General features: G+C 38.2%; 4 protein-coding genes and 1 pseudogene across 10 annotated transcripts; 2 read left to right on the top strand and 3 right to left on the bottom strand.

Moving 5' to 3' along the window:
* Positions 1 to 161,894: 161,894 nt before the first annotated feature.
* Positions 161,895 to 311,966, bottom strand: UBE3D (ubiquitin protein ligase E3D). 2 transcript variants are annotated; one of them, XM_004422065.3, is made up of 10 exons: positions 311,827 to 311,966; positions 302,631 to 302,827; positions 298,914 to 299,004; positions 288,728 to 288,959; positions 283,946 to 284,015; positions 271,198 to 271,267; positions 270,156 to 270,264; positions 266,662 to 266,825; positions 223,297 to 223,435; positions 161,895 to 162,479 (listed from the first exon to the last, which is right to left on the bottom strand). In XM_004422065.3, exons 1-10 carry the CDS (start codon positions 311,901 to 311,903, stop codon positions 162,459 to 162,461), a joined length of 1,170 nt encoding a protein of 389 aa, XP_004422122.2. In that variant the 5' UTR covers positions 311,904 to 311,966; the 3' UTR covers positions 161,895 to 162,458. The 2 variants fall into 2 exon arrangements, with proteins under 2 accessions (XP_004422122.2, XP_087299951.1); XM_087443825.1 differs by lacking the exons at positions 161,895 to 162,479; positions 223,297 to 223,435 and adding an exon at positions 266,096 to 266,429.
* On the bottom strand, positions 193,480 to 195,043 carry LOC106800537 (cytosol aminopeptidase pseudogene; annotated as a pseudogene).
* A 1,844-nt stretch (positions 311,967 to 313,810) lies between the features above and the next one.
* DOP1A (DOP1 leucine zipper like protein A) lies at positions 313,811 to 406,294 on the top strand. Of its 3 annotated transcripts, none has more exons than XM_014781087.2 (38): positions 313,811 to 313,904; positions 334,796 to 334,986; positions 338,477 to 338,658; positions 342,802 to 342,972; positions 345,235 to 345,424; positions 349,314 to 349,412; positions 353,658 to 353,757; positions 354,521 to 354,630; positions 355,559 to 355,667; positions 356,907 to 357,027; positions 359,250 to 359,369; positions 361,127 to 361,241; positions 361,966 to 362,199; positions 367,517 to 368,138; positions 369,015 to 369,289; positions 370,465 to 370,617; positions 372,513 to 372,613; positions 374,046 to 374,305; positions 375,999 to 377,988; positions 378,823 to 378,934; positions 379,043 to 379,225; positions 380,982 to 381,107; positions 385,339 to 385,473; positions 387,126 to 387,181; positions 389,132 to 389,236; positions 392,425 to 392,491; positions 392,648 to 392,792; positions 392,970 to 393,049; positions 394,137 to 394,246; positions 394,512 to 394,661; positions 394,808 to 394,869; positions 396,242 to 396,394; positions 397,528 to 397,664; positions 398,538 to 398,593; positions 399,515 to 399,679; positions 402,768 to 402,897; positions 403,725 to 403,784; positions 405,693 to 406,294. In XM_014781087.2, exons 2-38 carry the CDS (start codon positions 334,849 to 334,851, stop codon positions 405,996 to 405,998), a joined length of 7,428 nt encoding a protein of 2,475 aa, XP_014636573.1. In that variant the 5' UTR covers positions 313,811 to 313,904; positions 334,796 to 334,848; the 3' UTR covers positions 405,999 to 406,294. The 3 variants fall into 3 exon arrangements, with proteins under 3 accessions (XP_014636573.1, XP_087299953.1, XP_087299952.1); XM_087443826.1 differs by lacking the exon at positions 313,811 to 313,904 and adding an exon at positions 334,629 to 334,705; XM_087443827.1 differs by lacking the exon at positions 403,725 to 403,784.
* A 437-nt stretch (positions 406,295 to 406,731) lies between these two features.
* On the bottom strand, positions 406,732 to 428,902 carry PGM3 (phosphoglucomutase 3). 3 transcript variants are annotated; one of them, XM_004422069.2, is made up of 13 exons: positions 428,787 to 428,902; positions 427,038 to 427,243; positions 425,402 to 425,586; positions 423,999 to 424,066; positions 419,474 to 419,607; positions 418,403 to 418,598; positions 416,392 to 416,549; positions 415,104 to 415,187; positions 412,458 to 412,556; positions 410,800 to 410,913; positions 409,753 to 409,875; positions 408,277 to 408,450; positions 406,732 to 407,159 (listed from the first exon to the last, which is right to left on the bottom strand). In XM_004422069.2, the coding sequence occupies exons 2-13, from the start codon at positions 427,239 to 427,241 to the stop codon at positions 407,070 to 407,072; spliced, it is 1,629 nt and encodes a 542-aa protein (XP_004422126.1). In that variant the 5' UTR covers positions 427,242 to 427,243; positions 428,787 to 428,902; the 3' UTR covers positions 406,732 to 407,069. The 3 variants fall into 3 exon arrangements, with proteins under 3 accessions (XP_004422126.1, XP_087299954.1, XP_087299955.1); XM_087443828.1 differs by lacking the exon at positions 412,458 to 412,556; XM_087443829.1 differs by lacking the exon at positions 427,038 to 427,243 and having other exon boundaries at positions 428,787 to 428,809.
* An 85-nt stretch (positions 428,903 to 428,987) lies between these two features.
* On the top strand, positions 428,988 to 432,191 carry RWDD2A (RWD domain containing 2A). Of its 2 annotated transcripts, none has more exons than XM_014781088.2 (3): positions 428,988 to 429,254; positions 429,956 to 430,295; positions 431,280 to 432,191. In XM_014781088.2, the coding sequence occupies exons 2-3, from the start codon at positions 430,095 to 430,097 to the stop codon at positions 431,955 to 431,957; spliced, it is 879 nt and encodes a 292-aa protein (XP_014636574.1). In that variant the 5' UTR covers positions 428,988 to 429,254; positions 429,956 to 430,094; the 3' UTR covers positions 431,958 to 432,191. The 2 variants fall into 2 exon arrangements, with proteins under 2 accessions (XP_014636574.1, XP_087299957.1); XM_087443831.1 differs by having other exon boundaries at positions 430,066 to 430,295.
* The last annotated feature ends 8,459 nt before the right edge of the window (positions 432,192 to 440,650 follow it).

The raw sequence follows: 440,650 nt of genomic DNA on the forward strand, positions 1-440,650 counted from the left end.
TTCCCGCTCCACACACAATCCTTTGGATTCGACCTACCCTTGATCTGCTAAATGGTTAAACACTCACATTTTCCTTCTTCATATATTATAGTTTGGCGTTTTGGATATTTCCTGGCTGAATCAAAGATAAAGTTGAGCACCTGTAATTTTGGTCCTGTTGTTATTGTTCTTGTTTTGTGGTGACTTCTGAGAAAAGAACTGGTCAAAGATATGGTTATTTTTACTTCCCATCATATAACTGAGAAAGCATGAGTAGTCTTCTCAGTATAGGAAAAATTCTTGTCTATTTTTTTAAGTGAGGGTAGAAAACTATTCTCTTCTAATTATAAAAAGCCTGTCATATTTATATTTCTTCATATTCTCAGCATGAATTTTCACCTAAATGATTTATTTCCTTCTTTATACGCCTAATGATAGAAAGTCACAAAAGCTATGGCAAGAAATCAAAAAGAAAACGTTCTTTTTCTCTTCTTCCTCCCTTCAACAATTTGGGCTTCATATATTATCTCTAGTAGATAAGAGACAGAGGCACTGAGATAGCATAAAAAGCCAAAATGTTGAAGGAGATCATGCCAAGAGAGGCTAATATTTACATATAAGACTGGTGGCTTTCAACCCAAAGTTTGCTTTTTGGAACGCCAAGGAAATTAATGAGGAAATAAAATAAAAATAGGATTTAGTGAGGTTGATACTAAACTTTACCAATGTGTTTATTTCTTCACAATATTTTCTACGTTATATTCTAGGAACAAAAGCATACATATCTTCTGCTGGGTAAACAGAAGCCTGTTCCATGTGAATGGCTTTCATCCATGCTCCATCACCACCATCCTTCTAATTGCAACTGAGTCCACATCTCTTCTCATTTGGCTGTCTTTCGTCTGAAACCCCTCTCACTCTTCCTTTGTCTGATAAAGTTCCCATCTTAGGAGTCTGGTTGAGAGGCAGAGCTATCTCCCTCTGTCCAGGCTAAGCCTGTCAGATTCTCACTTTCCCAAGGCAACCTTGCAGCTAGGGTGCCAGCACTTGACCAAATCAGACACACCCGCTCCAGCTAGCAATGTAAAGGAGCAAGGATCATGGGAGAGAGGGGAAGCCCGCTTTTGCAGCGGTGGCTGTGGCAACAGGATCAGGTTCCCAGGAAGCAGCACTATTGGCAGCATGCAGAGCTCTGTGCCCGCAGGGTCCACTTAGGCAACCTAAGTGCAGCACCTGACACTCTGCAGCTGTGTCCCAGGTCCTCGTGGACATGGACCCTGAGCCAGGTCCTCCAGACTTCTGGTAATTCTTTCCTTGACCCACTATCCTTTTAATAAATTCCCTTTCTGCTCAGGCTGGAACTAAGACTCTGACTGATACTTGCAGGTTTCATATTTTGATGGTTGAAATAACTATGAGAACTAAAGATACAAATCTTGATCTACGAAATGACAACAAATACTAGAGACAGGTAGGTATATCTATCTGGATTAACACTATAGAGAGATATTTTCTTCGGTACTCACAAATTTTTTATTAGTTTGAACAACATAAGCCTGTATTTTTAGAGTCCTATGCCAAGAAAAAACTGCTAATATTCTTCTAATCTTTCAGATTTCAGGGACCAAACTCAAGGTTCTTGTTGGCCCCACTAGAAGTTGGGACACATGGGACACACGAGACCCAAAATGAGCAAGCCATCATCATAACTGCCTAGACTCATTCCTCAGACACTAGTGTGTTTAAGGTCCTCCTCTGGGTCTATATACCTACATTCAAAATGCACATTCAGGCCAAAAAGAGAGGGAGAGAGCATGCACAGACGTAGTTAATAGCTGTGGGACTCATATGTGACCACTCTTAATTAAGCAAAGCTAATGAGTGCTGGTGCCCTTTTATTTTTTTAAGCAGTATTCAGGTGGTGGTTTTAGGTAACATTACTGTAAATAAAGGTAGCGTAAGCTTCAGGGAATCGGATGTAAATTTCTGACAGAACTTTATTTTCTACTCAGGATTTAAATAGCAACTCAAAAAGAAGAGAGAGGCAAAGGAGAGTTTTTTTTCAATAATAAACAAATAGCAACTTTATAGGAGAAAGTCTAAATAAAATATTGAGATTTAATACAACGCAACAAATACTTTCGAGGGCCAATGACATAGATGATACTACATTAGGTGCTGAAGAGTATCCAGGGATGAATAGGGCTTTGGCCCCACCCTTAGTTCAAGTTGACATTCTGGGTGAGAGTTAGTGGAGAAGTGGAAGAGGTATGTGAAAACAAGAAGATATGTAAGTATGATAAAAGGCAGACTGTGACAAACCAAAAGGGGTGTGGCAGAAAAAAGATTTTTCATTTGTTTTTCAATGTCTCTATTTTCCATTCCCAAAGAAACATGCCACCCTGGGGCTCTGCACACAGCGAGGCTGAAGCACTCATCATTTTCAGGGGGAGAGCGGATCTGCCTAGAATAAAGAAGTCACAGCCACATTATGATTTTTTTTAATTTAGAGAGTTCACAATAGACATGAAAATCTCTAGCATTTAATTGCAAGAGCTAAACACATGAAAGAGAAAGCTGTTTTCTTAGAAATCTCAAAATCATCTTTGAAATACCAATAGACTAAGCATAGAGGACTGGAGTGTAGGGTTAACTGTAAACATAGAGTAGAGAGACGCAGGGTAGAAAAAAGGGCAGGGATTTGAGGAAAGCCGATCCTGAGGCTGGAAAAGGAAGCTTGAGAAAGGGAGGGAAGGGCCAGAGAGTTGAGATACTTCTGTCTTGGGCCCCTCTGTGGCTGAAAGCCTGGGGTGGGGAGGGAAGGTGCAGAAGTAGGTGGGTTGGGAATCCCGGAGTGCAGAATGCTTGAGCATCACTTCCTTCAGGCACTCTTGGATGAGACCTCTTCGCTGAGTGAACCCTGGGCCAGTAGGGTAGAATTGGTAGCAAGTTGTGTTTAGGCTGAGAGAGTCTAAGATAGACTTCCACTCTCCACTCTAGCACAAAGTGAAACTGATCCAGAAAATCTCTGGAGTCTTTTCAGAGGGGCAAGGGAAGGCATCTGAGAATGAAGAACTTCAGTGTATAAAGAGTTCTCGAGCCTTAGGGCTCATAGGGAAAGGGGACCCTTAGGAGAAGCGGCAAGGCCAGGGGACTATACGGTCATCAATGAGCCTCAGAGGGTCAGCAGCATTGGTGGGAGTAGAGTTGAGAGAGAAGATAGTGGGAAGAGACTGTAACCATGCCAAGAGAATAAATGACAAGCAACACTAGCCAGAGATATCTCCAGAACAGACACAGTGAGACTTCATAGAAGGCCAACCAGGCACACTTGCCTGCCCCATGCCATGAAGCCCCTGCATGTCCTTTCTAGACACTGGAAAGGAGAAGGGAGAACACTTACAAAGGGACACCAACCCTGGTAGGGGGCATGAACCCTAATTGAATGATGTTAAATCCTGATTTGACTAGTGATTGAATAAACTTGAAGCGGCAATATCAAGTGTTTTCTACAGCTAATTGATGGCTGATGAGTAAGTTAGATTCATTTATAGGGAACCATTTATACTTCTACCCATGAGACAGTATGTATAGAGGACCCACAATACAAAGGTATACACCAAATCCTGCTAGGAAACTGAAGGAGACATTGTATTAAGTTGGGGCGGCAGAGGAATTAGGCCAGTATTTTTAACAGGAATGTTTTTAACTGTGCCTTAGTGAATTTATGGGATTTCCACAAGTAGAGATGAGATGGGAGGCATTCCAGATGGCAGAAAGAGGTTGATCAAAGTCTAGGAAATGGGAGGAGGTGGGAAATGTTCAGGAAAAAATGATGGTCCAATTTGGCTGGAACCTAAGGTCCTCTTTTAAAACTCCACACATGCTCTGCTGGAGCCCTGTGCTTTGTGCCTCAGTGACAGGAAGAGTTTTGTAAATATCTACAGTATAAAATATATTCTGCACTGAGTGATGCCTGGAAATGTATGCCCATTCCTTAGAAGCCCTGTTGTCTCTGTCTGCTTCCTGTCCCTTCCTGCAAATGTAGTAGACAGACTTGCCACAGAATGATGCCTCTAATGAGGTATACTGCTCTCTCTGCTCTTGATCCTTGCTCTATTTTGTCCTTTCATGAGATGCTAGGAAAGCTTTCGCCATTCTGCCTTCCCCTAATTCCTTGGATGGAGGCATGTTTAACACAAGGAAGGGGCTGGTTCATGGGATGTGAGGTAGAGTCTAGGCATTTTTATTTTGACAAATCTCCAAAGTTGATCCAGATCTGAAACTTTGACCTGCTTTTTCCCTATCACATTCCTCCCATTTCTCATAGCAATTTAGAACACTATCTGGTACATATTTGGTGTCAATAACTATTTGTTGAATGAATGAATGAATTGATCATAGCAATTGATCAGACACACTGATCCATTTTTCAAATTTTAGCATGCAATGGAATCACCAGGAGGGCTTGTTAAAATACAGATTACTGGGTTCCACCTGAAGAGTTTCTGATTCAGTAGGTCTGTGAACAACTATTGGATCAATGAAGAAATAAAAGGAGAAATCAAAAAATACCTGGAGACAAATGAAAGTGAAAACACAACATACCAAAACTTATGGGACACAGCAAAAGCAATACTAAGAGGGAAGTTTATAGCAATACAGGCCTACCTTAACAAACAAGAAAAATCTCAAATAAACAATCTTACACTATACCTAAACGAACTAGAAAAAGAAGAACAAACAAAGCCCAAAGTTAGTAGAAGGAAGGAAATAATAAGATTCAGAGCAGAAATAAGTGAAACAGAGACTAAAAAACAACAGAAAGGATCAATTAAACTAAGAGCCGGTTATTTGAAAAGACAAACAAAATTGATGAACTCTTAGTCAGACTCACTATGAAAAAAAGAGAAAAGACTCAAATAAATAAAATCAGAAATGAAAGAGGGGAAATTACAATGGATAACACTGAAATACAAAAGATTACAAGAGAACACTATGAAAAGCTTTATGCCAACAAATTGCATAACCTAGAAGAAATGGATAAAGTCTTAGAAACATACAACCTCTCAAAACTGAATCAAGAAGAAATAGAGAATCTGAATAGACCAATCACAAGTAAAGAGATTGAAACAGTAATCAAAAACCTCTCAAAAAGCAAAAGTCCTGGACCAGATAGCTTCCCTGGTGAATTCTACCAAATATTCAAAGAAAATTTAATACCTATCTTTCTCAAACTCTTCCAAAAAATTGAAGGAAAGTATCTCAACATAATCAAGGCCATTTATGACAAACCCACAGCTAACATCATACCCAACAGTGAAAAACTGAAAGCTATCCCCTAAGAACAGGAACAAGACAGGGATGCCCACTCTTGCCACTCTTATTCAACATAGTATTGGAAATCCTAGCCAGAGCAATTAGGCAAGAAAAAGAAATAAAAAGGATCCAAATTGGAAAGGAAGAAGTAAAATGGTCACTATTTGCATACGGCATGATTCTACATATAGAAAACCCTAAAGAATCCACAAGAAAACTATTAGAAATAATTAACAAATACAGTAAAGTTGCAGGCTACAAAATCAACATACAAAAATCAGTTGCATTTTTATACAGTAACAAGCAGAAAGAGAAATTAAGAATACAAGTCTTATTTACAATCACAACAAAAAGAATAAAATACCTAGGAATAAATTTAACCAAGCGGGTAAAAGACCTATACACTGAAAAAGTATAAAACATTATTGAAAGAAATTGAAGAAGATATAAAGAAATGGAAAGATATTCCATGATCATGGATCGGAAGAATAAACATAGTTAAAATGTCCATATTATCTAAAGCAATCTACAAATTCAATGCAATCCCAATCAGAATCCCGATGACATTTTTCACGGAAATAGAACAAAGCACGATTCAGTAGGTCTAGGGTAAGGGCTAAGGGTTTGCATTTCTAACAATCCCCTAGGTGATGCCAGTGCTGTTGGTGGGGGGAGGGGTACACTTTGAGAACCACTGGTCTAAATCAATATGAAATCCCTTGAATAATTCAACCATAACCGAAAGCTGAGTGGTGGTACCTTTGAGTGTTTTGCTTACCTTTTTCCTGGATGCTTTTAGAAAAGTATGTTCCCCTATGTTTTCTTACCTAAATTATAGAGCAACTTAATAGCAGAAAGTATAGGCATTGAAAATTGTTTGTGCAAGATATGGAATTTTTATTACTAATTCCAGGAATCAGAGACTTCTGAATAAAATATGAATCATCTTTTCCCATTAAAGATTGACACTTTAATGATGCAATAAGATGAAAAAGCCATAGGACTTCTATTTTACTCTAAACTGGCCTCCTTTAATATTACAACAAAGCAAAAATCAGGCCACCCCTTCTTCAGTGACTGAGAATTGGATGAAGAGGAGTGTGTTTCTGTCCATTATCTGGAGGAGAATCCATTTCGAGAATCTGGGACCACCCTGTTATCCTTTTATCACTAAGGGAAAAAAAAAACAAAATAACACTGTTTTCACACTATGTCAAGTACTCACCAGGAGCCGGGTTTTTGCTTTGCTGTCTAGGCACTGTAAAAAGACCAGAATTGCTTAATTAAGAAAATCATATGTAAAAATTTAAGTTTTTTTACTTTTAAACATTAATTTTTAAATTTCACATTGGGCGATAGCTTTCCTTGGAAAGATTCTTCTTAAACTTTCCTAATCTGTGTTTCCAATTCTATTAGTTACCTGTAGAGTCAAAGACACCCAAATTTTGTTGGATCACTGTAAATAAAAAGGATTTACTTTATAATGGTCCATATTCTCTTTATTATGTGAACTATCACTACTCAGAAATGTAAATGGTCAAATGTCCTTGTTCCTGCAAGCTCCCTGAGAGCTCTTAATTCCAATTACACCTAACTGAATATATACTATGGAACTCAGATAAACAATATTTGAGCTACAAAGGCATGCCTTCTCTGCTCTCAGAGCCAGACTGCACATGAAATCCCCAATAAAATGTCTGACTTAGCTCTGAACTATATAGCTCCTCAAATTTATCCACAAGCCTGATTTTGATATAGTCCTAAGGTGGACAGAAATGATACTCCTAAGGGCAGAAAATATCATTTAGTCTGCAGAAGTGTTCAGTGATCTGGCCTTTTTATTAAAAATCTCACTTATCCAAAGACTGATGCTTATTAAGGTTGACATAACTTCTTCCAGACCTGAGACTTCAGCTTCAGATTAATTTCCTTGCTGTACTTTATAAGACATGAAAAATTAAATACTCATATGTAATTATTATTTGTAATTGCGAGTTGTATTTTGCATGCTGATTGCTCCTTGTTGCCCTAGTGTTCTATGAGTATATGTAATTTCATATTATACTTTAATTACACATTAGAGAATTTTCCATTTATCTGCCAATGGATTATTTTACCAAAATGCAGACAGATATCAAAGGCCTTCATAGCAATAGCAAAAACACAGCTTGATTAAAATCACTTTTAGGAAAGCACAACTAACACTTTGTTCACATAATTTGGAAAAAAATTCATAACTTGGTCTCCTGAGTGAATGGAGGCTATTAAAGATGGGTAGAGGACAACAGAGGGAATAGATATAGAGCTCAGGCTCGAGATTGGAGAACATCAGCACAGATGAGAGTCAGGATAGATAACGAAAATGTTGGCAAGTGGGCAAGGAAGTAAGGGTACCAGGTGAGCATGCTGACGGGGCACAGCAGACCTATGCAGGAGTGAAACTGGTGGGTCCATGTAGAAGGTGAGTAAACAAAAGTTAGAGTCAGGGACTGGCAGCCAAGTCTATGACTGTAAAACTAATGGAGACCCAAGAGTGTGAGGATGGAAGCAAAATAGACAATCCATTTTGACTATCTTAACGAGCCTTAATTAACGGCTTAGGCTGAAAACCTCCCTTGACAGAACACAGCAGCCTCCAGAGCAGCGTGAAGAAACAGCCAGGATGCAGATCAGTTGTTAACTGAATACAGGGCTTGAGTATTCTTTAGCCAGTTGTTTTCCATTGCGTGGGTCAATGGTCAAGGTGTGAATCCGAACTCAACAACAAGTAAATGGAATGCAAAAAAAAAAAAAAACTATGAACTGTATTTCTTTCACTACAGCAACCCTCCTTAGGAAGGGTTAAAATTAATATTTCAGGAGATCCCATTAATAAGTATTTAGAACCATCTCTGCACAAAACTTTGAATTCCTCAGGCAAGCTACTAAGCTAGATATACAAACAACCCACCAGCTGCCCTCTAAGTCATATCCACCTGTTGCCTTCTGAAATCATAGTGAATGTTGAATTCAACCCTTAAGTTAGTGGCCCTCACTCAGGCATCATACTAGAATTATGTAGGAAAATCCCGATTTAAATTCTGATTTGTCTGGGGTGGAGCATAAGCATCAGTATTTCTTAGAAGCTCCCCAGGTGACTGTAAGGGTTGAGAACTACTGCTACGTGGAAGAGACCTCAATGAGGAAAACATAACTCTAATTGCCACAATATTAAAGTATGTTCTAGGCTGTAGCTAGGATTTCTCAGGATCTCAAGCAACCTCTGCCTTTACTTCTTCGTATAAAACAAGGCATGTGGTGACTTTGACCAATATCAACAACATGGCTCACCTCCTCAGGTCACTATGACTCTTTTTCTTTCAAGAAAAAGAAACATGAGAACTTGTTGCTTAATCATTCTTTGTGAAAATATCAGTTTAAATTGCTTTGTGGGCTAGTATTGATGGGTGCTGTTCCTCCTCTGTTCATTGAGTTGTATAGCCTAATTTATCCTTTTGGTTTCTGAGTATGTATCCAGTGCTTTGAAGTGACAGAAAGGGGGGAAATGTCTATATTTCTAGTAGACATCAAAAGCAGTGAGATGTTTTAACCAAGGCAATTGTTAAGAAGCCAAGAAATGGTTTCACATCCAAGAGTAGTAGATATTACATCAAAAGTATGCTTTCTAAAAAGTAATAATGAGAAATTGACATAAACATAAACTTCTGCAGACTCAAGAAAGTCATTTTGATATAGCAACAGTGTCTAACAAAAATTTAGAAATTGTTAGTTAATAATAAAACATATAAGTTTATAAGTATGGCTAGAAACTCAACTAACATGGAGGTCATGTGTGCATATTAATTGCTTGATGAACATTAGCCAGGACTTATAAATTTAAATAGAAATAAGAGTCCTGTCAAATGTTAGTTAAAAATAAATGTGAAGTCCTGTAAAACACTATAGGCATATGAGGAGAGGAGTAGCATGTTAGGGTGAATATTATTCATTTTGACTTCTGAGTTAAATTGTCTCAGGTCTCAAGATGATATACCAAAGGGAAGTAGTGTTCAAACTTCTCTAAGGTGTAAAACTCTCTGTCCAATAAAAAAAACTTCTACCATAATGAGTAAAGGCCTTCCCTGAGTGGGACCAACGCTGGGCCCAGAGCTCCACATTCAGCTTGCTCTTGGCCCGTTCGAGGCCTAGCCCACTGACCTGAAACCAGATTTTTACCCCCATCTCTCCCTCTTGTAGACTGAATTCTTTCCTACAAAGTTCTTTGGTTTGATAAAGTAGAGCTGCACCAAATCTCCCTAGAATCCTAGGGAGGAAATAATTTAGATTTAATCTGAGATCCCTGCTACCCAAGATATTAAAAAATCTATATTAATTATCATTTGGCAACAAGATTGGGATACTATTTAAAAAGAAAAGCGCTGAACAGCAGGTAGTAGAAATCTAATTTCAAGTAACTCGGAAAGAAACTCCACACTGAAATTTGAATGAACTTAGTTCATTCAAAAAAAAGGACTTATGCAGAAAACAAAGGAGGTAGAAAAGGAAGAGAAATAACCACGTGCCAGACAGTGTGCTAGCCTGTTACATACACCAACTGAGTTAATCCTCACTGCAAGAACAGCTATTATCTCCTTTACATGGATGAGGAAACTGATGCTCGAAGAAATTAAACAACTTCCCCAAGTTCCCACAATTGGTAACTGGCAGTACTGGAATTTGAATCCAGGAATATCTGATCCCAAAGTCCATGCCCTTCTCCTCTACCACACTGGCAAACAGAGTGTCTCCTGGGAATCATATTTTGAAATCTATTTTGAACTTAAAACCTTGTGGAATTTAAATATGAACGATATGGTCTATCTACAATGAAGAAAACTTATCAAACTATTAAAGAAATACTTCTCACCAATCATCCTGCCTCCTGAGATTCATATGCTGAAAATATTCCATTTGATATTAAAGTAAATAATACGAGAGAAAATCCAGTGGGAACGCAAACCTGGATATTCGGTGCAACTATAAATCTCGATGAAGAGATTTAAATTTCATCAACAAAATCAGCCTGGTGAAGGTATTGCTATAATAACATTTCATCAGTCATATTACTTCTACATGAGCACACTTTCAGAGGACTAGTTACAGGATACCCTTGAATAAGAAACCCCTAATAAAGCTCTCCAACAGCATCTCTTGAATGAACCAAATCTGACATATAATGGCCAAGGAAAAGCCCAAGCCAGTGATATTATCATTAAAAGCCTAAGAAATTCAAAGAAGCTCCCAGTATAATCTAAGGACATAGTTTTCTTGAAACAGAAAGGTTCGCTATAGAATATCTGAAGTTCATTGAGAAGTATAGAACTTTGCTCAAAAAGTGGAGTCAAGAGTTTGAGATGCCTATCAGATATCCAAGTTGAGATGTTGAGGAAGTCATTTACATGATTCTGGAGTTAGAGGGAGATGTGTGAGCTGGAGACATAAATTTTTAAAGCATACATACATAATATTTAAATCCTTGGATGAAGGATAACCTAGGCAGAAAAAAACAACCTCTAGCCTTACATGACTACAATCTTTGTGGATTGGGAAGAGGAGGACAATCTAGGAAAGAAACAGAATGAATGGTGAGTAAGGCAGGAAAAAGCCATGAGATGTTTCCCAAAGCCAAGTGGCGAAAATGTTTCAAGAAAGGAGTAATCGTGTGTGTCAAATGCTACCAAGAGCTCAGTTGACTCTTTTCTGTCCCTCCAAACCTGTTCCTTCCCAAGTATTCATAGGCTCAATAAATGGCATCATCATTTACTCAAACAGTCAGACCAAAACACCTGGGAGTTATTCTTGATTTCCCTTTCTCTTGCCTTCCACATCCAATCCACAGCAAATACTTTTGACTTTAATTTCACAATACATGCCAAATTTGATCACTTTTCATAACCTTCACTTCTACCATCCTAGTTCAAGCCATAACCATCTCTCCTCGGACCACTGCCATAGCCTCTAAGATGGTCATGCTACTTTGTCTCCTACTCCTTTATGGCTTACATTCATCACACAGAAGCCAGAATGATCATGTTAAGACACAAAATAGTGTCATAGCCTATCAAATGGAGGAGCTGTTGCTAAAAGAAACAAAGGAATCAAATGTCTCCTGCTCCTTATGGTTCCTGATGGTAGTAAGGACTAGAAACGGACCTAGTCTGTTGGTACATAGGGTCCAAAATGGGACATAGGCCAGGGTGCCTATTAATTGTGGTAACAAATTGCTAAAGAGAAAAGCTGAAGTTGTACCCTGAAAAAGGTGATGAGGTTAAAGTGGGATAACAAAGAAAAAAATGCAATGGCAATTGAGGGACAAGAGACTAAAGTATAGAACAAGGTATGAGGAAGAGCAGTGGGAGTGGGACATGTGATCAGCGGACCAGGCGAGTCCTGCTCCATCCAAAGCACCTTCTCTAGTAGTTATTCCCAATCATGGCCCCTGATAAAGGGCCAGCCCTAGGCAGCCATGCTTATTTCATGTGATTCTCCCAAGCAGGATGATTGTTCCAGGGACCATCATGGCAGAGGGTGAGTGAAAGGCAATCATATTCTTCTCGAAACTTGCATTGGGATGCTGAGAGCCTCAGACTGTTGCAAGACAAAGAGAAAGGAAAGCTACTGAGTGATGAAGTGCTACAAAGTCCACAAACTGATTGCTGAGTTCCCCCACGCTGCCCCAGTGCCTGCTCTGTCTAAGGACTAGTTGTTCAGCATTTTCAGAACTTCCATGAGACTTCTCTGTAGCCTTAATCATCACACTTTTTAAAATTGAGATAGTTTGAGGGAGTGTCTTAGTCCATTCGAGCTGCTATATCAAAATACTACAGACTAGGCGGCTTACAAACAACAGAAATTTACTTCTCACAGTTCTGGAGGCTGGAAGTCTGAGATCAGGGTGGCAGCACAGTTGGGTGAGGGCCTTCTTCTAGGTCACAGATTCTTTCTATGTTCTCACATGGTGGAAGGGGCTAGGGACCTCTGTGGGGTCTCTTTTATAAGAGCACTAATCCTATTCATGATGACTCCACCATCATGACCTAATTATATGTGTCGTTATTAAAGGCCTCACCTCCTAATACCATCACACTGGGCATTAAGATTTCAACATATGAATGGCGGGGGAAGGGTGCACAAACATTCAGACCATAGCAGGGGGCTTCTGCTCCTTCCAAATAAAATAGCTGACTGAGGTGGATGGTCTGAATGCATTACAGAGATGGAGTTCTAAGGCCTTTGGATGTTTTCTACGCTCCTAGCATTCACGGATATAACAAGCTTTCTTCTTTTACACGAGAGATAACACAGGGTTGCAGGAATCCATTGCTCTGGAATTTCCCTCACCTTTGGGCTAAGCAGGGCAAGAGTAAGGTGCTCGGTTGACTCTACTCTAGCCCACTTAGGTTGGCTCTGCTCCTCCCTTTGGATGAAAGAGGCTAAAGGGAAAGCCTTTAGATATATGTCATCCAGTCTCCCTGAAGTGGGAGATCCAGAGGAATCTATAGAAAATATTTGCCTGGAGGCCTCTAAACCTGGGAATCCCTACAATGATGAGTTATTTGCACATCAAATTACACAAAATATGTTCATATGAGAGAGGTATGTCTTGCCTCAATATTCGAGGCCAAGAGCGTCCGAACATAAGGAGCAAGAACAAAAACCCAGCAAACTGAGGTCATCTAGAATATGTTTAAAAAACAATAAGCATAATAAGTTAAAGCAGGAATTCTCAAGGAAAAGATTAGAATATTTTATTCTCCATTAAAAATCTTAGCAAAAATAAGTCAGATGGCAAGGTACAAATTGAAGGACTTTTAGTTTAGTGATGAAGGGCAGAGAGCTGCCATTCTCAAAAGAGAGTTTCATGCAGTCTGAGGAAGGGGCAAGAAAAACACAAGGTCAGCCTGCATGAGCCGAGGAAAGACCACAGGCAGTCCGAGACACTAAAGCAGCACCTGGTTTTTATTTTGGTCTGGTTTCAGCATTGCAAGACATAACCACTTCCTTGCTGGAGAATGACGTTAGGGGTTTTGAGGATGAAATCTAGATTTTTTTTTTTTGTAAACTCATTTGACATTGAAATGTCAGGGTTTTTGTTTATGTGGATATGAATATGAATGTGTATTAGTTTTCTATTGCTGCAAATTACCACAAATTTAGTTGCTCAAAACAACATAAATTCATCATCTTACAGTTCTGTAGGTCAGAAGCCCAGCACAGGTCTCATCAAGTGCAATAAAGTCATTGGCATGTCTCATCAAGTGCAATAAAGGCGTTGTATTCCTTTCTGAAGGCTCCAGGGGAGAGAATCTGTTTTGTTGCCTCTTCCAGCTTCTAGAGGCGGCCAGCATTCCTTCTCTCACTGCCCCTTCCTCCGTCTTCAAAGCCAGCAACATCCCGTCTCTCTGACCCTTCTTCTGCGATCAGATCTCTAGGAATGGGTCTCTGATTTTAAGGACTCATGTGATTAGACTGGGCCCACCCAGACAATTTAAAATAATCTCCCCATCTCTAGGTCCTTAACTTTACTCACATCTGCTAAAGTCCCTTTTGCCATGTAAGGTAACATATTCACAGGTTCCAGGGATTAGGCACGGACATCTTTGGGGGGTCATTATTCTGCCTGCCACAACAAAGAAAACTGGATCTTCTTCGGAGTGAATTAAGCCCACATCTGTCTTCATGTCCTCCAGATGTCATCAGATGTCCAAGCCTTCTTCTCCCCAAATTGATGAGGCACCTCCTTTTCCCCTCGTGGTTCATACGTTCTGATGTCCTTCATGCTGTGCTCGTTAATTTAGGATATGGGATATAAGATATGGCGACTTCTCCCTGTCACTGAATAAAAATTCACTCAGTATGTCACTTGATGGATTTGCTCTTCCTTGTACTCAATTAAAATGTTATCATTTAAGAACTTGGTTTTTGTCCTTTGTTGATCTCTGCATACATACGATTGCTACCTCAGACGCTCTCCCAGAGGCAAGTACCGTCTATTTAACTCTCTTCAAGTGATTTCTGTAGAGATAAAGGGTTTTATTGATTCTTTTATCATTTAATAAGCACATGGCAAAACAAGTATATATTTTACAGACAGAAAACAACAGTCAAGCTATCAAAACACATCAAATTAGGTGAGGTTGGAGAAAACAACTTTCCAAAGCAAGTCACCAAAAATTTCCTTCAAAAACTATTTTGAGCATGTTTAAAATACAGTTTTCTGCACATATGGTTTTTCAGAAACTCATTTACTACTTAAAATCAGGTGCCCCATTCATGGTCTCCTTTAGTCCTCTTCCCAGGATAGGCGATCATAGATGCCATAGGAGGCTAGAACTGGAAGAAAACTTTGAAATCTAGTTTCTCCATTTAATAGCTGGGAAAACTGAGGCTCGGTAAGGGGAAAAGAATGAACGCATAGGTATCATGCTGGTTTTATGGGTGAAAAGACAGGTTTAGATTGCTAGTGAACATTATTCAGAATTAGGACGAAAAGTGAAAGATTCTCACACTCGCAGGCTTCCAATCAACACCACTCTTGTTCACAGCTTAACCTTGAGAACGGATAATGGCCACGAGCCAGTGGAGCAGAAGGCCAGAGGAGAGAATGGTGTTACTCACGCTGATGGAGTGAGTGCACCCACAACAATGGGGACCTGCACACGTCCCCTTGAGCAATGATAGTTCAGCATGGTTCCTCCCAAAGAGTCTAAGTTTTAGTTAAACATTTTCAGCCACAGCTTGTTTGATTTTTTATAAATAGGCAAGTTGATAATCTTTCTTCTGGGAATTTTACCTCTGGTGCTAAAACGAATTTAAATCAGCATGCTATGTAATTGTACATTTTCACCAGAGTATAAAAACACCGTAGCAAACAGCTAACCTCCTCCCACAGCCTCTACCCAACTCTCACCTTCATCCTCGCCCCTCTTCTCACACACATGTGGCGCCTGTGAAGACTCTAGGCAGTGTTTCTGGTCATGATTCATTTATGCCATGTACCTTTAGTCTCCGAAATCTCTGTTCTCACACATTCTCCTGCCTCAGATCTTCTAGAGCTAAAGACAATGGAAAAAAGAGAGAAAATATAAGGGCTCATCAGAGAAACATAACATCCCATCACATGCAGTGATGAAAGTTTAATTAAATTTTAAATTCAGCGGCCTCCAAGCATGAGTTTCACATGGAATTTGTTCCTGTATCATCTCTCTTCCATTGCCACCATCACAGGAAAAGGCTCTAGAAAGTTTTTGGGGTTTTTTTGTTGTTTTTTTTTTTAGCCTTATTGAGGTATAATTGACAAATAAAATTGGAAAATATTTAAAGTGTACAGTGTGATGATTGATATACATAGACATTATCAAAGGATTCCTCCCATGGAGTTAATTAACATACCAACCACCTCACATATTTACCCTTTTTCTTTTGTTTTGGTAAGAACATTTAAAAATTACTCTCTTAGCAAATTTTAATTATACAATACAGCATTATCAACTATAGTCTCCATGTTATACATTAGATCCTCAGAGCTTACTCATCTCATAACTGAAAGTTTGTACCCTTTTAGCAACCTCTTCCTATTTCCCCCACCCCCAGCCCCTGGCAACCACTTTTCTACTCTCTGTTCTTATGAGTTTGACGTTTTTTTTATTTTTGAGATTCCACATAAAAGTGATTCCATGCAGTCTTTGTCTTTCTCTGACTTATTTCACTTAGCAAAATGTGCTCCAGATTCATCCATGCCATTGCAAATGACAGGATTTCCTTCTTTTTAAAGGCTGAATAATATTCCATATATATATACTATATATATAACATGTATATATACTATATATGTATATATATAGCACATTTTCTTGATCCATTCATCCCTTGACATACAATTAGCTTGTTTCCACACATTCCCTGTGGTGAAAAATGCGGCAATAAACATGGGAGTACAAATGTCTCTTCAAGATAATGGTTTCATTTCCTTTGGAGATGGAGATATATCCAGAAGAAGGATTGCTGGCTCACATGGTAGTTTTGTTTTTAATTTCTTGAGGAACTTCCATACTGCTTTCCATAGTGGCTGTACAAGTTAACATGCCCACCAACGGTATACAAGGGTTCCCTTTTCTCTAAATCCTTGCCAGCATTTGTTACCTCTTGTCTTGTTGATCATAGTCATTCTAACAGGTGTAGGGTGATATCTTGCTGTGGATTTGATTTGCATTACCTTGATGATTAGTGATGTTGAGCACCTTTTCATGTGCCCATTGGCCATTTGTATGTCTTCTTTGGAAAAATGTCTATTCAGGTCCTTTGCCATTTTTTAATCAGGTTATTTGTTTTTTTGCTATTGAGTTGCATGAGTTCCCTGTCTATTTTGAATATTAGATCCTTATCAGATATGTGGCTTGCAAATATTTTCTCCTATTCCATATGCTGCCTTTTCATTTTGTTGATGGTTTCCTTTGCTGCGCAGAAGCTTTTTGGTTTGATGTAGTCCCATTTGTTTATTTTTGCTTTTGTTGCCTTTGCTTTTGGTGTCAAACCCAAAAAATCATGCCAAGACTGATGTCAAGGAACTTACCTCCTATGTTTTCCTCTAGGAGTTTTATGGTTTCAGGTCTCATGTTTGTCTTTAACCTATTTTAAGTTGATTTTTGTGTATGGTACAAGATAGTGGTCCAGTTTCATTCTTTCACATGTGGCTGTCCAGTTTTCCCAACACAATTGACTGAAGAGACAGTCCTTTCCCCACTGTATACTCTTGGCTCCTCTATTGAAAATTAATTGAGGGCCGGCCCCGTGGCTTAGCGGTTAAGTGCGCGCGCTCTGCTACTGGCGGCCCTGGTTCGGATCCTGGGTGCGCACCGATGCACCACTTCTCCGGCCATGCTGAGGCCGCGTTCCACATACAGCAACTAGAAGGATGTGCAACTATGACATACAACTATCTACCGGGGCTTTGGGGGAAAAAAAAAGGAGGAGGATTGGCAATAGACGTTAGCTCAGAGCCGGTCTTCCTCGGCAAAAAAAAAAAGAGGAGGATTAGCATGGATGTTAGCTCAGGGCTGATCTTCCTCACAAAAAAAAAAAGAAAGAAAAGAAAAAGAAAATTAATTGATATCCATGTGTGGGTTTATTTCTGGACTCTCTATTCTGTTCCATTGATCTATGTGTTTGTTTTTATGCTGATACCATGCTATTTTGATTACTATAGCTTTATAACATAGTTTGAAATCAGGAATTGTGATGTCTCCAGCTTTGTTCTTCTTCCACAAGATTGCTTTAGCTATTTGGGGTCTTTTGTGGTTCCATACAAATTTTAGGAATATTTCTGTGAGAAATGCCATTGGAATTTTGATAGGGATTACACTAAATCTGTAGATTGCTGTGGATAGTAAGGACATTTTAACAATATTAATTCTTCCAGTCCATGAACATGGAATATCTTTCCATTTATTTGTGTCATCTTCAGTTTCTTTCATCAATGTCTTATAGTTTTCAGTATACAGGTCTTTCACCTCCGTGGTTAAATTTATTTGTAGATATTTTATTCTTTTTGATGCAATTGTAAATGGGTTTGTTTTCTTAATTTGCCTTTCTTATACTTCATTATTAGTGTACAGCAATGAAACTGATTTTTCCATATTAATATTGTATCCTGCAACTCTACTGAATTCGTTTATTAAAGCTAATGGCTTTGTGTTGGGGCATTTAGGGTTTTTTATATTTAAGATCATGTCATTTGCTTATCAGAGAGAAGCTGGGAGTTGTGAGTTCCTTCCTGATTCTATGGTGCTGTGTTGGGGTGGGATTTATGATAAGAGTTGTCTCAGCCTTTCCTACTCATTTTGATGTGAGTATTTTCTCATTCTTCCATTGTACAGGAGTCACTCAGTTTCTGGATTTCTTTCAGGGGTAATGGCTCTGTGTGTAGCTGTCAATTTGGTGTGTCCATGGGAGGAGAGAAGTTCAGGAGCCTCCTATGTCACCAGCTTGGTCAGCCTCCCTCTCTTCCAGAAAGTTTTTTTTAGTTCCCTGAGAATTTCTTTTTTTACTGGGTCCTTTTTACAAACAAAGGCTTTAGGAAGCCTGAAAGAGCTGACAGTCAAAGTGGGAGAAGGGGCAAAAAATATCCATATGAATAGCATATTAATATTACTAAGTGGTTTACAAACAGTGCTCTTTTTCAATAGTGCTTGCTGCTGCTGAGGTATCTCTGGCCCTATGATGGGGGCTGAGATACAGTGATGAAGACACAAACCTGGTCCCTGGAGTTTATTTTTGTTTGTTTGGTTTTTTTGTGAGGAAGATCAGCCCTGAGCTAACATCCATGCTAATCCTCTTCTTTTTGCTGAGGAAGACTGGCTCTGAGCTAACATCTATTGCCAATCCTCCTCCTTTTTTTTCCCCAAAGCCCCAGTGGATAGTTGTATGTCATAGTTGCACATCCTCCTAGTTGCCATATGTGGGATGCGGCCTCAGCATGGCCGGACAAGCGGTGTGTCAGTGCACGCCCAGGATCCGAACTCCAGTCCCCAGTAGCAGAGCGCGCGCACTTAACCGCTAAGCCACGGGGCCAGCCCCGGAGTTTTGAATCTAGTGACAATTGACTAAAACTAAATCTCCTAATGAAAAGAAATGGTCTGGATTTAAGGTTGAAACAAACTTGATCACCTTGTCTGGATTTGAGTTGAGACAAACATTATCATCTGAACCAGAGTTTGCTCATGGACATACATTTGTAGGATTAGAATGTCCTCTTCTCCAGTTTTCTGCCTCCTCTATAAAAGGGCTGAAGATGTCTTTATCATCTGAATAATTTCCTGAACCAAAGGCAAGACCAGAAATATAGTAGGTATTCAATAAATTCTTGATGCATGAAAAAATTAAGCAATAGCTTCTGCTCTAGGATTTATTTTTTGTATCTTATCCAGGAAAGTTCAGGAGCACTTCAAGATAATAAAGCCAACACAGGATTGGCAAAGGCAAAATAAAGATATGTCAAAGGAACAATGCTGGGAAGGGCATAGAGATGATCTAGTCAAGAGAACTTTGATTAAAAAGAGTCAATCAAGTGGCGGGCAAGCCAAGGTGAAAAACAGGTCTGTGGCCTCATCCCCTGGTGTCTGACTGCTTACTAAGGCTGCTGTATATGACTTTCTATCTGCCAAGATCCTGGACCCCTCTTTTCTAAGCGCTTGGTATCTTCCTGATCCCCTGGAATCAATTTATTGTTCACTGAATTCATCCAGTCCCATACCGCTCTTTTGACTCTACCCAGTTCGCCCAGACGCCCTTGTCAGACCTCTCCTTGCTGGCACGAACCTCCCTCTACATGGAAAGGACACTGAAATCATGAAAAGGAATAGGAGAGAGAAAAAGAGCCAAGAAAAAAGAAACAAAGAAATAGTCCTGAAGGTAATAGAAGTAACACAATGTACTATCACGCAAGGGATGTAAAAGGGTGGGGGGGCAGGACTTCCACAAAGGTGCAAGTTGTTAAGAGCAAGAGCTTTGGAGACAGAACGTCACATTTGAATCCAGCTCTGCTGTTTACCAACTGGGTTAACTTGGACAAATTACTTCATCTCTCTGGGTCCTAGTTTCAACAGATGAATAATAATACTCTCAGAGTAGTTTTTGAAGACTAAATAAGTTAATACCTGGCACACAGTATGCGCTCAGTTAAAATTGGCTAATATCATGATAATAATGTCACTTTGATCTTTGACCCTTTTATAAGTGTCTTGAACATATGTAAAAGGTCTTACAGTTTGCCTCTTCAAGTACCAAGTTAGTCCCATTATTCTCACCAAGGGACAAAAAAGGCATTGTCTCTGGAAGAGAATATAGGAAAGTAGCCCACTTCCCCCCCTTTATTCATAGTAACACATGTTCCTTCCCAGAGGGAGAGAGTTTGACAGATTATGACGTATAGCTGCTGTCAGGAGGGAAAAACAACCTTGTAGTAAATCAGTTTTTAATTTGTGTTTTTGAAAAATTGAGACTATGCGTTAAAATTCTCTGAAATTATTCACTTGTGAGGATGTGATTACAGGGGCATAATGCTTTCCCGTTCCTCAGTGGCAGCAACTCCCCAAAACAGAGCAAGCAGACTCACTCTTCATGTTGTGGATGGGGGACTGTGGAGCCTCATGCTCAATCTGTACACTGTGAAGGCCTCCCTTCAGTGGAGTCATTCTTGTCACATTACGAGAGTCGTAACTGTGGCTCCTCCCAGCAGCAGACAGCTGAACATGCCCAGGCTGCTTTTTCTCCCTTCACATTTTCTCCTCTACTCAGTTCATGCCCCTGAATGATGCCAATGAAAATAAAATGGGAATTGGAAAGAATTCGGTGTAATGGAGGGAGATTAATCAAACATAGTTGGGTTTTAGATTTTTCAAAGTTGATACCAAAGTCAGGAACAAGAAAAGACCAGATGATGAGTTGCCGGGAGAGGTGACTCACTGGGCGGAGAACAGGAATCTCAACTGGGAGCCTGGAAGCCTCAGATGGTGACAGTGCCAAGGAGAGGATTAATTAAGGAAAGAAAATACAAAATCCTGTTCAGAAAAGCCAAGCCACTAAAAGCACAAAGAAAGACTGAGTGACAAAGGAAGAGGGCAGATTCTCTAAGAGTCTAGCACAGGCTGTGTGCCCAGAAAGGCTACTTCAGGGAAATGCTATTGGTAGACAGAAGAGACCTCTGGGGACAGGGGGCTGAACAGCATTAACCTGGGACCAGATAGAGAAAGGAGCTTACTTGTTAGGTAAGCAGAAGTGCTAAGAAAACAGTGCAGCAGCAATGGGTAGATTGGATTGCTGGTCGCCTGCCTTGCATCCAATCCCTCCTCTCCCTTCTCAACAAAATCTTTCCATAGATTTTCTCTTCCCCTGTGCAGCCTCAGAGAAAGCTGACCCCATTCCCAGGGTGGGGCTTAGTTGTCTAAAAGGAATCCCACCTTCTTCTCCAGAGGTTGATAAATGATCATGTGACCCACCGAGACCAGGGAGAGGCTTCCTGGGGCTTCTGTAAAAGTTCTTCTCCAGCTTCTGGAAGACATTCTGGACATTCCTCAAAAATTGTTCTTTGTGATGCAAGGCCCAGAACTGCTGCCAATCTAGGAATGAAGTCACTCCACTAGGTAGTGAAGAGCTAAAGAAATACAAATACAGGGAGCAGGGGCCATGGGCTTAGGTCACTTGGAAGCCCTCCTATGTAGGACTTTCAGTTTCTCCAGCCAGTAAAATCCTTACAGTTGAAGCCAGTTTGACTTGGATGCTTTTGTCATATGTAGCTGGAATGCCTTGGAAAAGAAGAAGAAGTGGAAGGAGAAATTAAAAGCTTCAATTATATGTAAGACACAGAAAAATTACTGCAACTTGCAATAAATCAGTACTCCAGCTCAAGTCTAGCTGATTTTGGAAGGCTACCTTTTCCCACTGTCATCTCACATTGCCTCTCTACAGTGAATAGCAAAAAGGAGCACACTCTTATTTTCCTGCCTGAGTAGGATATGCCCTAGATCTCCACACCAGCTTGTAAAATAGCTTTTGCTTGAGAAACAAAGGGCTGTATATAAGAGGAAGGAAAAGAGTACTAACCCTGGAGCCCAATCTTGAAAGGAGAAACCTAGATCCTATAGAGGTAGGGGAGGCAGACTCTGCTGGCCTTCCTTCTGTTCTGTGGCTTCCCCGGACCATGTTTCATTACAGTGCAAATTCTGGCAGTAAGTGGAAGGAAACTGCTAGAACTCCTGTTCTCAAGGATTTAGCACAAATAAGATGATGGAGAAACTAAAATGCTACCAGCAGAGTCAAATATGTAAAGAAATTTAGTATATTTTTCCAAAAAGAGGAAGGAAAGTTACATCAATTAACTTCATTTGTTTTTATTTTCACTACCCTTTAAGGCAAGTGAAATAAGGCATATATTTCCCCCTTTAAGTCATGGAAATTCAATATGAACATGACTTTTTATGCACTAAGTACTTTTTTCTTGGAAAATGTTTTATTAAGTGCAAAAACACCTTGATTATCAAAGAACCCTTTGATAATCCAACAGAACACTCCACTGTGAGAAATGTAGTTACCTAAAATGGAATTAGCATTAGTAATGTAGTTAGCTAAGATAGTAACAGGTGGAAAGAGGCATGAGCATCTAGAGTACAGATTCCCTCCATGCGCCATCTCAGAAGGGCACCTCCTCCCCACAAGGCAATGGAGGACAAAGATTCTGAGTCATCTAGCTCCTGATAAGGTAGAGAGGAGTGGGGAGAGTTGGGAGATGAAGGGAACAGAGGGCACTTCTGCCTCTCCCCCCACACCCCAGTAACAGAGGGTCTGCGTGTCACCACATGACCCATGATTCTCTAAACACAGGCTATGACAAGGGGTAGGTGAAGTCACATGAGAAACATTATCATACACCACAATTCCCTTGCCTCTCTTTTCACAGTGTTCATCTGGAAATATCCAACCCTGGTTACACTCAACTATCCTTCTACTCTGCATTTGTGCTCAAGCAGTTGTCCAGTTTCACTTTAAATTTGTGATCACAAACATCAGTGCTGCCTGGCAATCCTGCTGTATTTCCCTGTGCAATTCATTTTCTCACTCCCCCAGACAATTATTCACTTTTTTCTCCTTAGGGCTCTAAAACTCCCTTCCCTCCTCATTCTCAACCAATGGCTTTGCTTCTTATTTCAATAAGAAAACGGATGCAAACAGAAGAGAATTCCATATCCTCCCATTATCAAATTTACCAGTTTTCATACATATCAACTGTCCTTGCTTTTATCTAGCCAATCCCTCCCCTTGTACACAGGATCTCACCCCATATCATCTGCTCTTAATGATGAAAGAGCCTCAAGGGGCTGGTGAGACTCCCAAAAATACATGCAAAATGGCCTGTGTATTAATATTTTCTGAGGGAACATCTATACTTTTCATAAAAATCTCAGAGGGAACCAGAACACTTAGCCCCAATCTTCTAATAGCTAACAATAATAATAGCCAACATTTATTGAGCTTTTAATATATGCCTAGTACTAGCGTGAATGAGCTAAATTGATTCTCAATGTGATTTTATGATAAAAGTATTATTGAGATACCTATATTATAGGTGGGAAAAGTGATGCTCAGATGCTCAGAGAGTTTAGAAAACCTGCTCAAGTTTGTACAGCTCAAGTTGCAGGGCTGGGATTTGAGCCCACGCAGATGCTCAAGACCATCACACTCATATTGCCTCTATGTTGTCCAGGAGAACTGGCCGCCAAGGCATAGAGAATTTAGGATAGTTTTTCCCTTCCTCTCATCTCATCTTTAGGAAACTAATACAAAATCATATATACAAATTCTCTTAAAGAAAATGCTATTTTGCAATCAAAATTATTCTAATAAAACACAAGGCTGAGGAAGTGAACGGCTTTACTTCATAAGAAATTTAAATGATACATTGCTTTCTACATTGTGCATCATTTTTTAATGAACTATTATGAGGTATTAAGCTATGAGCCTTCTGTAAATAACAAAAAGTACTTCAAATATTTAATCAGTGATTTATAACTGCTCAAGCGATCAGAGAAGGTAATTTAGCTTGTTCCTTGAACTCTGTATATTTGGACAATTAAAAATTTGCTTGGTTTACATTCTAAAATGCCAAAATGAGTCCCTATGATACATCCTCACTTATTATACCTTGGCTGCTATTTCATGCTCACTTCTTGATGCCAGCAGATCAAGGGGAAGTGCTCAGGACACTCAGCTGCCCTGTCTTGAAGCTCATTTGTCCTGGTTCTCAATGAAGAAAACCAAACATTCTTCTGAAAATAAAACTGCCAAGATAAAGCCACCTTTCCATTGCTTTATTCTGCCTAGTCTTCATTTTTTCATTTGAAAAGTCATCCAGCTATTTGGAACAGATAGAAACACTTTCCTGAGTTCCTACCATCGGTCAGAACACACAAAGTTTTTGACAATCCCCATCTTGCCATGCACTAGGTATGTTTCTGGCTATAAGATGATGAGAGAGTGATTTACCCAGGAAAACCAATCCAGGAAGAAATCTCAACTCACCCTGTGCCTCTTCTGCAGATGAGTTTATATATCCAGGAAATATGTGACCAAGAATCCCTGGGCATAGCTGCTCTTCAGTCCCTAGCCACCACTTATAACACTACCTGCAAAGTGCCAAATATATCCCAAAATTTCTCAAACCTCCCAATAAGTTCCCTTACCCCTTACACTCCATGATCCAGCTATACTGAGTTTTGCCATTCTGCAAAACCATTCTCTGCTGACACTAGACTTGTTGCTGCCTTTGCCTAGAACACCCTTCTCTTCCTTTCTCTCCTGCTTTATTTGGTCAATTCTTCATTCTTCAGATCTCACCTCAGAGATGCTTTCTGACACCAAGTGTGGGACAGGCAGCACCCTATGGCTTCTCTTAACGCCCTGTTGACTCTCATCTTAGCAACAAATTCTGTCGTTATGGCCTAGTGTCTGTCCCCCTTGCTAGACTCTACCATCCTTGAGACAAAGAACTGTATCTGCCTTGTTAAAAGTTGCATGTTTTTTTTCTTTTGTTTCCCTTGCCTAAGGAGACATGGTATTCAAAAAGATACTGCTAAGACTGATGTATGAAAACATATATCAAAAAGATATATGCACCCCCATGTTCATCGCAGCATTATTCACAATAGCCAAGACTTAGAAGCAACTCAAGTGCCCATCAACAGATGAAGGGATAAAGAAGATGTGGTATATGTATACAATGGAATACTACTCAGCTATAAAAAAGACAAAACCATGCCATTTGCGACAACATGGATGGACCTTGAAGGTATTATGCTAAGCGAAATAAGTCAGACAGAGACAGACAAATATGGTATGATTTCACTCATATGTGGAACATAAACAAACACACACATAGATAAGGAGAACAGATTGGTAGTTACCAGAGGGGAAGGGGAGGGGGAGGGCAAAAGGGGTAAAAAGGTATGTATGGTGACAGAAGGAAACTAGACTTTTGGTGGTGAACACAATGTAGTCTATACAGAAGCCAAAATATAATGATGTACACCTGATATTTACAAAATGTTATAAACCAATGTGACCTCAATAATTTTTTTTAAAGTTGCATCTTTTATTGTGGCTCAATGCCTGAATTAGAATAGATGATAAATAAAAATTACTTATTGAAGGAATGAACGATTGCTGTCATTTATCATATCCTCTACTTAGGACTACATGCCTATAGATGCATGTAGGAAAGAGGCAGAAGTCAGTGGTACAGGGACACAGAAAAAAAAGAGAGAGAAGAAAAGTCTTACCTATCCTCTATATGAAAAAACATATTCATCACATAAAGACTGCCCTCCCACTTTGATCATTTCTCTCTTCATCTTTATTTCCATTCCTCCTCCCACACTACTACCTCACTGGTCCTTACAATACACCCTCCTCCTTTCTCATGATTTTATTTTTGCCATATCCTTTACTGCCAACTCCTGATCGTTCTCACAACTTGCCTTTCTCTCTACTGTCTTCTAAAGACCACTTTTATCTGATTTGAGTAATTATCTATTTCTATTTAGATGTCAAAACAGTATGGCACACACTGATTTATGCCTTACAATACATACTATCATAGCAAGATATGTTTTCTAGATATGAGCAGTGCATCTCAACACACCATTATATGCCAAAAGATCAATAATAGACTTCTTCTGACTAAGATGGAGGGAATGGATTTACGATTGAACCTGAAATAACACCTAAAAAAAAACCTACAGAAAATATATGAAACAACAGTTTTTAAGACACTGGTCATTAGACAATGAAGGTCAGTAGTCCCTAACAGATAGGAAACAAATACAGTTAAGTCCTAAGATTGTCCATCTTACAGCCTTGAGAGAATTCCCAGGCTACGGCACAAGGAGAAGGAACCTGGGTGGAGCCTAGTAGGCTCCTTGAGTTTAAGAGACAGAGCTGAGAGTCCGGGGAGACAAAAGAGGCTAGATTTTGCAGAATAAGAATACCAGAGAGCAGAGAGCTTCACAGAGAAATCTAAAATCTCAAAGCCCAGCATGGATCAGCTCATGCATGTATGAAAACTACCAAAAAAAGAACCATTTGAAAGAATTAGAGGGAATAGCATCTAGTACTCACACAGGAATAGTGCCTATTCCCACCAGTCAAACTGGAAAACCTCATAACTCACAAGGACTTGGTAGAGTCCTTAGAAGGGTCTTGCCTCTGAATGGAGAATAATTAGCACTAGACTAAATACAACTCTGGCACTGCCAACAAATATTAAAGGCAAGACCTGAAAGAATCAAACTGTTACCAAGTAACTTAACTGCATCCCCAGAACAAAGCTCAAGAATATTTATAGGAAAACAAAAATATCTGGCACTCGACAAGGCAAAATTCATTATGTCTGGCGTCTAATCAAAAATTACAAGGCATGAAAAGAAACAGAAAAATATAATCCACAATGAGTACTGGATAAATCAAGCAAATGAAACTGACCCAGAACTGACCCAGATGTTAGAACCAGCAGACAAAGAACATTAAAACAGTTTTTATAATAGCATTCCTCATGTTTAAAAAGTTACGTAGAGACATGGAAGATGTAAAATAACACCTCAGCTAAACTTCTAGAGATAAAAATTATAAGGTGTGATATATTGGTTTTCTAGGGAACAAATTATCATAAATTTGGTTGCTTAAAACAATACCCATTTATTAGTGCACAGTTCAGCAGGTCAGAAGACCTACGGCTGGAATCTGTGATTAGGGTCTCACATGGCTGAAATTATGGTACTGGCTGGTCTGGACTCTTATCTGGAGGTTCTGAGGAAGAATTCATTTCCAAGCTCTCTCAAGTTGTTGGCAAAATCCAGTTCCTTGTGGATATAGTGCTGGGGTCCCTGTTTTCTTGCTGACTGTCAACTAGGGGTCACTCACTCTGGAACCTAGAAGTCACTCTCAGATCATTTTCATATGGTTCCCTGTATCTTCAAGCCAGCAACAATGCATTGAATCCTTCATGTGCTTCAAATCTTTCTGGCTTTCTCTTCTGATACCAAACTGAGGAAACTCATCCATTTTAAAGGCTTATATAATTACATAGGCCCACCCAGATGGTCTACTTTTTGATTAATTCAAAATCAAGTGACTAGTAAATTTGACTACATCTGAAAAATTCCTTTTGCCACGTAACATTCCATAACTGAAAGTGTGATATCTTATCATATTCACAGTTCTGGGGATTAGGGAAAAAACTCTTGGGAGGTCATTTTAGAATTCTGCCTACCACATATGAGATGAAAAATACACTAGAAAGGACTAAAGGAATATTAAACATTTTAGAAGAAAAGATTAGTGAACTTGAAGACATAGTAATAGAAAATATCTGAAATGAAACACAAAGAGAAAAATATATAATAATAAAAACCCCAACGAAGCATCAGTGAGCTCTGGAGACAACTTCAGGTGAGGTGGGGAATATTTGAAGGAAAAAATGTCTCAAATTTTCCAAAATTGATGGAAATATAAACACCCGGTAGCAAGATCAATGAATCCCAAACACAAGAAACTTGAAGAAAACTACACCAAGGAACATCATAATCAAATTGCTCAAAACCAGTGATAAAGGGAAAATCTTAAAAGCAGACAGAGAAAAAAAACATTATTTACAGAGCTGTATAAAGCTAAGAGCAAAGTTCTCATTGGAAACAATGCAAATGAAAAGACAGTGGAACAACATCTTTAAAACACGGGGCGGGAGGAGGGGATCAACCTAGAATGCTATACTCAGCAAAGTCATTTTCAAAAACCAAGGTAATGGCACCCAGGTAAAGCAGTGAAGAAGTTTATAGCCTTCTAGGGCACAGAGTATAACAAACACAGTGATCTTGGGATTGGAAAGTGGCTGCAGGAACTGCTGACTTCAGAGCCAGGTAGTGGCCACTCCATCCACACCAGCAGTGTCAACAGGTCATGTACCACTGCTTCTTTCACCACTAGTTCTGAATTATGGGTCTCCTATATATACATCTGACTGGCAGAATTGAAATTGCATCCAAAAGTCTAACTGTAAGAATTCAGAAAACATAATTAGCCTTCCAGCTCTTGCAGCCAAGGAAGATACAAAGAAGTTGCAAACAGATATTGAACAAACCAATCAACTGTACGTTCCATATCAGTAAAAGTATATATTAGCAACTTCTTGAAGATATATCAGCATGAATATCCCTATATTCCCACCAGCACATTATTTATAGCCATACTGCAGTCTGGATTCTATTTTTACCCATTGGCATGGGAGACTTTCCTGCCTTGAAGAACCTCCTACAATGTTTATGACATAATACGTGTCCATTACGTATATTCATTGAATTAAACTGCATTTGTTGATTAACTCATTCATTCAATAAATACTTATGAAGTTTCGGATCAAGATGGAGACTTTGGAGGATCCTGAACTCACCTCTTCCCACAGACTTACCAAATCTACAGCTACATATGGAGGAATTTACTCTGAAAGAAACCCAAAAACTAGATGAGTGACTCCTACACATCAGGCAAATGAGAAAAAACCCACATCAAAATGAGTAGGAGAGGCTGAGACATATCACCATGAACCCCACTCCCAGTGAGGCAACCCACAATCAGGAGGGAACCCACAACTCCAAGCTTCTCCTGAGGAGCAAAGGGTTTGAACCTCACATCCAGCACCCCAACTATAAGTGCACTGGAGAGACGATCCTCCAAAACATCTAGCTTTGAAAGCCAACGGGGCTTGAGTCCACGAGATGCACAAGGCTGTAACGAACTGAGAAATAGTTCTTAAAGGTTCACATGGACTCACCGTGGCTACACCCCAGGGCCTAGTGCAGAGGCAACTGACTGAAACACCCAGTCTTTTTGTGAAAGAGATCTATTTGCTTATCTTAAGCACTGGCCTGAGAGGCAGGCATCTAATTTAACACATCTAGGGGGCCACTGAAATACTCTGCAAAGGCCATAGAGGCTGGTGGGCACCATCTTTGTGCTCTCCCTCTGTCTTGCTCCAGCTTGCTGCTATCTTCCAGAAAGTAGCTTGTGCACACAGGTGGTGCCCCAATTTTGCGGCCGCTGTCCAGGGACACTCCTTGATTACCTGGCTCTGATGGCCAGCACGGCTTATGTTCATGGGTCCCGTAGGACTGTAACAAATGGAGAAAGAGTTCTTAACTGGCTATGCCGTAGGGCACAGCATAGAGACAGCAGACTGTAACATGCTCTCAGTCTTTCTGTGAAAGAGGCCTATTTGCTTATCTTAAAGCTTCAGCCTGAGGGTCAGGCTTCTAATTTAACACACATTGTGAAGCCTACTAAAATACTTTCAATGACTGCAGAGGCCAGCGGGCACCATCTTCAAACTTTCCCTCTGCCTCACTCCAGGTTGCCAGTATCTCCAGGAAAGGAGCTTGTGCACAGGTCTGGAGCCCTAGGTTATCTGGCTGCTGCCCAAGGGACATCACTTGATCACCTGGCCCTCGTGGCCAGCAGGGTTTATGTTCACAGGTCCCACAGGAGTGTAACAAAAGGAGTAAGAGTTCTTAACCAGCTACCCACCAAGGCAGAGTGGAGAGGCAGCCGACTGAAACACCCAGTCTTTCTGTGAAAGAAACTTGTTAGCTTGCTTTCATAGCTGTGGCCTGAGGGGCAGGCTTCTAATTAAACACATATCTAGTGGCAGACTGCAATAGTCTCCAGAGACTGGTGAGGCTGGAAGGCACATCTTCATGCTGTTGCTCTGCCCTGCGCTAGGTCACCAGCGTCTCCAAGAAATGAGCTGGTGCGCATGTCTGGAATCCCAGCTTTTGTGACTGCTGCCCAGAGGACACATCCCTTGATAGCCTGGCTCTGGTGGCCAGTGGGGCTTGTGTTCACGGGTTCAATGGGACAATCACAAAGAAACAGTTCACCAGGGCGCAGCACAGAAGAAGCAGACAGAAAAGGCCATCTCCCGGTTTTCCCCTGAAAGAGGTATATTTGCATACTTTAAAAGCTGCTGCCCAAGGGTCCACCTTCCAATCAACCTGAATCTAGGTGCTGATCGATTTCCTCCTCTTTGGGATACTGACAGGTTGTGGTACATCTTCAACCACTGGGAGCTATTAAAAATAAAATACGCTGCTAGGATAATCACAAAGGTTTGAGAAATAACTAAAAGCTAGGACAAGGTGGAATAATAAGATTCATCTCCTACCCGAGGCTACTCCTTCAAGACTGGGAGAGATGGCTGTTTTATCAAATGTACAGAAACCAACACAGAAAATCAAGGAAAATAAAGAAACAAAGGAATACGTTCCAAACAAAAGAACAAAATAAAACCTCAGAAAAAGACCTTAACGAAATGCAGATAAGTGGTTTACCTGATCAAGAGTTTAAAATAATGGTCATAAAGATGCTCACCAAGGTCAGGAGAGCAATACATGAATAAAGTGAGAATTTCAACAAAGAGACAGAAAATGTAAGAAAGTACTAAACAGAAACATAGAGCTGAACATTAAAATAACTGAACTGAAAAATTCAATAGAGGGTTCAAGAGCAGATTAGACGATGCCGAGAAAAGGACATGAACTCAAAGGCAGAACAGTGGCATTCACCCAATTAAAGGAACAACAAGAAAAAAGAGCGAAAAAGAGTGAAGATAGCTTAAGGGGCTGATGGGACAACATCAAGCAGACCAATATTCGCACTATAGGGATCCAAGAAGAGGAGGAGAGAAAGAAAGGAGCAAAAAAATTATTGAAAGAAACAATGGCTGAAAACTTTCCTAACCTGGAGAAGGAAATATCCAGATCCAGGAAGCCCAGAAAATTCCAAATAAGATAAACTCAAAGTGTCCCACACCAAGACATATTATATTTAAATTGTCACAAGTTAAAGACAAGGAGAGAATCTTAAAGCAATGAGAGAAAAATAATTTGTTTTGTACAAGAGAACCCACCCCGCAAGACTATCAGCAGATTTTTCAGCAGAAAGTTTGCAGGCCAGAAGGGAGTGGCATGACATATTCAAAGTGCTGAAAGAAAAAAACTGCCAACCAAAAATACTCTGCCCGGCAAAGTTTTCCTACAGAAATGAAGGAAAGATAAAGAGTTTTCCAGACAAGCAAAAGTTAAAGGAGTTCATCACCACTAGACTGGCCTTAAAAGAAATGTTAAAAGGACTTCTTTAAGCTGAAATGTAAGGGCTCTAATTAGTAGTAACAGGAAAATATATGTAAGTATAAGTCTCACTGGTAAAGGTAAATATAAAGAAAAATTCAGAAAAATCTAATGTTGTAAATGTGGTGGGTTAATCACTTTTGAAGCTACTATAAAGGTTAAAAAACAAAAGTAGTAAAAATAACTACAACTATAATAATTTATTAATGGATACACAACATAAAAAAGATATAAATTGTGACATCAAAAACATAAAACTTGGGTGGGGGTTAAAAATGTAGACCTTAGAATTCATTCAAACTTAAGGTGTTATCAACTTAAAATAGACTGTTATGCAGTATGGAGATTCCTCAAAGAATTAAAAATAGAGATGCCCTATGACCCAGCCATCCCACTACTGGGAATTTATCCAATGAACCTGAAATCAACAATCCAAAGAGGCTTATGCACCCCTATGTTCATTGCAGCATTATTCACCATAGCCAAGAAGTGGAAGCAACCTAAGTGTCCCTCGACTGACGATTGGATTAAGAAAATCTGGTATATATATATATACAATGGAATACTACTCAGCCATAAAAAAAGACAAAATTTTCCCATTTGCAACAACATGGATGGGCCTGGAGCGTATTATGTTAAGTGAAGTAAGCCAGAAAGAGAAAGACAAACACTGTATGATCTCACTCATATGTGGAATATAAACCAACACATGGACAGAGAAAACTGTACTGTGGTTACCAGGGGCAGTGGGGGTGGAGGGTGGGGGGTGGGCATAAGGGGTTAAGGGAGTCATATATACGGTGATGGACAAACAAAAATGTACAACCCAAAATTTCACAATGTTAAAAACCATTAAAATATCAATAAAAAAAAATAGACTGTTATAAATATATTATAATGTAAGCCTCATGGTAATCACAAAGCAAAAACCTATAGTAGATACACAAGAGATAAAGAGAAAGGAAACTAAGAATACCAGCACAGAAAATCATCAAATCATAAGGGAAGAGAGCAAGAGAAGAAGAAAGGAATAGAGAAGAACTATAAAACAGCCAGAAAACAATTAACAAAACAGCAATAAGTCCGAAACTATCAATAAGTACTTTAAATGTAAATGACTAAATTCTCCCATCAAAAGACATAGAGTGGCTAATGGATTAAAAAAAACAAGCCCCAGCTATATGCTGTCTACAAGAGACTCACTTCAGATATAAGGACACACAGAGACTGAAAGTGAAAGGATGGAAAAAGATATTCCATGCAAATGGAAACCAAAAGAAAGCTAGGATGGCTATAACTATATCAGACAAAATAGACTTTAAAACAAAGACTGCAATAAAAGACAAAGAAGGTCATTACATAATGGTAAAGGTACCAATCAAATGAGAAGATATAACATTTGTAAATATTTATGCACCCAACATAGGAACACCTAAATATATAAAGCAAATATCAACAGACCTAAAGGGAGAAATAGTAATATAATAGTAGGGGACTTTAACACTCCACTTTCACCAATAGATAGATCATCCAGATAGAAAAGCAATAAGGAAACAATGCCCTTAAATGACTAGACCAGATGAATTTAACAAACATTTACAGAACATTCCATCTGAAAGCAACAGAAACACATTCTTCTCAAGGTGACATGGACCATTTCAGAATAGATCATATGTTAGGCCACAAAACAAGTCTTAACAGATTTAAGAATGTTGAAATCATATTAAGCATCTTTTCCAATCACAATGATATAAAACTAGAAACCAATTACAATAAGAAAACTGGATAATTCACAAATATTTGGAGATTAAACAACATACGAATGAACAATCAATGGGTCAAAGAAGAAATCAAAAGAGAAACAAAAAATATCTTGAGACATATCAAAATGGAAATACAACATTCAAAACTTTATGGGATGCATCAAAAGGAGTTCTAAGAGGGAAGTTAACAGCAATAAATGCCCACATCAATAAATAGGAAAGATCTCAAATAAACAACCTAACTTTACACTTCAAGCAACTAGAAAAAGAAGAAAAAATTAAGCCTAAAGTTAGTAGAAGGAAGGAAATAACAAAGATCAGAGTGGAAATAAGTGAAATAGAGACTAAGAAGACAATAGAAAAGATCAATGAAACTAAGAGCTGTTTTTTGAAAAGATAAACAAAATAGACAAACCTTTAGCTATACTCACCAAGAAAAAAAGCAGGTTTTATTCGTCTATCAAATAAATAAAAACAGAAATAAAAGAGGAGACATTACAACTGATATCACAGAAATACAAAGGATCATAAAAAATTGCTATGAACAGACATATGCCCAAAAATTGGACAACCTACCAGAAATGAATAAATTTCTGTAAATATACAACCTACCAACGGATTCATGAAGAAGTGGAAAATCTGAACAGACCAATTACTAGTAAGGAGATTGAATCAGTAATCAAAAACCTCCCAACAAACAAAAGTCCAGGACCGGATGGCTTCACTAGTAAATTCTACTAAACATCTAAAAATGAATTAATACCAATCCTTCTCAAACAAAAAATAGAAGCAGAGGGAACACTTCCAAACTCATTTTATGAGGTCAGCGTTACCATGTAACTAAAACCAGACAAGGACAGTACAAGAAAAGAAAATTACAGGCCAATATCTCCAAGGAACATAGATGGAAAAATTCTCAACAAAACATTAGCAAACCAAATTTAATAATACATTACATTCTTCGACATTGGTCTTAGCAGTATCTTTTTGAATATCACATCTCCTCAGGCAAGGGAAACAAAAGGAAAAATTAACAAATGGGACTACATTGAACTAAAAAACTTCTGCATATCAAAAGAAACTACCCACAAAACAAAACGACAACCTACCAATTGGGAGAAGATATTTGCAAATCAGATATCTGATATGGGATTAATTTCCAGAATATATAAAGAACTCATACAACTCAACAAGAACAAAACAAACAGCCCAATTAAAAATGGGCAGAGAATCTGAACAGATATTTTTCCAAAGAAGATATACACATGGCCAACAGGCACATGGAAAGATGTTCAGCATCACTAATTATTAGGGAAATGCAAATAAAACCACAATAAGATATCACCTCATGCCCATTAGAATGGCTATTATTAAAAAGAGAAGAAATAACAAGTGTTGGAGAGGATGGGGAGAAAATGGAACCCTCACATACTGTTGGTGGGAATGTAAATGGGTGCAGCCACTATGGAAAACAGTATGGAGATTTCTCAAAAAATTAAAAATAGAATACCATATGATCTAGTTATTTTACTGCTGGGTATTTATCCAAAGAACATGAAATCAATAATTCAAAAATATTTATGCACCCGTATGTTCATTGCAGCATTATTCACAATAGCCAAGACATGGAAACAACCCAAGAGTCCATCAATGGATGAATGAATAAAGAACATGGGGTATATATATACATATATACACAATGGAATACTACTCAGTCATTAAAAAAAAAAAAGATGAAATCATGCCATTTGTGACAACATGGATGGACCTTGAGGGTATTATGCTAAGCAAAATAAGTCAGACAGAGAAAGACAAATACTGTATGACTTCACTCATACATGGAAGATAAACAAACAAACACATAGACACAGAGAACAGATTGGCGGTTACCAGAGGGGAAGAGGGTGCAGGAAGGGCAAAGGGGTAAAAGGGCACATGTGTATGGCGACAGATGGCAATTAGATTTTGGGTGGTGAAAATGATGTAGTCTACACAGAAATTGAAATACAATGATGTACACCTGAAATTCATATAACATTATAAACCAATCTTACCTCAATAAAAAATTAATTAAAAATAGTATTAATAATACATTAAAAGGATCATACACCATGATCAAGTGGGATTTATTCCAGGGATGCAAGGATGGTTCAACATCTGCAAATGAATCATTGTGATACACCACATTAACAAAATGAAGGATAAAAATCATATGATCATCTCAATAGATGCAGAAAAAGCATTTGACAAAATACAACATCCATATATGATAAAAATTCTCAACAAAGTAGATATAGAGGAAACGTACCTCAACAGAATAATAGCCATGCATGTCAAGCCCATAGCTAACATCATCCTCAACAGTGAAAAGGTGAAAGCCTTTCCACAAAGATGAAGAATAAGACAAGGATGCCCACTCTCACCACTTTCATTCAACATGGTATTGGAAGTCCTAGCCAGAACAATTAGGCAAGAAAAAGAAATAAAGGTTATCCAAATCAGAAAGAAAGAAGTAAAACTGTCTCCATTTGCAGATGACATGGTATTATATATAGAAAACCCTAAAAACTCCACCAAAAAACTGTTAGAACTAATAAATAATTTCAGTCAAGTTGCTGGATACAAAATCAATATATAAAAATCCGTCATATTTCTATACATTAATAATGAACTACCAGAAAGAGAAATTAAGAAAACAATCCCATTTACAATTGCATCAAAAATAATAGAATACTTAGGAATACATTTAACCAAGGAGGTGAAAGACTGTACACTGAAAACTACAAGACATTGATGAAAGAAATTGAAGAAGACACAAATAAATGAAAAGATATTCTGTGCTCATGGATTGGAAAAATTAATATTGTTAAAATGTCCATACTACCCAAAGTGATCTACAGATTCAATGCAATTCCTATCAAAATTCCAATGGCATTTTTCACACATATAGAACAATCCTAAAATTCATATAAAACCACAAAAGATTCCAAATAGCCAAAGCAATCTTGAGAAAGAAGAACAACGCTAGCCACATCACACTCCCTGATTTCAAGCTACATTATAAAGCTATAGTAATCAAAACAGTATGGTATTGGCATAAACACAGACACATAGGTCAATGGAATAGAATAGAGAGCCCAGAAATAAACCTACACACGTATATCAATTAATTTATGACAAAGGAGCAAGAATATACAATGGGGAAAGGATAGTCTCTTCAATAAGTAGTGTTGGAAAAACAGGACAGCTATATGCAAAAGAATGAAATTGGACCACTGTCGTACACCACACACCAAAATTAATTCAAAATGGATGAAAAACTTGAACATAGGACCTGAGGCCATAAAACTCCTGGAAGAAAACATAGGCATTAAGCTCCTTCACATTGGTCTTGGCAATGATATTTTGGATTTGACACCAAAAGCTAAGGCAACAAAAGCAAAAATACACAAGTGGGCCTACATCAAACTAAAAAGCTGCACAGCAAAGGAGACCACCAGCAAAAGGAAAAGGCAATCTACTGAATGGGAGAAAGTATTGGCAAATCATCTATCTGATGAGGGGTTAATGTCCAAAATATACAAAGAACTCATACAACTGAATAGCAAAAAAACAAACAATCCAATTAATAAATAGGCAATGGATCTGAATACTTTTCCAAATAAGACATAGAGATGGTGAACAAGTACATGAAAAGTTGCTCAACATCACTAATCATCAGGGAAATGCAAATAAAAATCACAATATCAACTCACATCTGTTAGAATGGCTATTACCAAAAAGACAAGCAATATCGAGTGTTAGTAAGGAGGTGGGAGAAAGGAAACTCCTGTGCACTGTTGGTAGGAATGTAAATTGATGCAGCCACTATGGGAAATAATATGCAGGTTCCTCAAAAAATTAAAAATAGAACTACCATATGACACAGCAATTCTACTTTTAGGTATTTATCCAAAGGAAACAAAAACACTAACTCAAAAAGGTATATGCACCCCCATATTCATTGCAGCATTATTTATAACATCCAAGACATGGAAACAAACTATATGTCCATCAACGGAGGAATGGATAAAGAAGTTGTGGTATATATAAAGGAATATTATTCAGCCATAAAAAAATGAAGAAATCCTACCATTTGTGACAATATGGGTGGACCTTGAAGGTATTATGCTAAGTTAAATAAGTCAGAGAAAGACAAATACTGTATGATCTCACTTATATGTGGAATCTAAAAAACACAAAAACAACAACCAAACTCATAGAAAAAGAGATCAGACACGTTGTTACCAGAGGCAGAGAGTGGGGGGAGGGGAAATTGGAGGAATGTGGTTAAAAGATCAAATTTCCAGTTATAATATAAATAAGTACTAGAGATATAATGTACAACATGATTACTACAGTTAACACTGATGTATGATATATAGGAAAGTTGTTAAAAGAATAAATCCTAAGAGTTCCTATCACAAAGAGAACATTTTTTTTTCTTCTTTCTTTTTTATACATTGTATCTATATGAGATGATGGATCTTAGCTGAAGCTATTCCAAGAATCATTTTCAACATATGTAAATCAAACCATCATGCTGTATACCTTAAACTTATACAATGATGTATATCAATTATTTCTCAACAAAAACTGGAAAAATAAAAAGAAAATGTGGTGTATATATATATATACACAATGGAATATTATTCAGCCATAAAAATGAAGGAAATCCTTCCATTTGTGACAACACAGATGGACCTTGAGGGTATTATGCTAAGCAAAATACATCAGGCAGAAAAAGACAAATACTGCATAATCTCCCTTATATGTGGAATGTGAAAAAAAAGGGGGGGGACTTATAGATACAGAGAACAGATTGGTGGTTGGCAGGGAGTGGGGATGGGCAAAATGGGTGAAGGGGGCCAAAAGGTACAAATTTCCAGTTATAAAATAAGTAAGTCCTGAGGATGTAATGTACAGCATGGTCACTATAGCTAACAACACTGTATTGTGTATTTGAAAGTTGCTAAGAAAGTAAATCTTAGTTCTCATCACAAGAAAAAATATTTGTAGCAAGGTGTAGTGACGGATGTTAACTGGACTTACTGTGGTAATCAGTTTGCAATATGCATGTATATCAAATCATTATGCTGTACACCTGAAACTAAGAGAGTCATATGTCAACTAAACCTCAATATAAATAAATAAACTAACAAACACAACTAATTTCCATTTTACCTCCTCTGCATTTTGAACAGAATCTTGAAATAACTGGGCAACAACTGGATTTAAAACTCCAGGATTTTTCTCCCCAGGTCCTCCTGTGGTCTAGTTCTCAGCCCTGACCGTTGCACATGTCCAGCGGAAACCATGGCAGCCAGAGCTTCCCGGCTGGCCCTCCAGCCTGTCCAGCTGGGCCACTTCCCACTGGAGGTCAGCCCTCGCCCCGCCCCATCCTGCCGCATGAGCATGAGCCGGAGAGATTCCTTGGAATTTTCCTGCAATGCTGCAGAGGTGCGCGGGGGCACTTCCAAGGCCCCAGAGTGCAGTGCAGGCACATGCACACGCCAGGCTCCACAACCCAGTGACCGCAGGAGAATTCCAAAACAGTCAAAATGAAACAAAAAACCAGTAGAAGGCAAAGCCAAATTTTCAAGTCACAGACCCCGGCAGTGGCATCCTTTCTGCCATTGCCCAAACTAAAACAAGTAAACAATAAATTAAAAAATAATGATAATTAAATATTTATTAAGCTCCTATAATGTCTATGTGCCAGGAACTGTTCTACAAACTTGAAACGTAGCAGTGAACAAATTAGAAAAATTCCCTGGCCTTCTAGATTTGACATTCTAGTGGTGAAACAAGAAAAATATCAATAAACAAGTAGTTGTAACATAATATTAAAACTTCACTTAAGAAAACTAAAGAGGGCAATGGGATAGAGCAAGATGAGAACTGCTAACCTATTTTAGATAGGATGGTCGGGAAAGGCCTCTTTGAGGAGGTGACATTTGAGCAGAGATCCAAATGGAGTGAGGGCATGAGCCATATAGCTAGATGAAGTGCAGAGTAGCAAGTACAAAGCCTTGAGTCCTGAATATCCTTGGGAAGTTTGAGAAGCAACAAAGAAGTCAATATAGTGGATAAGAGGGAGCAAAGGGAGAGTGGTAGGCAGTGGGGTTGGAGAGGTGGCCCCAGAAGACTTCAACCCTCATTGTGCCTCTGAAACACCTGAGGAGATTTTGAAATTCGCAGATGTCCAGGTCCTAACCCCAGAGATCTGATTTCAGTAGGTTTGGGGTGGTACCCAAACAACAGTAATCTTTCAATACTCCCCAGGTGATTCTAATGTGCAGCCATGTTAGAGAACCACTGATGTGGGGCCTTGTACCAAATTTGATGGGAGGGTGTGGTAGGTTTGAGCAGGGGAATGAAATGATCTGATTTACATTTTAGAAGGATCACTCTGGCTGCTGGGTGGCACAAGAAAGCAAGTAAGGGGGCGAGAGCAATAATAGGGAGTACCAATTAGGAGGCTATTGCAACAGTCCTAGTGAAAAAGGTTATGGCGACTAGGGTGGTGAAGGTGGAAGTGGTGAGAAATGACCAAATTTGTGATATATTTTCAATGTATTTTGCTGGTGAATTGGATGAGGGATGTGAAAGAAAGAAGACCCAACGATGACTCAAAAAACTCCAAGGGGCCAGCCTGGTGGCGCAAGAGGTTAAGGGCGCGCACTCCGTTGCGGCAGCCCGGGATTCATGGGTTCGGACCCCGGGTGCACACCAATGCACCGCTTGTCAAGCCATGCTGTGGCAGCGTCCCATATAAAGAGGAGGAGGATGGGCATGGATGTTAGCACAGGGCCAGTCTTCCTCAGCTAAAAGAGGAGGATTGGCAGATGTTAGCTCAGGGCTGATCTTCCTCAAAACAAAACAAAAAAATTTCGAGGCCTGAGGAACCAAATGTATGGTGTTAGTGAGACGGGGCCCATTGGTAGAGGAATGTGAAGAAAGGAGTAAGTTTTGGGAAAGAAATCAGGAGGTAATGTAAAATAATTATAAAAATAGTGTTATCAACACTTTTCTACGTCTTTACCTTCTTCCTCTTTTACTTAATTTGCATTTGGCCATATCCCAACTTCCAACCTGTCTAAACTACAAAGTGCATCTCACCTCTTTCGTGAATCCAAAGCCCAAAATGTTTCCCAGCAGTAATATTATATCACTATAAAATAACGTACCTATACAGGTATTGTAAAGATCTGAGGAAAGACACATCTGGCTATGCCTACAACTCCTGGAAAAGACATTACAGGCATATCCACAAGGACAGTTTTAGCTCTTGTCAGTGTACTCTTTGGTGCAAGTTAGCAGTTAAAATTTGGTTCGGCCAAATTCCTGAGAAGGAGTGCGCCCTGAAGCTTTTAAGGGTCAGGCCAACTGAATTTCAAGAAGTAGCCAGTCTTCCCCATTAGCGTTCTTGAATAGAAAATGATTGCGAGACTGAGATTTTGCAAATCTCAGATGCATTTCTTTATTTACATATAATAAGGAAGACTCAATAGATGTTCCTATCATTTAAAGAAAATTTTTAAATATCGCCATTTATTAGAGAAGAGTTTTTAAATATCCCCACTTTTTAAGAGAAGAATTAAACTTCTGACCCCTCTGCTCATTTTAACGTGAGGTTTCATAGATTTCTGTAAAGCAATTTTGAATGTTTAAGTTTCTCTAGTGGCTGGTTTCCATTCTGGAGTTAATTTGGCATGTCTATTTGAAAATGCTCATTTCTCTGCAAAACAAGTTAGAATACCTTTCCTTTCCTTAATTCCAAGATGGCCTTAGATTACAACTGCTTTAGCATTACTCATTTCTTTTAAAAAGAGTTATATTACTTAAATTAAGATAAAATGTTTTTTATCTTTATCTTCATCAAATAAATATTTTAAAGTTGAAAAATAAAAGAAAGACTTTGAAAGGCATCTTTAAAATAAAATATAAAGAGTAAATTAATATTAAAATCATTTCATAGATATATAATAATAGGTCAGCTGGCTGTAAACATCATTTTTCATGTAAGAAGGTACTAATCAAACTTGCTTAGTTAAACAATAAAAGTTAGAGATATCACAACCGATGTGTTAGGCTAAATTATTTCAGAATAAAGGTAGAGATGCACTATCCTGGGTTTTTAACTTAATGGGGGGAAAAAAAATTTCATAACAATGCTAGTTAAGAGTTTGCTTATATGTGCCAAAATGATGAAATGAAGAGACTCTTTGTATATTGGAAAAGGACTGCATGTGTGTAAAAATGAAAAAAAAAAATGTCTGCCTTAGAAAAACTGATTCAGATGTGAGGAAATTGGGCCTACAAATAAAGCTTTAAGAGGAAAGAATGTCAACATATAATCTCCTCTTGACTCAAAGAAGAAAAAGATCAGAAATATATTTTTCCTTTTATGATAGTGAGCTTCTGAACAGCATTTGCAGAGAAATCTAAAGAAAAGGAAAAAGCATTTCAAAGTGACAAAAAGTTTCCCAGCAACATTATAGAGTAGACTGATCCCATATATAGCAATATTTTTCTTGAACACAAAAATTCATCTCATGCTAATAAATTTACTACTTTATTTTTTTTTGCTAAGTTCCTTTGCCTTTAGTTGTTTCAATGCTTTTGAAGCATTGCTCAATTACATAAGTTGTAAAAACAACTCAATGTGAAAAATTAATGATGTTTATAAAATTATGTTGATATACACTGAGATAAGCTCAGTTTTTTATAAAAATGGAATGGCTTACTAAACCTTTCTTATAAATACATTTATTCAAAACATGTAAAGGTCCAATTTATCCTAATAGTGTTAAGGCAATATTAACTTGATCATGTACATAGGCAATAGAATTTTTTTTTCTATTTCAATCTTTTAATTTTTTATGTTTCTTCCAGTTTTATTGAGACATAATTGACATATAACATTAGTTTAAGGTATATGAAACAGTGATTTGATATACGTGTATATTGTGAAATTATTACCACAATTAGTTTAGTTAACATCCATGATCTCACATAGTTACAATTTTTTTTCTTGTGATGAGGATCTTTTAAGATCTACTCTCTTAGCAATACAGTTTTGTCAACTATAGTTACCATGCTGTACATGATATCCTCTTGGCTCTCTTGGATGTCCTCGTTGAAGCAAAGAGAGCAAAGTCGCCCTTCCTCCACCCTTTGTTTCTGTTCAGACCTTATGTAGGCTCCACCCTCAGGACCTAATCACCTCCCAAAGGCCCCACCTACTAATACCATCACATGAGGGATTAGGATTTCAGCATTTGAATTTTGGGGGGACACAAACATTCAGTCTATAGCACTTCTAGAATTTGCAGAAATTAGAGATTGCCAGAATAAAGGAGTCAGGGCTAGGGAAGAATCCAGAATGACCACCAGATTTCTGAGAAATTGACTCTGGTCATTGAATTAGAGTTCAATAGCTTTTATTGGGAAGCTGAAGAGTTTAATTCTGGAATTTTCCAAATTTAATTCACCGGTTGTACATCTGACTAGCAACCCGAAACACAGGTCTGAGGTTTAGCAGAGAACTAGGAATTGAATATGTATCCGAGAAATCTTCACCAAAGAGAAAAAGGTTTTAAAATAGTAGGTACAGCAAAGAATGCCCAGAAAAAAGCATGGAGAAAAGACCAAGGACACAGCCCTTGAAGACCACATACAAAGGGGAGATTGAATGAGAGAACTATAAAAACGTACTAGTCATCAAAGAAGTAGAAGCCGAAAGAGAGTTGTGATCTGAAACCCTGGAACCCAAAGAAGGAATCAAAAGAAGGAATAATCTCAACCTAGAGGGAAGGACAGTATGATGCTTAATTTTTTTTTTTTTGTCAACTTGACTGGGCTAAGGGATGCCCAGATAGCTGGTAAAACACTATTTCTGGGTGTGTCTGTGAGGGTTTTTCAGGAAGAGATTAGCATTTCACTTGGTAGACTGAGTAAAGAAGATTGCCCCCCTCTCCAGGAAAGGCGGGCATCATCCAATCCACTGAAGGTCTGAATAGAAACAAAGGGTAGAGGAAGGGCAAATTTGCTCTCTTTGCTTCAGCTAAGACATCCATCTCCTCCTGCCCTCAGACACGAGGGCTCCGGGTTTTCAGGCCTTTTGACATGGACTAAATTATACCATGGGATTTCCTAGTTCTCCAGCTTGAAGTTGGCAGACAGGGAACTTCTTGGCCTCTATAACTGCATAAGCCAATTCCTATAATAAATATTCTTATATCTATCTATCTATTATCTATCTATCTATCTATCTATCTATCTATCTATCTATCTATCTATCTCCTATTGGTTCTGTTTCTCTGGAGAACCCTGACTAACACAGGGGGACTCCTGAGGGGGGCAAGATGAGGGTTTGCTGGAGAAGTTTGTGATATCTCTCCAAATCCCCTCACAAAATAGAGTAATATAACGTAAAGGGGGTGGGGGAGAGAACATCTATGAAAAGTCCACACTATAAAGAATAAAAAGTCTGAACCTTGACAACCTTGTTTTCTGAGAAATCTTCAATCCCCAGCCCCAAACAATAAGTAATTCAGACTTTGACTACAGAATTGACCTTGGCAACTGGTGACTGTTTCTCTTAGCAAACAATCAGAATAAATGGAATAAATGAGACCTGGATGGTGTCAACTTCCTTGTAGATGATGTGGGTCTTGAAAATGAGGGTCAAAAAAACTCTCTTTCCTGTATGTTGAATTGACCTTAAGTAAACAATAATTGGAATAAGTGGAGTCCAAATATCGTGTGTAATATATTTGTCCTATTATGTCAGTGACAATCAGAGAGAGAGGTGGTGGGATGCAGTTTCCAAGTACACCAGCAATTCCAGAGGGAGGCATTCTCTCCCCGAGAGCTCCTTTTTCTGTGCACTGTACAGTCCCAACAACCTGCCTCTCACAAAGCAGAGTACTCCATTGCCAAAATGCAGTACCACGCTAAAAAGGTTAAGAGAAGTCACTGGAAAAAAAACATATTTCAGCAAACAAGGAATAATGTCATTATCCTTTTTATGTAAGAAACCTCTTTGATTTTGTAAACCAGATTGCAGAAATCTGAATTCCCCTACCCCTTTCTGCTCTGTCTTGTATTTTTGAAGTTTCCTTCCGAATTTTTCCCTTAGTTAGGGATATTAAAACTACCTTGACACTTGGAAAGCTATGACGATTTATAAGCATATAAATCTAAGCTTAATATCTAAACCAAGAGCTTCTAAATCCTTATAGATTTTATTCTAAAGATGACAGCATGTCCTCGCAAACTGTTCCCTGCCACCAAGTGGATGAGAGCCTGACCTCTAAGGATTAGAGCTGGTGATGACGAGCTTTCAACTTTGCTCATAAAAATCTAAATAAAGTTCAGGTACCATGATCCAACGTTGATAAAATAAGGTGGCATTTCTGATCACATTGCAGAAGGTGAGCAACATGTTCAAGGTACTCTGTATGCAGGCTGCAACGGTACATGCGGCAGATGTGATGTATAAGCAAGGAGAAACCTACCGATTTTAATTTAGTGGAACAAATAATTGTGAGAATGGCATCAAAATCCAAACCAGACAATGGCTCAGTTAGTTGGAGGAGGGGGACAAGTGTAATTAGGACAGTTTTATATAGTTCATTTTCTATATAAACAAATTTTGATGTGTGAGAATGTCAGTGCTGACAGACTGTTTCTATAGTAATACCCTAATAGCTTGGAGACCTCCTGGGGAAATTATTTCTCTCCCTGCTCTTTCTGGTGGTATATGAAACCAATCACGTCCACAATAAAACACTGAGAACAGCACAAAATGTAAGCCCAGAGAGAAGAAATGTGTTATATGCCTACCTCCTGATCCCGAGGAAGAACTAGAAAATTGAGCCTGTGTTTTTGCAGCAGGTTTTCTGCACTGAGTTAAGCAGAAGATGGAAAAAAAACCTCCTTTCTTCCTTTTTCTGTTGTTAGTGAATTTGAGAAAAGGACAAATACTCCCAATAAGGGCAGAAAATAGAGAGCTGTAACAGATGAATGATTACCAAAGGCTCTTTTCCCTCTCAGCCTCCCCTTCTAGGTTAGAGCTTGAAATGTTTTCGTTTGTTCAGAAGCTCTTTTTGTAAAGTTCAATAATTATTTTAAGGACACTAGCTTCTAAATCTAATATAAATTAATAGAAACATTATTAATATATTAATATTCCCTGTTGTCACTTAATTTAACTGAATTCCATTTTGGGTCCGTCAGTTTAATTAAATCAGAACACTGCTAGCAACAAAGCTTTTCCCAAAATAAGAATGGTGATGGCAGTTACTCTGTTCTGCTGCAAATGTTGCAGGTGAAAAGCAAGAATGCCCCTCTACCAAAAGACTGTTTATTTTGTATTTAAATTTAATTAAAGCCAATTCCTGTTTCCAACTGCCCTGCGACACCCAGAATTTCCAGTATAATATTACTGTTTTGAACTCAACTCGAGGGGAAGCCTAGAGATAGTGCAGAGTTGGGGGTGGAGGTGGAACATTGTTTGCTCTTAAATCAGAATTAGGAAATGCTTCCTGCTTTTCCAATAACCTGGGGAATGAGAAGATGCCTAGTGCAGATTGTCTCGTGGTAAGGTTATAGAAGGGACACGTGAGTCTTTGATATAAATGATTTAGTCAATACTAGGTATAAATGTAAGCTCTGCATCTGATGGTGTAACTATAAACTGCAAGCAGTATAGAAAAAAATGCAAAAGAATCCCTTGCTAATTACTTTGAAAATGCAAACATGGTCTTTGTCAATGGCAGGAAAGACTTTGTTCTGTCTGAGAGGCACTAAGGAGAAGGAAATGAAGGGACCAGTTCAGCCAACACACTGAACATTTTTTTTGTCCTAAACATAATACACATGAATATATTAACAGCATGGGAGCAAGCTGGCAATGTCATTATCTACAGGAGTGTAGAAAGTGTGTGAAAACTATTCGAGTCATGCAGGCAATTCAGGTTGGTACACGATTACAAATAGCTCTTCCCTCCCCCAATATTCAGAGCATGAGCATCTTTGCACTAATTATCAAGGCATAGAAATACAGCTCTGGTGTCAATTACAGGCTATGAATATGGACTCAAAATGAGATTCATAGGAAATAATTTGTGGCAACACAGTTTAGCCTGTCACCAAGTAGAAAACCCTGCTAGTACCTCCTTGCACTTAAGCCATGAGACAAGAAAATCAAAGTAAACGAATTTTACAAAATCCCTAAATGCAAGCTTACATCTCTTTCTTTGGGAAAGGCAAAGAAATAAGCCATTGACTTCTTTTTATCCCTAACTTAGCCAGCATCCAAAATACAGTACAATGCATGATATTTATCCTACTACCCTTTGCACGAATACAGATTTCCATAAAATCAATTAATCTTAGGGGCCTAAGGGGCCTTGGAGCCCAACCTCCCACCCAATACTCCCACAGCCAGGAGATCATCCAGCCCGTGTTCAAAAGCCTCCGCTTGGGGAGCTCACCACTGCTTAAGGAGCTCCTTCCACTGATGAAGAGCGACAGTTATTAGAATGTTCTAATATTGGGCTGAAATCTGCCTTCTGGTAATTTCCACCCACTGGTTCTAGTTTTGTCCTCTGAAGCACTTCAATCTAACCCCTTATCATCACCATGACAACTCTTCAAATATTTGAAGGCGACGAGAGCCTTCTGCACCCAGCCTGTACATTCCCAGTTTCCACACCTCTTCATTTAGAGACAGACCTTTCATTCCCTCGTGTCCATGACTATATCCTACTCGGTCAACGTCCATGTTAAAACACAGCGACCAGAATATGGTACAGAGCTTACGTTTAGGCAAAGGCTTCTGTGCTTTTCTGGGAACACACACTTTCCTACAGGAGCACAGAAGTTTTGTTCAATTGCTCTCCCTAACAATGCCTGCTATCAGAAACATGGGTGGTTGTACTCAACTCTGACATCCCAAGAATAGAAGCTTTTCATAGCAAACATTACATTATAAGATTGAATTCAGTTTAGTTCAACAAATGGTTTCAAGCACTCATGATATAGACAGCTTTATGCTAAGGGATATGGAACACACCAGATGTTTACATCTAATAGGAAAAATCAGACAAATGCACAAACTATAAAACAATATAGAAAGAGATAAGTGCCCTAAAAGATATATAAAAGATTATTAGATATGGAGGAAGAGGAAACTATGTCCTCGAAGAGGTGTAGGAAGGCTGTAGGGAAGATGGAGGAAGAGGTAGGATTTGAGGGGATCCTGAAGAGAAACATGTTGGGGGAGTGAGGGATTCCAAGATAGAATAGACCACTGAAAAAAAAGAACTAAAGAAAGAAAAGAAAAGGGTATGATGCCTCCAGGAAAATAACAACCCAATCACACTGAAGTGCATAGGACAAAAAAGGAAGGAATAGGATAGAAAGCTGCAAAATCTGTTTGAAGAAGTTGGATATTTTTTATCAAATGCTTACCAATTATGCTAATTATATAAATTTGACAAATGACTTAGTCATGGCTAATGACTGTTTTACTCAGCATGGGGCTCTTTAAGATATTCATTTCCCTACTCGTAATGTATTCAAATAGAATTTGGCCACAAAAAACTAGAGGTCTAATATACATGAATATGTTCCCAAATACAATAACAGCTAACATATTTTACTTTATTTAGCACTATTCATACGCCCAGCATGGTACTAAGTGCTTTACATGAATGGATACATTTTATACTTATAAAGTTCATATGAAATAGGAACTGTTCTATTCTCCTTCTAATAGAAGGAACAAGGCACAGAGTGGTTAAGAAACTTGCCCAAGATCACACAGCTAGTAAGTGGTAGAGTTAAGATTTGAACCTAGAGTCTGGCTCCAGAGCTCATGTGCTACACCATGCTGCATCTCACATTAAATACGCGGTTTAGTCTAACAACCTGTTTACAACCTTACCAATTCAGGCTTTTTAAAAGTTGTTTTTAGCCTACAGGATGAGCAAAAGCAACTTTTTTGGTTTATATCTATCCGTTCATCTTCTGGAACTCTTACACTATTTTGGATACTGATTAAGGGGCTTATTTAGTGTGCTGAATCCCAAGAACTCTGAATCATCATAGAAAACAAGTCATTCCTCTATGGTTAACCGAAGGAAGACCTCCTGTGGTAAAAATATATCTATAGATCATACACAATTCCCCTCATATCTTCTCTAAAGCAGCTTCCATAATTAAGGGTAGACTAGTCTCTCCTAGCTGCCAGCCCCTCCCTGCTTCCAGAATGGCTCACAGCTGAACAACTCAAGACAGATAAAAATGTAACCTGCTGTTAAAATCCCTCGGAAAGAAAATTCCACAGCCACCCCCAAGGTAACCAATCCCCCTGCCTGACCACTTGGAGTGATGCCTATTCATCAAATGAGAAAGTTTGTTTACATACTGGCAATGAACTGGCTTTGTCCTGATTTCCTCGGGGGTCCTCGGGTCCCTGAAAACCTGCTTTGTTCTGTGGCAGCTGGCGCCGTTTCAGATTCTAGGATCACTTAATTGGGTCGTGACTTGTTTTCTAGTCCTGACTCCTCTGCCACCAAGGAAACTTGCTGAAGTTAGCAGCCCAGGCAGCAGAGACTTAAGGAAGTCCATCCCTCCAGAGGGAGCTGTTCTTACCATTGACCAAAGAGCTGGGCCGACGTGCAGATCCACCGTGCACCGAGCCAGGGAGGCTTACCGTAAACCCTACACCTTCCTCTCCATGTCAGCTGCTTCAGCTCTGAGGATCCGACCCATCTTTTAGGGGGCTCACTTACTCTTCAAGTCCTCAGAAACTCGCAGGTCTAGACTACTGGGTAAGAGCCTCAAAGTCTGAGTTTTCAAGAAGCTTCAGTCCTCTTGTGGTGAACACTCTTGCACAGATCCTCCAAGCAGCAGCTAGGCCCTCCTCCTTCTCCCAGTCAGCAAAGATAGGAGCACAGGATAGTCGCCTCTCCCTTCATTTCACACTTATGCCCACAAATTCTCCTGGTATTGCCAGATCTGTGAGTAATTATCCCAACACTAATGACTTGACTCCGAACATTCGAGTCTCAAATTGCCAGCCCCTCCTGACTCCAACCAGCCCCTGGCTGTTTGTCACTTCATGAGGTAGGAGGATGCTTTCACTCCTCGACTCTTCATTCGTTTATTCAACAAACATTTATCAAGCATCTACTAAGTTGCACCAGATACTGCACTAAGTGCTGGGGGCTCAAAGAGAAGTAAGTCACTGCCCATAACTTCCAGGCACTCAGTCTAGTGGGACAGGCCAATCATAAACCAGATTATTGATTTAGGGTATTATAAGTCCTATACCTGCAGTGATGTGTTCACACCCTACAGTAATAGACAGCAAGAGTAAATAACTACCTGGAGAATTTGGAGGCTGTGAAATTTAAGCTGAGCCTTAAGAGTGAATAAGAGTATGCCTAGAAGAGAAGGATATAGAATATTCTCGTCCAAGAAAGCAACTGGAAGAAGACACTAATATATAAAAACATATGCCATATACAGAGAAGAGTGGGTCTGCTGTGGTGGGTAAGGCTGAAGGGAGGAGGATGGGGCCAGAGAGTAACCTGAAAGATAGGTTGTGACTAAATTAGGAAGGCCTCGCCAAGGAATTTGGTTTCATTCAGTGGGCCAAAGGGACTCAGAAGAGCCAGGAGTTTTTCTGTGTTTTAGAAAAATCCCTCTGATATGGAAAAAGATACAAAAGACCTGAGTACTGGAGGCAGACTAGTTGGTTAGGAGACTAGACGCCGTTCCCTGGTTCTCCTCATCTCCAAGTGGGGAGGAGATTGTGGGAAGAAGTTGACAGCTGCTGTCAGAGATTGGAAGGCATGTCCTGAGGGAGAGGGATCAGTCCGCTTCTCTGAAATCTCTGAGGGTAGGACAAGCCTCCCTGGAAGAGTGAGATTACACCTGAAGAGAAGGGACGGGTGAGGTTTGGCACGGAGGATGGAAAGCGTTTATAACTGGCGCCAAGCCTGGGATTGGAAGGAATGGTTGTTCTATTTTATGTTCTCCTTAGTCCACTTAGAACCACATATTATGCTAAGGACACACAAAAAAATTCCCATAAGGATTGCCCACTATGATCTTACTGCTCTGTATGAGAAATACATTATATATTTTTTTCATTTTGGGGTTAAGGGACAACACGGAGATTTGTGGCTAATATAAAATACTGCTGAATGTTACTCAATGCACTTTGCAGGCAAGAAGGAGGCAGCAAAGCAAATATTTACTAAATGCCTTTCACATGCCAGGGCCAAAGCCACAGCAAAGATCAGCTTTTATTTTGAAGGTTCTCTTGCTAACTTGCTGGAATAGCCACCGTTATTGATCACCTGCTCGGTGCCAGACTTCATACTAGCTGCCTTATTATACAATCTTCATCTGTACAAATGCCATATGAAGTAGGAATTATTATTCCTATTTTATAGATATTGAAATGGAAGCACAGAGGGTAAATAACTTACCTAAAGGCACAGTGCCAGAGGGTGGCAGAGACAGGGTTGGATCACAAAGCCGTCTACCTCCCAAGTCCCATGTCCTACCCTGAGCTGCCACCTTGGGGAGTGGGCACAAGCACTGGGAGGTACTCTGACCCAGAGCACGGAGGCTGACGTTGGAGCTGGCAGAGACAACAGATGCAGGGTGTGGCTCTGGGCAGTAATATTTTTTAATACACTTTTTCTAAGTGAAGCTGCTTTCATTTCAGTATTTTTCCAACTATCTTTTAGGGTAGAAAGAGGAATGGGTCACAGACCCTGGGAGGCCAAAGTGACTCACCTTCCAGCTCTGCCTTTAGAGCCTCTTTCTTTGGGGAAATAACCCAGGGCAGCACCCCCTGAAGTGTGTTTGGGGAAACATGAGGCTCCTGAAAAGTAACTTTCAAAAAAAGTAAAAAACTTATTTAGTTTTGTGTAACTCCCCAGTTCAAAAAGCTCATTGGACCACAGAGCCTTTTGTCCATACCACACCCAGCACCAAGCAGAACTGAGTTCACAGAACACGCGGTGACGCAGGCTAAAGACCTCACCCACCCATCACCTCCCCTAAGACAATCCCAATATCGAGGTGTGGACTCGCCTCTCAGGTAATGGTTCAACCAGAGCCTTCTTCAGGCAGTGTGGGTGCGAAGAAATAGAAAGCTGCCACGTACTGACGCGTGCTTAGGTGAGTCATTCACTCTTTTGAGCCTCGGTTTCCTCATCTATGAAATGCAGGAAGCCTAACGTTGTCTTGGGGATTCATGAAATAATGCATTGAATGGGTTTAACATAACTGCCTGACATAATAACACTCAAGGAATGTTAGCTGTTACTTTTGTAAATCACATTAAATGCTGGAGGTGAAACTACATGAGACTTGTGAACATACTTTACAAACTCAGCAATACTATATAAATGTCAATTATTAGTTGTTGTTGTTGTTATCAGACACTTTCTAGTCTCTATAAAAGCCTGCTATTCAGTGAAGTCCTCTGTGTGCACAGAAAACACCCAGGTGTTGAAGATGGATTACTCAGCTTGTTAAGGCTTCATTACTCGTGTGGCCCTGACCTGCCACAGAAAGAAACAAAAATGCTCCTTTTCCTCCTTCTATAATAGAAATTACTTTTAAAAAGCTCACTTCCTTTTGGAGTAAGAAGCGAAGCAGAGAAAGCACTTGGGTAGGGGTCTTTGCAATCCATAAAGTGTAAGAGAACAAAGAACATTTAAGCAGATCGTAAGAAAGTTTTAATACAGTAATCCGCAAGGATCTTTAGGACTTTTTGTTCAGATGGTCAATTTCCAGCTAACCGGTCATATACTAGAATTTCAAATATCACGTAAAAACTAGAGGTACTGGGAAATAATCCATTGTGCAAATATTCAACTGTGTGCCAGCCCTGAGCTTCTGGATACTGCAGGTGAGTCCTTGTCTCCTTCTAAATTGGTCTCTGAGGAACAGGTTTCCTAGGCAAGCTGGAGCTTTGTGAATGTTTCCTTTTCTGTGTGTCTTCTTTATTCATCTGGACCCTCAGAGAAAGTAGGTGACACCCTTAGCATAAGTCTGGCAGGTTGGGGTCCAACAGGGTGGGAGCCGGACACCAGGAAGTTTAGTATCCTTCCCAAAGAGGCCAACTGCCTACCAAGGTGCCCAGAATGTGCTGGAAGAAACTGTCCTAACACACTGTGGACATGTGTGCACACCTGACTGGGGGCGCTTGGTATGTGAGCATCACCCACCACCCAGACACTCTATCCCCTGGTCTTCCAGGTGCGTATATAGGTCATGAACACAGAAATAAGAACCCCCGCTCCAGTCCTCCGGCTCCTAGATTTCTTCTCTCGTCTCCTGTCCTCTCTGCTCTCCTCCACCCTCCTTGCTGTCTTTCTCCCTTTCCCCAGAAGAAAATGTCTTACATATGATAACGCTTTCGTTTACAAGGCAATTTTACAGTTGCCCCTGACACATCGGCTTGGGAGCCCAGGAAGATGAGTCTGTGTGTGAATCTAGCTCAGGCACTCACTGACTATGTGCCCTTGGACGAGGTTGATTAACTTTTCTGAGAACTGTAAAAGTCAAATAAGAATACCTACCTCCAAGAATTGTTGGGAAAATTAAATGATCTAATGTATTAGAGCATTTTCCACTGCAATTGGCATGGAGCAAGTTCTCATTATGTAGCAGCTATTAATTACTACTAGGCCCATCTTAGTTAGGAACTAATCGCACCATTTTTACATAAGAGAAAAGGAAGGCATAAAAGGAGGCTGGGATTGCTTAAGGCCATTTAATTAACAAGAAACAGAACCAGACTTTGAATCCAGGGCACTCGACTCCCTGGACACTTTCACCACACTGCCTTGTGGCTCTTTTGTCTTTTATTTTTTGATTTATCCTCCACACAACTCAAGAAATGTATTTCTTAGTAACACAGAGAATGATTCTGCTATGAGATTTGCTTTACTTTCTGGCTCTGGTGGCCAAGAACTGACATGATTCCCACCATCCTACAGTGGCCAGGAAATTGCGGTCTGACTTGGACAATTCATGGCTTTACACAAGAATATTTGTACCTATGTATATATACACATATGTATGTGTATATTTGTGTATTAAAGCACAAATATTATTTTGTCTAAGAAAATCATAGGTAGCTTACGTATGGAAAATCTGCAGTGACATTCAGGGGACATTTAAGAACAAAGAAGAGGCCATTCAATGATGTGAGAGGAGAGAGAAAACAAATTCAGCCTCCATGTGATTCTAACTTTGCTACAGCATTGCTGACTCAGTGTTTTTATTTCGTCAAAGACATTTTGCAGTAGCTCTTATATTTAACAAACCAGCTTGTGCTTAGTGTTTTATAAATACAAAATAAGAATACAATTTTTTAAAAGCAAGAACACACAATAATACTGAAAAGTGCTGAGAAATCATCATTATTTGGTACAATATATTTGATGTATAAGAAAAAAAACTTTTCTGGGTACAGTGTGGACAGTTATTATCTTAGAACTTGAGAAAATACACATAAACTACTAAGACATTATCAAATATAATCATGTTGAGAAATCAGAAAACCTTACTAGAACCTAAATAAACACTCAGAAGGAAAATCTATCTTTATTGCAACCTGCCTTGCAAACTAAATGGAAAACTTCCTTCAGGTGAAAATTAATAGCCCTTAAAAATGCATTTTATTAATATTGGACACATTTGGAAAACCTCAAAATTGAGAATTTCAGGGGTTGCAAGTAGTTTCCTTGATCCTCTGGAATAGCCCCAGAATTCTCCAACCTGGGGGTCCTTATATCTAACTTCCCAAAGTTCCCAGGTCTTAGTGGCTTGTTATTGTAAGGATAGGAAGGCCTGGGAAATGCAAAAGCATCTCCATGGAATCACTGTAGAAATGAGTCATTTCGGGGCCGGCCCAGTGGCGTAGCAGTTAAGTTCTCATGTTCCGCTTTGGTGGTCCAGGGTTTGCCGGTTTGGATCCTGGGCACGGACCTACTCACTGCTCATCAAGCCATGCTAAGGGGGCTTCCCACACAGAAGAGCCACAACTCTACAAAACACAACTATGTACTGGGGCTTTGGGGAGAAAAAAGAAAAAAACAGGAAGATTGGCAACAGATGTTAGCACAGCACCTATCTTCCTCAAAAAAAAAAAGAAAGAAAAAGGAATAAGTCATTTCACCAAAAGTAGAATTTTATTTCCTATAATAATATACTTTTTTAAAAAAACTAAGACTTTATTTTTTTAGAGCAGTTTCAGATTTACAGCAAAATTGAAAGGAAGGTACAGAGATTTTCCCATATACTCTCTGCCCCCTCACATGTATAGCCTCCCCCATTACCAACATCCCCCACCAGAGTGGTAAATTTGTTACAATAGATGAACTCACATTGACACATCATAATTTCCCAAAATCTATAGTTTACATTAGGTTTCACTCTTGGTGGTGCAAATTCCACGGGTTTGGACAAATGTATAACGACATGTATCCATCCATCATTATGGTATCATACAAAGTATCTTCAGTGCCCTAAAAATCCTCTGTGCTCTGCCTATTCATCCTTCTCCCTCCCTCCTACCATGATCAATCACTGATCTTTTAACTCTCTCCATAGTTTTGCCTTTTCCAGAATGCTATATTTGGAATCATACAGTATGTGGCCTTTTCATATCAGCTTCTTTCACTTAGTAATATGCATTTAAGTTTCCTCCATGTATTTTTCAGGAGTTGATAGCTCATTTCTTTTTAGCACTGAATAATATTCCATTGTCTAGATGTACCACAATTTATCTATTCACCTCCTGAAGGATAACAATATACTTTTAATCACAAACAGTGCAAATAATATGGAAGTAGGATGCAATGTATAAACTCTCAGAGTTTTAGGGTCTAAGACCTAAAATATGTTATAGTAGAAAGCTATTATGAGCTGTGTGTTTTTGCACAAAACATTTATCCTCCATGAGCCTTTGTTTCCTCACTTATAATCTGGGGATAATAATACATACCTCAGAGGGGCTATGAGGAATGGGTAAAACAACATGCATAAGAACTCACAGCACAGCTGGACACACAATAAGAGTTATGAAAATGTTGGTTGAATCTGAATATGAATTGAACACGAAGCTAGAGGTGTCTAGTCCTTGAAGGCAAATATACATGGCTTTCAACTCCCTTGCTGCCCCCACTCCACCCCAAATCCCTGGAGTAACATTCAGAGAACAGTGCATTTCCAATTCATCTGACTGATCATTCCTTCAGAAAATCTCAAAATTCTTCTTGGACATAATTTCATTCAGAAAGCAAAGAATCATGTATTTTCTTTGAAAGCACTAGTTTCCAAACATGAGGGGAGTTTGTTTGGTTTTTACTTCATAGTAAGGAGGACAATCTTTATTAAACTGAAATTTTATGTTGAAGCACAATCCATGTGTATGTAATGATGAAGCTGTGTGGGTTTGGAATGGGGTAGGGTCTGGACTCCAGCCAGCTTGCCTTCTCTCCAACGACTGATCTCCACATTCCCTAAAGGCCCCCAACATAATTCCCAGAGATCTCTAGGATGGTTTGAAAATTTCCATGCTAAAGGGACAAATAAACCTTCCCGTTCTAGGGTAGGAAAACTGCCAGGCATATCCTGCTACAGCACTCATGACTGTGATCTTGCTCTTTCATCAGCCAAGTGAAAATATATGTAATACTGGGAAAATCAGGATGTTAAATACCAATAGGGTCACCATCTATTGAGAAGTCACAACTAAATAGAGATCTGTTCCCTTATTTCATTTCAAATTCTTGTGATCTTTAAAAACATCTTGGGTCTGTTACTTAACAAAGGCCTAATGTGGGATTTAATTTAACCTAACTTGTTAGCCCATCCTTAGTATTAGTTCAGTGGTAAGTGAAATAAACAGAAGTCACATAGGGTATTTCTGATTTGTGCATGAGACAGCAAAACTGCAAGATTCAATATTCTGCAGGTTTAAATTCATCTAATGGGTAACACCTATTTGCAGACATTCTCCAAAAGACTATAAAGAGAGATACAATCTATTTGGGTCTAAATTGAACAAAGTAGGCATAGCGACATGAGAGTATTATAGACGAGGCCTTGCCCTGGTGTCGAGTTTACTTCAATCTCCCAAGCGGAAGGAATTAAAAAAAAAGTACAGTGCTTTAATTTGGGGGCTATTTATACACCTTAGTAATTACAGATGTGGAAGCAATGTCTTTTGTAAGAAAGTTCTGGCTAAAACCAGTTTTAAAGCTCTGGATAATAGCTTTCCAGTAGCTATTTGTATTTCTCTTCAGACTGACTATCAGCAGTATTTTTATTTACAGAAATGTGCTCCACACAGTTAAATCTAAGATTATCACATTTCAGAAAGGAGAAAGACCCTCTTTATTTGGATGGAAGCAGACAGAAGGATATCTGTACTAATCCTCCGTAGCCCCAAACCTTTTCCCCAGCACCACACAGAACAGTTAAACCATTTTAACTATCTAGTGGAAGTGACTACACAGCACTTTGAAATTTAAACTCTTCTTTTAAATAATATATATTACTATTTTCACTGATAAATTCATTTACATGCAAATCCTATTTATACAAGTGTTAATAACACACAAGCTGCACTATTTCCTACATAGAGTGTTATCCATTAATATAGCTTGCTTCATTCAATCTCTTGGAAAATGGGCCTTTTCAAATTAGCAAGTGGCTTCTAATCTAATAAATTCAGATCAGTCTGAATTTATTACATTCTGCTCTATTTTTGCCCTTTTCCATCTTAAAACTTAAACTAGAGAAGTTTATTTAGTTTTAGACTTTGTGTTTACTCTTGGAGAGATGCAAGAAAAATTTCCTGAAAGAATCATGTTTTCCTAGTTGTGAACTGCAGAGAAACAGAATGTGCGGGGTTGTGAGACACTGAGAAGGCTAACTCAGAAAGAGAACCTGCGGCTCGGCCTTATGGCTGAAGATCTGAAAGTGCCAATATTCTGGTCTGAACGGGTGACTGAGCTTCATAAATATCCATGCTGTTGTGTGATTAGCCATAGAAAGGAGAAACTGTGAGTCACTGAAATGCAAGCAAATTAAAACAAACAAATAAACGAAACCCAAGAAAAAACAGAACTGTGATTCAGTGCAGTACACAGGGATAAAACGCTGTTTCATTGTCATTGGCCACAGATTACACTCCAGTGCTAGCCAGGAAGTTTAGGAATTCGTAAGACAGGACTCAGATTCAAGATGAAAGACCAAACACATGCATCAACCTATGCTTCCTCCTTTTCTGTCCTATTGAAATGGTAGAAAAGTTACTAGCTTTTTAAATGAACCTATAATAATGCTGACAAGAAAGCAATCAAGCAAAGGAACCAGGAAGAGAGAAAGCAAATATGATCAAGTGAATAAAGAAAACACAGTAGCAGAAACAGCACTTCAAAACTACAGTGCTCAATGAAACTGCAAGATGTAAGTCAACTAATACGAAAATCAAGAATGGGACTGGGAGCTCTCATCAAGATAATAAAGAACTGAATGCAGAACAGCTAAGCCAATTGGCCCCTTGCAATTTTCAGAGTTAGAATGGCTAACATTTATATGCCTTAGTAATTACAAATGTGAAAGCAATGTCTTTTGTAAGAAAGTTTTGGCTAAAATCATAGTTTTAAGGATCTAGACAATAGCTTTCCAGTAGCTATTTATTGAGGACTTACAAAAAGCCAGATAATCATCGAATCTTCATAACAACTCTCTGAAGTAGATATTTTTATTATTATCCTTATTCGTTAAGTAAAGAAACTGAGGCACATAGAGCTTAAGCAACTTATTTGTGGTCACATGGCTAGTAAATGATAGAACAGGAATTCAAACCCAGGAACAGTTTGGCTCCAGGAAACATGTTCCTAATAGCCCTGCTATACTATCCTGCCATAGAAGGCCAGCTGAAAACTGCTCCTTTAGGAAATCGGGGCTCTAGATTCAGGATGACAGAGTGAGCACAAGCTGCAGGCTTCTCTTCCTGCACCATCCCCAGAAATAACAACAATTAAAAATTTTTAGTGTTCATTTCTAGAGCAAACAACAAGGAACGCCTTCATAGGACCAGAAACTTTGAGGACTTCTGAAGGTCAAATGGGATCAGATTCAAGGAGAAAACCACAAACCGAAGCACATGAAGAAAGATTACTGAAAAAATGAAGGAGGCCAAAGGTGCTTGAAGCCAGGATGTGGCAGTTACTGGGGAGACGAGTGGGCCTTGGGGCCGCTAAGAGATGAGTGCCCCAGCCTGCCCTGGGCTCTGCTGGTGAGCAACAGAAATGCTGGCCCCAGGGGAGAACTACGACTGCAGCAAGCACTTGGGGCACAGACACAGAGCAAAGCCCTGGGTAGAAGGAGGAGAAATAAGTATTCTCTATACCCAGAAACCTGTCTACATTCTCCAGAATAAGCACCTGCCCCTCCTCCAGTCACTGGAAAGACATTTCATCAGACAGCACACTGACCCTCTCCCCAAAGCAGGCTTCGCAGACAGGCTAACAGGGAAGCTTGAATCTGAAGAATGCAAAACCATGAGTCACAAATATTTAATTTAGAACATCATCAAACATAACAAATGGAAGCACTTGCATCCCGAGGAAATAGAGCAAACAGAATAAACCTTTAGAATAGGTATAAATAATACCCTCAAAGACATAAAAGTGAATACGACATCCGTAAAGTGAACCAAATGTAGATCTTTAAAACTAAAAATCTGATCATTTAAATCAAAAAATTAAAAACTCAACAGCTATGCTAAGTAGCAAAATGGACAATAGAAATCAAATTGAGTGAGATGATCAGACTGAGGAATTCTTCCACAACACAACTCAAAATGACAAAGAGATTGACTGTAAATTTAAAAAGTTAAGAGGTTCAAAGATTAGACTCAGAAGTTCCAATATTTATCTAATTATTATCTCAGGAAGGAGATATATAGTATTGAAGGGAAGAAATATTCAAGGCAACAATGGAAGACAATTTTCTGCATGAAGACAGGCATCCTCAAGATGAAAGGACCCACTAAGTGCCAAACAGGAAAAATAAAAAGACACATTATGGTGTATACAGTCAGCCTCCTGTATCCAAGGGTTCTGCATCCACAGATTCAACCAACCCCTGACTGCAAGGCCTATGATGGTTGTATCTGTACTGAACAAGTATAGACTCTTTTTTCTTGTCATTATTCCCTAAATAATACAGTATAAGAACTATTTACATAGATTTACATTGTATTAGGTATTATAAGTAATCTAGAGATGATTTAAATTATACTGGAGGATGTGCATAGGTTATATGCAAATACTATGTCATTTTATATAAGGAACTTGAGCACCCACGGATTTCAATATTCCTGGGGGTTCCTGGAATCAATTCCCCCACAGATACCGAGGAACAACTATACTCAGAATTCCAATGATAGAGACAAAAATCTCAATTGCTTTAAAGAGGAACAATATTTTGATTCCAAATAAAGGAACAAAACTTAGACTTGCACCCACAATACATGTAAGAATGTTTTGCTAGGGCCATCTCTTAAAAATTCATATGGGAAAATTATTTTGAACCTAGAATTCCATGCCCAGCAAACTATCATTCAAAAGTGAACCAGACGGGCTGGCCCTGTGGCTTAGCGGTTAAGTACGTGTTCTCCGCTACTGGCAGCCCGGGTTCGGATCCCGGGCGCGCACCGACGCACTGCTTCTGCGGCCATGCTGAGGCCGCGTCCCACATACAGCAACTAGAAGGATGTGCAGCTATGACATACAACTGTCTACTGGGGCTTTGGGGGAAAAATAAATGAATAAAAATTAAAAAAAAAAAAGTGAACCAGAATAAAGACATTTTTTGAACACACAAGGAATCAGAACTTTTTTTTAACCTATGACCTCTCTCTCAATGAATTCCTAAACTGTACTTCAGCAAAACAAAAGAAGCAATCAAAAAATGAATCGAAGAGTGTGATCAAAAAATGCAATGATAAGCAATGATAAATAATATTATAATAATATATACTATGTCATTGTATATATCATAGTGTATATAATAAATATAATTATAATATATAAATATTATATAATATCTATTACAGTCATGTGCTGCATAATGATATTTCGGTCAATGATGGACTGCACATATGATGGTGAGCTCATAAGACTAGTACCATATATAGCCTAGGTGTGTAGTAGGCTATACCATCTAGGTTTGTGTAAGCACACTCTACGATGTTCGCACAAGGACGAAATCACCTAACGAGGCATTTCTCAGAACCTATCCCCATTGTTAACCAATGCACGACAGTATATACATATATAGTATACAATATATAGTATACTATATAGTATATAAAAATAGAATAACAATATAAATAAAATAATATATGTCAAGTATATAAAGATTCCTAACAATCTGGAACTAAAATCTCAGATAATCTCAACAAGGGAAATAGCTGGAGAGAAGAGGAGGAGGAAATATAAGCATTCTAAGTTTCTTATCTTTTTTGGAGAAATTATACAGATATTGACTGACAATGATATTGATAGAAAAATATGTTCATTACTATTAAATTTTTAAGACTAACCCTCGGCAGATTAGAAATATAATATAAAGACTGTAAAATTTCTACACCTTAGGATGAAGGTGGAAGTGGAACAGGAAAACAATCTATCCAAGAAAGAGCAAACAGAGGAAGAAAAGCTTTTAAAAGTCTGGCAACCAGAAAACAAAATAAGATGGCAGGTGGAATAAATCCAAACATATCACTAATCACAATAAGTATGAGTGAGTTTTAAAAGCTTTAAAAGAAGATATTAATCTAATGAGAAAAAAAAGAACAGGAAGAGAGATTATAACAACAAGATTTTGGAAGCTATTAATGGTTACTGACTTAGCATACCTGAGACTTAAAGTAGCTGAGGATTCAGCTGAGAGACGGGTTAGCATATGAAAAACAGAGGAGTAAATGAAAGTCCAGGTATATACAGAATCCTGAGACCCATTGCCCTGTTCCCAGCTGGATCCCAGAATATTTCTGCTGATGCTTTTACCCTCCAGACAGAACACTAGGAGATTCTTCTCTAGGAAATAAGAACAACTCCAAAGAACAGACCTGAGGATACTGAGATCAGGAATTCCCCAATTCAATTGCCTGGTCAATGGTCCTACTGGGAGGCCCACAGTCAACAAGCCCCAACCATGTTCACACAGCTTCCCAGCAGCTTTTTAGTGCCCCATTCTTAAATGAGCATAGAACCAAGGATCAACATATATCTGAGGAAACCTAGCAGGAAAGAGCAAAACCACATACAGAATAAAGAAAGTTGGAGGAAACAGTCTGTTTTAAAGAAAATGTTTAAAGAATATTATCATTAATACTTTCAGAGAAATAAAAGAAAATATTATGTGCATAAAATAAGATTATGATGCTTTTAATAAGGAGCATTCAGAGCAAAAAGATATCTTAAAATTCAATATGTGATGGATAAATATTAGAACACTGGGGACAAAGAGAAAATTCTAAAAACTTTCAGAGGCTAAAAATAGGTTGTATGCAAAAAAATAAAAATTGCATCATAATCCTCAATGGCAAAAGTGGAAACTTGAAGAGAATGCAGCAATGTCTTCAAAAAGTCTGAGAAAAATGGATTCCAACACAGAATTAATTTCAAATCCAGTTAATTATCAATTAAGTATGAGGGTAGAATAAAGATGTTTTCAGAAATGTAAGGTGTCAAAACTTGTATCCCATGCACTGTTTCTCAGGAAGCTACTGGAGGAGGTGTTCCTCCAAAATGAGTAAGTGAAAGAAGAAATAATATATGAGATTCTGGAACAGGAAATTCAATCCAAGTGAGGTGAGGAAATTTCCAAAACGATGGTGAAAGGAGACCCCAGGATGATAGCTATGCAACAAGCCTAGGAAGAGACACGTCCAAATTAGAGGAGTTCAGAAATTTCCAGTAGAAAATTCTCCAAAAAGACAAAGTTGATGGCATACCACATGTGCTCAGATATATCAAAGGATATTTAAACAATTAACACAAAGTTTGGATATAAATTATGGATAAATATATTTTAAAAACTAAAATAAAAAAGGAAATGAAAAACTTCAGGGAGAGCAAAAAGATGTGCAAGAGAACTTTGAGTAAAGTTTACATGGTCATAATCATAAAAATATAACATTGATCTAACCAAAACTACATACAGGTTCATTGGAAAGGTAGGAGGAATGGAAGACTGTTTGGGGAATTGATAAAAGAATAATAAATCTTCAGTTTCCTTTATGAAAGATCATTAGATAACACCCAAAACAAAAACAAATACAAAAAAAAACAAGAAGTGGCAGTAAAACATGTTTGTTATTTAATAAGCTTTTTAGAGAGCTATTTGACCCTTAATCAGAAAACAGCAACAATCGCTCGGAGAGAATCATGTACTCCTTTGACAGAAAATAAATTTTTAAAGACACACCTACCTACAAAGAAATGAGAAATAATCTAGCAACAGGCTTCTCATTAACAACACTGGATACAGGAACACCAAATTGCAACACTTTCAAGGATCCAAGGAAAATAATTTTCTATCTAGAATTTTATACCTATCTGAACTATCAAATATTGTGAGAATAAAATAAAATATTTTCAGCTATGTATGGATTCAGAAAGTTTACATTCATGCATCCCATAGGAAAACTATTTCTTTAGAAAAAACTTCAGTGAAACAAAAAAGGAATGCAAGAAAGAATATGACATGAGACACAAGGAACCAGTTTTGTTTTAGAGCAAAAAAAGAAAACTTGACTTGATAATGAAGAATATTTTAATACTGTAAATGTTATTTTTTTATTTGTTTAAATTTTTAGAATCAATCTACAGATAAATCAAGGAGTGCTAAATTATAAAGCATAAATTTACAATGAAAAATAATTTACATGAAAAATAAGTATAAAACTTTTTTAAAAGCAGAAAATTGAAGGGATTGTGATTGAGATACTATATGTACTAAATTCCTCATCTTTCACAGATAATAATTAAAAGCTGTCATCTAAATTATGAATTATGAATCATAAATATTTTACTTAAATTATAAAGGAAAGCATCAGATGATATAAAAGAGAAGTGGCTAAAAGTAGTACTAGTACACCCTTTGAGAAATGGAATTAGAGGTAGGAAGAGATGACAATTATTATTTTTCATTTTATATATATTTTTCCTTATGGTTTGAATGCTTTTACTATGCTTCTATGATCTGAATGTTTTTGCCCCCCCAAAATTCACATGTTGAAATTCTAACTCCCAAAAGTGACAGTATTAGGAGGTGGGGCCTTTGGAAGGTGCACAGGTCATGAGGGTGGAACTCTCATGGATGGGATCAGTGCTCTTATAAAAGAGACCCCACAGAGCTCCCTCGTCCCTTCCACCATGTGAAGATACAGTGAGAAGTCTGTAATCTAGAAGAGAGCCCTCACCTAACCACATTGGTACCCTGATCTCAGACTTTCAGCCTCCGGAACTTTGAGAAACAAATTTCTGTTGTTTATAAGCTACCCAATCTATGTTACTGTTTTATAGCAGCCTGAATGGACTAAGACATATACCAAGATAAAACTTTCATTTTTATAAAGGACTAGCTTAAAATGAGAAAATAAAATGAAGGTGGGCCCTCACCAACGGGGAATTGGTAGTATATCCTCCAATCAAAAGTAACATATCCATGCAATGGAGTCCTGGCCCTCATGGAATGATATCCACAATGCCACGTTGGTGAAAATTTTTTTCATTCATTTATTCAATCAATATTAATCAAGAGACTATTATGGGCCTAGAACTGTGTTAAGTACTGGATATACATTGGAGAATAACAGTTCTTATGGAGTTTATAATCTGGTGGGGAAGATAAACACAAAACTAAATGTATAGTTACATTAGGACTTCTATACAGAGACTGAGTCCTAAGAAAAGGCAGTTGCAGTTGCAGGAAACAAACATATAATACGATCGGTTTTTTGTTAAAATACTAGATAAACGTGAGATATGCATTATGGATGTAGCTTTACGCATATATAGAAAGAGGACTGGAAAGATGTACACCAAAAGTTGGAATCAAGAGCAGTAGGTGGAGGAAGCAAAAAAGTTTCATTTTTTACTTTCTACATTTGTTTCAGGCAAGTATTAATTTCACAATTTTTATAAAAATTAAAAATAGCACAAATTCATAGTAAAAATAAGCAGAACTCGTCAAGAAAGTGGACAATTGAGCTAGACGCTATTCATCACTTCTGGAAGAAAAATATTAAAACATTTTCCTCATGGATAGAGATCGCTAGTATTACATTCTTATAAAAAGGAAGAATGCTATTATTTATTATAATTTATTATAAATAAATATATTAGCAAGCAATTAGCCAAAGGGGCTTTCTAAAGTGTTAATTTACAGTCCTTTAAAAATATTGAGCTCCTCAGGCATTGATTGTTATTTCTGTATCATAGGTCTCTTGTGCTGTAATAAGATAATTTTTTTATGGGACAACTCAGTATTTTGCAATTCTTTAAACTCTAATAATTCAACTCACTTAGATACAACAAACTTTTGACAAGGGTCTGTATGACAGGAACTTTGCTAGGACCTGAGGGACACAAAGATGAATAAGACAGGAAAGCAGCTCGAAGGAAATTCACAGGGGACTCTCGGTGTCTATATAAGGATCTCACATCTATTGAGCACCCTGGGAACCTTTTACAATTAGCCTGTGGTTCTTTAACATCTTCTCATTTCAGTACCACGTTATTAGGTTATTTTTCAAGGTAGCCAGGAGTCATGTGGCTCTTTTGGTTAATGGAGGTCTGAAATGTGGCCCTGGAGGCATAAAACATTGTTCTGATATTGGATACTGCACTCTTTTCTGGAGCCATGTCAACAACTGAAATTAGAGTTCTGCCGTGCCCAAAACCTGGATGCAACCCCATTTGTGTGTACCAGTGTTACAGTCGTCACATTCTCATTCCCAGTTGGATTTGCAGATTAGATGCACCAGCTCTGTGTAGGCGGAATACTGGCGGTCCCTCCTGAAGGCTTCATTTTGCATTGATTGGAATTCAGCTGCAGATCTCTATCAGGTGACTATGAGCAGGTTTAATTGCTCTTACATAGTTCACTCTCACTGGAGACCAAAATTGTCCAGCACCCCAGGGTTTGTACCGTTTTTATGGCACTCAAGGTATCATTTATTAATTTATATATTTACACACCTATCTTCCCCCTCTAGAATGTAAGTTCTGTGAAGGCAGGGGAGTTGTCATACTGTTTTTTGTTTCCCAGTACTGTGCAAAATTTCTGGAAATAAATTTTTGATTAATAAGTGTTCAATGAACAAAAAAGAGAATAAGATTACTTAGTAGATAGTCTACCCTGCATGTATGATATGAAATATTTCTTGTTTCCATACACATTCATCCCTCTTTCCCCAAGGTACTGAATCTTTGACTCAGTATTTGAAGAGCATCTATGAGAATCCGGCCTTGATAATAGTAGCAACACGTACTGATTCCTTTTTATATTCCAGACCATGTGCTAAGTGTGTATTTATTTACACACTGTGTTATCTTATCTTCACAACCATCTTATCACCACTGCACACATGAAGATTCAAGGCCTAGAAGTAATGTGCCCCATGTCGAGACACAGCACAATAAAGGGTAAACACAGGATTTGAAACCACATCCTTCTGTCTTTAGAGCCTAAGCATTTAACCACTGTGTTATAGAAAAGTTGGAGTTCCCAGGACTGTGAGAGGAAAGAGTAAAGAAATGTATTAATCTCATGAAGTGGTAGAGACAGGCAGGGCAGTTTAGAAAGGCGTGGCTATGACTGGAATGCTAATCTTTGGGTTAGGTAGAAGTTAATTCCAGTAACATGGAATTCCTTTGCTTTAATAAGAATGACTTGAAAAGTCATTCCATTATGTTTCTCAGGCAGCATGTAGTCACTTATCATTTATTTACATCATGGGAATAATTATAACTCATTTTGTAATTTGTACAAATAAGCATAATGAATTATTTACAATATTTAGACCCATAATTACAGCACATAATTATAGCATAAGTTTTTTTTACAAGGGTTGATAAAATTAATCTTTTATTTTTTTATAATGTCTTTAAAAAAATCCCAATGTTTAACTAATTATTAGTATTTTCCTTTCTTTCTGTCTAACATTTTTAGTAAAACTCCTTTCCCTCCCCATGGAAGTGTTTTTAGAGCTTCGGCATCAGAAAGGCCTGGGTTTACATCTTGGTTCTGCCACTCTCTAGTTGGGTGACACATGTTGGACATGTTACTTAACTTCTCTAAGCTTCAGATATCCATGGGTAAAGCAGGAAGAAGAAGTCCTAACTTGCCCAGTTCTTTAAGAAGAAGAGATAAAGTACATGAAGCCCCTAACTCAGCATCTGGAACCTAGTAATGGTGGTGATGATGATGATGATGATGATGATGATGAAGAAGAAGAAGAAGAAGACATCGACGTTTATTGAGGGCTTACTATTTGCCAGGCACTTTTCTGAATGCTTTACATGAATAAACTCATTTACTCCATAAAAAGCAGCAGGCAGTAGTCACTGTAATAACAGTGCTCAGTTTGAGAACTAAGCCCATGCCACCATTTCCCTATCGAAACATAGCGATAAAAGGTTTTAAAAGTCATTGTAACTCCTTGGTATTTACCCAAATGTTGAAAACTTAGGTTGACACAAAAACCTGCAAATGAATATTTAAAGCAGCTTTGTTCATAATTGTCAAAAATTGGAAGCAACCAAGTTCTTCAATAGGTGAATGGATAAACTGTGGTACATCCATATAATGAAATAATTTTCAGCAATAAAAAAGAAAAGAACTATCAACCACAAAAAGAAATGGAGGAACCTGAAATGCATATTGCTAAGTGAAAGTTGCTAAGTGAAAAGGCCACATACTGTATGATTCCAACTATATGACATTCTGGAAAAGGCAAAGCTATGGAGACAGTAAAAAAGATCAATGGTGGTCAAAGGTTCAGCAGGAGGAAGAGAGGGAAGGATGAACAGGGGGAGCACAAGGGATTTTTAAGGCAGTGAAACTCTTCTGTATGATACTGTCTGTAATGGTGGATACATGGCATTATACATTTGTCAAAACCCATAGAATGTACAAAGAGTGAACCCTAATGTAAACTATGGACTTTAGTTACTAATAATGTATCAATATGAGCATCGAATCATCAATTGGAACAAATGTTTCACACTAATGCAAGATGTTAACAGGGAAAACCGTGTTTCGCGGCTGGGAGAGTGGATGTGGGAACTCTACTTTCTGCTCCATTTTCCTATAAACCTAAAACTGCTCTAAAAAATAAAATATGTTAATTTGTAAAAACATATCAGTTTGTAAACTTTAAAAATATACAGTTCTTTCAGAGAGTTAAGAAAAATACTTCTTTTCCTAAAAATAAGTCATTGTGAAAAACTAAAAGTTGGGAATTGTCTTACCTAAATATGATTAGATGTAATTGAGCTTATTACTATATTATTACTGCCTCTTTTTCACACACACACACACACACTCCAAAAAAAAAGAAAAGAAAGAAAAAGTTATTCAGAGACTAAATAAAGGGAACTGACCTTGAGTGCCGCCTCATCCATTCTGAGCAATCTGGGACAGAGAAGGATCTCCAAGTCAGCGATTCCTCAAGTGTGGTCCCTGCAGCAGTAGCAGCTTCACCTGGGACTTGTTAGAAACGCAAATTCTCCGGTCTGCCCAGACCTGCTGAACAGGGGGCGGGGCCTAGCAATTTGCGTTTTAACCAGCCCTCCAAGTGGGTCTGATGCTCACTGAATTCCACAGCTACTGCTCTAAGTCAGTGGATCTCTACTTTATATTTTGAGCAGACACATAAATTCACAAGCAAAAGACTGCCATGTTTAATAATGGGGCTTCAGCATAAGATCGGCAGTAGGGTGAGGCGAGCGAGGTGCCAAAACCGCAGTAATCAAGATAGATAATACTTCAACGCACTTTTAAAAATCAAAATTAATGCAAAAAAAATCCATGATGGACAAAATACCGAAATTTTCAATAAAGACAGGATCAGCGTGACTGAGTTTCCCTTTTGCTCTCCTTCAGCTTGGGGCGGGGCGCTCAGGGCTGGCATCTCTGAGGCCAGCATCCCCCTCTCCTGACCAACGCGCAAGCCCTGCGCCACACCATCCCCGTTCAGAGTCACTGCCTCCTCGTCGCCTGTTTAGACCTCCCTTCACTACACACTACATGTTAAAAAATGATACCAATTGAGTGGGAAGTGTTAGCATTTCTAAAAGAAATAAATAATTACTGTTCTCAAGAAACTTACAACTTCTGTAGGAAGATTTGAGTTTACACATGGAAATAAACAGCAGAGGGCTCAGAAAATAATACCTCTACATTCAAGCTACAATAGTGCCGAGTGTTTAAATTCTGAGGAATCGCCAAAGAGAAGAGTGAACTGAGTTAGAAGAAGCTCATTTGATAACTTTGCTTTGTGAACTGCACATCCCTACAGGAATGGTTATCTGTGGCCTTTATTACCTTCCTGGGAAATACCAGCTTCCAGCCATGTTTGGAAGGAAGTGAGGTCTACAGATTTAGAAGAGCGGATTAGAGAAGAAACAAAATATACTACAGGCAGAAGAAGAAACAAGAAAACAGGGGAGCGTGGGAAATGAAAAACAGATTTGCTTAGCTCCTATAGGAATAAAGAAAACTGAGGCAAAGAGGGAAAGAAGGTGTCAGAGAGAAAGGGCAAAGTGGGAAAGAGTGTGGGGGAGGGAGGCATAGCTTGTGACTAAGAGCATCACTCAGCCTGAGCCTTACCTGGATTCTGGAAGCTGGAGGTCCTCATTCAAGTTAGAAGATGCAAATAGTTAAAAGGAGCAAATGACATTAAAACTGAATTAAATGGTCATTTTTTAAATTTCAAGTGAAGAAACCTCTTAGAGACTTCAGCACAATTCAAGCTTGTTCTCTGACGTGGTGGGTGTGGGAGACTTCCATAGCAACTATTTTTTAAAAGATTTGAAAAGCAGAAGAGTGGAAGCTCAGTTTGGGAGCACTGATCCATCTCTGGACATCTGAGTCATTCTGAATGGAGACACTCAACATTGCAATAGGAATCTACTACCACCGTGATTTGGGCAGGATTGAACTTTGCAAACTGTTTTCTTTTTGGAGAAACATATTAGTCTTTCTTGGTAATTGTTGCTGAAGACCTGCAGCTGAGACCCAGCAGCTGAGACCCAGCAGTGGCTACAGGAGCCAGAACAGGACAAGGCTCAACGGATTACAGAAATAAAGGCTCTGGCTCAAGCTGAGGAAGCAGATGAAGGGGAATCAGTCTGGGCAAGGTAAAGCTCATCCTTAACCTGTTGCTAAGAAGTAAGTTGCCAGCAAACATTAGGGTCAAGTAAAAATTGAATGGCACTGTCATTACTTTTTGGAACAGAGAAGGAAATGAGCTCCTCGAGGTTATGGGCATAGATTGTAAGAACTAGAATTATTTAAGATCAGTTTCCCAGGGATGGCCCATTAGGGAGTCCATGGAGAGACGGATGGCATTCAAACAGAGCCTAGAAGAGTATGATTATTTATTGGGATCAGGGCCTGTCTGTCACCTTTGTTTAGCAAATTGTCTAACTAGAGCCATCACTCAGACTAGAAGTAAGGAAAATGGGAAGGCCCTTACAAAGCGTGGGCTTTGTGGAAGAGGAATGTGGAGCGGTTGTATTCTGGCAAGCTGGTGCTCACTGTCTCAGCCCACTGCATGCTAGTCAGGTGTGGGCTGTCCTGGTCAGAACATACTGGAGGTTCCACATGCAGGAGATTCTTCATAGAGGAGGTCAGCACAGGCTGACCAGGTCCAAGAGAGGAATCCACTGGCCAGAGCTGAAGTGTGATCCAGCTCTGGATCTGGGGAGATGATGACCCTGGGACCATGCCCAGGGAGGAAAAAAACAGCTTCTGAGAGGGATAGAGAATTCTACCAGCCCGGAGGCCATGCCACCTTCAGTGCTGAAGTGAAGGAAAGCAATTCAAGGCTCAGATCCTGCAAGTTGTATCAATAGATTAGATAATAGTTTTCCTAAAATAAAAAATAATCTCTTTGTTTTTTTTCTCTTTTAGAGTAATCATCTCCTTTGAAAATACTAACTTGTCTCTGATAAATTGGGAGTAAATGATTTTTGTCACTACTTGAAAACAAAGACAAGGCCAAAAAGTTAAGATCTTTGCATTAGAGAGCAGAGAGTTTCTGAAGATTCTTGAGTTATCCAGTGACATGATGAAATCAGTCTTCAAGGAGAAAGATCTAAGCAGCAGTGTAGAGGACGAATTAGAGGAGAAGATTGAAGGCAGAAAGCCTAGTATTTCATGCTGTTGAAATGATTTAAAATCTAAGATAACAGTTGCTAGGACTTGATAGAAATAGTAGAAAGGGACAAATCTCAGAAAGAATTGTGCAGAACTATATGTAGATAAAAAGACAGAGGAGAGATGGTTCCATGTCTTCTGAAGGGGGACTAGAAGTATGCTGGAGCTCGTGACAGCAGTGAGGAAAGTGGGCTTAGTGACTGAGGCGCAGATAATGAATCATCACAAGGTTAGATTTTAGGATAAGTGGAACAGCGATATTTGGGGCAACTAGAGATACAGTAACAGAAAAAGAGTGGTAGGTCACATAAAATCTAGAAAAGAAAATATCCAGCCTGAAACTGTGTGCATAGTGGTAGAGAAAAGAACCAAAGACATAATAATAATAACAATATAATTACAACTTCTACTACTTATTGAATGGCTACTATGTTCTAGCCATTGTACCAGAAGTTTTATCTGTTTTATCTCCAGACACTGCAAAATAGATTTGATTGTTCCTATTAAAGATGGGAAATTGAGGCTCAGAGAGGCTAAGAGACTTGCCTAAGGTCACACATTGAAGAACCAGGACCAGATTTCAAGCTTGTCCACTCCCAATCCAGTCTCTTTCCACAGCCTGTGTCTTTTCATGTGTGGGGGCTCAGTTTCCTTGTCACAAAATGCTTAAGGTGGAAATATGAAAATATGGATATCATGGAATTGCCCTTGGAGTAACTTTAAATAGAAGAGGGAAATCAGGGGGTAAACACTGGCTGGCCCCAGTAGAGGCACAGATCTGGTATAGAAAGAGGCCAAGAAATTTGTAATGTCCTCCTACAATGATGAAACGTCAGTAAAAGAAGCATTTTTACTAAACCTGACACAGCACAAGGACAGACCTTCAAAACATAATTTGGTTTTGAAACACTTAATTACCTTCCCTACTGATACAAAGGGAAAGAAGAGATCCAGACAGCAGCTTTAGAGAGAAGCAGACGTTCCAGTAGGGAGTTGAACAGAGAGAACTGAGATGCTTTATAGCTCCATTAATAAATTCCCAGAACACTATCCATATCCACATCCAGTTATAAGCCCCTCATGTCCTTCTCTCCTCCCTTTGGCCCCATAAATTCCAAAACCAAATGTAAGCAACTTTTATTCTATTTTCCTAGTATTGACTATAATAATTATATATTAAAGTTTGGAAGTCAAAATGATAAGATCCTTAAACCAGTGCCATTTAACAAGCATTTACTAATCAGATAATATGTGCTGATCTCTGGTAGACACCACGATACAGAGATGAAGTAGATATTTCCTACCTTCCAGAAACTCACCATCTTTACCTTGGCAGCCACAAATCATACCAGGTGATGAAGGCTATAGGAGAAGTATGAACCAAGGATTCTGGGTATAAAAAAAATGAAAATCTTGGCCTGGAATGGCCAGACAGAATCTCATCAGGAAATAATGTTTGTTCTGAGCCTTGAAGGGTGAGTAAAATTTTCCAGGGGCTCAAGGACACATAGGAAAGATGGAGAATTTTAATTGGGGCAGAAATGGAGGCTGGAGTAATTGACCAGACCAGAACTGGCGCCAAAGGGGAAATAGCCCACACCTAATGGACAGCGTATAAAGGAGCCTGAAGGATGCGTACCCTCTTCCAGTCCTGATATTGAACACAGTCCCATCAACTGGGGAGATCGACAGCAGGAGTCCAGGTAGCAGGGAGCATCTGAAGTCCTAGCGTCAGCAGAGCCATGATTCCAGGGCTTTCTCTCTTGCCCTGAGATCCTGAGCCTGGGAGAAACTTTGGCAAAGGCTCAGCCATGAGCTCAAGACAGGGTACAGTCCCTCTTAGTGTTAGGGTGCTTAACGAGGCTGAAGTCCATGGAGAATGGTCTTGGCCAGCCCCTGACGAGCAGACTGCTAACGCCTTGAATACAGCCCAGGAACATCAGATACCAGGTCTGGGACATTTTGCAGTTTTCTGTGATGAGAATAAGTGGGGCTACACAAGTTCGTAGTTAATCTGAGATCCCCCAGCCAGCATGAACTAGTTCCAATTATTCTTAATATTTCCCCAAATTACTACTACAATGATTTACAGGAGATAAGTACTCACTACATATTTTCTGAACAACTACATGAATATGTTTTTATGCTACATTAAACTTGTTTTGCTTCTGTTTCCTGCAGGACTACAGGCTACATTATCGTTATCATCAATCATCATCATAATCATCTTACTAGCACCAATTAAGGTGGGTTTACTATGTGCCAGATGCAATGCTGGGAGCTGGGGTTGTCTAATCCTTAGAACACTCCTACAAGGCGAACATTATTAGCCCCATTTTACAGATGGAGAAGGTCAACTTCAGAGGGACTACAGATCTCACCGAAACACACATATAGCTAACATGTGGCAAAATAATGAGACATTAAAGTCATGTTCTATCTGGTATCAAAATATCTCACTTCAATGGTAAATAAGTCATTTTAATCAAATATTTGGTCAATTAAAAGGGAGCAAAAGTCACTGTTGAGTTGGTATTGTAAGAATGAAATAGGTAAGTGACTTTTTCAAAGGTTTTATTAAATTATATAAACAGTAAAGTATACAATTTGATGAATTTTCACCAGCTGATTTTTCACATTTTGGTTGGGGTATTAGAGTTCCATGGATATAGCACCAAAGTCACATTTTCTTTGTCCATTACAGCCTTCTTACAAATAAAAGGGGGGATGTAAGTTTCCAATCTACAGATTTGTATAATCTTATTCTAAAATTTACAAACAGCCTTCTGGCACCATAACTCAACTGTCTTGTCTATTTTTCTGACCTTCGCATATTAAAAATTCTAATTAGTTAATACATGAAATCAACTCCATCACCAAGAACTTCTAGACTGACTTGAAGACATTTTTACTCCACTATATTCAGGTTGTCTTTCCCAAGGAAATATCTCAATTCTTCCCACTGTCTCCTAAGGAAACTCAATTCCCCTGAACTCAACTCTGAGTGCTTCAGAAGTTAGAGATCTGGTGGAACTTGTGTAGCCCCACTTATTCTCATCACAGAAAACTGCAAAATGTAGCAAGGAAGTTACATCTGACTAGCAAAAAACCTTGCAACATTCCATTTTTAAAGTGTTCCTGTCTGTCAGGACATATAAATTATTATGCTACACCCCCGATCGCTAAATCTGCCCCCTCTCATGAAGGTGCCAGCTGCTGCCTGTTCACTAGCAACAGCTCTGTCACTTTTACTTTGCATCCTAATTAAGAAGACATGGAGAGACACATGGAAGTGCAGGTACCAGAAGGAGTGTGCTCTCTGTCATACTGTCCTCCAGATGTTCTAATGGTGCCTTTGAGTTTGGATGGAGGAGACACACAGAAAGAACGCTGGAGCCATGAAACCTTTCCCTACTTGTTGAAGAAAGACAATTAACAACCCAACAGCTGCTAATGGGAACCTGTAGCTGGAGAACTTGTTATGAAGAGCATTTGCCAGCTCTCAGAGGAATTCATACTGATAAACACTTTAGTTTTGCTCCTTATTTTGATTCTAAAATGCGCAATTCACCCTTCCTAAATCAGTTTTATTCAATTACTAAGAGAGCTCATTAAGATAAGAAAGATTTATTGCCAGTTAAACAAAAATCATTCTGTGAGCTCATGAAAGCCTACAATAGGAATCACTTCCCTGAAATGTTTTAAAAAGTTCCCAAATATTAGACGGATAGCTCCTCTGGTATTGTATTATAGGGGAATTGCACACATACAGTTTTGAATGCTGAGTGAAATACTATAAACTTCCTTGTTGGACATATCACTAATTCAGCTTTAAAAGGATACTGTGCTGAGAGGTTGGTGACATACCTCCACACCCCTATCCTGAGGCAATTAATATAAGTTCTTGCTTTGGATGCGTGTGACCTACAGGGAAAAAAAAAGGACATAGTCAGTAATTCTTAAATTATCATTTTGGCATAATTTGAGGTGCCTTGTCTTTGAGGTGGCCAGACTTTATTATGACTATGGGGTACTATTGTTCTAATTTGCTCTAAAGTGTAGGCTGGAACTGAAAGGTAAGCTTCTCACAAGGAAAGTGATCTTGAGCAAATTTCAAGCAGTGTTTATCTTATCCCCTGAAGGGAGAGAAAGACTAATTAATAAAATGGTCTTTTTAAATAGAAACTCTGATAATTCTGTCCAATTTCATTATTCTAAGAACCTCTTCCTCCAGCCCCAAAGAAAAATGAACAATTTTTACTAATTTTCATAAATACTGTACTATGCAATCAGGAAATAATTAATATAGAGCTCTTCATCAGTAATGAAGATGAAGTTTCTTAGTGAACAGCCTCCCTTTAATTCAATGATGAGACAACTATTACTGAAATATTTATTGATATAAAATCACATCAGGGAAAGAAAAAAAGCAACTTTTTTTTAAACCAGGTCAAATCTTTAATAAGATACAGCTGATTGCTTTTCCTTTTTGGCACTGAAGTAATGAAATTCTAAAGAGTACTGGAACTTTAAAAAAATATATCTAAATATTATCTTTGTTAAAAATAGTCATTTCCATGCATCTTCTCTACTATAGCACCACATTAAATGATATGAAAAGACTTTTCTCTCAAAAAAATTATCATTTAATTCAGATATTCTCAACAGCAGCTCTAGTGACATTTTGGGCCGGATAATTCTTTGTTGTGAGGGCTGTCCTGTGCATTGCAGGATGTTTAATAGCATCCCTGGCCTCTACTCAGCCAGTAGCACCACCCCTCACCCCACTTATAACAACCAAAAATGTTTCAAACATTACTAAATGTTCCCTGGAAAGCAAAATCACCTCCAGTTGAGAACTGACTAATTGAAGGATCTAAAGCTCAAAAATCTTTAAACACATAGTTTTCATGAGAGGGATACAATGATAGATCCAATAATAGCTCAGCATCAAGAGAGGCATGTAAATAACTAGATAATTTGCTCATCTAGTGGTTATGATCTTTGACTGTAGAGTCAGATGGCTTAGGTTTATTTTTTTTTTTATAATTTTATTTTTTCCCCAAAAGCCCCAGCAGATAGTTGTATGTCATAGTTGCACATCCTTCTAGTTGCTGTATGTGGGACGTGGCCTCAGCATGGCCGGAGAAGCGGTGCGTTGGTGCGTGACCAGAGCTCCGAACCCGGGGCGCCAGCAGTGGAGTGTGTGCACTTAACCGCTAAGCCACGGGGCCGGCCCAGATGGCTTAGGTTTAAATTCTGGTCCTCCCTCTAACTAACACAGGCAAATTACATGTCTCCTCTGAGCCCCAGTCTCCTCCTCTACAAAATAGGAATAATAACAGAATTTACATATAGGGTTGTTTTGAAGATGAGACAAAACAAAGCATAGAAGGACCTGTAATGATTCATATCAACAATTACTATTATAAGTGGCATTCAAATTTTTGTTGAATTGGATAGACTAGACCTACGAACATTTATCTATTATTCATATAGACATTAACAAGTGCAAAATAACTTGAATGACTATTTTGGTGCTTATGGAAAATGTAAGTATTTTTTATGCATTGGTAGAATGCTATTTACATTTTAAATACTAATATGTTTTATACCTAATATGATATGTCTAATCTCCTGAGCTTTTCCTTCAGAGTAAAAGGACACACTGACTCAGGAATAATTAATCCAGAATGATCAAAACTGAGACATATCCTAGAAAAGGTATGGAAGTTAAAAAACAAGCCCAAAATTTAGGGGGCAGCCAGGCAAAAATATCAGGTAATACATGAAGGGAGGAAAACAATAAGGTTGATCTCAGATTTCTCTACAAAAGCCAATGCCAAAAACCAGTAAATCAATAACTATAAGATTTTCAAGGAAAGAACTGTGAGCTGAGGAATTTATATCCAGTCAAGCTATCCTTCAACTTTTATAAAAGCTTCAGTCAACTCACTTAAAATATGCATAAATTCAGGGACTACTGCTATGATCCCTCATTGAGAAAACTACAGGATGACAACTTTCATCCAACCAAAATATAGCTGGGGAAAGTACAGCAAGGGAAATGATGATGAGCATTGAGTGTATTTCATTGTAAACCAAAGAAAGCATATTTCAATATGATACAACTAACAAAAATAAGAGAAAGAAGGTGATAAGTAAAGTAAGTTTTCTGGTTGCCTCATCTTTAATACCTCGAAATCAAAGGATCTCAAAGCTAACAAATTCAAATAATATAAATTTCAACATATTTAGCTATACAAGGAAAACAATAAGAAAGCTAATATTATTGATTGAAATAAATTGATAAAGTAAAAGGAGAGGAGGGGAAGGAAAAGAGAACATGCTCATTTCATTATTGCATACAGTACAGTCCACAAACATGGAGGAACTAAATATAGTATTTTATAGTATAATTAAAAGTAACCAGAATAAAAATGCAAATTTCTTAATATCAGAAAAACTACACAAAGGCAAACTGAATGAAAACAGACCACAAAATGAAAGACTCTTTAAAATGGAAAACATGACATAAACTAATCTGATGGAATCAAGACCAAATATACCTGTCATATCAATAAATCTAAATGGCTCACACTAATTGAAAGACAAAAACTGAATTACAAATCAAAACCCAATTCTATATATATGAAAATTAAAACAAAGTGATTCAGAAAGTGAAAATAAAAAGCTACGCAGCATTATAACCAGCAAAAACAAATGAAAAGAAAGCAGGGCCTATAATTTTAACACCTGGTAGAGTGGAATGAGAGCAAAAAGCGTTAAACAAGACAAAGAAACATACAATAATGAGACAATGTAAAATTTACAGTGAAGAGACAACTGCTAAAATATTTCTGCAGCAAATAACATAGCAGCACCATATGTTGAGTAGATATTATAAGAGATTCAAAGAGAAATATCTAGAAACACATTAGTAGTAAGGGATTTGAAGTCACCTCTCTCAGTCTATAACAAATTGTGTAGAGGAAAACTAAGTCAAGTCATAGAAGAATAAAATAAAAATTAACAAGAGATCTGATTGATAAATATAAAATTCTGTACCCTGAAAATTGAGACTATACCTTCATTTCACACAAATACAAACATTTGCAAAAATTAGGAACATTTTACACCCCAAGACAACCTTTGTAAATTCAAAAAAATACAAATCACAATGCCATTAAAATAAAAATTCCATCTAGAAAGGGTAAAACTTGCCCTTAAACAATCCTTAAGTAAAATAGGAACTAAAAAGCAAAATTCCCAAATTTCTAGAAAGCAATGGTTATGGTAAAACAACAAATAAAAATGAATGAGATATAGCCAACACGGTGCTCTGAGAAACATTCATAGCCTTAAATGCCTATTTGAATAATAAAGAATAAAGACAAATGACACAAGCGTCCAACTTGAAACGTTATATACAGATCAGCAAAATTAACAAAAGGAATACATGTAAGGGAATTAATAAAGACAATATAGTGGCATTTAATACGTTAGAAACACAAATACAGTAGAACTTATAAATAAATCCAAAAACTCTTTGTATCAAGTAAAGAGGAAGGGTAAAATGAGCTAACCTTATCAAGAAAAAAACCAAGAAGAAAAAACTGCACACACAAAAGTTGATAAAGTGGAAATGGAAACAGAAGAAATTAAAGAATCACAAGAAATGAATTTGCATAGAATTTGGTGAATTCTATGAAAATAAATTTTAAAACCTGCATGCAATAGATAACTTTCCAAGCAAGATCATTTACCAAAACTAACCACAAAAGAAATAGAAAATCTAAAGTGAAGACATTCCTTTAAAAAAAAAAGAGAAACATAACAAAGAGCTTCAAACAGTAACAACAAAAGCACCCATTTTATTCACAGGGTAATTCCAACAAATCTTTAAAAGCAGTTAATTCCAATGCTACCTAAACTTCTCAGATTATAAGTATTGATAGAAAAATTTAAATTATTTTTGTGAACCAAGCATAACCTTGATAGCTAAACCTGACAAAATAGCATAAAAAAAGAATACTACAGACAAATCTCATTTATAAATATTAGTGCAAAAATCCTAAATAAAATATTCGCAAACAAAATTTGGCAGCACATTACAAGAATGATACTGCATAACCACATGAGATTTATTAAGGAAAAGTATATGAAAAAAATTCAACAACCATTCTTGAACGAATAACACTCAGTAAAATAGAAAAAGATGGAAACCATCTTAACATGGCCCCAAAGCTAACCACATGCTTAATGAGGAAACACTAAAGGCATTTTCACAAAAGTCAGGAACAAGAAACAATGCTTGCTATCATTTCTATTGTTTAACATTCTACTAATATTACTAGCCAATAGAATTTGCCAAGAATAGAGAATTAGAGGTATAAAATTTTGGAAAGGAGGGGTAACTTTTTTTGCAGATGTTATGATTGTGTATCTGGAACATCTAAGCTACTGAACTGCAAACAATAAGAGAATTCAGTAAGAAAAAAAAAAAAAGGAGGAGGATTGGCAATAGATGTTAGCTCAGAGCTGGTCTCCCTCAGCAAAAAGAGGAGGATTAGCATGGATGTTAGCTCAGGGCTGATCTTCCTCACAAAAAAATAAATAAATAAAACTGTTTAAAAAAAAATGTTAAAAGGAAAAAAAACAAACATAAAAATACCTGGTGAAACACCATGGAGGAAGTATTTTTATATAACTCATGATTTTCTAAGTTTGACACAAAATCCCGAAGTCATAAAAGAAAAGACTGATAATTTAAAATACATAAAACACAAATTTCCAAACGGCAAAGGCAAAATACAAAGAAAAAACTGGTAAAAAAAAAAAAAAATTTGCACACATATCCCAATGGCTAATATTGCTAAATTAACAGGAGCTCCTACAACTCAATATGTAAGAGACCACCAACTCACTTTTTTTTCTTGATTCTGATTTCCTTTTGCTTTTCAACAACTCAATTTTATTTTGTTTATTTATTTTTTTTTTTTGCAAGCAAGATCAGCCCTGAGCTAACATCCACACCAATCGTCCTCTTTTTGCTGAGGAAGACTGGCCCTGGGCTAACATCCGTGCTGATCTTCCTCCACTTTATGTGGGACGCCGCCACAGCATGGCCTGACAAGCGGTATATCGGTGTGTGCCCTGCATCCGAACCGGCCAAAGGCAGCAGACCGCGCTCACTTAACCGCTATGCCACAGGGCTGGCCCCTCAACAACTCAATTTTAAAAGGCTGTGAATAGTCTGCAGAAGAGAAAATTAAAATGGCTCTTAAACATATGAAAAGATACTAAACCACACTCTTAAGAAAAACACTAAATGAAACAACACCGAGATTATATTTTTCACTTATACTGGCAAAGATCAAAGAGTTAGATAACACATTGGGCTGGCAAGAGTGAGGGACTACGCATTCTCATGCACTGCAGCTGGGAGGCTAAATTCATACAACCATTATGGAGGACTATTTAACAATATCTATCATAATTACAAATGTCCTTACTCTCTAACCCAGCAATTCCACTTCCAGAAATGTATCTACATATACTCTCATGTATTTGTACAAAGGTACTCATAGTCACGTAAAAATAGCAAACCCTTGCAAATAACCAACACAGACATTAATAGGAAAATGATTAAATAAATGTTAGCACATCCGTACAATGGAATCAGAATGAATAATGTACTGAAATGGATGTATTGAAATGGAACGAACTCCAGGATATAACGTTAAGAAAAGGAAGGAAGAAGAGACTGAAGGAAGAGAGGGAGGGAGGGAGGAAGGGAGGAAGAAAGGAATGTAAGAAGAGAAAAAAGTAGTGCAGAACTGTGTATATAAAGTCGGGGTTGAGAATGGACACACACATTTGTTTATATATACGAATGCACAAACTATCTCTGGAAGGATCCATGAGAAATTGGTTACAGTTTGGTAGAAGAGAGATTTGTCTTTCACTGTATAACTAAAAGATGTCTTTTGAATTTAAAGAAAAAAAAACTATTTTTGAGTCTATAGGTTGGACTTGGCCTGTGGTTTGCTAGTTTGAAATCTCTTTAATGATCATTAAGCCCAAAGTGATCATTTTTTATCATAAAATTACTTTCTGCCTAAATTTATCTGTCTAAATGCATATAACATTTGCATTATGCAGTCAACTTTTCCCAATATGACAATTATTATGATATAAGCACTGTAACCCCTAATGCCCCAAATTTCAAGTCCGTTATAAAAATAAAGGGGCCGGCCCCGTGGCTTAGCGGTTAAGTGCGCACACTCTGCTGCTGGCGGCCAGGTTGGGATACCCGGTGCACACCGGCACACCGCTTCTCCGGCCATGCTGAGGCCGCGTCCCACATACAGCAACTAGAAGGATGTGCAGCTATGACATACAACTATCTACTGGGGCTTTGGGGGGAAAATAAATAAATAAATCAAAATAAAGTATTTCACTATGTCAGAGATTAGATTATTTCATTGCAGAATAAATCATACAGGGCTTTGCCTGACAACCCTTCTACTCTGACATGATAACCCTATATTGTAGGTTGATTCATTCAAACTGAAAAAAAATTTAATCTGTCCTGTTAGAAATTCAAGGAAGAGAAAAAGGAAAGAGAATAGAGGTTTATTTTGCTCTATTCATTTCTCAAGAGAAAAAAATGCTACCTTTTCTCATATTTGGGGAAGAGTTTAAAAGCATAAATTTTGATAAATAGTAAGAAATCACATAAAAAGAGAAAGAAAGTAATCACATCTGACAGTAATCCCAGAACAAAATTTTTCTTTTTCTTTCTTTTTTTTTTTTGTGAGGAAGATCAGCCCTGAGCTAACATCCATGCTAGTCCTCCTCTTTTTGCTGAGGAAGACTGGCCCAGGGCTAACATCCATGCCCATCTTCCTCACTTTATATGGGATGCCGCCACAGCATGGTTTGCCAAGCGGTGCATCGGTGCGCGCCCAGGATTCCAACTGGCAAACCCCGGGCTGCCACAGCCGAGCGCGCGCACTTAACCACTTGTGCCACTGGGCCGGCCCCTAAAATTTTACTTTTTTTATCAGAAGGGTTAAGAAAAAAATCACCCAGTGCTGACTCCCAAATTGCTCTATAGAGTTAAATCTCTTTTGTCAGTCCCCAAATGGTCTGAATTTCTCAGAATATATCTCATTCCCAATTAACTCTGTAATGGGTTTTGACCAAACTGATCCCTCCTAATTCAAGTAATATTTAGTGCCATATCTAAAGAACTTAGTGCAAATGGCATCTACACAATGATCTCATTTTAAAGTTTTTCTTCCCAAAAGACTACTTCAGCTTCTCACCATACAAACTGAAATTACCAAGTCTTTATTGGACTGTTTATCTATATACTCTGGGCTATTATTTCATATAAAAGGTTTTTGGTGAAACAAGAAGCGTGTTCTCTTGAACCTTGCCATTTAATTAGTGTAAGCTCCTTGGGGACTGATGGTCTGGTTTCATAGCAGGTATTAGAATGGATCTAGGAAACAGTGCTAAAATTAAACATTCCTTCCAAATGTTTCAGGCAATCTTAAGCTGTGAAATGCCTGCCAACCCCCCGAGAGGATCAATAGAGCAACCTCTGGGCATATAAAGCAGAACCACCCACTGGAAAGTCCAGTTAATGAAAATCCACAATGGGCACTAGGTCTGCAATATAAGCACATTCTTACAGAAGAATAAATTCCCTTTATCTGTGCTTCTGACTCCAGAGGATGGTCCAGTGAACAATTAGACCTGCAAAAACTAACACCCCACCAGCCCTAAACTGATTAGATGGCTTCACCTAAATAAGATTAGATTATTATGGAGTTCTTGCCTTTAGGAATCCCTAGAGTACCCATACTAAACACAAGCATTCTAGGGTCATCTTGAGTAACAAGGTTTTTTTCTTTAAGAATTCAACTCAAATCAGCAAATATTTAGATTGGCTTTTGAGAAAAAGCACTATGTCTTTTACTGACCAGCACATTTATCCATGTCTTTTGGTTTGCTTCATTAAATTTAATGCACATGTATTATACATTATTTTTTTAGAGGAAAGACATGCTCAAGTGTACAGGCTCTTCCTAATAAATCCATCAATACAGTGGGATATGCTGTGTCTACTTTGAAATTCTATACTAGGTTAGAATCTCTCTTTCAACAGCAAGTTATTTATCTTACTAACAATATATCAAAATAAATATCTCCTAAGGCACAGTATTATTAAATATTTTTCACAGCTGAAAGTCCCCAACCCACTTAGGCAGAATTAATAGCTCTTTGTTCATACATATATCATGATGCTTCTCACATTTTTAATGGGTGCTGTTGTGGATGGATCTTTTATTACTACCAGCTTGGGACCCCCCTGAAGGTAGAGAACAGGTCTTATTCATCTCTGAATAACTCCCAATGACTTTCACAGAATCTCCCACATTAGTGATGAATAAATAAAAACTTGTAGCCAGAGGTTTGTAGTCCTCTCTCTTCTGCCTAATCCCCATAGCAATACTGGGATGGGGGTGGCAGGGCAGAGGGAGGTGGAGTGTTGAAGCACTTAAGACTATTTTTCCTGAGTTCCTCTCAATTCCATAGTCCTAGCTTTCCTTTTCCTTCAATTCTATTGCTATTATGACCCTAGATTCACAATACAACTCTCTTCTGAATTTAGACCCATGACAGTTCAATGCGGGAACAGGCAACCTGTGGCACTGAAATTACCAAGTGGTATCTGCAGTCCCTGTTGGTGACAGTCTCACACTGCCCACTGCATAGCCCTCTTTTATTTCTCTCTCACACAGCCTCTCCTCTCTCCCTTCCTCTGGTTCTATGTTGCTACTCTCTTTTCTTCTCCCACTGCACTATTTCAGTTCCCTGCTTGTGCTCAGGATAGCCCATAGGCTAAAAACATTGCTGGGAAGGAATGGAAGAGGCCCAGCAGAGTGCCACTACTCTTCTTTCACTCATCCAGGACAAAATCCATTGATTGATTTTGAAGACTCTTACCTGCAAGCGCAAAATCCAAGACAGCCACTACCAATTAATACGAGTGGTCATAGAAGATGAAATCCATTTGCAGTCTCTAGGGAATTTTTATCCTCTTGGCAACAGAAAGTATTAATTTATTCAAGCCTTAGCACTGAACTGGCAAAAAAAAATCTTCTTTTTTTCCTTAACCTCCCTACCCCCATTCTGATTGACTGGTAGTGGCTCTTCTAGAGCACTGTGTTTCAAGAGATCAAAAGGTAGCATCCTGGCCCAACAAGAAAAGATGCTATAATGCATTAGCAATGTCTTACTAAGCAATCGAGAATAAAGAGTGGCAACATACATGCTAGGTATTTGCCCCACTTGCCTTACTCTCTCATCTGGTAAATTCCAACATCCTCAATGTAGTCATCAGGGCTTGCAAAGTTTATTTGATTCACTCAACAATTAACTGAACTTGAGTATGAGTTAAATAATTAGAATTGAGTATGAGCCAGCACTATGCTAGACACTGGACGTATAAACATAACTACAGTCCTTAATCTCAGCAACAAATAGAGTCTAGCTTGTAACAATCACAATATCCCATTCGTGCTTCAGTAAAACCAACCAGTAGGCAATGTTGTCCATTTTCTTGCAGTTTAAGGAAATGGCTTACATAGAACCATTCTTTTAATTAAACCAAGCAATATTAACCTGGGATTTCCAAAAGCCTAAATCAGTAACAAGTATTTCAAAAGGTCTCCCCAAATTTTCTCATTATGTTTGAAAGGGGCTTAGGGTCCATGATGTAAGATCACATAACTAAATATTGAATGTTGCCACTCCAAAGAGTTTGAGAAGCTGTAGATTACACGTATGTAGTACATGATATTGGTGACAACAGCTGAAATCAGGACAAGCCTAGAGAAAATAACAAACTAAAGCAATATAGTTCTCCACAGATATGAGTATATGCCCTGCTAGCACCGACTAAGTTTACATAATAATCAGTTCAGGGTGAGGCATGACCAACGTAAAAACTGTGGCATTGACACATCCATGATGGGAATAACTAGTCGTCTGTGCTACAAAGAGCTGTTTCCTTGCAAAAGGAAAAACTGTTCAACCTGAGAACCCGAGGCAGCAGCAGGGCAAAGATGACAGAGCAGAATAGAATACATACAATTTAGCCCTCAGAGTAGAATCATCATCTGCCATCAGGGTCTCCTCCTCTCTCTATCAATCATCATGGTGGTTTCAAATCCAGAATCCTCCCAAGCCTTAGGCTCCTGCTGTTTTCTAGATCTCAGAATCCTGTTTGTGACGGGACAGCCTCTGACATCTATCATATCAGCAAATTTAGGGTTTTGTTTGTTTACTCACCTGGGTTAAATTTGTATATAGGCTTCAGAAAAGTCTTTTAACTTTTTAACTAGATATATGCAATATATTAAATATATAAGTTTTAACTAGATACATCCCAATATGAAATTGGGAGATAGTGTGTTTTCCCCAAAACTAGCCAAAATGAATCCAAGAATTAGTCTATTTTCAGCGGTTGCTCTCTACTTAAAAGTGAGATAGGTATTCCCCCTCCCGGCACCTCCACCTCCTTCACTAAAATGAAATGGATCCGCATGACAAGGTTCTCAAAGTGCAGTCCATAGACCACCTGCCTCAAAATCTACCTAGGAAACATTAAAATACAGATTCCTGGGCTCCACCCCGAGAACTATTAAGGGCCTATGAACCTGCATTTTAACAAATTCACCAGATGATTCATATAGGGATTGAAGTGTAAGGATCCCTACTATTCTAGGTTAATGGCTCCATGGGAAAGGGTTCTTCCCATCTAGTCCTTAAAGGGATTTAAAATATATCAGCAAAATTCGTCACCTCTGTGCAATAGCATTAGGGTAATTTAAAGTTCATGTCACTGGAAATTTTCCGAAGGCTGGCATGAGGCCCCCACTGTCAGCCTGATGGGCCCAAAATAATCCTGTCCCCTGAGTGCACAAGGCACACGGAGGCCGCGGGCGTCTGTCGCGTGCCGACTCCAGGACTATTTACAGACTGGGCGTAGATCTTCAGCCCTCAGAGGGCCCCTGGCAGCCAGGTCCCGGCCCTTCACGGGACAGGGAGAAGCTGCCGTGGCTCTTTCCCAGCGCCTCTGGCCGCCTGCCTTGCTATTTATTCAGGGATATTCCTGACTCCGGAAGGGCAGCTCCCAGAGTGAGTCACGGAGGAATTTTTGCCTGCGTCTCTGGCGGGTGCTACTCAAAGCCGAGCACCCATGATTCCTCCTGCCCCCCTCGAGCACCCATAATTCCTCCTGCCCCCATCGCGCACCCATAGTTCCTCCTGCCCCATCGAGCACCCATAATTCCTCCTGCCCCATCGAGCACCCATAATTCCTCCTACCCCTCTCGAGCACCCATAGTTCCTCCTGCCCCCATCGCGCACCCATAGTTCCTCCTGCCCCCATCGCGCACCCATAGTTCCTCCTGCCCCATCTCGCACCCATAGTTCCTCCTGCCCCATCGATCACCCATAGTTCCTCCTGCCTCCATCATGCACCTGCCCATTGCGCACCCATAGTTCCTCCTGCCCCATCTCGCACCCATAGTTCCTCCTGCCCCATCGATCACCCATAGTTCCTCCTGCCTCCATCATGCACCTGCCCATTGCGCACCCATAGTTCCTCCTGCCCCATCCTGCAACCATAGTTCCTCCTGCCCCCATCGTGCACCCATAGTTCCTCCTGCCCGCATCGAGCACCCATAGTTCCTCCTGCCCCATCGCGCACCCATAGTTCCTCCTGCCTCATCGTGCACCCATAATTCCTCCTGCCCGCATCGAGCACCCATAGTTCCTCCTGCCCCATCGCGCACCCATAATTCCTCCTGTCCGCATTGAGCACCCATAATTCCTCCTGTCTTCATCGAGCACCCATAGTTCCTCCTGCCCCATTGAGCACCCATAGTTCCTCCTGCCCCATCGTGCACCCATAATTCCTCCTGTCTTCATCGCGTACCCATAATTCCTCCTGCCTGCATTGAGCACCCATAATTCCTCCTGCCCCATCGATCACCCATAGTTCCTCCTGCATGCATCAAGCACCCATAATTCCTCCTGCCCCATCAAGCACGCATAGTTCCTCCTGTCTTCATCAATCAATAGCAGACACACAAAACACAAACCAGGCAAGTTTAAAGTTCAAACATGCCGCTGAGAGAAAGCACACCCTATGCTGATTCTACGGTCCCTTTTTAAGAAAGAAGAGCTGAGGGATAAGTGCAGAAAATCGTTCTCTTGCTATTTTCACATATCTAACCTTTATCTTTAACGTCAATAATTTTCTGATTTGAGATTACTTTTAAAACCAGGTTCAAGTTAAATACTAAGTCCCCTACTTGATTTTATTCAATATAGGTTTCCTTTTCCAACATCTCAAAAGAGCAGATATTTTGATTCCGACACACTACTTATTTCACATCACGCATTTTAACACATACCCAAAAAAAAGCCCCGTGCTAATGCTGGTATAGAATGAAAATACTTGAATCTGTGACTTTCCAAAGTATTTGTAAGCCTCGTGGTACTTTTATCATGCTTCTAGCAAATATACGTCTACCAAGCATATTCCGAACATGATTTTGTACAGAGATCTTGCTTTGCACAGAAACATACATACATGAAAGATCTACAGCCAATGAAAGAATTAAAAAGAGATGAAAATGATTGGAATTTAATCTACAACCTTCATTTTGCATTTAAAGATATTGGATTCTATAGGGTGAACTCAAACTTTCCTTCTAGCGCTGAAATTGTGATTTGCTTAACATGGCAGAGGCTATTGGTGCCCTGCCTTACCCCTTCACCAGTCAGGGTTCCCACATATGCCCACAGCTTCCCACAGCAAGCACTTGTGCCTCTCTACCTGCCTGAGGGTTTTCTCCCACCACTGGAGCACGCTGAGCTTATGCATGGGTAGGAGGGAGGTGCCAGGGAGTTAATGCCTCCACACTAGCTATCAGCCAATGACGCAAAGAAGTTAGATTATATTAACCAGCTTCTCACCATCAGGTGGGACAGCCCTGAGGTACGCATTACACTATCTCCCAGAGGCAGGTAACCTGCCCACTGACACACGTATTGGCTTCCCTGTCCCACTTCTCCACTCTGCCAGTGTCCCTTGAATAGTTACCCCCACTTGCATGCAAATTCTTGTCTCAAGGCTTCTGGGGAAGCCCACTCTAACACCCAATCCTGCATTTATGGCGGAAAGGGAAAACCAAGCCAGTTTGGTTTTGTATTTTTTAAAGACAAATATATTGGATCATGACGTGGTAACCTAGAGGATGAAGTCAACAGTTCTGTCTCAAACAGTGTGAGAAGTATTCATCACGTTCTTAACAAGTGTTGAATTTTCATAATCTTTGTCTCAATTCACACTAGAGAGTTATTAAGAATTGAATAAGAATAAGAATACGTATCAATCAGGCTCAAAACTGATCTAATGAGCAATTTTGAGATAAAACTAAAACAACAACCATATTTCCTCAAAAGACAAAAGCAGCATTTGGAAAACCTGGCTTTTGAGGGCAAAGCATAACAATTCTGTAGGTGTATTCAGAATTAATATTGGGTCTGAATAAGCCCTGTGTCTCTATTTGGTTCACTACATTTCAGTTATGATTTAACCAAGATACTCTTACATCTACATTTCATTAAATTGGTATTGGAGTAACCCTAGAAATATTTGGTTTAAAACATTTTTTTAATCTTTTGTTCTTACTGAACTGGTACTTGATAATACTTTAGTGTCTATAACAATATACAGTTTTTATTAAGTGGGTTTTGTCGACAAGTTACAGGTTTTCAAAACAAAGGCTTTTCTCTCTTTCATTGTTATATTGATGGATATGTAAAGACATGAAAAGAAGACTTTAAATTTGAGCCTCTGCCCCAGTGAATCTGAGGTCACTCAGATTAATTGAGGATGAAAAATGTAGTAATATTGTGGCTTGGTACAACTTTCTTCCCAAGGAAAGATATTACATATCTTAAAAACAGTCATTGTTGCAGCCACACTGACAGAAAAAAAATCTGTTTTCCAGAGCAAACCTAGACACTAAGATTGCAAGTGAGCAAGAGAATTGCCTGAGACCACTCAGTGAGCCAAAGGTATGAGTGAAAACAGGCTGCAGCACCCTAATTCCAGATCATGTTTTCTAGATAAAAATTTATTTAATCTCACTGCCAGACAGAGGTGGATTTACCCCAAATCCAATAAAGCTTAAATGTCAGGGCCCTAAACATGCATGCACCATTTCCAAAGCCCTGGGTGTTCCTGTTATATGAGCTCACATGGTCACATAATTTTGTAAAATTTGCAAAAGTGCTGTTATTTTAACTGTAATTCGTTAAGATCTATCTCCTAAAGAGGATCTCCCAAAATTTTATGAGCTTCATATTCTACAAAATCTGAATCCTTTCTTCTGCTGAGTCTATGTGAACATTACCTGTACTTCTCAGCTGAACAATTACCCTTACAACTCACAAACCCACCAAGAAGTTTTCTCTTCCCAAAGAGACTTTTTGTTACAACATTAGCTCAGGCCTCACAGCACCTCCCCAAGTAATGACTTCACTAATCCATGGACTTCCAGAAAATATTTTACAATTACTCTGAACCTTTGTGAGAATCTTAGGAAGCTTTAGTGCATCAATGAGCAGTTAACATCTGTGGGTTCCTACTGAGATCTGAGGTTTAAATCAATTAGTGGTAACCAGGACTCTTTGCAGTGGGCTTTCATAGAGAAAAAGCATATGCTGATGTTTTAAATTAAAAACTTACTCTCCCATAGAGAATGTCCACACAGCATTCCCCTTCTTTGGCCCATGTAATTCTTATTACATTTTGTACTCCAAGAGTTATTATGGGACTCACAGAAACACTGAATCCGAAAAGAAAATATTTCTTTATAAGACCATAACTCTTTGAATCCCATTATTTTGTGGACTTTTAATCATTTAGCTTTTTTTATCTTTGGTTTTCGTGAGCCTTTGCAGTTCGTTCTTCATTCTCCACTTCCAAACCCCAGCCAAAATACTAAATAAAAAGAGATGAGCCCTAACGTAATGGCAGGACACCCTGGTATTACCATCCTTTCAGACTGAAGGGTAGACCTGGAGAGGAGCTGGCAACTCACCCTTCTCTTGAACTCTTGATATTGTAACTAATGTTTCCAAGTTTGCCTGAACTAGTTTCATTAAAAATAATAATAGCTAACATTTATTGAGCTCAGACTATGTGCCCAGGTACTATACTAAGCACTTGACATACATTATCTCATTTAAGCAGCCCAAAAACTCTAGAAGGTAGGTAATCTTTAATATCCCGATTATAGAGATAAGGAAACTGAGGCACAACAAGATTAAGTAATTTGCCCAGAATTACTTTTTCTTTGACCACCTTCTTTCTCATCTAGGGACTCCCAGTCCTAGCCTCTCCCAACATAGGGCTAGACACGTGACTCAGGCTGGCCAGTTAGAGAATCCCATCCTCCTGGCCATGATGATGGGCAGGGATGGGCATTGTGTTAGTTTTCTATTGCCACATAATAAAACTACCACAAAATGAGAAGCTTAAAATGACACCTGTTTATTAGCTCACAGTTCCGTGGGTCAGAAGTCCAGACACAACATGGCTGCATTCGCTGTTCAGAGTATTACAAGGTTAAAATCAACAAAATCCAATTTCTTGCTATTGTAGGACTGAGGTCCCTATTCCTTGCTGGCTGTTTGCCATGTGCCACTCTCAGATCCTAGAGGGTGCCCACATTACTTGCCACATGACGCCATTCATCTTCAAGTCAGCAATGGTAGGTTGAATACTTCTCATACTTCAAATCTCTGACATTACCATCTCTGACACTGAGACGCAGATTTAAAGTGTTCATGAATTAGATCAGGCCTGCCTAGACAATCTCCTTATCTTAAGATCAACTGATTTGGAGACCTTAGTTATATTTGTAAAATCCCTTCACAGCAACACCTAGACAAGTGCTTGACAGAACAACTGGGAAAGGGTGTTATGTGCATCAGGGGCTGGGAATTTTTAGAACCACTTAAAATTCTGCCTGTCATGGGCATATGAACCAAGCTGGGCCAGTCAGAATCCTCTAAACAAGGAAGAATTCTCTCTTCTCTGGGCTCACTAACTATATATACGACATATACCTAGAGCTCTGAAATGGAGAGAGCATGCCTGCAAATGAAGCCAAAATAGAGGGAAGAAAAGTTGAGAGGGAGAGAGAAGTTGCTGATAACATTATTTGAATATCTGGACACAGATATCTGGTAGCTTGAGCATCTGTTACTTGCCACCAAACAGTTCTGACCAACCTAACTAAATCTTTCTCATTCCAAAGTCCAAGCTTTTAACTATGAAATTTTGCATTTTCCTTTTGTGTTAATGGAGGTATAATATAAAAAGATGTAAACTGTGACATCAATAACATAAAGTGGTGGCAGGGAGAGGTAAAAGTGTAGAGTTTTTGTATGTGATTGACGTTAAGTTTTTATCAGCTTGAAACAGACTGTTAAAACTATAAGATGTTTTATGGAAGCCTCATGGTAACCACAAAGAAAACACCTATAGAAGATACACAAAAGAAAAAGAAAAAGGAATCAAAGAATATCACTATGAAAAATCAACTGAACACAAAGGAAGACAGCAAGAGAGAAAAGGAGGAATAAAAGGACTACAAGATAGACAGAAAATGGCAATTGTAAATCCTTCCATATTGATATTTACTGTAAACATGAATTGATTAAACTCCCCAATCAAAATATATAGAGTGGCTGAATGAATAAAATACAAGACCCAACTATATGCTATCTATAAGAGACTCACTTTAGATTTAAGGACACACATAGGCTGAAAATAAGGGGGTGGAAAAAGATATTCCACCCCTTTTTTGTTTACCATTGTTTACCCATGCAAATGGGAAACAAAAGAGAGCAGGAGTGGCTATACTTATACCAGACAAAATAAGTCAAAAATGGTCACAAGAGACAAAGAGGGGCATTATATAATCATAAAAGGATCAATTCATCAGGAAGATATAATAATTATAAATATATACACACCCAACATCAAGGCACCTAAATATATAAAGCAAACATTGACAGAACTCAAGGGAGAAATAGATGGCAATATAATAAAAGAAAGAGACTTCAACACTCCACTTTCAACAGTGGATAGAATGTCCAGACAGAAAATCAATAAGGAAACAGCAGTTTTGAACAATACTACAGACCAAATGGACCTAACAGACATATACAGAACATTCCACCTAACAGCAGCAGAATACACATTCTTCTCTAGCACACACAGAACATTCTTCAGGATAGATCACATTTTAGACCACAAAACAAGTCTTAATGAATTTAAAAAGATTGAAATCATACTAAGTATCTTTTCTGACCAAAATGGTATGAAGCTAGAAATCAATAACAGGAGGATAATTGGAAAATTCACAAATACTTGGAAATTAAACAACACACTCCTGAAAAAAATAAAGGGTCAAAGAAAAATCAAAAGGGAAATCAGAAAGTGTCTTGAGACAAATGAAAATAAAAACACAATATATCAAAACTTATGGGATGCAGCAAAAGCAGTACTAAGAGGGAAGTTTATAGCAATAAACATCTACATTAAAAAAAAAGAAGAAGAAAAAGTTCAAATAAACAACCTAAATTCACACCTCAAGGAACTAGAAAAAGAACAAACTAGCCCAAAGTTAGCAGAAGGAAGGAAATAATAAAGATTAGAGCAGAAATAAACAAAATAGAGAGTAGAAAAATAATAGAAAAAATCAATAAAACTAAAAGCTGGTTTTTTCAAAAGATAAACAAAATTGACCAATCCTTGGGTAGACTAAGAAAAAAAGAAGACTCAAATAAATAAAATCAAAAATTAATATGAAGACATTATAACTGATGCCAGAGAAATACAAAGGATTATAAATAACTAGTATGAATAATTATACGCCAACAAACTGGATAACCTAGAAGAAATGGATAAATTCCTAGAAACAACCTACCAAGATTGAATCATGAAGAAATAGAAAATCTGAACAGACTGATTACTAGTAAGGAGATCAAATCAGTAATCAAACCTTCCCAAAAAAGAAAAAACCAAGACCAAATGGCTTCACTGGTGAATTCTACCGAACATTTAAAGAAGAATTAACACAAACTTTCTCAAACTCTTTCAAAAAATCAAAGAGGAGGAAATACTTCCAAACTCATTTTACTAGGCCAGCATTACCCTGTTACTAAAACTAGACAAGGACACTACAAGAAAAGAAAGTTACAGGCCAAGATCCCTGATGAACATACATGCAAAAATCCTCAATAAAATACTGGTAAACCAAATTCATCAGCATATTAAAAGGATCATACACCATGGTCAAGTGGGATTTATACCCAGGATGCAAAGACAGTTCAATATATGCAAATCAAGAAATGTGATACACCACGTTAACAGAATGAAGAATAAAATCATATGATCATCTCAATAGATGCAGAAAGATCATATGACAAAATTCAATATCTATTCATAATCAAAATTCTCAACAAATTGGGTATAGAAGGAATGTACCTAAACATAATAAAGGCCATATATGATCTAGCCCACCGCTAACATCATACTCAACAGTAAAAACCTGAAAGCTGTTCATCTAAGATCAGGAACAATACGAGGATGCCCACTCTTGTCACTTCTCTTCAACATAATACTGGAATTCCTAGCCAGAGCAATTAGGCAAGAAAAAGAAATAAAAGGCATCCAAAGTGGAAAGGAGGAATTAAAATTATCTCCATTCACAGATATGATCTTATATGTTAAAAATCCTTAAAGTTTCCACACATAAAAAAATTATTAGAACTAATAAATGAATTCAATAAAGTTGCAGGACACAAAATTGACATACAAAAATCAGTTGTGTCTCTACACCCTAACAACAAACTATCTGAAAAGGAAATTAATAAAACAATCCCATTTACAATCACATCAAAAACAATAAAATACACAGAGACAAACTTAACCAAGGATGTGAAAGACTTGTACACTGAAAACTACAAAACATTGATTAAAGAAATTAAAGAAGACCCAAATAAATGGAAAGACATCAGCATTTGTGGATTGAAAGACTTAGTATTGTTAAAATGTCCGCATTACCAAAGCAATCTACAGATTCAATGCTATCCCCATCAAAATCCCAAAGCTTCTTTTTACAGGAAAAAATAAAATTCTAAAATTCATCTGGAACCACAAAAGTCTCAGAATAGCCAATGTGATCTTGAGAAAGAAAAACAAAGCTGGAAGCGTCACACAGACGTCACACTTTCTGAATTTAAAATATCTAACAAAGTTACAGTACTTAAAACAGTCTAGTATAAAGACAGACATATAGACCAGTGTAACAGAATAGAGATCCCAGAAAAAAACCCATACATAAATGGTCAACTGATCTTTGATAAGAGTGCTAAGAATACACAGTGGGGGAAGGATAGTCTTTTCAATAAATGGTGTTGGGATAACTGGATATGCACATGCAAAAGAATGAAATTGGATCCTTATCTTACATCATATGCAAAAATCAACTCAAAATAGATTAAAGACTTAAACATAAGAGCTGAAACTGTAAAACTCCTAGAAGAAAACATAGGGGAAAATCTTCTTGATATTAGTCTTGGGAATTATTTCTTGGATATGATACCAAAAACACAAGCAACAAAAACAAAAGTAGATAAGTGGAACTACATCAGGCTAAAATCTTCTGCACAGAAAAGGAAACAACAGAGTGAAAAGCCAACCTACAATATGGGAGAAAATATTTGCAAACCATATATCTGATAAGAGGTTAATATCCAAAATATATAAGAAACTCCTACAACTCAATAGCAAAAAAACAAATAACCCAATTAAAAAATGAGCAGTGGATCTGAATAGACATTTCTCCAAAGAAGACATACAAATGGCCAACAGGTAAATGAAAAGATGCTTGACATCACTAATCATCAGGAAATGCAAATCAAAAACACAATGAGATATCACCTCAAACCTGTTAGGATGGCTATTATCAAAAAGACAAGTGAGAATAAGTATTGGCAAGGATGTGGAAAAATTCAAACCATTGTGCACTATTGGTGGGAATGTAAAGTGGTGCAGCTGCTATGGAAAACAGTATGGAGGTTCCTCCAAAAATTAATGATAGAACTGATTGATCCAGCAATCTCACCTCTGGGTATGTATCCAAAAGATTTGAAGTCAGGATCTTGAAGAGACATTTGCACACCCATGTTTGTTGCAGCATTATTCACAATAGCCAAGATATGGAAATAACCCAAATGTCCATAACAAATGAATAGATAAAGAAAATCTGTATATATACAATGAGATATTACTCAGCCTTTAAAGAGAAGGAAATCCTGCCATGTGCGACAACATGGATGAACCCAGAGGTCATTGTTAAAATTAAATACAAAATGGAGACCAGAAACGAAAATTCCCTGAGCAGACAAAACTATTTAAGCCACATAAGTGAAACTTAATTTAGCTTATTCTGCAAAACAAGTGAAACTTAACTTGGGCCACTTCTTGTACATGTCTCTGATATCATAAAAGAAACTTAAGTTGTCTTCCTAAAAATGGTATAAGATAATAACTTTTAACCCATCCCCTGCCTTCTGGAAACCCCTATTGTAATAACTAATTTTTGTAAAGGTTAAACAATGTCCTCTTTTTCACTTTATAAGCCATCCTGTAATGTCATGCCCCTGAGCTTCATATCAGTCTTTGAATTTGAAACCTCCCTGTTCTTGAACTGTTCTTATATGCACAATCAACTCTTACTAAATACTATTTATTGATTTGGTGGTTTTAAATTAGCTATTTCTGAATTTTTGACAACATTATGTTAAGTGAAATAAGCCAACCACAGACGGACAAATATTGCTTGATTCCACTTATATGAGGTATCTAAAATAGTCAAAATAATTGAAGCAGAGAATAGATTGGTTGCCAGGGGCTGGGGGGAGGGGGAAGTGAGGAGTTGTTCAATGGGCATAAAGTTTCAGTTGCACAAAATACAGTTCTAGAGATCTCCTGAAAAACAGTGTCAATAGTTATCAATACTGTATTGTACACTTAAAAATTTGTTAAGAGGGTCAATCTCATGTTTCTACAACAAAAACAAATAAAGGGACACAAGGAAATTTTTAGAGGTGATGGATATTTCTATTACCTTGATTGTGTAATGGTTTCATGGGTGTATGCATGTGTCCAAACTCATCAAATTGTATACATTAAATACGTACAGTTTTTTTAATATCAATTATACTTCAATAAAGGTGTTTAAAAAAAGTTGTCTGTGAAGGAAGTATTTTTCTCGCTGACTTCCATAATAAATCCCAAGATGCATCTATGACTGTAGATGCGGTAGAAAAGGGTGACACTGGCAGAGCTTGAATAATGCTTATTCTTCTTGAGCAGAGTGTCCTATCCTCAGAGATTCTGATTTAATTGCTCTGCAGTGTAGCCCAAACACTAGGATTTTTTGAAATTCCTCAGGTGACTTGAAAGTGCAGCCATGGTTGAAATCTTCTGATGTACAGCAGTGCTTCTCCAACATAAATAAACATACACATCACATAAGGATCTTGTTAAAATGCAGATCCTGATTCAGGAGGTCTACGGTGGGGCCCAAAAGTCTGCATCTAAAAAGTTTCAGGGGATGCCAGGGGTGCTGATCTCTGTGTCACTCTTGCAGCAGCAAGGTTCTAGTAGGTAGCAATATGTAAGGGGGACATTAATTGAATCAGAAGAACCAAAAGGGCAATTTGGATACAAGAAGAGTGGCACCTGTAAAAAACATAAACAGTGCTTCTTCAGCTTTGGCTAGGGGAGGTCGCCTTGCACCTCCCCTAGATGGAGTGGGACTCCATCTTCCTTGCTGTTTCCACAAACTCATCAAGCAACCATAGTGTCTTTGATCTGCTGTAGTGATCTAAGTCAGCCATAGCTGGGATAGGGAGAGAACAGCTTCCCTTTGTGAGTAGAGACAATCTGGAGTGGGAAAGATGCATTCATCTTTTTTTTGTATTGCACTGGCCTGTGACAAGCTGTAAACAACAGGGGAACTCATTTGGCACATTTTCCCTGCAGCCATTTGTCAGGTGTCATAATATGAGGGGGGAAAAAAGCCCTTGGGAAAGTATAATGAATGTATGCCTTACTATTGAATTTCTGTTTATGCTGATATCTCTTAAGAGTCTCAGCTTTTATCTGTACGGCAACATTATTTTAAAATTAATATTATTGAATTTTTTGGAGAATTCTTATTTGATACACAAACACAGGCATTTTTGGTAAAATAATACAAGTATAATATTTCAGAATTTTCATTCTCCACAAATGTTTGTATCTAGAAATAAGCAAAAAAGACATACTTTTCACAATTACAACACTATTAAAAATTTTTGTGGCTATTTTTTCAAATCATAGAACTATGTGTGCTGGTTTGAATTTCCATATTAGTAAATAGAAGTAGCAGAAACAAAAGGACTTAAATGTGACCTCAGGAGGTTTCTTTTAGTCCAGTGGTTCCCAAACTGTTTTGACTCAGGACCCCTTTCCATCCTTAAAAATTAGTGAAGATACAAATTGATTTGCTTATGTTGGTTATTTCTATTAATATTTACTTTTTTAGAAATTAAAACTGAGAAAAGTTTTATATATTTAATAACTCATCCAAAAATAACAATTATATACCCATTACATATCACCATAAATAACGTATTTTTAGGAAAAGTATATTTTCCAAAATAAAAAATATTTAGCAAAAAGAGTATACTTTTTTTTTACATTTTTTAAAATCTCCTTTGAGTCTATCTTCCTAGAAGACAACTGGATTCTCATATCTGCTTCAGCATTCAATGCATTGTGGTATGTTGTATTTGCCAAAGCTATAAAGAAAATCTAGCACCTCAAGATCATAGATCTTGAGAAAGAGAAGTGTATTTTAATATTCAAATAACTGTTGGATATCCTTCTTTGATAGTACAATGAAATTCAGCAAGTGGTCATTCCTGAAACGTTAACTGCAATATGGAATCAGAAGCCACATCAATGAACTTTTATTCCGTGTTACATTAAAATCCACTGGTCTAGGGGCCAGCCTGGTGGCATAGTGATTAAGTTCACTTGCTCAGCTTTGGTTGCCTGGGGTTCGCAGGTTCAGATCCCAGGCATGGACCAACACACTGCTTATCAAGCCATTCTGTGGAAGGCATCCTTCATATGAAGCAGAGGAAGATGGACATGGATGTTAGCCCAGGGCCAATCTTCCTCAGCAAAAAGAGGAAGATTGGCAACAGATGTTAGCTCAGGGCTAATCTTCATCATAAAAAAAAAAAAAAAACTACTGGTCTAGCTTGCTCTTTGAAAGGATCTTTTACCTGTGCATGATTTTATCACATTTGGAGCATATTGATTAGCTGAGTTATGGAGATCTTCCAAAAGTTGACACATTTCATTATATAATATCAAAAAAATACATCCATTAAAATCACCACCAATCTCATCAGAAAAGTTTTTACATATTGTAAATCTCTCAGGCTCATGATGGCAGGTGCAAGTTTTCCAAAATTCAAATTTTCACTTAAAAGCTCAAATTTTATCATTGGCAACAAATGCTGTCAATTGTTTTCCTGGAAGTGACAGGACCAATTCATTTTTTTTTTTAAATGTCAGCTAAATATTCATGTCTTGATACCAATAGTTTGTTATTCATTCTTTCAAGTGAAAAGGAAACTTTTCCTGGCGTCCCGGGAAAAACATGGCTAGGTCAGCTACAACTCAAACTCCACAAGTGCTTTTCCTCAAGATAACCATCCTACTTCACATGCAGTAGAAGAGTTTTATGCATAATTCCCATTTATCTATGTAGATTATTAAAAATAAGTGTGCTCAATAGTCAAGACTTAATAACATTAATAATTTTTACTGCTCCATTGAGGACATTATTAAGTAAAACTGGCTTTTTGTTTGTCTGTTTTTTGTTCTTTTACTGCAAGTGTGTGGCAATGAAGAATACAATGACCACTAGTACAGTTTGGAGCCATTCTCTCAATTTGTGCTAAAGTACCAGCAATTTTACCTGCCATTGATTTTGCAACATCATTATCTGACCACAGGAATTATTTATTTATTTCTTGAAACTACTACTATCTTCCGCAATAGTGTTCCATGGAACATATTTGGAAAAAGCCATGTTAAATACACTCCTTAGTCCTTCCCTACTTCTAGATCTATGAAAGAGTTTGTGGTTGCATCTATATGCCATATTATCTCTTTAAATTGACATATATTGAGGGAATGGAGGAAGTTTACCAGTTTTTATTAAGCTTCAATGTTCTTTCCTATAATTTACTAATCAAGTTTTAACTTACATCTGTAGTACCTAACGCAGTACCTGAAACAGAGTATATGTTTTGAAAATCCTTGCTCTTTATGCTTTATCATTTTTAAAAGAGAATTTGAGGCATTTTACAAAAACACGATATGACAAATGCATTTTAAAAATCTGATCAAACAAAAAAGTGCAGCATAAACAATTACAAGAAGTGGGTTGAAAATTTAACTCGACTTCCTGATGGTAGAAGAAACATGAAATCTCACTCAATTAGAAAAGCCACATTATGAATTTAGGTTTTAATAAGAGTTGGGCAGAAGAGAATTCAGGGTCATAGAAAGTGATCCTCTAGACATAATGATGAAGGGTAAACCCAATAAGAGGATATAAAACCTGTAAATATCTATTTGTCCAACATAGGAGCACCTAAATACAAAAGGCAAATATTAACAGACATAAAAGGAGAAATAGACAGTAACACAATAATAGTAGGGGACTTGAACACTCCACTTATGCCAATGGATAGATCATCCAGATAGAAGATCCATAAGGAAACGTCAGCCTTAAATGACACATTAGACCAGATGGATTTAACAGATATATATAGAACACTCCATCCAAAACATGCAGAATACACATTCTTTTTGAATGCACATGGGACATTCTCCAGGATAGATCACATATTAGGCCACAAAACAAGTCTCAATAAATTTAAGAAGATTGAAATAACGTCAAACATCATTTTCTACCACAACAGTAGGAAACTAGAAATCAACTATAAGAAGAAAACTGGAAAAGTCACAAATATGTGGAGAGTAAACAAAATGCTGCTGAACAACTATAGGGTCAATAAAGAAATCAAAGGAGAAATCAAAAAAATACCTGGAAACAAATGAAAATTAAAATAAGGAATACCAAAATCTATAGGATATAGTAAAAGCAGTATTTAAAGGGACAATTATAGCAAGACAGGCCTACCTTAAAAAACAAGAAAAATCTCAAATAAACAATCTAACATTACACCTACAGGAACTAGAAAAAGGAGAACAAATGAAGCCTAAAGTAAGTAGAAGAAAGGAAATTATAAAAGAGCAGAAATAAATGAAATAGAGACTAAAAAGACAATAGAAAAAAATCAATGAAACTAGGAGCTGGTTCTTTCAAAAGAGAAACAAAATTGACAACACTTTAGCTAGACCCACTAAGAAAAAGGAGGGAAGGCTCAAATAAATAAAATTGGAAACAAAAGAAGATAAATTACCATGGATACTACACAAATACAAAGGATTATAAGAGAATACTATGAAAAGATATACACCAACAAATTGGATAAGCCTGAAAAAAATGGATAAATTCTTAGAATTATACAACCTTCCAAAACTCAATCAAGAAGAAATGGAGAATCTGAATAGACTGACCACTAGGAAGGAGATTGAAACAGTAATTAAAATCCTCCACAAAAACAAAAGTCCAGGAACAGATGGCTTCCCCAGTGAATTCTACCAAACATTCAAAGAAGATTTAATACCTATCCTTCTCAAACTCTTCCAAAAAATTGAAGAGGAGGGGACATTTCCTAACTCTTTTTACCAGGCTAACATTACCCTGATACCAAAATCAGACAAGGAAGACATAAAAAAAGAAAATTACAGGCCAATATCACTGTTGAACATAGATGCAAAAATCCTCAACAAAATATTAGCAAATTGAATACAACAATACATTAAAAGGATCATACACCACAATCAAGGGGGATTTATTCCAGGGATGTAGGGATGGTTCAACATTCACAATGGTGATACACCATATTAACAAAATGAAGAATAAAAATCACATGGCCATCTCGATAGATGCAGAGAAAGCATTCAACAAGATCCAACACCCATTTATAATAAAAAGTCTGAATAAAATGGGTATAGAAGGAAAGTACCTCAACACAATAAAGGCCATTTATGATAAACCCACAGCTAACATCATGCTCAATGGTGAAAAACTGAAAGCTATCCCTTTAAGAACAGGAACAATATAAGGATGCCCACTCTTGCCACTCTTATTCAACATAGTACTAGAAGTCCTAGCCAGAGCAATTAGGCAAGAAAAAGAAATAAAAAGTATTCAAATTGAAAAGGAAGAAGTAAAATTGTCACTATTTGTGGATGATGTGATTCTATGTATAGAAAGCCCTAAAGAATCCACCAAAAACTATTAGAAGTAATTAACAAACACAGTAATGTTGCAGGGTGAAAATCAACATACAAAAATCAGTTGCATTTTTTAAATTTCAGTTGCATTTTTATACACTAACAATGAGCTACCAATGAAATCAAGAATATAATCCTACTTAAAAATCACAACAAAATGAATAAAATATCTAGAAATAAATTTATCCATGGAGGTGAAACACCTGTACACTAAAAAGACATTGTTGAAAGAAATTGAAGAAGACACAAAGAAATGGAAAGATATTCCGTGCTCATGGATTGGAAGAATTAACATAGTTAAAATGTCTATATTACGTAAAGCAATATGCAGATTCAATGCAGTCACTATCAGAATCCCGACACTTCTCACAGAAATAGAACAAAGAATCCTAAAATTTATATTGAACAACAAAAGTCTTCAAATAGCCAACGCAATCTTGAGAAAAAAAGAACAAAGCTGGAGGTATCACACTCCCTGATTTCAAAGTATACTACAAACCTATAGCAACCAAAACAGCATGGTACTGGCAGAAAAAGAGACACACAGACCAATGGAACAGAATTGAGAGCCCAGAAATAAACCCACACATCTATTGATAGGTAATTTCAACAAAGGAGCCAAAAGTATACAATAGAAAAAGAAAAGTTTCTTCAATAAATAGTTTTGGGAAAACTGGACAGCCACATGCAAAGAAAGAATGTAGACCGTTATCTTATACCATACACAAAAATGAACTCAAAATGGATTGAAGACTTGAATGTAAGACCTGAAACAATAAAACTCTGAGAAGAAAACATAGGCAGTATGCTCTTTGACATCAGTCTTAGCAGTATCTTTTTGAATATCGTGTCTCCTCAGGCAGGGGAAACAAAAGAAAAAATAAACAAATGGGACTACATCAGACTAAAAAGCTTCTGCATGGCAAAGGAAACCATCAACAAAATGAAAAGACAACCCACCAACTGGGCGAAAATATTTGCAATTCATATATCTGATAAAGGGTTAATATCCAAAATATAAAAAGAACTCATACAACTCAACAACAAAGAAACAAGCAACCCAATCTAAAGATGGGCAGAGGATATGAACAGATATTTTTCCAAAAAATATACAGTTGGCACACAGGCACATGAAAAGTTGTTTGACAACACTAATTATTAGAGAAATGCAAATCAAAACTACAATGAGATATCACCTCATGCCCATCAGAATGACTGTTATTAAATAGACAAGAAATAAGAAGTGAGGAGAGGATGTGGAGAAAAAGCAACCCTTGTACACTGCTGGTGAGAATGTAATTTGGTTCAGCCACTATGGAAAATAGTATGGAGAGTTCTCAAAAAATTAAAAATAGAACTAACATGTGATCCAGCTATTCTACTTCTGGGTATTTATCCAAAGAACACAAAAAGACTAATTCAAAAAGATATATGCACTCATTCGTTCATTACAGTATTATGTGAATAAGCAAGGCTTGGAAGCATCCTAAATGCCCATTAATAGATGAATAGATAAAGAAGATGTGGTATGTATATACAATGGAATTCTACTCAGCCATAAAAAAGATGAAATCTTGTGATCTGCAACAACATGGATGGACCTTGAGAGTATTATGCTAAGTGAAATAAGTCAGACAGGGAAAGACAAATACCATATGATCTCACTCATATGTGGAAGATAAAACAACAAACAAACACATAGATACAGAGAATACATTGGTGGTTAGCAGAGGGAAAGGGGGAAGGGATGAGGGCAAAAAGGGTAAAGGGCACATTTGTATGGTGATGAATGGCAACTAGACTTTTGCTGCTGAACATGATGTAGTCTTTACAGAAGTTGAAGTATAATGATATACACCTGAAATTTATATAATGTTATAAACCAATGTTACCTCAATAAAAAAAATTTTAAAAACAGTGATCCCCATCTATATCTAGAGGTGGGTTGAGACAGTTTAGTAAATATTAGACATAGATTTCTATTCTAATTTATGGCTAGTAAAATATTACTTCTCCATAATTTTATTATTTCACTCATAATTTTAATAAAAATCTACTTCTATTAAGTAGATGTGCTAGTTTAGGTATGGGTCTACAAAGCATAATGTGAAGTGGAGACTTCCAGAAAATATAAATGGATTTGAACTGGATTTGGGGGATGGATGAATTATATGTGGTGGGAGAGAAGAGGAAGATTACATGCTAGAGCATGTAATCTTGAGTGAATCTTGAGTGAAACTTTTAAAACTTTTTCTCCCACTCTTCCTAAATGTGAGTACTTCACTACAACCTGGTGATTACTTTCATGTCTTGGAAAGTCAGATTTACTCTGCATAATCATGGTGACTTCATTTAAGCTGTTCTCCACCAAAAAAAAGAAAAAAAAGAAAATTATCTTTTCCATTCTTTTCCTCCCACTCAAACTTCTATATGTTCTCCAAGATACCGTTCAAATGTCATGTTATACATGAAACCTTCTCCAGAATTCTGTATCTCATGCTATTCTCACACCTCTCAATTCTTAAAGCGTGTATAATATGTACATTATCGATTTAGAAAATTATTCACGGCCTTTTGCTCTTAACTATTTGGTCATTATATGTCAAATCTCCCTACCTAGCTCATATGTGCCTCACCATGTTAAATTCTAGCTCTATCCCTGATACAGTACTAAACACTTATATGACAGATGCCCAATAAATACTCGTAGAATTTAATAGAATTTCACTGATCTTTCTTCTTGATCAAGCAGTGATGAGGAGACATTTCTATTAACAAGACAGTTACCAGTTACCAAAGTGATACTTAGAGCATTTGATCACTGAAACTCTCCTCCCAGCGGGCTGCATGGGTATCCTTAAAAGGACGGCTCCCTCAAAATCCTTGACCTGGGCTTTCATAGTTTTGACTTTGTATTTTTATTAAGCAGATCCACTAGGCTTTCTTGTCCTATGAATGCCCTGTGTTTCATTTTGCATAGCGTGATAGAGCTGGGCAGACCATAGTGAGTAAACAATAATTTTATTTCCCATTTTTTTGGTTTGGGTACTTCAGGAACTCATACAGGAACATTATTTTCATCCTTACTTACTGGGCTTTACACTTATAGTTCCAGTGGTAAAGAAATGAAGATGTGCCATTATTGCTACAGCATGTTTGGCAAATTATGCTTTCATGGATCTTCATATGATTTTGAGTTGCCTTTTAGAACAAAAAGAATAATAACGTATATAGTGCCAGAAGACCAATTGTTTTACCAAGTCAGTGAAGGACTTCATGTCATGAACATCAGTGTGGCATCTTGCTCATACATGCAGGTGTCCAGGTGGATTAAATTTGGCCCTAGGAAACCTACTTGGTGCACATCACCAGGGTGACTAGAATCATCATGCGCCAACTGTGCCAGCCTATTAATTCTTCTTATCTTGGCATGATGATGTCTATTAGTTCTATTCTAATTCTTCTTTAAATTTGTATCTTAGAGGATAGAAAGGAAGGAAACTCTTTTTAAAGAAGAAAGGTGTAGGCTTCATTTGGTATCCCATATGTCAATGGCCCATTACGACAATATATTTCAACTAGCTTTTCTAAACAAGCATCATCCAAAAGAGTAACTTGGGTTAGATATTAGATAAATAGACCTGAAGGTCCAGGAATGACAGTTTCTCAAGCTTGAGACAATTTGAGCAACATGAAATTCATATCCCCTTTATAATTACCTTGAGAGCTCAGGTAATTGATCTAATTACATCCCCCATATGAAGCATCCACATTGCCTTTTTATGGTGTAAGCATAAATTTTAATGCATCATTGACCATAGGACCAAACTGAAACCCAGGAGAAGAACTGCTAAATTTCAAAATCTCCCATTCTGTCAGCTAACTGACCAAGGAGGATTTACAACAAAGAACCCTTAAGAACGTGTCTCACTCGTCCTGAGTAGCATTTTGAGGGGCTGGAAGGAATTACATATCTCAAGGATCCACCTTAGAATGCCTCAGGAATTACATTTCTTATCACAAATGGGCCTCTAAGAAACATGGATGACCAATGACTTATAGCGTGGTATTTTGTGATTTGTATTGAATAATCTATTTGAATAGGAATTTAAATTCAGACAGAATTCGAATTGCTGAAATTCTCTAATAATTACTACAATCCATTAACATTAATGGTATGACGTGTTCCAGACACTGAGCAAATCTTCCCAAACCAACTGAAATTGATGTTAATGTCACCATTTTACCAAAAAAGAAACTGAAAATCAGTAAAGTTAAATAACTTGCAACAGCTCATACAGCCAAAAAATAGAAGAGGTAGGACACAAACGCAAGTCTGTCTATTTCAAGGTCCATGCTCGTAAATACTCTGCGATGTAGTGCCACTCTTTTTTAAAAACAATTTTATATTCTGCCAATTTCCAAAGAGGATTAAGGTGGCTCCCAATAAAGAAATAAATGTAGGAGCTGGCCCAGTGGCGGTTGAGTGCGCGTGCTCTGCTGCGGGGCCCAGGGTTCCCCGGTTCAGATCCCAGGCACGCACCAACTCATTGCTTGGCAAGCCATGATGTGGCAGCGTCCCATATAAAGTGGAGGAAGATGGGCGTGGATGTTAGCCCAGAGCCAGTCTTCCTCAGCAAAAAGAGGATTGGCAGATGTTAGCTTAGGGCCGATCTTCCTCACAAAAAAAAAAAAAATGAAATAAATGTAATACAGTTATTAAAACAATGGTAAAAGAAAAGTAATCAAGGAAGTGAGATCATTATCCCAGTTAAAATGATTCCCTAGACAGCCCTCAGAGAAAAAAGGAAACACACATTATATATTTCTCTCTATCTGATCAAAGGAAACAGAGTAATAATTTGAAAGTTATCAGGTTTCCTAGCACTAAGTTCTAAGGAAATGTCATTGTGTCTATGGTTAAAGATGGGGCATTGAACAAAATTTCTTCCATACATAGCTTTATAAAAGATGTATAAATATTCCTTGTGTGACTATTACTAAGATAAGTCGCCAAAAAATGTTGAGGGTGTAGTGTTAAATCATAGTTGTATGAAGGAATTTGTATGAGTACATAATATTTTAGTGATCTTGCATAATACAGGTATAAAACTTAGAGTATATAGAAGTGGTTGTTTAAAATGTCCCTTGGATGGAACTTTCTCACTGGCTTTAAAATATTTACTGCTATAAGAATTGCCTTCCTGCCATAAACAACTTGAAAGCCAGACAAAATATGGGAAACAACTATTTTCAGCTGTAGGACATCAAGCATTGCAGAACTACCATCCCAGAGAGAAAATAAACAAATGAAGAGGGTCCTACAATTATCCTAGTTTACTAGCTGAAGGCAGTTTCCAGGGTGTACTATAAGGAGAGGAACCCAAACAGAGCCCACTAGTCACACAGATTGTATTAGAAGGCCCTAGTCAGTGCTGTAAGTTAAGAAAAAGAAAGAAAAGGCATATAGATTGGAAAGGAGGAAATTAAATTGTCTTTATTCAGAGATGACATTTTTATCTGTGTCGAAAATCCTAAGGAATCTAGTAAAAAGTTACTAAAGCTAACTGGTAATTTGGGCAAGGTCACAGGTTAAAAAGTCAATATTTTTCTAAAAACTATATTTCTACAACTTGCAATGAACAGTTCAAATTAGAATCTAAAAAATACAGTTACTGCAGCACCAAAAGACATGAAATCCTTAGAGATAAATTTAACAAAATATGATCAAGATTTGTACACTAAAACTACAAAACACTTCTGAGAGAAATTGAAGAAGGCCCAAGTAAATGGAGAGAGATACTGTGTTCATGGGTTAGAAGACTCAATGTTATTAAATATTAATTTTTCCCAAATTGATCTCTAGATTCAATGAAGTCTAATCAAAATCCCACCAGTTTTTTCATTTTGGTAAAAATTAACAAGTCAATTCTTAAATTTATATGAAAATGCAAAGGATCTAGAATAGCGGAACAATTTTGAAAAAGATAAAAATGTTGGAGGACTTACACTATCTGATTCCAAGACTTATTATAAAGCTACAGTAATTAAGTTGGTGTGATATTGATGTAAGGAAGGCATAGGGATCAATGGAATTGAATATAGAGTCCAGAAATAGACCCAGATGTATATGGACAATTGATTTTTTTCTGCATAGGTACAACGGTAATTCAACAGAGAAAGTATAGACATCTCAGCAAATAGTGCTGAACAATTCAATATCAAGAGGGAAAAAATGAATCTCAAACTTTACCTCATACTATGTACAAAAATTAACTTTAAATGGATCATAGACCTAAACATTAAAGCCAGAACTAAAAATCTTCTAGAAGAAAACATAGTAAAATTTTATGAGCTTTCATTAGGCAAAGATTTCTTACATAGGACTCAAAAAGCGTGAACCATAAAAGAAAAAATTGACTTCCTTTAGAAATCTTGTAGAGCAGATCTACCAGAATGAACTCCTTTAGCTTATATTTGTATGGGAATGTTTCAATTTCTCCTTCGTACTTGAAGGATAATTTTGCCAGTTTAGAATTTTTGGTTGACTTTTTTTTCTTTCAGTACTTACAATATGTCACCCACTGCCCTTTGGCCTCCATGATTTCCAACGAGAAATGAGATGTTAATGTTATTGCGGATCACTTGTATGTCACACAAGGAATATTTATACATGTCTCTCTTGCTGCTTTCAGGATTTTTTCTTTGTCCTTGTCTTCCACAATTTGATTATAATATATGGATATCTTTGAGTTTATCCTGCTTGGAGTTGGTTGAGCTTCTGGGATGTGTATATTTATGTATTTAATCAAATTTGGAAAGTTTTCAACCACTCTTTCTTCAAATATTCTTTTTGTCTCATTCTTTGTTGTTTCTCCTTTTGGGACTCCCATGATGAATAAGCTGGTACATTTGATGGTGTCCCACAGGTCCCTGGAGTTCTGTTCATTTTTCTTCATTCTTTTCTCTTTCTGTTCCTCAGACTGGACAGTTTCAATTGCCTTATCTTCAAGTTCTCTGATTTTTTCTTCTGCCTACTCAAATCTGCTGCTGAACCCCTGTAGTGAATTTTTTATATAAGCCATGATACTTTTCAGCCACACAATTACTATTTGGTTCCTTTTTATAATTTTTCTCTTTATTAATGTTACCTATTTGCTCATACATTCTTCTCCTGATTTCCTTTAGCTCTTTGTCCATGTTTTCTTTAGCTCATTGAGCATAAAGACAGTTTATTTAACATTTTTGATTAGTAATTCCAATGTATGAGTTCCTCAGAGATAATTTCTGTCAAATTCTTTATTTCCTGTGAATGAGCCATATTTTCCTTTTTCTTTATAATTTTTTTGTTGAGAACCAGACATTTTGGATATCATAATGTATTATAATGTTAAAACTCTGGAAATCAGATTCTCCCTCTCCTCAGGGATTGTTTTTATTTATTTTTTTTCTTATTGAAGAGTGTGGCTGTCCATTTATATGGTGACTGTTCCAAACTATTTTTGCAAAGTCTGTATTCCTTGTGTGTGTGATCACTGATGTTTCTGTTCCATTATCTCTATAGTCAGCCTGTAACCCAGCAGAAATTTTCTTAAGTGTCTGGATTAAAATTTTTAGAAGGTGTGTATATCTCTTTAAATCTTCCAGTGGACACTATAGGGAAAGCCAGTGCAGCCCAAGGGGACTGAAACAAAGACAAATGTCTGTGCCAGTCCCTCAGGAAACTGCCAGATCAACTAAAATGTACATCCTCAACTTTTTGGAGGGCAAAGTCCTTAATGTCCACCTGGTGCCAGCCAGCCACTCTAGAAACATAGGCCATGACCCTCTTAGCCATGGAGGGGATGAGGAATGGGAATGGTGGCTGGTTCACACGTGTCACTCTCTTACCAAAGTTCAGCAGCCTCTCCGTTCATGAAGTACTCCCTTAGCAACTGTAAGTGTCTGAGCAGGTCTTAGAGTTCCATAATAGTTGTTCTGATCTTTTTGTCCAGCTTAATGGTTGTTTCAGTGAAGGGACTGAGCCCTGGACCTTCCTACTCTACTATATTTCATGATATCACTCTCTAATTTTTAATTGTGAAAAATATTTAGGTGTCATTTTAATTGAGATAACATACTAAGTTATAAATTTAAGATATAACTTGATAACCTTTAATAACTTCTAAAATACTCACAAAATTGGCTTTTTCTGTCATGATCATAAAAGAAACCAGATATACAGGGCAAGTGAATGATCGAAACATTCCTGGCTAATAGGCACCAAGCACAAAACTCTCCCCCTTCTATAGGTGAGGTTCAGCCTCGGCAAGGATGGAAATCTACAGACAAAAAAATTGTTGTTGTAATAGTATGGTTTCTGTAGTGTTAATAAACAGCTTCCTCAATCTGAATTAAAATAAGCTGTGGCTATAACTTGTTAGCTCTAGATAGCTTGGAGTCTTCTCAGTACGTATCTTAGCCTCTCCGTATCCATCATCTTCTCTTCCATCTCCCTAACCAAACACACACACATTTCCTTTTGCAGGTAAAATCTAGGTCACTTGGAGAGTTGACCTAATTTTAATTTACCTTCCTCAATTTCTTCTCCTTTGTGGAATCCAAATAATAATCTCCCTCTAAACATAAAATTATTCATCCTCACATTTGTACGGCCTTACCTTGGTGATGAGTCTTCTACACAGGCGTTAAAGCAAGCAATTTAGCTATGATTGTGTTAGAGAAGTGGTAGAGAAGAAAACATGACTCACAAAAAGATAATTTTTTCTTGTCATTCATTCACTCAACAAATATTTATTGAGAATCCTTCTTTATGTCAGTAGCTGTTTTTATGCACTGGGGATACAATTGTAGGCAAATCAAAGGTCTTTGCTTTCACAGAACAGTGGGAAAAAAAGACATTTAACAAAAATAATCACATATTATGAATATATTAAAAAAACAAAACTAAGAAAGAGGTCCTATGGAAAGAATAGGAATCTATGAGAGCATATAACAACTGAAGACTTGAAACTCAGGGAAGGATTCCCTGAGGAAGGGACCCTCGAGCTAAGATCTTAAGCATGATATAGTGTTAACTACACAGAGAGATAAGGGTGGAGAGAGAGCTTTCCAGAAAGAGAGACCTGCTTGTGCAAAGGCCCTGTAGTAGGAGGCAGGATGGCAGGATTGGGAATATGAAAGAAGACCCTGTGACTGCAGGGAAGATAGCAAGAAGAAGAGTGTGAAGTGAGTTGTAAGAAGTGAGGACTGGGGGTGGCCCGGTGGTGTAGTGGTTAAGTTCACATGCTCCACTTCAGCAGCCCAGGGTTTGCAGGCTTGGATCCCAAGCGCAGACCTACACATCGCTTGTCAAGCCAAGTTGTGGCAGCATCCCACATACAAAATAGAGGAAGATTGGCATGGATGTTAGCTCAGGGACAATCTTCCTCAAGCAAAAAGATGAGGATTGGCAGGGCTGGCCTGGTGGCATAGCAGTTAAGTTCACGTGCTCTCCTTCGGCGGCCAGGGGTTTGCTGTTTTGGATCCTGAGTGTGGACCTACATACCACTCATGGAGTCACGCTGAGGCAGCATCCCACAGAGAGCAACTAGAAGGATGTACAACTATGACATATAACTATCTACTGTGGCTTTGCGGAGGAAAAAAAAAGAAAAAAAGGAGGAAGATTGGCAACAGATTTTAGCTCAGGGCCAATCTTCCTCAAAAAAATAAATAAATAAATAAAATTTAAAAAAAAAAAGAGGAGGATTGGCAACAGATGTTAGCTCAGGGCCAACCTTCCTCACCAAAAAAAAAAGAATTAAGAAGGACCAATCTATGAAAGGTGTCATAGGATCATAAGGATTTTATTCTTTATTCTAAGAACAATGTGAAGCTACTGGAAGATTTTAAGAAGGAAGAATGGGTTGATATTCTAGAGAATAGATGTGGATGGGCCACTTGAGAGGCAATTATAGTAGTCCAGACAAGAGTGGATAGCGGGTTGGACAAAAATTATGCTAGTGGAAAGGGTGAGAACAGAAACATTTTGAGAGATATTCAGTATGATCACATTGACAAGACTTGGTGACATATTGGATATAGAGAGTAAGGGAAAAGTCAGCATCAAAGATAACTCATGGATCTCTGGCTCATACAAACGGACTGATGAACATATCAGGAAATAGGAAATACTGAAAGAAGACCAGGTTTGGGGATGGTCTATGGCAAGATTCTAAGTTCAGAGCTGGACATGTTGAGTTTAAGATATGTTTTAGATACCCAAGAGAAGTCAGTGGGCAGTTGGACATTTGAGACTGTTCTTAGAGGAGAGGTCTTGAATGAAGATAAAAATTGTCAATCATCTGGGCATCCACAGTAATTGAACCATAGTTCTACCTGAGGTTCTTTAGGAAAGGAATACCGCATAAGAAAAAATGGGGGGTATAGAGGAAGCCCAGGATTATGCTTTGAGGGAGATGAGAATGTATAAAAGACACAGAAGAACTGGCCAGAAAATATAAGAGGGAAACAGAAGTATATAAGAGAATATTAGGAGAGCTGAGGGAATAAATTATTTTAAAAGAAGGGTGTGGTCATCAGAGTCAGGTCAGGTAATTGAGTTCTGAGATCATCCACTGAATTCAGCCACATGGAGGACATTAACATTGACCTTCATGAAAGGTATTTTGGTGGATTGGTGAGGGCATAAATTAGATTGTAATAGTTTTGAGAGGAGTAAAGAATGGAGCAATGATTATAGACATCTCTTCAAGAAATTTGGTTGTGAATGGGAAGAGGAGAAATAGGATAGAAACTTATGGGGATACATGAGGTTCAAGAATTTATTTTATCTAGAATAGACTTCAACAAGTATAAATGTGCACAGAAATGATCAACATTCATGGTGGAGGTGAAGACTGATCCAGGTGCCAAAATCATCAACAAGTGAAAGAGACCCAGGGGCTGCCAGATGACATGAATCAGGAGAACGATGGAGTGATAGAGCTGAATAGCATGGCTTCAAAGGAAAAACTTTGATAAGAGAGTAAGGGTGTACTAAGTTGGAAGAAGCTAAGTAAACACCAAGTCCATCTCCAACCATGAGGTGTGGAATGTGAGGGGTAAAAGAATAAATAGCACCACTTTGAGATGGCTACAAGGAATGCCCTGTCCTCAGGGAAGAGCCTGGTTTCAGTTAAGGTAAGAAGGACTTGGGAAAACTGAGAAGTTAGGATGTAAGGGCATCTGTCTATTTGAATTTGAGATCAAGGATTATGTCTGTATTGACAAGATAGTTGCAATTTATGCTTCTCAAACTTTAGCGTACATCAGAATTACCTGGAGGGCTTGTTAAATCACAGATAGCTATGTCCCATCCTCAGAGTTTCCGATTTAGAAAACCCCAGGTGAGCTCAAGGATGTGCATTTCTAATAAGTTCCCAAGGGATGCTGACGCTGCTGGTCTGTAAACCACACTTTAAAAACCACCAGGATAGTCTACATTGTGATAACAAACAAACCCTGAAATCCCAACAGGCTAATAAAATAAAAGTTTATTTTCACTTATTCAAAGTCTAAGTCCAGTAGCTCTCTAGGGCCTTCTTTTCTAAGCAGAAACCCAGGAATCCAGGTTGCTTCTACTTTGTAGTGATGGCATCTGGAACAGGTGGTCTCCAAGGTGACACGGCAAGGGAATAGAGACCTAGAGAGTCATGTGATACGTTTTCAGGGATCATGTCTGGGAGTGTGTTACATCATCTCCGCTCAGATACCATTGTCAGAACTTAGTCACACGGTCCAAACATAGTAACAAGGGAGTCTGGGACTCTAAAGGAGAACGTGGATGTTTTGTGAGCTGTCAAAGCATCTTCTGTCTCTAACTTCAGCAGAGAGAATAATGCCAGTCAAGATCAGGAGCTCAATGCATGTTGACTAGTTCAATATATTGAATAGAATTTGTTATTGACTAAAACCTGGGTTTTAGTTTTCCTTTAGACAGACAAAGCACTCCTTACAACTAACCATTGTTATCCACATACGTCCTCCAACACGCACACACAAATCATGGCCTTCTCTGAGTGACCTTTCTGACCTTGCGAGGTTCAACTTTACATTGCTACACTTGGGATATTCATAGATTGAAGTGATATGAACAGGCTGAAATGGAAAAGAAAATCATACCTATAAAAAAAAACAAGGCTGTATCGTGTTCAGTCTTCTTTGTTGTGAATTCAGACATTTGAAGTAGAGTATTTAGTTCAACAAGCAGCCTCATTTTTGAGAAGGTTATGCCCTTGGGATGTTCCACTTCCCATATTACCTTCAAGGCCTTTATTATGTTCAAGGGCTGGTGATGGCCAAGTGACAGGAGAACTGACAGTTCTATTAGCTGTAGAAGCAGGACAGGTCAATCAAGACTTCTCACATCTCTACGTAACGAGCTGAGTTTCCGAAAGCAACCCAGATTCCAGCAGGATGAACTGCAGAATCTTGTTACAAGATAAAATGGGCTCTCAAGGGCTGCTTTTACCTCTAGGATCCTCGGTCACCACTTGAAATGGAAAGCGTTAGTCCTGTTTCAAACTTGCTTCCTGCCAGCCTTTGGTAACACCTACTGCATAGTACAGAAATACAAACTGAGAGGAAGAGAGCAATTTTCTAGGCTCCAAAGTGTCAGAAGAAAAAGCTTCACCCTCAACCACTTGTGATCTTTCAGGAAGGAAAAGATCCTGTGATAGATACTTGAGATAAGCAGACCTTTTGGTTCCAATCTGTGGAGATAAAAAAGGTCATGTTTTAATAATCTGCATCTTATTTTTATCTCCAATTGAAGTACAAGTCTCACAATGCTAAAGAATTAGTTTGTTTAACAAGCACATTGATTCAGGGGAAAATGACAGAAGTTTATGAAAAACAAAATGAATGAAATTCCAATGAGGAGTGAAGAATGTATTATTCGATATCTCAATACAATTGGTGTAAGGGGGGCATCTCCAGTTAAAAGGTAGTTAGATTGGTGTTTTTTAGAAACATAATTTTCACAGTATTTCATCAATAGAAATTACATTAGAACATGTGGTATCTAGCTGCTGCTTTGAATCTTCGCGCAGTACAAATCTTATTTATCTTGAAGGTCCTATGACATTGACCAAAGGTACAAAAAGTTAGTTTCTTAATTCTTGACCTTAGTGAGATGGCTTTCAAGAGGAAGCTGAAACATTTGTAGCGACTGTCACTGAGTTCACTTTTCAAGTATAAAAATATACTGAGGTTTGTACAAACATGATCTGCATTCAGACCCCTACATGTCCCAGGAACTGACTGGCTAAATGAGAGTGTATTGCTAAAATGTCGGTGTGGCCTACGAGCTACTCTGCGGGGAGGCGTTGCTTTTTTTCAGGAGCGTGTCTTATGTTTTGATATGCTGCTGTAGAGATCTGGGAGCCAGAGCTGTCCAAAGTGTCCATCAACACACAACACTCCACGGGTCAGTGTGTATTAGGGTGCTACTGTCCTTTAAAAACATGAAAATGATATTGCTCTGAAATAATTCTGCACTCAATCAATAAATATTTATTGGGGGCCTATTATGTCCAATGAAAATAATTTTACATAATTTTTACTGAGTACATAGAAAATTGAAAGCGTGAGCCTAGGAATCAGAGTTCATGTTCCAGTATATGGATAGTGAGAGCAATTCTAAGAGACGAATACATGTCATATTGCCTTGTAACTTGTTCAGGGACAGTGTGCTGTAATGGAAATGGTTTTTGTGGATTTTTTATTAGCGAGACTAGAGTTTCTCTATCATCCCGTCATTTTCTCTCTGTGGGATCATGTGAAATTACTTAAGGCTCATTGAGCCTCAGTTTTCTCATCTGTAAAAGAGACATAATATTATTTACTTGTATTTTATTTGTAGGGTTGCCATGAGAATTAAATGAGAGAAATATGAAAAAGCCACATCTATAGTAGATGCTTAATAAATAGTAGCCATAATTGAGCCATAATTATTATTATTCAGCCTTCTGTGAATAGGTGACTGTACTAAATGTTGTTTATCAAAAACAATGATTTCTAAATAAAAAGTGCTATAGACTGAATGTTTGTGTCCCCCCCAAAACTCATATGTTAAAACCTAATCCCCAATGTGATGGTATTTGGAGGTCAGGCCTTTGGGAGGTGATCAGGTCGTGTGAGTAAAGCCCTCATGAATTGGATTAGTGCCCTTATAAATGAAACTCCAGAGAATTCCCTCACCCCTTCTGCCATATGAGGACACAGTGAGAAGATGGCCATCTATGAACTAGAAAAGTGGGCCCTCACCAGACACCAAATCTGCCGATGCCTTGATCTTGGACTTCCTGGCCTCCAGAACTGTGAGAAATAGATTTCTGTTGTTTATAAGCCAGTCTATGAGATTCTATTACAGCAGCCCAAAGGGATGAAGACAAAGAGCTTTCTTCGTAAAAATTTTAACAAAGGATCTAAGTGGATGATAATATGTTTGTATAACTGCTAACATCAAATATACATTAGCTTGTAAATGCCTGTTAACCTAAGGAGGTGGTTTATATTTCAAAATAAATGAGGATGAAGAATAAGAGGAAATGAATTCCAACTTGCTATTTGATTAAACTTTTTATTGTGTATTTGGATTTTTAAATTTCCATTGACCTTTAAATTAAACTGTTTAAGTGTCACAGAGTATATTTTGAACATTCTTTTAGACACATCCCTAGACAATTTAAAAGAACCAGGCTAATGTTGGATATCAGCTGCAGCGTACACACTGAAGTTTATCAAACACCGTATGAGAGAAAGATGATTCCTGAGTCACAGAGTCCAAAGAATTACAGAAGTAGAAAGTTATTTAAAAATCTGATCATTTTTAATTAGTTACCATAACATCATTTATCATAAACTGTGAGGAACCTGTTCATAAATATTAGAATTTGAAGGTCATGTTTATAGATAATATACCTGCTAGCTTTCTCTAACTGGGCAATTGTCCAGAAGTAGGTCGTTTTTCACATGGAGTAGACACACATTTTTGTAGTTCTTCAAAAATTCACTTCTAGGAGGTCATGGTCACAGTTCCCAAAAGAGAAACTTTAAAAGACATGTATTGTAAAAAAATTGATATGTCTTTTTGAAATCCAGGCAATATGAAGTGCCTGGATTTCATCTTCCACACTGTTCGAGTTAAATGTCAGAAATCAGTAACAAAGCGTAAATGTTCCATGCCCTCTCTGACAAGGGTGTCAATTAAAAGGCTGTCAAGCTATTTAGTTTTAGAAACCAAAGTAGGCGTCCTGGGAGCCACGTTTTTCCACCACTGATGACTCTGACCATATCCAGAGAGGACCTGAACTAACAAAACCGAGATGGGCAAGGAAGGAGAAGGACAAAAGGAAGTGAGAAGCATAAAGAAGGAAAGAAAAATGGAAAAAGAACAGTTTCAAAACCAAAAATAGAAATAATCAAGTTATTTTTCCAACTGCCTCAAATACAAAGAGAATTCAAGAAAATCAGAAACATTTTCTCAATAAGGTATGGTAAATAAACAAAAGGAGGCACCCCTTCAGAATCAAATGTTTTTAACTTAGATGCAATTGTGCTTGTGTGGGGAGAGGTGCTCTAGGCCAATGTTTTAAAATTGCATTCTAAATACAGATTATATTTCTCATCGTAGTTTTAAGAGTGGCCACACAAGCCTGCTAGACATTTGGTTCTCCTATCAAATCCAAGCAGTAGACTCTGATAGTAACAAGGTGACATCTCTGATGAATTAATTTGAGGAATGAAAGCAGGATTTTGGAAACTAATTGGATTTCTTGTTTAATTTACCCTCTTGGAAATAAATGAGATTCATTTCTTTCCTATAAGTCAATTCTAGAACTAGGACTCATCTATGCTAATTTCTATATAGATATCTGATTGTGTTCTCTTCTTTATACATGTTACTATATCTGTATATTCTCCTATAAAAATACTAAAATGAACAACCACACAGAAAAGATTAGTGTTAATCTATTCAGATCACACATTTCTATAAAAGCCAAGGATGAATAGATGATGGTATTTATATCGTTACAGAAGGATACCATTAAAACAGATGGACTTAGACATAAGGTTGTCAAAATATATCTAAATACAATTCCTCACTGAAAGGAACCAGGGCTCCTTGGTAAAATGGTTAATTCCAGGGCTGGAACAGGCAAAACATAAGATGAGCCTAGAACATCTTGTGCCAGAAAATGCTCACAGAATGAATGAGACGTTTCAAAAGAACCGAGAGATCATCTTGAAGAGGTTCCCACTGGCGAAATTTGAGACAATTAGATCATCAAAATAAATAATAGTAATAATGGATTATAACCTACTGAACCGGGAAAACCTGAGACAATACAGTTATAAATAAACAAACAAATAAATTAAAAGTTTGGTAAGGAACTGGTATTTACATAGTCTGACAGCACATCCCCACAAAATATTTGGTAATTACAAAAGAAAAAAGTATAAGATTGTGGGGAAGCCTGGCAGACACTACCTTAATCAAATCACAAAAGTGAACATCATCAGTGATGGGACAAATCAGAACTGGTACCACCTGATAGGATGCAATGACAAGGAGCCAGCATCACTTCTGTGATATTCCTACTAAAGATGTATAAGCTGAATCAAATCATGAAGAAACACCAAACAACCCAAATTTCAGGACATTCTACAAAAATACCGACCTGTTACTTCAAAAGTCCCAAGGCCATGAGAGTCGAGGAAAAACTGACTGATATATTCCATTCTATCTGGATATATCTCATTCCAGATAGAATGAGACTCAAGAGACATGATAACTAAATGCAACCTATGATTCTGAACTGAATTCTTTTGCTATAAAGGATGGTATTGGGGCATTTGGCAAATGGGATCTGAAGATTACATGGTAGTACTTTATTCGCGTTAATTTCCTGACTATGATGGTTGTTTCGGGCTGAATTATGTTCCTCCTCAAATTCATATGTTGAAGCCCTAACCTCCAGTACCTCAGAGAGTGACTGTATTTGAAAATACAGCTTTTAAAGACGTGATTAAGTTAAAATGAGGTTGTTGAGGTGGGCCATAATCCAATCTTACTGGTGTCCTTATAAGAAGAGGAAATTTTGACACACAGGGAGACACCAGGGATGTGTGCACACTGAGAAAGGCCATGTGAGGGCACAGAGAAAAGGCGGCTGTCAGCTAGCCAAGGAGAGAAGCCTCAGAAGAAACCAAACCTGTTGACACCTTGATCTTGGACTTTTAGCCTCCAGAACTGTGAGCAAAATGAACTCCTGTTGTTTAAGCCCCCCAGTCTGATATTTTGTTATGGCAGTCTTTGCAAACTAATACATCGGTTATATTGTAGTTATATAGGAGAATGTCCTTGTGTGTAAAAAATTAACTCAAGTAACAGGGATGATGAGGTATTAGGTTACTAGCTTACTTGCAAATGGTTCAAGAAAAAATTGTTTGAAATGGACCTGAAAATTTTCTGCATTTGTGATTGTTTCAAAATAAAAAATATATCTATTAAAACTTAAAAAGTTCCAAAAGAAGTGTTTGCAGAGTTGAGAGAAGAGCAGAAAGGATAAACTCCATGCTGTTTCTGACACACACAAAAGTGCTGCTCAGCTGTTCCAGATCTGTGCCAGTGATAGTCTGAGAGGAAACGAGTTTAAACTGAAAGATTAAATATATGAGTGGAAATGTATGTAATCTTCTTTTAATGAAATAGGCTCTAAAGGTCTCTATAAATAGATAATTCCTTAAATTTCCCTCCTATACTTAACTGATTCAAGCACCTGCCTTCATCCTCTGTAAAGCGGTGGTTTCAAACTCTTTCCAGGGGATCTTTATTTAAAAACTCAATCTTGTAAGGGTCCCCAATTATCTAAACAGGTAAAAATGGAGTTACTCTAAATAAATAATGGTTCTGGATGAAATAAAGTCATGTTCACTCGGCCGACCTTTACTTTACCCCCTAAGCTCAGGAATTCTGGGATATCCACAAAATTTGTATTTCTGTAAGGGTTTCTTTGGCTCATAAGAAAGAGCTATGTTGATTCTAGGTCTTTATCTCCACACATACCCAGGGTTTCATTAGCATAGATATGGGCTAGAGGAGGATCCATGGCAAAAGGTTGGCACCAGGCTGAAAAGAAGTTGGCACTGACATCTGGATGTTGCTGGCCCTTCAAGGCTAGCCTTCAACCTCTTTCCAGGCTGCACAGTTGTCCTGGAGGTCCAGAAAACCTCTAAAGCAAAGATCAAGTTGTAGTGTCTGTCTGGACTGAACCAGAATCCTTCTAAACCTACCTTGAGGAGCTATGACACTCTGTAGCATTGATGGGAGTGGTTGTGTTGAAGTGACGGTATGTGTTGAAGTGAAGAACTGAACTGCCCAACTGAAGAGCCTCTAGACTGAGAGTTGGCACCTAGAAAGGTTCTAAAACAGCAATGAGTTCCTTGAGTCTATGCCCCACTAGAACCTCACCCCTCTAAAACAACTTCAGGAACTCCGTGGTAGATTGCATTCTTGTTCAAAAATATTCACGGCTCCTCTCTGGGGAAGGACTATACTTACCCACCCCATTGATGTTAGGCTTGGTCTTGTGATTTGTTTTCAGCCATTAAAAAGTTTCAGAGTGACATATGTCACTTCTGGACAGAAGCTGTAAGAGCCAGCACATAGTTTGCTGTCTCTTTTCCCTCTGTCACAAAACTGGCAATAATCCAGATAGAGGCTACTGCACCAGCCTGATCCCAGAGGAAAGACTATGGGGAGCAGAGTTGTAGGTCATCAATGATGGACCTGTACATACCAATAATGTAACATGGATGAAAAATAAATCTTTGGGTTGTAAGTCATGGAGATTTTGGAGTTGTTTGTTAACACAGCAAACCTATGCCATACTAATTAATACAATATCCAATTATCCAGTATCACTTCACAAAAGCAAAAAGTTTATTACTCTAATAAGTACTTGGAAAATATTTAGATAGACTATCATATACTTTGCCTGATATTTTTAAAAATATCTTGCAAAAAGCTGTGTTGTATTGCTTTGTATCTATGAAGTAATCATATCCTGGATAGCTAAAGGTAACACAGTTTGAAGGCCCACGATTTGGGGTCACAAATACCATCTCAAAATGACACATCCAAGAAGGGATTTTTCTCTCAACCTGCCAGTCAGTATGCTTTTTTGCCTTTCCTTTATATCACATATTACATTATCCACACACCTTGGAAACAATTGTCCCCCAACTACAAGTACCTGGGGGTCATAAGATTCTCTGTCACCTAGAGACCCATGATCCCAACTATCTCAGTTATAGGTGAACTTTAAAGCAACAGGAAGTTCAAGCTGCATTTCTAGCCTCCAACTGAGAACATGGCATTCAAAGGCCTATTAGTCAATCACACCATCACAAGCAGAAGGAATATGGTCTGAGCTGCTTGCTCCTAGATTTGACTAGAAGAAAGATCTGAATCTGACAATTATCCTCCTGGAAAATGACTATTCCAAATGATGATAAAATTTATTTCTAAAACTCAACAGTTAGATCTAGACAGTGTCCTATTCTTCTTTTAGTGATTTTTTTAAAAAATTAATAAAAATAGGAAAAATATGTAACCATGACTGTTTAACAAAACAGTTGGAGTTCTTCCATTGAGAAGAATTTGTTTTTCTTACAGCGCACTAAATGTTAATTCCCAAAGGAATCATTTGGAAATTTAAAACAGGAGGTGACAGATTGTCCCCATTGGCTCAGAGAGGTAATTTGACCAATATAATCTTGTAAATGAAGTTGGAATTTCACCTCGAAATAACAGCTCAGCTCTGCCAGGGATTGCTAGGATTTTTTTTTTTTTTTAATTCAAAAGGTCAGGCTAAGTTTTCAATTTCTGTAAAACAATATTTCTCAAACTGTTTTCCTTGGAACAGTATTGTCCTGCAAGTTATTAATAAGAATTATGTCAGAAAAGGATGTTAATAAGTAGCCTGTGAGAAATATTCAAATAAAATTGTGAAATGTTGAATACTATCTCATCGTCTCTTTTTTTTGAATTGACATTTAGAATATTAAAGACCTTAAAAAGTCTTGCAGTAAAGAAATCTGCTTAACATCCTTTAGCCAGGTGATTCACAAACCTACAGGGAGCACCTTATAACGTTCCTGGGAAATAATAATTCTCTGGATGCACTAAAAGATCAAATCTGTATAAGCATCATAGGATAGTCAGCAAGTTAGAGCCAAATTCTCAAAATTGTCTCAGGTCCCCAATGTGATATGACTCTGTGTGACCAAAGACATACTAGTCTGAAGAGACACAGTTTGGAGCAGGGGTAGCCCACATGATATCAGGCCTGAAATGGTTAAACAGAAATGCTCCTCAACTATTCCTGAGGCACTGCAAGTAGGGAGTGGTTAGTGGTGTCACATGGGAAGTGTCATCTGGCTAGCCAGGTGGTGGATCCATTTTCAACTCCCACTTCAAATTGCAAGTGGTTCTTCCAACCCAAAGAGATTTACACCCTCTGCTACCACCCCTAACCCACCACCATGGTATGTAAAAGAATGCTGATCCAACCGGAGGAGCACAGTTGGAGAGCACTCGGATTAGAGATACAGAAATTGACAGCATTACAAAGCCATTCCTGGGGTTACTGGGCAAAATGAATCATATGATCTGTGATTAGCAATTAGAAAGCCAGTGACCTCGACTGATCACAATCTTCGTCTCTGCTGGCCTCTGTGGTTCAGAACTGTCACCCATGCCATGCTAACTATGCCACGTTGGCTTCTGCTATGCTAAGTACAGATTCTTGAAGCTCTCTCATCTCCTGGTGTCTTGAGAGTTCAGTGGACTCTTCTGAAGTGAGAACACAAATGTTTCCTCTAAGTAGCACTCTTACTGGCTGGAGAGGGACAGATTCAAGTGTGTGTGACATCATTTATCTTATATCTGAAATCACAACTTCCTCAGACCCTCAGCATCTCCACTGGCCCTTCATGAAAACTGAATTCCATTGTCTTCCATCCTCACTATCCATAAGACATGTCTGGATGTATCCGAACTTCCCTGGAAGTCACATTTCAAGATAGGTTGTTACTATTGTTGCTGTTTCCAGGTTTCTCAGCCTGTACATATATTACTGGATGCAAGCAGTGCCTTGAGGGAATTCTACATTTCTCACATTGCACTCAGTCAAGTCACAGTTCCAGACTGTTTATGACCCTTTATATGTATATAATTTTCATTTCTGTGTATAGGTTCAGGTAGTCTTAACAATTTCTTATATGGAGATACCTGGATTGATTGAATACCTGCTTGGCTAATAGAGCCAAGATTCTGAATCACTTTATAGAACATTCTCTAGGTAGGATAAACATCACACCACACAATTACAGCTGACTTGCTGTGTTTTTCTTTCCTGGGACACACACACCCGCACAGAAGTGCTCTTAACTTGCAGGTCAAAGGACAACATCTGTGAAGAATATAGCCCTCCATAAACCTTGGTATCGTCACAGTTAATCTTGCTACTCCCTTTCTCCTTCTGGTACAGGGAGTCCACTTTAATAAATCACTTTTTTCCAGATAAGTATAATTTTTTTCTACCTTCTTGGAATCTGAAGATTTTCTCTCCCGACTGCCTGGGCCTGAACTTTTATTCCCGGGTCCCAAGTGCTCATTCACGTGTGAAGTTACTGTCTTTGATTAGGTGTTTGTTCCCCTTCTCCGAGGCAATGGTCAGCCTCCCTCAAGGTTTACTACCAGCCTTTAGCTGAAGACTACAAGCCTTTCAGCTGAAAATTCTGACTGGAAGCAGCAATACGTTTACAGCACTCAGACCAAACTCTTGACAAATAATTTAAATATAATTGATGGACTTTTTTAAAAAAAAAACACAAACTTTCCAAACCATTACTAGATGACATTTTAATCTTTTGGCTATAATATGTTGTTCCTAAAATTTTTTTCAAAATATTATTGTGACTACATATAATAGAGATTCCTTAATGATTTTAACTATATTTTTATTACACATTTTTATAATTAACAACTATTTATTGTTCTAAACATATTTAACTTTAAAATTTTATCTATCTATAATTATTTTATCTGTTTTATTTTATTATTTATATTTTATTATATTTATATTTTTACTATATTTACAGCTATATTCTTTTTTAAGATAAAGAGCTTCATAGGACATAAATCTTTGATGTAACTTTTCCTCACATAGTAACCTTATTAGCAACAACTACGCCTTTAAAATCAGGTTCTTTCAAGTCCAAAACAATTTCCATAATATGGGGCAAATCCATTTGGAAGTTATCACTTCCCTAACACTGGGGTAGCATTTGGTGAGCCCAAAGAATGATGTTCTAAGCACTGGGGAATGGCTTAATAACTGTCATTTCTATGTGATGAAGAGGACCTTTATAGGTTAAAAACCTCAATAGGTAAAACAAACAAACAAAAAACCAAAAAAACTAAAGTGCCATTTCCAGTTACGGGGAAAAGATGACGCATTCTTCCCTTGGACAGTGATACTGTGATACTGCCTCTCCCTGTGGAAGTGAGGTTAGCCATCTCTGCCTTTCTCCAGGTCCCAGGGTCCTCCTGCAGCCTACGTCACCAGAGACATTGGAGAAGAGGAGAAGCCAAAGAAATACCGGGACATGAGTAGAGAACACAGAAGATAAGAGTTGCTGCCTTTTTGGGCCACATCCAAGGAAAGTAGCCACTGGGGGAGGCGAGCGGCAGGTACATGCTATTAGGGGAAGGTGGTCAGGGTGATTTTTTAATTATTAGGCATTTGGACTGCTATAACAAAAATATTATAGACTGGGTGGCTTAAACAACAACATTTATTTCTCGCAGTTCTGGAGGTTGAGAAGTCCAAGGTCAAGGTGTTGGCATTTTCGGTGTCTGGTGAGAGTCCACATTCTGGTTCATAGAAAGCCACCTTCTCACTGTGTCCTCACATTGTGGAAGGGGTGAGGGAGCTCTGTGGAGTCTGTTTTAGGAGGGCACTAATCCCGTTCATGAGGGCTCCACCCTCATGACCTAATCACCTCCTAAAGGCCCCACTGCCTCATACCATCACATCGGGGGTTAGGATTTCAACATATGAATTTTAGCGAGCACACAAACATTCAGTCCATAACAAGCACATTTAAAGAAATATAGTTTCATTATTCTCAGGTACACACTACCAGGAAGTAGGGCAAGGAACTATGATTTAGACCAAGTTTCTTAAGAGAATTGCTTTAAATAAAATCTGAGTGATTTGTAATTAATGAATCAATTATTTGAGGATAAATGGGTATTTCTGAAGTGCTTGAGGGTATTTAAACTATTTTCTTCTCCTCCAAATCTCAGTAACTGCCTACAGTTTTATTTATACCATCTATTACCATAGTAAAGCTTTCTTTACACTCTATCTTTCTTTATAGCAATGGCCTTAACATGAGCTCTGCCACACCAGGATGCCAACCATGAGCTTCATCTTGTACTTCAGATTGCACTGACACCAAGGCACTTTATCACAGAGTTCTGTTAAAACCTTGAGGCCTATTGTTTTCCTTGGCCATGACTCCAAACAGAAGCAATTCTTATCTTCTGTGTTGTCCACTCATGTCTCAGTATTTCTCTGTGCTTCCTCTTCCCTCTCCCAAGTTTCACTGCTCCCCTCCTTCCCAAAGTTTTCCACTGAAACATGGTAAACAAGCCTACATACTTTAGCTATTTGCAGAAAACTCTTTCTATCTCTTTCCTTTGGCTAAAACCTGTCTCCCCTAAGATTTTTGCTCCCTAAGACTGTCAGGCTTCAAAAGACTGTTCTGGCTCATTTTCTTACTTACCCTGTGCCTAGGGGTTGGGAAGTGGGATCAGCATTTTCTTTAATCACTCATGCCACTTCCAGCCCATTATTTTTTCCTACTATGTAATAATCCCTGCTCAATTAGATTCTTTTGTCACATTCTGCATTCCATTCTGGGATCTCTAAGACCTCCTAAATGATCTTTTTTCAAGTGGCATCGTTCACTCTTGTGTTGTAAAGTTCCATGGGTTTTAACAAGTGTTTTATGTATCCACCATTACGGTTTCACACAGAATAGTTTCACTGCCCTAAAATCTCCTTAGTTTCACCTATCAACTCTCCTACCCTTCCCCCAAATCTCTGCCAATAACTGCTCTTTTTAGACTCTCTACTCAGTTAATCCTACACACCCTTCAATTTATTGCAAACCTCCCTCCTCGAGGACGCCTTCCCCGACCAACATAGGACCAGGTCTCCCAGTTACCTGCCTCCATGGCACCTTACACTTATCTTGGTGACACTTAGCTGACTTGTAATAAATAATTATTAGATTAAGTTTGTAATCTCTGTGGGGATGGGGATTGTTGACCTTAAAAAAATAGACAGTCCGGCCGGCTCCGTGGCTTGGCGGTTGAGCTCGCGTGCTCCGCTACCGGCAGCCCGGGTTCGGATCCTGGGAGCGCACTGACGCACTGCTTCTCCGGCCATGCTGAGGCTGCGTCCCACATACAGCAACTCGAAGGATGTGCAACTATCACATACAACTATCTACTGGGGCTTTGGGGGAAAAACAAAGGAGGAGGATTGACAATAGATGTTAGCTCAGAGCCGGTCTTCCTCAGCAAAAAGAGGAGGATTAGCACGGATGTTAGCTCAGGGCTGATCTTACTCACAAAAAATAAAAAAATAAAAAATAAATAGACAGTCACATATTTCTCCAACAAAAATGAGTTTATTCAGAGATTGCTGGGAAGATGGCAGCATAGGAGGACTCGGAACTCACCTCCTCCCATGGACACAATAAATCTACAACTACTGTGGAACAATTACTGCTGAAAGAGAGCTGGAAACTGGATAAAAAGAACCCCCACAACAAGGGACAACACTGACGGGGTAGAAGACGCAGAAATACACCCCTGCTGAGAAAAACCCACATTCTAGCCACAGTGTTTCACAGTTGGGAACAATCGTAAGATATGAAGCTTTTCCTGGAGGAGTGGGGGATCTGAACTCGAGAGCTTTGCCATAATAAGCAGCTTTTGAATTCAGCACAACTAAGAAAAGTGTCATAACACCTGGCTTTGCTGGCTATTAAAACCAACAGAGAATACCCCCAGAAAGCTGTCAAACATAAGAGAAAGAAAAGCCTGCTCTTAAAGGGCCCACATACCCATTCCAGAAACCAACACAAAATCACCAGAAAGAAAATTGCAGGGCCGGCCCCGTGGCTTAGCGGTTAAGTGCGTGCGCTGCGATGCAGGCTGCCCGGGTTCGGATCCCGGGCGCACACAGACGCACTGCTTCTCCGGCCATGCTGAGGCCGCGTCCCACATACAACAACTAGAAGAATGTGCAACTATGACTTACAACTATCGCTTGGGGCTTTAGGGGAAAAATAAATAAATTAAAAAAAAAATTAAAAAAAAAAAAAAAAAAAAAGAAAATTGCATAGCCCTTTGGTAAAAGAGACTCACTTTATAAGCTCTGAGCATGTCTCAAAGAGGCAGGAGGCAGCTGGGACCACCTCCCCGGGGACTGAGACACTGGCAGCAGCCATTATTCTGACCTAGTACAGGTGTGCTGACACAGAGGCCGGCAGATGCCATTAGAGTGCAGAGGTGCAGAGGTTTTCCCCGCCCACTAGAGCACCAATTTAATCCAGCTCAGCCAGGGCAGGCAGCCCAGAGCACAGGGCCCTGGGGACTGGCCCTGCCCACTAGTAAGCCCGCAGGGAACTTGTGAGCCAATGTAGGCGGGTGTGTGGGACCTCTGCAGCAGAGCGAGTAGGTCCATCTCCGAGAGGCAGGGCCTGCATGAGGGGCAGGCCTGCACTGGCTGAATGTGTAGGACCTCTGCAGTGGGGCAAGTAGGTCCACTTTGGCAAGGTGGGGCGTGCGTGTTGGGCAGGACCGCGCGTGTTGGGCAGGACCGCGTTGACAGGGTGTGTGGGCCTGTGGGAGGTGGGGCTTGTTGTCTGCAGCAAACTTGTGCTGCTGACCTTCTCAAACAGCCACATGGGGAGCTGCCCCACCTTCCAATGCCCGAAACAATTGTATGCTGCCATGCCTGGGGCCAGCCCCACCAGCTGTGGTCCTGAGAAATCTGACAACAGCCTCACAGTCCAGAGGCCTACAGCAATTGTGAGCCCCTGAACCTAGCAATGAGCCACAGTGGAGGTCTGACTCACTTAACAGCAAACAAGCAGCAGGTGTGTGCTATTAGACCTCGAAGCCAGCTGTGCAGGGGTCCGCATGCCCAATAAAGTGATTAAAGACACCATAGCAGCTTCATGCAGCTGAGCCTTAAAAGCTGGCCAGGGGACCAGCCTAGCCTACTTGTGCACCTGCAGCAAGAGCAACACTGCCACAACAGAAGGCACACGTAGCCCACATGGGAGTCACTCCCGGAACATTTGGAACTGGTGACGAGAGGAAAGCACATTGCTGGACCCCAGAAGGCATCTCTTGCATAAGGCCACATATCCAAGATCTGGAGCCATAACTGATCTACCTAATACACAGATATAAACACAGAGAAGTAGGCAAAATGAGGAGACAAAGGACTATGCTCCAAATAAAGCAACAGGACAAATCATCAGAAAAAGAACTAAATGAAACAGAGATAAACAATCTACCTGATAAAGAGTACAAACTAATAGTCATAAGGATGCTCACTGATCTTGGGAGAAGAATAGATGAGCACAGTGAGAATTTCAACAAAGAATTGGAAAATATAAAAAAGAACCAATCAGAACTGAAGAATACGATAATGGAAATGAAAATTTCTCTAGAAGGAATCAACAGCGGAGTAGATGACACAGAAGAACAGATCAGTAAGCTACATGAAAGACTAGAGGCAATCACCCAAACTGAACAGAAAAAAGAAAAAAGAATTAAAAAAAACAAAGACAGTCTAAGGAACCTCTGGGACAACATCAAGTGGTGACATGCAGGTTATAGGTGTCCCAAAAGGAAAAGAGAGAGACAAAGGGGCAGAGAACATATTTGAGGAAATATTACCTGAAAACTTTCCTAACTTAAGGAAGGAAACAGACATCCAGGTACAGGAAGCACAGAGAGCACCAAAAAAGATGAACCCAAAGAGGCCCACACCAAGACACACCATAGTTAAAATGTCAATAATTAAAGATAAAGAAAGAATCCTAAAAGCTGCAAGAGAAAGGCAACAAGTTACATACAAAGGAAACCCCATAAAATGGGGCCTTTAGGAGCAAAGAGCAACTCCTTGCTGATAGCCAGCAAGGAAATAGGGAAATCTGATTTACAGCCTCCAAGGAACTTGATTCCACCAGAAATCGGAAAGAGTTTGGAAGAAGATTATTTCCCAGAGCCTCCAGATAAGAGCCCAGCCCAGCCGACACCCTGAGTTTAGCCTTGTGAGATCTTACACATAGGACCCAGCTGAATATGCCCAGACTTACAATCTACAGAACTGCACACTTATAAATGTGTGTTCTTTTAAGCTTCTAAATTTGTAGTAATTTGTTACGCAGCAATAGAAAATGAATACAGGGACTGATAAGACTCATTCACTGCAGCAGAGGAGGTCAGCACATTCTTCCAGAGCGGGGTGTAGTAAGCAATATATTTTGCTAGAAAACCCTTGGAAAAGCAAGCATTGCTGGCCAGGAGACTTCTTAGCCATATGAAATCCTTCCTTCATTTGGAAAATCATGGATTTCCTCAAATGTCATCAGTGTTCCTATAATCTGGTACCTCAAAGGCATGACCATTTAATTTTATTTCCCACAGATAATTTACAAATATTCAACAAGGGAAGCAAATGGAAGTATAAAATTTTTTATAACTTGATTTTTCATCAAGGAATTATGCTTGCTTGCTACTTTGTAATTTGCCCACTAGAGACTAAAGGAAAGTCATTTGGATATGTACCAAATAAGAAGTAGAAGGTTGCAACTGGATATCATAACTGCCTATAATTTATCTTATTAAAGAGACATGAAATTATTCATGATAGCCAAAAGGTGGAAGCAACCCAAGTATCCATTGACAGATGAATGGATAAGGTATATACATACAATGGAATATTATTCAACCTTAAAAAGGAAAGAAATTCTGACACATGCTACAACATGGATGACATTCTGCTTGAAGACATTAAGCTAAGTGAAATAAGCCAGTCAAAAAGGATAAATATTGTATGATTCCACTTATATGAGGTATCTAGAGTAGTCAAATTCACAGAGACAGAGTAGAATGGTGGTTTCCAGGGGTTGGGGGAGGGAAGAATGGGGAGTTAGTGTTTAATGAGTAGAGTTTCCGTTTTGGAAGATAAAAAAGTTCTGGAGATTGTTGGTGGTATTGGTTGCATAACAATGTGAATGTACTTAATGCCACTCAAAACACTAAAAATAGTTAAAATGGTAAATTTTATGTTACGTATATTTTACTGTAATAAAAAAAATGAGGGATTATATCAGCTTCCCTTCTTTGGAAATCATCATCAGGTTGTGTTAAAGGAATTTCACTATGGGTGACTTTCTATAATAAAACTCTCATCTACTTATTTGTGTTAAAAATTTTCTCAGAATGTACATCTTATAAAACAGAAAATAGGAATACAATTACTGCTGAATCTTGTGTCTTTCTAGCAACACTTCGGTACATGAACTAATTGAAACAAAGCAGCGCTGTCTCAATAAGGGATACATTTGCAATAAAATTTTACTTTGTATGTTTAATTATATTGATTAAAATGTGGAATACATGTGTTGTTTTGATCAATTGTGCATTAATAATAAGTGTAATGGTAGCTAAATTTAAAAATTTAATAAAGAGGTATATTCATAGGAAATAAAAATTATTTTAATTCATATCCATAATTTTGTGGAAAGAACTGTAATAGAGTGATCAATTAAGAACCTTCCACTAGGAAGAATATTATTATAAATTTTGAAGGAAGAGTGAAAAGGAAATTTGGCTTAAATTGGAAACTAAAACAATATAAAATTTCTGGCTGATAATCACAATCTTGTTCTTGTATTTTTTAAAAAGATGATGGTCTATCTCAAATGCTATGATATCTTGATTGATACTAGATACGTTTAAAACTAACGTAAACAATTTTATTTTAAAATCAAACTGGAAGTTATGTACTCTTTCAGATAGTTATACTTTCATTTGAAAATTTGTACTGTTTATTTCCCTTCTTTTAGGAGTTATCCTTGAAATTTTACCACGAATACCCAGCACAGTGCCATCCACAGTTACCATACTGACCATCCCCCAGATGACACTAAGATTTAAAAATACTTTCATCACCCTCCCAACATACATTAATATTAGTTGTCAGGTATTTTTATTCTGCCCTTTGTTTAAACTCTCACAAATTAGATATTATTTTACACAGATAATGTTTGTTTAGACTTATTTACAAGTTTGTCAGTTTCTTTGTTCACCATTCCTTCCTGCATCTCAGACTTGCCTTCTAAAATAATCTTTCTTAAATACATCCTTTAGAAGTTCCTAAGTATAGGTCTGTTGATAAATGCTGTCACTTGTTGACTATCTGAAAATGCCTTTATTTTTCCCTTATTCTTAAAAGATAGTTTTGGTGGATGCAGAAGAGTTATTTTTTCAGAATTTTGAAGGTATTATTCCATTGTCTTCTGCTTCTATTGCTGCTGTCGAAGTCACTGTTACAGTGCTGACTAATTGTTAGCAGTTTAATTGTCATTCCTCTCTAGGTAATTTTGGGATTTCTCTTTGGTTTCTGGTGTTCTACAGTTTCATCACAATCTTTCTGGGTGTAAAATTCTTTTGATTTCTTTCTTGGTATAAATGGATTTATGTCTTTCATCAATTCTGGAAAACATATAATCATTATCTTTTCAGTATTGCTTCTTCTCCATTCTCTTTATTTTCTCTCTCTGGGATTCTGATTATACATTTGCTCACCAGTGCTTCTCAAACTTTTGGGTGCATATGAATCACCTGGGGAGTTTATTGACCGATGCAAATTCTAATTCAAGAGGTCAGCAGCGAGGCTGAGTCTGAATTTCTAGCAATCTCTCAAGTGAGGCTCTTGCTACTGTTCCATATATCATACTTCAGTAACGTGGTGTTAGACCTTCTCTTCTATCCTCCACATCTCCCAACAGTTCTTTCGTATTTTACACGTCCTTATTTCTCTGTATTGCATTTTAGTGAATTTCTTCAGATCTGTCTCCCAGCTAACTTATTTCTCTTCCCTTGTATCTAGTCTGCTCTTTAACTCATCTGTTCATTTTCCAACAACTACATTTTTCATTTCTAAAAACGGTATTTTGTACTTTTTATATATACGCCCAGTCATTTTAAATACTGCCTTGTAGCTTGCACATTTGGGTTATTCCATCTTCTATTTCTTTAACAATTTCATAAAATGTCATTTTATCTTCTGTCTTATGGAACTATATTTTATTTTTTTATTTTGTTTTTTGGTGAGGAAGATTAGTCGTGAGCTAACATCTGTTGCCAATCCTCCTCTTTTTGCTAAAGAAGATTGGCCCTGAGCTAACATCCATGCCAATCTTCCTCTATTTTATATGTGGGACACTTAACTACAGCAAGGCTTGATAAGTGGTGCACAGGTCCATGCCTGGGATATGAACCTGTGAACCCCGGGCCACCCAAGCAGAGCACATGAACTTAACCACTACGCCACTGGGCCAGCCCCATGGAACTATATTTTATGATTCCCGTATCTGAAGTCTTTGAGGGTCTAGATCTGTTGTAAGTTACCTATGCTAACTCTCACTCGTGTTATTTAGCTCCTTTGCATGTTTCATAATCTTTGATTACAGGCTTATATTTGGTTGCTCTTAGTCAGTAGAAAACCTGAAAGCCTAAAATGAGGATACTTTTACTGAAGAGGATTTGCTTTTCTTCAGCCATGAGCCAGAATAGGCTACCAACTTGTGACCACTTAAGCCACCTTCAAGGTTCCTAGACTTAATCTGGGACACTTAGTTTTAGCCACTTCCCAACCCCACTTTGTCACCAGGCCAAGGCACAGTTTCTTGGCAGCAGTGACAATTTGGTTCCTGACTTTGGAGGAATCCCTCCTTTCATGTGGGTTCATTGTTTGCTGACTCCTCACAGATTTTCCCTTTTTTTTTTTTTTTTCCCCTGGCCCTTTCAAGATTTCCCTTAATTTCTTCAAGCTCCAAAATACCAAAAATTATGTCTCATGAAGCATCTAGCTTTTTTCCTCAATGAGAAGACCCCCCATACACACACACAGACATAAGTATTCAATCCGTTATACTCCCAGAGCTACAAGTTATAAAAAGAATTTTCACCCAAGTCGCCCTCACAATTGGCTGTGCGTGACCCTCAACCCATTACATGGTTATTTCCCCAGGTCCTGAACATAATGTTTGAATACATTTCAGTAGCTAGAAAAATACTCACATTGGATTCCAACTCACAGACTAAGAGCTATAGAAAAATAGGTCCAAGTGGAGCCTGTGTATCTCTCTTTTTGTACAGAATAGTAAGTTAAGAGCAATACTACACCTCCAGGAGAAGCACAGAGATTATTGCTACCATTGAAGTCTGGAAAATACAGGGTAGTAATTCCAACATGCCCAATTTAATTCTCTAGTTTAGTTAATGCAAAAGATTATTGTTCTCAGAATATAATAGTGAATTTTCATAACTTGAGTTAGTTGATGATGCCAACAAAAGTTGCCATTCCAGATGTAATCTTTTTAATGGACTAAATAGTATAGCCAGTGGCACCTGGTAACCAGCTATTGATCCAGTGATTTTTGTTTTTTAAATCTCAACAAGCAGAAAACACCAGAAATCATTAGATTCCCCCGGAAGAGAGAGTAGTACATCTTTGTTATCTTGCCTCAGGATACATCAACTCCCAAGCTCTGTGCCACAAGTTAGTTCTCAGGGATCTTGACTGTTTCCCATTTCACAAGACATCTCACTGGTTCACCACATTGAGGATAACAATAATACAACCTGAAGAGCATAATGTAGCAGGTTTCCTAGGGGCCCCAGTTAGACATGGGCTCCTCAGAAAGTGAAAGATATGCTCCACAAAATTAGAGGGATCTGATAATTCAGTGAAATTTTTGGCAGACTAGTAGCCTGGCACAAGTCAGGATGTTTCCTCCAAAATTAAAAATATGTTGCAGTATCATGTACATAGAATTCTGATGGCATCTTTGCATTTTGGAAGCTAAATATACTATATTCACAGGGTAACTTGTTTATTTGGTGACTTGAAACTCTACTTCATTTAAATAAGGCCCAGAGCAAGAGAAGAGTCTTCATTTCAGTCCAAGATGCACCGCAAACACTTCTGTCCCTTCATCCCCAAGAGTCAGCCAATTCAATGGTAAAGCAGATTAAATGACTGGGGCAGATTAAGATAATGTATTAAGCCTGTGGCAAATCCCAGTAGAAGAGTCACAGTAAAGGCTCCCAACAATTTGGAAGAAACCCATGTCCTCTTGGTGTGTAACTATTATTCTTTTGGAAGACAACAGTTTGCTTGCCACTGAGTCCTGCTAACCATGGGACATCTGGTGATCAGGTTGACCATCACAAACTTGGAGTTATCAGATCCACCTAGCCCTAAAACTGGCTGTAAGCTATGTACTCCACAATCAAGGATAAATTGGTGTATTAGAGACCAGCCTTATAAAGATCCTGAAGGAAAAACTTGAAAAAGAACATTGTCCACTTTTCTAGCAGGATACATCTCTCAAGCTGCCATCTCTCCCTCAGCTCAATCTGAGCTCAAGGGAGCCCCCTTCAGGGGCTCAGATTGCTTCATGGGAAGTTCCCTTTGACTAGATGATATGGAAGAGAAATCTGTGGCTGACAACAGGCAGAAGTAGACCATCATGTTATTAGAGCCCACTCCAGGGTGGCTCTGAAGAGAAGTGAAGTGAAGGAGAGAAATCGAGAAATCTTCCCAGTGGGCAGACCTTCAAGTACATTTTTTTTGTCCACATTGACCAAGAGAAGGTCCTGCTTGGTGAGACTGAATGGGCTGTCAAGCTCTTGGAAGAGACAGGATCAGAGGATTGATGACAAGGAGAATATCTGTGTCTCACATTGATGCTGATTATAATGCCTTCACTGCAGAGAAGGTTCTTAGTAATTAAGAGGAACTCACCTAACCTGCAGTATCAGTTAGCCTCTCTCTCCAGCCAGCCTATCTTTGTTCAACAGGCTTCTGAACAACCATCCATATTGGCAGGGACAGAGGTAATGCACAGACTCATCAACAAGGACCTAATTTCACTATGATTTACTTGGCCTCTGTCCCAGGCAGTTGCTGAATATGCCAACAATAGTTACTGAGCCTGAACCCTCCAATATGGTAGAATACTCCAAATGGACCAGGAAGCCATCTTGTGGCAGATTGATTATGCTGAATCCTGCTATATCCCCTGGAACAAACATTTATTCTAGATTTAGATATGCTTTCCATGTTGGACAGTCTCTTAAAGTAACACTAACCATGGACTTAGTGGATGGTTCTTTCATCCTCATGGAATGTCACACAACATTGCTTCTGGCCAAGAAAGTTCTTTCACTATAAAAAGAAATGTCAATGCAATAAAAATTCACTGGTCATATCTGTTTCCCCATCACCCAGATGGGGTGGGTAGCTGGAATTGCCTATCAAATACTCAGCTACCATGTCAACCAGTACATAACATTTTGCAAGCTTAAAATGCTGTCCCACAGGATATGATAAATGATCTGAAGATAAGTCAATTTATGGCTAGAAGAAATGGGTCCCAGCACTATGGGGGTTGGCACCTTTCACAGTTACATGCAATGACTCATTCACAAAATATTTGCTCCCAATCTCTATGACTTTTTACTCTGCTGACTTAGAATTTTAATCTCCAAGGGAGAAATACTTCCATAAAAAGATTTAACAATAATCCCACTAAATTAGAAGTGGCAACTTCCATCTGTCTTTAGTCCTCCTGGGGACACTAGATAGCAAAAAGGTGGTGTTTGGTCCTGGTTCTCTAGGGGAAATAAAGTAACGCTACCAAACGGTGGCACGAAGGAGTATGGCTAGAACCCAGCTGATCCCAAGGTGCCTCTATTAAGTCAAGAGGAAAAGATTAATAGAAGAGTCCTGCAATGAAAGATAGATTGGACATCAAGAGCTCAGATTCCTCAGAAATGAAGGTTTCAGGGAGAAACTCAACAATCTGAGGTGCTTACTGAGAGCAATATCAACCACGGCTCGTGCCAGTTGCATATTTTCTTCTTGCTGTGTTACATGTATACTCACATACCTAGACAAAATGCCCTTCTCTTTTCTTTCCTTTTCCCTCAGGATAGTTAACTTTCCTGTTTGGTACTCATACTGCAGAATTTGAGATGGTAAACTGATTGAGATCATAATCACATTTTAGTTTCCTCCCTTTGAGAGTTTCTAATTATTCAAAGCATGATTGCACAACATTAAACAATTTTTTTGGAAGTGTAAGTATGAGATTATATTTTTTATTTCTGTGTACACAGCACATAACACAATGTAAAAGATAAAGTATATACTTGAATAAATGTTAACTGAGTGGATATATGAAAGGGAAGGACTAATGAATAGGGGAATAGACGGAAGGATGTGTAGTAATAGCAAAGAAGAAATGTGATCTTTTCTTTAGGGGAATTCTACTCTTTTTCTTTCTTTGGGAACTTGTATTAGATATATATGTTAGAGCATCTCAGTCTATTCTCTATATCTATCTCTGGTTCATATCATCCATAATCTTATCTGAGTTACATTACAAATAGTTTTCTTCAGATCTCTCTTCCAGTTCATTAATTCGCTTTCAGCTGTGTCTAACATTCTGTCTAATATGCTCACTGAGTTTTATTAAAATAATTATATTTTCAGTTTCTAGAGGTTCTATTTCATCTCTTTGATGCTATCTCTTGTTTTTATTTACTTCTTCTTTTATCATTTTAATACACCTTTTTAGAGTCTCCCAGATCAATGAAACATCTGAATTTCTTGAAGTTATGATCCTGATGTTTGTTTATTGTCTTTGCCGGTTCTAGTTCAGGGTGAATTATTTCCTTAAATATTTTGTTATTTTAGATTGTGAGCTCATCTTTAGAGTGTCTATTTCTGTGGGAGACCGTCGTGGCCTGGGCTGGGTGTTTGCTTTTCCTAGGTGCCCCAGGGTTTCACTGACCTATGACAACTTCTCATGTTGATTCTTTGCTTCTGGCTTCATGAATCATACAGAGTAGTGTATATTTGAACCACAAACGCATGAGACGACATGTCTGTGATTATGAAATTCTCTAGGAAAGACTTCGTCTTTCAGCAACCAGGCATAGCTGAAAAAGCTGCTACCTGGTCTCCTTGTGTGGGTGAATAGATTTACTTTCTAGTCATTCTTTTATGGAGTATGTTGCCCTTCAAGAGTCCCAGCTTTATATATGAGTCTCAGTCCCAATTCCTGCCTCTGACAGGCCCCAAGCCTTGTCATTTGTCCCTCCATGGTGTTTCAACCTAAATCCCTAGGTTATCATGACTACTAAAACCCATTCCCCTACACATACACAAACACACACACATACACACACACACACACACACACAGCAATGGCAGTAGTTGCTATAGTGTCATATATGGCTTTTTATTCACTTGCTTGCTAGAGATTATGTCTTTTCAACTCATCTATGCATTTAAATTTAAAGCGGAGGTTTAAAACATTGTTCATTCAGAATTTCTAGGTGTTTTTTCACGGAAGGATTTGCAGGTTATTTCATATCAAATATTGTCTGAAAAGAAAGTCTCAGGTAGTAAGAAATTGAAAGGTCTGTGAGATGATGAATCTTGGAGAAGAGTTTAATTTGCTGAGAAAGGGAAAGAGAAACATGCATGGAGGGAAGGAGGGAAAAGGCACCCCAGGCAGAAGAGTAGCACTTGCAAAGAATCTACAACAGGGAAAGGTGAAGCCGTTGGTTTCCATGAGTGAAGGGAGAATCACTGACCCAGGCAGCAAGAGCTGTTAGATAAAGGGGCACAGAGGGATGGAGTGTGTTGGATTGTGTGTTATCTGGGAGGTGATTGGAATTCTACATCAAAGATCTATCAGGTCACCGTTAAAAGAAGTAAACAGTATATATGGCTTTAAGAATCAGCCTACATTCCCAGTTCCCTGGGGAAAGAGGCATAAGAAAAAAGCCTGATGGTTTTAAAACGAAAGTTCACTTGACCAAAGGAGATATAATAGAGCTAGGAGATGACTGTAGAAGTCCTAAAGGAGACTGAACCCTCTGATACAATTTGACATTGAACAAGGATTGACAGATTAGCATCCACAAGCATTTCGGACAAGATATAGTTCCCTCAGGCGGTGGACAAACCAGGAAGCGGGCAACTGACAGCCTGCAATACGCACACGACTTTCCACCACCTTCTCCGCATTTTATGATTACGAATCACTTTTCTTTGACGTGCCCCATTTTTCACTGCAGCATCTTCGTCTCAGTGCCTTTATCAGTTATAACTTCATCAGAGCATTTGAGTGCACCATTTACAAAATTGCTTTTTTGCTGAAAGTGAGAGAGTACCAAGCAGTGCAATTCTGCAGAACAAAAGAGAAGAAAGAACTACTACCTAGAGACTCCAGCACAGATGGCATTCATTTCTCTAACAAAACACCCCTGTGAGGTGTTTTGCCAATAAATATCTTTATGTTTTACAGTAAGATGAAATTACCATTGAGTTGATAATGCACGTAAGTTTTCTCCATAGGTGGATAAGAGAAGAAAGTAAAGGCCTTCCATGTAATGCATGCATGGTGAAACATTTGAGTATGCAGATTATCCACGTGCAAGCTTCTCTCTCAAGTCCTCTAACTCATAATATAGTCAGTTATTTCTGTTACAGGTGAGAAATCAGCTCTCTTTACAGGCAACTGTCTTTTAGCCCTTTCCTGCCTGTGTTCTCAGGCTTCCCTAATATACTGCAAGGCCTATACTAGAGGACTAGAAAATCCTCTAATTTCTAGAAGCTGTCTGCACTGTCCATTCGGTTTTGGCATCCTCTATTGACAACATTTGCTTGTATCTATTCTATCATCCCATGCATTAATGTAATATTAATCACCACAGCATGATCAGCTCCAATGGCTTCATTCATAGTTACGACCCATGAATAATCTATAACTCATGAATAAATAACCTGGTAAATATTATCTATGAAAGCAACATCATGTCCTTAAAGTCATAGATTTCTCCAGATATCAATCACGGCAAACAGGGGTTGGCATGTGCGATGTAGCTTCTGCTACGCCTCAAAGGGCAGGCCCCTGGGACCAGATCAGCTCTCTGTGTTCTAATCCTAACTGTGCCACTAACCACTAGTCCAGAGCAGGTCGTTCACCCTCTTGCTGCTTTTGTTTTTCAATCAGCAGAGCGAGAGCAGGCTACTATTTACAACCCAGCTAACAGAGTTCAATAAATGTCATTGAGCCCATGACCATAAATTTTCTTGAAATATGCCTGCAAAAGTACCAGGTGTTATTGTCCTAACTGCCAATTATTTCAAATTGCAAATATTTGGTTTAAAAGTTGAATCGAGGCCATTTTTATATTCCAGGGCCACTTCATACAACAAATTATCTTAGCTTAACACAAAATAAACACCTGTCACACTTGGGTAGCCACTAAATCCCATCCCCCCTGCAAACATGAGCCACATAATTTATTTAGCCAAAAAAAACACTCCAGCTGCCTTCATGGAAAGTTACTGCCCGGATGAGTGTTAACTCCCAAGAGTCTTAGATTGGGTGCGTGGCTAACCCTTTCCTGAATCTATTTTGTATCCAGTCCAGCCAACAGGAAACGGCTAATGATTATTGAGTTCTGACAGCCCTGCAGTGAGCAGAAGCAACAAGGTGCCCATCTCTTCCTCAGGCGGTCAAGTGAGTCACAAACGAGGCTGCTCTAGTTCTGTGGTTGTGCTTCTTCTCCTTTTCTTTCCTTTTATTTTGGCAGTTCCAGCAGATGGATCAGTCAAAGCCCCAGAGCCCTGTGCCCCTCCAAGGAGAGCCCTGTTAGACCAACGTGTGAATGAATCCCTCCTTCCTTGATGCTCACTTTTCACTAGCAAATAAAACGGTTGAGCAGGATGGTTGTTAAGTCAGCTCTTCTCTGGCTTTTACCAGTGAAGATGTCTGCATAAGCTATGACTTACTCCATCTTCAAATTGCGTTCCCCTTTTCTTCTCCCTCTCATCACCTTCAGAGTCAATGTTAACATTTTTATGGAAAAGTCCACAGTAAATGTTTCATGAGGGGCCTTGCTTAACAGCTCTCCCCCCATCACTTACATTTCTTCTCCAGCAACTTTCTCATCACAGGATGCTGCTTGGTAGGGGGAAGGGGTTGATGGCCCTCATCCACCTGTGTACATAGGTTATCTGGCACACCGCGTCTTCATCTGATTATAAAGAGAAAAATATATGTCTCCTTTTAAATAGTCAAGGCCTTTGCATCTTATAAACTGGATGCCTCATTCTTATGATGGATCCTGGAGTTTCTCCTAAGTTAACCCCTTTTTTCCACTGCCCTGGCTGGATCTCATGTATCATGCCCTCTGTATTTTCAGATATTTATCTTTGAAGCATAATTTCTGTAAAAATCTAGAAAATTGACTTTGGTAAAACTAGTACCCATCAGTTCAAATATCACCTCTAGTCTTTAAAAAAATATTGTTGCAAAGAATTTTGCTCTACTCTCTTGGCCATTCCACCATTCTCCTACTTAGAAGGCAGCCAAGGGTCTGTGTGGCTGTCCACATAGGTTTTGTGGCGGTGATGGGTTTGGTGCACATGTGAGCTGTTCTCTTTCAGCCTGTCAGGCTGGGGCCCTGCTGCTGAGCCAGCTCCACCCTGGCTCCTGCCAGCCCACACAACCTCAGAGGTGTGTTTACAGTGTCCATCCAATCCCTGGCACAGACTGTCCCCCACAGTCTTCAACCACAGGTTCAGTTCCTCCCACCCCAGTGGCACCACCCGGCCATATCCCATAGCTCTTTCTCCTCCTCAGGAGCAGACGAGAATTTTTATGTCTCCCCCAGGTCCCACAAGGACCCAGGATTTCTCTCAGGAACTCAACTCAGACCCTTCTTCTGTCTGCAGGGACTTCAATCAATGTACCTCTATGGTCAAGTCCACTAGGCCTTGATACATTAACGGTAATTAAAAGAACCAGAAAATTCCCTTGCCTTAAAAATCCTGCTTTTAAGAGTTGTGTCTTCTTGTAAAATCCCATTTCAGATTTCAGAAGCTAATTTAAAACTTTCTGGCTTTTCTTTTTTGCTTTTTTTATCTTGTTCTCCCCGACTCCAGCCTTGTCCCTCTCAACTCCCACCTCCCTACACCCCTCTCCACCTCTGTATTCCTGCTATAGCAACCTTCAACCTCCCCAAGAAAGGGAATGCTCTTTAGAATAGCGTGGGGCAGGGGCAGGGTTGGGGGCAAAAGAGAAAGCACATAGATAGTTTAAACAATTACCCCTGTCACAAGCACCCTTCCTGTGTGTGACCCAGGTAAGCTGCCTGACATCGACAGCTCACTGCTCTGTTTCCTCAGATCCTCTTAACGGCATTTCCTCTGTACTTCCTTCTCCCGAAACCATTCGGGGCACCATCTTCATTTTCCCTCTTTCTTTCTTTAAATCACTGCCCTCTTTTCTCTGCTGCCCCTTACACACTCTGAGGATGGGGTCTTGATTGTTGCCTGAACTTCTCTTTCTTCTCATCTCCTTAACTCTATCCAAACTTCTCACTTCTACTTTAATTTTTACTATTTTGACTTAAATTTCATCACCTCCATCCACCCCATCCCCCATCTCCATAAATGCTTCTGTGGCCGAGAATATACATTTTAATTTTTAAAGTCCTCTGATTTATTTCTTTCCCCCAGTGCTTCTGGAATGTAGTGGGGATATTTAATGCTGTGGTTCAGGAAGACTTATAACTATGTAGTGGACATCCATTTTTACCTAAGGCCCAAAGGAAGAGAAATCCCCTAGCAAGAAGAAAATCGTCAAAATGGAGGAGCCAAGACTGGCCAGCTACAGAAGAACACTCAGGTTACAGGGAGCTACAGCAGGTCTAAGAACAGCAAGAGGCAATTTCTCAAGTTACAGTTTTCAGTTTACAGTTTCAAGTTTACAGAAGGCAGGCAGCCAGCATTTTGCAGAGCAATGTGAAGGAAAAACCTCTATAAAGACTGCACTTAAAGTGAACAGTTATCATTTGCATATTCATTGACTGGGGACAATTTGCAACTAATAATAAAAACCCTAAAAGGAGAGAAAAAACAAACCCCACCACTATTTATTGAGTGTTTACCGTGTACTGGGCATAATCAAAAGTATTTTACAACATTATCTTAGTTAATTTTCACACCAACCCTATGAAATTGAACTATTATTTTAGCAATCTCACAGAAGAGGAAACTGAGGTTCAGAAAGGTTAAGTAATTTGCCCAAAATCACACAGTATATATGTGACAAAATCCATGTGTTTTTTTTTTTTGTGAGGAAGATCAGTCCTGAGCTAACATCTGTGCTAATCCTTCTCTTTTTGCTGAGGAAGACCGGCTCTGAGCTAATATCTATTGCCAATCCTCCTCCTTTTTTTTCCACCCCCCAAAGCCCCAGTAGATAGTTGTATGTCATAGCTGCACATCCTTCTAGTTGCTGTATGTGGGACGTGGCCTCAGCATGGCCGGAGAAGCGGTGCGTCGGTGCAGGCCCGGGATCCAAACCCGGCTCGTCAGCAGCAGAGTACGAGCACTTAACCGCTAAGCCACCGGGCCGGCCCAAAATCCATGTGGTTTTAACACAAAGCCTACACTCTTGGCCCAGAATCATGTGAAACAAGAAGGAGTCATAGGACATAAGCAGGATTTGGACAACACAATGATAGGCGGAATCCAACACAGAGACCCTTCTCTTGGACACATGTATAAGGATGATCATCCAATATTTAATTAAAAAGAACATGATATGGACAACAGAACCCCACTCAATAGTATATATAGCTAATGTATATATTAAAGCTTTTAAAAATGTATAGTAAAATATATGTCACTCTCTTTACAGAAGGTGGACTCAGACATTCTGAATGAATTATTTTTATATCTTCATAAAATTATATGTTAAAGAACCTCTTTAACTGTCGTCAACAATAGATACATAAATATTTCAGTCAATAGTCTGGTAGCAAGAACGGAAAACCAGATGAATAGTCCCCATGTTACAGAATTATATCTTAAATAGTGTTTTAATTAGGTGTGCTCATTAATACTCTCTTTATTTCATATTGTGTTACATAACATCATTCTATACTATCTTAAAAAGAGACGAGAAGTTCTTGCCTTTAACCACTTTAAATCATATGCTAAAATTTTCTTTTGTTCAAACAAGAAATTATTTATGCTCCATGTATTCTTTGCAAAGTATTCTAATGCCTGAGACATTATTTCAGTTATTGCCAAAGCATGATCAGAGAGCAATCGTTTCACATTATATTTCATAACCTCAGTTCTTCTAGTTCGTAATCCTATTAATTCTTTTGGTCTACTTCCTTTTTTGTAAATATTTATACTCCAGAGTATTAGGCATATATACCTAAATAAATACCTTTCAATTCTCCCTTCTTGCAGTCTGATTAGAAAATGTGATGGTGCCACTACATTGTAAACTCCTTGAGTTTCCACAACTTAGCAATCCTTTCCGGCAGAGGGCTGGGTGCAATAAAAGGTGCTCAGCAAATATTTGTTTATAGAATTTCTGCTACCTCCCAACTTAATACCAATAATAATAGTGGTAATAATAACTTATATTTACATTTAATTTATACTGAGTGAAAGTAACAATTTACTATGTGTTTGGCATTGTGCTAGGTTTTAAATTACTTCTCTCATGTGAGCCTCATAATAACACATTATTTCTATTTACAAATTAGGAAACTACAATCTGGGGTGGTCAGGTGCCCTTTCCCAAGATCACACATCTAGTAAGTGAGAGAGCCAGGTTCCGTCCCAGGTGTATCTGATTCCAAAGCCCACCACTCAAATAATACACGATACCATCGTCTCATCACCCTTTCCACTTTCCTAAAAAGGTGCTGAATAACCTTTTAAGCTCATCATTTCCTTTCAAGACATATATACGTACTAGTTTCATTTCCCAACTCCCCTCCAATTCACACCCATACTCCTGCAAGGCAATGTCAGATCTTATCACGTATGCTCATTATTTATGGTTCTTCCCAGTGATGTTGCTGGTAAACACTTAACAATCAACTCTGGAGGTGGGGGTTGTGAGAGGAACCCTGATTTGTAGTGTTTGTCTAGTTTCCATGGTATAAATTCTGCTACCATGGATAATTTCAAGCCACCATGATGATGTCACTGAACATAGAGTTGGAAAGAGATGTGTACAGTTGACTTTGTGTGTCTGGTGCTGGTGCACTTCAGCAAACCACCGGCTCCTCCTCATGTTCACTGGAGTGAAGCTGAAAAAAAAACATTAAAAAAAATCCTCGCTGCCAGGATTAGTTTTGGATGAGTACCTAGTACACATTCACATTTGTTTTAAACACTCATGTACTGTTTGATGAATTGAACTGATTTTTCGCTCTTCTAGACCAGTGGTTCTCAAAGTGTGGTCCCCAGACCAGCAGCATCAGCATCACCCTGGAACTTGTTACAAATGCAAATTTTCAGCCCCACCCCAGACCCACTGAATCAGAAACTCAGGTGATGGGGGGAGGTCAGCAATCTTTGCTTTAATGAGCCTCCAGGCAGATTCTGATGCCCGCTAAAGTCTGAGAACCACTGTTCCGAATTTCAAAGTCTCTCTTCCACTTCAGCCCACGAGGTAAAGAAGTTAAGATAGAGAAAGCTAACAAGGGGAACCTAAGGTTGATTTAAAAAGTAGGGGTGATCATAGTTCCGGCAAGTAAGTGTATAATACAGACTGCAGAGAAGAAATGTCTCACTCGTTCACCACCTACCCAATTGCCACTCACATCTGAGTCAGGAGAAGTGAATGTAAAACCTATCTGCAGAAGATCTCTCCAAAACAGAGAAGAAACTTTTTGAGGCAAGTCCCAGAAGCCCTGTCTTAGCAGGTATCGGGAGAGAATGGATCCAACTGGAAAGCCTCCCTCTTTAGCACATAGCTGGGGAACTTCTGCACTTCATATAAGTGAGTTAAAATACATTTCCTACCTAAACACCACCTGGGGTTACCTGGGGTAATTTTTTTCTGCCTACCTTGGTAGTTTACCTGCATCAGATTCTCCTGGAGGACTTGTTAAGACACGGATTGCTGACTTCTCTCAGTCCACCCCTCTCCTAACCCCTGACTCCACCCACTTCCTGACTCAGTAGGTCTGGGGTGGGGCCCAGGTTTGTAGAAAGTTCCCAGTGATGCTGCTGGTCTGAGAACCACACTCTGAGGACTACGGGCCCCACCTACACACTCAAGGTTCTTTCCCTGTCTGGAGAGTGTTCGTGAGTTGTTAAAGGGCTGTTGGGTTTTATCCAGAGGCTGGCCTGATGGAGTGGTAGGTGGGGAGAGGTGTGCAGTGGAACTGGCAACAGCAAAGCTTTCATTTCAGTAGAGCCATCACTGCAAAACACAGACGCAGTTTAATCAGAGCCATAATTGGCACATTGCATAAGGATTTTCATTTACTTTGCTGCATCTCTTTTTAGTCTGAAGAGGCATTTACTGCAGACAGTTTTTAAAGGAAAATTTTTATAATTAGAGAATACTTTATAAGTGTAATCAATTTTGGCCTATGGAAAGGCTTTTCTAGAAATCAAAATGCATACTGGCATCAACATACAAATAGTCCAGAAACAAACATCATGCAATTTACAAAGTATTCATTAATATTCTAATACACTATTTCCAGCATCTCATTCAGGAACGAGCTGATGCTTTCTCTGTGAAGACTCAGTGTTCCTATTATGGACATGACCCAAAAGCAGCAGAGTCATCAGTACAACCTGTCTGCTTCTAAGCACATAAATAACCAAATAGCATTCATTAAGTTTGCAGATGGCATCAAGCTAGGAGAGAAATTACCCTAAAGGAGAGAAAAAAATTTAAATACAGCATGACTTTGATAATTTGGAGCAAAGGAGGGAAAAAATAACAAACATTATCTGAACAAGTTACTACGTTGAAGGAGAAAATCCCAACTACAAAATGAAAGGAAGGTCAATATACATGCAAGTTTGTCATTTATGCATTTTTTCAGCACCTATTATGTGCCAGGCTCTGGGGACAGAGTCGGAGCAAAACAGACCTTGTCCCTCACTCACGGAGTTCACAGACAGGAGGGAAGAGAGGCCTTAAACAAGAAAATAAACAAATAAAAACTTATTTTCCAACTGTGATAAGTGCTTTGAAGGAAAAGAACAAAGTAATATGAAAAAGAACAGCTTGGTGTGTGAGAGAAGGGCCCATTTACATAGCTCTCCGGTTGTAGCAAGAGAGCAGCCATAGACAATACTTAAATGAATGCATGTGGCTGTGTTCCAATAAAACTTTATTTACAAAAACAGGCAGTTTAGCCTGCAGGCTAAAATTCTTTCAGCTGCCAACCCCTGAAAGAATAAAAGCAGGCATGAGACCGTACTAGGAAACATACGTAGGAGCAGGAAATTCATCTTCTAAATGAATGAGCATTAGTCAGATCATCACCAATAAAATGTCTTCCTTGGACTCCACACTTAAGCGGGATATGATAAAACATGCATAGGTTCTAAAAGTGATGATTATAGCTTTGGAAAACTCTGACCAAGTGAAAGGTTTTAAACGAGTTGATTTATTCAACCTGAACGACAGAGAAAAGGGAATAAAATGGTTTTCCCGTATTTGAAGTGTTATTTTGCTCAGGATGTGTCCAACTGTTTTCAGTGTTCACTGAGTAGAAAGACATGGAAATCAAAAGGGAGGGAAAAGTGAGAAGAGAGCAGGAAAAGGAACTGGAAGACATAATGGCCTGACAAGGTAGAAACTTGTAAACAATGGTCCCCGCTGGCTCTCCTCCCTCTTTCTGTGGCAGACAAGTCTATTCAGGAGTAAAGAATATTTTAATCAATGTCTTAGATATATACTGTTTAAAGGAATGCCATATTGTACACTTCTGTCAAATGAATAGTTGCCCCATAATTTTTCCTCTTTTAAACATTCCATTTTCCTTTTAAAAAAGCAGCCAGCGTGTATTGATCAATTGCTATATGCCAGGTGTGCTGAGCACCTTACACACATTGTCTCATTTACTCCTCACAATACTCCTATGAAGTCAATACTATCCTCACCCTCATTTTACCAAAAACTGAGTCCTTGCTATTATTGTCCTCATTTCAGCAAAAACTTAGACTTACAGATACTTTAAATAATTTTTCCAAGACCAAATAGCTAATAAATGTAGACCCAATTTATTTTATTTTTGAAGTGAGGCAGATTAAGCAAGGAACAGCTGTATTTACAATTCTTTCTAAAACAGCACTGAGGATTACAAATCATAAAATTTCCACTTTTTTTGTTCAGAGGGTCAAAGGTTAGCAAGAATGTACTTTTTTGTGTGTGTGTGAGGAGGACCAGCCCTGAGCTAACATCCAATGCCAATCCTCCTCTTTTTTGCTGAGGAAGACTGGCCCTGGGCTAACATCCGTGTCCATCTTCCTCTACTTTATATGGGACGCCACCACAGCATGGCTTAACAAGCAGTGCGTTGGTGCACGCCCAGGATCCGAATCGGCGAACCCTGGGCCTTAACCACTTGCGCCACAGGGCAGGCCCCCTAGAGAGAATGTACTTTTGACTATAGCCAATTTAGCTCATCCACAACTCTGTGAACATTTCCAGAAGATCAATGACTTCCATTTATTGTCTGTGTGTGTATCATGTGAAGAGGCTCAAATCTTGGTATACTGTAAGATGTGGATTCATTTTTCTAAGCTCTCCTAATATCTTTTGTAGTAATTAGGGTTTTAAATTTCTTTAAACATCGGAAGCATAGTAGTTGTTTTATCATCCCTCTGATACTTCCAATATATGAAGTATTTGTGGGTGGTTTCTGCTGTCTCTTATTCTGTTTGTTCTTACTTGTGTCTCACTTCCTCATGTGCTTGGATATCTTTTACTATAAGATGCTCATTTCCTTCAGAAAATTATTTGTGAGAATTCTTTGAGGCCTAGGATGAAGGTGCATTCCTCCAGAGATGACTGGAATTTACTTCTGCCAAGTGCTTGGAGGCACTACCAGTTTAAGGCCACTTTAAACAAAATTCACAGCCTGAGTTTTATTGGACTGCCAATCTGAGAGTTTGGGCTACAAATCTGTGTCGGGATCAATTTGTCATTACTTCTCAGGTTTCCCTCCTTTCATCACTGCTTGGTGCCAAGGTAAATGTCCTCGCTTTCTCTTGGAGGAGGGTGTGAGGTGAATATTTCTGGTTTACCCTTTGAGGTGCCAGTATGATGAGCAAAAGGGTCCACTAGTAGACATCCTGTCTTGGGCTTTATCTTGATCCCCCCCGCTTCGAGGCCAGCTGGACAAGCCTACCAGGACAAGCCAATTGTCCTCGAGGCAGCAGTGGCTTCAGGGATTTGCTTACCTCTCTGGGTCCCATCTTCACTTAATTTTGGCTTAATAATTCTGTTATCTTGTCAGTTCTTTGATGCTCTTAAAAAGAGTGCATTGAAATATTTTGTAGCACTTTAGGTTGTTGTATAGTAAAGAATTAACCTTACTCAAAGAGAGATCTGGCCTTTGCTCTTGGCTCCGGGGAGGTGATCTCTAAGCCTTGGAATGTATCTGTCTAATAAGAGTGTCTTGGTTTACCTAAAGGCCTTGGGTCACACCAATAGTCTAACAATGTGATTTAGAGTGGGGGCTGATTCACTCGGTATCAGCTCTGGAGGGATGAGCCACGCAGGCTAAGAGAGAAGCCTCAGTAAAAACTCTGGACAACAAGGCTCAGGTGAGCTTCCCTTTTTGGCAATACTCGGTGCTTATTGTCACACATCATTCTGGGAGAAGTTAGCTCTATCCATGACTCAACTGGGAGAGGGCAATGGACGCTTCATACATGGAACTTCCCTGGACTCTGCCCCATGTGTCTCTGCCCTTGGAGGATTTTAATCTGTATCCTTCTGCTGTAATAAACCATAACCGTGAATATAAAAGCTTTCAGTGAGTTCTGTGAGTACTTGTAGCAAATTAGCTGTGGGGATCTTGGGGAGCCCCAAACTTGCAATTGGTGTCAGAAGTAAGGGTGGTTTTGGAGACTTCTCTAACTCTGCAGTTGTTTTCAGTGGAAAGTTGTTGCTTTCAGTGGAAAGGTAGTCTCATTACCTAGCCAACCATATTATTGGAAATGGAAAGTCTGTAATAATTAGGAAATGTAGCATTTTCCTGACTTTAGTCCATGTTCACATACACAACTGCTTGCTTGAGTTAAGCAGTATGACAACTAATTTTAATCAAAATGTCAGAATAGATTTTTATGAATCAGACTTAGTCAAATACTGACTGGATGGTTTTTCAACAAAAGAGATGTCATCATATGTGTGTGAATATGAATATGTGACATATGTATATATGGCTATGTATGTATGAATATACCTGACTGACAAACTACCATTAGATTAGGAATCAAGAAACATGGGTTATTCTTGTAGTTTTGATTTTGCTACTTTTTAGAAAAGTCAACTTTGGTGATTCGTTTATCTTCTTTGAGTCTACTTCCTCTTAAACCTAGTGACCTAGAGAGGGTTCTCATTGGAGGTGATTGTGCCTACCAGGGTCCATTTTGGAAATTGATGGGGTTACTTTTGGTTGTCAGAACATTTGGGAATGTTATTGGTATTTAGGAGGAGCCAGAGATTTTAAATGTTCCACAACAGAACAGCCCAAAAAAGAATTGCTCCACATCCTGCACAATTTCTGGATGTCGAATCAGACATTTGTTTAGGTGTTACCATCTGTCTGAGCCTAGAATCAGACTCTAGTTTACACATAAAAGTAGTGTGTGTTTTGCATGATTTTAATGCACATGGAATTTTCCACATATGTAAGTGTTATTTAAGTTGAGAGAAGATTGCACGTTGTCTTGTTTAGCACTTTCCCAGCAATGCCACTCATGTGTTTGAGTCACTGAGACCACCCACCTGCATGAGTCTACAGGTGTGGCTGTCACACGCATGGTGCAGGTACAGACAACTTCACTAGGTCTCCAAGTATAGTCCTAAACTGAGCATTTACATATTGAAATGTTGCTTATTATTATAAATCGCTTTCTTTTATTTCTTCTCTGTATTGCAGTTAGTGGAATATAGTTTTTTTAATTATGTGTGTATATAGGTTATAATATCTATGAATTTCATTTCTGTGTGGAGTCCTAGTCTGCCTGTCAAATTTGCCTTACACCAATAGCACACACACAAAAAAAAAATAAAGAAAGACTTGGGATCTCCCTTTTGTATGAAGATATTCCACATTAAGAATATGCCAAGGCAAAGAATTCTGTAAACTCTTCCTTCCTTCATTTCAGTGAATTAGCCTGTTTTGGGCTTTGTGTGGTGAAAAACCTTGGATATGTTTCTAAGCCCACCTGCTCCATGTGGCTTCATAACCACCTACTCCCTCAAGATATGGTCTATTATCAAGGAGGATCATCTGGTTCAGAGAAGAAGAAAGGAACCTATCAAGTCCAGTCTCAAAGGTAATCTCTGCTCAGGACCAAGTGAGTGGGTCTTTATTTCAGCACAATTCATTTCAGTGAACTTACTACTAAGTAGAAGAATCACACTGAGTAAGACAGTGCCCTTCATCACAAATGGCTTGCAATCTAACTGGAGAGAAGTCTTAAACCCAAAAAGCTGTGACATAATGCAGGGAATGGAAACATCTGAAGGTATAAGCAAAATGCTATGGGAGAGCTCGTACAAGGAGTAACTAATTTGACCTGGGAGAATGAGGAAAGGTTTTAAGAAGTAAGATGGAGTGTTTCAGGCAGGGAGCACTCCACTAACAAGGGGTGCAAGTGGAAGCTAGAAAGTGTAAGGCAGGTCACAGGAGAGTTTGGTCAGTGGTCTCAGAAAGTTAACCTCAGTGAGGAGTCAGAGACAAGGTAAGGCTGGAAAGGTAGGTTTTGACTCCATTGTGGAGGGCCTTGAAAACCAGGGTGAAGAGTCTGGACAGAATTCTGCTGGCAGTTCTGCAGGGAGCCATGAAGTTTTGAGGAGAGTGATATGATTAGAGACCTGGTTTCTGGAAATTTTCCAGGTGACCTCTGCAAGAGGCATTGGGGGCCAGGAGGAGAGAGGAAGAAAGAGACTTCTGTTAGTAAGGGTTGTACTAGCCCAGGTGAGATTAGCGAGGGTGGGAGATGGAGTAGCTGAACTGGAACAAGAGGGCAGAGAGAGACTTACAGAGGAGGAGGATTGTGAGGGAGGGGGCACATTGACTCCATGGGCTCCAGCCTGGGCACCTGAGTGCATGATGACGATGCTGTAACCTGGATACTGACTGCCAGGGGATGGTTGCCCAGGAAGATGGAGGCAATAATGAGCTTGGTTTTTAGACCAGTTGGATTTGAAGGGCAGATACTATATTTACATGGAGATGTCCAGCAAGCTATTAGAAAAAGAGGCTGAGTGCTCTACAATTTCCAGATTATCTGTCACTTGTACTGCCCTCTCCTCCTCCGAGAATGGCCCTCTTCTCTGTCACAACTGAAAGGTTACAGATAGGCACCATGGTTAAGAGCTCATGCTCTGGACCCAAGTGACCTGGAGTCATATGCGAGCTCTGCCACTCACTAGCTGTGTGACCTTGGGTGAGTCATTGGATTTCTCTAAGCCTCGCTTTCCTCATCTCTAAAATGGTGATAACAAAAGTATCTTCTGTATTATGTTGTTTTGACAAATAAATAAGTTGGTACCTGGCATATTGTAAGTGCCTAAAAATGTTACCTGTTGATAAACCAGAGGACTTACCATTCCACAAACATACCCTGAACTTCCCCGCCGGCAGTCACACGCCCCTGCTGCTGTTCTCAGCTTAGAATGCTCTCCTCCCCTCACCCCACCCTACTCACCAATGGAACTCATTCCTCGCATTCATCTTACTCCCTACTCAAGATCTTGAAATCCTACTTACTCTTGACTCTAGGAGTTGGGGTTGGAATTTGAGATTATCCATCATATTGGAAGTTTGCACACTCACGGTGATGATTAAACAAAGTCTTGGCTGGCTCAGAAGGGGAAATCCAGACTCTATTCAGAAAATACTCTGATTCTGTGAGCCTTTCTAACATGTTTTAATAGAGGGATCATGTAGCAAAGCACCTTGCCAAAATACAGGCTTTATCAAGCATGAAAAGGAGAAAAACGAAAACTTGGGAAGCCCAAACAGATTTCGTGATGTCTAATCTTTGCTCTCTTTTTTCTGTGGACAGTTGAACACATTTTCCTCAGCATTTCTATTTTGGATTCCTCTTTGGCAGCATTTTCCCAGGTGAAAACTGCCACCAGCCAGTTCTTTCCTGCTACCTTCCACCCACGCTTTGTTTTGGCAAATGAAACTTGCCTGGGAGCTGCAGAAATGTTACTCTGCACAGCCCTGACGCCAAATTGGAAGAGACTTTGTTCTCTGTAAAATTAAGATAAGAGTTCAGAAGGGCCAATCTGCTTCAAAATATGATTTTAACAATTTTTTTAAGTTAACTGAAATAGTAGCTCAATGTCATTCTTTGGGTTTCTACTTATTACAGTATCTTTCTTTTGTTTTAGAATAGTTCCTATAGCAATATAGTGAAAATAACCTTTATTTTTTTTTGCAGCTGCACAGAGAGAACTATAAATTATTCCTTACCCTAGTTTCCCTTCAGCACATACAAAAGCCGGTGCTTGCTCTGCCCCAATAAATCAAAGCTTCAAAAAGGGCAAGGCAGCTAATCAGAGAACGCAGCTTCCACTAACTAGACAGTGAAACCCTGTGTCTGTCATCTTTGGAATTAATAAGAGACAAAGTGCCACTTTACACAGAGTTTCCAAACCAGGTCAGGAAAGAGTCAGGACACAGAATGGATTTGAAAACCTGGTCATTATATTCATCTAAGAACGTATCATCCATTAAAGATGGAATTTTCATCTGCATTTTACAGCCACAGGTAAATGTCTTCAGTGCATTTTCAATAGGACCAAAGACTTAATCATTTTACTTTTTAAAAATATATTTTCAAAAAAGAAATAAATGTTTTGAGTTGGGACTGATAAGAAAAATGTTTCTGAAAGGAAGTGATATTGGAAATAAACCCTAAAGGATATAGAACATTTTAACAGCCAGAGAAATGCATAAACATTTTGTAGGAATGGATTGACTCAAATCAATCATGCCCTATTAATCCAACTTTTCTAGTTTTCCAATATTAATGTTGCCAATAAAGTAATTAATGAAGCCAACATTTATTGAATGCATTCTCTGCATCCGGCGTCATGCTTAGCACAAGGTTAAGAAGATGGATAAAACACTGGACCTATCCTCAAGGAGCTCTCACCCTTCAAAAAGTTCAACTGTTGCTTAATTTTATTACACAAAATAAAACACAAGAATCTATTGTAAATTGATCCCAAAGTTCAGTTGGAAGCTCTACATGAAAGTTTTGCTTCATAGCAATTTCCTCTGTAAAATAAAATGGAATGACTAAGATACAAAGAAGACAGCTTTTCTAGGACAGAATGTAATTGTAAAAATCAACTGAATCCAATAAACTTTCACCATAACCATAGCTGCAAACTTAGTAATTCTACATAACTGCTTGAAAACTAAAAAAGAAAGAGAAAATTGGTTAACGCTTATGTTCAACAGTACTTCTGTAAGGTAGAACAGTCAAAAATATAAATGTATCTGGAGTCCCAGCTTGAGTCTAAACAGTACTAATACCTGGGATTTCTGGCCTGAGTCTGTGTGTATAAGGGACCAAGAGACTTTCTGGGAGAAACTCATTTTAAAGGAAGAGAGAATTCTGCACATGGATTTGGTTCTAAAATGGGGTTTTAGTGTATGGTGCTCAAAATTTCTCTTTAAGTCCAGACAGTGAGCTGGAATGGGGACTTCAAATTTTAAAAATGGATAAAGCAATTTTTACTAAAAATTCTATAATTATATACACTGGGGTGCAGGAAAACACTGCTTAGGGATCCATGTCACATAGTGCAACACAAAATGGAGAGAATTGACATTGTCTCTGCTTCTGCACCCTCACAGCTGAACTTTGGCTTATCGGAGTTTCTGAGACCACTGCATCCTTTTGATCCATTGGCAGCACCCAGGAAGGAGAGGTGCCACAGTTCACACAGGACAGCCCCACTGAAGATACCTCAGCAGCAGAGATCATCAGCACCAATGATACTGGATTTAAAAAAGGGAGAAATGGCAGAAGTCACGATGTAGATGATCCACAGTAGACGATGCATCTGAGCACTCCTGGAGCAGCCTGGACATCATTACGGTATTTTGCAGTGAGCCGCAGGAGTTCAACAGCAGGCGAGAATAAGAACCAGAGAAATATGGCTATTCCTGCTCATCTGACCTCATTTGTCTACTCCCCTTTGCTGGGGTGGACCACTTAAACACAGGTTACTCAAAATTTAGGTCCTAATTCATTTCAAGAATATGCTGAATTATTCTCTAAAAAGAAAAGTGCTCACTTATCTGAAATTTAGTAACATATTCAACATGTTTTTTCCCACCTGTGGTATTTCTGGTCGAGTCCTCATATTTTATACTTCTGTGACCCCACAGTATAATTCTGAACATAAGCGAGGGGAAAAAACACACGAGACAATTAAGAATATAAGGGAATAGGGTTCGTCCACCATGAAGATGCTGCCTTTTCCTCCTGAGAACCAGTGACACTGGACAACGAAAAAGGATTCCTGGCACTTTGGGAAATTATATAAAAGGTAAATTGAACTTTAGTCCGGAGGGCATTCCTGTAGGATGCCTGGTCAGAAACTTCTGGGCTGGATTTCTTTCCTCACTTAAAGATTTTTGCAAAAGCTTTTCTGCTCGCAAAGGAAGACTCTGCAAAAGAACTCATTTTAAAAGGTCTATGTGAAAACACTTGAAATGAGTTATCTTGTACCACATTAGATCAAAGCTGACTGCAGATGGAAAAGTATGTATCCTATTGTAATTTTAATGGCCTTCAAAAATAATTAAAAGCAGAATAGGAAAAAGCACTGACAAAGTTATTTGGTCAAGACAGTCTTTGACAGTTTTTTGGGGATCGGAAAGCCTCTTCTTGTTTTGCAACCATAGGTCTTCCTTTCTTCACAATCTACCTTGTGCTCTGCCACCAGATTAATTTTTGTAATGTATCACCTTCATCAGGTCGTTCTCCTGCTTAAAATCTCAGAAAATAAATTCTATGGGCAACAGGAAGGAGGGATGGCAGAGAGCAGCAAATTCATAGAATAATAACTGGAGCTAAAATGCCAGGCACTGTTCTAAACACTATATGTGCATTAACCCATGTAACACTCAAAAACCTCTATGAGACAGATGCTATTTCTTTACCCCATTTTAAAGATGAGGTTAAGGAACTTGCTCATGATTACACCGGTGACATTTCAAGCCAGGCAATCCTCTCACTCTTAACCACTGTGTCTAAGTCCTAGAGCTCAAAAGTCCCCCAGGGGCACAAAAGGAAAACGTGTTTCTTGTTCACGTTGTGCTCCATTCTTGAAAAGTTAGGAGGAAGGACAAGGTTCTCTGGTTTCATGATGGCATTCAGTGCCTTCCACAGTCTAACAAGAACTCTTTCCTGCCTTATCATTCACTGTCTCAATTCCTCCAATCTAGACAAACGTTCTTACCATCTCAAAAAGCTATTCTTCCCAAGTGAGTGTCTTTATCTTCCTGTCTTTCCAAGTCTTAACCATCACTTAAGGCCTGCATCAAATCCTGTCTCATCCAAACACGGACATCTCCAACCACATCCATTGGGAGGGACCTCTTTGGACTCCTACATCCACTGGAGTCCATACCAGTGGTTTGGTATCATCACTCACTGCTCTGCAGGGTTCTCTTCTCATGTACTTTTTCTCACCTTTTCTCTCTTTTTTCTTTTTCTCTCTTTTCTCTTTTTTCTCAAGGTCTAATGACAGTACACATTTCAGAAACATTATTGACTGTGTAAGGAATACAACCACCAAATGTTCCACAGGCAGCAATCTTTATTTGGAGGACATCCTTAGCTTGATAGAATAAAGCAGAGGAACAAATAAACACAAGTACTGAAATGGGCTCTTCTAAAATTGCCTTGAACAATTATCACAGGGTTGGAATGATACACAGGAAATGTGTTCTATTGATCAAGTTCTCTTTGTTTCTGCTAGTAATTTCTAACACATATTTCCAATTTACTGGTGATTTCTTTAAAAAAATCAAAAAATATATTTCAACTTATTTTTCTCTTAATATCAACAATAAAACAACTTTTTCTGTCTGTGCTAGATGAGAAAGTACCTTGGCCACTTTTTCTTTTCTTCTTGACATCATCACTTCTTAGATTTTATTGAATTAAAATGTGGAATTTTATTTCAATTTCTTTGTTACCTTATGCACCTTATTTCAAGAATTCTTTCTTAACATTTGGACTAAACTTTATGATCACATGAACAATTGAATTTATAGTGCCCTTTGTTGAGTTTATTATTCAAAATATGTGGGGGGACGGGGGAGGAACGAGCTGTAACTGAGTAATTTTTTTTCAGAAAGTGGATGGTATACTTTCTGAGTTCAATATGTACTATTATGGAACATTAATGATGACTAATAATGATATTGTCATCATCCTACAAGGAGAAAGTTTGAAGTGAAGAGGACACACAAGTTACCAAGCCTGAAGTCTTGATTTTAGAAGGGAGTACAGGAGTAACCAAGGCTCGCACTTCTGGTTCATTTTCCTAGAAGTGGTATTGCTTAGAGAGGGGTGGGGACAGGGTGGGAGATGTCAGGGGAGGCACAGGGCAGAGACATCTGTTTCCTGTTCCCAAGCACTGGTTTCCTAAGAATCAGTGAAGAAATAGAGATTCCATTATTTTGTGGGCACTTACAAAGTGCTTTCTTTCTACAATTCTTTTCCTAGCTTAAGTCTGCAGAAAACCTGCCATGGCCTCCTAAGGCCTGGAAGGGTTCTGGGCAAAAAGTAACAAGGCCTGTTTTTCTTGAGTTTAGAAAAGGTTCAACCGGAAACTCCAAATAGGCAATCTACTGCTGAGACTGTTTTAAATTAAGTTGCCCACTTACAACGTTTCTGATTTGGGTCTTTTTGGTAGATGTATCGAAATTTGCAACCAATACACTAATAGAGTGTGTATGAACAAATTATGGCCATAAAAATCCTTCTGATTTTTTTGCTTCCAAAACAAGTAATAAAATAAAAAGGAAAAAGTTTTAATCTATGAACTGTTAAAAGAGCTCAAATAACATTAAAAGACTTATAGAAAGAAACGAATCAGGCTGTGTATAGTAGAGGAGAAAGATGAATAATGAAAATGCAGTAGTTCCCATTCTGACCAGAGAGGCTGTGGCAGGTCACAGGTGGGTCTACTAAGAGACTGAACTAGCACTCAAATCCTTGACTCAGCTTATTGCAGTACCTTGCAGCCAAAGGACCCTACAATAAATGTGGGCCCTGAAAATGAGTTTCTTAATTTATCTGTAACAGGATTGAGAACAAATTGGTTTAGTCTATTCCTGAATGAAAATGGAGCCATATTTTTAAAAGAACAGTAGTACAGGTTGGATGCTTTCGAAAACGTTTTGAGCAAGTGTTTGTTCTTCTTAAAATTAGAAAACTTATTCTTTAAAAGAATTTATTTTCATGTAACTTTCTCCCACGTTTTCCCCCAGATTAAGGAATGATGTTGAGCTCTGCTTCAGTAGATGAAAGCTTGAAGCATCTCAAGAGGCAAACAAGAGAAATTGTTATATTAAGTCATACTGAGTGCTCTTGAGTATTTAAGATTATTTAAGAACACATAGAACTCTTAGATAAGCCATTAGTGGGAGCCACCCCTCTGATGTGTAAAATAAATGTTAATGCTTTTCTAACTACAGATTAAGATGTACCCAGTCATCCCTACATTCTTGAATTACAATGGAATGTGGGTCCCAATTAATCTTTGTTATACACTAAGAACAAAAACAAATGCTCCAGGGACAACAATGAGGCTGGCTTTATCTATCCTGCAAAACCACTTAACCTTGTCAGCACCTTTTACTACAGGGGCTACTAATTGGGCTTAATCATCAAAGTCATTAGTGCAAGGCCAATTACATCTAAGTGTCTGGTTCTAGTCATATTTTCGGTAATCAATGGAATCAAACAAGCTCTGCTAATATTGGTATATCCTTGTTTAGTCAAGATACTTTTGGCAAAATGATGTAAGGGTGTGGTTTCTACTTAATCTGTTGGCATTTTATAGTGTATCTCCACGGTCACTCTTGATGGAGTTGAAATATTTTGACCATATGGTACCAAAAGTATACATATACTTTAAGCTCAATTTAGACTTTCCTGTCTGAAATAGTACATCTCCCTACATTCTCTCTTTACCTAGCTTTTTCTTATTGTACTTATTTTCATAATTATATTATTTTATAACATAGTATTTTATAATAAAATATAGTATTTTTCAATCTGCTCCCCCATGAGAATGTAAGCTCCATGAGGGCAGGGACTTTGTTTTATTGATTCTGTCTGCGGTAGCCATGACCATGCCTGGCAGGTAGTAGGTGTGCAATAAATACACAGTAAATGAACAAACTTAGAGATTGGTTTGCCAAAGTGGGTGGCCAACAGAAATCTTCAACAGGGTCTCTGTTCTATAATTATACAAGGTGAGAATAAATTTGCAGACCACTTATTTAAGTGATATAAGTGATTTAATAAGTAACCACTCATTTAAGTGATATATTTAAGTGATCCAAGTTTTTATAAATATAAAAAATGGACCGAAAATTTCATGTTTTGTTATGCCTCCGGTCCTTGGTAGCCTCTTAATAGTTTGTCAAAATTCTGTGGTACTGTTATCTAGGAATGCTACTGAATAGATTCTGGAATTATATTCACAAGACACAGGAGGCTCATGTGGAATGACTTCCAAGGGCCAACATCAAGACTGTACAGCCTGTTTAATTCTCTAGCCCTCCTAACGTGGTTTAACTAATTTAAATCTCTTTAATGCTGGATATCTGTCTCTCTGTCTCCCTCTGTCTCTCTCTCTCAAACCCCCCCCCCACACACACACAGAAGCAATTTTCTTTATTTAGACAAAGAGAAAAAGATGGAAAGGCTCCCATTTCCCTTCTTTCCCCACTCCCTGTGGCCCCAAAGAAGTAGGCTGTTAGAGGTTCAGACATGTTACCCTCAGGCCTACCCAGTGACTAGATGTTAATAGCTCACTTTAGGCACTGGCTCAGCTGTGCTGGCCTTCCCTTCCCATCCCTGGGAGAACCAGCGGAGACCTATTGAGCCTGAGAACTTCACCATGACAAGATTTTCACTTGCATTACAACCATGGGCCTACTAGGACCAATTCCAATGACCCCACCTTATCAATAGAGTAATTAAGAGTTGTTTTTCAGCATCTGAGAGTCCCTGTCGTGTCCAGTTCAAGCCAGTTGGGACCACCAACCCATCAACTGGGCCTGCGCAAATGCCTGATAAGTGACTCTTTTGACATCAAGGGGCCGAAAACTCCACCCTCAGACCATACTACTACCACCATTTCGTGAACATGTGTCCTATGAAGAGCTTTGAAGCTTGACTACACTTGCGCAGATCATTAATTTCCTCACTTCTCCTTACCTCCAATCATCTATCTCCATGCTTCAGACCACCTTGCTCTTCATCCCATAAATTTTGCCCCAAGCCCTGGATTGGGGAGACAGATCCGAGAGCTTATGCCTCCTGTCTCCTTGCAGATCGATTTCACAATAAAGCTGCAATCTTTTCTCAAAAGCTGATGCCGTAATAATTGGCTTTTTATGTGCATTAGGCAAGAGAACCCCAATTTTGTGCAGTAACTGCATGATAGACGCAACTTCACACGTTGCAACTGCAGTTTGTAGCCAGAAATCTGCCCTGTACTCCCCACCTGTGCCATCAGAAATGAGGTGTCCTTAGCTCTCATTGGCTTGGTTCCTCCCAAGACCCCAGACAGAGGTGAAGGGGTCTAACTACATTTGACTCAAATTGATTTTACTTAGAGAGACAAGGTTATTAAATTAGAATATTCTTCTAGCTGTGTTTTGTTGGGCAGTAGAGTTATCTTTTGAATCATGAGCACCTTCACCATCTAAACCATAAACAAACATTAGTATGGTAACAGCTTCTTTCTTTTCCAGAGGGAGAAAAACGATCTCAGAAAATTCTATTTTATGCACAGGCTGAACTCTGCTTCATCTAATTTATTCCAATCTCCAACATTAGATCAATACAAACTGAACTCTTAGGAAATATTCTCACATAAAGGTGTTCATCATGAATGCATTCATTCGTGAAAACAATAGTATACTAAGGCCAGGTCACATGCCAGAAAAAGACTCAGATTTTGTAATGGCTGTATCATTGGCAATACACAACTATAGGCAATCACCAAATCTTGCCTCTCAAGTCCCATCTTCTATAGCAGTGGTTCTCAACTGGGGTCAGTTTTGCCCATCAGGGCAATGTCTGCAGACATTTTGGGTTGTCACACTGGGGGATTTGGTTGGTAGAGGCCAGGGATGCTGCTAAACATCCTCCAATGTGCTGAAGGGTACCAGAATATGTTACCCCCAAAATATGACATTTTGGAATAAGGATTATTTTGAGCTAAAGAGAGGCAGGGAAAGCTCTTTACCTCCCCTTAACTGCCTAAAAATAAAGTATAAATTTCCACTTTTGTAAAGGAAACTTGCATTTATAAAGGAAATTTCCACTTGTAAAGATGTCTCTATATCAGGAAGACAGCTACTCGTGGAGACAGCTTTTATCATCTGAGAAACCCTTATCTGCATAACAAGAGAACCCCTTATTTACCATACCTCCCTCATCTTCCTATAACTTGCCTCCTCTGCCCAGAAAGCCCCAAACTCCTTTTTCTTTGTTTAGCCTAAGATGGTATATATAAGCCTCAATCATCTGACCACCTCCATGAGTCTCAATTCTTTGTGAAACTCTCATGAGATATATGTAATTATCCTTTTTTTTTTTTTTAAATCAGTTTGATTCACAAGCCCCAGCCATTAAAACTAGGAGGGTAGAGGGAAAAAGATTTTTCCTCCCCACAGCACAGGAGAGTCTCCCACAAAAGAGAATTATCTACCCCAAAATGTAAATAGTGCCAAGGCTGAGAAACTGCTCTCTACCAGAACAGATAGGCATCTAAAGCATGAAAGCCAGCATGGTGTTTGGGAGCTTAGTATCTTAAATGAAGCCAAACTAATTCTCCTCCATGTTGTAAGTCTTGGACATTTCACTAAGAATGTCAATGTTTCAAACTGTGCTTAATAAAATGACTCTGCAGGATCAGACGGATGGGTTTTATTCCTCTGTCAGCCCACCAGTTATAGAATTAGGAGTGCTATACCACTGCTCTGCTAGTGGGACATGTGTTTTGGTTAAACTATGAGGAAGAAGTCACAAAAGGTTTACCAAATCAAAATGCCCAGTGACACTTGTGTTAAGAGTATTAGGAAATTAGGGGGACAGAAAACCCAGGTTTTTTGAGGAAACAGTGATTAGCTGGTCCATAGGCCAGGATTAATGCCAACAGCCTTGATGAGCAGCAGGTATAGATGTAAATCCAGAGACCGTCCTCTGAACGTGGAGTGGGAAAGGAGAATCTGCTGGCTCCAGTCCCAGCTTGGCTCCTACTGTGTGATTATAGGCAAGTCTCGAACCTTCTCTGTAAACCTTGGAGCAGGTCTATGCTCTATAGGATTCCCTCTAGCTCCATCACTCTCATTCAATGGTTTCCTCACCACCTGCTCTGGCACACAAGGCTTGAGACAACTCTGAAACAGGATGCCAGTGAGGCATCTTTATGGATGTGCAATTGTATTTGGTAAAGCACATAAAGAACAAAAGGAACACACGCAGGTTTGCATAAAGGGGAAAATCTTTAATTTGATAATCACTCATTCAACAAACATTTATTTACTGAGCATCTCTTCTGAACAAGGTATACAAAATTCGGTATTTTTCTTTTCTAAAATTTGTTTTAAGCAAACCTGAGAAGTTCTTTGAAAGTTTGTTTCCTTGGATTTACAGCAGTTAACATTCAGTTCCACCAACGAAGTCCCCAGTGCACTCCACACAGGACAGATGGGTCTCCACTAGCTAATATCCTTCCAGGTGGTGCTGAGTCAGCGCATATTTGAATATTCCTCTCTGTGGGAAAGAGAGACGTAACGTCTATACTCATCTCAACTGCCGACAACCTGCTACCACGACTTTCTTCACAGTCTTGGTTTTTAAAAGATTTAAAGTTAACTCTTCTCTTAGAGAATAGATGCAAACAAACTCAAAACTTCAACGCAATGCCCATTCTCTAGCTCTGGCTCTTGTCTCTGTGATCGCTGCCCACTGCGCTGGCTGCCGGCCTCTGGTGCGCTCCGTGCCGCGGAGCTGTCTGCCCGGGGGAGGGATGCCTCAGCTCCCACAGTCACAGCTTCAAAAAGGCCGCCTGGAAGAGGAAGAAGAACCCATGATGCTTTACTTACACAACACGACGCAATGGCTAAATGCACGTCAAATCAAATCAGGTAAGTGTCCTCAGTAAGGATGCACGCTGATCTAAAAAGAGGAATGACTTAGTTGGGCCAGACATCGCCATTTTACAGCAAGAGCCAATTAGTCCACTTTTTAATGAACCTTATAGTAATTAAAATGATTCACATACCCTTTAAGGAAAAAAAAATAAAAGTTTTAATTAACACTAAAGTTGTATTGCCGTGAAGTAATCCGGTCCTCTTTCTCGTTGGTTCAAACTGCTGTTTTGGACCTTCCAGAAGCAGAATTCTGAGTCCTGCAGATTCCTAGGCAATTCCAGTTCCTCATCACTACCGGTAATTACACTAGCCTCTCCTCAGGTCCTGCCAATGCTTTTAATCACATTCCATTATATTTATTGTGCTTGTCAGTAGAAATTAATCTTAAAACTTGGTGTTTAAAAATTTTTTAATTCAGACAGGCCTACGTACAAAATATTTTCAGACTACGTAATGAGTCCCAGATCAAAGGTATCTAACTTCCTAACAGTTCTAAATAACAGAGAAACAAACATAATGAAGTCAATCGCAAATGTTTAGAAAGTTTTAGTTCAGAGGTGATAATACATCAGGGACTGCGTCAATATCAGGAAGAACGCAGGATGCAGAGCAGAGATAAAGCCTGGGAAGCGTGGGAGGGTTGGGAAGCAGATCCTAGGCCTTTTTAGGGGGAAAGAGTGAGCAACAGAAGTGCAAACATTCTACCCCTGGACAGTTGGTTCTTAAGTCCCCAAGTGCAGTCAAAGGAGGCATGGATTTAACGATCCCTGGTAAGGGGAAAGGGAAAAGGAAGAGTCATGCAGGGCAGATAGCATCTGCTTTATGGTGAGTAATTCAGAAGGATGTTAGTCTTCATACAGGGCTGGTAAGAAAGGCACCCGCTGTGTTTCCATATCAACTTCCTGCTGAGTTTCTACATCAAGTTCTGCAATGAGAACACTGAAGTTGAAGGAGCAGGCAAAGAAGAAAGGTTAAGACTCCTAAACAAAATGTAAACATGGACAATTGATACAAACCTCAAGGGCTCACTGTGAAGATTAAATGAGATAATGGTTATGAAAACACATGTGTTTCTTTCCCTGGCCTCTCAGCTGATAGCAGATATTAGGAACCCATGAACATACCAGATGAGAAGGGGCTGTTCAAGAGAGACCAGCAGGGCCATTAGGGAATGATCACAGAATTACAGGGGAGGGAATTCAGGGCCATTGAGTCTGACTTCTGGCTCACTATGGACGGTGTCCCTGTCAGGTCATATTACGCTTCTACAAGAACAGTTTACAGGGACCTTCCGAAGAAAACACCACTGCTAATATTCAGAAACAGAAAGTTGACCGATGAAAACTAGTTATCTTTTTTAATTCTGAAAACTGCTATGGTGTGGAGTATTCCGATCAGGAACAATCCAGCATAATGACACCACTGATAAACGCCATCATGAAAGTGGTTAAGAACCTTAGCTCTGGAATCCCATAGACCAGCGGTTCTCAACTTGGGGTGCTTCTGCCCACCAGGGGACATCTGGCAGTGTCTGGAGATATTTTTGATTGTCACAATTTGGGGATGCTATTGGCATCTAGCGGGTAGAGGCTAGGGATGCTGCTAAACATCCAACAACGTGCAGGACAGCTCCCCACAAGAAAGAATTACCAGTCCCAAAACGTCAATAGTGCTGATGTTGAAAAATGCTGAAATTATAGACACAGGATTTTAGACTTAGATCTCTCATATATACACTAGCTGTGTGACCTTCAACAAGCTTGCTAGCCTCTCAGCCTTTCCTCAAGTGCAAAATGGGAATTATAACACGACCCACCGGAAACTTATAAAACACTTTATAGTACATTAAGCTATTTTGACTCCTTTCATCCCTAGCACAGTCCTGGGATCTAGATAAAGCAGGCATTTGAAACTTTGTTTTACAAATGAAGAAAGAGAAGCTCAGAAAAGTTAGAGTGACTTACTCAACATACAAAGCTATTAAGTGGCAACGATGGGCTTAGGAAGAAATTTTGATTCCTAATCCATGCTTTTCCCACTATAACTTTACAGATGAATGAGATAAAACCACAGAGGTTGAGGGACTTGTAATCTCCATTATTGCCTTCAATATCAAAGATTTATTTTCTTTTGCCTGCCCGTGAATATGAACTCAAGATGGAGAAAAGCAACATAAGAGGCTGAGCCTATTAAATTAAATGATGAAAAATGGAGCCCCCCAACAAAAAAGAAAAACTTTAAAATTTGACCTAATATGTCTTTTTTCATCTCTAGTTTTTATAGTTCCGCCTGCCAAGTACATTACGTATTTTGCAAGACTTAATAACAAGAAACGGCAATCATCCTTGGGAATAGGTACCTTACAATGCATTTTAGCTTCTTTTTATTTAAAACACTGTGAGTTAACATATTTCAAATGCTGATTTTGTGTTCCCCAGCTTTTATGCATGACAGGGAAAATTGCTTTCCCTAACTGCCATTTATTTTAAGAGAGGATAATTTTATTTTGTTCCATTATACTGAGAAAAATCTCTCTGTATTTCATCTTTTTAGTTTTATTCCCAAAAGTAAAAGTTGTAAAGCTTTTCAGAGTAGATGAGTACAGCTACAGCTTCAGGCTCCATGGTTACAAAATATATAGTTACAAAAGTATAAATAATTATTTAAAAGAAGGGAAGCCAGGACTCTTGCCTGTTGGCTATAAGGTTTGCCTCTCCGTGTTCTGTGCACCTGAATTTGGACATGGGAATGGAAAGTGCAAGAGCGAGTGAAGACGTCTAAAAATAACGTCTCTGCTCAGAGTCATCATCTAAAAACACTCTTAAACCACAGTAAACATGGCCAGGCTGATGCAATAGCTGACCAATGTTAAGTTTATAATGCTTTAAGACATTTGCATCATATCTTAAACACTTTCAATGTTCTTTTATCATAGTTAACAAATTTATATTATTAAATTCTATTCCTCAACATAGACTTGGAATTTCAGTCAATAAGACGATATGCTGTCAAGGCAGGCTGCACAAGATCAAATTAGCATTTAAAAAAAAAGCTACATAAATGCTCTGGGGGTGTGCTAAACAAGACAGATAAAACTGTTAAATACTGGAAAATGTGAGTTTCATAATAATTGTAGGCTTTAGAAAAGATTCTTTAGAATAAGCAGCATAGCCATACACAAATGTTCCTTTTAAAGGGTACTGTAGTCTCTCTCTCTATAAAACACTATGCCTTAAAAATGTATTTTTGCCTAGGTATGGATCATATTCAAAGTTATGTTCTGAAATAGAATGCTTTTATGACATGGAAAAGACAGTTTACACTTTATACTATAAAATCCATTTCTAGGATCAAACTTCATTTACAAAATACACAATATAAACGTAACTATGAAAATAATCACAGAAAATCACTTTTTCAAGCACTTATCAAATATATTTGACGTCTTAACACTGGGATTATTTACCAACTCACTGATTCAGCACTGATCAGGCTCATGTTGATGACACCTGGACTCAACTTTTCGCGTTGGATAAGTAGTATAAGATATTCCTCTCTCCGGGCTGGCAGGCTGGCTTCATTCATTCAACCCTCAAGAACCTCCTATGTGCCAGTGATCGTCCAGTCAGAGACCACACCGAGAAGGTTTCCCTTACGGGGCTAACATGCCAGTGGGGGAGACAGTCAAGTACCGAGATGATTCTATTAAGGTGGGATAAGTAAGCCTAACGCCTGCTGGGAGAAAAAAAGACTACTCTTGGGTTATGAAAGGAAGCAAAATTTCTGAGGCAGTACCCTGAAAGAGGTAATTATTACTCTAATTATGAAATTGTGTTAGCATGGAGAGGCAATAAAACCTGGTGTGGCATACACTTTTTCCCTCTAAAAGATGCTCGCTAAATGAATTACAGGCAAACAGAAAGGATGGAACAAAAGACCAAAGATGTAAGAAGCAATACAATGACGAAGAAGATCCTATCCGTCTAAAATGACAAGAATTATGCACATACGTAACTGTGGACAGAAACACTTGACCAAGGGAGCATCAGTGCAGCCTTCCACTCCAGAATCTCTGTACAAATTCTCTAAGAGCCTTTAGAAAGTAGGGGATGGGGCCGGCCCAGTGGCGCAAGTGGTTAAGTGCGCGCGCTCTGCTGCAGCGGCCTGTGGTTTGCTGGTTAGGATCCCGGGCGTGCACCGATGCACCGCTTGTCAAGCCATGCTGTGGCGGCGTCCCATATAAAGTGGAGGAAGACGGGTACGGATGTTAGCCCAGGGCCAGTCTTCCTCAGCAAAAAGAGGAGGACTGGCAGATGTTAGCTCAGGTCTGGTCTTCCTCACAAAAAAAAAAAAAAGAAAGTGGGGGAAAAGGAAGTAAGATCAATGTCTGTAAATTAATTTAAACTTTTACTTTGCATTTTTTTAAGGAGCTGTGGATGTACTATGATAATTTACATATAAGTAAAAAGCTTGTTGATTTTCATCTACTTGGGAACCAGTTAAGCCAAGCACAGCTATGCTTTCTACGGACACCCAGGTGGAAAGCCCACAGTACGTGAAGCACCAGAAGAGAGATGAGTGTGTGGGAGAGAGAGAAGGGGACTGATGCCTCTTCATCTCTACATGGGGCTGAAAACATGGACAAACGCAAGAGTTACTGGGTCTTGAGCCTATTCTTCAACAAAGCAAGTAAGTTCTAGACATAAGCTTCTCATCACTTTCAGAATAAGCGGATTGTGGAAAGTATTGCTGGCATTGGATGGTGCTATTGTAACACTGCAGTGAACAAGCAGTTCTGATGCGATCGCCCATGTTCCCAGTTATATAAAGCAAATCCAGGAACGCTGCTACTGATAGCAAACCTGTGGGGCAAACATTTATATGGCAATAGTCTTTAGGTGTTACATAAAAATATATTTTATCAAGCAGAAAACATATTTGTTAAAGGAAATAATTCTATGATACCAATACAGGTGAGTGTTAAAATGTATAATGTAAACAGTGCTGCCATAATAAATACACTATCACTCATAAATCAAAAGGTCCTTTTAATTTCTCATTCCTATGGAATATCTGCAGGAGGAAACTTGGCAGAAGGGAACCAATGGTTCCACTGCAGCTCTGGAAGGGACTGGTGTTTTGAAAACCAACACTGTGCTGTCCTAACGGCAACATGCCTCTGACCAAACAAGTTTACTCAGAAGTACTTGCTAGAGCTCAGAAAGGGAGTGTTTTTCTACAGTATCGATTAATTGAAATATTTAGCACCAAAACCATTTCAATAAATAATATTTCAAGGAAGCCACGCTCACTCTATCTTTCTTAACATTGAGAAGCATGGATGTTGAAGAAGACAATATACTTGGGATATCAGTACAATTAGAAATTCCAGGAGGGAACATGGACCCATATGGGGAACAAAACAGTTTTCCAGAGCAGATGACTGGTTTCTGTCATCTAAACAGATTTATTTCAGTGATATTTTTAAATTCCTATTTTAGCTGTAAATATCAATTCTTCCAACAGAGATGCAACCAAAGGAGACACTTGCTTCATCTAGATAAAACACATCCTAACCCATTGTCAAGGGTGGAGGAGGGACGAGCTTGTGAGGCTGTGCTGTGGAGTCCACTAGTTAGCGGGAAAGCGCCATGAAAACATCACGCAGGCAGTAATGACACGCTGCAATGGGTGGTCCTGGGGCCAGGATTATTTAGGTGCGTGAGTACCGAATTCTGTCAAGTAGGAAGAATGGCATAAAGTCACGGCACCACATTTTTTAGGGAAAGGGCTAAGGAAGATCATAGCTGCCCCTGTAAACCGTCCTGGACAATTTTATCTCCTGCCTGAACAGCCTTACTTCTGTTGGTTGGTATTCAACAAGTTTTTTACTGCAATTATCAAAACTTAGAGATATCAAGACTTGTATTGCTTACTGTAATTTTTTTGTTTTAATAACTGATTTATGATTATTTGAATTACAAAATTGGAAAACACAGAGAAGCAGAAAAAATGGAAAATAAAATTTTTGCAACTCCGTTACTCAGGGATAACTACTATTAACATTTTGGATATATCTTTCTAGACTTTTATTTTCTATGTATACCTGGACATTTCCATATATAATGTTTTGTTAATATATAGCTTCTTTTTTTTTTTTTTAAATTTGGGAAGGATTGACTGAGCATGCCCAGTTCAGCTCCCTTTTCTTTCTTTTTCTTTCTTTATTTTAAGGAAGATTGGCCCTGAGCTAACATCTGTTGCCAATCTTCCTCTTTTTTTTTTCATTTTTTTCTTTTTTCTGCCCAAAGCCCCAGTACATAGTTGCATATCCTAGTTGTAGGTCCTTCTAGTTCCTCTGTGTGAGACTCCGCCTCAGCATGGCTTGATGACCGGTGAGTAGGTCGGGCCCAGGATTCGAACTGGTGAACCCCAGGCCACCGAAGCAGAGAGCACAAACTTAACTGCTACGCCACCGGCCTGGCCCCTATAGCTTCTTTTTAACCCAATAATATATTATGGTAATCTTCCCATGACCATGAATATTTTTCTATGGCATTTTTAATGGCTGCTTTATATTCCACTATATATCTATATTACTTAAGGGAAAAAAAGGACAAATGCATAACTTATTCCACCAGAAAGCAAATTTGAGGGTTTTGTTTTGTGTCAGGATGATTAGCCCTGAGCTAACATCTGTTGCCAATCTTCCTCTTTTTGCTGAGGAAGACTGGCCCTGAGCCAACATCTATGCCCATCTTCTTCTGTTTTATGTGGGACACCTGCCCCAGCATGAGTTGATAAGCGGTGCATAGGTCCGCGCCCAGGATCCGAACCTGCGAACCCTGGGCCACCAAAGCAGAGCATGTGAACTTAACCGGGCAGGCTCCAAGGTTTTTTTTTTTTTAGGGAGGGCAAGGAGGTGGTATTGACTGTTGAGCCCAGGGGGCACTTTAGCATAATCTAGTCCAGTGGTTCTCAGGGTGTTGTCTCTGGACCAGCCTCACAACATCACCTGGGAACTTGTTAGAAAGGCAATTTCTTGCTCCCCACTCTAGACCTGCTCAATCAGAAACTCCAGGGGTGGAGCCCAGCAATTGGTGTCTTCATAATCCTCCAGGGGATTCCCATGCATACTAGTGTTTGAGACCTATTGGTCTAGTCCAACCATCTTATACAGCTGAGCAAACTCAGAGATGGTATCTGACTTATTTACAGTGACACAGCTAACAGAAGAGGGATTCAGACACAGGTCTTCTAACTCCTAATCCAGCACCTCCATGTTTAGACCAGTGCAAACTGAAGATGCTTGTCTAGGGGGTCCAAAAATCCTTTAAAAAAACATTTTTTCTTTCTAGAAGACAATAAGTTTGTCAAACAAGGGAGAAAGACACAGTTATGTCCAGCCCTATTTCCTGATACTGATAAAGGAGATTGGGGTCCAATGTCCAGAAAAGGAAAAAGGAGATATTTGAAGGGGCCAAATATATCAAACTGACCTACTGTGTAAAGCTAAGAGTTAAGTGAATAAATTTTGGGGGGCACGGGGGGGCAGCTTCTGATACACCTTGATGTAGTTTCCTTTTCTAAATCTAGTTACCCCATATGGGTCTCTTTAGAAAATTTATTTGGTTAGTTCAGGTAAAGAAACTTCTCACAAATTTGACTTCAGAATAAGGCTACAATGATAACACCAAAAACTGGCAAGGAAACAAAACCTCCTCTACATTGCTTGGGGGAATACAAAATGGTATAGACATTCTACAAAACACTTTGGCAGTTTCTTTTAAAACTAAACATGTAATTACTATATGACCCAGCAATTGCAGTCTTGGACATTTATCCCAGAGAAATGAAAATTTCATGTTCACACAAAAATCTGTACAAGAATGTTCATGGCAGCATTATTTTAATAGCCAAAAACTGGACTCAGCTCAGATGAATGATAAAACTGTGGTACATCCACACCATGGAATACTACTCAGCAGTAACAAGCAGCGAATTGTTGATATGTACAACAACTTGGAAGAATTTCCAGGGAATTAGCTGAGCTAAAAAAGCCAATCTCAAAAGGTTACATACTGTATAATTCCATTTATATAACATTTTTGAAATGACAAAGTTTCACAAATAGAAGACAAGGTAGTGGTTGCCAGGGGTTAGGGATGGTGGGGAGGGGAGAGAGGATGGGATTATAAAAGGTCAACAGGCGGGATCCTTGTGCTGATGGAACTGTTCAGTGTCTTGACTGTGGTGGTGGACGACAAGCACACACAGGGGATACAACTGCATAGAACTTCATACACTCGCACACACATACAAATGAGTACAAGTAAAAGCTGAGTTAAGATGAGAAGGACTGAACCATGTCAATACCCTGGCTGTGATATTGCACTATAGTTCTGTAAAATGTTACCACTGGGCAAAATGTACAAGGGATCTTTCATATTATTTCTCACAGCTACAAGTGAATCTACAACTATTTCAACAAAAATTTCAACTAAAAATAATGCCATAATCCTTGGGAAATGATCTGTCTAGCTTACTCCAATCCAGTTACCTCTAGATGCAGCTTTGAGATGCATTATTCAAAGTCTTGCTCATGCTGATGTTCTGGTCAATATATCACAGAGATCTCATTTTCCTTAGCGGAGTGACCTGAGTCAGCCAGGAAGTTAATTTTGGATGGAGTCCTGAAGCAGATGGCTACAGCGAGAGAGAACACCACTCTATTTAACATGGAGTGGGCTGACAGCCTGGCATTAAATGCTTAGGTTACCCACAATAGCACCTTAAATCTTAGGTTGTATATGAAGTACTTATTCTAAATAGTCCACTAAGCACACTCTCTTGCTTTTTTATTGCCCTGGAGTAAATAATGAGGAAAGATTCGGACCTTTTTTTTTCTTTTTTGAGGAAGATTAGCCCTGAGCTAACATCTGTTGCCAATCTTCCTCTTTTTTTTTGCTGAAGAAGCTTGGCCCTGGGCTATTATCCATGCCCATCTTCCTCTACTTTATATGGGATGCCACCACAGCATGGCTTGATAAGCGGTACATAGGTCTGCACCCAGGATCCCAACCTGCAAACCCCAGGCCACAGACGCAGAGCACGCAAACTTAACTGCTACACCAAAGGGTCAGAAAAGGGTCAGCCCCTTTTCTGGCATTTTTTAAGATCCAAAATGCCATAGCAAATGTTACAGACACATACGGGCTCTCAAGAAGTATTTTTTTCAGACTGAACATATTAGACTAAAACTCTAATTTTAATCTTAAAATTACTATTACCTTATAAAAGATTTGGGGAAACAGGAAAAAAGAAAAAAGAAACATATGCTATAATATCCTAACATAATTATTACTTGGGTGTATTTCCACATAGTTTTAAGATGCATTTTTTCATATTGATTATCATATGTGCCTACTTTTAATATCATAAACACTTTTACATGCTGCTCAGTAAGTCTTTCTTCTTATTTTAATAGCTGCAAAAGAGTTATTAAACTTATTCCATTAAACTTTGTCAAAAAGTTTAATGGAATAAGTTATGATGAACTATGATGGACTTTCATCTTAGAGTCCCAGAAATAGGATTACTAGATTGAAAGGTATGAATATTATTATAATTTGTTGCATATTTTTCCCAATGAGCTGTACCAATTGGCAATGCCATCAGTGTTAGGTCTTTTTTTTTTTTTAATTAGTGCCAATTTAATAAAATAAAAATGACATCTCAATGCTTTTTGAATTTATTTAATTGCTATGAGTTTAAACATTCTCCCAAATGTTTAATAATTGTTTTTTGTGAATTGGTTAATTGTGAATTCACATCCTTTTTCTTTACCACCAACAGGGGGTTTAATTTTTTTAATAGTTTGTATCAGCTCTTTAGTAAATGTTAATGTTTTTTATGCAGTGAAGAAATTAAGTGCCAGGCGTGGTCTCATCTCACTAAATCCTTACAAAATCCACTTGAATTAAATATCTAATTTAATTGTCCCCAAATTATAAATGAGGAACTGAGGTTCAGATAAGTTAAATAACCTTTGCTCATTGCTATAAGCTGGTAACAAGGCTGGGTTTGCAATCAGGTCTTTGTTTCTGAGCCCAGGATTCATTCCATCATAAAAGCTCCTTTCCATCTAATTATGGGGAGAGAAAATTGCTACAGTAACTTTAGTTGAATAAAGAATCCATAATATTCCAATTTTAAGCTAGATTTAGTAGGGACTGGAATGAGGCAGGCACTCTGTTTTTTAAGAAGAAAGTAGATTACTTCTTCTGGATTAGACGTGAGGAGGAGAAAGAAGAGAGACTGGCAAATTAAAGTTCATCTTGTAAAGAGAAAATAATTCTCTGATTAAAAGAGAAAGCTTCTGGCAAATGAGGAGAGCCAACAAGATAGATGAGAAATTGGCCTGAAATCTCAGAAAGGAATTTTTGTCTGTAAGTTTAGACAGAAGGATGAGTTATACTGGCATAGTTTATAGTCAGCTCAGTAAAAAAGATTACGACTTGGAATAATCAAATAACAGTTAAGGACTGGCCAGACTGGGATCAAATTGTAACCAGATGCTTATTTTCTTTAGCCATTTACTACTTACACATAACTTCAACAACATAATATTCAAAGACACGCAAATCTTTAAAAAGGCAAACACGTTAATATATTCATTTTTAAATAAACACCATTTATTTCTTAAGCCTATTATTTGGAGTTGCTGGAAGTAAACAGGGATCATAAAACTGTAATTAATCTATTTATTTTAAAGGAGGGTCAAGGAATGCCTTACGGGAATTTTATAACTACAAAATGAAACTACAGTCAACGCCTGTATTGACAGAAGGCACGCACCGAAGAGGACAATGCTATGTGATGTTTTACCACGAGCCTCACCTTTTTTCTTTCAGCAAAAAGAGGCTCTTTTATAAAGAACTGCTCGTGGAGCTTCTCCAAGTCCAGAGCAGCTCAGGGCACAGGACTAGAAAAGGGCACGTGGTGATCAAGGGCTCTCAGTGTTCAAAGTGGTAAGTTTTACACCCACCATCTAAGTTCCATGAGAAGCCAGGAGAAATCAGGTGACTCCCAGGAGGGTGCAGAAAAGTGAATTCTGGTTGAGATGGAACTGGGAAGCTGGAGACAGAGCGTATTAAGAGAAGTAAAAACAGACTCGTGTGAGAAGGCAGCAGTCTGTACACAGCCAGAAGCTGTGGGAGAGCAAAGATCCGGGCCCCGGACTGAGGGAAAACTGAGATAGAACCCCCTCCCCGATACCTCTGAACTGAAGGACGACTCAGAGTCTGGGTTTGGCTGTGGGGATTAGTGATAAAGATGTAAATGGCCCGGCAGGCCCTGGAACAGACGAGGCCCTCAATAAATGGCAGAGTTTATTATCATCATTACTATCCCTAAAGGCTTTATGGATTTTAAACATTGCTACAGATGCATCTTTTTCTCTGTCTGCTGTTCATGAATGAATTCATGTTTCTTTAATTATTTTGAAAGGAAGAAGCACAAATGGCTGATTATGTATATAAAATATCCAAGGCTTAAATAAGGCTCTCTCTTGCTTATACTACCCTAAGTAACAATAACATCTACCAGTGCCAGGTACCGAAATTGCAGACATTGCGTCTGGAAAAAAACTGCAAACCTATAGTGTCTGCAAATATAAGAATGTAGATTTGTGTAAAACACCACCTGCTACCTAAAAAATAACTCCAAGCCCAGAGGCCACTGACAGGACTGTGCAGAGGGTCTCTCAAGTTGTGTGATGGGCAGCACTCCGAGGGGTTCAAACCAGCACATCCCTGGGTACTGACATAATCCACTCCTCAGAAATTCAGCTCTGAATCTGGGATTACTGACTAAGCAATGGGTCTTTAATACATGAAATTATTTGGCTGAATTCATAATAATTAGGCTCTTCCCAAATATGTCCAACTTGTATCATAATATTAATTAGAAAGAAGAGCCTGTCTGATGATTCATCAAGACACTCTGTAAAGCAGTGGGAATAAATAGATGGATATAAATATGACCTATAACCACTCAGTCATTAGTGTCTTACAATGTGGACTAGACTGTTCTGGCTACTGGGGCATTGAATACTTGGAAATGACCAAAGCTTAACTATACTTCCTTGGGAAATACCAGCATCCTTTAAAATCAGCCAACTGCCATAAAATGCTAGGCTTTAGAGTTCACTACGAGACCTGGATCTTGCCATCTTTGCACAGAAATGCAAGTTCTGTGAGATGGTATCACTGACTGACTGAAGAACTTGCATACTTCAATGCAAGCCAGAGCTGGCAAAATACATAGCTGAGACAGGCAGCCTGGCTTAGGAGAAAGAACATATGTATTTCCCAGAGGCAACATAGATTACCCAGCCTTGATACCTCAGTTTCTTCAGGAGCTTCCTTCTCCTGATGGGGCTTCATCTGGTTGGTCAAGGATTGTATCGGCTACCGCAAGGTTTGTGAATGGCCCCAGTAGGCAATCTCTTTCCCACACCAGTGTCTGGGAAAGCTTACTTAGTCACAAGCCTTCCTCTGCCTGCCTAAATGGGGTCTGAGGTTCATGACTGGTGAGCTGCAAAATTAACATTAAATATCTAGGGGTCCTTTACAGCAAAATAATTTCTTAAGGATTAGGGAAGTTATGAGAGGAGTCACAGAAACATAAATTTTGATCTGATGAGAGTAAGGACTATAACTTGTCCAAAACTTGTCCAAGTTATAAAGTATGAGATAAAATACACCGATAGGGAGTGGAGAAAATTTTGAAACTCATATATTGTTTAGGTGACTTTAACACACCGAAATTGCTAAAAGGCTGTGATCATAAACAAGTATTCCATTGAGTCTACTGTGCTCTCAGAACTATTCCATTTGGTGTAAAGATAAGGCCTATAAATACTTTTGAAAAATGTTCTCTATTTTCCATGGATTTAGGGGTAAACATTTCTTTGAAAAGAAAAAATATTTTCTAAAAATTTCCCTAAAATCTCTTTGAGGTCTTCATCTTTCTAAGGAATGAGAAATGAGTGGGCCCAGCTAGGGGTTCCTCAGTAAGGATTTTTGGACAACCAAGACCCAGTATGAGATAAGCACGCATGATCTCATTCTTTTCCTCAAGAATCCTGGGTTCATGACATGAGTATGATGCTAATAAACAAACGTGGAGAGAAAAATGTTAGGGGCAGGATAGATCAGTGGGAGACTAATCTTTTCATTTTGAAAAACATATAAAGAAACCCAGCAAGATAAGAATCCTCACTCAGGTTCAGTGGTCCCCAGCAGGCATCTCTCCCTATACAAACTTCTGCCAGTCGACCCATGACACCAACAATCTGCAGGACACTTAACTGTTTTCCGTTTGTTTTTAACTTATGAAAAATTTCAAATATTAACATATTCTCTAGTAAAGAGAATAGTATACAATAAATCTACAAATATTTCCTAGAAACAATAAATACCAACTCATGGCCATTTTGTTTCATCCAAACCCCTGCCATAGAACTCTTCTGAAGCAAATCACAGGTCTATTATTTTGGATATAATTCAGTATGTATCTCTAAAAGAGAAGGACTACTACAAAAATAAAACCACAATGCCATGATCACATCTAAAATATTAATAATAATTCCTGAACATAATCAAATGTCCAATCAGAGATCAAATTTCCCCAATTAGTTCATAAAATAAAAACTGTTGGTAATTTGTTCAAATCAGAATCCCAATATGGTCCAAGTATTACAATTAATTCATGTCTTTTAAGTTTCTTTTCTTTTTATTTTGTGAGGAAGATTGGTCCTGAGCTAACATCTGTTGCCAATCTTCCTCTTTTTGCTTGAGGAAGATTGTCCCTGAGCTAACATCTCTGCCAATCTTCCTCTATTTGGTATGTGGGACACCGCCACAGCATGGCTTGATAAGCAATGTGGAGGTCCATGTCCAGGATCTGAACCCACGAACCCCAGGCTGCCGAAGCGGAGCGCACAAACCCAACCACTACGCCACTGGGCTGGCCCCTTAAGTTTCTTTTAAATCATAGGTTCGTCCTTTCTCCTTTTCCTCCCTTTGCAATTTACATTTTGAAGAAATCAGATCTTTTGTCCTGTAGAGTTTTCCACAGACGGGAATGTGGTGACTGTTTTTGTTTATTTTCAGCATCATGAACTCATTGATTTAAAATATATTTGATATGCTTTAATCCACTGCAGTCATTATTCTTTTTTTTTTTAATATTTATTTATTTATTTAGTGTGTGTGTGTTCACAAGGAAGATCAGCCCCGAGCCAACATCCGCGCCCATCCTCCTCCACTCCATATGAGACGCCGCCACAGCATGGCCTGACAAGCGGTGCCTCGGTGCACTCTCGGGATCCCAACCCCCCGGCGGCCAGCAGTGGAGCACAGGCACTCAACCCTACGCCACGGTCCGGCCCCTGGAGTCATTATTCTTACTGATGCTCAAAACATCCACCTTTGTCAGTGAGAATCTCTTCAACTCGAAGCCTAAGTCCTGTTGACATGATCCTAGTAGTTTACAGCAGTTTTTTGTTTGTTTTGTTGTTGGTGTTTTGCTTTCTGGTAGGACAGGACCCAGCCTCATCCTATACATTTCTATCCCAGACATGGAATCAGCCATGTTCCCAAGAAGCCTGGTTCCTTTAGTGGGGAATGGTATTTAGAGGTCACACTAGAGATTGCCTTATTGCCTACAAAGCTCTTTGGACATGTTACCTCATGTATACACACACACACGCCTCTCCTCTTCTGGGGGCCACCATGTTCTCCTTCCAAAGAGCAGTGAGAAAACACCCTGCTTTGGGTGCTCTTGTGTCCTATTCAGAAACCAGGTCCTAAACTACTCAGAGATAAATCTTTTTGTCTGGTTAGCAGAAGAGGACAGGTTAGAAAAATACTGCCTTAGCAACAGAAATTATTTTGTTGGAGAGAAACTAAAAACAAAGAAATCTCACTCCTTTTCCAGTGGAACCAAAAGGAAATAACTAAGTTCTGTTATCAGAACTTAGATGGAAAAAGGAATCTTTCTAGACAGAGAACTTAATTTTTTTTAACTAGGTAAAAACATTCCTGTGTGAGTAAAAGAAAAATGCTTCCAGAAAAAAGGCTCACCAAGAAATCTCTGGGACAAGAAATTATCAAGGTGACTCACTGCCTTGTGTGGGGACAAGTCCCTGCTGTTCATCTGTTTATCAAAGCTGTGGAAGGATGAGGGAGGGCCTATGGTTGTGTGGAGGCTGTGGCATGGGAAGGCTCTCCCAAAGAAAATAAAAGTAGTTCTGTATACTCGCCTGGCTAATTAGGAGGAGTATTTCTGACCCCACTAAAGGAAAAGACTCTCTAAACCTCACAGTATGTTTGAAAACAGAAAAGAAAATAAAAACCAGAAGGGCACGTTTCACAGTAGTTTTTATAATTTAGACCAAATTTATTCAGATGGCAAAAGGTTTCTCAGTCCCTGAGGACTGAGAAGGTTCCTGTAAAACTTAAATCTTTTGGGGGAGGGGGTGGCGGGGAGGGAGGAGGTATGGGGACTCCTACAAATTAATCATAAAAAGACTTAGACACTTCACAAGAGAAGATAAATGACCAAAAAGCTCCTGAAAAGGTGCTCAATATCACTGGTCATTAGGGAAATACAAAAGAAAATCATGAGACACCCATCAGAATAGCTACAATAAAGACTGACAACACCAAATGATGTTGTTGTCGATGATGATGTGGGACAACTGTCATGCTCACATATAGTTGCTGGGGGTGTAAAATGGCATAACTACTTTGCAGAAGTGTTCGGCAGTTTATTAAAAGTTAAAATGTACATCTACCCTACAACCCAGTAATTTCATTCCTAGATATTTACTGAGAGAAATGAAAATAGGTCCACAAAAAGACTTTACCAGAATATTTATAGCAGCCTTATTCAAAACAGCCCAAATAAGAAACAACCTAAGTGTCCATCAACAGCAGACTGTATTAACAAATTGTGGTATATTCATACATGGAACACTCCTCTGCAATAAAAAGAATGAACCATTGATAAATGCAGTAACATGGATAAATTGCAAATGCGTCATGTTAAGTGAGCGACCAGGCAAAAAAACAAAAGTACACACTGTGAGATTTAATTTATGTGAAGTCCAAATGTAGGCAACATGAATCTGTGATGATAGAAATCAGAGACAGTGGTTTCTGAGGAGGGAGGATTAATGAAAAGGCTCAAAGGGAACTTTCTAGAGGAATGGATATGGTCTATCTCTTCTTTTTGGATGGCAGTTACATGGGTGTATCAGTGGTTCTCAACCAGGAGGGATTGTGCTGTTCAGGGGACATGTGGCAATGTCTGGAGACATTCTTTTTTTTTTTTTTTTTGTGAGGGAGATCAGCCCTGAGCTAACATCCGATGCTGACCTTCCTCTTTTTTTTTTTTTTTGCCGAGGAAGATTGGCCCAGAGCTAACATCTGTGCCCATCTTCCTCTACTTTATATGGGACGCCACCACAGCAAGGCATGACAAGCAGTGGGTCAGTGCGCCCCCAGGATCTGAACTTGTGGACCCCAGGCCGCCGCATTGGAGCGCGCGCACTTAACCGCTTGCGCCACCGGGCTGGCCCCGTGGAGACATTCTTGATTGTCATGACTAGGGGATGCTACTGGTGTCTAGTGGGTAGAGGCCAGGGATGAACAGGACAGCTCTCTACAACAAAGAATTATCTAGTCCAAAATGTGAATAGTGCCATGGCCAAGAAACCTAGTTGTATACACAATTGTTGAAATTCATCAAATTGAACAATTAAGATCTGCACATTTTACTGAATGTTAATTATTACCAAAAGAAAAAAGAAAAAACTCAACAACCCCTCTCCTCACCCTAAAGTGTAGTTAAAGAAGATTGGGAAAAAAATAAAATATTTCATATTTCAATCCTTTATATTTTATATTTCATATCTAAATCATGCTCAGTTAATGTAGATTGGAATAAAAAATACTGAGGGGACTTCTGATTTCCAGTTCCACATGTAAGGAGCTTAGAAGTCGACACTCTATCCTAATGACAGGTAAAAAGCTGAATAGACTAAAAAATCAACAATTCTTCTCGGATCCATAAGAGAGAGGAGGACACAGGGCAAACCAAGACTGGAGAGACAGGAAAACACAGGGAGTTGTGCCTTAGTGGAGCAGGGGCTTAGGAGCAGAAACTGCCTCAGGACCCAGAGCTGGGGTAGGAAAACCTCAACTCTTAATTGATGACTTGCTGGAGACTCAGTGTGGACAAGTCTAAGTTAAAAACTCCAAGGGACCCAGTCATAATGGGCCCCCACAAACTGTGAGACCCAAGGGCTCTACCAGGTTCCCACTGCAAATATTGGAGAAAAATCCCCTGGTGCTTCTGGCAGAGGGAGGGGAAAAGGAACCATCTTGAAATACCCAGAGCACTCTGTTCTTAACACGGCCTGCCCTCAGGTGACACTAGTTAACCAGATCCTAATCTGCTGGAGTTTTAACAGAACCTAACTGATCCGGGGAAGGAAATAACCAACTCTAGCCAGCTGTAGCCATGCTGTCCCATCTAAGGGAGGAGAAAAAAAATAAAAACTTGACTTATAAAATGTCAAAAAAAAAAAAATACTGGGGGAAAGATGGATGGGGTGTGAGAAGTTAACTCAACAACCCTCCTTTCCAACACACTCTTCCCATCTTCCCTTCTTCCCCTTGTATAACTCACACTTGGACTACTCAAAACTTCCTGAAGTTTCTTTTCCCGGAATTAAATTTTGGCCTCAGGGAAATGTGTAGACAGTTCAGTGCACAGATAGTCCTGGGGTGATAAAGCAGTATAGGAGTGCAGCGGGGCCGGGCTCAGGCTGCAGGTGAGCCAGCCAGCTCTCCCCATGCGCCTCAGCATCTGCTCACCCATCCCCGGAATGCGACACTCTTCACAGGCCCATGGCTCCACGAATGCACTGACTCTAAGGCTGCCATACAGAGCGGTAGGCGTGGAGCTGGGTGGGGACATCCAAAGGGGCTTCCCTTTGTCCCAAAGGTCACGGTAACAAGCTGGCAACTGATCTCTGTGGTTCTCTCTGAATCTCAGGAAATTTTTGATACAAAGTAAAAAGTTGTTCTTAAGTGAAAAGAAAAATGGATCCGAAAATGTAATGCCGTGAACTAGTTTATGTACAGGTACTATTAACTCTGATGTTTGCAGAAAACAAGTAGCTCATAATTCAGGTTACTAAAGTTGAATGTCATAAACATTTTTGTCCTTGGGGGAATCTGAACTGTATAATATTAGCCTTCCTGCCAGTGATTTTCAGGTCTTCCCTGATGCTTACCGTGGTACCCAGAATACATCTTCTGCTGAGCCTGGAGGCAGCCCTGAGTCAGCTTTTCCCATTACCTGTACACCGAAGCCATTCAAGAGACATATTATTCAGGAATGCCTCTGGACGAGATGCTGCAGAGCTCCTTCAATATTCTGGCCTTCTCCTCAGCCAAGAACTTTTTCCTTAAATTTTAAATTAACTGACTTTTAACACAAGAATTCACATCTGCTTTCTCTCCCTTTACACGGGAGTAGATGCTTCAACTTTTGGGTGGGGCAAACTATAACTCTTAAGTTAGAAAAACTGCCCACAAAAACTTCATCACTCACTCACTCTCAGAAGCCTGAAGTTCTATACTTGTCTCTAACCTTTGCGTTGATTCTCTAGGATTCGAGCTCTATGAGCAATGAAGCCCATTAGCTAAATTCTTTTGGAAACCTGACAGCCTCATACTGTGCATTTGTTCCTGTGGGCACATCTGCTGCACAGGAGGGAATGGAATTGGATGCCTTCCCCCACCTCCCAACTTTGCTGTTTAAAATGGCACTGAGTTTTAGCAGTGGTAGGCGGGGGACAAGAAAGGCACCTTTACACTTCGGTCACCATCCTCGACATATGCAAATATACCAGCTTTAAACTCACCATCTATTAAACACTTGAACCGCTGATTCAGAGAGCTACTTCTTAGAGTAGAATTCAAGAGACACAGCACCAGTGATTTTTAATTCCCAAACCCCTGGAAGCCACACAGCTCCACACATGTCCAGCAGCACTTGCTCATGCACACGGACACTGAGAGGGGGGACCACAGGCCTCTTTTTGCTGACATTTGGTGTTTCAGTTTTCCCAGTAAAAACCTTCTTATCCACCCCACCCCCTCAAAAAAATCAAACTTGCATGCAGAATGGTAATGTGTTATCTAAATCTCGGTGTACCACACCATGAGGTCTTGCACATAGGAGGCTTTCAATAAATAGTTGTTGGCTGCAATGAATAAAAGATTGAATTAATGAATTATGTAACTAGAATCTATGTTTAGTACTTTTCCTTGGAGTGTTAAAAAAAAATAATGTTTTATAGAATGGATCTAAAAAGAGATTGGGAACTTGGACATTTTCAACCCCAGTCCTCTACTACTTCCATGCTGCTTGGCAAAGCACCCTGGCCAGCAAATGACTTGGCTTAGAAAACTTTGCTTCGAGCTCTGTCCAGCACTGCTTCACAGGCCCTAAAGTTGAGGCCACGGGGCAGAGACCCCCACTGCTCTTCCTAGCTCTGTGAAGAGATAACTATCACAGTGGGGTCCCGACGACTCCGTGGTACTTTTGTTTTTTACAAAAGTTATTTGTTGGGGTAACATCGTAAGATTCCCAGAATTAGAATCAGGTGATAACAGTTTTCATGTCAGAAACACAAACTTAAAGACAACTCAATCATCAAATGATTTAAAATGTAGGAATTAGGCAGGTGGTGACACTGATAATGTGAAGATTGTTCCCAGCGTTTTTCTGAACACTATGAGGCATAGTTTGGATGGTAAAGATGAGCACAGCTCACCAGTTTTTCAAATGTTTGCTTTCCATGCATATTTTGTCATCCTAGTCTGTTTAACTCAAAAGATCTAATCCCACAAGATCACCTATAATTAGAGAGTGATGATGCATTCTTCGAAGACAAATATAGACACCACAGAGGTGATGATGCATCAGCAGTCTGAAAATAATTAATGTTTATCCTTGCAAGGCCACCTACACCAAGACACTTGGGAACAGTTCACTATAGCCATAATGTCACAGAAGGATGGCAAAATCATTTTTCTTATCTGCAGAAGTAGGTCACAGCAAGAACATTTCGCAAAAAACCCAGAGTGGACATGAATGGGTTTTTGACACAATCTTTTCATTTTTCACCTCAATGCAAGACTTGATCATCGGTTCATTCTGTACTCCCTAATCGTCCTTCTACTCTGTTAACAGGACCAGAAATGCAGTATTTGAGGACACAGCTTCTAAATTGAATAACAAGAGCTCAAGCATTTGAAGCAGCCACTGGTTTTTGTTGTTGTTGTTTTATTTCCAATGACATGAAAATAAAACCTATCATCATAAATTAGTACACTTAGGAGTCTGAGCTAGGCAATGCAGAGGCATAGAGGCTAAAGGTTATATCATTTCCCACGGCAACCTTTTAAACTCAGCATATGGCCTGCAAGGGGGACGGCATTTTCTTTTTGTAGAGACTTCTATTGAAACTCAACAGTCAGACCTTGCAAAAACAATCTGAGTTATGTGCTAGTGCTGCTGCCTTCGAGCTAATGAATGCCGTTCCCAATGAGGATGAGGAGGGTAGAAAAACGGCGTATACAGTAGCGGGAAGGGGGACCGTGACATTCACACTGATAATTTTGTAACCTCAGGAAACGTCATCAGAGGGGCTGAAATCCACCCACCTGAAGCTCTGTCCCATCATCGGTCAGAAAGGCTCAACACGCCTCCTGCATCAGCAGCTTCCTCCAGTTAACGCTGCGCCTCCTGACAATCAGGCCCTTGGGTTCACTCTGGCCTGTTTTCTTGGGGAACAGGCAAAACGTCTCCAGGAAACCAGGCTTCTCGCCTAACTATGTGCTCTTATTGGCCTACATTTTCAAAGGAATGTGCTCTGAAGTTCTGGTAAGGGCTTGAACCTGTTCTTCGGCTCCAAGTCAGAGTTACTCATTTGGTGCAGTCCTTCCTCTCTTCTCCCCAAATGTACTGAAAAGCCTTCCTCTGTCCTGTTTTCTGCCTATTTTCTTCTTGCTAAGAGCAATCCTATTTCATTTTTCACAGAATGTGATTTTGTGTGTTCGCTTCATCATTTTTACTCCACTCAGCGTCATTAATGACCTTCGAGCTTAGTCAGTTATTCTATGCTTTTTCCTTCCACATTCATCCGTATTTTTTTCCCATTTTTGCACTGAAGGACAACTGTACAATGAGTAAATTGTAAAGTTGTGTCACAGTTCCCTTAGGGACAATCTTCTTCCTTGAGCTATTAAATTGGAAAAGGGCTTTTTAAAAAAACATCACGGCTTTGTCACAGAGCAGGTGCAATCATTACAATGTAAAATAAGTCCTTTCTCCAACAAAAGTGGTGTAATACTTTACTTGTAACTGCACAAAGGGATTTAGGAAATGGAATATAAAAAACCCATCAAGAGCTTTAAAGAGTTATGTGCACAGTTACATGACATTTGGTTCCTGCAAAGTAGACAATAAAGCCATACCGGTGTGGAATCTATGGTTTTGCTTTCTGGATTCACCGTGGCAAATCAGGTCATTTAAACACTGGAGAATGATCTGCTTTTCATTTATGCACAAACCCATGTAGTCAGTGATCCTTTCGATGTATTCATTGGGTTCCTCCAATGTGCCAGGAAGAGTGATGAATTAAAATCAAAATAAAAAGACAAACAAAAAACAATCTTTTTCACCCTGAGAGACATGTCAGTGGTTATCCGCTATTCTAGGCATGCCACTTACTTCAAAAATTATCTCATAAATTGTATGTACCTGCAGACAATGATAGGCACAGTAATAACAGCCAGATGCACTGAGGCAGATGCAGTCTTACGGTACTCTGTCAAACCCAGGACTCTTGCACTGGTTATACGCTGGCAGCCCAGTGGGCATGCACCGCAGTGGGGAAAAAGGCTCTGGAATCCAATAACCTGGGCTTGGATTCTCGCTCTGTGGTTTGCTGCCTGTGCGGCTTTGACTTAGCCTCTCTGAGCCTCAGTTTCCTCCTATGAACAACAGAAATAGTTGCACCAGTCCCAAAGAGTGGTTGTAATGACTAAATGAGATAAAATCCACAAAGCTTCTATTACTGTGCCCATTGCAAAGTCGATGCTCAATAAACTGTAATTTTAGCAGCATTGTTATGACTGGGGTTTATAGCCTGGGAGACATGATTGCCTCAAACTAAAGAATTCTTTTTTTCTGAGAAGGGGAATGATACGGTTAATATCAAGGAGGCTGAGGAGGCCTAGGCTGAAAATTAGTGTATCCCACATCCTAGCCCTGCCCCTCTTCTCTCTCAAGTGGTGCTCCTACTTCCTTTACCTAAGTGCCCCACCACATCTCCATAAAGCCCCTCTACATTAGCATCCCATCCACTGACCCTTACTTGTCACCACTCTCTTTTCCTCTATCTGGCCCAGACTTATTTAGAGAGCTTAATTCAGGGAAGTAGTTAACCATTCTAAATGAGTCATAGAAAGGGAAGGAGATAAATCAATTTTCTTTTTGCTTGGAGATGGAGATGATGGACACATGAGGAAGAGGAAATGTGAGATAATGGAAATGTAAGGACACAGGGATAACTGGACCAAAAGAAGAATTACTTAATGATCCAAACTTCACAACAGAAACTGATGATGCTCGGTAGTAGAGAGGACTATTGATTTCATGTGTTCACCTCAATTGGGTTCACAGAATTACAGAACTAGAACTGGAAGAGACCTCAAAGATAATTCAGTCAAGTCCCATCTTTTTAGCGATAGAGAAACCGAGGCCCAAAAAAGGTCTTAAATGACTTGCTGAAGGCAACTCAGCTAATTGCTGCAGAGCTAGAGCTAGAATCTAGGTTTCTCACAGTTTCATTCCAAAAAGAACTTAAAATAACTAGGGTGTAGTGTATTTCGGTGGTTGACATTATCGTATTTGTTTTTGTTTGTTTGCTGCTGTTGTTTTTGTTTGCTGTTGTAACAGATGCAGTCTGACTGTTAAAAGGGGTTTGGATCTGGGGATTTACTTACGTGCCTGGTGGTGGAGCAGTCCACAAATGCCCTGAAATTGCATGCAACATTTTAAGTGGATATACGGTTTTCTACAACTAGGGTCCAAAGCTTTAACGGTCTCTCAGAGGTGTCAGTGAGCAAAACAAAGTCAAGTGTGGTGGACTGGGTAGAGATCAGAGCGGTGAGAACAGTGGTTTCCAAGCTGCTGCAGGTTGCGATGCTTCCAGTGCAGACATGGAGAGGTGGGGCAGGGAGAGGCTGGTTGGCAGAGTGGGCTCTGCGGTCCCACTCGGCTTCAAGCAGGGCGGCTTTACTTTCTACCTGCTCTCTAAATTAGTGGTTGCTCAATCTGCTGAAGGAAAGGCTTCTGCTGCTGAGAGTGGGGGGATTAAAAACCACTGTTAGACCATATCCTAAAAACTCTCAATTAAGGTGAGACCCTCTGCCTATTTAAAAAAAAATTAATTTACAGCATTCTGCCCAGAACCCCTTCTCGAGTCTCTGCTGCAGTTCCATTATTTCCATGTTTAACAGCCAAGATACCCCTCGCCTTCCCAACATCTTCATGAACGCCTGCTGGGGGTAAGAAAACAGGAACTGGAAATTGCAGGTGGCTAGAAAAAAGAACCTGAGCCCATCCTTTCCCACTCTGAGAGGACAAGGTAAATTACTTGTTCTGTTCCCTGGCTTCGCCCAGGATGGTCTTCGTCCCAAAGGCCTAGCTGCTGCTACAGTCGCACCGGAAACCCTGAGTGCATTGTCCACCTTTTTCTTTTTCTATAACCTGAGAAATGTTCTTTCCTCCATTTTTCTCAGACAATAAAGAGTTGAAGGCATATATTCAGAAACAAGAAGTTTTAAGTTCTATAGCATGTTCGATAACTTGGGATGGGGAAAAATGAGAGCTAGTAAAAAGCAAGAAAGCTTAGAAAGCAATATATTTGGTCATTTTCACCCAAAATTAGAACTTCATGCCCCTAAGACACAAGCCTAAATAACGTTGTTTGTGTTGCATTAACCTTAAGCTAGAATATGGCAAAAGTAGATTACAGGAGATCACAAAAAAGAGTTATAACATTAGCAGCAGCTAGCAGGAATATTTTGGCAAGCAATCACTCTTACAGATTCAGTTATAAACATCAGGATCACAGTCTGGGCCTGTATGAGTTTGTACACAATTCGAGTATAAATATATGACTTCAAAAATAAGTACCATAGTGAGAAATGACCACTCCACAAGACATTTTATATTTGAGGTTCAGTGTTTCTCCTCTTCTGCTCTTACACCCTCACTTAACATGTTTATGCAGGACGGCAGAGCCCTGGGGACGGGGGGTAGTGAGACATCGGCTGGTTCAACTCTCCCTCACCAGCTCTCCACGGGTGCAACCATTTCTACTTGACAGTACGGTTCCTAGAATTAGATAGAGTTTTTAAAGATATTCTCTCATTGAATAGCTGGGCCTACACCCAGCAATGTTCCGGTGTCATGAATTATACTATAAACACATAAGACGATGTTCTTGTTTTCAAAGAACTTACAATCTCACTGGAAACCCTGGGCGTACGTTTAAGCAGCTGTCAGTCATACTAAGTGAAGGCAGTCAGAGCAGGGAGCAATGGAAACGCAGGTGTGACTCTTCCTGTCGTCTTTGGTGTCTTTTACAATACCCAGTATAAGGTAGAGAACACAGCTGGTGGAACCAGAGTGGTAGAGACAACAGAGCACTGGGCCGAGAGATAAGGGGTCAGGCCTCTAACAGTCATTAAAGTAGAGGTTGAGAATCAGAAATAGAAGGAGTTGTCCCAGGGATGAACGTAACAGCCATTTATTGAGCATTTACTCTGTTCCAAGTAATTCTCATATAGTCACTGACTTTACCACTACAATTCCCAAAAGGTAAGTAATACTATTACTACACAGATGAGCAAACAGAGGCTCAGAGACATGTCTGCCTGATGCCCTGCAGCCAGCGTGGGCAGTGCTGAGTTTTCACACCACACCTGTCTGATTTCTAAGTCCGTGCTCCAATCCCGACTCCTCAATCCCGTCATTTCTGCGATTCTGCAAGTCTGTGTTGACGTACCTATTATGATGTCTTATTCAATTATGAAATATAACAAAGCTCATAAAGTATTCAGACATTTCTGCAGAAATTTTACTGACATCTAAGTATATAATAATTTTCTACTTCTCACATTAATATATCCTAAATACCATTACTACAGCATCTATAAGATAACATAAAAGACCATAGTGCATACGTTATATTTCGTTTCCATAGGTTCATATCAAAGGCTGGCACATTCAGAATATGTTAATAACTGGTAAATTATTTAGCTATTTTATTTAGCTCTGATGAATGGAACAGTGAGTTAAATTTGAGGTATATAAGTATCCGGATAGATGAATTCAGTGTTGGTGAGTGAAAGAAGATACAAATCTGATCAAGATTTAATGGTACTGTTATAAGAAAATTATTGTAAACAAATAACATCTACATACATTTCAAGTATAACTTTTATTTTTTTTTTATTTTTTTTTTTTTTTAAACTCAAGTTTTATTTTTTTATTGCAGTAACATTGGTTTATAACATTGCAAAAATTTCAGGTGTACATCATTGTACTTCTATTTCTGCATGGACTACATCATGTTCACCACCAAAATACTAATTACAACCCATCACCACACACATGTACCGAATTATCCCTTTCACCCTCCACCCTCCCCCCTTCCCCTCTGGTAACCACCAATCCAATCTCTGTCCCTATGTGTTTGTTTATTGTTGTTATTATCTACTACTTAATGAAGGAAATCATACGGTATTTGACCTTCTCCCTCTGACTTATTTCACTTTGCATTATACCCTCAATGTCCATCCATGTTGTCACAAATGGCTGGATTTCGTCGTTTCTTATGGCTGAGTAGTATTCCATTGTGTATATATACCACAGCTTCTTATATGTATGACTTTTAAAGAGGAAAAACAAACACAATGGAATCTCTCTCCACTGTAAGCAAAGTGCACTTATCTAGGTACCATCTGCTGCTCGAAGAAACTCAGCTGAAGTAAATTCACTTCTGGATGTGGCGACTACTTACGGGAGTTACCTGTAACACCTGTGCATGTTCGGGGGGGGGGGTGTCCCCCTAATGCCAACTGCATTTAATTTTAGATTCTTACATTATAGAAGGAGCCTTTCATTTTACCCACCCAGCTTCCTGCACTTGCAGCATCCCAGAAGAAATCAGACACTGAAGTTATTAAAAGTCGGTTTCCACCTATTGAATCTGAAAACAAACTCTGATGACTGTAGAGAAGGGATACATGGGGACACTTAGAGAACAAGGGAAAGCTAAGGTTCTGCCTCAAAATCCTGCTTTATCCTTTTCTAATGAATGTGGAACAAAATGACAGTTCAAAATGAGAACCTTTTCCAATTCTTATTCCCAGCATTGAAATGAAGAAATAAATTCTTATAAAGAAATGAATTTCCACTTTCTCATGAGAGATTACAAAAGCTCAACTGGGAAGAAAGAGAAGGAGGGAAGAAAGGAGAAAGCAAGGAGAGTGAGACTAGTGCAAACAGAATTGCAACGAACACAGGAAGAAAATGAAGTTAACTTCTTAGTTTTGGCAATGTTTCATATTTCTCTTCAAGTAGTCTTTTAATTTCTGAAGGAACAATGCTCATTTACCCTTCTACCAGGGGGAAAAAAGTAAAGGGAAAGCAAAAACATTTTATCTGCTTAGTCTTACTGTCACATGAACCCTTTACAAATCTGAGCTTTTTGTGCTATTTATATTCATGACATACATAAAGGTATAAGGTTTTTAAAAGTCATTTTACAAATGAGAAAATGATGGTGTCAGGCACTAAGAAACACATTTGAGTTTACTTGATGAAAAAGTTGAAAAAAAGACCAAAGCATTTTCCAGAATAAGTTCTTAGCTTAGCTTAGATGATTAAAGTACTATAAAGTACTATACATAAGGTTTGGTGTAACAGGATGACTTGAGATATAAGCTAGAATACTGTCTTCTTTGCTGCTATGGATTCATTCACAAGAGAATTATAAGAGTTTCGCTCTCCTCCCCTACCCTCCTGTGTAGAAAGGGAGAAGGACCCTAGCGAGCGTGAATCCTGGCCTCCCTCACCCCTCTCCTTGAGGCTAGAGCTTCCAGCGGCAAGGCAAATGGGCGGCCCCACAGGGAGAAAGGAGACTTCTTGAGATGTAAGTCAGGGGAGGAGTGGGTGATAAGTTTCAAAGTGGTGGCAACTCATGCTCTTTTTTGAGTGCTTGGCCTTAGAAGTATCAGGACCTGGGAGGGCTGGTGACTGTAAGAATGCCAGTGGAGATCCCGGAGGCAGCAGCACAGGTCTCAATTACTAGCCTTACACAGAGGGAGTCAAAGTGCCAAGGAAACTGTCTACTTTTGAATTTGGGCACAGAGTGTTTTCCCAGAAATCTTTTTTCTGATTTTTCTGAGCTGACGGAGACTGACTACTTTGGAGAAACAAAACTTGATTGAGAAAAACACACAGACATTGTAGTTTCAATATCTATCCCCAAACTGGCAAGCAGGAAACACTGTCACAGAAGAAAGAAGGTTCGCTGTAACCAATCACTACCTGAGAAAGCACTACTTCAAACATCACCATGTGAAATGACCACTAAGAAAATCACGTTTTCCGAGTCCGATTCATAACACTAAGTTTCAACTGGAAGAAAAATACATAAATTTTTTAAAAAACACTTTCCTAGAGAGAAGTATATATTAACACTATAACCAAATACCTCCCAGTTAGCAGAAGGTGTGAGAGAAGTGTTTTGGGATGAATTACGGAACAAAGAGGACCCACTTCTAGCAATAAATCTCTCAAGTCCTTGGCCAAAGTTTCCCTTCTCATCCAGGCTGACAAATGTGTTTTGGGATTTGATACCCAGAAAAATCCTTAGGAGGCATTCTAAGAGTAATTTTTCTTAGAGGAGGCAAAGAAGTAAAGAGGGCAAGGTAAACTGCCTTCAGTATTCCTTTGATATGCTTATCTTTTTAATAGGTAACACCACGTTGAACTGCAGCAACACAATTTAAATGGAAATTTAAGATACATTACACAATTTTCTGCCTTTTAAAATAGGAATGCACCAAGCCTAAAAAGATTTCATCAAGCCTAATTTAACCTTTTCGTGATGACCCAAAGCCAACATTATGAATTACCTCTTAGTTGTGAGATCTTGAGCAAGTCACTCGAACCCCTCTAAATGAGCTTCAGTGCCCTCATCTTTACTATGAGAATAATATGGATCTCATAGAATAGTGAGGATGGATTAAATGACATCATCCCTGGAAAGCACTTAGCACTTTACACTATTAAGACCCCTAAAATCGTAGCTACTGCTACTTTTTAACATATTTCTTTGCTTATGACTGATCTAAAAAACTGAGTTGACCTATGAGTGTAACTTCTGAAGAAGTTACCACATAAGATTTAAAACTCATATTTTTCTTCTAGGAAAAAAAAGATCTAACTCCCATTTCTTCCAATATGGTAGACTTGATGTCAGAAGAAGTCCTCTTAGTATAAAAGACTAAAAATGCTCAATAAATGTTTTTTTTAAATCTTTTAAACACATAGCTGAATTGTCAGAAGAATAACTGAATCCTCTGAGGTAGGAAAGAATCCTGAAGCCTCTTGGTAAGCCAGGGCTGAAGAAAGAGTTTTCCCTGAGGCCTCTGCCCATCCTTGAAGGTCTAGACTAGAGCGTGAGCTTCTAACCTGTGGAATTCTGGGGTCAGAGGACAAGCCTAGCACCCTGCAAACCAGAAGGTTGGATCAGAGACTGCTGAGATCCCTGCCCTTTCTTCCCTGCCACTCCTCCACAGTGAATGAACTGGAAAAACAAATCGGCATTCTAGAGGCAGACAGTGGATGAGGCTACTTGCCTGCCTCGGCCTTGGCTCAGAGTCTGGCATGGAGGGTTGGGGGAAAGGCACCCCTGAGAATTTCTAATCACAGGTCCACTCTTAGGCATGTTGGAGATTAGAATTCACCCTATTGATGGGGCCTCACAAACAATCCTCTCTGCCAAAAACATACTTTTAACTCAAGCCTCAAAGAACTCCCACAGATAAAGTTCCAAGGAGAACATGAGCTCACCAGCACAAAATTACCTAATACATGAGCAGGTCATCAGAAACAACTTACAGAACCAGACCTGCAAAACTGTAGGTATCTTAATTACGGAAGAATATATGATAAGTATGTTTAAAGAAATAAAATAAGTATCAAAAGTATGCCTAGAGAACATAAGACTTTCAAAACTTACAGGAAGATTTGTAAAAGAACCAAACAGTATTTCTAGAAATGAAAAAAAAAAAATTGCTATCAGAAATTTAATGGATAAGGCAAATATGAGATTGTATATCACAAGAAAGATTAATGACTGAGACTAAATTATTTCTAACACACATAAAAGGTATATTCTGAACAACTTTTACCAAAATTTTGAAAATGTAGATGAAATGGACAAATCCTTAGAAAAATATAAATAAGACTTAAGAAGAAATAGAAAGCCTGAATCAACCTAAACCTTTACCTCTGTTGAATCAGCAGTTAAAAATTATTCTAACTTAGAAAACACCAGGCCCAGACAGTTTTACAAATGACTTCTACCACACAGGTAATTTCTATCTTATTATAAAGTCTTCAAGAAACAGAATAAGAAGGAGCTCTCCCCAAGTCATTTTATGGGGCTATCAAAACTTTGACACTAAAAACTCACAAAGACAGTAGAAAAGAGGAAAATTACAAGCTTATCTCAACTTTGAACATAAATGCAGATCCTAAACAAAATATGCCCAAACTTTAGATCATGACCAAGTTGAATGTAACGTATCTGTAAGTTTAACATGTGAAAATTATTTCAGGTAATTCACCATATTAACAGATTATATACAGAAAAAAATTGTGTGTTGCAAAAGCGTGGAGTCAAATGTAAAAAAATAAATTTAACCTTTGTAATACTCTTCATAGGCTAATCGTACACTCACTGCATACCCAGTAATTCAAAACAGGTAAAGCAGTGCAAAGAGGCTAATGTCTTTCTTAAAAGTCAAAGAACGGCAGTCATTAAATACATTTTTCTCATTTATTCAAAAACATTTACTGAGCCTCTACTATATAATGAGGCACTGCGCTTGACAAGATGCACAATAATAAAACAATAACCAGGCAAGGCCTTTTCCTTGCAGAGCTTACAATTACTAATTGATAAAACAAAATACTTTGGTGGAAAAGTAAATTGACATGAACTTTCTGGAGAGCAATTTGGCAAAATGTATCAAAAGCCTTAAAAATAGTCATAACCCTTTGACCTAGGAAATGATTAGAGATTTGCCCAAGGCTTATAGATAAGAATCATTTCTACAGTACAATTTATTTTTTTGTACAAAAATTGAATTTACAGTTTATGAAAACTGCACAGTAACTTTACTTTTTTCATAGTCTCCAGTATCACAAATTCAAAACACTGTATTTCGCCTCTCAATTCAACTGCACATACTGAAAAGTGATTAGGTAATTTGTAAACAACTAATTACCATTTATAGAATATCTTTTAAGAAATCCTTGCCACGCAGCTATTATCTTTTTTTTAAATCACTGAATCTTTGCATAAATTGAAAAAAAAAGAATAAAGGCATACATATTTCATTTTATTCTGCATTTTAAAAATGTCATCACTTGTTTCCTTTAATATATTTTCATCCATTTATTAAAAACTATTTTGAAGTTCAACTGTCCAATTTGAGACACAATGTAGAAATTTCATAGCATTTAAATTAAACATTACCCTTGTCTTGACTGAACCTAAGAACTCTATTAGAGTCCTTGTTAGCCTTCTGGTTATGCGTTTCCTAAGATGTGGAACCTCATCTTTATTGGTCATCACACTTGCTATGGCTAAATGAGTCCACTTAGTATGAGTCACAATTTGTTCAGCTACGCTGAAGCTGTACATGGGCCCTGCAGATGCATCAGCGAGCTGACAATCTGCAACCTGTCTTATACAACGTTCAGAGAGAGACATCCTCCAGACATTGTCCTCCGTTTCAAAGCTGGCCTCAAACAGTTTGGTATGCCACCAATATGAATTGGTAAAAATTCCAGTGATACTTGTCCCCAAAGCTACGTCCATGGCATCTGTTAAAGTTGCAACATGTCTGCTGAACTTTGGATTGAAGATGTGCATGTAATAGAGAATGTCAGCTAATAGGATCCTTCTCTCAGCATCGATGTTATCAACTTGTATGGTCTCCACATTCTTGATTCTAATGACATTTACTGGCTTGTTGGGCTTATGCCTGGGCTTATTTTCACAAAGAGGGCCAAACCTATTATACTAAGTGGCTAGTTGAGCTTTGAGGCAGTCACAATGGCTGAACATACAGCAGCTTCTCCCATGTCAGCCCTCATGTAGTTGATATTTGCAGAAGGCTTGATGAGGTACCACCAAGGTCAAAGGAAATTCCCTTCCCACAAATACCAGTGGCATTTTACTTGCCTTGAGGCTGCTCCTGTAGTGAATTTCCAAGAAGATTGGAAGTCCATTACATCCTTTGGCCACACTTAAAAAAGACCCAATTCCCTGTTCTTCAGTCCAAGACTCAGGTGTGATCTGCACGTGAGCTTTACTATTAGCACTTTAGAGATTCTACTCATAATTTGTGCAAATATGGTAGGCATCATCTCAATGGCTGGAGTCTTCATCAAACAGGAGGCCAAGATCTGCCCCAAGCAAATAGGACTCCTTTCTGCCAGGCCTGCCGATCCTACTTCCATATAGCTGAGCAAAATACAACAGTTTTCTTTTTCTGCTTCAGCTCATCATATTCATAGAGACCAAGAAGTTCTCCTTCCACTGGAGCCTGGGCATCTCCCCAGGGATTCTCCTTCATAGAAGAGATCTCTTGGTTATGAAGCTGCCTGCACTCTGCTGCAATAGCAACTCTGATATTTTCTTTGCCTTCATTCTGATTTTCTTGGTCATTTATTTCACCTGCCTTTTGTTGTCTATGGTAACAGGATGCTGGGGAAGTCAGGATGTAGGCTATAAAAGGTTCACGTGTTGCCTGCCTTCAGAGGTAGGTCGGAATGATCAAATTTCTCTTGATTTTCCAAAAATCAATGTATCAAAATTATCTCCTGTCCACGTAAACTGTGGCCCATCTTCTTTTTCTTTGGCGTAGACTCCTGAAACAAGGCCCTTGTCATGGCTGTGGTGGTAAGACCCTAGCCCCAAAGATGCCCAGGCCCATATAGGGACACTACTACAGCATTATTTACCAGCTTAAAAACTGGAAACAGCCTCACGGTTCATACAAATAGTCATACAAATGAATACTATGCAGCCATAGTTTGTTATGTTTGCAAATCATATTAATGGCCAGGGAAATTGTTCACAAAAATGAAACATTAAGGGAAAAAAGCAAAATAAATACTACTCATGATGGAATATCATATAGATATTATAAATCATGTTTCAAAATGCTGGAAGTCAATAGCATAATTGTTAAAAGCCACAGACTCTGGAGTGAGGCCTGGGTTAGAATTCCACCCCTATCACTTACTAGCTTTGTGAGCATGGACAACATTTTAAACATTTCTGTGACTCAGTTTCCTCAAGTAACAAATGTAGATAATAATAATATGTACTTATATTAGGGACTTTTGAAAGGATTAAATGAGTTACTATGTATATAGTGTTCAGAAGAGTGACTACCACATGGTAAACAATAAATATCAGCTATTATTAAATGATATGGAGAACTGTTTATGACACAAATGCAGAAAGCAGTGTTTAACGTTATATACAACATGATTCCAGTTTTGTAAAAACAACTGCCCTCTTTCTTAAACTGACCTCCCCACTCCCAGCATGCATGCAAAAAAACACTGGAAAGAAACACACCAAAAGGCTAACTCTGGAGGATATGGCTCGGGCAAATTTATTTTCCTTTTTAGACTTTTTAGTATTTAAATTTCCAACAATCGTTACATATTTCCTTTAAAATTAGAGCAAAATACTTATTTTTTAAAAAAAGGACTCCTGTTTCTCCTAGTTAAATCACAGTACTCCTTGGTGCTAGCATGCCCCCTTTTCTTCACAGAGATCCAAGTTAGTGACATAACCTTCAGGTTAGCAGGTAAGATAAGAGAATGATGACTAAAGGAAAAAATATCAGAAAGGAAAAATTGGCAGGTTCCCACATCATGGAGGAGAAAAATAATTTCAATATTTCCATGTAGAGAAACAGGTCAGCTAGTGATGACACTCATGATAAAAGCCAGCATAGGCTCACGGGTAAGGAAAATGAGTTTTTATCCCCTTAGGTTTAATTTGCTTAGGTTTTGTGTTTATGGTCCACAAAGTCAAGATGTCCTATATATACAGGGAAAAAATTTGAATGATAAGGGCGAGTGACACAGATATGTCTGAAAACAAAGTCTACTTAAAAAATAAAATACATGATTTGAAGAAAGAATAATAAACCAAAGTCACCCCTCTTTTAATTTGGATATATTTTTGTCTTTATGAATCAATCTACCAAAACGAAAATGTCCCTGGGGAGCTGTCATATTTTCTACCTCCCCAGCACCTTCTGAACACCCTTGAAATGTCTGAGGAATTTCCTTTTTTATTGGTCCTACATCCCAAGTCAGAGCCAGAAAACTTGTTTCCTCAGCCTCAATGAAGCCAGGGCAACACCGTGTGACCAGGCTCCGCCAGCTAGACACCCTGCTCGGGACCTAGCTTTGGAAGTAAGCAACCTGAAGAGGAAACAGGGAGTCTCCATCCTGTGGTGACCATGGAGGCAAGTATGTCTTTCTGAGGGCAACAGGGTAGAGTCACTCTGTAAGCGAAGTAGTGGTATTTTCCCCATAACAACCGAGATGGCATATCGGGCTCTGTTCCTGGCTGTGCACTTAACTACCCAATGTTCTGTAATAAATTCTGCTTCTGCTTAAACTAGCCAGAGTGGATTCTGTTGTTTTGAAGAACCCTAATAATACAAGGAATGATGACAAATGTAGCCTCTAAAATATAAGCAATAACAGTAGATGCCCCACAAAATTACAAAAATATTAAACAACTAGTACTTCATTGGTTGGTCCTCTACTTTGCTCCTACTAACTAGAGACAAAATTCTCATTTACAGGCAGGGAAACTTTCCTAAGATCACATAATTGGTAAGCACATGATAGAACTGGTATTCAAATTCACAGGTTCCTAACTCTAGAGTCTGAAATTTTATAATTGACATAAACCTCCCCCCAACACACCACAACAGGGGTTATAAAACAAAGGCCTAATGATGATGCTTCAAAAATATTTCCTAAAGAGGGAAATCCCTGCTCGCTTTAACGAAGCCCTCTCCCAGACTTTTCAGTTCACTTCCTGTGACTGTAGAATGTAGAAATGGAGTGGAATCCATATAAAAAATGAGTAAGAATGCAAAATTTGGTCAAATGCTAAAATAGATCTTGGAAGCCACACATATGAATGACTTTCTTTTTTAACCCAATTTTTATCGACGACTCAAAACAAAGCAAGCCTACAAATCTCTCAGACACAACTGAAAACATTATTAATGATGTTACATGTATCATAAAAAGCAGAGGAACAAGAAATAATATGATGAATTTTTTAAAATACAGTTCAACTGTATCCTGATTTCTATAATCAGCTCTATATTGCAAATTGCCACTTCATCATAGTAAATTTGCAAATGTACTGGGAAGCTTAAAAAGATCTTTTAACACCTGTTTTAGGGACACCAACCACCTCCTGTTAGCCCCTCTGCACATTTGGAAAACAAGATTCATTTACCACATCTGCTTAAATTTTAAAACATGAATGCATTCAGTGATAATTTTATTTTGCAGAGTAGAAAGAAGCACAAGGGAGCTTCTAAATGTTGGCTCTCATTATACTTCCAATTATTTCAATTATTCCAGATTATGCACAAGGCAATTTCCCCTCTGACAAAATGCTGGATAAAGATACCCATGGGAATCCAAATAGCAGCAGTCTTTGTACATATGGTAAATTATGTTCTTGGGGGGAAAAAGCTGTAAGTTAGGTGATGTAATATGCATTTAATTTTCTTATGGAGACACTATTATAACAAAGGCTTGTATAACTAAAACTAGTCCCAAATTTATATATAAGTGACTACAAGCATCTCATTTAATCAACTCTTCTGCATTATTTAAAGCATAATTACAAAAAAACAATACGTCAACCAAAATAATAAAACTATGCCTATTATGATTTCTCCTTGTTTTTATGATAAAAATCAGAGGATGAAAATGGCACCATCAGAATCATAGAAATAACAAATCTTTCTTTGGGTAAATGTAAAATGTCTGTCTAGCCCACAAACCACTGAACTCTTTCTTAAGGACTTTCTTACTTCATAGGAATAAGTGGCTTTTCAATAGCCATGTTCATCCGGCATGACCCTGGGCCCCAATCACATCTGATGGAGACAAACCCTGACCTAATGGAATTGTCTATCTCATCATGGAACGAAGACTTTTGGGGCAAAAGGGTCACTTAACTGCCTTTTAAGAAAATGTCATTTTTGCTAACCTTTTTTTTTTTTACAATTAAAGACCCAAATATGAGCTTTCCATAACTAAAAACCAGAAGATTTCTGATTTTCTTAAGATTCCAGCTCTTCAACACCACCAGCTCTACTTTGAATCTTAATATTAAGGCATGGATGTCTATAAGAGGAAGATAACCAATACTTGCTTCTTCAGCATTTTCCATCCATCCTTCTGTCCCTCAGAATGTGAATTCACACCACCACCAAGTTTCAAAGCTTTGAAATAAATGGTGGCCAAACTCAGAAACAATTAATTATTGTGTATATATTAAAACTTTCCACCTCCACCTCAAGTCTTGTATGTTATCTTACATATTGCAGTAATAAAGTGAACTACAGTCAGTGTGATGACTTCTTGATTTGTATCCCTGCTACCTCCTGGCACTCACTCTCAGATGGAGTCTGGCTCCCCTCTAACACCTCTCTCCCCTACTTGGTACCCGTATGGTCCCTTCTTAGGGCTCAAAGGATAAGTCTTGGTTCCACCTTGTATGGAACATTTTTATTTTAATTTTTTGGCACGCTACTCAATATTTTAAAACTTTTTTATTTTGAAATAATTTTAGACTTAGAGAGAAGTTGCAAAAAAAGTACAGAGCATTCCCATATGCCCCTCACCCAGCTTTCCCTAATATTAACATCTTACATAACCACAAGACAGTTATCAAAACCAGGAAATTAACATGTATACAATATTTACTGAGTAAACTACAGACCTCATTCAAATTTCACCAGTTTTTCCACTATAATTTTTCATTTGTTACATTTAGATCCCTAATCTATTTGGAGTTTATTCTTATGTACGGTTATTCTTATGTACTTTTTCCAAATAGTGACCCAATAGCTCATGGCAGCATTATTGATAATAGCCCCCAAATAGAAACAGCCAAATATCCATTAACTGATGAAAAGATAAATAAAATGTGGTAAATCCACACAATGGAATATTATTTATCAGCAATAAAAAGGAATGAAGCATTGCTACATGCTACAACATAGATGAACCTTCAAAACATTATGCTAAGTAAAAAAAGCCAGTCATAAAAGACTACATTGTCATCATTTTTTTAAACTTTGTAAGTTCAGTTTATGTGTCCCCTTTCACCCAGGAGTTGTTTAATAAGAGAATGTGTAAATATCCAGGCATAAGAGCCTTCCTCATTTTTGCTTTTGTTAGTAAACCGACTTTTAGCATTAAAGAGTGTCCTTCTTTGTCATGTTGAATGCTCTGGGGCTCACATTCTATGTTGTCTGATGACCAGAATCACTACCACTTCTCCCTTTTTCTTTCCATTTACACAGTACACTTTTGTCCATCCTTTATTTTTAGAATACCTGAATCACTGTTTTAGCTAGGTCTCTGATATAGAACTTATACTTGGGTCTTATATTGTGAACCAAATTGTAAATCTTTTTCTTTTAATAGGTAAATTAAGCTCATTCACATTTATTGTTATGACTGATATGTTCAGTCACAAACCTATCATTATATCTTTTAATCATGAAGTAAAAAAAATATTTCCTATATTTCTTTTCCTACAAGAGGTGTATATTGATATTTAGGAAAGTTTCTTTTTTTGTTCTAGGGGTTACGTTTGTAATTATACTTTTTAAGTGTCCTTTATTTATCTCTTTACCATCTGGTTTGCAAGGTTTTTTTCTTTGGGGCCAGTATTCTTTATCACTCATTTATTGCCTATATAACAATGGGTTTTTTCTATTTTCATTTTTCCCTATTCCTTCTCTTCCCATTTTTTCATTATATTACTTCTACCTTGTCAGAGGACATAACATGTGTGCATTAGTCTTCTACCATCAGGCCCATTGTTGTTCTAGTCTTATATGTACATCTATATATTTTTAAAGGCCATGATCAGTGTCAGTCCTATGCTGAAGTTTTCTCAGTCACTACTTGGCAATCCTCTAGCACAGGGGTCAACACACTTTTCTGTAAAAGACCAGATAGTGAAGACTTGAGGCTTTGTAGGCCATATGGTCGCTGTTGTAATTACTCAACCCTGCCAGTGTAGCAGGATAGCAGCCATGGATAATATGTAAACAAATGACTGCAGCTGTGTTCCAATAAAACTTTATTTACAAAAACAAGTGGCAGGCCATAGTTTGCTGACCCCTGCTCTAATACATTCTTCAAGAAGGGCTGATAAGTGCAGGATTCTCTAAATTTTTGTATGGTCAAAACTGTTTCAGTATTGTCTTGACAGCTGAAGGACAGCTTGGCTGGATATAAAATCTTTGATTCACATTTTTCTTTTATTGAGGGTTTTTTTTTTAAGGCTGCCCCACTGTTGCCTTGATTTGTTGGTTTTTAAGTCTGATGCTAGTCTAATTATTTTACCTTTGTAAGTTATTTGATCATTTGGCCTAGAAGACTTAAAGATTGTATCTTTGTCTCTAAAATCTAACAGTTTTAGTATGATACGTCTAAAAGTTGACCATTCTGGGTTAATTTGCCCAGGTACCCAGTGAGCCCTCTCAATGTGCAGATTCAGGTCTTTTTCTATTTGTGGAAAGTTTTCACAGGTCTGTGGAATCGGGTTTTTTCTATTTCTGGAATTTTTTTTTTTAATTATAGTTTTAAATATTAGCTCTGTACTATTGTTTTGTTTTGTTTTCAGGGACTCTGATAATTTTTTTAAATGATCCTTTCTTTGCCTCTTTCATCCCCAACACTTTCTCTTGGAGCTGAAGGGGGGCAGAATATGCCACCCCAAAATATGCCACATTGGCATAACGATTATCTTGAGTTAAAGGCACCTGAAAACAGCAAAAGCAAGAAAAATACTCTGACTTTCCTTCTTTTTCTTAAAAGCAGATGAAATTCCCATGAAAGATGTCCTTCCTGAATCAGAAGGAAAGTAACATTCTTATCATCAAGGACAAGAAGTTGAGACCGAAAGAATTCTATACAAACAGACCTTGTAAAATAATCATCTTCCTTTTGTCTCTCTACATAGTTTAGTTACTTTTCCACAACTGCCTTTCTTTGTTCAACGTACCATAAAAGCATGTAGGTTCACCATTTCTTTGGGTCACCATTCCTTATGAGGGCTCTTGTGTCACATAAAATTTATATAAATTTGTATGCTTTTCTCCTATTAATCTGGCTTATGTCAGTTTAATTCTCAGGGCTAGCCAAAAACCCTAAGAGAGTAGAGGTAAAAATTTGCTTCCCTTTCAGACATTTTTTTACTTCTTTCTTTATCTCATTTTCATTTTCTTGGTTATTTTCCTCTTTCTTCAAACCACTTATTAAATTTTCATTAGCCTCTATTTTCACTTGGGCACTTTTTAATTTATTCTTCATTTCTGAGATAGTTATCTTTTTTTTCCATTTCTTTCCTAAGTTAAATCAACTCCTTTTTTATTTATCCAGAGTTTTGTCCATTTTGCATTTCTGATTCAGGGTGGTTTTTCATATCCTCAAATGCTTGTTTGAGGGTCCCTAATTCTGTTTGGAGTGTGAACTTACACTCTTCCTTTGCTTCATGGGGAGAATTTTCCTCAATTGATGTTTGTGATCTTTTGTTTTCTGATTTTCTGCAAAATTTCTCTACTGACTTGACTTTCCTTTTGTTCATTTTTATGATATTGGAGTGCTTTATAAAATTCCAATTTTAAAAAGTGCCCTTTTCTGTTGGTCTAGCAAACTCAAGTGCTTTAGTGAGTTTCTCTGCCAGTGTGTTTCTTTTAGTGGTGGGAAAGGGATGTAGTCCTTTGATTGTGTGATTCTCTTTTGTCTTACAGAACCCTAAATTTCCCCCTTTTTTTCTTTTCTCCTTCATCCTCAATTGCTAAAAAGAACTTCTTTTCTTTTTGCTTTTTTCCTCCTCCAGAAGCTATTCTTTTGGAAGACTGCCCCATTAAGTGATGCCTACCCTTTTAAATCATGTTTGCCACTTTAAATTGTGTCTGTCTCTTTAAACGGTGCACCTGGTCCTGTATGGCATCTGGCCGTTTAAATCACATGGACTTTAAAATCCCTTCCCTATACTCCGTGTTCTGATCTGCTTGGACATTTTTCTAGCATTTTAAAATTTAGGCTGGATTTCATCTTTCTAGTTGTGATTCCAGATCACTCCTAGGCACCTTTGCTAGCCTCTCCTGTCTTCTCTGCAGTTTTTCTTGTCTGCTTTTGCTCATTAAAAGCCTTGTGGCAGAGTGGAGATGGGGCAGAAGTATAAGGAATTTAGTGCGGGAGCTTGTTGATTTTCTTTTCTATTTACTCATAGTTATTTTGCAGTTTTGGCATTCTCTGTCTCCAAGTAATGCCAAAGGTGTGGTTTGTGTAGAATTTTCACAGTAGGGAAGTTGTTTCTTATTGTTTTCAGTTTGGGAGACTGATTACTACATAGCTGCCATGGTTTTCTGCTACCTGGAAATATGTATGGTGCATTTTTAGATTCCAGGTGATGTATCAGAGGATGGAGAAAGAGAGGGAAACAGATTTTTCAAAAAAATTGGCCAGTTACAGGAGAAAAGCAGGACTTTCGCTGACTATTGCCAAAACTGTGGCAATATGAGAGGAGAAAACCTTTAATTTTATGTATCCAGAGTCAGACTCAGGCTGTGACTTCTCTCATTGATTCTTGACACCTGATGATGCCCAGTTGTGGGTTTTTTGGGGGCGGGAGGGAGGGACACAAAATGATTTACAAAACTGATAAAAAGCATCATCTTCACAGTGAGACTCTAAGACTTCAAGATGATAAAATGAAAGTAATAGTCAACAGAAAGACAAAATTTAATAAACTCTTATACACCCAGAGCAAGTTTAGTTTAAATGGATTTTTAAAAGCACCTAAATACCAAATAGCAGGTTATGTTCTGGATACCAACACTGGGTTAAAAAAAAACAATAGACAAAAAAAACTGAAAAATCCAGTGAATGGTTGAGCTAGCTCTACTGTCATTAAATACAATTTCCTTTCCATTTTATGCAACTCTAAAAGTAAAAACAAAGCCACTTCCATTTGCCACTAAAAACTACTCTGCAATTTGTGACCTGAACCACTGACTACAATTAGCAGAAAACTAAAAATCTGGGGATGTTTAATTCTATTACGACCTAAAGTGTTTCATTTCCTCACCATGCCACTTACCCATTTGGAACAAATTTGACTCCAAAGATAGAGAGTAGTGGTAAAATGTGATACCAATTACATTAATTATAAAAGTGACCACATCTTGCCTTTTTATTTACAAAGTGCTTTCAGACAGGAAGGGTAATTGTTATTCTCCTTCTACAGATGTGAAAACCAAGGTGAAATCATAGAAAGCCAAAGATGACACTAACGGTCCCTACCTTGAATTCTTCAAATATATGGCAATGACAGATAAAATATAAAATAAGAAAATTCCAAATCAGAGCTTCACTCAACAAACAAGCTAAGCGTTTTCTTAGACCAGAAGCACAAAGTGGGGAGGCAGAGCTGAAGCCATGGGCCTGATGGGGCTGAAGTCAAGGTCAGGCTGGGGCAGAGTTATGTTCATGAAAGGAGACCCAAGAAGGTTGCTGCTGACACCTGCTGGGGGTTATGACTTACGTGGAACTCCACATCTACAGAAATGGGGAGCAGCCAAGGGGCCTGTGGGTTCCGTGAGTGATCCACAAGGAGCCCAATATCACCAGAGAGATCCACCATTCTGGACTCGGTGCTGGAAGAGGTGGGCTGAAGTAGCTGCAAAACTACCACAGCGGTGGGGCAAGTCGTGGGGAGACTAAGGAGGAGAAAAGAGAACTTGCACAAGGTGAGCTTGCAAACCAAAATTCTAAAACACAAAAAGAAATAGAATCCTAAATTAGCCACAAAATTAACAACTAGAAGATTAAGCAACTCCACACACAAAATAACAGAATAAACGAAAAAGACTTAAAAGCAGGTATGTTTACTATCCTCAGAAAGATTTTTAAAATTTGATATCTTTTACAGAGAATAGACTGGTGTTGCCAGAGGTGGGGGGTGGGAAGTAGGTGAAATGGGTGAAGTGGGTCAAAAGGTACAAACTTCCAGTTATAAAATAAATTAGTCATGGGGATGTAAGGTACAGCATGGTGACTATAGTTAGTAATACTGTATTGCATATTTGAAAGTTGCTAAGAGAGTAGATCTTAAAAGTTCTCATCAGAAGAAAAAATAATTTTGTAACTATGTATAGTGACAGATGTTAACTAGAATTATTGTGCTGATCATTTTGCACATATATACAAATATATATACATTTTGCAATATATACAAATATTGAATCACTATGATGTACACTTGAAATTAACATAATGTTATACGTCAATTATACTTCAATTAAAAAAAAACTTGTTATCTTGGAAATGAAAAAATACATCCATTGAAATAGAACTCAATGGTGGAGATAAACACCAAAATGAGTGAACTGGAAAATCTAGTACTGAGGAATTTATCCTGAATGTGCGTGCACACACACACACGTATATGAAAGAACATTTAAGAGACAAGGAGAATAGATTGAAAGCCTCCAATATATGTCTAACAGGAGGTCAATAGAAGGAAATGGGGCACAGATAATGGAGATTTAATATATAAAGGCTAACAAGTTTCCAGAACTAATAATTAAAGACAGGAGTCCTCAGATGAAGTGGTCTCAGAATACTAAGTAGAATAAATTTTTACAAATCCACACATAGACATCACTGCAAAACTACAGTACTTCAAGCACAAAGATAAAATCTTACAGACCAGTAGGAAAAAAAGAGATGGATTCTATCTTCAGAAGAACAGCAATAATCTTACAAACAGCTGTCTTCTCAACAGAAATAGATGGCAGAAGACAATGAGTGACAGATCTTCAAAATGAAAAGGGGTACAGAATTCTATACCTAGCTTAGCCATCACGCAAGACTGCCAACAAAATGAAGACAATTCAGACAAAGAAGGACTAAGAGAGTTTATCACTCACAGATCGTCCGTGAAAGGAATACTAAAGGATATGGGATGTAAGAAAAAAACCAGAAAGCACAACAACTGATATGTATGTACGTAATAAATATTAAAATATTTAAAATTAATAATTAATTTATTTGTTTTTAAGCGAAACAAACAAAAAACAGTAGACAATAATGGGGCAGATGTGGGGTGACAGGAATGAATGTGCTTAACAGGTAGTTAAAATATGGGAAGGTTCTTGCCTGTTTGAAAAAGGTAAAGATACAGAACAATTTTGTTTTTACTAGAAAGCTTTATATTTTACATATTTAAAAATTTTACGAGTAACCATTACAAGGAAGAAAATTGTAAGCTACTGCTTTCAAGCATGCAGAGAAATGTCTTTTTAAAAAGGATGAAAAGGGGCGGAGTCAAGATGGCGGCGTAGGCAGACTCTGAACTCACCTCCTCCCGTGGACACAGCCAATTTACAACTACTCGTGGAAAAATTACCCCTGAGACAGAACTGAAAACTGGATAAGAGGAACTCCTGCAACAACGGACAATCCTAACTGGGGTAGAAGAGGCAGAGACTCCCTTCCGGAGAGGAAAAACGCCGCCTTCACAAGCCGCCAGCTTCACGGCCGCCGGGAGCAGCTCACAGGTACGCACCCTCCCTGGAGATGCGGGGTCCTGAGCCGGGGAGCGCCCCCGCTGTGGGCATTTTGTGGACCCAGCACAATCGACACCAGTGGCATAATATCTGACTTTGCCTGCTACTAAAGCATTGGGTAGCACCCCCAGAAAACCCGGTTCACAAAGAAACTAAAACTGGCTCTTAAAGGGCCTGCGCACAAACTCACCCATTCCAGAGAGCATCCTAAAATCACCAGAAAGAAAGGTGCACAGTGCTTCGGTGACAAGAGACTCACCTAATAGGCCCTGAGTGCATCTCGGTGAGGGGTGAGACCTCTCCAGGGACTGGGACATTGGCGGCGGCCATTGTTGTGGCCTGGTGTGAGCGTGCTGACACAGACGCCATTGGAGTTCTCCCTGAGGCCTGCTAGCCCAGGGTCTGCTCCACCCGCTAGAGCGCCGATCTAATCCAGCTCAGCCAGGGCAGGCAGCCCACCCTAGAGACTAGCCCCACCCAACAACAAGCCCTCAGGCAACGTGTGGGCCTGCATAGATTGGTGACTGGATTCTCTGCAGCCTGGCAACTGAGCTGACTTGAGCGGGGCAGGGTGTGCACAAGGAGCGGGTGGAGAGTGTCGGGCGGTGGCAGAGTGTGTGGGGCTCCCGCCCTGGAGAGACTGGGTCCACTTGGGGAGGTCGGGCGCTCACACGGGCAGGACTGTGTTGACTGTGTGTGTGGACCTGTGGGCGGCAGGGCTTCTCAGCCGCAGAAGACTTGTGCTTCTCAAAGACCCACATAGGAGGTTTGCTCCACCTTCCAAAACCTGAAACAATTGGGTGCTCCTGTGCCTGAGGCCAGCCCCACCCAGCTGCAATCCTCAGAGAGCTGACAAGAGACCTAATAGGCTAGAGGCTTACAGCAATTGTAAGGCCCTGAGCCTAACAACCTGCCACGCTGGGGGCCTACTCACTTAAAAGAAATACTGCAACACAAATGTGGTATTAGAACTTGCAGCCAACTGTGCTGGGGCTCCCCACACCTGATAAAGAGACTGAAGGGCCCACAACAACTACAAGCAGCTGAGCATTACAACAGCTGGCCAGGAGCATAACTCAGCCTCCCTGGGCGCCTACAGGGAGAGCAAACAGGCCACAGCAGAAGGATACATGTAGCCCACATAGGGGTCACCCCTGGAACATTGAGAACTGAGGGAAGCACACTGGAAGCCTCCTAAGCCATCACTTACATAAGGTCACCTATCCAAGAGCAGGAGACGTAGCTGACCTACCTAATACGTAGACACAAGCACAGGGAAAGAAGCAAAATGAAGAGGCAAAAGAATACATTCCAAGTAAGGGAACAGGACAAAACCCCAGAAAAGGAACTTAGTGAAACAGAAATGAGCAACCTACCCAACAGAGAGTTCAAACTAAGAGTGTTAAGGATGCTCACTGATCTGGGGAGAAGAATAGATGGACTCAGTGAGAATGTCAACAAAGAAATGGAAGATATAAAAAAGAACCAATCAGAAATGAAGAATACAATACTGGAAATGAAAAACTCATTAGAGGGACTCAAAAGCAGAGTAGAGGATACAGAAGAACGGATCTGTGAGCTGGAAGAAAGACTAGAAGAAATTACCCAAGGTGAACAGGTAAAAGAGAAAAGAATTAAAAAGAGTGAGGACAGTCTAAGGGACCTCTGGGACAACATCAAGCGCACTAACATCCGTGTTATAGGTGTCCCAGAAGGAGAAGAGCGAGACAAGGGGGCAGAGAATCTATTTCAAGAAATAATAGATGAAAACTTCCCTAACCTAAGGAAGGAAACAGACATCCAGGTACAGGAGGCACAGAGAGCCCCAAACAAGATAAACCCAAAGAGGCCCACACCAAGACACATCATAATCAAAATGTCCAGAATTAAAGATAAAGAGAGAATCCTAAAAGCCGCAAGAGAATGTCAAGTTACATACAAAGGAAACCCCATAAGGCTATCAGCTGACTTCTCAGCAGAAACCTTACAGGCTAGAAGAGAATGGCATGATATATTTAAAGTGCTAAAAGGAAAAAACTTACAGCCAAGAATACTCTACCCGGCAAGGTTATCGTTCAAAATGGAAGGAGAGATCAAAATTTTCCCAGATAAGCAAAAATTAAAGGAGTTTGTCACCAAGAAACCAGTGTTACAAGAAATGTTAAAGGGACTGATTTAGGGGAAAAGAGAAGACCACAAATAGGAAAAATTATCTATTTCCACGATTAGAACGTAATGGATACAAATGCAAAAAGAGGTTGGATATGATATCAAAAACATAAAAGGAGGGAGGAGGGTAGTTAAAGAGTACAGCTTTCAGACAGAGGTCAAACTAAAGTGACCATCAATTCTGTATAGAAGAAGTAAGGAACAGAGAAGGACTACTAAAACACTGAGGAAAAAAAAAAAAAAGTTAAAAAATGGCAGTAAGTACATACTTATCAATAGCTACTTTAAATGTCAATGGACTAAATGCTCCAATTAAAAAACATAGGGTGGCTGACTGGATAAAAAAACAAGACCCATATATATGCTGCATACAAGAGACACACTTCAGACCTAAAGACACTCACAAACTGAAAGTGAAGGGATGGAAAAAGATACTCCACGCAAATGGCAATGAAAAGAAAGCTGGGGTAGCAGTACTCATATCAGACAAAATAGACTTTAAAACAAAAACTGTAAACGAGACAAAGAAGGGCATTACATAATGATCAAGGGAACAATCCAACAAGAGGATATAACACTTGTAAATATCTATGCACCCAATGTAGGTGCACCTAAATATATAAAGCAATTATTAACAGACATAAAAACAGAAATAGACAGTAACACAATAATAGTAGGGGACTTTAACACTCCACTTACACCAACGGATAGATCATCCAAACAGAAGATCAATAAGGAAACATTGGCCTTAAACGACACACTAGAACAGATGGACCTAGTAGATATATACAGAGCATTCCATCCAAAAACCGAAGAATACACGTTCTTTTCAAATGCACATGGAACGTTCTCCAGGATTGATCACATATTAGGCCACAAAACAAGTCTACATAAATTTAAGAAGATTGAAATAATACCAAGCATCTTTTCTGACCACAAAGGTATGAAACTAGAAATCAACTATAGGAAGAAAATCAGAAAAGCCACAAATACATGGAGATTAAACAAAATGCTACTGAACAACGACTGGGTTAATGAAGAAATCAAAGAAGAAATCAAAAAATACCTGGAGACAAATGAAAATGAAAATACGACATGCCAGAATTTATGGGATACAGCAAAAGCGGTTCTAAGAGGGAAGTTTATAGCAATACAGGCCTATCTCAACAAACAAGAAAAATCTCAAATAAACAATCTAACAATGCACCTAAAGGAACTGGAAAAAGAAGAACAAACAAAGCCCAAAATCAGTAGAAGAAGGGAAATAATAAAAATCAGAGCAGAAATAAATGAAATAGAGACCAAAAAAACAATAGAAAAAATTAATAAAACCAAGAGCTGGTTCTTTGAAAAGATCAACAAAATAGACAAACCTTTAGCTAGACTCACCAAGAAAAAAAGAGAGAAGGCACAAATAAGTAAAATCAGAAATGAAAGAGGAGTGGTTACAACAGACACCTCAGAAATACAAAAGATTATAAGAGAATACTATGAAAAACTATATGCCAACCAATTCGACAATCTGGAAGAAATGGATAAATTTTTAGAATCATACAACCTTCCAAAACTGGATCAAGAAGAAGTAGAGAATTTGAATAGACCAATCACCAGTAAGGAGATCGAAACAGTAATCAAAAACCTCCCCAAAAATAAAAGTCCAGGACCAGACGGCTTCCCTGGTGAATTCTACCAAACATTCAAAGAAGACTTAATACCTATCCTTCTCAAACTCTTCCAAAAATTGAGGAGGGGGAAGCTCCTAACTCATTCTGAAGCTGACATTACCCTGATACCAAAACCAGACAAGGACAACACAAAAAAAGAAAATTACAGGCCAATATCACTGATGAACATCGATGCGAAAATCCTCAACAAAATACTAGCAAATCGCATACAACAATACATTAAAAAGATTATACACCATGATCAAGTGGGATTTATTCCAGGTATGCAGGGATGGTTTAACATTCGCAAATCAATCAACGTAATACACCACATTAATAAAATGAAGAACAAAAATCACATGATCATCTCAATAGATGCAGAGAAAGCATTTGACAAGATCCAGCATCCATTTATGATAAAAACTCTGAATAAAATGGGTATAGAAGGAAAGTACCTCAACATAATAAAGACCATATATGAGAACCCCACAGCTAATATCATCCTCAATGGTGAAAAACTGAAAGCTATCCCTCTAAGAACAGGAACCAGACAAGGATGCCCACTGTCACCACTCCTATTTAACATAGTATTGGAAGTCCTAGCCAGAGCAATCAGGCAAGAGAAAGAAATAAAAGGGATCCAAATTGGAAAGGAAGAAGTGAAACTGTCACTATTTGCAGATGACATGATTTTATATATAGAAAACCTAAAGAATCCACCAGAAAACTTTTAGAAGTAATAAACGAATATGGGAAAGTTGCAGGATACAAAATCAACATACAAAAATCAGTTGCATTTCTGTACACTAACAACGAAGTAGCAGAAAGAGAAATTAAGAATACCATCCCATTTACAATTGCAACAAAAAGAATAAAATACCTAGGAATAAACTTAACCAAAGAGGTGAAAGATCTGTACACGAAAACTATAAAACATTTCTGAAAGAAATTGAAGAAGACACAAAGAAATGGAAAGATATTCCGTGCTCTTGGATTGGAAGAATTAACATAGTTAAGATGTCCATACTTCCTAAAGCCATCTATAGATTCAATGCAATCCCTATCAAAGTTCCAACAACATTTTTCACAGAAATAGAACAAAGAATCCTAAAATTTATATGGAAAAACAAAAGACCCGAATAGCTAAAGGAATCCTGAGAAAAAGAACAAAGCTGGAGGTATCACACTCCTGATTTCAAAATATACTACAAAGCTATAGTAACCAAAACAGCATGGTACTGGCACAAAAACAGACACACAGATCAATGGAATAGAATCGAAAGCCCAGAAATAAACCCACACATCTATGGACAGCTAATCTTTGACAAAGGAGCCAAGAACATACAATGGGGAAAAGAAAGTCTCTTCAACAAATGGTGTTGGGAAAACTGGATAGCCATATGCAAAAAAATGAAAGTAGACCCTTACCTTACACCATACACAAAAATTAACTCCAAATGGATTAAAGACTTGAATGTAAGACCTGAAACTGTGAAAGTTCTAGAAGAAAACATAGGCAGTACGCTCTTCGACATCGGTCTTAGCAACATCTTTTCAAACACCACATCTGACCGGGCAAGAGAAACAATAGACAAATAAACAAATGGGACTACATCAAACTAAAAGCTTCTGCACAGCAAAGGAAACCATCAACAAAACGAAAAGACAACCTAACAATTGGGAGAAGATATTTGCAAACCATACATCTGATAAGGGCTTAATCTCCAAAATATATAAAGACCTCATGCATCTCAACAACAAAAAAACTACCAACCCAATTAAAAAATGGGCAAAAGACCTGAACAGACATTTCTCCAAAGAAGATATACAGATGGCCAACAGACACATGAAAAGATGTTCAAAATCACTAACTATCAGGGAAATGCAAATCAAAACTACAATGAGATATCACCTCACGCCCGTCAGAATGGCTATAATTAACAAGACAGGAAACAACATGTGTTGGAGAGGTTGTGGAGAGAAGGGAACTCTCATACACTGCTGGTGGGAGTGCAAACTGGTGCAGCCACTATGGAAAACAGTATGGAGATTCCTCAAAAAATCAACGATAGAACTACCATATGATCCAGCTATTCCACTGTTGGGTATTTATCCAAAGAACTTGAAAACACCAATTTGCAAAGGTACATGCACCCCTGTGTTCATTGCAGCCTTATTCACGATAGCCAAGACTTGGAAGCAACCTAAGTGCCCATCAAGGGACGAATGGATAAAAAGCTGTGGTATATATACACAATGGAATACTACTCAGCCATAAGAAACGATGAAATCCAGCCATTTGTGACAACATGGATGGACATTGAGGGCATGATGCAAAGTGAAATAAGTCAGAGGGAGAAGGTCAAATACCGTATGATTTCCTTCATTAAGTAGTAGATAATAACAACAATAAACAAACACATAGGGACAGAGATTGGATTGGTGGTTACCAGAGGGGAAGGGGGAGGGAGGAGGGTGAAAGGGATAATTGGGTACATGTGTGTGGTGATGGGTTGTAATTAGTATTTTGGTGGTGAACATGATGTAATCTATGCAGAAATAGAAGTACAATGATGTACACCTGAAATTTTTACAATGTTATAAACCAATGTTACTGCAATAAACAAAAAATTAAAAAAAAAAAAATAAAAAGGATGAAAAAACTATCAAGGCAACAGAGGACAAAAAACAAGAAAAAACGAAGAAAAGGTGAAGTATCACAACCAAAAACACACACTCTACACCCCACCCCACACACACAAAGATGGTAAACATAAGTCCAACTCTATTATTAATCACAATAACATAAGCACGTTTAACTCATCTACTTAAAATAAAAATATCAAAAACGTGTTCTGTTTTTAGTGCTTTGATTTCTGCTAAAAGCATTAGTATATTTGGGGGACTTGACGCTGAAAAGCAGCTGACGGTTCAAATGGACAGTGTCCCAAACGTATACTGCCTTTACAAATGGTTTTCCAGCTGAAGTTACATAAGAAGGAAACAATTTCAGACGAGCAGGAAGAGAGTCACAAACATTGAGACCATGGATAAATGTAGTTGTTTATAAAGAACTGCATCCAGCTCTAACGAGACAAGAAAAAGGACCAGCACCTAAACGTTACTTGGTTAATTCTTTACTTCAGTTTAGTCTGTGTTCTGTTATTGTAGCTTCAGACAACACACCAGACTTGTTCTTGTACGCTACAGATGAATCAAACTACCTTAAATTACTGGAAGCTGACTGCTGACGCTAACTGCATGAAGCCCGGTTAAAGCTACAGAAATACTTTCCCTGCTGCCCCAGCATAATCACCCCTCTGCCACCATCATTCCCAACTTCTAACCTAGAAGGAAGTTGATCTCTAAGGGGATGCTAGTCTTAGACTGGATGCTAGCCTTTCTTCTTCTGGCTATCTTACCCCACAAGCTCTCACACTTCCGGGAATCCTTCAACTACTGACACTTAGAATCAGTGGATTTGGGGGCTGGAGGAATGAGAAAGTTGAAACCTAGGCAGGTAAGTGACTTGTGCCCAGTTATATGGTTGCAGGTCTCAGAGCAGCCAAGACCAGAACTCAGACCATCTCCCACCTCCACATCAGGGCTTTTCCCCACTACATCACATATCAGGTCGATGAGAGCCGGGACGAAAGGATAATAAGTAGAATAACTTCCTTCTTGTTCCTCACAATTCCTTTGGCCTAGTCCCCTAACACCTTTTCTGCTCTAAATCGTCTCACTTTGCTGAAGTGATTAGTCATCACTAGGAGGGCTCACGAGGGTTCTCAGTCGAGGCTTAGAACAGTTTCACCTTCCAGTTCATCATTCCCTTGCAGGCTGGCATCCTTCCCAGGCTGCTGTTTCCCCCTCTAGCCAGAAAAGCTCCTTCGAACAACACAGTGGCTTCCTCCACAGGAGAAGTGAGTTCAGTCATTTCAGCCTTGATCCTACTTTGTTTCTAAAAGCAGACATGTATCTTTAGCCTCCTTTCCAAGGAAGCAAGACCCACCACCAGGAAGCCACTTGACTACACACAGCCATGCTCAGTGTGTGGGGAAGAACCAAGCCCCCTTGTTGATAGCTCCAGGCAAGGGGAGAGGCTCACACTTTAGAAAACTTTCTTGGAGTAACCGTACTTACAAACAAAATAAATGCAAATGCAAAACCACTGGAAAATTCCTAAGCCATGAATGTTTCAATGTGGATCAGGACCCAGAGTCAGAAACAAAGGGGAAACCAAAAGTAGAAACCACCTGAGGGAGGGTAGAGAAGAGGGAAGCAGAGAAATCACAGGCTGTCCAGAGAACATGTCACACTTCTTCCTCTTCCTTTTCTGACATGCAGCCCACCTGGCAGTATTTTCCCTTTACTTGCTTCCACGTGAAGGACTGACCTGAGGTCTCAGGCAGGAAGAGCCAAGGGCCAGACAGCTCCCTAACCCCATCATTCCTGACCCTTTCTTGTGGCTGGTGGGAAGGTCTCGTGACATAGTCTCCATTCTCTTGGAGAGCAAAAAAGAAAAGAAAAAAAACTGCATAATGTAGCTTTATCTATGCTTTTCTTCAACACTTTCAAGATGTTCAAAAGAAATAAGAACCTAGTCCCTTTAGAGAATAAAGTTACATTATTCAGCTTGGCTGAATCAATTAAGAACAGCTGGGAACAGACAAAATGACACTGTGTATCTACTTTAGAAGCAACTTTATAATTTAACCCAACCCCCTCACTGCACAGATGAAGAAACTGGGACCCACAGAGGTTACCTGCCTAGATGAGGGTAACAAGGGCAGTTGGTGGCAGATCTAAGACTAGACCCAGAGTGTCCTACGTCAGGGTGAGCGACTGTCCCACCACACCAGACTTGCCATGAAAAGGAGAGAGGCTACAGAGGCTGCCCAGCCCTGAGGGAAGGAGGAAGCCCAGAGACTGGGAGACACTGGAGGCTAGGTGTGAACACCTAGCCTTCACACTGAACTGCAGAAAGATGAGTTACAGAGACAGCTAACACCTGGATTCTACCACGCATCTGAGTGTGAAAGGGAAAGATCACAGTAGAAGGAAAAAAAAGTAAAAGAAAAAAATACAGACTTCATGACAAGGACTCAGTTTACTTCAACAGTCAGGGACTATGTTAAGTACAGGTTAATAAGGAAAAGTGAAGAAAAGAGGAAAGTAATTAAGCTATTTGAGCTAGTGACTAGGTGTTCGTCATAAAAGATTTTTTTTCCTTTACATTTCTGACTTTAGTGGGGATACATTCTATTATCATATAAGAATTTCTTACCTTGGGTTCTTGAAAATCTTTGTCAGAAACACTTTGGATGTTTGTTATAATAAAGATTCTTGGGCTCTGCTCCAGAGTTATTGAATCAGAATCTCTCGGGTTCTCACTCAGAAATCTGAATTTTAAACAAGCTTCCCATGGACACCGACATTTAAGAACCAGTACCATCCATAATCCCTTCATCACAGAATTAGACAACCCCATGTGTCCTCTAGTCCTCCCACGTCCACTTCAGAGTGACAACACTGAGGAACAGAGACAGGGAGTGCCTGCAAATCACAAAGGTTGCTCAGAGCCTGCCAGGCCTTCTCTCCCCATCACGTCATGAAGGACTGAACTGGGCTAGGTAGCAGTTGGTTTAATCTTCAGATTCTATATTTTTAGGCTAAAATTACAAATAAGTGCTATTTTGCTAATGAAAACCATACCACATTTTCTGTCATGAGTATGTATTTCCTTTAAAGTCAGGGGAAAAAAGTTAACTTATTAAACACAAGCAAACAAAACAAAAGACAGAATTAATAACTTTCTGGGCTGTACCTCCTTCCTGCTTCTGTCAATAAGGCCAAAGCCAGAGCGCCTCCCACCCAATCAGGCTCCCCTACCGAGTGGCAGCTCCTCAGAGTAAAGGCCAGCGCCACAGAAGGCCTGGGGACTGTCCCGCTTTGCCGACAAGCCCAGCTCCTATTTCTGAGGAGCAGGGCGTGTGGCGGGAATCTGGGTGGGGGTGAGCAGCCTCTTGAAAGATGTGATGTGGCAGCGAGGTGAGCTGGCTGAATGTGTGGTAACCCTCCAGGCTCTCTGGCTGGCCCCGTCCTCCAGATTTTCTCCGGAGTATGGCAAAACGGTAGAGTCCAATATGAAGGGAGGCAGAGGCAGGGAGAATTCAGACTAGAGAACTGTATTAATCTAAAGATACCTGCTTATTTCCCCAAACCACAGAACACCCTGCAGGGCAAAAAGGAATGAAGAAGGCAACATCCTTTGCACACCCAAATTGCTGAGGCAATTCTCAGAAATCTGTTTTGAGGAGAGAGATTGAAAATAGAGCAGTAATCACTACCTTTGAGACTGGATTCCCTAAATATAATGAGTAGCACTCAACTCCTGATTATCTCTGCCCACTGAGGACAAAAGCATTAGCAGGAAAGAAAGAAGGCTGACGTGCTTTAGGACCTGAGGGTTCCAGCACTACTCCCTTCTCAATTCTCTGGAATGCTCACACGATCCCCACGAGAGCTGAGTGGAAATTCTAGCAAGTGCCTGCCCAACTGGATGCAGGTCTATCTGCCTCCTGATTACATCTACAGCAACCCTTGGACATCTGGAATGACTCCCATCCCTTTTCCCCTTCCATTCTCACCTAATAACAGGACCCTTCTATATCAAGCCCCCAAAAGCCTTTGACAATCTCCAGGAAGACTGTCTGTCTTCATGTCAAGACGAAACAGAGGAAAGAGCAGACTACTGCCAGTAACTGCATCCCAGCATCTCCAACAAGGCCAATTTTATACTCAAATATATTTGTGTGTGTGTGTACATATATATAAGCATACATACAACAACACTGACGAACTCTAAAATGTCAATATTTGTTATTCCCAGTGATTTTCACTTTCTTTACACTTGTCTGTATTTTCCAATTTTTTATCATAAAAAGTGAGTCTTTTTATAATCATTTTATAAAATGATACTTTAAAAGATGATAATGGCTATAATTAACCTACAGACGAACATGGCTTATAACAGATAAGGCCATTTACGTGGTGGAGTGTCTAAACAATGGCATGGAACAGGAACTTCACTTTCTCTTCTCTGGAGCCCCTTTGTTGCTCCTCATCTGTCAAGTTCCCAGGCCTCTGCCAGCCAATTTCTTGGAGCCTCTATAGATTATTTTTATATAAAAAAGTTCTTAAGTTTAAACCATAACTTCAAACTTCTGTACAATACAAGCTTTTCACCTGAAATGCCAACAAATGGTCAACTGACTAAACCAAATTTTCATGTGTTATTTTGTTTTCTTCTCTTTTGATATAGATATTAACAGGCGGTGAAAAAGTAGCTAGATGGAGAATTATTTGTAAAATTATTAATCTCTGAATAATAAGAAGTTGAATATATGGTTTTTATATCATGACAATGATAAAATTTAAGTATCAGTGGGTTTCTTAAAGTTAAAATCAAACTACATACAAGTAACATAATAACGGAGAACTTCTTTCTCGAGAACAGTATACGGGTCCCTCATTAAAGACGCGTTATCTGCTTCAGCCTTCCCCACCGAACGGTGTGTGATTTCAAATCCACCTGGAGCTGAGGAAACAGTCCTGACCAACCCGAATTATCAGGTGATAACAGACAAGCTCTGTAAAACTTCTTTGTTTCTACCTTTCTACATGTCCTCACCATATTATTCACCCACACAGCACATACATAAAGCTGTAAGCTGACGAAGCTTATTTGCCAGGACCCATAATGCTTGAGAACGTCACTCCCATGGTTGAAGGCTGAGGTTCTCTAAAGGATGATACTAATAAAAAAGATACTGTTGCTGCCATATGGTAAAAATAAGATGTGCAAGACCCAGGACTGTAAAGAGGACCATTTGGCATTTTCTTTGATGTAATTGTCATGAGATGGAATAAATAATAGACTCAGAACCAGAAGAGCTAGGTTTGAAACAGAGCCCTGCAGTTTGATAGTTAAATGAATTTGCCTATATTACTTACTTTTTTTAAAACCCCTTTAAAATGGAGGTTGTTGTGAGGATTTTAAAAAGGATAGTGTCGTGAAAACATTTAAAATTATCGATGAATTCACCAATCTACCTGGGGTAAAAAGAAGCTGCACCTCTGAGGCTCGATGCCCTTGAAAATCCCCTCCACACAGCCTGGATGGCCCGGAGCAGCTGGATGGAGCTGGAGCTAAGGAGGTAAAGTGTGAGAATGAACAAAAAAGTTCTCCTCAGCTCAGGGCTCCAGGCTGTGGAATACTCCTCATCTCTCAGTTGAATCTAAGTTTCCAAGGAAGACTCCTCTTGGGACTTCTCAGTGGGAGTCAAGCCATAAATTAGGAAAGAGACAGAGTTTAGCCAGATGGTTAAATCTATTAATGGGACCCTTTGCCAGGTTATTACCTACTTACACCGTGTTTAGAGTGGATGAGACCCAAGTGAAATAGAACTGGAAGCAGGTACAGACTGGGAAGGCAATGCTCAAGCCAGGGGCCTGCTGGGCCTGTGGTCTGGTTCAGTGCGTACGAAGAAATGACAAAGGCAGATCTCACACCTGTTGTACTATCCTGACCAAGGTGGCCCTGACCAGAAGGAGAACTCTCTAGTCACTGGAGAAGAAATGGTATCCTCTTGACAATCAACGTCTAAGCCTGCAGCACTGCTTCTGTTGGAGAAAAGCAAACAGCCATGAAGAATGTGCATATGAGTGCTCTGCCTTGGTCCTCCGAATTTTCTGAGATTGGATAGAACAGTGTCTCCCCATCTGTGTTCTGAGAGCATTAATCCCATAAAATGCCTCTTGAAAAATCTTCCTGACATCAGTACATTTGGGAAATAACAGTTCCCAAATACTTCCTACATTCTTCAGCTAAGAGACTCACACTGCCTGTTACACACACGAAAGGCCCTGAAAAGTCCTGCAGTTAAAAAAAAAAACCTAACTTTGTTTAACCAAATTTATTTAAAAAGGCAACATTATCTCGTGGTTCAGAATGGGGGGTTCTGGAGCCAGGCTTTGTACCTTATGCTCCTCCACTTACTAGTTGTGTGAGCATGGGCAAGTTAATCTCTCTGGCTCAGTTTCTGTATCCGTGAAATGGGAATAATAATACACTTTCCTCACGGTGTTTTTGTGAAAATGAAATGAGCTAATAAGTGCAAATCATTGAGAACAGTGCCTGGAATACAGAAAGCATTGAATAAATATTAGCTATTATCATTTGGATTATTATCTGATGATTAAATATCTAACTGTTTTCTATAACACTGATTTATATACTAAGGAACCTGTGTCCTATGGAATAGGAAAATGCTAGTACAGAAAAATCCCCTTTCTACCTGAAGAGAAGTCAGCATCATGTGTAGCACAAAGAGCATAACAGAAATCAGTTTCAGTCTCCAATATCAATCTACCCTTCCTGGGTGGGGCTGTTTCCTTATCTACAAAAATATCCTTATTAGACTAGTTAATCCTTCCAGCTACAATAGTCCAGGATTCTAAGAAAAAGGCACAGTATCATTAAAACCAGCAGCCCCTTCCCAGTCCTGGATCCAACCTGGTTCTACCTTCCAGGCACCCTGCTCAGATTTAAAGTTGCTATTACAGGACTTCAGATTAAAGAGCTGGTTGTTGCCCAGGAAGATGGATATGGAAATGGGCTTCTGCCGCCTTACCCCAGAGTTCTGAAGCACTCAGACGGGAATCAAACTGGCAGCTGTAACGGCAGCAGCAGCTGCAACCTGCCTCAGGCCAGAGGACCTTTGGTGCCTCAGTTTCTGGCACCAAAGCTTGGGCATCATTCCTGTTTCCCCTACTGTGGTTTCCAGTGCCCAGAGGGAGCCCAGTCCTGTGTACTGGTCACTTTGCTTATCTTGAATCTTGCCAACTGTTTCCAAGGGCTCAACTCTTCTTTGAGTCTTTCTCATTTATACAAAGCCCCAGGCTGTAATTTCAATGCAGATACCCGTCTGTGCTCAATCTTGTTGACATATCTCAAACCTGGACGTTACCTCTTAAGTCCCCCTGTCCCAGCAGGGAAAGGTTGCGGCTTCTGCCTGAGTGTGTATGTACTGCTCATGCCTCTGCTTCCCCCCAGCTTAGTCTTTTGGAATCCTCCAGAATGTCAAATGGCCATGCCAATTTGCATTTTACTTGTGCATCTATCCAGCCATCTATAGACAGCCAACCAATATTTTTTAAATGCTTCCTACTCCAATCACTGTTCTAAGTTCTGCTGATGCAATATTGAACAAAAGCAGACATTCTCCCTGTTCTCATTCCACACGCATTTTAGTAGAGGAAAAAAGACAAAGAAATAAATGAACGCGATCATTTTAAACAGCGAAAAGCGCTAGGAAAAAAATAAAACAAGGTGAGGTTATAGATAATGATGATGGGGAGAGGGAAATTCGAGAGGGTGGTCAGCCAGGCCTCTTGAGGGAGGGGACACCTGAGCTGAGACTTGAAAGATGAGAAGGACCCAGCCACGCAAAGATCTGGTCCCGAGTATCCTGGTAGCAGAGAAAACAGCCAGCGCACAGGCCAGAACCTGCTACAGCCGGAACCAGCTTGTTGTGATAGCGAGCAGGAAAGGCCAGCGAGGCTGGAGCAGAGTAGAGGGAGAGAGCAGGAGACGAGGCCAGAGGGAGGCAGGCCAGACGCTGCCAGGCCGTGTAAGCCAGAATAAGAAGTCCGGATTCGATCCTCATTGCGGTAGGAAGTCACGGAAGACTCCGAGGCAGGCCGTGGCATGGGAAGGCCATGCTTCCTCTGGGGCCGCAGCAACAATTACAGCAGGTGCTTAGCAATACGTCAGTGATTCCCAACCCAATGCTACATCTGTTTGCTCATAATCACACTAGGGCTACGAAGGGCCTGCAACAGAGCGGAAGTTAAAATTATAACAAAACCACCAAAAGATATCCCCACTGGCCTGAGAGAAATGTTACACTGTAATTTAAGTCAGAATTTCATATACGTTAAGAGCTCTAATTAATAAGATAAACCCTTCCTTCTGGCATTTGGCAGTGATAACAGCTCAAGCAGGAGTGCCATTCAATCCTCGGAAACCTAAAATAACACTTTTACAAAAAAAGAAGCATTGCTCACAGTAACTGACTTGGCCTGGAAAGTAAGAGAACTGGAAATGTAAAGATGGTATCTTTAACAAGTGTCACTCGACTATTTTAAAGCTCTTGCCAACACAGCTCTTAAAAAAATGTGCGTTAAAGTAAGTTTCCACTTGAAAAAATAAATCCCATATGGGCAAAATTAGCAGCCCCATTCCTTGCTATTGTAATAAATGATTAAGTAGGTGTTACAAAGATGAAAAAGCGAGCATCTCTTTCTAATCCTGACAGACATCCTCCCCCTTTTCACTGATCCTTTATCTTGGAGTGGAGACCTGCATAGGGAAGTCGATGCCTGGTATGTTTTTGAGGAGAAAGCATCTTTCCAGGGGCAGCAGCAGGGACAAAATCTCTTTAGCAGACATTGTTCATGAAGTTCTGCCAAGTTTCTCTGTACCTTTGAAATCGGGAAAGTGTATGTGCTCCTGACAATAATATTCAGCAAATGGACCGAAACCAGATGAAGTACCACCGAGAGGGACATTCAGGAATCAACATCCGGATGGCTCTAGGAGCTTCTGTGACTTAAAGGTGCTATGAGAGGACACTAATGCCACCAAGAGCAGGCCGGGCTTTCCCGCCCGTGTGTGTACGTGGCCTGAGTTGAGACCCTTAGAGGCAGCAAGACGTCCCCTGTGGCCTGGAGAAGAGACTGGGCCTGCTCTCCAATCCCCCACACCAGTGTAGATTACTCTTTTACCTTTAATCTCTTTAAGACTTGAGTTGAGGCCATTTTGTAATAAAATTATTTTCAATTTATATCACACATGGATAAATGCTCCATCTCCCCCAATATGCTGTAAAATCCTTGAAGTCAGAGTCATCTCTCTCTCTCCCCACTCACCCATCATATAAAAATTTCAAACCGTACATGAGAGAGTCAAATAAAAAATAATGGTCTTCCAGCCTCGCTCCCTGAAGATAACCACTGTTAAGTTTCTTTATCTCCCTCCATTAGGTTTGTGGGCATACACAAACTTTCATGTTATTCAGTGTTCAATCCAAAGAGCAAAACTGAGAAGAAATATGGATTGATATACAGAATTTTAAATCACTTCTGGTTCAGGGCAGTATACAAATAAAATAATTATAAATTACTACGAAATAAGAGGCGTGTGTAGGCATTCCAAGGTAGATACAACCTGCCTCCACCCACCCTCACAACCCCTCCGCCTCCCAGGACTTCAGGGAATCCTGAATTTGGGGAGCAGACACAGGGAGCTGGGCACAAGCCGTGCGAGTCCAGCTGTCTCTACCACGCTGGGTGCTCCCTGGCCAACTCACTCCATCTCTCTGGACCTCAGTTTCCTTTCCTACAAAATGAGAAGATGCTCTCTAAGGTCCCTTTGGGAGTCCAAGATTGAAGTTGATAATTGAGTAAGGATAAATACAACCGGGTACAACAAGGCCAAAGTCTGAAATTGGTATCAGGAAGAAAATCACAGAGACAATCAATGTAAGAGATTACCAGGAGAATATGGATGCAAATTAGATTGGAGCAGTTATTTTTTACCAATTTCCTGAGCTATAAATCATAGGAAAATCCACATATCTTGTTTCACCACAGAAGTGCAGCAAGCAATCTATACTGATCCAGAAGTTATCTTAGGATAACACCAGCAACCTTTCAGAAGTAGAACCAACCATATTTACTCATTTCTCAGCAATGCAGGTAGCTTTCTCATCGGCCTCAGAGAATTTGTGAATACTTTTCCACTGTCAAGAGTCATAGATATGTTCAATTACATTCATTGGCCATAGGGTTACAACTTAAGTGTCTAGTTAACATCTTAATTCTCATTTGCCATCTCAGTGACCATTAGCTGACTACCAGGAAAGGAAGGGTTCTTCCTGCTGGTCACTCCACATTTGCTATTCTGCTCTGACCACGTCCTTTATCAGGAGCACAGCTAGGGAGAAAGGGAAAAGGTGCCAAGAGCTGGTAGGACACCGTCACTGCTAAACATCCATTTGGCAATTCGACTGCAAGCTAACAGTAGCAATGCCACTAATAACAGTTGAAAATCCCTGTTCTAGGGCAAAGCTGGGAAAATGGAAGTGGTATGCACAAATGTCTTTGCCAGATGTTCTTGCCATTTCTCTCAGAGGCAGGAAAGAGAGATTAAAAGAACAAACCCTGGCGTTAGAGACGCATAATCAATTTTGAGCCTCTGTTCACTTATTTAAAAAGAGATAGACAAGGCAATACATTGTGCTCTTTATTATCATCATCGGAAACTGTGGTTTCCATGGGCTATCTCCTGTGAAAGAAAGGATCCTTAAAAAACAATTACAAGTAAAACTGAGAAATCACACCCCGGTAAAGGAGCAGTTCCTTACCTGAAAGGAATTCATACAGCGAAGGGACGGAGGCAGCGCGGCGGTATTCCTCGATAGTATCAGCAGCAGCTCCAGGCAGGTAGCAGAGGGCAGGGTTAGAGGGTGGACGCTGATGTCACTTTCCCACAAGCGGGCAAGACTGAAACACATATTGATATGTGCAATTTCATAATTGTGTCTGGTCATAATTATTTCAAAAATCCGATGTAGAAGAAAACTTTCAGTTGTGGGAGGAAAAAGCAATGTACAAAAAATAGAAATAAAATAGTTATAGTACTAAAAATTCACAGAGTAAGTGTCTAAGACATTTTTATAGTGTTTTTGGTATAAAACAGGTAGATTAGGCAATTTTTTCAGGTCACATTTTGTACTCAAAGTCTGAGTCAGATGAAATGCAGTCTTACTTGTGAGGGACCTATTTGGGGCAGGAGGGGATGACAGCTGACACAGCAAATGCTCCCTACGTTCCACGCCCTGTCCTATACGGAATATCTTGTTCCACCCTCAGATGGCTGTGGAGCTACCATTGGCCCCATTCTACAGATGTGGAAATTGCTTCTGAGCTGGATATGTCCTCTAGTTCAGTGATTTTCAAACTTTTAGAAAGTGATGGAATCGTTTTATCAAAAAATCTTGTGGGGCCAGCCCTGTGGCTGAGTGCTTTGCTCCGCTTGCTCCGCTTTGACAGTCTGGGTTCGCGGGTTCGATCCCGGGGGCAGACCATCCCTCATACAAAAAATGGAGGAAGACTGGCACAGATATTAGCTCAGGGCTAATCTTCCTCAAGCCAAAAAAATAAAAAATAAAACGAGGAAGAGTGCCAACGGATGTTAGTTCAGGGTGAATCTTCCATACCAAAAAAAAAAAAAAATCTTGCAAAAGCTCCCGTTTATAATACAAATAAAAGCAAAGCTGCTCCATCAGAAGGGGAGGGTGGAAGGAGACCTCCCTTCATCTCCCAGAGTGGCCCTTGAAGGATCTCTGCTACATCCTGTGGAACCTATTTGAAAATCCTTTCATTCAAGAGATGAGGAAACTGAGGCCTAAAGAAGTCAAGGGACTTGTCTGAGATCAGGTGGATGTTCAGAAAACGGTATGGCTGGGTCTGGAATCCTGGTTTCCCGACTTCCCATCTAGTGCTTCAAGCAAAGGGAAAAATCAAGGAATCACTGTGAGAAAACAGCATAACAAGAACAGCACGAGACTTATGCTATCATCTCTTCTATTTACTTGGGTATTTCCTGCCTGTGCCCCTACCAAAGTGTCTCTTATCACTGTCCTAATTTTTAAAGAGATATTTGCCATTTATATAAACTTCTCTCTGTAAAGGTATCTTCAACCAAATCTGTGGTGAATTCTGGAAAGTTAGAGAGCACCAGTGGTCAAGGGCATAATGGATTTTAACCCTTTACGTGACGGGTCATAGCAGATGGTTTAGCTGTGTCATCCATCAGGTTCTTAGCCGATATAGTTCTGATGTGTGGCGAGGACTTAACTCTTCTTTGAAGCATTTGCCCACTGGATGGACTGGAATAGGACACTGTCCACTTTCCTAAAAAATGGTCTGTTTTTAGCAAGGGCACATCTGAGTGCCTTTTCTGTGTTTTAAAAATTGTTATTTTACATTGATTGGCTACGTTATTCTTTCTGCATTTACTAATTATATAACATGCTCTACATTTCTCTGAAATGGAAATAAAAATCTTGCTGTCTTTGATAAAAGTCAAACGTCGTGTTAAGTGCAGTGGCTTCAAGCTCGTTCTCCCCACCACCTTCCTTACGCTCTCCACAAACCACACAGTTATTTTCCATTCTCTGAACCACATTACCCTACACACCCTGTGTCTTGCTCATACAGTTATCCTTTCTGGTGAACTTCTGATCATTCCTGCAAGACCCACTTGAGTATCATTTCCTTAGAGAATCTGTTGCCCTTGTAAGAATTAACTACTTGTCTAATACCATGCTCGTATCTATTATAACACTTACCACCACCCTACTTGGATTCTTCTTTGGGCTGTGTCTACACGGCTGACTCATCCTAGATTAGATTGAGCAAGCATAGCCTATGGATTCCTCTAACTTTGCAGACTAATGTGGAAATAAAGATTAGATTAGTGCTGTTGTTCCTCAGACACACCCAGGTATTAACCTTTCACATGCTAAAAGAAATATCAAATGTTCACTTACATTTGTATATTCAATAAACAATTTAAGTTTTCAGAATTTATACCCTCTACCTCACCACCCACGATAGGGCTCACTAAAGCTATTTTCGTTCTGATTTTTTTTAAGGGCCTTGATAAGGTTTTCGCTTTTTCTGAATTGGATCTCTTGCAGCAGAGGTCACTTGACCCTGCCCAGGATTGTGAATGCCCCTTGGGAACTTATCTGTGAATTCCCACAACCTAACCCAGGCCCATCCTGCTGCAGACCTTCAGTAAAGGTTCCCCAAGATGAAGTTAACACTGCAACCTGGACTGGGGCCTGCTGGAGCTCATAACTAAGAATTCTGCCAGCGTAGAGATCATCTTTGAGGCAGTGTCACTTTTTCATCATTTTCTACTCCTCTTTTGGCAGTAATATGTTTGCAAGAGAAAGGGGAAATAGCAAATTATATAAATAAATATTTTTAGAACAGAGTTATCTTAGTTTATTATGGCTATAACATGCTATCCATATGCATGCTTAAATTTTATAAGTCTTAGGCCTAAGGTTTCTTCTGACTATGGTTTATCTCCTACCTAACACATCCAGACAGATCCTAGCCATTGTCTCTAATCCTACAGCATCCCTGAACAGTAGGCATTGTTCATCCCATTTTAAAGTTTAGGAAACCAAAAGTCAGAGAGGTTACACGATTGTCCAACATCACACAGCTAGCGGGTGATGGAACCAGGATTCACTGAGGTCAACCCCAATCCAAAGCCTGTACTCTCCCCACTATACCACACTGATCACTGAGGACACTATACATATCATTGTCCTCTCCATGCAAGCCACAAGTAGTAACCACCTTAGTAACTGAATCTGCTAATGCTATTTCTCTGTTTGTTAACTCTTTAGCTTGTACGTCATGGTAAGCGAAAACAGTTTTACGGTGAGAAAAAAGATTAGGAGGCAATACAATAAATATAAATGGTTATTTCCATTAGAGGGAAAAAATAACCTGTTTTTTACATGTTCTTTATGCTTTCTTATTTTCCAAGTGTTATTTTTATAATCAGAAACAAGTTAACATCATGATGTTGATGTGATTTCTGGTGCAGACAAAGGAGTGTTGAAACGCTGCTTAAAGGTGTCAACATGCTGCTAAATGGCTATGGAGTGATCTACCAAAAGGACACTCAAATAGAAGTTAAAATACATGAGCTCTGCCTTGTCACTCACCAGCCAGTGATCTTGGGCACACACTCTTGGGCAAGCCTAGTTTCCGCACAAGACCCTGGAGTTCATACAGAACCTACCCAATGTAGCAAACCACCAAAATTTACACAAAAGGATATTCATTACACTAATGATAACCATAGTCACAAAGAAAAGATACAATTAGTGATACATGTTATTCATCTCTCTAGGTAATTACAAACAACTGCACTTTATGTGAATCCACATTGGCATTTTCAATCTAATCCTTAAAGCATTCTGTGATTCAAAAATTTTTATCCCTATGGAAGCTCAGAAAGGTGAAGGAAGTTGTCCTGATCACAGGGTCAGTAAGTGATGGAAAAGAAACAAGCATGATCCTCTCCATCTAAATCTCATTCTCTTTTTACTATACCACAAACAAGGCAAAAGTATACTAGATATTTTTGAACAAATTCTATCCAAAAAAACTGAAAAGCCCAAAGGCAAAAAATGGGGTAAATTTCAGATATCTTAGAACAACTCTTTTTTTTTTTTGTTTGGTGAGGAAGATTAGCCCGGAGCTAACATCCATTGCCCATCCTCCACATTTTACTGAGGAAGATTGGCTCCAGGTTAACATCCATGCCCATCTTCCTCTACTTTATATGGGATGCTGCTACAGCATGGCTTGACAAGTGGTGCATCAGTCTGTGCCGGGGATCCGAACCTGCGAACCCCGGGCCGCCAAAGTGGAGTGTGCGAACTTAACCACTGCGCCACTGGGACGGCCCCAGAACACCTCTCTTTTTAATAATTGAACAACTTTCTTTTTGAAATTAGTCACCCAGCTGGACCTAACAATGCTCAGATTTCTAATATTCATCCTGTCCTTTCTTTTCCCACAGTATATTTTTCATTAGCCTCAGGAATTATTTTTTTTGGGGGGGGGGGGTAAGGAAAATTGGCCCTGAGCCAACATCCCTTGACAATCCTCTTTTTGCTGAGGAAGATTAGCCCTGAGCTAACATTTGTGCCCATCTTCCTCTATTTTGTATACGGGATGCCACCACAGCATGGCTTGATGAGCGGTGAACAGGTCCACGCCAGGATCTGAACCTGCGAACTCCAGGCCGCTGAAGCAGAGCATGCAAACTTAACCACTACACCACCGGGCCTGCCCCACGACTTATTTTTTTAATGTTAAGATTTATAAATTTTCTCTATAATTTTAAGCACATAAAACATTATTTTAATCACATGAAACCTCCAAAAATGTGGACAAAGAAAGAAATACATGAAAAATGAAAATGGTTGTTTTGGAAAGTTAGAACTACGGGTAACACTTTTCTCCAAAACCTCAGTTAATGTTTTCACACTGTATTTTTTTTATTTTAGGAAGAAGGAAATAAAGAAAAGAGAACAAGAAGGAAAGAGGGAGAAATGGTCTGGCATACTTAAAATTCAGTTTATCTTAAAACAATTGCCGAACTCCTTATGTGGAATTTAGGGCACGTATTAGATTAAGCCAGTGGTGATACTTGCGACTATCCACCTACAGCCTAAATATCAATAAAAATTTCTGTTAATGATATAAACATTTTAAGAAACATTATAATAATCCAAAATTTGGATTATTTCTCATATTTCCTGCAAAGACATCATAGACTATTAGACCTAAATCAGTAATCTTCCACTATAAAACCAACAAGAAAGACACTTCAAAAGGAACAAGGAACTAAACATCAATTGAAACCTATCTCTGTGATTTTTTAAAGCACTGGGAGAGGAAAGCTCTCCTAGCAGACCAGAGATGCCAGCCAGGCGACCTTCGTCTAGGAGACCAGCATGCAAGCAAAGGACGCATCATCTTTATTTCTCAACTTTTGCCTTGACAAAGTTCCCTAGAGGAGCAACTGTGGCCTATCTATTTTTAAAGGGGCAACGAGAAGGGGGAAAAAAGTCACTTCCCATAACTTCTAATAAAAATGGTGAAATTGAGAATGAGTTCAAACGCCAATCAATATCAAGAAAAGAACTTGAGAAAATAGAAAGGTGACACAGTCTTCTAGGAAACATAGAGGTTGTGTAATGTAACAAGAGAAAATGACAAATAGAGATGATGTAGCAACTCTACCAAAAATTAAACTATTTCAGATGAGTCCAACATACTGCATAGAGAAGAAAAAATAATATGGTATGGGAGACCTTAAGATGAAAATAGTTAATTTAAATCTCAAGTTTCTCATATTTTAGTAGTTGATTTGGACTCTTCTTTTGAACTCTTAAGTCCCTACAAGAACCTAAGAAAGCAAATAGCCTCTTAAAGCTATTGAAATATAATATTATTTAGGGCCTGCCCGGTGGCGGAGCGGTTAAGTGTGCGGGCTCCGCTTTGGGGCCCCCGGGGGTTCACAGGCCCGATCTGGGCGCACCCCGACCTGCTGCTTCTCAGGCCACGCTGTGGCGGCGTCCCATATAAAGTAGAGCAAGATGGGCACGGATGTCAGCCCAGGGCCAACCTTCCTCAGCAAAAAGAGGAGGATTGGCATCGGATGTTAGCTCAGGGATAATCTTCCTCAAAAAATATATATATATATAATATTGTTTATACCTGTAGATTTTTAAAATTCAATTTCAAGGCTATAACAATGATAGGTCCATCGATTTAAGCTCTCAAAATACCAAAACAGACAAATGGCCACAACTTAGTGCTAGAATCATTATAAACATACAACTATTAAATACATAATTTGGACAAGGAATCAAAATTTTAAAAATTCTTATGAAGTGTCAAGCACACAAGACCGGCCCAGTGGCGTAGCGGTTAAGTGCGCGCGGTCCCCTGCGGTAGCCCAGGGTTCGAGGGTACGGATTCCAGGCGCGCACCGATGCACCGTTTGTCAAGCCATGCTGTGGCAGTGCCCCATATAAAGTAGAGGAAGATGGGCACAGATGTTAGCCCACGGCCAGTCTTCCTCAGCAAAAAGAGGAGCATTGGTATCGGATGTTAGCTCAGGGCTAATCTTCCTCACAAAAAAACCCCACAAAATTCTGAAACAACTAAAGGTACTGGTATATCTGTTCTAACAAGCCATATTTACTCCATTATATTTAAATGTTCAAAAAAGCACAAATTCATAATAATAGAACCTGAAAAATGTACATACCAACCACTGCTTATAAATTTCAAAATAAGGTTCATTAAGTAATGAACAGTATTTCTTTGAAATTACAGCATTTTCTTGGAAAATTACAGAAAAAAATTGAGCTTTTAAAATCACAAATGTCAAAAGTGTTCTTCAGCTCTCTTTGAATTAAACGGCTCTTGAGAAGAAATTTAGGCACACAATTCCTGAAAGCTATTGCTTTCAAATTTTGCCCTTAAGACGTATAAGCTTGTAAAGGCAGTGTCCCTCTCTCCCACATATTAGAAGGCATGGGAAAGTGGTTTTGCTTTAATGAAGATACCAACAAGGCAATCTCAAAATTAAGTGTATTAATTCATGCCAAAAAATAATAAAAGATTTTGGCTTTTTTAAATGCCTGTATTAATGCAAGATACCAGTTGTGGAGCACACAGGAATTAGGTTGGCAATACTTTCATTAAAGAAGAGAACCCACCCTATGAACGTGCCTGCCAGAAATTCCATAATTAGAAGTAATATCATTAGAAACATAATAATTAGAAGTCCATCTAAAGAGGCCAGCTATTCTCTCAGACTTTTTTAACTTTTTGTCATAGAAAATTTCAAATATACAAAAGTATATTTGGAAGAAAATAAATTTAAAAACCTATCTTATACCATATTCAAAATTAAATTCAAGACGCATTAAAGACATAAATATAAAAAATAAATCAATAAAAAAAATCTTTCCAGAAAATCTAAGAAACTACAACAAATCCGTAAGCCGTAACAGTTTTATAATTTTTAAAAACTATATTAATAAACAAAAAATCTTTTTAAACATCATAGGCAGGGGGCAGAAACCTTTATGACAGGAAGAACTCCTATGTATTTATAAAAGGAGGTCAAAGAATACAAATTCATTTTTAAAAAGGCTTTCAAGTAGTGATTTTTAAAACATTTGAAGGTCATAGGTCTCTGTGACAATAAGATTAAAACGATGGACTCTCTCCTCCCAACAGTGTTCATTTATACAAAGAAAATTTTGCACACGATTTTGAGTGTTTCTCAGACCACCCAATTCCCCAGTGCCCTCATGCCCTCCTTTCATATAAACGGAATTATACAATATGTGCCTTTTTTATCTGGCTTCTTTCACTTAGCACAATGTTTTCAAGATTCACGCACCTCAGAGTAAGAATCATTATTTTTAGGTTAAACTCTGATTTCTAATTTACCAATTTTGATAAAATATTAAAAACAGTTCCATTTTAAACTAGCTAATTATATATCGTAACATTTGTGTTAGCATATTAATAAGTGTAACCATTTAGGAAAAGTTTTCAAGGAGTTTTTAAAGAAAAGGTCTCCTGGCTCACATTTTTACCACATTCCATTACCAGAGGAAATCAGTTAAAAAGGAGGCTGAGAAATGCACTTCCAATCCTTTAATCACTTTCCTGAGTAACTAGAAGTCAACGTGTGAGGGCTGGGATAATAAATTAGATCCACTCTAGTAACATTCTCGTAAGTAAACCTCACACTGGGCATCACTAGGTTCCTGTCCCATCAGGGGGCCAACTCGGCCCACACTTTCATTAATCAACACTACCCACTCTACCCCACAGTTTCAGTCCTTTGCCAATGTGGATGGAAAAGTGTTTATGAGCATAAAGTATAAAGCAAGGGTTTAAGATTTTTCTTTTATTATTTCTTATACCCGGTATAACAAATAGGTTTTCTTCATTTTTCAATTCAAATTGGTTGGCAGTGCTGCATTGAGAGTACTGTGAAACCATGTTTGGTCTCAGCAGAAAACAGAGAGGTGACCTACTGAAGCTCTATCAGCCCACGATTGCAGAAGGGGGTGTATCCTGGTGCTCTGCACCACATCCAACCTTACTCTTCCCTGCCTGTGTGGAATACCACCATCTCCAGTATCCCAGGCTTCTCTTTACACCTCTTGCTAAGTCCACTCTCAGATGGTCTTCTCTGGGAAATCCACACACTCTTCCTTCACAAGAGGGCAGTTGGCAATGGTGTAATTTGGTTCAGATGAATTAGGCCTGGCCTATCTTAGGTATTAGTAACTGAATTGCACAACCCTAAGTCACAAGTGGCTCTCTCTGAATCATCAGAAGACAAATCCCAATGACTAAAGATTCTGTCCCTCCATGAGGAGATGAGAATCCAAATGCCAACATCACTGACTTACTCATGTTCCTTGTGCAAGAATCCTTGATTTTAGAAAACGCCTTCATGTTTGAAACTTCAGACCCTTTGTGAAGTCACATGTAAATGTAACTCTGGGAGAGGGAAAGCCCAGCTGGCCACACCCATTTCAGGCAGGCAAGAGAATCAATTTCCAAATTATCTAGCATAGAGAAAATTTATTTCTACCAACTTAAATTCAATTCCCCTGTAACAATTTGATTCATGTGTACCTTCATAAAATAAATATAAACAATAAAATCTATCAGGTCAGGCCAGACAGTCTCCTAAATTTGATATCTATCATTTACCCATTAGCTGACCCTAAGGAGATCTGATTATAGACACTGGCAAATATGCTCCAAAGTTTTATTCAAAGATTTTATGGATTAAGAAGCATCCCCTAGAAGAGTGTCTTAAGTCAAAGAGGGAAATATCTGACTAAATTTTTCCAAGGCAGAACCAAATATTGTTAAATGGAAGCTTTTGGAACCTAAGAGGAATTTCAATGAAACCTCCAAAGGCCACGATTTTAAAAAAAATTATTAAATACGTAGCTTCTCTTTCCCTGCAACCACACCCTTGAAATGAGCTATCTCTGATAGCTGGCTTTCACTATTCCACATTGCATTCATTTTGGAGAGGCTACTCTCAATATTTGGTACCTAGGTATGAAAAAGACACTTAAAATGTGGGTAGTCATGCCTGAATGGTTATGTGGTATAACTGGGGGAGAAGGGTGTTAAATGTGGGCTACTCAAGAAATCAGTACTCTAGATGAGTTTGAAGTTATTCTCAGGGGCCGCCCCGTGGCTTAGCGGTTAAGTGCGCGCGCTCCGCTACTGGCGGCCAGAGTTCAGATCCCCAGCGCACACTGACGCACTGCTTGTCCCACCATGCTGAGGCCACGTCCCACATACAGCAACTAGAAGGATGTGCAACTATGACATACAACTATCTCCTGGGGCTTTGGGGGAAAAAAAAAAAAGGAGGAGGATTGGCAATAGATGTTAGCTCAGAGCCAGTCTTCCTCAGCAAAAAGAGGAGGATTAGCACGGTTATTAGCTCAGGGCTGATCGTCCTCACAAAAAATAAATTAAAAATAAATAAATAAATAAAGTTATTCTCAGAAACTGGTGAAAGATAGTTAAACACTTGAACTTACCAGTGTTAGAAAAGCTAACTTGTCCCTTTTTTTTTAACAGCAATACATCATACTGTGAATATAAAAATATTGTCATCTTCTGAACCAACTCACACTATAATGAGAAACTTTTGGTGAATGTTAAAATGAGGAAAGCTTGCATTTTTTAGCTCAGGAAATAGGAAGAAAGCAAAACAATATTTCTTGATAATCCAACTAAAAAAACTTATTTATTTTTTATTTTAAAATAAAAATATTTCATTTATAGGCAAAGTATTTTTTGTTAAATTATTGATACAAATGTTCAAAACATATAAATTTGCTTTAGTTAATAAAATAAACATGTATATCTTTCAATGAAAGCAGCAAAATTATACTTTTGATACCTGAGTTCATCTTTTATTAACATCCCAAACATCATCTTCAATTCTGCTTTCTAATTACTTAAACACTGAATTTTAGAAACTAGCAAAAATAAGTCACTGCTTCAAAGCACGAAACCCCTAAAATCAAGACCTAAATAATGATTGTAGATCTACATTGACATGGAAAGATAGTCACAATATTTTGACAAAAGAAAAAGCAAAATAAATAACAACACATATAGCTAAAATTAATTTATGTAAAATTAAATTTCTTACCATATTTTTGTGTATATATGTACATAAAGAGATATATGCAAGAAAGAGTGCCAAAACGTTAAAAGCAGTTTTCAGTGGAGACCAAGATTATAAGAATTCTGCTTGCTCTCTTTTGCTGTATTTTCCTGTATTCTTTCAAATGTTCACAGTCAATATGACTATTTTGGTGGTCACATAAAAACTAAAGCTATTTTCATTTTCAAAATATATAAAATGAAACCTATTTTTGAATGTTTAAATTATGTATTAACATTATATCAAGTAAAATTAGTTTTTATGCAAGAAATCATCTTAACAAGTACCTTAAATCTTTAATTTACCTGAAACTAACCTAATCAGTAGTCTTTTCCATGAAAAAAGGTACTTGAGATGGTAAATCTGGAATTCAAGAATTTTATCATTGTGAGCCTCACTCAAGTTGTTCTAGATATTAAAAATATGTTGCCTAACAATTGACAAATTTGGCGGTTGCCATTAATAGGATTCTTTACTTAGATAACAAAGAATACAAAATAAATAATACAAATGACTACTTGAGGTGACTTGAGCAGGTATATTATCTATTATTAAGAGACGATAAAGAGAAGTTAATAGAATTAGGGAGCCTCTTTTTTTTTTTTTTAAGTGCCAGGGAAAAAGCTCATATCCAAGGAATATAAGGCAAAATTATTTCAAGTAATTTCCACGAACTTGGAACAAGGTAAAAGCCCACGTTATTTGCCTCAGCACTTTGCCAAAACAAAGCAGGGAATGTGGCTTCTTTGGAAAATCAGCGTCCAAACTAACATTCAACCTAGCATCCGTTCATATTTTTGTTATGTCCAATAAAATCATCCTAATAGCCAATCTGCCTGGTGCTGTGACCTCGTTAGGTCTTGCAACCTAAGCAGAGCCAGCTTAAGTCTAATCAGACCAAACAGCTGTTTTAACAGCTGAGTTTCTCCAAAATTAAAATATTCTATTCCTGACAGTGCCTAGCAACTCAACTGTTAAAACAGCTGCTCAAGTTGAAGAGTTAAAACCAAGTGTACATACAGTCATCCTCCCATTTGCAACTGCTTTGAGATTCTTTCAGAATAGAAGTTCCTAAACTTAAGTTCACTTTGACATTTCCCAACCCGTTTAAATTTTTCTACTTGCATTGCCTCTACCTCTGACCTTCAGCCAATATTTCTGCCATCATCACCTCTCTTGGTGTTTGCCCTTTGTCTCCTTCATACTCTAACCATAATTGCCAGCTGTGCTTCTGCACTTCCCACCTTAGGAACGTCATCTGTGTGCTTTACACTCTTATTCCTCTCCATTGTCTCGGAAACATTGTCACTTCCTGTGAAACAGAGGTGGTAACTCAGAAGTCTCCAGACTCCACTAAGTGATATATTATTTCCAATGACTTACATTCGTACTATTAAGGTTAACTGTTGAACTAAGACTCTTAAAAACAATCCAAAAGTGCTCTCCTGCTAACAGTTTTCAGTTTTGGTCATTTTATAAATGTTTTCAAAATTCTGCATTTGTCACTTTGATCTCATTCAGATATGTCTGTTTGTCCAATTTTTTTATACTTACTCTGTAGCATAGAACCTGTTCACCAACAATCACATTATCAATAATGAGTAAGTAGTTTTATCTGTCTATCCATCTCTCTACCCAACCTGTCTATCCATGCATTAATCCATTTATCCACTCACCTCCTCATCTTATATTTTTTGCCAACTCGATGGGACACACCCAAGCTAAATTGACTCTGATAAGCTCTTCAAGTCTGCAAAAGATCTTGACCCTGATTTTGTAACATTTGCTTTCTCCCCTCATAATATCCTTACTCCCTAAAATTGTACTACATTACAGATAATTTAAAACCCTAGCTCCCAGGGTCTGTCTAAGAATAGATTTACTGCAGGACCCAGACTCATCACACCAGAACATACCTACAAAGAAGCTGAACACGTTTCAAGATTACAAAATTTTTCCTGCAGCAGCTCTAGCTCTTCCGCTGGGTTACGTACAGAGTGATACTGGCACATTAATCTTTGAAACGACCTCTCTGCCATGCCCCACTTCTCAGCAGGGGAGGGCGGAAGCCAAAGATATACTTCAACAAGTGCAGGCGCCGTAAATGAAAAGGTGTTCACACACCTTGAACCAGGCAACACACACCTGGGGCAGGTCGACTCCAGTGGAGACACTAGAGTGCTCTGTGAAACACGGCTCTGGGGCTAGCTATCATTTTAATAAGTCATGTCAAACTCTAAGTTACCAGCATAGCAGAGCTGAGTTTTTTTAATTAGAGGATTTTGAAATACTGGCTCTGCTGTCACTATCCCATTACCATAATGTCAGTGCTGAAGACACTAGCCCCAAAGTCTTCTAACTTTATTTTTGAGTCAGTCTGCAGAACAGTATTCATTCTTCCAGCTTACAGTATTGTTAGGATCAGTTTTGCTTTACAGGGCTAAACATAGAAAAGTTTTCATTTTTAATAAGAGCTTAGATAAATAACCCTAAATCCCAAAGGGCCTCGTTAAAGCAACCTCATAAAAGTTTTACACTTGCATATGAGTTTGAAAAAAAAATGTCTACCTAGCAATTTGAGCTCCCGCTGACTTCTCTAGCCTTGGGGAAGTTATTGTTGAAATTCATATGTCTTGCTATTTCAGATGATTTAAAGTAGTCTATTATGATAAACCACCATGAAGTACACCAAATGAAAGACACTGTTCAAACAAAAATCTCAATTTTAAATACACAAAATACACACAATGCACTCATCCGTATGTTTAAATAGCATTAAGGTTCAGATACATTACTCATCTAACCACATATTTTATCCTTAGAGCCTAGGATGCAAAAACATATTTTGTACTAGGTGATCTATTTTCCCTTTCTTTTTTTAGGCGGTCATTTCAACACATTTTGACTCTATCCTGGAGAATTAAAGTCTATGAGGAAAAGTTCCAACAAAATTGGAAACTAAATCAGTTGGAATAACAAGAACATAGGTAGTGGGCAATGTTAACATTTTATCACCTTCCTTACCAGATCTGGGAAGATCAAGATTGACACACTACATTTAAAAGGTGAAAGAATGATTGAAAACAGAACAGAATCTTATATGTTCAAGCAATAAAACACTACAGATGGCTTTTAAAAAATGCCTCGGTACCTAGCACACACCATCTTGCAATATGGTAAGTGCTTAATAAATATCTGCTACATGACTTTTTTAAGAATCAGCTTATAGATCATTATCTGCTATTTGTATCCTGTTACAGAACTATCATCATTAGTACCTCTCAGACCTTAGAATCAGTAACCAGGAATCTTTACCCAACTCTGAAAATGTGTAAGATTTCAATGATAGAACCTCAGAGTAGACACTGACTTGAGAGGAATGAAGCCCCCCTGCAATATTCCTAACACGTGACAGCATGGTCTTCGCTTGAAAAACTCCAGTAACAGGGAGACTTACTTCAAAAAAGTTCTTTAAACTGAGTGAAATCTACTCTTCAGAACCTGAGCTCTTCTGAAAATATCTAACGAAAATATCTAACACTTTCTCCAGATTTTTCTGTAAAGATTCCCCATTTCCTCATATCATACGGATGTTTCCTTACCATTCTAGTTTTTCAACTTAGTGACCATTTATTAAAATAGCCCTACCATGATCATCGTTGGCGCAGAAACAAAATTTGCATAGCATCTTGTACGTTATCAGACTCTTTCACATATACTCATTTAGTCTTTATAATAACATAATAACATTGTAAAATGGGGTTTCACTATGTCCTTGTTACAGACAAGCAAACTGAAGTTCAAGAGGTAATATGACATGCACATGGTCTTACAGAAGAACCAGGACTCAAATCCAGTTCCTCTGATTCCCAAGTGTTTTCCATTACACTTTTGAACCTCAGTCTTTTCAGCTGTAAAATGGGGATAATAATATTTGCCCTTTAAGTCTCAAAGGTTTCTTGTGAACATCAAATGAGAAAATGTATGAAAAAAGCATAAAAGGCAGGTTATTATTACTAAGATCATTCATATGCAAATAATCTCTGCTCTTTCAAGTATTTAATTTACGAGTGGGAGCAGTCCAAGTCACAGGTAAAATGAATGTTACTGTTCTTTGCTTCCAGAATTCAAAGCATATGGCGACTAAATGATTCAGGAGTACAAGACTAACTCCCATAAAGATGTAGGAAAGTTACTCATCTTTCACAGTTCTGAATTCAATTAAGAAAGCATTTTCCTAGAAAAACGATTTAATTTTTGCCTGTACTGAACCCTTAGTACTGTCAGCTTTGTAGATGATATTACGTTAGGGGTTAATAGATTTTTGTGCACTTGGCCTGGAAACCTATTTGAACATTTATAACATAATTTCTATGGGAAACATCCTTCAAGATCTAAGCAACTGCCTTAGACAGAAACTTTCAGAATACACACAGTTATAAGCTGAGAAGAGCCTTTTTTTTATTTTGTTAAGGCCTATTAATGGTTTTCTAAGGCATGATAGGATATACATATATATATAGTGTGTGAGGAAGACTAGCTCTGAGCCAACATCCGTTGCCAATCCTCCTCTTTTTGCTGAGGAAGACTGGCCCTGGGCTAACACCTGTGCCCATCTTCCTCTACTTTATATGGGACGCCACCACAGCATGGCTTGACAAGTGGTGCACCGGTCGGTGCCCAGGATCCGAAACTGTGAATCTGGGCCGCTGAAGTGGAGTGCACGAACTTAACCACTACACCACTGGGCCAGCCCCAGATATTTTAAAATAATTATTTTATTCTCACTTTTCAAGGGGAATAAAGTAGTAGTGTATATTCTAGATCTCGCTGAAGAATGGAGAGTTGATTTTCAATCCAAGTACATGTAACCAAGTGCTGCTGCAGAAACACCATATTAAGACCAGGACTTCCTTCATTTGATGATCGTTTTCTAGAAGATGAATTGATTATCAGATAGGCAGCAACCTGTAATAAACTGCCTTTGTTTGTCAATGAATATTATTTAACCTCAATTTAAAAAAAAATGATTTGTCAAAAATTTGAAAGATATACAAAGTAGAAAGAATAGTGTAATGAACACCCATATCCCCATCACCCAGCCTCAACATGATCAAACCATGGCTAATCTTGTTTCAGCTATATTCCCCACCCAATACCCTCAACTCCTGGATTTTGTTTAAGCAAACTCCACAAATACTATCATATCCTCTGTAAATACTTCAATAGTACTCTAAAAGATAAGGAACCCATTTAAAAATATCATGTCCATAATATTATCATACCTAAAAAAATGTAACAATAACTCTTCAATTTCATCAAATGTTCACATGTCCTCAACCATTTTAAGATTTTTTTTAGTTTGTTCAAATTGAGATCCACATAAGGTCCATACATTACAATTGGTTAAGTCATGTTTCTTTAAACCTACAGGTTCTCCTTCCCTCCATCTTTTTTTTTCCCCTTGGTAATTTTTTGTTGCAGAAACCAAGTTGTTTGTCCTGTAGAGTTTGCCAGTCTGGATTAACTTGACGGTATAATTTAACAAGTTCCTGTCTTCTGAATTTCCTGTAAACTTGTAGTTGGATCTAGAGACTTGAGCAGGTTTGATGCTTTGGGGAAAATTATTTCATAGGTAGGATTATACACTTCTGTCAGGAGGCATCTAATCAACACCCCTCTCCCTGTCTCTCTTTTTCTGATGTCAGTATCCATAGATGATCATTTCCAAGTTCCATTATTTCATGATGGGTCAGGAAATGGTGATATCCCAATTCTATGATTTCTTTTTCATTTATCAGTTATAATCCTTCTACAAAAGAACCATCCCCTCATCATCTATTTGGTTGCTTTGAGGTACAGTTCAGAGAGGAAAGGCAGGATAAATGCTTGATTTTTTCCCCTTTATCTTCCAGTTTTCAAAGCAATGAGATGGTTCACTAGCATCTTCCAAAGACGCTTCCAATAAAATTTCTTCCAATGAAATTTCTTTTTTGATTTTTTAAGTATTATTATGAACTCATGATTCTAAACATATTTGTTGCTTTATCCTTATGATTAAGTTGTTATCCTTATTGATACTCAAATTGACCCATCTTTGGCCGGTGGAGACTACTCAAGTTGTCTCCTGAGTCCTTTTAACATGACTGTGATAATGTTTGATAACTTCCTTTCTATTAGAATAAAGGTATTACAAGTTCTTCTTGTACACTGCCTGCTACATACATGGAATCATCCACTTTTGGTTGAAGTCCTGGTTGCTTTTAGTGGGAAATGGTATTTAGAGATCAAACAATCTGAGTTCTAGGGATGCACTGCCACCAGGTTAGTTAATGTTTTTAGGCCTTTTCAGTGAAAAAAGCATTATTTTTTTAAGATTAAAATAAATCATGTATTCATTTTAATACTTCTACTTCAAATCCAGGAGTACAGAGTTTTGTTTAATCTCATCAATCTTTCTTTCTCCCATGCCAAAAACCCCAGTTCTCATGACACCAATATAATTAGTCATTTGACTTATCCTAAAATGCATATATAATAGTCTCAGTATATCAGTACCACACTATCATCAATAATATGATTATTGCAAAGGTTTTAAGATGTTTTTGTAGTTTCTTTCATCATTAGGATATATCCCAAGAGAGATGTACAGTCCAATTACTGTTTTAAAGTCTCTTGGAGCACTTCCTCTTCAAGTGTTTATGCTACCAACTGTACATGCACTTAGGTTCACTTTTTTAGAAACTTCCTTTGGATTTTTAGAGGTGGCTTTTTAAAATCATATTTTTTTTTATAACTATGTAAAATATGCACCAAAGACAAATGTATGAAATCAGATAAATTTTTAAAAGTCTCACTTCTATTCCTGTTCTCCTCACCTTCTTCTCTTTCTCCTTCCATATATCTTAAATTTTACGGTTTATTCTTTTTTAAAAAAAAATATCAGCAAATATATTCACATTCTAACCATTCTTCAATACACAACAGCATACCGTACGCATTTTTCTCCACCAGAGTAGTATACTGATATTTGTCAATACTTTTTACAGTAATATGTCTCTTAATTGCAAGGAGGTATCATAATTTATCTATCCAGTGCCCTACTGATGGACATTAGGGTTCTTTCTTTCTTTCTTTCATTTTGCTAACAGTACAAATAGTTATGAAATGAATAGAACTGCATATATGTCCTTTCATTTTTGGCCAATGGGTCTTTGGAATAAATTCCCAGAAGTGCGATTGCTCCATCAAAAAGTAAGTGCACTTGTAATTTTGCCAAATTCCCCTCCATAAGGATTGGACCATATTGCATTCCCAGCAATGAATGAGGTTTCCCATTTCCCCACAGGTTCACCAGCAGAATGAGTTGTTAAAATTTTGGATTTTTGCCAATCTAATAAAACTCAGGCAAGTTTTATTTTGTATCTCTTCTATTAGGAGTGATATTGAACATCTTTTTATTTGTTTAAGAGTTCTTTGTATTTTCTTTTCCTATGAAATATCTATGAGTATCTTTTCTTCATTTTTCTACAGGGTTGTTAGCCTTTTTCTTCTCTATTTGTATATTTTTGTACATTAGGGTTATTAGCCTTTGTGATTTAATTTACAGTTTTCATAGTTATTGTTTATCTTTTTACTTTGTTTATGTGCTTTTTTTTGTACAAGAGTTTTATATTTTTTATTTTATGTAAACAAATTCATCACTCTTCCTCCTTACTACTTCTAGATTTTGAATCATAGAACAATTTTTCTCACTCCAAGGTGATAGAAGAATTCACCTGTATTTTCTCTTTGTACTTATGTGGTTTCCTTTTTTAAACCTCTGATCCATTTGGAATGTATCCTAGTGTATGATGTAAAAATTAAAATGTTATCTTTTTTCTCATATCTATCCCATTATCCCAACACTAATTATTACAAATTTTGTATTTCCTCACTAATACCTTTATTATATATTCTATTTCCATATGAGATCAGGTCTATTTCTATTGAGTTCCAATGATCTGTCTATTCATGGGTCAATATCATACTATTTTAATTATAGTAGCTTAATGATAGATTTTAATATCTGGTAGGGCTAGTCTCTCCTCTGATTTCTCTTATTTTTTAGGGTTTTCCTAACTATTCTTGTTTGTTTCCAAATGAACTTTATAATCAACTTGTTTAGCTGAAAACAAAACAAAATCTGATGGTATTTTTATTGTTTCATTTTATTGGGTTTATACATTAATTTAGTGTAACTGACATTTTTATGATATTTAGCCTTCTTATCCAAGAATATGGTACATATTTCCATTTATTTAACATGACTTTTATAGTCCCATTCAAGAGTGTTTTATAATTTTCCTCGTATAAGTTTTAGACATTTCTTGTTAAGTTTATGTATTTTCTTTCTCTCTCTCTTTTTTTTGTTATTGTAAATGGGGTATTCCCTTCCATAATATATTCTTGTTTTTTCTCTTGAGGAAGATTGGCCCTGTGCGAACAACTGTTGCCAATCATCATCCTTTTTTTTCTTTTTTCTCCCCAAAGCCCCAGTACATAGTCGTGTCTCATAGTTGTAGACATTCCATAACATATTCTAAGTGATTTTTTTTTAATATTTTATTTTATTTATTTTTTTTTTTGTGAGGAAGATCAGCCCTGAGCTAACATCCATGCCAATCCTCCTCTTTTTTGCTGAGGAAGACTGGCCCTGGGCTAACATCTGTGCCTACCTTCCTCCACTTTATACGGGACGCCACCACAGCATGGCCTGACAAGCAGTGCATCATGCGCGCCGGGATCCGAACCCGGGCCGCCACCAGCGGAGTGCGTGCACTTAACTGCTATGCCATGGGGCCGGCCCCTAAGTGATTTTTTATTGTGTATTAAAAAACAATAGCCTTTATAAAATTTGCTAATTTAATAAATTATCTTATTGTTTGTAGTAGCTCTTTCATGGATGCTTTTGGGTTTTCCTAATATATAATCATATCATCCTCAAAAAAAGAGCTTTATTTCTTCCTTTCCAGTTCTTATTCCTATAATTGCCTTCTCTTGCATTGGCTAATATCTCTAACACAATGTTAAAGAGTAAAAAATTTAAAAGTTTTAAAAGAAATTAAAGCCAATGTTCAATCACAGTAGTAATTAGGAAAATACTCTTTATAAAAACAAAATGTCAAATTGGCAAAAGAGTGTTGACATGACGTGAAGTAACAGGAACACTGATAACGCGGGTGTGGGTGTGAAGTCATGCAGCTACGTTGCACAGCTGTGTGGAATTGCCTAATGACACTGAAGACGCACTCTAAGACCCAATCATTCCACTTCTTAGTGTAAAGACGAGAAAAGCTCACACATAGTAACAAAAAGACATCAACAAGAATGTTCACTGCTGCATTATTTGTAACGGAAAAAATGGAAAACAACTTAAATGTCCACTGGAAGGATAACAGATAAATAAGTTGTAGTAAATTCTGACAAAGGAATATTTTACAGCAATTAAAATGAATAAATAAACTACAAGTATCAATATGCAAAAGTCTTAAAAACACAATGTTAAGTGAAAGAAGCAAGTTGCAAAAGAATACATACAACATTATATCATTTACATGGAATTTAAAAACGTAAATTAATAGCATATAATCTTAATATTTATATCTAGTAAAAGCATGCATGGTAATCAATAGTATATAATTTTCTTATTTATAAAACTATGCATGGCAATGGTAAACACCAAATTTGAGTACCACATTTCCTCTGGGGGAAGATAAAAGGGGATGCATTCAGAGGAAACTTCAACTGTCTTATTTTTTAAATTGTCTATCTATCTATCTATAACAAATATGGCAATATGGTAAAGTTGGTTAAAAACTACAAAGTAAGAGGGCCGGCCCAGTGGTGCAGTGGTTGTTTGTGCACTCCGCTTTGGCGGCCTGGGGTTCCCGGGGTTCGGATCCCAGGTGTGGACCTACACACCACTCATCAAGCCATGCTGCGGCGGCGTCCCATATAAAGTAGAGGAAGACGGACATGGATGTTACCTCAGGGCTAATCTTCCTCACACACACAAAAAAAAACTGCGAAGTAAGAAAATGAATGTTCATTACATTATTCTGTAACTTTTCTATAAATTCAAAACAGTTCATAACAAAAAGTAATTAACTAGATTATAAGCTTGGTCAGAACTCTTAGGAAATTAGCTAAAGTACTCTGACAGACTGGCCCCCTCACTAAAAGTATAAGATGTGAAAAAACAAATACTCTTTTCACTGATGTAACCAGCAATACAGACAGACCTCAAAACAATTACCTTTGAATACAGATGCATGAATTTGGTAAATCACTCTTCTCTGCTGAGGACATTAGCCTCAGTGTTCACATGAGGCCTACACAAGTGTGTATCGGATATCAGGCTTGAGGCTGAGCACCTGGGCAGTCCCAGTCAGCAGAAATAAGACGAAGACAGTACAAAACACTGACATGATCAACTACACGCCATTTCCTTTCTAGACTTTTTCTAAACTAGATAGTATTAAAGTTTGAGAAATGTCTTAGATATTAAAGGATAAACATTTAGCATGTTGGAATCAAAAGTACAAATCAAAACCAGCTGTTGCCAGGAGATTAACTGCAAGAAAACAGAATCAGACCTGAAGTCCCAGAATTAAGCCCAATACTAAAGTGAATATCACTTTTATCTGGAAGAATCCATTAGTAACCGTTAGTGACAAGAGAGTTCACGACACTATACAAAATGGAATTAGAAGGGAAATAAAGTAGAATCCAGCCCTCAAGCATCTTATTTCAAAATAACGTATGTATCACTTATAGATCAGGTTGATGAGATTCTTTGGGTAAAAAAGAAAAATGTCAAGTCGTTGAGACAAACACAGAGCAAGCAAGAGCTCCTTTATGGTAACAAATTACAGCAGGCCTCTCCTCCTTATGCCCTTATGGCTGAAGAGACACTGTTAGCAGTCCAAGGCCCCTGGGGTGTCCACCTCTGATCCAGCATCATTAACCCCTGCCCTCTGCTCTACAAATGTCATTGCTCCAGCAGGCTGTCCAGATAGCCATTTCTTCCTTAGACCAGGACAGCAATTACTCCTATGGGGCCTGGAGAGTAAATGTTAATGTATTACTGACCTGTAAGACAGTCAGCTACATAACATGTAGCACGTGCACTCATTAGTTAGAAAGATACAATTCAGCTACTGCTTTTTTCAAAAGTATTCAAAAGTAAAGGTTAGCAAACTTTTTTTAAAGGGTCAGATAGTAAATATTTTAGGCCTGTGGGACATGGCTCACAACCACTCAACTCTGCTGTTGTATGGCAAAAGCAGCCATAGCCTATCTGTATACAAATGGGCGTGGCTGTGTTTCAATTAAATTTTATTTACAAAAGCAAGGGAGTGGGGTGTCCTGGATTTGTCCTGCTGGCTATTGTTTGCCCACCCCTGATCTAAAGCAATCAAGTACATTTTGAAAGAAAACCATCCTTTAAAAAGTTCTTTTTACTTTTTAAAGCCCGATTCAATTCCCATCTTCATCAGCAAATACACATCATTTACTTATATATAAGAGATGTTTCCCACAATGAAACTTTTCTATCTACTTCTCTGGGCCCCACTGCTCTATTTCCTCTGAATAAAAACAGATTTGTAGTCTTTCAGAGATCAAGGACTCCTTTTAGAAACTGATGAAACCTTTGAATACTTGCCAAGAAAAATGCAGATGAAGATACACATCATTTTTTATCCAATTGCATGGGGTGTACTGATACCCTGAAATCTGCTGGAGGTGAGGGCAATACGTCCAAGGGCTCCAGGTTTCTGTCTTATCTTTTAAGTTAGCTATCTACTGCTGCATAACAACTACCCCAAAACTTGGCAGCTTAAAACAGCAAACATCTCACCATTTCTGTGGGACAGGAATCTGGAAACAACTTAGCTGAGTGGCTCTGGTTCAGGGTCTCTCAGGAGGTTATAGCCAAGATGCTAGCCGGGGCTACAGTCACCTGAAGGTTGGACTGGGGCCCCAATGTCCACATGCTGGCAGCTGGATTCCCCTAGAGGAAGTGGTCTAACACAGAGCAAGTAGGAATGCAGTGTGCCTTTTACTCTCAGAATTCACACTCTGTCACATCCACTCTGTTCTCTTCATTAGAAGTGACTTACTAAATCTAAGCGCACATCCAAGGGACAGGGGAATTAAGCTCCAACTCTTAAAGGGAAGGATAAAGAATTTGTGGACATATTTTAAAACCATCACACACTCAAGAATCTAATGATACCAAGAAGGTGGGATTATATTTAATCTGCTTGGAATACCTCATTGTTCCTAGCACCATGCTTATTAAACAAATACTTGACACTGGTTCATTAATACACTGAGTTAGGCAGGGATCAGGTAGTTTTTCATAATAAGCCTGTGAATTTGGTACCAAACCATTTTTAGAAGTATCTAGATAGAATCTTTACTTATTTAACTTTCACAAATGAACTTAACTATAAAACAAAGAATGGATGATGATTCCCGAGCTATCCTCTCATGGCTTACAAGAATTTTGGCTAAGGAAGATTTTATAGAAGAATGCAAACAGGACAAATTTTGCTGATAAGAAAAATTTATCATTTTGAAAATTCAAAAAAAAAAAAAAAAATAGAACCAAAGCATAGCAATCCCTAACCAATTAAGATTTACCTTCCAAACTGGCTGGAAAAAAAAAGCTATCTTCCCCTGAGCATTTCCTAAATTCCCAACTTTTGGAATTTCCCTTTTTACCAAGGCTCTGATTATCTCTAAACCTGCCAAGCACACAGCCTCAGGAGGTAGAGCTGCCAGGCATAATCAATATGGTCACAGAGAATCAGATGTACAAGTCACATTAGCATGAATTAGTGTCACCACAAGTCCCAAGTGCATCAATAAAAAATTAAGATCTTCATGTAAAAAACAGTTGTAAGTTAAAAATTTTTTATTAAATTTTCTTTTTTTTTCAATAGATTTCAGTGCAAACATGCACAGAGTTTGTATAAATATTCCAAGATGTCAAATAAGCCCTCCAACATTTATAGGTCACGTCTCCAAGGTAAAGAAATAGGATCTGTAGTCAGTTTGTCTCTGTAAAAATATCTGTATTCTATAGAGAAGGGAGGATAAAGTAGGAGAAACTAAATTTTCCAATGGAAGTGTGAGCTGGAAACAGGAAGACAGCTCTGGGATGGTTAGTTACCTCTCTACCTTTTCTCCTCCTGTATGAGACATGGCACCATGGTGAGTAACACTCGGCTGTGTTTACCTGCATATCAGATCCAATAGTTGTAATTCCTCACATGCCAGCTGACTTCTAGCTACAACCCCGCCAGCTGACTTCTAGCTACAACCCCAGGAACCCAACACACTGGACAGAGTCCAACATGAGAGGCTGGTGTGCACAGTGACCCATTGGACATATTATGAACCACGCCAGAAGTTACTTCCATTTGAGGCCTTTATGAAGAACTAACTTTACCTTTTGGGTATTTTTCATGTAGTCACCAGGTAAGTGGTGATGCTCTTCAGAATACATAATACTAGATATAGATTAGTCTCATTCCTAGACTTTGTGTTCTATAAGACAAGAGTTTTGTAGCTTTTATTCAGTAATGTGTACCTGTCACCTGACACACTATTAGTTGAATGCATGAACAAACAAACAAATAAATAAACAAACCTTCCACCTTATCTGTGTGTATAGTACGGCAGAGTTCTTGTGAGTGTTTTAACAAAAAACAATTCATTATTTAAGTGGTTTAAAACAGATTAACCTTAAAATTGTAAATAAATATAAATTCTCCTATGAATTCCCTTCCTTTGTTGTATTGGCACTCTTGGAAAAGACCCACATGTGACTGCCCTCCTTCAATCTAGTCCCCTTGCAGGACGTAACCAAGCTATACTCGGCGTACGCTGACACCTACTGGCTGACAGAAAACGGCTTCCGTGTGTATATACATTCTCCAATCTGTTTCTTCTTTAAACTCTTATTTTCCAACTTGAGTTCAATTAATACTAGGAAATCTCTCTTTTTGTATCCAGTCTGCTCCATTGATAGATAGGATGTTCTTGTGCGATTCCCCAAAAGTATACTCCAAAGAGTATACTTTTTTATGGGACTTAGTGTTCCCATAAAAAGGGGTTTCATGATCATACAAGATTCACAAGTGCTAAAATATGTTACTCTTAGCAATTCACATTGAACTTCAAAATATTAAGGTACTGAGCAGTATAGCAGTAAAAAGACATATATACAATTTCTCTGACCACACTGATTCACAAATTTGTTTAATAACAAAGACAATAATTACTGCACAATAACAGTCTCATTTAGTATTATTTAATGACAGCATTTTTTCTTTCCCACAGAAGACCTATTAATATCTTTTGAAATATATTTCGGGAAATACATTCTGCAATTTCCCACCTTTGTTCAGCCTGTTTACTCTTAAACCTCCCACTCCCATTATCTTTCCATCCCTGAATTGTCAGATCAAATGCTATTTTCTCCATGAAATTTTCCTTAATGGAATTAATCAGAAAGCCCCTTGCTGATATCTGCCATTGGACACAGCATGTGTACCTTGTAGAGCTTTTACGTAATTTGTCAGTTTCTAAGATTAAACATTGAGATTCTGGAAGTAAAAATTCTGTCTTATTTAAATTTTTATCTTCTATATCTGTAAGCAGAGTTTTACACACAGGAAGCATAAGTGAATGTTGAACTGAATCTAAGATTAAGCACTGCATTCATTAACTACTTGGGGAGAAAACTAAGCCTTCAGTTTATAAGAGAAACTAAACACAATAAAAAGCTTGAGATCACACTCTTTAAAATGCTTATAAGTGTCCTAAAGTTGTGGAATTGCAGAGTGTTAAGTATACCCATCCCAAAAGATAAGGAAATTAAGGCCCAGAGAGGAGGCTGTAATTTGGCCTTGCAATGTAGGTAGTCGATGGAAAATCTGGGACTAGATTCCGTGTCTGACTCTAGTCTTATACTCTTTCCATTACAAAATGTCAAACATCTTCCTACAACTTCTAAGTGCCCCAAAATGTTTCAGGCCATCTCAATTTCAAATGCCCTAACAATCACCCCCCACTCAAGATGTGGGAATCATTCCTGTGACTGTCTTATTTTAGAGTGCTGAAGTCCTACGCCAGGTAAGATTATTAAATTTAAGAAATACATTTCTACAACTGCATCGAAGCCCATGTCTATCTTTTTCAATAAGAAGGTAGCACTATCACTTTAATCTTGTTTTAGATTCCCTCTACTCTTCTAGAACACATTTGCTGAGTTATTTGTAAAGTGACCTAATAATTTAAATATATCTATAAGCATCTTAAGAACTGTTTATGTAAGAATTTTTCTAAGAACAAGGCATTTCTAAACAATCTCTTACCCTAAAGTTCTGTTTTTGTTGCAGTCGTTTTTAAACACAGACCAAATGGTTTCATCCAAGAGGTAAAAAGTGGCTGGTAAGCCAAGGTAGATCTGGAGGTTTTGCAATGACTAAGTCAGTTACCCCCACTGGGAAAAAGGTGGAATGAGTACATAAAGGGTGGAGTGAGTAGCTATTGGAATTAGGTCCCAAGAAGCCTAGGAAAGCAAATCAAGCAGAAGGCCTAAATGAGAGCTCAATATGGAGAATATTTAAAAAATTAAGTATTTGCAAGCCAGCCCTGATGGCCTAGCGGTTAGAGTTTGGCGTGTTCCACTTCGGCAGCCCGGGTTCGGTTCCCAGGCACGGAACCACACCACTCGTCTGTCAGTAGCCATGCTGTGGCAGCGGCTCACATAGAAGAACTAGGAGGACTTACAACTAGAATATACAACTACGTACTGGGGCTTTGGGGAGGGGAGAGAAAAAAAAAAGAGAAAGAGGAAGCTTGGCAATAGATGTTAGCTCAGGGTGAATCTTGCCCAGCAAAACAAACAAATAAATAAAATTAAAGTATTTGCAAAGGAGCCTAGCATGTGAGTCAAATATGGACAAGAGAGGAAAGAAGTCAGCCCAAAAAGGGTCAGGACGGTTTGAAGCCATTCACGGGTGCATGGTAACGTGGAAATAAACTCAGATGGGCCCGCGGGCAGCCAATTAAGCCTGGTGTTTGCAATCAGCAGGAAAAAAAGAGTAGATACTGAAATTAGGATTAGAAGCAGTAGCCAAGTTTAGGCTTCATTAGGTAGGCAAAAAGAGTGGATTAGTTACTCTTACTTGGGGCCTTATAGTAAGCTTGATGGTATAAATCTGAAGAGTCCAAAAGCAGCACTTAGTAAATAAATTCATTTCCACCACTATTTTTTTCTTCGCCGGCAGTGGTTTTAGATGCTAGTCTGCAAATACTGGTACAAGAAAGACACATGGCAGACATAACCAAGAGCTTTGAATCCTAGGTCTACTACATCTTGGCTGTGCCTCATTGGGCAAGTAATCTTTGTCTCTATAAATGATGGTAACCACAGCACTTCCCTGTGGAAATGTTACGAGGATTCAATGATATTAAAAAAGCTTAGCCCAAGTCTGATGCATAATACAAGTTCAATCAGTGATAGTTGATATAATTATTAGATCATTAAAACCACAATATTTATCCTTAAATACTTTAAAGAGGAGTGGGTCTACATCAAGCTTACAAAAAAGAAGAGTACATAATGCACAGAAAACATACAACTATCACTCCAAGGAAAATAAAAGTGGGAATGGCAGTCTATAGTGTCTATATAACCTTATTTGAACCCAGAGACACTTCTATTCAGAAAACTCAATTATGCCTGAATAACTTTTCAGAGTTAACTTGAACAACCTAGCATATAAAATGTCAGCTATGCCTCCCAATCGCCCCCTTTTGGCCTTATTGATGTAGAAACAAACTCTGTGATAAAATTAGCAAGGTTAAGTCACTTCACCAGTAAAGGTATCATTATTTTATGTTGCTAAAAGAAGAAAAATGATGGAAATAACAGATGCTAAGGAAATAAGATTTTTAAAAAATCCAAAAATCCACAGAGCCTAGAATAAGTTTCTATGTGTTTATTTTTATATAATTCTTCAAGACGTAAGGAATAGTTTATTAATCATGGATAATAGAAGAAATTTTTATAGGTCTATTAATGAAGATCTTACCCCTGCAAGGATACTTATAAACAAAGACTTCAATTTCCATATTGATCCTTTTCTTACAGAAATATTACTAAAATAATATGGATATTGGTTGGAATGGAAAGCTGAGAGTCTTATGGGTAATTATACACCCTTAACAGAGACAATAAACTGTATATAACCTGCACAGATAGATGATTATTTGAGAAGCTGCAGAATTCCACTCTGGTTGGACATGACAGCACATGACAGGCACAGGAGAAGGCAGGGCCAGGGTGGTTAAACGAGAGCCAGGCTGCAGAAGACTTTGTATACTAATCCAAGGAAATTAAGATTTGGGGTATGTAAAAGGAAGCAGGGGGATGATATAATTGGGATGACCAGGCTGGCTGCAGAATGTAGGCTGGATTCGAGAGTTTAGACGGGTTGAAGAGACACTTATAAACTCTGCATGAACAGTGACAAACATCTGCACTAGGTTGACAGCAATTATGAAGAGAAAAGAAAGAATAGATATGAAGCAGATTTTGAAAGTAGACTGGACGCGACTTCATAATTGGCTGGATGTAGAGGGAGCAGGAAACAATTAAAGGCCAACTTTAGGACAAGCCTGGCTGACTAGGAGAATCATGATGCCATTGACAGCGATGCAAATAAGAGGAAACATATGTTTGCCAGGAATGTTAATGAGATTCTTCCACCTTGGACACATTGAATCTGAGAACTCATTGGGATATGTGGCAGAGACAACCTAGACAAGATGGAGATGTAGGCAAAGAACTTAAGTGAAACGTAGGACTGGAAATGAAGACTTGAAAGCTTTTACTCAACAGAAATTAGAGTTTCTACCATGAGAGCAGATGAGCTTAGCAAAGGGGGAAAAGAAGTCAGGGAGAACACTCTGTTAGCAGGCTATAGGAAAAAGTAGACATGGCAAGGGAGGAAGGGAAGAGGTCAAAAGAAAGAGGAAAGGGAAGAGGTCAAAGAGGCCAGAAGAAACAGGAGATGCCAAGGCAAACACTCCCAAGAAGAAATGGTGAATAACAGTGAGTGCTAAGGACTAAGAAAAAGCAAATGGTTTTGCTTATCAGGTGACCACTTGAGATCTTTGGGTCAGCAGTTTCAGTAAATGATTGGAGTCAAAGCATAAATAGACATGCTAGAAAGAAGATCTCCTTAAACATGATACAAAAGCAAAAGCCTTCCAATTCCAATTTTAATTTTGGTAGGATCAAAATTTAAACTCCTATATGTCACAAGACATCATAAACAAAATTTTAAAAATAAGTTACAGCATGGAAAAAATATTTCCAATAGATAAAAGATTAATATTCACAATCTAAAAGAACTAATACCAAGGACAGAGACACACACACACACGCATACACACACACAGGCACCAAAGTAGGCAAAGGAGCGTGAACAGGCATTCACAGGGGAGGAAGCTCAATGGCTAGTAACATCAAGTTGTTCAACTACACTAGTAATCAGGAAAACACTTTAAAAAGATGCAATTCTATCAGATTGGCCAAAATTAGTAAACCTGATAATATCAAGTATTGGAATAAGTATGAGGAGAAGGGTAAAAGTGCCAACTAGAATGGCCCCTAGGAGAACAAGTGGACAATATCTATTAAAATTTAAATAAGGACTTAAATAAAATTTAAGTAAGGACCACTCCTATTCTACAATAAAAAGAACCAGGGATCTTTTTATGGCTGATTCCAGGGCTGGGGCAGGGAAAACATAAGATGAGTCTGGAGCATTTTGTAGTATCAGGAAGTAAGAAGGTGATCAAAAATTAAAAGTCTGGCGACATGTCAAGGGAACAGAGGAGCCAGGCTAAGAGGGCTCCCAATGGCCAAAGCTGGAACAATCTGAGCAACAAAATAAATAACAAACAAACAAATATCATAGAATTTATAACCCAAGGTATAAAATAAATACACGAGTCCATCAGATAAAAATAATTGACTAAAAAAAATAGAAGAGAAGAAACAAATCTTCCTTATGAAAAATTCCAAATAATATATGTAGATACTACCCCCTTCCAGGAGGTGGAGCTTATCTCTCCCCATCCCCTTTGAGTATGGGCTGGACTTGGTGACTAGATCCCAAAGAATAGAATATGGAAAGCGAAAAACAGTCACTTCACAGTGGAGAAACCTGGCCAGCACAACCTCAGCCAAGTGATCAAGGTGAACACTGCCATTGATGGCTGTGGATACCACGTACCCCTTGATGTGATGTGATGTGATGGTATTCTTTCCAAAACCCATATCCTCAGTGTAACCATGAGAAAAACATCAGACAAACCAAAATTAAAGGACATTCTACAAACTGCCTAACGAGTACTCCTCAAAACTGCAAAGGTCATGAAAAATAGGGAAAGCCTGCAAACCTGTTACAGACCAGAGGAGACAAAGGAGACACGACGAATTAATGCAATGTGGTACCATGGACTGGATCCTGGAATAGAAAAATGACATTAGTGGAAGACCTGGTGAAATCCACATAAAGCCTGGAATTGAGTTAATAGCAATGTACCAATGCTGGTTTCCTAGTTTTGACAAAGATGCCATGGTAATGCAAGATAACATTAGGGGAGACTGGGTGAAAGGCACGTACACAAGAGCCATCTGTACCATCTTCGCAACTTTTCTGTAAATCTGAAACTACTCCCAAATAAAAAGTCTATTCTAAAAAATGTAAAATAAACATACCCCAGGAGCAGCAACTCCACTTCTCTGCATCCACCTTAAAGAACTCTTTGCAGAGGTGTGCAAGCAGGCACGTACAATGGTCTTCACTGCAGAAGTGTTCATATCAGAGAAAAATTTAAAATAATTGTAACAGAATGACTGAAGAAACCATGAAATACCTACATTATGGAACATCAGACAGCAATTAACAAATGAGATATATCTACATGGATTGAGAAGATATAATGTTGAGTGAAACAGTAAATTGCAGGAGGATACTATATGGTAAGAAAAAGGAAAAGAGAACACACAAAATATTTCTCTATAAACTTCTGGGGCATTTGTAAACATATGTCTAAGTTTAGATAGAGTCTGGCCAGATACATAGCAACCTGGTGACAGTGGTGACTTACAAAGCGGATTGGAACTGGAGATGGTGGCCAACGGGATTTGTGCTTTACCTACGATGTAGAAATTATCCTACAAGAAGAATGCCTTCATCATTTACCTGGGGAATTAGGAATAATTAATTTTTTTCAGGTGGGGAGACAATTTTCCTCTAACATAGGAGAGAAGATGGCTAGAGGAAGTTTCTGGCAGTCGATGATATTGCACAGTGATGAAGAGGGCGTCCTATGGAGACCAGTAGCATTGCTGCAGGCCCTTGGCCTGAAGCCCTGCCTAGGTCCCTGAGACAAGCATTTGCTTTCAGGGAGGATGTTACAGTAGCACTGAGCCTTAACAATGGAGGCCAGTAATGTAATGTTCAATTTATCTTCGTTTCAACAGAGGTGCAAGCATCTGGAGGGCTCTTGCAGCTATCTGGATACAAAAATCCCCAAGTGATAATGCAAGAAACTGACGTCTTCCCTCTACTCCAGCTGACCTTAGAATCCAATGTTCACTTTTCACCCCCAAAGTCTAGAAAAAAGCAGAACCAATCAGGACCATTGCAATTGCTTTACATGACGAAAGTCAAACTAAAATTCTGGCAGACAGGAACGATTATGCTCCTTTTCCTTTATACTCTATCCCACATTAGGCCAATAAATTTCCTTACAAAATGGGATTGCAAAAATCATATGGAAAATCCTGAAGAAAATTTAACTAAGGGCATATGTTTAAATAAATGCTAAAGCTTCATTTAAAGTACTATGACTTTCCTTAATATATTTTAAAGAGATCATTTTCCAACAATAATCTAGTATTTTTTAAAATAACATTTTGAGAAGCTTTAGATTTATAATTAAAAGTTAAATTTCTTCTCTTAACATAGCTAAGTTTCCATAAATGATTGGAAGCTATGGTCCCTTTCCGATCGTCCATCTTCATTAAAATAGGCCACTTAGATTCTGTAGTTCATCATTTTAATAACACAATACTCTTTGCATCAAGAAAACAAAAGTTTAACCCTGATGAACCCAACTATCTGCTTTCTCTGGGCTTACATTCAAGGAGATGATAAGCTGGGGAAAGTCATCCCATAAGAAAGACTAATATCACTATAAATTCATGATCACAAACCTCAAACGGGCAAAGAACAATGCCTACCAATCCCACACATCTCACCCACCTGCTCTCCAAAGGCCCATTTTTAATCTTCTCCATTCTCCTCAAACCTCCAACTATCCATACCACCCACCTCTCTCCCCCTTATGCTTCTTCCCCATCACTCCTATTTTACAGATAAAATAGAAGTCATCAAAGGATGAGTCTCTCATCTTTCCAAAACCTAATAAGCAAATCTGTTCCATCCTCTCCAGTTCTGGTCTCCTTCCATCATGTTACAGAAGGGAGCTATCCCTGCTCCTAAGGCTAGTTTCTACATCTGAGCTTGAGATACCAGCCCCTCCTATCTTGTCAGACTCTTACCTTATCAGTCATCAGGCCTTTCTCAGGTGTAACTGACGTCTTCTCAGCAGGATCCCCTTGCTGGCTTTTAAATGGGCTCAAGGAGGCCTAACCCCACCTGCCTACCTTCAGTCAGCTCCACATCCCCTTCCTATCTCTTCTTCCTTTCAAAGCCAAACTTCTTGAAAAAGTTGTCCATACTTGTTATCTCTGTTACATCACCTCTCACTCATTGCTCACCCATTCCAATACAGCTCCTAGCCCAGTCATCTGACAAAACAATCCCTGCTAAGGTCACTCATGACCTTTGTAATCTAAATCCAATGCAAATTTTACATTCAACATCTTACCTGACCTCTCCACAGCATCTGACCACTTCACTTCCTCCTTCTTAAAGAACTTCCTTCCCTTAGCTTCTATGAAACAATACTCTTGCTTTCTACCTTCCTCTCTGGTCACTCCTCCATCTCCTTTCCAGGCTCATCTTCCTTTATCTGGCCAATACCTGTGGTAGTTCTTCACCGCTCAGTCCTTCCATCCTCTCTTCTTAAACAATTTCACCTATGCCCTTGGCTTCAATTATGACCCATATGCAGATGACTCAAGTTTACAAATCCAGCCCAAACCTTTCATCTGAACTCCAGGTCTATATATTAACTTTCTATTTGCTATATTGCTTGAATGACTCAAAAGTACCTCAAACTCAACATGAATAAACTGAACCTCATGATCTTTTCCCAAAACTTGATTTTCTTCCATTGTTATCTATCTCAGTAAATAGTGGTTCATTCCCAAAATCCAATCAATCACCAAACACTGCAATATTACTTACCAGTATCTCTGAAATCTCTCTCAGCTATTATCACCCACTATAATCATTTCTCTTGGGCTTCTGCAATAGCTTCCCATCTGATCTATCACATTCAACTGTTCTCTAGATGGCTACCAGAATAATCTTTCTGAGCCATGAATTAAACCATCTCACCCTCCTCTCTGGATAAAATATTCAGTAGATTCTTATTGTTCTTAGGATAAACACAAAGATAAAACTCTTTAAAATGCCCTTTAGGACTCTGAGTTGGTCTAGGTAGGCTCCTCACTACCCTCTCCCTGTTTCTCTCTCCAGTATAGGCACCTGGGCCCTCTTCCCATCCTTTGTACTCACTGCACTCTCTCTCACCCCAGGTCCTTTCGTGTTGCTTTCTCCTTTGCCTGGAGACTCTTCACACAGTTAACTCGTTCTCATCCTTCAGATAGCTGTGAAGCATCAGTTCTTCCTGGAATCCTGTCCTGACGTGGCTGGTCTCCCTATGATCTGTTCTCATAGCACCATAGCTCTCTTTCTTATAGCACTGGTCAGGTTGCAATTTTGCATTCATTTGTTTCTCCCACTAGACTCTAATACGGTCTACAATGCAAGGCAGCCAATCTCTTTTAGCTCAATTTTGTGTTCCCAGTACCTAGCACAGTAGTATGCATTTAATAAGTATTCGTTGAATGAATGAATGAGTATCTTCAATACTTGAGGTCGAAAACTTTTCTGTTTATTTTCCAAATTCAATACATTCTTGAAATCCAGTCTCTCCTGTCTGGATCCACTGAAAATGCCTTTTTGCCTTTACATATAAAATACCTGAAACAGCTTTGTAGGCTGAATTCCTAGCTTTAGCTTCTCTCCAGTTCACCCTGTCTATGTAAAGCTGACAGGATGCTGGGGCAATATCTCCTTATGGGCAATCAAGATGGTACTAGGAGAGAGGACCAAGTGAAAAAAAAAGACCGCACAAGGAAAGGGAAGCTTGAAACCATTCCATTTGAGGATGTGTAGCTTGAAGGAGAGAAAATCTAGGAGTGAGTGTCAGATTATCTGAATATCTGAAGAGCTGTCATGTTCAAGAATCAGCAGATTAATTTTTTTTTCTGGTCAGGAAGATTGGCCCTGAGCTCACATCTGTTGCCAATCTTCCTCTTGTTGCTTGAGGAAGATTGTCCCTGAGCTAACATCCATGCCAATCTTCCTCTATTTTCTCTGTGAGACACCACCACAGCATGGCTTGACCAGCAGTGTGTAAGGTCCATGCCCGAGATCCAAACCCACAAACCCTGGGGCCAGCGAAGTGGAGCACACGAACCTAACCACTACGCCACCGGGCCAGCCCCAAGAATCAGCAGATTAATTTTTGATAGCTCTGGATGAGAAATTTTGGGAGGCAGGTTTCAGCTCAATAAAAGGAAGACCATTCTAACAATTAGAACTATCTCAATGTGGTTGATTTTGTAACTCGTAACTTTGCCATGACCCAGTGGATTCAAGCATAGTCTAGTGAAATGCACAGCTCAGAGAACAGTGGTTCTCAAACATTTTTGTATCAGCTATGAAATCCTTTCTTCAAACAAAAGCTTCTGAGGAGAATCTAATATGCTAAACAGATAAATGGGAGCATCCCTGTGGGTAGATGACTGCCCCTCCCCCACCCCAAACTCTGCAAGCCACATGCCACTCCACCAGCAGCAGCCAACTGGAGTTCCCTAGAATCCACTCTAGGGAACACTCATGCTTTCCCTGCCCAGACCTTTCCAGCCTTTACTAGGGTGGGAGGCAAAGGAGGGTGAAATGGAGGAGAGTACTTCCTGCACCTTTTGTCTATTTTTTTTGATTCAGCTAATGAATACTGTTTTGCATGGAAATCTGTTCCTCAGCATAGATGCAGATTTTGGTCTTTTGAAAGAATTCTTTTTTGTACATTTACCATGTTACCTTAACTTACTATAAATTCCTTTATGAAAGAAATCTTTGCTGTCCTGCTCTGGAATCACATATAGTAGCAAGTATAGTAGGAGGTAATAAAAAGAGGAAAGAAAAACCTAAACCCTTCTGATGGGAAAGGTTAAGACAACTCCTTGAGGTCTGACTCATAAAAATACCTAACACATGACTAAAAAACACAGAAGAGTGAAGAAACAATTTCATATACACATTCGACTTTCTTCTTTTATCTAATCCCAGTCCCCTCTCCCTTTTTACCCTCACAGATCATGACTATACCTATCTCACATTGTTTCATCAGAAGAAGGAAAATGGATTCCTCCCAAGAAAGTAATCCTGAGAGATGAATTGCTTTTCAGAGGAAACCTCTGCTTTGACTGGAATCTCTAGGAAATCACTCTTATTATATAATATGGTCTTAATTTCTGTATGTTGTTTAATGATTATAAATGAATTCATGGATAGTATAGGAATTACAAATAAAATAAGTTTGAATTTAGGCCACTGTATTGACACAGTCCACTCAAAGGAGGGATTTTTTCTAATTACAGATCAAAGGAATATGTACTCAACTTGCTTCACAATGAAGAATGGTCTCTAGATGGATAAGTCTTGGTGATAATATGGTACTAAGCAGACAAATGTGTGAAAAGTGCTTTCCAAAGAAGCATTTATAGTTTCCCAGAGATATCTGATTACTTTCCTGTATTTTTAGATTAACTTTCTTTCAATGGATTCCTGTTCTAAGAAGCTAAGGCAATAGACTTCTAAAAAAATCACATTTGTATTCCTAAACTCCAATCTATAAGATCAGATACGAACACAGTATAAATCAGAAGTTTCTGCTACTGATGTTACATATTAAGATGCACAAATATTCACTAACTATAGTACAGTAAGCAGTATATTTTGAGGAGTAATCAAAATGCTGACACATTCTAAACTACTAGGGGAATTGCTCTTGAGGAAGAATATACATTTATAGTGACATTTTCAGATCTCCTAAAATTTTATGGTTAAGGAACTACACGATATAATGAAAAAGCACTGAATCTTGAATCATGACAACCTGGCTCTAATTCTGGCTCTGTCACCAACTAACATATTGACTAACTGTACTTTTTTCTCTTATGCTCCTCAGTTTCTTCACTTAGAAAATATAAGACTTGGACATTCATATCTGAAGTTTAAGTTTATTGTACTTTATGAAGTCAATGTCCCTAATTGGAATGCACTGACAATGTCACCCTGTGACTCCTACATAGGGAAGTAGAAGATACTTACTTGAGATGGTTTAATAAAGTGCTTTTTAGGGGTTAGTGACAATTCATTCATTCACTTGCTCATACATTCATTCACTTGTTCTAGTTACACACTATCCAAATAAGTTAATGTGAAGTGTTTCAGCAAGTTATGCAATTATAATAATAGGTCTTAGATATTCTGCTGGATATAAAATTAGCATAAATTAACATTTGCTTTGTTTTGTGTTTTTATCAATCAAAATGACAAATTCCTCTAAATTTCCTCAAAACCAGCTAATTTTATTTCCAAAGTTTTTCAGGCAGTGAGAGTCTCTGCCACATCAGGTGTATAGCATCAAAATTAAGCAGAATTTGGCAATGATTTCTTGGATATGACACCAACGACACAGGTAAAACAAGTAAAAATAGCCAAATGGAACTACATCAAACCTAAAAACTTTTGTGCATCAAAAGACACAATCAACAGAGTGAAAAGGCAACCTATGGAATGAGGAAAAATATTCTCAGGTCATATGTCTGATAAGAGGTTAATATCAGAATATATAAAGAACTACTACAATTCAACAACAAAAAATCAAATAACTAAATTTAAAAATGGGCAAAAGACTTAGACATTTCCCCAAGGAAGATTTACAAATGGCCAATAAGTATATATATGAAGCATCTAAAGTAGTCAATGTTATGAACTGAGTTGTTTCCTCCCAAAATTCATATGTTGAACACGAGTAGCGTTAGGGCTCTAACTCCCAATGTGACTGTATTTGGAGATAGGGCTTTTAAGGAAGTACTTAAGTTAAATGAGGTCATAAGAATAGGGCCCCACTGGGCCCCGTGGCCCAGTGGTTAAAGCTCCGCGCACTGTGCTTCAGTGGCTTGGGTTCACGGGTTCAGATCCCAGGCGTGGACCCACTCCACTCAGCAGCCACACTGTGGCAGTGTCCCATAGACAAAAAAAATAGAGGAAGATTGGCACAGATGTTAGCTCAGGGCTAATCTTCCTCAAGCAAAAAAGAGGAAGACTGGCAACAGATGTTATATGAGGGTGAATCTTCCTCAGCAAAAAGAAAACAAAAGGAATGGGGTCCTAATCTAATAGGACTGCTGTCCTTTTCAGAAGAGGAAGAGACATGAGATTTCTCTCTCTCTCTCTCTTCCTCTGTCTGTGCAGGCATAAAGAGAAGAGCTCATGTGAGGACACAGTGAGAGGGCAGCCATATATAAGCCAGGAAGAGCGGTCTTACCACAAATCAATCCTGACGACCCCTTGATCTTGGACTTCCAGCCTGCAGAACTGCGAGAAAATAAATTTCTGTTGTTTAAGCCACCCCATCTGTGGTATTTTGTTATGGCAGCCTGAGTAGAATAACACAGTCAAATTCAGAAAAACAGAAAATAGCATGGTGGTTACCAGAGGCTGGAGAAAGAGGAAAAGGAGAATTGTTGTTTAATGGGTACAGAGTTTCAGATTTGCAAGATGAAAAAGTTCTGGAGATTTTCACAACAATGTAAATATACTTAACATTACTGAACTGTATACTTAAAATGGTTATGCTGGTCAATTTTATATTATGTGGTTTTTACCTGAATAAAAAAAAATTAAGCAGAATTTCAATTTTCCTGCTAAAAAAAGATAAAAAAAATACTGCTTCACAAATAAAAGCAACTACTAATCCTATTTTATGCATATGAAAAGGGGTATGCTTTATATGTGTTTTTATTTCATTAGAAAAAGTAATAATGATGACTGTCAAGACAAAAACAACACTTCTATTTTAGAAGCAATATTTACCAATATACAACCAACAGAGAGAAACCTAATTAGCTTATAAATCTAATCTCTAAATTCCACTAAAACTAAGGGGAATGTAACATATCATCAACACTTCCTCCCTCAATATATTTTGCAAGAAAATACTGTTATTAATAGTAGAACATGGAATAGTTCTTCTCAATCCAAATTCTCCAGATTCCTAAATTGGATATTTTCTCTTTTGAAAAAGGTGGGAAGAACCACTACCAATATTAGGACTCATGTAACTTACACAATGAAGAGAATTCAGTTTAGCTTAAAAGAAAACCCACTTATTTACACTGAATGGTTACATTTCCGTAAGTTCTTTTCTCTTAAAAATATGAGAACAAAGAACCTGATACCTATGAAATTCTTCATCATTTTTTAATAAAAATAAATTTATTCTTCTTGTTTCCCTAATGGAAAAAGAGATAAGTATAACAATAAACATTTATATTATATTTTACCACTTATTCTGTTTATTCTAACAAAGTTAACACGTAGGATTATAGAGATTTTGGCTCATGCCCCCATAAAATTTTTCTTATTTGCTGCCCTAAATACAATTTCAAGAAAACTGTGAGCTATGACATTGAGAGGGAAAAGGTAGACACAGCTTGATTTCAGGAGATAATCCAGAACAGGGTTTCTCAATTTTGGCCTTTTTGGCATTTGGGCCAGATAATTCTTTGTTGTAGGAGCTTCCTAATGCATGTAGGATGTTTAAGAGCATCCTTGGCTCCACTTACTAGATGTCAGTAGCCACCCCAGGTTGTGACAACCAATGTCTCCAGACATTGCCAAATGTCCCCCGAGGGGCAAAATCATCCCTAGTCTAGAGAATATGAGGCTACGGGTGAATTGATGAATTAGCAGAATTAAACAGCAGAAGTTAACTTAGAGGCCAAAGCTAAAAAGTTAATATTTAGGATCTAAACTCTGATATGCAAACTAAGAATGTGAGTTGTAGGATAACTGTGAGCAGGAGGGAGAGGGGGTAAAACAACAATAGACTTCAAAATGTTAAGACATATGTGTCTATTGCTAGAAAGAAAGAACATTCTAAAAATATTTCATGCCACTTTTTTGTGTGTGCTCAAGGAAATAAAACCATAGTTACATTTGCTATTTTCCTCTTTTAGACTGCCATCTGGCAATCTATACTTCAACTAGAAAAAAATTCTAGCCAATTGGACTAAAATAATTAATGCACCACCCTATGTGCCAAAAATATGCCAGAGAATCTACAGTTTTGCTCAGTCATGCCCCAAAAGAAAGAAACTAATGTCCTTAAAAGACAAAAGTAAATAACTCACGGATGCTTACCCAACTTTTGAAATTCCCTTCCTACCTTTGGGGGACACAGAGTCAAACAGTAGCAGGAGGAAAAGCACAGCAAAAGTAGTTACATACAACAGGCAAACTACAGGAATCAAACTCATTTACTAGGTGTCAACTTGTCCCCAAGACATACGGAGTTAAAAAAAAGAAAGAGTCCACTAATAAATACAGCAGAACACAACTGACAACAGTCATTATATTTCCAGTGTCACAGGGATTTGTGAAGAATGAAGGAAATAAGGGGACAGGTGCACTCAATCTCTGTAACACTCCTCGAGAAAGGCAGTGCAAAGATTCTTCATAATAATGAATACAAGATTTACCACCATAACTGAGTCTATCATTTCCTTTTTCTTAACACCTAAAAGTTGTCAAAAAAAAAAAAACAACCAAAAATAAGAAAAACCTGGCACATCAAGACTAGCATATCCTCTGAGTTCTCTTTCACCAGTCCATAAAAGCAGGCTATGGCAACAATAAGCTGTAGTCACCAATAGATGAACAGTAATCATCAAATACAAAGATAAGCAGAAGACCATGTACCATTCATTTAACAGATGTTTTGTTAAATGTAAACATAAATCGTACGTTTTGAGCACTTCTACAAGTACTCATCTAGATGTGATAATGAGCAAGAAAGACAAGGTCCTGGCTCACATGGAACTTACATCCTAGTGCTGGAATTCTAGTGAAATCATCAAACATTTGGGGAAAGCAACACCATGAAAGAGAGTATCAAACTCAACTTCTCTTTCCAAAAGGAGGAGGGTTAAGGGGCAGGCCTGGTGGCGTAGTGGTTAAGTTCGTGCACTCTGCTTCGGCAGCCTGGGGTTCATGGGCTCGGATCCCAGGCATGGACCAACGCACCACTTATCAAGCCATGCTGTGGTAGTGCCCCATATAAAGTAGGGGAAGACGGGCATTGTTAGCCCAGGGCCAATCTTCCTCAGCAAAAAGAGGAGGATTGGCAACAGATGTTAGCTCAGGGCTAATCTTCCTCACAAAAAAAAAAAAAGGAGGAGAGTTACAGACCCAAGGGAAAGGCATTAACAGAAAAAACAGAAGACTTGAATTACTATTCCCAGACATTGAGAGAATACTGTATCTGCAAGACAAGAACAGATGATGACATAAGAGAAAATTTTGAATAAATTCTTACATTTGTATGAGATCTTAGAAAATCAAAGATAAAGAGAAAATCCTAAAGGTTTTCAGCGAGACAAAATAGGTATAGGACATTTTCAGATATTCAAGAATTGACTACAGTCCAAGTTTAAAAGAACTATTAAAGAGAGTACTTCACCAAGTCAAACAATGGAACAAAGAACATTGAGTGAAAAAACTGCAAAAAGATACATACAATACTATTTGCAAGTATTTTTAAAACATATCAAACAAGACTACATATTTTTATGGAAACAGACACACAATAAAAATATAAAAACATTTATGGTCATGATGCACGAGTGTAAGTAAGAGGTAAGCACATGGGTAGGGCTTTGGCTTCATACTTCTTTAAGAAGAAACACAACCACCATCATCAAAATCACAAACGATCTCGACATGGGGAGAGAGTACGTGAGGGAGGGAGCAAGAGAAAAAATGCGACACCTTGTTAAGAGTCTTTTCTTGTTCCGGTAAGAGTATGGATGGATACTAATTAAATCTAGATACTGATAGTCAAAAAAAAGTTTAAGTATGTGTGTTAAAAATTTAAGGTTAAACACTAAAAATCATTTTGTAATAGATATTTTTTACATCCAAATCATCAGGGGAAAGACAGACAGAAAAGGTAAACAATGTAAAAGACAACAGACTAAGTTCAATTACAATAAATTAAATAAATTTGTGAATTATTTAAATTCTCTATTAAAAAATTCAGACCATCACAATGGAGTTTGAAAACACCCAGCTACATGCAGTTTACAAGGTATATGAGAAACAAGACATTCATCTAAGATGAAAAAACACAGGACAGCTGAAATAAAGAAATGGAAAAGGATGTAACAAATAATTTAAAAAAAGGAAAGGAAATATAGTAGTATTAACATCGGGCAAATTAGAATAAAAGAAAAATACCACCAAATGAAAGGAGAGCAAAATCTCCTATTGATAAAATATGCAATTAGTCAAGTTGTCATGTCACAAACCTTTATGTACCTAATAACAAATATATGTAATTGTTATTGATATATATATCAAAATATATAATACAAAAACTAATACCAAATCCAGTAGAAAATGACTTTTCCACAATCGTAGTGCAAGACATAACACATCTTTCTAAAAAATCCACATTTCAAATAAACAAAAAAGATGATTATAAAAGATTTTAAGAAATTTGACTATATAAATCTAAATATATAAAGGTCATACATACATACACAGTAGTCAACAGAAATATAACCAATGAACAGCTTAAAAGTTGACTATGTATTAGGCTGCACACACACATACACACACACACACAAACACACAGAAAAAAACCTCAACAAAGTCCCCAAAGTATCAAACACATAAGCCATATGCTCTGATGGTGCCTCAATAAAACATAAGCAGTCAACTGAGCCTGTTTCATTTACACTTGCATCAGATGGGCAAAAATCTAACCAGCAGTTTGGGTAAGGATGCAGGGAAATGGGCATTTACAGAAACTTCAGGTGGAAGTATAAATTTGTGACGCCTTTTTGCAAAGCAATTTGATATGATCTATCAAAATTTTAAATGTCATACCTTTTGACTCAGCAATTCTACTTCTAGAAATCCCTCATAAAAAAAGTACACAAAATCACAAATGTACAACAATACACAGTGCAATACTAATTATACCAGCAAAAAAGTAATAACCCAAATTTCTATTAATAGAAAAATGGTTAAATTATTTTCAGTGTATCCATTTCATAAAATGTCAAGTACTGACATTGAAAGAATCTCCAAGACACAGTGGTGGTGTTTTTTTTAAAGTAAAAAATACACATGTATTGTTCAAATTATATTAAGATGCAAAATAAATAGAAAAAGGAGCAGAAGACTACACAGCATAGTTTTTACTTCTGGAGAGAGACATGATGGGGAATTTCACATTTTACTTTATGTATGTCTCTACTGTTTGAATATTTTATGATTTATACCGCTTGTATGATTCAAAAAAGAAAAGACAAGCAATAATTTTTAAAATTTTCTTATTTACTTCCCAGTAAAAGACTAAGATCTTTCTGTTCTTAGTACAAATTTGATCAAAACTATTTGAGAGTATAGGACAAGTACAAACTTCCAATCTGTTCAAATAAGAACACTTTCCGTTCACTCTGCCAGAAATTCTCTTCCCTCAGATATGGCTCACTCCTTCACTTCCGTCAAGTTTTCCACTTAAATATCATCTTATCTGAGGAACCTTCCTTGACTCTTCAATATAAAATGACAACATCCTATACCCATCCCACCACTCCCCAACTTCCTTGCTTTGCTTTGTATTTCACTAGAGTAATTTAACACCTGCGTCTTAGTGTCCTTGTCTCTAAAATGGGGATGATTACAGTTCCTACCCCACGGTGTTGCTGTTAGGCTTAAACGAGCTGGAAGCTCTTACAGAGTGCCTGACTCACGGTAGGAGCCATATGAGTCTTTGATTTTTTTGTCTGTTTTGCTTATGGTCTGCCTTCCCCCATTAGAATGATGACCTCAGGAGGCAGGGCCTGTGTTTGCTCACCTTATATCCCGAATGCCTGGAAAGTGCCTATCAGTAAATATTCATAGTTGTTGAAGCCTGATTTAGTACTGCAGCCATATGTACAGACAGCTGAGATTACAAGAAAAAGACCAATTATTTTCAGTAAAAGCAAGCTTTCTACACATAAGCATGAATCATCTGTAATAATTCAATCTACTTTGAAAGAATAGTATTTAGCAGTATGACTCCTAGAAGCTTCAAGTAGGGAAGTGGTATAGTACCATTTAATTCATTAACTGCTTAACATCAACGTGGCAGTAGAAACTAAAACATAATGTGGAATGAGAAAAGCACAACTTACCTTTCGTTCCTGCTTTTGATGCACGGCTGGTAGAGGACCTTCACAGCATTCCAGGCAGAACTGGAACCTGCCTCCAGTACGTCTTCCAACAGGGGGAATTTTTTGATACTTTTGGAACTTCCCAAAGATTCAATCACCAAACTGTCTGAGTTTAAAAGCCATAGCTAAAGATAAGAGAGAAAAGTCCAAGTATAAAGATATCACCATCCTATCCGTGTATCATACCACCGTTGAAAAAAACCAGAAAAAAATATAGGAGAATCATGTATATAACTTTTAAGTAGGGTAAGCCATTCAAAGGACAACATTTGGTAGAGCTGCTATTATAAATTTGTTACACACACAAAAAAAGACAACCAACTAGGAGAAAACATTTAATACATATATAACAAAGCCATTATCTATAATAAATAGAGCCCATAGGAATCAACAAGGGGCGAAAAACAAAAACAAAAAAAACCTAGCCCAATAGAAATACAGGAAAAGAATATGAATAGAATTAACAGAATAAATAAGTGATAAACATATATACAAATGTTAGTATAACTAATAATAAGGAAATGTAAAATTTGTGTGACACCCTTTTTCACTTAGATTAGCAAATACAAAAGACTGATAATATGCGGTTCTGAAGAGGGGTTTGGAATGGGTATTCCCACACGCTGCTGTGGAAGTGTTTGGGGAGTGGGATGCATGTGATTTACCGAGGGTAGCTCTGGAGCATGACTCATGCCTACAGGGGGCCCCAGCTTTTTGTACCCCAGGGTCAAATCATTGGCAGTGGGCTGCCCAGGGCAGGGGTGGGGGCCAGGTAACTTCCTCAGCAGGGTGGCATCTGTCAGGTAAGTGCAAGTCTCTGGAGAAGAGGGCAGTTGTGAGCCATTAGCAGCCCAGGCTCTCAGCAGCTGGGAAATGGGTACACTGGCAAGTCAAGGGGATCCGGATGGGGAACCAAGAATGTCTCACTGTAAAGGATAAATTAGTACAACTTTTTCGGAGGGTGATAATTATCAGAGTTTAAAATACACAAATTCTAAGTCAAATATCATATGATTTCACTCATAAGTAGAAGATAACAACAACAACAAACAAACACATAGATACAGAGATTAGACCGGTGGTTACCAGAGGGGAAGGGGGAGGGAGGAGGGAGAAAGGAGAAATAGGGCACATGTGTGTGGTGATGGACCATACTTTGGGTGGTAAACATGGTGTAGTCTACAATCAAAATATAATCAAATCAAAATCTACAAATCAAAATATAATCATGTACACCTGAAATTTATAATGTTATACACCAATGTTACCTCAATTAAAATAAATAAATAAATACAATACACAAATTCTAATACTGCATTAGATTAGAAAGATCTGTTTCTAAAGAAGTACTAAAATACATGTGCAAAGATTATTTTCATTGCAGCACTGTCTTTAACAGCCATACAATGGAATTCTAGTCCTTAAAGAGTCCAATCTATATTTACACTAACAAGAAACAATCCTCAACATATACTGTTGTGTGAAGTAAGCACATTGAAGAAAAATGCTAATCACATGATTCTGGTTTTTTTACAAATATTCCTTGGTGTATACATTTAGTTCTATATAGAGAGAAAAAAAATGTTGAAGTACACATATCAGTCTGTTAATAATGTTTATCTTCAAATAGTATGATATCGCAGGGCAGGAGAGGGGACAAGATGGGGGAACTACCACTTATTTTATGTTCTGCACGTTGTCTGAATGTGTTTTAAGAATGTATTATTTTTATAAAAAAGAATTTTTTTTAATTTAAATATATATTAGTAGTAGGTTTAAAAAGTTCCTACTCCTGATTTTTAACTTGAAAACCTTGCAAAAGAAAATTAAAACTATTTCAGACTATGATTATGAGGTACACTTAGTATCAGCTTCAGTCAGAAAACATTTTGGTTTTTGGTAGAAATTATCTGGAATTAGAAAAGCACGAGGTCCCCATAATGGATGGCCAGCAACAAAGCCACGCTGAATAACAACCTCAACCCCTCCGTCCTCTAGCTACCACGTATTCTAGCTTATGAGTTCCTTGAAGGCATTTTTGTTCTACCTTGAACACCTAGAAAATTGCCTTTCAAATAAGAAGTGCTCAAAGTATGTTTACTGGTTGAACAAAACAGATGTGGAGGCAGAGAAGAGACAGGCCCTGATTCTTGGATTTTCACATAACTGTCTCAAGTTCTTTTCTCCAGAACATTATTTTTAATAGAAGCAGTGTGATATTAGATGCTTGTGGTACATGTAGGGGATGATTCTTATAACTGCAGAGCCTCTTCTCCAAAACTTGTCACTACTTCTCAAACATCAAGGTGTTGAAATTAGGATCTCGAAGAGAGATCTGCACTCCCATGTTCAGTGCAGCACTACTTACAATAGCCAAGAGGCAGAAACAATCTAAATGTCCACAAATGAATGAACTGATAAAGAAAATGTGGTACATACATACAACAGAATATTATTCAGCCTTACAAGAAGAGATCCTGTAATGCATGACAATGAAGATGAACTTTGGAGGACATTATGTTAAATGAAAATAAGCCAGACACAGAAGCACAAATACTGTATGATTCCACTTATCTGAGGAATCTAAAATAGTCTAACTCAGAGAAGCAGAGAGCAGAATGGTGGTTGCCAGGAGCTGGGAGGAGGGAGAAATGGAGAGTTGCTAATCAAAGGATATGAAGTTTCAGTTAGACAAGACGAATAAGTTCTAGAGATCCGGTTCAATATTGGCCCTATAATTTAACAATACCGTATTGTGTATTTAAATTGTGAAGAGGGTAGATCTCATGTTAAGTGTTCTTATCACAATGAAAAAAAAACAGGAGCAATAGAATATATTTAAAACACAAGAGTATCAAATAGGAAAAAAAAAGTGAGAGAGACAGAATTGTGTTATACTGACCAAGTAAGGCCATTAAAAACTGAGAATGAACAATCTTATTGTGTGGTGTGAGCTTCTACAGAGCAAGAATCAGGTTTCCTTTCTCCCTGTATCCCTAGTACCCAGTACGTAGAGGTAGGTTTGATCATTTGTTATTAAATTAAGGGAGTTTGATTTAAGAATCAAACTGCTATTAAAAATTCATTTTTTTTTTTTTTCGAGGCAGATCTGCCCTGGGCTAACATCTGCCAATCCTCCTCTTTTTGCTGAGGAAGACTCACCCTGGGCTAACATCCATGCCCATCTTCCTCCACTTTATATGGGATGCCACCACAGCACGGCTTGCCAAGCAGTGCGTTGGTGCGCGCCCGGGATCCGAACCAGTGAACCCCGGGCCGCCGTGGGGGAGTGTGCGCACTTAACCGCTTGCGCCACCGGGCGGCCCCTAAAAATTCAATTTTTGATCATTCATCTTCTAGACCTGAGAATTGAGAAAAACGAATGACAAAAACTAAAGAATTTTTGAGACTTTGGATTACCAGGCTACAAGAAGCTGGATGAAATAATTTCTTACCAAGATATAAGTTTTGCCGTCGTGACCTTGAACACTGAATCTAAAAGTGCTTCGAGCAGAGGAGAGTTCCACCAGACACTGGGCAATAACGCTCTGGACAAAGCGTGACCTGTTCGAACAGAAATCAGTTTTCACAATGTGCCTCTCATAATAACTGTAATGGGCAAGATGAGCCAAAAATACTCCAGGGGACCTAAAAGGTGTGTGCATGCCAGACTTCTCTATATGCTGCCCATTCCCTCACAATCTGTGCTAATGTGGATTTTAAAATATTTTAATGTATTTGTGTTTGTTCCATTCTTCTTTAACCTATTCTCCAATCGTTAATACATTTTCCACCCAAATCCAACTATTCCCCGCTACTGAGTAAAAAATACTATGTGACAAGTCAATATTCCATTTGTGCTGCAGCACATTAAGAGTGATTAAGTTTAAAAGATGGGGAAATTCCCTCTAAACGTTAGGCAGTATTGTGTACAATGTTTTCCATTTGGATCGCCTCAAAGTGTCAGCTCTGAGATACAGAATCAGAGTATTTACAAGAGGATAAAGTTCAAGTTTATAATCCGATTGCCACAATTTTTAGACATCAATAAACTGAAATAAAGGTATACTATAGTTAGCTTTTGTTTGCAAACTAAAAAAATTCAAAGAAAAGAAATACTAATGGATTTAGTGGCTAAGTACCTTTTTTATTAAAAAAAAAAAAACAGGAGTCATTTGAAAACTGACCCATGTTTCAAATTTTAAATAAATCAAATTAAAACCAGAAATAATTATTCAAAAACCTATCAATGATTAGGTTATAAGACCTTGGATATCTGGCACATAGAAAGAAGCACAAAAATCTTTCAGAATTAGAAGATTTATATGAACACATTCGTCTATACCATTATGTAAGCAAACCGTAAATAAATCCTCAAGTCTTTTACATGTGTAGTTTGGGTGAACTATCTAAAAGCCTCTCTCAAAGGCTTTTATTTTTCCTTTCCAAATAGAGGTATAAATAAAAATGAATTTCCAAATAGTTTGCTATTTGTACCTTGGTATGATGGGAAAATTTCTCTCAGATGGCTGAATAATTATCTCTGTCATATAAAACTTAGTGGTTTCTAGAAACAAAAAATAAAATTAAAAATTAAAAATCTCCCAATACACTAATATTGTTGTTGTGGGCATGTTTGTCTCACACTATGACACTCCAAAGTAAATATTCAATATACTGGTAACACTAACATTCAGTAAACTTTTCAAAAAACGACTTAGTTTAAGAAGACAAAGCACCGACGACTACAACGAGCCGGTCCTGAGACTTCAGATGGTTTGGTGTTGCTATAAAAGAGCACGCCCCAAGTGAATCTGGTGCAGCAAGACTCTGCTCACACATACGGAAGGTTATAAAATGAGTCACATCACAGCCATATCCCACTTATCTAGAAATCAGTCATTTGATTTCCTCATTTCTATAGAGTAGCCACTAACCTACAAGTCACTGAAAAAGGTTTTTTTTTTTTTTTTTTTTTGGTGAGGAAGATGGGCCGTGAGCTGACATCAGTTGCCAATCTTCCTCTTTTTGCTGAGGAAGATTAGCCCTGAGCTAACATCTGTGCCCATCTTTCTCTATTTTTTGTATGTGGGACCCTGCCACAGCATGGCTTGATGAGTGGTGCACCTGTCTGCACCCGAGATCTGAACCTGTGAACCCCAGGCCGCTGAAGTGGAGAATGCAAACTCAACCACTATACTACCAGGCAAACACCCAGCTTTTTTTTTTTTTAATGCTGTCAAAGTTGGGGTTTTTTCCCTTGAACATATCACATTTTCTTTAATTTTTTTTATTGAGGTAACAATGGTTTATAAAATTATGTAAATTTCAGGTACACATCATTACATTTCGACTTCTGCATATACTACATCGTGTTCACCACCAAAGGTCTAGTTTCCATCTGTCACCATAAACATGTGCACTGTTACCCCTTTTACTCTCCCATCACCCCCTTCCCCTCTAGTAACCACAAATCTGTTCTCTGTATCTATGTGTTTGTTTGTTTGCTTGTGTACCTTCCACATATGAGTGAAGTTATAAGGTATTTGTCTTTCCCCATCTGACTTATTTCACTTAGCATAATACCCTAAAGGTCCATCCATGTTGTTGCAAATGGCAATGTTTCATCTTTTTTTATGGCTGAGTAGTATTCCATTGTATATATACATACCACATCTTCTTTCTCCATTCATCCATCAATAAGCATTTAGATTGTGTCCAAGTCTTAGCTACTGTGAAGAACTCTGCAATGAGCACAGGAGTGAATAAATCTTTTCAAATTAGTGTTTTCGTGTTCTTTGGACAAATACCCAGAAGTGGGATAACTGGATCATATGATAGGTCTATTTTTAATTTTTTGAGGAATCTCCATACTGTTTTTCATAGTGGCTACACCAATTTACATTCCCACCAGCAGTACACAATGGTTCCCTTTTCTCCATATCCTCTCCAACACTTGTTACTTCTCTTTTTAATAATAGCCATTCTGACAGTCTGATGTGATATCTCACTGTGGTTTTGAATTGCATTTCCCTGATGATTAGTGATGTTGAACATCTTTTCATGTGCCTGTTGGCCATCTGTAGATCTTCTTCGGAAAATGTCTGTTTAGATCCCCTGCCCACTTTTTAATTGGGTGTTTGTTTTTTTGTAGTTGAGTTGTATGAGTTCTTTATACATTTTGGACATAACCCTTTATCAGATATATGATTTGCAAATATGTTCTCCCAATTGTTAGGTTGCCTTTTCATTTTGCTGCTAATTTCCTTTGCCATGCAGAAGCTTTTTAGTTTGATGTAGTCCCATTTGCTTATTTTTTCTTTTGTTTCCCCTGCCTGAGGAGACATTTCCATAAAGATATCACTAAGACCAATGTCAAAGAGCATATTGCCTATGTTTCCTTCCAGGAGTTTTATGGTTTCAGGTCTTACATTCAAGTCTTTAATCTATTTTGAGTTAATTTTTGTGTATGGTGTAAGTTAATGGTCTACTTTCATTCTTTTGCATGTGGCTGTCCAGTTTTCCCAACACCATTTATTGAAGAGACTTCCCTTTCTCCATTGTACGTTATCGGCTCCTTTGTCAAACATTAGCTGTCCATAAGAGTGTGGGTTTATTTCTGGACTTTCATTTCTCTTCCATTGATCTGTGTGTCTGTTTTTGTGCCAGTACCACGCTGTTTTGATTACCATAGCTTTGTAGCATATTTTGAAATCAGGAAGTGATATCTCCAAGCTCTGCTCTTTTTTCTCAGGATTGCTTTGGCTATTCAGGGTCTTTTGTTGTTCCATACAAATTTTAGGATTCTTTGTTCCATTTCTGTGAAAAATGTCATTATGGTTCTGACAGGGATTGCACTGAATCTGTAGATTACTTTAGATAATACGGACATTTTATCTATGTTAATTCTTCTAATCCATGAGCATGGAATATCTATTTCTTTGTGTCTCCTTCAATTTCTTTCAACAATATCTTATAGTTTTCAGTGTACAGGCCTTTCACCTTCTTGGTTAAATTCATTCCTAGGTATTTTATTCTTGTGATTGTAAATGGGATTGTATTCTTGATTTCTCTTTCTGTTAGTTTGTTGTTAATGTATAGAAAGGCAACTGATTTTTGTATGTTGATTTTGTACCCTGCAACATTACTGTATTTGTTAATTATTTCTAATAGTTTTTTGGTGGATTCTAGGGTTTTCTCCATGTAAAATCATGTCATCTGCAAACAGTGACAGTTTTACTTCTTCTTTCCAATTCCAATACATTTATTTCTTTTTCTTGCTTAATTGCTCTGGCTAGCACTTCCAATACTATGTTGAATAAGAGTGGCAAGAGTGCACATCCTTGTCTTCTTCCTATTCTTAGAGGGATAGCTTTCAATTTTTCATCATTCTGTATGATGTTAGATGTGGGTTTGACATATATAGCCTTTATTATGTTGAGGTATTTTCCTTCTATACCCATTTTATTGAGAAATTTTATCATAAATGGGTGCTGAATCTTGTCGAATGCTTTCTCTGCATCTATTGAGATGATCATGTGATTTTTATTCATTTTTTTAATATGGTGTATCACATTGATTGATTTGTGGACACTGAACCATCCTTGCATCCCTGGAATCAATACCACTTGATCATGGTGTATGATCCTTTTAATGTATTGTTGTTTTCAACTTACTAATATTTTGTTGAGGATTTTCTGCATCTATGTTCATCAGTGATATTAGCTTATAATTTTCCCTTTTTTGTGTTGCCTTTGTCTGGTTTTGGCATCAGGGCAATGTTGGCCTTGTAAAATGAGTTAGGAAGTGTCCCTTCCTCTTCAATTTTTTGGAAGAGTTTGAGAAGGATATTAAATCTTCTTTGAATGTTTGATAGAATTCATCAGAGAAGCCATCTTCTTCTGGACTTTCGTTTTTTGGGAGGTTTTTGATTACTGTTTCAATCTCTTTACCAGTGATTGGTCTGTTCTGATTCTCTATTACTTCTTAATTTAGTTTTGGGAGGTTGTACAATTATAGAATTATTTATTTCTTCTAGGTTATTCAATTTGTTTGCATATAGCTTTTCATAGTATTTTCTTATAATCCTTTGTATTTATGTGGTATCCAGTGTAATTTGTCCTCTTTCACTTCTTTTTTATTTATTTGAGCCTTCTCTCTCTTTTTCTTAGTGAGTCCAGCAAAGAATTTGTCAATTTTGTTTATCTTCTCAAAGAACCAGCGCTTAGTTTCATTGATCTTTTCTATTATCTTTTTAGTCCCTACTTCATTTATTTCCTCTCTGATTTTTATTATTTCCTTCCTTCTACTGACTTTGGGCTTCATTTGTTCTTCTTTTTCTAGTTCCTTTAGGTGTAAGATTAGATTGTTTGAGATTTTCCTTGTTTGTTCAGGTAGGCCTGTATGTCTTTCTTCTTAGTACTGCTTCTGCTGCATCTCATAGATGTTGATATGTCGTGTTTTCATTTTCATTTGTCTCCAGATATTTTTTGATTTCTCCATTGATCCAAGACACATGTTTGTGATTTTTTCAGCTTTTTTCTTATAGTTAATTTCTACTTTCACACCTTTGTGGTCAAAAAAAGATGCTTGATATGATTTCAATCTTTTTAAATTTATTGAGATTTGTTTTGTTTCCCAACGTATGGTCTATCTTTGAGAACGTTCCATGCGCACTTGAGAAGAATATGTATTCTGCTACTTTTGGATGAAATGTTCTATATATATCTATTAAATCCATCAGGTCTAGTGTTTCTTTTAAGGCCACTGTTTCCTTGTTGACTCTCTGTCTGGGTGAACTACCCACTGATGTTAGTGGGGTATTAAAGTCCCCTACTATTATTGTGTTGTCAATTTCTCTCTTTTGGTCTGTTAACAGTTGCTTTATGTACTTTGGTGCTCTATGTTAGGTGCATATATATTAATAAATGTTACGTCTTCTTGGTGGATTGTTCCCTTTATCATTATATAATGTTCATCTCTGTCTTTTGTTATCTTTTTTCAGCTTGAGGCCTATTTTCCCTGATATAGGTATGGCTACACTTGCTTTCTTTTGGTTGCCATTTGCTTGGAGTATCATCTTCCATCTCTTCACTGTAAGCTTTTGTTTTTCTTTAGAATTGACATGGGTCTCCTAGAGGCAGCATATTGTTGGGTCTTGTTTTTTAATCTATCCAGCCACTCTGTTTCTTTTGATTAGTGAATTCAATCTATTTACATTTAGCATGATTATTGATATATAAGGACTTAATATTGCCATTTTATCTTTTGTTTTATGGCTGCTGTTTATGTCCATTGGTTCTTTTTCCTTGTGTTTTTGTCTGCCATTTCAGTTGGGTGGTTTTCTGTGATGTGTTTCTCAGTTTCCTCTTTTTGTATGTTTCATGACTATGCTGTGAATTTTTGTTTTGTGGTTATCATGAAGTTTGTATAAAAGATCTTATAGATGAGACAGTCCTTTTCCTGCTGATAGCATCTTACCTTCACTTGCCTATGCAGGTTCCATCCTTTTCCTCCTCTCCTTCTATGTTTTTGCTCTCACAAATTATCCCTTTTTGTATTGTGAGTTCATTACCAAGTTGAAGTGGTTATAGTTATTTTTAATGCTTTCTTTCCCTTTAACCTTTTTGTTACAATTAAGTGTTTACTAACCTATTCTGATATAGAGTTGCAATTTTCTGAGTCTATCTGTTTATTTATCACCTTGCTTAAAGCTCTGTATACCTTTACCTTTTCTTTTCAGGTAAGACAGCTCTTTTCAAGATTTCTTGTACGGCGGGTCTAGTGGCGATGAACTCCCTCAGCTTTTGTGGCAATGAACTCCCTCAGCTTTTGTGGCAATGAACTCCCTCAGCTTTTGTTTGTCTGGGAAAGCCTGAAAAAGGCTTTTTGATCATAGTATCCCAAAGCCCATGCACAGATACTATGAACCTCACATTGATATTTATCCAGAATCTCACTGAGTCTATTAACGTACAATTCCCACCAACTCTGGTTATCTGATTACTTATTTACAGAAAAACTTAAACAGTTAACTAAATATCCAACAGAAATGAATATAAACACAACTATTTTGGATTTTTAAAAAATCTGTGGAAAATGTTTACTCTCACTAGTAATGAAAGAAATGCAAATAAAAATGAGGTATTTTTTAGCATAAAATTAATAAAATATTTTTAAATGATAATGTGCAGCACTGATTAAGATATGGAAAAATGGATACATTTATTCACATACTGCTGTCAGAATTGAAAATTGGATAGATTTCTGGAAAGCCACTTGGCAAAGGCCTTAAAAATGTGTATATACTTTGACATTATAATTAAACACCTAATACTTTATCTTAAAGAAATATTCATGGATATTTGCAAAAATTTATCTATCAAGATGTTCTTAATATTAACAGAACAATATTGAAAACAAATTAAATGTCTAAATATTGGGGATAGTTGGGTTAAATAAACAATGTTACATCTAGGCAAGAGAATTCTATGCAGTCATTAAAAATGGTGTGATTAAAAAAATGCTGTGATAATTTTTAATTGTTTTAATAAGACAGAAAGTTGTTGCTGGTAGATTTCCTCAAAATGTTTTCAATTGCTCAAAATAACACACAGAAAAGGGCAAAAAAAAATCAGTGGACAGTTAATAGATTACTATATATGTAGAGCATGATGATGAATTTATCTATTTCTCCTTGAAGTTCAATTTTCACTTTACTATTTTGAAGTTATGTTATTAGATACAGAACTGAACCTTTTAACATTATGCAGTGATCACTTTTACCCCAGTTGTTGTTAAACTATAATTTAATTCCATAATTTTAATCCCATAAGATATTATTTTAAGTTTTATACAGTTAATATTCATTTAGCATCATCCACATATTTACCACTTTCTTGAACTTAGACCTTCTATCTGGGATCATTTTCTTCTACCTGAGGTACAAGTAGGATTTCTTTTAATAAGAAACTACTAGTAGGGGGCCGGCCCCATGGCTTAGCAGTTAAGTATGTGTGCTCCACTACTGGCGGCCCAGGTTTGGATCCCGGGTGCACACCGACGTACCTCTTCTCTGGCCATGCTGAGGCCGTGTCCCACATACAGCAACTAGAAGGATGTGCAACTATGACATACAACTATCTATTGGGGCTTTGGGGAAAAAAGAATGAGGAGGATTGGCAACAGATGTTAGCTCAGAGCCAGTCTTCCTCAGCAAAAAGAGGATTAGCATGGATGTTAGCTCAGGGCTGATCTTCCTCACAAAAAAAAAAAAAAAAAACTACTAGTAGTGAATTATCCCAGTTTTTGTTTGCCAGGAAATATACTTATCTTTGTCTTCACTCTTGAAGGACATTTTCACGTGATAGAAAATCCTGGATTAACAGTTATTTCTTTGTGCACATTGACAGCATCTTGCTACTGTCTTCAAACTTCTATCACTCCTGTTCCTTTGAAGGTGATCTGTCATTTCTCTTTGGTTGCTATTAAGATTTTCATTGCTTTTTATTGTTCTGCAGTATCACTCTGATGTGTCTAGCTATAGATTTTTTATTTATCTTACTTGGGCCTCATTTAATTAGAACTCATTAGACCTCTTGAATCTGTAAACTGTTTTTCTTCATCACTTTTGCAAAATTCTCAGCAATTATCTCTTCAAATATTGCCTATCCTCCTGTATTGGATTACAGATTTTTCTTCTCATTTATCTTCTGTTCATTAATCCTTTCTCCAAGTTATACCTAATCTGCTGTTAAACCACCTGCAGAGTTTTTAATTTCAATTACAATATGATTTTTAGAAATTCTATTGTGGATCTTTTCCAAATATGTTTACTGTTTTTGTTGGCTTTTCCTCTCAGTATCTTCAAACCTGTCTTTTATATTGTTAAATATAGTAAGGATGGTTATCTTACAGTTGACATCCAATAATTCTAATAGCAGAAGTCTGTTTCTATTGTTTGCTGCTTTTCTTAGTTCTTGTTGATGGAAGTCTAGTTTACTCATGTGCTTATTTATCTTTGCTTGTATGCTGGACACTATACTTGACAAATTATTTGTGGGAATAAGGTGAGTTTTACCATGAAAGTATTTTCCTCCAGAGGTGATCTGCATTTGATTTTGCCAGGCACATGATGTTATGTCTAGTCCAAGGTGAACTAACCAGGTTCAAGTCTTGAAATTCTCTAAAGCCCCAAAGGATTGATAACCTGTCTGTAATTCCACAGGGCTATTTCACTTCTGGTCCACCTTTACTGTGAGGGTATAGCCATTTAGGGCCTCATATTTTTGTGCAGACAGTCACCTACTAGGTTCCCATCTTGTGTAGTCTTTGATTTCTGTCCTTACTTCTCAAAGCAACCAAAACAAAAGTTCTAATTTTAGAGAACTGGCAAACTGCAGGGAAAAGGTGGCTTCAGTTTTGTGCTAACCTCTTTTGAGTTTGCTTTTGCAGTAATTTACCCCCAATTTTCCATTTATTTTGCTCTTCATTCCTTCCTGTGGATTCCAATTACCTTCTACTATCTTTCATTTCAGCCTGAAGAACTTCTTTTAGCATTTTTTGTAGAGGAGATCTGCTAGTAATGCATTATTTCCATCTATTTATATGAAAATGTCCTTTGTTTTTGAAGGACAGTTTTTTTTGGATAAAGAATTATTAGCTGATAGATGTTTTGGGGTTTTTTTTCCACCAGCATTTTGAATATCCCATTTTAGTGTGTTCTGGCTGTCATTATTTCTATAAGAAGTCTGCCTTAAGTCTACCATGAAATCCCTATAGGTGATATTTTCTTTCTCTCTTGCTACTTTCAAGATTCACTCTTCATCTTTGGCTTTTATTAGTTTGATGACAATGTGCCCAGGTGAGACATTCTTTGTGTTTATCCTTGAGATTCACTACAAATCTTGGATCTGAAAGTTATTATATTTTTACCAAACTTGCGAAGATTTCAGCCATTTTTTTCTACAAATTTTTTTCCTGACCCTTTCTTTTTCTCCTCACCTTCTTAAACTCCATTTACACATTTATTGAAACATTTAATATTGTTCCACTAAGCTCAGAGGTGATGTTCATTTTGCTTCAGACTTTTTTCTCTCTGTTCTTTGGATTGGTTAATTTCTATTAATCTATCTTCAAGTTCAATGATTTTTTTTCCTTCTGTCATGTCAAATATGTGGTTTAGCTAATCTAGTGAATTTTTCTTTTCAGTTACTGTACTTTTCAGTTCTGTAATTACCAATTGGTTCTTTCTTTGAATTTTCCAATTTGTTGAGATTTGCTATTAGTTCACTCACGAGGTTTTTTCCTTTTAATTCTTTGCCATATTTATAATAGCTACTTCACCATCTTTGTCTGCTAAATCTATTATTTGTGCTTACTCAGCACCTGTTCATCGAGTCGTTTTTCCTTGAGTATGAATCACTCTTCTCTGTTTCTTTGTAGGTCTAATAATTTCTGGATGGAAGTAGGATACTATATGTAATACATTGTAGCAATTTGGGGTTTTATTTTGTTCTTATAAGGGCTGTTGGTTTATAGGTAAAGTAGTCAACTAACTAGTCTGGACTCAAAGTGTGGAATGTGTCTTCCCACAGTATGTAGGCACTAATGTCTCTGCTCAGTTTTATTTTTCTTAGCCTGGCTCCCTAGAGAGTATTTGCCATATCTGCATGGTTTAGCTGTCAGCAAATAATTTGGGGAGAGTTTCTGCTCAAATAGCCAGTAAGGCTTCCACTTTCCACTGCCCAAGTTGTGTGTGGATTGAGAAATGCTATCAAAGGCATGGCAAATTTGCAGGCCTCCCCAAGCTCTCAATTCCTTTTGGATTCTATGGCATCTATTGTGTACCTGTCTAGTTTAGCACTCATTCCAAGTTCTGTGAAGAAGTTATTATCTCAGCCCCTCTATGGTCCTCTTGCTTCTAAAATCTCCCTTTCAAATATCTCGTTTCTCTGTTGCCTACCCTGAATCAAATCTACTGTCTATAGACAATAAAGCTGTGGGTTTTTCCTGCCCAAGTAGTTGGGGCGGAGGATGGTAATGCCCCCAAACAAAAAGGTCACAAATTTGCCATTCTAACTGAATGCAGTAGCAGTTTTTCACAACTAAACACTTCTCAAGTCAGTGCTTCATTTTGGTCATTTTCCAGTGGTTGTTCTTAATAATTTTTTTAACTTATAGTTTTGTACTCATATGCAATGGAATTGTGCATTCTCCTTATGCCACTATTTTTGGAAACGGAATCCTACGGATTTACTTTTAGAGGAGATGTGGACACGGTTCTCTTACATCACCACCCAGCACCCCCGCCCCCCCCACACTCATACATATTGATCTCCTAATATACTTATGCATTACATCATTAAGATTTTTGGTCAAATCAATATTCAGTGTTTACATTATTGTGACCATAAAAATACCATGGAAATGTTTCCTTTCTTGTTCAAATTTCTGTTTTCCTGCAGTGCACAACTGCTTTCTTTTTCATTTGTTTAGTTTTCCAAGCACCTTTAGCTAATTCTTCCCATATGAAATGGCTTGTCTCAAGATTATTTGTTACATGTGGTCAAACAAATCAATGAATTTATCAATTTCACTTTATAACTGAAAAAGTCTTTATTGCAATCTTCTCTCCCTTTGCTTCAATCCAGGCTGCTATTCTCCGGGCCTGCTGCACATCCCTCACCCTGGAACTTCCTTATCTTACTTTCCTGTGTTGGATAACGTTTCCTAAATTTCATGTCTTCTCTTTTGAGGTTAAATCCCTACTTGTGGTGACAGATATCCTATGGCAGATTCCTAAGGAAAATATTACCTCTGATGTCCATGTTTTGAGACCTTGTATTTCCAAAAATGCATTTGTTATCTTCACACTTGACTGATGGTTTGACTGTGTGTAGAATTCTTGGTTGAAAATCTTCTTCATTCTAAATTATGTAGGCCTTGCTTGTCTTCTAGCTTTTAGCACTGCTGTTAAGAAGTTCAGTGCCATTCTAATTCCTAATCCTTTGTACACCACCTGCTTTTTCCTCTCTGGAAACCTCATCCTTTGGTGTTCGGAAAGTACTCAATGATGTGGCTTTGAGTAACTTCCTGGCCATCCCTTCGTTAATTATACTAGATACTTAGTGGGCCCTTCCAGTGGAGAAACTCAAGCCCTAGCTCTAGCAAATAGCCTTGTAATGTGTTTTTGGTATTCTTGTTCTTTGATAATTTCCTACACCCTGTTGTCTCTAATCTCTTTCTAGAATTTCTGTTAGCTATGTGTTGGATGTCCTAAAAAGCTTAATTCATTCATTCATTCAATAAATATTTACTGGGTACCCACTATGTGCCAGATACTGTTCTAAGTGCTGAAGTTAACAGTAGTAAATGAGATAGACTCTATCCCCAATATCCCTATCCTCAAGAAACTTACATGATAACTTTTTTTTATTTCTCTCCAATTTTCAATCTATATCTTTTGGTTCTGATTTCTGAGATAGTTCCTTAATTTTATCTTCCAGTCCTTTGATTTGTTTTTTTAGGCTATTACGTCTTTAATTCTACATCCTCTGAATTATGGAGGCAATATTATTTCATTTCTTGGAGGACATTCATTATGTTTTTTTCTAAAGATTGTCTTCTGTTTTATACATAATTGGTTTCTTCTCCGTGCCTTTACTCTGTTTACTTGATTGATTATTTATTTTCTTTGGTCTCTTTTATAGTTGGAGGTATCCTCAAATATTTGTTGATTCTCAGCAATCCATTCATATTTAAGTGCAAGGTAATAAAATGCTGAGAGAAAGCTCTTGGGTGTAGGTACTAGGCTGTTGACCATAGGATGACTGAATATAAGCTCATTATTTTTGTTGAAAGACCCCTAAGAATCAGTGTCTGCAAATCTTTTCTTCAGTTGGTATTCTTCCATTATTCCAAGAAAGGGTCCTCCAATCTCCTACCTTGAGAGTATAAGCAAGTTGCAAGTGGAGGAGGAGTCTTAGGAGTCTTACATCTCCATACATAAACTTTGAATTAATCATCCTGTTTCCAGCCCCTTGTCTCAGACTGCCCTCAAATTCTGACCAGTTCTGGGCTTCTACAGTGAGTACTGGCTCACTCCCATCCCAATGCTCTTCTGCAGACACCTGGGCTGCAGCTTCCTCTATACTGCCAAGACTATTTCCACATCTCTCCTAGCTTTACAGCTACCAAAAAAAGTTTGCTTACACCTGTTGTTTACATCAGTGTCACTTCCTCTCCATTTCTCTTTGTCTCTGTGAATGTACATCTTTTTTATTTCTTAACTGATATTTTAACTTGTCTTCAGGGAGGAGAGAAAAGAATCAAAAAAATCAATTCATCTTATTTAACTGGAAGGTTTACAATTTTCTAAGTTGTTGCTTAAGGGGCTTGCTTTCATTCTCCAAAAATGACATTGAGTGTGGCATCCTTTACTACTAATCATTCTTCCTTTTCTGCTCAATCTAAGCAAAGTACTACTCGCAAGATTCTGATGATTTTAAAAAACAAACAAAAAATATCACCATCTGCCTTCCCTTAAGTACAATAGCTTCACTTAAGTCACATCTTCTAATTAATTATATAAACAATCATTCATCACCCGCAAAGCTAACACAGAATGTTGTAGCTCTCTAGACATTTTTAAACCATATCTTTAAATAGTGATGCATTTTAATTATCAGGATTTTATTATATTTTAAAGCAGAATAATATAGACTTCACATAAAACATAATTAATACTATTGGGGAAAAGAACAAGGAACAGAGTACAAAACTCAGAATGCGTCTTCTTCCATTTCTACAGGTTCTCTCCCACCCCCAGGCCCAAAATACAGCCCTGAGCCAGACAGCAGCCAAGAAAAGCACTCTTCCAACATCTCTGGCAACCAACTCTTCTGATTGAGCAGTTGCATTAAGAAAAAAAGCTCCAATCTTCTTTAAAACAGACCCACATACAAACTTTATATTATTGCTTTATATCTACAAAGGGGATATGGAATATTGAAAATGACCAATTTCTTAATGCTTAAAACTCAATACTATGTACTTATAAAGGTCAAAATACACAAACTTCTTGGCATATTGGATGACATGTTAGTTGGTTTCTATTTTAAAAAGCATCAGTTCTATAACACATATTAGTCATCCATCTTTCATATATATTTCCTATAAAATCTCCTTCTCCTGGGTTTCTAGCAAGAAGGTAATCATGTTGGCTTTTTTATTACGAAATTCTTACCTGATGACATGGTCTCTCCCAACGTTACCTTGCAACGCTTACAAATTACTTTGGTATTTGCCTTTGGTTTCTGTAGAACAGAAAAATGTCATTTAAATGTCATTCAGCTTTTCTTAAAAGGAATATATAATTTTAACATAGTCTCTAGAGTATACATTGAACTTTACATTCTATTTTGCCCTCTACTAAATACTGCGAATACATTTAGCTTGTATGCATATTTCACATGCACAGAGATCATTTTTTCGAGTCTAAAGACAGAATAATGAACAGACTGATTTTTCCAAACTAGCCACTTCTTGATAATCTAATTGTTGCCAATGATTTGAACAAGAAGCACCCTACATTTCTAAAAAGCATTTCCAAACATCCTTATCACTTAGAATAGGCAGATGGCGGGCAAGAATGGCAGAGAGGGTAGGTGACTTGCCCCAACTCAAATGTCTAGAAAATAGAAGAATCAGAACTTGAACTCCTATTATTTTGACTCCTAGTCCAGTGTAACTTATGTAAAAGTAATCTACAATTCATAACCACTCATCAAAAGTTAAAAATATCTAACCCGCTCATATCATTCTATTTTTCCATTTAAGATATGCACTGTAACTGGAGCAATGGATGGTGTTCTGGGACAAATTCATGAAATATTCTTAAATTTCAAAACAAAAATTTTTAAACATCGACAATCCAAATTCATCATTTGGGATACAGATTAAAATAGTTAGCATTCACCTAATGATTAAGCAAACAAAAGAATGCTCTTCTCACACCCATACTAATACCTTTGTTAAAGCCATACAACAGTCCTCTCACCCATACATACTGCAACATGGCAGAAGTCATATAAAAGTGGGCAGGGAGAAGGAAGCTCTGCATCTCTGACCACTTGAGGTTACCTGTCCTGGGAAACCGTAGAATAGAGTGCTGATCTAAGTGAAGAAGGACAGTGACTTTCTGATGTGAGATCACATATGTATTAATCTAAGGAATATGTCTTAACTGACTAAACTAAAGTTTAGTACAATTATATTTCCCTTGGCATAAATGTTTCCTGAAAAGATGTGTAAGAAGCGCATTTAAATTGAGTTCCATGGATATGCTGCTAGAGCTGATCTTTGAATCCAAGTCCCTTAGATGCTAAAGCCTGTGCTTCTAAAGCATTATGCCAAGTGTTTTTCAAACCAATTGATGGAATCAACTCAATGGGTTACAGCCTGCATTTTGTTAAAAAACAACGAAATACAATAGAATAGAAAATATCACAGTGTTTCAAACAAAGGGTAAATATTGCTTCAAGAAATTTTTACTTAAGGAGTTCAAGAAATTTTTACTTAAGGGGTGTGTGTGTGTGTGTATGTGTGTGTGTATGTGTCTTACCAGATCTTGACGAAAAAAACGTATTTCTTACTTTAGTTAGAGGTCAAAAAAACTCAAAAGCCACAGACATAGAAACAAAGTCAGGTGCTAATTTGCTCAGGTCCAGGCAAGGTTACAGGAAGAAGACAGCTCAGAAACTGGGTATGCTCAACTGTAAAGTCTGACATTTTGGCAGTTTCATGCTTTCATACAGTCAAATCTATCTGTGTAGCTCCAAATTGGTATTAAAGGCACTTTTTTAAAGGATCCTATTTTGTACAAGTTAAATTGGACCATCCTCATTAAATCTTACCAAAAACTGAGGGCTTTACTAAAAACTAATACAGGGTATTGGAATAGCAAGGCTTGAGGAGGATTTTTCAATTTGAAGCAGAAAATTTTTCATCAGGTGCTCTGTTATGCATTTCATAATAATTGCTCTTACAGCACATTTCACCTTGTCTTTCAATGAAGCAGGAAAAGTAGTTTTTGTTGGTTTGTTTTTACAAGAAGATTCTACCTTTTCAAGATATGAGTAATCAGGATTTTAAAATCTGATCAATAAAAAGCAAATTACCTCAAAGAACCAAATGTGTGGAGTTAGACTTAAACAAACTGACAGCAGGAGATACTTTTAATACAATTGGTAAAATCTGTATATAGCCTGGTATTGTACCATCAAGTAATAATTATTAATTTTGTCAAGTGTGAAAATGACACTGGTTACAAAAAAAAAAAATCCATATTTTGGGACATGTATACTGAAACATATAAGGATGAAATGGCACAATGTCTGGGGTTTGATTTAAAGCACTTCAGCAAAAAAATGAAAAAGGGACAGAGAGTATACTTCATGAATCAACAGGACTGGTATACTGAAATTCATAATACTATTCTTTTTTACATTCGTAAATGTTTACAAAGTTCAATAACACATTGTTCTGAGAAAATAAAAAACACATCCTTATGGATTTAACAAAACAAACAAATTACCAAAAGCAATAAATTATTGCTAAGTACCCCAGAAAAGAAAAAAAAGGCAAAGCTGTTAGTCACACTTGCCAGCTGTAATATAATCAAAGTTCAATTTCATTTGTTTTTCAAAAAATAGAATGAAGTCACAAGTGTGGCCATACTTTCTAAGTCTAGAATAACATTATGAATCTTATAAAAGGTTGAGGCACCATCTTTATTACCCTATTATAAGATGCAAATATTTTATGATGTTGCTAGACACAAGAAATAGCACAAGACATAAAACAGATGCAAGAATAGGAAACTCTTCAACAGATTCCTTTTGAAAACAAAAGTTATAGACTGCCACATTAACAGAGGCACAAATAACATCTGGACACTCTAAGGGGGTATTGAAGGAAAGAAATAAGTGTTGGACTTTAGGTTTGCTTGTTTGTGCTGTTTTTAAAATCAGATATTTTTAATTAAAATATTATAACGCTTCTGATTTTGTTTAAAGAGAAATTGCTTTGTAATGCATTTTTCTTGACCTCTGCTTAAAGGAAATAATAAAGCAAGTTGTGCAATGAAGCAGCCTAACAATGGGGGAACTCTACAGAGCAAACATCAAAGAAAGACACTGCTGTGGACTAATTAAATCAATATATCTGAGAGACGGTGCTGCTGCTCAGAGAGGTGGATTAGCCTCCTGTCCTCGCTTTTATTTTCCTGTGTTGTTTCAGTTTCTAAGGACCCTTGATATTGTCTCGCCAAAAAAATGTGTCCCAAGAGACACCATTAGGATGCTGTGTCGCCCGCCATGTGACATTTCAAAACCCTGCTAGATGGCTAGACTGGGTGAGATGAGAAATAAGTTTCCAATAGCACAGAGCAGCCTCGTTCCCACAGGAGCCTGGAGAGCACTGTTTAAGCAGTCCCTCCAAATTTATGTGACTATTTTGGTCACAGGCATGCTCTTTCAACTGCTGCAATATGCCGTTCAAGTGAAAGTGCCGTCCAGGCTGACTCGAAAACAGTCTCGTCAACGGCAGCTTGTCATGATAGTGATTTCCCACAGTCTCGCAATACCAAAAACTAACGTCTGAATACGACGGGTCTTCCTTTAACACACAGGATGGCTGTTCACAATTAAGAGAAATTCTTGTAAATGGCATCAAGTAACTGATAAAGACGTAAATGTGAATATACTTCCACAGAGAGTGTAGAGTCGAACTAAAAAGAGAAATACGTTTCTCTTATTTAATCTTGCTCCACTTCTCTTCTATTCACACCTTCCAAATATTTTAAAAACTTATAGCTTAATCATAAAAATGAAATTTAAAACACATAAAACAGTAAAGCATTAGTATATAAATTTAAACTATAATTTTAATATAACCATCTTAAATATAATTATAACAGATTTATATTCTTACCATTCATCTTTGAAAAATATAGAAGGCTAAAGTACTATAATTGAAAATGAACCATATTTAGGTAAAGGGATTTGTGTTTATGATGAGAGATAAGGCACATAAATAATTCTGATGACAACTTAACCTCAATATTTGATGAATTTCCTTAATCTCCTGCAAAACAGAAAATAGTTCTATAAACTAAATTACAACCTAAGAGCTGCCCAACTGCTGAATATTTCCTGAAGTGGCTCAGTTCTCATTACAAAAATTAAATGAGTTCTAAATAAAATTTAACATACAATGCTTTTGTTCCTACCAATAATCACGTTAAAATGAAGATTCTCTGGCGATGATTTTCTTTACTTTTTAAATCACATCTGTATTGACTTGCCATCAGGGGATGATTTCTCACAAGGGCCAAGTCAATGCCATTGATTTCCTTTTAAAATAAGGTAAACCACTTGTTCTCTGCAGTGAGGAAATTGCCTTCTCTCTGAAGCAACTTTTACAGCGAGAGCCACCTGACCTCTCGTTGTCAAGCACCAACTCAGAGCCTGCAGAACGAGCTTTATTTCCATGTTTGGGCTCCTCTATTTCCTTGATGGCATCTGCTTTTATGACATCAGCAGAAGTCTAGACTATGGGTAGACATAAGAAAATACCTAGGCCTAACTGTACAGCAGATATCCTGGAGCAAGAGAACACTTTTAATTTAAATCAGACTATGAGGATAGGATGTACATCGATTATGGAATACTACTGTCCTAAAAACAAGAAAGGAGGGCATTTTGGTTTGTAAAATGGTAACATTTCCAATTCTGTGCATGAAGCAGTCCTCTTCCCCTTCCTCCTCCAGCCCCCGTGGCTGTTTTGGTTTAAGGCCATATGCTCTTCCTATACCAATACAGCAGAGCTGGAGAATAGAGGCACTTGAAAATAATGGATTTCAGTCTTTACAACAGTCTGTGTAACATGCCCTGAATTAAAAAAGATTGGAGAAACCAGCGTCTAAGCCAACCTCTACATAAGCATTTATTTTGAAAAGATATTTTACCAATTTAAAATGGTTCTCAGAAGAAAGACTGTGTGTCTCCGTGGAGGCTAGTTCAGGTCTTGGCTGCCACAAATCACTTCTTAAATTCACCAAGAAGAAAGAGTCTCCAATAAAACAGTCATTCTCTTGCGGATGAAGTGGCTTATTAGCAAACGGGTCGGGATGACAACACCATTCTCCAACTAGAGCTCCCCAGTTCTCACTCGGCAACGGGAGCACCCTGAGGAGCTTCCTAGTGGAAAGAGGAAAAACTATTTTTTACAGAACAAAATGGAAATGTAGCATTTTCTTAATTAAATCAGCATGAAAGATGAAAGAAACTCATTAACTGCATTGCTTGCAATATTAATTCCCCCCCAGGTTACAAAAGTAATATATACTCACTATAGACAGTTTTGAAAACACAGAGAGGCATAAAGAAAATGAAAATCATCCTTTCTTTACCACCCAAGAATAAGGAACTACTTTGTACATGATGGTATATTTCCTTGCCATCCTTTCAAGAGACATAGTTGTACACATGCACACAAAGTCTAGGATCAGAGGACATACACAAACTAGGTGTTGCTTTCATTGTTTTATTTAGTTATATCATGATTCTTTTTTTTTTGTTTATTGCAGTAACATTGGTTTATAACATTGTATAAATTTCAGGTGTACATCATTATACTTCTATTTCTGCATGGGTTACATCATGTTCTCATGTTCACCACCCGAATACTAATTACAATCCATCACCACACACGTGCCTAATTATCCCTTTTGCCCTCCTCCCTCCCCCACTCCCCTCTGGTTACCACCAATCCAATCTCTGTCTCTATATATCATGATTCTTAATGACTACATTCTATTCCATAGATATGCAAAACTTTTTAGATCATTCCCTCCCTGTTAGATATTTAGGTTTCGAGTTTTTCATTATCAACAACCCTGTGGTGAATATTCCTATTAGAAAATAATGTGTACGTATCTAATTATTTCCTCAGGGAAAAAAAGCTTATAAGTGTGAGATTACAAGCACAAATGATATGCATATTTTTAAATCCAATACCGGTATTGGCAAACGGCTTTCCAAAAAAGCCAATACCAATCTATAATTCTTCCACTTACCTTCTTCAGAATTGAATACTATCATTTTTCCATGTAATAGGTGAAAATGTCTTCAATACTGCTTTAATTGGCAATTCTTTAATTACCGCTGAGATTGAACTGGCTTTCATATTTATTGACCACTGTGTTTCTTCTGTGAATCGTGATTAATGACTATTTTCCAGTGAGGTATTAGCATGTTCTTATTAATTTGTAAAAAGTATATTCTATATTAAGAATATTAGTCCTTTCTCTGTAATCTGTGATAAATATTTTTTCAGTGTAATTGCCTTTCAATTTGGTTTACATGTTTTATGTTTTAAATCACTAACCCTTTCTTCTGTGATTTCTCCCATCACTATTTTTTAATAAACTTTTTACTTTGGTATAATTTTAAATTTACAGAAAAGTTACAAAAACAGTACCGATAGTTCTCATATACACTTCACTCAGCTTTCCCTAATGTTAATAGCATCTTATATAACCATGAATATTTGTCAAAACTGTAGACTTTATCTGGATTTCAGTAGTTTTTCCCCTAATGTCCTTTTTTTCTCCTCCAGGATCCAGTGCATGATAACTTGTTGCATGCAGTCATCATGTTTCCCGAGTCTCCTCTGGTCTATGATGGTTTCTCAGCCTTTTCTTATTTTTCAGGACCCTGGGATTTTTTAAGAGTACTGGTCAGGTATTTTAGAGAATATTCCTGAATTTGAGTTTGTCTGATATTTTCTCAGGACTAGACTGCGGTTATGGGTTTGGGGGAAGAAAACCACAGAGGCGAAGTGCCCTTCTCATCACATCGTATCAGAGGGTATAGTCTATCAACATAACTTATCACTGGTGATGTTAACCTTGATCACTTGGTGAGGGTGGTATCTGCTAGGTTACTCTACTGATAAAGCCCCTACTTCTCCCTCTGTGTACTCCATTCCTAAGAAATGAGTCATTAAGTCCAGGCCACATTCAAGAGGACAGAAATTAAGCACCACTCTGTCTTTTTTTTTATGCTTAGAACATCCTTATTATTAAAAAGCCCCTTATATTTGCTACCAGTTTTTTTTTTTTTAACGGTTTCATTTTTTTTCTGGACAACAATAAACACCCGAGACTTTACCAGGAGGAAAGCCAATCGGTTTACCTCTATGCTACACTAAGAAGTTCAGTAGTCTAAGGGGAGAAGAAAATACGGCAGGATAATGAGGAAATTTCAAAATAATTTACCCCGAGAGAAACTGAGAATAGAAACATGCTCACGGTCTTCCTAATGCCCATCTGTTGTGAATGCTTAAAGCAGCCTGAATACTCACAGGCTTCCGCTCCCATCAGTGAACCAGCGCTTCCTAAGGGTCAACTGTATTTGATCACAGCCCTATTTATACCACTTACACACGTCATTCTAGTTACATAATTTAATTAAATAGTATGTAAAGCAAGGAAATATGAGTGACTATTCATTTGAAAACTAAGAGTTCAGACTAGAAAAAAGCCAATTGTTAAAAAAAAAAATTACTGGTGATTTAAACATGGGAGATATAACTGTAGCACACTGGGGAAAGGGAGAAAAAGTAAAAATCTAGAATTCTGCAATCATATCACTTCAAGGGTCTAACTTCTCATTTCACTTTAAAGAAACCCAAACTGGAAACTGTAGATGATGAGTTTAGGAAGGCTTAAGTTAAAAAAGCTATACAGTAGCGGACTTATATTCAACAAAAGGTATTGGTTGCATAAAAAAAACTAGTCAATTAATGTACATTTGCATGTTTTAAATGAAAATATTTAAGATGTGACTGTATCATTTTCTAATGATTCCCCCATGTTAACTCTTTTTTTTTTGATTCTCCAATCAACTATGAGTCTCATAAAAGGGCAATTACAATATGGAAGAGGGTAGACAATTGATAACTCCAAAGGACAGAGCTAGGAACAAGAAAGGTTAACTTTAGCTTAATACAAAGAAGAACCTTCCCTTTCAAATTAGGAAATATTGCACCGCTAGCATCATTCAAGCTGCTGAGCCTGTTAAGGATATTAAGAAGCGATTCTTTCAACATACATTTTCTAAAAGTCTACTATGAATCAGGCATTCTGCTGACACAAAATATTAATACAAAGTCCCTTCTCTCTAGGTACACATGTTCTAGTAGGAAATATAGACCTATAAACAAATAACAAAACCACAATATAAGACATGTTCTAACAGAGTAGTGGTTCTAAACTCTTGGAGGGGCCGGCACAGACTTTTGAACATCTGATAAAATCTTTAGCCCCTTTCTTCAAACATACATTCCCACATGCACACAAAATTTGCTTATTACTTTAGGGGATTCACAGAGTCCCAAAACCAGTCCATGAATTCAGGGCAACATATACCAAGTGGTAGGGAGGTAGAGGGTTCATGGACTTCAGAGAAGAGGTAACATCTGAGCTGACTTTTGAAGGATAAATAGGAGTTCTCCAGGCAATGAAAGGAATTAAGGGCATCATAGATGGAGGAAACAATATGAAGACAGGCACCACCTCTGTTCAACTTACCACTGTATTTCTATTGTCTGGCACAGTGCTTGACTCATGGAGTAAGCTCTTAAATATTTGTTAAAGGAATGAACAAGCCTATTTTGATAACTATCATATGCAAGGCCCCTGGTTGGATCTGTTGCATACTGGGATGAAGGGGTTAACAAACCTTTTCCCTTGCTGCTTGAGAATCTGACCTTTGGTTTAACCACCTAGCTCTGTTACCCTGGAAACCAGGTAGATGGTAGGCATCAATTATATTGCTAGGCAACATTACTTATGGCAAACATGATCCCTGATTGGTAAACTACATCTGGACTCAGAGGAAGTACGAATGAGCTGTAAATACCTGATGAGGATGCCATTCTTTGGACTTCCCTGAATGCAGTCCTTTTTGGGGAACCCTAGAACTATGCCAAAGATTTGTTACAAGAGATATTAGCAGCTTAGGGCACAAGGCTCCTTCTCAGGGTGGCTCCTGCACCTGCCTGACGTGGATCTTGCACTTTGTACCTGGAACCATGTCAGATGGGGAGACAAGAGTCCCCAGATTGGTATGTGAGCTGTCACTTGCTTAAACTGCTGCAGGGCCCCTGCTCAGAGGACCTCCTGATGCTGCCCTGCTGGGAGGCTGGCAAGAAATGTGGCCTGTGGTCGTGTTGTGAATCTGCATGCTTAGTTGAACTCTGGCGGGCACTATACACACCTTATTCCATTTAATGCTCACTACAACTCTGTGAGATAAGAATTACCAGTCTCCTGTTACAGAGAAGAAAAGGGAGGTTCAGATATATTAAATAATCTGTATCAGTTCACAGCGTCAGAGGTGATGAATGAAGCCAGGATCTTAACCCAAGTCTTCCTGGCTCCAAAACTAAACTCTTTCCCATGGAATATAGTCCCTCCCCTGGCAATGCAGAATGTCAGTAAAAGAGACTGAGAAGGTGGGATGATGGCAAACTGTGTGGGTTGTTAAATGCCAACTTAAGGGGTAGGAACCTGGTTCTACAGATAGGTGGGAAGCATTATAGAATTTTAAGCAGGGAAGTGATAGAGCAGATTTGAATTGTGCAAAGAGGAAGAAGGCAAACAAAAGTGCCTGTTTAGAGTGGGAGTCAGGCCTAAATAGGCTCCTAGATCTTCTCCATCACTGAGATTCTCTGTCTCTTGACATTTTGCATGTAGTGCCAATAAACAGATCCTCAACACAGTGCAACAGACAGCAATGTCAACATCTCATCCGTGATCACAGAGTGAAACTGCACCAAGGTTTACAGAGATCTGGGAGACTTGATGCACATCAGCAAAAAATATATTTCAAACTTAACTTGACCCCATCACAGTGAATAAAGGTTATAATATATCCCATAACTATCTACATAAGACATCAGGAGCAAGACAGTGCCTAATTCACAAGTCACTGCAAAGACAAAAGTGTTTTTACAGCAGAAAGAAATTTTTCTGATGTTTTGAAAAAACATAATACTTTTAAGAACAAAAGATGTATTTTAATCACAGCTCTACTGACAGTATATCTATTGAAAACCTTGAAACTTTGATATGATCTGCTTCCCAAGAGAACTTTCAAAATAAAATAGATACCATTTTTTTCAAGGTAGTTTTTAGGTAAAAACCTGCCGAAGTTCAGAAGAAGAGTGAAATGATTTCTTCAACTTTCTCTCAGCTTAAGACTCTATAACACCAACACGTGTTTATAATAAACGAAGATTTGCAGGCTAGTGTTAATACATCTTAAGCATAAGCTCTGGGGAAAAATAACTTGAAATACACAATTTTAATAAATGGGATGGATTGATGATGTTTATTTAAAGCTTAAACATAGAAAAGAAAATGAAATGACCTTTAACTTTAAAATCAACCATTAATCAGTGATGATAACAATGGTAATAACACAGAGCTTGTACAGATTGGATTAGAACCAAGTGGATATTAAGAATTTTAAGAATCACATTAAATATCTAAACCTCAAAATATGGCTGCTAGAATTTAGATAAATTCAACTGGCATTATCCAACCAGTAGGCTATAAATCCTAAGAAACTAGCTTTGCACTTTATTACCATTGTGCACATAGTAAGAGTAGAATCATAAAAGTACAACCATTTTATTCCAAAAGTTTGTATAATGTCACCAATAATCCAGGTAGTGCCTGTACTTTTTTTTTCATCTCTTTGTTCTTTTTAATAGAAAAGTCACTATTCATAAGAATAGTTATTTTCAGACTACAATTATAGCTGGTCTGTCAAGTGGACCAATCAACTGGTTGGATATTCTGACATCTCCTATGTTCCCATAAAGTCCATTCGGCTGTGTCCTTCTCGAGTTTCAATGACCTCATGAGCGGCTGAGCTGACACCTAGCTCTGCTGGTGCAAGTGGAACAGGGCCCTGTCCAGAGACCTCAGGAGACCTCTCAAATGCACCGAAAATCCAAAGGCTATGTTTGAAAGTCTGTTCGTCCAACTGATGTAATTCAAGTCTGACGTGAATTTATTTCTAGAAGACATAAATTCTAAACACAATGACCATTTAGCTGTTTCTGAGACTATTCACAAAGAAGTAAATATTGTTATTATTGTTGCTTGATATCGAGGCCTGCTAGTCTCAACAAGAGTATAATCAAAAATTGTATATGTTCAGATAATTTTTATAGAAAAATTCTGTGGAACTGGTAAAAACATAAATTGGAGAATTTTATTGTAAAGAACCAACTCATTATTTATTTTCAAATAACCAAAACAAATGGCTAAGAACATGTGATCCTAAATTAAGAAAAAAGACTGCTGTAATTAGCAGATTTCATGTGCCCTGGTGCTAATAAGTATTAAAAGCCATTAATGAGTCTTAATAAATAAAACAGTCCTCTGTACCTTACTTCTATAACTTGTTTGACAAGAATCTTTTTCATTTAAAAAAGAAAACTAACAAAGATTAGCTCTGTACTATCCAAATAATCATGAATCACAGAACCCAAGGAACAACTTTATGAGGTTCACTAATCACAGAATTTTCATGCCAGTAGGATTCTTTTAGTTTTACCTGATGCAATCTCCTCATTTTACAGATGAGAAAACTGAGGCCTAGAGAATTATAGTGACTTATTCCCAGAAAATAAGGCAGGCTGGTAAGCAGATCTTAACTCTGCCCCAGTGCTCCTATCAGAGGAGCTCCCAGTACAGATAAATCAACATATTCCAAGACGCTCTCCTGGAAAAGATGTTTACAATTAGTGGATTTTGATTATAGCACATACAAGCCTCTTTTGAAATACCTTTGGTTTTGTTTCTATTTAACAAGCACAGAAGATGTGATTACTACCCACATAAAACAGATAACTGAGGGAGAACTGAGAAGACCACTGGGTTTCACACTAACAGTCAACATGAAATCCCTGAGCAGATAGTGGAGGATGCTTGTTTTTCCATAAAACTGTGCTAGGGCACACTGCCTAAGAGTGAAATGTAAGCAAAGCCTTGAATGACCTAATAAGTATTTCTTTGCATCGTTCAAGAGCAGGCACAGGCCAGACACGCAGGTGTGACAGGAAAAGGCTTTCAGGTAAGCCTTGTATAAGTGAGGCAAGGACTAAGTCAAGTCCACCGTTTATCTTTTCAGAAAGAAAAAGAGAGAACGGTAGGGCATTTCCCTGGCACACCTAAAATACAGAGTCTTGAATCAAAAAGGTTTGAAACACTAAACTAGATAATTTGCTAGTTTGCTAATAAGACTAATTATGGAAAAGGAAGTGGAAGGAGTACATAAAACCAATTAAAAAGAGCTTGTTGAGCATTTCCTATTATATATGTTACAGCCTTTAACTCTCTTGACAAGTTTGGAAAACAGGCCTTATTGTGTCTATTTAAGAAGCAGCTGAGGTGGTATGGACAAGGGTCCCCAGCTACTGAGTGGTGAGGCTGCAGCTCAAACCCGGGTCCCATCCTCCCACCCTGGCCTCTACACTCCACGGCCTCCTGATGGTCAGGATTGCGGAGAGTGGACACTGTCCTTCAGTGTTAGCCTCTAAGCCCTTCTAGTTCTCAATTCCAGGATCGTAAAAAGGACTGACATAAAACAGAAGATACACTTCCTGAATAGGAAAAATGGGGACTGCAGGTAACAGTTTTTCATATGCCTCATCCTTTTCCATTGAACAGAAATATCAGCCGATAATGAAGGAGTATATCCTTTGCTGTAAGCAGCACCAGGAAACACTGTTCCACTGAATTTAACCCGTTCCTACTGTAACTTCTACGTCACCTCATTGTACGAGCATGCATGTTTCAGAAACTTCATGTGAGAATTAAACCAAAGGCTGAAACAGACTGAGAGAAGGTAAACTTTTTTGGTCAAACTACAGTGTAAAGTGGGCCTGTCACAGAGTGCTGCAACTTCGCCCCTTAGGTAATCTGAGCAAGCACGTCTCCTCTCCTCTGCAGACTTAGAGTCACCTCATTTCTTACCCAAGATAATCATTTAGAGGATGCTCTGTTCACAACCCCTCACTTATACTAGGGTATGTTTCCACGATCTCATCTACCTGGGACACTGCCAGGAATCAGAAAGCAAGCAAGAGAGGCTGGTGGAAGGCCAAAGAAAGCACCCTAATGTTTATTCAATTCAACCCAGCAAGTATTTATTGAGAGTGGACTATTCACCAGGCACTGTGCCTGATGCTGGGGATGATGATGATGATAAGAATAATCACAGCGGGAGCTATCACATACTGAATGCTTAACATGTGCCAGGCACTGTTATAAACACAAACTCATTTGATCCTCCCAACAATTCTATGAGGTAGCTCCTACTATATTTTTATAATAAGGACATTGAGGCACAGAGTGGTTGAGTAACTTGCCCAGGGTCACAGCTAGTAAATGGTGGATGCAAACCCAGACAGTCTGGCTTCTGAATCTATAATAATAGCCACTACATTATACTGCACTCTAAATATGAGTGAGGATAAGGGATACAGGGGGCAATAAGATTATCCTCGTCCCCAGAGCCTGCAGTTTAATCAGGAAAACAGGGAAATAAACCTTAGAGGAGCAGGGAAACCAATCCAGGGTTCATGGAAGGCTCCCAGCAGTAGATGTCCTGTCAGCAGAATTTAGGTAGGAGCCAACTAGAGGAAGATAGGGGTGTGGGGTGCATCCCAGGGGAGAGGGTAGCTTTCATTAAGCCCTAGGGTGGAGAAAAGCATGGAGAGATCATGGGACTGCAGGCTGATCACTAGAGATGAGCACAGAATGTGTGTAAATAATGGTGTGCTGTTTTGAGGGGAAGGAAGGAGATTGGGGAAGGAGGGCTAAACCATGAGGGTGCAGAGGCAAACAGAGGCAGACTCATAAAGGAACTAGCGTGGCACGCTAAGGTCTTATGGAATTTACCTTGAAAGAAATGAGAGGCCAGGGAATGGTTTGAACAGGGGAGTCAGCTGCCTTTGGGAACACTCACTCAGTAGTGTAGAAACGATCAGATGGGGGTGAACCTAGAGGAAGGCTAAGCAGATGAGGAGCTGGTGACAAGTGCTATTAGGTGATAAGACAGTGGCCTTGACTGAGATAGTGGCACTGGGGGTGGAGGAAAGTGGCCTTATGCAAGAAATGTGGAGAAGGAAGTAGTAAAAGTACCAGGTGACTGACTACATACGCAGGGACAGGGAAGAACTCAAGGTGACAACACCAGGATTCCACCTTGAGGATGCAGGTAGAGGTTTGGCACTCATTGAGACAAGGAACTTGAAGAGGAGCAGGTTTCAGACATGAAGAAGGATCCATTCACATATAAGGCTCAGACACTTGTCTCAGAGGAAATGCATCTAACAGAGAACTCTAAATTCTTTTTTAAAACACTGTTAACAGTGATAAGGCTTCGATCTGTCTTTTCAGCCTATGAGTGATTAGAAGCTGAAAATTCAGGGGGAAGAGTTTGTGCCCAGGAAACAAGGAGGCTGACAGGAGAAGGGAGAAGATGGAAAAAATAATTAAAGAGACAACTGGGGAATACAAAGAGTACAGCCAAGTGCCCTTCCCATCTCAACAGGGTAATCACAGTGCAGCACAAGAAAATCAGCTACAAGATTAACCTAATCATCGAGAAAAGGTTAATTTGGGCTGTATATGCTCTGTTTTAATAAGCAGGGAAATAGGAAATGAATTTTAGAAAGGCACTAATAGAAATAGTTGAAATAAAAAGTTGGGCTGCAAAAGCTTCAGTTATTTAGGAAATTCATTTAATGTGGAAAACCTCATTCACCAACGTGATGGATAAAACGCGATGGACCCCACGTCTCTTTTCAGCAGGGAGGCTCTTCCACCGAGATAACCCTTCCTCCCTCAAAGCCAGCATCCTATTGTCCCCCTTTGTCACCTTGAGAACACCTAACTGCTCTGTGATTGCTGGAGAGTTTTGTGGTTGATTTTGTTCAAAGTGACATTAAGCTGGCTCTCATTTTAAGGCCATATACTGCTCCCACGGCAATTACTTCAAAAATTCTCATAGAAAAAGGGAAAACTATTACCAGGCACAGAATTAATCAGTGTTAAATACATTCCTTACCTGTCCCTTATTATGACTTCACCGCAGGACTGGCAATAAAATGTGCAACATTCTTGGGCTTGTGAGCTTTGATTAAACATCGAAATCAGTTCTAAAAGAAATCGATGAAATAGCAAATCTTAGGGACAAATAGCAAACATTGTGCACAAATATATTAATGTACTTAAAAAGTTTAAGAGCCACAATAAATTATCATCAATAAACACTGTTTATGATCTACCCAGAAGTACACATTTAATTAGTACTAACTGATGACTCACGCAGAAGCAAATATTGTGAAGTGTTTTCAAAATCAACAGATTTTGCTAAGTGTTTCAGAGCTAGGTGTTGCCCTAGATTATCCATGTAACATACGGCTGAGTTATTTCTCTCACCCCGTAAATATCAACATTAAGGATGAGAGAAAAGGAGCTATTTCCTTCACATCGAGCTAATTACACAGAGCTTCACTATCGTCAGCTTTCCTCTGCTATGTCTTAGGTACAGTTTTTCATCAGTGTGATTACTAGTAAATAGAGCCCTTAAATTAAGTTTAATTTGATTTAAACAAGGTTTATGTCTACTCTAGTATATTACCAGTATGTACAGGCAAAACGAATCTTGAAACCGGTCTTTATTGGGCAGGTCCCTGGGAATGGAATGGCTCCTAAGAAGAGTTCGGTCTTCCAAGAGCAAAACTCAACTTCTGACTAAAGCTGTGGGAAAACATATATTTTCCACATTATGTGAAACAGCAGTATAAAGCAGTATATTCCCTTAGTAAAGAAAGGAAACTTTCACTTAAAAAAAATAACTAAAATATTTGTCTATTTAAAAAAATCTAGGCGCCAGCCCGGTGGCCTAGCGGTTAGGTTCGTGTTCTGCTTTGGCGGCCCGGAGTGCGCAGGTTCGATCCCAGACGCAGACCTATACACCGCTCATCAGACCATGCTGTGGCAGCATCCCACATACAAAATAGAGGAAGATTGGTGCAGATGTTAGCTCAGGGACAATCTTCCTCAAGCAAAAAGAGGAAGACTGGTAACGGATGTTAGCTCAGGGACAATCTTCCTCACCAAAAAAAAAAAAAAAACTGAAGAAATGAGTTCATATCCATTAGAATCAAGCAATTTGATATTTGGTTTATGTTACTTTGTATGTATTTTAAGATTAAAAAAACTGGTGCTAGAAAGTTGAAGCCTTGGCAATTAAAAATTTTCCATTTAATTTCTAAGAGTGCCCACCAATCCCTATAGTACTAAGGTGAAATAAATAGGATTTTTTAATTTTGAACAGATAATAAGTAGACCCGGGTAAGACATCCAAAATATTCTTTTCAGAATCAATCAGCAAATTTTCAGTGAAACACTGCCCTCTGCTGGTCACCCAGCATGACCCTCTGGCTCAAGTTCAAGTCAGAACTTTGTGATACAGCAACATCCTGGGAGAGCACTGCCACCTGGGGATGAATCTAATGCTGGTGCTATATCAGATTTTACTGTAGCCAGTTCCATGGCAAGGGTCATGATTTGACCCATGTTACCTTCAAAACAGTGTAAAAATATGTTTACTATAGCCCTTAAAAGAACATTCTTATAGTTGAAAAGTCAACTTTTTAAAAACCCTGAAACACAAATCAACACTAAAAATTTCAAAACTCACTTCCTACAATACATTTGGATTCAAGTTGACATCAGTATGCATCTATCTGATATCTATCCATTCAGCAAATATTTATTCACCACCTATTATGCGGAAAGCACTAAGGCAATTAAGTACTGAGGAATCTATTTTGCATACCCTTTCACGCACTAGAGAACAGGTCTTTGAAAGTTTTCCTTTTCAGATATTTGAGTAAAATATGTTTTAAAAATGTAAAGAAACAGGAGACCAATGAATGCAAACAATATGCAAACCAACACAAGCAGCCAATTTATTTTGACCTTCAGGTAAAACTGTGGTTTGCTGATTTAAATTTTTTTAAATAGTTCAAATTTTGTTATTTGTATATTAACTGTTACAGAGAATGCATAGGTGACAAACCAATTCTGCCTCTGGAAGGTCTCCATGCCTTCTCAGTATGGGACCTAAAATCACAGTTCCAGAAAACTAGCAGAAGATCTAAAAACACCCCACTGTGGCTTTCAGACCTGCTTTTCCCCAGTTTGCAGACAGGACATAAAACTCCCGCTGTGGTTACTATTCATCATTCAAAAGAGAAGGTGATGACTTCACAAGAGCAGACTCCCAGGGCTTCTTCCCTGAAACAACTCTTCCTCTGCTCGTTATCAGGTACCCTCAGGAAGGCTGTTAGTCTATTTCCCAACTTGGCCACCCCATTCTTCTTTCCATGGTTATTCCAACAGTCATTCTTAGCGTTTATCCTATGCCACTTAAGCTCCATGATATTTCTTTTCCCTACCCCTTGTTCCTAAAGCCAACTCTGCCCCACTCAGACTAGATATTCACTAGTCCACGACTTGAGCAAAAATTACTCTCCAGAAAAAAAGGAGCAAAACTCCCTCTATCTTCTCTTTCCTTTCAAAAGCCAGGATAAAGACTCAGGGGACCGCTCCACATCTCCTAAATGCTTCTTCAAAACAATCCTGCAGACCCCACCTCTAGGCTCCATGCAGCTCAGACAAAAGGCTTAGTAGAGATGAGGCAGCAGTGAAGTCTCGGGATGCAGCTGGAAGAGGTATCATCCTTCTCTGATACTGAGCACCACGTCAGTCTGTTACAGCCTCTCTTTCCTCTTTTTACATCATTTTTAATCCTCCAAAGCATATTATTTACATGGCAAGACATGCAATGAACCAATAATTTTATTCAAGAAATTATTCTGAGAAACATTTCTACCATATTACTGAATCAATGTGCCAATAACAAAATCTTGTAAATAAAACAAGCATAACAACAATCTAAATCAAATTATGCATCCAACTCAATTTCAGAACCGTTATATGTACTGTTCTCTCTATTTGGAAATGTCTCTACATGGATGGGATCATTTCCATGACTCAGTTCTCTGGTCAAATATCACCTCCTCAGAGTGGCCTTCCCTGCTCGCCCTTTACCCAATGACCCTAGTCACTCCCTCTCCCATTATTCTGCTTTACTTTGCCCAGAGCACTTTTCTCTGTACCCAAGAAGCTTATTTGTTCATTATCTGTTCCCAACTATTAGAATGTAAGCTCCATGAGGGCAGAGACCTTCCTAGCTTGTTCACTTCTGTGTCCCTAGCACCTAGACAAATGCCTAGCACATAGTATAAGGGAATGTTTGTTGAATGAATGAATTTCTAGGTAATGCTTTAAAATCAACCAGATCTCGCACAATTGCCATTTGATGTGATCTTCACATCAACTCTGTGAGCCAGGTAATTTTACAATTATAGAAACAAAGCAGGGGGTATATGGGAAATCTTTGTACCTTGCTCTCAATTCTGCTGTGAGCCTAAAACTGCTCTAAAAAATAAAGTCTATTAGGGGGAAAAAAACCGCCAAACAAACCCCCAAAGAAACAAAGCCTCAGAAAGATTAAGGGACATGGTCCACTGCACACAGCTAATAACTGGCAGATCTGGCAAGGAACTTACATCTTCTCGACCCCCAGCTCTTGTCATGCCGCTCCTGAGCAGTTATTTTCACCTGGGAAAAGTTCAACTTTTCAAAGGGAAAATCACCTTTGATTTACAAGAGAAAGTAATGCAGAACCAGGATTGCTAGTGTTACTCACTTGGGCTGAACTGGGCCTGTGCCTGCAGCCGCAGGTGCAGCCCGTCTCCAGCCACGTAGCGCAGCCCACGGCATGAGGAAGGCACAAGCCTGACCTCTGCTGGAAGCCGGAGCTCGGTGCAGCCTGCAGGCGTTTTCACCTGGAGTGAGGCTGGCGTTACAGAAATATCCATGGGCATACCTCCTTCTTCTGGCTCTCTGGTAATTGAAAACAAAACACAAAAAAATTATTTGTCATTGATGAAAACCACATGATGAAAGAAACAAAAATGGCCAAGGATCTCTCTGTTTCTCTTCAATAAGGGCCCTAAAGTCACTGTCCCAGAAAAACGGCAGTGAACCGATCTAAAGGAAACCCATCTAGACTAGACTTAGATGGGATCAGAGACTACTTTTCCTGTCACTGTAACATGAAAGTTCTGGGACATATTTTTTATTCTTTGTATTATGGTAATGATGCATTTTTAAATGGGCACTTTCTTCCATTGCTAATGATCCTGAGTCCCAACTCTCTCCTCTGTCCTAATGCTTCCTCCATCTGCTCCAGCCTGGACCTTCCTGGGGTTGCTCCCAGAGCCATTCTGCTCGCACAGACTGCCATTCCATTTCCTCATGCCCACTGTCTTCCCACCAGTCTCCCCAACTTCCGCTTCCTCAAACCAGCACAATCTAATTGCTGGTCTGTCGTATATCATGCACTTGTTCTTCAAATTATTTTTGGTAAGAGAATTCAACAAGGCTGTGTAAGACAGTAGCTTATTTCATCTTTGCATCCCTTGACACTATATGGTTTGTACATTCATTCACTCACTCATTCACTCACTCAACACATCTTTTCTGAGTTCTATCATGTGCCAGGTATTGGGAATACAACAATTAGCAAGATATTTTCTCTGTGCTACTCCCCTCCAAGTAGGAGAAAGGCAAGTAGACAGGAATGATCAAGAGTATTAAAACTACATTGTATTCATTCATGATAAACACAGGGACCATGGAAGACATGGTGGGGTGCAGGGACTATCACAGGTCAGGCACTAAGTAAATGTTATTTAAACAATGAATGGATGAGTGAGTGAACTATCCTTGCTTCTGAGACCAGCATTCCAATGATGTTTTATTTTACTTACGGTAAATTAAAGTAGTGTTATTTGACATACAGGATTTTGATAAGGAGACCAGGATTACGTGAAACAAAAGGTACAGGAGAAAAAACTTTCTTGTTGACTTTAGAATAAAAAAAAAATTAAAAATAATTCAACTACAGCAAAATTCAAATAAGACCAAAAAAAAAAAAACTTATGGAGTTTTACATAAATAGCTGCTTCCCTGATATGATAACAACTGGGAACTTTGTACTGTTGTGAATCTACATTTCTACTTATTTGATAATTGTACCCTTAGTGCTGTTTACCATTTCATTTGTATTATTTATGTATCAACCAAAGGGTATGAACACTAAAAAATAATTTCACATCAAAAAAAAAAAAAAATTTAACGGGGCCAGCCACGTGGCCTAGTGGTTAAGTTCAGCATGCTCCTCTTCAGCAGCCCGGGGTTCACAGGTTTGGATCCTGGGCACGGACCTACACCATTTACTCATCAGCCATGCTGTGGTGGCGATCCAGATACCAAGTAGAAGAAGATTCGCATGGATGTTAGCTCAGGGTGAGTCTTTCTCAGCAAAAAGAAAAAAAAAAATTTAATGAAGAGAACAATCTGGTGATGTATGAATACCAGGCATGAAAGAACTTACTAATCCAATTCACTACAAACACAAATCACTCAGTGTAGACAACAGAGAGTACAACACAGTCCCTGTCCACCAAGCACCAAGACTACAGAAAGGGACGAAGACATATAGAAATGATCCTCATATGAAGCTGAAATATGCTTAGCAATTAACAGAGGTGCAAAGCTCCCCGACTCCCTCTTAAGTGCAGACAGCAGGGGCAGGCCATCCACTCAGTGTCACCTAAGTGCAGAGGCGAGCCATCTACTTGAGTGTCATCTAAGTACAGAGGTCACACCATGTGTCCAGGTGTGAATCTTGGTTAGGCCCCTTAATTTGCCATAGAAAATCTTACAACTACTTTCTGGCTAGTTCCTTTTCAAAGCATATAGATCTGCACTTAATTGGCAATACAGAATATCAGAACCTGAGTGTTTTCCAGGGAAGACAGCCTCAAACGCTTGAGTCAAAAGCCTAGTTTTAAGAAATGATGTTTAACAAATAATAATCCTCTACAGCAGAGGTCAGAAAATGTTTTAGATAAAAGGCCAGATGGCCGGCCCCACGGCTTAGCGGTTAAGTGCGCGCGCTCCGCTACTGGCGGCCCGGTTCGGATCCCGGGCGCACACCAAGGAACCGCTTCTCCGGCCATGCTGAGGCTGCGTCCCACATACAGCAACTAGAAGGATGTGCAGCTATGACATACAACTATCTACTGGGGCTTTGGGGAGAAAAAGAGAAAAAAAGGAGGAGTATTGGCAATAGACATTAGCTCAGGGCCGGTCTTCCTCAGCAAAAAGAGGAGAATTGGCATGGGTGTTAGCGCAGGGCTGATCTTCCTCTCACACACACACACACACACACACACACACAAAAGGCCAGATGGTAAATATTTCAGGTTTTGCACGCCATAGATGGTCTCTGTTGCATATTCTACTTGTTTTTGTTTTTTTTAAAACAACTCTTTAAAACGTGACACCCATGGGGCCGGCCCTGTGGCGCAGCGGTTAAGTGCACGTGCTCCGCTTCGGCGGCGGCCCAGGGTTCGCAGGCCCAGATCCCAGGCGCATGCTGATGCACCACTTGTCGAGCCATGCTGTGGTGGAATCCCATATAAAGGAGAGGAAGATGGGCACGGATGTTAGGCCAGGGCCAATCTTCCTCAGCAAAAAAGAGGAGGATTGGCAACGGATGTTAGTTCGGGGCTAATCTTCCTCATAAAAAAAAAACGTGACATCCATTCTTAGCTCACAGGCTGTACCAAAACAGGCCACAGGTTAGATTTGGCCTACGGGCTGTAGTTTGCAGAGCACTGCACTAAAAGTTCACAATTTGTCCATTTTACTGCTTCAGTGATTTTCAAACTGTACTGTGCAGCTGGCACTTGGAAGTGTGTCAAGGGACACCACTGGGCTCCTAAACCCCCACCACTACCCCATCTCTGGCTTACCACCCTTCTTTCCCTCCTGAAAAATGTAGCCAATTACATAGGGCTGAGCAAGGCAGGCATCTTTGCCAGGACAGGAGAACCACAGTGGCCTGGGCTGAATGCGAGAAACCCAGCAGGGTGAAAAGGGCATCCACCAGGGGGGCCACCCAACAGGGATGTCAGATCCCAAGAGGTGGGGAGAAGGAAATCTGAGCTGGGGGTGGGGGGGGAGGCGGGGGGGTGGGCAGCTCAGCATGGAGTTTCAGAGCCTGTCTTAGTCAGCTCAGGCTGCTAAAACAAAACATCAGGCTGGGTAGCTTAAACAATAGACATTTATTTCTCATAGTTCTGGAGGCTGGGAAGTCCAAGGTCAAGGTGCAGGCAGATTTGGTTCTTGTTGAGGGCCCTCTTCCTGGCTTGCAGATGGCTGCCTCCTTACGGTATCCTCCCATGGCACAGAGAGAAGTTTTGTTGTCTCTTCTTATAGAAGCACTGATCTCATCACCGGGGCTCCACCCTCATGAACTCATCTACACCTCATCATCTCCAGAAGGCCCCATCTCCTAATACTATCACACTGCGGGGTTAGGGCTTCAACATATGAATTTTCAGAGGACACAAACAATCAGTCCACCACAGAGCACAAGGAGGCGAAGAGAGTGTCAACACTGAGTGGAAAAGGGAAGCAGCAAAGGATGCCAGTGGAACATTTGCAAAGAGGAGAATTGACTAAGTAAATGCATGTGATGAGGATAATGAAAGCCAGGATTTCACTATGGGAGAACAGAGTAGCAAAGAGAAAAAGGGAGAAAAGCAGAATGGATCCTGTGGTGGTAGAGAAGAAGTGAAAATACTTGTGTGAAGTCATGGTTTTCAACGTACATGAACAGATACAGTAATAAATACAAATGTGTATGTATGTACGATATATATGCCAATATACATACACATATACCTTCTTACACAAACATCATATATGTCACATACACACTCTAGTTCTGTCCACTAGTGGGCCTGGGAGAAGTGACATCCCAATAGCAATGAACGTACTTTGTGCCCAGATTTTGGTTTCTAGAGGTCATTTTCCACATAAAAACAAGTGAACAAAGGGGCCAGCCCGGTAGCGTTGTGGTTAAGTTTGCATGCTCTGCTTCAGCGACCCGGGGTTCATGGGTTCAGATCCCGGGCACGGACCCACACACTGCTCATCAAGCCATGCCATGGCAGTATCCACATGCAAAATAGAGGAAGACTGGCACAGATGTTAGCTCAGAGACAATCTTCCTCAAGCAAAAAGAGGAAGATTGGCAACAGATGTTAGCTCAGGGCCAATCTTCTTCACCAAAACAAAACAAAACAAAACAAAACAGGTGAATAAAAACAAAACAGGGTTCCTTGAAAAAATAACTACATATAGTAAAAGAATGAGATGAGCCTGGAACATCTTTCTGTGCAACAAAGTAAAGAAGAAATCAAAGAATGATAGGGACATGTCAAAGAAGACACAGAAATCATCTTGAAAGGACTCCCCCTGGCCACATCTGTACTTTGAGCAAAAAAGTAACCCACAGAATAAATCAGGACCACGGCTCCATACTGATGTAAACAAATGAATGAACAAAATGAATCTGATGAGGAACAGGGTATTTACATAGTCTCAAAGGACCTCTCCAACTAATACTTATGAAGAGAAAAAGAGTAGCTTGATGGAGGAGAAGCCTGGCAGAAAGCACTTTATTTAGTGCTCAAAGTTAACACGAACTTTAATGAAATGAATCAACATCATGTGCCATCTGATAGGATGCAATGAGAACACAGCGTCACTTCTGTGATATTCCTGCCAAAGATGCATAACCTGAACCTAATCTTGAGAAAACAGGAGACAAACCCAAATGGAGGGAAATTCTGCAAAATAACTGGGCTGTAATCTTGCCAAGTGTCAGGATCATGAAAGTCAAGGAAAACTGAGGAACCTTTCCAGATTGAAAGAAACTAAGGAAACATGACAATGAAATGCAACACATGATTCTGAACTGGATCACTTTGCTATTACAGAGATTATGTAGACAACTGGCAAAAATTAAATGGGGTCTGAGTATAAGATGGTAGTAACATATTTCCCAGTTTTAACAGTTACATAGTGGTTATGTAGGCGAACGTCCTTCTTTGTAGGAAATCCACAGTAAAGTATTCAGGAGTGACAGCAACTTACAAGTTTGAGATTGTTCCAAAACAAAGTTTTTGAGACCCTAATTGTCCATATCTTCCAAACTTGAGGCTTTCTTCACTATTCGCTTGTAGTCTTTTGCTTGAAAAAGACACTCTGCTTGAAACTATCCAAGACTTCACATCTCACTTTGAGTACAAGCTCAAGTCCTTTCAACGGTCTGTTAAGACCCAATGATATACTAGAGCCAGCTGTTAAAATTCCAGGCTTTTTGCAAACCAGTTGACCTCCCTTTGGTCGCTTGACATCATCCATGGTGAAAGTACTGACACCACAGGAATCAGTGAATCCTGCAAATCAGGGAGGTTTTTTGTTTGGTTGGTTGGTTGGTTTTCCTGGAGAGCAGGTTGTTAAACATTTACCAGCACACCACTGTAAGACCCTTTACTACATGCTCCACTAGCCCACTCAAATCTCTCTGAACTAGGCACCCCTTCATACTTGCTCCTCTCAGAGAGAAACAGTTTTCCACCAAATATCATATACTTCCAAACCTCGCTCCTTTCAGTTTATGACTCAAATGTTGTTTTCTCATTTGGAATAAGGGGTTGTAATTTCTTTTCCCTACCCCCTTTTCTGTTTGATTTTTTTCTAGATACTGATCTCTATTCAATATAATATATATTTTATTTATTTTTTGTATTTTCTGCCCACCTCTCGCCCACTGCTGCTATTAGACTGTAAGCTCAATGAGAGCAAGTATTTTTGTCTTTGCTGCTATTGTTCAGAGCTATATGCCCAGCACTCAGAATCTGAGTTTTTGGTACTAGAATAGGAACTCAGTAAACATCTGTGGACTGAATAAATGAATGACCAGGGTTTATCCCAGGAATGCTAAGATAGTTTAACATAAATAACTTTTTCTACTGCAATTCACAGATGTAAAGATTAAAGGAAAAAAATAGGACCATCACAATACCTGCAAGAATCACTACATAAAAAACAGTATCTATTCATGATTAAAACCCTTGGTAACCTAGGAATAAAAAGGAACTACGCAATCTACCAAACAGATTCATCAAAAGTCAACTTCGTCATATCTAATGATGAAATTCTAGAGGCATTTAAGATTAAGAACAAGAATAATACTCAATATACTATTTACATTAACTGTAAATAGACTAAAAATTACAATTAAAACGAAGAGATTGTCAGAATGGAGTTTTAAAAACTCCACCCAGTATAAAGTATATACTTAAAAACTTATATATAAAGACATAGGTTGAGAGTAAAAGGGTAGAAAAAGACAAACCATGCAAACAATACAGTCAACTGATTTCTGATACAGACACTGAGTTATTTCAACAGGAGAAATGACAGTTTTTTTAACTAATGGTAACAGAACAACTGGATATCTTTATGGAAAAAAAATGAACTTTGACCCCAACCTCACTCCAAACACAAAAATGAATCTGACATAATCATGGACCTAAACGTAAAAGCTAAAACTATGTAACTCCTAGAAAATAAACATAAGAAAAAAGTCTTTACAACTTTGAGGTACGCAAAGATTTCTTAAGACATAAAAAGCACTAACCATTAAATAAAAAAACGCAATTGGACTTCATTATAATTAAAATTTTCTGTTCATCAAAAGACATTATTAAGAAAATGAAAAGGTAAGTTACAGATTGGGAGAAAATATTCACACACTCACAAGGCAAGAGAGAGGTCTTGTTTCCAGACCACATAAAAAACTCTTTTTATTCAACCCTAAGACAAACAACCTGATTTTTTTTTTTATTTCTTTTTTTGCGCGTGTGTGAGGAAGATCAGCCCTGAGCTAATATCCGATGCCAATCCTCTTTTTGCCGAGGAAGATTGGCCCTGGGCTAACATCTGTGCCCATCTTCCTCTACTTTATATGGGACGCCGCCACAGCATGGCTTGACAAGCAGTGCATCGCTGCAGGCCCAGGATCTGAACCCGCGAGCCCCCAGGCTGCCGAAGTAGAGCACGCACACTTAACGGCTATGCCACCAGGCCGGCCCCCTAATTTTTTTTTAATAGGAAATAATTAGAAGATACTTTATGAAGGAGCATATATGAATGACCAAAAAGCAAATATGAAGGTGCTCAACAGTATTAACCAGGAAAATGCAAATTAAAACGACAATGAGATATCACTTTATACCACTAGAGATGGTTAAAATCAAAAAGATTGTCAATACTAAATGCAGACAAGAATGTGAAGCAATTGGAAGTCTCATTTTTTTCTGGCAAGAATATAAACTGGTGCAACCATTTTGGAGAACTGTTTGGCAGTTTCTCATAAAGTAAAGCTCCCATCTACCCTACGACCTAGCAAGTCCATCCAAGACAAATGAAAATGTATGTCCACAGAAAGACTTAACCACAACAATGTTATGGCAGCTTTATGCATAATAAGCAAGCTCTATAAACATGCAAAATATCCAGCAATAGAAGAATGGATAAATGAATTGTTGTATACAGTGGAAAACTACTCAGCAAGAAAAAAGAATGGACTACTGATATATGCAATGCCATAGACGAAAGATGAATCTCAGAAACACTGTTGAAGGAAAGCAGCCAGAAACAAAAAAGTATATACTGCATGAATCCATTTATACAGAGTTCAAGAAATGGCAAAACTAATCTTTGTTGAATGAAATCAGAACAGTGCTTGCTTTCAGGGTAGAGGGAATTGACTGATGATAAAGCTCAACAGCCAAAGACCACCAGGGACAAACCAGTAGTCCAGTAAAGTTAGGTTTCTTAACTTGCTTAAACAAGGGAGAGGAATCCAGGAGAAACTTGAAGGGCCCCTTCGATGGAAGTAGGGAGGTTGGCTTGACTTGTTTTGTTTGGGCTCCTAATAACCCTACAAGGTGGATCGGAATTGGAGATACCTGAACTCATGATTTGAGAGAGAGAGAGGAAAAAAGAGAGCGAAAAAAAAGAAGAAAAGTAATAAATATCATCCCCACGTTACAACTGAAAAAATTCAGATTAAATAACTCAGTTCTCATGCCAAATCCCAAACTGTCTCACTAGACACCTGGCTGATTTAAGGAAAAAACAGAAAGCTAAGCATCAATCTACCTCAGTGTGGTGCTGTGTAATAAACTTCTCAGGATTTTAACATCTAATTTACCCTGAAACAGCAGTCACGATGGAATAGTCGAGGGGACCACATACTACCAAACAAAAAAGAGAACACTTTTCCTAAAAGTTTGTTTGTGTAGTGAATAACAAGTTAAACGTTTGCAGACTTCTCATTGGAACCCGGAATGTGAATAAAAGAATGACCTCCAGTAAGAAATCTGCAACCTTTGTCAGTCGTTCACCGAACACACGTTTACTGAATGACTGTGTCACTTTCTCAGCACAGGACAGAAAAACAAAAAACCCTGAAGTTATTTACAAAACAGGAAGCTCACCCACTGGAACTGATTTTATAACAAGGATTCCGAAAGAGGTAGACAAGGCATTTTTTGCAATGTTTTGTTGGAAACGCCGGGCACTGGCAACGGTATTTCACATCAGTGCTCCTCAAACTTTAATGTGCATTTGAATCCTGGGAAGCATGTTAAAATGTAAGTTCCGATTCAGCAGGTCTGGTGTGGGGCTGAGACTCCGTATTTCTAACAAGCTCCCAAGTGATGCCTGGACTGCCAATCGACGGGGGGACTATGGCGTGGGGATCGAGGGGGGAGAACACTCCACTTTGAGTAACCGAGAGGCTTTAAGCAGCTGGAAAGAAGAAACTCAAAATCGGTGTTCCGAGGGAGGCAGAGACTCCCCGAGAAGCAGAAGAGCGAGCCGGGCTCCGCGCCCGCCCCTGGCCTTACCCCAGGATCAGCAGCGCGCTCTGCAGCCGTCTCCGCACCTCCAGGAACACGCGCGTCTCCGCCGCAGGGGCCGCCATGGCGGGCGCCCGGCCGGAGGTTCTGGCGAAGCCGGGCCACCAGGGCCTGGAGCGCCCGCACGTGCGGCCCCAGCAGAAGCGGCAGCAGCGGCGGCGCGGAGCTCCCGGACCGGCTCGCCCCGCGGACAGAGCCTGCCAGCCCACAGCGCCGCCTGCCGGGCGGAGAGCGCGCCGCCGCGGGGACTCCACGCCGGGGCGCGAGCATTCTCAAATCCCGGCTTTCCGACTGATCGCTGAGACAGGTGGGCGGGGAGAGCCATGCTGTCTTCCCACTCTGCGAATTACGGGCGTGACCTGATGCGATAGTCTCCCTGGAAATGACCTTAAAAATCAGGGCCGAAGTACACCCCTTTGGCCTCCGCGGGTAGGGAAGAGGCTGGAAGAGGGGGATGATGGACGGAGGCGGTGGAAGCGGCCACCGTCCCCAGAAAGCCCGAGAGCAGAATTCCCCACGCGAAGTCCACTTTATCTTGTTTTTCTTTCTTTCTTTCTTTCTTTTTTAAGAACTGTGGTCTCTTTTTTTATGAACTATGGTCGGTCGTTCGTAGCTCTCCCCTGTCTGAGGCAACAAATATCCAGGGTTGACTTGGCATTGCTTCTCAATTTAGACCACGATGGAAACACTGGCAAAAATGTGAGAAGTTTTCTGTCTGTGCAGAGAGTGTGGTTAAATCCAGTATCGTGAATCACAGGATAAGCCATTCCTATAACCTTTGAAAAAAGGAAGATGAGAATGATTCCATATGTACATTTACACTATTCACTTTTGCAGAAGTAAAAACTGACCTAGAGAAGTTGTAATCTCATAACTACTAAAAGAAAGTTTTGGTTAAGTTTGACAGGGTAAAGAAAAAGATCTAGTATAATGTAAATACTTATAACTGGGGAATATTAAAATATAAGGCCACGGTAGAATTATAATAATAATTCTTTAAAAACAAGAGGCTGTTATTTAAAGCAGAAACAAATGATGGCATATACAGAAAATCGTATGTTTATTGATATTCTACTTTATCATTTCAAGGTCATAATTACCACACACCAAACATATTAATTTGAAGATTTTCCAAATAATAAACCCACTTCCCTAGAGATACTAGTTTAAGACAATTTTTCTAAAATCGGTATTCAGAGTTTTTTAAGTTTATCATATTGTTTCACAAATTCCTGTATCCATCACAGTAATTCAAAATTATGAATGGAGGTAATGATACAGTTAAAAGAATTGTTTACTGCTATTCCGTCTCAAATAGGAGTGATGAAGGGTGATGATTTTAACTTCTGTCTTCCACCTTTAATTCTCAAGGCTATTAAGTGCTTAAATACTGACACGTTATATTGCAATATATAACATTTTTAGCATAGTATGCTCTTCATAATTGGTGTTTGATTATTTTTAAAGATTGGTATATTTCATCTATAGTCATACATTCGTAAAAAAGTTCAATTTTTTTTTGACCCTACGGTTTAGGTAAAATGGTGTAATCCTCCTTGTAGTAACTACATGATTTAGAGAGTTCTAGACTCAAAATAGTTCCAAATCTGATAACAACTATTTGTTTCCCAACTTCACAAGTTTTCTAACTTCTCTGGGCCTCAAATTTTTCATATGAAATACTGAACAATTATTTAAATAATACTTAATTCTTAAATAATATTTAAAAGCTGTTCTCAATTCCTAGCATCCCGCCAAACTCTCCATCAAGGTGGGGCCGGCGCTGGCGACTTGAAAACACCTGCTACAGCCCTCTCCAAGCCCACTCCCGCAGTTGGTGGCCGTGGGCCGCTTCCTCGACAATCCGCTAGAGGGAGCTGTCGCGACAGCTTGTGACGGGAGGGAGGCAGGGACGGGGGCGGGACCGAGGGCCGTCGACGTCGACGCCGGCGTGGGCGCGGTGCACGCTGGGAGCTGTCAGTAGGCCCTTGGGCTCCCGGCCTCGGTGTCGCTGTCGCGGTTGCCAGGAGAGCGGCGCCGGCGGGGAGCGGCCGAGCCCACGGCAGGTAACAGCGTCCCCGCCCCCAGCGCGGTCGCGAGGCCGGCCGCCGGCCCTCCCTGAGCGGCCTCCTCAGCCCGGCTCGCACCGGAGCTGCGGGGACGCCCCGCGGGTCGGCGGCTGTGGCGCCGGGGGTGTTGCCGCCCTGGCCCCGCCTGGAGCCCGCGCGAAGCCGGCCGGCCGCGCTCTGGTTTCTGGGGACCCGCGGGCCGGGCGGAGGCGCCCGCGCAGGGGTCCGGAGTGGCCGGTGGCCGGTCCCGAGCCTTCTGCGCTGAGGCCGAGCCGTGCGCAAGGTTGGGGTGGAGGTCGCACCTGTGCGATCGGGGCGCGCGGGGTAACCTCTTTGTTGGCGGAATCCAGGCATCGTCTGGTCTCCTTCATCTGGTGGGTGCTTTTAAGATTGAGGAGACGTGAAGGCCAGCCACGGTTAATGTTCCGCGGGGGGGCGGGGGGCGGGGTTGCAGAGCAGTGCAGAAGTTTATTAGAGGAAGTCCGATTAGTCGTAAGGAAGTTGTTAACAGTGATCACCTTTGATTCTCAAGCCTTTTCAAGTTGCGACATAACAATAGTTACTTGTTCTCTTCCATTCTTCTCCCGTATCCTGAGGGGGGAGGGGGGGTGACACAAAACTGTACTTTTTTTAAAGCTAAGTAAATTGTGTTTTGATTATTCTTACACTATCTTAGAGTTCTGTGGAGGTTGACAAATATAAAGATTGGGAAAATCTGATTTGGAGATTGTAATTAAAGCAATCAAAACTTTTTTTTATATAAGTACCAAAAAAATAATAAGCTAAGCTAAGGCTGACAAGCCCTGAACTATAGAAAGACAAAATCTCTCAATTGCGATGTCGTTGGCTACCTTCTATGCAGACACAAGATCTTGCATTTTACTGTGGATAACACACGTCGGCTAAGTAACTCACCCCCTGATAAACAACACAGTGATTTAGTTGAGTTGACGGAAGTTATAACAAGAGTAAATTAAAACCAAACCAGTTGTGGTATAAATGCTTTATTTTAGTGATTACTTTCAGCTGCCACTCTGAAGGAACTCATTGCCTGGAATTGCTAAACAATAGCAAATCGCCAGGTGGGCCTGATTATTAGGAACCCAAGTCTTAAAGGAAGAATTAAAAACACCTAAATTAATACACAAACCAGAAAATATAACACCATAACCAAAATGTTAAATGTAAGTTAAATGTTGTTAACTAAATGTTTGAGGGTTGACAGTCAAGCCTGTCCTATTTTGTAGTTAAATTAGTGGAAAGAGCTCTGGCCTGGGAATGAATGATTTCACTCAAGTCCTTTGTTCTCCTGCTAACCAGGTATGATCTCTCTAGGCCTCAGTTTTGTCACCTGTTTTAAGGGAATTTCATAGGATCAGAGTTTTGCAAACGGATGCTTCCCCTGAACGCTGTTCTGAATCCATTAATAGGCTTACTGCCCCAAAACAGTGTTCCATGGCAAATAATTTGGGAGCACATTGGGTTAAATTAGGTTTAACTTTTAATTTACTTTTAACTGCAGGACTTCTCAAAACCTTTAATGCTATATTTATATGCATGTAAATCTCCAGAGAAGATTATCGAAGCGTTTCCTAAACTTACATGGCCAGGGAGCCTATTTTCTCATGGCCAACGTGTTAACATCTCCTAGAATATAGTTACATAGAATACCAATTTGAAAATTACTGTACTTGAACTGAGTCCCCTTTCAGCTCTAAAATTCCCTACACTATGCTTTTTCGGCTGTCAGTTTAAGCTCTCTGGAGCATGAACATCTAGTGGCAACTCACTGGTATAACAAAAAGCTTAGTTAAATATTAATATTAAGGGTACACATAGGTTTCTGTGAGACTTAATGCTTTCATTTATGGCAGGAGAGTATCTTCTTTTTTCTGGTCTCTTGGTGCTTTTCTATAACCATAATTAATTCATGTTTTGAATTTGATTTTATGGTCAAGTTATGGATTTTGTTAATGGTGCTATAAAGTTCCAACAAGTAAATTCTTGATAATGGCATTATTTTTATTATGAATGGTTTGCCTCTCTAGTCATGAATTCTTAAACTATGAAATGTGATAAAAAGCCACTTGAAATGTACTTCATAATTAATAACTACATAATTTTAAGAGCTTAGGTCATTGAAAAGAGTTAAAGGTTAAAACAAATTCTAAGACAGTTATTTCTAAGTTGCTTACAAATGGGATCTAAGTGTTGAATACAATCTTAAATTATTTTGCTAAATTCTGTCAGATATCACTAGCACACATGGATACTTCTGTCCGTTCTTTGTTACTTTGTTAGGGGTGAGTGCTAGTAATGTGCTCCTTTGTTTGAGGGGGGTGGGAATAGTACCTTTAATTTTAATGGATAAGCCTTAATTCAGGTAAATTCTCTTCCTGAAGTGAAACTATTAAGTAGAAGTATATAGCTGCTATTTTTGTATAATAACTAAAAGTTTTTATTGAAAATTTATTGTGTGCACATAAGTTCTTTTGATCTCCTTGTCTTTAAATTGTGATTTCCCTTTTTGTTGCATTTACTTCCCCCCTCCCCAAGCTATCCAAGCCTGAAACCTCAATGACTTTTCATTGTATAGGTCAAAGATATGCTATCGAATTTATTAAGGAAAAATTTACATATAATAATGTGCACTCATTTTATGTGTACATGATACACACCCCCCAGTAACCACCCCCATAATCAAGATTTGGAACATGCCACCACTCAGGCCTGTATTGTTACACTTTTGCTCTCTTCAAATGCTCTCCCTGTCTCTGCATGTCTAAATCATACCTATCGTGTCCTAGCTCAAATGCCACCTTGTCTGTGAATCCTTTTTTGATTACCTCATTTTGAAGTAATTTCCTTCTCGTCTGACTTTCCTGTATATATTCCTTTGAACATCCTTTTCTGTCTTTCATGGTGGCTAAACCAATGGGATGTTAACCAAATAGACAAAATGTAGTATTTCTCAAACTTCACTCATTCTTATATCATCTTCAAAATTTGGGCCTAGCTGCATACTTCCTGTATACTGATTTTCTTAATATTTCTTTATATCAATGTGATTATTAAAATAATTTTTAAAGGAAACTTGAAATCACCACCACAAGTAAAAAGAAGGTATCACTTACCATAAACAGAAGGTAAGCATAAAGATAATGAAAACAAAACAGTGTTTTGTTAAATTCTAGCTAGAAACTATTGCCTGCTGAAGACTCTAAGCCTGAAACTTGGCTGTTTTTTGTTTAAAAGGGAGGTTAGCAATAATTACGGAAGTTCTGATAACATTCTGGCACCAATCTGAGACTTCCTGATACAGTCTAGGAACTAAAACGGAATGAAGAGGGAATAATTTCCTCACTTGATCCATTATCACTTATCCTGTCTTTGGGCCCCAGAAAATAATCTCACATCTGATTGGTGGCCAAAATTTTGAGAGATACTGTATTATACAGGGCTTGAAAATCCCTTAAAATTTCATCTGTGGAATAATTGGGAAATAAAATCTCAATTGTAAATTAAAAGGTGTACTGGAGTTAACTTTAAAAATATAATACAAAGACATGGGGCTGGCCCAGTGGGGTAGTGGTTAAGTTCACGTGCTCCACTTCAGCTGCCCGGGGTTTGTGGGTTCAGATCTCAGGCGCAGACCTATGCACCGCTGGTCAAGCCATGCTGTGGCAGCATCCAGCATAAAAAATGGAGGAAGATTGGCACAGATGGTAGTTCAGGAACAATTTTCCTCAAGGAAAAAGAGGAAGATTGGCGACAGGTGTTAGCTCAGAGCCAGTCTTCCTCACCAAAAAAAATAAATAAAAAATAAAAATACAATACAAAGACAAAAAGTTAACATGATCATTATTGAATCATATAAGTGTTTTTTTCAAAAATGATTTTAATGTTACTAATGTTACTTTTACAAATAAAACACTATCACCTTTTTGTTATTAGAGTACATTAGCTTTAAGATAATCCTTTGAATCTAAAGAAATAAATCTACATCTAAAAACCAGTGGGAGCCTTTTATATGACAAAGTGATGACTGTTGATTCAGGAGTGATAAGTGTTAATAATATAATGTTTATCTGGCAAAGCTTCTATAAGAGTAGATGAGGTAATAAACTTAAAATAATCTGATGTCTCCTTTACTTCTTCCTCTCATCACTTCTCAAGTTTGAGTTATTTTTTCATATTTCCATCTTACAGAAGACATTTCCAGCCTATTTTCTTCTGAGGTAATGAAAAATTTTCCTCTCTTATGGAAAGAGTTTTATATGAACAGGCAGGAAAATAAATTTCCTACTCTTGTTCTATAAAATACATCTTGTATTTCAACTTGCTATGTTTATTTACAGGCATATATTATGAGCTTAATGTTTAAAGATTTTATTTATTTTATTTTTTCCCCCCAAAGCTCCAGTGGATAGTTGTATGTCGTAGCTGCACATCCTTCTAGTTGCTGTATGCGGGACTCGGCCTCAGGATGAACGGAGAAGTGGTGCCTCGATGCGCACCCGGGATCCGAACCCGGGCCACCAGCATCGCAGCGCGCGCACTTAACCACCAAGCCACAGGGCCGGCCCGAGCTTAATGTTTAAATTGCCATTATTTTGTGTTCATGAACAAAGCATTCAGGTAACTAGACCATTTAGTTTGGTGTTACCCTTTTCCAAAAAATAAGTTACCTGAGTGATGATACTAGATTTATCAGTACCCACAATAATTTGCTATTCAGCCCGGGGTCAGATTGCTGTTAATATAAGGTTCTGGGATGCAACCTCAATTTGCAAGTAAGAAAAGAGCCCTTTGGATGAGTAGTCTTTATTTCATAAGGGAGCCTTCACTCAAACAGGTAGTTTCTTTCCTGTGTCTCTACTATAAAATAAAGCAGCAGTATAGAAGCAGTGCTGGTAAACTGTCATCATTTAAAAGCGACAACTGAGTGTAATCAAAAAAACTACAAAAGCACAACAGTCTTAGTCCTTTGAATTATTCAGGTAAATAGCTCTACATTTCCAGTAGCTTTTGGTTGTGCTGTTAGACTTTAACAAAGCACTATAAAATATCAGCTGCCTCAAACCCTTAGGATATGTGTCAATTATGATGAATCAGATTTTCCAGATAGCTGGAACTTTTGTGTGTTATATACCACAAATGCCATGCCATCTGCTGACTATACTTTTTGCTTCTTTTCGGCGTGATGCACTTGGCAGTGTGGCTTTTCCCTACACATTTACATGTCTTACAATGAGTCTTGATTTTAAAATTTCCTGGACAGAAGTTTTTCTACTGAGAAAAAAATAGAGCATAATACTTGCTTTAAAGTTAGTGTCTCATTTTGAAAAAAAAATAAGTATTTAAATGACTTCCATATTGTATACCACGAGTTCCATAAGTGTTGCCACCAGTTACTCAGGATTTCACCTTTGAGTCTGAATGAGGGGTTCCAGCAACATTTTTTTTGTGTGGCATCTGGCATTTTATTGAAAGGCTGTCTTCAAAGCACTGTGCCCCAGCCTACCTGATTCTATAATTTGAGGTTGCCTATTAGGTTTATGTGCTCTGATAACTACTGTTTTTATTATGTCTTTTAAGTTATAGAGGTTGTGGTTTAAAAAAGGAAAGTATTATTTGAGAATAAACTTTTTGGTTATCTATTGCTGCATAACAAATTATCTAAAAATGTTGTGACTTAAAACAACAATTAATATCTCTCACAGTTGTTGTCAGAAGGGATTGGGTGGGCCGGCCCCGTGGCTTAGCAGTTAAGTGTGCGTGCTCTGCTGCTGGCGGCCCGGGTTCGGATCCCGGGTGTGCACCGAAGCACCGCTTCTCCGGCCATGCTGAGGCCACGTACCACATACAGCAACTAGAAGGATGTGCAACTATGACGTACAACTATCTACTGGGGCTTTGGGGGAAAAAATAAATAAATAAATAAAATTTAAAAAAAAAAAAGGGATTGGGAGAAGTTTGGCTGTGAGGTTCTGGATTGAGTTTTCTGTGAGGTTGCAGTCAGATGTTGGCCTGGGCTGCAGTCATCTAAAGGTTTGACTGGGGTTGGAGAACCCCCTTCCGAAGTGGCTCTCTCACATGACTGGCAAGTTGTTTCTGGCTGTTGGAGGGAGGCCTCAGTTCCTCCCTACAGTGGGCCACCCCACAGGGCTGCTTGAGTGACCTTGACATAAAGGCTAGCTTGCCACAGAATGAGTGGTACAGTAGACATCAAGGTGGAAGCTGCAGTGTCTTTTATGACCTAACTTTCCCTCCTGCAGTATTCTATTTGTTGTTCACATAGGCCAGCAGTAATTTTGTGTGGGAGGGGACTCTACAAAGGAGGTGAGTACCAGGAGTTGAGGGTCATTGGAGGCCATCTTAGAAGCTAGCTACCGCATCTTGTAAAGCTAGTATGTGAACATGTCTCTAAATAACAAGCAGTACATATTTACTTAATATGCAGTATATGCACATTTCATGCTTTTAGAAAGAATATTCAAAGATTTACTTAAAATGCCACTTGAAGATCACTAAACAAAGCAAGTACTTTATCAACAAAATTCCAAATCTCTGTGGTTCTTCAGGAGTGGTGGGATGATTCTGGGTTCAAATGTAACATTTAAGATACAGATCTTATTCATTTTGATTTTCTTTTTGTTATTTTATTTTATTTTATTGTTTTGGTGAGGAAGATTAGCCCTGAGCCAACATCTGCTGCCAATCGTCCTCTTTTTGCTGAGGAAGATTGGCCCTGAGCTAACATCTGTGCCCATCTTCCTCTATTTTATATGTGGGATGCCACCACAGTGTGGCTTGATAAGTAGTGTGTAGTCTGTGCCCAGGATCCAAACCTGTGGACCCCGGGTTGCTGGAGCGGAGCACGTGAACTTAACCACTACGCCACCAGGCTGGCCTCACCTTTCTTTTTGTTATTTCTTATGAGGTGAAAGAGGGAGGAAATGCCACATATTACACAGCTGGTATTTGATGTCCTCTAGGGACATTATTCATTCATTCACTTTTGAAAAATTAAACTTATTTATTTAATACTATAAATAGAGAATACACATGATTTTAAAAGTATAAAAAAGTATACAGTGAAAAGACTCCCTCTTCCTGGACCACATTTACCCACCAAATTCCCACCTGGCTCCCAGGAAGTAATCAGTTTTATTATTTTCTTGTGTGTTCTTTCAGAGATATATATCATACATATGCAAATTGTATGAAAATATGTGTCCCCTTTTTTATATAAATGGTAGCATACTATAAACACTGTTCTGTACCTTGATTTTTTTAGTTCATGTATCTTGGGAGCATTTTCTAAATCAGTACATAGACTTTATTCATTCTTTTTATCAGCAAAGTATATTCTGTTGTCACTCAATTTTTATAATGTTTATTGGTCATTTACTGTGGATTACGCACTTTGCTAGGAGATGGGAAAGTAAGAGCTAAAATGATAGATGAGGGCTCTATCACAGGGATTATCACCCCTGGGAGTCACAGTTCAGTTATAATAAAGCAAAGAAAGTTCTGTGATAGAGGAAGTACAGTGTGTAGTGGGAGTTGAAGGAGGTGTGTACGTGAGGTGGTAGAATGGTCAGGGAAGACTTCCACCTTCCAAAGCGGGTAAAATCTGAGGCCTGAAGGATGAGTAGTACTAGTCAGGTTAAGTTGAGATTTAGTGTTTCAGGCAGAAGGAATTTTTTAAAAAGACTTTAAAACTAAAAACTTTTAAAAGACTTTATAAAGCTACTGTAATCACAACAGTGTGATAGGGGCATGAACACAGACATAGAGACCAGTGTAATAGAATAGAAAGCCCTGAAATAAACCCAAATGTATACATGGTCAAATGATCTTCAACAAAGGGTGCCAAGACCACCCAGTTGGATAAGGACAGCCTCTTCAACAAATGGTACTGGGAAAGCTGGATATCCGCATGCAGAAGAATGAAGTTGGAACCTTACTTTACACCATATACAAAAATTTAACTCAAAAAGGATTAAGGACCTAAACGTAATACCTAAAACTATAAAACTCCTAGAAGAAGTTTCCTGGAAGGAAACATGGGAGAAAAGCTTCATGACATTGGATTTGGCAGTGATTTCTTAGATATGACAGCAAAAGCACAGGTAACAAAAGCAAAAATAGACAAATGGGACTACATCAAACTTAAAAACTTCTGTGCATCAAAGGACCCAATCAAAAAAGTGAAAAGGCAACCTAAAAAATGGGAGAAAGTATTTTCAAATCAAGCATCTGATAAGAGGCTAATATCCTGAATATATACAGAACTCCTGCAACTCAACAACAAAAAAGAAAAATAACCCAATTTAAAAAATGGGCAAACAACTTGAATAGACATTTCTTTAATGATGATATACAGATGACCAACAAGCATATGAAAAGATACTGAACGTCATTAATCGTTAAAGAAATGCAAATCAAAACTACGATGAGGGGCCGGCCTGGTGGAGTAGTGGTTACGTTTGGCACACTCTGCTTTGGCAGCCTCTGTTTGTGGGTTCGGATCCTGGGTGCAGACCTACACCACTCATCAAGCCATGCTGTGGCGGCGACCCACATACAAAATAGAGGAAGATGGGCACCAATGTTAGCTCAGGGCCCCTCTTCCTCGAGCAAAAAGAGGAAGATTGACAACAGGTGTTAGCTCAGGGCCAGTCTTCCTCAACAAAAAAAAAACTACAATGAGATATCACCTCACACCCATTTGGAGACTACTATCCAAAAAAATAGAAAATAAGTATTGTTGAGGATGTGGCGAAATTAGAACCATTGTGCACTGTTGGTGGGAATGTAAAATGTTGTGCAGCTGCTATGGAAAACAGTATGGCAGTTCCTCAAAATATTAAAAATAGAACTACCATATGATCCATTAATCTCACTTCTGGGTATATAGCCAAAAGAATTGAAAGCAGGGTCTCAAAGAGATACTTGCACACCCAAGTTCATAGTGGCACTATTCATAATAGCCAAGAGGCAGAAACAACCTGAATGTCTATGAATGGATCAACAGATAAACAAAATTCGGTATATACGTACAAAGCAATATTATTTAGCCTTAAAAATGGAGGAAATCCTGTCATGTGCTACAACATGGATATAACTTGAGGACATTATGCTAAATGAAATAAGCCAGTTACAAAAAGATAAATACTGTATGGTTTTACTTATATGAGATATCTAAAATAGTCATTCATTAGAAACAGAAAGTAAAATGGTGGTTGCCAGGGGCTGAGAGGAGAGGGAAAAGGGGAGCTGTTGCTTAATGAGTATAGTATTTCAGTTTTACAAGATGAAAAGGTTCTGGCAATAGATTGCACAACAATTTGAATAGACTTAACGCTACTGAACTGTACACTTAAAAATGGTTAAAATGGTAAATTTTATGTTACGTGGTTTTACCACAATTAAAAAAATAAATGACGTTAAACTTTTAGAAACATGAAGCATATATGCATGTACTATCCTGTAATGTAAGCCATGTTTCTAAATATTGAAAAAGGTGCTGATTAAGCCCAGTCAGAGGAGGGGTTGAATCAGAAGATATTGTACAGAGTCTTAGCATTTTGAATATAATTTGCTAAGAAAAAAAGCTTCTGAAAAGGAGCATGGGGCATATCCAGAAAAGGAATAGCATGTGTAAAGCACTGAGAAGGAAGGGAGCAAGTCTTGAACAGTGGACTGTTGACTAGTGTTAAAGAAAAGATATTCAATGGTACTTGTTAAAGATGGTAAGGAAGACTTTATTCAGGAGCATCATGGCAGGTATAGGGACCACTGCAATGGGGTTTTACAGTGGAGGAGAGAGATTGGCCTGTACTCTGAATATAGCATGGGCAAGTGGGAATTTATAGACAAGGGGCAGGGTAGGGGTCAGTGGATGAAAAAGTACTAAGAGGAGACATCAGGAGTAAGGGGAGATTCTGGCTAAACTGGCCTAACAGGGTTCTTGCTGAAGACAGGTCAAGGCGATCAATTTTTGGAGAATGAGAAACCTGATCATATATAGGGGATGGTCAGATATTGAGAGTGGGGGTTTCTGGTTAAACTGACTTCACAGGGTCCTTGCTAAAACTACATTTTACAAGAAAGTGCACAGATGGCCTAAGAGAAGGTTCAGAAGCTTAACTAAAGTTTGGTCAAGCAAAGAATCTTTGTCACTAGGTTTTGCTTAGCTAGGACAGAAACATGAATTGTAAGATAGATTGAATGGGTCCAGTTTATGAAGAAACTTTAATCATATGATTAAGAGCTTGCATTTCATTTCTAAGTAATTGAATGTCATAATTATAGCAATGTTATGTGCTAAATAAGCACTGGGCTAAAGTGCTTTTCATGGATTATAAATTTGCTTTTCTGAGCTTCCAGCAGGGAGTAATATGCTCAAACTGTTTTTTTGGTATGTAAAATTAATTGGCTCTTAGAGAAGCTGAAGGTAGTGAAAATGGGAAGCTGTTGTAATAGTCCAGGTGACACTGTTCAAGAGCCATGGTTAAAAGACCATTCTGAAAGATGTCTACCACAGTCAACTTGAGCTGGGGAAAAAAAAAAAAGCTGAGTTTGTTGATAGGGTGGATATGAGAATAGGAAATAAAGTCAAAGTGCAAGCTTGTGTGATTGGGAAGATGATGGTGCTATTAACAGAAGTGAAGTACAAAAAGAAAATTCAGAGAATAATAGCATTGCTTGACAGGTTATGTTTCCTGTATTGGAGCGCTATCCTAAAGAAATGTAAGAGAGCCGAGGGACTATGAAACAGAAGGTAAGGAGAGGTATAATAACAACAGTTCATGGCTTATCAGTGTTTTGGAGGGGATCCAGTTTTTGTAAAGGGAATCTGAATAAAGATTTTATAGTAATCAACCTTATTTTGGTTCTGATTCTATTAGGTGCTTCCCAATCTACCAAAATATCTAGAGTTCTCTCTCGCAGAGTAACACCTTAGCACGGTTCTTTTGTTCTTTCATGACATGTGTTGTTAATACTGTTATTCTCTTTTCACCTTAACCTTAAAACATGAGAGGCGATGAACATTGAAAGAGATGTAGAAGCAGGGGCAGGTCTGTTATAGGTAGTACCCTGTTTTTCTCAGTGAAGTGTCTTGATATCCTCAAAATTAATTCTAGTCTCTTTCCTTTGCCCATCAGGAGGTTTCACTCTTGCAAGGCTACTTACTGCCTAGCACTATTCTTTCATAGCTTTGAGTAAACTGATATGCACAGACACATGCATGGTTTTTGTCTCATGCCAATCCTCTTTTGTAAATCCCTGTGTGTAAAATCACTCGGCTAAAATGTTGGTGCCTTCTTGCCCGTGTAATATTTTGATCCTGTCCTTTAGGTACATAGGCATGATTGAATTTGCATCTTAATTAATGTGTGTGTGTGTGTGTGTGTGTGTGTGTGTGTGTGTGTTACTCCTCATGATTTTACTTTTGGAACGGTTTTCATAAAATTTACAAAGGAAAATAAACCTTAACATTGCCTGGGGTTTTGTTTTAGCTGGGAAAAAATACATCTTTTTCGCAGGCTATAAAATTTGTTTACAAATATTCAGTTAAACTTAAGTATGTTAGGAAGTGCAGAAAAATTTGTACTGATTAGTATATACCGTATAGCATTTTTACATTAGTTCATTTAACAATCAGTCTTTATTTTTAACTTGAATACTATAATTAATTAATAGTGTATTGTTTGCTAATTTTAAAAATGCTGAGAACATTGTTAAATTACTAATTTTTTCAAATATTAGTTAAATTTTATTTTCTTGGACATAATTATTTGATTAACTTAATATAGTAGATTGAATTGTATGTAAAGATTATTTCTGCTGCTTTTACTTTAATTCTAGTAGTTTCAGATAAGAGAATATTTCTTTTGAAGTTTAAGCAGAATCATTATTTGTCATTGTTAAAGGAAGAATAATACTTAGATACAAATGAGCATATTTCTTTTGAGAAAGAAGCTTTCTGAAAAGTGATGTTTTAAATAAACTGGAAAAAAGGACTTGTAGGATAGCAAAAAGTTAGAGTTGTCCTTCATCTTGTGTTTCACATCTTTCTTTTTAGTCATTCCAAATAGCCATGCACTCATTTTTATCACTATTGTTCTCGTATTTTACCTTGAACGTATAAAAAAGCAAGCAATGTTTTTTCTTCCTAATTGAAAACAAAAACAGAATATGGTCAGTCTAGATAATTTAGATTTTCTTTACGTGTATTATTCTGATATTTACTCTCAGGCTGACTTACCGTTGCCACCTAAAAAGTTTATTTCATTTCCCCACCACCTAATCAACGTATACACAGGGAAATCAAACAGATTTTAATATTAGCAAATACTAAACCTCAAAAAGGTACATTTGAAAAAAGCCTGATACAGCCCAAAGCCACAATTTAGTTGTTTGAGATTCTCAGTTTTAGATTATCTGCACAATGACTTCTTTCTATAGATATGGTTAATACAAATATGATATGACTAAACCAGAATATGTAATTGAACTATCAGTGATGTCCACAGATTTTATGAAAATGTAGGAAATTTCTATGAAATATTTGTTTTCTGAACTATTATTTTTGTCCCTTCATAACAGCCCTCATGAATTACAACTCCCTTTGCCAAGAGAAAAACAAAACAAAACCTGTCATTATTAGGTCGAACAAAGCATCCCTTTGGTGCTTAATAATAGAATTTATAAACTAGAACATACCCCTAGTCCAACAGGAATCTTCACATCAGCCCTGGGCATCCTTAATTTGGGGACAGCCAAGCCTATAGTTCTGTTTTCGGATGCACAAGCGAACCTGCAGCATACCTCTAGGATTTCATCCCACTTGAAAGCATGTTTTTTACCTCTTCGGAATTGTTTTCTGAAGGAAGTAGATTGTCTTCTTGTAAATACTGTATATAGTTCCCCTTCCACCATGGTCGTTTATTGAATTAGAATCACTGTTTTACAGATAAACAAAACAAAACCCTTTTATACCAGAATTTACAGTCATTTTGCCGTATGCTTTAACCTGAACACTTTCAGTATTGAGCAGTGAGCTAGGTTTAGGGTATTCAGAGTTGAGCTTTGGTCCTTGAGCTTAAGTCAAGGTCTAGAAGGAATGACAGAAATATATGTACTTACATTATTATAGTGTTTTTTAAGAATAAGTGCAATAGGAAAAGAATGTACAATGTCTAAAAAATGGGGTGTTAAAGAGTCAAGAAAGGCTATATAGCCTGAACAGGTTTTTGAAAAATGAATAAGGGAGGAGAGGTAGGATATGCCAGGCAGAAGAATTAAGAGCCGTGGTAAAGAAGGAGTTCAGAGGGATAGTGATTAAGGACCAGGCACAGAGTCAGCCTGCCAGAGTCTTTCCTGGTTGCTCCTCTTGCTCTTGGTGGAACCTCAAACACCAGAGTGTTCATGTGTACGTGGCTCCAAGAGAACATCTGCCTCATGGATTTGTGGAGAAGATCACACGAGAGAGAATTCACATAAAAGGGTTTAGCATAGTGCTTGCCACAGAGTCATTACTAAGTCAGTGTCAGCTGCTGTTATTAATCATTATCATCTTGAATAATGCATGAACAGTGTTTGGCTAGTGTGCTTTGGGGGCAGGATGATTATCTTTATCTTTAACTCAGGGGCATATGTTTAGTGTTCATTATTATAGCTATTGACTATTTGATGCTTACCCAGGTAGAATCCCAGCTACCCATTAATGGATCATTTTAGGTTGTAATATGCTTTTCTCTTTTCTAAGTTACTTCATATTGCTCATGTGTACCAAAAATCACAGAATTTAAAGCTAGAAGGAATCTTATCATTTTTTTAGAATTCAGAGACTATTTTTAACAGATGCATAATTTCAATGTCTATTTACTTGAAAAAAAGATAGTAAAATTAAATCAAGTTTGCTATTTGTCACCTTGGTAGAACTATGAGATTTTTTATTTCTCATATCTTAGGTTTTTATTTTTATAGTTTTTACTGAGACCAAAATTGAAAATATAAATAAATATATGCATAAAATACAGTAAAACTCTCCCAAAATTTTCTCCAACTAGAGATTTGCATCTACTTAATTTTAAAAGATTTGACCTCTAGAAGTATTATTCTTAATGGATTTTCTTTCACAAGAGCTAGAATGACAGCCTCACATTTAAGTAGTTATGCTTAATAAAGATGCTTAAACTGGGCTATTTTGTTAATGCAACTAGATATAGCACATTTTTTATGTGTTCTTAGGAGGCTCTTTCAATTTTTTAAAGCACATAATAGCCATATGAATATAGTCTCTGAAGGGAGTGAGGTCAAGTGTGGCTACACTGGTTAAAAAATACAACTGTAGTTCTGCTTTTTTCTGCAGAGCTTTTCTCAGAGAAAGCAAAGCAAAATGGTGCGTGAACTGTGTTTATGTTGATAGATTAATTCACTTATTCAAAACATATTTGAGGCCCCACTGTGTATCAGCCACTTTTATGGGACTGCTGATACAGGAATGAATAAGTCCAATAAGGCTACTTACCTCATGTCATTTGCATTCCAGTGAGGGAAGGTGGATAGGAAACAAGCAAATAAATAGGATAAAATCAGACTGTAGTAAGTGCTGGGAAGGAAATAACGTGATATTCTAGAGTAGATGTTGAGATCGTGGGCCTGGCGCAGGCCACTTGAGACAGACTGATCAGAAAAGGCTTCTCTGAGGGTTTGGTATTACTTGGAGGATGGGAAGGAATTTGCCACACAAAGAGTTGACCTAACAGCTTTCAAGTATAAAGAATAGTAAATACAAAATGCCCTGCATTGCAAAAAATGTTGGTGTGTTTGAGTTTAGGTATTCTCATAATGACATAATGTGGTTTTAAAAGATCTCTGGCTTCTCTGTGGAGGGTGGGTCATAGGGGCTCAAGAATAGAAACAGGATTCAGTGGTGGAGTCAACTCTAACCAATTCAAATAATAAAAAGAAAAGTGGTGGTTATAAATTTGGGATATATCAGTTAAATGCTATTTGAAGCTATAGGACTAGAGGAGATAACTTTAGAGGAGAAAAGAGAGAAGGATTTCTGATTGAAGCTTGAAGTACTTCAGCATTTACATAATAATAATATAAAATTGAATACAGAAGAAGAGCCAACATAGATTGAAAAAGAGTGGCTAGAGAGGTCAGAACATACCTTAAGAGTCAAGAGTCCTGAAAGCCAAGAATAAAATATTGAATACTGCTGAGAAGTTGATTAAGATGAGGGGCTAGAGAAGTGACCATCTTACTGGTGGCCTTTATATGGGTGGTTTCCTTGGAGGGTCAGTGTCATAAGGCATTTTTGAGTGCACTGAAGCGTGAATAGGAGAAAAGGTAATGAGATAGTGTAAAGAAATCTTTCAAAAAAGTTTTGCAGTGAGAGAGAACAGAGAAATGGATTGGTAGCCAGAGAGCCTGTGGGGGTCAAAGGGAGGCTATGGATTTTAGTTTTTCACCATGGGAGATTTCAGAGCTTGTCTGTAGGCTGATGGAGAATGATCCTGTAGAGAGAAACTAGTATGAAGGAGAGTGAGCCAGTAAAGCACCTGGGGGAAATTCTTGAGAAGGCAAGAGGAGGTAGGGATCCAGAACACAGCAAAAGGGTAGGCCTTTGGTAGAGAAGGGTCCTTTGTTCCTCAGAACCAGAGGGAAAGTAGAGAGTATGGGTATAGGTAGAGATAGGTTTGTAGATTTACTGGAGGGAAGGTAACAGCATTCCTTGGGCTTGTTTTCTTAATTAAATTTGAAGCTTGATTTTTAGCAACCATGGAGGGAAGATGGTATTAAGAGAAGTTATAAAATAGTTGTGTCAGGCAGGTAAATTTACTAAGGAAACACAGTGGATTAGAACAGTGTTGGGTGCCTGTTTGAAGTTTGTGTTTCTCAAAGTGCAGTCATTTAGCCCAGTTGTATGATTTTCCTCCAGCAGTGTTCAATTGCTTGGGTTCAGGCGTGGAGAAAGCAGATAATTGAGCTTAACCAGGATTGGAGTTTTGCCAGGGAAGTATAATAGGGGGAGTAAGGAAGACACTTCACTCCCTGGGCGTGAGACAGGATAGGTATGAGAAGGAAAAAAGCGTCCATAGGAGTGAAGATGGTGATTGAGTTAGAACTCTAAAGTCGGACTGCTGGAGTTTAAATCCCTGGCTCTGCCATGTATTACCTGTATCACATAATAATTCTATGCCTCAGTTTCTTTATCTGTAAATGTGGATAATAAAAGAGTACTTACCTCATAGGATTAAATGAATTAAAACATGCAAAGCATTTCAACAGTGCCTGTCATTTAGTAAACACAATATAAAGTTAACTAAGATGCTGGTACCACTGCTGCATCAGAGGAGGTCTTATCCTTAAATAATTAAGACTAGAAGGTGGCAGGAAAATGCAGGGAAAAGCTGAAGATCTGTTGATCACATATTTGGACTTTCCTAGAGTGTATACATACCATTTGAAGATTTGAGATTGGGTCAGATGAGGGGAAGTACAGAGCATCAAGGTTATAGTGGATGACGTTAACCTATTTGGGAAACACCTGGTAGGTGTTGTCTTCTGTCCATATTGTTAGCCCTCCAGGGAAGTTCCAGTTTTATGGAGTAACTAGCTTTTATAAGTTGGTTAAATAAATGATTTGCTAAAGATTATTTAGTGAAAGTGTCAACACTGAAACCCAGAACTTTTGACCAAAATAAAATAGATTTGTTAATAATTGTCACATTTGTTAGATGATAACAATTACTGAGTGATAATTTTTCATTTAGTTAAAAAAATTTGGAAAGAACATCTACTTTATATATAACATTTTTTAAAGTACTTTCTCTTTCATAATCAACAAGTAGGGCTCCCCTCCCCCATTGTATGATGGCTTAAATAATTTATTCATTTATATTCTTGGGATGTGATAAAACTTGGACAGTCCCCAGATGTATCTTTAGAATTAGATAATAGACAATATTTCTCTCTCTTCAGCCCTCCCTCTACCTTTCATGGCAAAGGTGGGAGGGAAAGGGAGAGCTCAGCTAGTGAGAAGCAAACCAACCAAGGGATCTTCATGTAGTTATTCTGAAATTAGGTCTACTCATTTTTTAACCATTTAAACAAAAATTTTTAAAATTCAGATGGTCTGTAGACTGTTTCATTTCTTATTTAAGTTTTACCTTTTTACACTATCAAGTATGAAAACATAAATCTGAATTACCTGACAGTTTTCTTAGGGCCTACTCTGCCTAGAGAAATCTATAGCTTTTTTTTTTTAACAGCTATTTTGTTTCATTTTGATATTTGAATGAGCCAGAACACTGCACTAAATCATGTTTTATGAAAATTCAAATCCAGTTTATCTGAGTTGTAAGTTTGAAAGAACTGCAACTAAATTGTCAAGTGGACTATAGATCAAGTCAGAAAAGCTACTTATTAACAGCTCCTGAAAGAATGATTGTAAATGCCATCTTGACTTCCCTGCATCACTTTAAGAAAAAACAAATTAGAATTTTTATTTATTTATTTTTACATTTTCAAGTTTCCTGGTTATATTAAACAGTTTGTTGTATCTACTGGGAAGTAGGTTTTTTTGTTTTTTTTTTAATTCAAACAAAAATGCTTCTTTGAAAGAAGTGATGGAAATGTTCTATGTATCTTTACTGTGGCTGTGATTGTGATAGTTTTATGAGTATATACATTAGTCAGAACTCATCATATATGTGTGTTAAATATGTGCAGTTTAATAAAAAATAAAAAAAACACATTTGGCAATGACACATTTTAATTTGTATTCATGAGCCAGTTAACGATAGGTTGGTAAGGGTCTTCCATTTTGCTGCCAATAAATTCAGAGCCATATCTGATGCTTAACTACAACTTATTTGCCCTCATAGTTAGCATACTTGCTTCCTAGTACTATGTTTTGTTTTAAGTGATCATAGTGGCAATAACTTTTTAGAGCATTTTCTATGTGCCGGGTACTCTGATAACTTTAATATGTTCTTCATTTAATTTTGACAACCATTGAGGTAGATATTATCATCTCGTTTCATAGATGAGGAAAATGAGGCTTGGGCATCTTGCCAAGGCCCTATAGCTGCTAAGTAAGTGTTAGACCTAGGATTTGGATTCCCAGCTACCTTGACTTTAACCTCTGTGCTTGGAGGCCTGGTCCTCTACTGCCTATCTTTTCATGAGCTCAGGTTTCTACAAAGCACTTTTTTTTAATTGAATATGTATGTATATTTTTTGCTATGTGCCACCACCTTCCTGGAGAAGAGGCAGCATATGAAGCTTCCTTGATGCAGTATGGGAATATGTTATATTTGCCTTATGATCTAAGTGCGATTTGTGGGCCATTCACAAATTCTTTGTTAATAAAAGATGAGATAAGCTCAGAGATGAAAGTAAGCATTTAGAAACTTTTATAGCAATTTGATGTTGCTGCCACAACTAAGTTCATGATTTTATATTTTAGAAAAGTATCAGTCAGCCATGGATTGGGGGGAAAAACTGGTTCTTCCACCACAGATAGCTTGAGGAGCATTGATCTAAGCTGTTTTAAAATAAAATATGGAAAAATGTACCTGAGAACTAGAATTTGCATTTATCATATATTGGATGAAAAATTCAAAAGTGGTACATCTCTAGACTTCTGATATATAATGAGTAGTTTTATTTGCGTTAAAATCATTGAAGAAGCATAACCAAATTTTTAGTCCTAGGATCTGACCATCTTTTCACGTGAAAGAAAATACTGCGGCTCCTTGCTGATGAAACTCTTATGGAATGTACTTTCTCATCTTTCCCGTTTTCATAAGATTTTGCTTTTCTTTTTCTACTTGAGTGTTACATGTGCGTATGCTATGTGAACTTTTTAAAATCATATTTAAATATTTAGAATTTTTTTTAGCTAAGTAAATAAGAAAATCCAAATTTCTTACCTGACTCAACTTTTTTAGCTGTAAACACATACCAGAGTTATAAACCCCACAAACTTACCTGGTCATTATTGGTTAGTTTTTTTAATACCAAGTAAGAAAAGTGTGTCTGAAGCATATGTTAATTGAGTTAATATTGCTTCACAATTATGTTATTACCCTGATTATAAACAACCCCTATTTTTATTGATAGAAATTATTACTAAATTGCTTTTCAGGTTAATCTTCCCCATGTAAATATCCTATATCTTCAAAATGAATGGGTTATATCTTATACTGGCAATATTGCTAAGGGAAAAAAAATGTCCCTGTCAGTAAAATTTATACATGTGCTTTATTTTATCTACCACTAGTACATTCTTAGGTTTATTGATTAGAATTTAGTTATTTTATGCTTTTTTATACACTTTCAGAAAACTCAAGTTGATTTTTTTTCCCTGAGTTTAATTTGGTTTTGCAGTTCTTCTCTGATTTCTCAGAAGCAAACCTGGAAATGTTTTAGTTTGTTTGAAGGTTCGTTAGAACCTTCATTCCATATATGTCACTATCTATTAATATTTAACTATTAGTTATGAAAGTTTATGACTTTAATTGTTTTAGTATGTCAGTTAGTCTTTTGTGTCTGAAGCACATATTGCTCTGTGTGTGTTTATGTATATAGTTAAATCTAGTTTAAAAAAATTTTAGAAACCATAGGTTGATGATAAAACAACTTACATAATTTTTAATTTGTCCCCATTCTTAACCACTATACTTAAACCACTGTGTATGAATCCCATTGAGCCTCACTATTGTAAGTTCTATGCTGTGGAACATACAGATACGTATAAAACATAGTTCCTGCTCTCAAAGACTTCTACTCTAGTAGGGGAAGGGCATAGTCAACTCTTCTATTAAAAAAAATCAATTTTGAAATGAAAGGTTAAGATTATTTTGATTTACTTATTAACTTCATATTTATCTTTAATTTCTTAGAATACTTCAAAATACTACTTTATGTTTGGTTTGCTGCTCTGAGAGTCCAGAGCGTGAAGGTATAACAATGAAGTAGGTTTTTTGCCTCCTAAACTTTTATATTATTTGGTGCTGCAGTCAAATCAAGAGTTGCCTGGGGATGGAGGATTTGCTTCTAAGATGATTTACTCACATGGCTGTTGGCAGAAAGCCTCAGTTCCTTACCACAGGGACCTCTGCATAGAGCTTCTTGAAGTTTCCTCATGATGTGGTGGCTGGCTTTCCCAGAGCTGGTGATTATAAGAGAGAGAGTAAGGAGGAAGCTGAAGTGCTTTTATGACCTAGTCTTGGCCGTTATGCATTTTCAATTCTGCCTTTAGAATTGAGTTACAAAGTCCAGCTCAAGGGGCTGGAGAATTAGGCACCACTTTTTGAAGGTAATATCAAAGAATTTGTGGACGTATTGTAAACCACTACTTATACTTGTCAGTTTTACTAAAATTAAGATCTAATTCCAAAGAACTGATATTCCTTCATACGATATGCCCATTTATTGGTTAATCAAACAAGTCATTCATTGTTTTGTTTTGCATGTCCTTGATGTTTATAATCTAACGAGTCTTAGTGTATTTTAGGATCAAAACAAAGTGGAGGGAGTGTTATATCAGAAATGTTACATCAGCAAATATGACAGAGAAATAACATGATTTCTAAATTAAAATAAGTACCAGAATATTTCCTACTCTTTTGTATCCCTAGTTCTCATAGCCGTTTTTCTAGTTCCTAGGAAGGGACACAAGTGGCCCTTGAATACTTCCATGACCCTGCATACTAGCTGACCAGAGTGTTAACCATTTCTAACTCAAGCAACATTTTCAGGTTAGCCATTAACTCTGTAGCAAGAGCATCTGAACCCATTTTAATTCTTTACTTTGTAACTTTGGTTCCTCCTGCAAACTCTTTTTGTAGGTAATGATTTTACCTGATTTTGGAACTGGTCTCTAGTGGGACGCTGTGGGAGGATGAACACAGAAGAGCTGGAGTTATTGAGTGACTCCAAATACAGAAACTATGTAGCTGCAATTGACAAAGCACTAAAGAATTTTGAATACTCCAGTGAATGGGCAGATCTGATATCGGCACTTGGAAAACTTAATAAGGTATGTCTGTCTTATCCATTTCATAAAAAGGAGTAAAAATCAAAAATCTCTGTTCTGTATTTATTGAATTTCTCTAAATCTTGAAGTAAAGAATTTAAAAACATAAGTAAACCTCAGAATTACTTTTGGTATGCTATTTTATTTCATGAATTGCATGCCTATGTAGTCAGGCATATTTTTAAGGCCAAAACCACAATAGTGCTTGAAAAATATATTTATTACCGTCATTACCTATAAAAACACACGACTAAGAAGCAAATATGCCAACTGTGAGGGCTACTAAGTTTCTGTAGTTGAACGTCAGATATGATTCTGGATTTCCTGACAACACAATGAAAACCTGCATATGGAAAGCAGTAACTAATATGTCCTTTCCAAATGGTATGTAGCAGTAAGGAAATATTTTACATCCAGGCAAGCCTTAGTTATATTAGTACTTTTTACAAAAGTGACAAGCAGTCACCTAGAGCTTGGAGCTTGGCCTTGAACGATCTTTCTTGACATGTCTGATTTTTATCCACTATTATTAGGGTGGCATCACTGATCAATTCATAGCTTTAAATTTGGACCCTGTTTTTTTTTTAACTTAGATCAAATTGTTCTCACCTCATACCCATGGTTGTGATGTTTGGGGGGCGTTTTTTGGATTTTTTAAAAAATAGCTGTTATTGAATAGGAATGCTTCTAAATATTAAATGGGCTGGGGGAGCAGACAACTATTAGGAAAGAAATTTGTCTTAAAATACATACCAAGGACACTAGTTTTCAACTTGATACTTACTATAGATACTTACCTTGATATTGTAAAAAGAAAAGCTTTCGTTTTTAATGTGCCAAGGATTTATCTTAAAATTAGATGCACAAATTTCTGTTGGACATGTTGACTTCTAGCATGTATCATTTGAGATTTGATAGATTCTCAAATTTTTTACAACATCCTCAAGAAATTGCTTTCAAAAGTACGAGTTTGGTTCTTTCTTGTTCTCAAGAGTCTCTTTGTCAAGACTTACTAGGAAGTATGTTTAAAAGCAGTTCATTAAATTATGAAAATTAATTGCCTAATTAAGTGCATAATTAGTTTTTTATAGTTAATTAGTATTCATGAAAATAGATTTCACTGTATCCAGGTGACACAAAGTAGGATATCCAAGTGATTAATGAAACTTTCCTAAAATTGTGGTGACATAAGGCAAGGATTTTATATTTAGAAAATAAAGATATTTTTTAAAGATAGTCATGTCTTTAATAATATTTCATTTTATAATAAAAATACATGTTTATTTCATTTTATAATAAAAATACGTGTTTTATTATAAAATTTTGTTTACTAATATACCTCAATAAATTTTCACCTCATTTAAATAAGTTTTCAAACTCAGAAATGCTTCTAGAAATTGGTGCTATATTTTGCTTTTTGTTTCATCTTATTTGATATTAATAGAATTTCTTTTTTGAAGCACTTTATATTATATATCATTAAATTTCCTTCTACAGAGGTACTTCTGGTAATAATTATAACTTTCTTTAAAATAAATGTAAACGTTAACTCTGCGGGGCCGGCCCCCGTGGCGTGGCGCTTAAGTGCTCGCGCTCCGCTGCTGGCAGCCCAGGTCCGGATGCTGGGCATGCACCCACGCACCGCTTGTCAGGCCATGCTGTGGCGGCATCCCATATAAAGTGGAGGTAGATGGACACGGATGTTAGCCCAGGGCCAATCTTCCTCAGCAAAAAGTGGAGGATTGGCAACGGATGTTAGGTCAAGGCTGATCTTCCTCACACACGCACAAAAAATAATAATGACTCTGCTTCCATGTCCAAAATTCAAATTAATATTCTAGAAATGGAAGGCAGCTAGTTTGAAAAAATAAAATGTTTTTCAAAGCTGTATCTTTACTGGTGTTTTGCCCATAATTTGCTTTTCATTTATCGATGTAATTTTATTTACATTCATTACATCCAATTTAAAATTAAAGGCTTGTAGTGGGAAGAACATTGAAAATGTTATACCTAAGTGGACCTCGGTTAGAGCCTCCACTTTTTTTATGAAGTGAGTGATCTAATATGCTGACTCTTGTGCTGTGCTGCCTTTGGCAGGTCATTTTATATTATTTTTGTGTGTGTGTGAGGAAGATCAGCCCTGAGCTAACATCCGATGCCAATCCTCCTCTTTTTTTTGCCGAGGAAGGTTGGTCCTGAGCTAACATCTGTGCCCATCTTCCTCCGCTTTATATGGGATGCCGCCACAGCATGGCTTTGACAAGCTGTGTGTTGGTGCGCGCCGGGGATCCAAACCTGCGAACTCCAGGCCGCTGAAGCGGAGCGCTTGTACTTAACCGCTTGCGCCACTGGGCCTGCCCCCTCATTTTATGTTTTAACTTCAGCTCTTTATTTTGTAAAATAAAGGACTTCTTGTGTAGTTCTTCTAAATTCAGTTGTAGTATATTATTCTGTATTCATTCTCAGTGTTCATTTTATAATTTCAGTCAGCACTTTACCATAATACTTTGAAGAATTACATTTATAAGTTTTTTTTGTTACTTAAATAACTAATTCTTTGGGTGGTTTGTAAGATAGGATCTTCTATAAATTCTACTCTGATCATTATCGCTAAAGAAATATTATGGTTGAATAAATAAAGCAAAATGTGTTTGGTCCAATTGGGAAACTAAGTTATTAAAAACACATAGACAATTATAATCTCCTGTAGATTCTTGTAAGCATTAGAATTACTTGCTGTAATATGATAAACTAAAGCAGTGGTTGTCCCTCTTCCAACTACGTATCTATTTTGAGGTCCAGTTTTCTTCATGTATTTCAAACGATGTATCAAAAATAGAATGAGAGCTGGCCCTGTGGCTTAACGGTTAAGTTCAAGCGCTCCACTACTGGCGGCCCGGGTTCGGATCCCGGGCGCACACCAAAGTCTCCGGCCATGCTGAGGCCGCGTCCCACATACAGCAACTAGAAGGATGTGCAACTATGACATACAACTATATACTGGGGCTTTGGGGGAAAAAAAAAAGGAGGAGTATTGGCAATAGATGTTAGCTCAGAGCCAGTCTTCCTCAGCAAAAAGAGGAGGATTAGCATGGATGTTAGCTCCGGGCTGATCTTCCTCACAAAAAAAAAAAAAAAATGGATTGAAGGCTGACTGACATTAGAGAGTTGCAAAAATCTAAAACAGTGCCTCTCTTCTGAATATATTTGTTTTGGAAAATACCGTTATTTTTCATAAAAAGATGTTATTTCTGTTAACATGCAATGGGTTTATTTTTTTTAATTAATAAATATTTTTTAAAATTCTCAGTTTTAATTTCAAATACAATATACACTGATAGATATAACTGACAAAAACAAAAGTTTATTGCTGTCCTCTCTAATTTTTTTAGAGTATAAAAAGTCCTATAAGGATTTTTGATAATACTGTGTTAAAAAAGGGAAATAAAATGAAATTTTTTGTTCTCAACTGAATTAAAATGTTTTCTTCAAGGTTTTACAAAATAATGCAAAGTACCAGGTAGTACCCAAAAAGCTGACCATAGGCAAACGCCTAGCCCAGTGTCTACATCCAGCATTACCAGGTGGAGTTCATCGGAAAGCACTTGAAACATATGAAATTATCTTCAAAATCATTGGACCTAAACGACTTGCCAAAGATCTTTTTTTATATAGGTAAGAATAATTTTATATCTCTTTACATATAAATAAAATATTTTTTAACTATTTTTTGCTTTTTGCAGTAAAAGTTAAAAAATTGAAAACTCAAGGATGGAGGTTTTCAGATATTGATCTTAAATGTTTTGATAGTTAAGTGATTCAGAAAAACTTAGAATATTCCTTAATGTAAGGTGTTTTTTCTTCTTAGATGTCATTTATGAAAAGTTTTTATTCAAAACTATTGAGACTGCAGTGCGTTCTGCCTTTTAAGCTTGAGAACTACCCTGAGAAAAATATGATACCTTGATTACTTGCAACAGCTTTCAACGTTGTTGACCATTCTCTGCTGAAATATTTTTTTCCCTTAGCTTCTGTGATACCACATTCTCCATTTTAGTTACTTTCTTGGTCACTTTACTAGCCTTTCCTCCTTTCTCTATACTCTACATATGGAGTTTCTTAGGGCTTGCTTAGTCCTGTACCTTATGTTTTCACTTTATATTCTCTCTTTGGGCAAGCTTATCCATGCCTGTGATTTATCTTTTATATGCTGACTCCCAGCTTGCCATCACCAGTGTTAGCTTCTGCTTTAAATTCCTGGCTTACTTGCCATCTCTGTGTGGATCTTGAAAGGCAATTGAAGCTCAACTTCTTCTAAACTAAACTCATCCTCTTCTCCTATAAACCTGGCCTTCTGCAATGCACTAAAGCTCAGTAAAAGGCACCATTGTCCATTCCATTTATGCAAGCCTGAAATCTGAGAGTTACACCTGATATCTTGTTTTCCTTGCCCATATTCTCCTTCCTCCCATGTACCTTCTGTCACTAAGAGTTCTCTCTCCTAGTGGGTAAGAGCAGAGGCAGTGGAGTCTAATGATTTGTCTTTACTGCTAACTAGTTCTGTGATCTTGGGACATTTTCTTCACCTTTGCCTGTGTGTTCTCATCTGCAAAATGGGAATAAGATTACCAATTTCATAGATTGTTAATAGAATGAAAAGAGTTAATATATGTAAAGTGCTTAGAACAATGTGCAGCATAAAGTAAGTGCTCAATAAATGTTAGCTATTGTTCTGATATATGTCCCAAACACATTTACTTCCCTCTGCCTTCACTAGCAGCATCCACTCTAAGTGAGCATCATCTCTAGCCTGGTCTTTTGTTGCTGGCCTCCTAACATTCACACAACATCTATTCTTATTCTCTCATACTCTTCTCCACACACTAGAGTAAACTTTTTAATACATTAAATAGATAATGTCATTCTCCTGCTAAAAACCCCCATTGTCTTCTTCCTGTCACACTTAAAAGAAAAATTCAAAGTCCTTACCATGGCTTCTACGGTTTTATATACCTTGGCGCTAGTTTTGTCAATCACCTTCAGCTGCTACCAATTTCCCCCCAGGTGATTCCATTCTGGTAACGCAGGTCTCTTTGTTTATTCTTCCTCATTTTCTTTGCTTTTCCCTCACCCTCTAATTCTCCAATGTGGGTCTCTGATCAAATAGCAACTCCTCAAGGAAGACTTCCCTAATCACTGTATCTAAAATAGCCCTTCCTCTATATCTTTATCTTTAATACTCTGAGTTTTACTGTGATATATTTAGGGGTAGGTATCTTTTTATTTATTCTGGTTTGGATTCATTCGGATTTTTAAATCTATGAATCAGTTCCTTTAATCAGTTCAAGAATTGCTTCAAATTGCCTTTACTCCATCTATTCTCTCTCCCCTTTTTTGTAAGTATGATTAAACATATGTTAGATCTTCTCACTCTGGCTTGCCCCATCTCTTAACCTGTCTTCCCTATTTTGAAACTTCTTGTCTCTGTACTGCATTCTGGGTAATTTCCTCTTACATAGCTTCCAGGTCTCTAATTCTCTCTCTCTCTCTTTTTTTCATCTATATGTAAAATGTTTTCTTTTTTCCCCCATCCTTATTGAGATATAATTGATATATAACTGTCTGACCACACACCCAGTTGTGCGAGCAGGGTGAGATAGGTTGTGGAGAGACCGAAGAAAAGACCCGGAGACAGCATACGAGACATAAGGGTTTATTGGGACTTAACGTACAGGGAGTCCAGGAGCAGCCAGCTGGATGAAATTGTGCACCTACTACCGTGAACAGAGAGAGGGTTGCTTATATAGGCAGGGGAACAAAGGCTGTGTGCTTGCCCAGAGGGACTGTCTTTGCATGACCAGCATTCCAAGGACCAGTAGCTCACGTGGAAGCACTCTAGGTTCCTTCAAGATGTGATATTCTTTGACATAAGCAGATTGGGGTTGGGCAGGCCCTAGATTGTTACAAATACCAGATGGTATTTGATATCCTGCCCAGAAGGGGGCCAGAAGGACACATGGTTGTTAGAGGGCACATAGGCTAGTGCCCCTACAATGACATTGTATAAGTTTAAGATGTTCAACATAATGATTTGATATATGTATATATTGTGAAATGATTACCACAGTAAGTTTAGTTAACACATTTCATCACCTCACATAGTTACATATGTTTGTATTTATGCCAATATCATACTGTTTTGATTACTTTAGCTTTGTAGTATAGTTTGAAACCAGAAAGTGTGATACCTCCAGCTTTATTCTTATTTCTCAGGATTGCTTTGGCTAGTCAGGGTTTTTATAGTTCCAAATGAATTTTAGGATTGTTGTTTCTGTTTTTGTAAAAAATGCCATTGAAATCTAGATAGGAATTGGGTTGAATCTGTAGATGGCTTTCAGTAGTATGGATATTTTCACAATATTAATTCTTCCAAACCATGGACATGGAACATCTTTCCATTTACTTGTGTCTTCTTCAGTTTCTTTCATTAATGCCTTAGTCAGTGTACAGATCTTTTACCTCCTTGGTTAAATTTATTCCTAAGTATTTTATTGTATTTGATGATATTGTAAATGGGATTGTTTTCTTTCTTTCTTTTTCAGATAATTTGTTGTTAGTGTATAGGAATGCTACTGATTTTTGTACGTTGATTTTGTATCCTTAAACTTTACTGAATTCATTGATTAGATCTAACAGTTTTTTGGTGGAGTCTTTAGGATTTTCTATATATGAAATCATGTCATCTGCGAATAGAGACAGTTTTACTTCTTTCTTTCCAGTTTTGATGCCTATTATTTCTTTTTCTTGCCTGATTGCTCTGGCTAGGAGTACTATGTTCCCAGTCCTATGTTGAATAGGAGTGGTGAGAATGAGCACCCTTGTCTTGTTCCTGACCTCAGAGGAAAAGCTTTCAAGCTTGCACCATTGTGTATAATGTTAACTGTGAGCTTGCCATATATGACCTTTTTTATGTTGAAGTATATTCTTTCTATGGCCAATTTGTTGAGAGTTTTTATCATGAATGGATGCTAAGTTTTGTCAAATGCTTTTTCTGTGTCTATTGAGATGATTGTGTGATTTTTTCTTTCATTCTATTAATATGATATATCACGTTGATTTTGTGTATGTTGAACCATCCTTATATCCCAGGGATAAATCCCACTTGATCATGGTGAATGATCTTTTAATGTGCTGCTGAATTTGGTTTGCTAGTATAGTCGTGCATCGCTTAGTGATGGGGATACATTCTGAGAAATACGTCATTGTGCGAACTTCATAGAGTCTGTGTACACAAATCTAGATCATATAGCCTACTACATACCTAGGCTATGTGGTACTAATCTTATGGGACCACCATTGTATGTGCGGTCCGTCATTGACTGAAACATTGTTATGCGGCACGTGACTATTTCACTGAGAATTTCTGCATCTATGTTCATCAGGGATATTGGCCTGTAGTTTTGTTTTCTTGTAGTGTCTTTTTCTGCCTTTGGTATCAGGGTGATGCTGGCCTCATAAAATGAGTTTGGGAGTGTGCCCTCCTCCTTGATTTTTTTGGAAGAGTTTGAGAAGGATTGGCATTAATTCTTCTTTAAATATTTGGTAAAATTCACCAGTGAAGCCATCTGGTCCTGTGTTTTTCTTCACTGGGAGATTTTTGGTTACTGGTTCAATCTCCTTACTAGTAATTGGTCTATTCAGACTTTATATTTCTTCCAAATTCTTGGTAGGTTGTATGTTTCTAAGAATTTTTCCATTTCTTTTAGGTTGTCCAGTTTGTTGGTGTGTACTTGTTCATGTTTTTATTTTTTTAAATAGTTCTGGATTATTTCCTCTTCTTGCAAATGCTGCCATGTCTGTGAAACCAACATTGCTAAGTTTGTATGAGATCTATTACCTGCCTTTGGGTAAAACACTGAAGCCTGGTCTACAAGGATTGCTAACTGGTATTCTCCCTGGCTTAGAAGAAGGATCAGAGTATTATGAGAGGTAAGATGGTGGTATTATTGGTACAGCTAAGTAATCAAAGTCATGGATTTGTCCACAAGCATTCTTATATCAATAATGTTTTAACATCACAAAAATTAATATTCTAGACACTTCAGTATATCACCTGAAGATTTCTATAGCACAAAAATTGTTGCAGTTTGTCTAATCTGTGTATCACTCTGAAAACATAGCTAGGTAGTAAGAGCACAGACTTGGGAGGTAGATGGACTGAGTTCAACTCCTGGGGTGACAGACATTGTATGAGCTTAGGAAAGCTTTTTTTAACATTTCTGAACTTTTTTCAGTTTCTTCATCTATAAAACAAGCACAATACCTATTTCATTGTGTTATTGTAATAAAATCACTTAATCCAGTGCCCAACCACATATGTCACTCAAAAAATTATAACCTATAATTTAAAATAATAATACAATGGATGGGACATTTTGATTAATAAAAAGAATGGAAAATTGGGCTGTGTGCCAAAAGTTTTTAAAGTGTTAATGGTTGGAAAATAGCCTGGCACCTAGTGTAGTGGTGTTTCACTAGCTGTTGACATGATAATCTTGATATTTTCACTTGTTGAAGAAAATGATTTGATCTATTTTGGAGCCTGTTATTTCTTTGGAAGTTAATAGTTGTAGACAATGCATGATGGCATTAAGTATCTTTAATATCTCATTACTGATATTCTTATAAATTTTGTAATTTGAGTTGAGGTGGCAAAAATAGAAAATGCCAAACTTATTTTATCAGTACACTTAATTATTTAAATTTAAATAATTTATTCTATTCATTGACCATCTACTCTATTTTATTGTATTTCATCTGCTCCCATAATGCAGTAAGAATCTAAACCTGAAAATATTGGATTACCCTTATAAGCTACTTAGAGAAAAAATAATTTTGTCCTCAAAGCCAATCATTTGCTTTTATTAACTTACCTTTTTGTAAGTCACATTTTGTAACATAATGTGAGATTTTATTTAGTTTATAAATCAGTTTTGTTTTAAATTGTTATATTAATTCCCCTAAGGGGAGCGTAGAATCAGTACCACTTTATAACTCTGCTAGTTACAATTAAGAATTTAGCATAGAAATGAATAATGATCTTTATGACAGTGGTATCCCTATGATTTATCTTGTTATGTGTCTTCGTCCCTTTCGGCTGCTATAACAAAATACCACAGACTGGGTAGCTTATAAACAACAGAAATTTATTTCTCACAGTTCTGAAGTCTGGAAGTCAAAGATCAAGGCACCAGCATGGTCGTGTTCTAGTGAGAGCCCTCTTCCTGGTTCATAGCCGGAGCCTTCTCCCTGTGTCTTCACGTAGTAGAAGGGGCTGTGGAGCTCTGTGGGGTTTCTTTCGTAAGAACACTAATCTCATTCATGAGGGCTCCACCCTCATGACTGAAGCACCTCCCAAAGGCTCTGCCTCCTAATACCATCACCTTTGGAGAATAAGGTTTTTAACATAGGAATTTTGAGGGGACACAAACATTCAGACCATACCATTATGTTTTGCCAGTTATTCCACACAAGTTCTATAAAAGGATTTGTAAACATGTTCTTCTTTTAATGCATAGATAAATTGAGGCCAGAAGGGATTACAGTGTTAGTATTAAATCATATAGCAAGTAAACAGTAGAACTTATCATCAGATTCTCTTGATTCTGACTCTGCTGTGCTACAGTGTAATAGATTTTTCTGTATTAAATTGTTATGCTAAAAGAAATTAAAAGTAATTAATCTTGAGATGTAATCCTTAATAAAGCAATAATGCATCCTTGATTTTGTCATAGGTCTAATTCATTAAAGTTGTTGTGAATTACATAGTATGATCTCAAAGAGATGGAAACATTTGGAAATGTCCTTTAAGATTTTGTAGAAAATCCACAAATATATGCTCTGCTATAGGATTACTATTAACTAAAATGTGTATGGTGTTTAACAGCCCACCGAGGTAGATAGGACTTGTGGTATTTTTGTTATCTTCATTTGATGGTTGAGGAAACTGAACTGAAAAAAGATTGAGTGATTTCCCTAAATTATACAGCTTGTAAATGGTGGAGCCAGGTCTTAAATCCAGTCATCTGATTCTAAAGTATGTGCTTCTTCCAGTCTTTCACACTTGTCTCCAGGGCAGAGCATATGTCTACAGTATCAATGCCTTCATACATTCTGGAAGAGAATAATGATTTATTTTTAACAATATGAAACTAAATGTTTCCCTTCTTAAACCCCTTTTTTGTACCTCAGAACAAACACATTGTTGGAAAAGGTTGCTGCTGCAGTGGACCAGTCAGCATTTTACAGTGCCCTCTGGGGTAGTCTTCTCACCAGTCCTGCTGTGCGTTTACCTGGAATCACGTATGTTCTTGCCCATTTGAACAGGAAGCTTTCCATGGAAGATCAACTGTATATAATTGGCAGTGATATTGAGCTAATGGTAGGTCTATATATGGTGGCTCATTTAACAAATGCTTCTTTAAAGCTAGGCACACTATTCCAGACAGATATTGAGAATCATGCCACAAAGTTCCTATTTTCATGGAGCTAAAGTTTTTTTCATGGAAAAGTAATTATTTATATGTTATCTCCATTATCTGTTATTCAAGCAAATTAATGGTCTTTTTTACCATCTTGCTAACTGATCAGACTACTGTTAACATAGCTATATTCATTTTATTATTCTGAAGTGGGCCTTCTCTTTGATCATAGCTTTTCTTATAGGAAAGATAGATTTTAGACAAAGTGATAGCCAGAATCTGTGTGGTATTTGTGTAAGAGGACATAGTGCTAAAGCAGACAGGGAAAGAGTAGAAAAAATCACATTGATTGCCTGCTTATACTTTTTTTGTGTGTGTGTGAGAAAGATTAGCCCTGAGCTAACATCTGTTGCCAATCCTCCTCTTTTTGCTGAGGAAGATTGGCCCTGGGCTAAGATCTGTGCCCATCTTCCTCTTCTTTGTATGTGGGACACCTGCCACAGCATGGCTTGATGAGTGGTGCGTAGGTCCACACCTGGGATCCAAACCTGCTAACCCCAGACCACCGCCGAAGCAAAGCACACGAATTTAACCACTGCGCCACTGGGCAGGCCCCTGCTTATACTTTTTAATTTCCAGATTAAGAACAGAAGGAAACCTTGTATCTCTATAGAGTGCTATTCTCTTAAAATGAACAAGAATTAAAAAACAATCCCTCAAGGGTCATTTTGAAAAGTTAAAAAAAATTTTTGATTAATCATCCTTTACTTTTTCCCTGTATGATTATGAAATGACTGAGATTTTTGTGCAGATTTTTGGTTATATTTATTAAAGTATAATTAACATACACTGAAATTAACTCATCTTATGTGTACAGTTGTATGAATTCTGACAAATGCATGCAGTCATGTAACCAATGCTACAATCAAGATATAGAACATTTACATCACCCCAAAAAGTTCTTTTGTGCCTCTTTGTAGTCACTCACTTTTCCCTACACTACCAGGCCCTTGCAAACATTCGTCTGTCTTCTGTTCCTATAGTTGTGCTTTTTCCAGAATGTTACATGAATGGACATGTACATGTTACATGAATGGACACATACAGTGTGAGCCATGTATTCTGGTTTCTTTCACTTTGTGTAACACATTTGAGATTCATCCATGTTTTTGCATATATCGGTTGTTTGTTCCTTTATCTTGCTGTGTAGTATTGAGTGAATGTACCATAGTTTCTTTATTTACTGATTAATGGACATGTGAGTTTCCAGTTTTGGATAGTTATAAATAAAGCCACTATAAACATTCGCATACAGTTGTTTGTATAGACATATGCTTTTATTTCTTGGGAAAATACCTAGGAATAGGATTCCTGGTTCACATGGTAAATGTATGTTTAACTTGTTTTTATAACAATTTTATTGAGATATAATTCACATACCATAAAATTTACCCTTTTAACATTGTACAATGCAGTGGTTTTTAGTATATTCATGAAGTTGTCCAACTGTTACCACTACCTAATTCCAGAACATTCTCTTGTCCCAAAAATGAAACTTCATACTTATTAATCACACCACGTTTCCCCTTCACTTCTGTCACCTGGGAATCACTAATCTACTTTCTGTTTCTATAAATTTGCCTATTCTGGACATTTCATATAAATGGAATTATACAATATGTGATCTTTCATGAATGGCTTCTTTCACTTACCATCGTATTTTCAAGATTCATCCACGTTGAAGCACATATCAGTACTTTATTCCTTTTTATTGTTGAATAATATTCCATTGTGTTCCACACTTTATTTATTCATCAGTTGATGGACTTTTGGGTTACTTCTACCTTTGGCTGTTATGAATGATGCTTTATGAACATTCATGTGTAAGTTTTTGTGTAGACATATGTTTTCATTTCTTTTGGGTATATACCTAGTAGTGGAATTGCTGGGTCATATGGTGCTAACTCTATGTTTAACTTTTTAAGGACCTGGCAAACTCTTTTCCAAAATGATTGCACCAATTTATATTTCCACCAGCAATATATGAGGGTTTCCATTTCTCCACATCCTTGTCAATACTTGTTATTGTCTGTCTTTTTTATTATAGCCATCTTAGTAGATGTGAAGTGTTATCTTATTGTAGTTTTGATTTGCATTTCACTAATGACTCATGATATTGAGCATATTTTCTTGTGGTTATGGTGGCCATTTTTATATCTTCTTTGGAGAAATGTCTATTCATATTCTTTTTTTCTTTTAATAATTTTATTCATTTTTATTTTTTTCCCCAAAGCCCCAGTAGATAGTTGTATGCCATAGCTGCACATCCTTCCAGTCGCTGTACGTGGGACGCGGCCTCAGCATGGCCGGAGAAGCAGCGCGCCGGTGCACGCCCGGGATCCGAACCCCGGGCAGCCAGCAGCGGAGCGCGCACACTTAACCGCTAAGCCGTGGGGCCGGCCCTCTATTCATATTCTTTGCCCATTATTTAAATTGGGTTATTTCTCTTTTTGTTGTTGAATTGTAGATTTTTTTACATATTTTGGATATCAAACTCATATGTATAATTTGAAAATATTTTCCCCTATTCTATGGATTTTCTCACTCTCTTGATAATGTCCTTGGAAGCACAAAAGTTTTAATTTTGATCAAGTCCAATTTGTTTTTTCTTTTGCTGTTTGTGCTTTTGGTGTTAGATATTATCTAAGAAATTGTGTGTATTCCAAGGTCACATAGATTTACTCCTACGTTTTCTTCTAATGTATGTTGAAGTTTACAAGAAACTGCCAAACGATTGTCCAAAATGGCTATATTATTTTTATGCAGTTTTTTAAATGTATTATTATATTTCCTTTTAACAACTTAATGGAAGCTTTAAACAAATCATTTTTTAAAATTTCTTTAAAAAAACAAATGCCATAAGTGGAAAATTATTTGCAACACATCACAGTCAAAGGACTAATCTTCCTAATCAAAGAACTACTATAAATAAATAAATATTAACAATCAAGTAGAAAAATGGATTTGAACAGATAATTAACCTAAAAGAAATAAAAATAATACAAACACATGAAAAGGTACTCAACATTATTTATAAGAGAATTAAAAATTTAAAATACACCAATATACCAGTTTTCATATATCAGATTGGCAAAAATAAAACATACATGGGTAAATGTGGGAAAACAGAAGTTGTCATGCATAGCTGATGGGATTATGAATATATGTAACCTTAATAGAAAGCATTACACTATTAAATTGCAACTGCATGTACCTTAAGACCTGGCAATTCTCCTTTGAGGGATTTATCCTACAGATGTGCTTGTACGTTACATAAGTATATTGCAGCATTATTTACAATAGTAAATGTTTACAAATGGTATAAATGTCCATCCTTAGAACCTAGTTAAATAAAGTAGGGTTTATCTATGAAATAAAGCACTTCTTTGGCCATAAAAAAAATAATGAAGTTTTTTATGTAATGATAAGAAAAGATCTCCAGAATATATTGTTAAAAAGGCAGAGTTTGGGATATATGCATGTGTGTTTTTATTTACTTACATTTGCAGAAAATATCACTAGTAATACTGGTTGCTTGCAAAAAGGAAATTGGGTGATTGGGAGACAGATGGGAGGGAATCTCTCTGCTGTATATTCTTTTGTGCTCCTTAAGTTTTAAACCATTATAGTATTTTTTACCTATTTGAAATAATTTAATTACTTTTAATTATTGAAAAGATGCTGAGAAGCATATTTTATTTATGGGAGAAAATGAAGAGTTTTTACATTTTCATGGTAAATATTTCCCAGTGTAATAGATCGTAGGTATTAAAGGCTCTCTTATTTCAGGTAGAAGCAGTAAGTACTTCGGTGCAGGACTCAAGTGTACTTGTACAGAGAAGCACACTGGACCTCATACTCTTCTGTTTTCCGTTCCACATGAGTCAGGTAAAACATTAATGCTGATATTAATATAAGGCGTTCTTTGGAAAGTCATACAGATTTGTGATGTCTAGTTATTTTTAAGTTGGATTCTTTTATTTTATAAACCAGTAAGTACATAGAAAACAAGTTCTTTTTTAATGAGTGGAACTTGTGAAAATTTTGAAGAAAAAAGATTTATTGATTTTGATAAGAATATGGAAATTGAAATAGATTACTTTATACATTTAAAAAAAAAAAAGTTCTAACTATAAAAAGCAAGAGGTACTCATTGCTAGTTCTGAGTGAGCCAAGACTCTGAGACCCAGGCCTTCTATGCAGCTGTTATCTCTGTCCTGATGTTATCTTTTCTTGGTTTGGTGATTTCCAGATGTATTTCAGACCCTTAGCAGAGTTGGCTGTAATTTGAAAGCCAAATATTTAGTCATTGTAACATTCTCTAGTACTTTTATTACAATGGAAAGCAACTAACTTAACAAATCATCAATGAAGCATTTCGTTGCTGAAACTTAATCAGTGTCCTCATTTTTCAAGAAGTCATTCAGATTCTTTTGAGTTCTAAACCTTAATGAGGAGTGATTTAGAGCAATGCTTAGTATGTAAGCATTCAGAATGGTGGAACTATATGCCTAACAAAAGTAATAAGATATAGAGAGTTTTTATCTTGGAAAAATAAGTTTATTTCTTAAAAGTTATTAGCAGAAAAGACTATTATTTGGAATTTCTGTAAGACCTGTGGTTAGTAGATAAGTAGTGAGTTTTCATTATGATCGGCAATGCTCAAATTTTTCTTTATTACTTTATTCAGTTTCAAATTGAATTATTAATAACTGAAGAATTTTACACTTCATTGTCTATACTGTCCCTAATTAGGACATAAACCACCCCCAGTTTCTATTCTGAGACTTTTCATCCCTAAACCAGGGGCCTTTGTTCTGCCACTGGCTTTTCACAGAAATGCCCACCGAGACATCTCAATGTAGTCTGAACTTACTAGTATAAGGGCGGGCAAACAGCCCAAAAGATAGAAATGATTTTTACTTCTTTAAAGGCTCGTAAAAGAAAACGAAGAATATGCCAAAGGAAGGTATGTGGCTCAAAAACCTAAAATACTTATTATATGGCCCTTTATTGAAAAAAATTATTGACCTTTACTCTTAAACCTTCCCATTACTTTTTTCCCTTGCAAACATTCAACATTATTAGTTTTTCAGTACACTGTTAGGTGACTCAATAAGATTTGAGGAATTAAGTCATAGTAGAGTTAAATTGGAAAGAACTTAATTTGTAATCTCACTAGACCAGTGTTTCTTAACCATTTTTCAGCCTAAGCTTCCTTCAGTACTTTTTTACTCCACCACCTCTGTATCCCTACCAACCAAGAAGATTTTCTCAAGCCTTACCTTCTATAATTTATATTATGAAAACAGTAGCTATGTTGAATGTGTTTTTTTAAAGTATATACCCTACCCAGACCCAATTCTAACACTCTTCCCTCCATTACTGTACCACATCATTAAATTACCTGAGAATAAGGATCATGACAAAGTCATCTTTGTTCCCCACTTTCCTTCTTTCTATGTATTGCATATAATAGACACTTAGCAAGTATTCATTGTAATTTTAACTTGAGAACCTTCATTACCTTATCCCACAAGAGTGATTGCCGTTAGGAGCTTCAGCAGTTGCAACTTGTTAGACTCTTTTTATTTATTTCATGGAAAGTTGACCCTAATCTCTAGTAGTACCACCTTTGAAATTACAGTGGAATTTTTTTCTATATTAGAAATATGTGACAATGTCAATAGTAATCAAGAAGTGACTTCTTACTTTCTTAAGAGCAGTTTTTCTCTCAAAATAAGATTGGGAGACATTTGTACTTTTTAAGATTTTGTGACAATATCTATAATCTACATATCTGATGTTGAACAGATAGATCAGTAGTTTTCAAATGCTTTAGTTTCAGGATCCCATTGCACTCTTTAAGAATATTGAGGATCCAAAAACATCTTTTATTTATGTAGGTTAGATCCTTCTATATTTATCATTAGAAATTGAAACTGAGAAATTTCTTAGTATTTACTAATTCATTTAAAAATAACAATAACAAAGTTATTGCATTAACATAAATAACATCTTATGAAAGTAACTATTTTCCGACATATTAAAAAAAAATTAGTGAATAGAGTAACATTGCTTTATATTTTTGCAAATCTCTTTAATGTCTGGCCTAATAGTAGAAAGCAGAATGTTCATATCTGCTTCTGCATTCAATCTGTTGTGATTTTTTTCTTTTGGTTGAACTATATGAAGAAAATCTGATCTTACATTGATATGTAAGTTGGAAAAAGGAGGAGTATTTCAATAGTCTTTTCTGTTAAAATAGCACCTTCGTCTTTGATGCTACACCAAAACTCAACAAGCTGTAGTTTTAAAAAATTAGTTGTGTTATGGAATCTAAAACCATATCAATCAACTTTTTGTATTCTGTTTTATTAAACTCCACTGATCTGTCTTGCACTTTTAATGGATCTTTTACCCATACATACTTTCGTAACATCATGCTTGGTTATTTGGAAAATGTTGGTTTACTGAATTATGCAGATCTTCTAAATGTTAACACATTTCATTATAGAATAACAAACTGTCACATTTATTACTGTCACCACTGATCTCATCAGTAAAGTTTTTTAGATGTTAGGAAGCTTTCAAGCCAATTCAATTCAATTCAACACAATACAATTTCCAGCCAAATACAAATTTTCCAAAATTCTCATGTTCTCTTGGAAGCTCAAATTTTATTATTTGTAACGATGAATATTAATTGTTTTCCTTGAAGTGACAGGCTTACTTTGTTTATTTTTGAGAAAATATCTGCCATGCACCCAAGCCTAAATAATCACAGTTTGCATCAGTCATTCTTTCAGGGAAAAGTGATACTCTGAAAAAAGCGGGTAGGTCAGCTCACAATTCAGTCACAAAAGTGCTTTTCCTTGAGACATCTGTCGTCCTTCAGTATACATCAGAAGTGCTTTATGTGTACTTCCTATTTCATTATACAGAATATAAAAGACATGTACTAAAGGGTCAATATTTAATAAAATAAGTTTTTGCTGTTTCATCAACAACATTCTTAAGTGAAACTGGCTTTTTTTTTCTTTTTGATTTTACTGCAAGTACATGGTAAAAAATACAGTGACTACAAGTACAGTGGGTGCCACTGCTGCACGGCTTCTTTTCTTGCTAAGATGCCAGCAGTTTTACCCACTATCACGTGATCAGAGCAAATGTCAACGCAGCAGAAAAGGCAAATAACATCTTGGTATTGTTATGAATATAATTTTTACCTAGTGGCCCTCCTGAGAGGGTCTTAGAGGTCCCCAGAAGTCTGGGGACCACACTTTGAGAATTGCTTAGATTGATAGAAGACATCTATGTTCAGATGAGTGACTGTAATTTGTGAACTTTTGATGATCTATGTTGTGGCATCTCAGTTGTTTCTCTAAGATTCCTTTAAAACAAATAAGCCGGGCAGCAATTTAATTAGCTACCTTCCTTTCATCTTTCTTTTACCTTTACTTCTTTTAGCTAAAACCAGATCTCCTTTAGTAAATCATTTTTTGAACATCTACTTAAGGCTATGTGAAGAAAAAATGAATTATTTCTCTTTAAAAGATCTGGAATAAAATGAAAAAAATATTAAAATTTGTTACAGTTGAATGATGGGTACAAAAGCATTTATGATACTGTTTTCTACATTTTTCTATATGTTTAAAATACTATAAGACAAAAAATTTTTTAAAGAACAAGAAAGACTTGGAATTTATGAAGATAGTGAATTTCTACAGAATTTGTAGTCAAGTTGACAACACTATGACTGTGAAAGACTAAAGCCATATGATTTTCTTGTATTTGTCCCATCTGCTCTGTTTTTTTTGTTTTGTGTCAGATTTTGCTAATATTGGATAGGATAAAGAACTTTAAACTGGAGGTTAAAATAATTCAGTTACAGTTTCAGCTGTGCAACTAAATAGCTGTTACCTAATTTTTCTTGTTGTTTCCTAATCTGTAAAATGGAAGTAATAATTCTTGTGTTTGAAAGATCAAATAAGATAATGTTATTTGAAAGTACCTCAAAAGTTAAGCTCTGAAGTTCTGAATGTATTGCAAGGTACTATTTTTTTAAAGAGAGGGAAAAACTAATACTTTTTGGTATGTGATTAACTACAACCACATTCCTAACTTTTTCAGGCCACTCGACCAGATATGATCAGGATCTTGTCAGCAGCCCTTCATGTAGTACTAAGGAGGGATATGTCCCTGAACCGAAGACTTTATGCATGGCTTCTTGGTAGGTATTTGATGTGTATGATTTTAGCTGGGAAAAGATGGAGGGAAGTTTGCCATACACAAGTATTATCAGGTTGTGTGTATGTCCTAAATGTGTGTTGTCCAAAAGTTTGCTTAAATGGACAATAAAAATATAAACAGTATGTGTATTGTACAAAGAAATTTCAACAACTTATTAGTCAAAGAAACTATTTTAATCCATAGGTCATGTTCCTTCCCTTTGACAAGATTTTTTTTCCCCTTATAAATCAAGGTTGTTGTAAGTATGTAGATAAAGAAGGATAAATTAATAATCAAAATAATGAAATAATGTCTAAAACTTTGAAGTCATCAAAGGAATCAGAACTAGTACTAACTGTCCCACACATGGTACCAGTCTCCCACTCAGGCAGTAAAGCATTGTGTACACTTTGTTCTTCCATACTTTTTGTGAGTATTTGGCCTGTCTTCACAACTCCTTATCACCTAGAGTGAGAGGGCACAATATAACTTACCTTGGATTTTCTGAATCTTCATTTATTTCACTGTTCATAAGATTAAAAAAAAATAGGATAGTTCTGGAAGAATACTATGATACTCACTTAAATATTGAATTGGTTTCCCTTTATTAAACTATCTAAAATGATCTCTCTTGCTGACATTGATTGGGCTACTAATTGGTAAGTAGTTAGTGCTGTTTTTGAGCTATTTGCTGTTTTGGTATTTAGTAAACAACAGTTTTGGGAATTCCATTTTAATTTATTTTGCAATTTGTTTTCATGGAGGTTTTGATAACAACGGTGCTATCATAGGACCCAGAAGCACAAGACACAGTAATCCTGAAGAACATGCCACTTACTATTTCACTACATTTTCAAAAGAATTGTTGGTTCAGGTAATGAATGCTTTCATTTTATTTTTTGGTTACTCCCTGACCACTAGAGTTACTCAACAAATGTAAGACAAGGCTACCTTCATAGAATTAATTCACTAGTTGAAGGGATGGAGACACAACTCACAAACTTTCTAAGAATGACTATAACAAGCAAATGACTACAATAAAAAAAATAAGTAAGCATAAGCTAGACTCAGTTCTGTGTAAGTCCAGAGATTTTTTTTTTTACTTTGTTTTCATAACTTTATTGAAACATAATTGCAGCTTCTCCCCTGTCTGCTGTATGAAAGTTGGAGCTTTTCCGAAAACAGACCAGGACCTTTGTTATTTCCTCTGAAGCCCCAGTGAAATGTGGGTTGCAACAGGAATCTAAATGTGGTAAAACTGCTATTGAAATGGAAATGTTAAAACGATGCATAGGTTTATTTCATATTATTTTTACTTCAATTATATTTATTCAAGATATCTCAAAATAATCTGAGAAAATACATAGTATCTGAAGCATTTTAAAATGAGTCAGATTATAAGAATGTAGTTAGTTTTGAGTCACTAGTGGGGAAATAATTGCATACTAGCAGATATTGCCATGATTGTGTGGCATAGTTTGGGGCATATTGATGATCTTAAATACAAATATTATCTTTTGGGTAAACAATCAACTCATGAATTTGTTTTTCTAGATTTTCTTTAACTTTTCCAATTTTTTTCTAGTGACAATGTAAGCATTTTTCCTTCTCTCAAGACAAGTGAACATAATTTTTTTTCCCCTAGCAGAGAGAAAAAGCCAACTTCAGTGAAAAAGCTTCAAAAAAGCAATAGGGAATGTAAATCTCCATTACATATGGTTGTATTTAAAAATATTTCTCTTTAGAAAGAAATCTTTGAATTTGTTTATTTAAATGACTAGTGTACTTTTTCTTTTTTAAAGGCAATGGTGGGGATCTTACAAGTGAATGGATTTGGAGAAGAGAGCACTTTAATGCAGGATCTAAAACCTTTTCGTATTTTAATCAGTTTACTGGACAAACCTGAGCTAGGTAATATATACTGTCCTAGGGCATAAGGTCACATATGGTTGTTTTGTATAGTTTCATAATAAAAGTGAGACAAAGTCATTACTTACAAAAGTTGCTATATTTTGAGGCCTTTAAATACATGTTTTCAGCAATTTCTTACCTAAAAATGGCTCTAGAACCTTAAAGTACAGATGTAGATCCAACTGATTTGTTATCATATATCTACCTGGTACTATGTGTGTAGCAGAGGAGTCATTTTAAAGATACTATCTAAGCTCTTCTTTATCCTGATTAAGTTACTGAAATTGAACCATTTATGATCTGTCATGATTATCGTATAGTTTCACAGAATTCAAGGACTTGAGTAGAAATATTTGGGTTATATCCCTCAACTTCCTTCCCCATATCTCCTTTGTTTTGTATGTTTTCCCTTTCTTCATTGTATATTTCTTGTGTATTAGAACTAATATGAAGTTAGTTATGGTACCTGGGACAGAAATTAAGAAAAACCATAAATATTAGCAACAATAAAATGAAATAATAAAGTATATAATTTTATTAAATTATATGCAGATGTTTTAGCAAATATGCTTGTCTCACCAATTCTTAAATATGAACAATTTTAAATATAAAAATAACCTTAGTTATATCAATGGCTTTGAGAGTTTATTTTAGCTATTATGTGATAATAAATGAATCAGGAATTTTTTGAAGGAGATTGACATCTGTTATAGCAATAAACAGTAAATAAAGTTTAATAAATAATTAAATAATAAACAGCAATAAATAAAGTTTAGCCTTGTACCTTTTTGTATTTAAATTAATTAACAATAGTAATGATATTAGTAACATTTATTGAATACTCATATATCCTGGGAACTATGCTAGCCACCTTACAAATATTTTTCCTAACCCTTACAACAGTCCTGTAAGTTTGTTATTATTATCCTTATTCTAGATGAGAAAACTAAAGCTCAAAGAAGTTAAATAACTTGTCCAAAGTAAAAGAGCTATTAATTGGCAAAACCAATTTCTCTGATTTTGTAATTTCTATTATGTGAACCTATAGTTAAATAAACTTTTGTTCAGTTATTTTCTGTTTTACTGTTAGCTTCTCAAAATGTTAAGTTTAGCTTCTGAAAAAAAAGACTTTTTAAAAAATACTTGTTTTAAAGCATCCTGTAATTGGGCCAACTTTCAGATAATCATGATTTGCCAATGCTAATTAATTATTGTCTTTAATATGTATATTAATTTTAGGACCTGTAATTCTAGAAGATGTCCTAATTGAAGTGTTTAGAACGTTATATTCTCAATGCAAAGCAGAATTGGATCTTCAGATGGAACCACCCTTCAGCAAGGATCATGCTCAGTTAAGCAGGTGGATTACCAAAAAATTAAGCGTGACATAAGCTGTCCTCATTTATTAATATTCATAAAGTGGACACTACTCTATGAAGTTTGTGTTCTGAATGAGTAAATTTGATTTAAAATATCACTGCATTTTGGTAATGCGAACACCCATAATTGATTGCTCTCATCTTTCAAACAGGCATTTACAGCATGACTGCTATGTAGTAGAACCACCACATTCCAGGGTTGGTTCTCAACCTCACCAGTTTTGAAAACTTAATTTTTAGCAGTTAATATGAAAATATGGCCGGCCCTGTGGCTTAGCGGTTAAGTGCTCGCGCTCCGACGCTGGCGGCCTGGGTTCGGATCCCAGGTACGCACCGACGCACCGCTTCTCCAGTCATGCTGAGGCCGTGTCCCACATACAGCAACTAGAAGGATGTGCAGCTATGACATACAACTATCTACTGGGGCTTTGGGGGGAAAAATAAATAAATAAATTAATTAATTAATTAATTTAAAAAAAAAAAAAGAAAATATGAATTCCAGGGAATTTATTCACACTTACCAAACTCACAAGAGATTAACTACCACATGTCAGTTAATAATGGGAATTGTACCTTGCTTGGTAATTCGGCCTGGTTGTTTGCATGGGGCAGTGACTCTTCATGATTTGACACACTCAGGCATCCAAATCACAGATCAGAAAAAGACTTGAACACAGAGTTAAGTGAATCAAAGGACACTGAGTATTCTTTAAATAATTTTTTTTTTCATGTCGTAGTTATTTCTTCTCTCAGGTATGTATATAAATATATATGCTTTTTGAATGCCTGGGACAAGTCATATAAAATTAGCATATCCTTTTCTCTAAGGCAGTGATAAGATACATGTTGACAGAGTCTTACTTTTTCATTTCTCCTCTATTTTAAGCAGCCTACCTCTTTTCCAGTCTTATCTATCATTATATGACAAAGGTTCCAAGACTACAACTTCTTTTACACAATTTGCATTCCATTAGTGTCTTCTTGGTGAGACTTTGGAGATAACCTGAGCTTTCCTAAAACGCACTTTTTTATAAAAATATTTTAAGACAGTTTTTTTTGTTTTGTTTTGGTTTGGTTTTTTTTGTGAGGAAGATCAACCCTGAGCTAACATCCATGCTAATCCTCCTCCTTTTGCTGACGAAGACCCGCTCTGAGGTAACATCTATTGCCAATCCTCCTCCTTTTGTTTTCCCCCAAAGCCCCAGTAGATAGTTGTATGTCATAGCTGCACATCCTTCTAGTTGCTGTATGTGGGACACGGCCTCAGCATGGCTGGAGAAGCAGTGCGTTGGTGCGCGCCCGGGATCCCAACCCGGGCCGCCAGTAGCGGAGCAGGCGCACTTAACTGCTAAGCCACGGGGCCGGCCCTAAGACAGTTTTTGATTTCTGATAAATATGATCCCCTGTAATTTTTGTTTGAGAAGTTAATATTAACTAACCTGGTACTCAATTTCATTCTGTACTCTGCCTGATAATTTGTATTGCCTCAGAGTATTTAATTAGTCTTTTGTGCTATAACTTGCTAGTTGCATTGAAGGTACCTCACTTTTTTAAAAAATAAGTGTTTTAATTGTTAGGAAAGATGGCGGGAGATGGTAGGTAGGTGATAGTTAATAGGCTAAAGGATTTCTACTTGAAAAAAGAAAGTTATTTTTCCCTGATGGAACTTCAGTAATAATGGCTATTTACAGTGTTAGTTCTTTTTGTTGTTATTTTTCAAGCTAAGAATAATTTGATTTAAACTCACCAAAATAAACTTAACCTTTCTTAAGCAAATCCTGAGCAGCACAGGAAAGCAGACAAAATTATTTCAGAGTCAGGGCTGTCAAAATCAAATCACTACTCAGTTTCTATGTACAAGGGAAACAAAAGAATTTAATGCCAAATTAACAGCCAGGCACTCAAAATAGTTCAAAAAGAACTTCTTGTTCTTTTGCTAGAAGCACAGCTGTTTTTTCTTATACAAGGCTAATTTCTGATATTGGTCATACATTTCAGTTATGAAAACTCAAATTTGGAAAATAACTACAGGTAAAGTAGAGTGACAGTGGATAAAAATTATTTGTTGCAGTTTTCTCACTAGCAACTTTTCTAGCAACTACTTAGGAATGTGTACTGCCATAACAATATTGCACTCAACTTTAAATTTGAAAAAAATAAACATTAATATTTATTAGTTTTTGTTTTTCTTTTCCTTTTTTAGTAAATTAAGGGAAAATAAGAAAACAGCAGAGCTGATTAAAACTGCCAACCTTCTCTTTAATTCATTTGAGCCTTATTATATGTGGGATTACGTTGCACGTTGGTTTGAAGAATGTTGTAGGTATGTTAAACCATTTCATTCATTTTAATTTAATAGCATCCAAAGCCAACCTTTGCTTTTTGTGTATTTTTTTAAGTTCTTGAGTCTAATGAAAAGAATGTTCTTTTATACATTCTACTACTACTACTGACAACAATTAATTATTTAATAGCCATAATCTGGCTCTACCATTTCACTCTCAAATATGGAATCGTTGATTGTGTAATCTTAGAATTGCAAAGGAGTTTAGAGATGAGTTATTCAGTCACCAGCATAGATAAAAAGATTTTCCCTCTCCAATCTAGAGTAACCCAGTTTTTCTTTGTTGTAGAGAAAATAGCAAATTTGTGGCTGCTGCCTCAGTACACTTTCCCAAAATGATTTCCACCTTGAATAACAAGAAATCCGTTGGTCATTCTTGTGTTTTTAAAGCCCTAAAACCAGCTCATACTGTTGCTGGTGAGTGATAAAAGCCCTTCACCCCTTAGGACATAAAGTTTAAAAAATGTTCTGAAAACCCAAACCAGTGAACCTGAGTGGAATCCCTGTCTGGATTTTAGACCAAATCCTCTCAGAACCAGATTAACATCTCAAGCCTCAGGAGCATATAGTCAAAAAGTAAGCATGAACAATCTTGGGATTACAAATCTTTTAAAAATATAAATGCTGATGCGATACCTTAATCCTTTAATGATTTAGAAAGTTGCTTGCTTACTCATTCTGCAGATCCTGAGCACCTAGTTGAAAAGCACTGTGTTAGGCATGTAGACAGTCCCTATCTTCAGAGACTTTATAGTGGGAACAAGACATGCACATGTGTATTCCTAGTATTAAAAGTTATAAATGCCTTAATAGAAAGATTAAAATGTGGTAGCAATGCATAGGAATTATGAGTATATTTTTGCTAGCTGGCCCTCATTTCTACATTCACAAACACACACATCCATCTTTCTTTAGCTAACCTGGACTATTCCTTGAACACACATTAACTTTCATGCTGCTGAGCCATCACTCATGCTATTTCTTCTAAAATATTCTTCCTCCTTGCCCTTGTGCTAAGGTCCCTATACAGAGTTCACGCCCCTTTCATTAGCCTTCCCTGACACTCCCAAATCTCCCATTAGAATCAGCTTCTCCTGTACTGTCACATTGTTACATTTATTTGTCTCTATGCTTATATTTTTCTTGCTGGTTGGGGACTATATCATATTCTTACTTAACTTTGTGTCTTCAGAGTATAGGGCAATGTGTGGTCATATAGGGTTAAATGATTTATTGTGAATATTTGTTGGAGGAATGACCCCTATTACTTGGGTTGGAAGAGGCTTCCTGGAGGAGGTAACATTTGATCTCAAACCTTGAAGGAGGGATGCATTCTGGATATGAGAGAATGAGATTGGGAGGATGGCAATCCAGGAGGACAAATTGGTATAAACAAAGGCCCTGAGGTTAGAAATCAAGCAGCGAATAATCCGTTTTAAGTAGGAGATGTTATCTGTGGTGGGAGCAGTGGGAAATAAGTCCCAAAAATGAGATCCATCAGGAACACTTAAAGTACAGGATGGGAGTTAACAGGGAGAGGTTAAGCCTAGGAATCTTGTTTTGGGAATTTTCCACGTAGAGGTACAGTGGTGTCCTGGGGAAAGGGAATGTACTTCATCACAAGAACATTACTGTGTGTCCCAGTGTTGACTTGACCCTCATTAAGAAGACAGTGATGTCACATGTATTCATTTCACTTGATAGTATACTTGATCAAGTGAACTTTGTCCTTTTAGGAGGACACTGCATGCCAGACTTCAGATTGGGCCTGGAGATAGCAGTGAGTCATCTGAGTTACAGCTGACCAGTTTCTGCTTACTGGTGGATTTTTTATTGGATATAGTTTCTTTGGTAAGATCACCTTGGTAAAAACATATTGAGGAAATCTACTAACATAGTTTAAATATTTCATGTTGGAGACAAACCTCATCTTTAAATATACTTCATCTTTAAAATTACATTGATTTTTTTTCCTTTTGGCATAGCTTTTTTCATAAAATTTTCCAAGTGTTTTGTCCTCTGACATATATATATATTGCATATCCAAGTCTTCTATAATACATGGAATATACTTTATAATTGCATGTTATTGAAATCTTAAATGTTTAGTGTATAATGGTCTAATGCTACATTTGTATTTATTAATGATTCTTTGTATTAAATTAAGACTGTTGGAAACTTTTCCCCTTATCTTTTCTCTCCTCAATTCTTTGCTTTCTCATTTTGAAGCCTACTAGAAGTATGAGGGTGCTGTGTCAGGTATGACATTCAGCCTGCTTTGTTTTTAACTGATTATGTTTACTTTTGTTATATTATAATTACAGTAATGTAGCAGATAAAACTGGGATTATTTTATAATATATGCTTTGAAGTACTTAAATTGAGAATTTGGGAATAAAAATTTTATAAGTCATTAATAACAAAATGACCATACAAGGTTAAGAGCATGATACATATAAAATATTACAGATGAGTAAAATTATTTCCTTTTTTATATAGATTAAATATAAGTAAGATAACATAACTTTTGAATTATACATTGTTTAAACTTTTGTCATTTCATTTTTATTTTCAGGAGACGTATATTGAAATCCAGACAGAACACTTGCCCCAGTTGCTGCTCAGGATGGTCTCTGCCCTGACAAGCCATCTCCAGACACTGCGTTTGTCTGAACTCACAGATTCACTCAGGCTCTGCTCAAAGATCCTTAGCAAGGTTCAACCTCCACTGTTAGCTGCCAGCACTGGAGGTGTGTTGCAGTTTACAAGTGGGCAGAACAACTCAGTCAGAGAATGGGAAGACAAAAAGGTAATGTTAGCTATTAATTTTGGTATTAAAAGCCAGTTATATTTCTTCAAAGCCGAACAGTTTCTGAGTAAAATCACCATACATAACCATTAAAATATTAGTGAATCTTTCCTAAATCCAAATGTTGTGGCAGTAGACCATCCTGTAGGCTTTTGGCTCTAGTGCAATTTAACTCTCTGTTTCAGCACTTCCCGTAGAAATATAATGCAAACAACATATGTAATTTTTAATTTTCTGGTAGCCACATTAAAAAAAGGGAAAAGAAACAGGCAAAATAATTTCAATTAGATTTTGTTTAGCCCACTATAGCTAATTTATCATTTCAACATGTAATCAATATAAAATTGATATAATATAAAACAATCAGATATTTTACATTCTTTTTTGTGCTAAGTGTTCACAATTCTGGTATTTTACATTTACAGCACGTCTTCATTCAAATGCTAAATTTTTATCAGAAGTACTTGATCTGTATTTAATTTCATAAAATTTACATTTGAAAAATTAGACTCACATACCCAAATTGTTCTAAACATACTTAAAAGTTTTCTAATAACTAAATTAAGTATCAATTTTTAAATTGTAATTAAAATTAATTGAAATAAAAAATCTAGTTCCTTTTTCAGATTAGCTACATTTCTAAGTGCTCAGTAGCTAAGTGCTCAGTAGGTACATGTGGCTAGTAGCTACCATATTGACCAGTAAGTTTATAATCTAAACTTTACTGGTCCTTTTCATATATACGCTAAGCTTTTGACATGCTCTTCTTGAAATCCAGAATCTTTTTACTCTCCTCAGTCTTCCAGATTCTTAATGCTTACTGTATGATGTTGAATAGAATTACAGTAATTTTAACGTCTGGCATTAGTAACATACCTAAATACCTATGAAACACCTATGGAAAAATCAATAATTTAAAAGCTTTCAGGTTTATAATATTAAAATTTTTTTTTTTTTTTGTGAGGAAGATCAGCCCTGAGCTAACATCCATGCCAATCTTCCTCTTTTTGCTGAGGAACACTGGCCCTGAGCTAACATCTATTGCCAATCTTCCTCCCTTTTTTTTTTTCCCTGTTTCTCCCCAAAGCCCCAGTAGATAGTTGTATGTCATAGTTGCACATCCTTCTAGTTGCTGTATGTGGAACGCCACCTCAGCACGGCCGGACAAGCAGTGCATCGGTGCGCGCCCGGGATCTGAACCCGGGCCACCAGTAGCAGAGCGCGCACACTTAACTGCTAAGCCACAGGGCCAGCCCCCTATTAAAGTATTTTTAAGCAAGTATTAAAACATTCAATGGAATTGCATAATTCCATTGAGTTTAGGCACAGTGGCACTATGTTAAAACGAAGATTTAAATATTTCTAGCATATAAGGTTCATTACCTAAATACTGGGTTTGTATAGTTGCCCTTCCTTCTTTTGAGTTGCTTTTTTATTTTTTTCAGCCAGGTAAAATACATTATCAGGATGATCTCAGAAAACCTTTCCCATCAAGTATTAATCCTAAAACTTTTTTCTTGGTCTTTCTAAATATATTGCTTTTCATATATGAAATGAACATTACTGACCCTCAGTCAATTTAAATATATCCCAGGATTGTCCTACAGAAACTAAAACCAGTCTCTCTTATTTTCCTTCCTACCTACTTATTATTTATATGTGATATTCTGTTATGATATGATTCTGTTGTTGGGAAATTCATTTTGTTGTGTTGTTTTTCCATAATTTATGCCTCTAGGATCTTCTTAAAAGTAAAACTAACATAGATATTAACTGCTTTTGAAGCTTTGGTTTTTATTTGAATGAGATCAGTGAGACTGGGGGAAGGATCTTAGCATTCTCTCAATTGCATATTCAAATATGTGAATGTTTACCCTGTAGAAAACATCTGGAGGCACTTATTGATGGTTAAGATAAGGTAAATGGGAATATCCATTCATATTAAATGAAATGCAATTAAATAATATACTTTTTAAAAAAATTTAATGATTCATTAACCTTAGAGTATGCTTTTCTCCCACTTTCTCTTTGGTTTTCTTATATATTTCCAGAGCATATATGTTCTTTCCCATTTTTTACTGAAACACATGGTATTATCTTTTCTGAGATGTATGAAAATTGATCATATTTGAAAGCTGAGCATATTTTCTGTATTCCTTTTTTTTTTGAAAGTAGAAGTGAATGATTGTTTAAAAAATTATAAATCTATTTTTGTCTCTACGCACTTAGTACATTTTTGTAAAATTGTGTATTGGATCTATATACCCAAATTTCCAAAACATGTAATTCCTTTCTATTTTCAAAAAGATATTTTATTGTAAAATAATCTGAAACATAGTTATGTAATATAGACCATACAACTAAATATTATAATTATATGCAAGTTTAACTGAATTTATAGCTTGAATTCTATTAACGTAACATCATCTCTTGTTTTATGATCCTTGTATAAAAAAGATCAATACAGAAGTAACTTTATCGTAATAAGCTAATGACAATCTTACCATTTAAATAAGACTCCTTTTTTTTTTTGGTGAGGAAGATTAGCCCTGAGCTAACCTCCATTGCCAGTCCTCCTCTTTTTCTTGGGGAAGATTGGCCCTGAGCTAACATCTGGGCCCATCTTCCCCTATTTTATATGTGGGATGCCTGCCACAGCATGGCTTGATAAGCGTTGCATAGGTCCACACCCAGGATCCAAACCTGCGAACCCCAGGGCTGCCGAAGCAGAGCATGCAAACTCAACCACTATGCCACCGGGCCAGCCCCAAGACTTCTTTTGAAAATGTGTTAATACAAGATTTTGGATGATTGTTAACCTTTCAAAAGAGAAAAATTGACAATTAAGTTCAAACTGATAGCCACCTCTAAACTTTGGCATTATAATATGAAAAGTTCTCATACTGTTATAGATATAGTTGATATGCTATGGTAAAAACAGCATGAAGTTTAGAATTACCTAGTCTGAGCTTTCTACTAACTACTAAGCTTATTTGCTATAACCTTGGGCAAGTTTGTTTTTTTTTTTTAACTTCCCTGAGCCTCAGTTTTCTTACCTTTGAAATAGAGAAAGCAACCTCTCTTCATTCAGCACCCATTCTATGTAAAGCACTGAGTATCCAGAGGGTGAAGTAGGCAGTCTCTGCTCTTCTCAACCCTTTCTTTCAAGTTGGGAGACAGACATTAAACAAATAATTGCACATTTAAGTATAGTTGTGATAAATGTACGAAGGAAAATATAGAGTGGTAGGAATGTGGAAAATGGGGTGATCTAACCTATATTAGGGGCCAAAGAAGGCTTTTTTGAGGAAGGATTGTTTGAATGAAGCCCTACAGGAATTGAGGTAGGGGTGAGGTAGGAAGAAGAGAGCACTTGACAGAAGAAAGAGCATTTGCAAAGGCTCTTAGGCAGAAAGGAGTGCTGTGCAGGCAGTGAGGGGGAGATGCGGCTGTCGAGGTAGGCAGGGGCCAGGTCTTACAGAGCCTTTTCACTGTACTAAGGCTTTTATTCTTTATCTTAGGAGCAATGGGAAGACCTTTTTCCCTTAGAAGCAAGGGAAAAAGGCAAGTGACAATCAGATTTGTGTATTAGAAAAATTATTCTGGCTGCAGTGTGGAGTACGGATCTGAGAAACAAAAATGGATGTGGGGAGACCTGCAGTAGTGCAGGTGAGAGGTGGTGGTAACGTGCTAACAAGATGGGGGAGTGTCGGCCGGCCCCGTGGCTTGGTGGTTAAGTGAGCGCGCTCCACTGCTGGCGACCCGGGTTCGGATCCCGGGCTCGCACCGACGCGCTGCTTCTCCGGCCATGCTGAGGCCGCGTCCCACATACAGCAACTAGAAGGATGTGCAGCTATGACACACAACTATCTACTGGGGCTTTGGGGGGAAAAAATAAATAAATAAAATCTTTAAAAAAAAAAAAAAAAAAGATGGGGGAGTGAAGACAGAGAGAAATGGATGGATTAGCCATAGATTTAGGAAGAAAAAAATCAATAAGGCATAGTAATGCATTGGTAAGGGTAATGGGTGATCACTAACATTTATTGAATGTTTACTAAGTGTCAGGTACTATCTCAGGTGCTTTATATATACTGTCTTACTTAATCCTCATAGCAACTGTAAAATGTAGGAATTATCGTCATCTTAATTATACAGATTAGGAAACTGAGGTTTGGAGAGGTTAAATAACTTGCCAAGCTAGTAAGTGGCAGAGCCTTAGCTGACTCATGGCCAGCACCCTTAACCACTATACTGAAGTGAATGTAGGGGAAGTGTGAAGGAGAAGTGGAGAAGGTACCAAGAATCACTGCTTAGGTTTCTGTCTCCCTGATTTGATGAATGGTGGTATGATTCACTAAAGCAAGGAACATTGGGTGAGGCCCAGCTTTGTGGCAGCAGAGAATTTAGTGTGTATCTTCAGAAGGATCTCTTTTTAATGATCTTATTCAAATTCAAATTATGCTCTGGCACAATCACACAAGGAGTTCATGATATGTACAACTTTTGTTTACTTCATTGAGCCAGAAAATATGCTTGATGATTGTACTCATCCTATCATTTCGGGAAGGAACAGTTAATCAATTCCAGCTCTACTTCAGTAGCCACTTCACTTTCTGTTTATATTGTAATTAGTTGTCTCTTAGCTTTCCTCTAGATTATAAACTATTCCTTTTATTCCTAGTACCTAATATAGTGTCTGGCATATAATGTGGGTTCAGTAGCTGTTCACTGAATGAATGTAAGATTAATAGCAAACATCTAAAATAGTACTTTGCTCATTGAAGACAGAAATTTTACATTCATGTGTTCCTGAATGGATGACCTATTAGATTTTATTTCTAGTTTTTAAAATGTCTTTTTTTTTTTTTTTAACCTTATGTGTCTCGTTCCTTGCATTATTTAGACATTAGGAAAATTACATTGTTTAGACATTAGGAAAGTGATTTCATGAAGTAGATTGAATAAACTGTTAGTCATTTGAAAACAAGGGTATAGATCCTAGAGATTTGTACCTACACAAATTTTGCCCTCAAGAATCTAACCTTATGGTATGCATGTAGTGAATAATAAATACTTAGTGAATGACTTTATATTAATATATTCATTAGAACCATATTAGATTTCCTCCTGTTCATTATCGTAGACATATGAATCAATTGTAGAAACTATTTTAAGATTCAACTGAATATGTAGACTAAGTTGTGAATAGTGTAATCTAAAACTGACTTCTCTCAAAACGTGGCCATTTCTAATTTTTAATTCCCAATATATACATTTAGCTACTCAGCCTTTTGCTCTTTTTAATCTCTACCAGGTATCATCAGTTTCTCTTGAAAATCCTACAGAAGTGTTTGAAGATGGAGAAAATCCACCTAGTAGTCGATCATCAGAGAGTGGGTTCACTGAGTTTATACAGTACCAAGCAGAGCGACCTGATGATATTGACAGAGAACTGAGTGAGGGACAGGGGGCAGCTGGCATCCCAATTGGTAGCACATCCTCTGAGACAGAAACAGCCTCCACTGTGGGATCCGAAGAAACCATCATCCAGCCCCCTTCCACAGTCACTCAGGGGGCAGCACCCCGAAGTGGGAAGACAGCCCAAAAGACCGCAATGCAGTGCTGCTTGGAGTATGTCCAACAGTTTCTCACCAGACTTATCAACCTCTACATCATTCAGAGTAACTCTTTTTCTCAGGCTTTGGCTCCAGAGCATCAAGGGGATCTCAGTGGAGAGCAAGGAGAGACTTCAAAATGGGACAGGGATTCACATGGAGATGTAAAAGAGAGAAATATAAGTAAACAAAAAGCTTCAAAAGAATACCTTTCAGCCTTCCTTGCTGCCTGTCAGCTCTTTTTGGAGTGCTCGAGTTTCCCGGTTTACATTGCTGAGGGGAACCATACCACAGAGTTACATTCTGAAAAATCAGAGACTGGTAAGGTCATCTCTGTTTTATTTATATTTAAATATTTTCTATGACATGCTTTTTTTGTTTTTTAAGAAGCACTCATATTAAAACTGGATTTTTTTTTAACGTTAATTTTTTTTTTTTTTTTTTAAGATTTTATTTATTTTATTTTTTCCCCCCAAAGCCCCAGTGGATAGTTGTATGTCGTAGCTGCACATCCTTCTAGTTGCTGTATGCGGGACTCGGCCTCAGGATGAACGGAGAAGTGGTGCCTCGATGCGCACCCAGGATCCGAACCCGGGCCACCAGCATCGCAGCGCGCGCACTTAACCACCAAGCCACAGGGCCGGCCCTAACGTTAATTTTTAAAAGTGTTACTTTAATTTGTAGGTTTTTTAAATGAAATATTGTCATTATGAGGAGATTAAAATGTTAGAAAATTTTGTGATTTTGATATCTTTCACAGTTTGCTTGCAAGTGAGTAAAGAGAAGCTAAGAAAGAAATTAACTCCTTTCTCTGAAGAAAAGTAATATAACATTTAGATCCATTGGTTTCCTTATTTCGACTAGTATCATATGTGTTTACCTTTATTTAAATTTTTATTATACACACACACAGTGCAGTGAGTACCACATAATGTTTGATTAATATACTGTCTTTATGAACAGAAAAATAGATTGTACGACTTGGCATAAGAAAAATACATATTAAAAAAGTTTATGAAATTCTTGTTGCTGTTTCATTTTCTTAAAACTACAGGTGAGAAACCATGGTTTTGTTAAAAAATGAAGCCTAAAGGAATTAAGTTGGGGAGGTTTGTTTTTTGAAATTACCTTGGAAGTTGAAGTGTGTGTGAAAGCTTTAGCGTGATGACCTCTGTCGTCTTCCATCTCTTGTTTCAGACTGGGAGCATGTGCAGCCTCCGCTGTGGCTCCACACTCTGATGAATGCTTGCAGCCAAGCAGGTGATTTCAGTGTGCAGAGCGTTGCTGTTTCACTAGTCATGGACCTGGTGGCATTGACTCAGTCTGTGGCCATGGTCACTGGGGAAAACATCAACAGTGTGGAGCCTGCACAACCCTTAAGTCCAAACCAGGGAAGAGTAGCTGTGGTTATTAGACCTCCCCTCACTCCAGGCAATCTGAGGTACATAGCTGAGAAGACGGAATTTTTCAAGGTAAATTCTAAGAAATATACACATGACTAAGATGATACTTGACCTAGTTTGCTTAGCAGAGATTTTAAAGATGATAATCAGGCTTAATTGATCACCTGTTAATATATCATATAGAAAAAGATACCACACTTGATCTGTACTGCTTTGCCCATCTTGTCCTCAGTTTTGTGAGAAGAAAAAAGATAAGGATGAGGGGAGTATTAGGGTAAAGAAAGGCAAATATTAAGGCACCAAAGCCATGGAAGAAATAATTTTAGCTAAAAAACAGGAAAGCTCATTTATACAGTAAAACTTATTTCCGGATGAAGTGATTGTGACATTTTTGCTTTTCATAGAGTATAACTTCAGCTCTCCAAAACTCCCAGCAAAAGCTTTTCTGACTCTATATTGTGTGATTATCATCTGTGGTGTATGATATCATTCAGAAAAAAATGCACAGTCTTTAATTTCTATCACAACGGTATAGTTGATATTCTCTATATAGAAAGAAGATCGAGTATATTTGGATTGTGTTACATCTTAAGCAGGTAGATTCTGTATACATAAAAAATAAAAATTTTTTAAATCTGATTTCAGGTCATTGTGCCCCTGCAGATAGTTCCTTCTGCTAGATTAGAGTTGATTTCTATAACATTGTGGTGGTAAACCCTGAAAATTGTTGTGTTTTTATTAATGCTGTCATAGATCATTACGTGCTATGTTAACACATGTAAGCTCTGAAATACATACGACCTGTTTTGTATGTCTTAAGTAGTTTGGATATTTGGACTGTGAATTATATTTCACTTTGCAACATATAACCATAAATATTAAATTGCATTCAATGTGGAATTTATATCCTCTTAAGGATAATGTATTCTAACATCACTTTACTAAATATCACTAAAATAGTGAAATGGGGTCTTATCTTAGCCCTGCAGAAATTGCTTACATGTCTGATGTTTAAAATAAATATCCATCAAGGGCTGTCATAAGAGATTCTAAGGGCCTGGATGACCAGAAAGTGGGGCAATGGAAAGCTACACTTTTAAATCTCATCCTGGTGGCATAATGAGTATCAAAGACCTTCCAGGTCTGGCATTCAGAGACTTGTTTATACCTAATAGGAAATGTTTGCTAAATAAATTTTTGTTTATGGTTTTGTAACACTGTTACTTTTATATCTTTTTCTATAGCATGTAGCTTTAACACTGTGGGACCAGCTGGGAGATGGGACACCTCAGCACCACCAAAAGAGTGTGGAACTGTTTTATCAATTACATAACTTGGTTCCTTCTTCTAGCATCTGTGAGGATGTTATAAGTCAGCAGTTAACCCATAAAGATAAGGTAAATTTGTCTCTTCTTATCCTGTGCCCTCCCCCCACCATCGCTCCCATTATACCAAAAGGTAAATTAAGGAAACTCCAGGAGAATGATTGTAGCTAGTATCTGAATAAGAGGTAATATAGCTTCATTCGGAGGGATCTTAATATCTTTAAAATAAATGTGTTCTATTCTTTTTAGAGGAAAGTTCTTTACAAAAACATCAGTAATATGAAAAATCAAGTAACCCAGAATCAAATGCTGGGTTTGTTTTGTGGTTCAGGACACCAGTTATAGGTAGTGATAATTAAAGTTGTTGCTGGTCCAAGTTCTTGAGTCATTTAAAGAGGAATCAGTGGCCTCAATGATGAAACTGATGAATACATTAACTAATACTATATGGGAGATGAAATAATGTGTGTTAAGTTACATTTATAAGCTATAGGATGGTAGTATGTGAGATTATATTATTTGCGTTATAGTAAATATCCAAAATAAGGATTTTGTATCCTAATGTGGAGGAAGTGAAACATAGTCAGAGTAAAGATGGCTAAGTTATGAGTGGGCCTGAGAAGCTAGAGCAATCATTCTGATTGACCTCTTCAGGGTAACTTAATGAAGTTTGTGGTCTTCCTGTGCCTGTTCTGTAATATAAATTTAAGATTTTATTGATCAGCTTTTAAAAGTGGACTGCCCCAATTTTAAAAAATTCTAAATGCTAGTGAGTTTGAATCGGTCATATTCAAAAAGGCATTGTGGTGAGTAAATGAAGCATTTGGCAAGGGAGGAAGTGGCAAATGAAGGAGTAAATGAGAAGAATGAAAAGTTTATTCCAAGTAAAATATTAAAATTCTATTTCTGCTTTAACACTTTCTTTCAAAATTGTTCAGAAATAAAATTTTAAATAAAGCCTTGTATTTTAATTTAATAATTTGTTTTACATTAAGAATAAGTCTAGGACAAATTATATACTGTTTACTTGTGTAACATTTTATTTGTAAAGAAATATTAAGTTCTGAATAAAGATATTATACATCCATGAAAAAATTAAAATACCTGTTATTACTTACTTTTATTTTTACATGTTTGTGTTGGTTGACGTACACACATAGGCGTCGTAGGAAAAGCATTTATTAAGCTCACAAAAAAGCAAACACTCCTCTGACCTATCACAAGCAATTTAGACAGTTGGAATCCCTGATTTTGGGGGACTTTTACTTGAAGAATAGTCTATAAAGAAAGACTATAAAAACTGTGATAATATAAATCAAGTAGAAATTGTGATTAATACATGTTCATTATCTAATACCAAATGCTGGTCTTTCTAAATAATTTATTTTTGCATTGTTATATCCATTGTTGCTTTAACACTTAATATTCTCCAGATAATCCCAGAAGTGGTGTAATATTCTTTTTGTAGAAATAATTTTTTAGATGTTTAAATTTTTTAATCTAAAAATCAGCTTTATAAGTGATGATAAATTCATTTGGGATTAATGTATAATTTCTGGAAACAAAAGTAAATTATATAGTGCAGTAAAATCAACTTTGACTACTAAGTATTTATGTTAAAATGAGGGGGAAAGTGCTTCCTAGTCTCAAGATATCATTACATGCACATTATTAACTCGTTCCATCCCCTGTTATATAATAATCTGGTAAAGTGATTACCTAGTCTAAACTAAATAATAATTATTTATGAGGCAGCATGAGATGATTCTTTAGGTTTAATATTTCTGTATATAAGTATTTTCTACATTTCTACATCCATAAAAAAATAAGTTTATTGCAGTGTGTATTGGAGTACTGTGAACATTGAACATAATACTCTCTCTTAAATGGCTACTTTGATTTTATTGAAATCACTTAATATCTTCAAGGGAGAATAAAATAATTTAATCTCTCATATTCCTCCTCAGAAAATAAGGATGGAAGCACATGCAAAGTTTGCAGTTCTTTGGCATCTAACAAGGGACCTTCATATAAATAAGTCTTCATCTTTTGCACGTTCTTTTGACAGGTTGGTTACATTTTATATTCAGATTTTACAGTCAAATATCTTAATGTCTCTTTTCTTAAATCTTCTGGTTAGTTTGGCAGGGGCAGGCAATAGCAATTTACAAATTTTATAAATAGAATTTATAAATTACTGTTGAAAATCTAAGCTATATTAAAATGCATGACATTTTCATTTAGCTACCAGATTTCATTTATCTACCAGATCTTCCCTTTCTAGCTCTAGAGCACCCAGTGCCCCTTCCTTTCATTGGACGACTATTCATTAAGCCCCTACTATGTGGCAGATGCCATTCTAGGTGTCAGGGATACAGCAATGGCTATAAGCTTCTCGAGTCTATATTCACACTCAGTGAAATTGCATATAAACAGTAGATTGTATTAAGTGTTTCTCTAGCAGTTGTTCTCAATCTTCTGCCTGAACTAGACTTACTAAAATCTACAGCTAAAATACTGGCAAACCCCTTCCGTGGATTCAAAGAACTGTAGCTGCCTGAGAGTGGTTTTGCTGTTTGTCTAGACTACTTAGATGACTCATAACCCAAATAAGAGATTTGCATTAACTTCCAAGGAGATACCATTTATAGGTAGATTTATATATTGGCATAAGATAGCAGTCTCACCAGCAGCTCTCATAGAGGTGGCCACAAATCTAACTATGCTTAAAGCCCAGCTCAGGATCAAATGTGTGCTGTACTAGATGTTATTTCAGCTGGTGCTTTTCCAGCAGCATCACCATTTTTAAATGATCTGCTCTTGAACCTCTACAATGAACTAGGCCGTAGGCCTAGGAACTTTACAAATACCATCTCTAATTTGACGACCACCTTTCCTTATCATACCTGTGAGGCACTGAAGGCCCTGAAAAGTTAAGTGATTTGCCCAAGACCACACATGAGGTACAGGGGATGGCCCGGAATTGAATCTTGAGTTTTCTGATTCCAAACCATACCTCCATACCTTTTACAGAAGGTCTTTCCTTGAATTAAGTACAAAGTTGTGACTCATAAAGAGAATGGGAGCAGAGGAGTATGGACCATCATGGAAATAGTGTTGACTTGCAAGGGGTGCAATATTTGGTGATTTGAACAGGAATATGTTGCTAAAACAAGACTAAGTCTCGAAGTTTTTTTTTTTTTCTATTCTTTATTATCTTATAAAAGTAATGTGTGCTTGTGAAATTTCAAAAAACACAAGTATATAAGAAAAGAGAAAAAAAGACTGTTTTCTCCTTTCTCATCGTATCTACTGCGACTGTAGAGATTAAGATTATTAAAATGCTATGGTTAAATGTTATCCTAAAGTATAATCAGTTTTATGTAGTTAATTCAAAATAAGAAACACAACATATAATAATGTTAATTTTAGAAAAATTAGTGTGTTACAATTAAAGTAGGTGTTTTGTTCTTTGTTTTAATTATTGGTGTTTATTGTAGGTCACTGTTCATCATGTTAGATAGCCTTAACAGTCTCGATGGTTCTACTAGCTCTGTGGGACAAGCCTGGCTGAACCAAGTCCTACAAAGACATGATATTGCAAGAGTTTTGGAACCATTGCTGTTGCTCCTGCTTCATCCAAAAACTCAGAGGGTTTCAGTGCAGCGTGTACAAGCAGAACGTTATTGGAATAAGGCTCCCTGTTATCCTGGAGAAGAGAGTGACAAGCATTTCACGCAAAATTATGCATGCAGCAATGGTGAATATCATATGGAAGTAGAACAGCTTTATTTAGAATTAAGTTATTAAAATAAAGTGAGAGGTGAACCCAACAGTGATTGGCGGGAGAATTAAATGTGAGATTTTCTCCTTGGGCTTATCTTCTCCCCTCCTCATGCACTAGCAGTGCTCATGTAGGCCATGTCAGGATGTACTTCGTCAGTGACCATCTCAGAGAACTTGGATCTCTCTTATCAGTTGACTCTTTCAGGGAGGAATCAGCACAGCTCTGGTCAGAGACATTCTTCAATTTTGATGAAAATACCTTTAGAGTTTATTTGGCAGTCCTGATCCTACAAGGCTCTGTAGATACTTTATGGGAATTTATAGTAAGCTTATAATGCATATTTATATTTCATGAGTCATTTTTCTCATCTGTAAAATGGGAATAATAATAATACCCACCTCTCAAAACTTCATTGTGAACATTAGATATTGTCATGTTTGTGACATGCTTAGTGCAGTGACTGGCATATGGTAAGTGTTTGATAAATATTCACTGTTATTACTATGAAATCCACACTTTACAAACTGTTGAGTGATGCCCTCTATAATACAGTGATAATGGCCCCTTATATTAGATTAATTTATTATGCTTTAGGGAGAAAAGACTCTCCTATATCTCATTTGTATCTCTTGACAAATAACCCTATGACATCAGTAATAAAAAGGTCATTTTACCAAGCAGGGAGCTGATGCTTAGAAGGCTGTGGCTTTCTCCAAGTCCCATGACTGGTAAATGATGAAACTGGAACTAAACCATTGTGCTCCTGCTTCATTTTTAGTGTGTTTCTACAGAGCCTTGGTTCCTTTCTCTAGCTTCCTTCCCACTCCTTCCCCTGAACCTTCTAAGAACATGCTCTCCCCTGCTTGTTGCTAACTTCTTTGTTAGTGCTTTACCTGCCACAGTTTCTGCCTGTCTGCTGAATTCTCACTTCTCCTTTGAGATCAGTCTTAGACCTCACCTGTGGTATCATGAGGCTTTCCCTGAATTTGATAACATTTGGTTTGTACTGCTTGTATGGAACTAAGCCTTCCACCCTTTCTAAAGAATGCCATCAGCATAGTATGCCCCCCAAAAAGTATAAAAACAGAGGAGTGTATTTGTGATCCCCTACTAATTTTAAACTCCTTAGAGAGAACAATGATGTCTTTTCCTTCTCTCACCCTCATTGTCTCCTCCTGGTTTGGGGCCTTACTCGTACTACATAATTCATAAATGTTTGTTGAATTTTATTAAAATCAAGGAGGTTATGTATTTATACATTAACTATATATAAACTATTTGAATTCTTAGAAACAGCATAACTGAAGGGAAATATCACACAGGGAGGAAAAAAACACTAAAATTTTGAATTGTAGTAGAAAGGATATCTTGTTTGGGGATTAGGACAAATTTTTATATTTTATTTGTGTTAAATGTGCTATTATGTTTAATTCAGTTGAATAATAGGCCTTCTATTGTTGAATTGTCTTTATTAAATTCTAGTTAATAGTTATCTACATAATTTTCTAACTTAAAAGGTCTAAATAGTAATAAATTAAAATATAATTTTAATAGGAAAATATAAGTAGGTGATGAAACTAATGATTAAAGATCTTGAGTTCAGGCTACGTTTCTACATTTCAATTATTTTAATATATTTTATATTTTTCCTTCTTTACTATGCCAGTAAGCCAAGTACATCTCATTGCATCTAAAGGAAATGGTGAAAAGCCGCTCTCCATGGATGAAATAGAGAACTTTAGTCTCACTGTTAATCCATTAAGTGACAGACTTTCCCTTCTAAGTACCAGCAGTGAGACGATTCCAATGGTTGTATCTGATTTTGATCTTCCAGACCAACCGATTGAAATACTTCAGAGTTCTGACTCTGGGTGTTCACAGTCCTCTGCTGGGGACAACTTGAGTTATGAAGTTGATCCTGAAAATATAAATGTCCAAGAGGAATCCCAGATGCCAAATGCAGACTCCCCAGATGATGATGTTCAGCAGGTAGTGTCTGACCTGATATGTAAAGTTGTAAGTGGCCTTGAAGCAGAATCGGCATCAGTTACATCTCAGTTAGAAACTGAAGCTATGCCCCCAACACACAATGATGTAGCTCCAGGTGAGGAGGCGACTAAAAGTGAAGATCAGTTCACTCAGCAGAGTCAGAGTGCTTCGCTGAGTAATGAAAATTCTCAGTTTCTGTCTCTGTCTGCGGAGGGAGGCCATGAGTGCGTGGCAAATGGAATCTCCAGAAATAGCTCCTCACCTTGTATTTCAGGAACCACACAGCATCTCCACGACTCTTCGGTTGCTTCCACAGAAACCAAATCTAGACAGAGGAGTCATAGTAGTATTCAGTTCAGCTTCAAAGAAAAATTATCAGAAAGAGTCTCAGAGAAAGAAACAATTGTTAAGGAGTCAGGTAAACAACCAGGAGCAAAACCTAAAGTAAAACTTGCCAGAAAAAAGGATGATGACAAGAAAAAAACTTCAAATGAAAAACTCAAACAAACCAGTGTATTCTTTAGTGATGGTCTGGATTTAGAGAACTGGTATAGCTGTGGAGAGGGAGAAATTTCTGAAATTGAGAGTGACATGGGTTCTCCAGGGTCGCGGAAATCTCCCAACTTCAACATCCATCCTCTCTATCAACATGTGCTTCTGTATCTCCAGTTGTATGATTCATCAAGGACTCTGTATGCTTTTTCTGCCATCAGAGCCATCTTGAAAACTAACCCTATTGCTTTTGTAAATGCCATTTCGACCACTAGTGTAAATAATGCATATACCCCTCAGTTGTCTCTGCTTCAGAATCTATTGGCCAGACACCGGATTTCTGTTATGGGCAAAGACTTTTATAGTCACATTCCAGTGGACTCAAATCATAACTTTCGGAGTTCTATGTACATAGAAATTCTAATTTCCCTCTGCTTGTATTACATGCGTAGCCATTACCCAACTCATGTCAAGGTCACTGCACAAGATTTAATAGGCAATCGAAACATGCAGATGATGAGCATAGAAATTTTGACACTCCTCTTTACTGAGCTGGCAAAAGTAATAGAAAGCTCGGCAAAGGGTTTCCCTAGTTTTATCTCCGATATGTTATCTAAGTGCAAAGTTCAGAAAGTTATTCTTCACTGTTTGCTGTCATCTATCTTTAGTGCACAGAAATGGCACAGTGAAAAAGTGGCAGGTAAGAATGTGGTTGCTGTGGAAGAAGGTTTCTCAGAGGACAGCCTTATCAATTTCTCAGAGGATGAATTTGACAATGGCAGCACACTCCAGTCACAACTTCTGAAAGTGCTTCAGAGGCTCATTGTTCTAGAACACCGGGTAATGACTGTCCCTGAAGAGAATGAAACAGGTTTTGATTTTGTTGTATCTGATCTGGAACACATCAGTCCCCATCAGCCCATGACTTCTCTTCAGTATTTGCACGCTCAGCCAATCACATGTCAAGGCATGTTCCTCTGTGCAGTGATACGAGCTTTACATCAACACTGTGCTTGTAAGATGCACCCACAGTGGATTGGTTTAATCACATCTACTCTGCCTTACATGGGAAAGGTTCTACAGAGAGTGGTTGTTTCTGTAACCCTACAACTTTGCAGAAATTTGGATAACCTAATTCAGCAGTACAAATATGAAACAGGATTATCTGATAGTAGGTAAGTTTTGATTTTTAACTTTATCATTGACATTTTTCACATATATGATTGCTTAATCATCCAGAAAGTCACAATTTGAATAAATAAATTAGTGGTTATCAGTAGGTTACAAATACTATGTTATTTTCACAAAGAAGAAAATTCAGCTTGAGGAGTATCAATAAAAGAATCAAGAATGGAAAAGAAGAAGGAATATTTAAAGAGGCCTTTTTTCTCCTAAGGGCTGAAATTAATTCTGATGCTCTTCTTGACTGAGCTGGCAAAAGTAATAGAAAGTTCAGCAAAGAGCTGTCCTAGGTTTATCTGATATGTTATCTAAGTGCAAATTAATTTCACACTAAAATTATTTTAAAATTACAAATAATTCTTTTCCCATCTGATTTTATTTCTTGTTTTGGATTTTCATGGTTTGGTAGTAAATTCCACCTGTATCTCCAGGTGACGTTCAAAATTTGTCAAAAATTAGCCAGGTGTTTCATAAACTAGTGTCTGGTTATCTCCTCTATAACCTCAGCTGCTATATGTGAAATATAAGAAAACTGCCTATGTTATTTAATATTGATATGCTGCCATCATGCAGTTACTAGAGATTTACTGGCTATATTTGTTTATTTTGTATAGAATTTTTTAGCCAGAAAGAACTTTAGTGCATTTAATGCAACTCACTTATTTTATAGGATATAAAAGCTCCTAATTTATTCTTTTAGTTATTTATTCATATAATATTTACTGAGCACTTACTGTGTGCCTACCACATGCTGGATATTTACTATCAGTAAAACATGAACTTTTCTTTCACAGAGCTTCTGTTCAAATGAATGCATTTTATTTCAGGCCTCTGTGGATAGCATCAATTATTCCACCAGATATGATTCTTACCCTTTTAGAAGGGATTACAGCCATTATCCATTACTGTTTGTTGGATCCTACTACACAGTATCACCAAGTAAGACTGCACAAATATTTTACTCCTTTTTAAAGACTGTGAGGTCTAATGAGTCCCCACTTGTAAACTTCAGTAAGTGATGATGTTTTTTTCTCCTGACTTTAATAGCTTTTGGTCAGTGTAGACCAAAAACACTTGTTTGAAGCCCGCAGTGGAATCCTCTCAATTCTTCATATGATTATGTCCTCTGTGACATTGCTTTGGAGCATACTGCATCAGGCTGATTCTTCAGAAAAGATGACTATTGCTGCGTCTGCGTCTATTACCACTATTAATCTTGGAGCCACAAAGGTAAACGTTCGCACTTCACATGTGGAGCTCAAGAGTCTATTCGAGCACTTTCCGAAAGACTATATTCAGAATTTGTGAATAATTTGAGTACTATTTATGGCACTCTGCATGGATTGAATAATTAATCATCAAATAATTTTAACCGTTTTATTGAGATATGACATATCACAAAATTCACCTAAGTATGTACAATACAAAGATTTTTTTTCTAGTAAATTTACAGAGTGAAACTATCAGCACAATCTAATTTTCAGACATGTCTATCACCACAAAAAGGTTCCTAGTGCCCCTTTGCAATCACTCCCTGTTCCCATCCCTAACCACAATCAACCATTAATCTGTTTTCTCTACATACAGATTTGCTTTTTCTGGCCATTTCATATAAATGGAATCATACATTATTTGGTCTTTTGTATCTAGCTTCTTTCATGTGACATAATGTTTTTGAGGTTCATTCATACATGTATAGCTTTGTTCCTTTTTTTAAGTTGACATTTAATATGCAAAACCCTCCTAGAAAACAGTTGAACAGTATATACAGAGAGCTTTAAAAGTTTCATAGTCTTTGACCTAGTAATCTACTTTAGTAATGAATTCTAAAGTAATCAAAATTATGCAAATATATATTTATAAGATATTCATTATAGCCCTATTTAATGGCAAAAAGAGAGATCCTCAACTATAAATAAGGAAATGGTTAAATAAGTTATCCTTTCAGTGTTACAATATGTAGCCACTGATAATCATGGTTTTGAAGAATTCTTGGTGGAAAAGTGCTTGAAAGTTTAAGTGAAACGGGTATTACACAATTTAACAAATATTGTTTTTCCAATTATGTAAAAAAATTTATCTGCAGAAACAAAGTAAAGTTGATGTGTTAACAGTGATTATCTCAGGATGATGGGATTAAAGATTGATTTAAAAAATTTTTTTCTTCCTTATACTCGGGTATTTTCCACATTTTCTACTTTATATTAGAGGAAAATTACATGAATATTTAAAAGTATGTTATGCTATGTCAGTTGTCAAATTGACTTCCCTCAATTACCTGACCTTACTCCTAGACCTGCCTGTCTAGGTCTGGGAGTCATGGGAACACACCTAGAATTGGGAAAAGGGGAAGGGTTAGAAGCGTTATAAAATTTTGTCTAAGTACTGATATTTGGATTAAACTATGCTTTTTTGTTGTTTAATTTCACTTAAATATAAAACAACTCCTGCCCCCCCCCTTTTTTAAGAATCTACATCAAATGTCATTGAATTTCTTATATTGTGTTTTTTTATTATCTCAAGTAAACAGACTCTTGCATTTGGCTGATTGTAGTTGTCATTTTATAGGTTTTTTTTTTTCTCTTGGAATTAAAATGACCATGGTTGCATCTCTCAACACTATTAAAGTTTCCTGGGGGCCGGCCCCGTGGCTTAGCGGTTAAGTGCGCACGCTCCACTGCTGGCGGCCCAGGTTTGGATCCTGCGCGTGCACCGACACACCGCTTCTCCGGCCATGCTGAGGCCAAGTCCCACATACACCAACTAGAAGGATGTGCAGTGTGACATACAACTATCTACTGGGGCTTTGGGGGAAACAAAATAAATAAATAAAATTATTAAAAAAAAAAAAAGTTTCCTGTACTATTATTTAGGTAGTAAAACATATAAGTACTATATATTATTTCAAGAAAACCTGAAAATGCAGTCTAGTTATTAATGCTTTCATAATTTTTAATTCGTGTGTCGTTTGCTTAAATTGCTTTAGAACTTGAGACAGCAGATTCTTGAATTATTGGGCCCGATTTCAATGAATCATGGTGTTCACTTTATGGCTGCCATTGCGTTTGTATGGAATGAAAGAAAACAGAACAAAACCACCACCAGGACCAAAGTATGTATTTAACCATTTGGTACTTTTTGTTTTTTCACTTGGTGAGCATTTGGTAAGTACATGCTGATTTTCAGTTCTCCCTTAGTTGCAGTGGGGCAGGGATGGGATGGGTAGTGGAAAAGCAACAGTTTGTCTACAATTCTAGATAATTCTTGTTGCTTAAATTTCTAAAGCACAAAAGGTATTATTCTATGTGAAAAAAGAAATTAGTATGATATTAAAACTGTAGCTGTATTTTAAATAGAAATGGTAATATAGTACTGTGTATTTTTTAAATGCTAGTCATTCAAGGTACCAAACAAGGATATGGAGAGAAGTTTTCATCTTGACTAGTTTTTCATTATGACGTGATAGCTTAAATAGTTCGTTTTTAAATGTAATTTATATATTGGTTTTGACTGGATTATATGTGAAAATTTTGTTGTTTTGTGACTTTTAACAGTTCAAAAAAGGTGTTCCATATTGGAAATAGTGACTGAGAATATTAAGGCTATTAAATTTACATTCACACAAAATGTATGATTTATCTAGCTAAGGGTTTCTGATCTGTTATTTCTGAGCTGATTTCACATTACATATATGCTGAAATTTCTAAAATAATAAACGTAAACATTCCTACTTATATGACATTATTTTGCTTGTGAGGATTTAGTAGTAGGCATTACATTAGACAGAAGTGAAATCCTGGACTATTTAAAAGCAGTCAAGGACATGTGGTTAACATGGCATATTGAACCCATGCATTTTGCTCTGCTGTCTTCCCAAAAATGAGAATAAAGGAATTTAAAAAGGTATAAACCCACAGTGACAAACATTGGGAGTGGTGACCACAGAAAAATAAGAAGTGTTAACAGAATTTTGCGAGATGAAAAACACATGTCTGAGTTGTAACTGACTTAGTAGAGAAAGCTGATATCTAATAGCCTGCAAGAAGGGGACCAATTCCTGCTATAAAACCACAGGCGGTCTTGGGGAGTAGAGTATCAGGTACTTTTAAAGGCAAAGGGTTAGGATGGGGCTGAAATCTGGAAGATTCATTGAAAGTTTATGTAAGGAGCGGGTAGACCCCTTCTAGATCCCTTTTCCCCAACCCAAGCAACCACCCACTTCTCCTACCCTACCCCAGCAGGAGACTGGAGTCAAGTTTACTCTATGAAGAGTTTGTCAAGAGAGGCTGTGGACTCAAGGGCACAAGATTCTCACAGGTAGAAGTTAGACTTCATGCTGAAAACAAGAGCATTCAGGAAAAGTCTACAAACTGAAAAATGAGAATCAACTTCACCCCAGTGAGATGGCAAGAGGATATATGTCCCTCAGGTAGGAGTTTTGAGGATTCCTCTCTAGGAAGATGACCTGACCAAGAAAAAAGACCTATAGCTGCTGAAGTTTTTGAGTCCCCTAACAAAAAAACGGGGCTGCTATGACCACACAGGGAGGCCCACCTATCCATTAGTCTTGCACAAAAATGCTTGAATTCCCATCACTTTTTAATTTCTTTTTGAAAGACAATCACAACATAGTTGTTAAGAGCACAGACTTTGAAACTAGATCCTTGAGCTTCAAATCCTGACTTCTCCACTCACTAGCTATATGACTTCAGGGTAGAAATACTACTTCGTGGGGTTGGTTGTGAGAATTAGAAGAATATATATGTATACACTGTCATCACCGTGGCCTGGGTGTGTTTCCTGGTCAGGGAAACACACCACCCATCTGTCATCTGTCATAGTGTGGCGGCTGTGTGCTGAAAGCTGTGCCACCCGTATTTCACATACCAGCAGGGTCACCCATGGTGGACAGGTTTCAGCGGAGCTTCCAAACTAAGAAGGACCTGGCCACCCACTTCCAAAAAAATTGGCCGTGAAAACCCTATGAATAGCAGTGGAACATTATCCAATAGAGTGCCAGAAGATGAGAGGAAGGCACAAAAAGACTGGGCAGGGTTCCACTCTGCTGTGCACAGGGTTGCTAGGAATCAAAATCAACGGGACTAATAAAAACCATATATATGACACTTAGAGCAATGCCTGGCACTTAATAAGCACTCTGCAAATATTAGCTATATTATTATTCCTTACATTTAAATATGAATAGAGAGACAAGGATTACCAGTCACATGAAGAAGGCCTCTAATATAAAAGACAAATACCAAAACAACGAGGCAAAAAAATTCAAAAGAAACAATACAGGTAACAGAAGAAAATGTAAATAATAATAGTGATGGCTTTCAAGAAGTGAAACCATATTGCATCCGTGAAATAAGAGGAGATTATAAGAAAGACCATTGCAAAAATTAAAATTCTTCTTGGATATTAAAAATTTTATAGCAGAAGCAAAACAAAAACGGTATAAACGTTGAAAGAGAAAGTTGATAAATATCAGAAATAGAACATAAATGTAAAGTAATGGAAAATAGGAGAGTGATACTGGAGGCTCAATATGGGCATACTTCTTTTCATTGCACTTTGCAGATCCTGCATTTTTACAAGACTCTCCACCAGCAGAAAGATTACAACTTGCTGAAGGCTCAGATGATAATATGTTTTAGCAATAAAGTATTTTTTAATTAAGATATGTACATTATTTTTTTATGCTATTGCACACTTAATAGACTACAATATAGTATAAACATAACATTTATATGCACTGGGAAACTGAAAACTTCGTGTGACTCGCTTTATTGCCATATTCACTTTACTGCAGTTGTCTGGGACTGAAGCTGCAGTATCTCCGAGATATGCCCGTATCTTTTGCAGAAAGAACAGAAAAAATGAGGGGAGAAAAATATCACAGTAATAATACAAGAAAATTTCCCAGAAATGAGTTTCCACAGGCACTGTGAAAATGACTACACAAAGATCAGCATGTAATTTCAGAACACTGGAGATAAAGAGGAGATCTGAAAATCTAAAGAGAAAATACTGGTCCTATTCAGTGAAATAATGATAAGATTTGTCTATAGTAACACTGGAAATTGTGATGGGAAAATTAGTTTCAACCTATATTTCTGTACTCAGCCAAACTGTCACTCAAGGCATTTTTGAACCATGCAATGTCTCAAAAAAAAAAAAAAACCATCAATTCACCCTTTCTCAGCTACTGGAAGATGCATCTCTACCAGAGGAGGAATAAACCAAAAAGGAAGAAGACATGAGATCCAAGAAAGAGGGGTTCCAACACAGAAGAAAAGGAAATGGAATCTCTAGGCCAGTGGTCATAGGAGAGAGATCAAGATGATACTGTGTAGCAAGCCTAGAGAGTACTAAGCCAGGGTAGAACAGAAAGACATTGAACAGATGTCTCAAAAAAAAAAAAAAAAAGAGGAGAAGAAGGGAGAATGTTAATTACCTGATGTATTTGAATATGTATTAGGGGAGATTTACAGTTGTTGGAGCATTTGGGATGCATTTGTGATAGAGAGAACCAAGCTAACAAAAAGAAAAAGTAGTTTAACACTAGGAAAAACAAAAGTTGTACAGGAAGAGAAATGCAATGATAGTACAATACACAGCACAACAATAAATAGTCATGTGAACACTGGGTGTTGATTTAAATAAAATTATGATATTATGATGTTGGGACGATAGGGAGAAAAGTATAAGAGAGCTAAATTTTTGTCTTCTAAAGTTAGGAAGTCAGGGCCGGCCCCGTGGCTTAGCGGTTAAGTGCGTGCGCTCTGCTACTGGCGGCCAGGGTTCGGATCCCGGGCGCGCACCTACGCACCGCTTCTCCGGCCATGCTGAGGCCGCGTCCCACATACAGCAACTAGAAGGATGTGCAGCTATGACATACAACTATCTACTGGGGCTTTGGGGGAAAAATAAATAAATAAATTTAAAAAATTAAAAAAAAAAATTAAGTTAGGAAGTCAGTAGATAATGTCTAAAATTGAAAAAAAAAGTCATGAAAGGAAAAAATAATAGCAATGTGTATTATTCAGAAATAATAGAAAAGAGCTAAGAGTTGGGAATGGTTACTCTGGGGCATAAGAAGGGCTAGGGCACTGCTATTTTGTCTTATCAGGCTTATTGTCCTATTTGATTTTTTGAAATGATATAAATGTATTATATTGATTAAAAAAAAATAAATTTTACCTAAAGTAATCAAGGGACTTGGAAAAAAAAGTCCTTTATATTAAGAAGAGGCCATAAAATAGTCTCATAATTCTGTGATTTCTCTTAAAAGACTATGTACACACATACATATGTAAATACAGTGATGTGTTATCCAGGTCATTCCAGCAGCCAGTGAAGAACAGCTTTTACTGGTAGAACTGGTTCGCTCAATCAGTGTCATGAGAGCAGAAACTGTTATACAGACTGTGAAAGAAGTTTTAAAGCAGCCTCCAGCCATAGCCAAGGACAAGGTAAGAAACGCTTTTCTTTGCAATTCTATTTTAGAAGTGATGCTGGTAGGTAAGTTATTTTTTGTACAATAATGTCCTTTTAACTATAGTACGTATTTGAGAGATGAGTGCACGTGGCCCTCACACTACCATAGTGAAAACAGTGCTCAATATCTGCAGTGACTTCCTGTAGCCAGTGAAGAGCAGTTCACTGCTCATCTCTCTGTGTACACCTAAAGCAGTCAAGAGCCGTGGGACCAAATTAGGGAAAGTTTTTCTCGCCATTTAAAGGAAGAACACAGAAGCCAGAGCTCAAGGTGTGCTTACCTCAGTTGTTGGCTTTTTCACAGCTTCTTTATTACTTTCTCTTGAGAATGAATCTCTCAGTTCTGTAAACTCCCTATGTTTTGCCATAACCTTAGTTCTAGTCCGTGTCATTTCTTGACTCTGTACAAGACTGTGCTTTGCAAGGACTGCAGAAAATTCATAATCGTCTCTGCATTCACAGTGTACTGTCTCTAATTAGGCAAACATAAAAGTCTACAAATTAGTAAAATCATGGACTTACCTACTTTTTTTGCTCTTTGTTCCAGCAATAAGAGGTCATATTTTCTTGGAAAATATTTACCAATTGCAAACATTAGTCTTTAAGCCAAGCCAAAATAGACCTAATTACATTCTTAAAAGAATTATTACACGTCTCTGAAAATGTTGAATTATTTTTTCTTTTATCTTTTCCTTGAATTGCCAATGGGAAGAGTGTGCTTGCATGTATGAATAACCAGTGTCTTTATTAACTTTTTAATAATTTCCTTGCTATTTTGAAATCACCTCTGGGGCATTTGTGATAGAATTTTAAATTCACATGTGAAACCTCAATTCAGCATAATATTTTGAGCATCTACTTGTGCCAGATATTGGACTAAGTGTGAAGGCTGTGAAAACAAAGAAGAGTAAATTCCACCTCCACCCCCCAATTGCTGTCCCTGTGCCTCAATCTACTAAGTTCTGTATCCATAAGATACTTGACTTTTCTCTGTGTGGTAAAAGGGGAAACCTTCAAGGGAATAGTTGGTACTAAAAAGGAACAAATTGGTAAATGTCAATGGACATCAGTATCATTTTCTAGTCTAGCCTATTACTAGTTTCTAAGGGCAGGTGTTTTCTTTTTCTTGTATGTTACCCTCAGCACTGTCTTTAAAGACTACATTTTAGCTATTAGGAGTTGGTCCCAAATTTGAACTAACTACACTGATTAACAGAAATGTGTGGTAAAATAGATTTAAATTCACATTTTATAAAAAAATCTCAACCTAATTCTGATAGCACCAACCAAGCATAAGCTGATTAAAATAAAACTAATTTTGATGCTTATAGAGTAAATGGATCATTTGAAAGTAATGGCTGGAGTATCAACTTTTGATATGGGGGGAGGGGCAGGGAGGAATTGAGGATCTTCTAATTCCTTCCATCCATTTTCAACTTCTGGCTCTTGTGTTGAGTTTTCCCTGCTAAATGGAAGAGAGCTGCGTGGTTTTTATGACAAACTCATGTTTGATTTTTTTCTCTTTTTTTTAATTAAAAATTGGCAGTAAAATACAGAGTAGTTGCAACAATGAAAAAGCAAAGGCAGCATTTTTCTTCACGGTAAAATTGATTTCTTTTGTTTATAGAAACATCTTTCTTTGGAAGTCTGCATGCTTCAGTTTTTCTATGCTTATATTCAAAGGTAAGACAACTGATGTGGATCTCTCCTTACTGCATTAGCAATGTATAAAATTTAAGAAATATAGGAGAAAAGCACCTGAATTCTTTCAAGAAGTTCATATTTTCCCCCCTAAAATTAAAAGAACAAATGCTAGAAACAGAGCAACATTGTTTATTATATATTAATACTAGTCATTGGGTATCTTAATGACCCAGCCATGCAAATCCTACAAACCTAAAGACCTAAGTATATTAAAAATACACTGGATATTAAAACACTGAATTGTAAGAAAATTTTTTAAATATAAATGAAAAGCTGAATTCTACTCTTGAAACCATGTGTATTGCCACTGAATCTATTATTATTTTGATATTGGTGAACATGTGGTAACCTAATCTGATTTTCCTTTTGCCCCCTGAGGAAGATTCACACAGAGCTAACATCCATTGCCAGTCTTCCTCTTTTTTCGATTGAGAAAGATTAGCCCTGAGCTAACACCTGTGCCAGTCTTCCTCTATTTTATATGTGGGTCACCACCACAGCATGGCTGACAAGTGGTATAGGTCCGCGCCTGGGATCTGAGCCTGTGAACCCGGGCCACCAAAGCAGAGGGCACTGAACTTAACTACTACACCAAGGGGCTGGCCCCCTGATTTTTTTTGTGTGTGAAAAGGACTAGCCCTGAGCTAACATCCAATGCCAATCCTCCTCTTTCTGCTGAGGAAGATTGGCCCTGGGCTAACATCCGTGCCCATCTTCCTCTCCTTTCTATGGAACGCCGCCACAGCATGGCCTGACAAGCAATGCGTCAGTGCGTGCCCGGGATCCAAACCTGCGAACCCTGGGCCGCCAAAGTGGAGCACACACACTTAACCGCTGTGCCACCAGGCCAGCCCTCTCTTTTTTCTTTTTTTTTAATGTTAGGAATGATGATAGGAAAATATCTCCTTGTTATGGTATTCCAGTTTTGTGTTTAGTTGACCCCTATCAGAACTTAGTTGATTTGAGTTTGGTTTGGTTTGGTTTGTTGTTTTTTTTGTGTGTGAGGAAGATTAGACCTGAGCTAACATCTGTTGCCAGTCCTCCTCTTTTTGCTGAGGAAGATTGGCCCTGGGCTAACATCCATACCCATCTTCCTCTACTTTATATGTGGGACGCCTGCCATAGCATGGCTTGATAAGCAGTGCATAGGTCCGTGCCTGGCATCCAAACCTGCGAACCCTGGGCCACCGAAGCGGAGTGCGTGAACTTAACCACTACACCACCAGGCCAGCTCCTGATTTGAGTTTTGATAAACTTTTTACTGGAGAACCTGAATCTTAATCCTCCCTTTAGGGTAATTCCATTTTAATCACCAAACTTGGCATCAGTTTGTGATCTATGACTAACATTTATAAAGTTAGGTTATGTAGTATGTTTAAACTGCTTGTGACTTAAAGCAAAGACTGCTTAAATCTGAACTTAGATACATAGAGGTGTTCAGGTTAAGGTCAGACTGAAACAAAGGTAATCTTAATTTCTCTAGAGGTGAGAGACTGATGTTCAGGATAGATTAACAGCTCTCCCTTAGGTGAGATAGAGACTCGTAGGTGAAGGAAAAAGAGCTAACGTAAGAGAGAGGTAGAGAGAATAGGATAGGGACTAGGTGACTATGATGTCAGTAATTAAACTGAAATTTATTGCAGTTGTATTTTACTTTTGAGAGTTCCTGCAATTAAAAACTGGGAGTTCTGTAGCAAAATTTCTAGACTAATCACACTGGGTATTTTAAATGTGTTTGTTTTCTTTTTATATAATATTAGTAGAAAACATAAAGCTTTTGGGAATTTTGTTCTATCATAGTCTATAAAAATTTAGAGAATGTTTCAGAGAAACTAGTAGGAAAATGTGTTAAAGACTGTGGGAAAATAAAAAGAAAATTAAAGTTTACTGTGGCTTTATGTATATATGCAAACTATATTTATCTTGCAGAATTCCAGTGCCCAATTTAGTGGACAGCTGGGCATCACTGTTGATACTTCTCAAAGACTCAATACAACTGAGTCTTCCAGCCCCAGGGCAGTTTCTGATACTTGGGTAAGCAATTTCACTTAAAAATATTATTTCAAGGAAAAGAATAATGTTCATTGTCCTAATTGCCGAATAACAGATGTTTCAGGTGACCATGTGATCTTGCTACCTTCTTATAGGATTCTCAAGGTATAGAACTAGATGTATAATATGAGGCCTATAAAAAGGGAGAGCGATGGGGAGGAAACAATGTGTGTTTATACATATACAAAATGTAAACATGCTAACATAAAATGGTTAAACAAGTAATTACTTAGTGAGGAGAGAATGTGGGGTTAACAGGGGAGGGGATGAGTAGGATAGCTGAAGGGGAACTTCATAGGGGAAGGTCATTTGAGTTCAGGGCCCTGAACGTAAATAGGCTTGGAAAAGTCATTTTCCTTCTGTGTCTTGGAGTCTCCTGATCTATGTTAATAATTTATATGATTTGTTTGATAAATTCCAGTCACCCTTACTTAACTGCAAGCACCATGGTGTCATGGACAGTGTCTGTTTTTGCTCTCCGTTATTCTTGATTCACAGTAAATACTTGCTCAGTGAATGGAGGTGGTAGGAGCAGAAAGCCTTTGTGGAGACAGGAAGGGGCAGGGTATACTGGCACAAGGTACCTTGTCTGGTTTGGTTATAGAGTAAGGCACAGCAATGGAATGTTGGGTGAATGAGAAGGGAGATGGGAGCTAGATGGGGAAGGATTTTGCATTTCAGTTTAAGAAATTTGGTCTTAGGGTGGGAGTGATTGCCAGTGTTGAGGAGGGACATGACTGGCAAGGAGGATGGATCAGAACGGAAAGAGGATGGACTGGGAATTCTGTTTCAAGTGGGAGCTAGGGAGTGTGTGAACTACTGACGATGGGATTGAAAGAACAGGACGAAGAAGGAAGAGGGGCCAGCAAAGGAGACAGAAAAGGAAATATCAGCAAGTGAGAAAGATTCCAAAGTCAGCTGGGAGGGGATGGAGAACAGGGAATGGCAGGTGTAAGAGTGAAAAAAGAAGGATGCATTTTCTGTAAGACTTTGCTACTCAAAAGTTGATCCTTCAATGAGCAGCACTGGAATCATCTGGGAGCTTGTTAGAAATGTAGACTCTCAGGCTCCACCTCAGACCACTTGAATCAGAATCTAAATTTTAACAAAATCCCCAAGTGATTTAAGTACACACTAAAGTTTGAAAAGGACTGCTTACAACAGAAGGGGGAAAGGAAAAGGAACAGAGTAAACTTTTCCCCAGCCTTTTTACGTTACCTCAGATAGTCCAGTGATTTCATCAGTAGCCAGTGACAGTAACCATGTTATCACAGTGAATGAATACAAATTCAACCACGTGCAAAGAACTTTGACCTTTTAGTCAACCTCTATAATGCTGACGGTGATTTTATACATGTAGTTGTGTGGTTGTATAGACATAAACTTAGCTTCTACCTTTATTATCCTTAAGCGAACTAGCAATTCTGGTTTGGCAACCAGTGGTCTAGAAAATTTTGAAGTGGAGAGGAGGGAAGGTGAGTGTTCTTCAGTAAGATGGCCTCAAGTTTTCTGGTGAATGTGCGAATGTTGTCTTCTGACAGGAAGCAGAGAGAGGTAGAGGGACAGTAGTGAGAACTTGAGGAGAGTGGGTCACCCTGTAGTAGCTGAATAACCCTGAGGGCCCAGCCCAGCCAAAGTGAGCTAGAGATCCTGCTCGAGAATTTCAGGGATCATGATGATCCCTCGACCTTCATGCTATCTATTTCCAAGTCAAAAAGCTGAAGGAGTTTTAGACATTGAACATGTAATGAAAAGAGCAGTGAACTCAATGTCTGCAATTCTTGGATCAAAGATTAAGATAAATAGTGTGTATAATTTTTAGTGATAAGAGATAAATGTCAATACTGGAAATCAAGCAATGTTCTCATGAAGATTTCTGATTCTCATCTTCTAATCTGTACGTCAATAAACCTCTCCAAGGCTATTCTCCCATCTGTCAAGCAAGATATTAGTGTCTGCCCTGTCTACCTTAAATTGTTTTAAGACTCAAAGAGCTGTAAAGGTACAGTTCTTTGAATCATCACCAAATACCCCTGCTGGCTAATTTCATTAAAAATGAAGGCCATCTGTTGTGACTTGTAGCTTCTCCCTCACAAGATTTTACTGTCTCCTCACCAACCTTTTCTTCCGTTCTCATTTCTCAGGTCATGAAGGATCCAACCTCCTTCTCAATGTGTGTGTACTCTGATTGAGTGTTTAAACAAAAACTTGGACGTTTTCAGTTATACTAGAAACTTAATTCCCTTTTTAAATTTCTGGTGGTTTATTTTTTTAATTTTTTTACCATTCCACTGATCCTCTAAAAATTCCTAATTACAAAGTAGAAAATGATATGAAGATTGCTCTTCAATATCACTTTATATATTAGTTTGGAAATAATTATGCATATAATTTATCTTAATAAAATCAAGTCAAGGTAAATATTGAGTATAATTTTAGCAAATAATGGAAATAGAAATTATTTTTCATTCATGAAGTATTTTTAATCTATTATATATATATACATACACATGGTAAGAAACCATTTCTCTGTTACAATTTAAGATGGTGGGGTTTTTTTAAACTTTTTTTTGATGTATAAAACACATACAGAAAAACATACAAATAATTAGTACACAACTCCACAAGTTATAGTCTCAAACCTAAATTAAGAAATAAAACACTATGTCTCCTCAGATCCCCTCCTAATTATTGTCCTTTCCCTTCCCCCCCGAGATAAACCCTATTCTGACTTCTGACACCACAGATAAATTTTGCCTTGTTTTTGAGCTATAAGTATACATATTTTATTTTGTGTCTGCTTCTTTCACACAACATATGTTTGTAAGATTCATTCATGTAATTTCACATAGCTATAATTTATTTTCATTGCTGTTTAGTATTTCACCGTATGAATATACCACAATTTATCTCTTCTGTTGCTGGACATTTGGATTGTTTGTAGTTTTTCACTTTTACGAATAATGCCGTTATAACCATCCTTGTACATGTCTTTTTATGCATGTGTTTATCATTTCAACTGAGTCATATGATATCCATATATATTCATTAAACATATAAAATAGAAATTGAGGCCACAAAGCCACTTGCTCACTGTGAGAAATTAGATTGCATCATTTTATTTCTTTAGACTAATATTTCTTGTTTGTTTTTATCTTTGGCCCTTTTAGGGTTCTGAATGAGTTTATTATGAAAAACCCTAGTCTGGAAAATAAAAAAGACCAAAGAGACCTTCAGGTAAGGCATTATGAATTGAGGGCTGTTGCCAAAACTCTGTGTTCCTCAGTGCTCTCAACTCTAAAACGAGAAGGTCAAATAAGATCATCTGTGAAGTTTTGTGTGTATGTATATGTGTATACATACATATCTAGTGGTTTTTCCTTGTTTCTTTAGGATGTGACTCATAAAATAGTGGATGCAATTGGTGCAATTGCTGGTTCTTCTTTGGAACAGACAACATGGCTTCGGCGGAATCTTGAAGTTAAGCCGTCTCCCAAAATAATGGTGGATGGAACCAATTTGGAATCTGATGTTGAAGGTACTGATCTCAAACATTTGAGTTTATATTTGTAGGCCTATATTCACTAAGAAATCATTATAGCTAGCACTGTAAGTACCATAAAATCATCCCTTTTCTCATGTTTAGTGGGCAGCTTTTTCCATTGGGAAAAGACCTAACTGTATCTTTACCTGTCTTTTCTGTTATTTAATTTAGATATGTTATCACCTGCAATGGAAACCTCAAACATAACTCCTTCTGTATATAGTGTCCATGCACTGACGTTACTTTCTGAGGTAAATATTATCAAGTTTTTTTACATGAACTTTGAAGTAAACAGTTTCACAATTAAAGATTAAAGATCACAATTAAAGATTACAGAGGAATTCTTAATTTGAAAAACCATTTTGTACTTCTAGAAATCACTATATAGAATAAACAAAGTTTTGACTTTGGATTAGTTTGTTAAATATTAGTGATAATAACTTTAGATATTGCTCACCTCCCCATGCACTATTATTTTTGTGTACTTTTTTTTAAAAACATAGGTGCTTTTGTATCATAGTATGGTAGGCAAGGGTGGAGGTAGTGTAATGATGCTTGCCACTATCAAGTATTTTATGGTTTACCAAACATTTTTATATACATCTTCTGACATGCTCTTTTTTGTACCCTATTATACACCTTGCAGGTCATTTTAGTTTCCCCCTTTCAGATGTGGATACTGAGTCTCACAAAGATTAGAACAGTATAACTAAGGCCAAATAGCTATTAATTGACAGAGTGGGGACTTGAGCAGCTCAGTTCATTTGGTTGGTTTTTTCCTAAGCCCCTTTTTAACCAAGTCAGGGAAAGAGAATACAGTTATGCGTTGCTTAACGATGGGGGATAAGTTCTCAGAAATGCATTGTTAGGCGATTTCTTTGTTGTGTGAACATCATAGAGTGTACTTACACAAGCCTAGATGGTATAGCCTACTACACACCTAGGCTATATAGTACTAACCTATGGGACCACCATCGTAAATGCGGTCCATCACTGACCAAAGTGTCGTTATGCGGCACATGATTTGACTAGTTTCGAGTCTTAAATTTGCTGTTTACTCACTGTCACATTAGAAGGTTCTTGTCCTCTCTTTTTCGATACTTCTCTATCTCGGTTAGAAATCATAAAATTTACCCATATTTATATCCTATAGTTATAATGGACGAAAAAGCAAATAGTGGCAGAAATCATTCATATAAAAATGGCTTAGAGAGATCTGATTTTCGATTTTTCTAAATTTAAAGTATTCTAGGTTTTCTTAAAGACTGAAAACCATCTCTGAATACTGTCACTTTTAGCTCTTAGATTATACTCCATTTCATTTCTTATGTTTTTTAGGTTTTGGCTCATCTTTTGGATATGGTTTTCTATAGTGATGAAAAAGAACGGGTTATTCCTTTACTTGTAAATATTATGCATTATGTTGTGCCCTACCTCCGAAATCACAGGTACTATTATCATTTAAGTAGATTACTTAGTTAATTCATAGCCTGTTAGAAACAAATTGTGTTCCATTATTGCCATTTTTGGAATTACCACAAAATGACATTATTTTTATCTTGAATTATAATGATTAAAGAAAAAAACGCATTATTTCTCTTATGGTGCTTTCTGTTTCCTATCTTTATTTTAGGTAAATGTGAACACTTACAAATAACTTAATGATAATTAAAATTATAACTTAGAGGTTAAGATGGTTTTGCTTCCTCCTAGTGCACATAATGCCCCTAGTTATAGAGCCTGTGTCCAGCTGCTTAGCAGTCTTAGCGGGTATCAGTACACTCGGAGAGCTTGGAAGAAAGAAGCCTTTGACCTCTTTATGGATCCCAGTTTCTTTCAGATGGATGCCTCTTGTGTTAATCAGTAAGTTGTTATCTTGCTTTTATTTAACATGATAATGCATCTCACAAAGTCTGTTGAAATCAACTACTATCCTGCAAAGTAGAACACTGTTTTCTAACAATAACAACAACATCTTAATTACATATCATAATCCTTGTCTCTTTCAGTTGGAGAGCAATTATGGACAACCTGATGACACATGATAAGACAACATTTAGAGATTTGATGAGTGAGTATTGTAGGATGACACCCTAAGCCGTGTCTTTCCTGTACATGATCCATTCTTGTTATTTACTTTGCTCTTTTCTAGAAACTACTGAATTAGCTCTTTGTCAGATTATACTTAGTACTCTATAAGAATATAATGTTAAAAGTTAAAGAGGACAACATAATGGTAAATAATAAGTAAAACTTTTTGGCCATGTCTAATTTGTCTCTAAATTGTTTCCTCAGCACACAGCATAAAACCTGGCACATAGTAAGCACTCAATAAGTGATTGTTGAACAAATGAAAGACTAACAGGTGGGGAGGCAGGGCAAGGCAGGCAGTTGGATCCAACCTATGGGACAAGTCACTCTAAATCCTGGGGCTCTTTTATCTCCTCTGAAGGAAGAAAGAGAATCACTCTCCACCACGCCCCGCCGCCCCCCCGCCCCCCCCGCATCTTGATTGGTTTTATACATTAGGGTTCCTCTTAGTAGTTTTTGTGGGGGAAAAAAAGGTTTTCTTGATTTTTTTTTTTTTTTTTAAGTTTGAAAGTTATTAAACTAATGACCTTAAATAGCAGTGAAGTTGGGTGAGTCTATATGATTCTGTGTAAGTTCTTTAACACAAGCTGCAGTTCCTCCATCTGGCAAATTTTCTCTCTCCTCTAATCTTCACAGAGTTGTTTTAAGGTTCAGATTCATCCATTCAGCAAATATTTATTAAAAGACAAAAATGGGCCAGGCATTATGCTAACATTAATCAAATAAATAACAGTATTTGAGGGAGTAAGAAGTTGTGAAGGAAATAGGGCGATGCGATAGATTTTAAATTACAGCTAAAGAGCTCACATTTGAGGTGAAACTAAAGAAGCCAACCGTGAGAAGGCCTAGGGACAGAGTATTCTAGGCAAAGTGAACAAAAATTATAAAGGTCTTGGAGTGGGAACAAGCTTGGTGAGTTCAGGGAACAGCAAACAAGACAGTGTGGCTGCAGAAGAGCAAGCTGAGGGTGACGGGCAAGACACAAGGAAGGAGAGCTAGGTAGGCCAGGCCAGAAATTATTTTTAAAGCAATGAGAAGGATTTAGGCAGATGGCATAAAATATTAAAGGGTTTTATAAAATGGCACTGTTAGTATTTACCTTCTGAAACCTACAGTTCTAAATTTTTCTCTCTCTCTACATCACAATTCCTACCCCTTGCTCTTCTGGCTTGTGTATGCCTCATCTGTTGGTTGGTCCTTCTGCCCCAGGGAGGAGCCCCAAGTCCTCTACCCAAAGTTCCTCACTCTTGGATGTGGTGGGCTATCTAGCCATTTTTAAAAACAGATAACAGAATAATCTTTTTCCAAATGACTGGATGACTGTATCAACCTCTCTCGCTTGCTTCTTTTAGCTCGTGTAGCTGTGGCTCAAAGCAGTTCACTTAATCTCTTTGCAAACCGTGATGTGGAACTAGAACAGAGAGCCATGCTTCTCAAAAGATTAGCATTTGCTATTTTTAGCAGTGAAATTGACCAGTACCAGAAATATCTTCCAGATATACAAGGTAAATAGTGAAAAACTGTTTTCTGTATCTTCCAGACTATAGGGGTTATTTTGTTCCTTAGAAAATACTTTCCTTAAGTTGTAAGTTGGGGTGAAATATACCAAGTGTAGGTAGATGGAGAAGGTTGTAGAATTAAAAATTTGTTCTACTGAAACAATTATCATCACCAGTACATAAAAGAAATCAAACTTTGAGTTTGTAGAGCTTGCCTAAATGTGGTGTCTATTTTATTGTTTGGTTCAAATTTCCTAGGAATTCATGTTTGAGGATGAGGTATAAGACTATTTTGCTGCAGGCAGGCATGTTACTGTTATTTTTCTGTTTTGGATAGAGGATTATATACCTTTAAGGAGAGAACCAAAATATAGGCAGAGCCAGGAAATTTTGGCTAGAAGGAACATTTGGAGGTTCATAGTCTGGGGCCAGGGTGGAGGAGTGTATAAGGTTTTTGATAACTTTCATCAAATGGGTTTGGTGGCCCTCAGTGTCCTAAAGGATATCAGTGCACTCATCAGCCTGTGCCACCAAATAGCTCCACAGTGGGGATGAACTTGCCCTGGGGCAGAATTGTTTGCTGCTTGCTGCTCTAGTCTGTGCTTGTGCAGCCTCCAGCCTCAGCAGCCAACATGGGGACTGGGTTGGGAATGACAGTTGTCATCTCTTCAGTGAGATTATTTTTCTCTCTCAGAAGATAAGTGACTCCCTCTTTACTAACCCTTTATACTTGTCAGATATATAGCATGCACACTATTTGTCCCGTGATTTTTTTTTTTTAAGTTGGGTAAGTGCTACTCTAAAGAGTGGTCCATGGACCAGTACCAGTCTGTTACCCCATCCATGATAAGTACAGAAATTTAATGTAAGCATTTTAAACTTTTATAGAAATTTGACAGAATCTCTTGAATCTAGTAATAAAGTAGTATTTGTATTTTATATATCTTTCTTTAATTTGATTTTTCTAGTAATCCATTTTTATTATATTTTACAGAAGTATCAATCTGCAGCAGATTGAAAATTTTTTTAAAAGTTGTTCCTTCACCAAAGACAGTTTGAGAAGGACTAGATTATATAGAAAACTTTATATTAAAATAATTAATTATTTAGAGATTGAAAATATACTACATTTCTTTCAGAGAGATTGGTTGAGAGTCTCCGTTTGCCCCAGGTGCCAACTCTTCACTCTCAAGTGTTCCTGTTTTTCAGAGTGTTACTTTTAAGAATGTCTCCACAACATCTTACCTCGCTCTGGCCTACCATGATTACAGAACTCGTGAGTTAATTTTAATTCAATCAAGTTATAAATCTAAATTATAAAACAATGTACTTACTGGATAAAAATTAATATTGGAAGAGAACTGAACTCTAAGACTGTTGCTGACAATTTTTATAATTGAAAATAGTAAAACAAGTCACAGTCCATCTCCAGACAGCTTAAACTTCCAAATACATAACGTTCCAAATATTAGCTCCTTGTGAATCATTACTTTGTCTGATCTGGTTTAATTCAGTCTCTTCTACACCAAATTGTTAACTTTGTCGTGGCTGCCAGGCCTGGTTCTCACCTATAGCAGAACCTCTAGAGTGATTAGCTGGATTTGAAAGGACTGACATAAAGCATGTACTCACTCTTCAAGTGCAGCACTTATGCCAGTTAAGCTTGCTTCCGAGAGACTTTCATAAAGATTTTGTAAACTCTCAAACAATAAAACCTTCCCAAGTCCCACTGCACTAATCCATGCCCCTTCCTAAACCATACCCTGTCACCCTCGTCTGAGTGATTTGGGGAGTTGGGGAAAGGGAGATGAGAAAAGAAAGGGAAAAGAATCTATAACTCTGGAAACCTAGCATTTATAATTTCCCCACAAAGAAATTGGCTTTAATAGTTTTCCTTTTTTTAATAACTGTAACTCTGTTCCATAATCGCCAAAGACAAAAGCATACCTTCATCTCAACTCTGCCAATTGATTAGTAAGGCTCTGTGCTAAATTTGCAGTTTTATTTTCAGAAACTAAGTATAAAGATCCTGAAGTTGTATCCTAAAATTTGTTTTTATATTAATGAAAAATATAGCGTAAAGATATTTGAAAGATGGATTAAATATCCAGTTTAAATAAACATTTAACATTTATTCCACGGTCTTCAGGTACAGGTATTTTTACTGATGGAGCAGGAGCTCACTGCTGATGAAGACATCTCACGGTAATATGGAATTCATTTCAACATATTCTTGTCAGTGTTTAGTATCCTAAAATCATCCAGAATGTTACTTTACAGCTAGGAGAGTATAGATAACAGTTTTATCTGCATACTTTATATATTTAGCCTTTTATTATCTTAACTGATCATATTTGGATATAATATATTTTCACTTACTCTTTAAGCATTTTAGACTGGATTAAATTATCAGTATTCATGGCCTTTGGCCTCTTAGGCACAAATTTTGTTTAAAGCAGTATAATGCTGTTTCAGCTCCATGAGCCATTTTGGTTTTTGTAGTTCAGATCTTGTCCCTGAAACATGCAGCAAAACCTATTATAACCTATAACTAAGGTAACCTATAACTAAGGTATCCGTATGTCCAGATCTTCCAGATTTATCTGTTATATAATTTTATTCTTTTTAGTAGAGACAGTTTATTAATGTATGACTAAATGTAGTTTATTTTTATTTATGTAGGAATTTTTAGACAAAAAGTTTATAAACTAAAAAGCTCCTTTAAGACCATGTGCCTTGAATATATTTTCTTCTTCTTCAGTGCTAGGTTTATAAAAAACAGTCCCCTCTACTAATCACTTTGTTTATTATTATAGAAATTTCCCCCCCATCTTTGCAGAAGGACATTGAGTAGTAGGAAGGTCTCTTGGTTTTACAGCTTGTATTTTTATATTTCTTGAGTGTAACACAAGTTATTCTGTACTATTTTTATGTTCTTAAAATTTAAAGAACAAAAGTGAATTTTTTGAGAACAGCAAAATTACTTTAGTCATGACCTTGCTTAGTAATTACTAGTACACTTACCAGAATGATTATGAAGAATATTCGCTGGCACCTTGAGATGTTCCAGGAATTACCTGTTAGTAAACAGGTACAGTTGCTGACAGCACTCTCTCCCGCTTACAGGACTTCAGGCCCCTCTGTGGCTGGTCTGGAGACAACCTATACAGGAGGTAATGGCTTTTCTACTTCATATAACAGCCAGCGGTGGTTAAACCTCTATCTCTCTGCTTGCAAATTTTTGGACCTGGCTTTGGCATTGCCCTCCGAAAATCTTCCTCAGTTTCAAATGTAAGTAAAAGCAAGGATATTAAATGGATATTTTTGAAATGCATTTGCTTTGGTCACTGACATCTAAGACTAATTTAAAAGTTTTTTTATTAACATGTCATTCTTTCGGTAGGGGGATGGGGCTACATAGTTACTGGAAATAAATGGTGCTATGGATATTAAGATTAACAGACCATTCAGTCAACAAATTGAGTACCCACTGGATGTGAGGCAGTGGAGTACATGACTCACCAGCTTCAAGTCCACTGTAGGAGACATAGTTAAACATACAATGGATGTTCTGACAGCTGATGTGCCAGATGCTGTGAGGCCACACAGCAGAGACCCATCCTAGCTTTGAGAGTCAGAGCAGGCCATGAGGGGAGTTTTATGCTGAGGAGGTAAAGAGTGAGGGTTGGGGGAGGCACATGTGTGAAGACTGAGAGGTTAGAGTGGTGCTGGTGTGTTGGAAGTGTTGAAAGATCAGTATTGCTGGAGCAGGATGTTGAGAGAAGAGGCTGCAAAGGGACTCAAGTATGTAAGGCCTCATAAGCTGTATTGGAGCATTTGGACTTGAACCTAAGGACAGTGGGAAGCCACTGAAGCATTTTAAGGAATGTAGTGATGTTATCAGGCTTGCATTTTAGAAATTTTACTTTGCCTGTATAGTTTGGAGAAAGGACAGGAGATGGGCAAGACTGGAATCAAGCAGGCTGTTTTATTTCAGATGATAGTGAACTGAATTAGAGAGACGGCAGGGGGAATAGGGAGAAAATTAATATAAGTAAATTCTCACAATGCCTTGTTCCTAAGTGCTGAAAAACATTTAATTATGGTTTTTCATATTTAAATTTTTAAAATAAAAGGCAAACTATATAAGATTGTTTTATCAAAATGTAGCCAATTTGAGAATTTATCCACATGATCAAATATGTGTTTATATAATGTATTATATTGTGTTATATTTTTCTTCCGGAATGGAATATTAATAGGATAAAGAGTAAGATACCAGAATCTTTTTTCTATATTTAAACATGCTTAAATCTGCAAAAATTGCTGTTTCACAAGCTTACTTTTCATTAAATTTAATGGAAAGAATTAGAAATTATTTTTAGATTAATTCCAGTTCCTTTTTTTTTTTTATTTTCCATTTGAAAACCATACATATCTACTTCTTGATGAATCTCAGTGGTTGGATGTCTGTTAAACTGATGTTACTCCTGAAGAAATTCAGAAAAGGATACTAAGCAGAATTGTAGGAAAGTGGCCAAAATTAACTAGGATACTTATCTTCACAAAAGTGATAGAAACTATACTCTTCAGTGCTCTAGGAAGAACGTTGAGTATAGTATGCTCATGGTATTGACGTTTTAGCTTCTGTGATGAGAAACAAAATGAGTTGATCCTCTTGTCAAGATAAAGTTACTAGAAAAGGGATGAAATATGCCGTAATATTAACTAAAGTTTTTTAAAAACTACTATGTCTTTTTAAAAAAATCTATAAAGTAGTGGAAGATACCATGGAGAATTTAATAATCTTGAAAGAGTAATATCTTTCTAAGCATGATATATATTTCAAAAGTTCAAAATATTTGATAATTTAACTACATACAAATTACAAAGTCTCTGTGTGACTAAAAAATACCATAAAGTTTAAAAGACAGCAATTGAGTTGGAAAAAGATATTTGTAGTGTATAGGACAAAAATCTAACTTGCCTAATATATAAAAATTGATAGCCCAATAGAAAAATGGGCCAATGACACAGAGTTAATAAATAGATCATAGAAAAGGAATGGCTTCTCAACATAGGAAAAGGTGCTCAGCCATACTCATAAGAGAAATTCTAATTAAAATTATAAATAACCATCAGAATAGTAAAGATCTAAAAGTGTATTTCCTTTTACCCTTAATAACAGAAGCATTCTTATTCTTTTATTTTTGTGAGCAAGATTACCCTTGAGCTAACATCTGTTGCCAATCCTCCTCTTTTTGCTGAGGAAGATTGGCCCTGGACTAACATCCATGCCCATCTTCCTCTACTTTATATAGGATGCTGCCACAGCATGGCCCGGCAAGCGGTGCATCGGTGCATGCCCGGGATCCAAACCTGCAAACCCCGGGCCACCGAAGCGGAGCTCACACACTTAACTGCTATGCCACCCGGCCGGCCCCCAAGCATTCTTATTTTTGTTGGAAGTGTACATTGATATTGTCCAGTTGTTCTTCAAAGAATTTATATTTACCAAAATTCAAAATACACATTCTCTTTAAGCCAGTAATTTTGCTATATCCTACCACTATACTCTCAGATGTGCACAAAATCAGCATTATATAAGGGTATCCATTATGGCACTATTTCTAATAGCAAGAAATGGGGACAGTCTAGGAGACAGGTTAAATCAGTACCTTCCAACACTGGAGTACTATGTAGCTGTTAAAAAGGATGGGGTTTTATATGATATTATCTCCAAGATATATAGTTAAAACAAGCAGCAGTCATGTTTTGTTGTAAAGAGGAGGGGAGTGGTTGTGTGAATATGCATAAACTCTGTATGGATATACAAGAAACTGGCGCTATTAATGGATCCTATGGTGGGAGAGAGACTGCCTGTCTTTGGTATGCCCTTTTATACTGTTAGAATTTTTTCCATAGTCAGATATTAATTTTACTTATTAAAGACAAAAATAAAAACAAAAATACAGGGAAGGCATGAAAGAATTCTTTCAGTTCTTTGCCCCCTTACTATGTAGTTAGGGGACATTTGGCCAAACATATGGTGAGATTTTGCATATTAACGAATGAGGATGGAAACTTTTGTTGAGTTACGGGCTTTGTGCTCATGAAAAAAATAGTGATGAGGCCTTCACAAGTTTACATATTCATTTACTCATTACAACCCTATGAGGTAGTTAATAGTATCTATATTTACTGATGAAGAAAAGGCTCAGGTTAAGAAACAAGCCCAAGTTGACAGGGCTACAAGGGGCTCCAGCTGGCATTTGAATCTGTATAAATGGCGGAGTCATGATCTTTCTATGTTTATGTGGTCTTGTCCTAGATGGCACAAAGTCTGCCTTACTAATGTTATTCCTTCTTCTATACATAGGTACCGATGGGCCTTTATTCCAGAAGCCTCAGATGATTCAGGTTTGGAAGTCAGAAGGCAGGGCATACATCAACGAGAATTTAAACCTTATGTAGTACGACTAGCAAAACTTCTTCGGAAAAGGGCAAAGGTATTATATTCTTTTTATTTTTAATTTATTTTCGTTAAGTGTAAGAAGATAAAATTTGTAAAATATGTTTATGTCTCATGTACTTTATATCTTTCAGTATGCATCAGGCTAATTAATTAGAGATCTTTGTCCAAGCAAATAGTAATGAATTTGTCATACTCATCAGTGGGCCTTTGTTACAAATCTTTCATCATCTTTTGCATTCAAAAAATTTCAAAAATAAACTGTACAATTTTGGGGTGATCCTGGGTTGTTTTGTGAGTCCTAATTTACAGTATGTGCTTTGAGTGCTCAGAAATTTTCCAGTCTTCTGGGGTCCCCTATTCAGGCAGCAGCTTCTAAACCACATTCCATAAACTGGAGAAATGGAATGGAGGAAAGTAATTAAAAAGGAGGTTATACTATAAGGATATGAAGAACTTGATTTAAAATCCACTTGTTTCCTTAGGGACTAAGTAAAAGGACAGAGATGAAAATGAAAGTTGGGTCCAGAGTTTAAGATAGGTCTTGAGTACTTTCACTTTGAAATCACAGGGTTTGAAGAAATAATCATGACAACAGATCCAGAAGCAATGTGATTATATATGACCCCAGGCACATGTACTTTCTGTCATCCTGCATCTCGTTAGTAATAAGCGTTTTTATAAGACTTCTCCCTTATCTAAGGGATAAATGTGAGTCTTTTGCCCAAAACTTGTCCCACAGAATAAGAAAGGTTTTGATTGGAAAGCATTTTCCCATCCAACACACTCTGAAACAAGGTCTTCATGGCCAGGTGTACTTTCCACTAGAACAAAGGCTATGAGTTCTCCTCTTTCCTTCCACAGGACAAGGAGGAGGACTTTAAGACAGTGATTTTGGAGGGATTGGAGATGGCCAAGCATCAGGTGAGGGTGGCTTTTTGATGCTTGTGATATAGCAGAAACATTTGCCACATCTGGACCAAATATTGAGACACAAGCCCAGGTCTGAATTGCAACAAGTACAAGAGAGGTAAACAGGAAGGAAGTCTTTCTTCAAGTGTAGATTGGTGAAGCGAAAGGAGAAATCATTTGTATGGAAACATGTTGGACCTTTTAATTTTATTATTGAGGAGCTGGTGCAGTTCTGATTAAGAAGAGCAGAACCCTGAAACAAGTGTACTCTTCTTGGTCAGAGCTTAGTCAAAGTCCCTTTCTTGAAGGTACATCTCGACAGGAATATAAACAAAAGGTTGCACCTTAGTTCTCGTACATTTGGAAACTAGCTATGTAGAGGGTTCAAGCATATTATCCTAAATTTTCCTTCAGGATAAATTTCTTTCTGTATATCCTTTAATTACTACTGAAGTGCAGTTTGAGTTAGGGGACTAAAGACGGTATGGTCAGTCAGTTAATGGTAGTCAGTGAGTGATGTGAAAGTCAGCCCCATGAGTGTCATTAAAGCCATTGTTTATAGTTGAGAAAGGAAGATGGTTTTCCATAGCCTATAATTTAGATTGGCGGCTAAATAACTGCTAAGAAATAAACTATGTGATGGCTCTTATTTTTTCTTTTTCCTTTTTTTTTTTTGGCCATAAAGAACTGGAAGATCTTCTCTTGTTTGCTCCTAGTCTTCTGTTTTAACTTAAATCTACTTTCCTTGCTCAGGATTTTATTTTTAAATAAGCAAACAAACCTTGTGAGCACACACAAGAAAATAAGCTGGATTTTGCATCTGCTTTCTCCACCAGGAAACTAGTGATATTAAAATATTAGGTAAACAGTGCAAGTTTCTCAGCAGCATCTGATCTTAGAAGGCAAACTCCATTTGTTAACAAATATGACAAATTGTAATTCTTTTTCCTAAATCCCACTTAATGATTTTTTTTTCCTTTTTCTATCCAGTTCATTGTCAGTCTTCATGATCTCTACTCAGTGTGTTTTCATATCTATCATTCTGTCCAAGTTCAAACATCTTCAGTTCTCTCATAAGTTTCTCTAAATAATTTGACTGATGTCTGCAACTATTTGGATAATTTAGTTGGCTTTTCAAACTAGCCTTAGTACACAAATTATTTTACTTGTATTTATAATTAGTTGACAGAGTTTTCAGATACATTCTCATTTGATTTCTCTGCTGCAAGATGGATTACATTTCCCCATTTTGTAAGTCAGGAACTGTTCTGTATCTTGCCCAAGGATGCCACACAGTAAGTAAATGGAGAGCCAGGACACTAACCAGTTATTTTGACTCCAGGTCCAGCTTTCCTCCCCACGTTGTTTAGCACAACACAGAAGCAGACAGCAGTGTCTCCCCAGAGGGATCCTTTCTTTTCTCTGTGCTGACAGTAATTATTCACTTTGGACCCTGCTACCATCTTGTGGCAAGTTTAAGCCATATGGCTAAAAGGGAATTAATTCCACTTACTAATGGTGGAATGTGTAAGACCCTTTCTTCTTCTGTAGTCATTTTGTGACCTAGTCCTTGGTTACATTAGTAGGAGTCCAGAAATCTGGGAGCTTTTTGAGTATATACAAAGCACAGCAGACTTTTAATATTTGACTCCCTCTATCCAAAACCAATTCTGCTAACGAAGCTTACTTGTGCATTCTAGCTGGAAAATGTTACTACAGTGTTAGACCGTCAATGTACACTTATTGGTACTCTACTGGCACCAAAAGGCCTCAGAGGTAGAAGCAAGGAGTCAAGTCTGGAATAGAGACTTCATGTCATCATTTGTATTCATTTCTTAACTGTTTGCTGTTTATGCCCTTTTAAGTTTTCTCATGAACGACATGATCTGTTAATAACAATCCCCTTTGTGTTTTCTGCAGAAAAATCCAGAGGAAGACAACTCAGGGAGAACGTTGGGTTGGGAGCCGGGGCACTTGCTGCTCACCATCTGCACCGTGCGCAGTATTGAGCAGCTCCTGCCGTTCTTCAACGTACTCAGCCAAGTCTTCAACAGCAAAGTCACCAGCCGATGTGTAGGACACTCAGGGAGCCCCATCCTCCACTCAAACACCTTCCCTAATAAGGACATGAAACTGGAAAACAACAAACCATTTTCCAGCAAGGCCAGGCAAAAAATAGAAGAGATGGTAGAAAAAGATTTTCTGGAAGGGGTGATAAAAACTTGAGCACCACAAGTGGTTCCATTTAGTTTAAATGTAAATGTAATTATTTAAAACAAACATTGCTCTGAGTTGTATAGTTTCTTTCTTTTTTTGTATGTAACAACACATTTCAGGTTGTATTTAATTTAAATATTTGTAAATAAGAGCAAATGTCTGAATGTGGCCTGAATCAAGTTTAAATACTGTTGGCTCATATGATTATGGTGCCTAAGAGAGATCTATATATACATAATATAGTCCATTGTTTTATTGTCCTGAGTTGTCTTAAACCTGCAAAATACAGACTGCACATTTTTTTCTATTGGTTTCAGGCTTTGTTTAATTTGGATTGGTTGGGGATTTCTTTTCTTTCCATTATTAACCACATTCTAGTATCAGAATGGTGTCACTTAGTCTGTCAGAGGCTTGGTAATATATTACAATTAGTTTTCTCCCACACACCTTCACTAAGAGGAGTAACAAGTCTTTGAGCCTGGGCCGCGCATCCTCTAAGTGTAGGATGAGCATCTCAACCTCACGACAGAGTAGAGACATACATACAGCCTCCGTGTTCACACCTCTGATTTCCTAGTGATGTTATTCCATGAGGTAAGTCATTTAAGAATCGTTCTGAAGACTATGCTGTGGAAAAATTAGTTGTATAAAGTCTTTTCCCCTCTCCCCATTTGTATCAACAGTGGTGAAGACTGCAAAATGACATCTTGGTTAGGTAACAGGGATAGAAAAGACAAAGGAGTTGGTAATAAATAAGATTTAATTTTCCAGCAGCCCTCATGAATTTTCCCCTGCATATATTATAAAGTTAATGATTGAATCATACACTTAAGCCCCAATATTTTACATTAGTGAGATTGAAATTAGAGGTAAGATTCATTTTTAAAAAACTGAATTTAACAAGTATAACGCTTACCTATTTCTAAAGAACTATTCTAGTAGTGTTTGAGAAAAACAATCAGATCTAGAAACATTCCTGTAAGATGCACTGTAAACATGATTATAAATGTTTGAACTTGTCAATATAATGGCAGTACTATTATTTTGTAAAAATCCAGTTTTTCAAGAATATAATAGTCTTCAGAAACCTGATTGGGGTCTCTCTCCAACTCCTCCAGCCAGCTGAAACACTGCCAAGCTCACTTCATGTGCAAGGCTATCCGCACTTTCCTGCAAATTACAGAAAAGGTTAGATGCGAAAGACACAGCATCTACCAGGTTACTTGCAACTCTGAGGGAAGGGGAAGAAGCTTTCTGATTTTGTTTCACTAACATATTCAAATGAAAACTTTCCTCTTTTTCATCTTTCAGTAACAAATTCCAAGAACCTTAAATAAATGGAAAACAACTCACATTCTTCCAAATCAGGTAAGTTCTTAGTTAATAAAATCAGATTATAAAATTAGTTATCATTCCAAAACTCTCAATAAATTCAATAAAACCTATCCTTAAAGGCAAGAAGACCACATTAGCCTAAGAGTAAGTAACTCTTAACAGCCCCAGTTGTCTTCTTCACATCCACCAGGGATATTTTATTATTCACTATAGTCTCAGATGGCCTAAGCTTCTGCAAAAAAGCTGCCAGCTACTATATAAATTAATTGTAAATGGCTCCTTCTGAGTCCCTATTCAACCCACTCTACTTTGCCTCAGCTGTGCAAACATTTTTATCAAGGGTATAAGGTGACAGAGAAGAGTGTGTGAAGAGGGCAAATTATAAAAATCCAGACCACAAAGTGTTGACCTATCAAGAAAACAGCAGAGGCACAGAGCAAGGCTGTCACTTAAAGGAAATACTTTGAAAAAAATCAAGAGTCTAGATTCAAAGACGTATTTCAAGCAGCATGGATGATGGTACCAGCTGATTTAGAAATGGACTGCAAAGCTGGTTGTTTTCATAAAGCAACAGGATTATGTTTTTAAAGGAGAAACAAAGGATAATTCTCTTCAGGCTGCATAAGCTTAACATGTATCAAACTGAGTATCTATTAGTTATTCATACCATTTTCAAGAAGTCTGGAATAAATCAATGGAAAAACATTTGGGGAAACAAACTAAATGGGTCTAATTTTGTTCAACTATATACCTACTACTGATGAAAATTTCATAGTCTTAATAAGAACCTGTAAGTCTCCATAAACAAATCTCAAAGACATTAAATCCTTAATTATCACAGTGAGATTTCAACACGATTAAAATAGTTTTCCTTTCTCTCCTACTACCCCTCCCACTACCTATATTATCAGACTCTCACTACCTGTTTTTCACTAGAACTATCCCAGCTTACTTGCGAGTCTGCTTCTGCATACACTCGGACGACATCTTCTGTACCAGAGGGCCGAACAAAAGCACGGGAAAGCTTGTACTTCTTCACCAGGTCATTGATTGCCTCCTGTAGTCCTGAGGGTGTAACTGCTTGTCTTTCAGCATCAGTGGTGCTAATAACTTGCCTGTCTGCAACCTATGCACAAGCATTTCATATCCGTTACTATATTACACTCCCATTCAGAAGCTTAACCTGTTCAACATAATTCCCACCAAAAGATTACAGCCATTTCACTGAATATTAACAGCTACATTTCAGCTTATTGTACCACAAAGTACAGTCATACATCACTTAATGACAGGGATACATTCTGAGAAATGCATTGTTAGGCAGTTTCATCATTGTGCGAACATCATAGAGTGTGCTTACACAAACCTAGATAGTATAGCCTACTACACACCTAGGCTATATGGTACTAATCTCCTGGGACCACCATCATATAAGTGGTCCATCAGTGACTGAAACGTTGTTATGTGGTACATAACTGTGCCATAGTAAGATAGCAAGGTACCGGATTCAGCATAAAATGAAACTGCATTACAATTTTATTTTTATTTCTGTCAAAAGGTTATTAATTTCATTTGTACAGCTTCTGTTTCTTCAGTCTATAAAGAGGTAACATTTTCTCTCTTACAGTTACCACTAAAATAATGGCCAGTAAATACTGTAGGACTTAGCCATTGATCAAATAACCTTAGGTATTTAAGAAGAGGGGCTAAGTGGCAACCTATTTATGTAAGAGGGTTGTGATAAGACTCTCCTAAATATGCCAAAAACTAATCTGAACAATCAGCAGCCATTTCTGTGAACACTGGCTTTAGTATCTCTGTCTTCACAAATTCTGTTGGTGAATGTGTAAACTGGTATAAATCTGTATAGAAATCAATTAGCATTTATCTGAATTGCCTTTAAAAAATTCTCTCCCTTTGAGCCCACAGATTCTACTTCTCAGCATCTAGCCTCAGGAAGTACTCTGTGAACCAAGAATAATGCAAAGGAAATATTTTCACTTAAAATGATAGGATATCTGGGATTTGCTTCAAAATAATATGGGGGATGTGGAGAATGTGTAGGGCAATAGTTGAAATCTGTTGAAGCCATGTACAAAGGGGTTCATTATTTTGTTCCCTCTACACTTATATCTGTTTTAAATTTTCCATAATAAAATCTTTTTTAAAAAGTGATACATATCATTATTTATAATAAAGTTGGAAACCAAATACTTCTCAGACAACAGAATGGTTAAGAGCTATTCTGTACTTTTTAAAGATGTGAGAAAATACAATTAGATGATGTAAGGCATTATTTTCTATGCAGTATGTATGTACAGAATGAAATATGACACCCTTGGGAAATATTTTTATATAGAGATTTGAGATAATAGGTTTTAGTTAGTTATTTCTCAGAAAAGAAGTAATTTGAAAATCTCGCTCACACCTTAACTTTGAGCTGCCTGTTTGGAAGATCCGTATAGAGAGCATCCCACTGTTGTACAGTCAAGCCCTTCAGAGCCAAGATTGCCTCAATCACCAGCATGTCAGAAATAGCATCACCAGCTGCCTGCAAGATAGGGACACACAATGGAAGAAACCACTGTAGTACAAGCAAAGCTTGGATGTGAATGCTCTCTCTTAGAAAACCAATCACAGTATCCTGTGCTTCCTCCTCCCCACAAGCAACATTATTAACTGGAGTGTGTGGATAAATATGAATAGTGAGGGAAAGATAAAGATGTCTATGAAAGACAATGAAAGGTATACAAAAAATATTAAAACTAGCTCTTGAGAAACATGCCTTTCATCTTCCTCATTTATAAAATGAGATTAGACTGAATAACTCAAGGTTTCAGCATTAACATTCTATGACTCAAATTTTTCTTTATAACTAGATCCCTTTTGAGATACAGCATGATGATGGAAGATAGACCATGAGGTATGCCATCACATGTGGTCAAGTGGAGAAATGGGAGCTTTGGTCTAAGACACACCTGAAGTTGGATCCATACTCTACCACTTAGTCGCTCTAAGACCTTGGTTTCTCCACTTATAAAATGGGAATTATAAGAACCCCTCTCCCTGTGTTACTGCAAGGATTACACGATGAGGTAAGAAAAGTGCCCAGTATGTGCAAGATGCTCAAATATTACTTCCACCACTTTGCCCTGCCCCATACGTTGCTTGCTCTTGCACTGCCATCTTCCACACTCCAACTGACCCACATGTATACACTCAGTGACTGACTCTGTTGACTCTAGGTGGAAAACTACTCTGTATACTTGAAATGTGTCATCATAAAATGCAGGGGGAGGGAAGCACATAAATGTTTTGTCACTGCATTTCAGTTAAGTCTCAACTGTATAGACCACTGTTGCAAAGAAGCCGCCAGGACTTCTCCACGTTAATTTTTTATACAGCACACTATTCTCTGTCCACCTTCTGAATACAGTAAAAGTAACCAAGAGCCCGCCTCCCCATCAGTTCTGACCTGGTTAAACAAATCAATAATGTTTTCAAGTATCTGAGCAGCTTTCCTTTTCTTATCTTCTAATTCTTTTGCTAGTTGTTTTATCTTCGTTTCAGCAGCTTTACTAAACAGTACCTGCAATGACAGCATACAAAATCCCAAAACACTGTCCAGGCCCCAGTCATAAAGGACTATCATCCTAGCTAAACCACTTTTGAAATTCTCAATGAATCTGGAGAAACTGAGGGAAACATAATGGCTGACTCAGAATGTATGAAATTAATATAAGATCAAATCAGAACCCAAAAGATATTACTAGGGGGGAAAAAGTTTCTTTATGGATTATAAAACTGGTTATGAAAATTTAAAGAGCTGATTACAAAATACCACCCTGGCAAAGATAAATGTACGTGATGAGCTCATTATGTGTCGTCTGCTCAGCCAGCTACATCAGGTCTGTGCAACCACATTCCTTCAGCATATCTGTATCCATTTGACTTTGCAGAACATAATTCATTGCAACTAGTACAGTTTTCTTGTCCTAAAATTTTTATGGCTATAAGCTAGGCAGAAGTAGGAAGAGGGTTCACCATATTTATCACATTATGGCAAACAGTGCCATTGGTATTTACTATAATATACATAAGGTTCCTCAAGACTCCTGTAATTTTGAAATGCCTTGCCCATGATTTTAGGGCCTTGAGAGGCCCAGTACTGAGGAGTAGCAGCACACTGTGCTCAGCCACGTGATGGAAGACATGTTTGTTGGTAAACTACAGTGGTGCAGGCTGGTCACTTGTTTTACAGGAACACAGCCATCCCCATTCATTTACCCTGCCCGAGCAGAGCTGAGCAGTTGCAACAGAGACCATACGGCCTATGAGGCCTAAAATACTTCCTATATGCCCTTTAAAATCATTTAGCAACTCCTGCATTAATTAGATCACTGAAGTTATATTTTAATTGCATCTCCTAAGAAATTTTTATTTTTCTTCTTATATTCATGGCCTCCAGAAGCCAATTTTGAATTAATAAGGGAAATGATTTGACCTAGATAACATTTTATGTTGGCCACCTTAAATCCATTTATGAAATGAGGTGAGATAAAAACATTTTTTAAAAATCCTGAACCTTATGAATATACTAAAAACCACTTAATATACTTTAAAATGGTGAATCTTATAGTATGTGAATTATATCTCAAAAAAATTTTTAACATTCTATCTGCAAAGACAGCCATAAAAAATTTTATATGCTTATTGCTAGTTACTTGAAACTCATTTCCAGTTGTTTATAATTTAATTCTCAAGTTTTCCAACACTTCAATTCACCACAGCTACTGAACTTTCCTTTTACCACCTATGGCCGTTTGAAGGAAAATATTTTAAATGATGTGTAGACAATCCGCTTATAAGAAAATTAAGAACTGCATATTTTTTAAGCAACTGTATTATAAGAACAAATTAGTATTATCACTTCATATTCAAAGATCATTACAATCTAAGAGAGCCACCATTTAACAACACATAAGAATATATTAAGTTAACCAAATAATCTTATTCTACCACCATCCCAATCATTTCAAAGTAGAATATTACCTATTACTATGCAGATATAGAATTCTCATCATAAAAAAAAGTGCCAGCTAAAGCCAGTTATAATTGTTTAAGAGAACTTACTGTGCCATGCCCATTTGCTTCAAAATAAACCCCAATGTCAAACTCTTGAGCCTTATGGTGCAAATGTTTCACACCAGTTTTAGTACAATAGACAGGTACCTATAACACACATTTAAAGAAACACAACAGCAGTTATTGAATCAGCAAATGTGTTCTTATTCTCCCAGGGATAAAATAGGGAACAAAAGCTCCTGGAGCTTAGTCTAGTGAAGAAGACAATCAAGCAATTCAAATACAAGTGGTAAGTGTTACTATGGGGGAGCGAAGGCACTAGAGAAGCCCACAGCCAAGTGAAAAGCAAGGTGAGAGAGATGAGGGTCCCCCTTTGTAAGATAAAGATTACAAATAGGGGAGTGACATGATCTAATAGTTTTAGAAAGTTCAGTTTAGCTACAGTGTGGAGAATGGCTTAGACAAGGGGTCTGTACGCTTTTACTATAAAGAGCCAGATCATAAATATTTTAGGCTTTGCAGGCCATATGGTCTGTCACAATTGCTCAATCTGCCACTAGTGCAAAAGCAGCCAGAAAACAAATGAGCATGGCTGTATTCCAATAAAACTTTGTTTATAAACAGGTAGCAGGCTGATTTGGCCCACAGGCCACTGTTTGCTAACCCCTGGCTTAGAAGGTTAAAAGACAGAGGATCAGTCAGGAGGTTTCTAGGACTAATCCCAGTAAGAAATAGTGGCTAGACTAGCAACAGTGGGTAGCGGAAGTCGCAGATGGATCTGAGCGAGGTTGGTTAAGGAAAGACTGATGGTAGCAGAAGTGCAGAATAGAGGTCAGGATCAGATAAGATCGGCATCTGATGGGATGAAGGAGACCTCAGGAACGGCTAGGGCTACAAATATGTAATCTGTAAGAGAAGGGGTTGAGAAGTAACTTTCTGATGTATTCAGTTTCTTAAACAGGGTATCTTACCTATAAGAAATTTTTAAGACAGAAAATACTAAAACAATAACCTAAGTACTGAGAATCCCCGTGAAAGACAATCAGCTGGGCACAGACAAAGTCCCTTGAGTGAGGTTACTGTGACCATATATTTAAGTCAGGCCACAAACTAGCAGCCTCGGGTTTTATTTTGCCTACCCACTATTTCTTTTAAATTTTGAATTCAGTTGCCAAGACTTAAAAAGTAGGAAATCCAGATGAAAATTCAGGTTTTCAGCTTCTCTTGAAGAATCTGACTAAAGGTGACAGCAGCTGGCCTGTGTGGTCCGGGCACTCTTCCTAGTCCTTATCCACCTCACTCACTTCACCCATCCAGAACCTCCAGGAATCTGACTTTGCCATTCCTGCTTTAAAAACAGTGGAAAGGCAGCAAAAACTAGTAAAATGCAGCTATTTGAAAAGGGATACACAGAAGTTGGAAAATATTACACTAGCTAGTGAGAAAAAGAGTGAAGACAGACAGCCCCAATTTGGGCCATGACCCCTTTACCTCAGAGCAAGTAGCTCAGAGATGGTCATCTGGTAGATGTTAGGAAAATAATTAAAAACAAAATCTCCTACGAATCCAGAAAATTTCTCCACAGAAGAAAAGAAAACAGTTTTATTACTGAATAAGCACTAAGCCAGACTGTGGTGCACATCACAGGCAATCTGCTAAGAGACAGACAGCAATCTCACCCTTCATATAGCTGAAAACTAGTGACAAGATTCTCTTCTTGACCAAACTTCAGGCTCCTCTGAGCCTGAATAGGTCCTGTCCTTGGGCGTGTCTCCAAGAGCCCAATTTTACCAAGAATCTTGCTAAATCATTTTCACCAGAATCCCCTACTCTCAGTATCTGATCAAAGTCCTCATCCTCTTGTACCATCCCCCGGGAAGTATCTGATCCACCAGGCCTGCCTTCAGCAAAAATCTGTAAGGTCGGTTTAGCCAGAATCCTCCCTGACCCCTGATGAGTCTTAGTAATCTTTCACCCACCGGCCCCATCTCCTACACCTTGCTCCTTGGCTACAAAATCCCCATTTCTCCTTGTTTTATTAGGAGTTGAGCCCAGTCTCTCTCCCCCATTGCAAAACCCCATGGCAGTAGTCCCTATACCTATTGAATAGGCCTGCTTCTCAAAAAGACTTCACAGTACCATTTGTCACACAGTTTGTCCTAAATTTCCCTGATAACTGTGGTGGCCATCAGTGTGAGCTAACTGCCCTTACCCAAGGACTAATGAAATGAAACTTCTCCCAGCTCCATGACAAGTAGATAGGTGTCCGGCTCCAAGCTGTAACTAAGTTAAACTCCCAGGAGACCGGGAGACAGGGGTGCTATCTTCCTTTATGTTTACATTGAAAGAGGTAACTCCAAGCCCTTAGGGAAAACATTCCTGAGCAGTAACACTGGCTTATTAGGCCTTTAAAAAGACTTACATTTATTACAAAGGAGCAGAGAAAGAGTTTACAAGTCTTCTAAAAGAAATGCTCTAAGACAAGGAAGGGGGAACTTCTCTCCCTTTTTGCATCAAGAGGAATTTTTTCTTTTAATTTTTTTATCTTATTTTTGATTTCTATTTACCCTAGACAACAGCTCAGCTTCACCCACTACAACCTATTCACTTTTATGAGGGCATTATTTTCCTCACAGAAATATCTTACACTAGAATATAATTAAGAAGCTACCAGAAAATGGAAATGGTTCATACCTTCATAACTTCTTCAAGATACTGTGTTGAACTTCCATTTGCATATGCAGTTTGTACAACACCAATATTCAAACTTTCTCCAATCTAGACAAAAACAATGATAATTACCTTGCCATCAAAAGTAAAGACACTGCAAAAGCAAACCTATGGATGAGAAAATCAGCAGCCAGTTCAGCTGTGCCTTAGTTTATACAATAAATGACTCACTGAAAATTTACCTGTATGCCAGAAAAAAAGCTAAAATACTTTTGAGCATTACATAAGGCAATTCTACAAGGAATCTTTTTGCAAAGAAGCCTGTGGTTTCTTGATCTCTACCTCTTTAGGTTTTTTTTTTTTTTTGGTGAAGAAGATTGGCCCTGAACTAACATCTGTGCCCATCTTCCTCTATTTTTTTTTATATGTGGGCCACCTGCCACAGTATGGCTTGACGAGCAGTGCGTAGGTCCACTCCTGGGATCTGAACATGCGAACCCTGGGCCACCGAAGCAGAGCGTGTGAACTTAACCACTACACCACCAGGATGGCCCCCCTCTTCAGTTTTTTTTAATAAAAGAATTTAATTCTTTTTTCTTGGAAGGAAGATCAGCCCTGAGCTAATATCCACGCCAATCCTCCTCTTTTTGCTGAGGAACACTGGCCCTAGGCTAACATCTGTGCCTATCTTCCTCTACTTTATATGGGATGCTACCACAGCATGGCCTGACAAGCGGTGCATCGGTGCGCACCCGGGATCCGAACCTGGGCCGCCGCAGCAGAGCATGCACACTTAACCACTATGCCACGGGGCCAGCCCCAAGAATTTATTTAGTTCTTAAAGTATACCTTTTCCAGATTATAATAATTACTTCCCATTACATCCTATATTTAAAGCTAGCCTGAGATTTCCAAAAGAGCAAAACAAAACTAATCCCTCCCATGTTACTAAGTTTACCATAATCATAGTACTCAGTCTCTCAGAGGAAGAGACTTTCTGTTGAAACTTGAGGCTCTGGGGAGTGATGGTGCAACTCTCTTTAAAGTGTCAGATATGAAGAAATTAAAACTTCATAAAGCTTCAAATCATAAACCTGTGCCAGTATCAGGAAGAAAAGAGTACCTTCAGGTTTCAAAACCAGTGCCCCAATGTGGAAATGACTGGAATTACCACTTCTTTTCATATTTTCTGGCCACAAATGTAAGGAACTTACCATAAATTGTGCCTTTGAGACATTCAAATGACTGTCTGATACAGAATTATTTCACCAGTAAGTCTTATTTTAAAGGGTAGTCAATCTCCCCACCATACCTCCACCAGGAGCTCTTTAAGGAAACTGCTGATTAGTGTTGCTATCTTGTCTCCATCTATGAGATGAAAGTGGCCCTCTGCATCATGGTAGTAGTAAACAATTCTGTCTGCATCTCCATCAAAGGAACAGCATCTTTCATTGGACTTCATTTCCATTCCTAGCACACAGAATAATTTAAAATGCATTTCAGTCTAAGAAATGGGAATAAAACTCAATATGAAAGTTTTAGGTTTCTCTTTTACACTAGTTACACAGGAAAAATGTTGCACTAAACTATGATCGTAACTGGCCTTGTGTGTTACACATAAGCAGGTCCACTGTGATTTTTCAAGAGGTGTTTAAAATTATCCTTCCAAGTAAAAACCAATGTCTTAATCTTTAAATAGTATACAGGTTTATTGGTAGTCTTTACAGGATAAATTCTTTCACAGCTAACTGAAAAAGGAGCATTCAAAATCTACCTATGATGAAATGATATAATACTAAAATAAAATTCCATTTTATAAGTTTGGCAAGACAGGTTCCCACAGTTTTGTGAAAACTACGGGTATTTCTGAGTGCAATTTACCTTGTACCATGGTGCCTTTTATATAAAAAAATAATCAGCAATAGATGAGGTATGTGCTTTGATTTAATTGACAAAGGTAATGTTTACTTGTTCACACCACTGATAACAAGAAACACTGGTAATTAAGAGCAAAGAATTATAACCTGTGAGAGATAAATGGCTTGTATAATTTACATAAAGTTTCAAAACCTCAGCAATTGTCACATCAAATGTATTAGAAAATGTGGCTTTTCCTTAGCCACAACGGCAGCAGACTGACAAACCCAAAATGAGGCAACTAAGACGTGAAAGGCTTTTGTGTGGAATATGAACAGCAGGTTGCCTGTAGGGCCCACGCAGGCTGCAGGAAAGTGAGGGCCTCTGGTTTTGTTCCTACTGCAGCCCCAGCGCCTAGAGCAGGAGACTCAAGTTTTAGTGAATGGACAGATGAGGGACACAGAACTGAACTGTCAGCAAAGGCCAAAACAAGCAATTCAATGAAAAGTAGCTCAAATTGGTTGATTAAACTGAAAATTTAAATGCTTACTACAATGAGACAGAATGACATGAATGAGAAAGGCAACTGGATGAGGTCTGCAGCGTTCTGAAGAATTAATGTCCTGTCTGAAAGGGGCGGGAGCTACTCCACAGCAGCCAATTAATGCCAAATGAGAATGGACATTTTCTGATTCTGGTAAAGAGATTCCAATATTTAAGTGAAATCACAGAATTTCTAAACGGTGGCAACTAATGCAATTAAACACACACACACACACAAAGCAGACAAAACAAAACATCTGCAAGCCAGGTTTGGGCAGGGGCTAACCATTTAGGATCGATAATGCAGCTACATACAGAACACCTCTGACCACAACGACCGTGGAAACAAGGGTCTTCCTCCTGATCTGCCCACTGTGGAAAACACTGACTTTCCAGACAATTAGAATTTAGCAGAGTTGTATTCCCTTTCCAGTGTCTAATTCAGGTAAGCTGCAAAATAAAGCTACTTACTATTGCTGTCCCTGAGACAGTGATTCTCAAAGTGTGATCCCCAGACCAGCACCATCAACAAAGCTTGGGCACTTGACAGAAATGCAAATTCCTATCGTATACAAATCCTACCCCAGACCTACAGATTAGAAACTCTGGGGTAAAGCCCAGGAATCTGTGTGCTAACCACTCCTCCAGCTGATTCTGATGCATGCTCAAGTTTGAGAAGCAGTGCTCTAGAATACCCATTTCGGACTGTGCTTTCCCCACCAGGTTTCCTCTACGCTGGGAGGAGTCGTGTGATGTACAGGCAAAGAGAGTAGACCATGTTTTGAATGGCACTGACGAGGAAGATGTCCGGATGTCTGAAAGTGGCAGAGCCAGTACTAGCTGCATGACTCAACTCACTTGGCCACCTCTATTTGTAAATGAGATTGGTTTCAAAGAGCTCTCAAAGCAAATTTTGTACATACCCTGTGGAGGTTTCTGATGACTTTTCACAAAGTCGGCCCCACATAAATGATTGAGTTTCCCTTTGGTCCCATCATTAAACAGCTGAACGGACAGTCCCTGGGAGAAGTAGTGTTCCATTTCCCTCAGCTTCAGGGCCCCTATGCCATTTGCACAGTCAACCTTAAGTGATCCATATTCATTTCCACTACAGAAAGCCTTAAAAGGAAAAGACATATGGAAGAGTTTCTAGTTATAAAAGTAAAATATATGTCAACATCTTCCTTTATCTCAGTTAACTCATCTATTTTAAAGGGTACACATTCAGATGAAAATTGTTAAACACCAAAGCAAAATTTTAAAACATCTTTTTTTGGACAGCTCGTCACTGGAACAGTATCACTGACTGAATAACTTATGGAAATGGAGCTTTATTAGAATTTAGCCTCAATTAAGCAGGGTGCTTTAAAAATAATATTACAGTCTTTGTTACACAACAGTCATTCAAATGTGGGAAAGAGCATCCAGATGAATGAGCAGTAATAACATTAGTCATTCTCTTCATAGCATATAACACCCCTGGGCACATTTGGCTTTTCTTCCTAATTGTCAGTCTCCTCTCCTACCCATCCTCGCCCCAGAATATAGGTCCTACGAGAGCAAGGGCTTTGTTTTGGTTAACTGTGCCTGACAATAACATAAAATCTATTTGTTGATCAAATGAATTATACTCCTCAAATCTCATCCAGGGATGAGAAGCTAATATACCTGGATGAAAATCTTTCTCAATAGTAGATGCCTCAAGAACGACGCCAAGACCTCCATTAAGTCTAAGAGCAAACTCCTCTGAGTACTTATGATAACCACGAGACCACCCCACAGTGACCTCAGAAGGCACCACACGCTTTGCCAAGTAAATGCCAACACACAGCACCACACAAGGGCCAGACCTTGTGGAGCCTTACAAAGAAAAGGAGATATGCCGCATTTTTGGAAAAAGGAGGTGTGACAAACTATCTGATTATGATAAATTGTTGAACTGATGTTATTGTACTCATTTGCTTAAACTCTAACCACATTCAAGAGACTTTCACCTGTTTGGTAAGTTCCACAAAGGCCTTGGAGAGTTTCTGGTAGTAACCTTCTACAGTGGCCTCTCCATACCGGCCACTGGTGTTTCGACAGTACACCATGAAGTGCAGCTGGGGCGTTGTTAACAAGCCATAATCTGTCAGAGAAATACAAAAAGCAATTTACCACATTTCTTAAATGGATTCATACAGTATGAATTTCAGGGTGACAAATCCTCTTTTAAAAAAGACATCTCAGAAGACACAAAAACGCTATCTTTCAAACTATCCAGAAATATGCACAAATATCCAACGGAATCATTACAACTGCATGTCACATTGTGATACTGTGATTTATAATAGGAAATGATATATTTGGTCTTTGTCCCCATTCACAGCTAGCTTCTAAACCCTTGGAAATTTCCAAGCCTGAGAGCAATCTTTTGTTACGTTAATGAGGTGACTTTAGAAAAGCCCCTAGGAAACCTAAGGTTGGGGCTGGTTGCCAGGGGAACCAACCTGGTTATTAGGGAGTTGGAATTTTCAGTCCTTCCTGCCTACCCAGTCCAACTCCAGGGAGGAGAGAGGAGTGGGGCCGGAGATTGAGTTCAAACACCAATGGCCAATGATGTCATCAATCGTGCCTATGTAATGAAGCCTCCATAAAAACCCAGGACGACAGGGTTCCAGGTTGGTGAACATGTGGAGATTGAGGAGAGTGGCGTGCCCAGAGGGCACAGAAGCTCCTAGCCCCTTCCCACAAACCTTGCCCTATGCATCTCTTCCATCTGGCTGTTCCTGAGTTATATCCTTTATAATAAACCAGTAATCTAGTAAGTAAAATGTTTCTCTGAGTTCAGTAAGCCATTCTAGCAAAGTAATTGAACCCAGAAGGAGGTTGTCAGAAGCCCAGGTGATTGGCATCTGAAAGGGGTGTGGAGGGGCAAGTCTTGTAGGACTGAACCCTTAACCTGTGGGATCTGACCCTACCTCCAAGTAGATAATGTCAGAACTGAAGTAACTGGTGGTGTTGGAAAAAACACACATTGGACACGTACTCAATTCTAAAAGAAATATGAACTACTATTGATAGCAAAAAGCAATCAGATGGTATAGACAGGTAACAATGTAAAAATACAGCAGTATAGGAAAGTAATTGAGAACTATTTCCAGTAACATTGCAAACTATGTAATTCAGATGAACCCACCTCCCAAAAACAACCAAAAATACCAGATAAAAGAGAAAAATCTCTTTTTAAAAAGAATTGCAGTGCCAACAAGTTACAGAGGAATTAGGCCAAAATCTACATGAAGAGAGGAAACCCAAGATTGAAGCTAAAGGACGCTGGTTTTGCTCTGAGGGCATTTCTTGAAACTAGCAATGGAGCTACGGTTTTTAGTGCAACAAGTCCATGCTGGTCTAAGAAGGAAAACCCAGTAGAAGACGAGGCCCTCATGAAACTGAAGCCCCAAAGGGCTATTTTTCCGGTGCAAGGGTGAGTCAGAAGTGAATCAGCCCCAAGTGCCCACCCCAGGAAAGCTGACTTGGCACTGAGCAAGGCAGAGGGGGAAAATCCAGCCCTGAAGAGCCGTCACCACAAGCACAGGCCTCCCACAGATTTCCAGCCCAAATTCACATAACCACAGGAGTCCAAACGAACCTTGCATCCACCAGCCAGGTAGTACCCCCAGGCACCCAGCAGAAGCAAATACTAAACTTTGCCAGAGAAATGTACCTTCATCATAAACCTCAAAAATGTCCCACACAGAACTTTCCAAGATAAACCAACAGCTTACAGTCAAAAATAGCTAAACACATGAGAAAGTCACCATGAGCAAGAAACAGGAGAAACAGCAGAGATGGACCAGTACCCAATAAATATTCAGATGACTAAATCCATCCAGGTCTTCAGGGTCAAGCACAAGAGTTTGGACTAGAGGCAAAAAAGTCATTTAAGTTCTTGAGCCTGCAGTTATACAACGGAAATGGCATTTTATGAAGGCAACTTTGGCTCTGGTATAAGGATTAGACGGGAGGAGGTGGAGGAGCTCAAAAAAGTGGGTAACCTTAGAGTAACTTAACAGAGGTATATAAGGAGAGGAAAACAACATTCTAAAAGACATACTAAAAAATAAATCAAGGGGCCGGCCCGGTGGCGCAAGCGGTTAAGTGCGCGCACTCCGCTACGGCGGCCCGGGGTTTGCCGGTTTGGATCCCGGGCGCGCACCAACGCACTGCTTGTCGAGCCATGCTGTGGCGGTGACCCATATGAAGTGGAGGAAGATGGGCACGGATGTTAGCCCAGGGCCAGTCTTCCTCAGCAAAAAGAGGACTAGCATGGATGTCAGCTCAGGGCTGATCTTCCTTACAAAAAAAAGGATTTTGTGATCAATATCAAAATTACCAAATAAACGTTTACTTAATGACCATTACATACAGTTACTCACCATCTATTCCACTGATCCACCCAGAAGCCACTCTTCACAGCGCTATCCTTGTCACATATCACAAAATCCTTTGAATTCAATACTAATTACAAGTTTTTCCATTTCTCTCTCTATCATCACTCTTGCATGAACTACTGCACAGTCTCCTAGCTGGTCTCTTTTTCTTTCTTACAACCTTCCTGTCTCTCTTTCCACAACAGCCAGAGTGACTGGCTTAAAATGAAAGTATGATCATATTTCACGCATGAAATTCTTCAATGGAGTCCCAGTGCATCTGGAATAAAACCTAAATCCTTACCATGACCTATAAGGCTGGAATGCTTCGGCCCCTGCTTACCTCCCTAACCTTATCTTCCACCAGCTTCCCCCATTCTCCTCTGCTGCAGCTATATTAACCTCCTCTCATTTCCTGAAATATATTAAGCTGAAGAGAGCAATAAGGGAAAAGTTAAAAAAAAGTCACTCTCAAATTTTTCTAGACTACAACACTAGAAAAGTGATGGTTCTAGAGATAGAATGGCAGTGCTAAAAAAGGTCAACCATTCTAGGGATGGTAGAAAGCAGACAGTTCCGGGCAGGGTGAATCTGGGGTAGGGGCAGAGACATCACTCAGACCAGAGCTTTACAGATTGCCTGTCAGTGGGTCATGGAATCTACTTCGTGAGACACAACCAGCAATTCTGCATTTTTTTAACGAATAGATGAACATAGGTCGTGTAATATGGGTATTGTTTTTTGAAACTTCTGTTTCAGTTATACACACAAGCACACATACCCAGGTCACAATACTAAATGGGTTTCTTACTACGGGATGTGATACGCAGTGAAACAGACTACTGGAGGGCTGTACATGGCAGGTAGTCAAAAATGTTGCATGAACTAATAAACGAAGGAATAAAAGAATATGCGTAGCTGGAGCCACGGCAATAAAGATGATCATTCAGAAATCATGCAGAATGAGAGAGAGAGGTGAGGAATGCCCGTATTAAGACAGAAGAGGAGCCCACAGAGAAGACCAGTAAGGAACAGTGTGGCCAAGGCAGTAGAAGTGTAAAGAAAGAAAGGGGGAGGTCACAGTGTGGAGAGCTACCAAGACATCCACTGAAATAAAAACTCTAAAATAGAAATTCTGAAAGGATCCCTTTGAGTACCTGACAAAAGCTACGAATCCTCTCCCTAGAAAAGTGCATGTCGGGTAACACGCTGCACACTGTATCAAGAGGTCCACAGGGTCCCTGCAGCTTAATCAAACACTCCCCAGGGGGCCCAGGTTAAGAATCTTCATGTTATAGTAGCCACAGGATTTGGCCATTAGAATTCAGATGAGTGTCGGGGCAGACATTTCACTGGAGGGGCAAGGATGGAGACTCGCCTGCAGGAGGCTCGGTAACGCCTAGCGGAGCAAACAGAATAAGCCGGCTGAGCTCTTGGAAGAGGCCAGATTAACGTGAAGGAAGGGAACACGCAGGAGCTGGAAAGGAGGTTGAAAAGGTCTAGAGAAGATATTTTAAAATGAGAAAGATCTGACACTAGGAAAATTCACCTCCAAGCACAGTGGAGCCACTGCACTCACAAAGGGTATAACCGAGGTGAGAAGAGGATTCTAGCCTATGTTTTGTTGCATTTATTCTTCTTCATTTAATAAAATAGGAAAAACCACCTGTCAGAACTTAATATCATGATTACAAGTAAGTCAAAGAAATTTCCCATCACTATTTGCCAGGTAACTGTCAGCTAATTCCACACGTGATCAGCTACCAGGGAACACCTGATATTGACAAACGCTGCCCAGAATGAACATTTTCAAATAACTTCAAGGGTTTGTATATCAGGAAATTCAGCCTTACTAAAGTAAAGCAAGTTGTTTAGGATCAGCATTTCCTAAACACAATCTCCTATAGGTAAAACAAAATATGCATGCCCAGAAAAATTTTTTAAAAGTTTAAATTTAAAAAGCTAGTATTTTATGTCTAGAAGTTCCTTTTTTAAAAACTTTATCTATATTTTCAAACTTTCCTAAAATAAATATGTATTACTTGTGTAATTTTTAAATACATTTTTTAAAGATTAATTTAATTTGAAACTCAGGATAACTACATACCATGGAATTGACCTCCTAAAACAGTCACGCCCTCTATTACAGACTGTGAAAGTTTTTCACTGCTGGGTCTAGAAAGAAAAGGAAGAAAATAATACATCCCATCCTGAAACCAAGAGTTGCCAGTTGTGAAAGCAAAGGCAGAAATTATGTGTTACAAATTTCAGAATAATAAGTACATTGTATTTGAACTAAAACCTGTCAAGTCTGAAAACTCTGAAAAATAATACAGTAAAGTATAAGAATTTTCCAGTAGCCTTTCACAATATATTTCTTGGAAAGATTTAGGCTTTTAAATGAATTTAGGAAACAATATAAAGGATACACTAATTACACCATACCCAAATACCTTTTCAAGTTTGGTCATAACTGTATATACATTGCCTAAGAACAGTAACAATAAATACTGAATGCACAGTGTGCGTAATCCAGTACTGGGTATAAAACCACCAGGGATATAATACTTATTTTTCATTTTAAGTCATAACAAATTATTTTTCTATATAACTCAAAATAAAGCAAATCTTTATATAACTGCCTTGTAGAAAAAGACGTTCTATATCATTTAATCTAGTTAATAAGTAAGAGGCAAATACACGTGGGATGGCTTCACTGCGGGATAATAATTTGCTTCAGAACATAGGTCGCTTGGCTACTTCTGCCGCTTATAAATCCACAATCGGGGTATCTGGAAGTTCCTCTGGTAACATATTAAGCGAAAACACCAGTCCAAGTCATTAAAAGATGGAGGAGAAATTTCCTTTAGAAAGAATCTCTGGCTAAAACCAGGCCTTATGCAAAAGAGAATGCTTCTGTTTGAAAATACTCTTTTATATCTTTTTTTTAACATCTTTACAAAAAATATCTGTTTGTAAAGGAAGGCAAAAGCTGCCAAATACAACAAATATGCAGAAATGATATAGATTGTTAATGTTTTTCAGTGAACTCCAGCATGGGAAAATGATAAATATATGAACTAACAATTACACAGATTATAAAGTAAATCTCTAAAAATAATGGGTTAAAATCATGTGTTATTACTATATAGGGGAAAAAGCAAACCTACAGAACTAAAGGAGTGGGAAACATTTAAGTGCTTCTCTCATGCCAGGAAATAGGTTATTTTGCATACATTATCTCATGCAATCCTCACAAAAACCCCGTGTTGGGCCTTATCATCAACGTTTTATAGAGGAGCAAATGGAAGCTCCAAAACATTAAGCAACCTGGGGTTCCCAAGCTGCAGCAGTGACTTAGCTCCCACATACGACTAAAGAGGCCAGGGAGGTGGCGCAGCCCTCAGGGCAGTTCCACGTAGGTCTTCCACTTGGTCATGGGTACTAAAACTGAAGCCATCATCCACACTGAATTCCCAAAGCCGCTTTGCCCAGAACTCGGATGGTCACCTGGTGTCTCTCCCGATCACTACGAAGGCGTCTTGCTGCAGGTTCACGGCTGCCTTCTCGCTGATGTCCGTCAACACCCTCCGCACATCTTGTTCCTCAGCGTTTGCCAAACAGGTAGCATGCTCCTCCCAGGATGGTGCCAACATCTCACCCAAAGGATCAACCAATTTTACACCATTGTCTTCCTTAAAAGAAAAACAAACAATAAGCCATCTATGCATATTCACGAGGGTGAGCTGAGGAAGTAAACTCAAGTTGTTTTTCCTCCCAAAAAAGACAGTGAGGGCTGAGCAGCTTCACTGGTGACCACCGCGGAACGCCAGGCACCGGACAGCAGGCGTTTTGTACACATTACCTCAGTAAATCCTCAAGACACACACATCAATCTAACTGCTAATCCTGTTATCACTCCAGTCTTACTTTGAGAAAACGGAGATTCAAAGCAAGTACTGTGCTCATGTTGATACAGCTAATAAGTGTCAGTACTGATATTAAAACTTCAAGTCTATCTGACTCTTAAACCCAACGCCACTACGCGACCCCAGCTTTTTCAAAAGGCTGTCCTCTGTGCATTCACGGTCCATTAACTGACGAGGATACACCTGGAGCAGGAGGGCACCTAGAGATCCTTCTCGTCATGACTCTGGACTCTAAGAACACGCGGCCAGTGTGTCAACCAGTGGGTGGCACGGAAGCCGAAAACTGAGTCCCAACTTTGTTCTGCTCACGTTTATGGAAAGAAAGAAAGTGTAGTTCAGAGTGAATGTCAACTGAAGGAAACAGCTCAAAATTGTTTTAAGAAGTGGTTCTGGGCCTAGCAATAAATGTCGTAAATGAATTACGGCAATGTGGACACTTCCACACTTACGCATTCACAGTGATCCACAGTTAGAAGTCGGACAAGCAACGTCATCCTCCTGCCTAGGGGAACAGGGAGGTACAATCCTTCACTGACCTACATAGCATTAACTTGCTACTGATTTAGCTACAAAGGCAAAACTCTCATGCCCTAGTAACCAAACAGAAGCGTATTATTCACACCGTGTTATTAGGGTTACAGGCAGTACAGAAGAGTTAAACTGTGTCAAAAGGAAGACTTTGACAAAAAACTTAATTGTCATAAACACTAGAACCATCAAGCCTCATCAATATTCTGCCCAAAGCTCACTTTTGGATTCCTGCAGCCACATGTTTGGCTGTTCATCCAGAACAGGAAACTATTCCCTAGCTACAGAAAACCTGTCTGAAAACTTTTAAGATGTGCTAAGTCTTTTCAAATATTTGCCCTTCCCCCCACTTTGCCTCCAACCTCCTTAATCTCTGCTAAATTAATAGAGGTAACACTTCTTATTACTGATACTGTCTCAATACAAGCAACTTGGAAGGACATTCTGTTATTTCTCTAATATGGCCAGTCTCCAAAAACTGACAGTCTCCTTTCATGCTCTCCACACTCTGTAAAGAGTCAGGAGCTAAATGACCATTCATTAAGAAAAAGTTGTTTCAAATCCAAAGGCATATAACCACGAGAAGGCACATTCCCAGAATTAGAATTCGTACTTTGGGTCAAACTGCTCAGATACTAAGATTGGTCTGGTAAACAAGGGCTGCTTTATCAGAGCACTAAAGGCATTACCTCAGGGTTGTGTGATGCTGTTACCATGACTCCTATCGTAGATTTTGTCTGTTTTGACCTCAGGACAGCTAATAATCCCATGCGAAACATGACATGATCAAGATGTTCTGCTTTCGTCCGAAATCCAGCAGTCCCATATTGGAGAATGAGTCCATTGGGCTTGGGGTGTAATGCTGAGTGTTTTGTAACAGCATCTAAATCCATGTCTACAAAATTAAGGAATATTTTTCTGGCATAAGAAGAAATCTTTCAAGGACCATTTGCTTCAAAAACTGCCACCCCAAACTAATAGGTCTGCCTTATTCTGACCCTCCCCAAAGAGCTGTATGTTTGAGAGAGAAGAGAACGGTAGAATAAGTCCTGGGGGTTAGCATTACCTAGAAGATCCTGCCCAACTTGTCCACTCCGGGGCAAATTCAAGGCAGAAATCAGATTGTCCCCAACTCATCTCCCATTTTGGCTGCAGGGCTATTCCTGGACCCAGAGCGAAGTTAAAATGGCCCACTCTCAACTAAAATGAAGATTCCACACGTAGATTCAGAAACTCGACAGATCAAAGAGCACCTCATTTTACAAACAGGAAAACTTCAGCCAGGGCCTCAGTTAAATAACCTAAATTTACATGGGTAGCTGGTGACAAACTGAGGCCTAAAATCATATTCTCAATGGAATGGATTACGAATCCAAAAGATCTGGGAAATCTGTGTAGTTCTTTGCTATTCCTCCCAGGCTACAGAGACATATTCCCAAAGGAAAAGCAAAGGACAACAGCCTCCTCTCCAAGACTGCCCCGGCTTCCTAACACACCTTCAGGGGATTGTTCTCTTTTCAGAAGGATCAGGACACCCTTCTAAATTGAGCTCTGAAACTAGCAACACCTTCCTTTTACTTTTAATTTTAAAAGTCAAACATGGGCCCTTAGCCCACTAGTACTTCCTTCTCTGGGAGACTCCAATTTTAAGTGGAACTTCCAACCTCTGCTGTATGTACTATCTGCTTCCTGGGTCAGCCCCATTCCCAAGTAGCCCAGAGAGGAGCAGCAGGCCCACGGCTACTAGCCTCACTATCTTGTTTTCTTTACTGTCCTTCATTGCTTCAATGAACAAAAGTTAAAGGAAATGATGAAAAATGTTTGCTCTTATCCAGGTGGAAAAGCTGGCATTCAGCAAGCTAGTTTAGTTCAGCCCAAAGTGATCAAATCTCTTTCACAAGCATGAACACATTTTATTACAAACTGACCGGTCGGTAATACATCACGATTATTCATAAGGGCGTAAACCAGTCCTGTTAAATCCAGAAAGTCTTTTAAAAAAGAAAATAAGATAAAATGCTTCCACCTTTTAATGCGTTTTAGGTCCTAAAACTACTTTCAATGACTATGAGAAGGATTTTATTAAAAATATTTCCAAGTCCAAACAGTTTCCACTCTAAATAATGAAGAGTATCCCCCGCTTCCCTCCATCCACTCTTCAACACCGCGCTTGTTCCTCTCTCCTCCCAGCCGCTAACCGCCACACGTCTCCTGTCACTCAGCCCTAGGCCCGCGCCCAGGCCGGGGACTGGACCGCCCAGCACGAGACCCTCCGCCCGGCCGGCCCCACCGGCCGGCTCCGGAGGCGCACTGGTGGAGGGTGTGCCCGGCGGGCGGCCGGGGGCCAGTCCGCTAGCCTGCCCGCCAGCCCGTTGTCGGTCGCACCCCTGCAGGCCAGAACGTCCCCTTCTCGCCGCCAAGCCTCGGGGCCCGCTCACCTCTGCCCGAGACTCCGCGCTACCTCCACCACGCGCAGCTGCCCCCGGCGGCGACTGGACCCAGACTGGAGCTCTCGGAACCCGCAGACGTGGCCCTGCGTGGCTTCCGGCCCGTCGCCACGCCCCTCAGCCAATCACGGCGGGGGAGGGTCCGCTGGCCCCGCCCCACCTCCTCGCCGGTCTCGCGGGTCTCGCGGGTCTCGCGCCTACGGAACTGCGGATCCGGGCTCTGAGCGGGCTCCGGGCAGCTGCCACTGAGTGACCGGGAAGGGTGAGGCCCCCGCGGGGCCCGGGGTTGGGGCCGAGGGTCGTGGGCCGTCAGAGTACTGCGACCGGCAAATACACAACCCCCGCCTCCACCTTTGGGACTCAGGGGTGGCAGGCCCCGCCTTGGGAACCCTGGGAAGCCAGGGTTCCTAGTGGTCCTGGAGAGGGGGGTACCAGCCCCCTGTAGGGGCCTCGGCCACGGTGAGTGTCGCCCGCCTTCCCGCATCCCCTCTCCTCATCCACCTCTCGATTCTCAAGGTTCGTCTCTCCAGTCCTGGACTCCGGGAACTTCTCAGGCCGCCGCTCCCTCGCATCTCCCCATCCCAGCTCTCATTAAACGTCATTTTATTTATTTACCTGTAAGACCCCCCCTAAGCCTGGGCTCCTGGGGACAGAGGCAAGGTGGCTCCAAACCATCCGGAACTCCCAGGATGCCGCGCCGGGCCGGTGTGGCTCCCAGGAGAGGCGGAAAGGTCCACCCGGGAGAGGTCCTTGGCGCTGGGGTCAAGGGGCTACAACTGGCGTTGGGGACGCGAGGCCTCGAGACCCCGGAGCCGGGCACCCGGAGCTCCGCCCGCCGGCACTGCGGGCCTCCCCGCCGCAGCGTCCAGCTCCGCCCGAGCCTGCGACCCGGTGGGATTCGGAACCCGGGCCCCTTGCCTGTCCCAGGGTTCAGGCTTGCAGAGCGTCTGCAGGTGTGGCTTGCCAACCACCTGCAACGGAATAATTCGGAACACTTGTTGGAAGACCAGATTCCTGGCTCTGGATGGGAAGCGGGGGTGGGGGGAAAGGGACTGGGAATCTGAATTTTAACGAAGTCTCTTGGGGGATCTTGTGCATACTAGATCTGGGGGTCAGGAGATAAAGCAGAAGCTGGTAAGTGTCCCGGTTTGTGCCCCTAGCTCTCGGTGCACAGCGTTCCTGCGAAACTGCTTCCACGGAAAGGGACCTGCAGGAAATTTCTCTGGACGCTGCTGACACTGACAGACCCGGTGCCCCTGGGCCTTTCCAGTTTTCCTGGCAGGTTGATTTCGAGGCAACATGTCCGCTTCAATGAAGGAATGCCTTCAGCTTCAGCTGCTAGAGATGGAAATGCTGTTTTCTATGTTTCCTAACCAAGGAGAAGTAAAACTTGAAGATGTAAATGCCCTGACCAATATAAAGAGATATTTGGAAGGCACAAGGGAGGCGCTGCCCCCCAAAATTGAATTCGTGATTACACTGCAGATTGAGGAGCCCAAGGTAAGCTCCCTGAGTTGTTCTAATCGTTGCCAGGTGCCCAGTTTTTATTGGGAACTCTTGGAACATGAGCTTCCTGTCCAGGAAACAACAGAGTATTCCAGATGCATATTTCCTTTACTTGTTTGAAAGCAAAATATAGGATGCCCTGTAAATTGTCTTCAATAAATATCCTTATTTTTACATAAATATGCACACCTTTTTAACAAATTTGCCTAGTGTTTTTATTAAAAACATCTTGCAATCTTATACTACCATTATCATTCTGTTCACTCATCCAGTTTTTTACCAATCCCATTATTGTGGTATGGACTATCTTGTATCATGATTTTCACAAATCTAAATATTGCCTTTAGCACAACAGCCTTTTAAGGAGTGAATAGCTGTTTCTTTGGTGGTGCTATGACACAGAAAGCAAATACGGTTGGAAAATCTAGATACTAGAAATGAATTTACTTCCATCTTCTGATCCATTTCTCTCCAGCAGCGTTAGCACAGCATAGGTAACAAGTGGATGAGGCGTTTGAGAACCACTCTTCTAACTGTCTCCTACTCATCTCTCAGTTGTCATTCCCTCACAGACTTCCTGGTTCCCCAGACTGGATTCAGTCCCTCTGGTTACACATTTCAGTGGATCCCTATACTTTTCATGGCAATGCCTCTCACCATTGAAATTAAATACTTGCCGTGTGTAAGTTGTTTAATGTCTGTCTCCTTCACTAGGCTCTAGACTTCATGAAGGGCAGAAATAGTGTCTAGCGTCTTCACTTCTTTATTCCAGCATAGGGTACCGGTACATGGTAGGTGGTCGATAAAGACTGGATAATTGGAAGGAATAGTGTATGTAAAATACTTAGTACAGTGTCTGGCACATAGCTGACGCTTAGTAGCAATAACTCTTACATTTATCAAAATCATGCAGTTGCCATTGAAACACTAGCTTGTGTGATGCTACGGCACTTAAATCTATTTGATTTTCATTTTAAGGTGAAAATTGATTTGCAAGTAACCATGCCTCACAGCTACCCCTATGCAGCATTGCAGCTGTTTGGACGGTCATCTGAACTTGACAGACAACAGCAGCTCCTTCTCAACAAAGGTCTCACTTCTTATATTGGGACTTTTGATCCAGGTGAGCTCTGCGTCTGTGCAGCAATCCAGTGGTTACAGGACAACAGTGCCTCCTATTTCCTGAACAGAAAGCTCGTCTACGAACCGTCTACACAAGCAAAACCAGTCAAGAACACATTCCTTCGAATGTGGATCTACAGTCACCATATATATCAGCAGGATCTACGGAAAAAGATTTTGGATGTGGGGAAAAGGTTAGATGTGACTGGATTTTGCATGACAGGAAAGCCTGGTATAATCTGTGTGGAGGGCCTCAAGGAGCCCTGTGAGGAATTCTGGCACACCATTAGGTATCCCAACTGGAAACACATTTCCTGTAAGCATGCCGAAAGCATCGAAACGGAAGGAAATGGGGAGAACCTGCGCCTCTTCCATTCCTTTGAAGAATTACTGCTTGAGGCCCATGGGGACTATGGATTAAGGAATGACTATCACATGAATCTAGGCCAGTTTTTAGAATTTCTCAAAAAACACAAAAGTGAGCATGTTTTCCAGATATTATTTGGTATTGAAAGCAAAAGTTCAGACTCCTAGGAAGCTTTTAAGAAGCTTATGCTTGTAATTTCACTAAGTCAGTGTTAATAAGACCAAAATAAAAGGGCCGGTGTCTGGTCAGCATCCTCTGTGAGAAACCTAGCTCCAGAATTTTCACCTGGTAGTGAAACACACAGGCCTTTCAACTTTATAACAGTGCAGTTTTCATGTTACCTCTATGTTCTTGTGTTGAGAACTATTTAATTGTAAATTAATAAAAAGCAGTCAATTGAACCAGTGAAGTTGCTTTGATTCAAGAGTCGAGTCCGAAGCCCAGCGTCCCCGTCAGCAGTCAGACTGCAGCTCTGAACTCATACACCTGAGTCATGTTTCTCCTCTCCAGATTGCCCACTGGTTTGTTTCTCCCTCTCATGGTGCTGCGCACAGGTGGCACCCACACTGTCTGTCCTTTGTTGGAGAGGAATTCTAGATCAAGTTTAAAATGAGAACAGACAGCACATGTTCACTACATTTCTTACTTTAAGTTAAACCCCTAGTTTGAGTTTTTTCCTTTAGTAAAACTAGATCCTGACTGTAGTGGCAGAGGAATCTTAGTAGTGAAGTTTCGAGAGTAATGAAGATGACACACAATGAATGCTCTGTGGTCTCTGGCTGGCTGTTGTATCAGCTGATTAATGATACTAAGGATAATGACACCAATACCCTTAGCTCAGGTCTTATCCACAGACAGACATGGTTTCTTGTCCACAAAGTGTGGCACAGGTAACGCACACTGGCCGCCCTGCCCCGTGCTCGTGTGCATTGCTGTTGAGGGCAAGACTGCTGAGAGGGCGGGGGCGGCTCTGCACCATCACCTTACTGGGGGAAAGTCAAGCTCTGCATTGTGATAAGTCACTGACGTCTCTGCTGAATAGTCCAAGGTCCACAGGCCTCACCAGCCTTTTTCAAAATCAGAGTTTGTTTTAATGATAAAAACCCCTGTTTAAGTAGCTCTTTGAGACCTTTTCATTACAAAGTATAGACCCCTCCCTAAGAATTTCTGGGAGTCTCACCTGTGTTAAGGGATGTCATGAGCTGCTTCTCTGGTTTCCACCGTCTCTCTGTAGCTACTCCTGCCCATTCCTGGGGAGCATTTCATTCTCCTGGGTCCCAGGCACTGCACTGATGTCCCGGTCTCCTCAGGATGCCAAAGCTGGGTGGTAAGATCTAGTACCATGAGGGGACTGCCTCACTCTCCATTTTGTGATACATTCTGTTAGAAACTAAACATTGCTGCTGTGCTAGGGGAGCTTACAGAATTTTTTTTTTTTTTGAGGAAGATTGGCCCTGTGCTAACATCTGTTGCCAATCTTCTTTTTTTTCTATTTTCTCCCCAAAGCCCCAGTACATAGTTGTGTATCATAGTTGTAAAGTTGTAGCTCTTCTATGTGGGACACCGCCTCAGCATGGCTTGATGAGTGGTGAGTAGGTCCGCACCAGAAACTGGCGAATCCCGGACCGCCGAAGCAGAATGGGCAAACTTCAACTCTGCAACACCGGGCCGGCCCCCGGAATTCTTGATGAAACAGTACATTCTGGTGTTACTCTCTGTGTCTAGGATGCAGACACATGTCCCTGGGCTAGGGCGAGGACACAATGGAACAGCAGACCCTGTACTAAGCTGACTGCTGACTGTGAGGCCTTGGAACTGGGTCCACTTTGTCCTGCCTGCACTCTTCTGAGCTCAGAAGGAGTTTCCTTTCAGGGCACAACTCAGACCTTCAAGCCAAGGCTCTTCTTGGGCCTGCCTTGCCAGCTCATCCAGATTGCCCACTGGTGTTTTTTTGTTTTGCTTTTTGTTTCTTTGTTTGTTTTTGTGTGTGTGAGGAAGATCAGCCCTGAGCTAACATCCATGCTAATCCTCCTCTTTTTGCTGAGGAAGACCGGCTCTGAGCTAACATCTATTGCCAATCCTCCTCCATTTTTTCCCCCCAAAGCCCCAGTAGATAGTTGTATGTCATAGTTGCACATCCTTCTCGTTGCTGTATGTGGGACGCAGCCTCAGCATGGCTGGAGAAGCGGTGCGTCCGTGCGCGCCTGGGATCCGAACCCGGGCCGCCAGTAGCGCAGCGCGTGCACTTAACGGCTAAGCCACGGGGTTGGCCCTGCCCACTGGTGTTTTAATCCTAGCCTTGGACATGGCTGGGACTCAAGCTGGGGCCTCGAACTTTACCTGTATACGAAGGGAAGAAATAGGATTTACACTGCCCAAGACTTTATCGGGACTGAAAACAACATAGTACAGGAGTCAATTTCCCACATAATCTCCCCAAGACCATCAGTAAATATAATTAGCATTCACAAGTTTTTAGGTCCTAAACAGACGTACTCCATTAACTTTTCTTCTTTTGAAATGAGACACTAATATGTGCCTAAACCACTCATAGAGGATTTTTTTCTATGATGAAATTAGCAAAAGTAGGGACAAAGCTAAAATATGGAACAAAAAATAGATTATTTACATAACTCAAATGAAGGGAATAAATTCTAGTTTATGAACTCTTTACTGCTTCTGGAGCTATTTCTGATGATAGTTTTTCAGAACTTACTTTTACGTGCATTTATGAACATGTATCAATACTTTTTTCCTATCAGAAGCACTAATAATAGACAATTATAGAAGTGTAGGTTTTATAGAAAAAATATGCATATATGATAATTCAAAGCCCAGCTTTGCATGGATAGCAGACTGCTAGTTTTGTTTGCCCAGCCTGACAGGAGCACTCACCACCCTCACACACACCACACTTACTCTGGGGAGCTGCCCTTTCTCTCTGTGGTTTGGGGGGAGAAGTGACTGGAATCCAGCTGCTCTCTGCAGCCTCCTGGAGAGATGGTTTTCAGCTCTCTTTGCTTAAATCCACAGTGCCACCCTCACTTCTGGCACACTGAATGTGAGGTTGTTGAACACCTCCACCAAGCTACCCAACGTCTGCCCTTGTTTTCTTGAAAGTCAGACTCAGTCTCTGTGGCTTGTAACTTAGGAGTCTTGATACTGCATACATTATATTTTTTAAATGGTTATTTGGAAACAAAGCTCATTATAAATGTTGCAGTGTCTTTTTAAAACTCCCTGAATTAAATCAACATTTCTTCAAGTATGTTGTTCGCTTTTCATTCCTTGTTGGTCTACCGTATGTTAGGCTAAGGCCTGGGATACTTGCATAGGACTGAGGAGTGGGCCAGTTCAGCTGACGGATCATAACACAAGGACCTCTAAAACATCCCTATATTAAATCAGAAGTATGTTTCCTGTGAACTTGAGTTTCCACGTATGACTGCTTACATGCCATCCATCACTCTGAGAACTTGAGACAGCTCTGAGGGAGCCTATCTGAGATCTTCACAGAACCCTTTTGAACAAGATGACAATTTTATCTCATTTGCTTTTACCTCAAGTAGCCCAGTAGTAAGTTGAAAGAATAGGTATTTTCTCAAGAGGGCAGGGTTCGCTCAAAAATCCTGGTTTTATATAGAATCCTGATTTGTGTCAAAACTCTGAGCCCGTTGTTTACAACTCATGAGGTCCACTTGGTAGAACTACTTTCAGTGCAGCCTGGACCAGCTGTAGAGGCTTCTTTTTTTCTAAGCCCAGTTAAAGCCACAAGCATTTGGATCAACCCATAAATGGGTTTGAGCAGCAGACACAAAATTCAATGAAGCCCACCAAACACTGATGGTCTTTCTTAGTTGTAGGTGGGACAAAGTACACAATTTGTTCTTCACTATGGAGGGGACATTCCAGCATATACACTGGACTTCCACAAACCTGGCTGAGATGGCAGGCTCTTGTGCTTTCCTGGGATTTATCTTCTACCCTCTTTGCTCCAGGTCCTCTGAGCATATCATCCTCAGTGTGTTAGAGCAGCATGATGCCCTGTACAAGGGTGAGGTGACCAAAGTCTGGTATCAAGAGTTATATTCAGGCGCAGAGTCAGAGTTAATGGAACATTGAAAAAACACAATCTGTAATATTGCTCATTGATAACACAAGCTGTGTCAGGTGCCCTCTACTTACTGGGATAAAGGAAAAAGAAAAAAGCATCGGCCAAACTAATAGCTACCTACTGATTTGCTCCAAGAAAGAGAACGTGTGTGACAGCAGCTGCAGTGGGAATCACCATTTGATTAAGTTAATGAATATATGCTGTCATTCTTAAAGACCCCTCTGTCTCCTGCACATACCAAAGATCATGTTAGGTCAAGATGTGATAAGAATCACACCTCTGCTGCTTTTAAAGCTGGGATTTACCTCTGCAAATCATTTGATACTTCCTACCAGAATAACTCTTTTTTTATGCCTCAGGGATCCAATGTGAGGATATTGCTATTGATGAAAAAATCAATTCTAACTCTTCACCCGGAAAATAGCTAGAGGATGGATTCATTCCATAGCACACACTTTGTCCCGTAGACCAGACTGGTTTCAGAGACCCCAGAAATTTGTATTTGTTCAGAGCTGTTGCCAAATGATTTCCAAAAGGCCTAGTGGTTTCAATGCATTGTTATCCTAGTAAATGGAGCCTCAAAGGAAGATTTTAGAAATACATTTATGATATTATGGAGTTCTCCACCATAGGGGTCTTTCATTCATATCTATGCATGGCAGCTGGGTGAGGGCCTGGACACTCTATCTTGGTGGCTCTAGTCAGACTTTTCTGCTGATATTGTTATGCATATCAAGTAGGCCCTACCTGTGTTGCCCACATTTGTGGTCCTAAACCTAGCTGATATTGGGCGGATATACACCCATGTTGCTGTATCAGTTGTATACACTGCCAACCATTTTTCTCGGTCAAGACCTGTGCTGTTCTGGTAAAATTTTTCAACATCATTTCAGGCCCTGGGACCCTGTGATTTACTGGCCACCACCAAAGATTTTTGTAGGCCAAACTATTCTGATTACAGTGGACCTGCTTCCTATTATGATAACTGTTTCCACCTTGTCCCTAGTTGTCAATTACTTCAAAGTGCTGCTATTAAGCCTCTATCAACTCCAAGATTCTGATGTCTCTGTTGAAATAGGCAGCCCATTTTAACCACAGCATTTCCCACAAGCCTCCCAGCTTTCAGAGAAGAGTCATTAAAGTGCTTTTCATGTCCTCAACAAAATATTAGCAAACCAAATTCAACAATACATTAAAAGGATCATACACCATGATCAAGTGGGATTTATTCCAGGGATTAAAGGATGGTACAACGTCAGAAAATCAATCAATATGTGATACATCATATTAACAAAATGAAGGATAAAAAATCATATGATCATCTCAATAGATGCAAGAAAAGCATTTGACAAAATTCAACATTCATTTATGACAAAAAAAAATTCTCCACAAAGTGGGTATAGACGGAACATACCTTACTATAGTAAAGGCCATATATGACAAGCCCACAGCTAACATCATACACGATGATGAAAAGCTGAAAGCTTGTCCTCTAAGATCAGGAACAAGACAAGGATGCCCACTCTCACCACTTTTATTCAACATAGCATTGGAAGTCTTAGCCAGAGCAATTAGGCAAGAAAAAGAAATAAACAGTATCCAGCTTGGAAAGGAAGAAGTAAAACTGTCCCTATTTGCAGATGACATGATATTAAAGACTCCACCCAAAAAACTGTTAGAACTAATAAACAAATCAGTAAAGTGACAGGATACAAAACCAACATACAAAAATCTGTTGCATTTCTATACACTGATAACAAACTATCAGAAAGAGAAATTAAGAAAACAATTCTATTTACAACTGCATCAAAAAGAATAAAATACCTAGGAATAAATTTAACAAAGGAAGTGAAAGACCTGTACACTGAAAACTATAAGACATTAATGAAAGATTCTGAAGACACAAATAAATGTAAAGCTATTCTGTGCTCATGGATTGGAAGAATTAATATAGTAAAAATGTCCATATTACCCAAAGCAATCTACAGATTGAACGTAAGCCCTATTAAAATTCCAATGGCATTTCTCACAGAAATAGAATAAACAATCCTAAAATTTGTATGGAACCACAAAAGACTCCAAATAGTCGAAACAATCTTGAGAAAGAAGAACAAAGCTGGAGGCATCACACTCCGATTTCAAACTATACTACAAAGCTACAGTAATGAAAACGTGTGGTATTTGCATAAAAACAGACACATAGATCAATGGAACAGAATAGAGAATCCAGAAATAAACTTACACATATAGGGTCAATTAATTTATGACAAAGAGGCAAGAATATACAATGGGGAAAGAATAGTCTCTTCAATGAATTATGTTGGGAAAACTGGACAGCCACATGCAGAAGAATGAAACTGGACCACTATCTTACACTGTACACAAAAATTAACTAAAATGGATTAAAGACTTGAATGAAAGATCTGAAACCACAAAGCTCCTAGAAGAAAACATAGGCAGTAAGCTCTTTGACATCAGTCTTGGTGATGATTTTTTTGGATTTGACACCAAAAGCAAAGGCAACAAAAGTAAAAATAAACAAGTGGGACTGCATCAAACTAAAATGCTTCCGCATAGCAAAGGAAACCATCAAAAAAATGAAAAGGCAACCTACTGAATGGGAGAAAATATTTGCAAATCATATATCTGATAAAGTGTTACTATCCAAAATATATAAAGAAATCATACAACTCAATAGCAAAAAAACAATCTGATTAAAAAATTAGCATGGGCCGGCCCCGTGGCGTAGCGGTTAAGTGCGTGTGCTCTGCTGCTGGCGGCCCGGGTTCGGATCCTGGGCGCGCACTGACGCACCGCTTCTCCGGCCATGCTGAGGCCGTGTCCCACATACAGCAACTAGAAGGATGTGCAGCTATGACATACAACTATCTACTGGGGCTTTGGGGGACATAAATAAATAAATAAAATTATTTTAAAAAAAAATTAGCAGAGGATCTGAATAGACATTTTTCCAAAGAAGACATACAGATGGCCAACAGGCACATGGAAAGATGCTCCACATCACTGATCATCAGGGAAATGCAAATCAAAACCACAGTGAGATATCACTTTACATCTATTAGAATGGCTATTATCAAAAAGACAAGAAATAACAAGTGTTGGTGAGGATGTGGAGAAAAGGGAACCCTTGTGCACTGTTGGTGGGAATGTAAATTGGTGCAACCACTATGGAAAACAGTATGGAGGTTCCTCAAAAAATTAAAAATAGAACTACCATAAGATCCAGCAATTCCACTTTTGAGTATTTATCTGAAGAAAATGAAAACACTAATTCAAAAAGATATATGCACCTCATGATCACTGCAGCATTATTTACAATAGCCAAGATGTGGAAACAGCCTAAGTGTCCACCAACAAATAAATGGCTAAAGAAAATGTGATATATATATATATATATATATATATACACACACACACACACACACACACAATGGAATCTTATGTAGATATATGGAATATATTCAGCCATAAAAAAAAGAATGAAATCTTGCCATTTGCAACATCATGGATGGACCTTGGGGGCATTATGCTAAGTGAAATAAGTAAGTCAGACAGAAAAAGACAAATACTCTATGATCTCACTTATACGTGGAGTCTAAAAAGAAAAAAACAAAAAACCAAACTCATACAGAAAACAGATTGGTGGTTGCCAGAGGCTGGGGATGAGGGGGTGGGCAAAATGGGTGAAGAGGGTCAAAAGGTATGAGTTTCCAGTTTGAAATTAGTCATGGGGATGTAATGTACAGCATGATGACTATAGTAATACTGGATTGTATACTTGAAAGTTGCTAAGAGAGTAAATCTTAAAAGTTCTCATCACAAGAAAAAAAGTTTTTGTAACTATGTATGGTGACAAGATGTTAATTAGACTTGTGGTGATCATTTTGCAATATATGCATAGATCAAATCATTATGTTGTACACCTAAAACTAATATAACATTATATGTTAATTATACCTCAATTTAAAATAATGCTTTTCGGGCCGGCCCCGTGGCTTAGCGGTTAAGTGCGCGCGCTCCGCTCCTGGCGGCCCGGTTCGGATCCTGGGCGCGCACCGACGCACCGCTTCTCCGGCCATGCTGAGGCCGTGTCCCACATACAGCAACTAGAAGGATGTGCAGCTATGACATACAACTATCTACTGGGGCTTTGGGGGGAAAATAAATAAATAAATAAAATCTTTAAAAAAATAAAATAAAATAATGCTTTCCATGGATACTGCTATTCCCTTCACCATTGTATTTCTCAAGGCCTTAGTGAAAGGAGGGTCACTGAAGGGTCCTCTTGGGAGACTTAGGGGATCATTAGGATTAAGATGGCCAGACTGCACATAACAAATCCACTCCAATATTCTCATCTTTGTAAATCTTTGAATTCCTTTATATAATTTCGAGGAATGTTTGCGTTCTCAATTGCGTTTATTGTGGGCCAGTATTAAGTCTACATTTCAGTCAACTAATTGAACCAACAAGTAGAATCACTTTCAGCTGCTCAGGCAGCACATTGAACCAGAATCTGTGGCAAGTGTACCCCATCAATCAATTCTGCCCAATCAAAATTACACTCCTCCTTCCTCAGTACACTTTCAGAATCCCTACATTTTTCCTCAGGTTTTGCCAATATAAATGAGCAAAGTTGAGAATTCTCTGGTGGGCATCTTCTCCCAGGTTTGCTTTTTTAATTGTATCCACCACAGCTCCTCTCCATGCTGGAATCTGGTATTA

The sequence above is a fragment of the Ceratotherium simum genome, chromosome 19 (genome assembly GCF_057802395.1).
Source record: "Ceratotherium simum simum isolate JZ-2026a chromosome 19, ASM5780239v1, whole genome shotgun sequence".
Classification (NCBI taxonomy): Eukaryota; Metazoa; Chordata; class Mammalia; order Perissodactyla; family Rhinocerotidae; genus Ceratotherium; species Ceratotherium simum.

Excerpts from the sequence above, each read along its gene's own strand:
- RWDD2A (XM_014781088.2), top strand. The coding sequence starts at position 430,095 with ATGTCCGCTTCAATGAAGGAATGCCTTCAGCTTCAGCTGCTAGAGATG. Across the intron at positions 430,296-431,279 it reads TGCAGATTGAGGAGCCCAAG|GTGAAAATTGATTTGCAAGT; the intron begins GTAAGCTCCCTG and ends TTTCATTTTAAG.
- PGM3 (XM_004422069.2), bottom strand. The coding sequence starts at position 427,241 with ATGGATTTAGATGCTGTTACAAAACACTCAGCATTACACCCCAAGCCC. Across the intron at positions 415,188-416,391 it reads TTAAAGAGCTCCTGGTGGAG|ATTGGAGAAAGTTTGAATAT; the intron begins GTATGGTGGGGA and ends GTTTTTGTCTAG. Across the intron at positions 412,557-415,103 it reads ATCTTGAAGAAGTTATGAAG|GTACCTGTCTATTGTACTAA; the intron begins GTATGAACCATT and ends TGTGTGTTATAG.
- UBE3D (XM_004422065.3), bottom strand. The coding sequence starts at position 311,903 with ATGGCGGCCCCTGCGGCGGAGACGCGCGTGTTCCTGGAGGTGCGGAGA. Across the intron at positions 299,005-302,630 it reads ACAGGCCCAGTTCAGCCCAA|AACTGATTTCGATGTTTAAT; the intron begins GTGAGTAACACT and ends GATTTCTTTTAG. Across the intron at positions 162,480-223,296 it reads GCTGTATGAATTCCTTTCAG|GCGGCCTTTTTGAAGCTGTG; the intron begins GTAAGGAACTGC and ends TTCCTCTTCCAG.
- DOP1A (XM_014781087.2), top strand. The coding sequence starts at position 334,849 with ATGAACACAGAAGAGCTGGAGTTATTGAGTGACTCCAAATACAGAAAC. Across the intron at positions 389,237-392,424 it reads GGGCAGTTTCTGATACTTGG|GGTTCTGAATGAGTTTATTA; the intron begins GTAAGCAATTTC and ends TGGCCCTTTTAG. Across the intron at positions 402,898-403,724 it reads TTCTTCGGAAAAGGGCAAAG|GACAAGGAGGAGGACTTTAA; the intron begins GTATTATATTCT and ends TTCCTTCCACAG.